The following is a 576,716-nucleotide window of genomic DNA, read 5'->3' as shown; positions in this document are numbered from 1 at the left end:
GGGTTTTCAAAATTTGTCATCAGGCCTATTAAACTTAATTGTTTGTATATCTTAAGAAAACAAGTGAGTGAAAAAATGTAATCCTTCTTTATCACTTAATACCTATTAAGTGATAAAGAAGGATCACAATTTTTCAAGTTGTCTAATAGGTATGTTCTCACTGCTCCGGTGAAAAAAATTGTGTACTACACGAGATCAAAGTTATTTACATCTCGTGCGCTTTTGAGTCCCTTACTACGCTCAAGATTCTAAATTAGATTCACGAGCGTAGCGAGTCTATTATAGAATCTTTCGCTTGCACGGGACTCAAAATAAGCACTCGAAGAAATATCAAACTTTGATCTCTTGTTGTACAAATAACTATTAATTCAATCCTTGCAAAAGGATAATTAAATATGCAAAAGCTTATCTTGGTTTATCTGATCATTAGTTAATATTCTATGCAATCCCGGGTTAATCAACACAAGGTCAAAAAGACGTGCTCCGAGCTAGTATTACCAAAAAAAACAAGCGTATCGCTTAACCTGAACAAATGTTGATGTGGTCTCCGACAACGTGTAATCGTTACGAACATCAAGGTCAAAATACACCAGGGCAGGGTCGCAGTAGAGACCAATACTTTGTAGATAAGTAAGCAGGCCGCTGGCTGGCTCCCGGACTATTAGCAATATTTAAATTGTTAATCTGATATCGAGGACCTGCTCGGGATCAGCTAGATTGCATATATTTCTTCCAGAACTTCGCAACTGCGAGGCATTTACTGAATAGCATGGATATATACTAATTTTAATTTGATATGCAAATGATTTCAGTCAATAAACCTTATTCTTAACCTGCCTTATAATGAATAATGCTTACTTATTACCTTTTTATAAAATGTCGGTAAATTAATTTCTCTTCCACTATGGACTTATGACTTTCTTGCTTTACATTTTTACAGACTGTTTCATTCGTCGTTGGATCACGCGACCGTTATCTCGCCAGAGTCGTGCGAAAGTGACTTCCATTTACCGACCCGAAAGTCACATCACATCTAGTGTTGCTAGAGTCTTGATCCGTCCCAGCAAAGACCTTACAATAGTACGCCGATCGTTGCCGCATTCACGGAAACTGGTTAGTTTTCATTTCACGATCAAAGCTAGTATAATAGCTATCACTTCTATCGCTTAGTTAGTTGCTATTTTTAACTCGATTTCCTTTTGCTATTATCACGACTCATTGTAAGAGCACCCAGTTAATGAAAACCGCATCAGATCACTGATTCAGACTATTGAACTTAATAGGTTTTAATTTAAACGTCATTTAAATATGTGTTTACAACTGTTAATAGTAAATATACTTTTTATATGTCTGCGTATTTTTCAGATTCCTGATTAAAAAATACTCTTTGAAACGAATCAACGTCATGCGGGCTTTATATTGGTAAGCGTTTTCTATTTTATTACTTAGTCATTCTTTATTTGTTCTAATTACGGCTTTGTAAAAGATTAAGTAAGAATAACACAATTAGGTACTTAAATATACTTCTAATTAAACCATGAATAATACTCTTACCTACGTAATCTAAGACTTTCTAGAGCAAAACAAAAGGGACGGCGCTCCAAGGAGAAATCCTTATAAGCTTATAGATAAGGGTTGGTAAGGCGCGTGTAACTAAAATAAAACTAAATACTAAAAATGAAGTTCCTGTCACGTTGTGTGTCGTTGTAATATGGTAAAAGATTTGCAAAAGATTTACATTTATACATTTCTAACTAGATTTTTTGCAGCTACTACTTTTTGTATACTAGGCGTCGCCTTTGACTGGATCTATAATAGGTACAAAAAGCAACACTGTTAACTGTACATCGGTGGACCTTATTACATAAGGCATAAGGTCCACCTGTGTACAGTTAACAGTGTGGGCGATGGTATGTTCCCTTAAATCCCGACGTTGTGCTCAGCTTTCTTCTATCACGCGGAGGTCACTCTACAAATATTAGCCCAAACCTACTTAGTTTACGGAGTGTTGGTGTCTTGTTGACACACTTCCCACGTCGGAAAATTAAACCTCGCCCAGTTAACTACCTACAGGTCTAAGTGTTTCCACATCTTGCTTTCGTGTACCTATCATTGTTGGATGATACATTTTTCGTATGTGAGGAAAACACAATAACTAATATGCAAATTAGCTAGGTGTAATTTATACAGTTACGGCTTGAAATAGATTCCCAGCTAGTAACAACGCTTAAGTTATTTAAGTAGTGTAATTTAGTGTACAATAGTTTATAAACCGGCCAAGTGCGAGGCAGACTCGCGCACGAAGGGTTCCGTACCATTACGCAAAAAACGGTAAAAAAATCACGTTTGTTGTATGGGAGCCCCACTTAAATATTTATTATATTCTGTTTTTAGTATTTGTTGTTAAAATAGCGGCAACAGAAATACATCATCTGTCAAAATTTCAACTGCCTATCACGGTTCATGAGATACAGCCTGGTGACAGACAGACGGACAGACGGACAGCGGAGTCTTAGTAATAGAGTCCCATTTTTACCCTTTGGGTACGGAACCCTAAAAACCTTAACTTGTGTTGAAACCGAGACCAGATTATGGGGTAAAACATTTAGTGATTCATTTCCGGTTCACTTTCCAACGGATGCAAAGAAGTCGGTTGACACAGAATGTTAAATTAGTTAGCTATCTATTTATCCTGGGCTGTACCATCGCCCACACTCTTAACTGTTCATCGGTGGACCTGATGCCTTAGATCTTATACCTTATAAAACAAAGTCCCCTGCCGCGGCTGTCTGTATGTGTCTATGTTCGCGATGAATCCAAAAACTAATACTGATTTTCATGCGGTGTTAGAGTGATTCGTTAGATTAAGGTGTATAATTAAAGTTTACTCGTGCGACGCGAAGCCGGGGCGGGTCGCTAGTACCTATACAGTATGTATCAGAACGAAAGGCAAAGAAAGAGACCCATTAATGTTTAGGTCATACTGAGCAACTTTTACTACGGGACCAACCCCGAAAACGCGGAAAAAAATACTCTCCCATAGGAAATTTCAACATCAGACCAGCAAAATGTATGAAACATCCAATTTTTTTTCCGCGTTTTCGGGGTTGGTCCCATAGTAAAAGTTGCTGAGTATGACCTAAACATTAATGGGTCTCTTTCTTTGCCTTTCGTTCTGATACATACTGTATATAATAGGGAATGCAAATCGGTTATTTTTTGTATGGAAATAACCGCGGTTTCGGTTAATAACCGATAATTTCCATACAAAAAATAACCGAAAATAACCGATTTGCATTCCCTAGTATATAACCTGTTGTTGTACCTTGGTATATACGTTTTCAAAAAATGTGTTGAAAAAAATACCCGTTGGGGTAAGGGTAAAATACATATTTAGGTAAGTAGTTAAATCTTTGTTTATTTTACCGTTTCACCATCGATGGAAGAGCAAATTCTATTATTTGGTCTTACCCCCAATTTTTCAACACAAACCTTGGTAATTTTGTATCAAGCAGAAACGTCTGCGAGCGATACTACAAATAAGTTCAGTGTGGCTCAGTTGGCAGGAGCGATTGGATCGGTGTTCCAATGGTCGCAAGTTCGAGTCCTACCGGAGGTGTAAAATTTTCCATTTGTCCTTAAAAAATTGTACAAACCTTTGTATTACGGTGGTTTTAATGCAACACTGCTCATTCATCCAAAAACCATTCATTTATTCAATTTCCATTTGAATTTAGCGTTAGGAGACAATAGCCCTAGGGCCAGTATTATTCCCGTAGCATCCACTGTGTCTGTGAAATACAGTTAACTAATCATATTATGATAGCTAACAATAGCAAGTTAACAAGATATATCATTCGGTTTTTGCTTGAACGCTCGAACAATATTAAACGCAAACAACTTATTACTGCCCCGGAGGCGTTCACCTGACTATGAACCTGGTACTATTAATTTATTTACCGAGCTAGGGCTAAGCAAATATAGCCTGCGTTTATTGTAGCCTTCAGGCAAAGATAAATAGTGCTACAGTTTGGCGGAGGTCTGGAGTGCTATTCCATTGTTTTTTTTACGTCTAGTATCGTATCGGTAAGTAATTATTTTACAAAGTTAAGCCAAATTATGTGATTTGCTCTTTGTTTTTTGTAGCTTCAGCCCGCATTTTGTTTGTTTAGAAGTTGTTGGACTGCATTCGACTATTATGATCAATTCCTTCAGCTTCCGTAGGAATAGGTAATATAGGTAGGTACTGATCATTTTTACGACCCACGATGCGATAGGCCAGTGTTAAGTTGTTAGATTACTTATTCTGATGTAATAATTACATACCTAGTTGTACAAACATGTATCTTAAACTTAGTCTATTCGCAATAAGTTTCTACCATAGTGTATATTTGACTCAAGTTTCAGTTTAGTTGGGTTTTGTTCTGCCAACTCTCAGAAATGCTGGCGAAATCCTACGTTCAAATCAGGTTTACTACTTGAAGATACTACATTGACTTATGGAATGATACCTTTCTAAATAGCTTACTTCTAATCAATACTAAAATTCATAACTCCGATATGCATTTAGTTAACCTAGTAGGTAAGTAAACAGTGCTTATGATTACTTGGTGTTTAAATTTTCATTTCATACGTACAATTTGCTCTCTGAAACTTCGCTGCCGCTGATGTGCATTTGCTCTCCCTCATCCTCGCTTTATCATTGCGTACGTGGCGGGTTAAACGGTAGGCAATCAGACATTGTCTGCCTCGCGTGGTGAAATTTATGATTAAAAGTGCATTTAATAAAAGCACTATTCCGTCATTTTCGAAAAAACGTTAAAAACGCCTTAAAACAACGTGTAGTTTTTACTTAGAGCATTTAGTAACTCTAAACGCCTTGGCTGTCATTTTCTGTACACAACAGTCTGCCAATTTTTGCGGGGGAGGGCCACGTCAAATGTATGGCTATTTCTACGTGATTTGTTCGTAACGTACAAATTAGTTTTTAAGTGCCAGACATATATCTTAATTCTTGAGAGTTTTATTCAGTTTGTTTATTTCATAATTAAAATAATACATAAACTAAACATAAAACTAATTAAAAACTAAACTTAAATATAAATATAAACAATAAGTATTAAAAAAAATTGTAAGGGCCAGTTGCAGTTAACAGACTGATCAATGTCACGCAGCAGAGATCTATGAAACTTCATATACAATAAAATTTAGCGAACGCTTTAACGACGACAGACGGTTTGGTGCAACCGACCCTTAATGATGACTATATCCAGCAATCAGCTTTCTAATTGAACTATACTATTTAATTTAAATAACTCTTTTATAACTAAGTACTTAGATGAAGTCTGCCCAACCCTTAGCATTCTATAGAAGGTTTTCTCTATAACAATTTAGCTAACGGCTTTCATTGACTTTCGATGTTGAATATTTTGATGCCTAATACAATCAGTTTCTAGAATATGAAGACAAAGGGCTATCCGAGGCATCAATGTGGTTATAATCAAATTGTTAAGGCTAACTGGATTTAATTGTATAAAGCGGAGTACTTAGCTAATTAAACATATCCAACAAGTTAAACCGCAACGATACTCGGGCGGCGAGCCGACGTCGAGGTCAGAGTGAAACTTGAAAAGTCAACCGAACGCCCCGAGGTGCATGTTTCAGAACCACTACACAGGATGGCTTTTGCAGGGATAACGACATACATCAGTCGCAATACGGTAGCGCTGCTGCACTCCAACTAGGCGCCATTCATCCTCTGGTTCCTAAAACATTCGCATGATTTAGGGGCCATCAATGCAGTAGGGATACGGTGACGCCATAGATGATCCACCGATTTCTTCTCGTAAATTCCATTAAAAGAACATAAATATACGAAATATGTATATGTTTATAAGCTGCCTATTCTTTAAGAGTAAACAGAAAATAATTTGTAGACGTTAAAAAGTGCCGAGCTGTCTTTTCTGCCTGAAAATCGTGTGCTAAATTTTATATAAGGGTTCGAATGAGGGTTGCTTGCCTGGATCCGGGTCGGAGGTTACTTCCATCTGATATATAAATAGCTCAATTAGCACCTTTCATATACATGCTTACACAACCACATACATGAAAATGTTACAGATTATTATGTGGTTATGATGGTATGATTATTTTCAAATTTTGTTGGTTTGCGACTTCTGATTCTCCTTTAATATTTGGAAGTCGGTTAAAAACAGCATCTAGCAAAATGCTGTACTCTAATAACCACAACAACTGTACCACACAGGTTTTTTACAAGTACGGAAAAAAACAAAGTACAAGTTAATATTTATATACGAACCAAAGCTCAAACGATTTGCTCTGATCACAGAACAGACACCAATCAAACACAACAACGTTACCGGCTGATAATTAATTACCCGTAATTAATGATGTTTCGTGCGGAGAGTGCGGCGAAAGGAGCAACACTGAGAGCTGTTTTCACACTATGACGTTGTTCTGGTTGTTCAGGCCGTGTAATCCCGTTGCTTTTGAACGGTCAGGCTAACCAAACTGGCGCCTCGAAATCTATAACAAGTATGTCTAATCCAAGAGCGAGAGCACCGAGCTCCCAACCGCGGACGGGTTATTGAATATCCACGGAAACTGCCGTCGCCCTGTTGACCAATTCGCCGAGAGACATCTACCGCAACTCAACCAACTTCAGCACTTCGATGGAATGACTCCCCATTGTGAACCCCACAAACTTTATTCCTTTTCGAATTAAATTTTACTAGAATAATTAATCATACATATTAATGAGCTAATAATGAATAATGGAAGGCGTATAAACACCCCGAGACTTTTCACAATAAAATATCGCACAATACTTTGCGAGGCGTTAACTTATAAATATTTAAACCGAACGACGCGCCAGCAAATAAAATTCTGTTGATAACAACAAAAATGCAACGCATTTTTATATTTTCCAGCTTCCGCTACAAAACTGAGGCAATGTTTCCGTCAGACAATGACAATTTTTCAAAGCTACGCTTTATAAACAACGCTGCAGCGCAATCGCAATGCGTAACAAATAAATTCAGTGGGCTATCGCACGCAAAAGTACGCGTATTGTGCATTTTTTGTGAATGTAATGTGCACATAACACGGTAAATTTTAGTTCTACGGCTATTGTTAGGGCTTAAGCATCGCAGAATTATCAAACAATACCCGTAAATGATTTAAGGATACATCCGTCGACTGATCAAACAAACGATTATCAGATCCTGAGTGGAATTCTCAAGTTTGTTTTTACCACGCGCTTTGCGTCTATCTAGTGCCACGAATCCGCGATTAATGCGGCAGCCAAGTTAATGAATTTGTTAAATGTTTTAGATCTGTTCGCGATTTCTTTGGTAAGCTCGAACGTGCACCTAAATAGTGGTAAACGCGGGATAGGTACTCTGAGAATTCTCTTAATTAATGATACAGAGAGAAATAGGAATGAACTTAATTAACATGGCTGCACGGATGCGACTGCAACCTGTTCATCGATTGCATAATTACAAGCGTCCGAGAACTTGGACTTCAGATAAGTTTTTAAATGAAGCTGGCTTAAGCTTGTGAAACATGATTGTATCAAACTAAAGCTATGAAGGTTCCACAAACTACTTGAAACAAGTGTTTGTGACCTGACTCTATTAAAGCGGAAAGACTTTTTGTAAATTTAAAGAGTTGGAGCCGACTATAAATTATTAATATACAAAATAAATTGTAACTTACATTTGTAACCAACTGTGAGTTGTTGTTAGGAATAAAAGAGGAAATATCGACCCTAGTCTAATGTATATAAACTAGCAAAAAGCAGAGCTTTGTAAGGGCTCGCGGAGTTTTTCTACCTAAACGTACCGGACCGCGACTTTGAGCCAATCCGAGGCTTGTTTCATGTTCGATCGAGTGGGTACGTAATAAGTCCGTTAAGAACGCAGCTATAAGTGAGAGCAAGAACGAAATATACTAACCGGACCCCGGTTGCTGCCCGGTACGCCTGACTGTTACAGCTTTTACTTTGTCCATTAAAAGAGTGTCCAGACGACAAAATCAAATTGCCAATATCATCCACACGTATACAATTTCATAAGCGCTTATTACATCCTACACGGTCGCCCAGTACTTTTTGTAACGAAGCCAACTGGCTTTCCTACATCCTACATAATGTTGGGTCAGCGAGCCAATGTCCTTGAATTTATTTTTGCGTCCACACCACACAATTGAGCGAAAAACTATCCCTTCAGGACACCTACTGGCGGTAATCACGCTGCTCCGCACATAAACACACACACACACAGTTCCACTAGGTACAGCCAGGGTTCAGCATCAGCTCTATCTTGGGTACTAATCTCCTAAGTGCTTACCAAGACGAGTCAGATGACCAAAACAGCATCTGCCTATGTTGCACCAAACCTGAGTTCCAATAGGTAGTGCCAGGGTTCAGCATCAGCTCTATCATGGGTACTGCTCTCCAAAGTGTTCATCATGACGAGTTGGATGTCCAAAACAGCGTGTGTCTATGTTTCATCAAACCTGAGTTCCACTAGGTACAGCCAAGGTTCAGCATCAGCTCTATCTTGGGTACTGCTCTTCCAAGTGCTCATCAAGACGTGTCGAGAGACTAAAACAGCGTGTGCTGACTAAAACAGCGTGTGCCTGTTTTGCACCAAACCTGAGTTCCACTAGGTGCAGCCAGGGTTCAGCATCAGCTCTATCTTGGGTACTACTTTCCTAAGTACTCATCAAGACGAGTTGCATGACCAAAATAGCGTGTGCCTATGTTGCAACAAACCTGAGTTCCACTAGGTACTGCCAGGGTTCAGCATCAGCTCTATCTTGGGTACTGCTCTCCCAAGTGCTCATCATGACGAGTCGGATATCCAAAACAGCGTGTGTCTATATATGTTGCAACAAACCCGAGCTCCACTAGGTACTGCCAGGGTTCGGCTACAGCTCTATCTTGGGTACTACTCTCCTAAGTGCTCATCAAGATGAGTCGGATGACCAAAATATAATGTGCCTTTGTTGCACCAAACCTGAGTTCCACTAGGTACTGCCAGGGTCATTTTGTTGAACTTCACGCCGACGTTGCAATTGGCGTGCAGTCGGCGTGCAGTTCCCATACAAGTTGCAGTCGGGTTGTAGTCCGTCAGTATCGGCCATAAGTCACTGAAGTTTGTATTAATATGCTTATCTTTATTTATAATTTTAGCAGTTCCAAGCAATAGTAACACTAAAACTGTTTCTCGAACTGAAAATACCCGATTTAAGTTTGCTAACACAACATGACTGATCAGTTCATCAGCGTCACAAAACATACCAGTAAATTGACCTCCGCAGTGAATATACAGCAAGATTGATTGTTCTAGTAGGTATTCACAGAAACTTAATTGCTAAATTGGGAATCAAACCAAGCGAAGCGAGGTGGGTCTGAATCCAAAATTTTAACCCACTTTTGTATTCATCGTTGTTAATGTCGATGGCGTAAGGTAGAAGTACTAGTGCTCGACGCTGCACTATTATTCGACATGGGCACTTTATATCAAAGTGACAAGGATTAAATTTGAATACAGAAAAATCTTCGCCGTTCAAATTTAACCTATATTACTTTGACATAAAGTGCCCATGTCGAATACTAGTGCAGCGTCGAGCACTAGTACTTCTACCTTAAGCGCCATCGACATTATTGAAATTGAAAACACCACATAGGTATCGTTGTCTGAGTACCCATAACACAAGCCTTCTTGAGCTTACTGTGGGGCTTAGTCAATTTGTGTAAGAATGTTCAAAATTTATTTATTTATTTGCTACTAACGCCATCTGTTTGAGAAATAAATAATTAACATTAGCACGAATGTTAATTCATCATTTTGCCAACAGATGGCGCTAGTAGTCATACAAAGTGTTATTACTTTATTTTATTTTTTTAGGTTTATAAAATGATATTTTTATGTTTGATAACACATCTAGACATGAATTTAAATTACTATGTTAAATTTCAAACCTAACAGTGCGATAGTTTTTCCGTAAAGTGTACCACAAGAATGCATAGTTCGTCGAATAGTGATAGGGCTCGCTTCGCTCGCCCTAATAACATATTCGTGCCTACACCTTCTTACGTTTCAAATATTGAAGTATAATTCCATAAATACTGATCAGTTTCCTAGTGACCAATGCCCTGTTTATCAAAAGCTTGTAACTTGTAATAGTTGTAATTAACAAGTGGAAGTCCCTTTTTGACAGCTTTTATTAGAAAGGGACTTCCACTCGTATTACAAGTTACAAGCTTTTGATAAACAGGGCACAGCTCTAAGTTTTTAACGGGTCGACATCCTTCAAATTGATATTACTACAATTAAAAAAACATTTTTTTTGTGAAGCATGAAAAATACATGTCAATATTAATTATACACACGATTAGATGATGGTCTTAAAAATAAATAAACAGTTTTTTTACCTATTACGGTCAGCATCAAAGGTAGCGTATTATAATATAATATGTGTCAAAAGTATCTAACATTCTCTGATATCAGATATATCTGATATAATATATGTTTTTTGGCACGTTGTTTCATACGCTAATGTTGACAAACTTTTAACAAATGTGTAATTGTGTATGTAATGTATATTTGACATACAGTATACTTAATTACAATTACGTAGAGTCGGACCAAGAAAAGTCTGCAGCGGATTTCATAGCCCACGCAGTGCAAGTGTCATTTATACGTCATAATTTCATAGAAGTTTGACGTTTAAAATAACACGTGCACTGCGTGGGCTATCAAATCCGCGCTGCAGACTTTTCATGGACTGACTCTATGTAGGTTTGTGGGTTGTGGGTATGTCAAATACAATTCATATATGTACATTTGTATTAGTAGGTTAATAACATACCTACTCGTTTATTGACACTGCTCCGCCGAAGAAAAGTAATATTTTTAAATTTCGCTTTGTAGGTCAAATAAATATAGTTAACTATAGTCAATTTAAGCGAATCAACGGAACGGGGACATAATATTGTACGGACACTCGTGAGTTATTTCAATTTTTAACCGTGCATCCGTCTTAGGCAAACCACTGTAAGCTTGAGCTTCATATTAGTATAATCTAAACAAAGGTTAATACCTTAGTTAGACTGGTTGGTCTAAGGCGATATTTAGAAGTGATGATGGTAATGTCAGAGCTTGTGTTGTGTGACGTGCCACACATTCCATTTTTATTGTCCGTTAGTTGAATGCACAAATTACCTTTGCGTGCAAACTTTGCAATGTGGACTTAACAGTTAAGCTAAAAATAACTTTTGTGGTAAATTACTCACTCAGTGAAGTTAAATAGGGAATGGAAGTTCGTATTTATAAGCGCACCATTTTCTCTTCCATCTACGCATAATTAAAATAATTAGGTATAACAATAAAATGGCAAGAACTAATTGCCAATTGAAATCACATTGATTACGCAAACACCAAGCAAGCAAGCAAGGCAAAGCAAGTATAGATACGAAGTAAATATTTATATTAGTTAGTGCAGGTATAAAAATGTAGGACAATACTATATAATTTAAAATATGTATACAATACAATATAATTTAAAAGACAAAGGCGTGAACGTCCATTCGCAGGCACAAAAACAGTTAAGTACCTACTTTTAATCAATTAATTTCGAATTAATCTTGGTTCTAGTACCCACCTATAGCGAATTATTAGAAAGTAAGTTCACGGGTCTCGATCTTGAGGTCGCCGCTATTATTTCAGCTTTTAAACATTATGTGCATCTTTCACCTCGGTCCACTCGATCACTTCGGAAGCGGCGAAGTGTCAAGTGGAATTGAAAAAAAAATTGTACGCACAAATACACAAGTCACGCTGCATTAATCCGCTTCTAATGTTGCCTAATTTGTGCCGTGATGGCACGATAACAGATACAATTTGTTCAAATGAGCATAGGTGGCACATTACTTTTTATTAAGCTTTCCGCTTTTTAGGTCACTGCTGACGAGGGCGTGTAGTTTGCTAGAGATACAAATCTGCAAAATGTCCAGTCATCTCTGCAAATTATCTAAGACGTTTCTGGAATTGACCGGTCTCGGCGCCATCTAACCGCAATGTCACTGCCGTCCCGCGCAAATGAGGACATCTGACTATCTCGGAGCGGCATTCCTTGCGTTTTGTAACTGGGCTTTTGTTATTATTGTACTTATATTGTTTTTAGTACGCTGTGCTTCCGATATATTGTACCTTCTTAAGTATTTAAACAGTAGATAAACATACATTATAAGATAAGGTAATTGTCATATTTACAATACTCGTAACTTGTTAGTACATGTTAATATCCTGTCACAAGATCAAAAGTATCAAAACTCCACGATATGCCAGCAGCAAATCCTGACATAAGTATGTTGGCCACATAGTGAAGAGATGAAGGCCTGAAAAAATAACAATTACTTGATCTAATTATATCAATGGAAACAAAAAAGTTACCCAGTGATGACTAATAAAATTTGTATTTGACTGAGGACACAGCTTTGCAAACTGCTTACTCTTCCTAATTCTGGATGTCAACAATAAGGGCGAAGGCAGCGGACACTTTACTATCGGCAATAAACGACTATGTGCTGCCGGTCCTAGTGTTTAACTTTCCACAGAGTTAGTGCGCAAGCACAGTAAACCAAAACCTGAGTGGCGACCGGAACGCGGACGCAAACAAAGCCCGCCGCTGTGGTCAAGTTCGGCAATTCAGCGCCAACGGGCCGAGGCGCCATATCTCCTCCGCCCACAGAATGCTTTGGCCTGGTCTAGCTGCAACCGCCCATTCAATGTGTTTACCCAAACACCTATTATGCATAATAAATCGGTCTCAACTTAACTAACGACTGCACTAATTATACCAACGTAACACCCCGCTAAATGTTCCAGCGGTTTTAACGTTGCAATTTACAGTAGTTTCCGAAAATTCGTGCTCATAAACGCGGTTACCTGACGACCGGCATTGCCTCTTGTGGCGGATAACTAATTTATAACATGTGACAATGCTGTAGCCGCTGTAGGTCGAGATTGTTAGGCACCACACGACGAGGAAATGCGAAAAGTTACAAACTTTGTCGTTATCTGAACGCGCCGCGGAGCATCTGCCTTGAGAACGTGCCAGCTGGTTAAAAAGTGAACTTTTTGTACTAGCTCCGTATAATAATCGTTGTTACATTGAGTTTATACAGCCGCCGTCGTTCCGGATATCGGGGAAAGACAATTGTGGGAATTTCCATTCCTACACTAAGTTTAAGGCCCTGAAATACGAGTCGATTATTCATGATGTTTTACTGAAGCTAAAGCTTTTTAGTGTTACTTATATATACACCTACTGATTCTGAAAATAAATGAAACTTTTTGTTTCAAATATTTCCACACTCCTACAAACCACCTAACGCCGTACTACCGTAGGACGGATTTTTCTTTCGTAACCGTTACAAATGTGAGAGCTTAAAAGCTTGTTTTTGTTAAAAAATTAGGCTGTCAAATAAGAAAAAGGAAAAATATTTAAGAGTGCCGCTTTTTCTTGAGTTGTAGCTATCCCTAAGTATCTTATTAAAAGTAATATCCTATCGAAAATAGGCTCAGGAAAACGACCCTTATTATTCAAAAGAGTGAGGGGTATTTTTATGTTTTCGTTTACCGGCGACTTTCAGTTGAAATTAATTTCGTATTGCGTTATGCCTCTCTGGACCGACGTTTTAAAGATACATAAATTCATATTTTTATTTTTCTTTATTACATTAAGTATTTTATACAGCTTATTGCTCAGATCTGGGACCCTTGAGCAACGGATGACAAGCAATATGAGGTACATTACAAAAAAAAAGTCATTGCCAGTCATGACGTGTAATTATGGCTATACCAAACCTACAAAGAAGTTTATGTAACATATACCAGTATACGTATTATATCACTGATTTAAACTTTCACGATTATTAAACATTATCAAACTACACAACGGGACTTAATCGCGTATTTAAGTTTTAAGATTTACCTCCGACGTTTCGAGGACGGTGTTGTCCCCGGGGTCTCGGAGAAGACTACCACTACTACGTGCTACTACGTGGTCTTCTCCGAGACCACGGGGACAACGCCGTCCTTGAAACGTCGGAGGTAAATCTTAAAACTTAAATACGCGATTAAGTCCCGTTGTGTAGTTTGATAACGTATTATGTCATAGTAAGGTAAGTAGTGTCACTCAATGTATGGGACGTGCAAATTTTGGTATCGGATGAATTCACTTGGCACAGATGTAGTATACGTAAAGCTAAGCCAATCCAGCCCGGTAGCCATCCGCCACCCCCTGGTGGGTAGGCAGGTCGGTACACGCCGCCGCGCTTTATTAGGTAAAAAATCATATCGGCTTCTATTTGCCTACCACCTCGAGTTTGGTATCATTTCCAGATAAATCGGGCATAAGGAATTAATTTTTGAGACATTTAATGTACAGTTTAAAAGAAAAAAATAAAAATATTGACGAACAAATCAAAATCGGTTCGCAATTTTTTTATTCAACTATTACTATTATCAGCCGAAACTACAAATGCTAGAAAGTTTAAATATGCACACCAGGTTACATTTATAATGTGTACAAGAGATAAGATGTGATTTTGAAAAATTCATCCCCTAAGGGGGTTAAAAAGGGGATGAAAGTTTGTATGGGGTTCATGTTTTATTTTAAGCTAGGAATTTCAAACTTCGTTAAAAGATATATTATTAAAATACAAGAAAACTAAAATCAGCGTTTTGAAAATGTATCCCCTAAGGTGGCGAAATAGGGGTTAAAAATTTGTATGGAGATCAAAATTTTTTTCGAGTGTGGGGCTTGAAACTTTTTATATGCGCATATTATTAGAATACAAGAAAAGTAATTTCAGCGTTTTTAAAAGTTCATCCTCTAAGGGGGTTAAAAAGAAGTTCAAAGCTCAAATCCATTACAAATTACTTTGACTCCCCCCTCCCCCTGCCTACCTGCCAGGGGGTGGCGGATGTCTACCGGGCTCAATTAGCTTAGCTTTACGTATATAACATCTGTGCTAAGTGGTTTCATCCGATACCAAAATTTGCACCTCATGACACTACTTCCCGTACTATAGGTATCGCGTCAAAATAATTGGAGAGCTGATGTCTAAATTACATAATGGGGTTAATAGAGTTATGTGTGTCACTTTTGTCGTTATTGTATCTTTGAGACAAAAAGTTTTTAGTATTACCTTCGAATAATGCTTTATTTATACCGAGCATGCAGTGCAATTTAAAATTGCTACCTATGTTAATATAGTTTTTTTATGAAGAAGGGGTTTTTGATTTCTTTTGGATACCTATTTTATTTTTATTTTATATAACAAAATTATAATAACTAAATATTTAAAAGAAGTTAGATCACCACCAGATTGGGAAAACTTACATTAATTTAATACCTTTAAACGAGCAATTCTTGTATAGGTATTAGGTATATATTTATTTATATATTTCGGGGATCTTGGAAACGGCTCTAACGATTTCGATTAAACGCGCATTTTTGAGTTTTTATGTTTTTCGAGCAAAGCTCGGTCTCCCAGGCAGATTTAATACCTTAACTGAAATCTTTCAGGTTTTGAACGGTATAAATAGAAAATCAATATTCATATTTTACGACATTCGTATGACAATACAATCGATAAGTAATTGTGGAGTGTAGACTGTAGCTTTTCGTGATGTGGGGGTTCGTTGGGAGAAGCGTAGAAATCCGCCGCTGGAACGCGCTGGCCGCTGTGCTGTCTCGAAGTCCGCTATACCTCCATTTACCGGTATATGTGTTGTGTGAAATGAAAACACATATATTTGATTTATTCACTTGGAGAGTGTTCAGGCTGGTATGAGTGAAGCTCTCTTGATGTCTCTGATATCTCTGAATAAGCCACGAAACGGCTCTGCCTTATATAGTAAAACACAAGGCCGTTTGGTACCTTCTTCAACTAGTGGGTGTATCATGCAGAGTCAGTAATGTATATTTTTGCCAATCTCGTTAATTATAAGCACGTATGAAAGGAGCACGAATCCTAGACTTATAAATAGGTACAATATTAAGCACGTATGAAAGGAGCATGAATTTCTAGACTTATAACTAGATATAAAACATTCCACGCAATTCATTTGACATAATATACGAGCACAAAGTAAAACATGATATACAAAAGTAAAAATAGTAACCTAAACGTAGAGACTAATTAAACACATACATGAACCCTAATAGCTATTTACGACAGTCTCCCCCACGTGTGTCAACACCGTCTTCATGCGCGGAGTAAATGGGGATAAGTCTAGAAACTGGGCGGCGGACGTCACCTGCGCGTGTGCGAACAATGGCCACTCTCACATGACCATCTGGGCCAGGAAATAGCTGGGCGATTACGCCTCTGGGCCACGTTCCTCGTGGCATGGAGCTATCCGCAATGATGACTACGTCACCTTCATGCAGTTTTCTCACGTTTTGGTGAGCACCAGGCCTGGGGAGGAGGCTGGGTCGGTATTCCCGCTGCCAGCGCCTCCAAAATTGGTCGGCTAGCGTTTGCGCTGTTTTCCACGAAGAGAGCGACATAATTGCGTCTGTGAAGACACCCAGTGGCGACATGGCACTTGATCGACCGATTAGAAAGTGATTCGGCGTCAGGGCTTCGATGTCTAAATCTGGATTCACTGGTGTCAACGGTCTGGAATTGACTATGTGCTCTGATTCTAGCAGTAAAGTATGTAGAACTTCTTCGTGGGGTGCTCTTTCTTTTAGTACTACTTTTAATGCGGTTTTAACGCTGCCCACGAGCCGTTCCCAGGCACCGCCAGCGGAGGGGTTGCCGGGTGGAATTTTCTTCCATTTTATGGCTCGCTCGGTCAAGAAGGGCTTGAGACTGTCGGGCAGCGTGTTTTTGGCCTCTGCCAGTTCTCTTTCCGCGCCGTGGAAGTTAGTGGCGTTGTCGGAATAGAGAACCGTAGGCGTGCCGCGTCGCGCTATCATTCGGCGTAGCGACAGTATCATGGAGGATGCCGAAAGTGAGGCGGCAAGCTCCAGATGTACAGCGCGAGTTGTGAGGCATGTGTATAATACACCCCACCTTTTCTCGCGGCGGCGGCCTATCGTTATGTGCATGGGGCCAAACAGGTCTACGGCTGCAGCGGTAAATGGCGGCTGATTCACTTTTAGCCTTTCTGGCGGCAAGTCACCTATGGGAACTTTGATTGGCGTTCCCCTATAGGTTCTGCACCATTGGCATTTATGCGTTATATAGCGAATGCTACCGCGCAGCCCGATAATGTAGTACCTTTGTTTCAACTCGTTGATGACGGTCGCGTGGTTGCCGTGATTGTAGAGTGCATGAAAATGCTGTACTAATAACTTGACGAAATCTTCTTTCGCATGTAAAACAGGCATATGCGTGTTTTTATCGATTCTAGCATTTAGTACGATGATTCCGTTTTTGTCAAGTTGTACAGCGATTTTGTATAGCGGAGATTTCTTCAGGAGTGGCCGCCCAGTTTCCAGAAGCTTCATTTCCTCCGGAAATGCAGCATGTTGACTCCGTCGGATTAGCAATATCTCTGCTAAATCTAAATGCCCCTTATTTATCTCTATATCTGTTTTCTTAGCGAACAATGCGGCTTTGAAAACCTCGGCGGCAACCAGAATACTAGCGGTGGCGCGAACTAATCGCACGAACTTTGAGAACCTACACACCTCCGGCAGGTACTCAAACCTATTCTCCGCGACGCCTAATGAGCATACGAGTTTATTAACGCGTTCCTCGCCCGTATCGGCGACGGGCGTAGGCACTTTTTCGGTCGGCCAATGCTCTTTGGATTTACGTATAAAATCGGGCCCTATGAACCATCGGTGGTTCACTCCGAATTGCGCAGGTACTCCACGAGTCGCGTCGTCAGCCACGTTAGCTGCACTAGGCACCCAGCGCCAGTTGGCGGGGGTGGTAGTGTTCTCGATTTCTGCTAACCTATGTGCTACGAACGTTTTATACCTACGTGGGTCCGAACGTATCCACGTGAGCGCCGTTTTAGAGTCAGACCAAAAATACTTGTCCTTTATTACGTAATCTGACTCCTTGACTATGGTTTCCGCTAATCTAGTAGCTAGTACGCAGCTCTGCAATTCCATCCTCGGAATGCTGACTACCCGGAGAGGTGAAACGCGGGCCTTAGCGGCCACTAACGCGGAGGTTCTAGTCCCCTCGGGGTTGATGCTAACTAAATACACGGCCGCGGCATATATTTTTTCGCTCGCGTCGCAAAAAACATGCATATATGCCTCCCTATTAAATGCGGGCACGTGTCGCGGAATCTCTAAGTCTCGTAATTGTTGTACGTTATCAATGAACGATCGCCAAACGGGTGCGAGTGAGACGGGTATAGGCGAGTCCCAATCGATTCCTGTCCTCCATATTTCCTGCATTAACGCCTTGCCTAAGACGGATATGGGGCTTACGTAACCGATCGGATCAAATATCGACATCGCGCTACTTGTTACCTGTCGTTTTGTAGGTAATTTCTGACCGTTAAGTACGTCTTCGGGCGTATTACGAAAGTTTACGTTGAAACCTAAGGTGTCACGTTTGTGATTCCATTTCAAACCTAAGGTACGTTCGCTCTCGTTCGCGCCTAACAGCGACGTTTCCTGATTGCTATTAACTACGTCAGCAATTACCGCAGGATGGTTCGATGCGAACCCGCGAAGCTCGAATGACGCGCGCATATTCAGCTCGTAAACTTCGTTTACTACGCGTCTCGCTTCCTCTTCAGACGTATCGAGGGCGATCAACATGTCGTCCATGTACGTATTCTTTATTGTTTTTTCCGCTGCGATCGGAAATTCTTTACTATGCGATTTTGCGTTTTCGTTTTTGACGTATAGCGCGGTTGTCGGCGACGCTGCCGAACCAAATATAAGCCGCTTCATCCTATATTCTTGCGGTTGGGAGGTACGGTCCTCTCCCCTCCAAACGAAACGTAACGCATCACGATCCTGCTCAATTATTTCGATCTGTAAAAACATCTCTTTGACGTCGGCTATTACCGCGATTTTACCCTCGCGGAAACGCACTAACACGCCGAAAAGTGATTCTAACAGGTCGGGGCCAGCTAACAGCGCGCTATTGAGCGAGCGTCCATAAGCTGTTGCGGCCGCGTCCCAAACTAATCGCATTTTCCCGCGTTGCGGGTGAAAAGTTGGGAAGTGGGCTAGGTACCACGTCCGGGGTGCCTCGGGGGGCGGTCGCGAGCTCATTTTCTCCGCGTAACCTTTGTCGAGCAAGTTGTTCATATGCTTTGCATATTCGGCTTTAAGTTTCGCATCGCGGTCTAGCTTTCGTTCTAGACTGTACAGCCGTTTCAGTGCTTGCGCTCGGTTATCGGGGAGTTTCTCGTCATCTGACCGCCAAAGTAAGCCCGAGCGATACCGTTGCTCCCCCGGTATCTTTTCGCAGGTGGCTTCTAACAAATCTAGCGCACGTTGGTCGGGGTCGGCCCGAGGTAATTTTTGTGAAACGCCTAATGACTCTATGTCAAAATGTCGTTTCATCAATTGTAAGGCCTCGTCATCCGCGGTATTAGGCCTTGCGTGCCCAACAAATTGTACCGCGGCGCGACGCGTACGGTCTGGTCCATGCAAAACCCATCCTAGCCTGGTTAAACTCGCGACTGGGAGGTTAGGCGGACCGTCTATAATTTGCCGACTAATGATGAGATGCCAGTTATCTTGGCCTATCACGATAGTAGGTACTGCGGGGGGGTAACTTAATTCGTCCGCGATTTTAGATAAATGATCGCATTTATCTACCAAGTCTCGCGGCACGCCCTGCGCTCCTAAACCTATATCGCAAACCGTGTAAGTCTCCATCATTTCCATATGTCGACTACAAAAACCCCGTATTGCGACTCGTAACGCATACGAATCTGGGTCCCGTACTACACCGCCTATGCCTTCTATCTCTAATGTTTCACCGCGCACACGAGGTGCGATTCTATCCGCAGTTTCATGTAACATCAACGTCATTGCCGCGCCTTCATCGAGTAGCGCGAGGGTTTGGACGGTACCTAACGGTCCCGACACCTCTACTGGCATGATTTTGAGGTACGTCTGCGGCAGTTTAACATTGAGTACTGCTTTGCGTGCTGCCGGCGCACTATTACCGTTCGCGGACCTGGCCGCGCTTAAACCGTGTAATAGTCTACTATGTCCGGCTTCGCACTGATTCATGCCACACGCGACATATTTACATCCAAAAAGTTTACGGTGATTCGCGCCTAGACATCTAAAGCACAATTTAGCTCCCTTTGCCAAGTCCCAGCGCTCAGGTATGGTCGCGGCTAGAAATTTCGAACACTCCTTAACTTCGTGTTCTTTGCCGTTGTTACATATGGCGCACGCTTCGTGCGAGACAGAGACAGACGCTATCTGTCGCTTGGGCTTAGCTCCGGTTGACGCTGGCTTTTTCTTTAAATTGCCATCGCGGTGCTTTACTTGAGCTACGGTCGATTTATTAGTACGCGATCTATTTCCCGTATCACGTGTGTATGACTCGCGGAAATCTGACTCCGAATCCGAACTATAGTCGCGAATGGACGCGGGGGCGCGGGGCCCAGCGAGAGCGCGGCTCGACCTGCTGGGCTCGCGCACAGAAGAAACCGCGTTTCGTTCATTTCGCGATCTATCATACGCATCACGGTAGAACGCGGGGTCGCGAGACCTAGAGAGAGCTTGGCTCGATCTTCTGGGTTCGCGCGCAGAGGAAACCGCGCTCACTGCATTCCGTGACCCGTTAGACGTATCACGCGTGTACGTTTCGTGGCAATCTGCCTCCGAATCAGAACTAACGTCGCGAGAGTACGCGGGGGCGCCGGACCCAGCGAGAGCGTTGCTCAATCGACTGGGTTCGCGCACAGCGTTTACCGCGTTTCGCGATCTATTAGACGTATCACGCGTGTACGCTTCGTGGTAATCTGACTCCGAATCCGAACTAACGTCGCGAGAGTACGCGGGGGCGCCGGACCCAGCGAGAGCGTTGCTCAACCGACTGGGTTCGCGCACAGCGTTTACCGCGTTTCGCGATCTATTAGACGTATCACGGTAGAACGCGGGGGGACGAGACCCAGAGAGAGCTTGGCTCGATCTTCTCGGTTCGTGCACAAAGGAAACCGCATTCACTGCATTCCGTGATCGGTTAGACGGCTTATGTCGGTTTACGCGCTTGGCCGCAGTGCTAATTTCGTTAAGAAACTCGGAAATTGCTACTAACCCGGGTGATTCTACGTTAGACTGCCTGTATTTGGCCCATTCATAGCGCACTATCAGATTCAATTTATCCACGATTTTATTCACGAGCTCAGGCGCGTGCAAGTATTTCTCTTGACGCAAGGATCTAATGGTGGCGACGGCATTCGCTACATGCGCGGCGAATGAGGCTATATTCGAATTGTCTTCGGATAAACGCGACATGCGTTTAACATTATGAATTTCCGTAAGAACAATCTCCTCAGGGTCGCCGAACTGCCGTTCCAGCGCTTCCATTATCTCGTACGGATCCTGAACCGTGTACATTATTGATTTTACGGCCGTCCGAGCTTCGCCCTTAAGTGCGCGCCTAATCCGACTGACGTTATTGACGGCACTAAACATGGGCGACGTATCTTCGAACTCTGCCCTAAATGATATCCACTCGGTGATATCTCCGCCGAATGCAGGTAATTCCGGCGGTTTATGGTACATTGGCGCGTAGGTACCGTGCGGTACCTCTAAAACGCGCGGGGGCGGTCTGCTAGCCCGGTCGGCGGCGGCACGCGGCGGCGGCTGCGCGGTCTTTTTCGGCGGCGGGAATTTAACGTTTTCTTTCGCGACCTCGTGCTGTAACCTAGCTTGTCGTTCTACCCAACTTCTAGTACGTTCTTCGACGGTCGCGTCACTGCTGCCGACAGACTGCGCCTTCAGTGGCGCAACCTGCGGCCGCAAATTTGCAGTGACGGACCCTTTCTTAGAAGCTTCGACGGTCGCGTCACTGCCGCCGCGAGACTGCGCCTTCAATTGCGCAATCTGCAGCCGTAAATTGGCAGTGTCGGACTCGGTCTTAGCAACGACTAGACGGGCTTTATGAACCTCGAGCTCGGCCATTAGCACGGACAATTCATTGTCGCGTTCCCTAACCGATTTGCGATTCTTTAATTCGCGATTAGACGGCGCCCGCGACGGCGGCGGCGGCGCATCGGTGTCTTTATTCACTAGCGTATTCGACCTACTACGATTTACTACGGTGGCGTCTAACATCTCCGAGTGTACCGACTCGGTTCCACCGGTAGCATTCGGGTTGCCACTGGTGCCATTGCTCCACGTATTAGTCTCGTTGGACGTAGTCTTACCAGACGAGGGGGTAGGGGTATCCATGTTCGGTGCGGGCGCAGGTGGGCCCTTGGTGCGTGGTCGTAGGCTCCTTGCTTCCTTTTCGGACATCTTTCTGGCTGGAACCACTTCACTTAACACACGCGGGGGTCCCTAACTTGACCTGCCTATGCCTATGACTGACCGTTGCCGTGCGCAACGTCAGTGCCCTAAGCGTGGATCCCTCGTGGCACTGAATCTCCCGCAATGGCAAAGTGCAATGCCTAGAACGTTCGAAAGCAGTGTGTGGGCATCAACCATGTGACACTTGCAACGAAAGTTGCCAGGACACGTGAGCGGAGATTATTCTACGACGCTGCACGGTCCGTCCGGCAAGCCGGTAAATGGGTTACGGAAAAGGTATAGGGTTTGGGTCTAAACCGAAGCGAACTTCTAGGCTCAGCGCGTCCTTTATTCTTTCTTGCCGTCTGAGTCAAGCAACGTTCGCTTAAAACTCAGCGCGTACTTGTTTCTTTCTTGCTGTCTGAGTTAAGCAATGTCGCTTGAAACTCAGCGCGTACGTTTTTCTATCTTGATGTCTGAGTTAAGCTATGTCGCTTGAAACTCAGCGCGTACGTTTTTCTATCTTCATCCGGCTTCAAAAGGACCAAACTGTGGAGTGTAGACTGTAGCTTTTCGTGATGTGGGGGTTCGTTGGGAGAAGCGTAGAAATCCGCCGCTGGAACGCGCTGGCCGCTGTGCTGTCTCGAAGTCCGCTATACCTCCATTTACCGGTATATGTGTTGTGTGAAATGAAAACACATATATTTGATTTATTCACTTGGAGAGTGTTCAGGCTGGTATGAGTGAAGCTCTCTTGATGTCTCTGATATCTCTGAATAAGCCACGAAACGGCTCTGCCTTATATAGTAAAACACAAGGCCGTTTGGTACCTTCTTCAACTAGTGGGTGTATCATGCAGAGTCAGTAATGTATATTTTTGCCAATCTCGTTAATTATAAGCACGTATGAAAGGAGCACGAATCCTAGACTTATAAATAGGTACAATATTAAGCACGTATGAAAGGAGCATGAATTTCTAGACTTATAACTAGATATAAAACATTCCACGCAATTCATTTGACATAATATACGAGCACAAAGTAAAACATGATATACAAAAGTAAAAATAGTAACCTAAACGTAGAGACTAATTAAACACATACATGAACCCTAATAGCTATTTACGACAGTAATATTTTACTACTTCTGTTCTGTTTATTGCCAGTTTAGTCGTAAGTTCTATTTATTGCCATCGTGGTATTCTATACAACCTATTGCTGTGTTAACGTGCGTGAATTGCGTGATCTGACTTTAGTTACAAAGGCCTATTCGGATTTCGAGATAATCACAAGATCTTGAGACGATTTAGAGATCAACTAGATCTACATTAGATATCGACTAGATGTGACTTGGATATCTAAGTCATAACTTGTCGAAATCGTTTAAGAGGACCTCCAGAATCGCGGAAACGTCAAATTTGACATATCTATCTTACAAATATCTTTAAATTATCCGTATCGTAACTTGTTGAAGTCTAGTAGAAATCTAATTCATTTTCCGAATCGAGCTGACAGTCATATGCCTGTTAAATTGCATAGGTTTATCTTCTGTCATGGAATAATAATGCGCGCTGCTATAATTTTAGTATTTTACATCTACTTACCTATTAATTATACATAAATAGGTAGGTAGATATCTACATAATTTATAAGGATACCTACTTGAACATGATTTATTTTCATTATTATTTCTTATAAGTAAACCTCATATGCCTTTATATATATTACCTACGCTTTAAAATAAAATCCAGTCTGAGTTCACAGGCAAAAAGAACTGATCTGCCCTCATACCCCAACTAACATTAGGCGCTAAATATAAGGGTTAAAAGAGATCTACATAAGCGTTTGTTTACTCCAGAGGTTCTATTGATGTTCTAAAAATAGGAGTTATAGCCGGCTATAACTCCCTAATACCTCCGGATTGGGCACAATTTTTATCACCTTAAGTTGTAAAACGGCGCTACAATAGAGTTATAGGATGAAATAAGAGGTAGAAGAGCGCTAAAGTAGTGCTGTAATAGCGTTGATTAACTACTTAGGATTTAAAAGGGTGCCAAATAAGCGACTACTAACTATTTGAGTAGTAGTGTAGGGACATATAGATTATACTTTCAGCTTTAGATGGTATATTAGCATTTAAAGTCAATATTTGTAACACTCAAGAAAGTAATTGCACATTTTTTCCTTAGCCCTATCTGCTTTGGTTGCAGATGTTTCCATTTTGTATTATTATTCGTAAGCTTGCCCTGTGACAGCTTGAAGTGAAATGTAATGGCGGATAATAGGGTATTTTCCTACTAGTCAATCCAGTTACTTTTTTAAAACTGTCCAAACGATTTGCTAAGTCTTTGCTAATATGGAATTTATATGAAACGTTACATCGTGACGTCACGGTCAACTCACCTACTTTTTATATTTCTATCCGATTTATTAAATAGAACTTGTGTTTAAAAATAACTCCTATCTATGTTTTTCTACTAATTATCTGGTGCTTTATTTCATGCATGGTGTAAAATAATTTATTTTAAATACAGTATAATACCCTATTAAAAGCAAATAATTATTTTAGTTCACTCATCGGGTGTTATCGGCGGATTTATGATGGCGAAATTAATTACACTGTCAATAACTATATGTATTAATAACAAAATTTTAAAGGGCCTCTGTTCCTTTGCATATTTATCTGAATATAAGATTTTTTTATTTGTAGTCCACCGTATTTAATTTTCGAAAAATGACTCAATATACGTGAAGTCCGGTTTTAAATATAACAAGACTAACATTAGGTCAATATTGAGTAAAAGTATCGATTTTTATTGAGTATTTACGTTTTAATTAATTGTTTTTGTTTTGCTTATTGATTCATCGGTCATCTGAACATGGCGCTATAGGCTTAGGTTGTAAGTAAGACTCTAATAACAGTATAAGATGTACATACACGCACGCACGCACACACGCACGCACGCACGCACACACGCACACACACACACACACACACACACACACACACACACATACACACACACACACATACACACACACACACACACACACACACACACACAAACACACACACACGCGCGCAAAGTTAGAATAAATTTTATTATTAGCATAAGTTTTCTTTCTGTATGTTAGTAGTTATATTTCTCAAATCTACAACTTGTTGCTATACGGAGGAGCGGGCCTTCCTGATACAGGTATAATATACTTAATAGGAAGTCCCAACCTGTTACCTTATTATGTAACATTTATGAATGTAATAAATATTTTTAATTTTTTTTTTCATTTTCATTAAATAACGCTCTTCTGCGACTACATGATCTATAATGGTGACTCATAACTTCTGTTTTCGACTGTAAGTGATACAAGAGAGTTAAGTAGCGATTGCGATACACGGAGTTATAAAAGACTTTTAATCGCCTGTTTATAACCTTAAGTGAAAATTGCAGCTGCTTATTACTCATATAGATGTTAAGGTGGTAGAATTCACTTCGAGCTATAACACTAGCGGCTTAAGATGCATTATAGCGGCCAAAACGGCTACTGTGGATCTTAAAGCTATACATGGACCTCTTAAAGACCTTGGTGTCACCAGAGCCTGTAAGCTTACAATATGTCTTTAGGTGATAAAATAAGTGCTAAGTGTCGCTTAATTGTTTGTTGGGACGTAGAGTACGAGTATAATTTATTGCCAAATCGTTAGTTTCAAATATTACTATATACTAACTCAATATCATAATTCAGCATCAATGCATCTAGTATTCTATAAAGCTTTATAAAAAGATGTATATATCTCTGAAATATAAGACATACTTTTGAACGCGTCCTATGAAGATATACATAATATATGTCTCTCTATTTGTAAAATTATTGGAAGGTGGCATATACTTTTGGTGCTTTGTTTCATGCACTACTATTGACGCCGACTGTACCACCTACCTAGTTGTCTTTATCATTCAAAAATAATGTTTGGATCCAAATCAAAATTACAATCAAAACCGTCAAGTTCAATCGCGTCGGTGGGGCGATGTAAATTCGGTACTCCCACGGTCTAAAAAGTTTATTGTCGTTGCGAGCTATTATGTCCAAAATTGGCGTGTTTACAGAATTTCGGCCGGCGGCGTCGTGCCGCGGTGGTTAGCCGGGTTTCCACAGCCGTGGGGGTCGCTGGCGCATTAAGCAACGATTGACCGTTACGAGTAGTACCTTAATTAAGTTGATCGTTGGCAGTCAACGTTTGATGACATTTGAAAAGCTGCAGTTAATCTCAAGTACTTTTTCCTGCTCTACGTTGAATCGTATTTATGCGCAAATTAAATAAACTTTGTGTTGATTTAGAGTTGTTATTTGTTTTTAAGGCGAGGTATGCCCGAGGAAAATTTTCAGATTCTGTCAAATTACCCCATTTCACACACAAGCACACTTCACGCACACTACCTCACTTTACTGGGACAGGTCAGTGACCCATCCTGTTTTTTTTTAATGCAAATGAGAGTATTTTGAGTTTCATGTTAACCACTAGCCTCCTTTGAGGAAGAGAAACTCTAAAAAAGTTCCATTGAAAGAAGGAAGAGAAACAATATATTTTATCTTACTCTCCTTGTCTGTTCATGTCACATGTGACGTATTTAAATGTAAATTAACTAAAATCGAATTCATTAGATACGCGTACTAAATAAACCGAATAAATACAGAAGTCGTCAGATGAAAAACGTTATTTAGGTACTACTCTATTCAATAGGGCTTTCGATAAGGCTCAATGACAATTTCATTGAAATCATATGTGTATTCCGATGATCTTATTATTATATAACTTACTTACCTTAGCGTAGCTTCAATCTGTATATATTTAGTTGTAGTACCTAGCTAATAAGAAAATTTTTCATGCTTATTCAAGTGAAATTTAGGGGAGAGCGGGGACAGACGTAACGGCGGGTGGAAAGGAAAGTAACTATTGCTCTGTAGGTTTATCTAATAGTCAAAATACCACTCCGCTGCTATTAGGTGATAGACAGTGGTGCCCCCTTCACTTGCATTCAGTCGAAACGGGCGCCACGTGGTTGTGTGAGAGGACGCAACGTGATTTTTCGAATCAAAAGTACGTTTTTCGACTTTTAGTTATTTGATGTTTACGTTGTATTAAAATACATACATTTTCTGGGTATTTGCATATTTCCTAGAGTGGCATTGTCCGGCTCCCGGTCTCTACGGTAAGTGGCGGGGAGCCGGGAGACGGACAGACATAACGAGCCGTTGAATGGCGGCGCCTCAGATTTAACGGTGGGTTGAGGTTGAGTAGTGAGCGGCCATTTTGGAAAAATATACGTGAAGTGGCGGGGCCTCCAGGGTGGTCGCGCGTTAGAAATATGACCATTTCTCAAAAAATATGTATGAATGATTTCCCGATTTCCCCCCGCTCTCCTACAGTGGGGTCTAGGACTCATCCAGGAAACCCTGACCGACATCATGGCAGCCTGCCTAGCCTGGGGGTACGTGCCCAGGAGATGGAGAGATGTAAATGTGGTATTCATACCTAAACCAGGTAAGAACGACTACACAGCTGCCAAATCCTTTAGGCCCATCAGTCTCACATCATTCCTGCTGAAGACCTTGGAAAAACTGTGCGACAGGGACCTGAGGGACCGAGCGCTAAAGAACATACCGATGCACAACAACCAGCACGCGTACAGCTCAGGTAAATCTACGGAGTCGGCTCTACACATGGTTGTAAGCCGCATTGAGAGGGCCATCCACGGCAAAGAAATGTGCCTCGGCACTTTCATTGACATAGAGGGCGCTTTTGACAAGACTCACTTTTCCAGTATAGGGAACGCCTTGGAAAGCCACGGCGCTGAACCCGGACTAGTAAAGTGGATCATGAACATGCTAAATCAAAGGACAATAAGGTATGTAGGTGAACCGCAGGCCGTAGCGGCGGTGCGAGGATGCCCTCAAGGGGGAGTTCTGTCACCTCTGTTGTGGAACCTAGTAGTCAACAACCTCATAACCAAACTGAACGAGGAACACTTCTACACAATAGGCTACGCTGATGATCTGGCAATATTAATATCGGGTAAATTTGCCAGTACAGTATGCGACCTCACCCAGGCAGCTCTTCGGATCGTAGAACGCTGGTGTAGAGATTTTGACCTATCAGTTAACCCCACCAAAACAGAAATGGTAATGTTCACCAATAAAAGGGCACTTGGCAACTTTACCAGACCAACACTTTTCCAGACTGAGCTACAGCTGACCGATGAAGTTAAGTACTTAGGGCTAACGCTCGACAGTAAACTCAACTGGAACAATCACATCAACAAACGCATAGACAAGGCGGGAGTAGTCTTCTGGCAGTGCAGAAGGATGATTGGTAGGAGGTGGGGACTCAACCCGAAAATTACCCTTTGGCTCTATAAGACTATAATCCGCCCCCTACTCTGTTACGGTGCTCTGGTTTGGTGGCCAAGAACAAACCTAGGCAACGTACGAGACAAGCTACAAAGACTCCAGAGGCTCGCATGCTCGGCCACCACTGGCTGCACGAGGTCCACTCCGACTGCAGCCATGGAGGTCATGCTAAACCTTTCACCGCTGCACCTACACATACAACAAGAGGCCAGTCTCTCAGCGGTAAGGTTACGAACCCTCAATATATGGTCTAACACCACAGGAGCTCTTCACACAGCATGCCTGGAAAAAGTATACAGCGAATTTCCAGTGCTCATGGCGGGCACGGATCGAATTCACAAACAAGCCATCTTTGACAAAAGGTACAAAATACAATTATTTGAGGACGACAACTACGAAGGACTCAATCCCCGGGAGCTGAGAATCTTCACTGATGGGTCCAAAACAGACAGCGGATCAGGCTCTGGAACCTTTTCAGAAGACCTGAACATGTCAATCACCACTCCGCTAGGAGCCCATAACTCGGTATTCCAGGCTGAGTGCATGGGCATCATTAACGCGGCGGCTGCCATCACTGCAAGGAAGGTAGTAGGATCCTCCATCCGCATACTCTCCGACAGTAGAGCAGTCTTAATGGCCCTAAAAAGCCATATAGTCACATCCAAACTTATACACGAATGCCACGAACGACTAATGGAGGTATGTCAGAACAATAAGATCACCTTACAATGGATCAAAGGACACAGTGGATCCCGAGGTAACGACGCCGCGGACGAGCTCGCCAGACAAGGATCGGGTGCGGGGGCGATTGGCCCGGAGCCGATCCTCCCGATACCGTTTAGTAAGGTACGCTCAATGCTGCTGGCACGTACAGGGAAACTACACACAGAACACTGGCTAAACCAAACTGGATGCAGACAGGCCAAGCAAGCCATGCCGAGCATGAACGGTAAGCTCACAAGGGCGCTCCTTCAACTAGGAAAGGTTCGACTGAGTATGGTAACCAGTGTCATAACAGGTCATGGACTTTTTAACAAACATCTTTTTATAACAGGTGTCACAGACAGTCCCCTATGCCGTGGATGCATGGAGGAAGAAGAAACAGCCTCTCACGTGGTGTTGGAATGCAGCGGATTGGCCCCATACAGGGCAAAACATCTCGGATCCCCGAGTGACCTCCCCGAGGTCCTACTCAACATCAAAGGTCTGATAGGATTCCTCGAGGAGCTGGGCTGGCAAGACTAGTCCACCCCCTATCACGCAAAATAGGCGCAAGACGTCGAGTTGCGGAAAATCGCCCGAACTACAATACAACAATGTATGAATGATATATATTAACTATGTATTATTGAATTCAGCATAAAATGGTTTATTTGATTGTATACCAATGAATTACATTCTATTTTATGTGAATTATGCTGGACTTGATCAAATCTCATATTATTACCAATTTTTTTCTACTTTCATGTATAAAAATACTTATAATTAGGAAATAAAACAATTGATTGTAGAAAAAGCAGTTTTTATGACAAAACAATACATTTAATATGATTCACACAGTTCTAACAAACTTTATTTTACGCGGGAATTCGACCGTTAAGGAATACCATCCTTGTTTATTGACGAATGCATCTTGCAAGAGTGAGCAAGCAAGGCATAGTTTTAACGGTTTTATTTTAGGCGCGAAATACGATGTCGCACAGAGGCCGGGAGACGGTCTCTGCCACTCACGGGCTTGTTATGACGGAACCGTCTCCCGGTTCGCCGCCAATTAGGGAAGTGTCCGGCTCCCGCCCTCTGCCACGCAGGGGCATATTTAAAAAAATGGCCGCGCCATTTCTCCTACCCTTCAACCGGAGGCCCTGCCACCAGAAGGGATATTGATTATTGATTAGTGTAGCCGCCGTGCAGGTCAGGATCTCGACGACTCAAATAAAAAGCTTCGATTTGAAGTAAACTATTATAATTTCAATAGGTACTGGTTTTACAAGGGTTCCTTGACTAAACGGTTAAATGTAAAAGTGGTGTGGTAATCGTATGGAGGCTGATGAAAGAGTGATTTGCATAATTTGAATGTCCGAAAATAGTGGTTAAGATTTGGGTGCCTCTAATTGGCCGCGATACATAATATGTGGAGCGCTCCTATTGGTGCTTTAGAAAAAGCTTCCAAATACTAGCCGAGCCCGACGGCTGCGTTTAGTTACTGTATTATACAAATAAAGGTTGCGTTCGCAACAATTAGCTTGATTGCAATTTATTTTCTCGAGCACGTTCCGTTTCAAAGATATCTTTCATGTTTTCAGAAAAATGCGGTCGGGTACAAAAGTAACAAAGCCGTACAGGTACAAAAGTAACATTTACATCCCATACAATATATACCTATTGAATCTAATATGGTGTCACATGCTTAATGCGTCAATGATGATTTAAACGATGTATGCCATATTTGTGAGTGAAAAAACTCTGACCCTGAATTATCTGAGTAGAAAACATGTTTATAACAGAATAATTGATCTCATCACTTGAAATAAAAACAATTTCTAACGAGGACTTAATATTGATTTATTTTCTTAAAATGCTAATGTTTATGTAGTTAAAATGCAAATATTAAAGTGTGTGATCAATAATAATTTACATATTTAATTAGTACTTTTGTGATTTGATATACCTATCATATTATATTAATTACAGCCCACTGTGTCTTGTTACTTTTGACCCACACGTGTTACTTTCTGCACGCCAACGGGGTCATGAGTAACAAAAGAAGATTTTTTAGTCACTCTGGTACTTACATACAAAATACACAATTATAAGGTTAATCAAGATGTTAATGTACAGAACATGCAATGAAGTTATATATGACTACATTAATTTCATCAATATAATAACGGTTAATAACGGTGTCTTTCCGTGACCACAGCTGGTGCAACTCAGCTGAAACGTCGGAATTAAAGGTAAAAACAATGAAATTATATCGCGGTAGACCCGTTTGTGTAATTAAATATAATAACGGTTAGCCAGAAACTAAGGTCAAAGTACAAAGTGTTGCGTTTCTCCCCGCTCTCCCCTACGCATCCAAAATTACTGTCCACCTACTATGTTCATCACTACATTTTTGCAAACATATCGTTATCTTCATCAATAAATAATGTCCTGGCAGGGTGGAAATTTAATTTTGGCGGATTGTTTTTCTCTGCATCTGACTGTACAGCTACGCCAAATTTTTGGTAAACTTACGGTTATATGTTCAGAATCTGAATCTGTGTAGCTATTTAGTACGAAAATACTGAACGAAGATATATGGACATTCCTCTGGTCCTTGAACTACGTCCAAAAGAGAGGTATGGGCACTGTGAATTACATCTCGCTTTGTGTGGTAGGACACAGCACAGCGGATGTCATTCCAGATCTAGAGCAGAGCTCAACCTTACAGAAATCTGCAGCCAAATAACACTAGATCCTACTCATAGTATTGTTCCTGCCGGTGAGTATGGTTGCCAGTTATCAACGAGGGTGCGGAGGGTTAGGCACGGCAACGCGCATGTACCTAACACCTCTGGAGTTGCAGGCGTCCATAGGCTACGGAGACTGCTTACCATCAGGCGGGCCGTATGCTTGTTTGTCATCGACGAGGTATAAAAAATAAAATTAAATATGCACAGAATATAATTTAACTAGAAACTTTGTTTTATTTTATAGTAAATTTGGATAACAATCGATACATAGACAATCACAGTAAACCAGTCCGCAACGGTATTGGCCTGTAAGCCTCGTAGGCAAGTATATCTCGGCCTCACGAGCCGCAAAAACTCACTAGGACTGGGGCTAGACCACAGTCGTTTATTTATTCTTGATTTCATGAAGGTTTGCAGAACAGCACGTAACCGCATTATATATCTGGGCGGACCTCACAGCAACAAAATAGGTGTACCGCTTCAAGATTTTCAAGTAGTACACGAAATATTTACATATCGTTCCGTATTATTTGAAGGTAATATTTGAAGATCAAAAGTTCTCTAACATAAATACAAGATCACAAAATTGTCATCACAATCAGTTCATTGACGTTGACGTACAGAAGTCACATGGGTACGTTTTTAAAATTACGCAATATTAGGTAATACCAGCATAATGAAAATTAACTCCAATCAGTAAGTATGAGTCTTCAAACTTTTTTCATTTTAAGCGGGGTTTCAAGGAGCAAATTACTTAAATGATTTTAGAACCGTATTGTTTTAAGATAGTTTACTGCGTTTTTCAATAATTATCCCCCGTAAACAACAACAAATCAAATTTAAGATGAGACTCGAGCTCTATGTGATGATAATTAATTTACCCTATTTTTTTAAATACAATTTGTCTACTGGTATACTTTTTCGTATACGTATATGATTTAATGTCAAAATAATTGCAAAATCCAACTGTCAGTTTAGTGCGCCCCGCGATAGGACCGCCTTCGTTCAAGCCCAGCGGGCATCTGATCAAAGAAGTTGCGTGCACGGGACCGCTGATATCATGTTTTTGAACTTATTTATTTAATGTTAAATTAAAAAAAAAAGTAATCGCGGAATTCGCTCAAGCATAAAATTGCGCGTTATTAGAAGCAGTTTTCATATTTTTATCTTTTGTGCACAAATTGTTACGAATGTTTAAAGTCCGTTTTAGACCTATGTTCGTGATCGTTTTCTATCGAGCAAAAGTCAAAAACTTAGGATTCGAATCGCGGAAGTCACTAGAAAAAGCCCTCAAGATTGCTAATTGAATGTATGGCAGCCGTATTGTGAAGCAAAAAAGAGCTACGGCTTTTTAAAAACTTCGTTTTCTGAACCCACTGCACCTTAATAACTGAATTTAATTGGACTTTGCTCCGTGGCAAGAAACACTCAAAAAAGTACAGAATATTTATACCAAACTTTTACTATTCTAGCACTTTTTTACGTGTCAGCTAAGAACCGATTCATTGATTTTGATAATTTTTGACATTATTGAAAATCTAACATAAGTACGTTTTCCGTATATTTTGTGCTCCGCCAACAGCTCCAAAAAATTAAAATTCTGCCACACTAGTCGCCTTAAAATTCAAGCATAAAATTGCCAGCAAAGCCACCTAAAAATGTCTGGTTAGTCGGCTATAACTAACGTCAGCGACAGAGCATATCGGAGCAGTAATTGAGTGCCACCGGGCGCGGTTATCGAACATTTCGAGTCGTGCGAAAAGCGCGCTGAATTTCCCCCTATCGGCTGACTTGACCCTTTTGGACAAACTTGATACCCCACTTTTTCAGCGGCAAAGAGCACTTTTTTAGAATAGGTATAGTCCAGTACATCCATCATCGATCCATCTTCTTACCTTTATTTACTATAAAATCCCGCCCGAAAAGTAAAGAATCATTTTGACTAAATACACCACTATAACAATAAAAGTTTATTACTATAAATCACTTTATTTTTCGTACGTAAGCACGTAATAAAAATTTGTACGAGGGCAATATCCAAGATTCGAGTTTATGTAGGGTGGAGTAAATGGAGTTATTTTTTGCTATGACAATTGTGGGAATTTCCATTCCTACACTAAGTTTAAGGCCCTGAAATACGAGTCGATTATTCATGATGTTTTACTGAAGCTAAAGCTTTTTAGTGTTACTTATATATACACCTACTGATTCTGAAAATAAATGAAACTTTTTGTTTCAAATATTTCCACACTCCTACAAACCACCTAACGCCGTACTACCGTAGGACGGATTTTTCTTTCGTAACCGTTACAAATGTGAGAGCTTAAAAGCTTGTTTTTGTTAAAAAATTAGGCTGTCAAATAAGAAAAAGGAAAAATATTTAAGAGTGCCGCTTTTTCTTGAGTTGTAGCTATCCCTAAGTATCTTATTAAAAGTAATATCCTATCGAAAATAGGCTCAGGAAAACGACCCTTATTATTCAAAAGAGTGAGGGGTATTTTTATGTTTTCGTTTACCGGCGACTTTCAGTTGAAATTAATTTCGTATTGCGTTATGCCTCTCTGGACCGACGTTTTAAAGATACATAAATTCATATTTTTATTTTTCTTTATTACATTAAGTATTTTATACAGCTTATTGCTCAGATCTGGGACCCTTGAGCAACGGATGACAAGCAATATGAGGTACATTACAAAAAAAAAGTCATTGCCAGTCATGACGTGTAATTATGGCTATACCAAACCTACAAAGAAGTTTATGTAACATATACCAGTATACGTATTATATCACTGATTTAAACTTTCACGATTATTAAACATTATCAAACTACACAACGGGACTTAATCGCGTATTTAAGTTTTAAGATTTACCTCCGACGTTTCGAGGACGGTGTTGTCCCCGGGGTCTCGGAGAAGACTACCACTACTACGTGCTACTACGTGGTCTTCTCCGAGACCACGGGGACAACGCCGTCCTTGAAACGTCGGAGGTAAATCTTAAAACTTAAATACGCGATTAAGTCCCGTTGTGTAGTTTGATAACGTATTATGTCATAGTAAGGTAAGTAGTGTCACTCAATGTATGGGACGTGCAAATTTTGGTATCGGATGAATTCACTTGGCACAGATGTAGTATACGTAAAGCTAAGCCAATCCAGCCCGGTAGCCATCCGCCACCCCCTGGTGGGTAGGCAGGTCGGTACACGCCGCCGCGCTTTATTAGGTAAAAAATCATATCGGCTTCTATTTGCCTACCACCTCGAGTTTGGTATCATTTCCAGATAAATCGGGCATAAGGAATTAATTTTTGAGACATTTAATGTACAGTTTAAAAGAAAAAAATAAAAATATTGACGAACAAATCAAAATCGGTTCGCAATTTTTTTATTCAACTATTACTATTATCAGCCGAAACTACAAATGCTAGAAAGTTTAAATATGCACACCAGGTTACATTTATAATGTGTACAAGAGATAAGATGTGATTTTGAAAAATTCATCCCCTAAGGGGGTTAAAAAGGGGATGAAAGTTTGTATGGGGTTCATGTTTTATTTTAAGCTAGGAATTTCAAACTTCGTTAAAAGATATATTATTAAAATACAAGAAAACTAAAATCAGCGTTTTGAAAATGTATCCCCTAAGGTGGCGAAATAGGGGTTAAAAATTTGTATGGAGATCAAAATTTTTTTCGAGTGTGGGGCTTGAAACTTTTTATATGCGCATATTATTAGAATACAAGAAAAGTAATTTCAGCGTTTTTAAAAGTTCATCCTCTAAGGGGGTTAAAAAGAAGTTCAAAGCTCAAATCCATTACAAATTACTTTGACTCCCCCCTCCCCCTGCCTACCTGCCAGGGGGTGGCGGATGTCTACCGGGCTCAATTAGCTTAGCTTTACGTATATAACATCTGTGCTAAGTGATTTCATCCGATACCAAAATTTGCACCTCATGACACTACTTCCCGTACTATAGGTATCGCGTCAAAATAATTGGAGAGCTGATGTCTAAATTACATAATGGGGTTAATAGAGTTATGTGTGTCACTTTTGTCGTTATTGTATCTTTGAGACAAAAAGTTTTTAGTATTACCTTCGAATAATGCTTTATTTATACCGGCCATGCAGTGCAATTTAAAATTGCTACCTATGTTAATATAGTTTTTTTATGAAGAAGGGGTTTTTGATTTCTTTTGGATACCTATTTTATTTTTATTTTATATAACAAAATTATAATAACTAAATATTTAAAAGAAGTTAGATCACCACCAGATTGGGAAAACTTACATTAATTTAATACCTTTAAACGAGCAATTCTTGTATAGGTATTAGGTATATATTTATTTATATATTTCGGGGATCTTGGAAACGGCTCTAACGATTTCGATTAAACGCGCATTTTTGAGTTTTTATGTTTTTCGAGCAAAGCTCGGTCTCCCAGGCAGATTTAATACCTTAACTGAAATCTTTCAGGTTTTGAACGGTATAAATAGAAAATCAATATTCATATTTTACGACATTCGTATGACAATACAATCGATAAGTAATATTTTACTACTTCTGTTCTGTTTATTGCCAGTTTAGTCGTAAGTTCTATTTATTGCCATCGTGGTATTCTATACAACCTATTGCTGTGTTAACGTGCGTGAATTGCGTGATCTGACTTTAGTTACAAAGGCCTATTCGGATTTCGAGATAATCACAAGATCTTGAGACGATTTAGAGATCAACTAGATCTACATTAGATATCGACTAGATGTGACTTGGATATCTAAGTCATAACTTGTCGAAATCGTTTAAGAGGACCTCCAGAATCGCGGAAACGTCAAATTTGACATATCTATCTTACAAATATCTTTAAATTATCCGTATCGTAACTTGTTGAAGTCTAGTAGAAATCTAATTCATTTTCCGAATCGAGCTGACAGTCATATGCCTGTTAAATTGCATAGGTTTATCTTCTGTCATGGAATAATAATGCGCGCTGCTATAATTTTAGTATTTTACATCTACTTACCTATTAATTATACATAAATAGGTAGGTAGATATCTACATAATTTATAAGGATACCTACTTGAACATGATTTATTTTCATTATTATTTCTTATAAGTAAACCTCATATGCCTTTATATATATTACCTACGCTTTAAAATAAAATCCAGTCTGAGTTCACAGGCAAAAAGAACTGATCTGCCCTCATACCCCAACTAACATTAGGCGCTAAATATAAGGGTTAAAAGAGATCTACATAAGCGTTTGTTTACTCCAGAGGTTCTATTGATGTTCTAAAAATAGGAGTTATAGCCGGCTATAACTCCCTAATACCTCCGGATTGGGCACAATTTTTATCACCTTAAGTTGTAAAACGGCGCTACAATAGAGTTATAGGATGAAATAAGAGGTAGAAGAGCGCTAAAGTAGTGCTGTAATAGCGTTGATTAACTACTTAGGATTTAAAAGGGTGCCAAATAAGCGACTACTAACTATTTGAGTAGTAGTGTAGGGACATATAGATTATACTTTCAGCTTTAGATGGTATATTAGCATTTAAAGTCAATATTTGTAACACTCAAGAAAGTAATTGCACATTTTTTCCTTAGCCCTATCTGCTTTGGTTGCAGATGTTTCCATTTTGTATTATTATTCGTAAGCTTGCCCTGTGACAGCTTGAAGTGAAATGTAATGGCGGATAATAGGGTATTTTCCTACTAGTCAATCCAGTTACTTTTTTAAAACTGTCCAAACGATTTGCTAAGTCTTTGCTAATATGGAATTTATATGAAACGTTACATCGTGACGTCACGGTCAACTCACCTACTTTTTATATTTCTATCCGATTTATTAAATAGAACTTGTGTTTAAAAATAACTCCTATCTATGTTTTTCTACTAATTATCTGGTGCTTTATTTCATGCATGGTGTAAAATAATTTATTTTAAATACAGTATAATACCCTATTAAAAGCAAATAATTATTTTAGTTCACTCATCGGGTGTTATCGGCGGATTTATGATGGCGAAATTAATTACACTGTCAATAACTATATGTATTAATAACAAAATTTTAAAGGGCCTCTGTTCCTTTGCATATTTATCTGAATATAAGATTTTTTTATTTGTAGTCCACCGTATTTAATTTTCGAAAAATGACTCAATATACGTGAAGTCCGGTTTTAAATATAACAAGACTAACATTAGGTCAATATTGAGTAAAAGTATCGATTTTTATTGAGTATTTACGTTTTAATTAATTGTTTTTGTTTTGCTTATTGATTCATCGGTCATCTGAACATGGCGCTATAGGCTTAGGTTGTAAGTAAGACTCTAATAACAGTATAAGATGTACATACACGCACGCACGCACACACGCACGCACGCACGCACACACGCACACACACACACACACACACACACACACACACACACATACACACACACACACATACACACACACACACACACACACACACACACACACACAAACACACACACACGCGCGCAAAGTTAGAATAAATTTTATTATTAGCATAAGTTTTCTTTCTGTATGTTAGTAGTTATATTTCTCAAATCTACAACTTGTTGCTATACGGAGGAGCGGGCCTTCCTGATACAGGTATAATATACTTAATAGGAAGTCCCAACCTGTTACCTTATTATGTAACATTTATGAATGTAATAAATATTTTTAATTTTTTTTTTCATTTTCATTAAATAACGCTCTTCTGCGACTACATGATCTATAATGGTGACTCATAACTTCTGTTTTCGACTGTAAGTGATACAAGAGAGTTAAGTAGCGATTGCGATACACGGAGTTATAAAAGACTTTTAATCGCCTGTTTATAACCTTAAGTGAAAATTGCAGCTGCTTATTACTCATATAGATGTTAAGGTGGTAGAATTCACTTCGAGCTATAACACTAGCGGCTTAAGATGCATTATAGCGGCCAAAACGGCTACTGTGGATCTTAAAGCTATACATGGACCTCTTAAAGACCTTGGTGTCACCAGAGCCTGTAAGCTTACAATATGTCTTTAGGTGATAAAATAAGTGCTAAGTGTCGCTTAATTGTTTGTTGGGACGTAGAGTACGAGTATAATTTATTGCCAAATCGTTAGTTTCAAATATTACTATATACTAACTCAATATCATAATTCAGCATCAATGCATCTAGTATTCTATAAAGCTTTATAAAAAGATGTATATATCTCTGAAATATAAGACATACTTTTGAACGCGTCCTATGAAGATATACATAATATATGTCTCTCTATTTGTAAAATTATTGGAAGGTGGCATATACTTTTGGTGCTTTGTTTCATGCACTACTATTGACGCCGACTGTACCACCTACCTAGTTGTCTTTATCATTCAAAAATAATGTTTGGATCCAAATCAAAATTACAATCAAAACCGTCAAGTTCAATCGCGTCGGTGGGGCGATGTAAATTCGGTACTCCCACGGTCTAAAAAGTTTATTGTCGTTGCGAGCTATTATGTCCAAAATTGGCGTGTTTACAGAATTTCGGCCGGCGGCGTCGTGCCGCGGTGGTTAGCCGGGTTTCCACAGCCGTGGGGGTCGCTGGCGCATTAAGCAACGATTGACCGTTACGAGTAGTACCTTAATTAAGTTGATCGTTGGCAGTCAACGTTTGATGACATTTGAAAAGCTGCAGTTAATCTCAAGTACTTTTTCCTGCTCTACGTTGAATCGTATTTATGCGCAAATTAAATAAACTTTGTGTTGATTTAGAGTTGTTATTTGTTTTTAAGGCGAGGTATGCCCGAGGAAAATTTTCAGATTCTGTCAAATTACCCCATTTCACACACAAGCACACTTCACGCACACTACCTCACTTTACTGGGACAGGTCAGTGACCCATCCTGTTTTTTTTTAATGCAAATGAGAGTATTTTGAGTTTCATGTTAACCACTAGCCTCCTTTGAGGAAGAGAAACTCTAAAAAAGTTCCATTGAAAGAAGGAAGAGAAACAATATATTTTATCTTACTCTCCTTGTCTGTTCATGTCACATGTGACGTATTTAAATGTAAATTAACTAAAATCGAATTCATTAGATACGCGTACTAAATAAACCGAATAAATACAGAAGTCGTCAGATGAAAAACGTTATTTAGGTACTACTCTATTCAATAGGGCTTTCGATAAGGCTCAATGACAATTTCATTGAAATCATATGTGTATTCCGATGATCTTATTATTATATAACTTACTTACCTTAGCGTAGCTTCAATCTGTATATATTTAGTTGTAGTACCTAGCTAATAAGAAAATTTTTCATGCTTATTCAAGTGAAATTTAGGGGAGAGCGGGGACAGACGTAACGGCGGGTGGAAAGGAAAGTAACTATTGCTCTGTAGGTTTATCTAATAGTCAAAATACCACTCCGCTGCTATTAGGTGATAGACAGTGGTGCCCCCTTCACTTGCATTCAGTCGAAACGGGCGCCACGTGGTTGTGTGAGAGGACGCAACGTGATTTTTCGAATCAAAAGTACGTTTTTCGACTTTTAGTTATTTGATGTTTACGTTGTATTAAAATACATACATTTTCTGGGTATTTGCATATTTCCTAGAGTGGCATTGTCCGGCTCCCGGTCTCTACGGTAAGTGGCGGGGAGCCGGGAGACGGACAGACATAACGAGCCGTTGAATGGCGGCGCCTCAGATTTAACGGTGGGTTGAGGTTGAGTAGTGAGCGGCCATTTTGGAAAAATATACGTGAAGTGGCGGGGCCTCCAGGGTGGTCGCGCGTTAGAAATATGACCATTTCTCAAAAAATATGTATGAATGATTTCCCGATTTCCCCCCGCTCTCCTACAGTGGGGTCTAGGACTCATCCAGGAAACCCTGACCGACATCATGGCAGCCTGCCTAGCCTGGGGGTACGTGCCCAGGAGATGGAGAGATGTAAATGTGGTATTCATACCTAAACCAGGTAAGAACGACTACACAGCTGCCAAATCCTTTAGGCCCATCAGTCTCACATCATTCCTGCTGAAGACCTTGGAAAAACTGTGCGACAGGGACCTGAGGGACCGAGCGCTAAAGAACATACCGATGCACAACAACCAGCACGCGTACAGCTCAGGTAAATCTACGGAGTCGGCTCTACACATGGTTGTAAGCCGCATTGAGAGGGCCATCCACGGCAAAGAAATGTGCCTCGGCACTTTCATTGACATAGAGGGCGCTTTTGACAAGACTCACTTTTCCAGTATAGGGAACGCCTTGGAAAGCCACGGCGCTGAACCCGGACTAGTAAAGTGGATCATGAACATGCTAAATCAAAGGACAATAAGGTATGTAGGTGAACCGCAGGCCGTAGCGGCGGTGCGAGGATGCCCTCAAGGGGGAGTTCTGTCACCTCTGTTGTGGAACCTAGTAGTCAACAACCTCATAACCAAACTGAACGAGGAACACTTCTACACAATAGGCTACGCTGATGATCTGGCAATATTAATATCGGGTAAATTTGCCAGTACAGTATGCGACCTCACCCAGGCAGCTCTTCGGATCGTAGAACGCTGGTGTAGAGATTTTGACCTATCAGTTAACCCCACCAAAACAGAAATGGTAATGTTCACCAATAAAAGGGCACTTGGCAACTTTACCAGACCAACACTTTTCCAGACTGAGCTACAGCTGACCGATGAAGTTAAGTACTTAGGGCTAACGCTCGACAGTAAACTCAACTGGAACAATCACATCAACAAACGCATAGACAAGGCGGGAGTAGTCTTCTGGCAGTGCAGAAGGATGATTGGTAGGAGGTGGGGACTCAACCCGAAAATTACCCTTTGGCTCTATAAGACTATAATCCGCCCCCTACTCTGTTACGGTGCTCTGGTTTGGTGGCCAAGAACAAACCTAGGCAACGTACGAGACAAGCTACAAAGACTCCAGAGGCTCGCATGCTCGGCCACCACTGGCTGCACGAGGTCCACTCCGACTGCAGCCATGGAGGTCATGCTAAACCTTTCACCGCTGCACCTACACATACAACAAGAGGCCAGTCTCTCAGCGGTAAGGTTACGAACCCTCAATATATGGTCTAACACCACAGGAGCTCTTCACACAGCATGCCTGGAAAAAGTATACAGCGAATTTCCAGTGCTCATGGCGGGCACGGATCGAATTCACAAACAAGCCATCTTTGACAAAAGGTACAAAATACAATTATTTGAGGACGACAACTACGAAGGACTCAATCCCCGGGAGCTGAGAATCTTCACTGATGGGTCCAAAACAGACAGCGGATCAGGCTCTGGAACCTTTTCAGAAGACCTGAACATGTCAATCACCACTCCGCTAGGAGCCCATAACTCGGTATTCCAGGCTGAGTGCATGGGCATCATTAACGCGGCGGCTGCCATCACTGCAAGGAAGGTAGTAGGATCCTCCATCCGCATACTCTCCGACAGTAGAGCAGTCTTAATGGCCCTAAAAAGCCATATAGTCACATCCAAACTTATACACGAATGCCACGAACGACTAATGGAGGTATGTCAGAACAATAAGATCACCTTACAATGGATCAAAGGACACAGTGGATCCCGAGGTAACGACGCCGCGGACGAGCTCGCCAGACAAGGATCGGGTGCGGGGGCGATTGGCCCGGAACCGATCCTCCCGATACCGTTTAGTAAGGTACGCTCAATGCTGCTGGCACGTACAGGGAAACTACACACAGAACACTGGCTAAACCAAACTGGATGCAGACAGGCCAAGCAAGCCATGCCGAGCATGAACGGTAAGCTCACAAGGGCGCTCCTTCAACTAGGAAAGGTTCGACTGAGTATGGTAACCAGTGTCATAACAGGTCATGGACTTTTTAACAAACATCTTTTTATAACAGGTGTCACAGACAGTCCCCTATGCCGTGGATGCATGGAGGAAGAAGAAACAGCCTCTCACGTGGTGTTGGAATGCAGCGGATTGGCCCCATACAGGGCAAAACATCTCGGATCCCCGAGTGACCTCCCCGAGGTCCTACTCAACATCAAAGGTCTGATAGGATTCCTCGAGGAGCTGGGCTGGCAAGACTAGTCCACCCCCTATCACGCAAAATAGGCGCAAGACGTCGAGTTGCGGAAAATCGCCCGAACTACAATACAACAATGTATGAATGATATATATTAACTATGTATTATTGAATTCAGCATAAAATGGTTTATTTGATTGTATACCAATGAATTACATTCTATTTTATGTGAATTATGCTGGACTTGATCAAATCTCATATTATTACCAATTTTTTTCTACTTTCATGTATAAAAATACTTATAATTAGGAAATAAAACAATTGATTGTAGAAAAAGCAGTTTTTATGACAAAACAATACATTTAATATGATTCACACAGTTCTAACAAACTTTATTTTACGCGGGAATTCGACCGTTAAGGAATACCATCCTTGTTTATTGACGAATGCATCTTGCAAGAGTGAGCAAGCAAGGCATAGTTTTAACGGTTTTATTTTAGGCGCGAAATACGATGTCGCACAGAGGCCGGGAGACGGTCTCTGCCACTCACGGGCTTGTTATGACGGAACCGTCTCCCGGTTCGCCGCCAATTAGGGAAGTGTCCGGCTCCCGCCCTCTGCCACGCAGGGGCATATTTAAAAAAATGGCCGCGCCATTTCTCCTACCCTTCAACCGGAGGCCCTGCCACCAGAAGGGATATTGATTATTGATTAGTGTAGCCGCCGTGCAGGTCAGGATCTCGACGACTCAAATAAAAAGCTTCGATTTGAAGTAAACTATTATAATTTCAATAGGTACTGGTTTTACAAGGGTTCCTTGACTAAACGGTTAAATGTAAAAGTGGTGTGGTAATCGTATGGAGGCTGATGAAAGAGTGATTTGCATAATTTGAATGTCCGAAAATAGTGGTTAAGATTTGGGTGCCTCTAATTGGCCGCGATACATAATATGTGGAGCGCTCCTATTGGTGCTTTAGAAAAAGCTTCCAAATACTAGCCGAGCCCGACGGCTGCGTTTAGTTACTGTATTATACAAATAAAGGTTGCGTTCGCAACAATTAGCTTGATTGCAATTTATTTTCTCGAGCACGTTCCGTTTCAAAGATATCTTTCATGTTTTCAGAAAAATGCGGTCGGGTACAAAAGTAACAAAGCCGTACAGGTACAAAAGTAACATTTACATCCCATACAATATATACCTATTGAATCTAATATGGTGTCACATGCTTAATGCGTCAATGATGATTTAAACGATGTATGCCATATTTGTGAGTGAAAAAACTCTGACCCTGAATTATCTGAGTAGAAAACATGTTTATAACAGAATAATTGATCTCATCACTTGAAATAAAAACAATTTCTAACGAGGACTTAATATTGATTTATTTTCTTAAAATGCTAATGTTTATGTAGTTAAAATGCAAATATTAAAGTGTGTGATCAATAATAATTTACATATTTAATTAGTACTTTTGTGATTTGATATACCTATCATATTATATTAATTACAGCCCACTGTGTCTTGTTACTTTTGACCCACACGTGTTACTTTCTGCACGCCAACGGGGTCATGAGTAACAAAAGAAGATTTTTTAGTCACTCTGGTACTTACATACAAAATACACAATTATAAGGTTAATCAAGATGTTAATGTACAGAACATGCAATGAAGTTATATATGACTACATTAATTTCATCAATATAATAACGGTTAATAACGGTGTCTTTCCGTGACCACAGCTGGTGCAACTCAGCTGAAACGTCGGAATTAAAGGTAAAAACAATGAAATTATATCGCGGTAGACCCGTTTGTGTAATTAAATATAATAACGGTTAGCCAGAAACTAAGGTCAAAGTACAAAGTGTTGCGTTTCTCCCCGCTCTCCCCTACGCATCCAAAATTACTGTCCACCTACTATGTTCATCACTACATTTTTGCAAACATATCGTTATCTTCATCAATAAATAATGTCCTGGCAGGGTGGAAATTTAATTTTGGCGGATTGTTTTTCTCTGCATCTGACTGTACAGCTACGCCAAATTTTTGGTAAACTTACGGTTATATGTTCAGAATCTGAATCTGTGTAGCTATTTAGTACGAAAATACTGAACGAAGATATATGGACATTCCTCTGGTCCTTGAACTACGTCCAAAAGAGAGGTATGGGCACTGTGAATTACATCTCGCTTTGTGTGGTAGGACACAGCACAGCGGATGTCATTCCAGATCTAGAGCAGAGCTCAACCTTACAGAAATCTGCAGCCAAATAACACTAGATCCTACTCATAGTATTGTTCCTGCCGGTGAGTATGGTTGCCAGTTATCAACGAGGGTGCGGAGGGTTAGGCACGGCAACGCGCATGTACCTAACACCTCTGGAGTTGCAGGCGTCCATAGGCTACGGAGACTGCTTACCATCAGGCGGGCCGTATGCTTGTTTGTCATCGACGAGGTATAAAAAATAAAATTAAATATGCACAGAATATAATTTAACTAGAAACTTTGTTTTATTTTATAGTAAATTTGGATAACAATCGATACATAGACAATCACAGTAAACCAGTCCGCAACGGTATTGGCCTGTAAGCCTCGTAGGCAAGTATATCTCGGCCTCACGAGCCGCAAAAACTCACTAGGACTGGGGCTAGACCACAGTCGTTTATTTATTCTTGATTTCATGAAGGTTTGCAGAACAGCACGTAACCGCATTATATATCTGGGCGGACCTCACAGCAACAAAATAGGTGTACCGCTTCAAGATTTTCAAGTAGTACACGAAATATTTACATATCGTTCCGTATTATTTGAAGGTAATATTTGAAGATCAAAAGTTCTCTAACATAAATACAAGATCACAAAATTGTCATCACAATCAGTTCATTGACGTTGACGTACAGAAGTCACATGGGTACGTTTTTAAAATTACGCAATATTAGGTAATACCAGCATAATGAAAATTAACTCCAATCAGTAAGTATGAGTCTTCAAACTTTTTTCATTTTAAGCGGGGTTTCAAGGAGCAAATTACTTAAATGATTTTAGAACCGTATTGTTTTAAGATAGTTTACTGCGTTTTTCAATAATTATCCCCCGTAAACAACAACAAATCAAATTTAAGATGAGACTCGAGCTCTATGTGATGATAATTAATTTACCCTATTTTTTTAAATACAATTTGTCTACTGGTATACTTTTTCGTATACGTATATGATTTAATGTCAAAATAATTGCAAAATCCAACTGTCAGTTTAGTGCGCCCCGCGATAGGACCGCCTTCGTTCAAGCCCAGCGGGCATCTGATCAAAGAAGTTGCGTGCACGGGACCGCTGATATCATGTTTTTGAACTTATTTATTTAATGTTAAATTAAAAAAAAAAGTAATCGCGGAATTCGCTCAAGCATAAAATTGCGCGTTATTAGAAGCAGTTTTCATATTTTTATCTTTTGTGCACAAATTGTTACGAATGTTTAAAGTCCGTTTTAGACCTATGTTCGTGATCGTTTTCTATCGAGCAAAAGTCAAAAACTTAGGATTCGAATCGCGGAAGTCACTAGAAAAAGCCCTCAAGATTGCTAATTGAATGTATGGCAGCCGTATTGTGAAGCAAAAAAGAGCTACGGCTTTTTAAAAACTTCGTTTTCTGAACCCACTGCACCTTAATAACTGAATTTAATTGGACTTTGCTCCGTGGCAAGAAACACTCAAAAAAGTACAGAATATTTATACCAAACTTTTACTATTCTAGCACTTTTTTACGTGTCAGCTAAGAACCGATTCATTGATTTTGATAATTTTTGACATTATTGAAAATCTAACATAAGTACGTTTTCCGTATATTTTGTGCTCCGCCAACAGCTCCAAAAAATTAAAATTCTGCCACACTAGTCGCCTTAAAATTCAAGCATAAAATTGCCAGCAAAGCCACCTAAAAATGTCTGGTTAGTCGGCTATAACTAACGTCAGCGACAGAGCATATCGGAGCAGTAATTGAGTGCCACCGGGCGCGGTTATCGAACATTTCGAGTCGTGCGAAAAGCGCGCTGAATTTCCCCCTATCGGCTGACTTGACCCTTTTGGACAAACTTGATACCCCACTTTTTCAGCGGCAAAGAGCACTTTTTTAGAATAGGTATAGTCCAGTACATCCATCATCGATCCATCTTCTTACCTTTATTTACTATAAAATCCCGCCCGAAAAGTAAAGAATCATTTTGACTAAATACACCACTATAACAATAAAAGTTTATTACTATAAATCACTTTATTTTTCGTACGTAAGCACGTAATAAAAATTTGTACGAGGGCAATATCCAAGATTCGAGTTTATGTAGGGTGGAGTAAATGGAGTTATTTTTTGCTATGCCACCCGCGGTTTCTCACTTCATCTGATTCGGCGTTTATAGCTGGGATAGTGCGAAAAGAGCCGTAAAATCGCCGATAAAAGCGCTTTATCGCATCCACATTTCAACGAACGTTCAATTTACTTTTTCTAATTTGGTACATAACCCGCACGACATGGACTGAGCAGCTCGGCGTTTAATGTATTTTTCAGGCACAGCGTCGGGACGAATATTGAATTCGTGAGACAGAAAATAAGCAATAAATATTTCAAAGCAATAAAATCCATTATACTGATAACTCAATATCGTTCATTTCGAGGATAACTCGCCCAGGAGCGCTCCCGAAGGCATCCCGAGTCACGACGCGACAGCAGACCCTCCCGAGTGGGTATCGTCCTTATTCAGATCAATTTATCATAATACAGATCGTGTACCTAGTGCGGTCTCTCTTCCACCAAGGAAACGGTACGAAATAATGTTGGTGTGGAGGATATGCGGTTTCTATCGAATTGGTCGTCAATTGTGGATGAGCTAACCTCGTTAGGCGGATAGGACGCCTGGCTAGAATCTGCAAGCAAGCGATGCCTCCGCAATTCATTCTGCAACCTGCGGCGCAAGTGATCGCTTGCAGTAATCACAGGGACTCTCAATAGGAGCCGATTTCCTGCCTATAGTTTATCTTCATTCCGCTGCACTTAGCGGACGCGTTATCACGAACTATGCCCGCAGTAAACGTCTTCCTACCGTACCTGACTATGTATTATTATATTATTAAACACGTTTGCAGCTCTTTAAATGTTCCTCTTTTTCTCTATTATTTAAATGTGGTCCTCTCTGATGGTTATTATTTTAAAATTTGTTCTAATTAAGTTACCTTTACTCAAAAAAGTATCCCGTTTTGGTTGATAAATATGAAATATGTAAACAGAATTCAACTTTCAACAGCCATAATTTCGTGCTAGCATAAAAACGCAATACAACCATTCGTTACAAAGTTTTCACATTCATTGCAACTTACCTCGCCATAAAGCGCTGTCAGGGGGATGAAAAGTGCAGTCCCGACGCGCAGCAGGGGGAGGTTACTGTCAATGCGACTGATTGCGACTGCATAACGTACCTACTGGATCTATTCGCGCATGCAATATGTCATTTGCACACAACACACGCCTGCACGAAATCGCCGTCCAACGACACTGAAAAATTGAACACCGTTTTATTGTTTTTATGCGATTTAATGTCTTTTTCAACGTTGCAATTAGGGCGTTAGCCTTGCATTTGAAATCATTCGCTAATATATTTATAGATACTTATTGTGTTGTGTTACGACTGCAAGTGTCTTCAAAATGCCATTGACGTCATGATGATACGTTTTGTGCACGTGATGATGCATGTGTGGTCAAGCAAGATTAGTATGTAAGTGAGGCAACATAAAGACTATCGTTAATTATAGGGACAACTTTACTAAGCCGTTTTTTTAGGTATTATATTTTTATTTCAAAACTACACGTGTTTCATTAGTGCTTTAATAAGGTACACATTTCGTCCTGGGAGCACGACGTAAAGCATATGGTTTGGACGAAATTTACCCAATCCTCTCGAGTAACAATAGCGAGTGCTGACAAATACTAGAAGAAAATTTGCGGTTTGCGAACAAGACAATATCACACAAAAAAATCGTACTATGTAAACAGCAATTACACGTGATTCGTATAGCGAAACATCTGGACATAGTCTAAGCATTTCTTTTCGTTAAAAAAAAAGTTTAAGATCTGTGCATGGTGGCCTTTTAGAGAATATGGCATGCTACTTACGACAACTATGATTTTGACATCTAATATAACTATCATGGAGCGTTTCTATCGACCCGCTTTAGCGATGGATCAACGCCATGAATGTCCGTTAGGCTTTGGTTTTAAGCTTATTCTTCTAGCTGTCTCTGTCATTACGCTTGCATCAGACATTGAAGGGATTCCAAAACATGGGGTGAAAAATCTTTTTATGTAAAAATAAAAATCACCACATTTATTCCGCAGCTGCTCAATTGAACAGTCATGAAGAGGACACTTAGATAACATGTTTTGGCAGCCTATTAACCTGTTGTTACTTTAAATTGTACCAAAGAGTCGGTGAAATAGTCTCAAATTCAGCTCGATAGGCTTGTCCGGACTGTATTTGCTATACGGTATTAAAAGCATCATAAAGTCCCTAAAATAAAAAAATGTCAAACCTTCTTAAATCAGATATAGCTTAAAAATACCTTCAGATCAAACTCTTAGAACATAGTAATACAAAATAATACACATGCCAACAGTTAGACCAGGTTTAATCTGTCCCTATACTTAACAATACGGTCTTAACATTCCAACACCTCCTAGTTAGACATCACTATCTCTATATAGAAAAGATATAAGGTAAAGTATAAAAGATATGAAGATATAAGACAAATGGCACATGACAGAACGAGTTACTTTATCTGTCGTTTGTCATATTGTGAATACGCTAGAGTTAGACCAAGAAAAGTCTGCAGCGATTTTGATAGCACACGCAGTACGAGTGTTATTTTAAACGTCAAACTTCTGTGAAATTATGACGTATAAATAACGCTTGCACTGCGTGTGCTATCATAACCGTTGCAGACTTCTCCTGGTCTAACTCTATGATATGACACACTTTTTGGAGTTACAAACGTTATGGTGGCTGCTTAAAGTTACTGGCGACCAGTAAGAATTTGTAAATGTAAAGTCAATTATCTTTGAGTTGTATAAACAGTATAAATTGAAATAAGACAAGATCTAAATAGATACAAAACAAAGTCTGGAGTTCCAATACGTATACTAACAGCCGTATACGAACAATGAGATACGTCAAATACTAGATATTGAAACGATATGGATCGGATATCTCAGTGTCAAACAAGTGTCAAAATTGACGTTTCTTCAAACAAAAACGTCACTTTTGACACTTGTTTGACACACATATGTATCCAATCCATATCGTTTCAATATCTAGTATTTGACGTATCTCATTGTTCGAATACAGCTGTAAGGTAAACAATATTTACGCGGGGGTAGATAAATAAGCAGACGATCAACTAGTTCCGATGGATCAGGCGTAGGTACTCGTATTAATCGAAGTAATCCCCTAGCACCGAGGCCCCTCGTTGATTGCCTCAATCTACGATTCTATCGATATACTGGTCAGCTGCGAAAACATCTACGCTAGTAACTCGCTCTTATTATCATATACTATATTAACGTGGACTCTATTATCAATGAAATAGAGTCGTTGAGAACATATTTTTGATGGTGTTAGTAGTATGGATATTTCTGCAGCTGATGGTACTGAGCGGGAGGCGGCAGAGAACAGTTAAATACTAGATGAAGCATGTATTAGTGTAGCATGTCAAACGACTTGAGCTGAACTCACTCCCGCACTTTATTTACCAATACCGCAACCACTTGTTTCAGTAAAGGTGGACGTTACAAATAAAAAGTACACTATTAAACTCGTAATCATCATAATCGGCGTATATCGGTATTTACAGGGTGGCTAAAAAATAACTGCATTCCCGTTGCCAAGGAGGTTTTGGGATTATTACTGAGCAACTTTTACTATGGGACCAACCCCGAAAACGCGAAAAATAATTTATTTTGGCTGTTTCATACATTTTGGCTGGTCCATTTTCTATGGGAGAATACATTTTTTTCGCGATCTCTGGGTTGGTCCCATAGTAAAAGTTGCTCAGTATGATCCCGAAACCTCCGTGGCAACAGGAATGCGATTATTTTTTAGCCACCGTGTCCCAAGGCCCAAAGCAGGTAGAGGAATAAAATTCCTAATATTAGGAAAATAATAATTTCGAAGGCCGCTGTACTATGTATGAGTGGTGTGAGATGCAATACAACGCAATACCGTGAGTCTTCGTACATATTACATTTCATAATACGGAGTCTATGAGAGAAAATCTACGTGGCGCGGTCATAACTCACATATTGGATGGTAATATAATAATAGCACAATCACACCGCTGCAGGCGTGATCGACTCATACTGACAATTATTTTCCTCCATTTGATTGCACGCCATGTTGTGCCGATTTGGGAAATCAACATTGTACAATTTACATTCACCTTTACCTTTACAGTTAGAAATTTTAACTATTTTTATATTGCTTCGTTAATATTTTTTTACGATTATCACCTATCACACTATTAATATTACAATTAAAACTCTCGCGTTTTGAACACAGTCATAGAAGCGATTGAAATTAGGAAATAAGTACCCCAGAAATGTTCATCGGGAACTTGGTTTTAGCTTATCACCAAATTGGGGACCATGATACAGAAGTCCAAGCCTAAATGTGCGCGGATGTAGCGAGTGTTGCTTGTCAGACTATTGACAATAATTTATGGTTTGAATTTGAACCCTCAACACTTTGCAGATTTTTCGTCGGATATTTACACAAATCCTTGTTTTGATATTTTGCTAGAACATCAGTTATCCGCGCTATTTGCCTGCGTTGAAACGTCGGAAATTAAAGTATAGTCTTTCGATTTGTAGCTGGCCCCCACCCGCCTAATCCTTTGTCTAAAAGCGCTTATAACAAAATAATTAGAGGGTTTTAGACACCACGGCCAAATCTTTATGTATTCTCAATTTGTATGTGGGATAATGGTCATTTGATGTTAAATCTTTATTATACAAGAAAGTCGTAAGATTTTTATGACTTCGACCATAAACGTAATAAATGCAATTGCACTTAGAGCAACCGTTGACGTCTTGGGGGCACCGATCGAAAACACACACTGGATTTTATTGTGTTACTAAAAGCCTTATTCACAATAAATGTCTCAACTGGAAGCTTAGGTATCTCTTGTATAACCACTAAATAAGTTTAACTATGGATAATCTACAAAAGAATCACTTATATGTACCTACGGGTACTCACTGGATAAATAGGTATAAATAAAAATCGAATATTGTATATTCATACATACAATAAACACGTCATGAATAAAATACAAAGTCCGTAAGTACCTATGTATATTTAAATTTACTTAATATAAATTAGTAGTCATGCTCCCATAAATACATGTGACTGGATTCTAAAGCGAACAAGCGTAGGTAAATTTGGTTATTTCCAAACGTCAAATGCACATTCGAGAATGGACCTCTATGATTGACAGAATTTGGCACGCGCTAGGCGTCGATAAGTAGGTGATAGGGGTAAGTTTGAGATTCGCTGGCTTCAGCCCCCTAACGCCCGTGCCAAATCTTGCCGCTGCCACTTTAGGTGCCATAATTTCACTCAGTTCTGTAGAGGAAAGCAAAGCTTTCAAGTTTATAGATAACGAACACACACATTTAGGGAAATAAAAGAATATTAGAAATTACACCGACCAACCGTTTCATAAACTCTAACGTATGTTTAACATAGTCTAACGACACATTACCTATATGTTACAAAGTTAAAATCGGGCAAGCTATTTGGACAATGAACAATAAATCTCTCCCCTAGAGTATTTACTTAAGAGCTTATTTAATTACGCTCGTGGGACGCAAACGTTATTATAGAACTGTCAGCTCCGTTTTTGCAAAACATACTCATAATGTATTTACACTAACTATAATAACGACTTCAAAACGTATTTAGCATTTAAAGCAAAGTAGAGGGTAAATAGAGCGTGTGTGGAGGCAATTATTTGTAGTTGGACGAGGCCCTCCCAACGAGGGTCGGTATTTGCTTGCGGCATTACGCGCGGGTTAATCCCGCCTTGACTCGTTCAGAGGCGAATTCGCATTTAAATTCGCTATTGAGACACTCAAACCCTATTCGCACTTCAAAAAAATTACTGTTATTGAAAAAAGGGACAGTCTAATTAATGCAAACATTCAAATTAACGTATTCTTCATTAAATTGATGAAAATGCATCCTTAATTAAAACGGCGGTTAATGGAAAATAAAGGTGCCACTCACTGATCACAACAACATGGCAAATTTATTACTTAGTCACAATTAACACTACGTCACATAAAGGAAGAACAGGCAGCTAGAAGAGCTGATGGGCACACTACTGCGCTGATTCGGTCACCTGGGGAGGATGGGAGAGGATCAAGCTGTGAGAAGAGCGTATGTGGGGCCGGGTGGAAACCGTCAGGCGTCCCAGATATCGCTGGAGTGACGAAGTCCTAAAAGACCTGTCCGCCCTCGGAGTACCCAACTGGCGCAGAATAGGGCAGAGTGGCGTTCTCTTGCGTCAAGATGCGGTCAAGATGCTTTTTGCGTCACTGAGCCAGTGAAGTAAGTAAGTAAGTAAGCTATAGGTGCCTACAAACATCACTAAATAGCACCATGTCTATTACCAACTGGGTAACAAAGAACCATTCTTATTATTTAATGTAAATATTATACGTAGTAGCATGCAATTTTTAATCAATCTATCTTGTTCAAATGAGTTGTTACTTAATTTTGATTGCTTTCAGTGTTAGGAAATTATACAAAGTATAATTATATTTGTCTTACAGCCGATAAGGTTAAACGTTATATTGCGCTGAATTGATTATTTTGCGTTTCAGGCTGTTGTAGATCAAACATGATAAATACGCGTAATGCTTTTTTTTGGTTATATCAGCCAATTATTTAAATACATTCATTTGATTCATTTAAGCCGTTTAATCGTTTATATACATGAATATAAGGCATATTGTATAATAGGTGTTTTAATGAATTGCTTTTTTATACAACACTGATACGATTTGTGAGTACCTAAGTCATTAAAATGTATATTTAGTTTATGAATAAAAGTGTCATTAAACATTTTTTCTTATTACATAAAAAACATGTATTCAGTAATTTTTATTTAAGTACTCTTCATTAACTAGTTGTAAATATAAATGTTAATTGCATGTTGCGTCTAATTAACATCAACTAGTTGCGTTAATCGACCGCAGACATTTTAAGAACGGCGCGAGTAATGTACCTATTATAGCAAAAGTTTCTAAAGGGCAGGGATTCCCAAACTGTGTGCCGCGGCGCCCTAGACAGTAAAAAGGGGCGCCGCCGTGAGTCCCGTGAGGCAATGCTCCTCACCATGTTACCTACCTATTTCGAATAGCCTAGCTAGGTTAGGGCGCCGCGATTACATTTTAAACTTGCAAGTGCGCCGCGGACTGTAATAGATTGGGAACCCCTGCTATAGAACATTATTTATTATTTTATTCGTAGGCTTCATTTGGAACTATCTTAAGGCCTATGCTCGGTTACGCCGCTTACGCGAGATTGTATCGGCTCGATTAGATCTTACTATTGTCGGTAGCCTACTGATACAATAACGACAATGTATTGCATTTAAATTTATTCTTTTTACTTTTGTTAGTCAATACCTTTTACGATTGTGTGTGATAACATCTTGCTACCGAAAATTGAAATGTATCTGTTAAGTTAAAACAAATAGTTAGGTTGCGTAAAAATTAACGTTTTAAACCTCAGTTTCAATTAAATAAAAATCCCTACTTTTCATTCGCAGTTAAAAAATTAAACGTCGTCTCTATTTTGGAAATAACAGTTTTCTTCTTACTCGCGGTTAGTTTTAACTGACCATGACGGTGAACAAGAATCAACAAACTATGAAACCGGATAGAAAAAAGGGAAAATACCTGTAATAAGATCATATTTATCTGATATTTTGACTGTTGCATTCGGTAATTATCAAGGTCGGTAATTATAACGATGTCGTGTTAAGTGACAAATACTTATCGATAGTCAATAAACACAGTAGTCAATCCCTCTTGACATTTGATTTCTGCTATGAGAAATTCCGCTCCTTGGTAATTATTATTACGATGTGATGTAAAGAAACAGTAGGCGTTTTTTGTATTACAATTTTTAATGTTTAGCAACTGCTGGATGCCCTCCGTTCCAAAGAACTTCAATCAAGCATAATGTCAGGTTATGCAAAGCGACGGAAATGTCAGGCGCGACGCATTGATCGCGGCGCCGGCGCATCGATTGCTCTTTCATACTTGCTATTCTATTTGCGCAATCGGAGAATGGTGTGAACCATTCTAATTCTTTTTAATAGATACGAATATCAACCGTTATTACGCATCAGACACGTACAGAACAGGCGAATAGGCAGTACCATATCATCTTTATGTCTCAATGATTACGAAAAAATTCTGAAACGAGTAATCATTTTATACAGCCAGTGTTTGACAACACTAAAAATATATTGAAACAACCTACTTATACTATTACTGATTCGTTTCGCGTTAGATTCTTCAGACTACAGAATGAAAAGGTAATAAAAATACATATGTAGAATTTGATATATCCCAAAGGTCCGGAACACCGTGATCGGCAAGACATACAACTAAATGAAGTAATAATGGGTATTTATATGATTAATTAATTATTTTATAACCTGAACCAACTAAATATCGAAATATACGAGTACAAGTATGCAAATGTTTTTTTTAATAGGTCAGATATAGGTTTCAGAACGCGATGTTCTCGTGAGTTTGGTTAAGAATTAGCGCCATCATACGAACGTTCTCCAGCGGCCCGGAACGATTATCGGCATCTTCAAAATAACTAAAATCAACAGTATCTCGTGTTCACCCAGCCCGTGCTAACATGTCTCCGTCACCTTTGTACACCATTATTACTTTTTAAACAAGAAAATAAATCGTCCCAGCCATGCAAATCCTCAACTATTGTTCATATTATTAGATCTGCACACGCTACGAGTATCAAGATTAAATCACCCTCGCCATAATATGTTGGCAAAGGTAACAAAATGCAAATTAAAGGAAATGAACAATTCCGTTCCCAGGTCCCGACTAAACCTCGAAACTGTGGGAAATCGTGGTGTTCTGTGTTAATTACTTATCACTAAAGCCAGTATAATGAAGTAGATTACGCTCCGTGTTACCCTTGCTGTGAATAACTGCTCTCGTGTTCCATACAAATTAGCAAATAATTTTGCTAATGAAAGTGGGATACTTAGTGCGGCGCGGTCACTAATTTACACCAAACGCTTCTATTTATACAGTAACTTATGAACTTATGGAGCTGACGCTGATGGAAAGCCGGAGACGACTGAAAAAGCTTACATACAGGTACCCTGAGTCCTGATATTGGTATCCCACAACTTGTACCTACGCCTAAATATGGCAATACAGATCAGACTTGTATAAGTACCTAATAGTTTGTTAACTATTAATTTTTTTTTTAAGATATTCGTTAAACGTTTAAAATGTAGCATAGTGCATAGCTAAAAGTTTGTTTGAAAAATCATAACTGATTATACTTCGTTAGCCGATTTAGACAAGCCTTTCCAGTGATCAATTGTAATCGCATTATGTAAATGCTGATGCAGTGGACTGGCGAGTGGACAGCACAGTGGACTCGCCCGGCCTGTGGAGTGATTAGCGCCTCGTGCCAACTGCTAATTTACTAATGCAGACTGTCATGCATGTCAACTTTATAACGCACGGCAATGAGATAATACGCCCTAGTTAACGCGCCCGGGTAAATACACCGCTGCAATATTTAGATAGTTCCGGTAGATAACAACTTCTTCATGACAAAATTAATATTTCTACGTAGGTTGTTACTTTCATTTCTGGTGGCTAACTTGCCTGAACTATGAAATGTTTGCCTATAGCTTCTGGTATGTTGTTAATAATTAATAAATTGATTAGATGATGCATAATTTATAGTTGCAATGCCATTTGCCAGGGCGACTAGAAAAATCTACTTGTTAGACATTTGAAGGTTTATTTATTGATAGGTATTTACTTTGTAGAGAATAGCGAGAAAATAGAATTACCAAATCTAAGTAATATTGTAATACCTTAACCACTAGTGGGACTCAATAAACAGATTATATAATAGGCATTGTGTGATGATATGAGCAAACCGGTGGGCACTTCAGGTCGTCGTTTCATTAAGCTCGCGCAACGCCGCGCCCGCAAATGAAATTGTCAGTGAAAGTTGTTGTTTTAACACGTATCGTGTTCGGCGATTGTAACTCATATCGCCTGAGGACAGTCACACTTACTCCGTTAAGTTTCACGTTGGGTCGAGCCGATTCAGTGAGCAATAACCTCATTACTTGTTTTTAAATAGTAGGTTTTGACAGGTTCTCTTAGATTTAAGTCTGAATATGTTTCGACAGGGTGTCGAAGAATGATTGGACGTGTGTAATTGCATTAACTATCCCACGATTATTATACTAAGTAAGTAGGATGCGTTATCTGTAGATGATGTCAATTAGATATAGCTCAAACCCTGCAGGTAGATGTGACGGCCATAGCCTTTAAATGGGAACGTGGACTCGAAAGTCTGCCTGTTACCACGAACGTAACGTCACGTTCGAAACGTCAGGCTAAATAATATACGTAAGTGTACGCGATTAACCCCCGTATTAGTTTTAAAATTATGAGTGAAAATCGTGTTAGTAGTAGGTAGTTTAGGGTTAACTACTTTATTTCCACGAATAATCCACGATTGTGACCCTTTGGATACGGAACCCTAAAAAGGATATTATGAAATATGACTAATATGTAAAAACAGGCGGTACCTATTACATTACTAGAAGTAGTAGAAGTCGATTGTCGTAAATTACCTAAGCTTACAATGATCTCACGTTTAGATTGGCATATGGTCGATACGTATCGATCAAGTTTTGTATGAACACAAGCACTTCCATTGTCTGAAAGTGGTTCATTGCCATTAGGACAACTATTGTCGTGCTGCCAATCAGAGTTGGGCAAAAATTAACTGGAATAAGAATAAGAATAAAAACAGAAATTTTATTCTTATTCAAATCGATTTGAATTAGAATAATTCTTGCACTAGTTATTTTAGAATAAAATTAAGGTGAATAATTCATGTGACTTTTATTTTAAATGCGGAATAAAAAACAGAATAATTATTCTAGAAGTGGGGCTATTCTAACTAAGGTTTTATTCAATTAAAATGTTATTTAGAATTAAGTTAATTTTTGTAGTACAATTGGTTATATTTTGTAAGTTGATTTTCACCCTTCTATTTAAAACTCGGATTGATTTGATATTTGTTACTTTAGTTTAGGTATAGTACACATTGAAGAGTTCCGCTATACACTAATCTAGTTCTATCATCCGATCAGGGTGCTTAGCCAACATGCCAAACGTTGACGCTCCGTAGAGTTGCGTTTAGTCTCTCTCTATCACTCTTACATATTAGTGCGATAGAGAGACAGATAGCGTTTCGTTGTCGTAGCACTCGTGCCGCAAACGATTGGGTGCCTAGCTAAGATGCCAATTTTTGTTTTTAATTTAATAACCAAATCATTAGGTACAATTTAGCTGTTTTTAGCGCTTTCTGTCTCTATCACTCTTACATATTAGTGCGATAGAGAGACAGAGATAGCGTTTCGTTGTCGTAACGCAAACGATTGGCATGTTGGCTACGCACCCATGGTGCCTAGCCAAGATGACAATTTTTGTTTTTAATTTAATAACCAAATCATTAAGTAAATTTAGCTGTTCTGGGGGCCTAGCCAAGATGCCAATCGCTTGTGCTCCGACAACGAAGCACTTTCTGTCTCTATCACTCTTACATATTAGTGCGATAGAGAGACAGAGATGCCGTTTCGTTGTCGTACCGCAAACGATTGGCATGTTGGCTATGCACCCAAGTTGCCTCTGTCTCTCTATCGCACTAATATGTAAGAGTGATAGAGACAGAGAGCGCTTCGTTGTTAGAGCGCAAGCGATTGGCATGTTGGCTAGCCCCCAGAACAGCTAAATTTACCTAATGATTTGGTTATTAAAATAAAAACAAAAATTGGCAACTTGGTTAGGCACATTGGGAGCGTAGCCAACATGGCAATCGTTTGCGCTACGACAACGAAACGCTATCTCTGTCTCTCTATCGCACTAATATGTAAGAGTGATAGAGACAAAGCGCTTCGTCGTCGGAGCGGAAACGATTGGCATCTTGGCTAGGCCCCTAGACCAGCTAAATTGAACCTAATGATTTGGTTAGTAAATTAAAAATTATACGGTTACTTAAACTATGCGTTATGCGACTGTGAATTTGTAAGATTTTATTCCATAAAATAGGTATAAATTAGACAAGAGACTAACTACTATTACTCTGCCTAACTATACGTAATTAGTACCTATACACCCGGACTACATTTTTATTCGTGGAATATTATTTCCATTAATAATCATGATTATATTTATTTGATTAAGAATAAGTTATTCTCATTCAATTTTTTCTCATACGAATTATTCCCGACCAAAATTATTTGAATATTTTTGACGGGAATAAAATCGAGATGATTTTATTCCTACGAATTCTTATTCAAATAATGATTTTATTCTTGAATGCCCAACACTGCTGCCAATGACTATGGCTTCGAATAATGCACGCCGACACAACTCGAGCAGTTCTTGACATTTAAACCTTTGGGTCAAAATAGTTTATTTTGCACCACGCAAAATATTGATTTATACCGACCTATGAAATTTGGAGGAAAATTACTAGAGATGCACCGGATATTCGGTTACTATCCGGTATCCGGCCTATCCGGTCAATATTTTAGCATCCGGCCCGATACCGGATAGTGGCCTACTATCCGGCCGGATACCGGATAGTAACATTGCTTGGTTTCGGAGTAAACAAAATTGGAATGGGAAACAGTCACGGTCATAATCGTACTCGTTTATAATTTTAAAACAATTTAAACATTCCACCATGCCCTCCCATCCCGAAGGCGTTATAATTATTCTCAAATCGATATCATAGATGGCGCTAAATGTCACAATCAGCCATTATGAAATTTTTATACTACATATTAAGATGGATTAAGAGATATTTAAAGTGTCATAAATTAAAATCATTATAAATGAAATACAAACATTAATAACAACACGAATTCAATGCAATAATTTACAAAATTTGAAACCACAATTATATTGCGACTGGCTACGTTATGAGCAACAGCGCAGGACAATTATGTCTAGCTGTCGAAGTAATATTGAATAATGTCACTAGATGGAGCCACCACGATTCTAGTAAGACCTACGATTCTAGTACCTAATCATTCCAAAACGAAACGAGTGTGGGTTTCTTTTCCTACGTTTTGATTTTCGTTTTAAGACATGATGTGAAGTTTGATTTAGATTAGAATAATTACATTTGAGTTATAAATTTCGGAATTTAAGTACTTAGTATAAAATGTAAAAAAAATGGATCGGTGAATAAACATACCTAATTTAAATGAGTACCTACTTATTTTAAAGTAGGCCTGCCTGACGTTAAAATACAAATTAATAAACTCACATCACAGGGCGATGTCTTTCAAAACACATGAATGCTTTGTTTTTAAACATAATGCAAGTTTTTATTTCGCTTGGTGTCCAAGTCAAACGCGCATTTTACTCCTTTATTGACCGAAGCGTTTGCTAAGGTCTGCGTTTTAACTCGGGGCAAATTTCGTATGTTCGGACGTTCTCCTCGGTTCAATTCTCAACTGATTCTTATCAAATTTTGTGACCAAAATCTAGAATAAAATAGTTCTTTTTCGATTCGATTATTGAATTTTTTTTCAAAATGGCGGAAACAAATAGTCGTATCAATATAATAAGAATTTTTTTTTTCTTTTTGAGAGATATTTACAGTGTTTGGCAAAAATGTAAAAATTAGTAACGCGTGTAGGTGGTATTTAGATAAGTAGGTATGTAGTACTCGAGAATAAGTAGCCAAATTTCGTAACTTTAGCTAAGTGCTATATTGGCGCAGTTGGCAAACAATTGCTTTGATGCATAGAGGTACCTAGTTCGATCCCCAGTAAAGTGTGTGAACTTCTTGTAATTTTTTACACTTAAATATTATATTATTTTATTTTTATTTATTTCTTAAATCTTTATTGCAGAAATAAAGTACAAATGGCGGACTTAATGCCTAAAGACATTCTCAACCGTAAATTTTGTATTGTTGATTGATCAAGCGAGTGCAAAGCATACAATATTTTATTTAACTTTTTGTTAATTTAGTTTTTCCAAATTATATGCTCGCGAGGTCTACAGAGGGCCTACCGGAAACCACGTTGCTCACAGCGCCACTAGTTTATTAATTTCTTTAAGTTGTAAACAACGATCGGCTTTAACCGCGAAAATCGAAGTTTGTAAGACTTCGAGAGTTAGACCAAGCTACATTGACAGGGATTTTGATAGCACAGACTGTGCAAGAGCTTTTTTTAATTCATAATTTAATAGAAGTTTGACGTTTAAATAACACTAATAAAATAGCTTGGTAGGACTGATGCCACTCTAATTACGATGAGTAAAATAGAAAGATCCCCATGCAATATTCGGTGTTCGCGGGTCGCGGGGCCTGCCTACCGCTGGGCCCGCTGGTATTCAGACGAACTTTTTTGACGGACGGACTCCGACAATTACTTACTGCACTCATGACTACGACGCGACGGGGAGTACGGGCCGATTTATTAATTTTGAGCACATTTATGGCGCATGATTTTGTTACTCGATAGTCTGTTGAAAATGATATATCTTAGATAGAACACCATTTAACAAATTGACCAAGTCAAATCCCAGAGTACAGCAATAAGACCTCAGTATTTAATATATAAATATGTTTTTATAAATACTAAAATACATATACGTACGTAACACCCAAAAATTAGGAACAAATATTTGTGCTCGTCACACAAATAGATGCCCTTACAGGATTTGAACCCGGACCATCGGCTTCATAGGCAGGGTTACCTACTATACCAGACCGGTTCTCAAAACGATGACATGCTATTTATGAAATAGATGAGCGAAATTAAGAATCTTAAGTGATACGAATATTACGACTGATCAATATCACTCGATTATATGATTATATTATTAGTCCTTTAGTGGTAATAGTATTGAACTGACAATACGGCGTATTATGTCTATAGGTTTGTATTTATATTTAATTTAATATGTACTTATTTTCGATTTCAAATTGTTCGTATCGCCGCCTGCGCAACCTTGCGCAGCCTCTCAAGGCCGCGTCTGCACAGCGACCAAAACTGCACACTCAGATTTATAAGGTGCGTCTGTGTGCGTAAGTAAACTACTATACAACTAGGTACATACATAGGCGAGAACGCCAGTCATGCGTGCCGTCAGGGGGGTGTCACTAATAAGCAGTTTAGGTACATTTGGCCGGCGCGCCGCGCGGGCCGGCGTATGGCAGTGGGCTGCCGCTCGGCTCGCACGATGTGGCGCTCGCGCAAAATTGAAAATACACAATGGCTTCGAAACCTATATCTCGATCTAATCCGTATAAAAGATATTGTTGTTATTGTACTGTTTACGGATGTCTGAAGAAGAAGGAAGTAGAAATAACATTTTATTAAATTCCGGACGATATTGAAAGGTGAATTTAAACTTTAAAACATAACATAAATACTAAGTACTTAATCAAATTCGATTCGATAACTAATTCGTTTTGTTTGCATAAAACTAAAGCGCTTTAGACCAATTTAAAATGATTATTGGTTGCCCAAAACAATATTAGGAACTGACCAACATATTTTCAAAGGAATACGGCTGTGGCATACCTACCTACCTACTTCCGTAAGAATCAGACATACTCTCTCCGGATAAAAAAAATATGTTTACAGAATCAACGTTTGTAATTCGTAGTATTCGTACATATTAATCTTAAAAATAATAAATCGGTAGGTATAGGTACAAAAACTTGTCAAGTTTCAACCCTGTGCCGACGCTCACAGCTCGGTCATAAAACTGCGACGCGCAAGGAAGATTCACGGTTCGTGCGCGGTTACGTAGGTATATAAGTTTCAATTTTGCTTGCAGGCGGCGAGTATAGGTATAATTTTATACATAAATGTGACTTTTGTGAACGAGTGAATTTTCTGTACGGTAGTACTATTAGTTATTCTGTGGTGCCGTCATGTGCCCTCCTATTCTAACCAGACTTCTTTCTAATAGGGGCGACAGGAACAGCATGCACGGCTTGAAATGAAACTGGAGTCGGTTAGTGGTGCACCGCGAAAGACCGATCCTTAGGCTTATGATACACTTGTAAGTTTTACTTACGTAAATAGGGACACAGCTATACTACAGAATGAGATATAAATATTGTTATCGCATTCTACCAAATACCTTTGTCCCTACTTACCTAAGTTAAACTTACAATTGTATCTTAGGTTTTTTTGATATCTGCGACTTACGTCAAATTTAAAACATTAACTAACTATTAAGTAGGTACATACGTTGTATATTCATTCGGAAAATTATTAAGCACGTTATATGCCTGTAAATATTTGGTTTTAGAGCAAATAGGAGTATAGTGTTTTTGAATTTTAAAATACTATGAAATAAATTGTGTTATTGCCTTTTGTACGAAAATGCAAATTTTTAACATGAAGTAAATTTTTAATAAATAAATATTATAGGGACATTCTTACACAAATTGACTAAGTCCCACGGTAAGCTCAAGAAGGCTTGTTTTGTGGGTACCTACTCAGACAACGATACATATAATATACAAATACTTAAATACATAGAAAACATATATGACTCAGGAACAAATATCTGTGCTTATTATACAAATAAATGCCCTTACCGGGATTCGAACCCAGGACCTTCGGCTTCATAGGCAGCGTCACTACTCACTACCCACTAGGCCAGACAGATCGTTAACCTTTATCTTTGCAGGGATCAAAATATCTTAAATATGTATTTTTTTTTAGTTTTGGTCACCTATTGAGCATACTAGACTATTCAAAAATAAAGAAAAAAATCATATGTATCATATTTGATACAATGCCAATCCCTCGACATAATATTTAGAAGAAAAATGTGGGTTTTAATAAAAATAAAACATGTAATGCATCAGAAATCATCATTCATTGCTAATTAAACCCAATCTAAAGCATCATATGACTATTACACCTGTAAATATAAATTATATCTACGAATACCTGAACACATTCATGGAAGAAAAAGTTGATCCCGTAAAGTTACAAAAAAGTCGCCAACAAAAAGTTGTGTAAAATAGGAAAAGTAAACAAATAATTAAAGAGTAAAAAAATATATACTTAGGAAGCATTTTTTGCCATAAACATATTTTTCCGCGCTACAGGCTACGGCGTAGTAAACCTATTTTGATGACAACTTGGCAATGTATTAAATGTAATACAATACTTTTGATATGACTTCAGAGTTCTTGGCAATGTATCAAATATACTACATAACAGTTTCATGTAAATATTCTGTGTATTAAATGTTTTTAGATTAGACCACAATGTAAATATTTATGCCCTAACAGATAGTAAATGCATCAAAATGTAGATTATGGAAAAATATATAAGTACGTATCTAAGAAATAAGTGCCAAACTTTCAGTGCGAAACGAAATCTGTTGTTTCCGCGGCGCCATGTTGATTATTACTAATTAATTTAAAATGACACTTGTGTCCATTATTTTTTTCTATCATAAAGGAGGGTAGCTCGACATATTAATGGAAAAATATTTTATTAGATAATAAAGTGAACCTGCTAGATTTTTTAAAGTTCCACGTATCACGGGTGTTACGATGCCAAAATAAGGGTTAAGAAATCGGTTAATAGTTTGAATGGATTGGCAAGAACCAGAACAATTAATGAACAAGAATATTTTTTCTTTATTTAATGGAGTAAAAGGGGCATTAAGATTATTCCGATACCTAGATTTTTCGGTGAGTTGAGCTGTAGGGCTACCGCCAATACCGAAAATCGTCAATTGCGGGCATTTTTCTCTGTCACTCTAATTACGCCGTCATTGGAGTAAAAGAGTAAGATCCCCGCAATTTGCGAATTTCGGTTTTCGCGGTAGCCCCTCTGAGCATAATGAAATGAACTCGAAAGTTAAAAGTTGTTTGTTTTCTAAAAAGAAATCCTAATTACACTTACAACTCTTTTTTAATTTTCAATATAAAAAAAATCGACCCCTCAAGAAGGTCAAGGTTACTTTTTTGAACGTCCTCTTACTAAACATATAATAAGTAGGTAGGTATACAAATTAAACTAACCTAATTTCTGATTCGGGAGGCCCTATCATCGACATCGAAATTTCTTTAAATTTCGCTCGTTATGGTAGTCCCTCTGATGTTTAAGAAGAATAGAACCCAAGTAGCACAGATTAGCTGTATAGCAGCCGCATAATGAGGTACGAATACGCTTGAAGCTGGAATATAAAAGCTGCATAAGAGCTGTATAAGCGTCTTTTCAGCTTTTATAACTCTTAAATGGGCACAAATTAGGCAGCCTTAAGTTCACATAGCTACTTAAGAGCGTTGTAGCAGTAATTTAACGGAATTATAAGGGGTAACAGGAGTTATAAGAGGTGTATATTGACTGGGTAAGAGACCACCAGTTACCCTTTATTCAGCTAATATGTCACATGTGCGCCCTAATACCGGGAAAGATTGACGTTGGGCTGAATAAAAGATAATTAATAACATACTTTTACACCTCTGCCTTAAAAATCAGCTATTAAATTTTGTATAGTGACGACGAACGCTGAGGTGAACATATTTTTATTGAAGCAAAAACGTTAAGCGCAACGACACCATAAGTCATTTTGTTAAAGTGTTTAGTTAAATGTTATGTTTTATATATTAATGCGAGAAAGATGTTTGGGAATGCAAGTTTATTGACATTATATATATATATTATCTAAGAAAATTTCAGTGCGCCACGAAAATAATCAGTATTTATTTAAATTAATGATATAAATAAGCCATGTGTAAAAACTATTTCAGTGGTTTGGACAGAATTATGAGATAAAAAGTTAATAATACGTTATAGGAAGTACTAAACTAATGATTCAGGTTAAGAACTCAGGCACAAAACCTTATTGTTACCCTTAAAAGTTGGAAAAGCAATTTCAATTTTATAGGTTATATACAATAAAATGGCGGTCAATGTTAAAAAGCAACGTGAACCGTTAAAATTCTTATGTGCAGCATACGACTGTTATATATCTGATAAAGATACTTAAGTGAACCACTATAAAGTCCAAGTCGTTATTTCGATACACTAGTGAACCTCTAAACAGTTATAAGGCATCTTGTGAACGTTTTAACAGCCGCTATGCAGACAGTCCCAATGGCAGTATAATAGGCTGCTTAGCGGTAAACATGTTCAGCGCTAAGCCGTATTATGCGCCACATGTGTTCGATTATACGTCTATTGGTTTCATAATAGTTCACTCGTTCTCCCTTATAATAAGTCAGCGAAATAAAAGCTGCTTTAGCGGTAAAGATGTTCAGCGATAAGCTGTATTATGCGCCCCATGTGTTCCATTATACGTCTATTGGCTTCATAATAGTTCATTCGTGCTTCCTCAAAAAGTCAGAATAATAAAAGCTGCTTAGCGGTAAACATGTTCAGCTATAAGCTGTATTATGCGCCCCATGTGTTCCATTTATACGTCTATTGGCTTCATATTAGTTCACTCGTGCTCCCTTAAAAGTCAGCGTAATAAAAGCTGCTTAGCGGTAAACATGTTCAGCGATAAGCTGTATTATGTGCCAAGTGTGTTCCATTATACGTCTATTGGCTTCATAATAGTTCATTCGTGCTTCCTTAAAAAGTCAGCGTAATAAAAGCTGCTTAGCGGTAAACACGTTCAGCGATAAGCTGTATTATGTGCCACATGTGTTCCATTATACGTCTATTGGCTTCATATTAGTTCACTCGTGCTCCCTTAAAAGTCAGTGTAATAAAAGCTGCTTAGCGGTAAACATGTTAAGCGACAAGCTGTATTATGTGCCACATGTGTTCCATTATACGTCTATTAGCTTCATAATAGTTCACTTGTGTTCCCTTAATAAGTCAACGTAATAAAAGTCCACAATTACCTCCTTATGCAGCACATGGCGTAATTTTATCCACTAAACAGACCTTATAACGGTTAAAGCATTTGATAACCCTTAAAGCTGTATAGGGTCGTAGCAAATATACCTTTATATCACTCTTTGCGTATTAATGGTAGTTTTCAGAGCCGTAATGCAGCTTTTAATCAGCCCTAAGCTATATAAATATCACTGAGATCTATTATACAGCTGTAGGACCACGAGTGTGCTCTTATAAGTGTCTTAATACGCACAGAGCGTTAGATAGAACTAAAAGTGAGTAGTTATAGAGCTATCTGTGCTACTTGGGAATAGAATAGTTTTTTATTCGTAAACACACAGACAACAGACATACATTGAAAAAACATAGTGAAAAATAAAGTGTCACGAAATGGTCCCATCTCAGCATGTTGCTGGCGACTTCCAGCGCTGATCTTCCGATTAGACCATCAAGTGAGAAATAATCACGGAAGGTAACAGACAAAAAAATAAGTAAAGAAACATAAAATAAACCGAACAATTGATTACACACATTTTACACAGCTAATACAAAAAAGAGATGAATTAAGTACACGGATTAACCGATCGAACTTGTACCATCCGGTCGGGTCACATCGTGGCGCGGCATTAGGCGCGCATAGCTAGCGCCAGCGGTAGCTACACGAAATTAAATTCGATGACAGATTTGACAAACAATAAAGTGAGTGAATCTAATATAATATTATGTAAAATCTCAATCAGTTTTAACTTTTTAGTCATGAAAACAATGTTACAAAGTTGGCTAAAATGCATAAACAAAAACAACACCAAAGTTAAACAAATAGAAACATAATGAAATTACACAGATAAAAAGGATGGCGTGTCGTGAGTGGTGTCGACTCCTATGCGGAAGGAACAAGAACATTGTGGTAAGTAACAAAATTTACAATATAATACAACAATAGCAAGAGTCTTGACTACAGGCAGCTGGTTTCCAATCTGCAGGTTTCCTGGTTAAGCTGGTGATTGAGCATATACTGTTTGAGCTTTGTTTTAAAACTATATATACTTTGCAGGTTTCTCACTGGGGGCGGAATGTTGTTCCAACAGCGGGACGCAGAATATTTAAAGCTTCCTCGGAAAGCGGCTGAGGCATGACGCGGCGTCAACAGATGAATCCCACAATCACGGCGTTCGCGGAGCTTGATGCAAGATAGCTTGTTGAAGAGATATGAAGGAGTTTTATAGTTCAGTACGCCAAAGAGCAAACAAGCCAAGTGTAGTTTACGGCGGTGTTGCATTTTGAGGATGCTATGGCTATTCAGATATGGGGTCACGTGAGCTCTCAACGGAATATCGAAACAGAAGCGAGCACAGGCATTTTGAACACGCTGTATGAGTCGTTTAGTTTTTGCAAGAAGTCTTGGCCCAAACACAACATCCACGTAGTTCAGCTTTGATAGGACGAGTGATTCAATTAATTGAATGCGCAGGTTTTCACTTAAATATGGCCGAATTTTATATAGTACCTTAAGTTTATAAAAGCAACTCCTAATGGCCTCAGCGGTATGTTTCTCATATCGTAGTCCGCAGTCCATTATGAGACCTAAGTTACGCGCCTCATACACCCTCTCAACTGGTTTGTTCATTAGCAGAACATCCACTGAAATGCTTGCACCGGCCAGTTGCTGCTTGCTGCCAAACACAAGGTATTTTGTTTTGCTAGGGTTAAGCAGTAGGCAGTTTTGTGTAGCCCATCCAGCAATTCTGGTGAGATCTTCATTTAGTTTCCCTATGGTACTGTTGATATCGGCGGGCTTACATGATATATATACTTGTATGTCATCTGCGTAGATGTGGTATTTGCAATGCGTGATGTGAGATGTAATATCTGCAGAATATAATATAAACAGGAGCGGGCCAATCACGGATCCTTGCGGAACTCCTCTAGTTAGCTCGGCTTTCTCAGAAAAAAGTGAAGAACCATCACTGAGATGCACTTTTACAATTTGCGATCGGTTAGACAGATAGCTTGCAAACCACATTACAGTTTTATGGTCAAAACCATAGTAGCTCAACTTCGATAATAGCAGGTTAATATTCAAACAATCGAATGCCCTCGAAAAGTCGAGGAGTACTAAAAGTGTGCACATTCCCTTGTCTTGAGCATCCAAAATGTTATCAGTGACATCCAATAGAGCAGTCATTGTACTACGTCCTTTGCGGAAACCTGATTGGACATCTGGTAAAATATTGTTTTTTTCTAGGTAGGTGGTTAACTGTGAGCAGACAACTTTTTCCAATATTTTAGATAGGCAGGGTAGTATGCTTATGGGCCTAAGATCTTTAGGCATGGTTGGGTTTGATACTTTAGGCAAGGGGTTTACTAATGCTAACTTCCAGATATCTGGAAAGGTGGATGTAACAATAGAGGTATTAATTAGGCTTGTAATGATGTCAATTGTGTATGGGAAAGTTAAGATAAGCATATTCAAATTTATCCCATCAAAACCCTCGGCGTTAGATTTTAGACATTTAATTATTTTGATAATCTGGCTAGAATTAATAGTGTCTAAGTGGAAAACAGAGTCACTGTGCTTATGGAACTCAAAATAAGTTAGCTGTGATATAGTGACACCTGTAGTTCCCGGCAGCTCTAGAAAATGTTTATTTAAGATATCGGGGTTATTGAAAAAAGTAGGTAATTCTTTATCCTTTTTAGGCAAGACTGCTGATTTTAAGTTTTTCCATAAAGTTTTAGGTTCTTTTATTTTATTATTTATATTTTGTTTGAAATATGCAACTTTTTCAAAATATAAAGCTTTATTTACAACAGATTTAAGATCTTTGTAGTATTTCTTTTTAACATCACTCTGGTTTTTGTGGAAGTCTGCCGCAGCACTGTCACGCAGCCTCATCATATGTTTGATGGTGTCAGTAATCCAGGGGTAGGATTGTGTTGTAACTAAGGACGTCTTTACAGGGGCATGTACATTAAATAGACTAAGTACTTGTTGATTAAAAACATTAATCATGTCATTTACATTTTCAAGATTTGATATTAAGTCCCATCTCACGCACTGCAAGTCCACATCTAAATCTTTGTCGCAGATATTTTTAAAAGGCCTGTAGGTAATGTGGTAAGGTTTTAGTTTCTCGCGCTTAATATTAAAATTACAGACAACAAGACAATGACCATACAGTGAACCCACATGATCCATGTGAGTGCTAGCAGCCCGCAAGTCAGAGCAGACAACGTCGATCAGCGTCTGGCTGGTGTCAGTGAAATGCGTAGGCTGTGACACCAATTGAGTTAATCCAGTACTTGTTATGAAGTTATTGAACTGAGTGGTTTTTGTGTCGGTGCCATTCAATAAGTTAACATTGAAGTCACCAAGTATAATTAGATTATCGTAGCCACGGATTGCACTAACTGAGTCAGTTAAGGCATCAAAAAATAATTGCAGATCCATCCAAGGTGGTCGGTATGCCGTTCCGATTACCAGCTTCTTTCCGTTGAGAGTAAATGTGATCCACATCTGCTCCACCAGCTTATGCAACGGGTCAACGGGATGAGGCCAGGTCCGAGCTTTGAGATTACGCTTAATATAAAAGCCTACGCCTCCACCGCGCGACCGGTCGCCCTGCGGTCTAGGAATATGCCGGAAACTATATCCAGAAAGTGTCGGCGCCCGCCCTTCTTCACCCGCCCTTAACCATGATTCGTTGATCGCCAACACATCAACATCCTGCCGAGTAGCAGCCGCTATGAAATTGTCATGATTTGTGCCAAGAGAACCTGCATTGTACAAACCTATTTTAAGTGTTTTATTTACTATTATAGTTATATAGATATACCTCAGACCAGACAGACCACCAGACAGATGACGTAACTTTAACAAAATGTATAACAGTAACAGAACCAGTGTCGCATAGATACCAGAGCCTGCAGATTATAAACAACTTTATAATTATATAAATGCTAAAAATTAGTGAAATAAACAAACAGACATTGCCGTCCCATAGTGCAATGACAAAACAATATATGCTACATACGCCCGCCCAGACCTCAGACGGTGCTGACTCCAAAAACACGATGCAGGTCTGCGTCAGAGCGAATGGAGAAAGCTGGCTTTCCCTCGCCTTGTCGGGCATAGATTCGGCCTCGCCTTGTCCACGAGAACCTCCACTGATGTTCCCTGCACAGCTCTCGAACTTTGTGGAACAAGAGGCGGTTCGTGCGTGTGAGGCGCTCGTTGACGAAAACGCGACGCGGGGGGCCTGGCAGGTTGTCAACAGAGAAGGTGAAATTTCGCCGAACGCGGGCGGCCTGCAGCAGTTCGTCCCGCAGCTGCCGCCGCGCCAGCCTAACGACGACGCGACGCGGCCGGCCTCCGGCCTCACTGTCGGCCCCTTCCCCGGTCCGGCCCACCGCCCCGACTCGCTCGGCGAACACCACGTCGCGCTGCTCCAAGGCGACACCCAACCTGGCCGCGAGGACGGTGACCGTGTGGACAACGTTTTCTCCCTTCGCTTCAGGAACGTGGCCAATGTCAAGGTCAGAGAGCAACGCGTCCTGGTCGCGGTCATTCAACTCTAGCTGAAGGCGTGCCACCGTCTGCTGCAGCTCTTCCGCTGCTCCTGGCTGCAATCTGCCATCCAGCTCGCCGCTGGCGGAGTCCACAGGCCGCTCCTCCAAGCGCCTGACCTTCTCCTCCAGGACATCTAGTCGGCCAGTGAGACCACCGAGGAGATCGTTGAAGCGCGCCACCTCTTGGCGCAGGCCCACAACTTCGTCGCGCACAGATCCGAAGTCCGCGCGTAGCAAGCGCAGCTGCTCAGCAACGTCATGCTGTTGCTCCGGCGCCGCATCATCCTCGCCGGCCCCACTCGGCTTCACCGGCGTATTGTCGGAGTTGTCACGCCGAGGGGTCGTCGCTTTGCACGCTGGGCACGCCCATGTACTCGCGACGCGCGCATTCTGACCCATGCCCACACAAGCCTTGTGGTAGGTCATCCCGCAGCCGCATTTAGCGACACCTGTCGCTCCAAGGGGTTTACCACAAGCCGCAGCGCAGACAACCATTTCTCTCACTGTTGTGATTGCGATCGCAAGACGTTTAAAAAATTCCCACGGGAGCCGCTAGATGGCGCTAATATTAAAACAAGTGTCTAATTTATATCAAAAATATAAGTAAATAGTCCGAACTAAGGTGGTGTTATTAAAAGTTACAAATGAATGGCACAGTACCAATTGTATATACGTAAGGAAATAAAATATAAAAGTTTAGCGATCAGCCGAATATATTGTCTTAATTGGCACCTACCCACCACACATAAAAAATCACATAGTAAACAATCGCTATTAATTCCACTATCACAGGCGCGCGCTGGCCGCGCACACTAACACAACTTAAGGGAGCAGAGATGCACACACCGATAACTGCGGAAGCAGATATATCTCACGAATACTATTTATAAGCTAAGGAAGTACCGCGAGTGTGACAGTGTGTGTTACCGTCCGTGACGTAGACCCGTGTTTGATATCATAACAAATTAAATAGGTACCTACCTTACCTAACTTTCCTAAATCATTGATACACTTTAACCGTATTGTTTCAATTTTCCGTATAAATTATAAGTCATTCAAGATTTACCTCCGACGTTTCGAGGACGGCGTTGCCCCGTCGCCGCCGTCAACGCCGTCCTCGTCGGACTTCGGAGGTAAGTAAATCTTAAAACTTAAATACCGTAAAACGGGGTCAACAGAAATCGCGGGGTGAAAAGAGAAATTTTGAACTTTTTCTTTCAAGTTGTTATATTTAAAAACATACATCTCTAAAATTAGATTTTTTGGAATGCGTATATAGTAGACTATTTATTCTCTACATTGATACCAAAAGAACTTAATCAAACTGCCTAAAAGTTAGATTTTTTTGACTCTAAAGTAAGGTCTCGCCGAGGTAAGAAATGAAGCCTGTCTGAACTTTGTTCTAGCGGTAAATGTTTTGACATTAACTAAGTAAAAGTTAGCTAACCTGGTAATATAGTATCTGTACCTAGTACCTAAATAATAAATAATATCACTAATTTTCTCTATAATAAAGCATTTTTTTGCAAAAAACCAATAACAAGCAAATTTACGTGATAAAGGGGTCAGTGGACACGCATATGGGGTGAACAGTTACGCCATAGGGGGTGATTAGATACAACAAAGGGGTGTAAAGACACGCCTTGGGGGTTAAAAGGCACGAGAAAATAATGTTCTGTCAAATAGCTGTTTAACAGATATATATACCATTTGCCAATAGAGTATCCACATAATAATGACCAAATTCGATGCCTATGACAACTAAAACTTAATATTTCTATTCACCCCTTTCTTGTGTCTATCGACCCCGTTTTAAGGATATGGAGAAAACAGGTAGTTTTCTTTGATTTTCTCTGAATTAGGTTGGTAAACATTTTTTTCACAAATGTTAAATTGAAGAACTAACCAAGACTCAAAAAATGATATCAAAATTATTACTTTTCTCATTTGGATTATTGGCGAAAATCGTCCTTGAAGTTGAAAATCGTGTCTTTTCACCCCGTTTTACGGTACATGAATAAATTGTGAAAGTTTAAATAAGTATAGTGTTGTTCAAAATATACTTATCTAAAGTGATAAATAACCATTTACCCGACTACCTGGCTTGTCGAAGGTCACTGTGAGATTTTCTATTGTTTGAGTCGTGTATCCTTTTCGAGTTTAATGATAAGGAATTCGTTGTTAACCCATTTCTATTAGAAAATATGTTTATTTATATTCCTCGGACCATTACGTTCGCATGTTGTGATTTTAAATTTATTTGCTTAGTGTTTATTTTAGAACCTTCACCCACGTTCATTAATATATTTATTATGGGTACTGTAATATAAAAATATTTCATTAATTTATTAAAATCAGAAACATTGTAGTAGGAAGTACCTAATATACAATATAACACGAATCCCGGAATGCCCACTGCATATCCGTATCAGCAGAATGATTGAGGTCATTAACCCCGTGTGGCACCGACTTGCCTGATAACTGATTATTTCACTTGAAATTGGGATTAGGTATTAAGCGCTCATGACACTATACCCACATACTGAAACCGCAAGAGTGTGTAAACTGTCTAAGGAGACACTGCCATAGGTATTTAGGTATTTGTTGTAAGTGTTGGCCTTTCCTTTTTGACACAAAATGGTCATGATCTTTTCTATTTGATAATAAATCTAAGACAATACCGCGTTATAATTATATATCTAGGTACCAATATATTTTTTTAATTTAATATGCGCATACTTTTTACTTACGATTTTATTTAACGAACGTTTCAAATAGTTTGTATCGGCGCAACCTTGGGCCTCTCAAGGCCATGTGCACGGCAACCAATGCAACGCTTAGCGCCCAGAATTATTTATTAAAACTGATCGTACCGCAATGCCTTGTTCTTTTTGCCCTAACGTGATGCGTAGGTACCTACTAGATAACTTCAATCCAGCATAAGAGTCGCTCTTTGAGCTTTGATTATGCATTATTGTGTATCTCAAAGTCACAGTTATGCTGGTTTACTCGAACGCTCGTCGTGCCGAAGCAAGGTAAGCGATAAGAACATGACCTGTGATTTGTAAGGAAACTTTGACCCCTTACTAAAGTACCTAATCAAACAAAAATACAATACAAAAAATGTAACCAAAAAAACAAAAATGTCAAATTGATTTCATAATCGTAAATTGACTTAAAGTATGTAAATAGATTTTAATTTTGTCGCCGATGTCTGAAACGCCATCTAGTAACAATGAACCTTAAAATGAATGTGATATGTAGGTTTAGTGCGTGAAAGCTACAACAGATGTCGCAAGAGAGGTGTTTCGACGCTATTTCAACTCATGTTTGTTGTAAGAGTTTTGTTAGCTCCATGCGCCATCTAGTTTGTCACTGTGAACTAAAAAATTAGCTACAAGTATAAGATACTTAGGACGGTGCGCTTTTTTAGTATGGGATTGGGTATCTGTACTAGTATTATATGATCTGTGATTCCACTCACTTGCACGCGCACTCATTTTGAACCTAGAAATGAGTCCGCGCGAACGTTCACTACGAAACAGGTCAAAACCTGCACAATGCGCACCTGAAAAACCGAAATGTAGGTATAGTTCCGCCTGCCGAATATTCGGCGGCCGGATACCGAATATTCGGCCGATGGTCTGGCCGAATATCCGGTATCCGGCCAAACAACTATCCGTTGAATCTCTAAAAATTACAAACGGTGAAAAATTGCAAATTGTATGGTCTGTCCCATTCTTGCAAATGGAGTGCGATCCGGAAAAGAAGAAGCTGTGCAAAGATCCTTGCAACCTCAGTCGTTGGTTTGTATCTACACTTTGTACAGCGAGTCATAATTAAAAATAATAACTGTGTTACTATAACGATTCTAATACTTTGCCAGCTGTCTTTTTAATAACAATTCATTTAAAAATTCACTACGTACAAAAAAGACCTGAGAAGTTTCCATTAGTCGTAATGAAGAATTTAAGTAGTTACTTTTAATGTTCTTGGTATTTCTTTCATTATCATTATTAATGCAAGTACTTATCTCAAGAACAGACAGACGAAAGTTATTTTACGAGTCGCAATGGGAGCGGCGGCAGATTTACAGCATTTGTTCATGTATCTCGTTAAGGTAATTGTTTCCCAGCGGTAAACTTAACACCGATTGTAATAGTACATTATTGTCGAGGCTCGGAAGTAGCTACTTGCAGGCTGAGGATTCGTTTTAAACGGACGACCTTGGGAGTCGTTTAATTGAATCCGAAGCCAGCAAGTAGCCTTCCAGCCGAGTCATATATAGTGCTTTTCTCAAAAATGGTGCAAAAAATATAAATATCATAGAAATATTTTACAAAAGCAACTTTCTTACGTATATATTTTCACAGAAAAAAGTAGAAACAATTGAAAAAATTAGCTTTGCCGCCCATTTATTTTTTTAATAAAAAAATAGAAGTGTATTTTTCTGCCGAAAATACGCCAACCTATTTGAGACAGCTAAATAGTCGCGGTACTAATTATCTGTTTAGCTGTTTAATGGGCCTGTGCCTTCATTTGATATGGCCATTTCAACTTTTAAAAAGTTTGGAACTCGACAAATAATGGAATTTGTATGCAACATTGCAGTCCCAAAATCGAGACTGCAATGTTTTTAACTTTTTAATTTTTGACTGACCATATACTACGCGCTTCGCAACCTATTTTTTAAACGGCAAAGTCGACTTTGCCGTCCATTTTTAAGAAAAATAATTTTGTATCAAAGTATCTAATCTCGGCACTGACACCGGCCCGGTCCACGTAACATTGCCAGATCTATGGAGAAATCTGTAGATCTACAATTTAGAGCCTTATAAGCCAGGATAATGAAACATACAGATCTAAATGTATGTACTGATTTTTGTGTTTTTTTTCTACATCAACTAACATGTAAAAGTTAAATACATATTTTTTATGATGCATTTTTTTGGTTGACTTGAACAAATATGTACTTTAACACTGGCTAGCTAGACTATAGTTTAACTATCTTCGTGAAAAAATAAATATCATACATCACTGAAAATTGTTAGAAATGTCTCATGATTATATTTTATGATAACTAAATGATTTAATAAATCTACATAGGTACAAATTCGTTGGAGGACGCTTCATCTAAAATAAAATTGTATACGAAAGTATACAACAAAGGTGCTTAAACTCTTTAAAACAACTATCAAAAATTAATATACCTTATGAGCTATAGATTTACATAAAACAGAACAAACCAACATTTAAGTATTATAATCAGTCTAAGCTTACTTGGCGCCGACTTGGAAAGCGACATTGTTTGAAAGTGCTACTTAAGTCAAATTCCTATGAAAATTATTATGACTTTTGTAGAGGCAGTTCCACGTTCACATAGACTGGTTCTATCAAAACACTGATTTTCAACAATTTGATCTAGCAACACCAAAGCAACACTTGGACACGGGACCGGGCTTCGGATCCAGTTTTTCTAGCGCTGGGGAATGCAGTCCAACGCACCTGCCTGCCGGCCGGTTGCACATAAATCCTAAATTGATAGATAATCAAAACAATACTCGTAAAATGCTATGTTCTCAGTTAGGTAGTGCAAGAGCAATTGTCGGGAGTTGTAATGGGAACACTTTCCAACAGTAACGTAATGCGGACCACGTTCGCCATTTGCACACACTTGTACACTTTATACACTAGGGACCAGTAAACAATATAGACTTGCTAAAGTTGCTAACTCCTTACTGAACCTGGTGCTCCGATTCAGTATTTAAATGCATAGTGTAGTAAATGAAGCAAGTTGTTGTATGGAGACCCATGCATTAATTTCTCAGTCGATGAAATTTAGCTTGGTTATTGTATAGTATGAGCCGAGACTAACATTATAAATATCCAAAAAAAAACACTGCTAAGTTAGGTAAAAAGACAAATCTGATTATATATTGAACCGAGTAATTCCTCAGTCCAAAATTATTTTACAAAATAAGTTATTTGTATCAGTATGTGATACTAGAAAAAAATCTAAAAGTTTTGTCAAACATGAGAATATTTTTTTATAATACTTCCTTTTTTTGACGCTCATTTTCATCGGAAAATTGCTCTGTCATTTTTTTCTTCTTATATGATCTTAGAATATAATTTGGCGCAGTGGGTAAAAAAATCCAAAAAAAAGCGTATCGAAATGTATGTATTATAGAACTATTAAAAACTGAGAGTGGAAAATTTTTAGATTTTCATTTTGTAGGTATAAAACGGCAATAAAATGGCATTCCAGTGAAAAAATTTGACTGAGCAATTTTCCGGTCCAAGACACGCCAAAAAATTTTATTTTATTAATACTGGTATTTCTGCTGGTATATTTTTTTGATATTTCATATATTGTTGGAATACGTTACATGAATATGTCTGGTGAAGAAAGTTTGTGTTGGAAGTGTAACGCTGGCCATCAATTATTTTAATTTGAAAATATGTCAAGGCGTGTGGCGTTCAGTTTTCTTCCTGTCACTCGACAATAATTTTCCTTGTGATATGTTATAGTGTAATTTTATAATAATATACCTATTAAATGTTTTCACTTCTCACTGCGTGTATCACTCTAGCTACATACAAAAATAGCAGGTTATGTTCTGAAGCCCGCGAAGTGTAAATATTTTGTGGAAAATATTATTATTTCACTATGGACGAGTATACTTGTAATCCGAAAGTTGCGTTGGAAAAGCTGAAAGGAACAATCAACTATCGAGATTGGGCGTTTCAGATGCAAAACATACTCGTATTCGAGGATTTGTGGCAATGTATTACTGAAAAATCCGAAACCTCAGGTGAGAACGCTAGCAAATTAGCTCGTAAAGAGGAGAGGGCTCGAGCGAGGCTATGTTTGAGTGTTGAAAAATCGTGCTATCCTCACATTGCGCAGGCGAAAACTGCGAAGGATGTATGGGATGCCTTGCAGAAGGCGTACGATGACACCGGGTTGAACAGGAGATTGTCTTGTCTGCGAACTTTATGCTCGATTAAGCTGGAAAAGTTCGATAGCATGGAGATTTATGTCAACGAGATCTTGTCACTTGCTGAACAATTGAGTAGCATGAAGAAAACTCTTGATGATGAATTTCTGGCTGCTATTATGCTCCAAGGGTTGCCCCAAGATTATGAGCCCATGATAATGGCTCTGGAGCATTCGAGTATAGCCATAACTACAGATATGGTAAAAACAAAACTTCTTCAAGATAAGAGATGGAAAGGGAGCGCCGCTGGTGGTAGCGACGATGGCTGCTTATTTACACGGAATCGTAATGAAAAGGCTAGCTCCCGAGGCCAGAAGAAAAATGCCTCAAGTACATCAAAACACGCTAGTACCTCGTCAAGTACGAACAAGTTGTGGTGTTGGAAATGTCGTTCTAAAGGACATGCCAAGAAGGATTGTCCTCAATTGGACCGCAATGGAGCGACGTCGACTTCTATGGTGTTGTCTGCACTTAACACTGACAGTTCGTGGATTATTGATTCTGGAGCGACAGATAATATGTCAGGACGCCAAGAATGGTTTCAAGCTCTCGATGAGTCGTCGACTAAGGAGGTGTGTGTTGCCAACTATTTTATCACTCTAGCTACATACAAAAATAGCAGTTTGAACGGAGCATTTTTCCGTAAAAAGATATTAACGATTTAAGACTTTAGGTATTTACTTTAATTCTGTTATTATTATTCTTTGGAAATTTATACAATACTTTTTATTTATTGATACTTTATCATACTGTAAAGTTTTTTCTGGCTGAGGAATTACTGCGGGGTCCACTACCTTTATTTACTACACTAGCAGTGCAACTAACGCATCTGTAATATACAGTCAGCAGCAGAAGTTGCTAAGCGGGCCAGGTGTTCAAAAAGATCTTGACGCGACTTCATTGTTAAGAGAATAAGAGCGTGTTAAGGTAATTTTGAACACCACGCCTGCTTAGCAACTTTTACTGCTGACTGTACTGTGAAACGTCCAAAATCTTCTAACTGTAGTCCAAAACTAACTCGAATATCTGCGTTTTGGTTAGTGTCCGACCGAAGGTTCGGTTTCGGTTTCGGTTTCGGCCAGTTTCGGCCAAAAAATCACGTTTCGGCTGTAGTTTCGGTTTCGGCCAAAAAACGGCCGAACCTTTCGGCCGGGCCGAAACTTACGAAATGGTCCGAAGACAAAGACCAAAAGTTCGGGAATAAGTAGGACAACAATATTAATACATATCTACATATACTGATTCATGTATAGGTATAGAAATTAATTGGTTTATTATAAAACACAATTCCACTAATGAGAGCGCCACTGGACGGTCGACGCAGTCTTAAGAGGCTGTCAATACCTATAACGCGCACTGTCTAATTGTATCGGAGTGAATGAGATAGCACTGTCGCACGTAGCCGTTGGCCGAGTATCAGCTCGGCCCGAGTCGAACGATGTCTTTTTCGCTATTATTCAGTATTTTTTCTATCTACCTCTAATGGCAAATTTTAAGCGAGGCTAAAGGCTACGCTCAACTAGGGCCGCAAAGTTGATTTTATCAATAGTTAATATTTTGCGAAGCTGAACAGCTGACTATTGATTAAAACGAAGAAAAAACCCTTAAAAGTGTCCCCAGTACAGTTTTTCATACGAATGCTCGACCTTAGCCTCACTTTTTACTTCAATTTACCATTGGTTTGTTTTCCACATGTCCTCTATATCAGCTTAGCCTTTGGCCTCGCTGCGCCATGCTCGGCCTGCGGTCTCGCTTTTTAATACAATGGAGATTGGTTGGAGGCTGTGCTTAACTACTTATCCTGACGCCTGAAGCACGGCTTTGACTTCGCATGAAAGTGCGCCTCACTGGGGCACTTCGGACCTTTAAGCCCAGGTGTAGATCGGTACTCGGCCTTGCGATATTGTAAACGAAAAATTTCGCGCTCGCTGCGCTCGCGTATTTGGTTGACCCTGTAGCTACATGTTAGCTTGACTGGTGAATGAATAGAGTTAGGCCAAGAAAATTCTGCAATGATTTTGATAGCATACGCAATGCTACTAGTGCAAATATTATTTATACGTCATAATTTCATAGAAGTTTTGACGTTTAAAGTAACACTTGCACTGCATGTGTTATCAAAATCATTGCAGAATTATCTTGGTCTAACTCTAGTAATTTTCTTAAAAAACTGCTTAAGTAACATCAATTTCAAGGACATTGGGTGTTGACAGCCCCATAATATGTGTGTAAAAGCGGTTTTATGACATTTTTTCAACGATTTTAACAAGTCTACAAAAGTTTCGGTTTCGGTTTCGGTTTCGGCCGAAACTAGAGCCAAAGCCGAACATTCGGTTTCGGTTTCGGTTTCGGCAAAAAAACATGTTTCGGTCGGACACTAGTTTTGGTGTGATTTAAATTATTTGCAGGACGCAATTCTGAGGCAAAATATTTTATAAATGGGAGAAAAAACGTAGATGCCTCGTAAGTAAAAAGATTATTAGTCTTTACTCATTATTACTTACTTATCTCTTGTGCTACACAAAGTAGACTAATGTGTTTAAGTTTGTACCGCAATACGTCTGCGTCCAATTTATTTTTTAGTTGAAAAAGTTACGCAGAAACGTGTCCATGTCGTTAGGACGTGAGCTCACTAAATGTATTTATACCTACACATCTTTACAAGTTTATAATCCCGACAAAAACAAAAGGGATCATAAGTAATGACGCTGTGCTATATGCCGGCATAAATGGCATAATGCTAACATAGTCTCATTGTGTATAATGTTGGCTTGCAAAAGGGAGAATTTTCTCTTTGAGAAATAAAAATCCGGTGAGGTTTAAAAAATAACATTTTCCTTTCCTTGTTGGCCGTGTTATTAATCTAACTTGATTGTGCGCAAGGTATAATATATTAGGTACGTTAATATAGGATTAGATTTCGGTGATTGTCGTTCGTGTTCAGTTTAGTAAATCGTTTAAAAATGTTTCAAGTAAAAATACTTTCCGTTTGTTATCCAAAGTATTAGGTGCATTACAGTCGCTTATAGTAATTTTTAAACTTTCCCCTTTCTCGGTTGCATCCTAAATGATCAAGCACAGGGTCCGTTTGGTACAACCGAGTACAACGTTTCGGTATACCGATTTATTCACGAAAGCGACTTCCATTTTTTTTTCAGATGGAAAACTAGAAATCGCTAGGATAAGTCCACTTTCCTCACCGCTTCTTTAACGAAAAGCTAATCAAAATCTATCCTTACCTATTTAAATTCCCTGAAGTTCGTTGGTATTTATGCATCAGGATATTGAAATATTAGCACCCTTGATTTGAAAGTCCCTCGCCTGAAGTTTATATCTTTCCTCCCTTAGCAAAGAACTAGGTATACCTTACAAAACATCGTCGCAATGAACAACCACAATGCGCCCCATCTTTATCTGTATCGTTAAACATTTACTTTGCGTGTAACATCGATATGTTATAAATAAAACTGTTAGAAAACTTTTGGAGAACACAAATTACCATGATATTGTCGCGCGCGCCCTGAATAGCGATCGTGTCACATATTCGTGACGGGAAACTTGTGTTTGTGTACTTTAATGTTTCCCTTTGTAATAATGGATTAGTTTTATCAAACATGTAGGTTAAGAAGTCAAAATTATTGTTTTTTACACACTTATTTAACTTCACTGCATATACCTACCTACTTATGTATCTTTGTATAGTGCTCCAAATCTTGTACTTAACTAAAATTTGAACCTCTTCCTGGTATCTGATTGTCGATTGAATTGAAATTTCGAGTAGCTCATTTGGCAGAGCGGTGAGCCGCCAGTATCCTACAGTTCGTGTTTTTGTACATTGTTAGCAGTTAGGTACTTATATCAAAAGAAGAATATATAATTTAAAGAATACATAGTAGAGATCTTCTTAAAAGTACGAATATAAAGAGCCATTTTAACATAGTTATATGAACTTAAAGGTTGCATTGCGAAATAGTTGTAGAGATAAACGCTCCATAGGCTACACTAATGGCCAATTTATGTATATTCTCCAGATGAGGCACAAATCACAACTTCCGATGTGACAAATTTCTAATAGAATGAACGGAAAAGGGACTAATACGATAGTGATTAATTACTAGCTATGCAAATGAAGTCATCAAAATGCTATAGATAAAAACACCGCCCACACGCCAGCAGCCCAGCAAGCATATCGTTTACTGCGCGTGGGAAGAAAGTGAGAATTTTCCAGTGATGATTATTATGACACAAAATGAACTAAAAAGGCGAATAAGCGATGAGAAGCGAAGCAAATTTTTCTGATTGAGTTCTGATATGCTGAGTTGACTGCCAATACAGTGGCAGTGACACACTTTTGGACAGAATCGTTATTCGCCTCTCGTTAAACTCCCGTCGAGGCAGTTTTAACGCCGCCTTTTTGCCACTGAGGTCACGGCCTAATGGAATTTTAAATAGCTTGCAGTTTACTCACGAGCCCATCGCATACATATTAGAATAGTCTACCTTTAATCTTAGAAATAATTATTTTTAAATCTTTTCTTTAATATCCTGCTCTCTAGAAGAATGTTAAAATCTAGACGGCTATATACAGGGTGGAAAGGCACGACGATCCTTCCCGGAAGTATTAGGTCGTTTAAGTGATACAGAGACTATTGGTAATGGTAAGAATCGTTAATTGAGTAAAAAATAAAAATTGCAAAAATACTACTTTTTAACTGTGGTGATAACCCTATAGCATGTGCACATGACGGCTAGATTAAGGATCTCCGTCGGGAAAGCTCGGGACTTTACACTTTTTTCCGATCGTTGACAGTATCGCAATGATGTATGAATGACGCATAAATGTCAAATAAATCAAATGCATGCAAAAATATTACAAACAATTTTATTACTTTCTTAGATAATTACTTTTTTCCAATATTTAATACTATCTTCTTTTCACATACGGTGTTCAAATGTACCTCCGTGTATTACAACGCCGCCGCAGCCCGTACCCGAGTATGTCGATGCACATGCGATATAGTGTATGCTCTTCGTCATTTATCCTCCGCAGAAAGCACCAATTAGCTTTTGTCTCATTTCGTCCGCAGTTTCACATTCCGTTTGGTTTGGTACACCATATCTTTTACACAGCCCCACAAATTTAAATAGCCACGAGCATCTAACATTTTTATTTGAAGAATATGACATTCAATAAGTATAGTTCAATGAAAATTTAATTTCAAACATCAGACGTCTTGTCTATTTCCTACCACGCAAGAAGGTTTGTTAGTTTGGTATTGAAGAAGTATTTACTCTTGATTTATTCTTAGTATTTCATTTTTGCAAGTTCATTTGGTGCAACTAACACAACCTACATGTAATTTTTTATTATTTTAAATAGTTTCTAATTATTCGAAAATAATTTTGTGAAACGTGTTAAGAAACTAAAACCTTTTTATCAGTCAAGGAAACCAGAGATATTTATAAGACGATTGCGTACTTTTGAGTGGTTGTCAATGTCACCATTTGAACTGTCGTTGTAAACAATGTTGTGGTTAGTATTATTAATATTAAGGAATAACATAACTATTTCATTCAAGTATTGAACAAGTGGAACCACTAAGAAAGCGAAAATCCTGCAATGATTCTTACCGTGCTGTAAGCAGACCTAAAAATGGTTAGATGGCAACAAATTAGCATAATTTCCTGTCGAATACTGATTGTTTACAAGTAAGTTCATTGACCCTGTCACCTGTTAGGGTTAGAACAAAGTAGTTTTTTGCGTGGATGTTTAAAAGGTCATAATTTAGAAACGGTTGCCCATATTAACATAGTTTCTATGGAGAAAATATAGAGCTTAGGCTAAACTATCTCCCATTTCCGGAAAGGATCGTCGTGCCTTTCCACCCTGTATATATTTTTTTTTATAATAATGTTATGTTCCTGGAAACTCGGCGCCATCGGTATACACGTTGTTTCCGGGTGTGTAATTGTTCTAGTCGGGATATGGTGTTTCTGTTTTGATTATGAGTACTTTTTCAAAGCGCCTTATTCACTTTTAAAGATATGTAATAGGTGACTCGTTATTGAAACTGAAGTTACAGCGTTAAACCAGTGTAATATAATTAAAATAATTTTACAATTCTGCTTAAATAAGTACTTAGCTTAAAATTTGAACCTTAAACTAGTTTACTTAATTTAACAATATTGAGAACTCAATCATTTGTTCCTCTTTCTTTGTAGGCCTAAGGGATTTTAGATCAATCATGACGTCCATAACCCATCTGATATGACCCGGCGGTAGTGTTAAAAAAATTTCAAAGATTTTATCGAACGAGTTGAACGAGCGAAGCGAACGAAGTTCTTACATTCGACTTGGGACACGCGGCTGGCTAGGGGCACGTCCCGGCATTTCGATGTTTTTAAGCTGACCTATTAGAGGATAGTTTGATACTCAAGAACTTAAGTAAATTTGTTCTAATTTAAATGAAATTGGGTAAACGTGTAGTTGAGGGCATTATAATTTAGTCATTAAATTATGAGCAGGCTCGATCATGGGGTTATTGAGCTAGAAGACCTTAGAAGGCTAAAAAGCTATTTGTGAGGGGTCTTGCTATTCTGGTCATCTTTTTGCAAGAAAGTATGGTCGAGTCTGGTATCAAATGAAAGTGCTCGGCTTGCACTTTTATAATATCGTTTTTAAATTTACCGTTTTGAAATAATTAGCAAGATAAAAATAAACATAATATAGGTATTTGACATTTAACAGGAAATATTTCGGCTTACCAGAGATACAGTATCAGTTAAGGGCTCTACAGACCTTGTAATATATCCACGCGATTTTTGATCCATTGCAGCCTATAGTGGGACATAAAATAGTAGAAATTAAATAAAATGGAAAATTTCCATACTATAGTCGGTCAAACAAGTTTGTCAGTAGAAAAAGGCGCGATATTCAAATTTTCTATGGGACGATAACCCTTCGCGCCTACATTTTTTAGCCGCTTTTTTCTGCTGACGGAAATGGCTTGACAGACTATAAATTGTTGCCATGTGTAAGCATTTTACGTCAAAAATGTGACAGCGACGTAGAAAGTGGCACCCTCATTTATTAACCGACTTCCAAATCTCAAAAGGAGGAGATTCGATTGTGATTTTTTTAATGTTTTTTCCTCCATATCTCCGTCATTACTGGACCGATTTTGAAAATTATTTTTTTGATTGTATGTATATGCATACAGATTGGTCCCGTTTTTGTCAAAACCCAGATCTGATGATGGGATCCATGAGGAATCGAGGGAAATCCTCAAATCTTAAAGGCATACATATAGTGATTAATGTGTTTTATCAACAAATCAAGCATATACGTTCAAAAAAGTGACATTTGATGAAGTGGAACTGCTGATGACGATCAGAACGGAACTCTTCATCGACGCATAGTTCACGTTTGGCGATTTGTCCTCTTCGCTATGTTTGTTAAGCAAGTTAAGTTTTTAAGCCACATTTTTGTCAAGCTCGAGGTCCGATGATGGTATCCATGAGGAATCGAGGGAACTCCTCAAATCTAAAGGCATGCGTACAGAGATTTGTGTATTTTCATCAGAAAATCAAGAATGTACATTAAAAACTGTCGCATTTGATGAAGTGGAACTGCTGATGATGATCAGAACAGAACTCTTCAATGACTACACGTTTGGCGATTTCGAATTTCGATTTTGACGGAGCTGGCCCTGGAGCCAGACCTGACCCGGATCCGGGCTCTTATCCGGACCTGAACCCGGACCTGGACCCGGACTTGGACCTGGGCTTGGACCTGGACCAAGACCTAGACCTGGAACTCGACCTGGACCTGGTCCTGGACCCGGAATTTGACCCGGACCCGGACTCGGACCCGGACTCGGACCTTGACCCGGAAAACCACTGATACCTAAGCTAAATAAACCACTATGATTACCTACCATAAAATGAAGGTATAAAGTATAATGATGCCAATCTTACTAGCCCCTCCCGCTCAAACCCCCGTACACCGCACCGCACGCGCCGTTAAGTGGATAGGTTAGGTTTGAACTGCGATCCTCACAGAACCGAAAAAAAAGTGGGTTAGGTTAGGTTAGAACTGTGAGCCTTACAGAAACGAATGCTACTAGAAAAGTGGTTTTGGTTAGGTTCGAACTGCAATCCTCACAGAACCGAACTGCTATCAGAGAAGTGGGTTCGTGAGGCTAAAATTGCGACCCTAATAGAAACGAAATGCTACCTACTAGAAAAGTGGGTGGTTTTACCTCCTTTTCTACATAGTGCACCATCTATGTACAATAATCTTTCACCGGCCCCCATAGAATTCGGTTTTTTTTTCTTGAAAATTATTTTCTACTATTTTATGTCGAAATATACGAGTAAGTAGGTGCAACAAAGTCAATCGCTCTATATAATTTTTGGCAAACCGCGAGTTCTCAGTTCGGGGCGAACTACTAGTGTAATTAAATCTATGTAAACATGATACCTACTTTTCCTAGTCCTTTGTTCCTGTACGTTAGCATCCCAAACCTCTGCGCGGAGTATCTACAACCTACAACAGTTTTGAAATCCTAACCAGTGTTCAGGTCATCAACTGGCTAGGACATAAGGATATAATCTAAGTAAGTTTTCTTGCAAAGCTTACCATCTGAGCTTTCTATTAAGCTAGGGCTGAATAGGCATCGTTCACGGCACGTTTGCAGTGATGATAACAGATGGGTACGCATTTAGATAATTCGCGTACGGCTCGCCGAGGTCTTACTTCGCCCTCATGAATTCGGCCGGGCGTGATCCACATCTCAATATCTGCGGGTGTTTGTAGGCAGGCGGTAACACTCATTTTAAACGCTTACACGAGGTTATTTGTTGCTGTTGCTGAGATCCCTTATTGGACAGTTTATTCAAATGATGAAACGTTTCAGAACAGTGTGTGTTTAGGATTTGGGAGTACGAGGTGCGGGCTTGCTCTTTTATGATGCGGAAAATTAAGCATCTACCTTAAAAATCAATGATACAGCCGAGCCGACATAAATCCTCGGTACACACTGCTGACAGATTATACCTACCGGCCCATAACGGTAACCTGATTCTCCTACTGCTCCAATTTTGAAATCGCTTCAGTGCTCTTATATTTTAATAACCAACTCGATTACCTAAGTTTTTGGATTATTTATCACACTGTTTATCACAATCACATTGATGTTACAAAATTTGCTCTGATACACTAAACGTATGCGTCAATTATAATAAAATATAGAATAGAATAAAGTTCCATGAGATTTTACGAAGTTAGAATTATAAAAAGTTGTTTTTATAAGTAGTTTAAAGCATATCGTCTGGTATCGATTCATGCTATTATAAACAGTCTATTCGGAGCATCAGGCGGCCCACACTTTCAATATTTTTTATTATAGAATTGCCAAATGTAAAGTAGGTTATAATTGTAATTTACTAATATTAATATATGAATACACCAGTAAACAGCCAATAGCACGGAATCATGCGGGAGACTTTTATTCAGAACGTAGACCTTCGCAGTAAAGATTTATATTCATAAATTAATAAAATTTAATCGAACGAGTTCTTACATTCAACTTGGAGGACAGGTTCACTTTATTTATTATTTATTTACTAAACTGTTACATCCCACATGTAGGAATACAACCAACCAAAAACATATTTTACAAAAAAATCTGTAGGTAGTTTGCACTAAAAGACAGGCCGATTCAAACCGGTCTACACAAACGAGAATCCATAAAGATGCTTTTATATTCAGAAAATAAATGATAATTGAAATCTTTGCAGTGTTTTAGAGGTAATGCTACACTTATCTCAAGTTACGAGTATGGCCGCGGTGGGATTAGGGTTACAACAGACATCAGGATATTTCCTTAAATTTCAAAAATATTCCGGGTTCAAGACACATACAGCGCTTGAATAAAAATGAAGCTTAAACACAAACATGACAAGATTAATAACAAATAAGTAAATAAAACTCCAATAACACGATATTTGTTAGACTAGCGAAAGAAATTGCTCAAGTATTACCATTGCAAGTAGCTAGACAATATCTACATGCATCATATGGGCACCTATATAGAGACAATAGTACAATTACAATGTCCTAAACTGCCCCAAAACGAACTCTAGCCTCTCCAAATGTCACAACTTTTTAATTCATGTTTATATAGTTTGGCAATAGTCGTTTCTCAGAGTAGCAAAGGTAGAGAAGAATATTGTTTTTATACACCCCAAAAGAGGCATAATTATAGTTTAATTGTACTCTTATATACAAAAATGTTATTATTTGCCATAGTATAGCAACCCTTGCAGGAGTATTGACCCTTTATCGCCAGGCTCGATGCACGCGATGTTAGCACCTGACCGGTTTGAGTTTACCATAACTTTCCTTTACTTAGCCGGCAGTTAAACCTGGTCGTTTCCTGCCAGGGTACTTCTTAGCATAAGGAAACAGGTGTTAAGACGTCTTAATTGACGGTGATAATCAGTTTTTTTTATCACCATAACGGTTTGTTATCTTAAAGTACCTAATCTACATACATACTCGTATATGTAAAATAAAAAATAACGCAAGATATGGTCCTTATCATCAGTGATCGTACATTTTCCAGCATTTTTGGTGCAGCAGAGTGGTATAGATAATTACAACTGAAATGGTAAAATAAGGTTAATATTAACGTAATTAACGCTAATTAATCATTAGGGTTGAAATTATTTATACCAATTCCGTTAACACCACTCCGCTGCACCAAATCAATTCGCGTGGTGTTAACGCAATTGGTATAGGTAATTTCAACTGAAATGGTAAATTAAGGTTAATATCAACGTAATAAACGCTAATTAATCATTGGTTGAAATTATTTATACCAATTCCGTTAACACCACTCCGCTGCACCAAATCAATTCGCGTGGTGTTAACGCAATTGGTATAGATAATTTCAACTGAAATGGTAAATTAAGGTTAATATCAACGTAATAAACGCTAATTAATCATTGGTTGAAATTATTTATACCAATTCCGTTAACAACACTTCGTGCACCAAAAATGCTTGGTTTATCCCTGCTTATCATACAACCTACATCAACATTTTTACTAAGTAGTCAAACATCATTTTCACATTCTACTCTCAACGTTTCCGTGCTAGTCAATGGATCCATTTTCTTGACCGCAACTATTTATCACTTTACATAGCTTAGGTATGTACGGTGACAGCTGTGATCTACGAGTACATACAATTTATAAGTATAAAACGCAAACCGCCCAAGTCACCGTACCCGAGCTATTATTATATGTGAAAAATACTATCATTGCCATTGCCATTCAAAAAGATGAATACTAATCGAATTTTGAACTGTTATTTATTCATATTAAAGAAGTTTTCGAAATTCAATATTGCAAAAATGACTTTGAAACTTAGCAGAATTATCATTAGTCTTGTTCCTTTCCTATAATTAGCGTTAACCATAATTATAAACATATACTAACATATAGTACATTTTTCAATGTTGTTTACGTCACAAACTGCCTATTACAATAAAAGTTTTAGAATTAAACAGTACCTACCTTATTTAACTCTTTTGAACACTGGATATAATTTATCACATTTATATGCAATGCTACCACAACAGTTGCGCTAATCGGCTCAGATAAGAAACATTTGGGTGGAAATTATTTGAGTGTTATTTTGTAGGATGAGGCTCAATCATTCGTTAAGATAGCTTTAAAACGGTTGCTTTGCGGCCGTGGAATAATCAAATGGTTATCAAACGACCCCACGTCTACAGGATATCGTTATACTTATATTTAAATAGTACATTTTATGTAAAGAAGTCTATTTATTAACGCAAGCGGCTCAATAACACTTAGGGGAGACCAGGGTAAAACGAAATCTGTGACAAAATGCATTATGCCTTTAAGGGAACAATTTTTACTCATGATCTTCCTCGCGTTGTCCCGGCATTTTGCCACGGTTCATGGGAGCCTGGGGTCCGCTTGGCCACTAATCCCAAGAATTGGCGTAGGCACTAGTTTTTACGAAAGCGACTGCCATCTGACCTTCCAACCCAGAGGGTAAACTAGGCCCTATTGGGATTAGTCCGGTTTTCAGACAGGTAAATATCAAATTTAATGATATTTCGTACATAAGTTCCGAAAAACTCATTGGTACGAGCCGGGTTTGAACCCGCGACCTCCGGATTGCAAGTCGCACGCGCTTATCGCTAGGCCACTAGCGCTTCCTTAACAGTTTTTACTCTGATAGCTATAAATAATAAGAGACTGTATTAACTTGTCTTAAGTTCTCAAAAAAAACTCGATAGTTTTTACTAGTAAGTAGTTTTGCCTTCAGCACAGTTTTTTGAGATGGATGTTGTGTGGCAAATAGAAAGCCAATCATTTTAACTATATTTAAATTATTTAAAGCTAGGTATGTACTGGATTGAATAAAAAGGAACTTGTAGAAAATCCCCGATATACTCCAGTCAGTATTGAGAGATATATATGCAACGCTGTTCGACCATCTCTGAAAATGAGGTGTTCAGTGAAATGAAATTTGCTCAAAGCGGTTCATCATTTCTGAAGCCACAGCGCCATCGCCACATAAAAACACGCGATAGAATGAATGACAATACTACTGAGACTATTAAGCTAATTTCTATCAATCGTAGCCGACCACTGACTAACAGGCCGCCGGACGATATCGGCCTGTCAGTAAGAACAAAAATTGGACAGTTCCGAACAACTGACCGGCCGATATCGTCCGGCGGACTGTTAGTCAGTGATCGGCTTAAAAATGAACAGTTATAATTTTATGATCTTTTCTTTCAGTAAAGTCAAACAGCTAGAACAAGAGAACTGTTATAGCAGAATGAAATAAGGGCCTGCCTAATAGTGGTTCGTACTTTTGCTGAAGGGCTTTGGGCTGAATAAATTTAGTGCGTTCCTAAAACGTTATCTAACAGAGAATAGGGTGCCTTTAACAGTAACTAATAGTGGGAGAATAGACGACTCAAGATAACTAGGATACAAGATAGGAGAGGTTAAGGGTAACTATAGTTATAGGCTCGTAAAAAAAAACTCTTTATGCTGGTATATTTAAATCGTATAGGTAATCTTTTAATTGGACTCACACAAATTAAGAGATGACATTGCTCACAACGGTAAAATTGTGATTAAGTAGGTATTAAAATACTAGTTTTGCAATAGCATCATTTTGGTTTAGGTTCAAACCTGCGTAACAAAACTTCCTTCGAATATAATTAAGGCCACGCAAATAGTCGTAATATAGTGAAACTCGCACATACAGCACGGCAAATATTTCAAAGACCGAGTTTTGCATAAAATTCGTATAAGACCGCCATGGGTCGTTAACGGTAGACTATTTTGCATGTCGTAGTTACCCCTTGGATTGAATCTACTATACGTTTCCGTTTTAATAGCATGGCATAAATAGTCTGGTATTAATATTGAGTGTGTGCCTATTCTAGTATGAATGATGCCATCAAAAATAAAAGCCAATAGCGTTAAAATATATGGCATAAAAGTCGAATAGAATTAATGATTTTATCTAACTACAGGTTTACTCCACCGAGTTTTATCTATTAGGTAAATTGAGACCTAAAGTAATTTGATTTCCAATGAGATTAATTCAACGAAATACCATTACCAGGTAAATTTACATACACATCATTAAATGCTTGCTAAAAAAACATTAGGTACGTAGTTACCATTTACCATAATTAACGAAGTGGGCAGTTGGGTTACTATAGGCATACTATAAAGGTAGATAAGTATTCAATTAAAATAATCGGTGTGTTTGATCTGTTGATGTTTCTACATTTATATTAAAATCTTTTATGATTACATTAAACGAGCTCATGAAAATTTGCTTTTTAAGTAGGTACACTCGCTTCGTAGTTAAAGACAATTAAGTTATTATTAAGTAGAACAATTTAAGTAATTTCAACTGTTTTTATTTTGTGTATGAGTTAGGTACTGAGTGTAAAACTATATCTAATGGTTAAAAAAAAGTTTTATATCGTATAGAACTATAGATCGATCTATGCATGACTTTATAAAAAAGGAGAACATATAATAGGTTAGCGTAGATAGAAAGATAGATAGAATACTCTTTATAATTACCCTAATCTATTTATTTTTGTGTATCGTATTGTGGTAAGGTTACTTAATATACCTACACTCATGGACAGGATGAACGCAAAAAAAGGTTTAATTACAAATTTTGATATTACTTTAGGTGCTAGCCGGTACCTAATTACACTTTTTTTTTACGTTCCTCTAAATTTGTACATAAATATATATACCTATGTATCTTAAAATGACAAATTTCATCTTAATCGGTTCAGCGCAGGGCTCGGAAACCGTTTTATTTTTCAAACCGGTTTCGTTCATTCACCCGGGAATGAAAATGATTTCGTTTCCGTTTGCGGTTACCGGTTAAAGAACTGTTCCATTGAGATACTGATTTATGACAAATTCGTTCGCCTTCCGTTTTTGTGGAACAAAAATAACCGGTTAAATTGAAAATATCGAAGCGAGATAGAACGAGTAAGTATTGCTATCTCATTCACGTATGACAACGAGTTTAACCGAAAGTCTCCAAAAGCCAAGAGAAACCGGTATTACATCGTTCCTTGCGAACCATAAAATTCAGTTCCCTCTTCTTACCGGTTAGGAGAGAGAACGTATTTTTTTAGTTCGCGTTCCATCAATTAACCGGTTTTTTAATGAACGAAATAATATAACGGTTTGGGAACGATATTAACAGGTATTTCAATACCGGTTCCGAGCCCTGGTTCAGCGGTTAAAACGTACTTTAAGAGGTAACAGATAGACACCAACGTTACTATCGGATTTATAATATTAGTAGGGATTGGCTAGAAATATGTACTAACGTTCCTTTTTCACAATTTGTAAGACTTTATTTAATCTTTTATCGTGGTTCTGTGGTTGCACAAAAAACTAAGCACTGGGTGATATGAGTTGGTAAATATTTGCGTAAAGATTATTACGTGAAAGTGTGTAGGTAAATTAATTTGAACAGGGATTTCAACGTGAGCGATGTATGTACTCAAGTATGCAGCAGAGATATGCAGAGCGCAGCAATCCGTTAGCAGTCCACGACGTAGCATGGCATTTTCAACGTTCGTACAATCTAAAGCTTCCGTTGACGAATTGCTCTGTACACAGTGTACACTACGTAATCATAATGCCATGTACACAGCTTTAACCGAGGACATAAATTATTCATAAAATAGACCCAAATGCATAATAAACACAAATGCTATAATTCAGCGCTGTCTCCCACGCGTTCCGTTTGTTAAAAGTTACGACACCGGTTTACAATGAAATCATAAAAACAGGACCAGAGTTCAATCAGTTTTCATTAGCTTCTTATTTGAAAAATACGCTATATGCATTTATATATGGTGAGATTTTATTAAATTTAGCTTTCAAATTCCGATTGGACATTAGTGTGGGGAGATGGCTCACGCACGGCATATCAAGAAATGAGAATTTAGCGCTTCAAATTTCGATCTCACATTGAATAAAAGTGTTTTTTTTTACCCTTTAGTGGGTAATGGCAAGATATTTGCCGTCAGACAACTCCAAATTTTTGTTTCTTAATATTAATTCGCGTTTTTTGTAAATAAAACATATAGCCATCTCCATAAAAGCCTGCAGTACGCGGTACGAGTGGCTATACAAATATACAATACATTGGTCAGTGCGATGCGAAGACCTAAATCACGTTAAAACATGAGCGAGTTCCTTCCGCCTTCCCTAGCCCACGTCCTGGATGCTACCGAAGAAAATTAAATGCAAACCAAGAAAATATAGTTCGTTGTTGAAACAATACAATATTCGCAAGTAGCTTCCCTAGTATTTCAATATAGCTCTTGGTTACAAATGGCAGCAGACTGTATGCGACTCCCGGGCGAGACTGTGCGACGGCGGCGGGCGGTGATTAATTGAAATATGTACCTACTTTAACTATGTATATGTAATTGTATAATAACGTGTAGATACAAGCAGTATTCAATAGGTATATCTATTAGCTAAATAAATATGACTAAAATATTGACAAAACTTATTCGTATTTATTTTGAATAACTGAAGCACAACATTGGTGTAAAGGTGGCCACTGACGAGCCTTCCAACAGTCCAAATAGCGTGGCTGCAATCCCAAATCGGTCCGTGAATGTCAAAAACGTACAATGTTTAATATTAGGATGCCGTCCATTTGGATGAATCCCTTGTAACGGCATCCATTTGGAAGGCTCGTCAGTGGCCTGCTTAACACGGACACGTTTGGCCTCCTACCGTCCATTGAGATGATGATGTATGTATATACAATCTTAAGAGGAAAGGGGACGGCCGTTTCTCCATACAAATGTATTCCCCATTTTCCTCTAGATATTGACTTTATGGAAAATATTTTTATATAATGTTATGTATATTTATCATAGCTATGCCTCTACTTGTTTCGATGTTTGAATTTTTTAGATTTTTATTATTGTAAAAATTAGGAGCGTAAAATAGATTTCATACAAATTTTTAATTGCTCCTTACTCGTAAATAATTAAAAATTCGAAAAGAATCAAACGTAGGGGCATAGCTGTGGTTGATATACAACAAATTGTGTCAAAACATTTTAATAATCCAGAGAGAGAAATGAGGACTACATTTGTATGAAAAGGCGATTTCGGGGCGGTCGTAATACTTCAAAGTTCCGAAACATTTTTGGCTTGCACCATTATCTTTCCTGCTAAAAAGGCCTTGACTTGATATTAAAAACCGAATAGCAGTCACCTTACACTTGCTAAGTTGTAGCGCCTTAAGTAATTCTGTCTGTATGTACTGTATGTAAATAGAGAGTGCGAGAAGCAACTGTGACAAGCGTCTTTTGAACCTTATCGACTTGCTTATTTTAAGATATGTAGTACATACATATTTTAGCAAGTGCCAAATCTCACCGACCTTGACAAAATGAGACACTTGATATTATCTATATCTACATTTGATTGACACCCACCGTTAATTATTTACACAGATACTACGTTGATAAAGTGCGCCCCCAGTGGAAAAGCCTATTGCTTCTGGACTTTGACTTATAATTTTATAATTGGTAAATTAAGAGGAAAGGCCACTTCTCCATACAAACGTAAAAATTCGAAAAAATCTAACTTAGGGGCATGGCTGTAGTTGATATGCAACATATTATATTAAAATATTTTCAATAACGTTAATATCCAGAGTGGAAAAACAGGACTACGTTTGTATGAAATGGCGATTTCGCATAGGTCCTCCACTTTCGTCTTAAAGGCGCACTTACCTCAACTCAACAAACCAAGTGGGCTGAAGCCCGCTGGGGATGAATCCCCAGATACTTTTATGTTTTTTATCCGATTACGCTAAACGAAAACTAACAAAGATGGGATGGTATAAGTCTATTTCTTAGGTGTGAAACTGAGAGGGTCCTATAAGTGTGAGATTTTGTCTTAGTTGTAGGTACCTACTTATAGAATATACTTACACAAGATGTATTAACTAAAATTCTAATGGAAATTGTATAATACTCGATCATAGTTAAAGTTTTGCGCTATTGTTCTCAGCTGATTGCAAATGGATAGAGTAAAACAGCTGCTGCCCATGCAGCTGAAAGTTAAACTTGACTGTTTTAGTAGATCGAAGGCTGACTCGAATTTGAAACCTGTTTTGCCTGCGCCTTTTACTCAAGTCTTGACCTTTTTATTGCAGTTCGTGTACCTACGTGTCATGTGTAACGTGTAACATGTAACGAGTAATTAAGTCACTAGGAAGCGGGGCTGCACTCGATGTAAAAGTAGTTTGGTTCGAATTTTAAACATTAAAAAAAGGTCGAGGTTCCCAAGTTGGGAGTCATCCATTAATTACATCACACGTATAGGGGGGGGTCAAGAAAATGTGACATGATGTGACAAGGGGGAGAGGGGAGTCACAAACTTTGTGAGATCACTTTAACTTCATCAGTAACCAAAATTTTATTTTAATCATTTTATTTACTGTACAGTTCAAAAACAAGTTTTTGGAACGATAATCGTTTTTATTAGTTTAATTTTTTTTCATAATCAGTTTTGGCTTATAAATTTACTAATATTTTGACAAAAAAATAATAATACTTAATTCGATTTGCCGATTTCGTTGAAAAAATGTGACGTCACACCCCTCCCGGTTTGCCAAATGTGACCAAGTGTGGCAAGGAGGGGGGAGGGGTCAAAAAACCTTGAAATTCGTGTGACGTAATTAATGGATGACCCCTTGGGAGTATTTTTCATTTTTAAATATTCTAGCCCTGGACATATTATGCATTACCAAATGCCAATTGTCTCCATTGGTGATACTTTTGTAGAATATAAAGTAAGTACCTACTTATTAGCAGTCCTAACTCGCCGTAGGTACCCATGTATGGCATATACCTACACAGATGTAGAAGAAGGCAATGTATCTGTAGGAAAAGTTGAAAACTATGATAGGTATTACGCCTCAATGGTTGGTTCCATTATTGTATTCCTCTCCATATTTGTCGAAAAACTAAAAAAGCATATTTCCACATACGCTCTCTAAAACCTTCCACAATGTTCCCTTGACCATGGCCACACAGAAAGCAACAGACAAATTCAAGTAATAAATTAAAAGCGTCATTAGTGCCGCTATATCAATTAACGGATTTAATTATCGTGACTGCATGTCTGGGCAGGGCGGCAGTAAATCAGGGTAGTTGTGCATAGGCCGTGCGCCATCAGTTCCGCGGGCGCGGGAGAGTTGACTTCTCGGTCAAACCATTCTATGATGACTTCGAGATCCTGGCTGTAGCGCCACCCTCGCGATTATGGAGCACTTTCGTTTTCGTGATAGATATGAACTGTACTTAGGTAAAGTACAGTTCATATTTGTCAAATAGCACGAAAAGTTACGCCGTGTGTTGACTTTTACGTATTATTATATCGCACGTAACCAAAAAACCCGGCCTCCTAGCATTTTGGGAAATAATTATTTTGACTGTAGTGTTGGCATCAAACCACATGCTTGTTCGCGGACGGAGAGGATAGTTCACGAACCTACTTCTGCTGGGATTGTTTAACTTAGATGTTAGGGGTTTCCTCAATAAAATTCGAATTTTTACCGAGAGGGACTGCGTTTACAGTCTAGTCCGATACCAGCGCCAAGAGCACGCACAGGTTGTAGGTGTCTTATGTCTGCCCAAAAGTTGGTAAAATAAACGCGCCCAATGTTAGTACAGTTCCCAAACTACATGAAGTCAGTCTTAGGCGATACAAGTAACAACCAGAAATTAGGATCTAGATATATCCTTAACGTTTAGAATAGTAGAGTAGCTAAGAGAAGAGTACTAGAGTAGAGCTGAAATTTGGCATACTTATACTTACTTAATACCGGTGACAATACATTTATCATGATATGATAGCTTAATCTGATGATGGAGACCGAAGTTGGCTATAAAGAATCTGTGATAAAAGTACGTAACCTCATTGAGTTTGGGCTTGTCCCATCACGACACGACACTATGACTGCTCAATAAAATACAATAAGCGAAACATTCTAGTATCAATCTTTTACTTGAGAAAATTAACTATTTTCTGGGTGTATTTCCCGCCCGCACTCGGTAAACGGCTGGAATTAACAACATGGGTCCGATTGTGCAATCGCTTGTGACCGATCGTGATCAGCCCATTTTTAATGGTCTGCATTGCCAATGCAGGGCACAATGAGTGCAGTGAAACTGTACTTTTTGCAATTTTTTTCATTGAAAACTGGATGCGTGGCTAGTTCTAAAGTTAAATATAAGTAAACACTTAAGCAGTGTAGAAGACTGGCGGCGCAAGTATTATACGCAATTATTTTGAACATTAAAACTTATAAATAACTGCCCACCATATTGAAAATTGCGTGGCATCAAAGCGCCTTCCGAAATACAGCCACTATTAAAAATATGTAGTTTGAATATTAAAATAAATGTAACATCTATAAAATTAATGAAATTAATGAATGAATTACCTATAATACTTTTCACGAAAAACATATAGCCACCAACGTGGACTTACACCCTTTCCGAGCAATTGGGATGAGAAATCTGGTTATTATTTAGTTAGGTAGGGTAAAAGCACCATTAGACAGCCTTATAACAAAATTTCTATGTTTAAGATCGTATAATTTGCAGTTATGGACCAATAGGTATTATTAATGTTTTTTCTGTTCAAGAATTTAATAAAGCTTAATTTTTGTAAAGAAGAATAAAACTTAATTGAATTTAACTTTTGGAAATATTTAATTAAATATAATACAAGAGCCTTTTTGCCAGTAATCGGGCCCCTGTATACCAATACACAGCCTTTAGGAACCCAGTGCCCAGCCATCCCATTCCAGTGGTCAGCCAGCCACAGGCTGACTACTGGGTATTTAATGTATTTCAATCAAATAAAGTCATAATAACGTAATTTTTTAAAGGGGCTTGATTTAACGACTTACACTTCATTTGAAAATAATAACAAATTTTAAATCCTATGGTCAGCCTCCCCCGGCTGACTTCTGGGTTTACGACCTTTTTAAAATTACTGCTGCAAACCCAGTAGTCAGCCAGGGGAGGCTGACTATTGGATTTTGTAAAAAAAAAGTAGTCTCCAATAGTCAGCCGCCATAAAAATATTACTTCCATATGGATTAATATTAATTTTTTACGTTTTTCAGATAGTTTAGGTATTCATTAGGTGAAGTAGTCCATATTCTTTTAAAAATAAATCACAATTCGGCTGCTATAGTGTAAATAACATTATTTGCGGTATTTGACACATTATGACTGACGTATATAGAGATGTAATATAGTATATAGAGTTGTCACAGCAAGCGATTACGATTGGATGGCACGTAGACTTAGGTATCGAATTGTGACGTATAATGAATTTTTATTTGAGATTTAAATAAAGCTAGAATTATATGGTTTTCCCGCAAGCTACCGGTCGGTCGGTGTATTTAATACACCGACCGAGTAGGTCGCACCCATTGTCAAAATTGAAACTAACTGGGGATCTATTTTAAAGTTTATTTATGTTATTTCTGTGTTAAATTTGTTGTCTGTTAAGTGACGATAAATATATCCATATTTACAGTTAATTATCCACCTTTTCCTTATTTTTATTAAAAGAAAAATGAAAAATTCATATCGATTTACTTAGACGACTACCGATTCATAACGGTGGTGTCCGGCCAACCCTAAAATTAAAAAAAAAAAGACGTAGAACGTAAACGTTCGCAGTGCAGTTGTTTTCCTTTGTGATTTCGATGTGCAAAACATTTTACGTAGTATTGCTGTTGTGAGTGACAGACGTCAAATACCGTAAATAATGTTATTTACACTATAACGTCTTATCAAAATTCCATATGACATTCCAAAAAAATGGCGCATATCTCTTAACCTTTCATGTCAGAAGACACCACTACTTTGAAATTTTTTTGTGGATCATCGTATAGAGTATTCGTTTAAAAATTAAGGTATTTTTCAATTAATAGTTTATCAATCTATAATATTACCTATTTTTGACATGAAAATTAGAAAAACTTTATTATTTACAGCCAAAAATAGGCAAGAAAGGCTGACTACTGGTACATGGCTGAGCACTGGTGCCTTTACCCTACTTATGAGAGACAAAATATTAAAACTTGTAAATGGTGACTTCCTAGAATATAGGTGGTAACCAAGTATTATTAAACTAACCAACCATAGCCATGCCATGTTACATAAAAGATAGAATACAATATTATATAGAATGTATTAATAAAATAGGACTCCACACGCCATCTACCGGCAAAATGCTTCTTTGGTAAGCTAAGTGAGTTCGACACAAAACGACAGAAGAGTGAATGGCAATGAATACTTGCAGCTAATACAGTAACACATAGATAGATGGCGGTTGAGTTAAAACTATAATTTAAATTTTCATACGAAAGGAAATGGACATGTAAAATTAATTTGTAATAGAAATATCTAAATGTAATTTTGTATAACGTGTGAAAACCATGTGAAATTTACTAAATCTCAAATCACTAGCTCTCGCGAGAGCGTATTTTTAAGGCTATCTATGAAACCATTGTTACGGCGTGGCAAACCAGCATACGGCTCGCTTTATGGGAATCGATTATCGCAATGTTCTTTAAAATCTGTAGGGTAAAATTGTCAAACATTGAGGAATAGGTACGTAGTTTTTAGAATACTGAACAAAACGCCGACACAATGGTACTGTCAGCAGTAGAGCAAGGTAGAGCGAGATGTTCAAAATTAACTAACTTAACACAACTTGACTGCTTAGTAACTTTTACTGCTAAATGTACTATTATGTGTCACCTCTTTTTCACTTTTTGTAGTCTACAAGCTACAAAATCGTTATTTGATAGCTCTTTTAATATTACCACGAGAAACTTAATAAGGTATGACGAGATAGTAACATGCCAATGGGAAACGTTGCCACAACGGGGTCACAGTGTCCATTCGAGTTTTGTGTCCAGTGAGGCGTGGGCCCTGCTACCTAATTCACACACTAAACTTATCTTTAATGCAAGATCTTCCCTAGTATAACATGATATACAGATCCTTAGGAAATGTGCGTGAATGGGGGTCACTTTTATACTAGTTTGACTGAGTTGATGTAATGAGAGTGATAGGAATTAAAGTCCAGGATGAAACCTAATACCTCTTACTTACGGAAGCCACCGCTAGTATAATCACCCCTACGTGCGGGCGACGACCGGATCTAAACTAGATTCATACCTAAAACATATTAGGTACCTTAACCTAACTACTAACCTAACAAAAGTCTATAAATAGTTTTTAAATTTTCGTATCCGCGAAGCGTGCATAGCCAATGGGATTCTATTACAAGTACAAAGCCTAGAATATTAGCAAAAGACAGTTTTTGCAATGTAAATTTGGGTTTATTTTGTATCATTGTGGCGAATTTCCTGTTAATTATTAAATTATCAGTGGTAGATGAAGGTAAAGCCATTGCTTTACCTATTGCTATTTATATGCATGTAAATATGTATGTTTTAACTTTAAGGTATTTGTAATATGGGCCTTAATATGGAATTTATGATATAGATAGGTATATTGCAGGTAACCTCTTCAGTGTTGAGAGAGGAATTGAATGGATATGGATAATTGCATATATTGGGTATACGCGTATTTATCACGCCGCGGACCTACCTAATGCGTTACGAATTGATTCGACAAACGTACGAGTTACTATCGGGTTTGACATTGACTCACCTTAATAAGTAGTTATCACATTGATCAATCTACAATGGTCTAGTCTAACCTACAATACCTAAAGCAAGCGTGTCCTGTGAGTATATAAGTGCATGATAGAATATAACTGAAAGTTTCGTATTTGTCAATTAGTGATAATCTTAGAGTCTTATATTGCACTTGCACTCAATCCATCATTGTATCATCAGTTGATTCCAGACGTCAATTAATAATTCGCTCATCCAGCTATAGTAAGGATAGGGACCGCATCAAATTCAAACGCCTGTAAGTCTTCTTTGACGACACACGCGCGCACCGTTATCGTTACAGAATTTTAGGACATTAATAACATTATTCATTAATTTACTCAATAACCGTTTTGTTCTTAATCAAAATGTAAATTTCGTAATGCCTAAAGATCAAAAGTGAAAGTGCAAAGTTTAGCTCAATAACAGACCATACGTTGTTGGATCTCTCGGTAGGTTGCCAATGATCAAAAGTGTACCTACTATATTTAATGCGTTAATACAGAGTATACTTTAGTTTTAGTTAGTAATAAAGAAAGGATGTGTTCCAAATATGGATCAACTGATGCTAACGAGACAATGGTGGAAAACGCGAAGGAGGCGGAAGTTGAAATTGATTTAAGGTGGGTAATTTACCGGGTCGTTCCATTCAGGACGTCATCTAATTTGTGATCTACCTATTCTCTGCAATTTGAACAATTTTGTGAACTATTCTGACCAATTTTGTGCATGCAAACGTTCAGATCCCTAATAAACGCTATATAACCACAGGTTATAAAATATTTGCTCTATGTAGACTATGTAGTCTATATGTTATAAAAACCTATAAGTTTAAACAATATTTTTAGTATCTCATTAATATTTTGTAAAACTTTATTGATTAATAAGCAAATATTGTATTACGTATGCTAATTGTGTTTAAATAACGTAACCGTGGTTATGTGACGTTGTAAAACTTGTAAACTATTAGTTTTTTATTCATAAAAATACCTAAGTACTATGTTATAGACTCTACCTTGTTTACCTCCCGCCGTAATTAATGCACTATATCTACAAAGTATGCAAATATCGAGCACGTTTGATTTATGAGTTAATAACCAAAGCATTTAGCAATTCGGTCATAAATCTCTGATTAGTTGACGTATTCGAAAAAAAATGCATATTGGATGCACGCGCCTCTTGCAATTGCATGTGTACAATCTATGTGCACAGACATTGTAATCAAATTGGTTTTTAAATATACTTTGTACCTCTCGGATGCTGCCTTCAGTACTGACTACGATAATATATGTTTCATGATTGTGTTTTTCAGCCGATCATCGAAAAGACGACAATGGTGGCGGGACCACCAGCACGTTCTCTTCGGCCTGGGGCACGTGCACAACGACCTTTGCGCTGCCATGTGGTTTTCCTACATGATGCTTTTCTTTCAAGCGGTGCTGGAAATGAGGTCCGCTGTCGCTGGATTCTTACTTATGACAGGTTAGATGCCCATTCCATTTTGACTATTTTTTACAACTAACTGGGTTTGAACTACTATAGGTGGTCAATTTTAGGGAGGGAGGAGGAAGATTAAAGAGGTTATGTACGTTTATCGTGATCGTACCTATTACGTATCGTTTTTTATAATTTCTTATAACGCACCTAGAAAGAATAATGACATATTTTAGGTATAATATTTTTATGGGTATTCATTAGATTTTATAGGCTTCCCTCGCAAACACTTGGCCCATAATGAAAGTATGTAATAAGTAGGCACCTAAAGAAAAGATAAATGTTAATGAATATTGTTTTTATTTCCAGGACAAATTGTTGATGCAATAGCTACTCCAGTGGTAGGCATCATGGCAGATAGGTATGGCACTAAGAAGTCCTGGCACTTAACAGGTATGTATATAATACCTATTGATAATAAATATGTAAAATAAACCAAATACTGTCTTAATGAAATGATGTAAATGTAAATTATTGCTTAAAATTCTAATGGCCTTATTTATAAACGCCTGTCAAGCCTAACAAGTTGATAATTATTATCTGTCCTTATTTTGACATTTGTGTTAGAAAGGGACAAAATTTAACAAAGGTTTGCAGTAGCATGAATAGGTAAGGGTGTAATAATGGCATCCATTAAGTTCGGTTTCCATCCTATCCATCCTATCTATCCTGATAATAACCGCTTCTGAGAATAAATACAATGGGCACCTTGTTTCATTTGTAACACACTCGTGACTATAATTTTAAAGGAATCCTGACTGCTACTGATTAGCAGATCTAAGGGTCTCGGGCAAAAATCGAAAAGCTAAATTTCGATTTACGATTTTTCCGGTAGTCCCTCTGAACTCTAACAAAATAACAAAATTTTACCGACGATTGTTGGAAAATGCCAAATAATTAAAAGGCACTGCATCAGATTGGCTTGAAATGTAAGTAGGTAAGCTGATTGAATCGACAGGTGATAAATGCAATACAAGATTACCTACTAAATATATTAATATTGACGAGATCTATGTGTTCGTTTTCAGGGAGCATCATGGTAACATGTACATTCCCCATGCTATTCATCCGCTGTTGGGGTTGTTGGATAGGCGCGGATGTCGACTACCTCGCATGGTGGATGCCCCTCTACTACACCGTGCTCATCACCTTCTTCCAGATCGGTTGGGCCATAGTACAGATATCGCATCTGGCAATGATACCGAACATTTCCGACAGCCTGCAAGTTCGTTCGGAACTTACTTCCATAAGGTAACTTATAAGTATTCCCTGTGCCATCCGCTGTTGGGGTTGTTGGATAGGCGCGAACGTCAACTACCTCGCATGGTGGATGCCACTCTACTACACCGTGCTCATCACCTTCTTCCCGGTCGGTTGGGCTATAGTACAGATATCGCATCTGGCAATGATACCGAGCATTTCCGACAGCCTGCAAGTTCGTTCGGAACTTACTTCCATAAGGTAACTTATACGTATTCCCTGTGCTATCCGCTGTTGGGGTTGTTGGATAGGCGCGAACGTCAACTACCTCGCATGGTGGATGCCCCTCTACTACACCGTGCTCATCACCTTCTTCCCGATCGGTTGGGCCATAGTACAGATATCGCATCTGGCAATGATACCGAGCATTTCCGACAGCCTGCAAGTTCGTTCGGAACTTACTTCCATAAGGTAACTTATACGTATTCCCTGTGCCATCCGCTGTTGGGGTTGTTGGATAGGCGCGAACGTCAACTACCTCGCATGGTGGATGCCCCTCTACTACACCGTGCTCATCACCTTCTTCCCGATCGGTTGGGCCATAGTACAGATATCGCATCTGGCAATGATACCGAGCATTTCCGACAGCCTGCAAGTTCGTTCGGAACTTACTTCCATAAGGTAACTTATACGTATTCCCTGTGCCATCCGCTGTTGGGGTTGTTGGATAGGCGCGAACGTCAACTACCTCGCATGGTGGATGCCCCTCTACTACACCGTGCTCATCACCTTCTTCCAGATCGGTTGGGCCATACTACAGATATCGCATCTGGCAATGATACCGAACATTTCCGACAGCCTGCAAGTTCGTTCGGAACTTACTTTCATAAGGCAACTTATACGTATTCCCTGTGCCATTCGCTGTTGGGGTTGCTGGATCGGCGCGGACGTCGACTACCTCGCATGGTGGATGCCCCTCTACTACACCGAGCTCATCATTTCTTCCAGACCGATTAGACCGTATTCCAGATCTTCAGATACCCCAACTAGTATTGGCAATAAAACTGAGCATCTTCGACAGCTTACACCAAGTAGGTACGACGGTAAGATGCATATTCCTCTCAGTCTCTCTTCCGATTTGTCCACTACAGAACCGGCTCTAACACCAACGAACTCGCACTCGGTACAAAATGCGAGCCAAAACGCGGTAGATACCTATACCTACCTGCTATACAGTGATAAATGATATGACCTCCTACAAATTTGTCTTTCACTAAATATCACCGAATAATATTTCGAATAAAATGTAATGTGTTCATTGTTTAAGATATATGGCTTCAGTGACGTCAAGCATAACAGTCTACCTCATTACTTGGGTAGTATTACGAGCAACCAACTACAGCACATTCATTGGACCAACAGACGATTACAAATTACGCGTAAGTTATACCATGTTATACCTAATTATTGTGAAAGTTACAAAATGTAGATAATGAAAAGTAGCTACCTACTTACATATTTTTTTGTAGCACAAAGCAAGTTAGAAGCTTAAAAAACGGGCAAGGCAACGGTCATAACAGATCAAGTGCCTGTGTCGCTGTGTCCCTTTAAATGTATAATAACTCAAAATTCTTTATCCGGAGAGTGTAATCTGACAGGATTAGGTAATTTATTAAAACTTACCAAAGTGTTACCCAGGCGAATCCAGCGCGGAACGCGTAGGTACATTCAATAAACTTAACTCGCAAATCGGCATCTAGAACATCAGAAAGTAAAACCAATTAGACAACTCTTATTTATTCCATTCATAAAACTTTTCAGGACGTCGCGTTGATAATAACGGGGATAGGCGTGACAGCATTCACGTTGTTTCACATCCTGTTCAAACTGAGACCGTCTAAGCCATCGAAGAGCAATGGCCATACCGTAACCAACGGTTCCTCGGCTTTGCTGACGAAGGAAGAACACGACACAGAGCAACAGAATGGTCAGACTGATGCCAAATCTAAAATTTATCATTTTCTACGGATGCCGCTCCTGTATCAGACAAGTTTATTGTGAGTTGACATTTATAAATTAAATTTTCTCTCCTCTTATTCTTCTTTATCACTCTAACCGTCGGTCACGTAGGGTGACTGCTATAGTTATTGGGTCCTCCATAGTAATTTGCCACTCTTAATAATGAGAAATATATTGCCTTGTTTCTTTCTGCCTTACTATGGAGGGGCCAATAACTATAGCAGTCACCCTATATGTTTTGTCTATTAGTATATGTCTGGACACAAAGGAGCCACCTAGCGGAAATTGGAACGCAAAGCAGCTCGCTCTGTAAAGACGTACCTTCCCGTTTAATACAGGAGAGGCACGTCTGCACAGACCGACCTGATTCGTGCGACAACATTATGTGGAAAAGAACGAGGCAGACAGTCACACGAGGCGAAATGGGGTGACATCAAAGGTTTTGAAAAAAATTTAAGAGTTAGCCAACAAAACCGAAGCTTTTTAGTGCTTAGTACGCACTACAAGCGTAGTCGATAAAACGTATTTTCCACTTTTGTAGCAAAAATGTCCTACTTACAGAGAACCCGCTTAGCGGGTCGCTGACAGTGAATCTGTTAATAATATAACTTTTATTTCAGATACGTTTTCTCGCGACTATACTGGGCACTTACATTGGTATATGTGCCCCTATTTCTAGAAGAGAGACTCTCAGTCAACCCTAGTGCAGGGTCCGAGCTGGTGGCTAGCGTGCCTTTGGTGCTGTATATATCGTCTTTTTTCTCATCTCTCCTCCTTAAAAGCAAGATTACCAGTTGCGGTAACCAGGTAAATCACGTGAACAATTTAATCGAAATAATTATCAAATACCTAAAATCTAAATATGAAATTTAGCTATTAAAGATCCAGTAGGCGCTATAACTCGCGGTCGCTATTCTGACAGTTTTCTCTTATAATCTGATAATATGTAACATACGTAAGTATCTAATATAATATGTTTATATGTTTACCAGGTGGCGTATTTAGTAGGAAGTTGTTTGAGTTTCATCAGCTGTCTGTGGATCGCACTCGGAGTAGATCCCCACGCCAACATAGTGCAAATTTATCTAGTAGCAGCTTTAATGGGTGCGTAATGGCTTCATATACGTACACAATACCTACATTGAGTCCCATTTTATTTAAGATTTACATAATTAAACTTATTTAAATTTTAACTGTTAGTTACAACGGTTGTTGAGATAGAATTCGTTGACAGACGGGCGGATCGGTTTGATATTGTCACCCTTCGGAATCTTCGGATACAGAACCCGATAATATAAAAAGTTAAAAACAGTCCATTTTTAAACCAAATAATTCTCCTGGCTTGCATAAAGAATTCGTGAGTTCTGAATTCCACTATTTTGAATTTAACCCTCCATTTTTTTCAGGCGCTGGTAGCTCAATAACACTAGTTTCCAGCCTATGCGTTACCGCGGACCTGATAGGTCCTCACTCGCACCAGGGTGCTGCTATATACTCCATCGTCACCTTTGCTGACAAGCTGGTGACCGGTATAGCTGTCGTTGCTATTGAAAATTAGTAAGTACCAAAGACAAGTTATAAACACTTCAAATGGCGCCAACTAGCGGGGTCTCGACCTGTTTATTGTTGTATGTCGTTTTGACCTTTGCACGTAACGCAGTGGTCTCGCAACTACAATTTGGCCCGCAAAAAATACCAAATTCTTTAAAATCCGGCCCGCGAAACGTAAGCGGAGGATCGGCTGCGGTCCACGGATCAAAAAGATCTGACGAGCTCACTGAATGAGTAAACAAATTCAGAATACGAAAGACATCTATTGAAACCACAGAATAATTAATAGTACTACCGTACAGAAAGGAAACTTCCTACAAAAACGAAGTTTGACAGCGGTTCAGGGTCGAATAATGCTGTCCCTTTCTAATATATGGCACTATCCCTTTCGGCTATTTAGGGTTGCCAAAAATCAAGTGATTATCTTATCTGTGGTCGTGCACGCAAAAGGAAGTCAAGTGGTGCCAACCCTAAGGCCCCATTCGCACGACAGCTTAAAAAGCGTTGCGTTAAAACCCGACGTTGGCGCTTTTTTACCGTTTCCAATATTTGTGTTCATATGAACGCTTAAAAATCACTTGTGAGTCGTACTGCCACGTACGCATCTCAGCAAAGCCATACTTTATTTGCTATTACGACGTATTATTTGAATATAGCTTGAATATTTCAGGAATTTGTAAGCATAAGTTGACATTTTTAGGGTGAAACTAATAATAATCTTGACGATTGACACCAAAAATTGACACTTGACAGCCAACTGACAGCAGCGCCGGCGCTTTTTCAACGCTTGTGAGAACAGATACACGGATTTCCGTATGGTCTATTCAATTTGACGCCAACGCTCAACGCCGAAAATCGAACAGTGCTCGATAAAAAAGCGCCGCGCTTAAAAACCGCCTTCGTGTGAATACATACATGGTTATCCATTTGTGTCATTCAAACGCTTTTTTAACGCGCGTTGAAAAAGCTGCCGTGCGAACGGGGCCTAATAATTGATGCTGAGCCGAGCGGAGCCGAGTTTGACCGAAGTCAGGAGTTTCGCACCCCTGTTGAAACCTTGATTGAAACATTAAAAAAATGTAGATGGCGTTACTGATTAAAAGCAAGCCTTTGTGTGGGTACTATGTTTAACATTGATAAAGCATTCAGTGCCTGCAAACAGAAAACCCACCTAGCAGGAGTAGCAGGTCACTGGCAGTGAATGCCTTATGCCTTATGCCTTAAGCGCTTAGCACACTGGATACTATTCGCACCGTTCCGATTTGCGAGCGGGATGTCGCTATTATATGTGCATAGTGTAATCTCCCTCAATCATTTAATTAGAGCGACGTGTGAATCGTATCCAGTTGCTAATCGCCTTACCATGGCCAACATTTCCGACATAGCTTTGCTTTTGACATAGGTAGTTATGTTTTTGTTAAATTGTAATATATAGTTGGTCCAGCAAATCTTGTCAGTAGAAAAAGGCAGCAAATTTAAAAAAATGTAGGCATGAAGGGTTATCGTCCCATAGAAAATTTGAATTTCGCGCCTTTTTCTACTGACAAGATTTGCTTGACCAACTATACATAAATACTGAATACTTCTGTTCTATCTACACTGTCATTTATTAAAATTTTTATATTCATTTGTTTTCCAGTAAATGCAGTAATGCAGCAGACTGCCCTGAATACTACAGGGGAGTCCTAACCTACGCCTGTGGAGGCAGCGCTGTCTTAGGTTCCTTCTCATTGATCTTCACCCGATTAACAACCAGGAGAAAACCTGCAACCTAAACCTATGTGTATTGAGTATTATATAGTATGCTTAATTATGTGACACAGTATTGTAGGAATAAAATAAAATAAGTTCTTAAGCCGCTTGATAAATATCAGATCATAGAACAATTTAATTTTTAAAAGTATGAAAGTGTTTTTAAACACTACCAGCAGTATGTCCAATATGTTGGTCTGACCAGATCGGCACCGCCCTTGAATCCACAGCTCACATGGCTCTCCACACCGCCAAAGACAGAAACAGATGGAGATAGATCGTAAGAGAGAAAGTGATACAAAAGGGAGGTCACAACCCTCAATATTGACGAATACGACGCAAGGATGAGAGAAGTATGTAGTAGGGATGTACCGACTAGTCGCCGACTAGTCGGGAAAGCCGACTATCCGGCCACATTTGTAGTCGGCGATTAGTCGGCGACTAGTCGGCAAAAATGGCCGATTAGTCGGCACTTTATTAGTGAAAGAAAAATAGAAAAAATAGAAATCAACAGTCAATATTTACCATACGTTTTATGTTTATTTTACTAAAATACCTATTCAGGGTTGCATACGAAAACTTTTGTTCATACAATTGACCGTTTGACCGTTATCGTATGTTGGGGGGCTGGTTTTTTCCTCTACAGGTTGATCTCAATTGATTCTCGTGTAATTTCATGTGCAAGTTCTATAGTATTATTTTTATTATCATTATTCAGTTTTTTTTTAAATGGTATAGAGACTTAGACAGGGCACGTTGCTCGTAAAGACGCTGACCACAGGGGTTAGGTTCTTACGTAGGATCACAAAATAAAAGAACTAAAGACAGAAATTGAACGAGGATTCTTGTGATAGGTCTATGAACCTGTAGAGAACACCTTTTAGCCAAGCTAATATGATGAATAGTGCAACCAAAGGAGCAAAACTATTGTTTTTCACCTGAACTTATACGAAACTAATGATCTGGCCGACTAGCCGACTAATCGGCCATTCGAGCGCCGATTAGTCGGCTAGTCGGCCAAATCAATAGTCGGTACATCACTAGTATGTAGTAATAGGTCCCCACCATATTTTATTATCTTTAAAGAAAACCTATCTGTACCTTTAAAGAGTGAATAAAATGGTGGACTTGATGGCATAAGAAATTCTCTACCAGTCAAGTCAACTGAATGTAGGAATTGGAATGTTAAATAATTAGCCAACTACATAGCATAACCACTGATGTGGTTGTTGAAATGTTCAATCCTCGATTATTATATCGCAGCATATGTTGGAAACCGTTTGAAAAACGAAATAGAACATTTAAAATAAATTAACAATCCTAATTACATAGGTGCTAAGTTATTCAATTTCGAGATCAGTGTCTGTGACAGATAATGCACAAAATATTGCCTCAATAATTACCTTGCAATACACAATTTCCGAAACATACTTCTCGTCAGTTAATATATATTTATTAAGCAATATTGCTTTGAACGCGATTCGAATTTTACATACCCAAACGACATATTACGATATACGATCCGAAAGCAAAACGTCACATGAACGTCACGGTCTCACGACTCTCACGGTCAATCAAATGTCTATTGTCTGATTTGTCTGTCAAACGAACGTCAAACCATCAAACGGTCGAAAATATGGTCGAAATCGAAACTCGCTCCAAGAGTGACATTAGTCTGAAGGGCTCCACAAACACATCAGTGATACACCATCATACACCAGTGCCCTCCACACTCATGCGCGAATCGCGGCGAGAAGCCGCGAACACGAATGTGGAATTTTGAACGCAGACCTGCGACTCGACTCCACACTCGCGTTCGCGGCTTCGCGCCGCGATTCGCTCACGAGTGTGGAGCGGGCTATACACCACAGAGAGAAAGGCGTATCCAGACTAGTAAATTTTTCTCCAATCTGATTAAATTGCCCGATCGAATCAGGACGTGCGGACGCAAACGCCAATTTGGCTCGCCGAATTCAACCGCCGATAATGACCGATATTACCGATAAAATGAGGTGTGGTCGCAAGAATACCAATTTGTGAGGCCAGTATTTTCGTTCTGGGGCATTTTTTCAATAGGGGATATTACTGCAATGTTCTGCCGCCAGGGTGCAGCACTACCGACTCTAGTAAATTCATAGACTAACCTAACTGTTTTTTGACAAGTTTTCACAGACAATAAAATATGACATTGATGCATCAAGGCGGTTTGTTAACAAGGGCCTACCGGTAAACGCGAAAATCGAAATTGAGTTATCTGCCTCTTTATCGCTCGAATATGCAAGATGATGTTTGTTTACTGTATGTGCTAGTTGTGCCACCTACGCAGAGCTTTGCCTAATATTCCCTATTTAGAGGGGACTGAACAAATCGACCGATTGGTTCAGTCCCGTCTGGATACCGCTAGAAGCACAACAAACTGTCTGCGATTTTTAATACTTTATTGACCAAGAAGTGCAACTAATCGATCAAATGCCTCTGGTCACAAACTACAGGTTAACCAAAGACGCAAGAAATTTTCATCCAGTTTCCGTACGGAATGACAGGGGGGAACGGGACGTTGCTCTACATGGGGTTGGCCCATGGTTGGCCGGTGGAAGTTTTTAGGAGGTGGCGCCATCATAGCTTGCCCTGTCAATCCCTAGAATTGTGTAATTTTTTGTCAATACCCTGGATGCCAGACCTTTAAGCCAAGTCTCATAGAAAAAGGGGCAAGCTATGATGGCGCCATCTATGCAAACCTTTGCCAGTTGCCAACCCTATTCCGAACGTTTGCGGCCAGGCTGCGACGTCCCGTTCCCACCTGTCACTCCGTACAGAAACCTAGAGCCCGCTACACACTCGCGTTCGCGGCTTCGCGCCTCGGTTCGCGCACGAGTGTGTAGCGGGCTTAATGAAAATTCCGAATGTCAGCGGCCAGGCCAACTAAATAGGAACAAAAAAAGGTTTTGTATGGACTTCAGTGACCTATATAGCCATAGCCAAAAAAACAAAATAAAACGTCAGTGATATAAGATGGTCAAGCAAATCTTGTCAGTAGAAAAAGGCGCGAAATTCAAATTTTCTATGAGACGATATCCCTTCGCGCCTACATTTTTCAAATTTGCCGCCTTTTTCTACTGACAAGATCTGCTTGACCAGCTATATTTATCTGTCAAGTCAAGTGTCAGCCACATTGCTTTGTTGCTTGTCATGGCGGTTCGTAGGTTTTACTTACGTGTTTCTTGCAATTTCTTTTTTAAAAGCCTTCGTCATTTTCCAAAACAGTCAAACGTGATAAGAACATACAGTGAGGCAATAGATTTTGTTTAAATGCCAACGAAAACTAAGTTGTTTCAGTGCGAAATATGTGGCAATTGATACGCTCGCGAAAATCGCAAAAAAGGAAGTTTATGGCGAAATTTCCATTAGATGAAGACCGGTAAGTATTGCTTTAGATACTTTTAGCCTTATTTTGGTGTAGCAGGCTATAAACACATCGAAAATTAGATATTTCATATCCACTTTCATTGTGAACAAGTGATGTACTACAAGTATCGATACGAAGTATCGATATCGACTGCAGCCTAATTTTTTATCAATGTAAATAAAATAAAATGAGTGAATTTCCTGGTATACAACATCAGGCTGACGCAACTAGGAACAAAAAAAGGTTTTGTATGGACTTCAGTGACCTAGCCATAGCCAAAAAAAAACAAAATAAAACGTCAGTGCTATTTATCTGTCAAGTTAACTGTCAGCCACATTGCTTTGTTGCTTGTCATGGCGGTTCGTAGGTTTTACTTACGTATTTCTTGCAATTTCTTTTTTAAAAGCCTTCGTTATTTTCCAAAACAGTCAAACACCGATAAAATGAGGTGTGGTCGCAAGAATACCAATTTGTGAGGCCAGTATTTTCGTTCTGGGGCATTTTTTCAATAGGGGATATTACTGCAATGTTCTGCCGCCAGAGTGCAGTACTACCGACTCCAGTAAATTCATAGACTAACTAATACATACTCTGCCTTAAACTGTTTTTTGACAAGTTTTCACAGACAATAAACTATTATGACATTGATGCATCAAGGTGGTTTGTTAACAAGGTCCTAAGTACTGGTCAACGCGAAAAATGGAAATTTAGTTATCTGCCTTTTTATCGCTCGAATATGCAAGAGTGATAGAGAGGATAACGAAATTTCGGTTTTCTTGTTTTGCGGTAGACCCCCAGATTGTGACAGATAGTGGTAGTGGCGCTACCTACGCAGAGTTTTGCGTGATATTCTCTATTATTTAAGATTTTAACCTAAAATATAAGGATAAGTATGTCTCTGTTTTAACTTATCAAATGTTTTCAGATGCAGGCAGTGGCGCAAATAAGTTGTAAAGGAAGACTTAATTTTATTATTCAAGAATATTATATATATTAAAAAAAACATTTAATCAGGTGAACACACATTTTCCTCTGTTACCTGTGGACAGTTGGAGCGTCGGGATGCATTTTAAATTAATTATAGTAAATTATAAAAAAAAAATCATTTTACATATTTTTATTTTAATAAATAAAAATCGTGTTCACATTTAAGTCCAACCATGTATTAGTCCACTAAAAGTCCACACTATATATAACATACGACTTAAATGTGGACTGATTTCTAGTACGAAATTTGTTGACAGGGGCCCATGTTTCATTCAACCCTCCCCAATTTATCGATATCGATAAAATAGGCAAGCGTGTGGCATATTTAACTCTGCTACTTGCATACTACACTATTTAAGTCTGTTATGTTGGTACTATTGTTCTTTGACAGTTCTTTGTCATACATGTTGGTAATGATTGGAACACCAAACATACACACAGACTAATCAAATCGCTATTATGGAAGTCCCGTCTCTTAAAACGCAGTGATTATATTCTCTGCGGGCTCAGCACGGTTCCATTTTTATCGACTATCACTATGCGCGTCCCTTTCGCACTTACGTACTTGTTAGAACGTGACAGGCATGGTGACAAGGGATAAAAACGCGACCGTGCTAAGCCGCCTGGTAAGTTTTAACACCGTGGGATAAAAAGTGACGGATACCGTTTTATCACGCTGTCACGTAGACAAGAATGACCATCATATCCGTACAGTGAAGGGAGGCACTTTTATAGCCGTAACAGACTACCGCAGCGCACCGCGAACTACATGCGGTTCGACGCACGTATCGATAGTGTGTTATATAGGTGGTCACCGTACGTGCGTTAAACACGCAGCTATAAGTTAGAGTGAGAAAGAGATATTTTGACCGCACCAATATTTCTTACACCGGTTAAACCCGGAAATCCTGTCAACACGATTTCACAGGAAATTCTTGATATTAAAACTGATAAAGAACTCGGTTTAATAATAAGTGTTCTTTTGCTTTATCAAAATAAGCTGTGCTACAATATTTATGTGCCAAAATATTCAACCATTTTAAGCAGCGGAAGTGGCGTATGTGACAAAGTATGGTCACACTGAATATTTTTTTTCACATTTTCCAGCTAGGCAGGCGGACAGATGGCAATATGGCTGTAGCTTTCAAGTTTCGCTGGTAGTGTGCGGTGCTCACATTGTTTCTAGTGTGGTCGAAGCAAATCCGACGACTCAAAGTTTCTCTTTTAATTTTTTTAGCTGTCGTTGCTCTTGTTTACATTGTTTTAACAAAATTTGAGTATATAAATTTCTGGTTTTTCAACTCCTTCGTCATCAGATTCATGCGACGACAAAATGGCGTCGCTTGACGAGATTTTACTGCAAATTTATTTTTCATATTTTATTGGTTTAACATAGAAAAATGTTTGAAAACATCATTTCAAGATATTATTTGTGCTTTTTCTCAATGAAATCTCTAATTGAAATTTATTTCATTTATCAATTTTCTTAGTAATAGTGAAATCAACTTATTTTCTTCAAAATGCACCTGGTAAGTGTTATTGAGGCTTATTTAATTAATATTTGGTGTATTTCATTGCTTTATTTAACAATTTATGTTTACAACATTCGTGGAAACTTCTAGAAGTCTTGGGTGTGGCTCTGATTGAGGGTGAATTTTTGAGACGTAATTTCAGTTTTAAGGGTTTTTGTGATTGTTTACAACAGTTTTCCCGGTTTTTATGTATGAAAATGTTATTATACAGGTCAACAATGACCTTTCTTTCGTTCTTTATTACGTAACCCCTCCATACAGAGAAATAAAAATGGAATTGGATGAGGGTCCCTTTTTGCAATTTGCTTTTGAAAATTGGTCTTGATATTGTGTGCCCATGTAAATAAAGATCAATTGAGGTTATGTTTCAATAGTTAGCCATAATCAAGTCTTTTTAATATACTTAAAATAGCCCAGTTTCTGTGGAGCAGTTGGAAACTGTATTAGTTAAAATGAGCCATCTAAATACTGAAATTTATTCACTTTTTGCCAAAAACATACACAATTTGAGGTTATACTTTCATTCATTATGATTATTTTTTGTTATCCTGCGTATTTTTTGTTTTTTGGGCTTGCTATCTATATTTTTGTGGATTTTCTGGGACAGAAGAGATCATACACTTCTTGGGACCATAATTCATTTTCAGAACAGCGGACACTGTTCGGTGACCAATGTAGTATTGCATCTACCTCGGCCTTCAGTGAATTAAATTGTATATCTTTGTAATTTTAATTGTATTAAAGAATAATCTGCAAAAACTTATTGCTAAACAAAAGTAGCTTATTCCTCTCTTAGGTTGTCAAATTTTTATCATGCACTGTCAAATTATGGATAATTAGTTTGCTATAAATTGTGTATGTTTTTAAAATTGTGTCGATGTAATATACAATAATATTTCCATTAATCTTAATAAGGGTATAATTATGAAAAATTTAGTTTGTATAATTATTTGTGTACTTTTAGAATGGCTCAATGAAAGAATCTGGGAGTGATTCCGCAAGTGAGAAAGGTGACAAATCTGGATCGAGTGGATCTGGTTCAGGAAGTGAAAGGTATGGTAATATTTAACAATTTGGTTCTTCATGTTAATTTTTTAAAATGGCATGTAATTATTTCAAAAATTTTCATCAGTGATAGTGGCTCCAGTTCATCGGGGTCTGGATCAGAAAGGAAGTCCGGGTCTGAACAATCATCAGCGCATAATCATCATAGTGATTACTCTAAATCTTCACCTAAAACTAGTAATGCAAATTCTACAAAGTCGGATCATCATACTGATAAAGACTCTTCTGATGATTTTCATTCAAAATCTAAATCAACAAATAATCATGGGAAAGTGAATTCTGAATTCTGGGAAGATAATCCTGATATTTATGGCATCAGAAGATCAGGTAGATCTCGGAAGAAGCCTGATCGACTTAAAGTAGCTGATAGTGATTCGAGCGATAAAGGGCGAAGTCAGAATAGAAAGAGCAGAAAAAGAAGGTACCTCTTCTATATATTATTAATGCTATTTTAATTTTTATGTTGTACTTGTATTTATATGGCTAATTAATATTTTATTTTGTAGTGACTCATGGAATTCAGATTCATCAGATAGTGATAGTGACATGAAAGGTTCCCCTCCCCCACCTTCTAAACGACCTGGCCAAAGAAGTGTACCTCTCAGAAAAAAGAAGCCAGCTAGAAGAAGAAGACTGTCTAGTGAAGATGAAGAAAGTACTGAAGGCTCTGATGAAGAATCACAAAGGTATTTTTTTTTAAGTGACCATTTTAAGAAACGTGTGTTTTAAATAGGTCCTGTTACAGCGATTATGACTTGTGACATGCGCTGTCTCATTGGAAGTTGGAAGAAGTTTTGATTATTTCTGACATTTCTCTTCTATTTGGGAACAGTCGTGCGGCAACTCGTCGAGCTGCAGCAGCCGTTAGTTATAAGGAAGCTAGTGATGAACAAACTGATTCATCAGATCTTTTGGATCCAGTAGAAGGTGAAGGTGAAGCTGAAGCAGAACCTGAAGTTGAAGACCACAGTGAAACTATTGAACGAGTCTTAGGTCACCGGAGAGGAAAAAAAGGAGGTAAGATGGGCTTCAATAAGAATGGTAACTTATCTTTAATTTATTTATGTGAGTTGTAGAATGCATTTAGGTGCAGATATCCATGTAAAATTTTAGCTAATGTCTTCTTATCATTGTGCAGTCACTGGGAATGTGACTACAATATACTACATAGAAGAAAATGGAGATCCCAATGAAGGGTGTGAACCTACTGATGAAGAGTCGACGGAACCACAGTACCTGATCAAATGGAAGGGCTGGTCTCATATACATAACACATGGGAATCAGAAAAATCATTAGCTGAACAAAAAGTAAAAGGCCTTAAGAAATTAGAAAACTATATGAAGAAAGAATCAGAATTGTCTTGGTGGAGAAAACAAGCTGGTCCTGAGGATATTGATTATTTTGAATGCCAAGCTGAATTACAACAAGAATTAGTAAAGACATACAACAATGTTGAACGAATTATAGGTAATTATTTATAATTGTTACACAAATTAATCTTATTGTTTATTTAATACTAGTATGTTAAACACTGGTTTTGTAGACACATTTCCATAAATATTTATAGCCTGAAACATCTTCATACATTTGACAATATTACAATATCTCTTATAATTTGGTTACATATCAGAATACCGAAAATCGATTTACCTAATGTTGAATCACCTATATGTCAATTTCACCTATTATTTAAAATACGTAATGATCAATTAACCTAAGCTCATAACACCTAATGAACGAATTACCTAACGCACGTTTCACCTACAGTTAGTTTACATAAGCTCAGAATACCTATGGTCGATTTACCTAAAGTTGAAACACCTAATGCTCGTAATACCTATAACCGATTTACCTAATACACGAAATACCTAATACACGAAACACCTAAAATATACCTAATACACGAAGCACCTAAAATATACCTAATACACGAAACACCTAATGTTGTTATACCTAAAGCTGTATACCTATTGTACGAAACGTCTAAGGCTGATATACCTAATGCATGAATAACCTAAATTCGGTATAGCTAATGATAATTACGAACGGACTAATTAATGGACGAAATACCTAAATTCGATACACCTAATGAACGAAATACCTGAAGTCGATGTACTTAATGAACGAAATACCTAAATTAAAAATATAATTATTGTTTAGTAGAATATTATTTAGATATGTCCCAATTGTATGCAATATTTGGTGTAAGTACATACAGGTTTTAGGCAAATCTTCCAATTGGCTTACCTACTATTTTTTATTATAATATAAGGTGTAGTCATTTGACAGAGTCGAAATAGGTGCGACGACGAGCAAAGCGAGGAGGAGCGTGTTAGGTTAACTGCGACCAAACAGTGCCAAAACCGACTTTCATTTCATCGTCATGATGTTAACTTATATTATAAAAATAAAGTTTTCTGTGTTTTGTATTAGACTTACGAAATCATTCTACTACCTAAAATGTGGCGTTTTAAAAGGTGTATTTTTAAGTTGCTATCCAGACAAACAGTTTCTACTGTAAAGTTGGGAAATCATACGATTTATTGGCTTGAGTTGCCACTTGGATCATTCGGAAAAATGATAGGAATTTTGTGCCAAGTGTACCGACTTTAGGTATTCCGTGCATTAGGTATATCGACATTAGGTGATTCGTTCAGCAGGTATATCAACTATAGGTATTTCGTTCGATAGGTTTAACGGTTTTAGGTATTTCGTTCATTAGGTACATCGTTCATTAGGTATATCAGCTTTAGGTGTATCGTCCATTAGGTATATCAGCCACAGGTGCTTCGTGCATTCGGTATAATAGTTTTAGGTGAAACGTGCATTCGGTATATCGGCTTTAGGTGAAGCGTGCATTAGGTATATCGTGCATTAGATGTTTCGTCCATTAGTATATTTGAGCGTAGGTATTATAAACTTAAGTCAGTAAATGTTTAGGTAAAATGATCGATAGGTAATTTTAAAATAGGTGAATCAAGCATAGGTGATTCTACATTAGGTAAATCAGTTTTCGGTATTCTGATATGGAACCTATAATTTATAATATGGTGTACATATTATTAATGAAAAAGAGAAAGTTACCTTATTTAATTCTTATTAAATTGAATATTTTGATTGTAGCTGAGCAAACTAGAGAAATAGAAGGTGGTGGAACTGCTCATGAATATCTTTGTAAATGGGAATCTCTCCCTTACGCTGACGCGACATGGGAGGATTCTGCCCTGATTGAGAGAAAGTGGCCGGTTAAAGTGGAACAATTTAAGTTTAGAGAAGGAGCTAACACTACTCCCACTAGACATTGCCCTGTTCTAAGAAGAAGGCCCAAGTTTCATCAAGTCAAATCACAACCAGACTATTTGGGCTCTGATCAGGTATATGATACATAATCTTCTCTTACAATTAATTTGATTAATTATCTACATCACTAATATGTATTGTATTTTACAGACATACGTTTTAAGAGATTATCAAATGGATGGATTAAACTGGTTAATACATTCCTGGTGTAAAGACAACTCTGTCATTTTAGCCGATGAGATGGGCTTAGGAAAAACTATTCAGGTACTAATAATTTAACGGTGCAATTTTCATTTGTAAGTACATATAATAATATTTATAACTTAAGTTGTATTTTTATCTTTCAGACGATATCATTTTTATATTACCTCTTTAAATCTCAACAATTGTATGGACCATTCCTGTGTGTTGTACCTCTAAGTACTATGACGGCGTGGCAGAGAGAGTTTCAACAGTGGGCACCTGACATCAATGTCGTTGTTTACATTGGTGACGTCATCAGCAGAGACCTTGTAAGAACCCATAAAATGTATCTCTTAAATTTACTGTTTATTTTATTATGAATTACATCAAAAATAGTAATTTAAATTTATTGAAGGTATTATTGTTTGTAGATCAGGCAGTTTGAATGGAGCTTTCATCCTTCGAAGAGATTAAAATTCAATGCCATCCTTACCACCTACGAAATATTGCTAAAAGATAGGCAATTCTTAAGACAATTTAGTTGGGCATGCTTGTTAGTAGATGAGGCTCACAGATTAAAAAATGATGATTCGTTGTTGTACAAAGCATTAAAAGAATTTGACACGAATCACAGGCTATTAGTCACGGGTACTCCATTACAAAATTCCCTTAAGGAGCTATGGGCCCTTTTACACTTCATAATGCCTTACAAGTAAGTAGACCTAAAAATATTTTTACTGAATTGGGAAACCAAAACATGTAAGGATAATTCTAAAATTGTTTCTTGTATATTTAGGTTTGAATCATGGGAAGACTTTGAAAAAGACCATGAAGATGCTGCCACAAAGGGCTATGAAAAACTACACAAGCAGTTGGAACCCTTTATTCTCAGAAGGCAAAAGAAAGACGTAGAGAAATCTTTGCCTGCAAAAGTGGAGCAAATATTGAGAGTTGAAATGACTTCAATACAAAAACAGTACTACAAATGGATTCTAACGAAGAATTACAGTGCTTTGCGCAAAGGCGTGAAGGGTTCTATAAACACGTTCATCAATATCGTGATAGAACTTAAAAAATGCTGCAACCATGCTCTTCTGACGAAACCTGAAGATTTCGAGTCAAGAGCATCTCTTGCTACAACAGATGCTGTAGAGGTAAAATATATTTCACCCATATTACCTAATAAATACAACGCGGGCACATTTTTAAAAATAAAAGTTATTACATATTAATTTCTCTTACAGAAATTATTGCGAGGATCAGGAAAACTTCTCCTATTGGACAAACTGCTATGTAGATTAAAAGAGACTGGACATCGGGTGTTAATATTCTCACAAATGGTGCGAATGTTGGACATCTTGGCGGAATATTTACAAAGAAGACATTTCCCCTTTCAACGTCTAGATGGCAGCATTAAAGGAGAAATTAGAAAGCAAGCTCTCGATCATTTTAATGCAGAGGGTTCAAACGATTTCTGTTTCCTCCTTTCTACAAGAGCTGGGGGGTTAGGTATTAATTTGGCTACGGCTGATACTGTGATAATTTTTGATTCTGATTGGAATCCACAGAATGACTTGCAAGCTCAAGCTCGCGCACATCGAATTGGCCAAAAGAATCAGGTAATTCTTGTAACATATGTAGGTATATGTTCAAGTTGTAAGGATTGAATTTTTTTTGTTAATGTCTCCTTTAATTATTGAATTATCTAAATTGTTTCGTTTTATTGAGGTGTGCACGATTTTTTTTCTATTCACCTCAACATCGGTTTTTTCTTATGCTTATGTATATTAATATTATGGCTATTTCTCTATAATATCCTAGGCGTAAACACATTCAGTGCCGAAATTCCGACTATCGGGTGTTTTATGATTTCGTTCCCAGGCCGGACGACCCGATAGTCGGGATCGTGGTACTACTGCTTTATATAACGCAATTGTTAAGGCCTGGCGCAGACGTCTTGTTTGGCTGGGTGGAAATTAATGTGTTAAGACGAAACAGGAGCTGAGTTTTAAATATTTTAGGTAAATATACCCGTCTCGCTAACGGAAGCGGCACCTAAAAGTAGTGCGATAAGGACAAGGCGAAAAATCCTGCGTAAAAATCTCAAAAATCGAGGTTTCGTACTCCTCTGTTTCCTCCTCCAAAACTTAACCAATCGTAACCAAATTTGGAAATCTAAATGATTATGAAATTATCTGTGTCGGACCGTTTTGCTTTTTTGGCTAATTGATATCAGTTTTGAATGCCACGCCTCTCATTGCGGCATAGTCAATTAGGCCATTTTGGCCATTTTTGAAGGGCTCTAGCGCCTTAAAAAACAAAAATATCAAAAAAAGCAAAACGGTCCGACACAGGTATTGACAATATTAATCTGTGTTGAAAAAATCATTGCTCTAGCTTCAAAAACCACGGAGGAAAACGAGGAGTACGTTTGTATGGAGAAATGACCACTCCCGTTGGCTCTTAATCTTATTTCCTTTCGACATATGTCATCAGCTAAAAGCCATTTTGCCACAGGTAAACATCTACCGGTTGGTTACCGCGCGATCCGTGGAAGAAGATATCGTAGAACGCGCGAAACGGAAAATGGTGCTAGATCACCTTGTCATCCAGAGGATGGACACGACTGGCAGAACTGTCCTGAATAAGCGCGATTCTTCCGCTACGACGGCCAATAATCCCTTCAATAAGGAGGATTTGAATGCCATTCTGAAGTTCGGCGCTGAGGAGCTGTTCAAGGATGATGATGAAAACGATGAGGAGCCTGTCGTAAGTTACATTTATATTTTAGGGCTAGTTAGCAGATGGGGATTTTTTCCCAATAGTTATTGCTATTGACGTCATGTAACAAATACATTCTTCTAAAGCTGGGTTTGCCTAGGATAGCGGTGCCGTCATATAGCGGCCGTCTACATACAAAATAATACGGCTAAATATGGATGTCGTAGTATTTTGTATGGAGACGGCCGCTATATGACGGCACCGCTATCCTAGGAAACCAGAGCATAACTAGGGTTAGCATTAGCGTTGTTACGTAACAGATACATTATTTTTTAATTTAAAATTTTGCAAAATAATATTTCATATGTGTTAGATAATTGTTAACGTCGCCTTATTTTTTGGTTTCAGTGTGATATTGATGAGATTTTACAACGCGCCGAAACTCGCGACGAGGGTCCGGCTATGGTTGGAGATGAACTCTTGTCGGCATTCAAAGTCGCTAGTTTCGCATTTGACGAAGAGAAAGCGGTCATGGAAGTCAAAAAAGAAACAACTGAGGAGGAAAGCAAAGATTGGGTATGAACGAAATTGAACACTGGAATGATAACTTAAAAAAGAAATCAATAAATAGAAATGTTGTTTGTATGTACGAGTTGAATGAAATGCACGATTATCTAATTACTGCCTTTATGTTTTAGGATGATATAATTCCCGAAAACGTGCGAAAGACAATTGCAGAGGAAGAAAAGAACAAGGAAATGGAAGATTTGTATCTACCACCCAGAAGAAAGAATTTACAAAACAACAATAGCGCAGAAAGCAGTACGTACATAATTTCATAATTCCATCTCTAATAAATAAAAACAAATAATTATGGGTGCCGTTAGTACATACCTATGCCTATTGTACAGTCAGCTGCAGATAAAAGGTTCCCCCTCTGCATAGAAGTTTATATGGCGCCATTAATTTATTACGTAAGACGATTTTTGCCTTTTTTTACCCTTTCCACCCATACTTCCCTAGGGGTACCTCTGTAAGAAAAAATATAAGAATGTTGGACCGCCCCTCCTACATTTTCTCACCTAATAAATGAATAGCGCCTATCCAAAGGGTATAAGCTAATAGTATTGTTCGTGTAAACGAGCTAACAGATTTAGATTTAACAAACTAACTTTGACCTGAAGAGCGATCTTTATTGGCGTCATAAAGTGACGTCACTGTTTCGAAGATTCGAGCTTGTGCAGCTTGATAATAAGTGACGTTATTTCTAGGACGTAACAGAAAACGTGGTGGCCAAGTCTCAGGTGCTGAAGGTGACGGGGAAGGGGAGGCCGACGAAAGCTACGCTTCCGAGGGCGATGCCAGCGCCGACGACGACCGGCCGCGAAAGCGTGGCCGGCCACCCGCCTCGCACAGGGAGAAGATCAAAGGATTTACGGATCAAGAGGTACCTACACCGTCTGTTTCTTGTTAATCCACACGTGGACCCGAATATGTTCTTAAAGTAAGTCCAAAAGAGAGGTATGGGCGCTGTGAATGTGATCTCGCTTTGTGTGGTAGGGCACAGCACAGCGGATGTCGTTCCAGATCTAGAGCAGAGCCCAACTGGGGAAGTACCTCAACCTTACAAAAAACCGCAGCCAAATAACACTAGACAAGTAGACACTACTCATAGTGTTGTGTTCCTGCCAGTGAGTAAGGTTGCTAGAGTTCAACGAGGGTGCAGGGTGTTAGGGTCAGCAACGCGCATATAACACCTCTGGAGTTGCAGGCGTCCATAGGTTACGGTGACTGCTTCATAAAAAAAACGTATCTGATGTGGGAAGAGGGAGCCTAGCCCAAAGTTTCCATCATTTGCCAAGCTCGGATGAATATTTGCTTGAGGCGAACCAGTTTAACCGTGTGGTCCGTAAGAATAGTATGATTTCTTCTACAGATAAGGAGATTCGTGAAGAGTTACAAGAAGTTTTCTGCGCCTCTAAAACATCTTGATAGTATAGCATGTGATGCTGAACTGCAAGAAAAACCATTGGCGGAATTAAAGAAACTAGGCGAGATACTTCAAGAGAGGTGCAAGGCTGTCTTAAATGATACTTCAGAACAGACAAGTAAGTTCAGTAATCAAAATTTTATTACAATTATATCTTTGATAAGTACATATAACATTAAACAAACTATAAAATATTTTTGTGTGGCCAAGTATTTTCAAGAGTACTAATGTTTTATGAACATTATATGTTTGCTTTTATCCTATTTACTGAGAAATCCAATAATCTTTTTATTCATTCATTTTGTCTTCATCATTTCAATATTTAGAATCTAACCAATCAATAAATCACTCATTGGTTGCTTACTTGGTTCACAATCCACTTCATACTAATTTAAATTACATGTCTTAGGGCCACTTGCACCATTCACTAACCCGGGGTTAACTGGTTAAACCTGGAGTGTCACCATGGTTACCAGTACAATTTGACACTAGCTTAACGGCTTAACCGGTTAACCCCGGTTTAGTGGGATGGTGCAAGTGGGCCTAACGCATTTTCATGTTTCGTTTCAGATGAACCAAGCGAGGGGCGTAAGAATGCTAGAAAAACGTTTAAACTCGGAGGTGTACCTGTAAATGCCAAAACGATGGCAGCCTGCCAAGACGAGCTTGCTCCTTTAGACGGATTCTTGCCAGAGACTAAAGAAGAAAGGTTAAAATGGCAATTGGATTTTAGGTAAGTTCTTATAGTATTTTTTCTACTCGCGTACTTTTATTTGTCATTTAAAGGGTCGTGCACACACCTTATAGTTGTCAAGACAAGTCTTTAGTCTATTCCCCAAAAAAGAATTTGTGCATACACGCAGTATCTTTTTGACGATTTTACGATACTTCGTGTAATGACCACTTAATAAATATTGAATGAAATACAGTGTTGCCAACCTTATTTTAAATGTCATCTCTGACAAATAAGTGAACCAGACATTTTTATTTTATTTTATTCATTCATTCATTCTTTTCCCGCCCGTACCCTCCATTTTTGCTACTTCTTGATTTAAAAGTATTTGTTAAATTTACAATTTATTTCAAAGTAAGTGCTTGGTCGTAGAAAAAGTATTTTATGCAACGTTGTTTAACTGAGTCAAAAAATACTCGCGGCGTCTGTATCACATGTACTCACGCCACTCGCCTTTTTTGAACTCTCTTAAACAACGGTTGCATAAAATACTATTAGGTATACAATCGTGATTTAATAGAGAGTTTTTCAGTCGAGTACCGTGTTTAGGCAACGAAGCTTGCTAAGGTACGAGATTAAAAAGCTTGATTATATCACTATTGTATACAATACTTTTTCTACGAATCAACAAAAATAATACTTTAAACTAGTAGAATCATACAAACAAACCAAACCAAAAGTATACAGCTAAGATACGCGAGCAGCCGCGATACCTTCTTACTGGTACGCACCTCGACCGCCGCGGGCTGGTCAACGACACCTTCTAGTAACTCACGAGGCCCTGATACTTGCTCCACACTAAATACAATTTTTAGACAGTTGTTTTCTCGATTTTGGCCACCGTAGCCTATGGAGACTAACAAGCAACACTAAGTGGTTTTCCTAGTTTATGGATGTTGCTATATCATGGGTGTCACATGCGCGTTTCTGACTTATGAACCAATTGTTTCTACTATACAACCTAAAATAATTAATTAAGAGCTATGTTTTTGTTTCGTCCTCTTGATCGCGGCGAGCTGTGATTGGTCAATTTCATTATAGTTGACTAAACTGTATCGAAATGAATATTATAGTTGAGTTTAATTGCAGTTTGGTATAAGAAATCTTAATTCAAGAATTACAGTCGACAAGTAGAAAAATATATTATTTGCAAAATGTGACTAATGAAATTACTTCTAACATTCGTTATTTATTTGACTTAAATAGGACAAGGCCAGCTAATTACGATGTTGAATGGACAGTAGCAGACGACTCAAAATTGCTTGCCGGTATTTATCAATACGGAATGGGTTCTTGGGAGGCTATCAAAATGGATTCTTCCTTTGAGATTGGCGAGAAAATTCTGACCAACGAAGACAAGAAACCTCAAGCAAAGCATTTACAGTCTAGAGCAGAATATTTGCTGAAGCTTATCAAAAAGCTTCTTGATCAGAAAAACGGAAAACAAAAGCAAAGAAAGCCACGAATGAAACGAGGCAATAAAGAACCCGTCACTAAGGATATTGTAGAAGATGATATTAGTTCTGCTGATGAGAAGAAAGGAAATAAAACTAAGAATGATAAGGCAGACAAGGTTAGTAATTGTAAATTACGTAGTGTAATTTTTTCGTTTAATATACCTAAGGCCCACTTGCACCATTCCTCTAACCCGGGGTTAACTGGTTAAACCTGGAGTTGTCATGGTTACCCATACAATTTGACACTAGGTTAACGGTTTAACCGCTTAACCCCGGGTTAGTGGGATGGAGCAAGTGGGCCTAAGGGTGGTATTCCACCTATCCAATTTTTTGTCCAATGTGTATTGCGTCTCACATTTTGCTATTAGACATAAGTGAGACGCACTGACATTGGACAAAGAAATTGGACAGGTGAAATACCACCCTGATACAGTGATACTAGACGATGATAATAGGTATTATAACGATAGTATAACGATCACAGGTCACCTACAGCATAGAGCATATACGCGCTGGAATCGTACTAATTTAGTACCTGAGCGCGATCGCTTATTTTAGTCGTGAGGCTGTACTCTTCTAAAATAAACTTATCTACTAAACTTGAGTTACAGTGATGGCGAACAATGGCTGTTGTTTCACAAAATTGTGTAGGATGCTCGTCAAGCATATTTAAGATATGTTTACATTAATTCTCTATTTCAGAATAAAACGAAAGAAGAAATATCACACGATGAAGGAAATGACAAGAAGGATAAAAACAAAAAACGCTCGAAGAAAGGCGGAAAAGATCGGCTAAAAGGCGAGAAAGTCAAGGGCCGTAAGAAGGCTGCGGGGGGACCCATGCATTTTACCGCTAACCACGAGCCACGTGCCTTAGAGGTGTTAGGAGATCTCGACCCTGCAGTCTTTGAAGAGGTATAGTGGTATACTATGTTTAAACAATTCGCTTTGCATTCATTGAATTACTTCGCTACTAATTTATTCTTTTTTTTTTCAGTGTAAAGAAAAAATGAGACCCGTAAAGAAAGCTCTAAGAGCATTAGATAATCCAGACCAGACATTGACAGAATCAGAACAAGTAACGAAAACCAGAACATGTTTGACTCAAATAGGGACTCAAATAGACATATGTTTAGAAGAATATCCAGATCCCGAGAAGAAAGTTGAATGGAGAAGTAATCTCTGGTATTTTGTGTCAAAATTCACTAATTTTGATGCGAAACAGTTGTATAAGTTGTATAAGTATGGTCTAAAGAAATCAGATACTCCCGCCAAACAAAAGAAAGATGTAAAACACAAAGAAAATGTTAAGGTAAGAAATGTTAAATCGCATGAATAAAAATGGGAATCAATTGGACATATGATGCACGGAGTTACCATCGTGACAGAGCGAGTGTCAGTTTTTAACACCGCGCGATTGAAAGAGACAGACATTGGTCATTAATTATGAATATTATGATGCAGTTACGTCGTTAAAACCGACCGACCGTCCTTAACGCGTGTTTTGTTAGAGGCATTGTCAAATTTCAATAAGCATTATGTATTTTCATTAGTATTTTTACATCAGTTGCATTGGCATTTTAAGTAGTTTCGTTAGTTTTAAAGAAAATAACGTATTTTTTTTCAGGTTAAAAATAATCACAATGCCAATAATCATGTAAAGAATAATAAAGAGGCTAAAAATGATGAAAATAATGTTAAGAAAGAGAAAAGGCCCAAAATAGAGAAAACTAAGTCTGAAAAGACAAATGATAAAATACCACATACGTCGGGTGTTAAAAGAAAACTTGAAGAAGGCGAATGTGATCCAGAACCCAACGAAAATAAACGGCATGAAAGGTAATTAACTGTGTGACCTCTTTGTATCTCTAATAACAGTATTTAATATTCATGCTCATTACAGTCATTAACTCATTACTAATATATCTGCCGCGTTTGCTCGCCACGCATCCATTACGTTTTCATCCACTTCATTTTAGTCTTAAAAATTAACCCCATAGTTTTACTACTCCTAGTACTTTCACCGCCATCTCGCTTTTTTACATCTCTGCAGACATAAACACAAGCACTCGAGCAAGGATAGGAGCCTGAAGCGCGATGATTTGACCTACAGAGAACGTAGTCGATCGGAGCGGGAGCGAGATCGCGAGCGGGATCGCGACCGGGACCGCGACAGGGAGCGCGACCGGGACCGCGACCGGTCGCGGACGCGGCGCGACAGCGGCGGCGTGACGCCGCGTGCGCGGCCCGCCTACCCGCCGCACGCGCACGCCGAGCACGCCGCGCACCCCGCACACCCCGCGCACCCCCCGCACCCCGCCTGGACGCCGCCCGCCTACCCCGGCCCCCGCCAGTACCGCGGCGGCGACCGGAACCCGAGGCCGCACGACAAGAGGAGGTAAGCGGGGATCGCTGCTTGTATTCTCTGTACTGTTGATAATGACATGAACGAATATTTTATACTGCCTAATAGTCCGCACAAATGCGATTTTTTTATAAAGCGCCACTGCGAGAATGACAAGCTCGTAAATTATGTTGACTGTAACTAACAGAAGTGCTCGCATTATTAGGTACTTGCTGCACAAAAACTACAAGTAAGCTTGAAATTTTATTTTTACAAAAAACGAGAATAAGTGCAATTTAAAAATGTCTTCTTTATCATGAAAGTGACTGTAACCATATTTTTTTTTAGTAGGTACGGCTACGGCGGCATGGCGGGCAGCTACGGCGGTTACTACGACGGCGCAGCCATGCCCGGTGGCATGGGCTTCCCCCCCGCGCGCTCCTACCCCGAGGACTGGCGCGGGTACTCGCAGCCCGAGTACTACGACGAACGCGACTACGAGCGCGAGGTGTACAGGAGGGACTATGATCGCCGCGCCCCTCCCACTTAAAACTTACATCACTGACGCTTAAAATTGTAAATATAGTGTACATTCTAGTTTTAGTTAGAGATTAGACGTAATCCTTTCCCGTGGACGGCTGAACTGTGAAACTCTAAAGTGTAAGTGACAAATAGTGCTGTGGTTTTTATCTATGTGATAAGCGGAGCGCATCGTGTCTACGGAGACTTTGAATATTTCATTGACTGTGGTTTGTAAGTGAGACTGTATAGTAAATTTATTTATTACTGAATCTGTCTATTGTTAATGTACAGATTGTAGATGAATACCATTGATTTTTTATATAACATCAATTTGTTGCCGATTTTATCGCTTTAAAATATTTTACTTTAATCTGATTATCTATTTATTTAATGCCTCATCACTATAAACTTATATTTTTAATTAGACAGAAACACAGGTGATATAGTTCATAGTGATTGTACAAAATTAGCGATTGTTAGTAAGCTTGCATATTATTCAAAATCATGTGCAATTTCAGAATGTATAGCTTGATGAAAGGGGCACATAAACTTTGTCATTGCATTTTAGCAGTGGGCAGGAAAGAGTGTTTTTTTTTTGTACATTCGTTTCTCGTTCTACATGCATTTTCGAGTCCCATTGGGGCTCATACAGTCCTATTTTTATACATTATGTAAAGTCTTATTCTCTGTTACATGCAATTTAATGTAATAAGAGCGTGAAAGCGTCTTAATGGTATAAACCATGATAATAAACATATTAAAGTTAATTGCGTTTTTTCTTAAAGAAAAATCACCATAGAATGTTAACGTTACAGAAAAGTAATATAGATAGGCAACCTAGCAACGTATTATCGCAAGTGTCAAATCATATACAGGTGGCCCATTTAGATCGGTCAGTATTTGAAAATCTGAAACTATAAGACATACTACGATCTCTTAGGAACCATGCCATCGATTTTAGTAACAAGAAAAACTGCATACATTAAAAAAAATGTGTACGCAGCTCGGGAATCGAACCCAGAAGAACCCAGACGTTTTGAAAAACGAAACTAACATTATTTCTATTTAGATATCGATTGAGTAGTCTTGAGCACTAAATGTTACTATGAAATATGATGTCTGAAATGAATAAAATGCATTGTTTTCATATCCTTTAATTTATTTTAAGTTTTCGAAATGACCACCATTTTTTACAATACAATATTCAACTATAAAGAAACAACCGAGATGAGTACACATTTAAAAAAATGTATGAATGCATTTTTTCTTGTTACTAAAATTGATGACATGGTTCCTAAGAAGAGATCGTCGTATGTCTTATAGTTTCAATTTTCCCATACTGACCGATCTAAATGGGCCATCCTGTAGTAGTGCATATCTGGCAAAATCAAAAGCACACTATTTGACTATACGCAAATCAGAAAAGGAGGATTGTTATTGAAAAAACCGGGCAAGTGCGAGTCGGACTCGCGCACGAAGGGTTCCGTACCATAATGCAAAAAAAAAAAACAAAAAAAAAGCAAAAAAAAAAACGGTTTTGCTTAACTTTGGTCAAAAATCACGTTTGTTGTATGGGAGCCCCATTTAAATCTTTATTTTATTCTGTTTTTAGTATTTGTTGTTATAGCGGCAACAGAAATACATCATCTGTGAAAATTTCAACTGTCTAGCTATCACGGTTCGTTGATAGACGGACGGACAGCGAAGTCTTAGTAATAGGGTCCCGTTTTACCCTTTGGGTACGGAACCCTAAAAAAATAAGCGCTGCCTTTTTATGATAGTGATAACAAAATTATGAAACTTAGCACGTAGCATTTCCTCAGGCGTTTCAATAAAGTGATTACGCATTACGCACACTTTGCGGACATAAACATCGACCGCGCGTGTTTGAGGGTCTGCCGTTTGCCATCTCGTGACGTAAATCGAGAGCTAAAACAATTCATGCTTCTAAGCAGGTGCTGCCTACACTTCACGCTAGCTCTATTTCGCATAAACCCTACTATCTAGTGGCTTAAATCTAAAAATGACATAATGCTGCGCGCCATTGAATAGGGGGCTTCTGTGCTGCCGTCTACAATTAAGTTCATGCACGCTCTCTATACGTTTCTAATCATTAATCATGAAGCACAGTTCCAATAACCGATGCCTTTACTCTAATGCAGGAGCAGGTAGCGTTTATATGCATCAGTTTTATGTATTATAAAGGATCATCTCCACTGCGCATGTCTACAGTTCATTCAGTCGTGGTCCCAGTCGCACCTCGTCTTTCAGCCAAAGATATTGTCACTGCGTTTTCAGCCGGTCTACGTTGTGAGCAGGTAATTGTTTACTTATTTCTTACAATATACTTTCTACGTCTCGAATAGATGCGCTATCCACGATACCTATTGCCTCCCTATTGGCTGAAGTGGTCATCATATATTATTTATAGGTTGTTCCGCCGTTAATTAAGTTGCTACTAACAAAAACAAACCGTTATCGATTGACAGCGTTAGTGCTATTTTAATATCGTAACTATTTTATAATGCAGTTCTGTGACCTAAATAATAATTAGGTACCTAATAAACTACATATACGTAGTTCTATCTACTTATACATTCTACGTGTAAGTAGGTATCTACTTTGGTATATGTAGAATTTATGGCAGCGATAATTGTTATCGACTCCTTAATTAAGTAGGTAGATATTAGTTAAATAGCTGAGGATTTATTGCTACAAAGCTGCTGACATACTTATTTTATTTTTTATAGGTAGGTATCAGAATTGTTAGGCATGGACAGTCGACGTCAATGATGTGTTAATTTTTTTCGCCTTATTACAAAGGAGTAAGGTGCAAAACTGCAAATATCTCTTTGACATCGACTGTACCCAATTTAAACATCTGTAAAAAAAAAACCGGGCAAGTGCGAGTCGGACTCGCGCACGAAGGGTTCCGTACCATAATGCGAAAAAAAAAAAACAAAAAAAAAGCAAAAAAAAACGGTCACCCATCCAAGTACTGACCACTCCCGACGTTGCTTAACTTTGGTCAAAAATCACGTTTGTTGTATGGGAGCCCCATTTAAATCTTTATTTTATTCTGTTTTTAGTATTTGTTGTTATAGCGGCAACAGAAATACATCATCTGTGAAAATTTCAACTGTCTAGCTATCACGGTTCGTGAGATACAGCCTGGTGACAGACGGACGGACGGACGGATGGACGGACGGACGGACGGACGGACGGACGGACAGCGAAGTCTTAGTAATAGGGTCCCGTTTTACCCTTTGGGTACGGAACCCTAAAAAACTAAGAATGGTAAGTTGGGATGGGACTGTTCCCAACTGATAAATTTATGTTATTTGTTTTCTAGCGCTAACACTTACTAACGATGCGAGAGGAGGATGCGTGATGGTGGCAGAGAGGTGCCAAGACGGTACGGTAGGATGGTGACCGTCCGGGCGACGCTATTGTCTCTGTTAGTGGTGGCCGCTAGCGGTTGCTATCTGTTTCCTAGTGGTGAGTACCGTCTTGTTATTATTGTAGTTTTATTACTAACGCTATCGTTGGAGGTGGTGGCAGTGGTGCGGAGACGGCCCGGTAAAAGGGTGACCGTCCGGGCGACGCTACTGTCCCTGCTAGTGGTGGCTGCTAGCGGTTGCTACGGTTGCTATTTAATTCCTAGTGGTGAGTAGGTACCTACTTGTTTGATGAAAAGATCAATGTGCCATGTGACCAACCTTACTCGAGCCAAGGAAAGCATTTAGACCTATGCGCACCGTGATAGTTGAGAATGTTGTTTTGATTGATGATTGATATACTTACCTAAGCATTGAGATTTTTATGGAGTTACCTACTTACTGTCTATTTATGTAGGTACCTACTTATGCCCAGACTTCGAACCGAGCTAGATAGATTTGCGGTTGCCTGATATCCGCTAATTGTTTCACTTCACATTCTTACGACATATAGGTATTTATCAATGGGCGGAAAAATGCTATCTTTTGGTAATCGTTTTATTTTTCTTACACGTTTTATTGTTATATAATGTCCATCGTAACCACTTTTGTCCAGACGTAACTAACCCCTGCATCGGGGTGACGTGCGGCCCAGGCGCCCAATGCCGGCCGTCGGCTGACGCCCAATCCTACACCTGCGAGTGTCCGACCTCGTGCCCGAGCTACGGCGACCACGAGGGCTCGCGGCCGCTCTGCGCCAGCGACGCCCACGACTATCCGGGCGAATGTGAGATGCGAAGGGCCGCCTGCGAGACCAACACTAACATTACATTCAAGTATTACGGCAAATGTGGTAAGTATTCTTTAGCGTTATCTACACCACCAGACCAATAAGTAGCATGCTGTTTTATCTTATTAGGGCGCCCGCGGGGGATTTTAGTTTCAGTCAGATGGGAAGGCGCCTGGCAAACTATGGAGGATATTAAGCCAAAGATAGTATTGGTCCATCTCCTATAAAGGACTAGACCCTCAGCAAGAGGGGTTCTCGTGTGACATTTATTACATTGACTTTTACCTAATTTAATTTTGGTCGTTGAAAAGGTGTCTATGCACCGAATAAGGTTTTAAGTTAAACTGACCAATACATTAACGCGGTCTTCCGCAGTAATGATATATCTGATGCCTTAGTGCCTTAGTAACGTACGTACATCTTCTTACACAGATCCGTGCGCTGGCGTGACCTGCCCAGATCCAGAACTGTGTCAACTCGACGAGAACCGAGCCCCGTCCTGCCGCTGCGCAGAGCCGTGCCCGCTCGAGTTCTCCCCCGTTTGTGCGTCTGACGGCAAGACCTACTCCAACGAGTGCCAAATGCACAGGGAATCTTGTCGCGCTAGAAAACAATTGAGGGTCATCTTCAAAGGGCAGTGTAGTACGGGTGAGATATTATGGCTATAGTCGGGTGTGAGTCGGGTTCACCTTCGTTTATGAGTATATCCTATCTAATCTAACCTACCTTCAAGGGACTCTAGTGTCGGGCAGGAAAAACCCTGGTGTGCAACGATACAGCATGCGATACCTTGTTGTTGTTTGTTCTTTGTATGTCCCTGAAAGGGATAAGTTCGCCTTTGTACTTCTTACAAATTTTATGTTATTTTTAATATGCTAATCGTTTATTTTGGTCTTTGGCTTGAAATTTCTTTTCTTCCTTCCTTTTTTTTTACTAATCTACACCATTCTTATGTCATTCTTTTGTTATTCTTTTGACTTTGGAATTTTTCTGACAGGAGTGAACCCATGCGCGGAAGTGGAATGTCGGCACGGTGCCGAGTGCCGCGTGGAGGGCGCCGGCGCCGCGGTCTGCGCATGTCCTCCGCCGTGCGAGCCCGTGCTGCGTCCTGTCTGTGGCTCCGATGGCACGCATGACAGCGAGTGCGAGCTGCACCGCGCGGCCTGTCTGCTCGGGAGAGAACTGCGTGTTCTCCATGCTGGGCCCTGTGGTAAGTTGTGTCTTTATACGAGCCCGTGCTGCGTCACATTTGTGGATCCGTTGGCACTCATGACAGCTAGTGTGAGCTGCGCCGCGCGGCCTGCCTGTTCGAAAGAGGGGGTGGGAGTCCTCCATGCTGGGCTCCGTGGTAAGTTGTTTACGCCTTGCGAGCTTGTGTTGCGTCCTGTGTGTGGCTCCGATGACACGCATGACAGCGAGTGCGAGTAGGTGCCTAAACTTGTCCGCCCGCCAATCATTCGAAGTGGCTCCGCCCAATCTAATGGTGTAAAAGAGAGCCTCTATTATTTGCCCTCGCTGAATGTCGGGCTTTTCCCAATAATTGCACTATAGATGAAGCGTGTTCGTTGCATTTTACCTGTCTTATGAATGATATATGCCCTATTGTCTTCAGGCTCGAACGGTATCTGCGCGGGCCGCGTTTGCCCCCACGGCGGCGAGTGCGTCGCGTCAGGCGGGCGCGGCGTGTGCCGCTGCCCGCGCTGCTCCAACGAGTTCGCGCCCGTCTGCGGCTCCGACGGCATCTCGTACGGCAACCGCTGCAAGCTGCAGCTCGAGGCGTGCCGGCACCGCAGGGATGTCACCGTACTCTACGACGGACCTTGCAGTAAGATAACCATTACTGTCGCTAAAAATACAACAAAATTAAAAAATGTACCTAGAACGGTTAGTGAATTTTTTTTATTGACAGACAAATGGCTGGCCAGATATTTTTAATCAAAATCCAGACATTTATCTATACTACTCGTAAAGTAGCAACCGACAAATCCTTTACTATATAGAAACCTACTCAGCATCAGTACTCACGATTGTCGTTAAATTTCCAGATGGATGTGAAAACAAGAAATGCGAGTTCTATGCTGTATGTGAAAGCGATGGAATTTCAGAGGCAAGTTGTGTCTGTCCGAAGCATTGCGAGGAAGGAACGGTTAGTATCCTGTCATTATCCAGGATTAAAAATACTTAGTATAAGTACCTTAAACTTGGTCTAAAGATTAGCTGCAAATAAAATTATTATTCTACACTTATTTCAGGAAACCGAAGAAGTGTGCGGGAACGATAATAAGACCTACAGCAGCGTATGCTCGCTGCGTGATGTAGCTTGCCGTGAGAAGCGGCGGCTACACGTTAAACATATGGGCTCTTGCGGTGAGTTACTTGTCACCGTGTATAAATTTTCTGCGTAACTCGTGATTCCTCTTGGTGCGTTGTATCAAAGACACGGTGACCAAATAGTAAATCACTTCAAACTTTTCGAACGTGAGCAGTATAGGTACTATCTAATTTGGGTATTACTTTTTTTTAAATCGTATGGAATGGAATAAGTATTAGAGTACGCTTAGAACGCACTACGATTAATTTCTTGCGGTTTGTAACATACGGCATGCTTCATAAGCGCACGCACTTGCAAGACTGAATCCGCAAGAAATTAATCGAGTGCGTTCTAAGCCTTAGGCATGCGAAGAAATTTAAAAGTCCACTCGTGTGTATCTAACCTACACTAGATAATAACTAGTTCGGTAGAGTCAACGTAGGGAACTTAAAACATTCGTTAATATGAGGTTTGAGGATATTGTTGACCAGGGATGTGGCTCGTTAAGGGCGATGTTACTATGGCAATAAATACCAGGCAGTCTAGCATGAGTTGCGTTCTTGCGCACGAGTCCATACTTTTGAAGTCGCGCTAGATGTATGGAGTCGCGCGCGAGAACGCAACTCATGTTAGCAGGGCAGGGCAGAAACGACCAGGTACTCGATGGCGAGTCGAGATGGATAACTACTGTCAAACTAGCTACCTACTATCAAATGGAATTGGAATAAGATGAGCAAGGCCTTTGCCCAAAAATGGGTTTCATAAAACAAAAACAATTAAATTAATGACTAATAAAATAACTTACTAAAACTAGAAACTTGAATTGTACCTTTTAGTAAAATTTTGATATTAAGTACCTGATATATTGCTATAACCTACAACACCATTCCAGAGTCATGCATCGGCGTGGAGTGTCCAAGCGGCACTTGGTGCGCGCGCGGGCAGTGCGCGTGCTCCAACCCGTGCGCGGACGTGCCGCGCGAGCCCGTGTGCTCCAACACGCGCAGCACGTTCGTGCACGAGTGCGCGCTGCAGCGCGCGGCGTGCGAGGCGCGCATGCGCGGCGAACCGCCGGTGCGCGTCGCTTACTATGGCGAGTGTGCGGAGGAGGAAAACAATACGGCGGGTACGTACTCAACACTGCTTTATAGCCTGCCAAGGCATCGTTCTACATCTACTTGTGTGGACAGTGGAGTAGAGTTCAATAGAAATGGCAAATTATGTAAACAAATACTTATGACAAATTTTGTTAGCATTTATTTTGACATATAACCTAACATTATAACGAAGAGTTTTTAATCATAATTGTTTCGTTTTCGTGCTTGTAGAAGTGAAAAAAAAACAGTTCTCAATGGGATTGCCAGCAGCGTCATATTTAACCAACTCGCCCTTATTAGGTACCTATCCCCTTTTTAGCGTTCTGAAGGAAATACATGCATGCTCAGATTGAGGCGCAACTCGGAGGCGCCTCTCTACTCTAAAAAGTCAAAAAGCAAAACAAACCCCGATATTCAGAGCACAAGAACGGGCTAAGCATATTTAAGTTTTTCTGCTTTGGCAATCAGAAGAGTACGTGACTACTTAAACACAGAAGAGTGCCTCTAGGTTTGAAAACCTTACGCCTCATTTATGAAGTCTCTGTCTATAAACATTTTCATTATTTACAGGTGTAAACAAAAGCGCAAAAATCACGGAGATAACAAACGAGATCTCAAACGAAAGAGAGAGAGGAGAGAACGAAAACTCCAGCGAGCCAACCGGCGGCACGGCGGTGTGCGCGCGCGTCCAATGCGCGTATGAAGCTACTTGCGCGGTTGACTCCAATGGACAACCAAGGTACCTATGTTTTTTAGGCCAGACAGGTCGTCGAAATGAATATAAGTAGAGTTGTAACCTATGCTTGCGGGGTATACAGCTCACAGAGCCACATATGGACAAGTTTTCGTCTCCCTATGTATTCTAAATATCGGCACCAAAATTTATGTCATGCACACAACATTCGCAAGTCGCAACATGTAAAGACATCAAGATTTTAAAGTATTTAACATAAATAAAATTAATTAACGTGGGTTAGAGGGATGGTGCAAGCGGGCCTTAGAGGTGCACTTCAACTCTTTTGTGGTGCGCGTGCCGCGACCGCTGCTGGGGACCATCGAGTGCGCCGACTTCTAGCCGAAGGGTGTCGTGTTTCGGAGGTTCCGGGGCAAACTGCCGAATCCGACACAAGAGCAGACGATTAAACGGAGCCATACCGTTCAGTCGCCAAAATAGTTAAGTTTTAAGTTTAAGCATTTTTCATGTAGGTAGGTATGTATATATGTGGGCAGATACAGAACACTGAACCACTTCATAGAAGTACAACGACAAAGAAGAAGACGTATCGTACCTATGTCGTGTCTGCCTGTGTGTGGAGAGGGCTATGCTCGGAGTTTCTCTACGTGATCGAATCAGAAATGAGGAGATCCGTAGACGAACTAAAGTCACCGACATAGCCCACCGGATTAGCAAGCTGAAGTGGCAATGGGCAGGCCACATTGCACGCAGAGAAGATGGCCGATGGGGTCGAAAAGTGCTCGAGTGGAGACCACGGACTAGCAAGCGCAGCGTAGGACGTCCACCCACAAGATGGACAGACGATCTTGTTAAGGTCGCCGGAAGACGCTGGATGCGGGTCGCTTCCAACCGGCACGTATGGAGGTCCAAGGGGGAGGCCTATGTTCAGCAGTGGACGTCTTATGGCTGAGATGATGATGATGATGAACTACCATTTTTGCGATTAGATTGTTAGTAATCATTCACCTTGACTCTTGCCGATATCTATAACATTTTGTGATGCATCTCTTGCTTTTTATAGTTTTCTCAAAAATGGACGGCAAAGTCGACTTTGCCGTTGAAAAAATTGGTCGCGAAGCGCGTAGTTTACGGTCAGTCAAAAATTAAAAAGTTAAGAACATTGCAGTCTTGATTTTGGGACTGCAATGTTGCATACAAATTCCATTATTTGTCGTGTTCCAAACTTTTTAAAAGTTGAAATGGCCATATCAAATGAAGGCACAGGCCCATTAAACAGCCAAACAGATAATTAGTACTTATAATTATAATGTTGGTACCGCGACTATGTAGCTGTCTCAAATAGGTTGGCGTATTTTCGGCAGAAAAATACACTTCTATTTTTTAATAGAAAAAATGAAAATGCGGCAAGCAAACTTTTTCAATTGTTTCTACTTTTATCTGTGAAAATATATACGTAAGAACGTTGCTTTTGTAAAATATTTCTATTATATTTATATTTCTTGCACCATTTTTGAGAAAAACACTATACAGGGTGATCAATCCAAATGGGTCAGTATGGAGAAGTCGGAAACTATGAGAGATAGCGAAATCTGTTCTTAGGAACCATGGCTTCGATTTTAGATTTAATAATAATGGCATTCAATTTTTTTTTTCATCAATCTATCATACATAACCGGGATTCGAACCTGGTCAATATTCTTGTTGTTTGTTTGTATGGCAACTTTTAAACGATGCGTGATAGGTGGGGGGTGCTCGACCAAATATCATAGAGGGCCCCGAGACAAAACAAACTACATTAAAAAATATTCAAAATGGCCGATTTTTTTTTAATTTTTTCAAGTTGGTCCGAGCGCGCTGAGATTTGGCATGTGGCGAGCCTGGGGGCCCAAGATTACCATGTCAAAAAAATTTTTTGGAAAAATCCAAAATGGCGGCGGCCCGGGCAAAGTCAAATTTCCAAGTAGGTTAAGCGAGCCCGAAGGGCGAACTTCAGGCCGGGAGGCCGAAGGCCGACCCCGGCGGAGGGCCGAAGGCCCGGAGCCTCCACCCCGACTCCCAAAACGCGAGGCCGAAGCCGAGTAAACGAAGGCCGAGCTCCGCGTAGGGCCGAAGGCCGAGCTCCGCGTAGGGCCGAAGGCCCGAAGCGTCACACGAAAGGGGGAAGTTGGAGCTTAAACACGACCCAACACTTTTCCTATTGGGAGTCGCGTTTTGGGAGTCGGGGTGGAGGCTCAGGGCCTTCGGCCCTCCGCCGGGGTCGGTCTTCGGCCTCCCGGCCTGAAACTCGCCCTTCGGGCTCGCTTAACCTACTTGGAAATTTGACTTTGCCCGTGTCCGCCGCCATTTTGGATATTTCCAAAAATTTTTTTTGACATGGTAATCTTGGGCCCCCAGGCTCTCCGCATGCCAAATCTCAGCGCGCTCGGACCAACTTGAAAAAATTAAAAAAAAATCGGCCATTTTGATTTTTTTTTAATGTAGTTTGTTTTGTCTCGGGGCCCTCTATGATATTTGGTCGAGCACCCCCCACCTATCACGCATCGTTTAAAAGTTGCCATACAAACAAACAACAAGAATATTGACCAGGTTCGAATCCCGGTTATGTATGATAGATTAAAAAAAAAATTGAATGCCATTATTATTAAATCTAAAATCGAAGCCATGGTTCCTAAGAACAGATTTCGCTATCTCTTATAGTTTCTGACTTCTCCATACTGACCCATTTGGATTGATCACCCTGTATATGACTCGGCTGGAAGGCTACTTGCTGGCTTCAGATTCAATTAAACGGACTCCCAAGGTCGTCCGTTGAAAACGAATCCTCAGCCTGCAAGTAGCTACTTCCGAGCCTCGACAATAATGTACTATTTTATATAGCATGCGAGTAGGGATTGCAAACCGGATTGATTTTCAATCCGGCCGGAGCCGGCCGGATTTTGGCCTCAATCCGGCCGGATCCGGCCGGACCGGATCCGGTTAGGTATAAGGATATTAAAGTTAATTAAATGGCATATTTTTCAAGTTTTATGCGTTATATGAGAAACAAAGGGTATTTTTACAAATGTATTCATAAAACTACACTTTGAAGTTAATAAGAAATAACTTTTTAACAATAAAATAAATCTAAGTATTAAAAAGTGTCACGTAGTCAATCTCATTTTAAAAATAAAATATGATTTATTATTTTTATTATATTTAATCACTCACATTCTGCTCAAATTTATACGTTTACAATAAAAATATAAATTTGATTAGATTCCAAAGCCTGTTAATGGGATAATTATGGGATGGGAAATGGAACTCCTTGAAAGGACAAGTTTTCGTAACTGTTCTTGGATGGAATTATTTGTAACGCTGACATCCATTCAAGTAACAAGATATTTTACTTTTAACCAAAATTGTATGAAATGCATTCTAATATTATCTTAATTGCTTTCATTTTATATCCGTGAAAATAGTTTTATAGCCTAAATAAATAAATAATACATGAATAAATGTTTGGGGACAATTTTATACAGATCGACCTACTCGTAGCCCCAAACCAAGCAAAGCTTGTAATATGGGTACTAGCTAGCTCTAGGTAGTACTACTTGGCGACGATATATATACGTATAGTATATTGATAAATACATGCTTATATACGTAGAAAACACTCATAACTCAGGAACAAATATCTGTGTTCATCACACAAATAAATGCCCTTACCGGTATTCAAACCCAGGACCATCGGCTTCATAGTTCATAGGCAGGGTCACTGAATGGTCACTACTCACTAGGCCAGACCGGTCGTTACAAATACCTTCCATGGCATCTCCATCCTTTAATGTTTACTTCTAATTATTTAAGTAATCGTCGTATCGTGCCGATTCGTGCCACTAACATGAAAGAAGAGGAAATCCTCTTCTGTTCTCAATCATCGTCATATTAAATATCTTCTTATTTTACCAAATTTGGATTTTTTCATTCGTTCTTTATTCTGTTTAACTTCTTTCTTCTATCCGTCGCCTTTATCTCACTTAAAACGCGCAGTGGGTGCTGTGTGCGGTCTTTTTTTCTATTTTCCCGGATCCGGTCCGGATCCGGTGATTTCAACCGGATCCGGTAGCTTCTAAAATGTGCCAGATCCGGCCGGATTACCGGATCCGCCGGACCGGATTGCAATCCCTACATGCGAGTATAAAGTTCGTGTAACGTTTGGCAGATGCGCGTGTCTATTCGATTGCGCGGCTGCGGCCGCCGCGGCGGCTACGTCGGCGCCCGTGTGCGCGTCCGACCTGCGCTTGTACCCCACGCTGTGCCACATGAAGTTAGAGTCGTGCCGCCGGCAGGAGGAGCTGCGTCTGCGGCCGCTGGCGCTGTGTCGCGGGCTAGAGGTACACTAGCGCCACATGCACTATTCCACTAACCCAGGGTTAACCGGTTACTCCTGGAGTTACCATGGTTTGGCAGTACAATTTAACATGGGCACAGGGCGGACACGCCATACTATAATACCATGTATAACTCAAATTGATTTCGTAATTAAGAATATTTTTTTACAAAACGATAGGCCTCTCGTAGAAGCGGCGTCGCTAGCCGAACTGAGAGTATGTCAGGAGCATGGTATAATAATATACTCCGCCTGGTACTCCATTCCCGTCTTTTCTAGGTCACCTAACTGACACAAGCCTACGTCATCATGCGACAGCGCTATATGATAATATGCGATAGCGCTATATATAGCGGCCATGTTATTGTGACGTAGGCCTGTGTCACTCTGGGAATAGAAGACCATGTTTTATTAGACTATGGTCAGGAGTCCGTCAGAACTCAGTCGCGGGGCGAGGTAATCCGAGTCGGGGCGGGCCGGTGCGTGTCCGTTCTGTATGATAATACTATTACTTATTCTGTGACATGGGTTAACGGCTTAACCGATTAATCGTGGGTTAGAGGGATGGTGCAAGCGGGCCTTAGAGGTGCACTTCAACTCTTTTGTGGTGCGCGTGCCGCGACCGCTGCTGGGGACCATCGAGTGCGCCGACTTCTAGCCGAAGGGTGTCGTGTTTCGGAGGTTCCGGGGCAAACTGCCGAATCCGACACAAGAGCAGACGATTAAACGGAGCCATACCGTTCAGTCGCCAAAATAGTTAAGTTTTAAGTTTAAGCATTTTTCATGTAGGTAGGTATGTATATATGTGGGCAGATACAGAACACTGAACCACTTCATAGAAGTACAACGACAAAGAAGAAGACGTATCGTACCTATGTCGTGTCTGCCTGTGTGTGTGTGTGTGCCTGATATTAATTCTTTCGTGCGTGCTGGATCGGGATCCAGATGTGACGGCGAAGCGGTGCATCGCGGTGTTTTCGCTAGATCCGGATGCACGGATGCATGAAATAGGTGAACGTCAATTGTGTTTAAAATGTGTTATTGTAATGTTACAGTTCCGACCATGTGGAGACGACGAGCCGGTCACTGACGCGGAAGGGCGGCCTGTGGACTGCGGCGGCGGCCCACATCGCAAGGACTGCCCAATCGGCAGTTACTGCCATCACACCACTAAAGCAGCCCGCTGCTGCAGAAAAGGTATCTGACCCTGATTACTTCTTTTCTTGAGAAAGCGCAGATGATTGACATTGCTATTCCCTTGAGCGGTTAGTTCAGTGCTTTGCTGGGTTTATTGCCTGTTTATCAGCAAATGTATAATAGGTAAATACATAATTTCTTTGAACTAAAGTGACGAAATCATATTCATATTTGGGCTTTTAGTCTTGCTACGACTACAATTCAAGACGTCAAGACTTTTTATCACATGATCCAGAAGGTTTCTTTGCTTTATGTAATAGGTACCTAACATAAGTAACGTTCCCGTCAGATGCGGCAAAACATGTTTTATTAATAATTACAATATTCATTAGCTGTGGTTTGATTGTAATAAATAAATGACTATGTATTCTTACAGACAAAACTCAACCCGAGAAAAAGACCTGCCAAGAATCATGGCACGGGTGCTGCGCCGACGGGGTTACGGCAGCGCGCGGGCCCGGCGGCAGCGGCTGCCCGTCGCAGTGCGGCTGCCACCGGCTCGGCGCCGTGTCGGAGGAGTGCGGCGACGCCGGCCAGTGCGACTGCCGGCCCGGCGTCGGCGGCCTCAAGTGCGACCGCTGCGAGCCCGGCTACTGGGGCCTGCCGCGGATCGGGACCGGACACATGGGCTGTATCCGTGAGTTGCTCTTGAACTCTTGTTCGCGCGCGAGCCCGGCGGCAGCGGCTGCCCGTCACAGTCCGGCTGCCCGTCACAGTGCGGCTGCCCGTCACAGTGCGGCTGCCCGTCACAGTGCGGCTGCCACCGGCTCGGCTCCGTGTCGGAGCAGTGCGGCGATGCCGGCCAGTGCGACTGACGGCCCGGCGTCGGCGGCCTCAAGTGCGCCCGCTGCGAGCCCGGCTACTGGGGCCTGCCGAGGATCGGGACCGAACACATGGGCTGTATCCGTGAGTTGCTCTTGAACGCTTGTTCGTGCCATCAATCTGAAACAAATTACGACTTTGTGTGTTCGGAGGGAATTAGATAAGATAAGATTTGGCTTGATGAATGCTGACTCTGAAAAAACACATGTGCCGTAGGAAATTAATGCAAAATTTCCTATGACGCATGTAAATCATGGTGCCTCAAGGTGCTTTATATGTACCTATAAACAAAAGAGTGATGTAAATGTGTCACACGACAAAATAAATTTTAACAAAGCTAGTAGTCCTACTAGAGTGTCCACACAAATATATTAAGCGTCAAATTAGATTAGATTAGATTAGATTAGATTAGATTAGATTAGATTAGATTAGATTAGATATATTTATTTCTTAAAGAAAAAGACACAGTATTTTACACAAAAGGATAAAACAAAGGCTTTCACTAAAAGATCGTCAACTTAACATTAACATTAAAAACAGAAAATTAAAAACATAAAAGAATATTAAATAAATAAATAAAACAATGTCACAAAAACCGGCCAAGTGCGAGTCGGACTCGCGTTCCAAGGGTTCCGTATATTACACAATTTTTAACAATCAGTGCCGGATTAAGATATTTTGATGCCCTAAGCATTTCTAGGTGCCCCCTCTCCCTAGGGTCATCAAGATTACATTGATTTTTTGGTAAATTGAGAGAAGTTCATTGCCGCATTACAGCTGAGAATGGAAATCAGTCACATCATTTTATCACGAAAATTGACAGTGCCGCAGCAGTAATGTTGCAACAGAGTACCTAATGCTGTTGCAGTCGCCACCCCAATGTCACCTTTATCATAGCTTAGAAAGTAATAGAAACGCGAGCGAAGCGAGCGCGGAAATTTTTCGATATAAAAACGCAATATGATAGACAGTTGTACATTTTTACTTTTAGTATGGAAATCAGTCACATCATTTTATCACGGAAGTTGACAGTATTGCAGAAGTAACGTTGCAACAGAGTAATGTTGCTGCAGTCGCCACCCGAATGTCACCTTTATCATACCTTATAAAGTTATTAAAAACGCGAGCGAAGCGAGCGCGAAAATTTTTCGATATAAAAACGCAATTTTAGTTTTAGTCCCAACCAGGCGCGAATCCAGGATTTCATACAGAGAAGGGATGGGACAGTTTTCTATCAGCCTAGCTTCGCATAGGGCTCGATATTTAAGGGTCTCAGCGAGGTTGTTTTCATGCATAAAATATGCAAGAAAGCAGAGCTTGGAATTGAATTGGCGAAGTGTGAGAAAGGCCCAGCTGCGAAAGAGGAAAGCTTGGATTTGGATCCACGCCCAAGTGTAATTAAGGCAGAAGATCAACTTTGCCGTAAGGCAGAAGGCCTCGCATAAGACCTAACGCCGAACCGCAAAAGAGTGGGTTGAAATCGAATCTATGCATGTAATCACGACTCTTCTACTGCGACCGATTGTTTCCCAAAGAATTACGCGCCATTATTTTTGCAAAGTAGCTTTTGGACAGCTAAAAAAATCGTGTGGTAAAAACGATGTGTCTGTCCCTAATTTTAAAATTTGTTCACCTTTTTCAACCTGGCATTTTGGTGCCCCCCCTGAACGTGGTGCCGTAAGCACGTGCTTGTTTTGCTTATTGGTTACAAAGTCTTTATTAATTCAACCATTAAAGTCGACGAGTACAAAAAACTTTGAGCTAGCTCTCAATTTAACATTTTTTTTAAACATTATTTTTAATTTGACCTTACAATTACTCGTAAAGTAGGTAAGACCGTTAAATATTTAAAATGATTATCTTATCAGAAAATTATCACCAATTACTCTAAGAAAACTACTACTCTAAGTAATCCGGCACTGTTAACAATGTATTTTTTATGTGAAACGTGAGTGAAATCTCTTTAAAAAATCCGTAGGGGTCGCATCAAAAACTGTAATTAAGTCCGACTCACGCTTGACTGTACATTTCTAATAGGTTTTCCTGTCATCTATAGGTATAGACCTATTTTATGTATTTTTTTTAAATTTAAGACTTAGTAGTTTCGGAGATAAGGGGGGGGGGGAATGGTCATTTTTTGCCTATTTTCTTGAATAACTTCTAAACTGTTTATTCGAAAATTATAAAAAAAATATATTTGAGATCCTTACAATAAGCTCTTTCATTTGATATGTAACATGATATAGTTTGAAAAATTAATTTTTTTCATTTTTTCATTTACCCCCCAAAAGTGGCCCCCATGTTTAAAATTCATTTATTTACGTTACATGTCCGTATTTGGGTCACAAACTTACATATGTGTACCAAATTTCAACTTGATTGGTCCAGTAGTTCCGGAGAAAATCGGCTGTGACAGACGGACAGACAGACAGACAGACAGACGCACGAGTGATCCTATAAGGGTTCCGTTTTTTCCTTTTGAGGTACGGAACCCTAAAAAGAAAAAAATGTCAATGTAAGTATACTTAGCTAGGGCCAACCTAGATATTGTCGAAATGTCAAAACAAGAAAACCAAAAAAAAACTATATTTACAAAAAATACTAAGTTATAAATAACTTAATCAGATTTTCAAATGAAAAATAAAATAAAAATAAATTAAATGTCAACGATCTTAATAGTCTTAATAGCTAAAAATATTAATGGCCATGTCAGAATTCATATCAAATTAAATGTCACAATAATAAAATAGGTATAAAAGCAATATAAAATTATTACATAATAAATTATTTTTCGCTATATTCTTTAACAGAATATAGCGACTTTTCTATTAAAAGTTCTTTCAGTCCGTGTGCAAATTTGTCATTCGAGGATTCGTTTTTGAGGTTTTAAATGTGCTATACTCGTACTTATTACTAAACATTTCATTTTCAGCTTGTGGATGTTCGGCGTTCGGGTCAGTGCGCGAAGACTGCGAGCAAATGACGGGGCGCTGTGTGTGCAAGCCCGGCATCCAGGGGCAGAAATGCACGGTGTGCTCCAACCACGAACACGCGCTTGGGCCTAATGGCTGCTTCGACCGTACGTACCATTTACAAACATCCCTGTTCGGCATTCAGGTTAGTCAGTGTGTGAAGACTGCGAGCAAATGACGGGGCGCTGCGTGTGCAAGCCCGGCATCCAGGGGCAGAAATGCACGGTGTGCTCCAACCACGAACACGCGCTTGGGCCTAATGGCTGCTTCGACCGTACGTACCATTTACAGACATCCCTGTTCGGCATTCAGGTTAGTCAGTGTGTGAAGACTGCGAGCAAATGACGGGGCGCTGCGTGTGCAAGCCCGGCATTCAGGGGCAGAAATGCACGGTGTGCTCCAACCACGAACACGCGCTTGGGCCTAATGGCTGCTTCGACCGTACGTACCATTTACAAACATCCCTGTTCGGCATTCAGGTTAGTCAGTGTGTGAAGACTGCGAGCAAATGACGGGGCGCTGCGTGTGCAAGCCCGGCATCCAGGGGCAGAAATACACGGTGTGCTCCAACCACGAACACGCGCTTGGGCCTAATAATGGCTGCTTCGACCGTACGTACCATTTACAAACATCCCTGTTCGGCATTCGGGTAAGTCAGTGTGTGAAGACTGCGACCAAATGACGGGGCGCTGCGTGTGCAAGCCCGGCATCCAGGGGCAGAAATGCACGGTGTGCTCCAACCACGAACACGCGCTTGGGCCTAATGGCTGCTTCGACCGTACGTACCATTTACAAACATCCCTGTTCGGCATTCAGGTTAGTCAGTATGTGAAGACTGCGAGCAAATGACGGGGCGCTGCGTGTGCAAGCCCGGCATCCAGGGGCAGAAATGCACGGTGTGCTCCAACCACGAACACGCGCTTGGGCCTAATGGCTGCTTCGACCGTACGTATCATTTACAAACATCACACACTTAGCAATCCTTATTAATATTCATTTAAATGGGAAAATAACTCTGTCTGTCTGTTATCTCTTCACGTTTAAACCGCTAAACCGATTTAGATAAAATTTGGTAAAGAGATGGTGTATCACAAGCCTTAAGGAAGTACTGTAGCGTTTGATGGATTTGTGCGCAATGACAAGTTTTCTTATGTACAGCGGAATCGACCCAACTGCCAGCGACGAGCTGCGAGCACATGGCATGCTACTTCGGCGCGTACTGCGTGGTGCGCAGCGGGCTCGCGCAGTGCGAGTGCGGCGGCGGCGACTGCGGCCCCGCCGGGGCGCCCTCAGTCTGCGGTAGCGACGGCCGCACCTACCTCTCCGCTTGCCACCTCCGCACGCACGCCTGTAGGACGCAATCCGACATCGTCGTGCAGGCCTTCGGCCCCTGCGCCGACGACGGCCCGCACGTTAGGCGAGGTAGTCGCTCCACCGGCAAGCTCACCCTCACGCGCCTCCGCCCCCGCACCCCATCCGCATCTGTATCGCTAGCGCCCGAGCGCTCCGACCCCGGCCACGCCTCCACGGACACCACCGACAGCGGCAAGCCGGACAGCCCCGAGCCCGAACTGATTTGCGTCGACATCCTCCCGCCGGTCGGATATCGTTAGGACGAGCTAGTTCACTACCATTACTCGCACAACACTCATTAAGTATCCGCTAGAAGCACCCGTGTACCTAAATATTAAGTCGTATCGATTGATTAAATTTCCAGAAATGAACAGTGATGCACCATTGCAAACGAATGAAGTCCAGTCCCAATGTGTTCCGAAGCCGACGGCGATGATAGTAGAAGAGGTCGAAGGGGAGTTGACGAATGAGTTTGGGGAGTATTCGATTTATGATGAATTCGAGGACGTAGAGGAAATATATAGAATGCCCCTGTTCGATGGCTTTGCGCGGATGATGGCCCGAACGAGGCTCCCCGCGAAACGTTTTGATATCTGGGCTGAAGTGTCCGCAGTTTGCGACGAAGGCACGCTCCTCAGCGCGGCAGGACCGAGCGATAACTTGTGGCTCGGGTTAGGCGAAAACAAAGCTGTGTTACGTTGGAACGCTGGCAGCGGACCGATGGAGCTGCGTGCCGGGAAAGTGAGATTTGACGGTCGCTCGAAGATTTCTGCTCGACGGTACAAGAAGGATGGGATGTTGCGGATGGGCAAGGCGACCGCGAGAGGCTCGACGCCGGGGCGAATGACTTCGCTTGACGTCGACCCGTTCATCTACATCGGTCGTCCGCCGGAGAATATCACAAAAAGGTAAACATATAAAATGTTGTATTCGCTATTGTGGCAGTGTCGTCCAAGATTATGTAAAATAATTGATATAATTACGAAAACACTAAATTACTCGTCTCTAAATTAGTAGTAGAACCGGGATCAGTTTCTATGAAGGATCAGGAGTTGTCCCCTTATTAAGACGCAGGATTTGTTGGACACTCATGCAAATTGGGTGGTTGGTTTAATGTTAACAGGCTGCCGGGAGCCCCAACGCTGTCAGGGTTCGTGGGCTGCGTGCACCGGCTGCGCGTGAGCGGCCGCGACGTCATCCCGCCGGCGCGCGGGCTCACGCTGCGCGGGCAGGGGCTGCGCGCCTGCACGCCGCGCAACATCGCGCAGGTCGTGTGCCCCTAGTACCTACTATAGTCACGCACACCAAACTAAAACATTTCTGCCGCGCTCACGTTATTCACCGTATGTGAAACTAGCTGAGTTTCACACACGGTTCTATTAGAAAATCGCCACGCAGCTTCTTTGCCAACCGCCTCAGATAAGTGGCAGAACTTAAGCGCGTCAGGACAGGATTACGCCCGCCTACGCCTAGGGTTGGCGAGCATGTGAACGGGCCATAGGAGACATACATAGTGAAAGTGTTAATGCCAGTTTTCTTCATAATCATAACAACATGTTAATATTAGTTTTAGTTAGTGGTTAATACGTTTATTGTGGAAATATCTGCGTGCATTTGTGCATTTTCTGCTACGGCACGGGATAAACCCTGCACATTATTAAGTATTTTTTGTAAAAACAAGCTTGGTTTAACCCTCGTACACACTTAAGTACAGTCAGCAGCAGAAGTTGCTAAGCGGGCGCGGTGTTCAAAATTACCTTGACTGACACGACGTACGACTTATTCTCATAATAAAGTCGCGACAAGATCATTTTGAACACCTCGCCCGCTTAGCAACTTCTGCTGCTGACTGTACCTTTGTACCTTCGATTAACGATGTCTTAGTATGAGAACATATATAAATGTTTGATTAAATTAAATATTTTAAAATAAAACAAATTAGGGACCGAAATGTTATTTATTGTGGTGCCAAAAGCGTTTTACAAATTGGGATTTGGCTAAACATGAGATGAATTGTAAAAGATTAAAAAAATTATCATCTTCTATTTAAATCCAAGTATAATAAATGACTGTCAAATGTAAGCAATAAATAAATGATAGTTATAAAATTAATATCGTAGGTACCTATATCGCTCTTTTAAAGTGACTTTTCTCTAGTTACCTAATTAAAATTATGTATTCTACGTCTACTTACATTTATAATGAAAAATGTGATAAAGTTTATGAATTCTTGTAAAATATATTAAAGTGTGTATCACTATTTTCTATATTCTATAACATATCTAATACTGTGCATTTTTAAATAAAGTGTCTTGTTATTTATAACTAATTTATGTGTAATTATTATTTACTACTTACCTATTCAATTTCCTACATATAGTGTGTCAAAGGACTGTCTAATTTCAAACATAGATAGAGAAAATCATACTCTCTTGTCTTACACTAGTACTAGCACCCAAAAGAAAAGGATGGGTATAGTTTTTTTGTTCCTATTTACTGACAAATTGGTTTGACTAGCTAACTAACTATTATAAGATAAACTAGCAAAACGTGCTATTTAGAAACATCGCCGCGTGCTCGCTGGCGTCCAGTCCAGTCCGCGGCCTAACCTATTGACCAATGACCTATAGCAATAGTTATTTGTACAACAAGAGATCAAAGTTTGATATTTCTTCGAGTGCTTATTTTGAGTCCCGTGCAAGCGAAAGATTCTATAATAGATTCACGAGCGTAGCGGGTATCGCGGCTGCTCGCGTATCTTAGCTGTATACTTTTGGTTTGGTTTGTCTGTATGATTCTACTAGTTTAAAGTATTATTTTTGTTGATTCGTAGAAAAAGTATTGTATGCAATAGTGATATAATCAAGTTTTTCAATCTCGTACCTTACTTAGGCAACTCAGCAAGCTTCGTTGCCTAAACACGGTACTCGACTGAAAAGCTTTCTATTATATCACGATTTTAATTTTTAACAAGCAGAAACGTCTGCGAACGATGCTATTAAGATTAGAATAAATTTAAAAGTGGAAAAATTACTGTCTTGGGTGAGACTTGAACTCACCCACGATTATATAAAATCACGATTATATCACGATTGTATAAAATACTATAGTATATCTTTTTTCTAAACTTAAAATTCCATTTCTAAAAAAAAAGGTTTCATCTTGAGTACTTAAAAAATCTTGTACTGCAGCGACTACCGCGTCGTCGTCTTCAAATTTCTTGCCTCTTAGGTATTCCTTCAATCTCGGAAATAGGTAGAAATCACTAGGGGCGAGGTCTGGTGAATACGGAGGATGCTTAAGGATATCGAACCCAGCATCACGTATTGCAACCATTGCAACGGCGGACTTGTGTGCCGGGGCATTGTCCTGATCGTTTTTCACGGATCTCATTGCGCAATGTTGCTATTTGTTTGGCATATAAAGTGCCCGTAATAGTGGCTCCATGCTCGAGATACTCAATCATTACGACCCCTTTTCCATCCCAAAAAACAGAGCCCATGACCTTACCGGCAGATGGGCCCACCTTGAATTTCTTCGGAGTTGGAGATGATGGCCTTTTCCATGTCATAGACTGCAGTTTCGTTTCAGGGTCGTAATGATGGAGCCATGTTTCGTCCATTGTAATAAATCGCGCCAAAAAAAGTTCCCGGTCTTGCTGTATCAGGTCCAAAGCTTCTTGACAAATCTCGACTCTAGTTTGTTTTTGCGTGTCAGTAAGCATTCTGGGTACCCAACGCGCTGATACCTTTTTCATACCCAAGCGTTCATGTAAAATATTATGCACGCTCCCCGTTGAAATCTTTACATTTTCAACAATAAAACGAACCGTAACACGACGATCCGCCAAAACTAAGTTTTCGACTTTTTTCACAATTTCTTCAGTTACTGCTGTATAGACGTGCGCGCCGCGCCGCGCCGCCATTCATACGCGCCGCCGCCGCCGACTCGTCCACTCGGCGCGCCGTTGCACGGGCCAGTGTTGCCAGGGCTCTGGAGTCATAAGTTACGTTTCGTTTCCCTAAAAGTCACATTTTTGCTGCTCAAGTCACATTTTTATATTATTGTATTGTATGGGTAGGTAAATCGATTTTGTTAGAAGAAATTCAGAAAAAATTATATATCTCAAAAAATCTACTAACCTTTTATGATTTTTCCTCAAAAGGAAAAAACGGAACCCTTATAGGATCACTCGTGCGTCTGTCTGTCCGTCTGTCACAGCCTATTTTCACGGAAACTACTGGGCCAATTAAGTTGAAATTTGGTACAAATTGGTGGAAATTAGTCAAATTAGTGATCCAAAGACGGACATGTACCTAAGTCATGTAACGTAAACAAATGAATTTTAAGCTACTTTTGGGGGGCCAATGAGAAAGTAAAAAAATTAAGATTTTCAATAACCCAAGCAAATTAGAAAAATCTGCGGAAATAATTCGTGTAGTTTTGAAAATTGGTACAGGTATACCTTGTGGTGTCCAGATAAACATGCTAAAAGTCCTCGAGGGTAGGGTGTGTGTGAGGGTGTGCTGAGGGTGCAGGGAGGGTTAAAGGTACCTTTTTTCTTATTTTTGCTCATATCTCGAATATATGTACAAATAACATTATAATTACTTCGGATAAAAGTTTTATCATACAATTTCCTACAAATATATTTACTGATGACACCAAAGTTATGGGTAATCCATTAGTAAGTCACAATATTATCCAAAGCGATTTAGATCGCATAATTCAGTGGACTAAAGACTGGCTCATATCACTAAATGCTGACAAGTGCAGAGTTCTACACATAGGGAAAACAAATCCTAAACTAAATTACTACATTGACTCTGTTCCCCTGCAAGCAGTAGCTGGTCAAAGAGACCTGGGCATCACTGTTTCACATAACTTGAAATGGGACACACATATCACCAAAATCACCAAGAGAGCAAATTGTATGCTGTATATGATCCGGAAAGCATTCCATGTTATTACTAAAGACCTATTTATTAGAATATACAAGTCATATCTTCGTCCTTTACTTGAGTATGCTTTTCAGATATGGTCCCCCTACTTTAAAAAGGACATTACAATGCTGGAAAGAGTTCAGCGAAGAGCAACTAAAATGGTTGCTTCATTGAAAGATAAACCATATGAAGAACGGCTTCAAGAATTAGGTCTTACAACATCAGAGGACAGAAGGAAGCGAGGCGATCTTATTGAGACTTACAAAATCTTGTCCGGACACTACAATGTTCCAAATATTGAGCCAGAATGTAAGGTTGAGAGGGCACTCTAAAAAACTTGTCAAACCTCCGTGTGCTAGTAACCCTAGAAAACACTTCCTGCCGAATCGTGTGGTAAATGTGTGGAATTCTCTACCAGAAACTGTTGTTAGTGCACCATCGGTCAACACTTTCAAAAATAGACTAGATACACATTTTAGAACTTTAAAAAGTGCAAAATAAAATACAAGTGCTTCGATATACACGCATCAGCTCTAAGAGCTGCTAGTGTATCAAATAAAATAATAAATAATAATAAATTTAGTTATGTTTATTTTTACTCTACGTTCAATACTTTAGGAGCTTCAGGCTGTTAAAGCTAAATTAGAGATAAAAAATAGACGAATTAAGAAAACGTCGTTTTTTTCGTAATTGTTCATCATAAACAAAAATTTTAGTTTGGAGTAAGCAAGCTAAGTGACCTGCTGATAAAATATAAAAAAAAACCGGCTTAGAGCATGTCGGGCCATGCTCAGTGTAGGGTTCCGTAGTTACCCGTCTGTCAAAATAGACTATTCCGCAAAAACTCAAAAACAGCTATACCGATTAGGTTCGCTATATTTTTCCTTGAAAGTCTTTACTACGCTATGTTTTTATGATTTTTTTCATATTTTTTGGACCCATGGTTCAAAAGTTAGGGAAATAAAGGGGAAAACACAACTTTTTTTCTTTCAGATCGATTATTTCCGAAAATATTAAGTTGATCAAAAAATAATTCTTGAAGACCCGTATTCGTTTTAAAAAACCTATCTAACGACATCCCACACTATAGGGTGGAAGCGAAAAAAAATTCATCCCAACTTTAATGTAGGGCAGCCACCATAAAAAATATTTTTTTCTAGTTTCTATTATTAAATTTGGCATGAATATATAAATTTGTTACACTGACAGAGTCGTAAAATCAAACTAGAAAAAATATTTTTTTAGGGTGACTCCCCTACATTAAGTGGGGATGAATTTTTTTTTCGCTTTAACCCTATAGTGTGGGGTGTCTTGGATAGGTCTTTTAAAATGAATAAGGGTCTTTAAGGACCATTTTTGATCAACTTAATATTTTCGGAAATAATCGATCTGATAGAAAAAAAGTTGTGTTTTCCACTTTAGTTCCCCTAGCATTTTAACCATGGGTCCAAAAAATATTTAAAAAATCGTGAAAGTAAAACTTAGTAAAGACTTTCAAGGAAAAATATAGCGAACCTAATCGGTTTAGCAGTTTTTGAGTTTTTGCAAATAGTCTATTTTGACGGACGGGTAACTACGGGACCCTACACTGAGCATTGCCCGACATGCTCTTGGCCGGTTTTTTTTTAATATTATATCAGCAGGTCGCTTAGCTTGCTTATCCTAAACTATTTTTTTTTTATTTATAATGAACAATTACGAAAAAACGACGTTTTCTTAAACCGTCTATTTTTTTATCTCTTATTTAACTTTAACAGCCTGTAGCTCCTAAAGTATTGATCGCAGAGTAAAAATGAACATAACCAAATTTTTAGAAAATTTTGTGATAAAACTTTTGTCTGAAGTAATTACAATGCTATTCGTACAGATATTCAAGATATGAGGCTAAAAGAAATTAATCATACACTAAAAAAAATAACTACTACTATCAAACTAAATGACACCGTCATGTCAAGGCAACAAGTCTCATCTTGCCACGACTATTATAATAAACATGATGGTGGATGTAACGTCAAGGTCTCAGTGCAAGTGTCAACTTGGGTGCGTTCACTGCGTTCCTAAATAATACAATTAGCAGAACTAAACTTGTCTAAAATTCGACTAGCTTAAAAAGTCACAAAAATTGCCTCAAAATCGTAAGTCACGCACATGTCACACGAGAAGGCGAAAAGTCACGAAAAATGTGACTTTTGTGACCATCTGGCAACACTGGCACGGGCAACTGCCCGATTCGGGTGGATAATAGTACATTATTGTCGAGGCTCGGAAGTAGCTACTTGCAGGCTGAGGATTCGTTTAATTGAATCCGAAGCCAGCAAGTAGCCTTCCAGCCGAGTCATATATAGTGCTTTTCTCAAAAATGGTGCAAGAAATATAAATATCATAGAAATATTTTACAAAAGCAACTTTCTTAAGTATATATTTTCACAGAAAAAAGTAGAAACAATTGAAAAAATTAGCTTTGCCGCCTTTTTATTTTTTTAATAAAAAAATAGAAGTGTATTTTTCTGCCGAAAATACGCCAACCTATTTGAGACAGCTAAATAGTCGCGGTACTAATCATCTGTTTGGCTGTTTAATGGGCCTGTGCCTTCTTTTGATATGGCCATTTCAACTTTTAAAAAGTTTGGAACTCGACAAATAATGGAATTTGTATGCAACATTGCAGTCCCAAAATCGAGACTGCAATGTTTTTAACTTTTTAATTTTTGACTGACCATAAACTACGCGCTTCGCAACCTATTTTTTAAACGGCAAAGCCGACTTTGCCGTCCATTTTTGAGAAATAGTACATTATTGTCGAGGCTCGGAAGTAGCTACTTGCAGGCTGAGGATTCGTTTTAAACGGACGACCTTGGGAGTCCGTTTAATTGAATCCGAAGCCAGCAAGTAGCCTTCCAGCCGAGTCATATATAGTGCTTTTCTCAAAAATGGTGCAAGAAATATAAATATAATAGGAATATTTTACAAAAGCAACGTTCTTACGTATATATTTTCACAGAAAAAAGTAGAAACAATTGAAAAAATTAGCTTTGCCGCCTTTTTATTTTTTTTAATAAAAAAATAGAAGTGTATTTTTCTGCCGAAAATACGTCAACCTATTTGAGACAGCTAAATAGTCGCGGTACTAATCATCTGTTTGGCTGTTTAATGGGCCTGTGCCTTCATTTGATATGGCCATTTCAACTTTTAAAAAGTTTGGAACTCGACAAATAATGGAATTTGTATGCAACATTGCAGTCCCAAAATCGAGACTGCAATGTTTTTAACTTTTTAATTTTTGACTGACCATAAACTACGCGCTTCGCGACCTATTTTTTAAACGGCAAAGTCGACTTTGCCGTCCATTTTTGAGAAAAAATATTTTTATTCACAACAATTATGCAACATATAAAGAAAATTGCATGTTATTCATAAACAATCTGTTTATTTTGTTGTTTTTCTCTCCTTATTTAGTACCACACCAAGATGGCAATTAAAGTAAACTATTGAACAACACAATTACGCAATAAGTCTAAACTATGTATGTACAAGAACAGCGTGTGCGTGAGTATAATGCTAGTGAAAAACTATAAATAGTTATTTTTGCAGTTTTTAGTAGGTAATACCTAAATGAAAAAATATAGCTACACGCCGGCGCCGCCGCGCCGCGCCGACCTAAAATGCCGGCGCGCCGCCGCCGGCAAATTTTAGGTCGGCGCGCACGTCTATGCTGTAGTAGGGCGTCCGGAGCGGGGGTCATCCATGGTCGATGTTATCCCACGTCTAAATTCGGCGCACCAACGTGCGACTGTCGAATACGGAGGAGCATTATAGACCTTAAAGTGTCCCGTAAATCTAAATTGACTTTGAAAAAAAATTCAAACATGTATTTGATAACGGCGCGCAGTTCAATTTTCTCCATTTTCGCTAACGTACTCAATAGCATCGCAAAGAAATCGCCGTATTTTTTTTAAACAAAAAACAGTTAGTTTTTTTTCATGGCAATCAGCTACGTAGATTAGCTTTACCGGCCAGTATTTACTTTTAAGTTAATAGGCCTGTTGCAAGTAACAAAGAATCATAGAAATAATGGTTTCAACGAAACATATATGTTAATATGATTCTAAAAAATGGCCCAATCTCAGTATAAACTGAAGGATTATTAATATATTCAATAAAATAAAAGTGCAAAATTCTCCAATCGGCCATTTTTACTGAAACGCCAATCAGAAACGTTCCAAACAGTGACGTCATCAATCCATAACATATTTCTTAGAGCAACATAGACAACCTCATTGACCGAAATCTATACGTGGGCACCAAAGAGTTCGAAAGGTGCAAAAAAAAAATTATTTCGCCACTAAACATTTATTACGTCCAAAAATTATTATTACACGATATAAAGTAGATATCTATTTGTTATTATTTAAATAAAATGCTAAATCATACGATATTTCAACAACAAACTTTTTTAATTATTTGGCTGAATGGAACTATCATTGCCATGTTGGCTGTCGTAACTAGAAAAAATGAAAAATTAAAAAGTAAAACCGGCGTTCGGTGATTTTCACTCAAAATTTACATGTATCTAAATAATTCATCTTAAACTGCAACCGTGTGAGAGTTTTTGTGTAAAATGAGTTATTGTGATAAATTTTTGTAATGTATTTATCATCCCTAATAGTAATATATGGTGCTGAATTAACAATATCATTCGGATTCAAGGGAAATTCGTAACTGTAAGTATGTAAACAATATCTACCACCCTACCACCAACTAAATGATGACGTCACAAATGGCATGCGAGGCGTTTTCGCGCGAAGTTTAAACTAGCTATAATAAAATGCAATTATCTATGTCAAATCTTATGAGTAAGTATAACTGAAATATAGTGTTTTTCGGAACTAATACAAGTGTACCGACGATATTAAAAGGGTTTTCAAAATTTGTCATCAGGCCTATTATGCAGTCAGTACGCATTTAACAAATTTAACACATATCAGTGAAAAAATTAGGATCAAAGTCAAATGGCGTTCTCAAAGCTTTAATCATTTGTGTCGAGAGATGGCAGTAAATGTACTGACTACATAATTTACTTTGACAACCACAGGGCCTACTAGTACGGGAAGTAGTGTCATAAAGTGCAAATTTTGGTATCGGATGAATTCACTTAGCACAGATGTAATATACGTAAAGCTAAGCTAATTGAGCCCGGTAGACATCCGCCACCCCCTGGCAGGTAGGCAGGGGGGGCAGTCAAAGTTATTTGTAATGGATTCAAGCTTTCAACTCCTTTCCCATTCATGGCCACGTACCGCTGAGCGTACACAATACGCCGGGCCAGCATACAAACCGTTTTTAGCTAAAACGTATGACTCAGCTTATGGGTCTCGAGCCTGGCGCGCACGGTAAATAAATCGCCGCTTATGAAGCCGGCCAGTTGAACAGCATTATGCAACATTTTTACTAACCACCGTTTTTCTGTGCCTATAAAAAAAAACTAATTACTTATTGCAGTTTGGTTAGGCGGGTTCAAATTCCGGTAATCCATAGCCATGGTCACAAAATACGAAATCACTAAACAGCACAGGAGGAGTATAAAGTCGCCCACGAATAAATCGTGACTAAATAATATTTCCCATGTTACTCCAAAATACATCTCTAATCTATACAATAAAATACATAACTTCTTGAACTCTTGTGACAAATACCACATGAAAGATAATACCGCCGCCTCCGCTCCGATGCATTCCTTGTTTATTGTCCAAGTGTGTCCGATAAGCTTACACCTGGTCGGTCATTTATCTTTGTTTTGGTAAACGCCATTATATTAGTAACAATAGAGAACTTAAAATGTATTATAGTACTTACTTTCTAATCTGCCGTAGAAACCACGATGTTTTAAAGAACTTGTAAATATTTGTCACAAACTATTTGTAATATAAGTTATTAATATTAGTTAGTGATGACTGTTTCAACCGCCTTGTTTTATATTGAAACGAAAAAAAATGAACCTTAACATAATTGTTAGTAGGTAATTGCCTAAGATACAATACAACGATCATTAAATATTATGACATAAAAGTACAGTGGGAGAAAATCCTAGTTGTCTTACCCCTCATACAAAACAAAATATTATAATACTACGGTTTGGTTCCTACAAAATGTGGCTTACCATCATCCAAACAGTAATCGGTTGTAAAATGGTACAATATCAAACAGCGTCAACATGAAATAAGCTTTAAAACCAGCCAATAAAGTTTATATTAGCCTGCTACGGAAACATTAGTAGTTTTTACAAGTAGCGCCAGGCCACGGTGACCCATACCTTGAGCCATGTCAATAACTTCTGAAATATATATATTTTTTGTATTTTTTAAATATGGATTTTTCTGTTTGCTTGCATCGCATATGTATCTAGAATTTCAATATATTTAATACTATATTGCACTGATAGTAAACCAAACTTGAATATTCTAGACCCTGTTTTCATTAAAAAATACGTGTTTATAATTTTTTAATCTAATATACCTTATAGAAATGGTTGTTAGCTTATATGATACTTACGTTATTACATCAAATTACGTTTCGTTTAAGTTTAAATCAGAATTTATTCAAGACTCAGATGTGAGTCACTGGCCCTGCGGAACTGTTTGAGCATGACCCATACGCTGAGTCGCTGGCCCTGAATGGGTTAACCCCGTTAGAGGACGAATTTTTAAAAACGCTGAAATTACTTTTCTTGTATTCTAATAATATGCGCATATAAAAAGTTTCAAGCCGCACACTCGAAAAAAATTTTGGTCTCCATACAAATTTTCAACCCCTATTTCGCCACCTTAGGGGATGAATTTTCAAAAACGCTGAAATAAGTTTAGGTAGTAGTTAAACATGAACCCCATACAAACTTTCATCCCCTTTTTAACCCCTTTAGGGGTTGAATTTTTCAAAATCGCTTCTTATTTCTTGTACACATTATAAATGTAACCTGGTGTGCAAATTTCAACTTTCTAGCATTTGTAGTTTCGGCTGATAATAGTAATAGTTGAATAAAAAAAATAGCAAACCGATTTTGATTTGTGCGTCAATATTTTTATTTTTTTCTATTAAACTGTACATTAAATGTTTAAAATATGAATTCCTCATGCCCGATTTATCTGGAAATGATACCAAACTCGAGGTGGTAGGTAAATAGAAGCCGATAGAAGGCGTGTAACTTTGGATGCCCCCCTGCTTACCCACCAGGGGGTGGCGGATGGCTACCGGGCTGGATTGGCTTAGCTTTACGTATACTTCATCTGTGCCAAGTGAATTCATCCGATACCAAAATTTGCACGTCCCATACATTGGGTGACACTACTTCCGTCACAATACCGCGAAACACGAAAATCGAAAGTTTCTGCCTCTCTATGATTATCACTCTTGCCTATTCGATCGATAGAGAGGCAGACAGCGAAATTTCGATTTTCGCGTTTCGCGGTAGGCCACCTGTAAACAAAACCGCCTTGATGCATAAATGTCACGTAAGGTTTTTTCAACTATCATTACACACTATCCAACTCGCAGCTGTAAGGTTTTTTTAACACCTCGCCCGCTTAGCAACTATTGCTGCTGACTGTACAATAACATTAGTTGCTACCATGGGAATAATAATGTGTTGCGTAGGTATAGGTAGGTATTTGGTCACTTTGGCTGCGACTATGTTTTCGATGTTGATTGTAGGTAGGCACCGTAAAATGGGGTGAGTAGGGATTGCGTGGTAACCACATAGACAACGTTTGTAAAAAACTAAACAAATATTCATATGCCTTACATAATTTGCGAAAAGTAGTAAACCAGTCGACTGTTTTAATCTCTTATCACGCTCACGTTACATCAACTTTGAGATACGGGGTTATATTCTGGGGTAACTGTACTGATAGAGAATTAGTGTTCAAAGCTCAAAAAAAGTGCTTACGATCAGTATGCGGTTTACATTTCATAGAATCATGTAAACCCTACTTTATAAAGCTAAATATTCTCACGCTTCCCTGTCTTCGAAATCGCATTATATGTTAAGTATAACCCTCACCAATTCTCCTATTTCAATAGTTATCGCCATCAACATAAAATACAATCTAGATCTTGTAAAACAGCGTTACTAGCAAAAAGCTTTTTTGGAATGGCACCAAAAATTTATAATAAGCTACCAAAACAAATTTTAAAAATTAATGATTTAACTAAATTAAAAAAAATCGTGTATGATTTCCTAATTACTAAAGCATACTATTCTATTCAAGATTATTTGTCAGACTCAGGAAACTTTATAACCTTTTAATTTGTATTTGTTGTGTATGTTTTAAGACTTAGTTTATAATTGCACGCTACATGTGCTCGCTCTGTAGCTATTTGTGTGCCATGTGGCGAAACATAGTGTTACTATATTATACATGTAAGATCTACTGTTGTACATACCTATGTTTAACAAATAAATAATTTGGAATTTGGAATTTGGAGTTGGGATGCCAAGGGGGTGAGATGGTTTTTAACACTTTCGCAACCAGGCAAAATTTCAAACAATACCCCAGAAACCGACAGTACTCGCTAGTCGGGCAACGACGTGCAACTCAATGCCGCACGCCGCGAACCTGCTAGTCGGGCAAGCGGCGGACGCTCAGGGCTGTGCCAAGTAACTTTCGTATAAGTACGTGGATAAAATTAAATCTGCTGTCTCATCTGTTTAGGCTCCCCGTTTTGTTCTTCTCCTAATTCTAACTCCTATTGATACATACCCGTGTATGCAATTTCACGTAACCAACTAATAAGAATTTTTATTTTGTAATCGCATTAGGTAAAGTAAATAAAAATACAAAGTGAAGTAATAAAATATAATAATCAACTGTACCAACTTTTCGACCACATAATAATCAGAAGACTTACAATTTTTTCTGTTAGTGGCAGTGGCAGCCCTGAGGTAGTGAAGATGCAATGCTTGCCCGCCTGTCGGGCACTTCGGCGTCGCGTGTAGGTTTATAGCTCTTGCCCGACTAGCGGGTATCCCGGCATCTGAGTAAAGTTTACGAGTGCCCGAGAGTCGGGTACGCGGTGTCGAATGTGTTAAATGCTACTGTTACCTAAATAATAATAATATGTACCTATTCGTATTACAAATGGAGCTATAGTGATATTCATAAGAAAAAAAATCGATCCAACAATGTTCCAAAATCACCTTTGTATGAAATCCCATCTCACCCCAACTACGAGGTACTGCGGGGTGAGGAGGGATTTTGTGTTTATCGGTAAAGTTATGAAATGGAACTACCCAATATCATAAAAAAACTAAGATTTTGTATCTGTCCGGAACATTTATTATATACACCATTCAGTTTACATATGTAAAAATAAAATGCTGTATATATATTGTATGTAAATAAATATTTAATTACATGTGGGTTGAATAAAAAAAAAAAAAAACTGCTATCGAGGTTTGAATGTCAGTTTGCTCCGTCCTAACCCCATTTTACGGTACCTAATTTTCGGAAGTATCATAAGTAGGTAAGTGTGTTGTTTGAAACTACACGAAATGTGTAAGTAGGTAGGTAGGTAGGTAATATGAACCTCCATCTATTCCTAAGTAGATATTTTATTTTCACGAGCTTTTACCTTCTAGAGCAAGCCTACCTACAGTTTTACGATTTCAGGCGGTCATTGAAACATTTATTACATTTAAAAAGTCACCTTATAATTTACGCAGTGTTGATACGTTATAATAGAAGTAGATAAATTTCTAGTCGTTTCGCTCGGTTTTCATCGCCGTCGGAGCCCCATTATTTTCTTATCTACATTTCGGCCCCTTTCCTTTATAATCCCTCTTATCGCCGTCTACTTCATAAAAGCCAAGGACTTCAAATTTAAAGCCATTATTCCGTTAGACGAACAACTGAAAGCAAGTCGTAAAAAGTTTATTTTTTCAAAGTTTTTCCTTATCAATAATGAAATGATAATAACAAGTTCGCTCCGTCGTTATGAGCAGGCATATTAATTTAAATGTTGGCAATTGTAGCTTCGGTAGCAGTAGCCTTGTAACTCGTAACACATATTAAAAGTCTTCTCCATTTCAAAAGTAATCAAAATTTTCTAAAAATTTATGAAAAAGTAGGCATACAGGTTCCTAAATAAAAAGTACTTAGGTATCTAAGTATTTCTTCTGATACTTATGTCTAGCTCTAGTGTAGGATTGCCATACCTAACTATGGGGACGTAGACCGGGACATTTGAAGAAAAATCGGGAAAGTGCGAGTCGGACTCGCGCCCCAAGGGTTCCGTAATGGCCCATTTTATATTTTTTTCTTAAAATTGACTGAGTAGATTTACGCTTGACCTTTTTTATAGAATTTCCTGTAACTAGTGGCAATATTGCGAACTAAGAAAATTATGAGTTTGATAACTAATAAATCTTTGTGCCCGTGTTGTGCCCTCTCGAAATACAAACCGGAGTTTCCAACGGTATTTGCACCGAAAAAAATAATTTTCTACAATACTACCAGAACGTATAGTAATTCAAAATATAGTTATACCTACTGAAATCCGGTATAGTAATAACAAAAAATGTTGTATCGTGTAAAACTTGTTTTTTAAACATCACTGTTTAATTCTAGTTAAATGCAATTTAGTACTGCTTACAATTTCGTTGTATATGTAAAGATGCAAGTGTTGTAAATATTAAACGTTTGTCTCGTTTAATATATGCATCGTAACACTAACTATTGATATGTAAAAATAAAGATACGAGTGTACACGTTACAAGTTATTATGTTGTGGTTACTATAATGCATTGTAGTCTGAACGAATCAAACAGTTGTGCCAACACCACGGTGTATGCGCGGGTGGCGGGGGGCGGAGAAAGGAATTGCGCAATTCACAGAACGGCAGCCATTACGCCAGCGTCTTACGTTCCGGCCGGTCGATGTTTTATTTACGTAGATCCTGTCCATAATTTTATTGTAAACTAGTACAAGTGTATAGTATAAGTGCGTGTTGTTTGCGTGTTGCTGACACAGTGAAATGTGCGGGCTCCGATTAAGGAAAAGTCCTCCCGCACCGATGTGGATAAGGAGGGATTCAAACTGGTGGAAAGGAAACGCAAGGCGCGCAGGGCGCCTCGTAAAACTCTGTGTGGCACTGCGGAGCCGGTTAATTCTGGCCTACGAGTTGCGACACCGAGTAAGGCGCTCTACGTGTCTCGCCTGCATTACTCCGCCGGGGCCGACGAGGTGGTGGAGTACGTCCGCCGGAAGACTGGCTACACGCTGAGGGTGCACCAGCTACAGTCGCGTCACTATGTGCACTTCAGTTCATTTGTAGTGCGCGTGCCGCGGCCTCTGCAGGACACCATCGCAAGCGCGGACTTCTGGCCGAAGGGTGTGGTGTTTCGGCGGTTCCGGGGCAACCTGCCGAATCCTACGCCGAGTCAGACGACGCTACGGAGCCACGCTGTTACGTCGTCGCCCAAATCCAATGTTTAATTTGTATGTCATTTTTGTGTCTATTGTTTTCTTTGTGGAGACAAAATGTTTTTTTCTTTTGTAGTGTCACAGTGCCTTGGTTTTACTGTAATGCTGTGTTACTTATTTGATCAATAAAATAAAAAAAAATAAGTGTGTAAAACTTGTCTGTATTTACTTGACTGTATTTACTACACAAATCGTTCAGTTACATATACTGAATACCTTGTTATAACAACAGGACAGGAACGTATATGTTACTGTATTATTTAGTAACCATTAACAGACCGACTAGTTGGGTTTACTAAAAGTCTTATACCCACTACTATACACTTCATAGAATTAACAAATTTAATTTAACAAGAATGGTCTGGTTATGTTTACAAAGTGTCCTGTCGTCACATATACAACAAGACAATATAGTACAGCTAACCAGATTCTGGTTACCAGTACCAGGTTTTTTTTTCAGTGTGTCCCGAAATAATAGGACTTCTAATGGTAATCTAATCAGTTGAGACTGTGCCTATATCAAAGTCGACAAGAAACTGCCGTTTGTCAGCTACTAGAAGAACAGATGGCGGCTCACCCTGCAGCCACATGAGCATGAGCACTCACTTAGGCGTGAGACATTAATTTCGTCATAACAGTCGTTTGCCTAATCGCCTGCCACGCAGTAATATCGCTAAAAGCCACCATTCACGTTCCCTTGCGTCGTTTTGAACGTTCTCGTCGTTACCGAAGACTTTTTCTAAACGAAATGAGATGAAAATTAGGGTGCGAGATTTTGAATTTCAAATCGGGCGAAAATTGGCGGTAGCACAAGTGGCCTAATAAAGAGCTTGGTGTTAACTTGGTAGTTTGAGAACTTGATCGTGTTTTCTTTGGTGCTTTTTAGGGTTGCGCACCGTACCTACCCGAAAGTTGCCAAATGGAACCTATTACTAAACCTTCGCTCTATGTCATCGATGCTGTATCTCATGATCCGTTATAGGTTCATATTATAAATAAAAAAATATCCCAGAATGCGTCTCCTTTTTTAGACAAAATAACAATAACAATTGTACCTTTTGCTGTTACAGAAAAAAAGAGTCCAGTCGGTGCTTTATTAAGGTAAGCTGCAACCACAGAAGTTTATGTTCAATATAGTTATTTACTGGTGCATTTCAGTTTCCATCTTAGCTAAGTAGGTATTTACCTCATTTGGAGACTTTTACCAGCCGTCATTTAAACTCAAATCGAATTTCGTGTGCTGCCCTCGTCCAAGTTCCCTCTTGTTGGGGACCTTGTGGCTGCGTCCTTCGGTTCGCAGTAGGTATTCACTCAATAATTTTTTAAAGTGTGTGTGTGTGTGTAGATATACGATCGTAATTAGGTCGCGTATACATAGGTTACCTTTTGTTGGTACTTTTGTCCCATCCCTATTCCACTATAAAAGGAAACTACAACATCAACTCTCGAATGTTTACGCTCAGACTGAAACGGAAATTGTAATATCAATTTTAAACAGCCTAGTCCTCGCTTTATCAGTCTTAATTTTCTGCGTTGCAATCTCGTCGCTTCCAGATGCACATAAACAGTAAATAATAGGCGGATTTGTTCGCTGAGCCGAACCAATGCTCCTGAAATGGACTAGCTTTACGATCCCGTCTGCGAGCTCCGAATTTCAATGACGAAATAATGCTGAATGAGTGAAATATGAGGGTACATGCGAGGTTACGGATCAATATCATCTTATGTGGGACGTTAGGTATGTTCAGTGTTAGATTTCCTGTGTTAGGAATTCGATTTCGAGTTGAATCGGTGCTGGAGCACGCCTATTGTGTTGACGGTGAACTTATATCCTGTATGGGCGCAAGTTCTAGGCAACTATGTCAGTATTATTTGCAATTGTAATACTCAGTACATCGAAATCATCGCACTACCGAAAGGACTTAGTAGTAGTAGTAGTAGTACCTACCTAGTAATAATTCACTTTGTTGTAGGTACACAACACAGCGGCCGTAGCACGGTCGCATTTTTATCACCTGTCACCATGCCTGTCACGCTCTAACAGGTATGTAAGTGCGAAAGTGACAGGCATAGTGACAGGCGATAAAAATGGAACCATGCAGACACCGCAGGTTTAAAAAATAAATTACAGTTATTGAGAATAATAATTACAGTATTAGATACAGTGGAATGTTAATGTTGGTTTGGTTTTCGAACCTCCTAGAAACTAACAAGTGTGCCGAAACTACATATAGCCTTTTCACTGCAGGTATGTAGATACATTTATTAGAAAATCTAATTATATTTTGCAAATAAGACTAATTGCATCCGTTGTATCGACAATACTCGACGAAATTATTAACATTATTACTCAGCAAAGAACAAGCTTCATTTATGTTACTAATGGCCTGCTGCAACTGGCCCTTAATATCACATGTCGTTATGTAGCTTACAAGTCTTACAACATTGTCGTCTGAAGAGTTATAGTTTCGAGTGGTATTAGACATGACAGTGTAATAGTTGATATTAGATACGCACACTTGGTCTCATCCCTATAGTTTACTTCGTCAATTGGCACTTTGAATTCGCTTATACCTTCTTACACGTGTTAACTTTGTCCATCGGGTTATCTAGATTAACAACAAAGTAGTTATTTGTACGTGCTTGTAAACTAGTTATCAAACGAGCTGGGAAACAATAAGTAGGCGTATCTCGGGCGTGTAAAAGGTAAAGGGTCGGTGTCATGGGTCGAATTACAGAAACGGTCGGGTGTAACAAAGGAAAGTTTATAAGAGGTGTTACTGCTAGGCGCAGTGTCGCGATTATGGGCTTATCTGCACATAGCTTTACCTTAGTTGTTGGCATTGTTGGAAAACCTCTATTACTCCCATCACATTAAGTGTGAACAAACACACTGTCTCTGGCGTTGTGGGACATTCTGGAAAAACACTATAATAATCATTATCGGAGCTACCCAAAAAAGGCGCAGTACTTAGGCTACCCGTAAGATGTTTTTTTTTACTCTGTTATGTCTATAATTATTATTTTTCCTCGGCCTGCAGTAGTTACCTAGACTCATTAAAATTGTATCCTAATTATCAGCTTATCTGTATATTGCAGATATTTACTTAGCCAGCCCTAGTAGCACGGTCGCATTTTTATCATTTGTCACCATGCCTGTCACGTTCTAACAAGTATGTAAGTGCGAAAGTGACGGACATAGTGATAGTCGATAAAAATGGAACCATGCTGAGCCAGCAGGTCATAATAAGTTGTGTCACAAAGATTTTTACTGATAAAAGAGTTATAGGTAAGTATAAGGGATGTAGAAGGTAGGTATAAGGGATCTGCCCTTATTATTCATATATATGGGTTGAAAGCTTATTTAATACTGAATTACTTAGAATATAATTTTACGTAATTTGTTGTCTCAGTTTTGCAAGATTCTATGTAATATTCGGAATAAAAAAACATGCAAAAAATACGCCACCTTTCAAGGTGATTTGATCCCTATTTATTTATTAGGTATCCTTTTTACATGGTTGAATTAATCCTACATAAAACAAAAGCTGGATCTTTTGTCTTTCTTAAAATATATAATTTGTGTCCTGTTAGAGATTATAGGACTCTTACCCACCGTATGACGAGAAACATGTGTAGGTATCACTTTCACATAAAAAGAATCTAATATACTTACCTTAGAAATTTACATATATTTTTTCACCGCGACAAATTTCAGCCCTTTGAAACTATAAAATATAATATAATATGTAGTTCAGTTCAGTGAATTTCCAAAGGAATACACTCTAAACACAATCCTACCGTTGATTTCCTTTGATACCTATATAACAAGGAATCATTTTACTCGTTAAAAGGATTGCTCATTCTTTAACCCGAGTGCATAACGACGATTGTGGCAGATCATCGTAAACATAACAAAACTAGGTATATTATGAGAATTGTGTAAGCACCAGTACTAGAATCCACGACATAATTTAATATACCTATACCGGTAGATTGTGTAGGTAAAGTCAACTTAGGGCGCACGTAATGTGCGGTCTGGTTGAAACAACCGGTGCCAGGACAGGGTACTGGTTCAGAGCGGCGGCGGAAGAACGTCTAGTACGTCAACGGCGGCGCTCACAAGCCTAGTTAGCAGGCTTACTGTCCACTCACCAACACGCACTGGACGAGCGTGGTGGGTTAACCGTCCAATCCCCTCAAATAATGAAACGTAAACCCAAAACTCGGCCCCAAGTGCCTGGCAGCTCCAGCTGCGGTGCTGCCGATGACGGTGGGCGGCATCGCGCTGGAGTACGGGGTGCTAAGAATCCCCAGGCGGCGATACCTCCCAACCGTCAAATGAATAAAGCAAACGTTAAAAGGAATACTGATAAAAAGCTAAACATTCTAACATACAATGTCCGCACTTTAAGAACGGAGGAAAGACTTTTAGAATTAGAAAATGCTCTTAAGAACATCTCATGGGATATTGTCGGACTGTCTGAGGTGAGAAGAGAAGGGGAGGACATTATTGAACGCGAAGAAAACATATTTTTCTACAACGGAAAAGCTGGTGGTCTTAACGGAATTGGCTTTATGGTTGCTAAACGATGGAAAGCCAACATTCAAGAGTTCATTGCCTATTCCGAGCGGATCGCTGTGCTGAAGTTTCGTGCCACAGCTAAGGAAACCATTACCATCATTCAAGTATATGCCCCCACTTCATCGCACCCGGACGAAGAAATAGAAGAGTTTTATGATTTACTCAACAGAGCCTGCGATGAGCACCGTGGTACTTGGAATATAGTACTCGGTGATTTCAACGCAAAACTTGGGACAAGAGAAGAACTGGATAATGATCGAATTCTAGGACCTTATGGTTTGGGAAACCGAAACGAACGTGGTACCCGCCTTATCCAGTTCGCTTTTGGACAAAATCTAAGTATCTGCAACTCTTTCTTTTACAAAAAGCCCCACCGCAGATGGACTTGGATTTCACCTAACGGTGAAACCAAAAATGAAATAGATTTTATTCTTACATCCACCCCAAGTAAACAAATTGTACAGAATGTGGAAGTTATTAACAATATACAGTATAATTCAGATCACAGGCCCATCCGAATCCGACTAAAGTTTAATTCAAAAGTTTACCGACATATTAAAATAGTAACCAAAATTAAGAAACTAGATAAAGAAGTTCTCATATTGAACAAAGACCGTTTTAACCTAGAATTACATAATGCCTTTGACTTATTAAAAAAAATACCCGGATACCGACGACGTAGACCAAGAATATGTCAAAATAGAGAAGAGTATTAGATTCGCAAGCAACACCATTAAAAAGCAGAAACATAAACTTAAGAAACTATCCACTGAAACCTTAAATCTACTTAAACAAAGGGAAACACACCGACTTAATATTACTGGCACACAATACAAATTAATTGACAGACAAGTAAAGCGGAGCATTAGAAGCGATATTAGAAAATACAACAACACATTAATACAGACAGCATTGGAGAAGAATCGTTCCTTAAAAATTGCTAAACAGGGCATGTCGAAAGGCAAAACTTGGATAACCTGCTTGCAAGATGATAGAGGCGTAAAACAAGGAAGTCGGGAGAAAGTAACACACATTTGTACTAGCTTTTACAAACAGTTGTATTCCGACCAAAATTTTGTTGAACCTACTCTCAATTACTCCTGTCCTGATTCCATCCCACCCATTACTGGCTACGAGGTTCATCTTGCTCTCGCAAAGATGAAATACGGGAAAAGCCCTGGTGAGGACGGCATTACGACTGAGGTACTGAGAATAGGAGAACCTACACTCTTACCGCATATCACTAATCTATTCAACTCCATTTTAAAATCAGGCAATATTCCCGAAAAGTTCTGTCATTCAAACATCATTTTACTACACAAGAAAGGAAATAAATCGGATATCAATAATTATAGACCCATTAGCCTTGTTTCGCACCTCTATAAAACCTTTATTAAAGTAATTGAACATCGTATCGCCGGCAAATTAGATAGTAATCAACCTCCCGAACAGGCCGGGTTCCGACCAGGTCTTTCTACCACAGACCACTTGCAAACCTTGAACCAGATCATTGAAAAGTACCATGAATTTCGCATCCCTCTTTATTTGGCCTTTGTAGACTATAGTAAAGCTTTTGACAGTATAACCCACACATCCATAATTTCCGCACTCCAGAACCAAGGCATAGATTCCACATATGTACACCTTATCAGCAACATCTATACCTCCAGCACCGCCTGTATCAAATTACAGTCTCCTGGACCGTCTTTCAACATAAACAAAGGCGTCAAGCAAGGCGATCCCCTGTCACCCAAGTTATTCAACAGCACCCTTGAACAGGTGTTCAGGAAGCTGGCGGCAGGATGGGAACACAAAGGAATTGACGTCGGCGGAAAGCAGTTAACCAATCTGCGTTTCGCCGATGACATTGTCCTGTTCTCATCTACAGCTACGGAGCTCCGCGTCATGCTGCAGGACCTAAGCAGGGCAAGCCTTGAGGTTGGATTATCAATGAACATGTCAAAGACCAAGCTCATGACCAATAGTGCACCAATATCAGTAGAAGTGGACGGGAGAGAAGTAGGATATGTCCATGAGTATATATACCTGGGCCAAATAGTCTCCTTCCAGGCACGGCAAGACAAAGAAGTCGCAAGACGGACCGAGAATGCCTGGAGGAGCTTTTGGTCCATGAAGGAGCACATGAAGGGAAACCTACCTATATCACTTAAAAGAAAACTCATGGACGTGTGCATTCTCCCCATCCTTACCTATGGAGCACAGACTTGGTCTTTGACAAAGGCTCAGAAATCCAAACTCAAGGTTTGTCAGCGAGCCATGGAACGTAGTATTCTGAGCGTGAAATTAACCGATCGCATTAAAAATACAATACTACGTTTCAAAACTGGAATAACTGATGTGGCTGAAACTGCCGCCAAGCTCAAATGGGATTGGGCAGGACACGTCAGCCGTATGCCAGAAGACCTGTGGGCCAAAACAGCCACCCGTTGGGTACCACAAATTGTAAGGCGTCACGGTAGACCTCGTCGGAGATGGCGGGACGAGCTTGACGCTTTTGACAGAGACTGGTGGGAGACTTCTGCGGATAGGGATACGTGGAAGAATAAGAGGGAGGCCTTTGCCCAACAGTGGGACAATATGGGCTCATAATAATAATACCGGTATTTTCCAGCAGGATTCCCTCACCGATTACACGTTTAACATAATCGCATAAAATCAAATTAGCATTACAACCATACTGTGTACCAATTACAAGTAAATGGAATTTAGCGTTTAAACATGAAAGCGTTTGAAATACCTCGGTGCGTGCATAATAATATATCGCGGTGTTTATTGCGGCATATTTTCATAGGAAGCGCCTAGTCGGCGACATTGTTAGAATTTTCAAACGGGTTAATATCAAGAGGGCGGAATGTTTAATTACCGCCGTGACACTCGGCGGAGACAGTCGGCTCACGGCATTGATTCTCACAACGTGGAGCATTTTCCCTTGGATGAGCCAGTCAGTATATGTGAGCCCAGTGTGTCTAACATACCTACCTGACTCCTCATCAGCGCTTTCCTTGTTTCATCCTTTTTTTACAATTCCTTCAACAATCTGAAATGGCCACCCATTGCGTAACTAGTTTTTTTGTATAATTATGACCCAAGAGACAATAACAATATGTATTACCTACGGCTTATTAGAAAAAAAAAAAACAATTCAGAGTATGATCTCACAAACCTTTGTTTTTTCTGGTTCGGTTTTATGTCTGGTCATTTCTGGTTCAGACACTCACCGCCGCAGATTAAGGATTTCGAAGTCTAATGGTGACATTCCATTTGTAACTGCAGCTGCAATACTGTCAATTTTACTATGGAAATTGACAATGACAGCGACGCGTTCAGTACCGGTAGTGCAGCTGCGGTTAGAAATGGAATGTTACCATAAGATAAAATGCTGGCTGTACGTAGGTATATTCTCGGCAAGTGATAGGAATATCGGTGCAGTTCCCATCTTGCAGGTGCGGTTGTTGTGTGCCGGTTATGTAGTTTGCTTATGTCAGAGTTTATGCTTGCCTCAGTCAGTTTTCATCTGTAATTAATGGGAATTAGTAAGCAGTTTTTATAAGAAATTAGATGTTACCTGGTAGGTATTCATTTCTTAATGTTATATGTAATAACTAAATAATGCATATATTGCATAATATTTGTTCTTTCTTTCTGTTTATATGGCACTATATTGCTAAATAATAATATGGCGCTATTTTACTACACTCACTAGTCTGACCCTAATAAATGGCCCCGGAAAATTGCTATTGAAATCGTTGACTGTTTTCCGGGACTAGTTCTTCGTCTATCTAGTAGCCAACGAAACCTGAAATTAATCGTGATGAAAATACTGACACTAGAGAAAGTACGACAAAAGAAACTGTTACTATTGGAGCCAATAATTAACTGAGTTGCAAACATGTATTTGTTAATATCTTTAAGAAACAATAAAATCATTTGATGATTACTTAGAATTCATTCCGAGTGGGAAGCTGTAAGAGCAAAATTATGTACCTACCTAGCAAATAAACGTCTACAATTTCCATAATAAAGCGCGTAAGTGATCTCATAGATTCACTCTTAGTAAGGAATTAACGCTAAAGCCACGACAATTATTTACGGCTCTTCCCGCTCGGAATTACAGCTCGCCGCGCCTTTTATGTATTCACGGGTTATAATTCGCAAGCACAGGATTATTTGAAAACGTAAACGTAGGTGCGGTCATATTTCACAGCGCGGTCGGGTGGCAGTTGCGAAACTAATCGCTGCAAACATGTCGGAAATTATCCTGCTGTAGGCTGTTCGTATTGTAGACGCACAGCTACGATCTGCGAGCTCGTTTGGGATGCACTGACGGAATGCATTATGGATTCCGGATTTATTTCAGCCCAATTGTCCCGGCATACTGACAAATTTTAGCTGAGCTGCGCTCTCTATGTGTGCGCCAATAGACTGTGCCATTCGATATTTATGGACCCGTTTTTGTTATTTATTTTCAACAACGCTAACCACCAAGATTTTATCGAATGGCAGGTAAATCTGCCGCTGAATATGGAGCGTCAGCAATAATAAACTGAGGTTGTTACGACGCATCGTTGGAATGAGTCGTACTTACCGCGCGGCGAATGATCAAGTGTCAAATAGCGACCATTAAATTTGGATAACGCGGCTTACGTTTATATTTCGCACGTAATCCCCTCGCCTGTAAAATATGGCCGTCAGTAAATATTAAACTCAGCTATAATTTCGCCTGTGTCAGTGTCATAAATATTGTCCAGAGATTTTCATATTAATTGCAACTCCACTAGGACGCCTTTGTACCCATGAATTTTAATTATTTGACGCTTACGTTGACGTCGTACGTACACTCTGGTTTATGTGTCAGCGCCGAAATCAAAATAAATTCATATTTTTGGAAATGAAATTCATAGCTCAATATGATACCTGACCGACGAGGGCTATGTTACGTTAGCGATCATTAACATTATAGTAAATCCTTGTAAAATTGCACAAGATCAGTGCCGGATCCCAGTCTCAGGTGTCGTTCCGGCTGGGCGCGGTAACAGATAGTCTTAATTTATAGCCTGCCCTCGGTCCAAGAATGTGTGCATAGAATATCTATGAAAAATGTGGTCTCCTATCGTTCTACATAATCCTAATTCTGATTTAGTAAAATGACTTATAAGCATAAGCACATCTCACGGTTCAAGAAGCCTATTTAGGTTAAGCAAATCTTCTGTAATTGATTGTTGTAAATTGTATTTCCTCGGAAATATTTGTGTAATCGCAAAAACGGTGTAAACATTAGAAGTACCACAATCCAATTAATTAAATCCTGATGTCGTTTGCGATATCATAATTATTATAATTAATGAAATTATTTTCTTTTCCTGGTAACAAATTGGAATTTAGGAAGGATCATAATTAGGTAGTTAATTTGTTACCTACTTGTTACTCATTCTCAATTACCTACGCAGCGGACAAAGTTATGGGTAGTGGTTATGGCTAGTAATACTTCTTCGTAATCCATAATAATAGCCACTGTTTCAGCCCCCTTTTAATGATATATGTAGTTATAACGTTCTTAATCGGATTTGGGTAATTTTTGGAAGTATGGTATCATTTTGAAAATTTTACTTGGGCGAATTGTAGTAGTAGTAGTAGTAGTAGTAAAATACTTTATTGTACAAAAAGAAACATAAAACATGAAAGAACACACATCATTAGTACAAAGGCGAACTTATCCCTTTCAGGGATCTCTTCCAGTTAACCCTTGAGCAATTGAGGGAGAATTGGAGAACGGTAGACATAAAAGCTGTACTAAACGGCATAAAGATAAAATATTTAATATTCTACAAGATAGGTAAACCTATATCCTACTATAATTATGTATATACAAAGTATGGGATATGAAATATAACAAACATGCAAACAGCTATATATATTTAAAATATATAATACATATAATACATATATACTAAAACTACCTAACCGCATACATCTTTTAGATTGAAGTTCCGTCAGAAAGCCATAACTTTTTTAAATTCGCCTTTAGCGATGCGACCGATTGACACTTTCGAAGAGAAGACGGTAAGGAATTCCATAATTTGACAGAGTACACAGTAAAAGACTTGTCATAGGATCGGTGTTTGTGTGGCGGGATAGCCAGAGAGAGATCTGCACTGGAACGGAGCCGGTGCTCGCTGCCGTCTGCTAAAAATTTAAATCTCTCCGAGAGATAAGGGGGAGAAGAGGGAGAGAAAAGGACGTTAAAGAGAAGGGAAAGTACATGAATGTCTCTACGACGCCGAATGGGCAGCCATTTGAGTTGGGAGCGGAAAGATGAAATATGATCAAATTTGCGTAAGCCAAAAATGTATCTGATGCAAACATTTTGCAAACGCTCAAGCTTGTCAAGTAGTTCCTCCGTGAGATCCAGAATTGTCACTTCTAAACGGGCCATATTTTCAGGGAAATGTGTGGCTAACCACTAACGGCCCGATTCGGAAAATGAATTAGATTTCTACTAGACTTCAACAAGTTACGATACGGATAATTTAAAAATATTTGTACTTAAGATGTCAAATTTGACGTTACCGCGATTCTGCAAGTCCTCTTGAACGATTTCGACAAGTTATGACTTAGATATCTTAGTCACATCTAGTCGATATCTAATGTAGATCTACTTGATCTCTAAATCGTCTCAAGATCTTGTGATTATCTCGAAATCCGAATAGGCCTGTAAGAGCAAGATGTCAATAGGTACTGATCACAATATGGTAGGTACCTAGTAAAAATTGTGTCCTTCTAGAAGCCCTAGTTTACTATGTCAATCTTTAATTGCTTTATATGTGTTACCCATTTCCTTTGCACACACCACATTACAAGGTACACAGTACACACCCATAATCAAGCACATTCAATCATCTTTACGTTCGCCGGGGGTACACGCACATTACGCACGAGCACCGTGGGCGGAATCTGCAATCATGATTATGATTTAAACCCTGAGTGAAATGTGACGATCAACGTGAAAATTTGATTTTGCGCTAAGTCGTCCTACCTTTGAATAGGTGTAAGTTTCTATTAAAATAATTCTGAGCTCATTTGACGTTGGACTGGGGTGAAACTTTTTCCCAAACTTGAAGAAAAGTAAAGAGAAGAACGTTTACATAAAGCTTGTTATTTTATTCATATCTACGGCGAAAAGAAAACTATTTTTATACCCACTATAAATAATGAACAGAATCAGGCGTTACTTTGCGGAAATCCATATTAATTAAATACAAAAATATTACTTTGCTAATCCGCGAAAAGTAAACAAAAAAACAGAAAAGCAAAGCTTTTCGCGGATTAGGAAAGTAATACTTTTCTATTAACCTAATAGAAAGGTGTTTATTTATACTATACTGTAAAATTGAATTTGTATTTAATTATTAACAAGCTCTCCAACATCTTTAACATCACATTGATCACAGCTGCATTACTGTTGCGACATTACCATACCCCCGTTTAGCGGGTGCCATTAATATATTAGTCACGGATTGAATGTCATAATCGCGGCAATAATGCAGTGGCAAACATCACCCATTTTATCAAGGAAATTGACAGATACGGCGACAACATGAACGCAGCTGCAGTAAGTTCGCAACAGTAATGCAGCTGCATTTGCCACCTGAACGTCAATTAACAAATGCTTAGTAGTTAACTTACCTAATTACGAATCCCTGGGCGTATATGCTGCGCTGGGGTTTTTATTTTATTTTTATAAGCTTTTCACTTTAGAAGGTGCCTAGCCTGTAAGTTGTTTCATATCAACGGCGAAGAGAAAACTCGTTACGAGCTACGCGGAGTCTATCGCATGTATAGTCTAGTTTATTTATTGATATCGTTTGTACTATATTACGTTTATAGAGACATTTGGGTAACAAATGGACGTTCTATAGACGTGGAAAGGAAGCGTTAGTCGGTTCCGCGACAAATCAAGATGGTGTCGGTGATAAACGTCGCATCCAATTGCCGGGTGTCCTATTACAAGGTGCGTGGTGTTATTTACGCGAGACCAATCAGTATGGAAATATGTGGGGTAAGTGAACGATCTGGAGTGAGTGGGTGCAAGACGCGAGCGCGGCGCAGCCTTCGGCGCGAGTTGCGCTCGAGCGCACGCTACCACTCAACCCTTGATCTTTTTTGATAACGAAAAATGTTATGACCTACTGAACCTTCCGTACTTGTTTATTTACCCGAGATGCGGGCCGTCGCAGTGTTTGTATTGTTGACGCTCATATTTGTGAACGTCAACATGGACGCGCAATTATCGGTCGCAAGAGTGCTTCACAGACAACAACGATCCGTTCCGTTCAGCTGTAATAACATTGTTTACAATAGAGTATTTATGAAACGGATTACTATGTCGTCGAAATATATATTTACCGGGAGAGTGTACGATGTGAAAATTGGTTATAACGATACGCGGACTTATAAAGTGACGATTCGGAGAGTGTTAAAAGGTGATATGAACGACGTTGGTGTGATGGTTAGGTTTGGCGCGGCGAGCGCGCTGCGTTTCAGCGGGGCTACTGTTTTAGTTGAGAGTTCCCGCCAATTCGACTGTCCGCCGCTGCGCATTCGGACCTACGCCATATTTCTACTGGAAAAGATGCGCGGCAATGGAAAACCTTGGCTGGATTTAGTCGTCGAGCCTGTGCCGCTGACGCTAAGGAATCTGGAGATAATCGAATCAGCTGTGAAAGGCAAGTGTATTTATTTTTAGGCAACATTTAGACCCGTAGATACAATTTTATAACATTTAGAGAAATGTAAAATTAACTAAAACAGATTTTATTTAAAATTAGAAAATATTTTAGTCGTTTTACCTACACTGTGTTTAAATTAAAATACTTACCGTTTTTTTTCTAATTCCCTTATATTATATGTGCCCTATAGTTCGTTTTTTTTAGCATTAGAAAGAACTTCAAAGAAGGTAAGCGATCTTGACATGTCTTTTAATTGAAAAACGCTTTTTAAAAATCAGTAATTATTACTTATGAAAGCAGAAGAATATAAATGATAATACTAGATTCATAATTGTTACATATTTGCTGTAACTTATTTTTAAAATGTGTATTTCAATTAAAAGACACATCAAGATTGTTTACCTTATTTATAATGCTAAAAAAAACGAACTATAAACTTTGTAAATAACATAATCCTAAAACTTCTAATACGTTGATAGATTTGACTGTTTCTTTTATAAATATACTAGCTGACCCGGTGAACTTCGTATCACCTATCTATATTATGTCTCCTTTTGGCACGTCACGGATTAGCCTGGCCGCACACGCTCAGAATTTTATGTAGGTACTGATTGACATGATGTGTAAGCGAGACAGCACCATGCATTTGTAGAGCGACGTCCCGATCCCACCTGTCATTCCGTACGGAAACATAATGAACATTCCGAACGCCTGCAGCCAGTCCTGAAAAAAATTGTTATCGATGAGTCCCTATACTATTTAGGGTGACTTTAAATTGGTAATACAAAATGAATGTTTTACATATATCTTCCCTTCATTAAGCCCCTCAATTAAGTCTCATGCTTTTAAAATAATTAAAAGTATTTTTTCACACCACCTATTCGGAAAAGAGCTTTTTCTTCCCTGCTAGGAGGGATCAACGTGGCACTTTTCTTCCCTGCTAGGAGGGATCAAAGTAACACTTTTCTGTTCTAGCACACTATTTTTACATTTTTTTGCACATTATTTTTTTAGCTTAAATAACCTGTTTAAGCATCAGATTGTGTCAATACTAAGATTTTTTTATTTTCCTCATAGTTGATGTGAAAAGCAGTATGCGTCACACGGTATCAAAATTATTTCGTCTTAGGCGTTAACACTTGAATCCCTCATTACTCTCAGGATTCTACTTTAGAATCCATCGCTTCATTCAGGATTCAATGTACGCCCTTGACGGAAATATATCATTTTGATCCCTTGTAACACAAACTACTATTTTTTTAATCATCCAATTTTTTTAGGCTTCACATTATCCTAACATAATAATTAACAAAGAATAAATAATTTCAAATGAACACTTTCCTTTTTGGTTATCAAAGTATTTATGAAGTAAATGTGTTTTGATTAGTAATTGTCACTTGTCAATTGAAAATTAGATTTTCCGCAAATTTTGATTTTACAATAAATTTTTAAATAAAACAAACTTACCTGAGAAACGTGTTTGCTACAAAAGGTGCAGGAGCAAAATTTGGAGAACCTCCATTTCCAGCAAGATTGTGCGCCAGCACAGTTAACTCTAATTAGTGTGCGATATCATTTAGACCAAGAGTTCCCTGCCAGATGGATTGGACGCAACGGCCCAGTCGCATAGCCGCCTCGAAGTCCCGATCTTCGCACGGGAATTAAATACCCTCGATGAACTTCGCCAAAAGATAATTGAGGTGTTCAATTCTGTGAAACCAATGAATTTATTCTTGGCAGACTAAATAATCTCAAGAGTATTCATAAGAATCAGATTTATGTGTCCAGAAAAGGGGTGGTCATTTTCAATACATCTTAAAATACGTTTAGTTAAAGTAGGTGCAACACTTATCTACTTATTGAAAGTGTTGAAACGTAGGTCTTGTTGTGTGTTACATTCGGTAGCTAGATTACGTATATTAATAAATGAATAAATTTAAATGAATTCGCTTATTATTAACCATAGATTGGATCAGGGTACTTAAAACTAAACCGCTTAACTTAATGCCAGTCCAGACGGGAACAGTCTTGCTCCAATCTGATTAAATTGTTTGATCAAATCAGGTGGTGTGGTGTGGTTGCAAACTCCATTTTGCTTGCCGGTTCCCTTTTATTCGATTGTAAAGGCCCCAGTACACAATGGGCCATCGCCGGCCACTCCAAGGGACGCAGCCATGCGGTAGAATGAGATAGCAATATCACTTGCTCCCTCTAACGCATAAATGCGTCCCTTGGAGTGGCCGGCGATGGCCCATTGTGTACTGGGGCCTTAAGATTATGACCGATAAAATAGAGGTGCTAACTTCAAAATCTGTTCTTATTTCTTGTACACATTACAAAATGTAACCTGTAATGGTGTGCAGATGTCAACTTTCTGACATTAATTGTAGTTTCCGTTCTGCGTGATGATGATGAGTCAGTCAGTCAGTCATCCAGGACACGTAAATTTAACGCTGTTTTTTAGGGTTCCGTACCCGAAGGGTAAAAACGGGACCCTATTACTAAGACTTCGCTGTCCGTCTGTCTGTCTGTCACCTGGCTGTATCTCATGAACCGTGATAGCTAGACACATAGACAGCTGAAATTTTCACAGATGATGTATTTCTGTTGCCGCTATGACAATAAACAGAACAACATAAATATGTAAGTAAGGTCCTATACAACAAATGTGATTTTTTGATGATTTTTGCGTAATGGAACGGAACCCTTCGTGCGCGAGTCCGACTCGCACTTGGCCGGTTTTTTTAATCCTGTTGGCACCTCAGACGGTGGCGAGACACTCCTGACTTCGGGCAGGGGTGCGAAACTCCTGACTTCGGCCAAACTCGGCTCCGCGCGGCTCAGCATTGCTCCGAGCAATTATTAGGGTTGGCACCACTTGACTTCCTTTGGCGTGCACGAACACAGATAAGATAATCACTTGAATTTTGACAACCCTAAATAGCCGAAAGGGATAGTACCATACATTAAAAAGGGATAGCAAGATTCATCCCTGAATCGCTGTCAAACTTCGGTTTTGTAGGAAGTGTCCATTATGTACTTACGGTAGTACCAAAGACTAAAGGCCCCAGTACACAATGGGCCATCGCCGGCCACTCCAAGGGACGCATTTATGCGTTAGAGGGAGCAAGTGATATTGCTATCTCATTCTACCGCATGGCTGCGTCCCTTGGAGTGGCCGGCGATGGCCCATTGTGTACTGGGGCCTTAAGGTAGTACTATTATTTATTTGATATGTATGTATTTGTTGGTTGTCATTTTGTTTATGGGTGCGTTCGAAACTGTTTAACAGGGAGTTTATAATCGCTCCATTTGACAAACGATAAGCCTCATCACTATAATGCATGCATAAATAAAAATATGTCAATCCTTTGTCATTACTGTCACTATTTTACAATTTCAAAATCTCAAATACGGGGTAATCCTAATATTGTGGATATATCTTGTCGATTCGAAACCCTATTTAAAATACGTTCTTTAATTTGAGGTGAGAGTTTACCTTATCGACGGGATGAAGATCAAATGTTTGACAGGTAAGACCTAGGAACATTTTGTATGGGAATGATCATTCTTTCATTATTTTGTTTTCGTAAATTTTTTCAATGTTTTTAATGGTTATTCTGCTATTCTAGGCCAAGACTAATCCAACAAATCAAAAACCATGAAAATCGGTCCAGCCGTTCTCGAGTTATGGATGCTGGAACAAACACGACTTTGTTTTATATATATAGATAGATTTTTAAATGTCCGTATCGGTGTGTAAATACCAAGCGGGTCCTACTCTGGAACTATGAAATTATTCATGAAACTTAAAAGCGCCTTTTTACGGTTAATCCCGGGCACATATTTTAATGTAAGTGCGTAAATAAATAAACAAGTGGGCGGCAATAAGTCGCGGGGCGGGGCGACCGTCCGCAGACGGTGACGGAAATTACCACGGCTGATCAAGACCACAGGCTTTGGAAAAATATTTTTTTTTCGTTGCAGAACAAGGGCAACGAAAACAAACGACAGGAACAGACTTTTGACTGAGCGGAAATTGAGGATTAACTAACATTTAAAACATTCACGTTTCGAACACAAATGTATTAAAGCATATTTAAACCGGGTCTATCGGGAATTTAATTTGGTAACTTTAGTTTTGATAAATCCCGCCAAGGAGTGAGTGAGTATTGCGTGTCGGACTATTGACAAATTTTTCATAGACTTTTCGTCGGGTAGCTACAAAAACCTCTGTTTTGGATATTTTGCTGAGACGTCAGTTATCCGCAACCATGACCAGTGAAACCTGCGTCATATTGGCAAGAAGCTTACCCCCTTATTCATAAACACGCTACAAACTTTAATTAACTAATAATCGTTTGTCCTTATCTGTCATTTTGACTTATGTACCTATTTGTAAGAAAGGGATAAAACATAATCTAACTAAATCAGGCCCGTAAAGTTTTATCAATAAGGGGGTTAATCATTAAAACTGAGTAAAACATCGTTTTTAGGGTTCCATACCCAAAGGGCAAAAACGGGACCCTATTACTCGTACTAAGATTCCGTTGCCCGTCTGTCTGTCTGTCTGTACCTCATGAACCCTGATAGCGAGGCAGTTAAAATTGTCACAGATGATTTGTTTTTGTTGCCGCTATAAAAACAAAAACAATAACGGAATATAAGAAATATTTAAATCATGGTACGGAACCCTTCGTGCGCGAGTCCGACTCGCACTTGGCCGGTTTTTAAAGGCAAATTCAGCTAGCCTACCGCCAACATCCAAAAATGTTATTTCATGTCTATTATCACTCTTGCGCGCGCAGCAAGTCGTATGCATGAAAGCCTGTTAAACAGAAGATCCATTAATAAAATTCAACACATTTCCGGTAAATAACCAAATAGAATTTTCGGTCTAAAAACGGAGAGTCAGAAACAAAGGAAGGTTTACCCGTATGCATGCTATGCATAGTGTTGGCAGGTCGATGCATACTGCATAATATATTTACCAAGTCGTGTCCGACTGGCTTCGTGTATGTAACTACTAACTACAAGCCACGGTGGAATATTAAATTTTCTAGTTTCATGTCTCTAGGAAGTTGCTTCTCGTTTTGAAGTTTCGTTTACCTTGCCGCAGCTCCATGAGATATTAATTTTATAAAATCCCGCGTCCCGCGTATGAACACCAACTTTGGTTTATGAATCTACTCTATTTGATTCGTTAAAGTTTGCATCAAAAGATATACTTACTGGAATCCAGTTTGGTAGAATCCACTGGTAACGAGCTCTTAATGTGATTATTTCTTAAGTAGCTGCTCTAACAAACTTAACCTACACATATCTTTATCCGTAACTTGTAGAGTTTATCTTTGTTATGATTATGAATATTTGAAAAATATTCTTAGGGGTATAAGTAGGGTACAGTGTTTAATAGTAAATAAAAACTGTTTACCCCACTGTCAAGAAATACATCATTATAATGGTAGGTATAAATCATTAATTTCTAAGTAGGGGTCTGGACCAGCGGAGGTATCGACAACAATAAAACATTCGATTTCAATCAAAGCGGGAAAGTTGCGTAGAGCTCGCTTGTTTTTACGGCTCGATCATGGAAAATAGACTCCCGAGTTCTGACAATGACACATTTGCCACGTTATACGCGATACAATTTTATGTTTATTTTTATCCTTTTTCACACTTCTTCTTTATGGCGATATCTACGAAGGTGCGGCTAAATGAGAGTGCAAACGTTTCAGAAAGTTAGAACATTGCATTGGAAAGATTGTTTCAGTAAACTTTCAGAAACCTAACACGTAAAGTAAATACGCTACGCTGAGTAACATCGATGAACATCGCAACTGCGGTTAAAAGTTATACAAAGTAAAATAAACTTCGCGTTATAGACTATAGTAGCTTTATTACTTGTTACATGAGCCGATAAATTCATCGCCAATAAATTCGTACTTTAAAGTTATGGCTCTGATTTAGTAATCTAAAATCCAACCAAGCCTAAATTCCTAACACTGCTGGTAGGTATGTAATCAAAATATTGATAACTAAGTAAAAGTAGAGTTTAATGTCTAAACTTTGCAGGTCGTTAAAGTTGATGATCGAGTTCGCTTCAGCCAGCTTAGGCTAACTTCGGATCCTTTGGGGAAACAACACCGGCTTCAAACTCCGCTGTGTCGCCAACATGCTTACGGGGTCGGGCGATCATTTCACTTAGGTAATTATTAAATAAATTGAATCACATTACCCGAGGGCGATTCGGAATCGAATCGTAAAACATTGAGACTTGATTGTAATTAAGTTGTCCTTCATTTAAAAAAGCTGACGGCTGGGTGTCCGATTCGTCGAATTTATTGAATATAAATTCGTCTCTGTATAAATCGTTTATGTGGTATTAATTGTCCGGTTCGGGACGGCGTGCCGACGGCCGGCGGCTCGGCGCGGACGGTGAACCGCGCCTCTCGTATATCACGGCACTGACGCGCGATTCAATTAAAGCAGCAACTGACAGAGGCCAGTCAAAGGCATAAAATTTCATAAAACACTACACACAACGAGCTGTCATATCACACGAGTGCATGCATCGCTTTTTCACTTCGCCGAGGTATTCCAGAGAGGTTTTCAGTCACACTTTTAATACGTTAGCTAGTTAAAACTAGTTTTACTTTTCAATTTAAAGTGTCGACGAGCGCATGATATATTAATTGCGTGTTACGCGATTGTCACGGTGTTAAGCATCGATGAGGGTTGAGGGACCGAAGATAAACTAACGTTGTTAAATCTGGTAGAGATAATAAAGTGGGCCCTACGTATTTACGAGACGACGTCGCAAGTTATGGGTCGATTCGATTAGCGCAGTACAAAGTTTACTGAACGTGCTTACGGCAGCTGAGCAACGGCGTACCTATTAGCTATTTCACGCTTCTGCAAACAATTCATGTCAACTACTAATGACATCATGCCGGATTAACCCGCTAACTTTCTTTACGGCAGTACCTATTTGGATGTTGCTATATTTAGGTAGTGGTTTAATACGTACCTCCAGATTTTTTTTCTGATTTATGTACACGTTTGCTTTTTTTGTTTTTAGGGTTCCGTACCTTAAAAGGAAAAAAAAACGGATCACTTTGTTGTCCGTCCGTCCGCCCGTCCGTCTGTCTATCAAGACCCTTTATCTTGGGAACGCGTAGAGATATCGAGTTGACATTAAAACATATACATACTCAAGTCTACAGCCCCTTGAAGCTGTGGAAAAAAATCAAACTTCTAAGTTAACGTGAAAAAGATACGGCCGTTTATGCCGCAAAAAACGTTTATTTTGATACTCTCAAGGGAATCAGAATTTATAGGGTACTTCCCGTTGACCTAGAACTATGAAGTTTGGCATGTAATATCGTCTTACACTACAAGTACCGACGACCGGTCCGGCCTAGTGGGTAGTGACCCTGCCTATGAAGCCGATGGTCCCGGGTTTGAATCCTGGTAAGGGCATTTATTTGTATGATGATACAGGTATTTGTTCCTGAGTCATGGTTGTTTTCTATGTATTTAAGTATTTATATATTATATATATCGTTGTCTGAGTAAGTACCTACAACACAAGCCTTCTTGAGCTACCGTGGGGCTTAGTCAATTTGTGTAAAAATGTCCTATAATATTTATTTAATATTATTTATTTTATTTAAGTACAGGGGAAAATATTATAAAACCGGTACAATAGTTTCATGTACAGTGAGCTGCGAAATTGCATGAACAAATTATGTACTTACTTATGAATAAATTCATTAATCAATTCGCCATGCACTTTTACGGCTGACCGACATACAAACGCAAATGTTAGGTAGGTACATCATTTCCGTCGGTTTCACATCTAGGCCTTTGTATTTTAAGGGAAGCGAGAAGGTAACAAGAGTTGGTCATTTTCAATTAATAATATTATGTTGTTGGAGTTCAGTGCTCCTGTTGACTTAGTCCTAAAACAACACCATGAATATTATGTACCTCTACACCAGCATGCTCCTACCTCACGTGGCGTGGCTGCTATTCCATTATTCTGTTTACTTCACAAGATCATGCTTCATTATTTAAAACTGAAAAATGCTCTTATCATGCATGCTTTAACGGCCTCCTAGCCTAGTAATAACATACAAATTGATTTCATTTCAAACCTATATTTTAGAAGTATTATGGAATAGGTAAAGTGTGTCAGTCGCCTTTTTAACTCCGCCCCATCAATCTCATCTTGAATGTGTAATAAGGCACTGCAAAGACGAGTATCACAGCAGTCATGCCTACGAAGCAGGAGGTCCCGGGTTCGAATTCTGGTAAGGGCATTTATTTGTGTGGTCATCACAAATATTTGTTCCTGAGTTATGGATGTTTTCTGTGTATATTAGTATTTGTATATATATATGTGTATATTATATATATCGTCGTCTAGTACCCACAACACAAGCCTTATTGAGTTTACTGTGGGACTAGGTCGATCTGTGTCAAATTTAAGCCTTATAATATTTATTTATTTATTTATGCTTTCTGATCTCTTATTATGGCTTTCTCCCATTCTCACTCATATAAATATTCGCAGTGAATGAACGTAGTCTTTATAAATTCAAATTTTATTTCGTTGGTGGTTCGTTTAGTTGCTGTTTGTAGATATATTGTAGTAAATATGTACATATTGCACGTATTTTACCTGCCTTAAAATATTAATTCTATTTCTAGCCCGAAAGTTCTGTCAGGACACATTGAAAACGTATAAAAGCCTAAGCTTAATACAATTAATAATTAAATGTTTAATTTCGGAACAGCTGGAACCAGAAGGCATAATTGTCAATGATTGATGAATTATTAATCTCTTTAAATTATTTTGTCCAGCCTGCCCAAATCACAGAGTAATTATATTGTGGTTTAGGTAATTAGCGAGGGTGTAACGAAGAGCAGGGAAATGGAATGCGTTAGAGAAAAACGCGACATGAGACTTTATTTGAATAACTATCATAAAATATTATATTCTTGAAGCGAGGTGTTTCCGAGATATTTGAAGCGTAATTTTATTTTACCTTGGTGTAAGGTCCCTTATGAGTCTTATGACGTTTGCTATAAACCGACTACGTACCTACATGTGATGCGTCCCGTGCTCCCGTGTAATAAACAATTTTGGGTCCGGACTTTATCCGATTTTAAGAACGATTAAAAGCATCACGTATCACAAATTACTTGTTTACACCTCGTAGGTGAGATAATGGTGTAACTTTTAATGAGAAAGGGTAATTTTCGGTAATAGTGCATATTTATTAATTCATACATCATTGTAAATTAATTAATACTTATGTGGTAGAATAAAAAGTTATTAGAACTGCATTTTTATAAAACCCCTTATACGCTCAGTTTTATTTTAATTTACATTTGTTATTTTGACAATTATTCTTAATCAAACTACTCCCGCCGAGTCCAATGACTCGGCGGGAGTAGTTTAATCATTATTTTGTGCAAGAAGTCACTTCATAGGTCTGAAAGGGTTACAATTTTAATGTAGGTACCTATGGAATGCTAAAAAGAGATTATAAGTACATTTTAGCATGCAAATAAACAAAACACAGCATTAAACACATTAAAATAACTATAATTCAGCACGCGTCGCCGGCATCGCCGAAACGAGACCCGCTACCAATCGTAAAGGTTTAATGGGCGCGGGTACCACAGCAGCGGATTTACAATCAGTATGATTAGTTCCTGTTATTTACTTCATGTATCGGAATGGCATCTTTATAGAAGGATGTAATCTGAAAAGCAAATGACTAGGAGTCATATCGCTAATTGTGCGTAAAAGTAATAATAATTTCGTCTTGTAGTGAACATTGCCGTTATTTTTTAGGCCCACGCCACGTAAAACGCAGAGATGAAAATGAGGACTACGTTTGTATAGAAAAGTGGTCGTCCACTCCTCTTCTTCAAGACCTCGCGGTATCCCAGCATTTTGCCGCGGTTCTTCCGTTCCGTCGTCCGGTTGACAACTAATCCCAAGAATTGACGAAGGCACAGTTTTTACGAAAGTGACTACCATCTTCCAATAAAATTCGAACCGAGAGGCGAAACTAGGCTTTATTGGGATTAGTCCGGTTACTTCATGATGTTTTCCTTCGCCGAATAGCAACTAGTAAAATATCAAATGATATGTCGTACATAAGTTCCGAAAAACTCATTGGTACAAGCCGGGGTTTGAACCCGCGACCTCCGGATTGAAAGTCGCATGCTCTTACCGCTAGGCCACCAGCGCTTGTTGTCGTCCACTATCCTCTTAATACGTAATTTTACTTGTGTATTTTTAAGAAGAGGATAGACATAAATTAACTAATTAAGGCTTGTAAAGTTGCATAAATAAGGGGGTAAAAAGTTTCATAGGTGTATTTATCACTTACAACTCTTGAAGCACTACTGCTCCGTAAAATTTGGTATTACCTACTGAGTTTTAATTTGTACTTTGTAATATAAATGTATCGAAGCAACTAAAAACAGTTTCATTGATAGATAATATTTACTGGGTACTGTGAGAAAACGCCATAACACTGGCTGTTTTCAATTTATGCGCCGAAACACACTCCCAACTAACTCCAAAAGTGTAAAACCAATGAGCGCGGTGAAAAGCTCAACATATTTAATAAACAGTCCCAGCGTGTGTGTCTAATTTAACTTTAGGAAATCAATATTAACCTGTACCGAATATCACATTCGGACCAATTGATATTTCCTCCAGTGTGTATACACAATGTAAAATACAGAATTTTCAATGAAATGTTTTTTTTTAAACCATGTTACAATTGATTTTTGGAATGGTAGGAAAACTCAAACGTTTTAACAAATTTGAGAGCCGTTTTTAAAATAAAAGAAATATCTATGAAATTATGGGTTTTAAGGAAAAATTTACTCCACTATTTAATTTTTATTTCTGTTTATAATATATTATAGCGGATATATGTAGGTTTACGGCACTGCGTGTATAATAATAATGAAATGAAGGTGCCCACATAAGTAGTGATTCGGTTTTCCTGCATCGTCGTTGACATCGGGCAATCAATCAAGTGCAAGCTTTTTAAAAACAATTATATTTACAAAATTTTTTTTTTTTTTTTTTTTCAGCCTACTTTGGTGTCCCACTGCTGGGCAAAGGCCTCCCCTCGTTTTCTCCACTCGACCCTGTCATCGGCATTTTCCCACCATTTGGGGTAGAATGCGTCCAAGTCGTCCCGCCATCTCCTTTTCGGTCTGCCTAAACCCCGACCTGCACCGTCTATTGTGTTCCGTGGGTCCCACTCAGTAACCAATTTACAAAAATAAATTAATAAAAGTTATTATTGTTGACTATATTTTTCTAGAGACACAGACAGTCTAATATGTACTATACTAGATCAAGGCGACTAAAATGAGTCCAAACTCAGTAAGGTTTATTAGGGGGTTCCTATGGTATTGATGGTGGAAAAACATTTCAATGTCATTAGGGGTTTTTGACATTGCACATTGGGCTTTTGTCTTTCAAACAAGTTTGATGTTATGTTTTATCAAAAACTTCTAAATATTGATAATTTGATTTCCTAAATAGATAATTAAACTGAAGTTTGTTTTAATTTCGCTGATTTATCAAAAATTTTCCTGTAAGGTGTTTTTACTACTTTGCCCTAGTGTGAATTTACGTTGGTTAAAATAACAGCCACGGCTGGTCAAAAGCTAATAATAATTAAAATATGTAGCTGGCCATGCATGGCATCTAGGTTTAACAGCACGGACGTGACAGCATTAACATAATTTTCGAGAAATACATTTAGGTACTACACTTTTTCGAGATATTACATTATGTAATGTGCTATATTACTTATACGTTAATGTGCCTTTTACAAGACCCCTCTCAATAGTCTCAATCTCAAGCGACGTCGTTAAGATAGCCATAGCGATACGAAGTGGCTGTAATTAAATTATAGAGAGGACATGACAAGACTTAACCACGAAATATGACCTCGGTCTCTTTAAAACTAGAGTGAATAGGCTATTACTGAACCGGTGAGCTCCATCTTAGGCTCTGTCTTCACTTTCCATCAGGTGTGACGTGTGACTAGAGCCAATCGCCGATCAGTTTAATATAAAAAAATATATAAATATATAAAAAAATATATTGACAGTTTATTTCTAAAGTTCACTTAACTCCTTAACCCTATAATAGTTATTTACGATACACGTGCGGAAAGTAGTAAAAACGCAACGAGTGATGATAAATTAAAAAAGTGGTTTAAATCGACACTGGCTGCGAATTACCTGTTCGCACGTGTATTGTACAACGTTTTACAGTCCACATGGCCCTTTACATTTTCAACATAGGCACGGAAACTGCTTATTTCCGCTTTAGTGCGGAAAAGTGGCACCATATTTATGTACTGTAAATATATCGATCTACATTGCTACGAGTATGTAGGTAATATACTCGTACCTACAGCACCGTAGCTCGATTATAGCATTTCGATTACTTACTGGTGGTTTTGGTTTCTTAATATGTACGTCATGTATCAATACTAGGTATATGCAAGGTTAGGGTGAACCATAAAATAATTCAAATAAAAAGGCGTCCTTACTTGGACATTTTGAGCACAAACCATCAAGGTCACAACGATAGGTAAATAATATCAGCAAAATTATTATTATTTTGACCTAAAACTTCGTAGAAAAGGTAGGATAGCAAGTCATTAGCAACTATTAAAATATTAACAATGCGAGAAAATTGACTATTATTTGCCGTTTCTGGTTTCTTGTGCGTGTAACATATTTATTATTGAGGGTTGAATTGTTTGCCTAACGAGAGCTTCGCGTGCCTCGTCCACGGTAAATACCGTAGGTTTGTACACTATAGTCATACGTTTTAGATCAGATTGAGTCTCATAGGTTTTCTGAAACAACTACTATTTATAACCATGTTGCATATTTAGTAGATTAGTTAGGGTTGCCAGATCGAAAGGCGCTATTATCGGGAAAAAATATAAAATTTTCGGGATTTTGGGACTTAAGTCGGGAAAAAATAAACATTCAAATTAAAGTAATTGTATTAAAAACGACGATATTTTACATTATTGGCACTACGTCAGCTGCTCTGCCCATAGACGTTTTTATATAAAAATAGAAAAAATTCTTTGGGATCTTGAACAAACAAAAAAAAAATCGCGGCGGCGAGCGGCTCAACGCGGGTCGCTCGCTCGCTCGACGACAGTTCGGAACTTGAAAGTATTGTTTTATAACGTGAAGCTGTTTTTCGGGACAATTTTCACTTTGTCGGGAATCGGGAACACATGCTAAAAATCGGGAGAATCCCGCCAAATCCCGACCATCTGGCAACCCTAAGATTAGTAGAAGCCTGTAAGTACTTACAGGCTTAAAGGTGTGTTAATTAGGTGTTCTTGCCACCGAAACTTATATCTGATACTAGCGAAGTAGCGACCCACCCGGTTTCGCACCGGTTAGACAAAACCTTAAAAAAATATACACCTGAAATCCTTCCTCAAGAATCATTCTATTGAAAGGTGAAAACCGCATGGAAATCCGTTCAGGAGTTTTCAAGTTTATCGTGAATATACATACATACACACAAACAGACAGACGCGGCGGGGGACTTTGTTTTATAAGGTGTTATGTAGTGAAATGTACTTACATACCTCATATAAGTTTGATCCAGTGGCATTTGCAAACTATCAGATTTCAAAGATATTTTATTGTAAATAATAAATAATAAACAGCCTCGTCTTACCGAGACCCTTTCGTGTAAATTTTCTCTGTAAATAAAATTGAGCTTCTGTACTAGGTATTTCCGTGATAGTGCGACCATTACATCTATTAGAAAAACATCGCTATAAAATAAATAAGATTTAAAAAATAAAAACATCGCTATGCCTAAACAAAAACAAAATAAGTAATCAAAAGTAAATACTTAATTGAAAAAAAAAACTCACAACAGGTGGTTCATGAAGTCTTGGGCTAGTAGAAACCTTCTGAACTATTTTTCATTTCAAAATGTAGATAAGTTTAAATAAAACTTGGAGACTTCAGACTGAACCGTTTGACTTCGTGACCTCATAAAATCCACTTGCATCACCTCATAAAATGCACATGCGTTACGCTGCTTTAGTCTCAAATAGTGCGGTGAATTTCTAGTGCCAATATGGATTTTTAACCGATTTTGCGACGAAAATGAGGGTAATTTGTTTATCGATCGGATGTATTACGTTCGTAGTTTTGTGGCCGATTTTTTGATAATTATCCGAGTCTCACTACTTAAAGTCATGTCTTTAGTGACACTCGATAGGTATAGTAAGTTCAATACATTTGACAATGAAACGCCATATTGTGGAAAAGAAAGAATAACTCGTTTCAAATCCCTCTCAACATACTTAGATGTTGAGAGGGATTTGAAAATCATTTGGGGGTTTCTTAGATCATATTTAATTTAAAATGACGACCTACCTTTTAAATGATATCGATTTAGAGGCGCTAGCCCAACTTTCATATAGCCGGTATTTATTTAGTTTAAAACATCTCTTACGTTTGCTTACTTACCAAAATATCTAAAACCGTGCAATCGATTTCGTTATCGTGACATTTACTCATGTAAGCATAGGTCATGCAGTTTGGCTACGACCACACCGGGCGCACTTCCCCGATGCTCTTTTAATGGGGTAAAGTTTAAACAACTACGGCGGCACACTAATCTTCGTTTAACTACCGTTTGACCGAGCAAACTTCATTTTAAACCTAATTTTCTTACAGGTGTCCCATATGGGCTTACCGAGAAAATTTCGTTTCTGGAATGTAATATGAGCTAAGCTGCCTCGTCCACATTTTCACAGAGATATATAGATACGGCAATTAGGATGATGCCGTTATTTGAAGTTGTTTAGAAATATGTGACATCGTTTTAAGAGTAGTTTGAAAGAATCGATGTTAGTGTAGGTTGTGAATAAAAAATGAGCTGCTAAGGGCCCTCCTATCTACTTCAAAAAGGAGATGTTGTGTTTTGTTATTATAATGCCTATATTGCCTTGAAGTATTTATTATAAATCTTTGAAAATCTGTACCGATCTGTTACTATCCAGTTTGATTTCTCTCTACTGGCAGATTTGTAATATGTAAGAATAATCCTTCTTATTCGTATCACTTACTCATTGTGGTGGTAATAATATTGTTCAAATTTCAAATACCAAAAGCTAATCTATGTTCGTAACAAGCTAGCCATACTTATAGCAATCAATGGCAAACCCATTCTAAACAAATTATCCTGTTGCTCCCTTGGGCATCGCTATTCGCTGCTTATTTTGATAACCATATTTTAAGTGCTTTCAAGTTTATTAACTTGAAAGCAATTTCTAAATCAAATTATTGTTTATTAGTCGACATATCGAATATAATTATAATCGAATTAAATTATTATTAGAAAATATTTTCATTTGTTTTTATTTCAAGTAGTGTTTCTATATAAATTATAAACTGAAATAAATGTCATATATGTACTAAGAAAAAGTGACCAAGGCTTCCAGTGCCCCAGGCTGGAATCGAACCAGCATCCTCTGCTATCGCGGCAGGTGCCTGTGCCATTCGGCCACCCGGCGGCATAGGTCGAATTTTTCCAAGTATGCACTTCTTACTGAAGTTCATTTAGTTAGTTTAAACTATACTCCCGTAATGGGCCAGGCAAGATATTAGAGTCCGCAGCAAGCTCGGTTCTCCATACAAACGTAGTTACGCTCTCATTTTAAAACGACTAGATAGATTGCTCTGAAACTTTGTACTTATAATAGAATAAGGAATATCTATGCCTGTAATTAGTTTATGTAGCTTCAGATACCAATACCATACCTAGCTAAAAAAATACAGCGAATTAAAGTTTTTCATACATAAGTTGTTTTTGCTCTATTATTTTGTTTTATCAGCTGGAGCTATATAAACTAATTACAGGGATAGATATAACTCAAGTCATTATATGTGCTAAGTTTCATTACAATCCAACACGTAGTTTTAAAATGATAACGAAACTCCGTTTCTATGGCAAGGTGCATTCGGCCGAGCTTGCTACGGACTCCTAATCACGCAAACCTTGTTGTTTAGATGTTACTTACAACATGAATGTATCTATAAGATTAACTAAGAGCTCCGGCATATTGATAGAATAAACAAATATGTTTTATATCGTGTCGATTAATTAACAAAACACTTATTGTGCTTATGATAAAACCGTCCATGTTTTCCCTAGAGGGTCAATGTCGTTACCCGTCAAACAAAGCCGTAAAGTGTTAATTAATAATATTCAAACCACGTAGTTATTCACATTCTAGAACTATATCTGAACAGGTAAGCAAATTTACCCTCCACGGCAAAAATTGACGATTTCACGGTAAATACATATCGTCATTCTGTAAATAATCGGAGGGAAACGCTTTCAATATCCCCCTTTCGGTTGCCCCGTACTACAAAATCCTCGTAAATCTATTTCAGCGGGGTCCCGTCCGATTCACAATCTGGCTGCAGTACATTTGTACAGAGCAATAACGCTTTCTCATCGATCCTTAGCAGACGACGCATGTGAGAAAGGGATGAAATATAAAATCTCCTCGGTCATGGTCGAATGGTTATGAGATTAGGTAAAGCCGTCGTTCCCGTGCATTGACTGAGACGTATGCAAAGGGATCAATGAGACAAATTGCCAGCCTCCGCCACTTATTTCACGGCGACGGCAGAGGAAAGGGGAGCCTAATGGTGCGCGTGGGCATTACGAACCACTCGACTTAATTACACTTTAAGACAATGGCTTAATGGTTCGTGTGAAGCAAACGTCATTTGCGACTGAGTTGAATTCTCTTTAAATCGTTAATTAAACGCTACTGTAATTATACCACTATTTCAGAATAAAATAACCTTTTATTAAAATTAATATTATTTTAATCAGATACTAAAATTTACTGCTATAAATAAGTATATGACTAGTTGGTAAATAAAACTGGGTTTTTTTGATGATATACTATTATTACTGATAACATATCAGAAGTAATTTAGTCCGGTTCATTGTTGCCTAAAAGCTCTGGAGGGGGACAACAACACGTCTACTGTTTTGATGTGACACTCAGAACTTTTTAAAAGAAGGCATAAATGGACAATGTGAATTTTGAGACAAGGATAAATAATAATACCTAGCGCGTTCTCTGCTACTCACTAAGACCATCTCTTTCAGTCATCTCCACCCTCCCCCTTGTCACATCTATAGTATTGTTCATCTGAAGGAAATAATAGTCAGTATTATCTGCCGGTAAGTACAAAAATGCAGGCGGAAAGGCAAATTTATTGCTGTAAGTACGTGAAAATTTCTGGGCAACCACTTGAGCAATTCAGTTGACACCTTTCCAATTTGCCGTAATATATTCAGAGCTTGCGTTCGCAGATTTTCAATATATTAATAGTATTAAGCCGTCCTTTGTTCAGGATGGAGGGAGAAATTATTTATTTTCCCGATATTTTATCTCGCAACTGCGGCTGACACAGCGCTGCTGAAATATCGGTTAAAAGGTTTAAAATAGCTGTTAAGTCCCCGCGACAAAGTTGATGTGTAAAATAGCTTGGCTATTTAGAATATTAAATTCTTCGCTTTAACTTCGGTCTTTTGAATTTGTTATAACATTATTATTATGTGGTTTAAAAATAAATGGTTGCTCTATTAGGAACTAGGTGTTCAATATTGTATTTGAGGCATTAAAAGTAAGTAAGGTTTACTCGGGTAATTCCGAAATTCGGATAATTCCGAAATTCAGATGAAAATCACCCAAAATTCCATCATAATAAAAGTCTCTTTTCGGAATTATCCGACAGTTTTCGACATTCGGAATTACCCGAATACACCTGTAAGAACAATACATTTATATGCACGCTGGTGAAGTTGGAATGTTAATTATTTGTATTAAATATATTAAGAACGGGTCACTCACGTATTGTAAGTCGAAAAACGCTCGACATGTTTCACTCCGTACCGAGTAGTGTCATCAGGAGCTTGCGTTAATTAGTTCTACCTATAATTTGGATTATACTTCACTTGTTTTTTACTTATGTTCCAACTTCTGTAAAAATTGATGTTCTATAAATTTACATCGGTGGTGATTAGGTCCCAAGTTTCAACCCCATGGTTTGGTTGTTTTACCCCTTCCCATGTCTACTTGTACCCCGGATTCGAACCAAAAGTTCTAGATGTATTCAATAGAAACAAATAATTTAATGTAAAGATAACACTTTCAATACGTAATATTATCACAGAAACATCAAACGAATAGGAGCGTGAGCACTTAAACGGTGTTCCCGCAAATTACGCCGTTATGAGACTACAAATAACCTCAAATTTATGTAGATAGCTATCAAGTGCTCGCCGTTACGTAAAACGCGTTTAAGATGGTGGCGAAGGCGATAACACGACACTAGTGTTAACATCTGGGGCCTCCCAAGCTTAGGGTCACCAGCTACAAAATTGGAAAGTCCTGACAAAATTCATGTTTTTTCTTCCAAAGTTTTGACGTTTTTGCTGACATACTGTGTACCTGGTACTCTGCAAGGTCATCTTAAAGAAAAATCTAAAAATAAAATAGACATTTATGATGGAGAAACTCATCCCAATCTCATCATCATCCCTGACACTTATTTCATTTAAGATTTGTCTAAGAACCAGGTAATACTAATTGATTATTTCATTAGATGCAGCTAAAGAGAAGTAAACCCCTGTTTTCTAACCGCATACCTGTCAAAAGATCTTTTCTGACATCCGATAACCCTGCAAGCTGCGGCATAAACATCGGATCTCGACGTCATGTCTTAATTTGCATGTTTCCTGGCGACATCAGCACCCGGCCCGACAATGTCGATAAGCTGGTATCATCCGATATGTATTCAAAGTATAACCGAGATGTAGTTTGCTATTCGGAAACATTTTTTTTCTAGTTACTTGAGAAATTCATCTTAATATGTAAATGAATTAGTGAGAAGACAATGATAATAAATATACAGAGTTAATATAAGTATATTTTTAATCACATATCTACTAATTCCATAATTATCTATTAATTTAATCCAATTCCAACGACATAATCTTCACTTAAAATATATAATTTCACCCGTAAAAATATTTAAAAGATTACAATTTGTAAAAGATTACAAAAACCCTAACCCTGTTTTTAAATATAAGTATAGTCGTTAAAAAAATGTTTTCAACCTTATTTTGTAATACCGGAGATTCCTATTACGGAAACACTGAAATCTAAACATAAAATTCTATGTTGTTACGGTAAACCCATAGTGTAGTCATATTCGCGGCCATTTTTCCATGTTATGGAGCCTCTGGCTGCAAATTGTGGATGGTAACAGGCTAACAGCACAATGCGGCCTTTAAATCGATACCCATCCAGTCTTAAACGGCACAATGCCCGCTCGTTTGACCAACTCCATAAAACTGAAATATAACAATAACCCCAACGAGGGCCTTTACAAATCCCGAGCGATTAAAGTCCTCGCCCAATGGACAATCCTGAATCTATTAGACGGCACATAAAAAGATGTTCCATTTGGCAATAAATAACAATTACTCGAGTTAGTATTCGTAATGGAACGCTGTTGAAGTTGAGCTAACTTTTACGACTTCGAATGCGCTTTTTATTTGCATTTTTTACTGCAACGTCAAATGGTGTTTACGATGTGCGCTTTTTAAAGCTTAACCTATAATTATGGCAAGTTAAATTATTAACTAGGGATAATAATTTGAATAACACATGAGTTTTGTTAAAATCCTATTTCGAATTCGAACTAGGTATGTACATATAAAATAATAAATCTAGGAAGGGAAATCAAAAATAAAATGATTTGAATTTATACTAATTAAGTAAATAAATATGTACCTACCTACCTTTAACTTAAAAAGTGAGACCAGTTACATTGTTTTTAATTATTTTTAAACGATTAGGTAGGTACTTTTATTCCGATTTTTTTTTCAAGAAACCATAATAACAATGGCAGTACCCTGTGTCTGCACGTCTGACTGTCAATGTCACGCACCCAGATGAAATCGTTTTGTAAGTATGTTTTGCAGATTGGATTCCGCTCACTATTTCTCGTTGTGGAACAGGGTTGAAACAGGGGAGGGACCGTTACCCTGGCGCCTGAGAATAAGTCAGACAGGGACCGATTTCTAGCTTCAAAATTGGCTCACGCAACATTGTAGGGTTTCTATTGGATTTTTAGACGTTTTATATTTCAGTAGTAGCTTAGTATAATTTTAGTATTAAATAGTGATATAGCCGAGAAATATGACGAGCAAAATTTTAAACACATGGTTTATATTTACCTAGTAAATATTATTTAGTAATTGAGATAAAAGGTAAATATCAGCGCTGCGGATATATCATCCGTCGCATCTCTCGCGCGATTTCCTGGCTTTCTTTACGCTCCCTCTGAAAAGTGGTGTCTTGATAGAGAGGCAGGGTACTCGAGAAACAGGATCAGAGAGATCCCTTAGGTATACATTTTAAAGTCTGAGTACAATAACATACGGGTTTTACAAAAATAAATTGTAGAATTATAGGTACTTCGTTCTACATATAATCATTAATAACTCGATTGAAAATGAAATAATGGGAACACTTCGTATACGTTGGAATTTCCAATAATCCGTTAGCAACGTAAAACACTATTCGTGCAAGCTCATTCAACCTCGTGAAGCTATGGTACCGTAAAATTTCCGCTGAAAATAATGCACCATAAAAGCCGTGTTGCAACGTAGGTATTGGAATTTTTAATACATACATTAGTTTATGGGTTGGTAGCAAAATGAAAGTCTTTGTTAACTTCTGAAATATTTAGTAAATTTTAAAGGCTTTTGTACCAGCATCAAAGTAAGCTTTGTGTAAAATAACGTCAAGTGTGAGTCACTTTCACGATATCCATGATTTTTGAAATTGTTCAAGATGTTGAGTAAACTAAATTATAGGTACATTGTTGACGAGATAATTCCTGAGCGTAAATTGTACACAATAAAATCCTAAACATGTAAATCAATAATGAAGTATAAGTACCTACAATTCATTCATGTAACGTAAGTTACCAGAACATTATAATGTGCTGGTCCAAGTCATTTTCATTTTAATGAGATTCTAATGTTGAAACTAGTGATCAATAGTAGATTGTACAACAAGGGCATAAAGTGACCCATTTTTACCCGAGGCAATTTTTACCAAAATAGTAGACGAGGGTAAAAATTGACATTTATGCCCTTGGTGTACACTCTGCTTTTCACTTCGATTGCGAGGAAAATAATTATACAAAAAATCAAATATTTTAGGTTATTTTAACGTATTTATTCAAGACTAAAGAAAATTGTTCTTGGGCCGGTCGCAGGCGCGGGGCACGCCGATCGGGAGAGCGCCGGTCGGGGGCGCGCCGGCAGGGCTGGCAGTTTGTATGGCAGAATTTGGACTTCTTTGCTAAGTCAATAAGGGTCGTAATAGATGATTTTACTTTATGCTCTAGAGCATAAAATGCGATTTTATGTCGTCTACGCATGACATAAAGGTGCACTTTTTGAGCATGAGAAGTGAAAAAAATATTTAAGTATTAATTACAACAACTTGCCGCTCTAAATGTAACGTGAGTAACCGTGGATTTGCCCTTCTGAAATTTTTTCAACTTGCTACCTACTTATGTATAAGGGTTGTTGAGATAAAGCTCACTGACAGACAGTCAGAAAGCCCGACAGAGGATTCCGATTGTCACCTTTCGGGCACGGAACCCTAAACAGGCACCTTTTCAATATTAATAAATCTCATGTAGAATAGTTATTATTGCACCTTATAAATTATGTACCTTGATAACAATCATCGTTCCTCTTTCTAGGCCCAATAAAATTTCCGTCCGCCTACCTAAAGCTCCCCAATATTTCCAGATATTATTAAGAATACATATCTAAATCTATGTATAAAATTGATTGTGTCTAGAAAATAAAATGTATATTTAATTACGCTCCAAATTGCACGTTATTTGCAGTCAAGGTCCAACGGGCTCAGACCACACGGCGACGCTGCGCATGGCGACAGCAATGCAATTCTCGTACATCAATTCAATTACCATAATTGAGAACCTGACACGTCTGCTAAACATTGGAAAGTAAAATATTATTTTGGTCAACACATACATACCTATGTATAGCTTGCCGTTAAAAGTCACATTAGTGCATGGTGGTCAACAGTATTTTCGCTGCACAAATTAGTTTAGTGATTTAGGTCACAGCAGCACTTGTCTTTGATAGGTATTTACTCTCAAAAGTAATGAAAATATCGGTTTCTTAGTTGCACTAAAGTGTATTTTAATATAAACGATTACATGTTTGTAATACTTACATATATTGTTTAACTTTACTTCAGCGGAACCGATATCCGTGTAGGTATATAACGGTAAATATAATTATAATTATGAAAAAATTCCCTAATTTACTGCGTTCGTTAACATTTATTGCGTTCCCGACACAATCCCAAAAGAGATATCATGCATGATATATACAATGTTACATTAAATGTAACATTTTTTTATGAACGTAACGTTTACGAGGACATGTTTTCCTTATTACCAGGTGGGTGCCATTTCTGGTCAAAATGGTTTACCTATCTGTCTAAATGGGCGTGCTGGCGATATTCTGATGGTTGCGGTCGTACTGGTGCAGAGTGGATTTAAGTTGGCTGTTAATTAATGGAATGTCTGTATTCGGGCAGGACGAAGCCGACCGCATACGCTTCACGCGTCTCTAATAGTCGACTCGGAACGGGTGGTTTGATCGAAGCCTCAACTGGCTGGACGCAGTTATCGCCTGGGGGTCTATTATACGCTCGATATTCCGTCTCAGGGGACTGGCGGTGATTTCTGAGCGTACGCTGACTCTGGTAAATGGCTCGTTAGGTTACATACTGTGGGGTAAAATATTTGGTGCGGCAAGTAATAGAGGTCCATCGTTCATTCGCTTACTGACTTTATCTATAGACGGCTCACTAAATCCATCAATTAATTGAAACTATCAGTTTAGTCTGTGGCTAAATGATCCTACGATCCATCTGCCGTGAAACTTATCTGCAATCAATGCAGTTTCTATGATCTTACAGGAGATTGATTGAAGCACATCTTACAAAGTTAACTTGTACAACTGAGTAATATAAAGTGATAACAAATTAACTATCCCTGTGCCCGTGACTGCGTCATGGGTAAAATTTGTTCCTATTCATAATTGGTGGTTTTATAGCGCTAGATGGTGATTGGTGGTCCTATTCGTTTTTTTGTAAATAACGGAACGGATAGGTCTCCCATTCGAATTTGAGTACCTAGGTACCTAAACGTCTTTTGTACGCGTTAAAGTCAGTGTCCAGTGTTCTTTTGCCTGTCCGTGTTCAGGCGCACCATTTTGAATTCTATTTATAAAGGACACGAACTTTCTTATATTGAGCTAACAAACAGACATTCATATTTAAAACATTTATTTTTATATAGGTAATCGCTACCTATTACATTTTCTCCGTTGGTAGCAAGAAACCTAATGTTTGAGACATCTAAGCCTACGCCAGCCGTAAATCAGCGTTAGTTCACTTTCCACTCATTAGGTGCCGCCTACATTATCTGGATAATCGATACTACAGGAATGCTATTCGCTGTAGGCGATATGATGCTATCGTTCAACGCATTTCTGCAACGCAACGGGCTTCTGATCTCAACTGTTCTCGAAGGTATTATGTTCTATAAAATACGGTTGTCTGTAAAGTCGGTTTACGGACGATAATTTTGCGTGATAACGTCATAAGAAAACATTACCATTACATTACGTAACTTTACCATGGAGATCTGTCCACAACGTTACCATGGATATTTGTCCACAACGTGACACTTTTACGTGCATGCTCATCGGTTTATAAGAAGTTATTACGTCAAAAAAGAGATTCAATAAGCACTAAAATTTTGATCTAACTTGTTTGGAATAACCATAATCATTATACCTACATTGATTACGATAATAACTTCTGCTTACACACCCATACATACACAGTATATTTACATATAAACGTAAAGTATAGGTATGTGGCATATTAGCGGCGATGTGGGAAGAGATGTGGTCACGGGCACAGTAATGTGTCAAACACATTTCGTCTTAATGAGATTATAATTAAACCCAATGCTGCGATCGGCATCAATAAGCTCATTTCACGTTTTGGCTTACTAAAGGTTTAGACGTATAATAGGTATAAACGTATAGTAAATGAGTACAATATTTTTTCCAAATTATTGAAATAAACTACACACTAGACTTAGCGAATTAATTTGGTTCCGTAGCTTAAATTGGTTCTACGTGTTGTTATATAATTTAATAGGTTTATTGTATATTGTCATATATGGCATTATATACGGTAAAGGGTTAACCCTTTCAGTTAATTATTTATTTAAATATTTGGCAAAAATGGTTTCCTTGTACCTGATTCTTCGGGTGAACTATTCAAATATAATAATTTTAAAAGTAGGCAGAAAGGGATATAAACTAGAAAACTTAAAAAATACAGATAAATATGTGGACACTCAGAACAAAAAACTGACTGTGTGGTTTTATGAAACCACGATGCTAGTGAAACTTTTTTTCGGATTCAGGCATATAACTGAAGAATTTCGAAAAATTATTCGATTTAGGGTATTAAAATCGCGTTTTGAATCTTAACTTAATAAATATCCTCTTTTAATTATCTTACAAAAGCTCGCTCAACTCCAATGTAATTCACTTCAAGTCAACACGGAATGGCGCTGTAATTAATTACTAATATCGCTTACTTATCATAACTACCAAGTCAAGGACTAAACAAACCGGTATAAGTAAGCTCTCCAATTACGCATAGGTTGTTAAGGATCTCACGGTCACTTTACACTGGGGTTTTCGAGATATCTGCAGGCATGCGAGTAGCCAACCGTTGGGAATTGTTAGACGGAATCGTGACGTCCGTGACGTTCGAAAACAAAAACTCGTCTGTGACTGTAAACTTCCTATTATGATATGACTATTTGCCATTCACCGTAGAATTTGAGAGAAATTGACGTAGTAAACCTTACCGTATTTAAGGTTAATAAGGTCTAACGTCCGTCCTTAAAATTTTGTATGAAATCACAAGCAAATATCAGTATTCGTGAATTAAGTATTGTAACCTTAGTCCGATAAGAATAGTAGATTGTTAACCAAGGGTTGAAAGGCACCCATTTCTGTCGAGGTAGTTTGGCGCTCGAACGCAGTGAGAGCGCCAATAGTCCGAGACAGATATGGTGCCTTTCACCCGAGTTAAACACTCTACTTTTCATATCGAATGCGAGGAAACCAAACAAGACAAGGCAATTTCCCAAAATCAGTAATTGAAGTACCTAATAGACCTACAGCCATGATTTTTTTACTTAGGACTTACTTGCAACCGGAGACTTTATGTACATGTGTGAAGATTAATAACCCCTAGCGAAAATCATTTAGATTGCAATATTTACGAAAACACACATTTTTTAACAAACTGCAGTAATTATAAAATTATTTGTTCATTATAATATGAAAATCAGCGGGTTTGCCTCTTACTTTTTAATTTTACACTTTTTCGTTCTAAAAGCCGCAACAGACTACCGGACCTCACCGCGACCTTGGTGCGGCGCACCACGTAATAACAATAACATAATAAAAGTAATTAAAATATAAAATAACAATTTAATTTAAAATATAAGAAATTATTATATTGTATTTTATTTTATTTTATTTTCATGAATATAGTGATAAATAACTTTAAAAACCAATTTAATATCGTACAAACGTTTAACTGTGGCTGTATAAGATTCTGCCTTTGCTCATTTACGCAAGGGTAAGGTTTAAAAAATATTTTTGGTGGTATATAAAAGTATTCCTTTTGGTTCCCGCCTTATGAAATCGAGTAAGTAGAATTCAACGAAAGAAATCAAGAATAGTTTATTTTTAACAATTTACTTACATCATTTTTTATAAAAAAAAGGATCAACGTGGAATTAGTAAAATTAAACAATTACCAATTGTTCCAGGCGAGGAAATAAAGACACTATTTTTCCATTCTGTTTCCACCCAGTTGTTCGTGGGACGGGGACGCAGAGGAGTACACCACTTTTCTGCGCTAGAGCATAAACGTATCACTTTCTGCGCACCTTTTAGAACAACAACGACCCACTTTCAGAGCACGAGATATGAAAAGCTTATTTTAAAGCTAAAGACGGGCCAAATAATTTGAGGCGATAGAATAGAAGTTTCACTATAACTAGTAGTTCGCCCCGAACTGGGAACTCGCGGTTCGCCAAAAAGATCAATTGAATACAGCGCTACTTAGTCTTAGAGATGGGCATTTCGTAATTGATTCCTAATTCCTCGATTACTTGAAATTACTTTGCAATCTGATTACGGATTCCCAGATTAAGTACTTTGTAACCTAACAATACCGAATTACATACTAAGTACAATTCCATTTGAGGAATCAGGAATAAATTTTTCAAATATTACAATTACTAGTAATTGGAATCAATGTCGATTCCTCATTACAGGAATGCATTACTTGATTCCTTGATTTTATGTCATACAGCATGGCCGCCATTTTGGATTCCAAAATGGTCATCATTTTCGAAATCTGCGCCCCCTAAAACCTATAAAACGACATCAATGACGAATTTTATAACATTATGCGTGGCCGCCATCTTGGATTCCAAAATGGTCATCCTTTTCGAAATCTGCGCCCCCTAAAACCTGTAAAACGACATCCATTACGACTTTTATGACATACTGTATGGCCGCCATTTTGGATTCCAAAAAGGTCGTCATTTTCGAAATCTGCGCCCCCTAAAAGCTATAAAACGACATCCATGACGACTTTTATGACATACTTAGTGCATGGCCGCCATCATGGATTCCAAAATTTTCATCATTTAAAAAAAAATCTTCATATAAAAAATAGTATTTCATACAATCGCGATACAATAGAGAGCTGTTCAGTCGAGCACCGTGTTTAGGAAACGAAGCTTGCTGAGTTGCCCAAGTAGGCACGAGACTGAAAAGCTTGACTACATCACTATTGTATACAATACTTTTTCTACAAGTCAACAAAAATAATACTTTAAAGTCTTTTTTCTACTCCCGTACTTTTATTTGTCATTTAAAGGGTCGTGCACACACCTTTAAAACCCCACCTTATAGTTGTCAAGACAAGTCTTTAGTCTATTCCCCAAAAAAGAATTTGTGCATACCATACACGCAGTATCTTTTTGGCGATTTTACGATACTTCGTGTAATGACCACTTAAAAAATATTGAATGAAATTCAGTGTTGCCAACCGTATTGAAATGTCATCTCTGACAATTCATTCTTTTCCCGCCCGTACCCTCCATTTTTGCTACTTCTTGAATTATAAATATTTGTTAAATTTACAATTTTATTTCAAAGTAAGTGCTTGGTCGTAGAAAAAGTATTGTATGCAACGTTGTTTAACTGAGTCAAAAAATGCTCGTGGCGTCTTTATTAACAATTTTCGGCTTCGCCTCAAATTGTTACTCACGCCACTCGCCATTTTAGGGTTCCGTACCTCAAAAGGAAAAAACGGAACCCTTATAGGATCACTCGTGCTTCTGTCTGTCCGTCTGTCACAGCCTATTTGCTCCAAAACTACTGGACCAATTAAGTTGAAATTTGGTACACATATGCAAGTCTGTGACCCAAAGACGGACACGTAATGAAAACAAAAGAATTTTGAACATAGGGGGCACTTTTTGGGGGAAAATGAGAAAATTAAAAAACAAAGTTTTGCAAACCATATCGTGTTATATAATAAACGAAAGGGCTTATTTTGACGATCTCAGATATTTATTTTTTATAATTTTATATTAAATAGTTTAGAAGTTATTTAAGAAAATAGCCAAAAAATGACCATGGCCGAAGGCCCGAAGCGCAGAGGCTTTTAAAAACGCGCGGCCGAAGGCCGAGTTGCGGGAGGTTAGTGCTCAAACACAGAACAAAATTAGTACCTACTTCAAGCGTCTGAAACTCATCATCATTAACTTAAGAGATATTCTCTTGTCTGTGGAGTATGTTCCAGCTTTCCCTATCACTTGCGCCAGCTTTTTGACTTTTTGATACGACACGACCCCTACTTTTTCCTTCACTTGTTCTAAAAAGCTGCGTCTAGGTTTTCCTCTACCCCGCTTGCATCCTATCCGCCCCTCCAGGATTAGTTTTAAAGAAGTGGTCGTGTCGTATTAAGTGTCCAATCATCTGAAACTACAGGCCAAAATTTTGGAAAAAATACGAAATATACGGCGCGATTCGGGAAATGAATTAGAGATTAACTAGATACGATAGGTATAGTAAAGATATGTGACGTCCCACGGGTGAAGGTACCTTATGGCGGTTGGCGCTTACGCTATTATTAACGCCGCTCCAATATTATTGCGGCGCTATACGACGTTCTCGAATCGCGGCGCCAGCCGCCATAAGGTACCTTTTGCCGTAGAACGTCACATATCTTTACCATTTCATATCTAATGAATCTCTAATTCATTTCCTGAATCGAGCCGATAGTTCTTTACCTGTTGATTACTGGAAAATCTATAAAAAGTCTGCAGTCAAGCGTGAGTCGGACTTAAGATTAAAAATAGTGGTTAGGCTGTATCAGGGCCACGACCGCAATTGTTTACGTGAAACGTGGTGTGGATAGCTAGTGCGAAGGTCGAAGGCCAAGCTCTACGTGGGGCCAAAAGGCCTGAAGCATCCGAGAGAGGTGCGCCTCCACGCAAGGTCGAAGGATGAGCTGTAGGAGGTTAGTGCTCAAACATAGAACAAATAATTGGTTTAAGTAGCTAAATGAGAAGACCGAACTGCCGTGTCAGACGTATATCTGTTATCTTGAATTAACAGAGATACGCTTAACCAACGCAAAAAGAATGTAGGCACTATGCTTAACATAATACTTGAACAAAATTTTGGTTAAAATTGAACAAATTTACTAAAGTTATTGCGTAGCTAACTATCCTCTGACAGCTCAGTTAAAAAACATGGAAATGCCTGGCCGTGCCCCTAGCCAGCCGTGTGTTGTAAGTAAGAACTTGGCTTTGCTCGCTCGTTCGAAAATGAGTGCAGTACGGAACCCTTGGGACGCGAGTTCGACTCGCACTTGACCGGTTTTTTTGTATAATTATTTTCCTCGCAATCGAAGTGAAAAGCAGAGTGTACAACAAGGGCATAAATGTCAATTTTTACCCTCGTCTACTATTTTGGTCTTCGCTTCGCTCAGACCAAAAAATTGCCTCGGGTAAAAATGGGTCACTTTATGCCCTTGTTGTACAATCTACTATTTTAGCATTTTCAGCTCTTCTAGCTCAATAACTTCTTGTTCGAGCCAGCTCAAAATTTAATGACAAAATATAATGTCCTCAACTATACGTTCACCCAATTTCATTTAAATTAGACCATTTTTACTTAAGTTATCGAGTATCAAACTATCCTCTGATAGTTCAGCTTAAAACATCGAAATGCCGGGACGTGCCCCTAGACAGCCGTGTGTTCAAAGTCGAATGTAAGAACTTCACTTCGCTTCGCTCGCTGTTCGAAAAAACACAGAAAATAAGATAGGTAAATAAAGAATCATGTACATATTAAAATATCAATAACAATATAAATAGTTAAAAAATGCATGCTTTCTTTTCTACTAACAATAGTATATAAGTCACGATTGTAAACATTTACCTTAATATTAAGTAAGAGTTGAGGGCGGCGCGCCAACAAACTGGTTACTACAGTTTGGCGCATTTATTGTATATATGTATCATTGTAATTGTTTATATGAATAAATGAATTAATAATAATAATAGGTAACATATTCAAATCTTCGCAAGCCGTATAAGTAAGAAAACGCAACATAATATTCGTATCTCGCGTATTGTTCCGTCGCGACGTGCGAAGATATGTGACCGATTACGCGTAACGCATTATGGAAGAATTAGGGCGTTTTCGGGCGGCCATGAATATCAGTTTAAATAACGGTACCTATTGTATTTCTTCTGGGCCAGTCGGTAATAGGCATAAATATGGGTATCAGAAATCTATTGCCGGCAGGCGCATTGTCTGAACACCTGCCCGTCGTATCGGCGTGAGCAATATCCGCGGGCACCCCGCACAAATATCCATGATGTTTCAATTTATATTCATGATATTAGTAAGTCAGACGAAATAGGTACGTCACGTTTGATTCGCTTTGTGTTTTGAATTTAAGCGTCATGTCTTGTTTCATCGAATTAAAGCTATCCTAACCGTAAAATGTTTAAAGCACTGATGCTATCCTTCTCGGTCACTTAGCCATTTTTCGACTATACCTATACGATGATATGATGTGAATCTGGCAAAATGAAATATAATCTAAAATCTGACAAACTGTTTGGACAAGTAGACTCTGGGCTCCGAAGCAGTTACTGGGATGCAATTAGGATAAAACAATGATACATGCATACTATAACATATACTTACATACTAACATAACATATACTTAACATATACTTATATACTATAATATATACTTGGGAAAATGTTACCCTCTCTTCTTCGTTATTGGCTACACAAATATAACTTTCATTACATGTAATTTTAAACATTTCAATCTCATTGATGAAAATATATGTCATTTACATGTATGTACATTTGGAATGAGTCTGTAATCTGATTGCGCAGAAAATCGGCTTTCGACTGACAGTTCTGAGATATTCCCAATTTATTCGAAAAAACGTTAATGTTTGTTTTGCTCGGACTCGGTTCTTCATTGCGATGTTTTCCTTTTATACATTACTGTACGGTTTGCGAATTATAAACATCTAATGACGTAATGACCCTGGTATAACTTATTGTTATGTTGCGCCAACACATATACCTAATTTCATGTTATGAATTGAGTTTAAAATTTAATCCAAATCTATTGAACCATTTTTTGTGCTTTTTTTTTGTGATTCAGCATTAACAAGCATCAAAACATCTAAATGTAAAAACATTCATAATTTTAACTTTAGTAGGATGCAGAAATCAATGTAATATCAAAATTTAATAGGTTTAACTTACCTAGGTACTGCTTAATTTGTACAACGTATGAATTAAAATTAAATTTGTCCTTTCAAAGTTTTGCTAATTTATAAATGAAGTGATATTTACAACATCATTGAGGTTTAACGGATAGGTTTCCTGTCCGGCGCGATGATGTATGCCTCAATTTCCTTTCCGAATACAGGGAGATGAGGATAATCTATACAGAAAATAGAGTAAATTCCTCGTAACCCTTTAGTAAAGAGAGCCCGTTACAGTAGGTTCCCATATCATGCATATTTCCACGCTTGTACCAATATCTACAGGGCTGTGCAGTATTTGATTTGGTTTTTGAAAGTTAGTGACATAACGCGACCTTTTTAACGACACGTTATTTACCTGATAATCAATTCCGAGTAGCAAAATGTAATTGTTAGCTTCGAAGATATGTTTCATTTACCCCATTTCTACATTGTGTTTATTAAAGACAAGTTTTGGCGGCTGGGCTAGACACTAAAATCAAGAGTAGTAAAATTAAAGCTGTTTCTCTGTCAGCCGTCGGCCTTTCGAAAGCTCGCCATTATTTTAGTTCCACAAGTCACAGGGGATAAAAGTACCTACCAACTGCGTCGGCTGCAGGAAATTGGGGCCATCATTAGTGTCTTACACATTTCAAACACGAAGCGTTCAAAGCACAAAGGTGTCAACTCAACTCGCCGAACGGAACTACACCCTACGCTACTTGAGTGCGGCGAAGCGTCAACATCTTGCCCGGGGAGTCCTGTTAGAACTTAAAAAATACCTATCTTCTTTATATGTTCTTGACAAGTTATTGACATCTAATATCAGTTCTCGCTCGCTGTAAATATATCAATATCAGATTGTTTAGATTAAAATTAGAATTGGTCTTCTGGGAAAGTAGCGCTTGGTGTTACTTTGAACATCAGTGAAGGCTATTAATTGTGTTATGTATTACCTAGGTGTTTTATTTCCTTTTTTGTAGTTCGTATAACGTTTTATTTGAAAATATTAAGGTGAAAATTTTGTAAAAAAAACACCTACATGTAAGGCTTTCAACCTCTTCCATCGCGTTTTTCTGTGCTCCCCTTTACATAAGGTTTTATTAGAAATATTGAGAATATATCGCTATGACCCCCTAGAAGGGCGCGTCCCACTGATTGGAAACTCTCGTAAAAGATGGCAGAGAACATTATTTTACTTAAAATTAAAGGAAGGCATTAAAGTTGAACGGGGGAACTATTGGGACACTGTACTACACTGGCATATTTACATCACTTAAACAGGTACTACTCGTACCTACCTACATGTAACAATCATAGCAAACTGTAATTAAGGACCTATTAAATGCCTCTGAAACATTATCGTTATGAACATGAATATGTATTTTTGATCCTTACGTACCACCAAACACAGAATATCTTAGCGGATTTAATCAAAATCACTTGAATAGCGTAAGCATGAAAGCTCGTAATTAAAATTCATTTCCAATTCTATTAAATGAAACAGTACATAAAATTAAAACTAGCTTTATATTTGAGGTAATGTACCTACCTATCAATAATATAACACATTTGTGAAAAAACTTATTTAACTGAATTAAATTCTGAAATATTTAACTTGATAATATAACTTGTTAATATTTATTATTTACTGAGGTGTGTCAATAAAGAGTATTCTATCTATCTATCTTGTTTTTATCGCTTCTCAGTATTTTATGTGCCAGTATCTGTCCAACTGAATCTATATTATAATTAACACGTTTACTACGGGATTGGGTCAAAAGACCCCATGTAAAGTATTATTATTATATGCTTAATTACGAGTTACACTTGCCACAGCGAAGGCGTTAAGGGACATAATGTTATTATTTGATTTATTTTTTTGATCTAAATTGGTATCATAAGTACCAAAAAGTGTAATTCCGATTCACTACTCTTAAAGATAGGTTTTATCTGAATCTAAAACTCTAAAAGTTCGCAAAGTAAACCTGATGTTGATGATGACTTCTCGCATTGATGGTGGACAAGTAGCACTGAATGAAATTTACTTATTAATCAATAAAAAATGCTACTTATCTAAAATAATAACTAAAAGTGCCCATTGTCAAGACGAGTTACGAGAGAAGTTGAGTCATTATAACTTAATAAAGCAATTGTAGAATAGCCTCACTCTCTGTTAATGACAGTTCTAACGCCACACACTGACTTAAACCTCGCAGTCACTTCAACTGGAAGTTTACGAGTGTTCTGGTGCCCTGGTACCTGCACTCGATTCAGCGAGGCTTTGCAGGAGCTGCGCATAAATCGAAAGAGGCTTACGCGGGTGACTGTTTCAGCTCTTATTCCGACGGGATGCTCCCTATGTTTCTATTCAATCTACTGAGGGCAACATAAAATACTTATCTAGAGTAAACCCTCCAGTGAATGAACAAAATCACGTTTTTTGAGTAAAATAAGCAATATATGTAGACATTTCTAACACTTGTCGCGTTTAATTCTTTATTTTTTAAAGGTCCATTACTGGCTTATCAAATGTTCTAAAACCAGTAAATGAACGGGGTGTTCATTTACTGGTGTCGTCTAGATTTACTTTTTTTTCTAAATTTAAATGTAAACGTAATGGTATTAAGCTCGTTTTTTGTGATTCTGCATAGAAAACGATTGTGATTCATTCAGCCAGTATTGGGACAAAACAAATTTCTATAGTCCATTTACTAGATTTTTCATGCCTATGTATGAACAATACAGTAGACTATAAAAATTTGGCTTGTTAATTTATTAGATTTCTACTAATCCTATGTATGAACAATGTAACGACAAAAAATGCAATGGTTTCTTCTTTTAAAAGTTGATTTTCTTGTTCTCATTAATATGTAACATGTTTCTGTGTTATTAGTGAATAGCTATCATTTTATTACATTACAATCTGTTTTTAAACCAATATAGATGGGAAAAAGAGATTTGAACGCGTTCGTTATATCTACTAAAATAGAACTGCAAACGCTTTTGTGTTAAAATTGTTTTATTATTGCTGATTAAAAATATCTAAATAATGTTCATTCACTGGGATTTGCGGTATTCATTCACTAGTTTGTATGTTCATTTACTAGGGGGTTTGGGTATTTTTTGATAAATTCTTCTATTACTCAAAAACTATGTAAGTAATAAAAAATCACAGAAATTATATTCTTGTTTATTAAATGAGGATTAATTAAATGGCGAATAATTATTCTAATTATTAACGAATTCTGAATTCAGAAATGATTTTTTGAAATTTGAAAATTGCTTAGGTGTTCATTCACTGGAGGTCTTACCCTATCTGTGTTTATAATTATGCAATTCGGTAACATACTTAGGAATATGGAAACAGGGCTTCATAGAGCAAATTTCGATTATCATTCGCGCGTGCATTACGCTCGTTCTTGTTTGTAGAGTATTGGCGTATTTGTAGTGTAATGGCTCCTCTACACGTTGGGCCAACGTCGGCCAATCCAAGGGACGCATTTATGCGTTAGAGGGAGCAAGTGATCTTGCTGTCTCATTCTACCGCATAGCTGCGTCCCTGGGATTGGCCGACGTTGGCGCATCGTGTAGAGGAGCCATAATGTGGCGTATTTATCTTCGGATTAGCTCCCTAGTACCATGCCCTACAAAATATTAAAAGTCGGTGTTGGTCACATGGCCTGGAATATGTTTTATCTTATTAGCATACATTAATATAATATAATTCAGCCTATATCCGTCCCACTGCTGGGCATAGGCTTGCTCTCACATGAAAGGAATAAAAAAAAACAAGCTACTTTCGGTAGCTCTATCTCAATTCTTAAGACCTAACGTCTATGTAGATAAAATTGGACTCATTTCGTGGCAAACTATATCTTAGTGACTTTTGCCGTAACATAAATGTAAGTAATGAATAGGAAACAATTCTCAAAATCCAAAAAGAACCAATAAAATAAGGATTCTCCGTATTTCACAGTAGGTAACCCGGAGTTCATTGTCACTGTTATCATATGAAAGCCGGCTAAGTGCGAATCAGACTCGCCCACCGAGGGTTCCGTACAAATTCAACTTTTATATTTTATTTTTACATATATTCAAAGTTTTTAGATTTTTGTCTATACTTGTAGTGTAAGACGATATTACTTGCCAAATTTTATAGATCTAGGTCAACGGAAAGTACCCTATAAATTTTGATTCCCTTGAAAATGTCGAAATAATAATATACGATTTTTGCGGCATAAACGGCGTATCTATTTTTTCAACTTAGAAGTTTGATTTTTTCACAGCTTCAAGAGACTGTAGACCTGAGTTATATGGTTTTAATTTCAACTCGATACCTCCACGCGTTCCCGAAATAAAGGGCCTTGATAGACAGACGGACGGACGGACTGACGAACGGACAACAAAGTGATCCTATAACGGTTCCGTTTTTTTCCTTTTGAGGTACGGAACTGAGTACGGAAACCTAAAAAATTAGTAGAGCCTTATTCAATTCAATCTAATGTAGCATTGCAATGAATTTAATAAATAACTTAATACTTAATGTGAGTACATAGAGTAACGTAGTAAGTTAGTAACGTCGAAGTGGAATCGCGCCTATACAATTAAAGATTTATTAATCGGTCTAAGCCATAGAAATGTAAGAGAAAATTAACTTTTATATACTGTGAAAAAAAAAGACTGGTAGGTAATACCCGTCGTTAACTTGTTGGGTTGCCTACTCAATGTTTCATCTTTTAATTTGTTCAATATTGTTTAAGACGACCACCCATTAAGCCGAGCCACAAATTACTTTATGAAGAGGAAGCTGGAAGGAAATTGACAACATCATTTTACGATAATTACCGTTGAAAACGCCCATTAACTGACGATACGCCTCTGGTTACTGTGCCCGCTCTATAAAGTATACTTTACAAGAAAGTAATCTTAATAAGCCTACTGTTGGTATAGATTTGCATTTTCAATTTAGCCAACTTTGCGGCATTAAAACCTTTAACATTATTATCACGAAGGAGTAGATTCGTGTGTGTGTTTTTAGCTACACTTAAGACTTTGCGCATGGTTGTATCGGTACATTAATTGAGTTAGTCTAGTATAATAGGGGTGTATCGGTATTTACTAGGGGCGGGCTTAATGAGCGGCTTGTTGTAGTTTGACAGAGTGATTTAATATCGCGGCGTGATCGTTTCGTAAATCGGGATTAGTGAGGGAGACCGAACCGTGAATTATTGCGGGAAAGTGCTGTGTACTCGTTTCGGGAATTATTAATCTATGTCAATATTAATGCTGGCTGGAATTGGATATAAATTACAATGTTGACTGGTACTGCTTCTGACGCGCATCTTATGCGAATGTTACTTTCAATTTTAAGTCTGAAGTCCTTATTTACATATTTTAATGTTAATGCCACATACAGTTATTTCAGCTGAATTAATAGAATAGACTTGTAGTCAACGCATTTTACGAGTAATTACGACCTAAAGAGTTCTTAGAGTTACCTTGGGAATAAACTCTTTAAGAAAAATATGCTGAACAAAATAAACAATTTAAAAATTAGATTTGTAATGATTACCAACGCAGAAAGCTAATGCACATAATTGTCCTGTATTTAAGCGCAGGTAATCACAGTCTGTCCTTACTTTCTTATTCTACAGACAAATGTAAATGCTCATAAGACTCATAACTTAAGTGGTCCATATTAAATATGAGAATGTTAAAGCAGGTACACGAAACAAAACCATGCAAGCAAGCCTCGCGAACGTAACAAATGCGTATTCCATCTAGCTCTTTATACGTTTTAAAGAATACTACAAGAGGTATCTTATTTGAATAGTCTCTAGGTTGATTTTACGAAATCACATGCAAAAGAGATATGATGTTGTTTGCTTAATAGTAGATAATGCAGTTATAATACGTGCAGTCGCGTGGGACGGCGCTTACGAGCATATCCATTTATATGTGCTCTTTGTATCTGTATGATACATTTGGGAACAAAAGTTGCTTTATGCAATTTTGATAATGGCTGTATATCATCTTTGTTCAACTCTTAGAAAATTGTTATGAGCTCTTGGAGCTACAATACATATTTGCTTATGAGAGTAGATTTGATGGAGCTAAGTATCTTTCTGCCGCACATAGCAGCCTGCCACCATATGGAGACAAAATGTTTATCTGCTACAATTACTAAGATTTTCGGGCCGCTACATTATACATACTTGTATTTATATGTTTGTACGTATTTGTAATAATTTGTATGTTATTTTTATGTTATTTTCATGTTCTGTATGTTTTCATATGTATATGTTAATGAAAAATTCCATTAGATACAATCTCATGACCCACTGGTCACCGAAGCACTCCTCGTACACATTTATTTTAGCGTTTTGACCGTACCGGTTCCAAACGAAGTTAACTATTCCAGTCCCACTAAATTTCATTCCAGAATTAACAGCTAAAGTCTCTCCTAACTTAGCTAACCGCGTAGCTAACATTATGGCAACATTGATTCTCGCGTTCTCTACCAAATGTCTCCAAGTTACAAGTAGGTGTGACGGCCCCATAAACTATCTCTCGTAGACTCCGCACTGTATTAAACTGCAACAGTCAACGCACAGGCGCTCTTATACAGGTAAATAAATGAATATGCCCGAACCGCACCACTAAATTCCTTCACGCATCATAGCCCATTTTTATCACTCCATTTTTATTTTTATTTTTATATTTTACATGCGCCACTAACGATTGTACTTATTCATGGGCGGTCTAAGCAGTCTTATTCTCACTTTTTATTAATTTTTAAATGTAAATAAATGAATATGTAGGTATACATATGTGTACAGTATGCTCAACAAGGCAAGGGTTGTGAGATGACGATATATATTATACTTAACATACATGTCTACATTCAACAACAAAGAGTAACAATGCGCTATTGAGCGTAAGCAGGCAACATTAGTTATGTATTTGTTTTACAAGAGGGCAAACTTGTTTTTTAACCCCTTGTGCTAATATTGATACCCGAGCAAGCGAAGCTTTCAAATAAATTCAACAATATTTGCTTGTTTTGACTTGAAGTAATCTAGTGTTGCTAGATCAACACAACATTAGTTTTTTTTATTTTCTCTTTGCGGTCTGAATGTTACATAATTACATATCTTCCGTCTAGTAGGTAAGTGATCTGTGGATGGCAACAACGGTCGTTCTAATCGTATTAATCCAGTTTTCGGTCCCTTACTGTTAAATACCTGTCTTATGAATATTTAGATCGGTATTTACTTAATTCATAATTCATTATCATGTCGCTCCAGGTACATGGATTCGCCATTTATGTTTTAGTTAGTAATTATCTAAAGAAGACTGTCCATGTAATGATGATACGAGTTATGAGCTTATAAATTAGGTAAGTAACATGTACTTATCTGGAGTGTGAAATCATGTAATTATGGGGGGGGGGGGGGTTCAGTTATGTATTCTCATTATATTTGCTGCAAGGACAGGCAGAATTACTGATGTGCCTAAGGAAACTTTCCAAAATTGCGAAATGTTTCGGAATTTTAACGTAGGTCAAATTCGGAAAATTTCTTACATTTTTATATGAGAATTGAAACTTTCCAATTTTAAATTTAAATTTCCCATATTTCCTAGTGAAAGTTTCATGAAATTTCCGAGAATTTATAGAATTTTATGGAAACTTTCCGCACCTTGCACATCTGTAGGCACAAGCATTTTTGTACTCAATGCGCTTGTGTCGCACAGTGCACACTGGTGGAATCCCGTCTTTAGGTTTACAGCTACTGTGTTCTTGCCCGCTAGTGGAACATACCTTAACCGAACTGATAAAATTCCCGTTCCGCACCGCAATTACACCTTTAAAGATTTGTAGGCTGCGGTGCGGCGGCAGCCATAGGCGATAACCCTCGCTCTAACATTTTGCTGCTAAGCTTAATAAATATGCTTATAAGATTGCGCCGTATCAAAACTCCATTTTATAATTTATTATCAATAAGTACATATAGTTTCCGGCCTAATTTCCCGACCTGTGTCCAACGTCGTTGGAGCTAAAATATATAATTTATCATTATAATTTTATAATTTACAGATAATGAAATGAAGATTCGAAATGTAAGTTAGCAATTTAGCTTAGGCGACATAATTATTAGTATCATCTACGTTTTGTGCAAAATAGCAAAATCTCAGTTACGAAAAGGCTTCTCAGAAACTTATGATTACATAATTTACATACATAAGGTCAAAAACGCGTAAACGAATGAGTGGTGAAAATTCATAACACTGTCCAGTTTAGGTGTAAGTACTACAACAATGATATATCTGGCAAGCCAAGGAAAGATTAGAAGTCTATGATCACATGATCAATTAGCTAATAACTGTGTATACCTACGACTACCGCTACGCGATCGCTAATAGTATTGCCACTCAACCTTTCTGAAAAACTTGACCCATGTATAATAAACACTGTGGACATACTTATAAACGAATCTTTATAATACCCTCAATTACCACGGTTTACCGCATGAATGCACAATACTTATGACGTAATTGCGTATCTGATGACAGAACCATAAGCGTTGACGTGTGTATAAACATGCTATAAGCTTTAACCTTGCACCGCGGTGCAGCGGCGCAAGCGGCCGGTCCGCCCACGCGCCGCACTCATCGCGAGCTTTCACCACAGACTAGATAACACTAACGTGCAGAAGGTTTACAACTCTACATAACCGATCTTTGACAGCTTAGGGTACCGCGGAATGTACACCCACGGCGACTACAAAACGCGACGACTACCTATACAAGTTCATCGGGTCCTCCTGCTCATCTATTGGCAGCCCAAAAGCCTCGTGAAGCTCGGCATCTTATAGTTCGTTTTTTTAGCATTAGAATTAAGGTAAACAATCTTGGTGTGTTTTTTAATTGAAAAACACATTTTATAAATAAGTTACGGCAAATATGTAACAATTATGAATCTAATACGATCATTTATATTCTTCTGCATTCATAAGTAATAGTTACTGATTTTTAAAAAGCGTTTTTCAATTAAAAGACTTTCTTTCTTTCTTTCAAGTTCTTTCTAATGCTAAAAAAAACGAACTATACTTTGTACGCGCATTCAATGTATGTTTTGTCACCAATCCCTACTTGCATGCCGGCATAGCTATTAATTTATGTAAAATATTTTCCATAATGTCAATATCCAGAGAGGAAAATGGGGACTAAGTTTATATGGAGAAGCGGCCATCCCCTTCCCTCTTAAATACATATAGTTTCCGACGTCGTTAGAGCTTAAATATATCATTTATCATTATATTAGACTTCGGTGTCAATACAATGTTATTATATCGTACTGGCCTTATTCTAGAGACCAAACGTGGCCATAGGATATTTGCAATAACTCAACGTAATCTCTCCGAATTTCAATCCTTATTATCATATATTATTAATTAGATGACGACTCTCTGAATAAAAGTACAGTTGGCTAAAAAAAAATATGTATAATATTTTATGAGCAAAATAAATTTATTTTAATTGAAAAATTTGTTAAACCTTTCTACTATTCTTTTTATTCCAGGTTATTATTTTTTAATCCTGTTTATATAAATTCCCATTCTCACCAGTCGTAAATTCCCGTTATGCTTATGATCATAGATAGATAGATGGAGGCGATTGGTGTGTGACTATATGAACTAAAAGGATCTTATCTCGCTTGAACACGGTTGAGGGATAGATCGATTTGTCATACCGCGAGTGACTCAAATATAACTGTAATTTATACGATAAACATTTATTTGTACAATCCATTAGTGTGGTACCACGCGTCGAACAAATTATAATTGAAAGTACCATTTAAATCCATGAACATAAAGTTGTTCGGAGTTGTAAAAGCAATCAACAAAACTAATATAAAAGTGAAGTTAAGTGTTTGGGTACAATACTTGTGGGCCGATGAGCTTATTCTCGGGAGGCTGCGCCTGATAGGCGGTACGGCTTTAGTCGGCGCCGGGGAACTGCGCGAGCGCACGCGTCCGCGTCGCATCGATCGCGCCCTACGATTGTTTACTAACACGATAACGATCTGCTACGACCACTATGCCTTCCAGTCTTGCATGAGACTCACTTGCATTTTAAACGCATTACATCTGGAAATTAAATACTGATTTGACGACTTTCTGTTAGTGAGATGTCAACGCCTCGCTCTTTTAATAGATCGCCGCCGCTACTTTACGCCCTTCGGCACACATAAATAACAGATATAATGTGACAAATACATTTGTAGTCCCCGCTTTTAAGAGTGTTTAACCAGCGATTGTCGACATGAAGCTTTCGATGGTTATTGTTTATGTTATCTTGGCGGCGATCGTCCGGGCGGAGATCAGGATCCGCGGCAAAGTGAGAAAAAGGTCCAGCGCGCACCGGCGGCACCGCGCGATTCTGCCACCTTGTCCTTTTAATGAGACGATTATCGAGAACGAGTGGTCGTTGATGGAAGCGATAGGGAAATCGAAGTACATATTCACTGGGAAGGTTTTAAATGTGAAGAAGAGATCTGTGCAGGATAATGCAAAGCGATCGAACTTGTATCGAGTGCATCTGCGGCGAGTGCTTAAAGGAGACTTGAGTGCCTTAAGGACGTTTGTGAAATTGGAAGGATCAGTCGAGACGTTGAGTGGATCGACGTTGATGCTGGAGCGGCCTCGGGCCCGAGAGTCTTGTGCTCCAGGGCCGAGGCCTCGGCTGTCCGCAATTTTCTTCAGCGATGTGAGTGACAGTCCCGCCATCAGGGGCCCCACGCCGCGCCTGCAGCTAATCACTGACCCAGTGCCTTTGACTCTTTATCATCTTGACCGAATCAATGCAGCTGTTACAGGTAAAGCTTTTATTTTTCAACTACAACAAACCCATATTATGCCCAAAGTATACAATATGTATTTATTATATCAAGTATATACGGAGGAGGGTGATACGTCATACCGGCAGTGACAGGAATTAATGACGATAAAACGGACTGACATTTCCAACCGGATAAGCTTTTAGATGTTAACACGAGAAAGTATATCGATTTGAAATCCTTTGTGTTACAATGATGCGCCATAAACAATTCCAGAGCATCATCTCGTGCGTAAATCTCTTACGCGCTTTGCCGCTGTGGCCCGAATGATTCATGGACTAACAGCAAAAGCGCTTAACGCTCAGGATATTAAATTGACAAGTAGTTAAGCTAACTACTTCGTTCGACCGACGACAAACTAGTAATGAACGAGGTTGGTGCAATTTTCATTTCATATTTATATTGTACGTAATAATCATAAGTCTTAATGAAAGGTACCTGGTAAATAATGATTAATTTCGCCTTTAAAAAAATCTGACAGGATAATGAACAACGTCAGCAATGAGAAAATAGAGCAAAACGACACGACATACAATCATTGGTTCAAGATCATACTTTGTAATGAAGTGTGGGTGTTGTACCCGTAAAGCACGTACGCTGGGCAAAACAGTCAAGATTCCTGCGTCTTATGTGGAGGACATAAAAGTGTAAGAGATGCATGCACGCGCCGCCCAGGGTACGCTATGGAGGCATTAAGATGTGATTTTGATCGACATCTCGACAACTGTTCGTTAACTTAATGGAGCGAATGCTTTTGCTCCGTTTGTGTTTGCCGACAATGGTGAACATAAACATTATGCTAATGCTTTAAGTTATAGGTTGTATTTATCCTGAGATTTGAGCAAATAACTTAGGCGTTCGTAAAAAAACGTTCAAAAGAATATTTTATTGATCGATGACTTTTTATTCATGAATCATTTAGGTAAGTACCATACTAAGTATAAACTCGATTACCGATTCTATTAGAATCAGATTAACGCGTTTTAAATGATTTGAATCATAAATATTTCATGAAATTATTTAGTCTATTCTTTTTATTCTTGTCGTGTCTCGTGTTCTCTTAATCAGGACGTGCTCGGTTGCGAGTGAAACCTATTTATGTTCCCACTGTTCTGTGTGCATCTTGACTATGCAGAGCCTTGATGTCTAATGAAGCAGATTAAATCGCGTACGTCTGGATCTGGTGGTTTATCTGCGGGGATTCTCACGGCGAGTGCGAGTGATACGTATCGCGGCGCCCGGCCCGCGAACAGATTAGTACCGCGACAAGAAATACAACAAATCACGCGGACGGTTGAGTGGATGAGGCTCATATTTTATTAATATTATACAGGCTGAAAATTTAACCACCGTTCATACTCTATGTAGTGACTTTATGGGTCATACCGAACAACTTTTATTATGGGATCAATGCCATAATCACGAAAAAAAATTTGGCTGTTTCATACATTCTGGCTGACGTGATATCACTGATTTCTATGGGACAGCCAATTTCTTTTTCGCGATTTCAGCATTGGCCCCATTATAAAAGTTGTTCAGTATGACCTATAAAGTCACTGCCGAGAGTATGAACGGTGGTTAAAATTTCACCCTGTATGTACGTTGTAGTATCTTCGTATATTTTATAATTTTTTTGTGCTTTTTATCCTACTATACCTACATTATATCCTCAGCATTATCTCTCGTAGTATTTCTTGTGCTAGCTGTGGTCCACTTTGGAGTCAATAATGCGTAGAATTTTCGTAATTTTCGTTTTGCGTCACAGTGTTTAGAACCTCTTCAGCGCCCTTTTTTAATGCACAATGGCTAATACCTACCTATAGGTACAAACGTATCTCGTGTTTATTTACTTACTCTATAAACTCAAAATTTAAAAAAACGACTACATATTATCGCCTGAAGGCAGATCATTATTTTTTACAATTATTAATTTTAGTATTTCGTATCTCTCAAAGTCCTATTTGGTACTTATTATAATAGCCGTTTAACGTTTTTATATGTGTGTAGAGTAGCTATAGTATGTTTATACGATTGAGTCGCACCGCATGGCATATTTTTCAAACTCGAAGAGACGAAGAAGGAGACACCTGTCATCTCAATATAATTTATAACCTAACAACGCCAAATCTCTCCAAATTGTATTGTAATGACAGGTGTTATCCTACCCTTCGAGTTGGAAAAACATTATAAATGACTGTTTTACATTCTTCTAAGAAATAATTTTAAACTAAACCAATTTACTTAGCAGCTTCTTTATTCCACTTTCTTAATAACAGGGTACATAAGAAATCGAAATGTCCTCACATCAAAGGGTGTAATTCATCGAGTAATTAGTTCTAATGGGCAGTTTTAATACCTACCGCATCGATTTATTGAAAGTTTACCAGTAAAATGTGTGCCTTGTATGGTATCGTGGGCTAACATCTAAGGAGGCGTGGATTGAAAGGAAAGTAATGGTTTAGTTCTGCCATCGCGATTATACTTTACCCCACACGAAGATAAACAATTAATTCGCAGCTTTTTTTGATATACAACTGTGAAACTCGATATACGATTTAAAAGCTGACGTGGTCTTTTACATTATATTTAGTTAGGTAATTAATATTTTTTTTTGTGAATGGGCGCTGGTAGCTTAGCGGTAAGAGCGTGCAATTTTCAAATCAGAGGTAGCGGGTTCAAACCCCGGTTGTTTGCATCATGTGTTGCCTGTTAAACTCAGTGGCGCCCTCAATAAAATTCTACAACTGGGTTGGCAACTGTCAAAGATTTGCATAGATAGCTTGCCCCTTTTACTGAGATTTGGCTTAAAGGGCTGGCATCCTAGGCATAAAATTCCATTAAAAAAACAATAATTTGACACAATTCTAGGGATTTACGGGGCAAGTTATGCTGGCGCCATCTGCTAAATACCTATTTCGACCGGCCAATCCAATTTCTAGCCTGTCTGAACCTAAATGACACCCGACTCCCGACTCGGCAGAAATGAACATGACAAGTGTCGTTTCACAGCAGACAGCCATAACCTTATCAGATACTTATCAGTGTAAAAATGATTTGCATAATATGACATTATTTTAATACTCATTTAACTCAACCTATTTAATTTCTTAAAAGTCATAAGATTAAAACAATAACAGTTTTAACCGTTTTTTATGGGACATGCACTATGTTTAACATAATATTCTGATTAGATTGAATATTGATTAGATGACCTTCAGTCGTTCGTGGTATTAAGAAAGACAGTAAAATTAAGGCAAATGAGAAATGTTAACGACGCATGTTGGTGAGCTCTAGGTGGAAGATTCGTCAAGCGAGCGGCGAGCGGCGCGACTCGCCCGCCCACGCGACCACCGCTTTCCAAATTCCTCGTATAAGCACTTGCAATCACTTACTCACGAGGAGATAGCAAAAACTAAACAGGAACAATTTTAAACTACAATTTGTATTTTATTTGTCAATGGTTCGATCAGTTGATTTTATGGTCAAAAAGTAATAGTTAACGAAGAAAGAATTTCGTAGGAAAAAGCATCTCCTTACCTTTACTTCCAGTTAGTTCCGAAATAGAGAGAAAACTCCAAAGTTTTAACAAATCGCCTTGCTTGTTTGCTCATTATTACTTTTTAATTATTATAAAATTTTAATTCGCCGCTGAATAAGTTCAAGCGTAATTAGCACAATCAACGGAAACTTTGGAATAGTATGCAAAAATTAAGAATATGTAAAGAGCATTAAACATCGGGAAAGTTTTTATCCACCCTTCCTACAGCTGCACTGAGCGCTCCCGCCCACATGAATATTCAGTCGCGTAGTCAGCTGGCACGTTTAGCAATAACTGTTAACTTGCACCCATTTACTTCACACTGGCAAGTCTCTTACAATATTAAGGCTAACTTCCCAAATCAGAAATGGCAGCCATCTCGTAAATTAGTTTACAAAGCTTTTGCCATCTCTGGTATTCTATAGTGCTTGCGTGGTCCGATTGCGTAATAAACTCCTTAATTAGGAATGCCACAATGCTTACGGTAAGTCCACGTTTGTTTACGTTGTCGAAGGTTGCAGCGAATTGCGAGGTCTCCAGTCTACGCGTGAGGCTGCGCTAGCGCACGCGTCTCGCCGGCGCCATCGACTCTTGCGCAATCTTGTATTCGCCGCGTGTTTACAAGCCATCTCTATCAAAAGCTTCCAAGTAGGAACACTAAAATGGGTTTTATTTACACTCATATGTACCAACCCACAAAAAAGCTCACACAATAAAAATGAAGCTACACTTTTTAGTGATGTTACTTTACATCATCACGATAATTCATGCCCAGTTCCATATAAGGGGAGTTGTAAAGAAGCGGGATGCGATACACCGCAAGAAAAATATTAATGCTCCCAAATGTGTTTTAAACGAGACGATTACTAATGACTACGAGATTTTGTCGTCTGCCGTGTCTGAGTCTAAGTACATTTTCACAGCTAGGGTCTTAAGCGTGAGGAAGATAAAGCATGGAACGAAACCTAATGCGAAAGTGTTTATGTTTTATAAACTATACGTTCGTTTACTTATGAAAGGAGACGTGGAGGAGTTGAAAAGTCGCATCTTTTCAGGGAACGCGCGTACTTTGAATGGGGCAATTGTGTTTGTGGACTGGCTCCGGACGAATAAGTGCGCTTACAAGTTGTACAGACATTCCTCTGGAATATTTTTGAGCGACGGATTCCAAAAAGGCTTCAACAGTGGGAGCGCGCCCCGACTGCGCCTGTTAAACGAGCCCCTTCCACTGTCACTTTACGATTTGGACAGAGTAAACGCCGCCTTGAAAGGTAAATATTTGTCGTTAAGTACGAATAAGTCGGACTGTCGGCGTGTTCAAGCGTGTGGAGGCTATAAAACAGTCTTCGCTTATTTGCTAGTTCTCATTATGTTATTTGTACCTGTTTCAACATTCTTTTGAGTAAGTATTGAAAGATGATGCATACCTATGCTTTTACCAAGATAGTTCCATGTAAAAGTTATTAATAAATATCATACTGCTTAAAAAAACAAAATTATAACAAAACCATTGTTAGTACTATAAAGATAATTATTTTTGAAATGTTACCATGAGGATTAAGACGAAGGTATCCTATAGTTACGTAAATGGATAAGATTAGGTTAACACATTTATTTGACTTTTCTTATCCATCTTTTACTCAATATTTATGAAAGGTTTATTTCTTATTAGTTTGCACTTGTCATGTTATTTCTTGCTACCTAGTTATATTTTTATAAAAAGTTGGTAAAACATGTAGTTACTTAGGCACTGAAGATAAACTTATTGAACGCAGAACTCGCACCTTCATCAATCAGGATCAAGATTAACGTCACCTCAGGTAAAATAATAGTAAGATATTTAACAAATTTAACTTATTGGAATTCTTTAACAGCGACTTGCTAATATATTTAATGTACGTTTGTTTAACTATAATGCATACTTTTGTGCGGGACTTTGACCTTTTGCAAATGTCATTCCGTCTGAAAAATTGGCTCCTAACTTTTTAGATTATTCTTTGAAGGTTTGTTCGGTAAATATCAATTTATGAATCTACTCGTTTCGTATTAACACACTTTAAAGACAAAAGGTAATTCGTTTATTCTAGAGATTGACTTGGAGTAATTTGGTCACGTTTTTTATTGTTAAAATGTATACGGAAAGTTAGCTTTCGACATTGAAATGACCGAACAATAGGTCGGGCTTCGTAATGGCAGTGTGTAGCGCTATTAGCGCCATGGTTGTGGACGCGTGGGCGCCAGCCGCGATGCCGCGGATACCTACTGCTATCCCATGCAATTTACTCGAAAAGAACATAAAAAAGCCAATGTCTTACGGCCTATATGTATATTAGGTATCCACTTTGAATAATTTTTTACTTTTCCAAGAACAGTGAAGCAACTAAATTATCCAAACTAGCTGTTTATTATCTGACAAGGGTACCTATTGTATTAAACCGCAAACGAAATGCAAATTGTTGTACATGGAATATGATTAAAATACGCCGCAGGAGGGCTTTTTATCTGGAACCGTTTTTAGCACTAAGGCTCTGTAATAGCCATAACAAACCGTAATGGAGAACACGTATACATTGTCGCAACAGTAATGCAATTGCAGTTGACACCCAAAGGTCACTTTAATTTATGATCTAGTTTGTTTTTATTATTTGTTGCAACCCTAACTCCCATTAACATTAACTTGTATATAAAGACATGTCTTACGGGCACTAAAAATGGTGCTAGTTCAGCGATATCACGCACACGAATTCGAGCCAATCGTGCATGCCACACTACAACGCGATTGGTTGAAACTGCACCATTTTTAGTGCCCGTAAGGCCCGTCTTTACGATGTAATATGTATATATGTCAATGCCCATTAATTATTATACCTAGTAAGGTTTTAATATACAGGCTACTGAAAGACATGTACAGAGATGGACTGATAAATAAATTGAAAGGATAAAATAAAATTGCTTTACTGTCTTTGCCCCTTTGCTGTTACGTTTAGTAGCAGCACAGTGTAGACTGTGCTAGTAGTAGGTACCTGAGGTAAGTAAATAATTTTATCAATAGTAACATTGAACGACATTTGCCTGTATATTGATCAGTTTGCTATGGGGTTGGAAGGTCAAAGTATTTAGCAGATGGCGCCTGCATAGCTTGCCCTGTCAATCCCTAGAGATGTGTAAAAAATTTTTTTTATAATATATGTGGCCGGGATGCCAGCCTTTTAAGCCAAATCTCATAGAAAAAGGGGCAAGCTATGATAGCGCCATCTATGCAAATCTTTGACAGTTGCGAACCCCATTCAAAGCCGTGGTTTTTAAAAAATTAGGTACATGTGTTCACTACGCGCGTGTTTCGCAATTGATAAAAATGATAAACGGTAGCGAGTTTGTCAGCTGTTAGACCGATATCGATAAAAACACGGACAGTGTGTTTAAAAAATCAGTTTAATGGCAATAAACTTAGTTTTATCGCCCAGCAGGTATCTCCGCGGGGCACGTATAAAATAGAAAAAGGGTAGTAACAATATATTACGATATAATATTTCGTGGCTGCGCGATATAATATAATCCGGGCTTGAATGTTCGTCATAATATGTACAGTGAAACCTCAGTAACCCGAATGTAACAGAAACCACAAGAATTTAATGTGTTAACGAGTTTTCGACATTACAGAGATACGAAGAGAATGTATGCAAACACGTAAAAGTAGGTACCTCCTTCTGTATCTCGAAGAAACCATTAGTCTTACACATACTATTTATACATTATACACACATATTATTTACACGAGTTATTGAGGTATTTGAGTTATATACCTACCTATTGTTTGTATGTTTTTAATGTAGGTAAGTAGGTATAAGTCTAATTTTACTATTGGAGATAAAGTAAACATTATACAGCCGGCGTATTATGGATAGCTTTATCCATCTTTATCCACGTGATAAAATAACTGTCACTTTTTAACACCGTGGGATAGAAAGCGACGTTTTATCACGCTGTCACGTAGACAAGAACGACCATCATATCCGTACTGGAATACTGTATGGATGAGAATAGCTTGGTTACTTTGGTTAAATGTTTACTTGACTTGGTACAATTTTTCCTAGTTGGTACGTTACGGAGGAGTCGTTGCCTATACTTATGGATTACATGCTGTTTTCTAATGGGGTTATACATAAACGCATTACTGACCTGAATTAGCTATGAATCGTTTTTCTTTATCTGTCATTTTGACTCATGTATTTGTAAGAAGGAATAAAACTTAATTTAACTAAATCAGGACCGTAAAGTTTTATGAATGAATCTGTAATTAGTTAACTAATAATTTTTTTTTCAAGTAATGTTTTTTGTGAGATTGTATTGTGTTCAAGGACAAAACAAATAAGTCGAACTTTCGAAAATTATAGATTCACCTTACCTCGGTTCGAGTTATCGAGGTTCCACTGTGATTTCGTCATGCATACGTAACTCGGGTCGCGGAGAAGCAATAATTAAATGAGATGGGTCAGCTTTGTCCGACAGGGTGGGCTTGTTGTTGCCCACAAATTAAGCGAAAGAGCTTTAGGTAGGAACACAGCAATAATAATTATTAATTAAAGACTGATCTTACTCATCATCACTCTTACTCACTCATACTCAAAAGCAAAGGTCTCTTAGCCGTGGTGGTAGGTAATAACTACTTATAAGCAGAGGTATAACTTGTATTCATCTTGTATCGTATCAGTGCTTTGTTTTACGAGCTTTTATTTCAGATTTTAATGCATTAAGGTGCCGTAGGTTCAGAAAGCGGAGTTTTTGAAAAACAGTAGGGACCTCCAGTGAATGAACACTTAAGGAATTATCCAAGTTTGAAAAATCATTTCTCAGCATTCATTAATAATTTCAATAATTATCTGCTATTTAATGAATCCTCATTTAATAAATCAGAAAGTAATTTCTGCGATTTTTTATTACTTTCATAGTTTTTGAGTTATAGCAGAATTTATCAAAAACTACCCAAAAACCTAATGAATGAACATACAAACTAGTGAATGAACACCGCAAAACCCAGTGAATGAACATCATTTAGATCATTTTAATCAGCATTAAAAAAACATTTTTAACACAAAAAACGTTTCCAGCTCTATTTTAGTAGGTATAGCGAAAGCGTTAATATATTTTTATCCCCTCCATATTGATTTCAAATAGATTAGAATGTAATAAAATGATGGTTATTCACCAGAACCTATTACATATTAATAAGAAAAAGAGAATCTTTAAAACAAGAAACAACGAGCATATTCTGATGAAAAAAGTTTAGGATCAGCAAATAATGCTTAAAATAATAAACTTGTCATTGCATTGTTCGTGGTTACATTGTTCATACATAGAATTAGTAGAAATCTAATAAATGAACACCCCAAGTGTTGTATTGTTCATACATAGGCATGAAAAATCCAGTAAATGGACTATAGTAATTTTGTTTGTTCCAATACTGGCTGAAAGAATCAGAATCGTTTTCTATGCAGGATCACAAAAAACAAGCTCAATACCAATTCGTTTACACATAAATTAAAAAAAAAAATTAAATCTAGACGACACCAGTAAATGAAGACACCGTTCATTTACTGGTTTCAGAACATTAGATAAGCCAGTATTGAAACTACGAAAAATAAAGACTTAATCACATAATACGCCGACAAAGTGTACATTTATAGAAAGTTTAACTCTTAATCTTACCAAATAACGAAACTTTGTACAGGTAAACATTAAGTAAGCACTTCATATGTTGCTCCAAACGTACACTGTTCTTATCTGGGATATAATTTTTGCATACAAAACTTGAAAACCAGAAATACGTAAAATTCAAACGCCAGTCACGTTCAAACTGGTCGAAAATAAATTTAGTAGGGGTTGAAATTGCATAGGAAATAGAGTTGTTAATAAGAAAAAAAATACGACAAGTGGTAGAAATTGCTATATTTCTTATTTTAGACAAAAAACGTGATTTTGTTCATTCACTGGGGGTGTTCATTCACGGAGGGTTTACCCTACCGCATTTTTAGATCACAATGCGGTTGCCAATAATTTAAGTAGGAGTCTTGAGGATTTTCTGTAAGGACTTCATCGATTCGAATCCTGATTTTGTCTTTCGTTTCATAGAAAAAAAAACACGAACATAGGCCTACTCGCAAAACACACTTTAAAAAATCTATAACAATTTATGCCCAAAAGCCAAAAAATATGAAAATTGCTTCTGAACATGCGGAATTTCATTTTTCAGGAAATTCATCGATTAGTTTTTTTGTTAAAACTTACCTACAACATATTAAAATACAAAAACATCATATCCGCGGTCCCGAGCACGCACATCTATCTCGCTCACGCTTATGCTCAGTGAGAGTTAGAGGAGAACACGAATCTACCTTAAGTACTTTTACCTGTCCCTATGTCTGATTATTTGTAAAGAAATAATGCCAGAACTTGTTCAAGGTTCCGATTTAGCCTCAAATTAGCGTACCTAGGCGCGTAGCCAATGTGCCAATCGTTAACGCTCCGTAGCGTATCGTAGTCATCTTTCTATCACTTTTCCACACTAGTGCGACGGTGACAGTTGCATTTCGTTCGCTACGGAGCGTAAACGATTGCACGTTGGCTACGCACCCAGGCCGTAATCAACCCAGGCCGTAATCAACATGACAATCGAACGCCAATCGAAAAATAATAATGTGTCGTGATGAATAAATGCGAGCGAAAAGTCTCGTGATCATTTTCCATACATTATTTATTATGGTTCCCCTAATAGGTACTTATACCTACCTACCTCAGTAATAATTAATGCAATGTTCGATTAACCTGGTCAGGTAAGGTCCTATTTTATTCTTGTTTTCGGGAAAACAGCACATTTCGTTGCTGATTTTAATGCATTTTCAAATTATTTTATATAAATATATTGAAAACTTTATTCAAGAGTTAAAAAAAAAGTTTTGAGAGAAACAGCGGCTTTTTCCTGAATAGGCGAAGCAAAAAAATATTCTCTCGACTATATTAAACGATTGAGAATAACTTTTACAATTATTTTTTAATTAGAAAAAACCTTATATTTAGATATAAATAAGATAAAAACCAAAATCTACCGTCTCATTTTGGCTGGTGGAATGGACTTTTAAGTGATCATTTTGAATGATAAAAATATAATATCGTTTATTTGGATTTGATTTGTAATGTTTTACAGTTAGTATTTTCCTCGCGTTGGTGTGGTGAAACATTTTGTGTTTGACTCGCTGGCAACTTGTAAAACAAATAACTATATTCAACTTCGCCCAAATAAATGTACGTTATCATGCCGTGCGTGGCCGAAGGGTGTCGTGTTTCGGAGGTTCCGGGTAGGGTTACCAGATGACAGGAATTTTCCTGACATGTCAGGAATTTTGGCCTTTTGTCAGGAATGGGGACGGAACACGAAAATGTCAGGAATGTTTTGAATTGATAGACTTTTTTATAAAGTACCTTTTTATTTACTTAAATTAATACAAATAATACATTTAATAAAACTTAAATTAATAAAACGCGGCTATCGGCTCAATCGGGTGGCTATCGCTAACGGCTAGACACCCCCCCGTCGTCAAAAATATGAATGTCAGGAAAAATATTCAGGATTTCATATAATCAGGAATTTTGTCAGGAAATTCTACATTTGTATCTGGTAACCCTAGTTCCGGGGCAAACTGCCGAATCCGACACAAGACCAGACGATTCAACGGAGCCACGCCGTTTTGTCGCCTAAATAGTGTTTAGTTTTTTAAGTTTATATAAAATGCATATATATGTTAGTCTGTAAGGCCTTGTTGCCTGATTTAAGAAAAAAGAAACTCTATTTATTTGAAATTATATCTTGCTCTTGGCTTTCAACATTTCACGCAATATTCGTCGAAGTATTTTACCGCTCCCAGTCTTTGGTATCTCGCTGACGAATCTCACACCCCCACGCAACAGTTTCCACGGTGATACCTACAAAAACGAATTTTTCACGTTTAATATCACAGCAAAAACAGCATATCCGCAAAAAAGTTGCTCTCGCCAAATTTTTTTTAGAAAGTTGTAACTCGCCTGCTTTTCTGTTTCAATTTATAATAAGCCCACAATTTACGTGAGTCTATTCCATTTAGCCTCATTTTCAGTATGATTAGTTGATTCGGCCAAATGGTGTTTTTTGAAAAACAAATTATAGCCAGCTTGAAATGAATGTAGTATAACTGGAGTAGGGGGAAGGGAGGGGACGCTAGTGTGCGTAAAGGACCATACCCAAAGGTATCATACTACATTCATTTTATGCTAGCTTTAATTAGTCTGTCTCTTTTGCACACGCACATTAGACATGCATTAGAACATAACTTAACCGAATCAAGTGAATAAGTACAGCTTATCTATGTTATATTTTGTAGGACTGGTACAGATTGAGTAGGTAGTTGACGAGCTCTTGTATATGTTGTCTGTTTCTGCGAGTACTATTAGCATTAGGGTTCGCACACACTAACACGTTACCTCAACCCCTATTGCGGTATTTGATGTGTAGCCGCGAAGTGCTTGCGTCGCCTTGTCGGTCGCAACGGCACCTGCTACCGGCGACCTGCTACTCACAGGGCCGAGATCCTTTTAAGATTGCCTTAGCGCGACAAATGGCTGAACCTAACCAGTGGCCGGACTCAATCTGACCGACCCGGTTTGAAGTGGTTATAGCGAACCTATTTCTTAATTCGCAGTCCAGCACATTTATTTTTGTGAAACACGGTCTAACCCTAATACACTTTGTGTCTACAGACTAGTGTCTGCACATATCTTGTTAAACAAATATTATAAATAAAACATTTTTTGAATTTTTTTAGACAAAGTTAGTGAGAGTACTTGTAGTGTATTTAATTACAAACCCAAACTCAAACCCATAAATGATTTTTGTAAGGAAAATAAATTTTATGACTTTAATATTTAGAAGAACCAAAAATGTAAAAATCTACTTTCGTTCGTAGGTACTTACGTGTAATTTGGGTTGTACTCAAAATTTTAACTTATACTACCCAATTACAGCAGGCAGTGTTTGGAGAGCGCGCTGAGACATATTAAATACGGTACTAGGTATGTATGAAAACCAAACTTTAAGGCTTGATGATTATGGTTCTCAAGCGAAAAACTAAAGTGAAAAATGTAAATTATCATTTTTTACCTCTAAGGACACAAATTCAATAATGTCATTTTCCGTGACTTCTGCCCCCTGTTGTTTGACCACAAAAGCAGTCGGTAGCTCTCCGGAGAGCGGGTCAGGGGCGCCTATCACGCCGGCGTCTTTCACTGCTGGGTGCTTTAGCAGTACTCCTTCTATTTCTGCAGGAGATACCTGTAATAAAAAGAAATAGTTGAGAAACACTTGTAGGGTGATAGGGTGACACAAAGAAGTCTTTTTTGTAATTACTTGTAGCGTCGTAGGTACAGTCAAGTGTAAAAATATGGGTGCACGCAAGTAATCATGTGGAAATACTTATTCATTTACATAATCCACAGATTAAACTTGGATATCGTTTAGAGACCAAGTGAAATTATGCTACATCGGTTAATATCATATTTTTGGGTATTAATTAGTACCTAAATACATATATTCTTGCGTACAGGCATAAAAAAGATTATTTAATTAAGGATTTATAAAATGATATACAGGAAATAATTACCTATCATCTTCAAAATGGAGTAAATTAGAATATATGTCTATGAAAAATTAAATTAATTTATGCTTAGGGAATATACCCTTAAAACAAACGGAGTTAACAAAACACGGTGTATTAAATATTATACCCACCTGCCATGCTTTATATTTGATAAGTTCCTTTAGCCTGTCAATTATGAAAAAATTCACAGATTTCGTGCCTCACACGACTATCGAGCACATTGGAAATGAATCTACGGAATTCGAAAAAATATTGTAGCTGAGCGACGAGAAAGTCTGGATAAGGAAAAAGTTACAAAATAAAACTACAACGTTGAATGATAATTATTTTATTCTTAGACTAACACAAGTATCCTGGACATAACGCATGTGAACAAACAAATTGCAAAATTTCCACACGCGTATCCAAGTTTGAATAATTGTCGCCGTGGCGCATAAGTATAGGTACATATTTCATTTTTCGATTAATAAGCAGGATATATTAATGTTCAAAGTACAAGAAAATTATTACACGGCAAATCCGTAGTCAACTCGAGAAGTGGTGATCGGCAGCGGCCCATTTGCTGCAAGATATGAAATTCTTGACAGCAGTTTGACGCGACGAGAGATGACCATAACAGCGTTTGTCTATGTTGCACCAAACCTGAGTTCCGCTAGGTACAACCAGGGTTCAGCATCAGCTCTATCTTGGGTACTACTCTCCTAAGTGCTCATCGAGACGAGTCCGATGACCAAAACAGCGTGTGTTTATGTGTATTAAACCCGAGCTCCACTAGGTACTGCCAGGGTTCAGCATCAGCTATCTGCTAGCAGCCGCCAGCAACATGCTGAGGTGAGACCATTTCGTGGCACTTTTTCTTTTTTATGTTTCTCTGTGTAAGTTTTTATTTTGTGTTTCTCTCCCTCTCCCTCTCCCTCTCCCTCTCCCTCTCCCTCTCCCTCTCCCTCTCCCTCTCCCTCTCCCTCTCCCTCCCTCTCCCTCTCCCTCTCCCTCTCCCTCTCCCCTCCCTCTCCCTCTCCCTCTCCCTCTCCCTCTACCCTCTCCCTCTCCCTCTCCCTCTCCCTCTCCCCTCTCCCTCTCCCTCTCCCTCTCCCTCTCCCTCTCCCTCTCCCTCTCCCTCTCCCTCTCCCTCTCCCTCTCCCTCTCCCTCTCCCTCTCCTCTCCCTCTCCCTCTCCCTCTCCCTCTCCCTCTCCCTCTCCCTCTCCCTCTCCCTCTCCCTCTCCCTCTCCCTCTCCCTCTCCCTCTCCCTCTCCCCTCCCTCTCCCTCTCCCTCTCCCTCTCCCTCTCCCTCTCCCTCTCCCTCTCCCCTCTCCCTCTCCCTCTCCCTCTCCCTCTCCCTCTCCCTCTCCCTCTCCCTCTCCTCTCCCTCTCCCTCTCCCTCTCCCTCTCCCTCTCCCTCTCCCTCTCCCTCTCCCTCTCCCTCTACCTCTCCCTCTCCCTCTACCTCTCCCTCTCCCTCTCCCTCTCCCTCTCCCTCTCCCTCTCCCTCTCCCTCTCCCTCTCCCTCTCTCCCTCTCCCTCTCCCTCTCCCTCTCCCTCTCCCTCTCCCTCTCCCTCTCCCTCTCCCTCTCCCTCTCCCTCTCCCTCTCCCTCTCCCTCTCCCTCTCCCTCTCCCTCTCCCTCTCCCCTCTCCCTCTCCCTCTCCCTCTCCCTCCCTCTCCCTCTCCTCCCTCTCCCTCTCCCTCTCCCTCTCCCCTCTCCCTCTCCCTCTCCCTCTCCCTCTCCCTCTCCCTCTCCCTCTCCCTCTCCCTCTCCCCTCCCTCTCCCTCTCCCTCTCCCTCTCCCTCTCCTCTCCCTCTCCCTCTCCCTCTCCCTCTCCCTCTCCCTCTCCCTCTCCCTCTCCTCCCTCTCCCTCTCCCTCTCCCTCTCCCCTCTCCCTCTCCTCTCCCTCTCCCTCTCCCTCTCCCTCTCCCTCTCCCTCTACCTCTGCCTCTGCCTCTATCTCTATTTCTATTTCCACCATTACAATAATGCATAGATTGTCGAATAGTGCGTTATCTACGCCCGTCTCAAACAGGATAGATAGAGTTAGACCAAGAAAAATCTGCAGCGATTTTGAAAGCCCACGCAGTGCAAGTGTTATTCTGCCGTCATAATCCCGATAATTCACAACAAACACCGATAACGAACTCTGCGAAACATGAAGTCATAAATGTCCTGTGAAAAATGTCGTTCTGACTTTTTGACTATTTTAAGGTTAGGCTACAGGGCAAACCCTTAACCCGATCGTCTTTGTTTTAGGCTCAAATTGTAGCTGACTAAATTGTCCAGAGCCGTTTTTCTCAAATTTTTGATATCATTCTTCGTTTCCAAATTATCGAGCACCAAAATCAAAAATTCGGAAAAAATTGAATTTTATTTTCACTATTTCGACTAGGGTTGCCAGATCGAAAGGCGCTATTATCGGGAAACAATATCAATTTTTCGGGATTTTGGGACTTAAGTCGGGAAAAAAAAAATTAGAGATGCCACGATTGCCACGATGCCATGATTCGGCAACTATTCGGTATTCGGCCTATTCGGACACTTTGCCCAATATTCGGTATTCAGCCGAATGTTGCCTACTATTCGGCCGAATACCGAATATCTGTTGCATCTACCTAAAAAGAAAAATTACAAAAAAAAATACCAAAAACTAGGTATATTTAATATTTAAAATGTATTCTTGGAAAGTAGTTAAATACGAAGGAACGTTTTTGAGCATTTATCGATTACAAAATATTTTGATTTATTTTTATTTTTCATCTCAAGTTAGGTTATTTATAATATGAATATAAAAGTAAAATATAAAAACACTTACAAAACGATAAAAAAATACATATAAACACATTATAAAAAACCTAACCTAGGGTGCCGCCAGCAGCGGGGCAAGGCCCAAGCTACCGGTGGTCAGGGCCGCAGAGAGAGGAACCGGCGGACTATCCGCGCCGTGTCCAAGATCACCGCCTTCTGCATCTGACCCTTGATCCAACCACCTAGCGAGAGTCTCTCAAGATGTTGGTCGAGACTCTTCGCTATTAGACCGTTCACTGAAACGACTATCGGGACAATGATCGTCAAATCAACATCCCACATGGCGGTTATCTCGTGAGCCAAGTCTAGGTACTTACTGGACTTGTCCTTCTCGGCCTTCACGAGATTCTCATCATGGGGGATGGTGATGTCAACGAGCACAGCCCGACGTTGCGATCGATCTATTATCACTATGTCAGGCTTATTGGCTACAATAGTCCTGTCAGTGATGATAGATCGATCCCAATAGAGCGTGGCACGACCATTCTCGAGAACAGGCGCAGGTAAGTACTTGTAGTACGGTACTTCGCGGTCCACAAGGCCATATAGAAGAGCAAGTTGCTGGTGAATAATCCTGGCTACGAGATTATGTCTGTGCAAGTACTCGCCGTTAGCAAGATGAGAACACCCGGAAATGATATGCCTGAGTGACTCTCCGGGACGGCGGCATGCCCGACAAATGTCGACCGTACCGTCCTTCAGGATATATTTCCGATAGTTGTTCGTCATCATCACTTCGTCCGCAATTGCACAGGCAAAACCCTCGGTTTCTCCGAAGAGGTCCCCGAATCGTAACCAGTTCACCGACGCGAGCAGGTCCACATCGGGTCCCGTGAGGGCCTTGTAGAACCGCCCGTGTAGCACCTTACTCTCCCATGCCGCCTTGCGATCCGCAGTACTTAGTACCACAGGTTTGCGCCAGTTCTCGTTTGCCAAGGAGAGCGGCGTGAGGTTCCTGTCTACTGCCACTACATCACGATGCATCCCACACTCGTTGTTAAGGAAATAATTCCTAAGATTGTACACCTCGCGGTTATGGAGATCCTTGGCGTTTAGGAAGCCTCGGCCTCCACATTTCCGTGGGATGTACAATCTCATAACTGACGAGCGTGGGTGTAGCATGCGCTGCGCGGTGAGCAGTGACCGGACCCTCCGATCCAGGGCGTCGAGCTCGGTCTGAGTCCACCTTAGTATGCCAAAGGAGTATGTGAGTAGGGGCATTACCCAGGCGTTGAAGGCGCGCACTTTATTGCCTCCTGACAAAAGACTGTTAAGGACTTTTGTGAGCCGACTGAAAAAGCGCTCCTTCACCGACCGTCTAATACCCTCGTCCTCAATACCCAACGACTGTGACATACCAAGGTATTTATAGGTTTCTGATTCAGAGATAGATCTGAAAGACATTGTCTCAGAGAGTTGTAAATTTGTTGAATTTACAACCCTCCCCCGCTGTACATACATAACCGCACATTTATCGACACCAAACTCCATGTTGATGGCACTACTGAAAACTTCGGTGATTTTCAGTAGTTCCAACAAGTCTTGGCTATTTGGTGCAAATAATTTGAGGTCATCCATGTACAGAAGGTGAGAGATGACTTCACCCTCTCTCCGAAGCCGGCAACCTAGTCCCAAATCCTTCAGCAGGGTGCTGAGGGGATTCAAAGCTAGGCAGAACCACAGGGGACTCAGACTGTCGCCCTGAAAGATTCCTCGCTCAATCCTTATAAAATCCTGCGGGCCAGGGCGGTCATCCCCGCCTCCTGGTTGACGAAGGACTGTGGTCCACTGCCTCATACACGCGCTTAGGAAGACTCTCAAAGCTGCATCAACTTTATACAACTCTAAGACCCTCCCCAACCATGAATGGGGCACCGAATCATAGGCCTTCTTGTAGTCAATCCAAGCGGCTGAGAGGGCACCCTTGTTCCGCCGGATTTGTTGGCAGATGGTCATGTCTATAAGGAGGAGCTCTTTAGTACCACGGGACCCAACCCTACATCCATTTTGAGCGGAAGCCAGAATATTGTTTGCGACAATGTGCGCGTTGATTTTTGCTCTCAAAATGGATGTAAGGAGCTTGTAGAGTGTAGGCAAGCATGTGATGGGTCTGTAGTTCTTAGCTTCCGTGGTACTACCGGACTTATAGAGCAGGAAGGTGACACCAGTTGTTAAGGAAGGTGGGAGAGAACCAAGCTCGAGGGCTTGTTGAAATTGTGCTGCCAAGCAGGAGTGCGAGCATCGGAACATAAAATATTTTATTTTTATCATGGGTCTGATTTGATTGACTCTAATATACATTCATTAATTCTGTTCAACATAAAAATAAATCTTAGCAAACGTAGTGCTTTATTTGATGGCGAACAGTTTGCATAATAATTGTGACTCAAAATGTTCGCATGTCATGCCGAATATTCGGTATTCGGCCGAGAGAGGGGCCGAATATTCGGTATTCGGTATTCGGCCAAATCACTATTCGGGGCATCTCTAAAAAAAATACATTCAAATTAAAGTAATTGTATTAAAAACAACGATATTTTACATTATTGGCACTACGTCAGCTCGCTCGCTCGACGACAGTTCGGAACTTGAAATTATTGTTTTATAACGTGAAGCTGTTTTTCGGGACAGTTTACACTTTGTCGGGAATCGGGAACACCTGCTAAAAATCGGGAGAATCCCGCCAAATCCCGACCATCTGGCAACCCTAATTTCGACCATAACTTTTTTTGTTTTTGACTTTCTCGAATAATTATTTTTGCACCTTACAGCTCTCGTGATTATGCGTATTTTGAGCCTATTTTTTAATATCATATCTTCACAACTTTCCGAGATATAAGGGGATCGCACTTTTTCGTGAAATCGGACCGTATACTGGAGCGAACGAAAAGACATTTCCAATGTCAAAATATCCATCTTGGTCGTAGTAAGCAATATCGCCAGTTCTATAAAAGCCATCATCATCGAAAACATCTGATTTAGGCTTGCCAATGTAGCCATCGAAGAGTACCACGCCGTTGACGCACACTTCACCCGGCTCACCTGGGCCCAGTATTTTTCTGGATTCAATGTCCACCACCTGAAGTTAAAAATAAGAATTGTTTATTGCAGACTAGATCAGCAAAGGGTAAGTAATGGTAGAAGATGTCTAAGAAAAAATCCTGCTTGGAATTTTACAGCTTGGAGTAGGTACCTCTAGATATCGCTTTACGGTGATTTTGATTTGTAGTTTTTTTATTTAACGCCCACCTCTGTTTTTGTTATTTATTGTTATTTTTAAAGAACAGCGGACACATGTATTGACTGAATCGACTACGTTGCTGAGCTTCGGCAAGTCTCACCCTACTTGGCAATAATGTAATATTTTCGTACATTACAAAGTGAAAGAAAACCCACATATTATAATATATAAAGATTAAAACTAGAGTAGGACAAGTAACTAAATTAATAACAACCTAATTACCTTAATAACGATTCCTTGAACAACTTTTCCGATACTGCCTTGTCTATGGTCAGCCACTGTTTCCTCTGTAATGGGTCCAGTTGTTTCAGTCGATCCGTAACCTTGTAATACACGTAGATTAGGTAATCTAGAAAAAAAATGTAGCTCAGCCTATAGCCAGTCTATAGGTTCTCCATCGGGGAAGTTTTGGTACTAGATCTTTCATGCTGAAAATACTCAATAGCCTACATTGTAAACAAAAAAGTAAAATAAATTCAAGATGGATAACACGCTATGCCTATTTCAAGCCGATTTTACTATTTCCACATAAATTAATAAATTAATATTGGACAATCTTACACAAATTGAACTTGTGTTGTGGGTACTAGACGATGATATATATTAATAAATAAATAAAATAAAATAAAAAATAAAAATAAGTTTATTGCGCACAAAACAGGCAGTACAGTACATAAATTGTTGTGACATCGGGTGGGTGCATAGCATGGTTAAATATAGTACCGAATTTCCAGGGGTCCCCGCACTAGGCTAGGCCTGTACCGCGGGAGACCAAGTATGCATTTGTATGTGATGAGTGACAGTTGGAATAATAGAGAAAATAAATAAATTATAAACTAAAAGTACATTGTTTGATTTGTTTGTTAGTGAAATAAATAACATTACATTACAGTTTTACAGAAACTACCTTCCCAGAGAACACAAAATTAGATAGACTACAGAGTTATTATATATAGAGTTGTATAGATGTATATAGATGTATGGATAATAATAGATGTATGGATTACTGGTCAGGCTTTACTCCACATTGTTAGGTACATCATAGCTAAAGCAAAAAAAATCCCACCTTATATTTTTGAATAGTTTCGAGAAACAGCTCCTGTTTAAATCTCGAAAGGTGTATGACCATTTTGCCATTTACTAATGCTTTCAACGTGGTTGTTAAGCCGAAAGTGTTGCACAACGGTGCAAGTGTAAGTGCTGACTTGTCTGGACAAAAACTAAAAATACGACCACCAAGAACATTAGATACCGTAAAATGGAGTGAGTAGGGTCAAAACTGAAATTCAAACCTCGATAACATTTTATTTTTACATATGAAAGCTGAATGGTGTATATAATAAGTGTTCCGGACGTTTGTATTTTAGTTTTTATTTTATTTTGGGCAGTTCCATTTCATAACTTTGACGAAAAAGAGGAAAATCCACCTCACCCCGTAGTGCCTCGTATTTGGGGTGAGAGGGGTTTTCATACAAAGGTGATTTTGGAAGATTGTTAGATCGATTTTTTTTTATTATGCGTATTACTATAGCTCCATTTTAAATTGGAATACATTATTTTTGTAGCAGTAGCCTTAAAATCCCTTCTCACCCCCTTCTCTCCCCATTCATAACCCACCTCTCCCCGCGAAACCTACTCACCCCGTTTTGCGGTACAATAATACTTTTTTTCATCATTAGCCATTAATGTTTCATCTCAAAGTTGTTGCAAATTGCTACAATCAACTTACGAGTAGAATGAACAGGCCACCAATTTGAATAATTTAATCTAAGAAATATAAAATTTTCTGGTATGTAGCATTAATATTGTTAGCACTCCAGAACATGATAAAAAAGCCCCAAAACATGCTTTCCGGTTTGTCACGTAGTATAGGACTTACTTATGTATGTATGTGCTCTGTGCGTGACGTACAGAATCACATGTATCTTATAAAAATTTAAATAATCTGGGAGACCGAGCTTGGCTCGAAAAACATGTAAAAACTAGAAAGTGCGTTTTCCCAGAGATAAGACCTAGCTAGATCGATTATTCGCCCCCAATCCCCGAAATATATATATAAATAAATATACAATAATTACTCGTTTAAAGGTATAAAATTGGTAGGTACATTTTTTATCAGATTTAGATAAGTCTTAGTCTAATGAAAAACATTTCTGTAGTTTTAGAAAACCATTTTTAGTATACTCATAAACACGACTTATAACTTTGTAATAAAAAATATTTTATGCAGATGTAATACAGCCAGAGTCACAGTTTACATGAAATAGTATGAAACAAATCTTGAAGAAAACAATGACAACAATGCTTCTTTGTACTTCCTCTCTTACGCACACCATATACGTAAAGACATATGTACGTGCTGCTGTACCTTCAAAACTTTAGTAGGTAACTACTATGTCTTAGTCATAGTAAACTTTAAATTGAAACTTCAATAGCATTCGCCACGGTGCAATTCTCATTTTAAAATGACAAGGTTCTTCAGTTATTTCTAAGAACACTGGACCCTTAAGTTGAGAATTTGTATAAAGCTAAACAATGAGTGTTTTTCATTAATATTGATCTCTTTATGCCAATTTTGCGAGATAAATGTCTTATTGTTGTACAGATAATTGAGAGGGCATCGGCCGGTAGCCCGTAGTTCTCTGTGTTTTGTGTCGAGTATTAGTTTTTGCCTTAGGAATTTTGTGAGAGAAGACATTTTGCTATAACTTTCTACATATCGCGAACTAAAGATATAAAGAAATCAGTTGTATTTTAAGAGCTAACCACGGTTTGTAATTTACTAAACAACCTACTAGTTTAGGCACCTGGTATAAATGGTAAAATCACTTAAAAGTGTGCAATTTATAGAGCTCTGGGCACGGTGTGACATTCGAGGTTATTTATCTTTAGTTATTTTGCTAATCGTTATTCTGTGCACTTACCTAATTAGTTCGAATAATATTGAATCTATTGTGAAGTTATGCATGTTTAACTTACTCGTGCTGTTGGGCAGCGGCGATTAAGTTCGCATGGGTTACCTTAGCGCCCTTGGGTAGCCCGGTTGTGCCCGACGAGTATAGTACAAGGGCCACTTCCACACGACCTGCCAATTAAACTACATTCTATACAATGGGGTTGGCAACTGCCAAAGCTTTGCATAGATGGCGTCATCAATGTCATCATAGCTTGCCCTTTTTTCTATGAGATTTGGCATATCCAGGGCATACAATTCCATTAAAAAAAAACAAAAAATTGACACAATTCTAGAGATTAAAAGGCCAAGCTATGCTGGCGCCATCTGCTAAATACTTCGACCGGCCAACCCTATTGTAAATGTGTGTTACCATGGATAAGTATCATCATATCGTACCTATATCTACCTCGTGTTAAATGTATTGTTTTTTTTTATTTGACGTACTGGTGTTGAGTCATTATTGAAATACAGTGATGTAAAAACCATAACTAAGTGCATCCACGCCTTTTCCAGGTCCTAGGTGATAACCTTAATGCCTCCGCGTTTTAGAAAAGTAAGTACAATTTAAAAAGTCTAATACCTATAACAAAATGTAAATGTACAATTGTGATGATAGTTGCAGAGTTTTTTTCGTAATATACTAAATACCGGGTGTGGCCTGTAATACGAGCAAATAATTAAAACACAGATTGTACTCTTCAAACGGTGACACTTTTGTTCAACAACTTTTAAAAATTATAAAGTATTTAGAGTCCCCATTTTTCATACAAAATAAATATTATCTTCAATGGACGCCATCGCCACGCCATATCATTGTGATTGACGTTGCTTGTCACGCCTTAAACATAACAAAATTCGCAATACATTGCGTCTTAGAATAAACTTTAAAGTGTATTAAAAATCAAACCACAAGTTATTTTTAAAAGTCGCTGAACAAATGTTGGTCAGTATGAGAAGTACAGCCTACAGTTGAATTTTTTGCTCATGTTACAGGCCACACCCTATATATGATATGACTTAAATAAAAATGTAATGATTACCGTAATAGTCAACGAAATTTGTAAAATCAGCTTCCTTATTAGCGAGATCGTTGTAACTTATAATTTCTTTCGATGAAGAATCACCGAATAATAAAATATTGCTAACGAAGGTTAGCTTTTTCAGCGTTTCATGGTGCTTTTTATACCCAGTTGGTGATAAAAACATAAATTTCGGTTTAGTTATACTAGCAGTGTGTATAAATTCACCTGAAAATAAATAATCATTTAATTCATTTTTAAATTTGGTCAATTTTTTAATACAGTACTTATAGTTACCAACTAAAATATAATGATTAAATCCTAGACATCATCCTTATTCTTAAAAGATAACCTAAATATTAAATGTATGTACCTGCAGTATAAGCACTGTTGATCAAAGTGACCGACGCGCCTGCGCACATGGCTGCAAGGATCGCAGTCAGAACTTCACTTCTGTTCTCACTAACCACTGCGACTAGGTCGCCTTTTCTCACACCGAGCTCCACGAGAGACGCAGCGACGTTTAGGACTTCGCGGACAATGTGCCCAAACGTGATTTCCTCGCCTGTTGTCCCATTGACCTTAATTTTTTTTTATATATTTTAAATACTTAAATAAAAGTTAATAACATCTCTATAGATTGCTTATGCACATTTTGTAAAGTACATAGTGTGATATTGGCTTCGTTGAGATAAGGATACTGATTCCGCGACACAGATAATGCTAAAAGTGCAAGTTCTGATATTAATTCGTATGAAGGAACTCACGCCCGGAAACTTGTTCATGTCAGTACATAGTTATGGCGTTATTCATAAGCGCGTTACTGGCCTGAATTAGCTATGAATCGTTTGTATTTATCTGTCATTTTGACTTATATATTTGTAAGAAAGGGATAAAATTTTTGAATCTTTCGCTAGTTCCGAAATCGATATTAGCATGAGAGGTTAAACAACGACTTTGCCCCCTTGTATATGTCTATTAATCGCTTTCATCAGTCAGCAAGTCACAGCACCGCGCGCTATCTTTCTTTTTGTACGCGTGTTGGAAAGAGGTTCTTTTTACGCCTCACAAAGTTAAATAAAATTGGCATATAATATAACAGATTGCTTAATATTTCATTTTATTTTTATAACTGCAATGCAAACCTAGCAAAAGAAAAATAAATGTGATAACTATGTAAATAATAAAACCGATGGCATACTCGTAATTTTGCCTTTCAGATAGGTAGTGCTTTTGCAATGTAACTTATATTTACATTCTTTAAAAAATATATAAAATATTTTTAAAAGCAAACTTACCAGCGCTCTTTTATCTTTAAAATTTAATATCCTCTCAATAAAGTAAATTCCGTAATTCATGTGAGTTGGAAAACTGAAATTGTGCTTTCCGTAAAAAATGCCTTGTGCGCCTTTAGCTGCATCAGGTAACATTTTCCTGTTTTGGAATATGTACAAAACGGTATTAACAGGCCGCCGCTTCGCCGCACACTGGAAATCATACTCACATTGTGTGACAAAGGTTAGTGTTTGTTTATAATTGACATGACGTAAGAAGTATTTTATCAGTCGGTATCTTGGTTGGTGTTTACGTATTGAGTAGTCGGTAGCGTGTGCATAGTACGAGTATAGTATCAGAGATTTTGCGGAAATTAATTTATTTCAAGTGTTTCGACTGCTTTTAATTTGTTTTAATATACCAATTAAAATTCAAATTGAAATAGCCGAAATTAATAATTTATATTTGTGTTCCCTACTAAGCTTGCTCTAGTAGGTGCTTATGAAGTAAGCGTCATGTATATTAGGTACAATTGAATCAGTGGCAGCTTGTTCATATAAGTCGATCCATGTGGAATAAAGTGGCAAATAATTTAAAAGTTGTGTGTGTGTACGGTTGCAATACCACTAAGGTGTATGTAGAGTTTGCTATAACACATTAAAGACCATTATATTGTTATTATACTAAAAGCAAAGTGTCATAAACGGTGCTTGCATTTTATAATCCCGTCTAAGATGTAGGTATTAAAATATTGATCCCATAAAAGATATCAGGCTCTTAAATTTAATTGCAATATAGTCTCAAGTGTCCGAGGCTTTGGAAAATAATATTTAATAGCAGATTTAAGCTTTATTAAGAGACCGATTAATATCTTACTATACTTATCTGTAAAGGGGCCCACTGATTAACAGTCTGCCGGACGGTATCGGCCTGTCAGTTAGAACAAAATTTTGACAGTTCCGAACAACTGACAGGCCGATACCGTCCGGCGGACTGTTAATCAGTGGGCCCCTTAACATTTTATACGCGATGGCGATTTTATGTATGGGTAGTATCTATTTAATTCGAATATTTTAATGTGCGTTGTCTATACAATTATATCGCGTGTAATTAAGCAGATTATTGAATTGAAAATGAATATTTTTATTTATTTGTATAATATTAATCATAACTAGGCACATTTTGTGGAATTCAACAAAGTATTTGCAAACTTATTATTCGATATTAGAAACTTGTGTGCTTTGTATTTACAACAGTAATTCACATTCTCACCTTTCTCTCGACAACAGGCTAACACTTTGATATACTCGTTGCTGGTGTTGGTGTGCCCATTAGACACTTGTAAGAATATTTAATACATGTAAAAAATAGTTATGAGTAGACTAATTTACGAGTACATATTTTTTTTTAATATGTTTTGTTTTTAATAGCCTATCTATTCTCCCACTGCTGGGCATAGGCCTCCCCCCTATTAGACTTCCAAGCAGCCGAGGACTTAGGCCGACCATGCCGAATGAGTAAACCTCTATTATATGAACTTAAAATCCTACTGCAATCGTAACTGAATGATGCTTTAAAATGATATAAACCCCTCAAGTGGCATGTAAATTAGTGACCATAAGTATAGGTATTTTAATAATAGGATTTAAATTTGATTGATTAATTGACATAATATAATAAAAGTTATTTTGGAATTAAGTCATTGGATACAAATAAAAGGTACTTATACATGTAATGGTACCTGTTGAGGGAACACAAAGTATCTGTTATACTTACATTGTTTAATTACTTTACCGGTACATACCGGGTGTGGCCTGTAACACGAGCAAATAATTAAAACATAGATTGTACTCCTCAAACAGTGACACTTTTGTTCAACAACTTTTAAAAATTATGAAGTTATACTCCCTATTTTTCATACAAAATAAATATTATCTTCAATGGACGCCATCGCCACGCCATATCATTGTGATTGACGTTGCTTGTCACGTCTTAAACATAACAAAATTTGCAATACATTGCGTCTTAGAATAAACTTTAAAGTGTATTAAAAATCAAACCACAAGTTATTTTTAAAAGTCGCTGAACAAATGTTGGTCAGTATGAGGAGTACAGCCTACAGTTTAATTTTTTGCTCATGTTACAGGCCACACCCGGTATATACTTACTTAACATTTAATAGGTAAACAACAGGAAATATAAGTAATATTTTCCCTATTTATGAGGATCAGAGAGGACGAAATTAGACGGAAATTGTAAATTATTACACAACCAGTAATTAGAACATGAAACCGTCATTAGAATAAACACACATACTGCCTACTTATGTCAGTACTGGAATAAGGGCTTAATAATTAAAATTATATAGTTTCATCTTGGAATTAAATAAATTGCTTGTATTGACAGTCGTATAAAACAGGCACATTCATTTATAAATTACAAGCCGCCTGCGTCTTTATCTGCGCAGAAGTAATTTAAATTCAATTTGAACTTTCAAACGCATTTTGACCACCTTAGTTATACAATTTTCAAAAATCCTTTCATCGTCATCATCACTTCCCTGTCGCGCATTCTAATGTAGGAAACATAACTCGAATAAATAACTAATTAGCAGTGTGGATCGCAATTCCATACTTTAGTTTATCTAATATTTTTTCCTGTAACGTAACTAATAAATATTATTTAATATAAATGTCTACTTACATTGAACGCCTTCGTTCTGTGAAACGGTTAAACCGTGTTTACTATAAGCTAAGTTTACTCGCGGGCTCGGCGTGGAGGTAAACGTAATTTGTAAGTGCGCCCGCGCAGGTCCGCCCACGCGCGCGGCGCTTCTCACGACGTGACTCACTAGAATTATGTCTTATATATGTATATGCTTTTAAAAATGCATCGATTGTCTTGAAGGCGAATGAATAGATTAAATATTGAAATCATTGTTACTTTGTTGCTTATGTATGTACCTAATTAAAATCGCGCTTGAATATTGATATTGATCTTTAATAAGAGGAAAATAAAGTTCATATGTTGTTCTACAGGTATCCTGTCAAATTTATTTTTTGCACATATTATTGAGTAATACATACACAATAAACTTACATTCCCCCACCCTCACACATCACGCCGTCTTCACTCTATCGCATACCCCTTTACATCGCATGTCGCATAGTTTAAAAGCTCATTAAGGTCAATTTGGCAAAGACTGTCTATAAGGGAAGACCGTCTACAAGCTCTTTCGTCGCTTTCAACTCTTGCGTTTGTATTCATACTTCACTTACAGAAGTTCGATAGAGCAAAAGGAGTGAAGGTATTTCTTTTCGACTGTCTCTCAGCGACGTACGAATACGAGAGTTCTTGCCTTCTCAGCAATACAGTTTATATGCCGGTCTTCTCCACATTGACTTTTTTTTTCACTTGTGGTCTTTTTAAAACGTACTAGTAATGTTTCACACCGAGTCCAGTTAACTTACTTGATCATTTTTGTTCAGATCAGAAACAGATGCAACATTAAAATCTGCACAAATACAATCAAATTAAATTATCATCGTTTTTGTTGGGGAATAAAATATAAATTGAATCGTTTGCTTATGCAATGTTAAAAGAAAATAAACTTACAATCAAATACGAGTAGGTATACACACTTTGTCATGACGTATATTTTTAATACACGTGTACTTAAGTAGTATATAATCATAATCTTAGTAGTTGGGGAAACCTTTAATACCAGTCAATTCATTGGACCAATAATAATGACTCGTATAAAATGTTCCCCTCCAATAAACAGACCTCCTGTAGCGTTTGTAAAAATGCCAAACAGGTAAGGAGCTATCAACTTGTAAACTGTGCAATTTCGCATACTTGTTTGCTCGTATTATGAATCGCTGAGCGGACGAAGAGTTCAAAATGGTCTGAACACAACTTTATTGTATGGAATACGAGCATGTGTTGGTCATTTTTAACACCTCGTTTTCTTAGCTAACTACTTTTAGTTTTAGTCATTAATCAGAATTTTAATTACGAACTATGTGCGTTACTGAAAATATCATATAAGTACCTACTTAAGTTATAGGTTGTTAAATGTTTCGTAACTTTTTCGTTAATTTATCGCTTGCATCTGACTGCAGCTTCGTTCATGTACGAGTAATAATGAGTTGAAAAATATTTTCTATCCTTTTCTTTTTCATTTTAAATTAGGCGATAAATAAAAAAATAATACAAACTCACTCTTATAGTACGCTTAGTAAAATTTGTACTACATATATCGGGTGGAACAGAACGAAGGACTTTTACGGAAACGGGGTATTGTTTAGGCTACGTAGTTTATTTTTCACTTATTAATCACGTTAATATTTCTAACCGTTTTAGAGATACAGTTTGTTGAACATTAGTGCAAAAATCTGTATGTTTCAACCCTAGCAAGTAGATCCTATTGTATGACATGACATGTATCAATTTAAAATGTAAATAACTTTGTAGGATTGTCACTGATATAAAAATATTTCATTTTAGTGATTTTGTTTTACTTTTTACTTCAGCTTTACGATTATAATAACTCGATTGTAGATCACTTAGATAACACTATCCTTTCAGCTCAGTCTCTAGAAATGTTCCACCCTGTATAAAAAAACGGTGACTATAAAAAGGTTAACTGGAAGAAATCCCTTAAAGGGATAAGTTCGCCTTTGTACTGCCTATCCTGTGCCATAAGTTTGTGTTTTGTGTTTTGTACAATATATACCTAAAAAGTTTATACATATAAACGGTCACACAGAACGAGGTATGTTAGGATTTAAGGTCACGGATTAAGCTTTCCACGGATTCCATATGTCGGACCCTGACACCAGAAAGACGTATTGCAGCGTTATAGTTCATGATTTTAGACGCCTGTATAAAATCGATTAGCAATGTTGAGCTACGTATTATTTGGTTGTAACAAAATAAATAAAGTTGTGTAGAGAGTAACTCCGTCTATTGGCGCATTGTTGAAATAAAGTTCCGTAGAGAGTAACGCCATCTATTGGCGTGTTGTTGAACTGAGATGACAGGTAGAAGGCTTTGGAACGTCGAGAGGTTTCTCTCGAGTGAGCGTAGGCACGAGTTGGCGTTTTTGTCGGTATGTTGGTAGACTGGTCGAGCAGGTTTGCCAACTTGACTGAGGCGGGAGCGGAGAGGCTCCGCCGCTGGTAGTTCTTCTGGATCGGACCGCGCTAGAGATCGGACGTACTCGTTAGCCAACCTCGTGCCTAACTCGCTACGTTCCTGAAGGCTTATACCTGAAGGATTATTCTGATAGCTTATAGAATCCCGCGTTCTTTAACCACTTAGCTAAGTGTTTTATTTCAAGTGTTATTTTGATTTCTTATGTTTCATTAGAAGCTTACTTTTGTGAAATAAAGAAATGATGTGTTATGTGTTGTTTTAACTTGTTTTGAAAAGATTTATCCCTCTGAGTTTGTTGCCGGTCCCACATAGGGCTAAATCTTCTCATGTTAGAGGCGTAGGGTTGGAGCCGGCCTAGTTTGACTTGAATAAAGATTTAAACGGTTTCTTTTTACTTTCATATCGCTCCCTTGAGTTAAACATAGCAATTAGTTCTTTTAAACATTTAGTACTGAAGTATAGTAGGCACTAGTATGGTTAACGAGTCCTAAGGTTTATTTCATGCACTGGTAGCATGGTAGCATACTGGTTTAGCTGTGAAGTAATACATTATCGTACTACCCCACGCGCCCACCGCCTTTGAGACCATCCGTATTCGACATCAGCAAGTGGGATTGCCAAGGTATCATGTATTGCTTTCACAGCCACCTGGGAGCGTGGTGTATTTCTGGTGACCTACATTCCATAATCTGGACACGTGGTAATGGTAAGCTCACGTGTCTAACCTTGATTGAAAGGTGAGTGTAATTCATTGTTATTTGGTGAGAATTATTGTGAAAATGTGAATAAAATTGTGATTGAGGCAGTCGAGCATAGCGGTCGTTACGTGACGTCATCTCTGGGATCGTTACGTTTCTTTGTAATCCATTTAAATCGAAGCGATCTTGAGTTATTTTTTTTTGAAATCCATACTGTTAATTAAAACCGAGTATTAGCTATTACAACGTGATATTATTTCATCGCTTACTTGTGAATTTACCCTCAATAATTGATTTTTCATTAAAATACAATTCATTTTTATAATCCATTTAAATCTAAGTGATCTTGAATTATTTTGATGTGAAATCCATCTTGTTAATTACAATCAAATATCGGCTATCACGACGTGATATTATTTTATCGCTCACTTGTGAATCTACCCTCAATAATTGATTTTTTATGAAGATACAATTAATTTTTATAATCCATTTAAATCTAAGTGATCTTGAATTATTTTGAAGTGAAATCCATGTTGTTAATTACAACCAAATATCGGCTATCACGACGTGATATTATTTCATCGCTCACTTGTGCATCTACCCTCAAAAAATATTTTTTTTCATGAAAATACAATGCACCGTTAGAAATTGATCCTGCTGATTTGCCAATGCTATGCGTTTAGTAATTAGTAAAATTGCTACAAATTATTGCCCGTAATGCCGTGATAGATCACAAATCGTGCATACTATGAAAGCATGAGCTACGCATATGAAAATTAATGTTACAGTGTGCTGCAACCTGAGCAGGGACAACTTACAGACGCCATCACACCTGTAACACAGAAGCAGCTGTGCAGTATCGTCTGTTCTGGAGATTTGGAAATAAAAGGACAGGTTTCGTTCCAATTGTTTATTAGTGAATTTTATTTTCAGTGTAATGGCGAAGCATAACAGTCTAACGTAACTAATTAGCTGTCACTTTTCGTATTGGCCCATTTTACCGTGTTACCTATTTTTGGAACACATGTTTGTTTGTTCATAGAATGAAATAAAACGCACTCGTTGAAGTTTAAATTTTATTCTGAGATTTTTGAAGTCCCGTATACATTGGAAACATGTTTTTTTTGTCTGCTACATTGCATTTAATAAACCTTTGAGTTTAGCCTGCATACATGATAAATGATAAATCTGATACCGTGCAAATGATGATTTCAGTAACAGCCAGCTATGATGAACCACCGCTCTGTCAAGAGTGTCCCGATCAAGATGATGAACCACATCGTGCATCTCGCCATCTGCCGCAGCAACGGCAACTGCAAGTCTGAAAGCATCAGCCTTCGTGCTTGGGTCGGACTTCACCACCACCACCTTTGACTTGGTCGCGTGCATCATGCTTTATTAATCTGGTGAGCAGTTCCCATTTCGTTGGCATTATTTTGAGATGTTTTACTTCTGTATAGAAGTGTTGAGCGAGTTTCTGTTGTTAAAAGCTAAAGTAGAAAGCGACCTTTAGTGATTTTGATCAGTAATGTTCAGTTTCAGTCGGTCAGTTGACGCTGATAGTACCAATGGTTCTGAGTAACATGATTTAAAGACCTGTTTTTATTTTCTTTTTGGAATTCACTCTTAACATTGTTTTTGCTTTCGATGGACTGAAAGCTTGTACTTTCGAAGGACTGAAAGTACGCCCGATGGACTGGGCAATACTGTCATGCTTTGAAGGCAAGCCCGATGGACTGGGCACTACTGTTTTGCTTTCGATGGACTGAAGGCAAGCCCGATGGACTGGGCAATACTGTTTTGCTTTCGATGGACTGAAGGCACGCCCGATGGACTGGGCACTACTGTTTTGCTTTCGATGGACTGAAGGCACGCCCGATGGACTGGGCACTAATGTTTTGCTTTAGATGGACTGGGTATTGTTTAGTGACCGCATCAGAAGTGCCGGAGCATGTAAGAGGTGCACGTGGTCTGCTTTTTATGTGCAGAATGCTCTTTGCAAGGAGTAGCACTTACGCGGCTGAGATGGTTACTTCTGACGAGGGTCTGGTATCTGCCGAAGGACTGGCAATGCACCGACGGACTGGTGTTGTTTTGTTAAAAATGAATTTCCGTTGATGTACTGTGTTCATATGAGTAAAATTGAAATTATTAAGTCAGAGTGCTATTTATTTTAAGATGTCCTACAATGATTATTATCACATTTGACCAAAATATTTTTTTTAATGCCAGATAATTTCCCCGTAAATTGATATTGATGACAATGGTAGTGATACTGTCGAGCAATGAATTAGAGCTGTTGTGATTTGTGTTTTGATGTTTGAGATTGTTCTGTTTTCACATAAATTTGAGAGTATCCGCCAGATGGAGGCGATGATTATTGGAGTGTATCCGCTAGATAGCGGCGATGATTACTGATTATTTTTATTAAGTCGTTGCTCGATGGACTATTTTTGACTAGAGAAATGAGGATTGATTAATGACTTTGAACTATTTTTTTGGTTTGATTGATAATAAAGTTTGATTTTAATAGTAATTTGAGAGAGACCCAAATTGTGGGTCAGGAATGACCGAGCGATGAGATACTGTGCTGAGTATTTTGTTACAGAATCAAATGCATACACCCACACACGAGGACGTGTGTAGCGCAGGACGGCCGTGTCGGACCCTGACACCAGAAAGACGTATTGCAGCGTTATAGTTCATGATTTTAGACGCCTGTATAAAATCGATTAGCAATGTTGAGCTACGTATTATTTGGTTGTAACAAAATAAATAAAGTTGTGTAGAGAGTAACTCCGTCTATTGGCGCATTGTTGAAATAAAGTTCCGTAGAGAGTAACGCCATCTATTGGCGTGTTGTTGAACTGAGATGACAGGTAGAAGGCTTTGGAACGTCGAGAGGTTTCTCTCGAGTGAGCGTAGGCACGAGTTGGCGTTTTTGTCGGTATGTTGGTAGACTGGTCGAGCAGGTTTGCCAACTTGACTGAGGCGGGAGCGGAGAGGCTCCGCCGCTGGTAGTTCTTCTGGATCGGACCGCGCTAGAGATCGGACGTACTCGTTAGCCAACCTCGTGCCTAACTCGCTACGTTCCTGAAGGCTTATACCTGAAGGATTATTCTGATAGCTTATAGAATCCCGCGTTCTTTAACCACTTAGCTAAGTGTTTTATTTCAAGTGTTATTTTGATTTCTTATGTTTCATTAGAAGCTTACTTTTGTGAAATAAAGAAATGATGTGTTATGTGTTGTTTTAACTTGTTTTGAAAAGATTTATCCCTCTGAGTTTGTTGCCGGTCCCATATAGGGCTAAATCTTCTCATGTTAGAGGCGTAGGGTTGGAGCCGGCCTAGTTTGACTTGAATAAAGATTTAAACGGTTTCTTTTTACTTTCATATCGCTCCCTTGAGTTAAACATAGCAATTAGTTCTTTTAAACATTTAGTACTGAAGTATAGTAGGCACTAGTATGGTTAACGAGTCCTAAGGTTTATTTCATGCACTGGTAGCATGGTAGCATACTGGTTTAGCTGTGAAGTAATACATTATCGTACTACCCCACGCGCCCACCGCCTTTGAGACCATCCGTATTCGACACATATATATTTTGTGTTAACACTCTTGAAGTAAGCTGAGGCATATTAGTGATTGGGTCAGTTAATTCCACTATAATAGCGGAGTACGTTGATGATCCAAATCAAATCAACGCTATTGTCCCTATGTATCACATAACAATGAGCTTAGCGTATTATGTATGTTCCACGTACCTATAATCTACATTGAACCGTTGATTGGCAGTTTAAATAACAATGATCTCTTAATCAAATGTAGGCTTGTATACATCAGAATCCCCCACCGAACCCGGATATTGTTATCGATAAAATTGATTAATCGCATCCTTCATATTTCCTAAAACTCATTCTTTTGAAAATATTGTTAGACAAACAATCGTTCTGGTTCGGTCGTTCATTTTCATTGTATACCTACTTAAGCGAGACGCCAAGAATCTAACAAATGTTTTCTTAAAGGGAAAAAAGCATTAGCGATAAGAATTTCCTTTCAGTCACTTCTCAAAAAGGCCTTCAAGCCTTTTATTGGTTTTTCTACTTGTTTTTCGTATTTAATACGTATTCAGAAGTTTTGAATTATGAGGCCCCATTTAACATGCTGTCTAGTTGTTGGGAGATGCTATTAGCAGTTCTTACCGATGGGACAGAATTTATTACGGCGCTTTAGCGTGCTTTAAGTGGCCGGCCGCTTATGGCGTCTTCGCGCCTTACTTGGCCGGTATTCTGTTAACAAATGTAGTGGCGCCCAAACATAATTACCTATAACGTTTTGGTCGGCACGTTTACAAAGTCGACCGTGAGCGTTAGCATTACGTGTCTATAACGTGGCTGCTGCCTCCGCTGAGTGTGAACTCCAACATACTCGGCCTGTTACCTGTTGTCGGGCCCACTTGCATTATATTACTTTATCGTACTTTAGCTGGTTATGTAAATTTCATTTTGGATATTCTCGGTAACAGATGTGCATAATTAATTGAGTTTTATCAAATTAACTCTGTGGATAGAATTTGCGTTGCCGAGCCATGAAACAGTACAACTTTATCTGATTAGTGCTTGAATTTCATTGATTTACGAAGGGATATAAAAATGCTTAGATAGTACATTGGCATAATTTTAGCATTATACTGTCTTCTATAGTTAAATATTAATCAATTTTGACAATAATTGAATCCAAATCATAGTTGTGATTTTATTAAATTACACAACGGGACTTAATCACGTATTTAAGTTTTAAGATTTAGGTACCTCCGACGTTTCGAGGACGGTGTTGTCGTGGTGGTGGTGGGGACAACGCCGTCCTCGAAACGTAGGAGTTAAATCTTAAAATGGGGAGATTTACGTTTTCCTAATGAAACGTTCTTTCATAGGAACCAACAAATAAGTGATTATTTCAATTTTCTATCACGTCGGGACTTGGTACTGAAAAGCTCGTGGCTGTTTGATCTCACCCTAAGCCTCGTTAGCGGGCCCAAGCGGTGGGCGGTGCGACCGTGAGAAACAAATAACCAGTGTCGCACTCACGGACTCGACTCTCTAGAAAGAAACGTCTAATGGAGAGCGCAGTTATAATTGCTTTTGAGTAATCAGTTTTTATGGCGTGTCACGCGAGGACAGCGTTTGATCTTTGCCCTCACACTTATGTTTGGTGATGCGACTGAGTAATGTTCAATAAATTAAAGTATTAGTATTAACCTACTTACTAATTTGTTTTAAGTGAGTTGCTAAGGGCCACTTGCACGATTCACTAACCCGGGGGGTTAACAGGTTAAACCTGGAGTTTCCATCGTTACCAGTACAATTTGACACTGGATTAACGGTTTAACCGGCTAACTCCGGGTTAGATGGGGCAAGTGGCCCTAAGGCTTGTTACTCTGTACCATACGTACTTACACTTATTAATTAGTCAAATCAGTTTTATTTTTCGATTTGTCAAAATGATTAACCACTCCCTGTATGAATCACAGGACAAGTGACATCATGGTCATGGTCAATGTTACCTACACTTTATAGTTCTTTGCAATTTATCTATTTATAAATGGTATATTAAAGTAACCAGAAGCGTCTAAGGGTAACATTCCATTTCTGACCGCAGCTGCACTACTAAATAGTACGAAACGCGTCGGTGTTATTATCAATTTCCACAGTAAAATGAATGGTAGTGGTGCTGTCGTTGGAAATGAACTGTCACCTTAAGAGAGCTCATCGACGCACGAAATAATACTAACGTTAACTTTAGCTACTTCTTGCTGTCCACCGTCAGCAACAAACAATTACTCAGTTATTCCTTTATAATAACCGCGTTTCTTTTGAGAGGTAATATGGTCGACAAAAGTGTAATTTTTTTTTAATACATACAAGATTTTTTTTTATCCGTTATCTTCGGCGTATGACTTAGAACAGCGGTCGGCAACCTTTTAGCAGTCAAGGGCCACATAGTAGTTAACGAAGTTGACGCGGGCCGCACTTTGTTAATATTGATGACTTTATTAGACATTTGTCGGTTGTCAATATTACATACAAAATAGCCAGGGAGGCTCGCGGGCCGCTTGTTGCCGACCGCTGACTTAGAACATATTAAGGAAACTAAATGGTAGTTAGTTTGCGTAAATTTGGATTCGAATCCTGGTAAGAGCATTTATTTGTGTGTGTTATAACAGATACTTGGTCCTGAGTTATGGATGTTTTTTTATGTATTTATATACTTACCTATACCTATCTATTATGTACATCGTCGTCTAGTACCCACAACTGAAGCCGTATTGAATTTACCGTGGGACTAGGTCGACTTGTGTAAGATTGACTCGCAATATTTATTTATTCTTATTTATTTAACTGCCGCTATTGTAAAACGGGCATTATAATAAACGCAGATAATTAGAATATGTACCAGTGTCTTTGAGAAAGTAACATATTTTAAGGCCAACCCTTGATGTTAACGAAAAAAAAACACGGTATATAATTAAAGTATTTATTTCGATTCTCATAGCGTTTTTTCCGCCGATTGTGTATCTCCATATTATAAGTTACCTACTGCATGTTTCTAATCATTATTATAGTCTCATTCTAAAAACTTCTGTAGGTACTGGACATATATCAGTGTTTCCCATTTTACACAATAGAGTCTTGGCTACTCCCTACAGCTTAAATTAAAAAAAAAAAACAACGGGTTGCACTCCGGGAGTGCCGGAAGAAGTGAAAACCCAATGACAGTCTTACGTCTTACGGTCACGTGACACCTGTTACCAGTTTAACATTTTTTCCCCATCACAAAAAGTGCACAGCGCCGCTAAAGAACTCTTCACTTCAAAAAAACATGTAGACGACGCAGAGCCGACAACGGTGACGCGCGCTGTAAATATGACGCCCCGCGTAAATACCCATGACTAGTGTGACTAAATTGCTTTCACCCCAAGATAACTGGGCAAGATTAATGACGCTAACGTGCAAAACGTTTAAACCCGTTTCCAACCGAAATCCGACGAGTCAGTTCCATATATTAGTGCTAACGAAAACGTTTCTGGCACAAATTTCCTTCATTAACATTTTACAAATAAGTTAACTTTATATATCCTGAAAGCCAACCGTGTTGTGCGTGTTTTGATAAGTGGGAAATTTTCATATGAAATGATAACGAGCTATATTACAATATAAGGGCAGGTTACGTTTTTTTAAGCCAACTGACAAAGAAAGGAGTTTTTTCATGTTTTTATTTCCAAATGTTTGTTAGACTCTATGTTTGTTAACCTTTGACTGTTGTCGATGAAATTATCATGAAAGGCACATGAGGTTATAGGGCTAAGGATGACTCATGCTAGACCGGGCCGTGCCCGGGCCGAGGTGTCCGACATGTCATTTAATATGAGTCTATGACGGCAGGTCGGTGATCACGTGGTGCTTTCCATAGAGCGCCAGAAGCTCCGGCCCGGCACCGGCCCGGTCTAGCGTGAGTCGTCCTTTATTAGGTTACAAGAGCAAAATGACTGGTTGTCTCTTGCTAAACGTAATGTGCGAATACAATATTATTTATTACACGTTGCTGATGTATCCCGAGATTTCTATTAGAATCGAATTAACGAGTAATGTAATCAGCCATTTTTTTATTATACTAACGTATTTTAGTATAAATAGATAGATATTTTGCATTAAATCAAATACTAAATTATTATTTAATAGTACCTATTAATGTTACCACTGCAACCAGCCTAGCGTTGCCTATTTAAGTAGTCGCAAAATCCTATCTATTAAGTTCGATCGTTATTCGTACCTACTCTTGTAAGCGTTTATACCAAATAAAGTAAAATCCAACTATATCATGGAATCAAGCTTCTAATTTAATTATAAAATTAACCTGATATCCTTTGTTAAGTAAATAAAATGAACACGCATTTCTAACTCACTAATTCTTACTTTCCACAAATTTTCTAAACAAGAATGCTCGGCATTTTGATGTCAAGACTTGTGTGTGAACATTTGTGTACATAGAGCGAAAACAGCATTCGTTGCGTCACTAATTACACCCAATGATTATTATTGACTTTGGTCTGCGGTGAGCAGCCACTATGTACGTTTAAGTATATTATATAGGAATTAATAGACGCTGCGGTTGCTTTTGATCTTAGTTAGTACTACTAAAGGCGAAGTGTAAGTCTTTGTGGAGCAGGCGAGTTGTAATGTATGGCTTTTAACATTTAAGTTGTGTTTAGGATGTATTAGGTTAGTTTAGGTACGTAGTAAATGAATAATTATGTAATCGTATTAACTGTTTTTAGTTTTCTGACCGCATTATTAACCATTTTCTTAGAAGGTTCTCATATTTGAGCAACTGTATTACTAAAAATAATTTTCGTTTATAGTTGAGAAAAACAGGCCCGTTATTAGAAGCCTTTTTCTGGCTTGGCTCAAGGCGTGGCTCAATCCGCGATTTCGTCGCTTTGTTACAGGTAGCTCAAAGTACATCCGTTCCACACCAATTTTGGTGGTTAGCCATAAGCCGCGCGTGGCGCTGTCGCCACCTAGCGGCCATATCTGTCCTAATCGTAACAGACGCGTTTTGTTAGAGAGTGAGTCTTCTGTACCTAGTACTATTATTTATTCTGTGCTACTATTTAGATTTAAAACTCAAAAGACCATACATTACTATCATAAACGAATTACAGAGAGCAATTATTAATCTTTAGAGCACCATCTTCTATAAGTACATATATAAATGTCCTATCTAGTGAGTTAGGTTTATTACTTAATTACTAGATAAGAAACTTACTGGACTCCGTTTTTACTGGCGGATATCCAGTGACCATAAAAATATCAAAATGTCCTTAACCCCCAGTGCAGTTTTTATGACAAGAGTTAAGTGGGGGCTTCTAATTTCCTGGCTTTACTTCCTCTTAAGTTTCAGAAAAATTTTGTGTTTTAATTCTAAGTTCGTGAGCTGACATTGAATACAACATATTTAAATTGATCACTATTATGTTTGTGGGTCAGTTCACTTCTCCTAAATAGCAGAATTTGCCACTTCTCCTATAATATCGCCACTGACTACAAAAGGAATGGTAATAATTGTAACAAAATAAACATTGCCCGTGCGTAGCGTATTTTTTTAAACCATTAAATGCCAGCCGAAATTAAACCTTTTGCTAATGACACAAAGCCTAACTCCAGCAAACTTTTCTCATTTTGTGTGTATCGCATGTTATCTACTCACTGCAATCTCAGATCAGATAAAAGCAAAGTCAATTTATTTATTCCTACTTTTACGAGTGTTTCAATCATGTTGCCACTTATACGCCGTTCCCCGTCATCTTCCTCGGAGCGTCGAGCCACTTTGTTACAATAATAAAAGCATACCGTTGGTGGTCCCGCAGCCGCACTGTGTGGCAGATATGTTAACATATTTATATTAAACTGTATTATGTACCTATATACGTTTTTACTGTTCCGACAAATCTTAAAAGACGTTTAAATCAAGTTTATTACCTAGCGTATTGAATTCGTTGTTTTATGTTTTGTGTAGATGCTTTCATGGTACCTACTAAACAAGAAAATTATGTATGCAATTTTAGGTTTGTACTTTTACTGGGCTTTTAAATCAGATCGCCCTGCGGAGTGGGTGTTGGTACTTTGTTTAGACTGGTTCAAAAGGTTTCCTCCGCATATGTGATCAGATTATCTAATTAATTCTAAAAATATGATCACCCGGCTGATTCTTCATCAAATCATGTCTATGGTATTGCTTATAATAATATTGCTTTTGCATTCATGAAACTCCTAAATTCAACTAAATCGAACCGACCGACGGAAACACAGATATCAAGATACCGCTCACGACCGCTCTGGCCTAGTGGGTAGTGACCCTGCCTATGAAGCCGATGGTCCCGGGTTCGAATCCTGGTAAGGGCATTTATTTGTATGATGATACAGATATTTGTTCCTGAGTCATGGTTGTTTTCTATGTATTTAAGTGTTTATATATTATATATATCGTTGTCTGAGTACCCACAACACAAGCTTTCTTGAGCTTTCCGTGGGACTTAGTCAATTTGTGTAAGAATGTCCCTATAAAAAAAAAAAAAGATACGAGTAACCTACTACAGATATACTTCAAATACGTACTTGAAACTAACAGGCCTATTCGGATTTCGAGATAATCACAAGATCTTGAGACGATTTAGAGACCAACTAGATCTACATTAGATATCGACTAGATGTGACTTGGATATCTAAGTCATAACTTGTCGAAATCGTTCAAGAGGACCTCCAGAATCGCGTAAACGTCAAATTTGACATATCTATCTTACAAATATCTTTAAATTATCCGTATCGTCACTTGTTGAAGTCTAGTAGAAATCTAATTCATTTTCCGAATCGAGCCGTAAGTCAAATTAATTACACATATTTACCTAACGCTTGTAAAAGCATATTGTTCGTACATCGTACACATAGTTATGCAAAAGCTTTATAAATCTTGTGGTTTACTTTATTTTAGTTTAAATTGTTAATCTCGTATATAATAATGAAATACATAAATTTATTTTTTATAAAACAAAGTTATCTTGAACTGGCTTTACTTTAATGGATCTTTTTGTATATAAAAAATAAACACGCACCCAAATAAGTTTGTTCTTATGAATGGAAGTTATATTGGTTCCTCAGACGTAGTAAAATTAACTCAATTGCGTATCCAGATGGTAGAGCGACACTTGTAGTGTACAGTGTGCATGTCTCGCCTTTATTTATTGAGGAATCAAGCAAGATTTCACCAGAAATTTATAAGCCTATATGTCATACGTGCGACAAGGACACGTTATATACGTGTAGACAAGTACACGTATATCAGACGTGTATCGTGCAGAGTGCAATGTCTTTCAGACAACTACCTTACTAAACATAGGTACCTAGTTGAGATCAATTGATAGGTGAACATGAATCCTTAGTAATATACGCACTAGAAGGTTGTAAAACGTGGAAGAAACCAGAATGAGGCTGAAGAATTTACCTATAATTAACACTTGATATAATATAATTTATATTACCCCTATTGCTGACGGATTGGACGAAAAAATAGTAATATAACACATAATAAAATAAAATAAATGATTGAATATTAGTCTGCCATTTATACATTGTTGTATACAAGGTGTTCACGAGGAATGCGAAAGATTTTAACCACGCATTTCAGAAATGCGAAATCGTCAAAAGAAGGAAAAAATGTAATATGAGTTTAGGACAATTTCACAAAAAAAAAATGGTTTGTTTTTTTTTAAATTTTTTGAATGTATTTGTACATAAAAAGTAAATGTTATTGGTAAACTTCTCACTTAAAATAGATTTTTACTTTTGTTTCGTAAAACTTAGTTTTTGCACAGTGTTACTTGTCACTTTTTAACATCTATCAATAAGGATATTTCAGACTACGTCCCATAGTAGCAAAATCGCCATCAAGTACAACAGCTAGCGAATTATGTTATACCTACTAACGTATTCATAAAATACATATTTATGTGTTAATAAAATAAAGAGAACCACTACCACTACAAGGGAATTTACCTTATGAGGGGCTAATGCAAAATTTACTAATGTGACGAACATTTTACTCTTTATCACAAACAAACACATCTACTTATTATAACTTTAATTTACCGAGAACAGGTTTGAATGACATTTCTCTATACGAGTCGGTATCTAAGATCCTTCACCTAACATACATGTTGGAAGAAACCTTGCGAATGAGTTAGGTGCGGCTCGTGTTCATTACTTATTACCCGTCTAAATACCCTAAGGCAGCTAAAAGCCTTATAATAATTTAATTGCACAAAGCAATGCTAATTTTATTTTCCTACCTTGCGCCCTTACAACTGCGAGCCGGGTTCAACGTTTCTCGACGAAGGTTAAGTAGTCCGCTGTCTGTTTCACTTAAATCGTTGCCCGCAGCACTGAGTAAATAGTAGCCGCTACTTAAATTGAAAATTATAATATCGTATCTATTTAATGAAGACTACACAAAACTAAATTACTCTTTTTAAGTACCTATTTAATCTATCTTCCTTTAATAGTTAAGACATTTTAAAATTCTTAATCCGGCGCTGCAACTCCAAGCTTGACTCATTTTTTTTGAATAAAGATGTATATTTCATTGTTAAAAAAATAACAAAAGCGCTTTTCTTAATTTGTGGCGTAAAAAAGCATCTGAGTCTCGAGAACTAATTAAGAGATTTTGTTTTAAGAGCTAGATGGCTTGTTTTTTGTGGTGGATGAAATTTTTAGCTTGTATTTGATAGTTCTGGTCGAAGGTTCTGCTCTAAGTACCAAATAAATTAGTATAACGCAAGCTATATTTTAAAATAATGTTGTCTTTAAGTAGTCTCCGTGATAATTATTACTCATGAATAAAGATAAAGAAAAAGATTCCATGTATAAGTAGTTCGGGTATTTGAAAGAAATATCAATATTATTAAAATGCGTCTAAGCTTAGTTAGCTGCACCAACATGAACGGAACAAAGGGAGAGAGTGTCATTAATATGACGTCATATTTTCGTTGAAATTTGACATTGCCACATTTTGTCACTACAAATACTATGCACAGTTAGCTTAATCCGATTCTATACTTTAACACTACACATACAAATATGTACCTATTACGTACCTATTTAATTTTATCTAAAATGCTTTAAATAAACTCCTAGTCAAATGTAGACGACACTTGTAACCACAGAATTCGCATCAAGTAGTCCAATATTTGTCGCTACTTTTGAGAAATATTTGTTGGGTGAGTAGTCCGCAAGGTGAGGACCCTCGGCGCCCGCCGGTCACTCGACGCCCGGCGCACTTGTCCTCAATCGCTTTCATTGCCCACAAGATTGCTTTGGGTAGTTGCTTCTGATTGAATTCATGCTTTCGTCTGACCCAAAATTAACCCAAGCAGACACATATAACGTTTTTCCTTATTCGATAACGGTTTTGTGACCACAGCCTAATATTATACATATTACATGTAGAATATTGTTTGAAATAACTACTATACGAGTATCGTAAAATATTTCGATATTATAACATTCCGATATCTGCATTCTCCTTGTTTCGCCGAAAATATTGTTTCTGTTAGGAATTTTTCACGATGAACATATAAAACTTATATTGGACAGTCCGTAAATAGCCTTCCACTATGATATTTGCAAACAATGTTAGGTATGGTTGGGTTGGCAGTAATATGTTTAGTAACCCTTTACCAACACTTCTTAAGCTCAGTGCCAGTTGTAAAAACGGAGCGTAAGGAAATATGGTGCTCCATAAAAAGTAACATTGTAAGGGGCAGTCGTTGCGCAGTGAGCTATTAATCTATAGAAGAGGGCCATTGGATAATTACTAGTGTGAAATCTGAATGGTTTTAGTGCGGCATTAATGTACCAATTAACGCCTTCCTCCATAGTGGGTATTGTTCTAGCGTATTGCTATTTTGTCGCTAATATTACAAGAGTGTTTGACCCATATTTTTTTGTTAAGTTTCAGTGTGAATACACTACATGACATGAATATGTGATTCAAATAGGTCTAAAGGTACTATACTAGTAAATTAATCACTATGAAAATAATTTAAAATTTTAAAATTTTGTGTAGGTATATATTTTAGTATCTGTAAACTGATTTTTAGTTCATGTTACGTGCATTTGTAAATAATCCCGTTAATGTCTTTAACACTTTAAGGCATACTAAAAAGGAGACTGCTAATTAACTTTCGCCGAGTCAGCATTTGTGAGGCAGTTGCGTTCCAGTATACGTCCCTATCTATAAGCCACCCCCAAGCCCTCAAAGTTGCAGTCTCGTTAGCGCCGCCAACCGTTTGTCACCTCCATGAGGGCTTTTACCTCATGCATTTTTCCCCTTTTTACTCTTGCATTTGCTTACACGCACATGCATAAAATGAATGCGGCTTACAACAGATCGATGTTTGTGGTCCGCTTACCGCATGCATACCAATGAAATAAACTTATTTTTCAGACTTCGCCGGTGGCACCAGCATGAATTCACTATCAGACGTATCAGAGGAAATTTTCATAATTTTTATTTGTACTTACTTGTTCGATTTTTCTCAAGTCTATCAGGCCAATTCGAGTATTAGTCATGCGATCTGTTTCTTATATGACACTAAGGGTAACATTCCATTTCTAGCCGCAGCTGCATTACTGTCAATTTTACTATGAGAATTGATAATGACAGCGACGCGTTTAGTACCGGTAGTGCAGCTGCGGTTAGAAATGGAATGATGCCATAACAGATCAGTATCATATTGGAAACAGATCGAATAACTAAAACTCGAATTGGCCAGTAAGAATAAAACCTATCGTCCTTACATTTTAATGTAAGTATTTATCCCTTTTAACATCCGTGTTTGTATTCTTCATTCAGTAAATTGGTTCACAACACGTCTTAGATGTGGGCCTAGCTATACAGGGTGATTCAGGAGACGTGAGCAGGACTAACACTGCGCATATCGTTCATTATAAGCAACTGTTTCGTATCAGTATTAGTAAGGTTAACGTTAATTTTCTAGTCGTGTTGAACAAAAAAAGTTATTAATTTTTTTACGACATGCATGGTCACCCTAAAATTAGAATGCTAAACTACCGATATTCTGTGTCAAATTGAATGTCATTACTGCCATCACGGTCTGGTTACTTTTGAAAACTCGTATCTCACTCAAGTTTGACAGTTCATTTTCTTCGTAATCAAAATGCCATTACGGTTAAAGAGGTTTTATGTTTATTAATTAGGTCCTGTAGGGTGACCATGATTGTTGAGCATTAAATTTGCCCTCACCAAAAAGTTAAAAAATAGGAAAAAGTGTTGTTGTTTCTCCTAAATACGACGGTGATCGATCAATTATCAGTTACTGAGTGTGCAGGATCAATCCTGCTCACGTCTCATGAATCATCCTGTATACACTACTGAGCTGTGCTAGCGCGGGCCTAGCGAGGCAAAGTGTGAAGGCCTCTATAAAGGGGCTTTGTTGCGTGAACTAAAACTAACACTTGACTGAGCAACATTGCCTATCAACGTGAAAATTATATCGAGGTTTATGCATGATATTGGAGCCCTGAGAAGGTGCAAGTGTTGGTGCGCCAAGAAACAAGTTTGAGCTCTTAGTTTCATTAACACTCACGTCCTGTACGTGATACCTCTTGTTTATTATTTTCAACAAAATTAATGTTTGCAATATTTCGCTACCGAAATTCGGTGTGGACTTATTATGGCTGTCGAGAACACGTAGATCTATTTTTGCCGGGATCAGAAGCACGACCGGGTCCCGATGAACTCATCACATCAGTTCATGCAAATTTTTGTTGAAACTGCTTGCCACAATTACGAAATTGCCGAGTTCTTTAGTTTCCATTTGTTAGTGGCAATTGTATAGTTGAACGAATAAGCAATTGGACACCTAACCATAGCTTGAGGATATTGCTCATTTGGGACTCGGGATCAAACGTAAGGTCCCTATGGCAAAGTATCGGGCGCGCTGTAACTTCCACAAGTTGATAAGGCCTGCGGTCCGATAATGCGCTTAACTGGGAAAGGAGATGTTGCACATAAATCATTGCTAAGTGAGATCGGACCCGATGTGTGAACCCGTAAATCTCCCTGTAAATGAGGCCGCTCGAAACCGACGTTGATGGTGGCCTGTCTTTAAAGCACATTATAATAATTAAACGGCTTAGAAGCCGGTTAATCCCGGCGCTTGATAACTTTGTCGTCCTTTTTCTTTATCGGACAGGAGCGGATACCCCGATGTCTAGTGACCACCCATACATAGGTATGTGAACATTCTAAATTGGCTAAGATACGAATATATTAATGGATTAGTAGCCACAACGCTGCCGACTGTATTTTCAAAAAATTGCCCTCATTTTGTTAGGTATCTATTTCAAGTGGTTAGCAGATGAGCGCAATTACACTTACACGATAATAGGGACTAGAAAATAATAAGCTAGCTCGCCGTTGCATATTGTAATATTTTATAGGTTTTCCATTGGATTTTGAATTTTATTCAGATTCAGAGCGTTTAATACGGTAAAACATACATGTCAAAAACATAAAAATAAAATCACATACACACCTAAAACGAATAAAAATAAAAATATTCGATAAAATATAATTTTTATCTGGTAAGCTTAATAGTGAAGGTTGGTCTTATTTGGGATCCTCTTATTACACATTTTCTAGACCTATATCTATCTGGACCTGGACCTGGAGCTTAGGTAGGTACTTTAAAACCACAATATTTCGTTAACTTACTGGTATATAATTACGCCTTGGCTTGGGTGATATATTACACTGCTTAGTTCTAGGAAGGAGTAAAAGTCTTAAACCGCTACGCAATACCAAGGTACCGGTAGTTCAGAGCGGTAGCCTGGGGAGTAATTAAAATTGCATATTGAACGCGTACGAGTTGAGGTGTCGGGCGAGTCTGTATAAATGCGCTCTATGATCACGCATAGTTGTTATAAATCTATAGGTAAATATACAGTGGACCGCTTTAGAACTCGGCCTGAACGCGCTCGCACAAGCAATGAGAATACAGACACGTCCTGCATGGTACCTAATTGTTTCGTGGTAATCATAGGAAACGTTGCGTTCCTGAGGCTCATTTATATTAACAAATTGCAAGCTTATAGCCGTTGATTGGTTATTACGTTAATATGCGTGTAATTATCTATCCTTATGCCCTTTTTGATATATGTATTGTAGATACCTGGGAGTCTTAAAAGTAATCAATAATCGTATAACTAAAACGAATGTATAATACAAAGTAATTCTACTTATTTTTTAGTTTTAGGTACCTATTAATAGGTACCTATGATCAATAGACTATTTCATCATAATACATACACAACTTAAAAAAAGTGTTATGTCATCATGTCATGTCTATTTCATTACTTGATTTACGAATTTTACCAAGTCTAACTCCTCGTTTTATATTTTTAATCATTCTAGAAATAGCTCAATTCATCTATATTTTATTTTATTATTTTGATTTTCAGCTAGTTAACTTAAATTAACTGTCATTAATTGAAATCGTAAATTAAAAAGTATTATTAGTAAGTATGACAAATAAAAATAGAAGCTAATTGGGGTACACGAGTGGACCATGCCTCGAGTTCTCACTGCTTTCCGAGCCTAGGAGAGACGAACGCAGAGATTGCAGAGGCAAACTAGTGTAATTGATTTATATTTATTTTAATGAGCTCCCGATATTAATAAACTGATTGATAAACAAAAGTACCTACAAGGAATGTATAAAAAACATTAATTAACTGGATAGTTTACCCAATCTTCCGTACCAAGCGCAAAGCGTTACCCAACAACCATTTGACATGAAAATCTTAATATTCCCATTAGGCCACAAGCCTGGGCAGGCAATTTGAAGTCATCTTATGTGGAGTCAGAGATCCTACCGCGAACCCAGTCACACTTATGTACGAATTTACAAGTGCGACAGAGAGGCAACACGTCGAACGTGGTTGCGGTAGGCCCTCAGGTCCGTGTTTCCTGAGCGTTTGGAACTCCACCGCGGGCTCGGGCCGCAAGGCGCACTGAATCACCCGAACTACAATAAGCCGATCATTAAGCTAATGACGCCGCCGTAAATACCGATACGACGTTATTAAACCTAACTAACTCAATTAATACCGGACTCGTGATATAGGATGCTTTTCCTGAGGATATACAAAGAATTAAATTCTTAATATTAACTAAAATAAAAAGGTCCGGATAAGTAGCTATTCTAATCATTTTTTTACGAATACTAAAAGAAGATGGAGGTTGTACCTATAACCGGGACCATATTAAAACCTAAAACTAAATTAAGATATGAATCAATAAAAGGTCATCTAGGATTTTTATTTTGTATAAATTAAATCACTTAAAGGCAGCAAACTTTGAAATGAACAAAAACAAAAGCTTCCAACTCGATTACACTTATTTTATTTCCAAATAATTAATGATAGTTTCCATGTATTAATAATTAATGAAATATTAATTTCATACGTGAACGGTCCTTGTATAAAGTTAATCGACCGAATTCGCACAGTCAGTCGATTGCGTGAATGATCCCAGAAGCATTAAGTGATACCAACTGCCTGACCTATAAATAAACGACACTACCTACGTTGCTACGTTTGCCGAATCCAACCGTTGTAAGTTTCTTTTCAAGTGATATTTATTTGCATGTTATACTTTTATAATAACTAACACGGGACTTAATCGCGTAAAAGATAATGGCCTGACGGGTTTTGCGATCCGCGGGTTTTGCGATCCGCGGGTTTTGCGAACTACCCGCGCAGTAAGAAGATGTTGATACCATGGTATAATAATATACTCCGCCTGGTACTCTATTCCGAGATTCGCGTATGACCTAACTGACACGGGCCTACGTCATCATGCTGTTTACAGGTTCTCAAACTTTGAAATGTGGGAGAATTTTAACCAACGGTGAAAATTATTTTAACGGCATTAATTTTAAGTTATTCATGTAGAAACATAGTAAAATAAAACAAATCTAATGTATTAAATTAAACTTTATTTATCTATACATGACAAACGTTTGAAAAACGAATTCACAGTTACACATTAATTACCAAGCTTACGACGTGAAAAGTTTGGAAAACACTGCGACTGCTGACACTGAGCGAGAAGGAAATAACAATTAACACACGTTCGACAAGGATGACGGTTAGGGCATGAAGTTATCTAGATCCGAATTGTCAAATGTGACAGCGCTATCCTGTGTTGCCAGTAATGTAAACAGAATTACCCGAACGTCTGAAATTTATTTCGTGAATCGGAAGATATTGCTAACGAATAATTAAAAATGACGTGTTATTGTAAAATTTAAGATAAAATACATATAAATGAAAATTATAAACTTATAAAGAAATATTTTAACTCAATAACCATAGGTATAATGTACCCATGTAACATGTTATGTTGAAATAAAGTGGCAATGTTATTGTGACGTAGGCCCGTGTCACTCTGGGAATAGAAGACCATGTTTTATTAGACCATGCAATTCCTCACCAGTCTGCCTGTGACCACGAACGTATCGTCACGTTCGAAACGTCAGGCTATAAATAAACGTAAGTTTTACGCGATTAAGTCCCGTATTAGTTATAAAAGTATGAGTGGAAATCGTGTTAGTTTAAATAAATATTTGCATGTTACTTTTAACTTAAATAGTGATTTTGTAAAGTAGTTCCTAGTTCAATGTTTATTGTAAGTAAATAAAGCACGCACAAGTGAATGAAGAAAATACAATACTAATTAGGTACAACATACAATTAGTTATGCTCGTTATTTTCTCTCTAGTTTCTTCTAAAATAATAAAATAAAACATTACTTTCCGTTCCTTTGTTTGTGGATCCAGCAACTCCTGGACTATAAATGTAACATCTGCAGAGTAAACAAAATACAATAAGCTTTTAGCTTGGTTCCCGCGGACATAATTGAATTTACCATTAATATTTTCAGTGGCAATAGAATATTCCATTACACCGGAAAGTGAGGGTACCATTTATGATTAGTTCGCGTGATGTAGGACACAAACTAGCGAAACTTTATTGCCGTCATTACGCGTAATTACCCAGTAATTATTTACGGTAATCACCAGTAGGATGTCATAAATGTAGTAAGGCTCTATAATATAGAAGGCGTCCAAGAAAACTTGTCTATGGATTCGTTATTAGCGACAACCAGCGACGCATTTTTAATTGAAATACGGTAATATTTTTACTACTCTCTCTATTAGAGATGCAACGGATAGTTGTTTGGCCGGATACCGGATACCGGATATTCGGCCTGACCATCGGCCGAATATTCGGTATCCGGCCGCCGAATATTCGACCGGCGGAACTATACCTACATTTCGGTATTTCAGGTGCGTATTGTGCAGGTTTTGACCTGTTTCGTAGTTAACGTTCGTGCGGACTTATTTCTGGGTTCAAAATGAGTGCGCGTGCAAGTGAGTGGATTAGTGGAATGTTTAAATTGTTTTTAGGTAAATAATAAAAGGGTACGATTATGACCGTGACTTTTTCTTAGATCCAATTTGTTTACTCCGAAATCAAGCAATGTTACTATCCGGTATCCGGCCGGATAGTAGGTTACTATCCGGTATCCGGCCGGATATTAACCGAATATCCGGTGCATCTCTACTCTCTATACCACATAGGTACATAATTTACTGTTGTTCATTTTACAGCTATTCAAATATTGTGGTTTAATTCTGTCCCGTCCCGCAATTTATTAAATCATTTAAAGCTTATTGAGTTTTAATACAGAATGTATGTAGAATTTATTTTATATGTATATTGTCGTGTTATAAGAACTACGTTTAAGTTGGTACCTACTATTTTAACCTATTTATTTTGTCTCGCATAAAAATATTTTTACCAATAATACTTAACTCACAGTCGACTAAAGTGGCGACTGGGATTGTAAATAAAACTTTACGTTTGTGTAAACATCAAATGCAAAACTGAGAAAAACAAAATACAACCCCGGCCTTCAGTTTACCACCAGATTCTTAATTATTAGAGTAAATCCAGTTATACAAATAACTACAACTTTAAAAGTTATAAATTTGCTATGTTATCTTTCCCCAGATTGAACCCCCTTATTCATAAAAGTTATTAGCAAACCGTTGTTAAATTTGGTATCTTTGTAACAAGCACAAATGTCATGTGATTATCAATGGCATATGTTAGATATGATAGACGTTAACAGTCGCTATTACCTACACCTACAGCCTACCTATAAGTACAGACAAAAAGAATAGATAGTATAGAGGGGTCCTGTCATTGTAAATTTTGTAGTCACTGTAAATTTACTGCCATCTATCGACACACGACTAAAACTCAAAATGAAAACGTATAAAGTTATCAAAAAATGTATATATATGGATAAATGATTTTATTATTTTTATATCATTTTGATCCATGTTCATTCACTGATATCTATGTGTTAAAATTGTTAAATATGAAACGGTGTCGTCACGCCATCTAGCCGAGGATAGGCTAAAGGTGTGTGTGGCATCTATTCGAGAATGACTTTCACTTGAATTCCGAGGCACGTTTTTTCCTTAGACTTTATTCGTCTTATACGAAGTTACATATGTCTTTGGTACAGATAATCGTAAAAGTAACATTAACTTGCACTGTATATCGTGAAATTATCGATTCTATAAATTGTATATTTTATTGATTGTGAAATTTGCTACTTAGTGGTATCCATACGATATCCATACTAATATTATAAAGGCGAACGTGTGTCTGTATGTCTGTCTGTTTGTCTGTTACCTCTTCACGCTTAAGCTGCTGAACCGATTTAGTTGAAATTTGGTATAGAGATAGTTTGAGTCCCGGGGAAGGACATAGGATAGTTTTTATGTCGGAAATCATCCCTGAAAAGAGTGCAAAGGGGGGGTGGAATTGAAAGAGTTAATGAATTGCCTAATAATTGAAGTAAGCAATGCGCGAATTGAATGATTGCTATTAGCATTATCCAGGCGCTATACCTACTTTAGCTGCTGTCACTAATTCCACGCAGACGAAGTCGCGGGCAAATAAAAGCTAGTAAGACTATAACAACATCATTAGTAATCAGAATCAGAATCAGATCTTCATTAGGACATAGAAAGTATCTGCTATCGAGTTGGTATCGGTTCTGCTTGACTAACAGTCCGTGATATTGATTGGAGTTAGATCAAAACTCTTAGTCTGATTAAATCCTCTTTACGTAATGTGCGCCCTCACATTTAGATTATTAATTGAACTTCGAGCACACACATACATACTCATTGACTGACTTGTGTTAACATACAAATGTGGGTACATATTCACCAGTAGGTATTGTTTACAATAATATCTATCTTACTTACCCTTCTAGTACTTTACGTATTTGATATTATAGTAAAACGATAACATTTTTTTTCTCAGTAAAACATTATAAGTAGGTATCTAAAAACAAGCATGTACTGATCAAATCTATATAAATTACAGCAAATAAACTACTGAGCACGAATCCGACCGACTTGGACTTGACCGGATGACCGGTTTATATTATTACACGATTTATGTATAGTGTAGCTAAGTATACCTTTAGACGTCAATCCACCACAGACAATGTATATCTTCTATCACACTATTATTGCAAATGGACCTCTGAACGCAACACTTTCTTAACACTATATGTAATGCCTATAATGGCTATAATTAATAATATTACAGCTGTCAGTTGGAGAAACGGTTAGGATTCGTTAAAAGGTGATATTTAACTGACAGGATGATAGGCACCTGGTGGGACTGAGCTCACCCGAAGCGTTTTACTAGCTTCATAGGTTGCCTTATTCTCATGTACAGGCAGGAAAACTGTTAGCTTAGCACCCCTGAATACATTTTTGTATGCAGGGGTGCTAAGCTAAAAGTTGAGCAAATTAGCAGCATTCGAAATTCTCATTTATGACCATTTTAAATTTATATACCGGGTGTGGCCTGTAAAATGAGCAAAAAATCAAACTGTAGGCTGTACTCCTCATACTGTCCAACATTTGTTCAGCGACTTTTAAAAATAACTTGTGGTATGATTTATCTAGGCTTTGTCTCCGTTCGTTAAAGGGCTAGGAAATAGGTATGAACCTTCCATCAAGCTTTCATAAGCAATAGCTATAAATCCTTGGTCCAGCCTGTCATCTACACGATTAGTTTCGCTTTCACACTGACCGCACCCTTAGATCACAGCGGGCCGGTATCTCCGTCCATTAATTAGACGTATCATTTAGTTCTGAATTGACCGGTTACTGAACCATAGTCGTATCTCAACCAATTGCACGAAGCAAAAGTATCTTTATCCCGGAAACATTTAAGTTCTAAATCCATAAAATCACAAGTGACAAATCGGAGGGTGAGAAAATAAGGTGGTGGCGTATCCCTTTGTCTGGCTAACGAGTGTTTTAGCGGGCAGTCCGTCATACGGCTCTAATCAAGGATGTAGGTATGTAGCAATTAATTGTGGCCTGGTTTGTCGACTTGGTTGTTAAGTTGAGGGAACCTTTAATTACAGAGCAATGATACCTAGTTATTTCTAAGTTTATAACTGGTACTAACCGCACCTATAATCAAAACTTTACTGTAATCATAGAATTATTTACAAAATCGCTAGGTTTAGTAACTACACTATTGTAGAGGCCGGGAAATGGGGAATCTAGCATGACATTCGATTTTAACGGACGATGCGAAGTTGAGTCTAACCAAGAAAACGAGTGCTTTTTTTATTGGTGCTTACTATTTAAGCACCGAGGCAAGAGGTGAGAGCAAGGTGTCATCTATTGGGCGTCAGTATGTCGAGCACTAGTACGTTTACCTTACAAGCTATATTTGCAATCGTGCGCGCTGTTTTTATACACCTGACATGCTTAAAAAATCATAAAAGTATTATAGTCTTTGGTTTCATTAAGCAGTATTCGCACGATCACACAGCGGTCTTGTAATAACTCTATCTTATAGCTTTAAGTGATAGCTGTACCGAGTCGTGTAGAGGAAGCTTAAATAATTGGCTGTTTGCATTTATTTTTCCTAGTCATTAAATGTTTTTAAGGTAAAACAATAGGTAAAATACGAGTACCTACCTTATGGATTTTCGTACATCTTCCTGTCCGTCGTTTAAACATTACGATTTTTATTTTATTTTATTTGAGGTTGTCAGTAATAAGGAACTTTTCGTTATCCCCGCACTGTTTTTGCTACAATAAGGTGAATATTTCCGAGCATATTGGAGAAAAATAAATCTCCTCTCAATCCTAAATATTGTCAGATGATGGTGTTTTGCCTTGTGTAGGTAATCTGCATTAGCATATCATGGTAAGTATTATATATAAAAGAGTGTACGGACATGTATAGTTTATACACAATACATACATATGTACCTAATACGTTACTCGGTTCAAGAAATAATGCTTTTATAGCCGACGAGAGAGGCTTGTTAATTGCATTTTATTATAGATACGGTAGGTACCCTAAAAACGAATTTCAGCCCAAAAGCATATTTGGGCGAAGGAAGTTAAAGCTCGACGAAACGAGGCCGAGCGTCCGGGTCGGACGCTGAGCTAAAACGTTTACGATTCGATTTGCAACACTTATGTAATAAATACATCACATATTATTTCCAACACACATTTACATTCTGTTTCATATCCCGAATTTAAACCGTAATCAATCAACTTGCTCGAGACAGGGACTCCAATCTATAATATAGGTACCAAACCTAGCTGTATTTGAAAGATCCTACCTGGAATTAGAAAATGCCGCCAAAGATGATACTGAAAACAGTCAAGCCCAAATATACGTAAACATTAAACAATCAATCACATGTGCACCCATTCCTAATAAATCATTGTAGATATAAATTCATAAAATGACTAAAATGGTGTCAAATTACGATGCTTGTCACCCATGTAGGTATCCATTTAATGAAAATATGTACACATGTAGGTAACTAAATAAATAAAATGTATACTTGTTATGAATATAAACAGAAAGCATCTTCCTGCTTTAGTAAGAGTTTTACCAGAAATAATATCTCCCTTTACATAAATCCAACAAAAGTTTCATTCCAATGATTTGCAAATGATATTCAAATTAGGAAAGTCAATTAAGATTAAATCTGACTTGTACCGCTCTGGGGTTAATTCAGGATAAATCCTTATTAAAAGGCAACAATCGCCTTTGTGAATGCAGCTCATAATAATGAATTGAAGACGTCTCAATGGCTGGGAACGAGCAGTTGCCGCTACCTGTGGTACTATGAATATTCATCTCGTCTTCTCGGTACTGCAATATCAATTATCGTTTCCAACGCTCTATCCCACGCGTGGGTATTGGCTCAAGATTAAATTTAATTAACTAGGCCACTTATACATATCAGCTATGCAACATTATATATTCATTGATACATATTTAATTTCACGGAATTCTGTTATTAATTCTATTATTTATGCCAACAAGTTAGCCTGCATTTAACAGAAACTATTAAAAATTTTGCAAGAAAAATTGAAGTAACTACTCATTCATTGCGGGACCATTCGGGTGGGGTGTGGACACAGACAAAACATCCTCCAGACTTAGCATAGTCGCGCTAGCGCGCTACCCCCTCTGCCACGCATACGGTAATTTTACTCCATGTTCGAGCCGAAAGTGTCTTTGTGTGACGTCCGTGTCTTTGAACGGACCAATCACGGCACGGGATTTCGCTCACCTCGTCCCGCGCACCCCCGCAATTTTGGCATCATCGGTTGCATGAACAAATTGCACTAATGGGTGTGGACAACCCAGCTATAATGAAACCTAAAACTTTCCGAAAGTTCGCTATACGTTTAAGTTCAGTGGCACATTCTATTTCCAAATCTCTACTATACATCATGTTTCCCTTGAGGTATGAAGTAGGTTAATTTTAAAGGCATTCAAAAAACTTCTGCACGTAGGTATAATTGTATTTCAAGCAGTTAAATGAAATACTTGGTAATATTTACCTATAATTATGAAAATCTGGAAACCACTCAATAAATAGCTGTCTCAGGCAGATGTAAATATTACCAATTATTAACCTCATTGGCACGGAATTTGACAGTATTCAATATTATTGGGAATCAGTTATTAACTCTTATACATTTTTATGTGGTTTTATATAATGTATCTGAATACTTACCTATATTGTTTTAGCGCTAGTGAAATTAATTAGTACCTAGCAGTAAACTTCAGCAAACTTGTGCATTCTTAGCGGAAGACGGGACACACAGACACTACGAAATAGCTAGCAATAACACTGCCTTCGGGATATTACGTAGGCAGCTAGAGTACACAATTTTGCTTAAGTTTTTTTACGCGGAGTCCCTAACGAAGCGCCTTTATCCTTCTCTCCTTAGGATGCGCCAACTTTTGCTGCCTTCAGAAATTCAAAATATCTGCGTCTTTATTAAAGACCAACTTATATTCTAATGTCCGAGAAAGTACACGGCAATATTGTAGTTCTATCTGCAGAAATTCCGGCTCGACTACTACGAGAGTGTTTAGTATTAACATAAATTTCCTATTCTAGTGGGCCGTTGTAGTTCTTATATCTTGTACTACAACGTACTAAAATGCAAAGCGAGCGTAATTTTGGATGGAATTGAAAGGTTTATGGTTCTTATGCTACTTTTTATTTCCCTTTGCGACAAGGAAGCCTATGTATGTGGGCAGTTAATCATAGGCAATGGCGTAGGTTCCATCCCGTATACTATCCATTTAGTGAACCAATTTAGGTACTAGCTCAGAAATCCAACAGGAAATTCCGATATGTACGAGCAAAATTCCCACTGAAGCGCTATGGAATGGGATGATAAAAAGTTTTATGTGCAACTTTCGGAAATGTCACATTACGATAGTTTTATCACTACCTATCTATCTAATTTATTATTACTTGAATTATGTTTAATAATGAAATATTTTTAAAATTGGGCATTGAACATACTTTTTATCTAGTAAGAGACAAAATATGAGAATTAATTGAAAGCATTTTGTATTGTAATTTATTAAGTGTTTGCCATACAAAAGTTGAAATGCTAAACTCGTGTACCAAAAGGAATGTTTTCTTGTCTTAAACATCAAAGGCGGTTCATTCCAAATTACCAAAATTAAGATAAATAATGTTTCTACGCGTAACACAGCAGAATGTTAATTTGAATTTGGCATAAACCGGTTGCATAATCTACTCATTTTCATGCTTGGCAGATATTTATACAAGATATTCAAAATTTTTTACATTTGATTATTGAAACATATTTATTCACAAAATATTCGCTTTGTACGCCTTATTTACAAAAGGTTTGTACGGAAATGTTCAAGTCTTTAATGTTTATTTATATGAGTTTCTCTCAACATCCATGCGCCAGTTCAGGTGAGGAAAGGCATTTCTAATTAGCAAACTCCATTTTATAGGGAGCGAGTGTTTTATTATGTTTATGTTTCGTATTGTTTGTGCATAATTTATAACTACATACTTCATCATTTTGATAACAAGTCTTTGAAACGTGTATACCTACATTGAATTATATAGGAATATTGACTAATATTTATTTTCAGATTTGCACATAATGAAATTAAAGCTACCTACTTAAATTTTCGTATTAAGAACTTTATTTAACTGCATAAAAAACAAGGTTCTAACCTACAGATTAAAACACCTACATATCTAAAAATCTAAATAAATATATGAAAAATAATCGTATATAAAGTTTTTGAATCTAAATGGAATATCATAGTCAAGTTAACGTAGAGGAGATCAGGGCAAAACCGGGTACCAAAAATTTTACGCAGTGATAAAATAGCTTCTACTCATAGAGCCACATTTGGGACAGTATCCCATTGCCCGTGCCTCAACATTGTGCGGGCAATTTGTGCCTCATCGGACTCTGGTATATTTACGTTCAATTTCAAACCTAAATCAGTAAAAGTTTCTAACAGTTCCTAAAATAAAAGATTGATCTTTGGCTGAAAATATTGTAAAACATTGCGTAAATATATACCCACATCTTAATCTATAACTATAACACGATGATATTTTTTAGAGTTATAGGTACCTAAAATAGTTTCTTGGTCTTATGAGTGCCAAAATAAACGGCGGCATATTTCTATCATTTGACAGGTGTAGGTTGACTATACATAATTATACTTAACGCAATACCAACTGGCGACTGAGATCATAATGCTATATCTCCTTTACCCTTGTTCAGATTAACTAAGAGTGAAAGAGATGGAATTATGACCTGACTCGCCACTTAGTTTTGCGGCAAGTACCTATAGTGAAATGACGTCTTGCCCCAAACCTGGTTCTGCTCCGGGTTACCTTAAGTCACAAAATATAAATCAAGTTTATGTGGCGTATTCTGGCTCTGTCGGATTTATGTGAGAGCAGGAGGTCTAATATATTCCTTTGAGACAAAAATGTTGCTTCCTACTGAAATATTCTCCTAAGGCGATACAACTTTAGGAATATTTTATTTTTCAACGAATCCTAAAAAGCCGCTTAAATGTTAAAATACTCTACAATATCTACATATAATATTAGGTACGTTACAGTACTCCACTTTATTTATATGAGTTTAGATGTTTAATCGTGTAAGCGTAAATATTGCTATAGTCTATATGTAGCAATTGCTGCATGAACTTGCTTCCTAGTAAAATAATAATAATAGTAAATAATTGTTACTCTGTGAATCAAAAATGTACCCGCAACTTTTAATCTAATTAATTCTGAAATTACAAAAGCCTGACATCTTATCTTCATATTTATAAGCGAACTTGTTAATTAATTGTACTAGATTAACACAAGTTTAAAAATTAATGTATTAATTGTAACTATGTACATATATTTTTTTAATGTACTACTACATATTTAATCGCTCTATACTAATTAAAATAATGCGCAAACGTGGATTCACGGGACAGGCTTAGCCTAGTGTGATCCACTAGGTAAATAAATTGATATTTATGTAACTGCATGATTTCAAGAATAAAATTTTACTTTACTTTACTCCTCATTATCATTCTGACTCCGCATAAAAATAACATCGAGCCGGGATTTGAACCCGCAACCTCCTGATTGAAAGTTGCACGCGCTTACCGCTAAGCTACCGCGCTCTTGTATCCTTTATACATATACTCAAGTATAATGAGCCCTGTTATACTTGTAGTTACTAGATTAATATTTAATAATTGCTCACAAACAAATAAATAAGCTGTTAACAAACGCTTACCTTTGTTGACTTTTCATTAAATGCATCACCAAATAATAAATCTCACAGGGGCCGCATCAATTTTCGATTTTGTTTACTTATATGATATGAATAAAGTAAATATGGATAGCCCAAATTTACTTAATTATGCATTATTCATATATTATAATATAATAAGTACAAATAAGTTGCTCTCACCGGAGCGAACGTGACTTGATTTAAATGGTTTAATAAAAAAAGAACTGGTAAGAGCGGGTTCCGTAATACAGGCAGAACACAATGATACTTGAGGTACTTCATAAATATATGTTAGACTAATCTAAGCTGAAAAAATATGTACAGGATTTGTACGATAAAGATTATAATAATATCCATTTAGTATGGAGTCAAACATGTCGAGCGTTTTTCGACTTAAAATACCTACGTGAGTGACCCGTTCTTAATAATATTTAATATGTCTGTATCTCACGGAAGTTTTGTTATTAAAATATCAATTTAGCTTATTTAGTGAGATGTAAAAATAACAATATACATTACCTAGGTACTGTTATGATGTAATAACATTATTTTTCTACATTTTTTTCAGGTAAGTCTTCACACAACGTTCTACCTTATCCAACTCACTCCAATCATCAAGTGAGTAAATAGTACAATAAGCCTATTAATGTAGAAAAGATCTATAGAGTAGTACCGTACCCTAAAGAAATCCTGTTCGGAAACACAAAGGACAATAATTAGGTCCTATTATCAGCACATAGCGCGCTATGTAAATGATTATGATAATCAGAAGTACCAGAAATGAAGTGGATTCTGTGGAGTCACGCCGGTGCATTAAAGTTTGAAAAACACGATCTTGGTCCAATATTTATATCAGTGGACCTTGCTCGCACCAATATAAAACGCGACGGAGATGGATTTCGAATATTATCAGGTTAAGAGCATATTTTTAAAAGTCGAATACTTCTACGATCCCGGCAAGAGTTCAGAGGGACAAGCGTGACGTGATACAGCAATATATTTGTCGTTTGGTGTAGGTATGTGATCATGTAAATATTCAACTCATGATTATTGATAAATACCTAATTTAGATGTATTACTTAGGTAAAACGTAAAAAAAAATCTATGATAGTGATAAAGGCGGTACTCTAACACTCGGGCACAGAAAGGAACCCTGAGAATAGGACATTTGACTTTTCGAACTGCTAATATGAACAACATAACAAGTGACGTCACGATCAAGTTACCTACTCTTTAGTTCTTTCCAATCAATCAAATAGAAAATGTCAAAAATAAAGTTTTTCAATCGTTTTATTGTGCTTTTTTTCGTAAATGGTGTGAGATAATTTATGTTAAATACAATCAACAACCCTCGTCTTTGAAATTCGGGGTACAAATACATACATACCTGGTAGTAAATAGTAATACTCTGTAGGACCTCTGTAGTATATGTAGGTATACCAGTTGACGATAACACCACACTCATTTTATAAGAACCGAGATAAGCGCAGAATAAAAAGTTGGAAAGTTCGTCTGTAAATTGATCGTCATGTCATGGGCTGTCACTAAAAGAAGTTTAACCTGCTTCCAGTTAAGCTATCACTGCTGCATCGCCCTCCGGCGTTTTATTATTGGTATTTGATAGTTAGAAAATATGATATCGACAACCTTGTATGAATGTAATGAAGATCATATACAAAAGAGAATACCTACCTACTCGAATACTAATAAATAAATATAAATATTATAGGACATTTTTTTTTACACAAATTGACTAAGCCCCACGGTAAGCTCAAGAGAGCTTGTGTTATGGGTACTCAGACAACGATAGATATAATATATAAATACTTATTAAACTCACTTTATTTAAAATCATACATAGATACATGGAGCTAAAAAAAACGTAATATTTTCGTGATAGATTGCGAATTATGAACGTCGCTTTTGTGTGTTGCTCTAGCTAGAACATACACCCAGCTGCAGTTTTCATGGCAACATTCATAATATTTTTTCCACTTTTCCTTTAATTATGAAACATGTTGCAATGTAATTTATTTTTTCATTGCACCCAGTAGGTACTCTAAAATGAGTCTTATTATGGTTTGTGTCGGTACTATACCGGCAAAGGCAGAGTGAATAGGATACTCTCGGCGTTTTAACGCCGTCATTCTAAACTTCAGTCTCATCCTGTTTTAATAAACGTGGGTCTTGCCGACGCCTTTAATATTTCCGTCCTTTGTAATTCAACAGCCTCTTGTTATTTCTACTGTAAATTAATAATTATCTTGAATCATGTTTGGGTAAAATGCAACCAGCTTATTAGAGTTGCTTAAAAATATTTTTAAACCATAAGCGAGTTAAAAAAATAACTTAATCATAAGTATCATAACTCAAAAGTTAAATTAATTTAAATTGAAAAACTATAATAAATGAATTAAAAGTTTTCTTGATCGATACTTACATAAAACATAATAAATTACAATTTAGTTTTCAGTTTATTCGACTTCAATGTCGTTTCAAATATTTTGACTGCGTTAAATACCTATTTGTTTCATACAGAATTTAAAAGTGTCAAAAATCGAGAATTCCTTTTAATTGGTAAGTTTGTCATAAGTCATAACATAATATCTACTCATAATACATCTAGGTATATTGACTCAATCTCATGCGTGAGAAAGTGAATATTACATCATAAGTAACGAAATAATCTGTCCTTCTTTTATAACTGTCAGCTCCGCTTCCATATTACAATATTGTTTATGTTTATTAGATTCTTATGTTGGGAAATGATACCTATGTATACAGCGTAATAGATATTAGCGGCAGTTGCGCCTTAAAGTTGTTATTAAATTGTAATTAATTAACTATATTCGATTATTATTGATTTGAAAATTACCAATTTAAAAATAATTACTAGTTAATTGATGTTATCAGACACTAATGACACTATAAAACAGTGGGTTGGCAATAAATGACAGTCTATAGGTTTTCTATATGTAAATTTTTTACAATATACTTTTTATTCGAAATTAAACTTTCGTGAGACATATTTGTGATTTTGTGTGCCGTCGCGAGTACTCGAGCTTGAGGACGGACCCCCGACGGGCCCGAACAATATCGCTAATAGCGACTAAAAATACAAGTGAGTGTAACCGTCGTGTTCTAAATATACTTTTCATCACACTTGCTCGGAAAAGATGTATTTACACGTAGGGCTTGCGGGCGGGAAATTGAATTTTTCGCCCTAGGGCGGAAAAAATCTTTTCCGAGCAAGTGTGATGAAAAACACTTATTTACACGTAGGGCTTGCGGGCGGGAAATTGAAATTTTCGCCCTAGGGCGGAAAAGTGTTTTATACAGAAGTTTGTTTTTATTAATTCTCCTTTTTTTCCTTACAAGTGTGATGAAAAACATTGTGTGTGCCACGGGCGGTAAAGAAATTCCGAACTCGTGAACATTTTAAGCCCTCGCTTCGCGTCGGGCTTAAAATTGACACTCGTTCGTAATTTCTTATTTCCCGCCCTTAATACACAATGTACTATTTTATTCTTGACGATTTATAACTAAACATTGGATACAGTCGACCACGTCCGTACCTATTATCCACAGCAAAAGAACTGCAGCACAGCTCTCGCCAATGTTTTTATTGAAAACTCCATACGCTGTCGTTTTTATTCGTTTTTCGCAGCTATTTATTCCTCGTGTCGTATTTTGTGAGCTGCCGGTGGTTTGATCGAAATTTGAAATGGCTGTTACTTGCGTTAAAAATATCGTACGTAACGCCGGGCAAATACAAATGGTATTGTGCCTAACGTTTTTAGTGAAGGACTATTTCAGTTGATAGAATATTTATTTGGAATATAAAAAATGTTTTGCAGGAGTGAATGTACGAACTACGAATCACTTGCAATGATTGTAAAATATAATCAATCATGCTTAACACCTTCACTCTGCCCCTGCTCTGCTGACTCTTCTTCATCTGCGGTAAGAGGTCGAAAGACCCCATGTAATTAAGAGTTACACTAACTGCCGTAGCGAAAGCGAAACAAACAATTAAAATAAAATAAAACTATTATTAACATAATATAAGCTCAACGAGGGTGCGGACTTGCGGAGTGTTAGGGTAGGGAATGCGCATGTAAGTAACTCCTCTGGAGTTGCATGCGTACATAGGCTACGGAGATTGTTTACCATCAAGCGGGCCGTATACTTGTTTGTCACCGACGGAGTATAAAAAAATATATATGTAAGGAATAAATGTACGAATGTTAGGAATCTTCTAAATAGTCGAAGTTTGAGACGAATTTAGGTATAGTTCTAGTTTTTAATTAGTTTAGTAAATTATAGCATAACCGCCTCGTCGTCGAACGGCGTAAGCCTGGGTTACAACGGAAGAACAGCGCTGGCTTTGCCAGCAACATGCTGAGTTGTGACCCTTTTATGGCATTTTTCACTAAATGTTATACATTGTATATTTGTCAACATGTTTTTGTCATCTGTGTTTGTTTGTCATAAAAAAAAAAAAAAAAAAAAAAAAAAAAAAAAAAAAAAAAAAAAAAAAAGACTAATAGTCTCAAGAAAGGGTAGACTAACAACAGTTTAGTTGAAAATATGCATTTAAGAGCGCATTAAGCTTAAAGTTGTGTAACACATTTACCTACCATACGATAAAATTCAAAGGTAGGTGTGAATGTGAAGTCCCCTGCCCGCCTGTTACTATCACGGATTTTTTTTCCGCCGACCACAGTGACTAATATTTTGAGTTATGGCCGGTTGTTTTGCTTTTAACTTCAATAGAGTGGATATCCGTGTGCCACCCACTCGTGCAGCTTCTTTATTTTTATGTGCGCCGTTCACGGTTGGCCTGTCCGATGTTTATTGTCTTTATACCAGTCCCTGCTATGTGTCCGAAGAAGTTAGCTTTGTTGAATTGTTTTGTAGAGAGATGGGTACCGTAAACCGGGGTTACTTTGATTTGCGGGTCGACTTTGATAGCAACTTCTCTCTGCTACTAAAGTCCTTGTTTTAACGAGTTGAAATATAATTTCGCAGTTATTTTTCTTTATTGGCAACACTGATAGTTGTTTCACCGCGCAGTAAGCGGATGCGAGTGTAATATTATTATTTCGTCTAGAAAAAAAATATTAATGGCGAGTACGCTTTTCTTCCTAGTTTTATTGGTTCAAAAACTTTGACTGTATTTGTGTCAAGAATGAATACATGTAAATTTTATAGTGTTTTAGGTTAATCAGTGTTTATTCGCGAGTTTATAAAAAAAAACCTGAATTCGACAACCTCCACCTGCGCACGTAACCGGGGAATCCATGGGTCGGGGTGTCTTTGATCACTTATACGTGGTGAAATTGATCAAAAGATTAAAGTAACACCATGAATTATTTTGGCAGCTTACGATTTTTTTATGTATATTTTTTCAGTAGTTATATAATAATAGGTATCGTTTGAGGCAGTGGAAGAGGTAGAGGTTGTAAAATTATATGTTTGTAATTGTACGAGTATGTAGGAGTTGATCTCCGGAACTGCTCATCTGATTTTAATCATTCTTTTACTCGTTTCTATTGTCTGGAATTTGGTTTCTGGGTGGAAATTGGCTATATTTTATCCTGCGGCTTTGCTTTATTATACGTGCGTATTAATTCTACAATAAATAAATATGCATTGTTTTTTGTATACGAGTACAAATAATGCCAGAGATAACAAAACAATATCGGGTAACGAGACTACAAAAAATACCAAGAAGAACAACTTAATGATGCACTCGCAAACATGGGCACAAAATCTATTCATGCCGCATCGAAAGCATACAATATTTTTATAGAACTTTATACAATAAGTACCTATAAAGGCAACATATCAAAAACCCGGGTGCACAGACCAAATTTACTGAAACGGAAAAGCTTGCAATTCAAAAATCTGTTGCTAAGTGCAATGATAAGTTAAATTCCTACGTTATTTATAGTAAATAATCTAATAAGCGCTTAAAATTTTTAATTTGTATCTGTTGGTATGGTATCAAAGTAACCCCACACGTTAAAAATATAAATAACTTAAAAAGTACGTAACCGATTTTAATTTTTTTATTTTTTACAAGCTTTTTAGCGGGTCTACTTTAAATTGTCAGCAAAAAAATTAGTGGTTTCAAAGTAACCCCATTCTCAATATAACTTTGATCGCGTTGTTTTTATTTATTTCTGAAAAAAATATAAGTCCAAATTTTTTTTTATTTGGCAGGCTGAAAGAAGAGAAAAAACCGATTATTATATTTTTATTTCATATTTTTAGGTATATTAAGATCGTCAAAAGATGGTGCCAAACTCTAAAATTGATCAAAGTAACCCCGGTTTACGGTAACATTCTTTATGAAGAAACCGTTACAGTATTGACGGTTTTCTTCAATTTATAGATATTTTTTGAAACAGCTCTCAAAAGATACACTCTCACGTGGTTTAAAATTTACCTCTTTGTCATTTAAACCTAAAATAATATAATATTACATAGCATACGCTACGTAGGTATTGAACGACGTATTAAATTATTACTCTGTTAATTGAATCAACCTTAATCTGATCTTGTGAACTATACCCTGTTATCCCTGTTATCAAACTAACAATTGCATTATATCTACAATATAGACGATCTCAGGATTAGTATCAGTACCGGTGGGTGTATGTACCGATCCAAGCAGCCTCCACAACTTGTGCCTGTTCCTCATTGCGTGGCTGCATTATTATAGCGTACAAATATTGACAGGATCGACAGTACCTCTTTATGTTGACTGACTGATTATTTATTTGTATGTCTTTTACCACAACTCGGGATCATGGGGTCCCGGACCTTTAGGAGGCCGAAGCCCACAGCTCAGAGGCCCTTTAAGACAAGTTTGATGTCATGTACCTAGATTATTTCATCATCATATCAGCCGAAAGAAGTCCACTGCTGGATATAGGACATAGGCCTGTAGATTATTTATTTATTAGTATGTGGCAAGTATGATAGGTCATTTTTTTTTTCCTAGCCTATTTGAGTGTCCCACTGCTGGGCAAAGGCCTCTCCCCTTAATTTCTACGACTCCCGATTTGGTGCTTTCTCCGGCCAGTTGTTCAGGAAGCTGTCCAGGTCATCTCGCCATCTCCGTTTGGGCCTGCCGCGGCCACGTCCCTCTACCGGCATCCACTTGGAGGCTAAGCTAGCCCACCTCTCCGGATGCATGCGGTAGACGTGACCGGCCCAGTCCCATTTGAGCCTAGCGGTTTTCTCGCCTACGTCAGCAATGCGGATTTTAGAGTGCAGTATATAACTCTTAAAAATAAATATACAGGTGGGTATGGTACGAGTAGGTACTCATAACTGCAAGTAAATACAAATTATTCAAACACCCCAACATCTGTAACTAATGGTTCTATTAGGTTACGGGCAATATGTGTACGAGCACAGTACTTAGTGAAAGCACTAAGAACATAAATTTAAATTATTTTATAGGTATTATATATTAGTTGATAAGCATATCTTTCAGTGCTCAAGATCAAAAGAGTACTTATTTGAAGAATTTGTCTGAATGTTTTGATCTAAAACGCGCGAAGGAGAGTGTTAAAACCATCTTCTAGGAAGTGACGCTTTCATCAGATTCATTCGATTCAATGAATAGCTTCGCAATATTTCATTGAAGTGAAAATGATAAATAAAATTAAATATATAATTATATAAAAAGAATGATAATTTCAATCAAACTGAATTTTGTGGTTATTTACATAAAAAAAGAAATAGTATAAAACATAGGTAGGTAAGTACACGTTGCTCGTATGCTACAAAGGACTTCACGGCATATGCACGTTACGTTTTTAAGTTCTTTTGTAACATGGAGACAGGAATGCTTTGTCAATTTGAACGGAAGATCCTTATTAACAGGTATAAAAATAATGAATCATAAACGGCTTATTTCACGCTGGGCGTATTGAAACTCAAAAGAGAAAGGCATAAAATAAAGTAATATGTAGCTCACACGCTGGTATTTCCTTTAGCCCCGCATTCAGATCTATTTAATTTGGATTAAATCAGCCGATCGTCTGACCGTCGCGAGGACGACTTTGATTTTATAATATATAAAAAAAAATTTAAGACAAATCAATGAAGTGTCCCTAACTACAAAATGCAAATTACTCCGCACATGAAAACGATATCTTTATTTAAAATATATTTAATAGCGACATTAGTAATTATACCGGATGTGGCCTGTAACACGAGCAAATAATTAAAACATAGATTGTACTCCTCAAGCGGTGACACTTCTGTTCAACAACTTTTAAAAATTATGAAGTATTTAGACTTCCTATTTTTCATACATAATAAATATTATCTTCAATGGACGCCATTGCCGTGCCATATCATTTTTGATTGACGTTTCTTGTCATGCCTTAAACATAACAATATTCGCAATACATTGCGTCTTAGAATAAACTTTAAAGTGTATTAAAAATCAAACCACAAGTTATTTTTAAAAGTTGCTGAACAAATGTTGGTCAGTATGAGGAGTACAGCCTACAGTTAAATTTTTTGCTCGTATTACAGGCCACACCCGGTATAATGAAATAATAAATGCTAATAAGTTTTGTGATTGATATCCAATAATTTCGGTGCTCTTTTAGTATTTCCTGGCAGGATCGCCATGCGAGGTGGGACGTAAAGACAAACACTATCTCAGGAGTATAGGTTTATTCTGATATACGATACTTATGCTAGGGTATATATAGGGTACATGTGAGAGAGTGTGCGTGTCATATATGGTGCACACTACAATTTTTATGTTTAGTATGAGGAAGCAAAAATAGCTGAAAGTTGTCAATTTTAAATCGTTTGTCACAAATTTTATTTATTTTCATTCATGATCGAAGAATGTAACGAAACTAAAAGCCATAAACTTGGTAAAAATCTATTAATGTGAGTTTTATGTAGCTCGCGCACGGCAATAATTTAATTAAAATCGCAGTTCTTTAACACGGCTTTAAATCATGTCAGTGGGGCTTGAGGTGCGGTCGTATTGTTTAAAAGATTAACCTCGCTTTTGTTCCCCAGAGAGCTCGAGTCATAGAGTAATGGAATTAATTCTATGTAGGACCTTTAAGAATGCTTTGTGGGATTCGTCACGGTTCTTAATAGCTATTATGGGTCACGGGTAATTTCCATGCATCACGGTTATGGCCCCAAAGTGTTAGCTGAGAGGCGGGATTGTTACTGCCTTACAATATCGTGGTAAAGTATTGTGGGACGCATTTTAACAATTTTGACAATGGTCTTTTAAGGACCTAGAAATTAACGTTTATTAAATAATTTCAGAACAGTTTTATCAGAGAGGACTCAGAAGTGGTATTATGATATTATTAAATATCTAGGAGAAAGTGAACCGTCCCAATTTTCCTTTCCGGATAACCATAGATATGCCCCTTTGTTTGATTTTTTACGTCAATACATAGACGTGCCAACAAGTAACAGCGAAATGTACGCGCAAATGATGACAAAATAACATAAATTAGATATCAAAATGTATAGGTACGTTCGCATTTGGCCTCACCGCTCGCCCTGTTTGATGCGCACGTAATGTATTGTACGAGTAAGTCGTGTTTTCAATCAGGCATCTGCACCTGCACTCATACCAAGTTATAGTACTGTAAAACGGGGTGAAAAGACACGATTTTCAACTTCAAGGACGATTTTCGCCAATAATCCAAATGATAAAAGTAATAATTTTGATATCATTTTTTGAGTCTTGGTTAGTTCTTCAATTTTGCATTTGTGAATTAAATTTTTACCTACCCAATTCAGAAAAAATCAAAGAAAACTACCTGTTTTCTCCATATCCTTAAAACGGGGTCGATAGTCACAAGAAAGGGGTAATAGAAATATTAAGTTTTAGTTGTCATAGGCATCGAATTTGGTCATTATTATGTGGATACTCTATTGGCAAATGGTATATATGTCGTAGTCAGATCGTATAATCCGCCGTATTACATTACGGCTAGCCGTTTTCAAAAACAGGGGCGTTTTGAAATGCGGCGGATCGACGATTAGCCGGATTGTCATTGCGATACGTTCTTCAATAAGGCGGCCTACGTTTAGCCGCATCGTACTACTATTTTAGATTGTAGAGTGACCAGTTCTTTCGGTCGCCTACGTAACCGGAGTTTGACAATGTTTGCAATTTAATTTATTTTTACCATGGTCCCACCGCACTACATGTGTTTCTTTTCCAAACCATTTCCTTCATAACTTAAATAGACGGAGCCCCGCAAGCGGGGCTCCTATTTCTGGGCGGTTTGCCCTTCGGGCATCTGAAGCTACCTAACGAACCTAACCTACTTACCTACCTACGCTTTTTTCCCCAAAATGTAATGTTTTCATGGACGTCTCACTAAATCAATAGGCAGGTAGGTTAGGTTCGTTAGGTAGCTTCAGATGCCCGAAGGGCAAACTGCTCAGAAATAGGGGCCCCGCGAAGCGGGGCTCCGTCTAGTTAAGTTGCGAAAGAAATGTTTTTTGAAAAGAAACAGTCCGACGAACTCCAGATTTGATGGACACCCCAGCGTTTGTCAGGCAGCGCCACGGGTGTTAAAAATGGGAACTAAAAACTGTCAAAGCGGCGGCTAATGACTCGCTGTATTACATTACGGCTAGCTGTGTTGAAGAACGTATGGCGCCGAATACATTCCGGCGGATTCTCATTCAGCCGCATTCAATCCGGCTAATCGTTAAACCGCCGCATTTCAAAACGGCCCTGTTTTTGAAAACGGCTAGCTGTAATGTAATACGGCGGATTATACGATCCGACTGCGACATATATATCTGTTAAACAGCTATTTGACACAAAATTATTTTTTCGTGTCTTTCAACCCCAAGGCGTGTCTTTACACCCCTTTGTTGTATCTAATCACCCCCTATGGCGTAACTGTTCACCCCATATGCGTGTCCACTGACCCCTTTATCACGTAAATTTTCTTGTTATTGGTTTTTTGCAAAAAAATGCTTTATTATAGATAAAATTAGAGATATTTTTTATTATTTAGCCAGGTTAGCTAACTTTTACTTAGTTAATGTCAAAACATTTACCGCTAGAACAAAGTTCAGACAGGCTTCAGTTCTTACCTCGGCGAGACCATACTTTAGAGTCAAAAAAATCTAACTTTTAGGCAGTTTGATTAAGTTCTTTTGGTATCAATGTAGAGAATAAACAGTCTACTATATACGCAAAAATCTAATTTTAGAGATGTACGTTTTTAAATATAACAACTTGAAAGAAAAAGTTCAAAATTTCTCTATTCACCCCGCGATTTCTGTTGACCCCGTTTTACGGTATCGTAACAATATGAATACTTTAACAAATTTTTAAATCCTTACAGCGCCCCAGGTTATTTCAAATAAAACCCACGTAAACAAATATTTGTTTCTGAGTTATGGATATATGTACATATTTGTGTCTACAACACAAGCCTTTATTGAGCTTAACTATTGGGACTAGATCGATTTGTGTAAGGTTGACCCGTAAAATGTATGTAGAAAAATGAATCGTTGTATATCACAAGGTGGCCCATGCAGTTTGGCATTTAAATACGTAATAGCTAATGTATGACTGATGATGCTGATCTGTTCTATTAAGTAGGTACTAGTACCAGTATTGTACCTAGGTAGTACCTAAACAAGAAAAAATTACGCGTTTTTCTAAGATAAAGCAAACAATAAAAGTCGTGCCTACATTTTGAACACTTCATCCGCCTAGCGAATTCTGTTGCTGACTGTATTAACACTTTGTATTGGTAGTCATTGCTCAGATGCCAATTAATCTTGTATTCCCTTAGCCGGCATAAAGGATGACTCATGTTAGACCGAGCCGTGTCCGGGCCGGAGCTTCCGGAGCATCGTTTTCTATCGAAAGCATCACGTGATCGCCTGTCATGTCATAAAAAAGTAAACGCCGGAAGCTCCGGCCCGGACACGGCCCGGTCTAACGTGAGTCATCCTTGAATGTCAAAATTACATTACATAAAAGTGTTATATATTATTCATGTAAACCTTTTCAAAATGATATTCACAGTTTTAGGAGTAATATTTAAAAGTCAAGCCGGACAGATAAAATTTACGGCGGACAAGATAACTGAGGAACGTTAAACTGCAAAATGTGCTCGTAACCCCACAGTCCCCGTACCGAAACGAAAACTGCACGTGTATGCAGTTGGCCTTACAAAAATAACGGAATGATTAGTATAAAAGGTAAGCGTATGTATAAGTGAGCGCTTCCTTTCCTTCCAATATTTATGAGAGATGTGTAAATATTTTTCCAAGCGGCGTTTACTGATGTTGCGACGAGATGGCAATAACGCCGACAGACGTAATGAGGAAGACTGGTTGTAAACGGTGCAACGTTAGTGTTGCTTGTCAGAAAAAGGCTGTCTGAACTTACGGTGTATAATTTTAGGGTTGATATTTGTTTGTGATTTGAGGGACTCAAGTACAGGTTGAGCATTGTCGCGCCCCAGGGCTCCCTGTAACAAGCCCTTGCGTAGAAGGGGCGCCGGCGATCGCGACAAACTGACGTGGGGTGCGTGTTTTTAAAGAATTAGGTCTTGAATATTTAACGTCTTGAAAGGATTTCTTTAGATTTTCATCTAAAAAATCATATTTGGGAAGTTTATGAAAGTACTTCTAAAATCTTTTTATTTGCTCTTTCTGTAGATATTTTTCTGCATCTCTTCAAGTTTTTCTCCAAGCGTTTTTCTATCATAAACGTCAAAACATAGCTCTTTCATTTTATCACCGTTACAGTGAGTAAATTATTAAATATTCCCAAGTGTAAATATTTTTTTGTCTTCGACGATTATGAAAAATAAGTCTCCCATTTTTAAACATGTAAAACTAACGTGGAATTATATAGAGGTAGTAAGTAATATCCCATTAAGTTACATAAATAGTAACTGGTCTAAACTTTCATGCTTGTTAAACTTTCACAGTCAGCACCCACCCTAATCTGTAGAAGTTCCACAGAACGTATGAATTAGAAAACATGTTAGCGAGCGAGTGAATATAAGTTTATATAGGGATGTGTACCTAAGTTCCACTATTGAGGTACCGATCCACTAGTTCGTTATTTATGATGTTTCAAGTGTCTATCTGGAATAGTTGATGGTAACGAGAGTTCCGCTCGCAACTTATAATCAAACTGACGATGTCTTCCCCACTAACAATTAATTAGACCATAACTGAGCAGTGCAATAACTGCAATATCCAGCGAAGTGAAGGATGAGCCAAGCGCTTAGTGCCTGGATCGCAATATGCATTTATTCGGTAAACTACAGCGCCCTGTTCGGACAGCTTTTGAATGCCAAGTGGCTGCTTTTGGGGTTTAACAAATTTGCGTCGTTCTATCGAAGACTTAGACGTAACTAACTTGCAATTGAATAACTGGAAACTTGTTACCTCTCCCTGTTTCCTGAAGTCTTTATGGTCGAAAAATAAATCAGGGTAGCTAGGTGTTTGCAAGTTAATATCAACTTTATTTTGTACAAAAATGTATGTAGTGTTATGTTATTTTAATAAGGCAGTGTTCAAAGATTTACAATCAAAATATATCACGTGCCATGGAAATTATATTTCGCTGTTAGTAGGAAATACAGTACCTACAATTAAAAATGGGTCCACGTCGCGTTTCCGGTCGGAAAAACAAAGAAATCCGGCAGCGTCCCTCAATTCGTTAATAATAAATCTCTGGAGAAGAAAATGCAATTATCTTTTATTCGAATATAACGAATTTTAATATTAGGTAGGTACGTGAGAGACGCAATAATTAAAAATATATACCATTTTAATAACAACAGAACTTGGAAAAGGTATTGTGGATTCCGAGAAAGCTTTTGGACATTGAGGTCACTTATACTTATTGTAATAGGCCTAAATTTCAGTATTATGCATGTTGGCATTGTCTATTTATAGAACATTTTATTGGGGCCTTTAAAGTACTTTACGTACTGACGATAATAATAAGATTCAACTCAGAGGTAGGTACACGGACGGAGACGAAAAAAGTGACACATTTGGACGTTATCGGTTCGAGGTACGGGCGGGGTTGCCATTACTTCATTCTAATGCACGGAACCCAATGATTATGGCTTCTTCTGCCTTTCTTTCCCACGCTCATGCAAAACTGAAACGTTTCTGTATATCCGCGACAAACTGGTTTCGACAATGGTGTAATATTTCATCCTTTATTACCATACGACGGTAAGATTTTTAGACCCGACTTTGTTTTTGTTTGTAACAAGGAAAAACACGCGGGGCTGACAAAAAATAATGAAATTGCAAAAAGTGCGTTGCCCTCAAATATTTCGTACCTCAAATGTCAGATTACTCGGCTTTGCGTGCGTTGTTGATTGTGCGAATAATAATCCGAGGGAGCGGCGCTCGTAGTTCACGAGAGCATCAAAGCCGCGCGCCAAGGAACAAAGCCTCCAATTACCCGAGCGGGCACGCCGTGGGCTTTTAGTGAATAATGAGCCGCTTATCCCCGCAGATGACGGCTTCACTAGAAATGTAGAACTGTTGTTGAGCGGGCCACGCCACGACCACCGGCCGGGCCATTGCGCGTGGCGGCCACGCCGTCACGCCTGTCGCCGGGCCACGTCGCCCCGCGCTTTGCTGCGGTCACTGCGTCAACACAATTTTGCCTCGTCTCTTGATTTCACCCTCGCTTTGACATTTTACACAAAACGGACGCGGTCGCCGCACAAGTGCCTTTTAATACCTACGTTAGCTTTCGCCTAAAAATATGACAGCTTCGTATTTAGTATACTTTGGAATGTAGAAAATAACCATTTATGTCGAGTATAACCATCAAACAGCTCACCAGTCTAATTTATCTTTTATAATTACTTATATCTTTCATCTAAGTAAGAAACTAATGGTAAGCTAAATGAACAGTAGGCTTATCGCGAGTTTGACAATGAGTTGACACTGACATATTCGCATGCGTGTGTGTAACTTAATACTTTCTATGCATTTCGCTCGTACTGGCTATTAGTGTGAGCGAGATGTATAAAAAGTAAATTACGCATACGTTAGTGAAAATGTCAGTGTCAAACTCGTGGTAAGGCTACTGACGTCACTAGTGTATCTATTTCAAGTTGCATTAAATAAGAATCCTAGTACAAATTAAATAAGAATTAAGCGATGGAGGATTTAAATGGAATTGCCCGCAGAGGAATTAAGTTGCTTATCTACTGTTCACTATTTCAGAATAAATGTATAAAGATTAGCGAGCGTTTGCAAAAAGACTGAACCTTTATTTCTATCTCACAAAACGTTTATTACTAAAGTTGTTGAAACACTACAAACGACCACACATTAAGCCAAACGGCGCTGTTTTTATAATGCAAAAAGGAAAGAACCTAGATAGATTTACATTCATTTAATTAAGAACCTATCTACTTTATCTAGATCTAGTAAACTAAATTATTTAGGTACGTTAGGTTTCGTATTAACACCCAGCCGCCAAAAAGAACTAAACGTTACATGCAAGGGGTGGAAAATCAGCATTATTTTACCGACTTAGGTATACAAAAATTCGCCGTAAGCATACTATTAAATTTGTTCAAAAGATAAATCGCGTAACGGTCCTGGTGGAAGGAGATCGGTTTCATGACGCTTGAAGAATTTCACGGCTACAGTGCTAATACTTATTACAAATGTGAAAGTTTGTAAATTTTAATGTTAGGTTTCTCAATCAACGAAAATCGGCTAAACAAATTTGAATACTTAGCTTATAACCTGGATTAGGATATATTATGTTGTATGTGAGTGAACATAGGGATAAAGGAAGTCAAACGATTCCTACGCAGTCGCTGTCGCGGGCAGAAACTAGTGACGAAAAAAGTATCGAAATCGCAACCGAAATTTCTTTTCCGGTCCTAAATACATGACTTTGCAAAATAGTCTCGTCTCAGACTTAATTACCGAAAATCGTCCAAAAACTGGACGTCTTCATCTTAATGGCAGACGAGTATAATGTACTTATGTACCTATATACTTTTAAATAGAGCAGATTCTATGTAGTTCTTAACCGACTGCGGCAAAGACAAAATATATGGATGGTGTAAGTAAAATAAACAATTTACGGAGCACCCTAACCCGTCAAGTTAATGTGCCGATACTGTAGCTAATATTGGATGCAGATGGCAGCTGTTCATTGGTGGACCTCAGAGTGGAAGATCTTGTTCGTTTATTGAAGCGTCCAAATTTTTGATTCGTTTTAGTGAAAATGGAGTTCAATACAATAAAAAACCGTTATCAGATTGAAGTTTTGTATCATTTTTATAATGACTGCGATGTGAAGATACGTCAATTTACACCGAATATAAATTAGCGCAGTCGCTTAATTGGTGAATTCGTTTTAATTGGCCCATTCAACCATTTTATAAATAAGTACCAGTAATTAATTTGATGCTGAAACAATCAATGCTTTTTAACGAGGGCATAAAATTTCTTGTTACCAAATTGCATACTATCGAGTAAAGTCATGTCATATTGTAGGTCTATACCTACATCCCACTCCCATGACCCACCTCACGTTGGACCGGGCCGTGTCCGGGCCGGAGCTTCCGGCGCTTACTTCTCTATGAAATGACAGGCGGTCACGTGATGCTTTCCATAGAAAACGATGCGCCGGAAGCTCCGGCCCGGACACGGCCCGGTCTAACGTGAGTCATCCTTTATACATACTTAGTATAGTAGTATTTGTAACTTTTCTGTATTAGCAGTTACTATTTTACACTTTATATTTTGCATATCAAACTTCTTAACCCAAATCAATCACCATAAAAATAGGTTAAGGTATTATTAAGGAGTTCCTCTCTATTTTTTCTTTAAAACGTTTAGTTGCTTTATTTTTCAAGACATCGTATTCCTAGAAGCCTATTAAGTATCGTAGAACCGAGATCGTGAGTGTCAGTATGGCGAGTGGACTCAAAGAGTATAGTAAGTATTATATTAGTGGACTTCAGTCATTTCAAGGATATCTATATATATAAAACAAAGTCGTGTTTGTTCCAGCACCCATAACCCGAGAACGGCTGGACCGATTTTCATGGTTTTTGAATTGTTGGATTAGTCTCGGCCCAGAATAGCAGAATAACTGTTAAAACCATTGAAAAAAATGACGAAAACAAAATAATGAAAGAAAAATCATTCCCATACAAAATGTTCCTAGGCATCTTACCTGTCAAACATTTGATGTTCATCCCGTCGATACGGTAAACTCTTACCTCAAATTAAAGAACGTATTTAAAAAAGGGTTTCGAACCGACAAGATATATCCACAATATTAGGATTACGCCGTATTTGAGATTTTAAAATTGTAAAATAGTGACAGTAATGACAACGGATTGACATATTTATATTTATGCATGCACTATATATAGGTAGTGATGAGGCTAATCATAAGGTTACATCACGTTTGTCAAATATAGCGATTATAAACGAATTACTCGAATCGATTTTAATGCCGATTTTTGCAACTTTGTTTTATTTGTTTGTATTATTAAATAACCTTTTTTTCACATCGAATTTCATTTTATTGTCATTTGGTTTGTGTTTTAATTGTAACGTTTTTTTTAGTCGATTTTCATCAACTTACGGAAATGTCATATGAATCGAAACGACAGACTTGACCACAGATGAGTATTAGGGTGGCTCAAAAATTTTTTTATTTTATTTTCCGACGGGGCACCACCTTATTTTGTTACACTTATAATGCTGATAAAATACACCAAGTTTCGTAATTATATCTCACTACAAGGGGGTGCTCAACCACTTTGAAATTTTTGTCTGTTTTATGAAACCCAAAAAAAAGAAGTACATATTTATTATTCAGACTTTTATTTAAGTATCTGTTTTGTACATGTGATTTATAAGTTTTGAAGTAGAAAAACATTTTTAATTCTATTTTTTATAATTTTTCAAAAGTAAGATTTTTTGAATATTACCTAAAAAAATCATAAAAAATAGAAATAAAAATGTTTTTTTTTTTTACATAATAACTTGAAATAATGTGAAAACTACTACTTACATAAAAATCTACAAAATAATAATTTGATTTTTTTGAATTTCATACAAATTTGAAAAATTTCAAAGTGGTTGAGCAAATGAGCACCCCCTTGTAGTTGAGATAAAATTACGAAATTTGGTGTATTTTATCAGCATAATAAGTGTAACAAAATGAGAACGTGCTGCTTCTTCTAGCTAGAGTTTGAATTTTTCCCATACAAACGTGAACCACCCTAATGAGTATTAATCGAATAACTTTTTATTCCACTAATTAATCGAATAAAAAAGTTAATCGTCAAATTTAATCGTCGGTTAAATTATTCGCGATTATATTAGTCGACCTAACATACGATTGAAATTGAATGAATCTGAATATTAATCGATTAAATCTCGATTAAAAGTTGACAGGGGGTCATTTTTGTACGTAAAAAAAAAAGATGGCAGCCAAACACTTTGTCATAAAAGTCATCATGGGTGTCGTTTTATAGGTTTTAGGGATTGCCGGTTTCGAAAATGATAACTGTTTTAGAATCCAAGATGTCGACCGTGCACTTTGTCATAAAAGTCGTCATGGATGTCGTTTTATAGGTTTCAGGGAGTGCCGGTTTTGTAAATAATGACTATTTTGGAATCCGAGATGTGTACCGTGCACTTGATCATAAAAGTCGTCATGGATGTCGTTTTATAGGTTTTAGGGAGTGCAGAATTCGAAAATGATGACTGTTTTGGAATCCAAATATGTCTGACGTGCAGTTTGATATAAAAGTCATCATGGCTGTCGTTTTATAGGTTTTAGGGAGTGCCGGTTTCGAAAATGATGACTGTTTTGGAATCCAAGATGTCTGCCGTGGACTTTGTCATAAAAGTCATCATGGTTGTCGTTTTATAGGTTTTAGAGAGTGCCGGTTTCGAAAACAATGACTATTTTGTAATCCGAGATGTCTGCCGTGCACTTTGTCATAAAAGTCGTCATGGGTGTAGTTTTATAGGTTTTAGGGAGTGCCGGTTTCGAAAATAATGACTCTTTTGGAATCCAAGATGTCTGCCGTGCACTTTGACATAAAAGTCGTCATGAATGTCGTTTTATAGGTTTTAGGGAGTGCAGAATTCGAAAATCATGACTGTTTTGGAATCCAAGATGTCTGTCGTGCACTTTGACATAAAAGTCATCATGGATGTCGTTTTATAGGTTTTAGGGACTCCAGAATTCGATAATGATGACTGTTTTGGAATCCAAGATGTCTGCCGTGCACTTTGTCATAAAAGTCATCACGGGTGTCGTTTTGTAGGTTTTAGGGAGTGCCGGTTTCGAAATGGTTTTGTAAATAATGACTATTTTGGAATCCGAGATGTGTACCGTGCACTTGATCATAAAAGTCGTCATGGATGTCGTTTTATAGGTTTTAGGGAGTGCAGAATTCGAAAATGATGACTGTTTTGGAATCCAAATATGTCTGACGTGCAGTTTGATATAAAAGTCATCATGGCTGTCGTTTTATAGGTTTTAGAGAGTGCCGGTTTCGAAAACAATGACTATTTTGTAATCCGAGATGTCTGCCGTGCACTTTGTCATAAAAGTCGTCATGGGTGTAGTTTTATAGGTTTTAGGGAGTGCCGGTTTCGAAAATAATGACTCTTTTGGAATCCAAGATGTCTGCCGTGCACTTTGACATAAAAGTCGTCATGAATGTCGTTTTATAGGTTTTAGGGAGTGCAGAATTCGAAAATCATGACTGTTTTGGAATCCAAGATGTCTGTCGTGCACTTTGACATAAAAGTCATCATGGATGTCGTTTTATAGGTTTTAGGGACTCCAGAATTCGATAATGATGACTGTTTTGGAATCCAAGATGTCTGCCGTGCACTTTGTCATAAAAGTCATCACGGGTGTCGTTTTGTAGGTTTTAGGGAGTGCCGGTTTCGAAAATAATGACTATTTTGGAATCCAAGATGTCTGCCGCGCACTTTGTCATGAAAGTCGTCATGGGTGTCGTTTTATAGGTTTTAGGGAGTACCACCGGTTTCGAAAAAATGACTATTTTGGAATCCAAGATGTCTGCCGTGCACTTTGTCATGAAAGTCGTCATGGGTGTCGTTTTATAGGTTTCAGGGAGTGCAGAATTCGAAATTGATGATTATTTCGGAATCAAAGATGTGTGTAATGATAATTTGAAAACTTCGCGTTATATTCCACAAGCTTATTTGAATGCAAGACATTGACATATTTTAGTATAAATGTTGCCTGTTTCGTACAAGTCATATAATAGTGAACCGATACAACAGATACTAACCGAAAAAAAATTAGGTACGTATTTGTTGATATAATGCCTGTAATACAATGATTGTATAATCCGTATTTAACGTGCAAAAAAAAATACAAATGCATACATGTACCTAGGTGAAACGAATTTAAGTTCACCGGGTCAGCTAGTATTTATATAAACAATATTTACCTTCTTTGTAGGTACCTATTTTAAACGATTTATGTAGGTACCTATAAAAAAATCCTGTTAATGTGCCTATGCCTATGCCTATGTGAACCTATTAAACATTGCTATGTACCACTAAAAACTTGTATGGTTATACCTGGTTATACCTTCTATACCCACTTAGCTAGCTCCATTCTCAATTTTCGTATAAATCCTTCACCGCATCCTGCATGACAACGCGAAGGTTTTTAGGGGCCGTTTCGCATTTTACACGCGCCCTGAGAATTTCATTCCGTGAATAAAAACGTGTTGGCCATTGTACTGGCCATTCCCACCTCTGCGCCGCGCTAAACATGTCATAAAAATTTGTGACAGCATTAAACTCATACGGCTGTTACGCACTCGGGGGCCCTTGAGAAGTTCAGCAAGTATTAAATGAGTTCATGTTACGTTTTTACAAGTTCTCGGTGTAATAGGTAAACTGTAGACAGATAGGGATTGGAAAAATAGTAGCAATAGGGGGTAATTGGAAAAAACTGGGCAAGTGCGAGTCGGACTCGCACACGAAGGGTTCCGTACCATAATGCAAAAAATAGCAAAAAAAACGGTCACCCATCCAAGTACTGACCACGCCCGACGTTGCTTAACTTTGGTCAAAAATCACGTTTGTTGTATGGGAGCCCCATTAAAATCTTTATTTTATTCTGTTTTTAGTATTTGTTGTTATAGCGGCAACAGAAATACATCATCTGTGAAAATTTCAACTGTCTACCTATCACGGTTCGTGAGATACAGCCTGGTGACAGACAGACGGACGGACGGACGGACAGCGAAGTCTTAGTAATAGGGTCCCGTTTTACCTTTTGGGTACGGAACCCTAAAAATTGTATATTTTCCTGACAAATTAGACAATGATGGTCAATCAAAGATTTTCAATAATATGTGATCACTAGTATGTATAATCTATTCTAAATTATTTTTATGAACAGAATAAATGACATGCCTATAAAATTGAGTAATATTATAATTACCACGTAAAAGGTATTTATTATAATTGTAAGTACAAGTATTAAAATTGACGTAACTGGTGACCGAAGAGCTGGCGGCTACCTCGCACAACGTATCAGCATTGCGATACAGCGAGGAAATGCCGCCAGCATCCTTGGTACAATGCCTCAAGGGCCTATTTTAGATTTAAGCTAGTTATTAATTTAGTTTAGTAGTACCACTGTATATATATTGTCGGAAATTAAATTCTTTGACTTGAACAAAAAAAAAAAGTATAAAAATTTAATTTCACGTTAGGCATAGTAAACACCTTTAAAATAACAATCACCAATAATATATAGTTAATAATTACATTGTCTCCGACACAAGGTTCCTATTATTTTCTCATGATGTTGCAACGAAAATTTTATGACAGGGTTTTTTACTAACTGGCAGTATTTAGAGATGCAAGTTATTTAAAATATTGGAATACCTATTTTATTTTTTTCATAAATACATAGGATAGCTCTATTTCGCTTTTATTCTTACCGAGCGATATAATGATAACTTAACAAGGACGGCTAAGCTTGTCAAGTTATCAAATGCCCTATAAAAAAAAAAACAACGGGTTGCACTCCGGGAGTGCCGGCAGAAGTGAAAACTCAATGACATTGTAACTCAAAATATTAATAACAGCGCCATCGTGCAAAATGTCTGCAGCACTATGTATAATTAAGGTTAACGCCATCTAGCGTTATTTCGTCGCATTACTTGAAACCCCTAAGCACATCACTGTGAGTACTAGAGTTATATTAGTACCAGTTTGAGGGAAACTTACTAGATGGCATTTAAATCAAAAAAGAAAAACTCAATGACATTGTAACAGTGTCCGTCACATGTGACGTCACGTCTTACGAATCTTACCTGTCGCGGGTTTAACATTTTTTCCCCATCACAAAAAGTGCTCAGCGCCGCTAAAGAAGAAGTTTTCACTTCAAAAAAATCGTTGTTACTATTGACCAACTGTAGTTTCATTTGCCGGAATAACGGCCCAATTCGAATAATGCTGATAAGATGTCTCACCGATACGATACCAATCTCTCAGAGTCAAAAGTGACGTTTATGGTTGAGGGAATGTCCCTTTAGACGCTGACAGATGAATATCGCATCGTGTGACATCTTTTCAGAATTTTATGAATTGGGCCGTAAGACAGAAATGTTGGCGCCAGGCCTATAGGTACCTACTTAGACCTATAATAAAGATAGCCAACGACCAAACGATCTCTTTTACAACTGGAAGCGTTCCAGGCGCAATTAGCTTTAATTTTACATTACTAGACTGGCCGAGGCTCCAAAGGTGAACCGAGTTGTTAACAACACAGTTTACGATGACAATCTCGTCTAACTTGTCGAACTCTGCTATGACTGAAACATACTTTGTAAAACGTCAAGTAAACCAAATAAGAGTACCTACCTATGTTGTTTTTTTGTTATTATAAGAACTGTTTCGTTATTATACACACTATTTAGTATAAGCATTTTTAGCCTGGGTGTAAATTTTGTTAATAAATTACCAGAATCGATACAAACTTTACCGATTAACAGATACCGCAATACGATAAAAACCTTATTGAAAACTAAGAGCTACGAATATTTAAATGACAGCGAACTTTTTTGATGCATGTAGGTATATGTAATTTATTTTCTATACATATAATATAGGCCTTAATTTGACATCAATTAGAACTAGTGGCTCTGTGAGCTGTAGACCTCGCGAGCAGAGCTTAAAACTGAATAAATGTATGGTTCCGTTGTTTAGAAGAATTTAGAGAATCTAATTTGACCATAAAAACTTATCTATCAATTGCTTACAAAATTCGGGAATTGGTTTAGATATGCGACCTGTAGAGTAGAACATATGGACATACGAAACAATTTTTGGCTAACAGGCCAATTCAAACTTACACTGATATCAGAAAGACATCTAACTGATGTCATTTAGTTATCGTGCATTTCACTCGTTCTTGTCCGTACATGTATTGGCGCAAGCGAGACGCACGATGACTACTAAATAACATGATAAAAATATCATCCCGATTTCAGTGTACGGTCGATGCCCCTTAAGTATCCACGTCGCCATACCAATTGTATAGAAAAGTGGATAGAGTTAGACCAAGAAAAGTCTGCAGAGATTTTGACAGCACACGCAGTGCCAATGTTATTTGTGCCAGTGTCAAAATCTCTGCAGACTTTTCTTGGTCTAACTCTACTTATGTTAGGAAACCAACATTACCTTTGAATTAGCCTGTAAACTGCAACTAAGAAGCTTCGTGCGCGAGTGTGGCCCATAATTTCCGAAATCATTTTTTCTTCAAGGCAATTACTCCGTTCTCATATTTTGCGTTGCCCATAATTTCCCGAAATCATTCATTCTCGGTAGCAATTACTCCGTTCCCATATTTTCCCAATGGTTTTTTTCCGCAATCGCCTATTTTTAATATTTTTAAATTAATCTTTTCCTTATAATTTTCGTTCTTTTAAATATCTAGGATAATATTTTCTTGTTACTGTATGTTAATAGTGTAGTAATTATATTTGTTACTTGTAGGTATTTCACATACAACAAATATTAAAAACACTAAAAATAAAACATAATCTAAAAAAATACAAGTAAAAAACCAAACGCTGTCAGCCAATAACTCTAACCTACCTATCTCTGGGAGCAGATTCGTTTTTAGGGTCATCAAAAAAAAATAACCCTAACCTACCTATCTCTGGGAGCAGTTTCGTTTTTAGGGTCATCAAAAAAAATAACCCTAACCTACCTATCTCTGGGAGCAGTTTCGTTTTTAGGGTCATCAAAAAAAATAACCCTAACCTACCTATCTCTGGGAGCAGTTTCGTTTTTAGGGTCATCAAAAAAAACCCTAACCTACCTATTTGAAAAAAACCTGGTTATTTTTACCACTAGCATTAAAAAAAAGAGAAAATATGGAGATAGAGAATATTTAGTTAGTGAAAAAAAAACCTACTGGTTATTTTAACTACTGGGATTAAAAATAAAAGGGAATAAATTGAGAAAGTGAAATTTTGTTTATGAAAAAATGTCCACGAAATATAAAATAAAGCGAAGAAATTCCACTGGGAAAAAATGAGAACGGAGTAATAGCCTCGAAGAAAAAATGATTTGCGGAAATTATGGGCCATTTTAGCGAGGCGATCCAAATTAAAAGGCTCTAGGATAATGATAGTTAGACTTTGAGCCCGGGAAAGCGCAACGTACGAGCAACCTACAGCTAGTTCCCTGAGCCTAAGGTCGACCACTACCCTAGGCAATGTTAACCCCTGCGATTTATGGATGGTGACCGTCCATGCTAGAACGTAAGTGGAAATTGACTCCTGGAACAGCCATGCCCTTGAACTTAAACCGCAAAAAAAATGTTCAAACAAAAACTCAAACTAATACGCTTACCTCGCGCTTCGCGCTCGCTTGTGCAATCAGCAATACGATGTTTAAGTGCAAAAAATAAATAAAAAAAGTTGCATTTACTGGGGATCGAACCGGGTACCTATCCCATATCCTTGCTTATAAGCGTCTTTCCAACTGCGCTATGATAGCATTTAGATGAGCTGACGAAATTTGGCTACTTATTCTCGAGTAAGAATTTAAATATCTAATCTAAAGAGAATAGAGTGTATAGGGCACGTGCGTGAACTATAGGGGGCAGCATAGGAGCCGTCAGATTTTTGGCGTGAGGCGTAAATGTGACGTTTATGCTTCCGATGTAGCCCACAAGATGACAGAACCAGGCGTGTCTCACTCCGCGATTTCGTCGCTTTGCTACAGGTAGCTAAAAGTACATCCGTTCGGCCCCAATTTTGGGGTTTGCCATAAGCCGCGCGTGGCGCTGTCGCCACCTAGCGGCCATATCTGTGCTGATCGTAACAGACGCGTTTTGTTAGAGAGTGAGTCTTCTGTACTTAGTACTATTATTTATTCTGTGACAGAATATGCATAAGGAAACGTACCTACAAGAACGGTAGATGGTAGAACTTGTTTTGGCAATGTACATGTTTCCGATTCAGGCCACAAGATGGCAGACCCTCCAACGCGGACGGTCCCTATATGTAGTAGAGGGTTATTTTAAGTGACATTGTATATTGTGAGATAAATAAATCATATCATATCATATCATATTGTCATACTAAATTTTGTAGTCACAGTAAATTTACTGCCATCTTTCGATACAGGAATAAAATGAAAATGAAAAAAAAATCAATAAATGTATATATGTATGGCTAAAAGGTTTTTTTTATTTTTAGAACGCCATATGATTTTGTCCCATGTTCTTTTACTGATATGAGTAAAAATTGTTAAATATAAAATGGTGTCGCCATCTAGACGAGCATAGGCCAAAGGTATGGCGCCGTATATTCAAGAATCAAATTTTCTTTAAAGCGCAAAAAGCCATCATCTCTTGAAAAAAATAAACGAATACGCTTAGCCCGCGCTTGATAAATAAAAAATACGATTTTTTTTTCATTTTTTCAAAATAAAAAACAACAATTCATACGAAATTTAAGTATAAAAAAATACAAAAAGTTATGAAGCAGCATACAATTACTGGGGATGGAACCAGGGACCTCCCTATGCAAACAAAAAAGCGAACGTTTGCTAAATGCGCCATGATAGTTCTTACTTAAGCTGACGAAATTTAGCTACTCATTCTCAAGTAAAAACTAAATATCTAAATACCGCCGAAACCAGCGATACAAATTTCCTGAATTTTTGGCCATTTAATCTATAAACATATATCAAAAAGAAAAAACTCTTATGATATCGATACGACTATTTGTTTAGGCAACAGGTATCACGACCCCGCCATTTTTAAAAATTTCCAAAAACCGGATTGACAAAAAAAAAATATTTAGTCATAGAATCTGGTCACAAAATTTCATGAGAATCGGTTAAGAATTGCGACCTGTAGAGGAGAACATCCGGAAATACAAAACTAAATATCTAAATACCGCCTAAACCAGCGATAATTTTTTTCTGCATTTTTTGCTATTAACTCTGTAAACATGTCTCAAAAAGAAAAAAACTCTTATGATATCGATACGACTATTTGTTTAGGCGCCAGGTATCACGACTCCGCCATTTTTAAAAATTTCCAAAAACCGGATTGACAAAAAAATTTTATTTAGTCATAAAATTCGGTCACTAAATTTCACGAGAATCGGTTAAGAATTGCGACCTGTAGAGGAGAACATCCGGACATACGAAAGCAAAATGCCCGAGTCAAAACGTAGACCTTCGCTTCGCTTCGGTCAATAACTATTAATTTGATGAGCACGTGTATGTAAATAGTTGACATATATTATATTTATTACAATGATGACAAATGATTTGAATCTCATGAACTACACCGCCACTCACGTTTTAAATATTTGTATGCCTCATATGGCCAAAAGTAGAGCACTTAATTATATGTACATATGTAACACCTGTTTGTAACACTACTTGCTTTTCGACAGATAAATGAATTGATTGATTGTGTTTTTCGTCTTGTCAATTTGGTTTTGTAATGACGACTGCGGTACAAATCGTCATTATTATTTGGTAATTCATGATATTTATATCTGGCCATTCGCCGGCAACATACCCCTTTACATTAAAAAATATTAAATTGGTCTATTAAGGTCCCTGAACAGATAAAACATTATCAGCAGTAGGTATGTAAATATGTATACTTATGCTGTTTAATCGTCATTGCCAGCGGATTTTGGCACTCCTTTTGCCGTAACGTAAACATAGGCGTTAATGTTAATATTCCCCTTTGGGCCTAGTAGTCGAGGCAGAACATATATACCTCAGGTCTCTAATTCCATTCGCTTACAGAACGCGGAACTCGAAGACTCGTGTTTCATGATGAATTCAAGATAATTACTAGTGTCAGTCACGGATTCGTGGTTCTATACTAAAGGTGTCGTGACCGCTGATTTCATTTACGTTCACGTTTCCGACCTTAGCGTACACAAAAATGGAGCTTTTCACAAAAGTGCGCCTGGCTGACTGAGTGGTACGATTCACGACGTAGCACTTTACAAGCAACATCGCCTGAGTAAAGGTACAGCGTTTTTCGGTGTTTTATATCATTATCCTGTAAACACTGTTTCACAAGACCTTGAGATGCAGAGTTTACATTTCGATCAAAACTTGTTACAGTTGTCATTCTATGGTGATATAAGCGAAAGCACTATAATATTCATCCTCTAATACGTGGTGACAGGTGACTTTGCGATGTTCGTAAAAGCTTCATATAGCTGTTTGGTTGGGTAGCTAAGGCGAACCAGTATGAGAACGCTCTCTGATTACGCATATTTGACCTACGATTAATGTTGGGTCCACTCGGCTAGCATATATGTATTTATTTATGTAAGCACTTTATTGTACATTACACAGGTTAAGATACAATTAAACAGAAAGTATACAATGTACAAAAGCGAACATATCCCTATAAGGGATCTCTTGCAGTCAACCTTGCAATTGAGAGTAATCAAATAAAAATGACAGACAAACGAACACTATGTACAGAAAAGTTAATTATGGTTTAATTATTACACAAGTAAATAATTAAAACCTGTATACCTAATCATACATTTGCGTGCAACGGGAATACACGGCCGGGAACTAGATGCCCACGCCCAAAGGCGAGATTAAACGGTGTCCCCGGCCGCCTGCCTCCGACATTCGCAAAAATATTGGACTGCATTCAAACACTATTAAAATAAACTTTGGGATGCGGAAAATTATTCCAGAAGCTTTCGTTGATAAGAAATGCAACATAGAGCAGGTAGATTATAGATCTGTTTTATGTATTAAAGTTAAAATAATATACACCAAAAGAATATACAATACATATAAGTTTAGAATGCTAATACTAGAATAAAAACTGAATTGAAAAAGCAACACAACAAAAGTTTTTTTTTCTAGTATCATCTATTTAGTTCATTGGGATTTCAATTGCATAATTCAAATTTAAAATATAATTAGTCATTTCAAATCACAATTAAACCTATGATGTTTTATCATTCATGTAGTCTTTTGTGTGGTATAATAAGCTTTAGAAATACATAAGTTTGCGTTACATTACAGGATTTATTGAAGCCAAGTGAAGTGCATAGGTACTTAACTACCTCTATGTAAACGCTAAATAAGGTCTAAACGGGTTCACCCCTACCCTTGACTTATTACTTAAAAAATCAAATAGGCAACTTATTCCACATTACTTAATACCAAAAAGAATAGATAGTTACATGTCTTTGTTAATACTGAATACATTTATATTCGTTGATGTAATTACTCAACCGTTGCGATATACATGCAAGCATTAAAAAAACGAGACTCTCGAATAATAAGAACAAAGGCACTAATTCCGTACAGTATTATCGATAGTTCCACGTCAGCTCGATCGTAGCTTTGTTACGGCGACACACAAGAGAAATGTCCGACAAATTACATCCCGCGACTGCAACGCTCCAACACAATGCTCGGTTGCATCGATGGTTATTTTATGCAAAACCGGCTCCTCCAGTAGCCTTTTGCTTCTAGAAATATTCTTAACAATGTTGAGTGAAGTTTTTAAATGAACAAACTGCAGTAAAACTTAGTGCTCGTTAGGGAGACGCTACCGGGGAAATTATCTCGTGTTTGCTGGGTCGGAAGATGTTTTATGAAAATTTACCATTGATCTTTTGCTGCGTAATTTTTTAGCTATACTTTGAGTTCACTTTGTGAATGAATGCGGTGTATCCACGTAGTGCTTTCGCTGCAATCCGCAAAAGTGTCGCCAGGCATACGAGAGAAATGGTACAAATTGCGTTCGCCTGACTACGCGGCGCTCGCTCCGGAACGCTCGGGGCACCCGATTTATTACATAAACACTCCCAAACGTACACATGCTACGTTACCTGCAGTCTCTTATTAGTAAGATGAACATAAGTTAAATTTAAAAACGCACGTTCTGTGTTCTACATGTGTTCAATTTTACATCACTAAACTAATAACTACTTACAGGCCTATTCGGATTTCGAGATAATCACAAGATCTTGAGACGATTTAGAGATCAACTAGATCTACATTAGATATTGACTAGATGTCTTGGATATCTAAGTCATAACTTGTCAAAATCGTCCAAGAGGACCTCCAGAATCGCGGAAACGTCAAATTTGACATATCTATCTTACAAATAACTTTAAATTATCCGTATCGTAACTTGTTGATGTCTAGTAGAAATCTAATTAATTTTCCGAATCAAGCCGTTAATCAATTACCTAATAGGGTTTTCACAGCAGTTTTCATTACGCTACCTCCCTCAGCATGAAAATGAAATTGCATTTTCCGCTGTAATACAGGTAATTATATTTTCCTAAGGCTTGACGAAAAAAACACCGACTTCTTGAAAAACACAGGATGGCAAAATTTAATGATCACTTTGAACAGTTTGAACCCTATATTTATGGATGTTGGCGCTTGGTATTAAATAAAATATCCAAACTTGCGATGCAATAAAACGAGAATCCTCTTTTAATTTGTATTTCGTGTTAAGGATTCACAATAAAACCCGACTTATAGCCGAATTCGGTATTGGTCCTGAATCGTTTAAGTATCTTAAATGTGTTTGTAGCAATGGGATATAAAACTCGGCGCGACTTTAACCCATTAAAATGTTAGCAAGAAGCGCAGCTTACATAAACACAATCGCAACCACCAGACATCCAACAGAATCATGCCTTTGTATCGACAAATATTAATATAGTAGGTAATGTTCTTATTTTCTAATTTATTTTTACTACCGCAGATACATAATTGTGTCTCTGGCCTATTTATGTATAATCCTTCAATGCCTGATGATAATATGATTTGATTTGTTTTTACAATTTAATTTGATGCAAGAAAAATGATAAGCAATTTAGCTCTAAACAGGTTCAAAGACTGGAATGAAATTATGGCTTAAATATTTACTTAACATATGTAAGTGGTGTAGTTTCTCAGAATACCTATGTTAAATGTTGTGACGGTGAAAACTAAGAAGAAAGTTGATCCCGTTGTCACTTGGTACCACTCTGGTTCGGTACCTTAAAAAGAACGAAGCGAGATAGTCTGATTGCAAAGATGCGGTCACAGTCTGCACAAGACGTGCGCGAGTCAAGCTGCCGTTAAATTGACTGTAAAACCACAATAAAGGAATACATGTAGTTGATGTTGGTGTTTATTTTCTTCATGTGGGTAATACTTCAAACCCTATAAGAACGTACGTTCCTACAATAGACGGCAACTATTGTATGTACTTAAAGGAATAGCTCCAAGTCCATTACCAATATTGCTGAGAGAAAATTGAAACAGAACAATGGTACCGATATTTGCTATACGTGAAAGCATGAAAGCATTTCGCAGCTCAGTCGAACCAGAGTGTTTATAAGAATGAATTTGTGCAAGAAAACCGAAGTTTGTTTGCGTTTCGTTCGATCGCGCGTGTTAGCGGCCAAGTGGAGCGCGGCTCGACCACAAAATGCAATTATCGATCGCTGTCTGCCGCAGCTATGCTCGAATTGCATTCCAATGCTGCAGCCAAGTATGAGACTCGGCCGGCGGCCCTGCCATTCTTACTCTTACCCTAATGTACGGAACTTGCCAAGGATTTTCGTGCTCTTCATTTCCGATTATTTGCAGCTTCCCCGGAACAGCATTTGTGGAATGACAAAGGGGCGATTGCGGTCAGCTTTATGCGCGTAGTAGGTTAAATGCGTCATAAGTCATAAACATTTTATAATCATAGTATTCACGTTTTGTTTTTTCTAATTGAAGTTTGTCTGTACTAAGTCTGGTATTTTCCTACAGTGAAAAGCAAAACTAAACGTTCAAGTTCTACGTGTAGTTAATAAATCGCGAGCGGCATACATTATCGACAGTGTACCTTACATTATGAACTAAACTTAACTGTTAGTTGAAGTTAGACTGCAACAATCGTACCGTAAATATTTATGACTTATTGCTAAGTAAGTGGCGCCAATTTTTTCCAGACGAAGTGAAGGCGTTGTTATACAGTTTAAGTGACATTTAGTACATCTTTGTTAGTTAAGTGGCCTTCTTGAACAACCGGCATGATGGACTCTTTGCAAATGCTCGTAGAACCCGAAATGAGAAAATTTTATCGTCTGTCACTCACATGCATTGGCGCATCTCGATTGTTATTGATAAATTTATTTCTTAACATTATTAGTTAATTTTATTTTAGTCATATTTGACTTAGGTTCTGATTAAAGTTTTTCCAAAAACAAAAAAAAACTACTTACCTATGTACCTACTTAACGTCTGAAAAAGTCACTAGGCCGATAGATCTCTCAATCAGAAATGTCGTTGGTTTATATGTGCTGCTTCAAAATTCTTCTTCCTGAAAATTTTCCCCATGAGCAAATTACCGGGAAGATCAGGTGCATGTCGACTGCATTAGTACAATACGATACAAGTGCGAAAAGTAGGAAATTCGCAACGAGTGGCGATAAATTGAAACACGATCGAAGGGAATTCTTTAAATCGATACGAGTTGCGAATTACCTTTTCACACGTGTATTGTACGTTTTACAGTACATGACCCTTAAAATTTTTGACATTATGCACGTATCATATCAAATACTTAGAAAATGTACAAACAAGCAAAAAAGCAAGGGAATATTGCTTTTATAATTTTTACAGTCAACAGTATGCAACTATGCACCTGATGAATTGGGAAAATTCTCGGCAATACCCCTAGCTGTGCTGTGTGTTTTTTACCTTTCTAAACAATTACAACATTCAATTTGATTTTCTATCGATGTATGGATGTTATATAACATCAAGTCAAGTTATCGTAAAACCGATCCGATACAGTAGATTACAGAGTAAATGGAATTAACTGATAAAACAGCAAAATGCTTTATACAATATGAAACTTTCACAGTGATCGTAAAATAAATATCCATTTTAATATTGACACAAGTTATGCTCAGCGAGTCTAATGTATACGGAAAACGGCTAGTTTAAGAAAACATTTAAATGTTGGTAGCGGGTTGGTAGCAGCATTGGCGCAGTGGGTAGTCTGCAACTGCTTGCTATACAAGGTTCTTGAAATATGATGAACCAGTCCAATTACTTTGTGTCTCTTTACTTTTTATTTATAACTAGATAACATGAATGCTAGTTATTTCTTAGACACACGGTTTAGTACAATAACACTAAACAACACAACCTACTGTAAGTAACCACAGTTTAAGTTTTAATTAACGCAGTGTCTTTGCTTATGTTAGTTATTTGAGCACCTTGAACGTACATACAGCTAGAATGGAATTAATTCATAATGTGGGTACGGATAGGTGCTTCTGGCGTAGTGCAGAAGCATCTGTCATTTATGACCCTAAATGTCAATCAAATTGAAATCGGTTTTAAAATTACGATTTAATCATCATAAATTTGAAGCTTCCACAACTTCAAGTTATTAAAATGAAACTTTAACACTTATCTGGAATAACATTTTATAGTTAGTCTGTGTATGTGTGTAAGAACATTAAATCGTTGTAACAGCTAATCTGGAAATTAATTGCATCTATTTCACTTCGTCTACACTCTTGTTCAAAGTGATGTACATAAAATTATTAAAAAAATATTTGACATCCTCTCATGAAGCCCTTAATTTCATTTGATTATTTATTTTGTCACGCATATAATTATAATTTACCCCCCAAAGCTGGCTGCCAAGTATAAAATAAAAGTAATAAAATAAAAATTTGGCCGAATTTATTTATTTATATTAATATCTCCATAAATTATAAATAACCCGTATTCGTCATTCACGTCATATACACGACGTTTGTCTAAAGCGATTTTAATCAATGTAATATAATTGATCATTTATAAATATAATACAGATATAAAAAATATTAATATTGTAGCTTTCTCTGTCGCTGGTGTGAAAGTAAAAAAAGAGTTTTCTTTTGCAGTTTTTTTCTATTTATTGGGTCTTAATATATCCATCTCATGTAATCGTCATTCATAGGTAAATGCACAATATTATGTCACGCATGCGGACATCTTTTGGTAGGAAAATATATGGAAGAAAGATCATTTATTTATTTTTTTATTACAAAACTTTTAAGATAAATTTTGTTATCATTTATTAAGTCTGCAATAGACTGAAAGGCCTAAACTTATTTCTGAAGAAATAGGATAACTTTAACTCTTTCCCCAAAATTTTTCAAATTGTAGATGCTACTGTATATTATTATGTACTAATTAGTTAGTAGGTATCCTTGTATTGTATATTTTTTATAATGGTCAAATAATGAAATGAAAATCATCATTAAATGTCGTAAACTGGTCTGTCGTTTTATTGATTTACTTTTCATATATTTTATTTGATTGTATTTAATTTGCAATTAAAAATTTTTAGATATGCGAAAAGTTTTGCAAGCGTTTAAGACGTAATTTCTACCTCCTAACTGTCAATAAATTTTATCAGTTTTATGATTACGGCTTAATAGTCATAAATGAAGTCTTGACACTTAAGAGCGCTATTACATTTCGGCGTTGAGCGAGTTTAGGTATTTTACGCGCTGCGGCAGGCCGTGCGAGCTCAGTATGCCGATCCCTTCTACCACACTCGCACTACAATGATGGATTAAACATTCTTGATCCTTCGCGAAGCATATTGAAATCAACCATAACAACACTAACTGTGCTTAACTTTTAAAGTCCTAAAACTGTTATTTGGTAAGTACGAAAATACTAAATGCAGTGCAAATGTAAGTGTGTGCAGTGTTCATAAATTAATTTTTCATCTATTTTTGACGATTTTTGACCCCCCCACCCCTCAAATCATCCAAAAATCATGCTTCGGATGACTCTGTTTCCTCCTACGTCATACTACCATCATCCGATGTCCAGACCCCCCCCCCCCTCCCTCCATTTGAAACGACGTAATTTATGAATAGCCCCATACTCGTACTTATGAAGGTATAAGTATTACTCGAAATAAATTATAGGTACTCGCTTATTTACATGTTTCGTCATAGCATTTGGTACCTATAGGTTGTAAAGTTTGTATCAACGAGGGTTTAAAAACGAACTAGTATTGAGGATCTGATGATAATGATGATGATTAAGGTGGTCACGGATACCAATCAACCATGTAGTAACATGATTAGGCTCGTTTGATTCGTCTCAACAAGATCTTTGACACTGAAGATACACAGGGTCTGATGATGGAGCTGGAAGGTGGCCACGGGTACCAGTCTATCATGTAACTAAACCACTTCGTGTTTGGGCTCGTTTGATTCGTCTCAACAAGATCTTTGACACTGAAGATACACAGGGTCTGATGATGGAGCTGGAAGGTGGCCACGGGTACCAGTCTATCGTGTAACTAAACAACTTCGTGTTTGGGCTCGTTTGATTCGTCTCAACAAGATCTTTGACACAAGACAGTACTCAGGGTCTGATGATGGAGCTGGAAGGTGGTCACCATTACCAATCAACCATGCAACTAAACCACATCGTGTTTAGGCTCGTTTGATTCGTCTCAACAAGATCTTTGACACTAGGTGATACACCAAACACGAAGCCCAAACACGATGCCCAAACACGAAGCCCAAACACGTAGCCCAAACACGAAGTGGTTCAGTTACGTGATAGACTGGTACCCGTCGCCACCTTCGAGCTCCATCATCAGACCCTGAGTAGTATCTTGTGTCAAAGATCTTGTTGCGACGAATCAAACGAGCCCAAACACGAAGTGGTTCAGTTACATGGTAGACTGGTACCCGTGGCCACAGTCCAGCTGCATCATCAGACTCTGAGTACTAACTTTTGTCAAAGATCTTGTTGCGACGAATCGAACGAGCCCAAGCACGAAGTGGTTTAGTTGCATGGTTGATTGGTACCGGTGACCACTTTCCGGCTCCATCATCAGACCCTGAGTACTATCTTGTGTCAAAGATCTTGTTGAGACGAATCAAACGAGCCCAAACACGAAGTGGTTTAGTTGCATGGTTGATTGGTACCGGTGACCACATTCCGGCTCCATCATTAGACCTTGAGTACTATCTTGTGTCAAAGATCTTGTTGAGACGAATCAAACGAGCCCAAACACGAAGTGGTTTAGTTGCATGGTTGATTGGTACCGGTGACCACCTTCCGGCTCCATCATCAGACCCTGAGTACTATCTTGTGTCAAAGATCTTGTTGAGATGAATAAAACGAGCCTAAACACGAAGTAGTTTAGTTGCATGGTTGATTGGTACCGGTGACCACCTTCCGGCTCCATCATCAGACCCTGAGTACTATCTTGTGTCAAAGATCTTATTGAGACGAATCAAACGAGCCCAAACACGAAGTGGTTTAGTTGCATGGTTGATTGGTACCGGTGACCACCTTCCGGCTCCATCATCAGACCATGAGTACTATCTTGTGTCAAAGATCTTGTTGAGATGAATAAAACGAGCCTAAACACGAAGTGGTTTAGTTGCATGGTTGATTGGTACCGGTGACCACCTTCCGGCTCCATCATCAGACCCTGAGTACTATCTTGAGTCAAAATTAATACATATAGAATGTCAGGTCGTTTCAAATATTTTTAATCCTGTCCGGTAGTTTATTAAACTGTACCATTATAAATTATAATACTATAAAAACAGTGCTAGGATCAAAGTCTCTCGTTGCGGTTTACACGCACACAGTATAGCGTTTTACACGGCGCCCGCCGCACACAATGATAAAAAATCTCGTTGTCGCCGTTGAAAATGTGCGGAGCCGACCGACACACGTCCTGCCTCTACAAGCTCTGCCGCGGCACTGAGCTGGCGCAGCGCACGTCATCGGTAATATAGAGTAGTTTTCAAAAAATTGCCAAAAAATTATAGTAGAATTTCATAAACACTAATGTATACCAACAGTATAAGCAAACGTTGCAGATTGCTTGAGTATGAAAATGACTTCGATATTAAGTAGATTTTCGTAGGAATTGACACTTGTTTCGGAGAGAAAATTGAGTTCGTTTTACTTTGATTTTCTCTTTCTCAAAGGTGTGTAGGAAAAATATCGTTTGATATGCCTAAAGTACAGGGTATTAGTAATACAAAATAGCCAGGTTTAGCAGAGTAAACTTCTCAACATTTCCAAATAAGAGCTTGCCATTCAGTGCTTCACGGGGTTTTTCGGAAACGACCATCAGAAAAAAAATCATTACTAATTTAATAAGTCCTTTTTCTAATATTTACAACGATATTTAAAAAGATAAGAAGACGCTTTTACTGGAACAAGTACTCATTGTTTCTAATAATGAGCACAAAGTCCTGAATTTCGTCGACTAGTATCATCAATTTTGCGTTATTTCGACTTTTCTTGTAAGAGCGCTCTTAAGCTGCTCATATACTCCAAGAATGTCTGGATTAATTGAATAACGTGTATGTACCTACTATCTTTTATTTTGCAATTATATTACCTACTTATAGATATAACTATATGTAGATAGGTTATAAATAAGGGGCACAAATAATACTTCCATATCTATCTATTAAATTACTGAGTAGCAAATTAATCTGTATTTGTTGATGAATTTTCGCATACCATTTATCTATGTTACACCCGTTGTTGAATATAAGCTTGCCTCTTTCTCTCGCTTGCCTAGGCGCGACTAAAGACAACTTGTACAATTAGTATTAGTGAAGGTAAGCGCTTCACTTTTGGAACGCCTATAACCTATCTAGAGTTATATTATATAGTTGTATTATCATTGTTTGCAGGTTGGTTTTAACCTGGGGACCTATTCGACTCGTCAGAGTGAAAGCTAAGTGACGCCAAGCACTGTTAATTTCACGAAAAAGGTCTTCCCGGCCCCTTCCCCCTAAAATATATCTGCACCTATCTCACGTCATTTCTTATATTCTACATACTACTTATGCATTCCCAGAGTCTCGTAATCGCATAGTTTATCTTTTGTTCGATTGTAATTATTTACGTCGCGACACCGTCCGTTGCTCCGGGCTTGCACCACGGCCGAGTACTCCAATTTGTAGCATAAGCACGGACGACTCGAGTTCACGAGCGAACCATCTAACATCATCCTCAAAATGTGCAAGAAGTATGCTTAATCACACTGCTCACTTATATTGGTTCGTCCGCGCTTTCGATTCGCCTGTGCTTGGTAAACGATTGGAATTACACTCACGGAGATCGGACTACTTGTTCACCCACGCAGTTCCACGTGCAATCCACGTAAAGCGACGAACACATTTTTGTATTTGTAAAGTTTTTGAATAACAAAATAAATGTCAACGCGAATCGAAGCGGTGCAAAGTTATGTTTGTAAACATAAAGCAAATCTCAGCGGCTGTCAGGAGATTGCTCAAAACCGAGACGGATGGAGGTATAGGGTGGAGGCCTTTGCCCAGCAGTGGGACACCATATAGGCTAGTAAATAAGTAAATAAAAATAAATGCCCAGAATTATTTATACATGCAAAAATACCAAATATACCAATAGGTCAAAACTATAAATATTTATATTATTTATAATTATCGAGACTCTCGACTTTTGTAATGTAAATAAATATTTTTAAAGCTGTCTGAATTACGCTTTATTTATATACTACACCGTGAGCGCTAGTACCGTGTAACCGAGAATAATACACCGTAAGCGCTCTGACTGGTGCCTAATGTATTCATGGCCTACACACGGTAAACTGGATGGTTTGTCCACCAATCCGTGATTTCACGATACGAGCGTTTGATGGCATTATTACCTTGTTTTCCAACTGTTACTGCAATTCGTGGCCGAGGCTGGACGAGGGAATAGGCTGTTTGTGAGCAAAAACTACGGGAACGTTAAAGTTAGGCTTTTGTTAAGGGTTACCGACTAATATAACACGCTAGTCACGGCTAACGCTTTATTGGGCTTCCAATTGTTACAAACTTTTGGGTTTAAGATAAACCTTTACACTTCCGTGAATTTTCACGAATAATATATTAGGTGTGTTATACCCATTTTCTCATCTAGCGGATACTTTTAAATTGACAATATTAAATAGGATATATCAAATAAAAATCCGGCCCAGTGCGAGTCACTCGCGCACGAAGGGTTCCGTACCATTACGCAAAACCACGGCATAAAATCACGTTTGTTGTATGGGAGCCCCACTTAAATATTAATTTTGTTCTGTTTTTAATATTTGTTGTTATAGCGACAATAGACATACATCATCTGTGAAAATTTCAACTTTCTAGCTATCACGGTTCATGAGATACAGCCTGGTGATAGACAAACAGACTGACAGTCACTAGAGTCTTAGTACTAAAGTCCCGTTTTTACCCTGTGGGTACGGAACCCTAAAAAGGGTACCTATATTAAAAGTTGCTCTCATTTTTTAAGTCGATTGTACCTAGCTTGTAGCGTCGAAACCTGGCGATGAAAAGAAAACTTGTAAAATTTGTTTGTATAATAAGTACATAATACTTATTACTTATATTATTTACATTTTTTTATACCCGTTTGCAACGTAGTTATCTGTTTTGACAAAGTAGATTTTATATTCTAGTCTTGAGACCCAATAAGCTGTTGTATGGATAACCTGTACAGTCAGCATCTAAAAGACAGTGACTGCCAACGTGGGCAAAACATTTTTTTATTTGCATTTCCAATAAAAATTAATTTGGTCACTTTGACTACAATGCGCAAGAAAAAATTTAGTAAGTACCTACATCCTTTGCGTAACTCTAAGTGGGTACTGCCTACAGTTAGTTGCTCATTTGCAATCTAATACTCGTAGTTTGTGAGTTTCATTGGACAGTAACTGCGGTGTGCGGTACTATAGTTTGGTAAATGTTAGTGTTTGACTGTTATTTGAAGTAAATTCAGTGTAATATTATAATAAATTTTTATTGAGAGTGTAATATTACACTTTATTTACTAGTTCTTGCGCTTTTACGTCTGATACAATAACAATGAGCTGTTTAATATTTAATAGTAGTATTGCATATACCGCAAACTAATATATTTAAACAGGCAAATATCATTAATTGTGTAAACATAAATTAATTTAGCACGTTTAAATACGAAAACGGCAATATATTTAATATGTATAAATGGCAATGACATTCAGTGTTAATAGTGATGGGATAAGTAGTGGCAACAGGCTGCAAGCTGCATCGATACAGCCTCCAGTCGATGTTCGTACGGCGGCAGGCGCGCGCGCACCTACAGCCTTACGGCGCGGCGGATAGTGCGATTTCAAAGTTAAAAATGTGGCTTATAATATTGAAAACAATTTGAACGTTTCGTATGATGCTCTAAAGTGTTATATAGTTTATTTACACAATGTTGTGGATCTCGAAAATAACGTTATCAAAATGACTGCGCAAAGTTTTTACGCCGTTGCAATTGCTGTAACGATAGCTGTAGTGCTTTCAGTCGATGCGGAAACTGTGATAAAGGGAAAAGTTAACAAACGGAATACCGTAATAAACGTTCACAACGACCCGCCACCATGTTTTTATAATAACTCGATCTTTAAAAACCGAAATGCGTTAAAACAGATTGTTACTGAGTCGAGATACATCGTGACCGGGAAAATTTCAAGTGTTTTCAAAAGAAAAGTGAAGAAAGTAAAGTTGTATGTGTTCAAAGTGTTGATAAGGCGAGTTTTGAAAGGTGACCTTGGCGTGTTGAGTGAAATATTAAACTTCGAGACTAGGACAAGTAATTCGTCGAATCGTGCGTACGTTTTGGCCGAGGGTGGAGCTTGGAGACGGGGGTGCGCTAGCGCTCGAGGTTGGTCGGCACTACTCTTCACGAGCGATGAGTCGTCGTCTGCTCTCAAATTATTAGTGGACCCAGTGCCCTTAAATCTTGAACATGCTCGTCAAGTAAAAATTATGATAAAAGGTAAGAAGTTTGCAAAAAAATATTTTAAATTTGTCACCAGCGACTGATGCGTGAGGATGGAAGACTGTGCATTGTGCAATATTTGTAAACTGTGGTTGTGGTACCACTAACCTACATTGTTTGTTTGTATACTTACTTAGTGTTGTCCTTTTGTGATTTTACCTACTTTACTAACAAACGTGTTATAAACTACATAATCTGTTTATCCTACGAATAGTAATAAAATTGTACGTCGTTAATAAAGGCACAAACTAAGTTGAGAAAGTGAAAAACACAGGTACTTACATGATTTTAGAGTTTCTTTCTGCACAGATAAATTTATTTTCTATACAATATCTCAAGTTCATTGTTTTTATTATTTATTTATTATATCTATATATGTACAATTTTCACAGCATTACAAATTTAGATATGCAAATATAGTATGTCAAATTTTGTGTAACTTTAAATAATTACTTTTTTTTATCATTTATTTACATACAATATATATACAGTGGTACTACTAAACGAAATTAATAACTAGCTTAAATCTAAAATAGGCCCTTGAGGCATTGTACCAATAATTACTTAGTTCTACATATTTCAATAAATAGCTAAATATTATATTCGTGCTAGGTACGTACGTATGCGCGGTCTGTTTGCATTTCTGTGTAATTTCCCTGTGATGTACCGGCGGCGCTTATCTCCAAGATGATTATCGGGTGTGAATTGTTGGGCCCATAGCTGGACAGCAATCGTAAAACCGTTAAGCCCGAAATGGATTTTTGGACATGACTTGATCATTTCCATAGATGATAGGTAGTTGCTGTTTGTAGTAAACATTTGTATACCATGTTTAGTAAAATTTGTGTACTTTTTTTGACTTAACAGTAAAGACGTGATAGATTTTGAATATTATATCTTTACTATACAAACACTGATTAGTTTATGTCGCTGTCAGCGAACGCAAAATTTTACAACGGCGAAAAAAAATTAAATTACTATGAAGTTTACTTTTTCACACTAAGTAAAGTTCAAATGATTCAAAGTAGAGTCCTAAAAATAAAATTGTCCTTAGTCGTTTGCCGTCTAACGTAAGCGGTTGGTAATAAGTCATCTTGGTTGCGTGTGACTTATTTGTAATTTATGATATGTAAATAAAAAACATATATGCACTATTTTAGTCCCAGAATTCAGCCAACCACCACCTAGACCTGCAAATAGGTCCCTACTGTATTCCCCTCTTAATTTTGATTCAGCTTAAAAATAAAGATATTGTTATAAAACAACTTTATGAACTAATAATGAAGTTAACAAATTTGGTAGGAATTTGCATTTATCAAAAACAGGAATTTGCTTGACTTTAAACTATAAATTATATACTAATCAACATGCGCCATTAATTGTATGTTACACATGACGAAAGGAGGAAAAAGCCAAATAAGTTGAGTATTTAACACTTTGTTACCTAACTTACAGAGTACCTACTTAAGAGGATGAGTCCTTACCCTAACCTTTCCTTGGCTTTAAATTTTATCATACCACATCCAGAGTTAGGAACGCTTCGTAAATTAACATAAACTCCTTAAGTCCGAAATGTATTCTTAGAAGCGAGCCGTGGGCGCGGTTATATCGTGAGAAAACAAATCCCAAATTGTGTGATTGGTCTTCTAAACAAACATGAAAAATACATTATTCTATTTGATGAAATTTATACTCACTTTCTATCAAAGCAAAGGAAGCCTGTGTTCATAATGTCACAGTAAAATTCAAATCAATGCGGAGTAAGACAAGATAAGCGAAAGATTTGTTTTGAGAGATAAACCCTTTGAAAGATATATTATTATAATGAAGACAAGGCCGGCAGCAGATAAAAACAAACTGTCGTCCTTCAGAGCAAGGGTCCGATCCTGCGGGATTTGTCGCGCGTCCGGGGACGATTTAGTTTATCGGGACCACCGACGTCGGTGACCGCCGCTAACTAATTTATTGACACTCTTTCAATTAAACTCACCTATTATTACCACGAACAAGCGCAGCGGTCACAACAGAATATAACACGATAAGTCGCCGCGTGATTCTGTTATACGTCCCGCTTGATATCACCCACCGCCCGCTCCGAAAGCCGTAAAAGGAGATTTATTAAAACTATTTGGAAACTGATTCGATCGAATCCGAACGATTTGACATTTAGATAAAGAGTAAAATTTATTTTTCCCTCGGTTACGTCGCTTCGCCGGAGTGACAATGGAATAAAAAGGTTATAAAATGCGGCGGCTGCGGCCGGTCGCCCACGTCCCGCGGGTGTTGTTGGGTGTTCATAAGCGACGTTGCATATCGGGCCGGGGCCAGTCGCAGCTGCCACGCTAGCAGATAAAATGCGACGACTGCGTTATTACGGTTCTGGCACTCGCGAGCACGTGTAAATTTCTATGTGAGAACACGGCAGATAAGGCGCCGCGTGGGCGCCGTGCCGGAGAAAATCCGGCCAAGCGCCGAGAGCCGCGGGCGCCGCCGCCGCCGCACGAGCGTCGCCAACTTGCATTTTATATAAAAAATAAACATACAGTTTACAATATTATAAATTCTATGCGGTTATTCTTTTGACACACAGTCCGTTTTCGGAATCGATTAATACATAACAAGCAATAAGCGATGACCATTTATTATACATCTATAATAATTTATAGTACACCCACACTAAAAAGAATACAAGTTTTATTTCCATTGTTATTTTATAAGTTGATATAATCATTACATTTTATTAAGAAGTCGTATTAGGTATTTCGGCAGTAAATATCCTTTAATATTTCCGTGTGATGTGATGCGTTGTCATGCTTTTGTTTTCATACGACTGAGCCAGGTAAGGGTGATAAATATAATCTCCTTAGAGGATGAAGGGGACGTGACTTAAGAATAAGGCAATTTCGCTGACGCATTGTTTGGAGACTCGGTTAAAACTACGCCGTCATTTAACAGTATGTATAGCTCAGAACATTGTAAAAATCCTATTTCTAATCCAATCTTTACGTCGTGTGGTTGCTCCGTCGAGAATAGAGTTACATTTAAATGGAACCGGAATGCGGTCACGATTCACAATTTCCAAAATGTGCTTTTCTTTAAGAATACGTACCTAACGTCTTACACGACAAAATGGAATGGTTTAACTTGGTAAGAAGCAAGTTCAATACGGTGCGCTTGAGGGCGCCACGGTATTCCCTGCCTGCATTTAGCTGAATAGAACGCTGTGATGGTAACATAACATGAATTCCAATTTAACGATGGACCACGGACTCTTTATTCCAGATCTCTGTATGCCGTACGTGCTACATTCTTATTCCGCCCGAATGTTATGGACAATTCCATTTACGAGATGCCTTTCTAACTGGCCAATTTCAAAGGCTTCTTACCGAGTACAGTAACTTAAGACGTCCGCTTAATTTACATATTTCTATTGTATCCAGTGGAGTTTCCATAAAATTTAACAACACCCGACTCCACGTGTCCTGTGAGAGCCCAAGATGCTACTTTACGAGCCTCCTCAAGACCGAGTTAAGGTTATGGCTATAATTCAGTTTTATGAAACCCCTTTCAGGTAACAAAGTGTATAATATTCCGAAAGTTCTCACATAACTCATAATATAACTAGTCAATAGAATATGTCGGTCTAAAAACTAAAGCTTCGAACTGAGTGTTCTACCTGACGCTTTTAGTTAATAACGCGTAGTTCGAGGAGGTTGTTATGATGTTGAAATTAGTTCAGATCGATATCGATAACACTTGAGTCGATATTTAATTAATCACTATATGCATTTTTGTCTCCTTGAAACCGAGGTATGCGAATTATCCAGATTGTTTTGAACCCTTATCCGTATAAAGGAGTTCTTTTTCATTAGGGCGCTGTGAGTTCTCAGGGCTATTACCGCAAAAATCGAAGTTCGCAAATTGTGGGTATCTTTCTTTGTTACTCTAATTAAGCCTTCATTGGAGTAAAAGAGAAAGATCCCCGCAATTTGCGAATTTCGGTTTTCGCGGTAGCCCCTCTGGACCTTCTCCGAACGCAGCTCGCTGAGCACTGAGCGGACGGCTGTGCGTGCCCGGATCGCGTATATGATTGCTGATAACTTTTCTAGCTCATTAAATAACTGAACGAATCCTTGATAACATTTATATTTTGCTTTTATGAGTAAATAGGTAGTACCTATTTAAATATGTACATATCTGTACGAAAGATGTATTCAAGTTCCAAATTGCACCACTCGACGATAGAAGTATTAAGTGTACAAATTGAATTATGTTTAGTAAAGTAGCATTAAATTTTCAGCGGATTTTGAGTAAGAGGCTTATCTTGCTTTTAAAGGAGCTGCAAGTATAATATGGAAGAATTTTATTTTACTCGTCAGCGCATTACGAGATGTTATGGCAATGAGAAATTCTTAACACAGCTTTACGACTTCAATAACGAACTTTACGGCGTTATGGCAGTACGTAGATATTGTATTGAAAACACTCCTAGCATATCAGTCGGTTGTATTTACTAAAAGTGAGGCTGAGGATCTTTACAGAGTAAATTATTACCGTGGAGACTTTGTACGTATTTGCTCGCAGGATATATTCAGGACACAAACCATATGTTTTTTTTAAATATGTCGCTAGGGTCCCCTAGACCCATATGGTTGAAAAATTTGCTGGATATGGATGAGGTCTTCGTGGCTTAGATGGCAGGGCGCTGGAGTATCGATCCAGTGGCCGTGAGTTCATGTCTCACCCAAGACTGTAGTTTTTCCACTTTTAAATTAGCATCGTTCGCAGACGTTTCTGCTTGTTAAAAATTAAAAAAGAATACGCATGTAGGTACTCGTATAACACAGGATATTCGCAAACAACCCTAAAGATTTTACTCCCGTTTTTCTGATGCGAGTAAAACATATTATACCTAAAACTAAAAGTTAAATTGTTTTTTATTCATTGAGTAACAGGCCTATTCGGATTTCGAGATAATCACAAGATCTTGAGACGATTTAGAGATCAACTAGATCTACATTAGATATCGACTAGATGTGACTTGGATATCTAAGTCATAACTTGTCGAAATCGTTCAAGAGGACCTCCAGAATCGCGGAAACGTCAAATTTGACATATCTATCTTACAAATATCTTTAAATTATCCGTATCGTAACTTGTTGAAGTCTAGTAGAAATCTAATTCATCTTCCGAATCGAGCCGTAACTTTATGGAAAAAATAATTCAAATTCAATTTTAATTTTTCAACTCTGTAGAGTAATTAATTTCCATTCAACTGACAGTGAACAGTTTATATTATACGACAATCGATTGATAAGCATCTGTTTAACTACAAATTATTTTGACTAGTTAGTCTTCGAATATAAGGAATATCTCGTTGAATGAATGATTTATGAATTAATGAATGAATGAATGACTTAACTTACTAAAATGTTGTTCATCTTACAGTTCACGTAAAATAGTAAAATTTAATTCTTTATCTATCATAAATACAATTACCAAAGATTTTTTTTTACCTAAATTACAACTTGTTTGTTTAATTGAAATAATAGCAGTTGCCTATCGTACAATCGGAAAGTCACAACAACAACTATATCTAAATAAATGAACGTTTGGTGAGGCCTACATAAAAGAAAAAGACAAAACGTGGATCAGGCTAGAACTGCGACCCTCCACTAGAATACGCTGTACAGTCAGCAGCAGTAGTTGCTAAGCGGGCGAGGTGTTCAAAATGATCTTGACGCGACTTTATTGATAAGAGAATAAGAGCGTGTCAAGGTAATTTTGAACACCTCGCCCGCTTAGCAACTTCTGCTGCTGACTGTACGGGTATTATATTTCAATGAACCAGGTCGGAGCCATTTTGGTTACGACTCCTATTGCTAATACATTACTTACATAAATTAATTGATAGTTTTATTCGGCAGTGTACACCATTTACCTACTGTTGCAATAAATTCCCAAGTAGCATGGAAGTGTCGGCAACATCAATATAGCAGCCAATTAAGAACTTAGAGTGATTTAAGGGACGTATAAGAGTGTCAGAAAAGATTTAAGCTGTATAAAAGGTACTTTACAGACATTATACAGCTCAAGCTGTATAAAATCATTATAAAGGATTCTGCGGAAGCATGGGGTGCTTTATCAGAATATAAAAAATCTACTATAAAACTAAAAGTGTTGTGAGAGACTACAAGCTAATTCTATCGTAAAAGCTGTATACAGGCTGTATTGTACTTGCACTTGGCACTTTTAGCTGTACAAAAGTATCTGTCAACTCCGTTTTAAAACATTAAGTGTTATGAAACACTACAAGCTAATTTTATCGTAAAAGCTGTATACAGGCTGTATTGTAGTATCACTTGGCACTTGTAGCTGTACAAATGTATCTGTCAACCCCGTTTTAAAGCTATTTCTTATGGCGTAATCTTACTCTCCTATAAGAATAGTAGTTGTATAACTTCTGTCTGTAAGGGTATTATAAAACCAAATGAATAAATGGCAGCTTTTTTCTGTATTACCGATAGAGTCGCTTATAACAATCTTTTGGCGTAATTTTACACTCGTATAAGTATAGTAGTGTAATGATTTCTGAAAATAAGTGTATTATAAAACTAAAGGAATATATGACAGTTACAGTCTTCTTCTTCCTCGCGTTATCCCGGCATTTCGCCACGGCTCATGAGAGCCTGGGGTCCGCTTGACAACTAATCCCATGATTTGACGTAGGCACTAGTTTTAGTTTTTTAGTTTTTACGAATGTTTTTAATGAATGACAGTTACAGTACAGGTTTTTTATTTGTTATACGGATCTCTAAAGAGAATTATAACTTATGTACGGAGAACCGAAATACAGCCAAACGAATACAAATATTCTATTATAAAGCTGTTTTAATTACAAAAGCTGTAAAAGACACTCTATTTATTACACAGCACAGCTACTAAGATTATAATGCTCTCCAACTATCCTGTAGGCTGTTTAAAAATTGTCGCCATTTTACAAGAAATAAAAAAACGTATTTGTAAATATAATTAAAGAAATACTTGCAAATATTTAGCAGACTAACGCCGTGTTATGATTACCAGCTAAAATAAATTGTTTAGCCTTAGAATTAATATTTATAAATATTTTTGATACTCTAACCTTAAAAACAAACAGTAACTTTACCGATTTTTGATATTTTCCTTATGGTTTCTCTTTGTTATTTTGCAGGCGCGTAAATATTTTGCCAGAAAAGATACACAGGTTCACAATAAATAATAATCCGCACTTACCAATAATGTAAAATTCCATTCAAGGCCTGTATAATATTTACTTTTACTTTTACCATCCACTAATATAACACTTTATTGTCGCCATTACTATATTACGAATGAACAAGATTAAGACATTTTAGTTTCTTAAATGATTATTATTCTCTTGTAATTCTTTCTTATAACTAATTTAAAACTTATATTCTTATATCGTACTTATAAGAGATTATCTGTAGTGTTAAGGTTTCCTGTTACACCGAAATATAGCTGTAATGCAGCTATTATGCAGCTTATGTATTGCTTATACAGCTACTCTACAGCTCTAATAACGCCAAAGGCTGTATAATTTGGGCCCTTTTTTTACTTATAAGGGCTGTATAAGCGCTTATACAGCCTTTGTACAGCCTAACTGTACAGCTTATAGTATACAAATAAACTTTAATACAGCTTATATACAGCTTGCAATGCTACTTGGGTTACGCATTCCTTTTGAGAGTTTTGGCAAACTGAGAGACTAATTTTATCGGTATCAAAAGTTATTCAAACAAACTTATACATATACTTCCCATGTATTCGAGGCTAGAGACGCAAACAAGATTCTGCTCAAACCCCAAACTTCGTAACTAAGGCGACATGACTTCATAACGTTATAAAGAAATACCTTTAACCGTTTTAGTTTGAAACTATATGCCAGAAAGGGGATGTGGTGGTCGTAAACCCGTGTTACGGCGGCGCAGGGTGCCGCTGTCATAAAGCGAACGGGCCTTCCCTAGCTGCCTGGTGGCTTCAAGAAAACTTCAATTCAATTGAAACGCTGCGCTCACTGTTTTCAGTGGCTAAGTGAATTGCATCCGAATTTACTTCACTGTACACGCCGCCGCAAAGTTTACGATGAAATCTATAAAGAGATTAAATAACTTTTAGGAATCTGTTAGCTTTCTTCGAAGTTCTAATTTGCCTACCAGTTGTGCTCTCATTTTGTTCAAAAGAGAATTGTTAAGAATAGGGTTACAGGGTGAAAGTTTTTTATATATTTTTTTGATTCAGATTTTCTTATTGTTATAATTGATAATCGACTTTGTGGTCCCATAGCTTACCTTGCTTAGGTACTTTACAGTGAGCTATAAAATTGCGAGTACACATAATGAATGGATTCATTCAGAAAATGGGTATGAAATTTTGCGGCTTGATGTACCTACCTATCTGCCTGTCTTCATCACTATAAAGCTTTTATTTACTAATTAAAGTTGGTAACTGGTACCTAGAGAAACTCATCGTCGACAAGTTAATCTTGCAAATGACATTTAAATTTATATTTAGATGCGCCTAGAGTGTCCCACTGCTGGGCAAAGGCCTTCCTTCACCCTTTTCACGTATCCCGGTCTTGCTAATGATATGTGAATAATAAATCAATTGCGTCATAAGCTTGAGCTCTGCTCTTAAAACTCAAATCCGTTTATTTTTGACAAATAATATCAATCACTTGTCCCGATGTTTCTAGACAAATGTTTTGTTTTAATTTTAAAACACTCTTTATCTTTCATCTCGATCTTGGTAACTTCTTGTTATGAATTTGTTACAAAAGATCGAACTCTATCTCTGTTTAATAAAGTCCTAACTTACGGTATAGATGTGTGGAGTTGTGACGGGACCACAGGCAGGTATGAATCGACCGACATTCCATCGCTTTGTTGTATAGGGCTACCCACGTATTTCCGGATGCAACTGAACCGTTTAGAGAAATCCGTTGATTTGAATCCGATTGGGTGTTAATATTTAATGTCATTGCGATTTGCATAACAAAAGGTATTTATGATGATGCCTTCTATTCCAAATTCATGGGAGGAAAATGTTAGGTTGAACAGAATATACTTAGTCGTATTACTCACACTATGTTCTCAATTTCAAAATCGATTAAATTGTATTTATTTGTCTAATCAAATATATTAATTTAATAAGTTCTTTGTGAAAGTTTTCTCGTGTTACCTACTTGTGTCTACCTATAGCTAGTAGCGTGTTTATGGCCATTTTGGGAATTCTGGGGAAATTGTTGGGTTTTTAAACACACATGAGGCCAAAACACGCAATCATTTTATAAAATTATACAAGATTCACATATGCTTGAAGTTGGTAAAACTACCGAACTAGGAGCAAAAATTTAATATGGTGACTACTTAGACTATATCATTAGGGGTCATCTAATGACTCCAGGTCTTAAAGTTTGATATGGAGAATTGACAATCAATAATAGGTTCAAGTACTCATAAATTTTGTGTATTCATATATTTTACTGAAATAAGGTTTTTGTTATATTTACAGTAACTTGGTTTGATTTTTATGCCAAAGTAAAAAACAAAAATATTGTTAATTTTGTTTATGGTAATAAATGATAAATTTAAAGGAGCGGCAATGATGCCATAAACAATTAGAAGAATATAATGATGTCAAGATCTGGAGGTTCCTTGTACCACGCCCACCAAGTGGTGGGTAGGACATGATTTATTTGTAACAATGCTGCGGGGGCTCCATTATTGTAACGCTTTAAAATGATGAAGTAATAGAGGTGTTTACTAATTATTATTCTTTATTGTTACAGGTACGGTAATGCCGTCAGCTTAATATGCACGTCAGTATTTTTTTCAACGCAGACCAAGGTTGGCTTACTAAGCTATGATTTAAATATACAAAACGACTTTATAGTTAAAAAATAAGAATGTTGGCTTTACTTTTTAGTCTTGGAGATTGTACTGTGTGTTTGCAAAACAATTCTGTTAGAACCTTAGCATTACTCGTTGGCACCACACTCGGGATCCGTACAGAATATTTCGCCACGTATTTTAATTTTATATTAAGCACTGCTATGACGCCGGCAATAATCATACCAAAGCTATAGTAAACTGTAGTACTACTAAACTAAATGTCATAATTAATGTCTCTTAAAATCTACTATGTATTTAATGTATTACCAAACATAACTATGCATGAAACTGTGGTTGTTAGAAAGGAAAAAAATAAAATAAAACAGGAATGCTAAGTTATGAAACTTATAAATATATAGAAGTTTCAGAATAGGCTGCCAGCTGTAAATTGAAGCCATGAATTATTCTTACTTTGCAACTTTTCAAAAACCTAAATAACACTGTGGAAAATTCATACAGTACAATAATAATGTATCCGAGAAACCCGATATATACCATGGAATATCCCAATACATCACATTTATAGACCATTCCAATTAATAATTCTGTTTGGTTCTATATTCCATTTGAAGTTAGAACAGATCTTGGCGAACATTAATCCGATTGAAGGCATCCCACGCAGTCCTGTGCTTTGTAGACCGCGCGTTTCAAGCAGCCCGCTAATGAAAAGCCCTATGGATCGGAACATTACAATGTATTCAACGTTTGGGGGCATGCACCCGTGAATGCGACCGTCGCTGGCAGGAGTTCGCTTGTTTAGTCTAAAGCAAAGTCTTCGCTTAGTAAATAATAAGTTAGAGAGCTGGGGTTGGCTTTCCCGGAGTTGTGTTTACGCGGCCCCGCGCGTGTTGACAGTGCGCCGTTGCCACTGACGCCGGGCTGCTTCTGCGCGGACCGACAACTTTTACCCTTTACTTGTTTATCAATCGCTAACAGTGGCAAATGGCCCGAAAGCTGTTTAAAATCGAGCAATGTTCACATTGAATTGTTTTTAAACATAGCCTTATACTTAAAAGTACACTTATAAGATTCCAACAGTTTTGAAGCAATCTACCAAAAGCAAAAAAAACCTGCATACATGGTCAAATTGGTGGAAATATCAAATAAGTTTTACTGGAGCAAATTTTTCTATTTCACCAATGTTCCTAAGTTAGGTAAGTACTATTGTAAAGAAAAAGTAATCAAAATCTTAGCCGTGTACCTAAATGTAGCTGGATATCGGATTACATCGCACATTTACAACCGGAAGGCAATGTGATCCACAAATACACTGGTAAAATGAATATGACATATGGGCAATTGGGCACATTTTAGATAAATCCGAATTGAAATAGCAATCTTATTGACATGTTTGTAAAAGCCATTCCAGTGCAAGGCCTCCTCAAATACCGACAACAATATTCGAACGTGAAGCGCTGGATTGGATTAGCATATTTCAGAGTGGAAAATAGCAATACCTATCTCTGACTGTTAGCGTTATAAATGTATATAACTTATACAATGGAAAATGAATGTTTAAACTAAAATATATTATAAGGCAACACATAAAATAACGATATACCTACAGAATAGTTTTACACTAAAATTTAAAAACGTAGGTACATATTCTTGTTCAAAGAAAATCTTTTACATGGGTATTTTTTGTAAGTACATCGTACATTATACCCTCTAAATGCTATACAATGTTCAAGCTCCATTTAATGTTCAACACTCGTTACATTCCTAAAACATGCAACACTGACATTTTATCTCCCTTTGCTATTTTTATGCAATACAAACTATGGTTAGCTTTCAATGCTTGCAACATATGAAAACATAATAAATGACGTAGAAAATCTTTGTAAATTTTTTCCGGAATATTTTTTATGAAAATATTTCGACTCGTGTCTGTAACAATGCCCAGTGGCATTTGTAAAAAAAAAACTAACAATCACTTGCATGCTAACAATGTATTTTTTTGACGACCGGTCTGGCCTAGTGGGTAGTGACCCTGCCTATGAAGCCGATGGTCCCGGGTTCGAATCCTGATAAGGGCATTTATTTGTATGATGATACAGATATTTGTTCCTGAGTCATGGTTGTTTTCTATGTATTTAAGTATTTATATATTATATATATCGTTGTCTGAATACCCACAACACAAGCCTTCTTGAGCTTACCGTAGGGCTTAGTCAATTTGTGTAAAAAATGTCCTATAATATTTATTTATTTATTGTACGTATTTTAGGCTTTTTGGAACTGGCTTACTGGCTTACGCCCCGATTAGAACAATGCTTATAAGATGTCACAGCGATACGTTACTGATCTGTCAGTGTCCAAAGTGTAATTTCTCACTACCGCAGCATGTCAGCATGATGTCACAGCGATGCGATACTAATCATTTTTTCGACCAAAAACGTCACTTTCATAGTAATATTTTACTCGTATTCCAATAGGGAATATAAGGCAAAGCTCTGCGTAGATGGCACCTTTGTGGCACATACAGTAAACAAACCACATTGACACATCACACGTCACGTCAATCACATGGCCTACCGCGAAATAAGAAAATCGAATTTTCTTTATCTAATCTCTCTATCACTCTTGCATATTCGAGCGATAAAGAGGCAGATAACTAAATTTCGATTTTCGCGTTTACCGGTAGGCCCTTGTTAACAAACCGCCTTGATGCATCAATGTCATATTTTATTGTCTGTGAAAACTTGTCAAAAAACAGTTTAAGCAGTTTAAGGCACAGTATGTACATATAAGTTAGTCTATGAATTTACTGAGTCGGTAGTGCTGCACTCTGGCGGCAGAACATTGCAGTAATATCCCCTATTACGATAAGTGTTTATATGGTTTCGGCTTATCGGTTTATTGATTGATTGATTTGTGATAACAAAACACAAACTAGTGAAAGTAGTTTTAGGTTAATTGCCTAACCAAAATGTTAGTTTGTACCTAATCTTTACTTGAACTACAGACTACAAACGGTAGAGGTGAGACGTGAGCAATCACTCTCGGACACAGCATCGGCATTAGTTGACACATTCCGCAGCGGTAAACAATGGCAGTGAGCCCACTTGCACCTCAAAGCGTTCCGTCACAGAGCCAATAACCATGAAAACGTGAACAACAGTAAAGAGCTACTGGTTCAGCGTCCTCATAGCTAATTTTCGGTGCCGTCGATTCCCACATCCGTAATGAGATGAGTAGGTATATGGAAGCCCACAGTAAAGGCGAAAACACGCTTATTCCACGTACGCAACGTATGCAATGCATTCTGACAATCTGAACCCTGAAAGTTGTATGCTTAGAACCATACTTGTCATTCGTTGCGTTGCGTATGACAAGTATGTTTCTAAGCATACAAATTTCAGGGTTCAGATGTCATAATGCATTGCATACCTACGTTGCGTACGTGGGATAAGTGTGTTTTCGCCTTAAAGCTAGGTACTAAGTTATATAAACTTATTACCTAGCTTTACTGTGACCAAGTTAGCTTGAAATCTAACTTGGTTATTTACCATTTATATTTGTTTTTAAGTTCAAGCTAACTTGGTTATTTACCATTTATATTTGTTTTTAAGTTTCCGATTATTAGGCACAATATGCCCACTACTAATGCCCCATTCCTAAAAGAGAATACATCGAATGATCGAAGTTGTTACTTCGAGAAGTTGGTATGTGCAACTGTGTCGAAATATCGGCAACTCTTAAAAATAAATATACAAGTGTTATGTACGTATGTAAGTGTACATGTTATAAGTGTTAGTTTTTCATATTATAGATAGCCAAGCAATACATGCAATAGTCTGAATAGGTATTATCACTACTACCCGTACCTATAGTGTCTAAGAAAATTTTAGTTGTCTTTTGATCAAATTTAATAGTTGTTTAGTTACGCCATAGGTATTCATAATTTAAATTGGTAGTAATTTGTTCAAAATTATGAACACAAATTACACGGCCAAATGTAGGTAATAATATATCTATATAATTGGTAAGTATAAATCAAGTTTTGACACAGCAAGTTAAATACACTCTGTTCTCCTGCTATATTTTTTTATTATTTGAGTAAATAATAAAATATACAAGATAATACTTATGCTATAACAGAATTATTCTATACCATATCCTTGTTACTTCTAGCTAGGTCCATACGCTAGGTAATTACAAAACTGTAACGGGCTTAAGTCGATAGATAAAATAAACTAAAGTAAAGAACTTTAGAATTTTATTTTCCCTAGTCTATCGCTGCGGGAAGCCATACGGGTGCCCCGTCCAAGTGCTACCATTGCATTTTAAACATTTTTACACACACTAAAACATTAGGTAAGACAAAAGTGGAGGGGCACCCCCGAAACCGCTTTTCCATAGAAAAGTAGGTCCCATTTTCCTCTCTGAATACTGAAAATATTTTGACACGATTAGATGTACATATATCATCCACTTCCGTCCCCATACATATATCCCCTTCGTTTGATTTTTATCGAATTTTAATTGTTTATAAGAGTTAGAAGCATGGAAAAAATTGTATGGTATTTGTTTTTCTCTCATAACTCTTATTTATAATAATAATAAAATATAAAAAAGTCAAACGAAGTGGCCAGGATTCAACTTTGTCTCATGTCTGAACCATTTGTCTACATTCTCGTATAAAAATGTATACACTACGTTCACTCTTATATATTGTATGTCTTAGTCGGGTAAAATTCGTTGTTAATAATGCTAATGGAAATGCCGGTATTAAAGTTTGAACATTTTAAATACCTATGCAAAGGTTCTTGGGTATAAGTAAATTGTTAAATAGAGACAATGAAGTGACCTAATTTAAAACTCAATTGCATGAGTAGCTATGTTGTATCTACTGTATTTTAGTTGACACTGGGCGTCAATCACACAGAGCAGCTGAATAGCTATTGTGTGGTCCTGCAACTAACGCTAGCCGACCACACGACTCACGTTCTTGTCTAATGAGTCTTAGCTACGAGCTTCTAATTATTCTGAGGTTCCGGTTACGACGCGAGAGCGCCTCCCTAAGGCACACAACAAAGAAGGAAGCGATGAAAAGATTCACACGGCTCGATCAAGTTTCAGCAGTTCAGTTAGAATAGAAATATCGGACGGGTGTTCTAAAAAGTCGCAAGTTCAATTTATCACCAAAGCAAAAACCGTCTGCTTTTTCTTCGACCGGTGCTCGATACCTAAACAAAAACAACGGTGGGAATCGAGTTTGACTGAAGCCTCGCTACCTCGGTACTGTACGAACATTTACAATGCTCTATTTCTATATTCTATACTAAAATTACATTTCGAATCGTGAGATGTAGTAGATCTGCCCAATCCAGGCTGTATGGGTAAAATCAGATAGAATAGGTAGTACCTAAGATTAGTCACTGCAATATTGGAAAACGCAAATTCTTACAGTTAAGTATGTATTTTTTTTACAATCCGTCACCGTTAAAATATTTATAATAATTAAGTATAGGTAATGCGAAAGGTAATTGCAGATTTTCGTTTTTCGACCAGGGGGCGATTTTCGAATTTCGTTCGCTCGATTTCGTCACCGAAAATCGGTGGAAAACGGCGAAATGTTAATTTTTGAAATACGAGCGATAGAAATTTGGACTCGAGTGGTATTGACCACTCGGTTTCAATTCTATTAGTAGAATTTAAATGCATAGTAGTGGAGATATTATTCAACGAAATACACGAAATCGAGCGGTCGAATTTCAAAAACGGCCCCCAGTCTCCTTTCGACTACAACTGACTGAGCCTTAAGTTTCGCAAAGTACTTATCCGGTAATAAGTACCAAATGGGTCATGTGAGTCATGTCTCATACACTTAGTGCGATACAGTAGCCCTGTAACTCCATCGTATCAGCCGCCGCAATCTGCACATGTCTCACCGCGTTACGTGTTTACGGTGTGGAGCACTTCACAACATCGACTTACTACTACTTACTTACGACGTACTAGCTGTCAGAACAACGGTATTACAACACTTTAGATACCTTATTATCGTGGCAGAATTTATTAGTTTATAACTTGTGGTATCAGCGATAAATTTAGATTGAAACGACAATAACGTTCAATTCTTGCATACATAATTACTTGTCTATGCAGTTCGGATTGAATCACTTTTGAATTTTCTTTCGGTAATAATCAAACCAGTAATAGCGGTCAGATATCAGATCGACAATTTTCTGTGTAAATCTGAAGCTGCCGAACTCGTTTGCGATCCTCTATCCTGATTTATTTACCATCCTTGGAACCATTTTTCACTTCTTGAGAACGCTCTGAAGGTAATATATCTTAAAGATTACTTTGCCTAGTCTGCAGCATTTCGTAAAAGCAAAGAAAGCTCAATAGAACTGATGTTAATATTTAAAAAAAATATATCATTAAGTAATAATATGAGTCTTGTCAAAGAATAAACAATGAACATCCACAAAAAATAACATCGAGTTCCGAATTAAATGCGGATAGTGCGGTCACGAAAAATAACATTATTTTTAAGCAACATGTTAAAATTAAATTGTAATAGAATAACTTAACACTCACACATGAAAGCAACTATAAATCACGCAACACGAAAATATATTGTAATACTAACGCCCACGCCTGGCAATTAGGTTGGGAAAATATAACTCTTCGCATTGTTGGGTTCAAACATAGGTACCTATATAATATATTAGGGTTACCAGACTTCAAGAAATTTACCAACATGTCAGGAATTTTGTGTTTGGTTACATTTGATTTCAATTCTGGTCAAGCATGGTAGTCTGTACCTCCAATACTAAGGGCTTAGCATTGCATATTTTAAGTAAGTAATATTTAATTTTAATCGCTGCATGTTTATAAAAAGACTACGAGTATTTTGTCAAACCGATCGACAATTGGTGTTAGATTTGTTGATAATACCATCTGGTAGGCCACATGTGTTTACCTAACCTAATCTAACGTAGCTTTCTATTTTAAATTACTGGTTTTGTAATTGGTTTTACTTTATACAATATATACGAGGGTTTAGTGGCGCCAAGCCTCTTGAGAATCTGGGTTGTGGAAATGAGAGTGGAGTATACACCTACCTAGTACCTACTTAGAAGGGGAATGGACTAGTCCATATTTAATGATAGCAAGTACAACACCCAACATAACCTAAAATTTACTAATTTGTATGTAAAACCCATTCCCTAGGAATAACTATGTAGATGTAAATAATACATCATTACATTAAGTTGATAACTTAAAAACTTGAAAATTATTTGGTATTATAATTTTAAATCATGTGCAAATTGTGCGATGTTATAAATATGCCTAATTTAGGAAATTTGCGAGCACTTGCGCGCGGTAAATTAAATTTGTTTGGGTGATCAATACTTACCTACAAGTTTTTGCATTATATATATTTAATTTATTGCCATAACATATTACTAAATAGTTGACGCCAGTGATGATTATTTATGAAATGGTTTTCAATTGCGTTTAACCATTCGACAGGTCCGCACGCAATGCATAGGCAGTTAATCACCGACTTGGGCGATTGGTTCGCAGGCGGCCAGTCCGCCCACGCGTCTAGAGTGGCGCCAAATGCCAGATACCAGTCAAAGATACTGTATCATTAAATGCCGTCCATGCGCTCCACGTGGAATTCTATAGGTACAGAGTTCAGATGGGATACGGGCGAGCCAATGATTACACTCAGGTACTAAATATTTAAAAGTAAATATGTACCTACTTAATTAACCGTGAGTATCTAAACAAATCAGCAAAGCGTGAATTTGAATTGTAGGTAGTTCTAATGATTTTATTGATGATTCACATAGATGATGATTAAATGAATTTCCGTCACTGACCTACCTACCTAGATTGTCCAACCTGTACCTACATGGAACTGCAACTGCGTGAATTTTATTCATTTTACTAAAAAAGTTAAACGCCCAAGGTTCAGGTCGCATAACATCATGACACAATCAAATGTTTCGTATCGTCTAAAATGTATTGTGTTTGTGTACTTTTATGTGCCTATTCAGCTCAGTTAAATAAAGAAATGTACCGTTCTCAATGATTATGCTCGTATTCATGCAATCTAGATGAGAGACGCTTTAAATTGCAAAAAGGCGAGCCTCGCTTTTGAGAAAGCGATTTCTCGAAACGCTTTACAATACGCTCCCGAGCATTGTGTCGAGAACTGGGCGTTTCCCTTGAAACCTTCACAGCCTTTATTCTTGATAAATATTTTTATCTTTAGTAGTAGGTACATAACAAGGAGATGTGTACATAGCTATGTGGGTCCTAGAGCGTAGAAACCCTAATTTTGGATAGAAGGCTTCACAGAAGCTCCATAATTATACGTTTTATGAGTTTTACCACTATAATACTAATAGAAGGAAACACTTTTATGTGATGTCGAATCCTGTTTATTGTAAAGTCCAATTTTGGGTCATTTTCCTATGTACCTACTCCTTTATGTACCATAACACCAGGTCAGAAGTGTAACTAAATGACGATTTTCAAATAGCGCGGTAGGAAATATTAAATTCTTATTTTCAGAATTCATCATAATATCAAATGTATGGCGGAAAACCTACAAGCCGCATGTTTCCTTAGTCAATGCAACGCCGTAATGATTGATGATGAAAATCATAATTTCAAATCATACTTAAAGTCCATTGTGTTAAAAAACGGAATACATTATGAAATGGTATGGCAGAATGGCTTATCTCAGATGTGCTCAGGCTGGGTTGATTGCGGCAGGGGAGTGATGACTTAATACAATGCTTTCACGGAAATTGTGCACCATTACGGGGCCACGACATGTCCTACCCCATCATTAAGGCGTCATCAACTTAAATTTTAATCTAGAATCGTGTTGTTTGTTCACCTTTCATTTTTTAGTTACCTACGTTTATTTACGCTGAAATAAAAAGAGGATCTAAATCTCCGGTAAGAGAAAATAATCTCATAGTAGATAAGATAGCCAGTACAATATAGGTTTTTATAAAAAAAATTAAAGTGTGTAAAAGTCAGTAGCGCCTAGTAATCCGTACTTTTTACGTTGAGGGGTTGTAGAGGGCCGCCCAGCATGAATATTAAATACATGTATCTACGCCACACCCCTCTAATGTACACTGCGGAACCTATTAAAATGTGTAATTTATGTGTCGTACTGGTATTAATGCATGTTCTTACGTACAGTATGCTCGCGCCTTAAAATTAGATTGCGCTCACATGACATGGGTAGGTACGTGTTTTAATAACAGGGGATGGTTTTATTTTAATTTCAAATAAACATATCTTCCGTGGATTTCTTACAAAAATTATCAACCTGTTTTTAAGTGCTTATATTGCTCAAATTAATAACATTCGGTCGGCGAACTTCAAATCCATAATATACCTATAAGTATCAATCATGAAATAACTAATGACTGCAATAAATAATTTGAATTCTGAGGGTTTATGTTATGAATCGAGTAATGGTCATATATCTATTTAAGTAGGTACTTACGGGTTTGATTAGAAATTGCTCTTATTCATATTTCAAAATGTAGCGAATATTTACTTAGAATTGCTTTCGCTAAAATATACATCTGATTAGGTTTTAGAAGAAACGTTTTATTAAAACTTCGGACAAGAAAGTAGGTCTGTATTACAAGCGTCAAGTTATATTAACTGACCTATTAATGCATATGCTAGCATATTTACACACCTAAAAGAGTTTCGTAAGTACTGCGACTCATAAAAAGCTTATAAAATAAACTTGAACCATTTCGACGGTCTAGTGCCCTTAACTCGGCCAGCCATGTAATTTTATGTCAAAATATCATCATAAGGCAAGTGGAAGATGGAAGTGGAATAAATATGTTGCGCGTGTGCAAATTGAGGGTTTCATTTGATGAAATCGTTCAGAATCGTGTGTGGAGTATGTGGTATAGGTACTAAAATTACATTATTGACTTAAAAACAGTAGGTAGGTACCTAAGTATCTACCTAAATGTACGACACGGATACCATCTATTAATAAATATGTCAATGTGGCGTTTCAGAATATATTTATGAAGTTTTGATAATGCACAAGAAGTTTAAACGTCCCATAGCCGGTTCCTCGCGTTAGGTACCTTATCCAACTATTGCAGCGTCAAAATGTTCCAAGTTTAGAGAAGTTATCTGCAAAGTTCCGCCATCTACCTCGTAGGTCGGGCCAATCTCTCTGCAAATGGCTCTCTAAGTAGCCCAAAGCAGTCTCAGTCCCACTACAACTCGCCGAACGTTGTTATGAAAATCCCTTCAGTATAATGAGAAATAACGAGCTGTACGCTTCGGCTTGACCACTTCACCGCATTCTGTCGAGAGGACTAGGCACAATTGAATGAGTAACTTTGTTTTTATTCGGTTAGGATCTCATTTCGAACAGTGTTATACGAGGGAGATAAAATGCAGAGAATTTTAACACAAACTTTAAATGCAATTTACTCCGGGTAAGATTAATAGCCCAAACGTTTTAACGCTCCGCGGTGACAGTGCCAAAAGTCTACTTATTCTGCCGTGTGTCTGCTAACAAAAACGTCTCTGCGGAGAATTCCCTTCATTAACGCGGTGGAAATTAGTGGACGTTAGTTAGAGGCGCACTCGCAAGGGGTGGCCACATGCAAGTCATTATGCGGACGATCATTGAATTAATTTACGCTAACGTTACGGGAGCGGAAGCGGAGCCGACCGCCACCGCCCGCCTCTCAGCTTCGTCGGACGCTCTGTTTTGCGTCAAAATAACACAGTAAGATTATGGCGCAAAGCTGCATTCACAACGTAACTACATTAAATAAAGCCTGCCTAAAATCTATATTGGAATATCACAAGTGAATTTCAATTTGTGAGGCGAGCAACGTGATCAATATAATCTTTCGCAACGTGCTCTAAGTTAGGTACCTATTGGTGGAGGCTCACACGTTCAAGCTCAAGGTTTGCCGACGGACCATTGCCTCTGTTTGCTCCATTAAGCTTGTGAAACTAGTTCGATGAAGGAGGATTATGATATCCATTAAGTTTCCACAAAAGCGAATAGGACCAAAAGTAACAAATTTTACACAGGTACCGTTAAATGGGGCTATTTTGGTCAATTTTTAGACTAAAATAAAAAAAAAACCATAATAATATCATATATATTAAACGTTTTCTATTTTTATAAAGAGGTGTTCACAATAACCTCGTGGTTGAGGATTTATGGGAATCCAAAGGTTTCCAACTGGTTTTGACTGAATTTTCAAGTTTGTGTTATTTATAGTGTCCGACCGAAACATGTTTTTTTGCCGAAACCGAAACCGAAACCGAATGTTCGGCTTTGGCTCTAGTTTCGGCCGAAACCGAAACCGAAACCGAACCTTTTGTAGACTTGTTAAAATCGTTGAAAAAATGTCATACACACATATTATGGGGCTGTCAACACCCAATGTCCTTGAAATTGATGTTACTTAAGCAGTTTTTTAAGAAAATTACTAGAGTTAGACCAAGATAATTCTGCAACGCTTTTGATAACACACGCAGTGCAAGTGTTATTTTAAACGTCAAAACTTCTATGAAATTATGACGTATAAATAACATTTCGTCGGGTGACAAGCAAAAGTCACTAAGTACTATCAAAAAATTAAAGTAACAATGGAGTTTATTACACTTGTAACACGGTTTATTGTCCAATAATTTCAATGGTGTTAGTTAGTGACTTTTGCTTGTCACCCGACGATTTGCACTAGAGTCAGACCGTGAAAAGTCTCCAGCAATTTTGATAGCCCACGCAGTGCAAGTGTCATTTTAAACGTCAAACTTCTATGAAATTATGACGTATAAATAACACTTACACTGCGTGGGCTATCAAATCCGCTGCAGACTTTTCTTGGTGCGACTCTATCAATATAATTGCAGAATTTTCTTGGTCTAACTCTATTCATTCACCAGTCAAGCCAACATGTTGATACTAGGCTAGGGTCAACCAAAAACGCGAGCGCAGCGAGCGCGAAACTTTCATGCGAAGTCAAAGCCGTGCTTCAGGATAAGTAGTTGAGCACAGACTCCAACCAATGTCCATTGTATTAAAAAGCGAGATATTTCCTTGAGCGCTGGTGGCCTAGCGATAAGACCGTGACGTGAAAGTAAAAAAATCGTAATTTGTTAATTTCTTCGTAACCGCTACTCCGATTGTTATGATACTTTGTATACTGGTTCTAAATACCCTAATGCATATGTACATTTCCGCTTTGTCCAATGGCTAGGGACACCCTGTATACGAAATATCATTTAATATTTACTATTTGCTTTTTGGTGAAGGAAAACCATCGTGAGGAAGCCGGACTAGTCCCGATAAGGCCTAGTTTACTCTCTGGGTTCGAAGGTCAGTCTAATGGCAGTCGCTTTCGTAAAAACTAGTGCCTACGCCAATTCTTGGGATTAGTTGTCAATTGGACCCCAGGCTCCCATGAGCCGTGGCAAAAATTCCGGGATTACGCGAGGAAGATGAAGAGTTTTCTTATTATTCCTTTGCCCAGGTCCATTAAGACAGTAAGTAACATGCGACAGTGCTATCTCATTTACTCCGATACAATTAGACAGTATGCGCGATATAGGTATTAATAGCCTCTTGAGACTGCGTCGACCGTCTAGTGGCGCCCTCATTAGTGGAATTGTGTTTTATAATAAACCAATTAATTTATGTACCTATACATGTATCAGTATATGTAGGTACATATTAATATTGTTGTCCTACTTATTCCCCAACTTTTGGTCTTTGTCACATAGTTTAGTTTCATAGTACGAAGTATCATTTCGTAAGTTTCGGCCCGGCCGAAAGGTTCGGCCGTTTTTTGGCCGAAACCGAAACTACAGCCGAAACATGATTTTTTGGCCGAAACTGGCCGAAACCGAAACCGAACCTTCGGTCGGACACTAGTTATTTAAGACATGACTTACTACCATTTAAGAGGAAAAGGGACTGTCGCTTCTCCATAAAAACGTAGTCCCCATTTTCCTCTCTGGATATACAATATTTTTACATAATTTGATGTATATGTACTAACCATAGATAGGTACCCTACGTTTGAAATTTTTCGTTTTTTTTACGAATAAGTATATCATAAAACATCAGTAAAATAATAATTTAAAAGACTGCTCAAAAAGGTACGTGTTGAATCACGCACATTTGAAAATTCCGCCTTCAATAATAGGAAAAGAAGTAAAAAGATACGTTTCTTGTATAAGGGCTCATTCAATTTTCTGGGTGAAAAAATTTAGGCTACGTATTCGATTCCTACAAGTTGATAGTGTGCTCACCATGCAACCACCGAGCATAACAACCCTAAATGTCATGTAAAAAAACAACAATATAGCATGGGTACCATGGGGTTATTATTAAAACTCCGAAAAATATGTTTCTTGTACCCCCTTTCTGGAACCCCTGAAATTTTGAACTCCTTCGTCATTATACAGAATTAGAAGTTGCTGACTGGTCATCTGTAAAAAATATATTTGTAATATTTGTATAAATACCTATAATTAAAAATTACTACCTGCTCTCAGACAGACAGATTAACACACTAAAGGACAGCGTAGACGAATTAGGATTCTACTCGTATTAGTTATTAGGGCATGGAATCCTAAAAAGGGGAAAATATTTCTATTGGGTAATACCTACGGCGCGATTCCGGAAATGAATTAGAGGTTCACTAGATATGGAATAGTAAAGATATATGACGATCCACGGCAAAAGGTACCTTATGGCGGCTGGCGCTTACGCTATTATTAACGCCGCTCCAATATTCAGCCGGGGCAATGGTACCTTTTGCCGTGGATCGTCACATATCTTTACTATTTCATATCTAGTGAATCTCTAATTCATTTCCCGAATCGCTCCGCTAGTTTAGCGAATCATTTTGTTTTCAATAGGATTCCATTGTTAAATTGGTTAGTTCCCGATTCGCCGGATTCTTGTTTCGCCGGATTCCTGCCGGCCTAGCCAAGGTTACAATCGCTATCGCTTCGACAACGAAAAGCATTATGTCTCTCTATCACTCTTCCATATTAGTGCGACAGTGACAGTTGCGTTTCGATCGCTACGGAGCGTCAGCGATCGGCATCTTGGCTACGCGGCCAGTTTCGCCGGATTTACTTTAGGACGTCACAATCCGGGTGTACGAGAATCCTGCGAATCGGGAATTAACCGTCAGTTCACGATTAATCGGTTAGTTCCCGATTTTGAACGTCAGTATTTCAGTCTCGTAGTAACACTACGATAATTATAATAATTACCTATTATAGATTATTATAATTATTACCTAACTCTTAATTCATACTGTGATATCAAACTATAACAGGCACGCATTAGGGATTAAGTACCTACACTTACTGCCCGATTCGAACTTTAAGATACGTTCATTAATATATCTAGAAACGATATGGATTAGATGTGTCAGTGTCAAAAGTTACGTTTTTGTTTGAGGAATCGTCACTATTATAATAAAATTAAATTTGTTATTCATATACAGGGTGGAAAGGCACGACGATCCTTTCCGGAAATGGGAGATAGTTTAGCCTAAGCTCTATATTTTGTCCATAGAAACTATGTTAATATGGGCAACCGTTTCTAAATTATGACCTTTTAAACATCCACGCAAAAAACTACTTTGTTCTAACCCTAACAGGTGACAGGGTCAATGAACTTACTTGTAAACAATCAGTATTCGACAGGAAATTATGCTAATTTGTTGCCATCTAACCATTTTTAGGTCTGCTTACAGCACGGTAAGAATCATTGCAGGATTTTCGCTTTCTTAGTGGTTCCACTTGTTCAATACTTGAATGAAATAGTTATGTTATTCCTTAATATTAATAATACTAACCACAACATTGTTTACAACGACAGTTCAAATGGTGACATTGACAACCACTCAAAAGTACGCAATCGTCTTATAAATATCTCTGGTTTCCTTGACTGATAAAAAGGTTTTAGTTTCTTAACACGTTTCACAAAATTATTTTCGAATAATTGGAAACTATCTAAAATAATTAAAAATAACAAGTAGGTTGTGTTAGTTGCACCAAATGAACTTGCAAAAATGAAATACTAAGAATAAATCAAGATTAAATACTTCTTCAATACCAAACTAACAAACCTTCTTGCGTGGTAGGAAATAGACAAGACGTCTGATGTTTGAAATTAAATTTTCATTGAACTATACTTATTGAATGTCATATTCTTCAAATAAAAATGTTAGATGCTCGTATTGCTCGTGGCTATTTAAATTTGTGGGGCTGTGTAAAAGATATGGTGTACCAAACCAAACGGAATGTGAAACTGCGGACGAAATGAGACAAAGGCTAATTGGTGCTTTCTGCGAGGATAAATGACGAAGAGCATACACTATATCGCATGTGTATCGACATACTCGGGTACGGGCTGCGGCGGCGTTGTAATACACGGAGGTACATTTGAACACCGTATGTGAAAAGAAGATAGTATTAAATATTGGAAAAAAGTAATTATCTAAGAAAGTAATAAAATTGTTTGTAATATTTTTGCATGCATTTGATTTATTTGACATTTATGCGTCATTCATACATCATTGCGATACTGTCAACGATCGGAAAAAAGTGTAAAGTCCCGAGCTTTCCCGACGGAGATCCTTAATCTAGCCGTCATGTGCACATGCTATAGGGTTATCACCACAGTTAAAAAGTAGTATTTTTGCAATTTTTATTTTTTACTCAATTAACGATTCTTACCATTACCAATAGTCTCTGTATCACTTAAACGACCTAATACTTCCGGGAAGGATCGTCGTGCCTTTCCACCCTGTATATATTCGTACAGTGAAATTTCGAATTGATTGTCGTGATCCACAACCGAGTTTGCATGTTTAAGTGTAGATAAGGGGGTTGTAACGTTTCCCGTTGGTACACGGTCGGGCGGGCCGTGTCGGGGACTTGGCAAGATCACGCGGGCAGTCGCAGCGTCGGCGGATCGAATTAGGTCGGGCGCACGATGGTATCGCGCTGCACCACCCGCCGATAAAAGTAAGGGAAGTGCCGACACAATCAGTGGGCCTATTTAATTGTTAAATTAGATGGGCAAGGGTTGTCAGTTTTGTTTATATTATTTAGATAATTATTTAACTTGATATCGTTAATTTTGTTAAAATGTACCCAATGTTCCTTTAGCTTGCTAACTTCTAAAATTTCATACTTTTATAAGTTTAGTGTTGGGCTCCAGTTCCAGTTCCATATTCTCGATATTCGCTAGTACCATAGACAAACCTGCAAACTCATTATTAATAATATCAGCTACACACAGCTGTAAAAGTGCATATAATATACTACTTTATGAATGGAATTCATTCATAAAAGTAGATATGCACTTTTGCAGTTCCCTGTAGCTTACTAAACTAAATTAGGCCACCAGCGATAAAACAATTTTGTATTTGATACTTATCTTGTTATATATACACACCTATAATTAGTTTTCAGTTACATCTTTCAGATGTAAAATCTAACATTAAATTTTAAAGAATGCGCATTTTTATAAATTATAGCACTGCTTACGACACCTAATAAGAATTATAAGTTATATATACTTAATTAAAAGAATACAGATAAAACTGAAACACGCGCATCTATGAACTTTAAAGTGAATAAAGTAAAGAAATAGTTAAATGGCTGGATGTCGGGCGCATCTCTGAACCTCCCCACAGAGTAGATAGTACGCGGTCATTTACTTATTGCTCCGTATCTGATGACTTTTTTAATAGTCTGAGGAAATGTTTTCCGTCTTCGTGGCTTATCTCCGCTTCCTTTTCGAGTAAACTAGACGCTTTAGTGTTTTATATCTCGTCGCGTTCTTTTATGTTCTATCTAACTAAATAAAAGTTTTAAAAACATCCGACTATGAAAAACAAAATATAGCTTATAATTTATTTCATTCTTATCTATTGACAAGAACAATAAATCCTATTGGATTCGAACGTACCTAAACACGATAAAGCGGTATTGTTGACATGTAGAATTCCCATGGTTACATTTGAATTTAGGTAGATCAGGATCACCAATCACCTCTACATTATATTTATACAAACAATGATTTAAATATAAGCTTATAATATTTATAATACAAGAACTTCGCACAAATATGTAACTTAGTTTTATTCAATACTGGAATTACCCAATGGATTGACATCGAGTATTTTAGGCTCCTGTTCACGCCTTTACAATTTCTTCGCATTCATTCTGAAAAGCAATACAGCAGCAGGTAAACGCTCGATACTTTGTCGCCCGCGGAGTTCCGGGCCTATACGCCTTTTCGCTGTTCTACAAGCGCAATGCGTCAGCCGTAAATTCGCGTAGGTATTTTACAATTGACATGTTTGTATTGTTTGCCTTGCGTCACGTGCCTGGCTCGTCGTTCTCAGTATAGTCGTATCATCGAGAGCGTGGAATTGCATATGTAGTAGTATTGTTCGTTTACAGGCATTCTATATTTGAATTTTCTATTTTCTTGTACTATCAGCATACAACCACTACAAATGCAATTCCATCTTCTCGATAATTCAACTATACCTAGATGATGGCTGGTGAGCCTTCGCGGCGCCCGGATAAATGACATTTTATTGGAATGTTGCTTTGAACCTCTTTCGCCGATAGAAAATTATTGTTTCACAGATCTATTTCGCGCTATACTGAACAAATAGGTTGGCCTTAAATATGTTCTGAAGATCGTGTAAAGCTTTGTGTTGGAAGTATATGAGAATACAGTAACGTTTTATTGGGTGGTATAGAAAATTCAAGAGATATTGAAGTTTACTTTTAAGTCTTTAGTTTTATGTATGTTTATTTGTTTAGGACGATATTGCTTTATATTTTATTAACTGTTATACAAAAGTTGTACGGATTTATTTCTATAAAGCTATCAAAATCAAAGATAAAGAGATTATCCGCTTAGCTATTAGGTTATGGTCAAATCTTATAACAGCAATAACCAAATTTGCAAACCGAGGATTGGAAAACTGACACTCCTTGCGAGTTACCAAAACTTTGATACTAATTCCTGTTTATTGCATTTATAAACTTATATAAATCATTTATAAAACTTCTCAAAATCCAGGAAACAATACAGCAAGTTTAGTTGGGGTCGCTGCCGGTTTGATCCGGCTGGAGTACGTCTTTGTTACCAGTTTTACTCGCTTCTCGCGCACCCGGCGCGGAAGGAATCGTCGTTTATTCGACTATTTACCAAACTCAACCCCTTTCCGCTTACGCCATTTTTATAAACTAAATTATTATACCTCACGTACAAATGGATCAAATGCAGGACGTGACTAAAAATATTTGAACATTTTACTAATTATAACCTATTTTAATTTAATAATAGTAAGTATATTATACACGTTTCAACAACATAATTTTTTTTAGACTTACATAGTAACTATTCAATACTAAGAAATTTAATATTTAGCTTCAAAATGCACTGGATTTAAATACTTTAAATTTTCCAGCAGTAGAATACAATAAGTGCCTAAAAGGTATTTTCTAAAAATGTTCAGCTATTTTTGAGGCGAGCTTACATAGTCGTAACATGAGTGCCATTCGAGATGAGATCCAATAATCATAGTAAGGACTCCGAGAAGTGCTCTCCGACGAACTAGACCAAACTAAAGCCTCTTGATCCGATGTTGGGGACCGCCGGAAAATGTACTTTACGTGCTTTATAAAATATGTTATTGATTTTTTGAACGTACACTATTGTACCCTGCCTCGCCCGAATTGTTGCAATCTGTGGCAAAGAATCTTATTGGGGTTAAACTATTAAATATTTTTTTGATTTTTTAAACTAAGAGTAAATAAAATATATGCTTACACATGGTGGGATGATATAAGGAATATTGCAAAGGAAAAACGTTCATCAATAGTATATGACGATTAGGTCCACCATGAAGTCAAACATAATTATACTGATAAAATATGTACCTATTTAATAAATCGTCATAATGTATAGAAAAGTTCAATTCAGTTCAGTTCATAGTTAATTTTTTGAGTATCTTATTTACAGTCAGCATGAAATAGATAGTGACTTCCAAAGCGACTAAATATATAGGTACGGTATCTATAGTGCTACGGTAACAAAAGTTCGTCACGATATACATAATATATCTGGCCACTTTGAGTTCACACTATCAGTTTGATGCTGAGTGTACTACCGACTATTGATGGTGATTATACGAAACGTGTATCTATAAATGTGAATATTTAAATATGTACATAAGTTACATCAGCCGTAAAAATGCATGGCGAATTTATCAATGAATTCATTCATAATTTCTCCATGCAATTTCGCGGCTCACATAGTACTATGTACATGTTGAATCACCAGACAATTTAATTTTTAATAACGTTATGAGTCGTAAATGCCTGATTACACTAAAATATAATGGAGTGTCGTAGATGATAATTTCGTCAGAAATATTTTAGTATCAGCTAATTAAATTTCACTAACCGCCACCAATTTAAATTTCATAGCAGTACTGCAAACCGCACTTCATCTGCTATTCCTGTCATTTGGCTGACAAGTCAAGGGTTAAATTTAAGTTAACTGCGGGCCGATGGCTGTTTAGGTCGGTGGAAATTAAATATGATGTCAAATAGGTGACAGCGGATACGCGTATAAAAACGAATAGTCTATCTATCCGTATAGGATTGCGTTCCAAAATTATTATAACTCTACAGTTTTACCTCTGATATAAATTATATGTATTAGGGTGACTGCTATATAGTTACTGGCCACTTCATAGTAATTGGCCATTCGTAAAAATAGGACTAATTTGTTATGTGGTACCAATAGATACACTACCTGTTTAAGGGTTAAAAACTAAGCAAGATCAATATTCTTTAATAAAATCACGAGCCTAGATATTTTAATAACATATAAATCTTAACATTGGTTTCGTGTGACACATATAAATTACCAATATTACAAAGTTTGTATTAGATTCTGAACATGAAAAGACAAGCGTCTCCTACAGCACGCAGTGAAGAAAATGCAGTTTTTATCATTTTGGTTTTAATATTCATTCTTATTCCAGAGAATGTGCATGTTTGATGAGGTGAAAAATATACATAGCCGAGTCATAGAGGGCAACATCCGTTATTAATGAGTTGTATGACGCTTGTTAGTCTTTATTCTTCACTCATCTTTGGTAATGACAAATAGGTCATATTTAGGCTGACCCTTATATCCCGTTAGTGAGCATGCCGCTATCATTTTCCGCTGTAGGATTATCTACTACGACTTGTGACATGTCGTGTAGGAGTAAGCATACATTATGCAAGTATAATAAATGAATGGCTATTTTAGATTTGGATTGAAGCATCGAAATATAGGCACTTTTATTAGGTTTACTTTTCGTGCACTCTCACTGTAGCATGCTCTTTTGAAACTTAACATCGACTAAAAATCATGCTTTAATCGTTATCTTATCAGGCACCGTTAACATTGAAGCGCTATTTTGTTCTGTTTTGTACAAGCAAACAATTTTGCAGTAGATTATTTTAACTACATTGTAACAAAAATAACATAAATGAAGAATTTCGAACAATTAGTCACTTAACAGCGAAATGACTAACGGTGCCTGCTGAAGTAGAGTTTTCATAACTGGAGGGCACTTTAGCGACTCTATGAATTAGAAGCGACCTCATTAACCCACATAAGCCCGGCTCCACTTAGATCACTATGGCATTAACAATTAAACGAATCACCCTCCGGGCGCTCCGCCAACGCCAGGGAGAACACTTTTAGCTCGTTCGAAGGGTTTATGGCAATACCTGTTTTATTGGGAGCCACGCGTTACCTGTGTTGAACGAGAGAAACGACTAATTACTTGCTTTATTCTAGCCTGTAATTAATCCAGTACAATATTTTATGTAGGTTTCTACATGGATCCTACTAAGGTTAACGAAATAACGCTACAGTGAAATTATTCTAACATCACATATTTGACAGTTACAAATTGACCCATATATATATGACTTTAGGGCTATCAGTTAAACGGTAGATCTTAGCATCATTGTTAGCGACGCTACGACAAGACGCGGATAATTATAAGTTAGATTAAGATCAAATTCGATTAAGACTGTATTCTCAATAAAGATTTATTTGATAGGTAGGGAAAACCGCGATTAGATTGTCAGTAGTCATAAGTATTCAAAATATCCGTTATTTAACTCGTAGGTTCGTAATAAGTTTTAGGTCACCCAGTAAGTTAGGAAAAAACATGGTTAAACCTATTTCCCAATTCCCAAGTAATCACTATAAACTTAGTAAAATAATGTAGGCTCTGTCATTGGTTAACCAAAGAAAGGCGGATCAAGACAAGGAAGTCTCAATATGAAAGGGACAGAATGACCGCTTCTCATTGGTCGGCCAAATTCGAGCTCAGCGCTCCGATACAGCGTAATTTTCACTTAGAAACATACACGTTTCATTAATTAATTCGTAACCTGTTAAAGTTACATCATAACAATATTTGTAGATATTATAGGTCGTTAGCCTAGTCACCTAGTTAGATAAGAATCATAAGGCAGTCACAGGTAGACAAAGGCCTGCGAGTCGGCAAAAGGGCCATAAACCATCCATTGTATTCATTTCGGCCGCTTTCCTATCTATTGTAAGCCAAGTCGTAAGGACTAGTGAACTTGTTATCGTTTGTTTTTATAACTAATGAACGTAGTTAACTATTTGTAATAGTTTTAAGTCAGTAATTAATCGGATGTATGTAATATGAGTCGCAGAACGATAGCGGGATAATGAAAATTCACCCGAAAATGACCGTATGACGTAAGCGACCAATCACAGGCCGATTAATTCCGCGAATTAAGACATGATTTTATCTCCCTATCGTAGGTGACTCTCTTTCTTGATTTTTCGTATAAAAGTAAGACGGAACCGCTTCGGATCGTACAGTACACCAGGAGCAGCCGAAAAGGAAAAACCAAAAGGAAGAAAACCAAAGGAAGAAAACCAAGGAAGACCTGAGGGATCCGAAGCTGTACCGCCTAATCGTTGTAGGAGTATTTTTATATTTGTACCGCGTAATAAAAGTCAGTTTTTTTTAAATCGTGTAGTTTATTCTTTATCGCGAGGCGGTTGAAGATATTCGTCGAGGGCTTCGCACATGGGCATCTAGTAGGCTGGGGCGACTGCGGTTTCGAGCGAGGCGCCAGTAGACCAGTTACCTTCTCCAACTGCTATCGTCGGCTATATTGGGCGTTGAGAGTTCAATATTTTCTGGTCCTTCGAGCCGGATCTACTGTCAGCGCACCGGGACGTCGTGCTCAAGTCTACACTTGCTGCGAAGAAACGTCACAAATGACCGATAAAATGGTCGGTACGCGTTCGCGAAAGGCTGCGTCGATGCAGAGCGACGAAGATAGGCGGCGTTACCTAGCGGAGGGCGCGGCAGCGGCTCAGAGGGCTGCCCGCGCGGACGCCGAGAGGTCAGAGGGCGCCGAGGCGGCGCGCCCCCTCCTCACCCCTGTAACGTCGTCCGACGCGCTCAGCGAGCGTCCGCGCGCGGCTAGCGCCGAGCCGTTTGGCGTAGCGGCCGCACCACAGCACTCCCTCAGGGCGGACGACTTCACGAGGCCACCGGGGTCTCCCTCGCAAGTAAATACACTGCTGTGGAGCAGAGAGCTCCGCAAGCGGTTACGACGACTTGCGAGGCCCACACCGTTACCACTGCGACGGGCGAGAACGAAACTTAAGGACGTCGCAGCTACGCAGCAGGGAGGCACTATGGAGTCGAGCACTCCGTATGCACCTGCCCCTACTCAGTCCGTGCACTCATGCGCTAGTACGGTCATCGAGGCAAGGCTATCTCAAGTGGAGCTTGAGGCGAGCGAACGTCTAGCAGAAATTCAGCGAAAAGAGTTGCGGATCGAAGCCGACTTAATAAAGAAGAGGCTAGAGGCGCAGAAATCACAGATTATAGCGGAAGGAAGCACGGGCGCAGTCTCAGATGCGGGTGACATCGAGCCACAACAGAAACGAATCCTGAAGTGGATGGACGACTCTCAGGATGACAAGACTATAACCGAGCCAGTTAAGAAGGGGTTAGCCAACGAGCCACCACCGGACTACGAGACTCCTAGACGGCCTCTGCGGGACGAGCGACATATGCGACGCCGCTCACCGAGCCGCGTGGAACGTCAACGGCGATCGGAATCGCCACCGGAGGAGCCCCGTACGCCGCACACGGCGCGTACGCAACACACGCAAGAAGGCACAGTTGCGGAGTCTATGCTGCATTTGTTCGAGAAGATGCAGATGGCGGCTCGTCCGGCACCTAAAGATATCTTCGAGCTACCTCACTTCTATGGAGATGTGAGCGAATGGCGAAGCTTTTACAATACCTACATCGAGACATCGAAGCGCTACAAGTTCACCGACTACGAGAACGTTGCAAGACTGCGTATGGCGTTACGCGGGGACGCTAAGATGTGCGTGTCACATGTCCTGTCTACAGCTACTCGTCCAGACATGGTTATACGTATTTTGAAGAAGCAGTTTGGCCGAAGCGAGGTGCTTTTGGATAAAGCAATCGAGGACCTACGAAGACTGCCACCGTTGGGGCCGAGCGCGAACGACCTCAATACGTTTGCGATCAAGATTATGAACGTCGTATCTACTATCATGGACATAGATAGAAGACACTACGCCGACAACCCGATGCTGATACGGGAAGTAACCGATCGATTATCGCCTCATCTACGAAGCAGATGGTGCGACTACGCCAACAGACATCGCGATACTGACGACCCCGAGATCCTGCAGTTGGCTGATTTTCTGATGGAAGAGAGCGAGCTAGAGATGTCATTCTGTCACGCGCGCGCACCAGCGAAGCGCGCGCAGGGACCGATGACAGCACCGTACGCGCGCGCGCCTGGCGCTAGACTGAACGCGCCCGCGCCGCGCTATCCCATCCCCACTCCAGCTCCGGCCGCAAATCGATGCAGCGGAGGGCAGAAGGCGACGTATGCGGCTCGACAAATCACAGCGAAGAGCACGTGTTTGTACTGCGGTGGCAATCACATTACTACAGATTGTCGCAAGCTGGCCGCACAGAGTATAGGCGCTAGATGGGAATGGGCAAGACTCAATCGTATATGCTTCAGATGTATGGACGCGAAACATTTGAAGTCGCAATGCAACGCGAAAGGGTGCGGCGTGACAGGCTGCCCGCACACGCATCACCGTTTGCTGCACACCGAGCCTACACAGGCGAACAACAGCAGTGGGGCTACAATAGCGGTAGCTCAGTCGACGCATCGAGCGGTCGCCTCACCGAGAGTGACGTCATCGTTTGCGGCAGCGGCCGAAACGGAGTCGCGGCCTACAGAACGAGAGGACAACGATCCGCGCGTCTACGTGTCGTCAACCCCAAACTTCAACGTGCTACTGAAGGTGCTGCCTGTAACAGTCACGGGGCCGAAGGGTACGGCTCAAATATTCGCTTTCCTCGACGACGGGTCAACGCTTTCCATGATAGATCAAGACGTCGCAGATGAAATCGGAGCAGTAGGCGAAGACGAACCTCTCTGTCTACGTGGGATAAGAAACCTGAAGCACACATCTATCACGCAAACTGTAAAGGCGCAAGTGGGACCGCTGCGAGGAGGCACCGTGCACGAGATCGTCATGAAGACCGTAGAAGGACTTGGCATACGATCGCAATCACTCAACAAGGCCGAATTGATGAAGCACAAACACTTAGAAGATTTGGGCGACGAATGCTACGTGGGTACAGGAGTACCGCAGATGCTGATTGGAGGCGATTTCTGCCACCTGAAGACTCCCATCGAGATCAGGCAGGGCGGAGAGGACGAGCCTTGCGCAATGAAGACACCCTTGGGTTGGGTATTTTTTGGGCGAATGCCGCGCATCATTCGCACGATCGAGCAAACCGTACTTCATTGCCGCACAGAGGACGACGAATTAATCGATCAAGTTAAGAAGCATTGGTCGATCGAAGCGTTAGGAGTAACGAATAAAGAAAACGTCAGTCCGAGCGATCAGCGAGCCATCGACATTTTCAACGCTACGGTACGCAAGACTGCAGGGGGCCGGTACGAGGTCGGTCAACTGTGGGCGTCGGACAACGTGAAGCTACCACCGAGCTACGTAATGGCGCGGTCGAGGCTACACAACTTGGAGATGAAAATGCGGCGCAACAAGGACTTCGCTGAAGACTACGAAGCCCAAATTCAGAAGTTACTACAGAAAGGATACGCGGAACGTATCATGGAGCCGCCGCAGACCGACCGAACCTGGTTTTTGCCGCACTTTAATGTATTTAATTTAAATAAAGGCAAAGGAAGAGCCGTTTTTGACTGCGCGGCAAAAAGTCAAGGAAATAGTCTGAATGACTATATTTTATCGGGGCCAGACCTACTACGAAGCCTATTAGGAATTTTGCTACGATTCCGCGAATGGAATTTCGCGGTGGTCGCGGACATACAAGAAATGTTCCTGCAAATTCAAATGCGAGAAGAAGATCAACAGAGCCAACTCTTCCTGTGGCGCGGCACTAGAAGAGATATGGAGCCCCAGGTGTACAAACTAAACAGAGTTTGTTTTGGCAACGTGTCATCGCCTTTCCTCGCGCATTCGGTGCGTAATAGGAACGCGCTCGACAACCAGGACAAATATCCGGACGCGGTCTACGACATCCACAATAATCATTATATGGACGATTACGTGGCATCGTACGAGACCGAGGATGAGCTGCTACGAGTATCACAACAAGTGCGAGACTCGCACGCGGAGGGCAGTTTTCATCTACGAGGCTACGCGAGCAACAGTACGCGAATGCTGGCAAGCGTCGAGCACGAACTACACGCAGCGCAAGGACCGACGCATCTGGGCGAAGGTCAACCCACAGTTCTAGGCATGACGTGGGACCCTAGGACGGACACTCTGGGCTACAACACGAAAATGCTGCGAGTTCCCGAGGCTGTGAAGACGCAAGAACGGCCGCCGACAAAAAGGGAACTTCTCAGCGCGATAATGTCCATATACGACCCCATGGGACTTATCGCTCACTACGTCATCAGCGCTAAAATGATATTTCAGCGAGTTTGGACAAAAGGCACTACGTGGGACGCACCGCTACCAGATAAAGAAGCTGAAGACTTTTTTCAGTGGCAGAACGCACTGAAACACGTAGCGGCGCTACGCATACCTAGAAGGTATGAGTCACCGGGCGGAGCTACGAGATACACGTTACACGTTTTTACCGACGCGTCAACTGAAGCCTATTGCGCCGTGGCGTATTGGCGTATCGAGAACAAAGAAGATGTACGAGTCAGCCTAGCAGCGGGCAAAAGCAGAGTTTGCCCCCTGAAAGTATTGTCAGTACCACGACTAGAGCTTACAGCCGCAGTAATCGGAGTTCGATTGGCCGAGACGATTAAAAAGGAGCAACGATACAACGTCAAGAAAATTATCTACTGGACGGACTCTCGAGTATTGCTAGGATGGATCAAAGACGACGCAAGAAACTACAAGCCGTTCGTGTCACACCGTTTGGCTGAAATAGCTGAAAAATCGGACCGGCGGGCGTGGATGTACGTGCCAACCGACGTGAACCCCGCAGACCACGCTACGAGAGGGAAGCCGGCGAGGAAAATCACCGCTCACGACGAATGGTACAAAGGACCGTCATTTCTTCACCGACCAGAAGTGGAGTGGCCGAGTCAAGAAATAGGCAGACCGACTGAAGACCTTCCTGAAAGGAAAAGCGGAGTCACAGTAGAGACTACGTTATCTACTACTACGTCAAAGTCAGATCCGTCGAGCGTGCTACCTGACATACGACGCTTCAGTAATTACGATAGGCTAATGAATTCGACGGCCTACGTTCTACTTTTCATAGATAAGATGAAAAATAAGAACAAGACGCTGCAGCTGCAAGTGAACCACATAAAGCGAGCCGAGCATATGTGGCTACAGAATAGCCAACGAAGAAGTTTCCCGGACGAGCTGCGCACTCTAAGCGCAGGACGCGATTTGGACAAGAAATCGCGAATATACAATCTAGCACCCGAGCTGTGCGACGACGGCGTGCTGCGAATGAAGACGAGGTTAGGAAACGCTCCAGTGTTGTACACATCGGTACGACCCGTAATATTGGACGGCAAGGACTCATTTACCAGACTAATGGTCCAACGCGCACACAGGCGAATGGCGCACATTCATAACGAGGCAGTGGTAAATCAGCTACGACAACATTACTGGATATTACAACTGCGACCTACTGTGAAAGCTGTAGCGCGAGACTGCGCGCTGTGTAAGCTACGTCGAGCTTCACCGCGAGCGCAGCCCCTTGGCGATCTACCACCCGAGCGGCTACAGGCTTACCAGAGGCCATTCACCTACACCGCGCAAGACTACCTCGGGCCTATGTACGTGACCATAGGACGACGACGAGAGAAACGCTGGGTGTGTCTGTACACATGCCTAGTAACTCGGGCTATTCACCTCGAAACTGTACATAGCCTGTCTACGGATAGCGCTCTACTGGCGCTAAGGCGCTTCGCCGCACGAAGAGGATGGCCGAGCGTTATGTATAGCGATAACGCAACCTGCTTCAAGGCGGCATCGAACGAGCTGCGCGAGGCCTACAGGCAATGGCTTCCGCAATTGCAACACTACGGCGTGCAGCGACGAATGGATTGGAAATTCATTCCCCCCGGCAACCCATCTGCAGGCGGAGCTTGGGAGCGAATGGTACGCACCGTGAAGACAGCGATGCTCTATACCTTCAACACTAGAGCACCGAAAACCGAAGTGTTCGAGACTCTACTGGCAGAGATCGAGAATATCGTTAACAGAAGGCCGTTAACACACGTGAACGTCGACCCAGAGAGCGAAGAAAGTCTCACACCTGCGCACTTTCTTCTACTTCATAACGCTAACTTACCTATGATTGGCGCTTACGAGGAAAACGACAAGCGACAATGGAGGGCTGCCCAGGCGCTAGCAGACCACTTCTGGCGGCGCTGGACCAAGGAGTACTTTCCACTGCTGGCACCACGCAAATCATCCGACGACGGAGGGCGACAGATCCAGCCGGGAGATGTTGTCATCATTTCTGAACCCAACGGACCACGCAGCGTGTGGCCTAAAGGAGTCGTCGAGACCGTCTATCATGGACCCGACGGGAGGGTTCGCTCCGCAGACGTCAGAACGAGGCACGGGACGCTACGCAGGCCGAGCTGCAAGCTGGCGGTCATCGCGTCGCAACCCATGCACCAGGAGTCTTCGACTGCGGGGACAAAATGTTAGCGACGCTACGACAAGACGCGGATAATTATAAGTTAGATTAAGATCAAATTCGATTAAGACTGTATTCTCAATAAAGATTTATTTGATAGGTAGGGAAAACCGCGATTAGATTGTCAGTAGTCATAAGTATTCAAAATATCCGTTATTTAACTCGTAGGTTCGTAATAAGTTTTAGGTCACCCAGTAAGTTAGGAAAAAACATGGTTAAACCTATTTCCCAATTCCCAAGTAATCACTATAAACTTAGTAAAATAATGTAGGCTCTGTCATTGGTTAACCAAAGAAAGGCGGATCAAGACAAGGAAGTCTCAATATGAAAGGGACAGAATGACCGCTTCTCATTGGTCGGCCAAATTCGAGCTCAGCGCTCCGATACAGCGTAATTTTCACTTAGAAACATACACGTTTCATTAATTAATTCGTAACCTGTTAAAGTTACATCATAACAATATTTGTAGATATTATAGGTCGTTAGCCTAGTCACCTAGTTAGATAAGAATCATAAGGCAGTCACAGGTAGACAAAGGCCTGCGAGTCGGCAAAAGGGCCATAAACCATCCATTGTATTCATTTCGGCCGCTTTCCTATCTATTGTAAGCCAAGTCGTAAGGACTAGTGAACTTGTTATCGTTTGTTTTTATAACTAATGAACGTAGTTAACTATTTGTAATAGTTTTAAGTCAGTAATTAATCGGATGTATGTAATATGAGTCGCAGAACGATAGCGGGATAATGAAAATTCACCCGAAAATGACCGTATGACGTAAGCGACCAATCACAGGCCGATTAATTCCGCGAATTAAGACATGATTTTATCTCCCTATCGTAGGTGACTCTCTTTCTTGATTTTTCGTATAAAAGTAAGACGGAACCGCTTCGGATCGTACAGTACACCAGGAGCAGCCGAAAAGGAAAAACCAAAAGGAAGAAAACCAAAGGAAGAAAACCAAGGAAGACCTGAGGGATCCGAAGCTGTACCGCCTAATCGTTGTAGGAGTATTTTTATATTTGTACCGCGTAATAAAAGTCAGTTTTTTTTAAATCGTGTAGTTTATTCTTTATCGCGAGGCGGTTGAAGATATTCGTCGAGGGCTTCGCACATGGGCATCTAGTAGGCTGGGGCGACTGCGGTTTCGAGCGAGGCGCCAGTAGACCAGTTACCTTCTCCAACTGCTATCGTCGGCTATATTGGGCGTTGAGAGTTCAATAATCATATCTACAAGGGTGAATTCATAACTGTCAAATATGTGATGTTAGAATAATTTCATTGTAAATGGAGACTGATTCCCCTGAGCAACCAATTTGTTCTAAAAATAAAATGTTGTCCCCTGTTGTTGACCACAGTTGTCCCCTGGACATCGGGTCAGAACAACAATACAAAAAAGTTGATCCACCCAAATACCCCTCGACATACCTATAGCTGAGAAAGTTTCCAGACATGCAGTAGTGGTGGGCGATGCACACTGCACGTGGAGAACCTTTAACTGCAAAATCGTTCATAGTTAGAACACTGATCTAGCCAAGTCACAGAATAAATAATAGTACTAGGTACAGAAGACTCACTCTCTAACAAAACGCGTCTGTTACGATCAGCACAGATATGGCCGCTAGGTGGCGACAGCGCCACGCGCGGCTTATGGCTTTCTCCAATTCGTCAGATGCCGTTGGAGTAGGACGAGGGCAACGCAAACCAGTCTCTTTGGAGTTATTTGGTGATGGCCTTGGTCTAGCGACAATTATAGTCAACTCCAGTACTGCTGCAATGTTATGCAAAAAAAATGCGGAATGAAAGCCGACTACCGAAAAATATATTTGAAGATCTGACTAATAATTAAATGTAACAAAACAACTGACTAGAAAAGTATTTACAAATAAAAGCTTTTGAACATTCCCTTACTCGCCGCCCAGTTTAGCAGATTTGCAGAAATTTTAGGCCAAATATATGGGTGGCCTAAGGAATAAATTTGTCTTGTGCCTTCCGCTGTGGAATGCCGAGTCAACAACAGAAGCTATGGCTTAGGCCAGAGGTCGTAGCAATAAAAATGAGGACGGCAATTCTTGCATAGGTCCGGTTCACTTTGCGTATCGTGTACCTACAGGACAGTCATTTGGATTTTTTTCCACTGTTGAGCATTAAATTATATCAGGATAAAAATTTCAAACTTTATTACTTATGATTAGTTTAGTTTAAACTAAGACAGAGGAACGAATTGTACAAATTTGTGTTTATGAATTATGACAGCTGAACGTAATGTCATGCGTTTTGTTGTATAAATATCACGAATATAAATAAACTTGAACTTGAAGTAGAACGGTAGTGCAACTGTAATATTACGCCTACAATCCAGGAATAAAGTAATTGATCTTGCGCTGCGTAGGTACTTCAGATAAGAGGAAGCCTGTTCCCAAAAGTGGTATGCTAACCTTAGCTGATTGGAGGGTTGTAAGGGTGAACTTCCATATCATTAAGCCTAAGTCGAAAATCTACAAAGTGTGTTTGTGTATGCTCATGTGAGTTTAATGAAACTACGGTATAATTTAACGGAAATAACATTAGAAGATTGAACATTAAATGTGTCAACTGGTCTTCACTTGAGCCTAGTTTTTAATTGACTTGCTATTTTAAGAGAGTTGACGTTGCATTTATCGAAATTGATTTAGCTTAATTAAAATTAAAAACGTCGTTTCTCATTAATTTATTTAATAATAGGCTCACTGTTACCTACTAATATATTTTAAGTTGCACTGATATCACTTATATTCAATAGCAAGAGAAGTGCTCATTAAATTTGCTCAATGAAAACACTTTCTATACCCACAATTCTCGGACACTGGCAAAATAATATTAATGATAATGAATGAACACATGTCCTCGTAGTAGGAATCTTCTGTGTAGTTTATGTAGGTTCTTCGTTTGGGCGGCTTCGTATAGTCGTGGGCGTGGAGGCTATCTAGGAATGTGGCGTGACTGTCGCGAGCCTGTTTTGCCAGGCCGTAAAGTGCACGTGTTTCTAGCAGTTACGGCCTGTCTACGGGTTTAAGCCCTCCGCAGGTGAGAATGGGTGTCGAACCCACGCGAAAAGCGCAGGTGGTAACATGCTAACACGTTCATCTTCGGCTATCCTATAAACTATAATATTCTCGTTAGCTATATATTCTTTTCTGTCAGAAATAAAATACATCAACGTAATAAACATGCAGATCAGGTTTCATCTATATTGTGTACAAGAAATAAGAAGATTTTCAGAAATTCCACCCCTAAGGGGGTTAAAGGGGATGAAAGTTTGCACCCCATACACACAGAGTGAGAGGAGATTGATAGTTTGTATCTAGATCAATTTTTTTTTCAATTAAGGGAGTTGAAGCTTTGGTAGAAGGCATCGTGACATTCACGTGTTTGCAACTGCTTTTTTAGGTGCTGAAAGTTTATGTTACAATTACAACAACCAGTATGAAAATCCACGCGAACGAAGTCGTGGGAAACATCTAGTAGGTACCTACATATTATAAATGCGGAAGTAACTCTGTCTGTCTGTCTGTCTGTCTGTCTGAACTCTTCATCCTAAAACGCTGAACCAATCAATCATCATCACCATTCCTCGCGGGCAGAAGCTATACGCTCATAAATGTCATAATTAAGTTTAGTTTTTTTATGAATTGGGTTACACACTTAGGTAAGTACTAGTTTCTCACGGATACTGGTTCAAAGTGTACTTTGCATTAAGAGCCAGATAATTTAATCGTCGTTCGTATTCTATGCACATTATGGGCATTAGATATAGTGAAGTTGCGACGCGTTTACCGTAAATTGTCCACGATTTTCATAATTTGCGCCGACAGAACCAATTATGTGGCATCATTTCATTTTAGCTACGAGTACACTGGACCGGTTGTTAAATGTGCCGTATTTAAGCCCTAACTTGTATATTAAGACGCGGTTAAATTAATTATTTTACGCGTAAATAACCGTGGAAGCTAGAATAAGTACGGTCTTGAATTAAAGGTCTATAAAATCAATTAGTACAATTAAAGTTATATTCATTCTACTCTACAAGGTTCAATTCATTAAAACAGCTCTTTGATAATTTTGCGCAATTTGGTTGGCTTATTCTCACTATAGGGATTTTGATATTTTGATTGGACTAAAATGTAAAGTAACCAAAATATTACGACTTTATTTTTCTTCTAAGTTTCTCTTTTACACCAAAACAGCAAATTGTAAAGTAACCGGCTTTTAGACAACCAATTAATTTTCATAAACTAACAAACAAAAAGATTTATCGACAGAAAACGACAAGTTTTTCACTGGTTTCCGTGCCGCGGTATAATCTTGAAGCCACTAATTACTCGTACCGTAGGGCAGGGAGGTTGGAACGAACCAAAATATAACGACCTTCCCTACCGCCCATTATATCCTCATGTTAGGCATTCGAAGGGCAATTTCAACCAGGAATAGAGGTCGCGGTACATGGCTACGTCACAGTTGTAAAATAGGGGGGCTGTGCGTGTTGAGTAAACCATGTGGAGAGTGGAGACCAATAAAATATGTGCAGGTTATAATGTGAATGAGAGAATGCCATGTGAGCTTCAGGACCAACTTGAGAAGGTTTATGGGCATAGCACGCTTTTATATACTTCTTATAAGTAAAATCATGTAAGTAGCCTAGTCAGTACAGTAGTGACCCATTACACATATTATGTACCTATATCCGGAAAAATTCACATCAAATATCAAAAAAAATTATGAAGTGTTCGTAAACTTTACCGCAGATTGCAATAAAAACGAATAAACATCAGAGCCTGTTTGAAAAACAGAATCAATTGCCAACCCAGATTCAGAAATGTATCGCTAGAGAAATCCCCGGCTACCTCGAATCGTCAATAAATAAAAACCGTTTTTAATAAAAGAGCTGCGTCCAACTAGCGGCGCGATCCGGCGGCATATTGCATCCGTGCAGTATAAATTCGCTAATATGCCTGAACTCGCACGATAAAGCCTAAAATCGTTTAGTTATTTTACTACTGGAATAATTCTTGGGATTTTTGACAGCGCAATCGAAGTTTGCCGCTAGGCGCGCCGCCGCCAGCGTTTAATTAAGAGCGGTGCAAAACTCCAATTGCTACGTATTGAACCTAAGCGGAGAAATGCTGCAACTTTATACCTACTATGAGGTGTAAGCTAGAACTTTATTGCGCGTATCTACGGGTAGCACACGTGTAGGTACTTATTACATTTTTACTAATAGTTTTATGTATCCACATAATGTCATCACACAGACTAGTGGCGGGGCGGACATAGTGGTAGAGTTTTACAGATTTTTGCCTATTTTAAGATAATACGAGTAGGTAAGTCAAACGGGTCCCGGTTGCCTTCAGATTTCTGTAATTCTCAGCCAGCCTACAAACATTTTAATTAAAGACAAAGTACCTACTGCAACTTTGCTTTTATTCAAGTCGAAGTTGCTGATCTGGGTTACATAAATGAACCACAAAGTCCCAAGGTAGCTTTTAGTTTTCCAGCCACATTTTAAAGATCTGCAAGAAAGTTTAGAAATATCGATTAAAGCTATGCCAACGATTCGCAATCCTTCCAAGAAGAGCTTGCACAATCAGCTAAAAAGGAATGAAGTTTTTATCGGCTGTCCGAGTCCCGTGTCCGGGCTGATTCTAACGAGCTCATTGGAAATTCAAATCGGCCTGGACCGCCGCACCCTGTAATCAATAAAATTACATGTACGTGCGTCCTGAAGCCTCGCTTCAAGAACGGACGGAGTGCCGCAATCAACGCCCGTAACTAAGGAGCCGTTATGGAGCCGTGTAGAGGTTCTTCCTTGCCGTTGCCACATATAAACGCAGTTTTTACTTCAATTTTGCATACTTAATCACGTATTTAACTCAAAAATGTTCATGGATGAAAAAAGGTATAAAAAAAATTGAGATCACTAAAAGTTATGATATTAAAAAATGTTTCCAGACCAGCGAACACTTATTTACATTCCTTCTTTTCATGTAAGTACTTAACTAAACGACGTATTAAGTAAATTATATACCTGAAAATATCCATGCATACACAACATCAAGGACTGACAGTTAAACTTAATATCCAGGTCAGAACCCAAAAGTAATTACAAAGTATCATTCATCCCTTCCATAACACCCGACGATAGCGTTCGTGTACGGGATGCGAAGAAAATTGCAGTAACTAATGATCATATCGTTGGTTGAATACAAATCTAGGTCTTTCAACGAGGGAGGGCAGCGGGCAGCGGCTGGCCTATTACTGCTGTGTTAGACTCCGTAAATTGAAATGGCGTTATGATTTATAGCAAGACTTCACGAACTAGTATTACGGTCAGCTTCCTGCCCGGACGTGAGGAGAAACTAAATACCCCGCCACTAGTTGAAATTTTTACAAAAGATAACTTGGTTATTTATTGACGAAGCCTATAGGAACCAAGTTTGAGACGCCGTCTAGTCAATTAATGCAAAGTGGCATTACGTTAACTTGAGCGGCAGCAGTGTTTAGTTCAAATATTAATTCACCGACTTCATTTGTTAAAGTAACGGTGTGTGGAACAATCGACCTACGCAGAATATTATATTGAGGATAGGAACGTATAAAGGCGAGCGTTATAATTTAATTACGATAGTAAAAGTTTTATGTGATTTAAGTGGTTGTGGTTTTTATAAACAAAGATCGAATTTCATTTTGTTTTAGACACTATAATGATTTTTATAAATAACTACTTCGCTTTAAACACGACACAATTAAGATTGGACCACGACGGTGGCGAACAAGCGTACGGGCCACCTGATGTTAAGCAGCCACCGTAGCCTATAAGCGCTTGCGACTCTAGTGAACCCTACAAGCTTACAAGGATTGTATTGATCGCGCTGCAAGAATGTAGTAAAAAAATAGAGTAGCCAAAGTGATTTAAGTTTAGGTACTACATCTGTTTAGTTTTTTTATTTTGATTCAATATATATGCACTATTTTATTCGCAAGTGATTCCTATAAGTTCGAATAGACCGCCGATAAGACTCCGCCTCCCACTTACCTAATGGATATCTAAAAAGCCTTTTCGCGTACATTTTTGTAACCGCCAAAATATTCACACCAGTCGTACGTGGAATGAGAAATATTATTAAAACGGCATTAATATTTCAACGAGTCGAAGCAAACTTCTGAATTATGTAGGTACATTAAAGTCGTTTGATATGTAACTATGTAAATAGGGTGTATTCAAAAATGTTGTTGGCAAACTGCTATTCTAGATTCTCATCTAGAATAGCAGCTTGTTCTTAATTAATCATTAAGCGTATTAAGAGTCCGCAGCAAGCTCGGCCGAATTTCACCTTCCCATACAAACGGAGTTTCGTTTTCATTTTAAAACTACGTGTTGGATTGTAATAAAACTTTACACATACAATGACATGACGTATATCTATGTCTGTAATTATTTTATGTAGCTCCAGCTTATAAAACAAACGAAATAGTTTATGAAAAACTTATATTCGCTGTAAAAAAATAATAAAAAATATAAAAAACATAAATAGGTACGCAGCTTACAAAATAAACTTAATTGCAAAAATTAGTTAAATATTAACATGCCGCTAATGGATTGAATAATTAACAGTCTAGACATTGTTGATCAGGACACGATTTATTCCACAAGACTGGTAAATTCACGCAAATTATGTACAGTACAAAAAGTGATGTTAAAATATTCGGGAAATATTTCTACCCAATATACCGCTTCTACATATTGTATGTTTTAATACGCAGAGTATTCTAAATAGTTTATATTTTAATGGTGTAATTGTAGGTATCAACAATGTTGTACCTATCCGTTACCTCTTTTAAGCACAACCTAAAAAAGTATTTACTCGCAACCCAACACAGTTTTTAACTAAGCGGACATATTCCAAAAGATATATGTACTTATAACTGGGTCAAGCAGATCTTGTCAGTAGAAAAAGGCGGCAAATTTGAAAAATGTAGGCGCGAAAGGATATCGCCCCATAGAAAATTTGAATTTCGCGCCTTTTTCTACAGACAAGATTTGCTTGACCATCTATACATATTCATGAACACTAAGAAATATTTGTGATCTCTCTCTCTCTCTTTCTTTCTGTTATACACGTGTTCTGTTTCTGTTTATTAGTTTTAAGTTTTAGTTTTTAATTTTGGGTGCCCTGAAAACCAGCGCAGTGTCTTACAGACACTGCTTATGCTGAGCGGCATCCTATTTGGTGTATGTTTACTGTATTGTTAACTTTATGTTGTACTTACCTAATGTATGTTTTTTTTACGCCAAATAAATATTTTCTATTTCTATTTCTATAGGCAAGACACGATGAAGATATCACGATTACATAATTACTGCGTCCCGGTCGTTAGTTACTGAATTCAGGAAAACGTAGAAAGCTCTAAGGGTTATGTTATGATAAAAGTTAGATACTTATTATCTGATTGTCCTAGGACGTTCCTGTCATAAACATTCAATTAAATATCTTATTGACACACGACAAAGAGTGGTACTTATTTAATGAAATCCTACAGTTTGTTACATGTAGATCTTCATTCTGTAAATTACTGAAGCCCATTTTGATGGTTTTTTTCCTCAAGTGACAAAGGCTACTAAATTTTTTTCTCTTATGTCAAGTGCCACACTCGGTATTCGCCTAATTCAGATGTTATACAAAACAAAAACGGACCTGTCTAGATTATACTGAACTTAAAACTCATTGTTGGTTCGTCATACAATTATCTAACCAAGTCGTTTACTTTTCTAAAATACAGACATAGTGACTTTTCTATCTTTCCTTTGATCTTAATAGTTTATATATACAGCGGGTTCTCGGCCCGATCCGAACTTTAAGATATGTCAATTAATCGATCTAGAAACGATATGGATTAGATATGTCAGTGTCACTGTCAAGTGTGACGTATCTTCAAACAATAACGTCACTTTTGACACTGACACATCTAATCCATATCGTTTCTAGATCTATTAATTGACGTATCTTAAAGTTCGAATCGGGCAGTCTATGCGTTGGCGCAATTTCAGCGCGGAGAATTTGAATTAACGCCTCTCGGATGTCGGCTTATCTCTGTTCTTGGATAGCATCATAAAAGTCGAGTTTAAGTGTGACTAAAACGAACGAATATTCGTATCAAGCAGAAACAATCGAACGTTGTCTCGTAAACGCGATCGGCGGATCACGCGATACTCTCTTGTTTTATTTTGTTCGTTCAATTTTAAACTTATTCCCAAGGGACTGCTTGCCAGCTTGATTAAATGGTTTCACCAAGGATACTGCTATTTGGCTAACTGTGTAAAATAGTTTCGCAGCTGGCAATGTAGTAAAAGGTTTAATCAAAAGTCAAATTTGACGGAGACGGTATAGGTAATATTACTTCTACCTCTGCTTGTATATCTATGGATCTCTGCTATACCTTATGGTTATTTAAGCTTAAGATACGTAAATGTTATTAGATAATGTTCTAGATGCAATGTGGCCATTATACTGGACTGACGAAGAAGGAAGTTTTATATTTTCACACATATGTTTTAGTGACAAGCTTTCCTAATGCCTTGGCTGTGGACTAATTTTGTAAACCAGTTTTCATACGCTTCTCAGTGACACGTATGTAGAATTAAGTTACTATTTGAGATATCACGTCACCCTTGACCTTAATGATAACTAGAATTAAAGTGTTCTACATGACATTAAAGCTCTCCAAAGGGCCTCTACGTGTTGGATCTATATCCCCACGCAAACCTATCAAAAGACCGGGATTTATAGGCCCGTGAAATCCAAAACTAAAATTAAGTGACGGTTCTAAAATTGACTACATCATAGTACTTAAATAAAACAAGCATAAAAACAGAAAATATTTAACGCTATAAAGTACCTATACGAATTTTTTATAACTTTTTTTTGGCATCCAATACGGAATGGATGGGCTTTTGCTCGATCAGCGCCTTTGCTAAGGCTGTTATCAGGACACTTATCTAAACATTGACAGAAGGGCTTAGGACGAGATCCATTTCGGACTTCGAACCCTAATAAATTTATTTAAGAATAACTTCGGCGTTGAAGTGATATTGAGAAGATCGGAGTATTATAACATTTATATCCTACACATTTGTAACAACGAAAATGAGACAGATGAAAATGGAAATCTGGCAGAAAGTGACCGGTTTTTTCATTTTGTAACATTTGAAAACGAGTAGGTAATTTTGTCCTTCCTAGCGAACGACGTTCGTTCACTACTGTAGTTTGCCTTCCGCTACAGATCTCTAATTGTCCACTACCTTAATGTGCACTGCCCATATCTCACAATTTTTTTGTGACTGACCAGATAACGGGAAACTGGAATTGTGACATAAAATTTGTTTAATTACCTTTACCAATGTATTTGCCTGTGTACAGATGTGTGACCTACATTTAGGTAGGAGCATGAAGTGACATATCTTATACCTTTAAACTAGTAATTCTTCTTTTTTTTACATATATATATATTTTTTGGGGATCTCGGAAACGGCTCTAACGATTTCTATGAAATTTGCTATATGATGGGGGGTTTCGGCGACGATAAATCGAGCTGGCTAGGTCTTATCTCTGGGAAAACCCGCATTTTTTGAGTGTTTATATTTTATCCGAGCAAAGCTCGGTCTCCCAGATATTATTGTTTCACATCGTACTGACAGGTTGATCCGCAAAGCATAAGTAATTTCTCGGTATCTATCTAAATTTGACTGGACTTCGCTTGCTTAAAATTGTACAACAATAATAATTAAAAGGTTAACGGGAAGAGATACCTTATAAAGATTAGTTCGCCTTTGTACACAGTCTTTGATTTACTTTTATGTGCGATAAAATGTTTTACTACTACTAGTACAAACTTGTTGTTGCTTAAATGCTTCATTTGAAATGATTCGTATGGGAAGGAAGTACTTTACTGTTAATAAATATATAAATAATACCTAACTGTTGTGATAATGGCAATTCTTAAGGATAACTTTCAATACTCCGACAATATTTCAAACTCTTAACGTTCACCTTGTGCGCAAATGGAATAAAGTTCCGTCACGGCAAATTTTTCAAGCACAGATTTGCCCCATTTTTCCTGTGACATTGTGCTTTGGCCAAACATTGGATAAGTTCCATATTGTTGTTTACGGGAAACTTGGAACTAACTAGGAGCAATTCACCTCATAAATTTCCTTGTAATAACAGCTCACAGTTTCCCTAGACACTTGTAAGAGGACCGCAATAAGCTACGACGGTGTAAAGGTGCTGCCACACTAACTAGATTGAGTTGCTTGTAGCTTGAATATCTATTACCATTAATAGTTATTTACGATACAAGTGCGGAAAAGAGGAAATTCGATAAGAGTGGCGATAAATTAAAACACGACCGAAGGGAGCGTTTTAAATCGACACGAGTTGCGAATTACCTATTCGCACGTGTATCGTACAACGTTTTACAGTACATATAGCCCTTTAAACTTTTAACATCGCACGAAAAGTGCTATTTTACGCACTAGTGCGGGAAAATAGGACCATATGTACTGTAAAATACCTTTTAACGCTTTTAACCCTTTAATGCATAGTGTTGCCAAATGTCTACAAAGCATTAGACAGCTCACAGATTTAGAAAAAAAAGGCTTACGTTCTTGAACGCACCTTTATACCAAACATCAAGTAGTAGGGTGCTGATTTAAAGGTTAAATTTACGCAATATTTTTAATTTACAAAAATTACATTCGTTTTAAGACGAAAAGTCGGAAAGCTTGAAAAAATCCAGAAGTTGATATTTTTTAGTATGCGATTTTGAACGGTGTTTTTGGAGTTTGTAATTATTTTATATTTAAAAACTTTATCATAGGTATATCACAAATAGTGTACCTTTTTAATGGTAGTAAAAATTGTCATATATTTATTATTGTAAATAACATAGGTATTTACATAAGTATGATTTAGCCAATTCAACTTCTAACACTGATTTCGCAGTGAAAATCGAAGTTATATAACAATTATGTGATACATATATTAATTTCGGGTAAAAAGAAAAAATCATGCATTTAAGGGTTAACTTTACTTTTAATCCCAACGTTTATTTTACACAGTGGGCTATTTTGAGCACGCTTAAAACATCACGACAGATTAACGACCATAATTCGTTGATATTTTGCACTATTATTTTCAGCTGGCTAATGGCGTTGAAAAGTTACAATGCGAGTTTTAGTGGGAATTCTTGAAAACCGCCAGTAATTAATTGACAGTTTAAAAACCATTCTATGTAGCGATCTATTATTGTCAGCTAAGAATTTTATACTAAATAATCTGAAATCTGTAGGTTTTTATGTTTTATTATGTTTGTTTCTTTCTTTCTTTGTTTTTATCAATAAAATATAAATATAACTCACCTGAAATTGTGGTCAAATCATTATTATATTACATCACAAGCAAATAAAAGCCGCGAACCTTTAGCAACTTATCATAATTGACATACCAAAGTTACACGCCAATAAAAGACTTAGTTAAAAAAAAAATTGCGTGACAACGATAGGTAATATGAAAACTGCTGCAGATGTTTTTTTTTAAACTTAAATGAATGATATAAATGATTAAACTCGCGTTTCTTTAGGCGTTATAATACTTAAATATTACAATATTGTATTACTCGCCGGAGTCTAAAAATTGGAAAATGTAATTGTAAAACAGTGTCACAAACAAAACTGACGTCGAATTAAACTGGCGCATTTTGATAAACTTGCTATTTCAAAAATAATCATGGTGACGTCAGTATAATACGAAATTAATAATTTCGAGCAGCAGTCAGTTAAATGATACCTACTAAAGTAACTATATGAAAACTGAGTCGATACGTTTTAAAACATTAATGGATTGCAATAATTTTTAAGGACAAAGTCACTCACAACTCAGCTAAATGTTGACTGTACGTCGTACTGTGAGTCGAGTTCATAAAAATGTATACATTTTTCACCTTATTACATTGGATTAAGGTGAAGAAGTGTATACAAATTTATGTACTGGATTGTACCTAAATTTATTATATAAAAAAACCTACCCGGCTTCGTTTTATCTTTGATTTTGGATTGGCGTAAACTGCAAAAGTCAACAAAAGGCTTTTTATGGCATACGTAGTGTCTATTGGGCAATGTGGCTCCAGCCTTCGCTGGTAAAGTATCGGCGTGCATTGTTCGCGTGTTTCCTGAGCCCTAAACGTAAACCTTTACGGCGGCGATTAACGCCACGTGACGAGGGCGACGGGATCATTCCGATCCTAATAACAGAAACGGTTTATCGAAACTTGACATTTGGGAATATTGGCAATATGATAAATATTTCATTGTTAACTGGTTCAGGTTTTTGTTTTATTTGTGATTCTGCGTTATTGTGATTTTTTATGAAATAAACCTATATTATTTACTTAGGAAAGATCTCATCCATTTTTAGGGTTCCGTACCCAAAGGGTAAAACGGGACCCTATTACTAAGACTTCGCTGTCCGTCCGTCCGTCCGTCCGTCCGTCCGTCCGTCCGTCCGTCCGTCCGTCCGTCTGTCACCAGGCTGTATCTCACGAACCGTGATAGCTAGACAGTTGAAATTTTCACAGATGATGTATTTCTGTTGCCGCTATAACAACAAATACTAAAAACAGAATAAAATAAAGATTTAAATGGGGCTCCCATACAACAAACGTGATTTTTGACCAAAGTTAAGCAACGTCGGGAGTGGTCAGTATTTGGATGGGTGACCGTTTTTTTTTTGTTTTTTTATTTTGCATTATGGTACGGAACCCTTCGTGCGCGAGTCCGACTCGCACTTGCCCGGTTTTTTTAAATAAGAAAATGGACAAAAACTTTGAAATATTATACATAGTACAGTCTCGTTGAGGTAGATTTCGCTAGCCGTCTACTCCTAACTGCCCGATTCGAACTTTATGATACGTCAATTAATAGATCTAGAAACGATATGGATTGGATGTGTCAGTGTCAAAAGTAACGTTTTGTTTGAAGAAACGTCACTTTTGACACTGACATATCTACCTGTACCTGTCATTTATTTTCGGCTCGAACGACACATACATATACCTACATATTACATACATACAATAATAGTAATCGGAAAAGTTAAAAACCATTTTAACGACACATTGTTTTGTAATAACAATAAAGAGTAGGTAACTGTGGAAATATTCGGCGCAGACGTACCCGTCTGTTCGGTAGTTTCGGTACCTAGCTCACTTGATGGTAGAGCGGCGGGTTGGTAGTCTTATCAGAGTCGCGAATTTGAGTCTCATCCTAGGTGAACTTGACTTTAAAACCAAATTTCTTTAAAATGGAGTAGCAGTCGTCCACTATATGCTCTTAAGAATAATATTTATAATTATATTAACTAAATCAGTTATAAAAGAATGCAAAGTATTTCCGATATTTCCATGTTTGCATAAATCGCATACACTCTTTCAAATAGTAAATAATAGGCGAGTGCGAGGCATATTAGAAGTGGAGCACAGCGTTGAAATTAATAAAGTATACGACCTTTCACGAACAAGCGGCTCTAACAGATGATGGAGTTCTGCTTCAAGCCATTTCACATGTGCAGTTTATTAAATTAATATGATCGATAGACAGCCAACTGCCGGCTAGCATAGCTGGTCTAGCCCCTAGATCTGCTGATATGGAACGGCGCCTGTGGTTCGAAAACGCCCTTCTGTCCGTTATTAATTGCCCCGCGAACAAAAGCAAATGACTCAGTAGAGGTGATCCTGCGAGGGTGGGCCGACGTTATCCATTCAGGCACAGACGTCCGCGCGAAAGAGAAATGTTCATTCACGATAGGAGAATTTATGACTTTGATTTACGGGAGACTTTTCACGTAGCGCCCTCAACGGTGGAGTTCGTCCATAAATAGAGAAGGGTCACGGCTTGACGTTTTCGACGGTCCGTTATTATTGCATGTTACAGCTTCGCTGCTATGTCACTATTCAACTTCCATCGACCGTACTGAATTGTTATTGGAAGCGGAAACATTCTTATTTACATATCGACTTTCCGCTTGCCCCAGGATCATTGTTGTGGTCTGAAATTCGGCCACGCTGTTTCGTTCAACCGTTAGTGAACCGCCAGATATTTAGCGTTTTTAGCGAATTCTGTAGTATTTTATGACCTTAGTCATATTTAGTTATTGTCTCCGATTCAGAAATAATCATACAAATTAAATACGAGTAGGTACATATTAACATAATTAGTGATAATTCCAGCTATATTACGGCAAATGTTTGTTGTAAATAGATACCCAGTACAGATTAAAACTCTACGTGATGATGGCTTCCCCAATGTGGGATAATTATTTTGTATCCTGATATTAATATTGCGTACCTGCAATATGTAACAAATTACACATTGTAAATTTGGAAATAATGAGCTTAAATACGCAAAGATCAACGCAGATTGCACCGCAAATGTTTGGGATTTAACTGAAAATGTAGACCAACTTTAATTTGAAATTCAAGAAAAGAAAATCCCCCAAAAATTACTTGTTTATATTTTTGTTTTACATTTTTTGCAAATAAGTACGTAAGTTATTTTATGAATTGAACTTATAATACATTTATAAATTCCAACTAACCCTACCTATTTCAACCAAAATATTTTTATGACACGCTCTGTAGACTAAAAGTTATGTTACTATAGCCAATACGAAGCGACTTTAATGCAGTCAGTCAATCACTCCAAAATAGGACAAATTCCTATATAGTAAAGTTCCAGAACAATGTGCACCAGGAATACTTTGCTGAAAATGATAAGGATACAATTTTGTAACATTGCCAAGAACATATTATTTCGCAAGTCAACCACCTCCAAGTTGCCAACGAAAACATTATGTAAATTCAGATTAAAAATAAAGCGTTGTTGTCGCCACATTGTTCGGCGGGCGCCGGCGCTGCAGTTAGGTAGTTTTATCTCACACAATTTCAATTTTTCATCTGCAGCTGTCAGCGCGCGGCGGCAGATAAGTAACGTTCGCGTTCGCGTCGCGTCCCCGGCATAAAAGTTTGTTCGCTCCACTTCCTTTTTATAAACTTTTGACATTGGAAATGTCTTTTCGTTCGCTCCAGTATACGGTCCGATTTCACGAAAAAGTGCGATCCCCTTATATCTCGGAAAGTTGTGAAGATATGATATTAAAAAATAGGCTCAAAAGACGCATAATCACGAGAGCTGTAAGGTGCAAAAATAATTATTCGAGAAAGTCAAAAACAAAATAAGTTATGGTCGAAATAGTGAAAATAAAATTCAATTTTTTCCGAATTTTTGATTTTGGTGCTCGATAATTTGGAAACGAAGAATGATATCAAAAATTTGAGAAAAACGGCTCTGGACAATTTAGTCAGCTACAATGTGAGCCTAAAACAAAGACGATCGGGTTAAGGGTTTGCCCTGTAGCCTAACCTTAAAATAGTCAAAAAGTCAGAACGACATTTTTCACAGGACATTTATGACTTCATGTTTCGCAGAGTTCGTTATCGGTGTTTGTTGTGAATTATCGGGATTAGGGATTATTATCGGAGAGGGAGAGGGAGAGGGAGAGGGAGAGGGAGAGGGAGAGGGAGAGGGAGAGGGAGAGGGAGAGGGAGAGGGAGAGGGAGAGGGAGAGGGAGAGGGAGAGGGAGAGGGAGAGGGAGAGGGAGAGGGAGAGGGAGAGGGAGAGGGAGAGGGAGAGGGAGAGGGAGAGGGAGAGGGAGAGGGAGAGGGAGAGGGAGAGGGAGAGGGAGAGGGAGAGGGAGAGGGAGAGGGAGAGGGAGAGGGAGAGGGAGAGGGAGAGGGAGAGGGAGAGGGAGAGGGAGAGGGAGAGGGAGAGGGAGAGGGAGAGGGAGAGGGAGAGGGAGAGGGAGAGGGAGAGGGAGAGGGAGAGGGAGAGGGAGAGGGAGAGGGAGAGGGAGAGGGAGAGGGAGAGGGAGAGGGAGAGGGAGAGGGAGAGGGAGAGGGAGAGGGAGAGGGAGAGGGAGAGGGAGAGGGAGAGGGAGAGGGAGAGGGAGAGGGAGAGGGAGAGGGAGAGGGAGAGGGAGAGGGAGAGGGAGAGGGAGAGGGAGAGGGAGAGGGAGAGGGAGAGGGAGAGGGAGAGGGAGAGGGAGAGGGAGAGGGAGAGGGAGAGGGAGAGGGAGAGGGAGAGGGAGAGGGAGAGGGAGAGGGAGAGGGAGAGGGAGAGGGAGAGGGAGAGGGAGAGGGAGAGGGAGAGGGAGAGGGAGAGGGAGAGGGAGAGGGAGAGGGAGAGGGAGAGGGAGAGGGAGAGGGAGAGGGAGAGGGAGAGGGAGAGGGAGAGGGAGAGGGAGAGGGAGAGGGAGAGGGAGAGGGAGAGGGAGAGGGAGAGGGAGAGGGAGAGGGAGAGGGAGAGGGAGAGGGAGAGGGAGAGGGAGAGGGAGAGGGAGAGGGAGAGGGAGAGGGAGAGGGAGAGGGAGAGGGAGAGGGAGAGGGAGAGGGAGAGGGAGAGGGAGAGGGAGAGGGAGAGGGAGAGGGAGAGGGAGAGGGAGAGGGAGAGGGAGAGGGAGAGGGAGAGGGAGAGGGAGAGGGAGAGGGAGAGGGAGAGGGAGAGGGAGAGGGAGAGGGAGAGGGAGAGGGAGAGGGAGAGGGAGAGGGAGAGGGAGAGGGAGAGGGAGAGGGAGAGGGAGAGGGAGAGGGAGAGGGAGAGGGAGAGGGACTGTACTTTGAACATTAATATATCCTGCTTATTCATCGAAAAATGAAATATGTACCTATACTTATGCGCCACGGCGACAATTATTCAAACTTGGATACGCGTGTGGAAATTTTGCAATTTGTTTGTTCACATGCGTTATGTCCAGGATACTTGTGTTAGTCTAAGAATAAAATAATTATCATTCAACGTTGTAGTTTTATTTTGTAACTTTTTCCTTATCCAGACTTTCTCGTCGCTCAGCGACAATATTTTTTCGAATTCCGTAGATTCATTTCCAATGTGCTCGATAGTCGTGTGAGGCACGAAATCTGTGAATTTTTGTACGAACCAGCCGCGATATCAATAATTCTTACAATTTGTGACCTTTCGAGCGATAGGATAAGTAGTGCCAGGCCGAAAAGGTCAGATTAAATTCAACAAGTTAGTTTATTAATGTATGCTGTTGTGTAAAGCCGCATTTAAACTAATGCAATAGGTATGTATTTATGGTTTTCATTATTTAAAGAAACCTAAGGGTCGAAGACAAAACTATACTGTCTATTGTTGCTTATATGAGCTTTATAAAGTTAAACGTGACTTTTATAATATATTATCAAAGGTTATATTAAAACACAATAAACTGAATAAAAACATTTTAAATGCATACGTTTCCATAACGATTAACTATACCTACTGTGTTGTTATGTGTATTAATAGAAAGAAGCTACATGTGCTACGAAAGTGCTACGCTGATTTTTTAAGGTACCTATTCAGTAATAGAAACGATCACTTAGGTACTACAACGTAAATACCTACATGCTAGTGCATTGAATGTACAAAACAGCAGTAAACATTTAATGTCATATGGAATTTATTCAAATTCTTTTAGTCATTAAAGCTAATTATTTGTGTATTTAACGCGCAGTTAATTAAAACTGTACCTAGTCTCCGAGTTTGACTTGGCCGAAGTTTTACGCCGATAACAACATTAATGAAAAGTCGTCTGATTTGGGTAAGAGTGGCGGTGACACAGGCAGCGGCGCGAGGGCGGGCGGGGCCCGCGCGAGCCGTGCCAGTCGGCTTCGCGCTTCCCCGGTTGCCCCACGTCCTTGCGCCCTTCAACCATATCCAACCAATCGCGATCGCGTACAACGGACTATTTACATTTTGAACTGACCTATTCTAAATATGAATTGGTTGGGACTGTGCAGGCCTTATCATGTGTTCAGTGCTCCGTGGATGTGTTTTGATGTACCGTGCTGAAGGCGTTAGTTCCGTTTATATGGGTGCACTGGCTTGTCGCCTGACGTGGTCTGTCACCTACTTTCGATGATTAGAACGTACCAGTTTGTGTTGACAGTGAAGTATGTCCACCTAACTATAATGATAACTTATAACGAAGCAGAAAGTATATGATGCTCTTTCGCTCAAGTTAGGTTATCGAAACGTCAACAGAAATAAAAACGTCAGATATTAATAAAAGTTTTTACTAACTGACTACGCTTCTAAAGTTGCAGTGTTGCCCCGCCTGGTGCATTTATTGCTTCAGACAATAACACTTCGTACTTTCTAGCGAAGTTTAGTTTCATGATAAAGTTTGGAATTAAATTATGTCAGCTGTCGTTTCCAAACTCCACTTGTTCAATGCGTATATAAAACGTTTCGTAGATAGCGAAAAACCCATTTAAAGCTAATTTCTAATGATTGGGCTACTAATCATGACTGCGTAAACTAACGAAATATTATGCCAAGAAAATAGGTATAATGTTAATATAATTAAATCATGAAAATAAAAGGAGGAATCGCGAGTAAAACGTGCAATAAACATGTGGCAAAACATTTAGTTTACGTGAAACGATTGTTACTTTGATATTTCCACATTTAGTCCATATTTCACGTAGATACACCTACATAATCAGTATTTAAAAAATACTGTTGATAATCATTCGTGGGCGGCTGATGATGGGCACAAGTTAAGTCTTCCCACATAAATGGTAGGGGAGCCCAAGAGGGGATTTTTGTGTTTACTCGAGCGCGTCAGATTAAGATATGAATGATATCTTGCTACCCCGTGTAGTCTACCTTTACCCCTTTTAGCCATCTATGTTGACCCTTGGTTGGTGGGGGGTTGGTGGGGGGTTCAACAAATTGTTAAGCAGATTGTGGATTTGATCATATTACTCCAAATTAACGCTATAATTGTGCTATTACTAAATCTGATAATTATCTGCACGCATTTCCTTAATCTGACGGTTTCAATGTAAAAATTAGGCGTCAAACTTGTGTTCGTCAGATTAAGAAAATGCCTACAAATAAGTGTTATATTAAGTTATAGAAAAAATATAGCATTAACGAGGACAAAAACTACCAAACCCACAAACTGCTTAACGATTTTTTAACCCTCCACCAACTTCCCGAAATTTTAAAAATATTGTAGACGCTTTCCGGCTCGCTGGAAAAAAAAACTTGATATAACTTTTTTTTCTTCTTATCATCTAATATTTCGATTCCAATAGGTCTGTATGACGCTCGAGAAATCCCGATTTAGCATCGTGGGCTCCCCTACTAAAACGTCAGAGGTGCATACATTATTTATATGAGTTAATAAATGCCTAACGGCCCGATTCCAACTTTAAGATACGTCAAATATTATGTCTAAATACCATAGGTATGGATTAGATATGTCAGTGTCAAAAGTGACGTTCTTTCTTCCATACCTATCGTATAGCTAGACGTAATATTTGACGTAGGTATTTTAAAGTTTGAATCGGGCAGTAAGCCTGAACACCCTTAGCGACGAGGCCGTCAAGTTGTTAATCATTCTAATCGATAGATCCTTGTTGGAGTTACATATCGCATACGATTAAATAACAATACCGAACATTGTCCATCCGTGGTTCCATCACCAAATTGTATCTGAAAATATAAGCAAAACTCAAAATTTCATTAATAAGTAAAAATACCCATTTTTTGAAGCCTCATATCTCAAGAACTGTTTAACATACGGCTCTGCGGGCAGGTATAAATTGTTCCAAGTTAAGACAAAAAGCCCATAGTTTTTTAATACAACAAAAAAAACTAAAAATAGTCCGAAATTTCACGCAAATTACGCAGGGAGCACTACTTTATTTGCTTGCAAAACATTTTTTCGTTGCTCCTAGTTAGGACTCCAAATAACATATTAAAAATACAGCTTTACATTACGCTTGTTTTTTTGTAAGATTTGACCGCTCTATTAGAAGATTTAGTAATTAGAAATCTATTCCTAATGCTTAACATATACCAAAAATTTATCATTTTAATACTGACTGCCTCATGGCCTCTTTTATACGTTTATCTAATGAGTTTAGAAAACTACAGCTTTTAAATAAACGCTTTCATTAAATCTCAGGAGAATTAAGTAGAACACTAAGCTCCTAGTAAGAAGCCTTTTATACGCCAGGCAGAAGACTCGCCTTTTGTTGGGTTATGTACCTATGCATAATTTCAGCATCTGCACCTAATGATAGTACAGTGAAACCTGGTTAATTGGCACCTGGATAAATGGAAAACCTCAATAATTGCAACCCAAAGTCCGGTCCCGGTCCCTTGAGACCAAAAGGCCTCTATAATTGAAATTTTGGAACCTCTATAATTGCAATTTAGATTTTAGGGCTTTTCGTAATTTTGCCTCTGTAATTGACCACATCGCAACTAAGACCTCTATAATTGACACTGTGCTAAAAAAATCCGTTATTTTTACTCTTCTTTTTACCTCTATTATTGAAACGAGTTATACTTATTACCTCTGTAATTGAAATAATGTAGTTGTAGACAGCAGAAGCAATATTTTAATAGCAATGATCATTTTATTTATATCTTCATCCAGAATTCAATTTATTTATTGGGTATCTATCACAGCTTGTAGTAGGTGAAATAATTTTGATTAAATCAAAAACAAAGTATGCTTTTTACATTCTAATAAAACTTTCTTCTACAATTCAAGGGTTTTTTTTAAACCCAAATGATTAATAAGAAAATAAAGTAGTAATTAATGTAGTGTATAAGTGCAAGTATAGACAGAAGCTATATAATAGACCAGAAACCCAGAACGTAAGCGTGTAAATCTACTTTCAATGGTTATTTGCACCTCCATAAAAGAAATTTGTCAGAACGCAACCTCTATTAATGGAAACCTCTATAATTGACACAACGATTTTTTGAACCTCGTTAATTGACACGACCTGCTTAAATGAAAAACCTGGTTAATTGACAAAAAATGGCCGGTCCCTTGAGATTGCAATTATCCAGGTTCCACTGTATATCCTATTAGGTAGTGACTGTAAAGTATAGTAAGTAGGTACCTATTAAATAAATACATTAGACTTATTTTAATTTTGCGCGCAGTTCAATCCTAGACATTGTGGTAATAGGTTCGCAGTGGCCTAGAATTAAAATGGATATAGTTATAGTTACTATGCTGCTCTATAACACATTTTCCACTAATCAATATGAAGTCGGTGCTAATTATTAAACAAGTGGCTCTGTGAAACTTCCAGTGAATAGGTACAACCTAAACGGTGAAGAAGAACAAAAAATACATATAAACATTTCGACATTTTATTATTTTATCTTAAGACTAAAATGATTGGCTTTTTCGAATCTAAAGTAGATCATTCCTCTGTGATACTGTGGACGAATGAGCAAGGTTTCTACAGTTTAAGGCGACGTGAGTTCAGAGGGCCTACCGCGAACCACGTTCGACGTGTTGCCTCCCTGTCACACTTACGTACGAATTTACAAGTGCGACAGAGAGGCAACACGTCGAACGTGATTCGCGGTAGATACTTCTCTCACTCTCTAGTCTTAACAAAAATAAGATTTTTAGAAGCATTTTCATATTTTTTGCTTTTGTGAAAAATATTTAAATAAAATTTTGTATTAGACGTTGATTTTTCTCTATCGAACGAGAGTTGTTTAATCAGGTTTCGAATAAATAAAGTTACCAGAAAAAGACTGCTATTCAAATTTTTTGGCAACTGTACGAGTATTATGATCTAAAAAAGCGCTACGATTTTTCAAAAACTCTTCTGGGTGAACCTACGGCACCTTAAGTTACGTTTACCCTAGCGGTCTGTTGGCCTTGATTCATTCCCTCGAAGTGAAACTAATCTTGATTGAAGTTTCCAAGTGATTCCGTCTGTGATATGCTACCGAAACTTCTATTTTTAAGGTGAAGGTAAAAAGTATTCGTTTCCATCATAATCTTTTAGCAGATGTAAACGTATTTTTGTTTTAAATCCGTGCCGAGTATACACTGCTTTATAAATATAATACACCTGTCTAACGTAATGGGGAAGCGGGAGCCTCCGCGAGAAATGTAAAGGTACTTGATTTGTTCATTCTTTTGTGAATCTTATAGTGGGCAGACGGTAACTCTCTTTATAGTAGTTAGATGGTTGGCTACATTAGAATCCAAGTTTGAGCTTCACGTACCTATTATCGTGGCCGATACCTATTTCAGTACATCGTACAGATAATGTACGAGTAGAAAAAATAACTCAATGTATATATAACATTAGTACTGTTGACATAATAAAGCATTTAGTAGGTAGTCAGAAAAAAAGGACCTATACACGACATAAATAACTTCAAAAACGGGTACATAATACGCCAACAATTCATTTCAGTGGCGTGGAATACGTCGCCACCCCTAACTAGAATGCTGACACTGAACACTCTAGATAAAAGGAAACGATATTTTTTGAGAGCTTCGCTTATGTTGCTTTTTGCCATTTGTAATATAATTATAAATGACCATAAAGAGGAAACCTAAGCCTACCTCAACAGATTGGATAAACGAACATACCTAATACTGGGGCTGATAAACTCCCCCTGCCAGGAAATTACGTGCTTTATCGGAATTGTAGCGTTCCTTCGAAAACGGAAGCATCCAGCGTATTTTTAATTCCTCAAATTGGACCGAAATTACTGTTAGTTCAATTAACAGTTGCAAATTTAATCATGTACTAATGAGGCCAGTTAAATTACCTACATATGAAACGATTATAGATTTCAGGCAATAAATGTTTAATGACGAGTAGAAAATGTTTTTTTTTAACAGACGGCCTGATTCGAACTTTAAGATAGGTACGTCAGAAATTTGCGTATTTTGGATTTTTAAATATATGTATATTTATTACTATTAGATATCTTTTAGACATCACTAAGATACGATAACGATATTTTTAAGATCTAACCTGTCAAATTTGACATTTGCGTGATTCTGGAGATACACTTGAACGATTTCCACAGGATATGCCTTTGAGATCCAATTCACATCTAATAGATATCTTACTCTATCTAACGTAAAAGTGACATTGGTTGCCCGAATTGCGCTGCAAAAGAGAACTAGTTGATATCTAAACTATTCATACCCATAGGGCCCGATTCGGATTTTGAAATAGACATCTACTAGATATCTTTTAGACGTCACCAAGATACGATAACGATATGTTTAAGATCTAACCTGTCAAATTTGACATTTATGCGATTCTGGAGATACTCTTGAACGATTTCCACAAGATATGACTTAGAGATATTGTTGTGAATTTAAGCTTCGAGGCGTAAACTACAAGACTCGAGTCGCGACTTCTGAGTCTAGAAGCCTCGAACCTTAAAGCCTCGACAATATAAGCCTCAACTTAATAAGTTCGCGTTGCTGCTTACGAGCACAGAAACCTCGAGTCTTTAGGCCTCAAGCTTTAAAGCCTCCTAAGCTTTGAAGGTTTAAGTCTATAAGGTTTGTAGCATTTAAGTCTTAAAAGCTTTTAACAAATCAGATTAATCTATGCCATATTTGATAGTTATACAGGGTGCCCGTGTCGTGAGGAACCCGAGAGATTTTAACAGCATAATCCTGAGGTCGTTAGAAGTAAAAAAACCGGCCAAGTGCGAGTCGGACTCGCCCACTAAGGGGTGAAAATTTCAGCTATTAAAATATTAAATTTAAATTTAAATCGGTTCATGAGATACAGCCTGGTGGCGTGACGGACGGACGGACGGACAGCGGAGTCTTAGTAATAAAGTCCCGTTTTTACCCTTTGGGTACGAAATCCTAAAAACTAGGTAGACCGCCACACCAGACACGTCAAATTAAGGGTTAAAAATAAATACACAATAATATTTTCTGCCGATAACGCTCGTTGTTTGAGCTCTTAACGCTTGACTCAGACCTTCTAGGTTCGGGGGCTGGAGCTTTCAATAGGCCCGAGTTTTTAAAGCTTGAGCTCTCTATGAAGCCCGAGTCTTAAAGACTTACTCTTAAGAGTTCATAAAAAGCTTGAGTCGTTAAGGTTCTGAACCGTTTCTGAGCTCAAACCTTTAACGCTTGAGTCTTCAAAGCTTGAACCTTCAAGGTTTGCAAGTCTTTAAGGTTTAAAAGTCTTCAAGACTAGTCTTTTAACAACACTACTTAGAGATCCAATTCACATCTAATAGATATCTAATACTATCTGACGTAAAAGTGACACTGGTTGCCCGAATTGAGCTGCAAAAGAATACTAGTTGAAATCTAAACTATAACGTATCTAGAATGGATCTAGTACGTGTCATCTCTTGTGAATATCTTGAAGTTCGAATACGGCAGTCGGGCCGATTGTAATCGCGCATGATGTGAGACATCGCGTTGAAGTTGAAACGCTACAAAGTGTTTTGCTACAGCATAAAATGCTACGCGCTACGGCGCAAGGCTACGAAATGAGTCAAATCAGAGAATGAAACCAATTTATTGATTGAAGATGTTGATAACCTGCCTTGATCTTAAACGGTTCCTATTACTAAATGTTAGGGGCCACTTTGCACCACTCCAAAGGGAAAGGGAACATTTGGTAACTTGAGAGGACCTCATTTATTACTAAAGTGTTTCGTCCATAGCTGTTCGTTGCTGCCAAAATGATACGAGAAACGGGAAAAATACTTTTCATCGCCATCAGGACTGCAGTTAAAATATTGATATATATTATAATGAATTTGTGTCAAAGTAACATTATGAAATTTATGAACTATACAATATTTTATCTAAACTCGGGTATCGGTGTTAAACTTGGACTAATCACTCTTGTTTAAAAGCCAGTAAACTTTGATCAATTAAACTCCTTGAAGATTTCCCGTAAATAATATTTTAATACTGAGATAAGTTCCGTTGAGAGTGTTGAGACGTTTTTGATGAAGAGCCTTGCGAATTATTGGGTGTATTCATTAATATTATATGAAAAAGTTTATGATTTTCGATAATACGTGAAATGATGTTTCTTCTAGAGAAAACGGTATTTATTCCACCTAAAAAAAGATACAAAGTAGTTTGTTTCGTTCTTAAATCAGGCTAATATTGAAATAAAAATAATAAACGTAAAATAATCTGACAAGAATATTCGTATTCATGAAAAAATTAAACAACGGCAAAAGCGGCTTACGCCCATTTGCCAAATTCCGGTATTTCGAAAAGCCTGATATTTGGCAAGTCGTTAATAAAACGGCTTATTCATAAAGCCCATCGGATCAACTGTCAACATGGCTGGCGCGATGCGGCCGGCTTAGGCATTTTATAAAACTCCGAAATCAATCAGGACGATAAAAGAACGAAGTTTGTCGAACGAAAAGCTGGCTTAGGCTTGAAGTCCCCCCGACTCTAATTAATTGTTCTGCACACTTAGCGAGGCATTAAGATAAAGTTACCCTTTCATACTTTAATAGTTTCCAGTTTTCGACGAGTGTATAATAAGACCAATAGACGAAGAGTAAATAAATATTATTATACCTATTGTTATTCACTGACAATAAGTTTAAGTATTAGAAAAATTCAAAATTGATTTATACAAATCATACTAAACATACTAACTTATTTTATTGTAGGCCTTGAGGTCTATTAATTAATATATTTTTTAATATTCGTTTGTTGTTAAACATTTAAGTTTAAGTTAAACATTGAGAATTGTTTGTTCTCAATGTTTAACTTAATGTTGCTTATAATCCTAATCCTGTCATTAGAGACCGATATATACCTGTTTTATATTTATAAATAAAAACACGATAAGGAGTCTTATAGGAATACTTATAATCAACATTGGTTGTTACTGAACATCCCGTAACGTTGTTTGAAGGCAAGCATTCACCTCGAGTTGGCTCCCGTCACGAGCTAAAATTGTTGTCCCTTAACTCCTATTAATGGCTTTTGTTTGTTTTTAATTTAATTAATTGGAACGGATTATCTCGTTTATTTGTGGGCTTCACTGGTTTACTGGAAAGGTCAACGATCTTTTGGTATTACGCATCAGACGAATCAAGCGTAGTAATTGTCGAATATATATGAAAATTAATCAATTTACGAGAACATTATCAAATAGGTACTATTATCGAATTATAGAATACATTTTTATTTAAGGAATTATAAATACAGGTTTACAGGTTGCTGGACAGAAATCGCGTAGGATTTTATCGGTGTTTTCCGGATGATATTTAGATGATTCCCTAGTTTCAGGAAAACGGGCTAACTATTTATAAATTGTAAACTATTTATACCAGTGAAAATTACTTTTATGCATCCACATCGATATTTTAGTTAATTACATACCACAGTCTAATTATTGCAAAAATACTGTAGTTGGAATAGTAATATGAATGAATTATTTGATGTTATTCAAATAACTCTGAGCATCTGTCGATGACGTGCCTAAACGAATGCTTGTATAACATGCTATTAGTTTATTGATTAACTTATTAACTTAAAACAATGTGTTTTTTATATTCACAATAATGTAAAGTTACAAATTAAATTACTAACTCTTGTAATTTATTAGAGATGTGTACGTAGGTACTAATTATTTTCTAAATACTTATTAAATTAGGAAGGAACGAGAAATATCTCATTATGCGAAATGTAACTAGAGTCGTGAGTCTCAAACGTTAATTAAGTAGGAGAGTTACTCGCAGGCTATGGAGAAAATTAAGACAATTATTGGATCCAAAACTTTCCCTGATACGTAATTCTTAGCCTTCGCCGTGTTAGGGTTCTATAATGAAGTTATATAACTCTCACGTGTCAAAATCAGGAAAATAAGAACGGTTAATTTAAGTTAGGCGAGTTTATTTACCCACACCGCTACTTCTTTGTCTCCGTTGTGCGCACGGGCGGCGGCGCGCGCTTGTTGTAACACAAAAGATAAATACCATCGTCGAACAAGAGAGGTAATTGAGATAAACAGATGTGTATTCTACTGTATAACTTTCCGTTGGCGAATGTAACACGTAACAAAATCAAGCAAGTTTATCTGCAAACTTACAATCTCTTCCGACGCGTTACAGTCCGCGCATGATGTATTGGGTACACGTACGTTAGTTTGAACAACAGAAACTTTTTAAATAACTCAACTTGAGCGTAAATAGCATCATTATGTAACAAGAAATTGTTTCTCTCACAGTGATAATCATGGAGGATGTCATAAAACATAAGTTCAAATGAGGCGGTTAAACGTTAAACATGAACAGGCCGGGCTACGATTATACCGTGCCTTCATCCACTGCCTACTATCCGACTGTCAACCGACCTCCTCAGTACGATCGGGGCTATGGACAGCTTGCAGTTGGCCCTCTCTACAGCCCCTCTTCGCATCCGCTATCCAATTACGCTGATGTATACGAAGGCAATAACGACACCACACTCCGAGCTGAAGAGAGGCATTGGTATATAGAAAATCACAAAAACTTACAACCGAGTTACGAAATCAATCATGATACAACCCCTCAAGATGCCAAAATTAAGAAAGAGGAGGAGAAGAAAGCTGATGTTCCTATCAGAAGAGCCGATGGATCACAGGCACGACAGAGACGAAAAGAAGACCGCTGTTCCTGTGAATGTTGGCCAAGCACTGACAATAATGACGTGGCGGATAATGCTAGGGCAGAAACAACGAGATCGTTGTCGGGTGTCGATATGGTAGCTTCATATGGAGTGTATGGCAACCCGCAGGACGATGACAGCTCCGGATTCGCGCGGTTGTCCGAGAAAAATGCGGCGTACGGACAGGGTAGTGAAGCCCCGACACAGGGTGTGATAGTGAACCAGCAGGGAAACAGTGCCGTGGTGCGGGCGACGGCCGGACACGAAAATACTTGTGGCAAGTGCTGTGTGTGGACTTCTAATCCGCCTGCTGCTAACTCCGAGGACTATTGCTGGATACATTATTGTAGACCGGCTTTAATTGTCCTTTTACTGCTGTTTTTTCTAGTCTTGTTGGGCGTGTCAACAGGGTTCTTATTAACTAATAACTGTAAGTATCTCTTCTCATAATTTAATTTAGTTTCTTATTCACTTATATGATTTGGTTATAACTTATAACGATCGATAAGTATATAAGAGACGGAGCATATTTGTTGTGAGGTATTGTTCGGTGCCCTGAAATATTTATGTACCTACCTACCTAACTTTGCTACCTAACTACTTGCTACTTTAAATAAATAAATTACTTTTTTATAGCTACCTATCTAGCTGCTTATAGCTAGTATGGCTTCGGGGGTGCCTACTGCTGGGACTCTTACAATACTAATCGATCAATACTTTCCTATAGACATTCGGTACCAAGTTTTGTGAATCCATTTGTTAGTAAGGAAATCATCCACTGACTTTTTTAAATTATCACAGGTTTATTTTAGTTTAATCGAATTTAATTTGTGATTAAAATTAAGCGTAGCGTTGTAATTGAAAATAGTGTGAATACGTTTTCGATCAGGAAAAATGTAACGATAAATCATTTGTAGAAATACTAGAATCCGTCCAGTATCCTAGGCTGTAGACTGTAGGTAATAAAACATCAGTTATATTATATTGTTTGTTGATATTGGCGTAGCTCGTGTATTACCCATTTAGTGCAATATAGCACGATTCCTTTCAGTGTGTCTGGGCTACAATTATTGTTTTACTTATATTAATAGTTTTAATACAATTGAATAATAAGATAAATATACTAAATTCATTAAACGAAGTTATGATTATTCGGATTATTTAGAAAAAACTGGCCACGTGCGAGTCGGACTCGCGCACGAAGCGTTCCGTACCATTACACAAAAAACGACAAAACAATCACGTTTGTTGTATGGGAGCCCCACTTAAATATTTATTTTATTTAGTTTTTAGTATATATTTGTTGTTATAGCGGCAACAGAAATACATTATCTGTGAAATTTTCCACGGTTCTCGAGTTACAGCCAGGTGACAGACAGAGAGACGGACGGACGGACAGACGGACAGAGGAGTCTTATTAATAGGGTCCCGTTTTTACCCTTTGGCTACGGAACCGTAATAAAAGAAAATTAATGGATTATTAAGGATGTGACAAGGATAAGACACCTAATCCAATAATGGTAGGTACTTGCATTGCGCAAGTGCGGTTCGTAGTGCGATTAATTCAATTAACGCCACTACTGGCGCAATCCTACGTGCGCAATGGATTAACATGGAACGAGAGCATTAGTGGTAGTATGATGGCTGTGTTTATCGGCATATATATTATATACACGAATATGTGTTACTGAAACGAAGCGCATACTCTGAAAATAACCGCTCGGGATAACACTCTAAATGTTACAATTTACGCTGTTATACACGATGAAATGTTTAAATTCAATATTATGATATAAATGTATATAGTGAAACTCATAACACGACACATTAAATATCAGTATCGCGCGTTGTCGTGGATGGCGGAGTGGTATCGATTTCTAACGCTGTAATTTTCTTTAAATTGAAGGTTTATTTACTTACTCCATATTATTCATTGTATTACTCGCCCCTGCCCGTAACTTTGCTTATTCTTCATTTTGGCAACCGTATTATATCTAAAAAGCGCCACGATTTTTCAAAACCTCTGCTGGCTTAACTCACTGCACCCATTGACGTATATGTAAGGACTGGTCTTACGGGCAATAAGAATGGGGCATGAATGGGGCCAGTACAGCGGTGTGACACCGTTACAACGCGATTGGTTGATGAGTTCGCATCACGCGCGCGATTGATCGCTACTACTTGCGTAAGACTGCTGATTCGTTCGAATTCGTGAGTGACACCGCTGATCTATTACCATTTTAAGTGCCCGTAAAGCCCGTATTTAGATATTTTACCTACGTCAATGACTGCATCTTAATAGGTACCTAGTTAAATAATACACGTCGTGATGTTCCGCAAAATTATCACCTAGGTATAATTATATGTTACGTTAATTGACATCTTATGTTAACAGCGCAGGAAATTTGGAGACAGGCGGAGAGAGTACGTTTAAGAGTAAACCATAGTGTAAAAGAGATCCTCATAAATGCTTTTTTCTTTTATTAACTAAACGAATTCTTGTGAACAAATCCGTTTCCCGCCCGTATCCTATTATCAAACAGGCATATAAAGTTGCATCTACTATGGGTCATATTAGACTCCACGATAGTATTCTCTAAATTCAGCAAAACATATTTCTCCCAAACAAGTGAAATTAGTGTTTTTTCGAGACGCTGACTCGTGAAGTTGCAATAACTCGCTTTACCACACCCAGCAGATCTCAGAGAATGCTCGACGATAAAAGCGAAAAAAAAAATGATTGCATTAAAATGAAAATCCTTTAGCTAGAGGGTCTCAGAATGGTAAGGCGGCAATTGATTTTAATTTAATTCCTCTTCACTAAATGACATAATTGCGAAGTGGCGGGAAAAAGTGATCTCACTTAGAATGGTTTTAGAACTGCATTTATTGTTTCAAATCGGGATTTTATTTAGACGAGTCGAGTTTTGTCTCGGTATGTTTATGGCGAGGTTGGCTGCGCTCGTTTTTCTCTCTGGCAGAACATTAATTTTAGTGGCACTCTGCCCGCCACCCAGAGCTGGATTTTCAAATTGCGGTGAAACTACTGGAATTAGGGAACCGCTTTAAATATTCATGCGGCAGATTCGGGAATGGAAAAAATAAGAACTTGTAAAGGTAAACTTGATTAAAGCTACACTGTTTTTTGTCCGAACGCTTTGTAGTTTCCAAATACGAATAGAATTGTACTTTAATTAGTACCATATTAGTACAAAATAATTCATTCTGATACAAAAGGACGTCAAGGCAATTGGCCAATTAGGCGAGAGTCGGTTATATTGTATCAGTCTTTACTTAAATGACAAAATGTTGTTCGTGAAGGTTACAAATGTGCTGCATTAAGTTTAAAGAAGAGCATTCCAAGATTGGGTTGTCTATTGTTTGTCCGAAAATTATATAAAATAATACTCATATGCCCGAATTTTATTTGCCCGAATTTCATTTGCCCGAATTGTTTGTTTACCATAAAAATGATGTGACATACTCTTTGTTTACCCGATTATTAGATTCCAGAACGTACGAGTGCCATACGTGTTGTTGTCCATATTATTAATTGTAATAATATTATTTAATAGAATATTTAACCTCACCTAACCCACTTTTCCAGTAGTATTTCTTTTCTGTAAGGGTCGCAGTTCAAACCTAACCTAACCCATTTTTCTAGTAGCATTTGGTTTCTGTAAGGGTCGCAATTCAAACCTAACCTAACCCACTTTTCTGGTAGCATTTCTTTTCTTTAAGGCTCGCAGTTCAAACCTAACCTAACCCATTTTTCTAGTAGCATTTGGTTTCTGTAAGGGTCGCGATTCAAACCTAACCTAACCCACTTTTCTGATAGCATTTCTTTTCTGTAAGGGTCGCAGTTCAAACCTAACCTAACCTACTTTTCTAGTAGCATTTCTTTTCTGTAAGGGTCGCAGTTCAAACCTAACCTAACCCACTTTTCCAGTAGCATTACTTTTCTGTAAAGGTCGCAGCTCAAACCTAACCTAACCCATTTTTCTAGTAGCATTTGGTTTCTGTAAAAAAAATATATTATGGCTAGTGATAATTATGGCTTACAATGATGATGACAAATGATATTATTGAAATTGATTTTATGGGAAACAAAGTTTCTGGCACGTGACTAATAATGTAAACAATAAGTATTGCATATGTAATTATGGGAAACAATATAATGGCTTTTGACTATTATGGCAAATGAAATTATGGCAATTGAAATTCTGGCAAGTGGATGTATACCCCAAGATTGACCTCATCAAAATTTATTTTTCGAAGGGATTCATCGGTACGATTTAGCCCACGAGTTAATTAAATCAATAGCAACAGTCTTAACTGTCCATCGGTGGACTTTATTCCTTTTGTAACAGGGTCCACCGATGGACAGCTAACACTGTGGGCGATGGTACCTATGTATGCCAGTAAACTATGGTTCGATTTAAACAACTAGGTACAATTTAGAAATTGTTTTTAATGCCACGTCCTTCTGCATCATGCAGGCAGGTGCTTCTATTGTACGGTAAGCGGTCACAGTAGCCTAAAACCCAGGAAATCAACCCGTTTGTATTTGTATTTAAATGCTTTTATATGCATATTTATAACTTACCTAGATCACAATCACTTAAGTATGTTGTTACAAACACACATTAAAAAATATATCTAGTCCGAAGCATATTATTATTTTTTCTCTTTCCCTCGTTTTTAGGCCCATTCGAGCGTACAGTTTGATGTCATTTAGTTACCATTCGCGCGTACATTTTGCTCTTACTTGTTCGTTCATGTATTGATGCGAGCAAGACGCACGGGCGGATTATAACAACAGGACATCTTTTTGTTATAAAAATGTAGGTTTGAATTGGCCTTCATCTCCTTCTTCTTCCTCGCGTTATCCCGGCATTTTGCCAAGGCTCATGGGAGCCTGGGATCCGCTTGACAATTAATCCCAAGAATTGACGTAGGCACTAGTTTTTACGAAAGCGACTGCCATCTGACCTTCCAACCGAGAGGGGAAAATAGGCCTTATTAGGAAGTAGCCCGGTTTCCTCACGATGTTTTCCTTCACCGAATAGCGACTGGTAAATATCAAATGATATTTCGTGCATAACTTCCGAAAAACTCATTGGTACGAGCCGGGGTTTGAACCCGCGACCTCTGGATTGAAAGTCGCACGCTCTTACCGCTAGGCCACCAGCGCTCGTGTTCGCGTGAATTGGCCTCCATGTCTGATCAGATTATTGAGGGTTAACTTTGGTGCATTGCTTGATGCTGATGTGTAAATAAACTAGATTGTTAAATCAGAAATCTAGACTTGGTACGATTTAACAATATATTAGCCCGGTCCCCCTTCCATTACTGTTATGTAGATTCTTGAATTCAAGTGTGACGCTTAGCAACCAACGTCGATCGCCCTAAGCCCGTAAAGGCCTCACTTTCCTTATATAAATACGGTACGGAACACCATTAATTTATTAGTTAATAAACATTTTTAGTTATGTAAATAAAGTTACATCTTTAATTTCTACAAGCAAATATTAAGTTAAAATTTTAATTCCTTTAAATAAAATTACCGTTCTGCGTTTTAATTACATAAGTATGTTTAGGTAGGTACTACTTGAGATAAAATCTCCCTTAATATTGAAAGCTTCATTAAATACTGAAAGTCACTTTTAATTTGAGAACGGGTAAAGCTATTTCAAACAAAAAATAATCCCTTTAATTTCGGGCGCCTAATGTATTCAGTTTCATGGTAAAACCGTCAGATTTTAGATTATTTAAATATTTCCAAGTAAGAATATTATGCCCACTGAGGTATCATTAGAAATTTACCTTTTCATGAATATTAAAGGGACGGGTTCATTAAAAGTTATTTTAATCCCGTTCTAATTTACTGCATGGTAATTATTTTTACTTGCATTCTGTGGTTCGTTCCACGTTTCATTTCGGCGGGTGTCGTAAAAGCCGAACAGGAGAACAAAAGGCGCAAGATTTCTGTCTACGCGGATTAACTTTGCTTTAGGTGGGAGTAACATAACATTTCGGAATGTGACACAGCGGGGTCGCGGCTAATGGGGCCGCAGTCCGTTTATATATAAAATACAAGAAGAGGCTGGCAGGACGCGCCGCAAGCTGGGGTGTACTGGGGCGGTGCGCCATATTGTTTTATTGCAAATTGGTTGGACGTAGACCGCGCCTGTCCTTTACATATACGAGGCTATTAAACGACGCCCGGTGTCCAGTCACGTGTTAAACGAATCCGATCGCTGCATACAATGTTAGATCGAGAACGGCTCTCGTGACACGTAACTAAGGTTTGGAAAAATCGTAGTCGCTATGCAAATGGCAGGCGATTTTCCACGTCCGAACTGCTGAACGAGTTAGATTTGTTCCGTTTTTTGCCAATTATTTGCTCAATTTAAACGTTTATATACCGGACTCGGTCCGGACCGGACTTATACAACGAGTTTTAATAGGTACTTCCCAATCCGTTCTCGTTACCTTGTATAACTACAGAGTGGATATCCAATTCGATCGAATATGTAACATTTTTGTTAGTATTGGACCTAGAGTAAATTGATTTATTTTTGGTTGAAACGTACCTACTCGTTACGTGCAAAATATTTAAGTAAGTACCTCAAAAATAATTTGGGCCGGCATATACTGTAACGGCAAAAACGTATATTATGTTGACAACTTGGGCATTGCATGTTCGCCTTCCATTCCTTGCCTACCTACCACACGGTAACAACAAGCGTAACACAAAAAAGTCAAATATCCTAAATTAAAATAGATACCTATATGCTTCGATCGTATTTAATTTACACACTAGATATTTAATTCTCTTGATTCAAAATTTCCAAAATTCCCCTTCGGCGGTAATATTTAAATTGTTCCTGAACATAACCTCTATCTTGTTGTAGGTAAAAAATATCATCGTGTTTCGTTAAAACAGTGCTATCAAGCATAAGGCATCAAAGCGTAATTATTAAATTTTATTCCATAAACGTACCTATTAAGAGACTAATATATAAGTTATCGGAGCCAATCGATTTGGGTAGGTAATGATTATCAGCCGTCAACGGCGGGTTTGGTAAAGTTTATGAATCACGCACCCACGTTGTCCTGCTGCTATACAATAATTGAGTATGAAGCTATAATTCCTACGACGATAATGAATATGACTAACGGCTTCCTGACACGCAGCTTTTTACCTTAATAAGTAGCACCCAGTCACAAAAATGCGAACAAAGGGTATTGAATTATGTACCGACGGAAACCGACGGCGCGACCGTTGAATGGTAAATGAAATTTAATAAAGTTACTGTAACTTGCCTTTTTTATTCAAAGTAACGCTTGTTCTCCGTAAATTTTTGTTTATGTACGTATATCGTCGGTGCGAATAAAAAAATCTCTATGTGTTTTTTTACGATATTTTCATTTTGGCATATTTTAATTCATTTTTCAATTTCCCGTCGACCCACATAAATATTTTTTTATATCTTTCTTAGTTATGAAAATAACTAATTCCGCTATGTGAATACAGAACAACATTTGTACAAAAAAATAGCTATGTGATTTTTTTAGCACATAACGAAATTAAATGCCTTGTTTTCGTTGCGTTAAATGCGTTGTCGATGGTGATGGCGATAATGTTGCACATGGCGATTTATTGTAGAGTGGATTACCCAACATTGACCCTAAAATCCGCTATGTATCATCTCTCGTGCTACGTTATTTTGGCAACAAACGCTATGTGTAAACTTTACACATGACGATTTTAAGTGAACCAAATTTAAGTCGCTATTTAGCAAAATTCAGTTTATAATAATTAATATTGTAAACATTTATGAAAAATACGGTTTATTTTCTCCATGAGCATCATGTAAAAACCATTGATATATTAGAAAAAAAATACAGGTGCAACAAATATATTACAAACAGGAAAATATTTTTTTTTGTCTCCTGGAAAGTAGCTTAAAAATACATGGCGATTTTTTTTTCGCACCGACGTTAATTAAGGTTTTTGATTTACAGAACAGTTCAGTTTTGGAGTAGGTTTGGAGGATTGGACAATGAATGCGGGTTGTTTCTTAAGGCTCCTCTTCACGTTGGGCCAACGCCAACGCCAACGAGGGACGCATTTATGCGTTAGAGGGAGCAAGTGATATTGCTATCTCATTCTACCGCATGGCTGCGTCCCTCGTTGGCGTTGGCGTTGGCCCAACGTGAAGAGGAGCCTTTATCTTTGTTACAGTACCTAGAACTACTCATGATACCTATCACATGATTGATGAAATGCAATGAATCCTACTCATATAATCTTTCTATTATGCATCTCACGACAATTACATAATTAACGACATCGCTCTTCGGTATCTGCATAACTTACCTACAGGCTAATCGAGTTTATGTTATTTGATATGTTTTCAATATGATACAGTCGATAACATCTTTACATAGGTAAATAATTTGTAAATTGTATTACTCATAAATAATGCTGTTGTTTCGTTAGAGACAGATAAAGAAAATCATTTTGTTACTAGCTATATAAACTGTTTTAAGTCTATGTTGAGTAAGCGATAAGCGTGTAACTAAGTTAGCTCCAATGGAACCCTGAAATCGTTTATTGTGTCCTGAAAAATTACCCCTCACACGCCGGTAGCATTTTCTTTGTGCCCACACTGAACTTGCGTTTCTAAAAATCCATTATTAAAGCAGGGCACACATAAAATGTCACAAATAGCCTTGTTCTCTTTATTTAATGTTCTATTTTACCTAGATAAGTCTACAATATTGATGTAAAACTTCGACCGAATTATGTCTAAATGTGTGATGTGTGAAATGACCTCTATATAGTCAGTGTCGATTGCTTAGCTAAAACACTTCAATAAATACGCACTTGGCGTTGTTTACTGTTTTTTTCCTGTAAACAATTTAACTTGTTTACTAACTGATAAAGACAGTAAACAAGCTTTATTGTGCTATTACAATCTCTGATGGCATTTTATTTGGCAGCATGATCACGATTTGTCTTATATTCGCATTTTAAACTAATTATTTTATTTCTGTATAATTACATAACTTTTACAAAAACAAGATAAACAAACACGAGTAAATTAATTAATTTCTACCAATTCGTCATAAACTTGTTAATAAGCTAACGGAAAAGCCGGTATCATAAATCTCTTCATTAATGCCGAGAAAACTTGGCGTCCATTGTTTTGATTGGACGTATAGCTGTAACGTCGAGTCACATCATTCGCGGAACTTCGCCCTTCGTGAAACTTCTAACAGATAATGATCACAACAGATTACTTGCGAAGGAGACAGGGCTACGGCTAACAAAGCTGTAGACGTGGCCACTGGTGGCCAGGTGGCCGGGAGCCGCTTATGGGCAAGTGCGTGATTGCGCTTGACACTCGTAATATCCGGTCGCTGTGCTGCCCGATGGTATCAATTTCAATTTGTTGCGGCTCTGCAACGGTTGCTACTCGTTCATTGTATGAATCGATTTCGCTCAGTTTCCTGCTGTGTATTGGACTAAATCTCAGAATTGCTGCTTGGAAGCTACAATTTTGAATACTTAAGTAAATTTTAAATAAAGCATTAGAGCCCGGCGGCATTGCTAGCATGAAACTGGAGAAAAAAGTAAAATTCCTTTTTGGAACATTTATATGGTTTTAAAGAGGGCCCACCATTATTTTTATTTTTTATTTAGTTATTATTTTTCTTATGTTTAGTATAAACTTGCAGTTTGCAGTACCTACTAGCGAACATGGGCGCAAATTTTGAAACTAGTTATTCACACTTTTACATATATATTTTTTTTAAAGTAACCAAGCTAATTTAAAAAACTTATTTAGCCGAACCAAAGTTATAAAATGAGAGACTTGCTTGATGAGAGTATTTCGTTAATTTTCTTATTTGTCGATAGGACATGCAAGACGTGGGAATAAGTCGTCTAATTGGATGAGAAAGGTCGCATCCTAATTGGCAACCATTGATTTGGAATCTTCTTAAGACTTGGTAAAGCCACCACTCGAATTGGTTCGTCATTGTTATTTTAGTTTAGTTACAAAAGTGGCATTCGATTGTATTTCCATTCGCTTGAAGTATTTCAAAAGTTAGATATGATGACATGAAATTAGGTAGATATAGAGAAAAGGTCGGTAATATTCCTAACTAGGAATTTCTGCTTCGTAAAACCCAGAAATCAAATCGAGCCAAGTTTCAAATATCGGAACCCAAATTTCGACCCTGCATTCCGGATAAGGATTTTCTGTTCAAACGGCGTGAAAATTAATCGATTAGCTATTCTCGTTCCGCTTCAAAAGGTAAAGTTGATCGTGACTCGCGGAGCCAGTCGCCTGCCGCTAAGCCCGGGGTGAAATTAATTACACTAGTAAAAAACTCACCAGACTGTACGTGGTACCTACATACAGCACGGGCAAATTTACTGGCTAGACCGATGAGTTTGTAATTTGGGATCTAAATTCGAATTCAGCTAACCTATTTGTAGCGTGAAAACCAATTTTGCAGATATTTGAAATGTTATTTCGATAACTTTTGGTATTAACGAACAGAAATTCCGTCGATCAATTGAATAATTCTTTTTCATAAAAGCTTTTGTTACTTTCTGAGCTAAATCAAGTAAGTAGTTATACCGATTTATTATACTAACTTAAATAATGGGTAAAATTACGAGTAATTATTTAAAATACCGGGTAGACGTTTTCCTAAAATAATATTGTTTATTTCTAAGACACAGATAGTTTCAAGTGGTATACTCAAATACATAATTTCTAAGGGTGTACGACTGTAATTTAATGACTACCTACTTATATTCTTAAAACACATATTTGTTAGCTGTGTAGTGTTTCAGAAAATTAACTCGCTAAGTTCAGCAAACAAGCTTTAATTAACGTAAATAAAGAGTGACAGCCACAAAGTAGACACCCAGTCTGCACGGAATAGTAGTTACCTAATGATAAAACAACAATATTTCGCTTAAAATATGTCTGGTGATATGTAGACCTACCAACTGTCGATTTGACATACATTTTAGGCCTTCATTTGATTTGTTAACCACGGACGTTTTGGAATGAAATTGGAGTTAGCATTTTAGAATTACTTACAAGTATTCAACCATATTTTTCTTGTTTCTGTTTGTAAGCAATAATCATTTAGGTATTCATTCACTGCGTTAAGGCTTGGAGTATGGTTTTTGCGTAGTCAAAAGAACGTATAATAAAATACGAACTTTTCAACTCCAGTATGTATTATTTCCAATTAAAATAATAAAATTGATGTATGATAAATTCAATTTCTATTGCATGACAAATATTTATTCGTTAAAATTTCACATCAAATAATAATAGCGTTTTCTGACACAATTATATTCAATAACTAATTTGAAAAATGTTCGAACTTGTTACTATTGAAATGTAGGTGTAGTGTAGGTAATTGAAAAACCAAATAAAAATATATTATTATCCATAGCTAAGGGAATATAAAAGAAAATAGACTATACATATGCAATTTAGACATATACCAACATTACCTACCAACCAACCAGACATGGTCTGTTTAGTTTGCAATATGAATAATTTTGATACCAATAAATAGACGGGCAACGGGCGAACGCCAACATGCCCAGCAATACGTGATCTCATTTATTCCTAGAAACGTCGAATTGATGCTCGAAACATTCAAGTTCTATCTTTGGAATTCAGACTTCATAATATGATGCATTTTGAGATGATACATTTTATTTTATCATTAGCTACATCCTGCAGACAGCGCGCTCTTACAATATATGCAAGTAGCTACGTGGTAAGGGTAGTAAACTCTTTATAATTATTTATTATGTATATACCTGAACCATTTATTGCGGGATGTTCACACAAAACTAGTAAACCCCACCAAAAAGCATCATGATCAGTCAAAATATTGAGCCGAAATTTTGTAGTGTTCTTTATTGAAATAAATGCGCATGGTTCGCTAAATTCGCTATTTCCTTGTTAAGCAGGACAAAGTTATAATTGTGGTGCAGTTAATCATCAGTTTCTAGCTCCAACTTAAGTACGTAACAAACTTTACAAAAGTTAGTAACTACTATTACGATTATTAAATATGTAGGTATGGCAATTGGTTCACATCGATCAGATGCCAACCAAACTTTGTGCTGTCTTAAAACAAACTTTCTACCTATCTGTATCTACATATAATCTGATATTTATGTTTATGATTTTCGGTGATTCCACATTTCCAATATTATTGATAATTAGACATAGGTATAAATAATATATATTTATTGATATTTAGAAAACCAAACAAAACAAAAGTAGTGGTTACGTAGTTAGGTACTGACATAACTATATATTACGTAGGTATGGGTTCATCCATTTATTTTGAGAAATACTCCCATTTTAAACTACTTTGTTAAATTAAATCTGTTCTGAAGCGCAATGGTCAGCCTCGCGGCCTGAGTTTGGTTTTATAATTAGCTACATTAATTACTTTTGTGGACTGTTCAAATAACACAAATGAATGGATTCAACACTACTGTACGGGAAAACGATAATTCAACAACGGGTTAAATGGCTTGATTGTATTTGCTTAAGTCATTATAATTATATTATGATATGATTTCCGATATGTAACTAATCAAATTATTTTTGTTACAGATTTACATTATCAGCCACGACCACCTGCTCCTGAGGGTAAGGACATACTATACTACATAAATAGTTAATTATTTTGTCTATTATTGATACCCAAGCAACCTAAAGATTCCAAAAATTCATCAGCGTTGCGAGTGGTTCGAAAAGTGGAATCTTGAACGTTGCGAAGGTTTTATGGCACGAGGGTTAAATCCCTCAAGCTCCCGAATAAAATACAAAATTTTGGAGGCGACGAAAATATTAACTGTAACACGCGAGGAAAAAAACTAATTGTTAAACATACAATAATATATACAGTGGTACTACTAAACGAAATTAATAACTAGCTTAAATCTAATTGTTGTTTGTTAAACATTACAAATCAAATTCAACTACTAGTCTAGTCGGTAGTGATCTTGCTTACGACGAGCGCCTGGGTTCGAGTCCCGGTAAGTGAATTTATTTTTGTGTCTATCACAACTATTTGTTCCTTAGTTATGGATGAATGTGCCTAAGTATGTATTTATCTACAAGAGTGTATCGTTGCAATCGTTGCCTATTAAGGGGCCCACAGATTAACAGTTCGAAGGACGATATCAGCCTGTCAGTTGTTCGGAGCTGTAAAATTTTGCGTTTAAACTGACAGGCTGATATCGTCTGGCGAGCTGGTAATCTGTGGGCCCCTTTAGGTACCCACCCATAAGCGTTGATTTGGCACTAGGTTAATCTGTAATCGTGTGTCCCCATAGATTTATTTATTCCATTGAATCAAACAACCAGTATACACTCAGATCAGATTTAAAATATGTTTACAGTACATATGGTGTTACTTTACCGCCCTAGTGCGGTAATTAGCACAATACGTGCCTATGTAGAAAATTTAAAGGGCTTATATGTACTGTAAAACGTTGTTCAATACACGTGCGAAAAGGTTACTCGCAACTCGCGTCGATGTAAAACACTCCCTTCGGTCGTGTTTCAATTTATCGCCACTCGTTGCGAATTTCGCACTTGTATCGTAATGTACTAATAACACACCTCTTTAAAATCTGAAACATCTCCATTTTCTTGTTTTATATTATATCCTTATATGTAGGAGTAGTAAAACACGGACCTTATCAGCGGTTCGCATGTGTGCGGTGCGGGTGACATGCCAACTCCGCCGGCGTCTTGAGCCAACAAAATTGCTTTGTCCTGAGTCTCGCAAGGACGCTCCTCGCATTACGTGGGCAAACTCCACGCCAAGAGTATTGTACACTTGTTGTATTATTTCTGGCTTATTACTTAGAACATTCGTCATCGCATGACTTTCGTTCACTATTAATCAAATGTTCCCAGTGTCAGTGCACTGTTGTCACGTAGGAGGCCATAAATCTAGGATATCAGGATGCAAATGTGTGTTATATAATTATTTTTCGATTAATATAGGTAGTTTTGTTTTTTCTATTGTTGTGTATATTTTTTCACACTGTTCTATTTTTGTTTACTTGCCGTGACCTCCGGTCAACTCAGTGATGAACAAATTCCTGTACCATGATGCAGCCATTTAAATGTGGTCGATGATGTCCTAGCTGCACAAGACGCTGGTGAGGCAACAATACTGGTGTTACTTGACTTCTCTCGCGCATTTGACACGATTGACACGACTTTACTTTTATCTAAATTAGCCTTCTATGGTTTTGACACACTGGCTCTGAAATGGTTTCATAGTTACCTTACTAATCGTACGCAGTATGTCAAAATTTGTCATGAGGATGGCACTGAGTTACTCTCAAGCACATTACCGGTCACTAGAGGTGTTCCACAGGGTTCGATTCTAGGACCTATCCTATTTAGTCTGTATAGTGCAGATGTAATTAGTAACATACAAAATTGTAAGTATCACATATACGCGGATGACACTCAATTATATATATCTTTCAAAGCAAGTGACACAAGCATAGCTGTAAATAAACTTAACGATGATTTATCCAGCATAGTCAACTGGTGTCACCAGAATAATTTACAGTTAAACTCCTCTAAATCTAAATTTATGCTGTTGGGTACAAAAAAACAGATTGAAATAGTTACAAGACATAACCCACAAATTACAATCAATGGATCTCATTTAGAGAGAGTTGTAGAGGCTCGTAATTTAGGTCTGTTAATGGATGAGTCTCTGAGATTTGAGAAACATATCTCGGAAACAATGCGCAACTGTTTTTATCGTCTCAAGGTTCTGTACAAAGTCCGTGAGTGTCTCTCCGTTGACATGCGCATTAAGTTATGTGAGGCGCTCATACTGTCAAAACTTAATTACGCAGATGTAGTCATCTGTGAACGCTTACTATATCGCACTAAGAAAATGCTGCAACGAATTCAAAATGCTTGTGCCCGTTTCTGCTTTCCCATCCCTCGACGTGCTCACGTCACTCCTTTTTTAAATCAATACAACCTAATGAATATGGCCTCCCGTAGATCTCTCCATTTTGCGACCTTACTTTTTGGAATTATAAAAAATAGAGAACCATCATACCTTTATGACAAAATAAACTTTTCCCAACGTGCTATGAGACACGCAACACGACTTACACACCGCACAACACACTGCACGGCTGCCTTCCGTGGCAGCTTCCGTTTTGCTGCCACAAAGTGCTGGAACGACTTGCCACCACCAGTACGAAATTGTTTATCAGTCGCCTCTTTTAAAGTAAAACTCCAGAACTTTCTGCTAGATAAACAAAAATTGTAGCACTTAGGCAACCGTGCCAACAAATAAACATCACACATACTCATACACACACACACACATACATACACATACGCGCCCGACAAAAGAAGATACATAGATATGTATAAAATCAATAGCCTTATAATTATTATTTATTCATTGTTGAATTCCTTTGTTTTGGTTCTGCCACCATATACCTAGTTTTAGTTTTAGCTTTAGTCTTTTACCAGGCCTCACTGAAAATCAGCGTCACGTTGTGTGTCCTAGGATACACAACGTGACAAAAAGCTGAGTGGGGACCTTTTGGCACAAATATTTATGTAATTGAATCTTAGTTTTGTGTTATTTCATCTTGTGTTATTAATTATTATTTGTGCTAATAAACATTTCTTATTCTTATTCTTATTCTTATTCTTATAAATATGGGTTCGTGGGCTCGAGTAACCCGACAGATTTTAACCCTTCTTTGCATGGTGATGGAAATTTCCATCATAACATTGTCCTATGAAATAAAGGTACTTTCGGAGGTGATTGATATTTATTTTTAAGACTGTCAACTTTCAACACTAATCCATTGACTGATTTTTTACATAAATTTACGCAGTATTTTAATTTATAAAAATTACAATTGTTTTAAGACGAAATGTCGGGAAAGTTGGGCCTTTCGGGGTTTGTAATTGTTTCATATTTAAAAACTTTATCATAGGTACATATATCACAAATAGTGTACTTTTCTGATGGTAAGATTTTTATTAAGTATCTCTTAATGAAAATTATATATTTACATAAATATAAATTAGCCTATTCAATTTCTAACACTGACTTCGCAGTCAAAATTGATGTTATATATTTTTTTTTTATTTTTCCCAGAATCAATAAACAATTACGTGACACATATATTCATTTCGGGCAAAAATAAGAAATCATGCAAAGAAGGGTTAAAGGTGCATTACTTGAACGCATTTAGGTACTAAAATGTAATACAAAGTTTTCTGAAATCGCTCTTATTTTAGAGATAATTATAATTCTTGTCAAAATTTATTTCTGTAATAAATCAGTGAAATACGCTTTTTATTTAAAAAATTATCTTAAAATTAAAAAATCTTAACTTATTCATTGTAATTTTTTTTCCGCCAAGATGAAAAAAGAAATAACGTGTTGTGTGCTGAAAATACACAAACACGCAATAACAAATTATTTTTTTTGCCAAATTTAACCGACAGTCATATATTTTTTGCTCCTTTTGACCTCAGGAATGCGTGGTTAAAATCTGTCAGCCACAGTACATTTAATATTATTTTGTGTTGAAAATTGATAATTATAAAACAGGTCCTAGACTTGTAAATTTATTTTTTAGTTACTTATTACATTACACGCACAATAGGTATTTACAATAAACAACCCAACTAGCAAATCTATGTGCTATAAAAGTTGAGAGCACGTTTTTATTTTCGCTTTTTGGTGCTATAAAAGGTGTAAAAACAGTCGAATAAAAGTCCTGTAAGCGTTTACTCAACGCGAAAAGGCGCACTTATACAGACTAAAAGTGTTATAAAAATCGAGTAAGCGCTGTATAAGAAGCAAATCAATGCTGCAAGAGTTGAGTAAAAGTGGATAAAAGCGCTTCTGGTGTTTTAATAGCAACGATAGTGCTTTTATTCGACTATTTGTTCTATAAACATTAGCAATTTACTATTACTCAGTGAAAGTGTTCTATAAAAGCAGCCGCACTGCTTTTTCTCAGCAAAAATGTTTCGTAAAAGTAGCCGAATTGCTTTTACTCGGCATTTTAAATGTGTAAGAGTGCAGTAAATGCTTTTATTCAACTAATATGTGCTAAAAACGATCTCAGGTAAGCGATTATATTACAATTATTTTATTATGTTTGAGGCCTAATCGTCTTCACGTGTCTAATAAAACAAAAAGGTACTTAAGTATTTTTTTACTGCTGTCATCCATGACATTTATTTTTACCGTGATTGTGTACATAAGTTTTTACTGTCTGTAAGTACACGTAATACAGTAAAACCTAGCGCGAAAAATACTTTATTGATAAAACCAAAGGCACTGGTTCATATATATTCATGGGCCGTCTATTTTCTTAAATTTCAATAAAAAAATATTAATTAAAATAAGTAAAAATTTGCTTACACGATCTAGTTTCTCTTATATCTCATTAATTCGACTATAAGTCGAGTAACTGCGTTTACTGCTACACTTATAGCACATGATGTCGCCATGTTTATGGATTTATAGTCCGGTGGCCGACTGCATGAAACCCTACCTGATAAAAAAATAGAAAAATCCTACTCTGTAGGGGTAGCTGACTTTTAGCAGCTTCAACTGCTCTTGGACGGCCGTGGCTTAACTTGGCAAATTTTGCGCAAGTGGCAAAAAAGTGGTACAAATATTCATCAAAAAACAAAAGTGGTCAGCTACATCCTGTGTTGGCTGGTTCCTGTGTCCGACCGAATTTGTGGTACCAAGTGAGCTACAATTTACCTCATCGAAAAATAGAATGTCACTTGTATGGTAGGATAGCTGCCATTGACATTTTTTTTAATGCGGACGGACTGCAAAAGCTGCCAGGCTAAGGTGAGACCGACCAAGACATACGTCAACAAATTTAATGTAGGTATTACAATCAGTTTTTTTCATTCTATTTTTCGATGAGGTAAATTGTAGCTGTCACGTTGTACCACAAATTCGGTAGGACACAGGAACCTGCCAACACAGGATGTAGCTGACCACTTTTGTTTTGCTGTCCTCAATTCTATTATACGATGGGGTTTTTTTTTTGATGAATTTTTGTGCCACTATTTTGCCATTTGCGCAAAATTTGCCAAATTAAGCCGCGGCCGACCAAGAGCAGTTGATGCTACTAAAAGTCAGCTACCCCTACAGAGTAGGATTTTTCTATTTTTTTATCAGGTAGGGTTTCATGCAGTTGGCCACCGGACTATATTGAAACGACAACATGGCTGACTTGTGCTGTTAATGTAGTTCAAAACTCTTTAAAAGTACTCTAAGCTGAATACATTTTGAATAAAACCTGTAAATACACTTCAGCTCCTATAACAGCGGTTTGAACCCCATTACCCGAATTACGATATAAGCGCGCTGTTACAGCAGCATTGTTGCCAAATGGTTATTGGATTGCTTTTAATAAGCTTTTATAGCAACAGAGAAGAGAATTGAGTAACAGTTGTATTAAAGCGCCTTATTCAGACAATTAGCTATTCTATAGCTGTTATATGATTTTAATAGAACAATTATGCGGAATAAAAGTGATTTAGTAGCGCTAACTCAGCATTTATTAAAAGGTGGAATAAAAGTGCTAAAAGATAGTGCTATAAACGTTTATACGACATGATTATAGCACTAATTAGCGAAAATTGCTAAATAGTCGAGTAAACCGCTATTATACGATATATTGGTGTTTCAACAACAGTAACTCGGCTGTTATACGATTACAGGCTGAGTAAATCAATTCTTATACGACTATTTTGCTAGTTGGGAATAATCATAATAATATTAGTAAAAATATTAATTGTTACATTAAGACAAGATAATTTATATTGTGTATTTATGTAAATATGTATATTACTTTAATTTTAGAACGTACACTGGAATATAAATGAAAGAGCCTTGGCCTGGGATCTTTATTGAATCTAATAAGCGCTCATATGGAGCCAGCTCTTATCTTTCGGAATGTTCGGCCCGTATTAAGTAGGAAGTTATATTTAGATAATTTAAACAGCCCGCTCGGTCCTGGAAAAGCGCGGCGGTGAATTTCCTAATTTTCTTCCCTTCGCGGAGCATCCGCCATCATTTTTATCTCCCCTCCTGTCTCCATTTATCTCAGTCTTCTCTTCGCGATGCGCTCTAACATTTTATTTGTCTCCTACAAAATTGTTATTTCCTACTGCTTTCTTTTCTTGAAGCGGATTCGTCTTCGGCCTTTAAATAAAAATCAAGGAAATGAGTTCGCGGCTGAATCCTGACGCTTGACCTCTTTTTCAGCGAAGACAAATGTAATAATAAACACAATTTGTCGCCTTCTTTGCCGTTGCGGGTGGTTAATGTTTCGCATCAAGGAATTTGTAAGGAAATATCAGAAACACGATGGTTTTGGCTTTTGATCAAAATTGCGTTATTTATTTCACAAGCCTAGATAGCCTAGATACCAGATATTTTAGGTGTTTCCTCTCATGTACCTACACTAAGATACCAAACATAAGTACAGTTAATACAATCAATGTTCACTTGATACAATCAAAGAAAACCTGTCATTTTATATGAGCCTTCATATACGTACAAAGTTTTCAAGCGTTTTCATTTCATTTTAATTGCTCTCTGTTCAATTTATTTTATATCGTATTTTGCAATTAGATGAGTGATATGTTCACACAGCAGCCGCCGTTCAAATATTGTCATTTCAAGTGTTCCAAAGGCATTCAATATCGAATTTGTGTTCAGCCCTATAAGTAATTTCGTTTCTTCGGGCGGAAAGTTTTATTTAGAGTGTTTCTGATTGCCTGTATTGAATAACTCAAAACGACTGGAACTTTTATGTATTATACGAACCCTTCTTTACTTATCCCGTATGATCCGATTGGATTTGATGGAGGTGAGCTTGTTGCTATAACACGTAGGCCCTTTTCTTTTTATAGATTGTTATTGACTCTGATGCCGCTATCTGGTCTCAATCCTGTTTTTTAATAGTTAAAGTCAAGTGTAACACTTTTGTATGTCTATCTAGTTTATTATTCTCTAACATCATCTTTAGCGTCCGAAATATATGGAGTTTAAAGTAATTACAAACTATTACTCTAATTATTGGGTCGAGTAATATTGTCGATTGTTATTTGTTTGGCAATGTCCATTCCGGAGCTAATTGCCTGACACAAATGGCTCCGGATCGAACATACATTACGACCGCGGCCTTATTGTGTAACTCCGATCGAAATGTGATTGTATTTTCATTATTCACTAGATTTTGTACTATTTCAAATTTCTAGATTAAAATAACTTAAAAAACTCACAAACTATAAATAAATCAAGTAAATTCACCTGGAAAAACCTACATTATAAATCGAGTCAGTTACGTAAAAAGGCTTCGTTTGCGTCTTCGGATACCACTTGTAACTTTGAATTGAGAAGAAAATTGTGAATTAACTTTTGCCAAACCGCTGTGTGACTTCACGCCCGACAATCTGCCTGGAATTTTAACTAGACGATCGGGATCGGTACTCCCCGAAGCCCAAGTTAACACAATGCCGAAGCCAAAGCGGATTTTCGAATCATATTTTAGACCTTCTTAATAATTTAGTCACGGTCCGCAGTCCCCAGGTAGAAAATTGGAAATTGTGTCACTCTTTAGATCTCGCAAAATTAGGCACGAGCACGTCTATCAAACATTTTGTATAGAATTTGTACCTAAGTTTATGTTGACGTTTTTGTTATTTTATTATACTTCATTGCGGGGACATTGAATTGATTTATTTGAAAACAGTGGGAATATATGCGAACGTACAGAAAAAAATTCATTATATCGCGGTAGACCCGTTTGTGTAATTAAATATGTGTAAAAAGTAACTATTGAAAAAAATTATTTCATTATATCGCGGTAGACCCGTTTGTGTAATCAAATATGTGTACAAAACGAGTGTTATAGTTACTTTTTACCATTATTAATTATATGACTGTGCATGTTTACGGATATAATTAGTATTGTTATCAAAAATGGGAAGTCATAGTGTTTTCCTATAATATTTGATTGATTCCCATTAAAACGTAATAAATCGAGCAAAAAGTGTAACATATAAACTTGACGGTGTTTTTTTTATTTCGTGAAAATGTCGATGTCACCCGCATCGATTTATGTTTATTTATTGGCACCTGTACGAATATTTTTTATCAATTGATAATAAATATGGTGGAATACACGACACAAACATATCAACATACATTGTGTATGCATAGACTGCTAATATCTTAACCCATCCCGCAGTCGAGAAATAAGAAACGCTGCACGTGCATCTTTAACAAGTGAAATTTGCAAAGTGTTACATTGATAGATTTCGATTCATGTAAATTATAATAATGATGAAAAATGATAATGGCTCTATTTTTATTACCTGGGATTTTGATTATATAGGGCTAATACATGTTAGGAGTTCTTATTAAATAGACGGAATTATAAATTACGACTTATCACACACAAACAGTTCGTAATCTAGCTACCTACATATTATTATGTCCACCTTAGTGTTAATTTGTGGGAAAGACTAATGATAGCCACGGCACAGCTGTCTGACCTTAATTAAGTTGCTTGGAATGCTAAAAGGTAATCATACTAATCGATACTTGATTTTCCAGAAGCGTGCGAGAAAACTTTTTGTCGCTGGGGTGCGGAATGCGTGTCGCTCGGCGACGGGCGGGCCCACTGCGCGTGCCCGGTCAGCTGTCCGTCCGCGCCCGCCGCCGTGTGTTCCACTGCTGGCCGCACGTACCGCAACCATTGCTACTTGCGCAAGGAGGCATGCGAGCGCAGACTGAACTTGCGCGTCAAGCATGACGGCGAATGTGGTATGTTTAGTCAAAAAAATATTAGAAAATATCTATATCTCTATATGTCTATCGTGTTCTTTTTTTTTGATGCATGGCTTTTACTGTTTGGCGTCACCAGGGGCCAGTTACAGTTTATTTTATGAATGGAGTCAGTTCAGGCCGCGGCGCTGCCAAGAAGAAAATAGAGGGAAAGAGATAGATAGAAGTAAAAGATTTGAGAATAGGGAAGAGAAGTTTACAATTTTTTAAATAGTGATGCTATATAAACTTAATGAATAGTGTTGTGGTGAGCTTCTATTTGACAATTTAAGGAACCATATCGTGTTCAGGGATGCTTCAGGCATATGGAGGTCACTTCACACAGACTCCCCCAAGAACACACTACTCGCAAGTTTGATGACAATACAGTGCTAGTAGTATGTTAATTACCAGTATTGTACAGGTACTAAGGAGTTCATAAGTTTTAGAAAGTATTGCGTAGACATAGGTAGTACGGTCAGGTAAATATTAATAAATGAAATTCGCTAAAGCGTATTGGTAGTTAGAATCCAATATTTATTTTATATTTTTGGCTTTAGACTGAGATAGACTGGGATAAAAAAATATAACGTTACATTGTTATACATTTAGTTCAGTAAATTTTGTACCTACTTAAAAAATGAGATAAACCTGGCCATAGAACACAACGCTTAGTAATTTATTTCTTAATTTAGTATACAGCATTACAGCTATACTTACGTCAATGTGCTGTACAATCAAACAGTAATTAAATATTTGCTATTAAGTTTAGTATTTTTATTAATTAAAATACTTAGCTAAGTAGACGTGACAATAACGCTAACATTACGCAGTGTAGATTTTTGGGTTTATCCACAAATAAGTCGCAGGGGTACACTACATAATTCCGAAATATTTTATGCCGAATTTTAAAATATCGAATTTTATTATTCCGATTTATAAATGCTCGACCCATCAAAATTCCGATTGTCGTAATTACCGAACGATGAAAATCACGAAGTTTTATATTTCCGAATAGTAAAACCGACGATTTTTTAAATTCCGAACCACATAATTCCGAATATAACAATTCCGATAGGGAGAAACACCAAATTTAACATTTACGATTTTTGATATCACGAATTCCGAATTGTCATAATTCCGAAATTTTGAATTCCGATTTGACGTGATTCCTATTTTTTAAATTCCGAATAACGATATTCCGAATTTGTTGTTAATGAATAAAGGTACCTACGTTTCTACGGGGGGCAGCAGTTCTAACGTAACCTAAACCTACTTTTTTAAAAACAGTTATTTACTGTAGGGGTCGCAGTTCTAACCTAACCTATACCTACTTTTCTGTAAGCAGTAGGTTTCTAGGGGAGGGAGGGTCGCAGTTCTAACCTAACCTACCCCTACTTTTCTAGTAGCAGTTGGTTTCTGTAAAGGTCGCAGTTCTAACCTAACCTAACCCATTTTTCTAGTAGCCGTTGGCTTCTGTGAAGGTCGCAGTTCTAACCTAACCTAAACCACTTTTCTAGTAGCAGCTGGTTTCTGTAAAGGTCGCAGTTCTAACCCAACCTAACCCACTTTTCTAGTAGCAGTTGGTTTCTGTGAAGGTCGCAGCTCTAACCTCACCTAACCCACTTTTCGAGTAGAAGTTAGTTTCTGTAAAGATCGCAGTTCTAACCTAACCCACTTTTCTAGTAGCAGTTGGTTTCTGTGAAGGTCGCAGTTCTAACCTAACCTAACCCACTTCGCTAGTAGCAATTGGTTTCTGTAAAGGTCGGAGTTCTAACCTAACCTACTTTTCTAGTAGCAGTTGGCTTCTGTGAAGGTCGCAGTTCTAACCTAACCTAACCCACTTTTCTAGTAGCAGTTGGTTTCTGTAAAGGTCGCAGTTCTAACCCAACCTAACCCACTTTTCTAGTAGCAGTTGGTTTCTGTGAAGGTCGCAGCTCTAACCTCACCTAACCCACTTTTCGAGTAGAAGTTGGTTTCTGTAAAGATCGCAGTTCTAACCTAACACACTTTTCTAATAGCAGTTGGTTTCTGTGAAGGTCGCAGTTCTAACCTAACCTAACCCACTTCGCTAGTAGCAGTTGGTTTCTGTAAAGGTCGCAGTTCTAACCTAACCTACTTTTCTAGTAGCAGTAGGCTTCTGTGAAGGTCGCAGTTCTAACCTAACCTAACCCACTTTTCTAGTAGCAGTTGGTTTCTGTAAAGGACGCAGTTCTAACCTAACCCACTTTTCTGGTAGCAGTTGGTTTCTGTGAAGGTCGCAGTTCTAACCTAACCTAACCCATTTTTCTAGTAGGAGTTGGTTTCTGTGAAGGTCGCAGTTCTAACCTAACTTAACCCACTTTTCTAGTAGCAGTTGGTTTCCGTAAAGGTCGTAGTTCTAACCTAAGCCACTTTTCTAGTAGCAGTTGGCTTCTGTGAAGGTTGCAGTTCTATCCTAACCCACTTTTCTAGTAGCAGTTGGTTTCTGTAAAGGTAGCAGTTCTAGCATGTCTGCATGATTTAAATGCATTTTTTTTGCAGATCAATTTTAAAAACGGATGACCATTTAATTACGTCCATTTTGAAAATCCCGAATTTCATTATTCCGAGTTTACAAAAGATCGAATTTCTGAATTCCGAATTATTTTATTTCCGATCGGTCAATGATTTTTCGGAATTGACCAATTCGGAAAAAAATAATTCGGATTTTTTAAAAATCGGAACTTTAAGCTTTCGTTCATATGACAATCGGATTTTAAGTATTCGGAAATAGCGCAGTCGTGATTTTCTTCTTTCGTGGTTTTCAAAGTCGTGATTTCGATATTTTGGACGTATAAAAAAATCGTGATTTGAAAATCGAGGTTATGAAAGTCGGAAAACATATTTCGGAATATTTGGGTGTTCCCAAGTCGCAGACTGGATAATAATACGGAATTATTAAATTATGTAATTTGGTATGGTATTTACTTCTACTATACCTTTATTACATCCATCCTCCGGTCTTATCCCGTGTTTATTTGGGGTCGGCTCTTCTTATCGCTTTTCGCTAGCTTGATCTGATTTGGGTCGTGATAAGGTCTAATTTTAGAGTTTAAAGGTCGTTATATTAATAACCATTAATTAAATGCCAGAAGCCTTCTCGGATTAGTCTCTTTTCTATATGAATTGAATGGGCGTTTAAAAAGGTTAAAATTTCAAATTTTGTTAGGAATACAGACAAAAACGTGGTTTTCAAATTAAAGATTACCTTTCTAACTTTCTAAGAAAAAAAAAGAGTAACAGGCCTATTCGGATTTCGAGATAATCATAAGATCTTGAGACGATTTAGAGATCAACTAGATCTACATTATATATCGACTAGATGTGACTTGGATATCTAAGTCATAACTTGTCGAAATCGTTCAAGAGGACCTCCAGAATCGCGGAAACGTCAAATTTGACATATCTATCTTACAAATATCTTTAAATTATCCGTATCGTAACTTGTTGAAGTCTAGTAGAAATCTAAATCATTTTCCGAATCGAGCCGTAAGCGTCCGTAGACCGCAAGTTGATGGAGTGCTGCGAATTTATTTTCAATGCTACGGCGTAGCGACGTGTTTCTAGCTCACTCGGCTGGCGCGCTCTCCGTGTAGCTCAGTTATTAATAACACATTATTTTTAACAGAGGCCGGAGACCCCTGCGTGGGCGTCACCTGCCCTACGGGCTCTAGATGTGCAGTCAACTTTGGGCAAGCCGAGTGCCGATGTCCCCGCAGTTGCCAGAGAAGGAAGACTGTTTGTGGCACTGATGGCAAGGAATACCCCTCCACTTGCCACTTGGACAAGCAAGCGTGCGACAATCAACTCAACATCACTATTAAATACCATGGGAAATGCGGTAAGACTCATTATCTTATTTCCCTAATTAGTAAATCTTAAGTGAGATTGATTCAATTCAATTCAATTCATTTAATCATTGCTTTGTGTGTACAAGAAGATCTTATGATTATTGTATAATTATTTTAATCATTGCTTTGTGTGTACAAAAAGATCTTATGATTATTGTATAACTATGTTTCAACACAACCCTATAAGGGCACTGCAATAAAATTACAAACTAATCAACTACTTAACCTAAGTTACCGGTAAGTATCAGGATCAAAATACACTTATGGCAAACATTGATGAAACCTTGATTCGCTGTGATCAATGCGAAGCACCTTCAAATATTAAACTCGAGACACAATAAAATAAAAACTCTTTGTTTCTACTTGTACCAATATAATAAGTAGCGAGATGCACTGATTTTCGCTCTTATAAATGCTCCAGATTTTGGTGTCCATTACCGCCATGTTTTTATATTATACTTATAAATGAGTTCAAAGAGTTTATTAATTTGTTGTACAAATGAAATATGGTAAAGGTAGGTTGTAGGCAATTGCCTATATTGCCCATTGCAAACGGCATTCGGAGTTATGATTGGATTGGATGCCCTCTGTAATGCATATTGGTTTTAGCTATAGAAACGAATCTATTGGAAAAAGGGTATTTTTGGTTTTAAATTCAATTTATTTGGGATGCCAAGGAACACTTGCTATTGCTTGCTCATATTAATATTTTTATTAAAATGTGTCCGGTACCGTAAAAGCAGGTAACTTTAGTCCGCAACTTACAACTATGATCCAAATTCAAGTTTCAGTAAAATATGTATAATTTATTTTTCAAAATATGTTGAGTATATATATGTAATATATAAAGAGCATTACTGTACCTTAGCTCCAAAATCAATATTAACGTTAAAAACTGGACCATAGTTGTATTAAGAACTATATTAGTTACCTGATTTATGGTACTAGAGCTTCATTAGGTGCTAGAGAATCATTTCAAGCTAAAAATATTATGGAAGCTATTTTAATTGTCCAATTTATGCCTACTATTATGAGGCTTTGAGCATACGATATTCGCAGTAAATTTAAAGCTTGATTCACGGTAAGTAATTTACGGTTCAATTTTTGCGGTAAACCGAATCAGGGCGGGAGGTAAATTGTTTGAATTTTCATTCACCTCGTAATAAATCAAATTACGGCAATGTTACGACGAACTTCTGGATTCTTGTTCTTGAGCAATATATTTAACAAGCATGTAAATATACATTGTCCGCTATTCGTAGTAAACTTAATTGTCTCGGCATCTCGAAGTGAATATTATTATTATGATAATTTTGAACGCCGAGTGGTTCAGTTATCGATTCTATACTTACATTAATTCATTCATTCAAAAGGAAGTGATCATAAGCAATGTCACGTCTCCATTAATTTTGGACAGTCAGAATAGCCTCTATAAACATTCTACAGATGAACAAATATATTACTGGTCAGGCTTTACGTAGTTTGGATCTGAATTAAGTTTTAGGTATATCACATCTATTTTAGTATGATTTGTAATTTGTAACACAAGCAGTTTAATTTATACTTTCTTATCAATCACACATACCAAAATATTCCATGAGTGAGAGTTTAACTCCAAAGTATACATTATGAATAAAATAATCATTAAAATAGAACAAAAGATCCAACGATTCGTATCATTATCATTCTTCTGCTACAAATTAAGTTTCAAGAAACAATGTTCTAAACAAACAGTAACACAAACCTGGCTCATTTTAATGAGCAAAATTAATTATTACGAATGAGGAAAATTACGTTAATGGGTGCCGCGGCTTGAAAAGAATTCGTGAACGGTCAGCTTTATTAAAATAGGGGTAACAATGTGCGGTCAATACTTCATGCCTCGTGGGAGATGACGCGGCATGTGGGAATGAAATCAGGACGGGTAAGAATGGAGTTCATGGCTTACCAACTAGAAATAGTATGTGCTTGCGATTTAAAAATATCAACAAAAATAACTTTCAATGAACAACATGTGCTAGTATTATATTGAAGATGAAACTGAGTTCATCCGGCCACAGATTAGTTTACAAAGTATTGACCGTAAGTTTTTGTGTTGGCTGCGTTATGCGGAGGTAGTCATAAAGGAGGGAGACACGACACGACACGCCTTGTTGCTCGTCCTTTATTGAAGGAAGATTCTTGCGTGATGTCTATAACGTAAATTTTCGGGTTTCGTCGTCATGTTAACTTTTTGTTCTTTACAAACAATGGATAATTAATTTACTTAAAGGATAAATTAACATTAAAAAATAGGTAAATATTTTCCCTAAAATGCTCGTAAATATCCGCATTTAATCTGTATCGAACGCGGGGTGGGCCCATTTTTTTTTTAGTTTATAAAGTTTAAAACACATTCATTGCTACTAAGTGCTACGGGTTACGCTCGAAGCGCGTCGCCACGTTTTCGCCGTATGGAACGCGTAGTCGCTACGAACAGTGTACTCGACTGTCGGGTTCTTGGCCCTGAATGAGTTAAACACTAAAGTATACATTTGGCATAAGTACGCACAAATCGCCACCACCACCAACCAATACACGTAACCACATGTTATTTTTTAGTGTATTCCGTCGTGATTGTACTACAATATAGACACGACAAAACTGCAAAACGAATAAAAAAGTGTGTGTGTGAAATGCAGTGGTGCAGTTTTTTTTTCTCCTTAATAATTTTAAATTACAAAACACTACGTAGTTTTTGCATAATTAATTTCGAAGAAACAATTACACTGAGTTAGCGTTTTTCTTTCAGCGTGAATAGACCAATTAACATTCTTACTAATGAATTTCACTTTAATCAAGAAATTGAAAAATGTTTGAATTTTTCTTTCGCCTTAATACAGCTAAGTGTAAGACGGAAATTAAAAAAGACATCGAATACAAATTCATATTTCTTAGAGCAACAGCAAGATGCTTTCAAATTTCCTTGGTGTTCTTTATTATATTAGTACCTAATTTAATATCTTATTTTCTCAACAACCTACAATCGCCAACCCTTTTCAGAGACCTTGTCCCAGAGCATTCGATCTGAACTAAATTTGTTCAAGACCGAATGCCCGCACATTCCGACGTCCTTTGTGAGGTTCTGTTTACTTTACTAGCTCGCTTTTGTGCTTTTATTCAATTACGTCTTGTTTCGGCTCGAACTCTGCCTCCCTTCTGGATATAGACCCCTTTCCCTTTTTGACCCGTGTTGTCATACGGATTTTTTACGTTTCATGGTTAGTGCGTCAGAGCTTCTACTAAAGGTATTTGAAGATATATTGACCAGTCTTGGTCAAAACGCATATTTTTTATATCGTTTCGTTGTAACAAGATTAAAGCAAAGCTACCCCTTCTTAGTTTCCAGCTAAGTGAAATAATTTTGCTTAGTAGAAGAGTAACTTGAAGTTTATTATAGTGAACTTGAAAATTTATTTAGGCGCAGCATTGAAATAAACTTGCTGTAATATATTACTATAATGATGCATATCTGTTATTACATAGAAATTCCATTGCGGTTTTTCAATGTCGTTCAAAATATGAAAATACTCATTTCAGCTTAATGTGACATCGCGTTAGTAGTGCGTGAACTAAGAGGATTGTAGTAAGTTATTATGCATAGGTACGATTGCATAGGTACCTACTATAACACATTTAGTGCTAGGGCGAGCTACGTTCTACGAGTGTAGCCGACAACACGAGAAAAACCGTACGTAGCGAAAAGCTCCTACAAACAGAGAACCCGCCTTGCGTTTGAGTTTAATATTATCTATTAAATATGTTGTCCAGTTATACAAGTATTTTTAATGTAATATTTTGTTGCAGATCCGTGCGCTGAGCACGAGTGCGCGGACGGCGGTATTTGCCAACTGAACGAGGCCCGCGCGCCTGTCTGCCGATGCGGCCCGCCCTGCGACCTGATTGCCAGATCAGGGTCGGCAGTGTGCGGGTCCGACTACAAAGACTACCCTAGTGAATGCGCGCTCAGGCGGGAGTCGTGTCGCATACGGCAGCAACTTACGATTGCCTACAGAGGAAAATGTGCTTCCGGTATGTCGAATTTCTCTTATACAAGAACTACGCAAGGGATACTTCTTGATCGATTGATAGCGGATCGGTAATTTCCCGTTATTTCTTTCGTTGTAACATCGTCCCCTTGTGTATCGTTTTTCGATAGGTTGTTGTTTTTGTGCGTATCGATGACACTTGAGAAGAGTAGAGAGGTATCGATACATAAATGCAATCGATAGTAACGTACCTAGTAGAAAAAATGATGTGTACCTACGAATTTTTTGCGAGAACATATTCAGTAAATAGTCATTCTAAATAAAACCTGATGTGTTGAGGATTATCCTAAATTTGAAACAAGCTTAAACAAAAAATATTTTAAATGTTAGGTACTTGAGCTTTTTAATGTTCCGTCTCTGTCCGCTCGGTGCGCATAGCTTTTACACAAAAAAAATGCTTTCACTCTAACGTAGATACTACATATGTACCTACAAGAACTATAAAACTTACGTTTATGTCGTTTTGGCTACGGAACCCAAAAACGCCATTAATTCTGTCTATATATTGTGATCGTATCGTATGAAATCGACACTACACTGAACATGGCCCGACATCCCCTTGGCCGCTTTTTTGTAAAGTGGGTGGCAAGATCATGAAGCGATAGCATTTCAAACTGTTTTATATAGTAGGTGAAAGTACGTGAATAATATAGCCATCTTATTGAGCGCTCGAAGTCAACTTAGTTTATTTGCCCCAAATAATTATTAATTTTAATTACTTTCAATTATTTCACAAGAATCTTAAACAAAATTGTAAGTGAAACCGTAACAACTTTTAATTTAAAAATAAGAAAGATCTAAATCTCAAAGTCATTAATTAATTTATTAAGAAGAACTTTCTTCACCAACAAAGTAAATTCATGACTTTCCAAGCCTTTGAATTCTAGTCTACGTTAAACGACCAAGAAAGTAATAGAGATCCTGAATAATAAAAGCTGGTTTATAACAGCTGTCAGTTCAAATATAAGAGTTGACTGTCACAAAAAAGAGTCTTACAATAAAGACTTTTAAAACTTTTATTCGTTGCGTCCTACTCAAATAAGAATCACTAACTGATGTTTTGTTCGTAAATTAATTATTTTAATCCCACAGCGACCTCAACTCACCGAAAAAGCGGTCAATAAAATCACTAACAAGCAAGCTACACGCTAGCAAGTCCAATCAACTCAGTAGCCTAATGTCATACTCATTCACGCTATTTAGTGGTTAGGTAAATACCCTGATATTATATTTTTTCGTTAATAATAGTTTTTTTTAGCTCAACACCCATGCGACTCGGTAAAATGCGGTGTCCGCGAACATTGCTCCCTGGACTCGCGGGGCGTCGCCGTTTGCGGCTGTGGTCCGGAATGCGAAGCCATCGTGCGACCGGTGTGCGGGACTGACGGCCGGACGTACGACAGCCCCTGCCTGCTGGACCGGACGGCTTGTCGTGACAACAGAGATGTCAGGACTGCTTATATGGGAGCATGTGGTAAGTGTCATGATAGTAATTTATGTACAAATGAACAGGCATCGCAAATTTTGTAGCGCATAAAGGAATTTTTAAAATGCATTCCTAGAGAGATGATCAATTAAAATTCATATTACTGTTAAGTTTTAACTGTAACAAATCAAATAAATTTCGCTGAATCTGGATATAAATATATACCCACAGATCCCATTAACGCAGCAATGCTACACTGCGAATGCTACAATTTTTTTGCGATTTCTGATGATTGTTAATAACATCCTTCTACTTTTCATTTAGTAACATATTAGTGGAAAATTAGCATATACAAATAAGCATATACAAGTAAGCTGTTACCGTACCTACCCTAAATACGCATGCAACACTAAAATTATACTATAAACCGCTGAGCATAAGTCGACAGAACCATGATTTCAGCACGCCCTGCACTTCTTTATGAACATAATTTGTATATAAGATAATTGTGTATGTACAAAATATGTAGATAAATGTACGACAATGTATAGTAGTGAAACTTAACAATAGCGCCCCTCATAGGTGAGGCGAACCCATGCGCCCGTACAACATGTCCATGGGGCGGCGCGTGCGTCTCCCGCGGAGGCGCAGCGCAGTGCGCATGTCCTGTCTGCGACGCGACGCTTGCGCCGATCTGCGCGTCCGACCACAACACTCACGGTAGCGAGTGCAAGATGAGAATGCACGCCTGCCAAGAGGGCATCCAGGAGGGGAAACTAAGAGTTCTCTATAATGGAACTTGCCGTATGTATCATTCATATTTTTATTCAATATTTATACGCGTTTATTCATTGACGTAACGTGAGTGTCTTGAACAGTCATTGACAAATACGTTTAGTTTATGCAGCCAGGTGTTAGTCATTATAACACAGTCGAAGTTTACCTCGACGCTGGAGTTTATTTTGCAGGAGTTTAGCCAACCAGTCTAATATTCAACTGACGTATCTTGCTCATCATCAGCCTACTCTTGTCCACTGCTGGACATAGGCCTCTCCTATTGCATGCCATTGAGCACGATTTGCGGCAACTCTGATCCAGCTCTTGCCAGCCGCCTTGCGAAGGTCATCGCTCCATCTAGTCTGAGGGCGTCCTACGCTACGTTTGCCGATGCGCGGTCTCCACTCGAGAACTCGTCTACCCCAAGTATCTTGCTCAGTTCCGTTTATTTACCTCTACATAAATTTGAAGACAGTTTTGACGTTTAGGTAGGTATAATACGGTCGGTTAATTCCTTATTTGTTATGTGTGTTTAATGTTGGAATCTAGGTTTCTATTTGCTATCAAGATTATGGAGAGAAACGCTTTATAAATATAGTTTGTATTAATCCGTCAACCTTTATTCGAGTCACGTAGCCGCACCAGTAATCCGGAGGTAAATCTTAATACATGGAGATATTAAAAATTCCCTCCGAAGAGAAATTGTCCAACTTCTAATTTCCTGCGATGAAAATCTTTCCCTCTTAGAAAATCGTCAATCAAAAGGCGCTCGAGATTCCTTTGTCGTAAGCTACTTTAACAAAGAAATGTTGTTTCAATATTTCGTATTCCTTCTTTAAGATACCAGTAGGTAGGTATAAGTAAGTTACTGTAATTGAAAGGATGTTTTACCGTAAAGGAAGTCAAGAACTGATTTATATCTTTTTCAACTTATATAATTTAAAGAAAAATATTTTTTCACCTCAGCAGCTCGAACAAGGGTACTTTGCTTCTTAAAAACAGTGAGCAAAATGCGATTTTGCTCACTGAGTCATTTTGTCTCACTCAGTGAGCAAAATCGCATTTTGCTCACTGAGTGGGACAAAGTGACATTCAAGTGACCTTTATAGTCAAATGTCATTTCAACATGCGGGGTCTAATACAAGTTCGATATACTTGGGTTCTATTATCTCTGTCCCTCTAGGTATGTTCTCACTGCTTAGGGTGAAAAATTTTGTGTACTACACGGTCTACACGAGATCAAAGTTATTTACATCTCGTGCGCTTTTGAATCCCTTACTACGCTCAAGATTCTAAATTAGATTCACGAGCGTAGCGAGTATTAGTAGAGTATTATAGAATCTTTCGCTTGCACGGGACTCAAAATAAGCACTCGAAGAAATATCAAACTTTGATCTCTTGTTGTACAAATAACTATTGTTCCACTTATTCCTAAGTTTGTTTGCACATTTATAGTTGGTTTTTTAGCATTAGAAAAAAGGTAAACAATCTTGATGTATCGTTTAATTGAAAAGCACGTTTTAAAAATAAGTCACGGCAAATATGTAACAATTATGAATCTGGTACAATCATTTATATTCTTCTGCTTTCATAAGTAATACATAGTTACTGATTTAAAAAAAAGCATTTTTCAATTAAAAGACATGTCAAGATCGCTTACCTTCTTTCTAATGCTAAAAAAACGAACTATAGCGTTTGCTCTGACGCATGAAAACATCGGTCATTTATTCTGTTTACCGAGGGGCTGTAATTAATTGCACGGAATCTATCGTTTACATAACGAGCTGAAATGTCAATTAAACGGATTAAAACAGCTCCAATGATAAATTGAACCAGACATGGATTGATGAACGCCGAATAAGGATTAATTTTATTATTCAGAAGCACCAGATTATTAAATATTGAAACGTTATTTGAAATGAAGATTTTTTTCGCAGAAACGGTATTCATAAAATCGTCCTGAAATGTTTGATTTGCCAAATTAAAGGAACATCTGTAATAAATGAAATCTTGTCCTATTTTTACGACTTATATACTAAATACAACGTTATAAACCCGTTTATTTATTATTTTTTCTTTTCGTCGTTACAAGTACAATCTATTAAGATTTTTTATTTAAAAATAATTTTCGTCTGGCTCTCGTTACAATCAATAAAACTTTTTTTTTGCATTTCAGTGATATTGATGAAGATTCTTTAGAGCTAGATCGCAACCATGGTGATTTAATAAGTACCTAATCACTTAACGATGTTATTGCAGCTATGGAATGAAAATACGCCGTTTAAATCAACCCGGTTGAAAGTTATCAAATTCTCGTTTGCAAAACAAACGGCGCGATTCGGGAAATGAATTAGAGATTAACAAGATACGATATAGTAAAGATACCTTTGGTGGAACGTCACATGTTCCACGGAAAAAGGTACCTTATGGTGGTTGGCGCTTACGCTATTATTAACGCCGCTCCAATATTATTTCGGCGCTATGCGAAGTAAGCGCCAGCCGCCAAAAGGTACCTTTTTCCGTGGAACATGTGACGTTCCACCAAAGGTATCTACCAAAGGTAAAGGACGTTACATATCTTTACTATATCGTATCTAGTTAATCTCTAATTCATTTCCCGAATCGAGCCGAAAGTCATTGAGTGCTTCGATTCCTATTTATACAGTGTATAAATTCAATACAGGCGAATATTGAAACGGTGGTTACCATTTAGGATTTTAGCATTTTACCCTAGAAGTATATTGGGAATTGAAATTTTGCTACCTACAATGAAAATTTGAACCATACAAAATAATTCGGCGCGCAATGTAATGCAACACACAAGTTACGAGATACGAGCTTTTTGAAGTAACTGTCAAAGCTCGTATCTCGTAATATCATGTCTCGTAATGTTTGCAGTAAGTAATTTGGTGCTCGGTAAATTTTCAAAAATCAATTACAGGGGCATAATTAAGTGTATGTCTTTTGTACGCTATATCTGGTTTAATTTATTGTCCGTATTGGATTTACACACTATAGTTCAGTCAAATGCAGTCAGTAAGCGTCAAAAAAAATAGGTGTTTCTTTTTTGTGTTATTATTACTGTAGCAGAGACTCGAATTCGAGAAATATAAATTTATTTGTGATGTTACTACTTAGAGTGTGTCAGATACTTTTTGCGAATTGTTTTATTCCCTACTTATGCAGCCAATTGGAACTCTTGTTTAACTTTGTCCAGAAACTTGCGCCGATATGGTGTGTCAGGGCGGTGGCGACTGTGTCCTGAACGAAAACACCGGCCGTCCCGAATGCCGATGCAACCACAATTGCACCGAGACGCAGGTAATTAATAATACTTACCAATGGATAAATTGTCATGGGAATCCGCGGGACACATGCCCGAACTGGCAACAGGTTGTGTAAATCAATTAAATGTTCCATTCTGAAATAAATGTTTACATTGTTTTAACTGAATAGATAATTTTACGGGCGGATTTTATGTAAAAACTAAACTGTTACATTGTATTTTTTTTTACTTGGACGGCGTAGGTACTTAGTGTAATCTAAAACTGTCGAAGATCGGCAAAACTGTCTTAAATATTTTTTTCTCAAAAATTTGCTGGTATAGTGAAGTTTAAAACATAATAAAAAGGTTTTTTTTACTTGTTATCGCTTCGACTCAATGGCATGATGTACTCGTATCGTACCTACGAAAAAAAGAGGAGCAGTAAAGTTTCCCTGTATTATATTATATATATGTATATGCGAACAATTGTCGCTCGTCGCTCATTATCTTTCAAAAGACAACCCGTAGTACATATACTTATAACATGTTCGAAGCAATACAATTTATTGTTCTGCTTGTAAATGTGACTATAGAATGAACGATTGGCTCAGTCATAAACTGTTGGTAGGACACAAGCCTGGTATGCGGAACCGATGGCCAGACGTACCTATCGCAATGCGAATTGGACTCAACGGCGTGCCGTGAACAAACCAATCTGCGGGTTGCTTACAAAGGCGATTGTGGTAAGTCCTGCTATTTTATTTTCTAACATGACTAAAATACAATAGACCTATAAAATATATTGTATACTTACCAAGATTTTATTTGTGGCTTTGCTTGTGTTAAGCTAGGATTCCACCAGTGTGCGGCACTGTGCGGCACAAACATTTTTGTACTGAATATGCTTGTTCCACATACTGGTGGAATCTCATTTTAAAACTGGCAAGGAAGGTGTCCGGCCTCCGGCTTATCGCCGACCACCAAAAACCTACTATTACCCACCTTATACCCGCAATTAAAATTTAAATATGTCTCTGTATCAATGATTTATGCGTCCGAAATGTTGAATAAAAAATGGTTATAGTTTTAAGCAACCCTAAATTCAATTTGACTCGAAGACTTACTCAATTTCAAACAAAACGACCGGTTGATCCCTTTAAAACCATTATCGTCTGACAACCTATCCGTTGATATTTACGTGAATCGCTTTCGGTGCGTGAAACAAACGATTTGCTCGCATTGCTTGTGACAGTTTATAGACGTTATCATTTTGTTGGCTGTACAATAAGTCTGGCTACATTACTGTATTTATTTATCCAGAACCGCCTAAAGCTAAACGGGCTGATAAGGCTGTGTGACATTTTAAACCTCATATTGATGAAACATTCCGAAACCATGCTATTGACAATGGTAAATAGGCATTTCATTATTATGACGACTGCAATAATTATATTTATTGTGTTGATGTACGAAGAGCGTCTAATTAGGTACATTGCTACATTTATTTTTGATTGGCATAACACTAAGCGTGCGATAAAAGCATTGGACCATTACAATTCTCGTTAATATCGAATCAAGATGTGCTCGTATAATATACCTATCATATTATTAATTACCTGTATTGTAGTCAGTAGATTTAAGTAAGTAATTATCGCATTTGTGAGTTTATCCAGAGGGGCTAAGCTAAAGGAACTGTTCAAGGGCTTTTCGACATCATAACCCTCATTGGAGAAAGTTTTGTTTGATTGATTTATGCGCTTGACTAAGAAAATTTCAATATTTTGAGTACTTACATATATAGAGATTTTTTACATCCTGGTTCCCCATTTCTCTATCTTCAGAAAGACTTCTTTCTTTATTCCTAATATTATTTTATGCTATTTTTTTATTTAATTTTAGAATAGTTTCGGTAGATCGGAAAGTAACTAAATAAATTGTGCCCTGTTTTGAAATTGTGAGAGTTATTTCTTAACTAGCTCAAATACTTTGCATCAATAAAGTAGCAGGAATTAGAGTCAAATACTTTACTAAATTAAAATAAATTGTTCAAGTCTTGATTTGGTTGAAAATAATTGGATTCAATGTACGTAAGCTAAATACCTACTAGGTACACTCCTGTTCTAATGCTCCCTGGATTCTAATTTTCGGTGTCCCGAGACGTTACTAAATTTAATTTTAGGTTGCTATAGAAATACGACCTCCATTTTTTTAATTGCTTCTGGTAAGCTCATAATGACTTTCATAAATAAAAGCTTGCCTGTAAAAAAGGGTTTGAGTAGCTAATTTTGGCCTTTTTAACGAGCTTCCTTTTCGTGTAATGCCTGTCGAACACAAGATTTTCCCAATCTCAATGGGCACTTTTAAAAAATCCCTCCGTTCCCGTTAATCACATAAGCGGGAAAAACCTATTTGAGTTTTTTCTGTTAGGAGTAAACAAAAATAAAAACAATGTTAAACCAAACCGCCGTTATTTTGGAACGACAACATTGTTGGCTTTAGTTTTTTACGTTGATTCTATTATTTTCCTGAAGGTTATAATCATACCCCGGATTTTTGGGTGCGGGAATAATTTCGTGTATTTATAACTTTACATATTATAGTTTACATATTGTAAAATAGTTACCAAACTATGAGTTAAAAATAGGTATTAAGCTCCAACTGTGCTTATTAATATAGAAATGTTAAAATAGTTTTTGTTTGACACAGTTTTTACCTATGTTTTGGGAAGCGTAAAATAATCCCGCAACCAGAAAGCCGGGGTATGGTTATAATTACAATTAGGCCGTACGATTAACTGATTTGACTGATCAATCTTAAATCTATGATAGAAACTAGCGACCCGCCCCGGCTTCACACGCGTTAACGAATCATACACCTACACCTTCCTCAAGAACCACTCTATTGATAGGAGAAAACCGCATGAAAATCCGTTCAGTCGTTTTTGAGTTTATCGCGAACAAACATACAAACACACAAACAGGCAGACGCGGCGGGGGGCTTTGTTTTATAAGGTGTAGTGGTATACAAATTTAATTAGTATGGTTATACTAAACTGAAACTGACAATATAATTAAACAAATTAAATGTTTGTAAACCACTCTAAATAATCACGATTGGCTCAATCTAATTACGGACTATGACCACAAACATACTCCCCAATTATGGATACTGCACCATTAACGTCTAAATGCTTATAGGTACGAGTACAACACAAAATCACACGGACAAATTACTGTTGCAACACTTGTAACTCGGTAAACAATTGGTGTATATCTTCATCAAATTATATTATTTTAAACTCTTTTTACGCTTCCGTAGGAACAAGAATCTTATTGCTAACCATCCGATGTCCGTCTGTCAGTCTGTCTGTCCGTTTACGTCTGTCAATAGTTTGCGAGTTTTATATCGGCCTAATGAGGAAGGCAACTGTAAAACATTGTCAACGATGAACCTTAAAAAACCGGGCAAGTGCGAGTCGGACTCGCGCACGAAGGGTTCCGTACCATAATGCAAAAAACGGCAAAAAAAACGGTCACCCATCCAAGTACTAACCCCGCCCGACGTTGCTTAACTTCGGTCAAAAATCACGTTTTTTGTATGGGAGCCCCACTTAAATCTTAATTTTATTCTGTTTTTAGTATTTGTTGTTAAAGCGGCAACAGAAATACATCAACTGTGAAAATTTCAACTGTCTAGCTATCACGGTTCGTGAGATACAGCCTGGTGACAGACGGACGGACGGACGGACAGCGGAGTCTTAGTAATAGGGTCCCGTTTTACCCTTTGAGTACGGAACCCTAAAAAAATGATAAATTTTTGATGTGGGAAGTGGAAAGTAGTTTATAAATCTTATATAAGGAAAAGTCTTCTGGTTGTATATTATAGTTTCTGTACTAAGTTGCTCTTAAAGACCATCTATCTGTCTTTCTCTTTTTTATATATCTACAATTTAGCTTTCATCGGCCTTTTAGGTTCCCACTGTACCCAGTAAGTTAAAGTCACTTTCACGCAAAAAGTAAAAAGGACACCTGAAGAGCAATAGTTATTTGTACAACAAGAGATCAAAGTTTGATATTTCTGCGAGTGCTTATTTTGAGTCACGTGCAAGCGAAAGATTCTATAATAGATTCACGAGCGTAGCGAGTGAATCTAATTTAGAATCTTGAGCGTAGTAAGGGACTCAAAAGCGCACGAGATGTAAATAACTTTGATCTCGTGTAGTACACAAAATTTTTCACACCTTAGCAGTGAGAACATACCTATTAAACAACTTGAAAAATGTAATCCTTCTTCGTTTCTTAATACCTATGCACTCATGTTTTCTTAAGATATACAAACAATTAAGTTTAATTACCGCAATCTAACACAAAAACAAAACGTAATAATAAATTTCAGTAAAATAATATGGAAATAAAGAAACATCAACTGACACTTCAACCAACAATTTTTTTGTAATAAAAGAACTTTGTAAGATACGGTCCGAATTGCGGATACGTACTATTTGTCAACTATAGTAGAAATTCTTAAAAGTAAAATAATTAATTTTGCGTGATAATCTGTGTATTTTTTGAGTTCATTATTTTAATTGTACAATAAAATACCTAAAATATAGTATTTTTATCAAATCTTAAACTTTATTTTAATTAAATAATTATTTAGAATTCATACTCGTACGGAGCTCATACGTGGTTTGGAACGATGCGTTCTGAAGTTTTTCGGGGGTCTATTATAAACAGTCAATATACCGTTGAATGTCGTTTGAACTTTTTTTCGTCTGTTTCTTTTTGCTAACAGTGTGAAAGGGACAGAGATAATAGAACCCAAGTATTTCGAACTTGTATTAGACCCCGCATGTTGAAATGACATTTGACTATAAAGGTCACTTGAATGTCATTTTGTCTCACTCAGTGAGCAAAATCGCATTTTGCTCACTATTTTTAAGAAGCAAAGTACCCTTGTTCGAGCTGCTGAGGTGAAAAAAGACTAAATCAGATACATCTTCAAGGAGAATTTGAATGAAACCTTTTTTAGCTAGGTATTTTATAGAGCTCACTCGGTTTTACTTTACTAGGGGGATTAAAGATCGATACCGGATTAAAGTTCTCCATCGCTTCGTATGTCCGAAACGAAGCCAACTTAACGACATCACCTTTGTGGCATGTATCCTTTAAATTATTTGAAAACAACGCTTACGTATAACATTAGTAAATAATGTACATAGAATCAACGGACATAAATATTTTGAACGCACTCGCACAATCCGTGGGTATATTTTTCTCCAAGCAAACAGAAGCGTACTTTAAATATCTGGTAAAATATCGCTTTCATTTTCTCCTCGAGTATTAATCGGCTGCTTTCTCAAGACTTTCATTTTGCGGGAAGTGGTAAACAATCGTTATTAAATTTGCACGGATGTCTTCCCTTGCTGCTATGCTCTAGAAAGAGAAGAGTTGTTTGTTCTTCGAGATAGAATGAGTAGAATAATATGCTAAAAATTGCCAGACTAAATAGATTGCCTCCAGTCGTACCGTCCGCAAACTTTTAGACGACAAGGAATTTAAGTCGTAATATCCCGGCAACGCAAGCGTTGTAAAATCTTTTATTATTATGACGGTGTACTTAACGTCGGACAAAACCTTTGATATCTTGTTTGTATGATAAATGTTTCGTCTTAAGTTTTGTTAAGTCGGTTAAAAGGGATTATCATTGGTACCAAGGTATCATCCATGGTTTTGTAAGTAGGTACCCAAACCGTATTAATAAACAGTTAATGTAGAGACTCATAGTCAAAACTCTCCTTTTTTACAATAACCAGCAGTGAGTAGCGGCCCGGTTCGAACTTTAAGATACGTCAGTTAATAGATCTAGAAACGATATGTATTAGATATGTCAGTGGCAAATGTGACGTTTCTTCAAACAAAAACGTCACTTTTGACACTGACACAACTAATCCATATCGTTTCTAGATCTATTAATTGACGTATCTTAAAGTTCGAATCGGGTAGTAGTTTGTATTATGATTTTAAGGGTTCAGAGTGTAACCTCCGAGTATTACGGAGCCCTAATAATCTACTGAAATTTGATCCGATGGGCAGTCCATTTTTATGTAGGTATTTATATTTTAGCCACTACATTTTTATTGTTTTTTTTAATAGCTTTATGCGAGAACGTTCAATGCTCGTTTGGAGCCCGTTGTGCCGCGGGCGAGTGCGTCTGCCCCAGCGACTGCACCGGCGCGGCGCGCGAGCCGGTCTGCGGGAGCAACATGCAGACCTACTACAACGAGTGTGAACTCCAAAAAGCCGCATGCCAGCTGTCACCCGCCAACACTCTTCACGTTATTTTCTATGGAGACTGCAAAGATAGGCTTGCGGTTGTACCGCCCATTGCAATGAGTACGTATTTACCACACATTCATAATTTTTCTGCCGCATCTTCATGAACTTTCTGTGAGGAATGGGAATATATTTTAACTAAAATTAGTATGATCCAATTTTCTAAAAGCTGACGGGTTGGCACAGTCAAAATATTTACCATAGACCGTCATCAACTCGGTTGTTAGCAGTAATTCCAATAAAGCGACCCATCCTCGATCAATTAACTAACTTTCCGCTTTATCGCTCGACTAACACGCAAATATTTGGGTGGGTAGCTACGACCGCGGTGACCACGACCGAGGCGGACGAAGGGTCGACGGATTCCTCGGGTGCGACCGATCAGTTCGGCACAGCGGATCCGTCGGCTTGCCGCGATATCCGCTGCGACTTCGGCGCCAGCTGCGAGATCGGCGCTGACCAGTACCCCCGCTGCTCCTGCCTCTTTGAATGCCCGCCAGACGACGAATACTTCCCGGTCTGCGCTTCCGACTTCAGACTTTATCCCAGTATGTGTGCAATGCGAAAAGAGGGCTGCCAAAAACAACTCGAGCTAAGGCTGCGACCACTTGATTTATGCAAAGGTTTGTATCTGCATGTTTAACAACAAACTTGAAACTCGTATAGAAACTAATTTCGTTTCGGTTAAATCTATTCTAAGTAAATTAACAGCCTGTTTAACTAAAGCTTGCTTTACAGGCATGGAGGTCCGGCCTTGCGGTAACAGTAAGGCGATGGTCGAGCCGACCACGGGACTTGAGATAGATTGCGGTAACGGTCCGCACCGACAAGATTGTCCGGTCGGCAGCTACTGCCATATTACCCTAACTGCAGCAAGGTGTTGCCCGAAAAGTAAGCATAAGTTTGTTTAAAACTGTGACACAGAACATTTAAACAACAAAATGGATTCGAAAGAATGTTCGGATATTGTCTCTTACAGTACAGTAAAAACCACTTTAGTTCAAGCATCTTATGTATCATACTTATTAAAAATAATAAGCACTTTCATTGCATAGGTTCGAATAACCAAACACAATCAGTATACATTATACTATATGTTAGCTATTTTGCAACAAATGTTCATTTTAGACACTATTTTCACATAGAAACTTGTATTTATTGCTTTTCTGCATTTATATCTAGTGATTTGTCAGGGAATAAATACTTACGGCACCGGCGATGCGAGTAAATAGGGTACAATCACGCTAGCTGTTACCGCTTTGTACCTTTGCCCCGACTTATACATTTATGTGTTTTATTTGTTGACACCGCAAACACATGCGAGCTATTTGAGTTATTTTCATGACTTTATACAGACGACACGAAGCAGTATGAAGATAAGAAGGGGGGTTGCTCGGAAAGCGGGTTCGGGTGTTGCTCGGATGGCGTGACGGCGGCGGCGGGTCCTAACGAGGAGGGGTGTCCGATAACTGGCTCTAGTTGCGGCTGCAACCGGCTCGGATCGGTGTCAGATCGGTGCGACGAGAGCGGGCAGTGTGCGTGCCGGCCGGGAGTGGGCGGGCTGAAATGCGACCGCTGCGAGCCCGGCTACTGGGGGCTGCCGAGGATCGGCTCAGGACACACGGGATGTATACGTACGTATGCTCCATCAAATTAAATGAAACGGTTTAGACTCGAATCCCTCTCTTGTGGTTTTTCGTTTGCCCTATAGGTACCGGACATTGTTTTGGGCTGCCACAAAATACTGTTTAATACTCGATAAGTACTGTTTTTGTTTATATCCTACTTAATATTATAAATCCACACATATCAGCTCTGTCTATTCGTCTGTCTATCTGTTACCTTCTTACCCTTAAACCGCTGAACCTATTTACATGAAACTAGGTATGGAGATAGTATGAGGTCCGGGGAAGGACATAGGATAGTTTTTATCAATCATCATCATTATTTCACGCAGACAAAGAAGCAGGCAGAAGCTAAGGGGATAAATGCATAAAATAGGTAATAAGAAACTTTTAGTTGAAATTTTGTTTATAATGTATCGTAATATCTCCATCAAAAGTGAAATCTGCTTGGTATTAGTCCCGGCGCAACTTTTGAGAAATAAATCATCAACGACTTGAGTAACTGTCGAACTAAGTAAGTTACAAAATATAAAGAAACTGAATACATAGCAATTTAGTCTGTTTTGACGTGATAACGTTTTATAAATTGATGATCGCTGGTAGCATGCACGAAAAAGTGTCACGTTGTGGACAAATCTCCATGGTAACGTTGTAGACTGATAACGTTACGTAATGTAATGGTAATGTTTTCTTATGACGTTATCACGCAAAATTATCGTCCGTAAACCGACTTCACAGACTACCATATTTTTTTTGTGCATATTTTAAATAAACAGTATTAAAATTAAAATTAAAATAACGCTGCGTTCATGATTATTACTTTCTTTAGTGCACTAGTACTTAACTAGCATGTAGGCATTTTTTCTTAATACCTTCATACAACTAGACCTACCTTTTCTTAAGGTACCTAAATAAAAGTCCCTAACGAAGTAACTGAAGTCAGCCTTGTATTAAATTCTTAAAAGTGATCCGGGCCCCTATTAGAACTTAATACTGAAGTTAATAATTTACTATTCTATAATTAATTAAAACAACTGAAGTAGTACGACTCCTTTACTCAAAAATAGGTCCCCACTGGCAGAAAGCCTTTCTTGGCATGCGTGTAGCACGTGTTTAGTATAGAGTAAATAAAAGGAATAGAAGTGATGAAGTGTTTTTTTTTTAAGTTTCCTCAGTAACGGCGGCGAAAGCATGAAGTTACTAACTGATAATTTGCAGTTACGTTTATATAGTGATCAGTTACATGAGTAGACGAAATTCCTATGAATACTATGGCAGTATACCATTATAATTATTGCTTTAGCATGTGGCTGCTCTGCTTTTGGGTCCGTGCGTGAGGACTGCGAGCAGATGACAGGACGCTGCGTGTGCCGCGCCGGCGTGCAGGGCCAGAAGTGCACCGTCTGCGCCGACCATCGCCGGCGTTTGGGACCCAACGGCTGTGCTGACCGTGAGTTTAGATACTTTATTCAGTTTTTAATAATAAACATTGTATTGTTTATTTAAGATTTCGATTTAATTAGACTCAAGTATGATTTCAATTAGCTAATACTTTGTATTCTCGCGCAGCGGAAAGCGGCGGCGTAGCGCAGTCTTGCGCGGAACTGTCGTGCTATTTCGGCGCGGTGTGCACCGAGCGCACGGGCGGCGCGCTCTGCGAGTGCACTGCGGCGCCTTGTCCTGACAGCGATAATAATATGCTCGTAAGTGCTGTGAACACAAAACACTACTCTTTGCCTATAACCTAGTTAGTTAATCTTCTCTCGTAAGATGAATAGTGTTTTCTTTAGGTATATCTTCCTAGTCTTCCTACTTTACCTTCGACAGGAAAGTAACTTTAGGTTTTCTCACGTTGTTAGTTGATGTTGGCGATAATTGAGTCTATTTATGTCCCGACCTCCTTTGTGGGTTAAGTTGCTTAGTAATTATTTATATGGTCCAACTGCTAAGTTATAAATTACTATACTGAACGTCATAGTTCAGACATTAAGACTGACTCAAAAAAAATATCGTAATCCTGATTGGATTAGGTACCTACACTAAGCTGAAACTCATGAACATTTCGTGTGAAAATTGGATTCATTAAAACTTGTTACCTTCCTTACAATGAACATTTTGACATAAATGTTACGATAGAAACGTATTTGGCTGCTCTCCAGAAAACTCGCACATACGTAGTTCGTGTTGCTGGACTGGGGGCAGTCGATTTAAGAGAGCATTATGGAAAAATTGATATGTATGTACTTCAATTTGTAAAAAAAATCCTCCTAAATCCACAGGTAGTTTGCGAGTAAACAATTTGCGAAAACTTTTAAAAATCTGAAATGTAGGTAACTTGTTCATTTGCCACTTATTATCGGGGTAGGTATGTGAAGTGGTTATTTACGAACTTCTAAAGCGCTCGTTAAACAGCTCACGTAAACGCTGTTAAAACTTTATAACGTAGCGAATTATTTGAAGCAAATTTAATACCGAGTCAACCAACAGGTATGCGGCAGCGACGGCAAAACTTATGAATCAGAGTGTCACCTGAAGTTGCAAGCGTGTCGCACGCAAGAAGACATTGTAGTACAAGCGTTCGGGCCGTGCAAGCTGTCTGAGGTGGCTGGCACGGCGGGCCCGCTGAGGCCGTCCTCGCCGATACAGTTCACGCAACAAGACGACGGCGCCGCCTCCAAGTCCACCAGGCACCTGCTTAACCCTGACAAGTACAACAAGTACGATTGGCCGAAAAAAGAAACACCCAGCGACTTCGACGGGAGCCCCATGGGACAAAAGTTTAAGGGTGAGTTTTTTATTTGGTATTGGAACCCATATGAATGATGTATTTATTGGTACCTATGTCTCCATTTGACATCGCACGCTGCAAATAGCAGCGTCGTATTGTTACAAGAAAACAGTAACCACAACGAGGCGTACGATGTCAACAGGAGACCCAGGCCTTGTTGTTGCTATTTTATGTATGTAATGATACTTTTTGTGTGTATCGCTATTTCACGTTATGATTGCTCTGAGCCTCCATTCCGCTGCCTTTACAATTTTAATTACGCGTGAGTTGAAGCGACATTCAATTTATATAAGAATAAGTAAAATAACTGAGGTTATAAATATAACCTCAGTTCAGTTCAGTAAAATTTCCGGGTGATTATTATTTTATCTTTAAATAGTCGTGGTAAATGTTGTTAGAGAAAAAAAAATACCAACGCGCCTAGCTAAATAATTACTGTGTAGGCAAAGAGAATAGATAGTATAGAGGGGTCCTGTCATAGTAAATTTTGTAGTCACAGTAAATTTACTGCCATCTATCGACACACGACTAAAACTCAAAATGAAAACGTATAAAACTATCAAAAAAATTAATATATATAGATAAATGATTTTATTATTTTTATATCATTTTGACCCATGTTCATTCACTAATACCTATGTGTTTAAACTGTTAAATATGAAACGGTGTCGTCACGCTATCTAGCCGACCATAGGCCAAAGGTGTTGCGCCATCTGTCCGAGAATGACTTTTTCTTGACTTCCGAGGCACGTTTTTTCCTTAGACTTTATTCATCTTATACGGAGTTACATATGTCTTTGGTGTAGGTAATATTTAATTATCACCTCGAACATTCAGCTTAATCGTTATTAGGTATTAAATTGTGATAGGCTTCCATTCTTTCGAAGTTATTTTCATTTTGTTCATATCATAATTGTTATTTTCATATTTTCGAGCATGCCACAGTTATCGAAAGTACCTTAATGGATGTAATTTTGTCGCCGTTCTGATTAATATTAGTAGTTTAATATACCTAATTGCTAAATGCCAACACACAAAGGAAACAATTATACGAGTACGTGATGTCCTATTTAAGCACTGAAACATGTGATGTATTATTTAAAGTTAAAGTAATTTTCTCATTAAAAGATTAATTTGTGGAATACTTGCCAGAAGTAATTAACGTTTATTAGATTTTATGTGTGTAGGTATATCAATCAATCAGGAAATAAATTTCGTAGCATGTATTTTGACAAATTATTAAAATTATTATAAAAATAGTATTTTTTCAATTAGCATGGGTACTGTGACAGCTGCATCTCAATATATATTTTGTGTTTTAAGATGATAAATTGTATAGAGATGACAGCTTTCACCATACCCAAGCTATGTGAAAAATACTATAGCCCTTTTAATTTATTCTGCAGCGATTCAAACGCACGAATGTATCGCGACACCGACAGTAGGTATTTATGTTAAGAATATTATCGCTACTGCATTAAGACTGAAACGTAACTTATGCTGCAAAAACGCGCAGTGAGTAAAGCCACTTAGCATGTGTGGCATTCTTAATTTATAAAACTGAATCGGGATATAATCGCGTACACTTACGTTTATTATTTGGCCTGACGTTTCGAACTTGACATTACGTCCGCGGTCACAGGCAAACTGCCTTTTGAGTGAAAATCGTGTGGTCTTCTTGTTAAGTAGTACCACGTACGTACGCCCAGCCGCATAATTTCATGGCCACTTATGAATGAATTCATTAATAATGTGTCCATGCAATTTTGCAGCTTGCTGTACATAATAGATCCGTAGGAAAGCCAACGAGATTCTACAAAGCCAGTCAGCTTTTCGGCCATAATATTTAATCTGGCTGAATTGATACCTAATACCCGTATAAATGAATTTAAACTCCTTAGTTTACAATATTAAAACTTTTAACTGGGAATTGGAATGGTCTAGTGCTGCCAAGTTACAACGCGTGATAACGAAGACCTCGTTAGGGCACAAGCTTTACTCAACTTCGGACTAAAACTCGACCTGCTACTATTGATGTTGAAGGTTTTCCAAATCCCACGTCTCATTTACGAAAGGTTGCTTTATTGTCCGTTAATGTATGACTGAAATGTTACTTATTAGAAGGAGAAGATATTTGAGTAATATTATTTGCAATGCAATAGGGTGGAAATTCAATAAGATTTCGAGAAGACAATTATGTTTCAAAACTATAATCAATCATATATCAGTGTCAATGTTCAAAGGTACAACCTACAAATTGTTAAATCAAAATAAATACACATACAAGAGTTTAACTTCTTACAACATGAGATCACGTCTAATACGGAGCGGTACGAGTAGTAATAACAATATATTTATTTACTTGACCAGGTATAATAAAATGTTAAATGTTCGTGGAAACAAGCTTCATATTCTATTAACCCACTCATCATTGGATATCAGAACCAAAAGGCAACATTAAATTGAATGTTAGGTGCACAAACAGCGACCACGGCTACGGTGGGCGCGGTGGGCGCGCTGCTGGGCGACCTGTGCTCCGAGGACGGCGACTGCGCCGCGCTGCCCGGCGCTCGCTGCGCCCGGAGCGCGTGCGTGTGCCGCGCCGGCTACCAGCCTGCGCAACATCGAAAGGGGTGTGTCGGTGAGTCATGTTCAATGTTATATAAAAAGCGACAACGGCCACGATCGGCGCGCTGCTTGGTGACCTGTGAATTGCCACATCATACTGGTCATTCCGTCGGGTCAAGCAAGCCCCTTACCTACCTTTATTATAATAAGTCGCCAATCACCCTAGTACCTAAATAGGTATTTCAGAAAAAGTATTTACATCAATACACTGATTATTTCCAGTTCTTCCCTAGCTATTGTCGCACTATTAACACTAACGTTCACTATACAGGTTCAAGAATCTTTATTCTCATAAGAAAGTATACAAACTTCACTTAAATGAGAGATTCACATTAAGTATACTATTAGGGTTTTGACTGCATGCACACACACATTGTACCTATTAGGTAGTATAGGTTTCTTACTTTACTTCTCCCTATTCTTTTTTAACACTTAAGGGAAAACCTATGTCTGGTCATAATGAATAAAGATCTGGATATTGTGACCAGTAAGTACATTATCGAATTTCTTCGAGAAATAACTTTGTTAATAATTAGTCTGCCAAATTACAGACGTCGAGTCAAAATACTTTTAACTACTCAACTTAATATGAACAACACAGGTCAATAATTTATAATTATATTTTGTTTAATATTACCGGGATAAATTCCATTCAAATATAATGTTGCATTTTAACTTAAAGTACCAAATAGCTGAATGTAAACAATTGCGCATATTTAATGCAGTTTTTGCAGTATTACCTAAAATAAACCTTTCTCATAAAATGCATAGGAACTCTTTAAAATACACACTTCATTAAAAAATACCTTCCTACAAAGGAAGGCAACTACGAAAAACAATGGGAAAATAAAAATATATAGAAGTAACGAGTTTTATTACTTGTTGTTGCTCTGCTGGAAACTATATTATTGTGTTGCTTTTTAAGCGAAACATTTTGTACTTTAAGCGTGCTAGGAATTTTATTGTTTTGAATAAAAATTCCCGTATACGAAGCCAATTACGTGCGAACTATAATACATAGCTCTCTGACGCGTTCGTTCCATTTTCACATCCGCTCAAGCCTCGCTTGGTCCCGAAATGAACTCGCTCTTAGTAACCGCATGCTCGCTTTAGATCAGCTATGACAAAGTTAAATGAAATGCCGCGACGTGATACAGGGAATTTAACTTTTCATGAATACTTATGCCTGTAAAGTTGTGGTACTGGTGCTCGACGCGGTCCCAGGACATGTCATCTTGAAACTTAAGTCATTGTTAATAGAGGTGACAGCAGGGTGTCATCTATTGGGCATTAGCATGTCGAACACTAGTACCACCACCTTACTTACCTACCTTTATTTTCGAAGCTATTTTCAGAGGAGGACTTTTATCTTTTGTAGAATTATAAGATCAATTTACTTAAAAACTATTGTAAAATTAATGTATAATATAAATATGTACCTACTAGATACATTCAAGTAAGTTATTTAACACGATAGTTTGGACTTGAACTATAGAAATAATTGTATCGCACAACATTCGTGACGTAAATGCTAATAATATGAACGGTAGCCCGGTGATATCTAATCTAAGTTATCGAGGTCGGTAAGATCAATGTTTTATTCCAGAGCAAATGACTCAAGAGACGACCGAGGAATACAGCGCGTGCCTATCAGATCCGTGCTATAACTTAGGTAGCTGCGTCGACCTGCCAGGATCGACTTACGCTTGCGTCTGCACCGGACTTTATACTGGAATGAACTGCGAATATCTTATAAAAGATAGCCTGACACCTTACATAGAGACACCATTCTTTGATGGCTCTTCTTTCATCCGCCTTAAACCTTTGAAGGCGTACCACAAGCTGAATATCGATATCGAATTTAAGGCTTTCACTGAAAATGGCGTCATATTGTACAATCAGCAGAAATACGATGGATCGGGCGATTTTGTTTCTCTCGCCTTGGTAAATGGATATATAGAGTTCAGGTAAGTTTAGTAAAACGTGATTGATGTTTTATTTGTTTTGTAACTAATATTTTACAGATGCAGGAAGTAACTCTGTGTTATTTTATCATCAGGTACAATCTTGGTAACGGAGCATTAGTCCTGACTTCTTTGGAAAAGATTACATTGAACGAGTATCACAAAGTATCTGCAAAAAGATATCATCGAGATGGCATATTATCTGTTGACGATATGGAAGACGTTGTAGGACAATCTAGCGGACATCTAAAGGCTCTGGACTTAGCCGATGACGCTTACGTGGGCAACGTACCTTCTAACTACTCCAAGTATGTTTATTGTCTCAATTTATTAGGTACTTAGGCTTTGTTCAGCCAAAGGAATTCCTTTTATTATCCTTCGATATCTTTTATAAAAACCAATAACGCGGTATTAACATATAACAAATATCTTTGCAGGATTTTCGATAATATCGGCACACGGAGTGGTTTTATCGGGTGCGTGAAATACTTAAGAATAATACGTCATCAAGTGACAAAGAAATTGGGAAGGCCGGACCCATTAGTCGTGTCTATGGAGAATGTTCGAGAGTGCCAATCTAATCCGTGTATGAGTATGCCGTGCAAGAACGGGGCCACGTGTAGATCTATAGAGGGATCGGCAACGGAATATACTTGTATCTGCCCTATCGAATTTCAAGGAGCCAATTGTGACGAGAGATTAGATCCATGTGAATCGAATCCCTGCGGATATGATGAGGGGCTATTGTGCGACATCGGACCCGTCGGCGGCCATGTGTGTCGCTGTTTGTTTGGAGGAGAAATTGGCTCCAACGGAAATACTTGCAATAACGGTATTTTTACAATAATTCTATTCATTCCGATACCTAAGTATGTACATGAAAATACACTTTTCACATTTAGCCGTTTTGACATTATATAACGCTTAAGAATTGTTTATTTCAAGATAAACTTTTTAAGATTAGGGTCGAAATCCTTAAGGGTTTCTTTCAGCCACTACCCCTCTGTTGTGTTAGACGTATATTGTAGGCATTTTTGTAACTTTTTAATATCATTGTGATATGGGTAGGAGTTAAATAAAACAATCGATGATTTGACCTATTAATCAAAGCAATGAGATTTCATATAGTTACTTAGTGATTACAGTTGTCAGTTTTCGAGAAAATGCAAACTGTACGATATGATGGTCGTTCATGTCTACATGACAGCTTGATAAACGTTGTCCGTCACTTTCTATCCCGCGGTGTTAAAAAGTGACAGTTATTTTATCACGTGGGTAAAACCGTCCATAATACGCCGGCTGGTCTATCTTAACGAATGTTTACGATTTATTCGAAATGACGAATGTTAAGTTAGATCTAGAATAGACTCGTATCTTACGAGTTTATTCTAGATTAGCCATGCGGTGAGACATAAATTGATTTCCTTGTGGTGAAGTTACACTGGATTGTTCGCCGACTGAATAAAAAGTCGGTTGCCTTCAACTTCAGACTTTGATTCGGCGACCGTAGAAGGTGAACGACCCAATGTGATTGCATTTTAATCTTGTAAATAACTTATATGTACGTGTTTACTTCAGCAAATGTTGTATGGTATTATAAGTTATTGACGTACGTTGACCTGACATAATCATGCATTAACAATTAATATTATTTATATACACACAGTAAAATAAGGCTGTACCACCAAACCTAATTATTTACAGATGTAAACATTATACAAGAGTCGTGGATTCCCCAGTTCAATGGGACGAGCTACATCGAATTATTGCCACTCGAAGGGCTGGGGAAAGCGTTCCGCATTGAAATCTGGTTTTTAACGAACAGACTCTCAGGGATGCTCCTTTACACCGGCCAGTCTAATAAAGCCAAGGGGGATTTCATAACGATTAACTTGGTTAATGGATACCTCCAATTTAGGTACAATCTGGGGAGTGGTGTTGCCAATATCACGTAAGTAAACTTTCAATTTGGAAACAAAGACTCAGTAATAAATTGGCTCTCATGAAAATTAATTAAGAGAACAAAACTTACCGAATGTAACTTATTTAATTAACTCGATGTGTTCTTTGACTTTCGTTTTGATTACAATACTTACTTACTTGCAGAGTTTTAAATTGAATTTGTTCGATTTAGGTCTCCAGTACCGATAGAGAAGGGTCGTTGGCACCGCGCTCGCGTGACCCGCGCCGGCCGCCACGGTAGCCTGCAGTTGGACCACCACCCCACACAACGGGGTTCATCTTTGCCGCCACTTACTCATTTGGAATTAACACTACCACTCTTTATTGGGTCTTTACCGTAAGTACACATACACCATTTATACTCCTCTACAGTTAAATTCACGAAAGCTGCCGCGAATAAGTTAAGTGCGTGATGTGTATGAGAATTCTTGAGTTTTACACTTTCATTCACTCATTTAATCTATTCAGACTTGGCAGAATCGCCCCGTAACTTCTATTTACTTCTTTTTTGCACTTTCAGTGCTTACATCCGTCCACATAAAATGTCAGGCGTGATCAGCAGTTTTATTGGCGCGGTGCAAAAAGTATTTGTCAATGGCAACCAGCTCTCTTTGTACAATGGGGACACGGCAAAATGCGCTATAGTACAGGAGGAAGATAAGCTACCTTGCGCTACTAGCGGGGTTACTAAGTACGTTGGATCGCCCTGTGGAATTGGTAAGTTTGATATTTAAGACGTTTGATATACCTTGACAAAATTATGACGAGTAGGTACCTATGTATGTAATTTATAATTCAGTGCAATTACCTAAATTGGTATTGGGAAGCAATTACTATATTACCTAATAGGTTCTATGTATATTTGATTCTGTTTGAGCACAATATCAAAACAAAGGTAGGTTTGTCGAGTTTACGATAGTGTTAGCATTTAATTTTTGTGTTAATCATTACTTTTTATGTTTAACAATTAGTCAATTAAATGAATGTAATTTCAACAGAAAACCGACTTATTATTATTAATGATACTGATAAAGGTGCGTTGCCGAAAATAAAATAGTTAGATGGCGCAGTCGGTTTATGAATATAGGTAATATACAATGATATATCACCAGGTATAACTCCGTGCAAAAATAATGGATCTTGTATACCACTTCTGAACGAATATAAGTGCATTTGCCCCGACGGCTTCCAAGGCAGAAACTGTGAAATTCAACTCAACGTCGAAATGTTGAAGGACGGAGCGCCGGTCCAGTTCGACGGGAATAATTACTACTCGTACAGAAGTCGAGGAAGCCGCAGGTAATTAAAAAGCTCTGTACCGTCTTTGACTTAACTTTTTATTTAACACTTGAAACTCACGTGGCTTGGCCACGTTTTTAACATCAAAGTGACTAATGCATAATACAATAAATTAGACATAAACTTTACGTGGCAACCGGTGACCATGTCATTGTGTTTACTTTCACGGGTCAAATTTGGGGATGCCATATTCTATTTATTGCACTATGCCGTAATATAGATAAGTGCAGATATCACTTATATATGGCTAATACTCCTCGAAGGCGGCTATGAGAACGATTTTAGTTATAATACAACTCTTAAAAACTGAAAGTTAAGTAGTCGTACTTGTCGTGTTAATCTCCACTTTAGCCATATGGCCATATTTTTCTAGTCTGTGTGCGACGACGGTTGAAACGTCGTTGCCGAGAACAAAATTATAAATTGTTGCGCTAAAACCCGATTGATGTGGATTAAATATCTATTTTTAACTGACTTAAAAAAAGAGAACTTTATAAATTTTTCATAATTTTATTGTTCGTCTATTACGCTATTTCTCCGCCAATCATGAATTGATTTTGATGATTCTGTTTTTGGCTTATCTTTCATAAAAAGGCTGAGAAATGTTTGTACACAATTAATTAAACAGGAAAATACAGCGAGGAAATGCCGCCAGCATCCTTGGTACAATGCCTCAAGGACCTATTTTAGATTTAAGCTAATTATTAATTTCGTTTAGTAGTACCACTGTATATATATTGTATTTTTAATAAACGGGTAACAGGAAAATATATGATATCAAAAATCTTTCCTCGTAGGTGTACCTACTGTCGTTTAACTTTCAGTCTTTACTAATAAAACTAACATGTTCCCATTATTTATTTTATAGCTTTCGTACTAACAGTGACGGTGAAGGATCGTATGATGTAAGATAACATTCAATGGACATCAAAACCATTAATATTATTTATTAGTCATATTTACGCCACTGCAGTGATTTATGAATAGGTAACATTCTTTAAATTTTTCCATATATAGATAAGTTTTAAAAGCTTTGCTTTTTGTGTATTTTAATATGTAAATCCTGTTGCTGTGAGTTTTTCATTTAATTTGTAAATGTCAAGCGTACTATATCATTCATTTTCTTCATTTTTATTATGCTAGTTTGTGATTGTTAAAATTTGTTCGACGTATAAAGGTATTTTTGTATTTATTTCGTGAACTCATTTTACAAGTTAGGAACTACAAAGCTTCTATCTGAAACTTATTTTTATATTATTTGCATAAAGGCGTCGCAACTTACAGTCACTCACAGTACAGTAAATAATACTTGCAGCTCTAAGTAAATATTACAAACAAATATGCGCTCTATTTAATGGTGCTTGTGTAGGTTGTCCTTTATAGAGTTAAGATGACACGTCTTATGGCCATTTAAATGTTCTAGGAGACGCGGCGATCGCGGTTTTAGATACGAAATAAAATTTCGTACATACAACGACTCCGGCCTTTTAATGTGGAGGAGAAAAATTGGTATACGAGCGCGAGATTTCATTGGCTTGGGCATAAACAACGGCAAATTACAATTAATATACACGGACACTGACGTCAAGGAGATGAATTCTGTCACACACGAGGAATGGTTTCAGTACATAGAATCCAAGAATCGAGTAGACGATGATATGTGGCACACAGCAACGGTACGCAGAAGAAAAAGGCTAGCTATGCTACAACTGGACGACACGGCTCCCATTAGAGGGTACTCGCAATCCTTGCTTGTGCCCTCGAAATCAAACCCCAAACTATGGATTGGTTAGTACTAATTCAGTTCATCGTTTTCTTTTAACAACACCTTTCATTCCCACTGTTACGAAAATAAACCTTTTTACGACCGCATCAAAGTAACTTTACGCCTCCTCACGAATTTATTTGAGTTCCAAATGGGCTGTAAGCCACATGAACGGAGTTTTCGTGTAGAGCCTCGACCTGTGACTTCGTTTTAAAATTCCCTTAAGGCAAAGAGTGTATTTCATTTTATTTCAACAGGGGGATCCCCGTCACTGCCCTTGGGATTGCCGGCTGCTCTGTACACCGGGTTTCGTGGTTGTGTAGCTAGTGTGAAGGCAAATGGTCGACGAATCGACATCGCTACGCCAATACGGCCGACGACGACGATACGACATTGCGATTAACATAATACACGATACGATGTCGAATCATGAGTTGCCAAACTCTATTTTGCTAAAATTACGAAGCGTAATGGAAAACACTGTGAGATAACAAGTATTATTTTTTAGATTTTGTGTCAACTAGCGGTTTATTGTACCTGTCATAAATAATGTAGTTTCTGATACAGATCTCTGCGGCTGCGTATCAATATCTTTTTTCGCAGTTGTTTTTGTAGAGTGCCTGTTGAAGAGTCTCAAGAGATAAGTGTAATCATATCTCTGAATAGAGATAAAAGAGTATTCATATCTGTAACCAAAATAATATGTTGCCATAATACGTTACATTTAGCATTATATTTACCTAAAATAAGATTTAAATCAAATTTTACTTCGTCAAATCGGTGCTCGAAAAACACATCAGAGGTATATTGGGAAAAATATATAGGTATATAGAATGTGAGAAAGTACTTAATATTTTGTTGTTATTAGGTACTTAGACAAATACCTACTAAAATAGTTTTTAGATTAGTTAGTAATAATAGGTTTCTTTATTGAATATAGGCTGAAAATATGTAACACGATAATTATTAGATTTGACATTTGTAAATGTTTATCCAGAGTAGGTAAATTATACGGGCTTTACAATAACATTCCATTCAATTACTATTGATAATAATTGTTTCATGTACGAATTTAGTATTTTTACCCAGTTTGAAAAAATTATGATGAGTTAGTTGCGTTAAATACTGATTCATCTTAGTCTATATATTAGGGTGGTCCTTATTTGTCGAAGTTATATTTTTCTACCCGGCACATTTTATTTATTTTAAAACTCATTTTAGGGGCCGCTACCGCACTTTGAAAATTTGGCCCCTCCATACAAGATGTTTTTTAAATTTTGATTTTTCATTGTGGAACGACGATTCAAAGTGTATGTTACGATTCCAATTTAACTTATAATAACATTGCTAATTTTTTACTATTTTTATTTCTATTTATAGGAACAGAAAGTATGAAAGCACCTCTAAATAAATCAATAGGTACTTAGAAGTCTTAGAACCCTTAAAATATATTATACAAAATAATTTAAAAATATCAGCGGCGGTATTTTATATTAAGTTGCACATCCTGAATCATCGCTCCACAACGAAAAATAGAAAAAAAATGGATCTACATTTTGTATGGAAAGTCCAAATTTTTTAAGTGCAGTAACGACCTCTAATATAAAAAAATAACTAATAATATAACTAATAATAAGAGCCTCGGTAGAGAGTACCATTTTGTACCATTTGGTGTTGAAACTCTAGGTCCATGGGGTCCCAGCGCGCATAAGTTGTTCGCAGAAATCGCGAAGCGTCTGGTTGACGTAACTGGTGACCGAAGAGCTGGCGGCTACCTCGCACAACGTATCAGCATTGCGATACAGCGAGGAAATGCCGCCAGCATCCTTGGTACAATGCCTCAAGGGCCTATTTTAGATTTAAGCTAGTTATTAATTTCGTTTAGTAGTACCACTGTATATATATTGTATGTAAATAAATGTTATAATATAACTTCGACGGAATAAGGATAATGATTATTAAATGTAATCAATGTTTTGTTTTTTCTTCGCAGAAGATTGATATAAATGCTGTTGTGTCTTGAAGTCCATGCAATAATGTACTTGACAAATTAACTAGTAATGCTTATTTATTAGCAACGTGTAAATGAAAGCAAATAGGTATATGGACAAATGTAACTTTCTATGCAATTCCAATTCCAGGTGTTTGTTGAGTGAATCCCTACTAAGATTATGGTCACATATAAGTACTTTTACTAATATTTGACTAAACCACAAAGTTTTACTTTTACACAAAAATATTCAATACGCTAAAATTTTACTTTTTTTATCGGTCCTTGTAGAATTAATCCTATTTCCTCTGCGATATACAAATGTTGCCTGTATTAGATAAATAACATTCCATTAACCTGATTAAGTTAAAGTGAGTTAATTATGAACAGTGCCATAGTTTGTACAGTGTAGCAATTTCCCATTACAATAGTGATACGTAATCCTACGAATAGATTAGTTTGATTTTATTTTACTTGGTATGTCTACTACTATGGTGGTCTAAAATGGAGGCTCTCGAGAAGTACTGCAATTTAAATATGGTATGTTTTGGCGTAATCTTCATATATTCAAAATCATGTTGAACTTACATTTCAAGTAGGTATCCTAATGTCGAATTGTATTAAAACAAAGGGGTTTTTATTCAGCATTTATTTGTATTGGTTAAATATGGATGCCCTTCTTGCTGCCAGAAGTTAAAATTTGCTGCTATTTAAATTAAAATAGTTTTTTTTATACAAAAATATAGCGCAATATAATTTTACGTACTTATGAGGGATATTTTGTAATATAGATGTATATACGTAGATTAGATTTTTTTACAAGCCGCTTATAATATTTTTAATGTAATGTTACTATCGTATTGAATATTCATTGACGATATCAGATGTTTCATATTTAACCCGGTGGTACTCGCCAGGTATTCTCAAACCCACCACAGCACAGTTGCTACGGGGTAAAAAAATACCTGGGGTTGTTCTATGGAAATATTTTAAAACAGGACATTCAATAATATTGAACCTATTTTTTTCGGAGGAGATAGCGACTAAAATGTCCATAAATTTTCATGTCAATGAGTGTAGTGTTAAATGATTGATGATTTTTAAAGATGATTTGTCATTTTCAAACGAAAATAAGTTTACCTTACGAGTAATACTGTCAAAATTATTTTGTATTGTACCTAATAATTATGTAGTTGGAATACTTATATAGTATTATAAATACTAAAATTAACTAAAATAAAAGGATGACAATATTATAAATATTTATCAACATGAATTGTAGGATTACTTTTATCATGTTAGACATACTTCGTGATCGACGAAACATATCCCATTTTAGGTGATTACCATTTAAGAGAACCCTTCCCCCGGTCAAAATAAAATCTTTTTTTAAACGATTGGGAAATATTGTCTTGCTAACTATCAAAGCCCATCGCTGTTTGATGGACGACCGTACCGAAACTCATGTCAGAATGGTCAGCATAGAATATTAGATATGTTATTTACGTAATAGTATGTTTTACTGTCGTCGAATTTCGTGAGCCTAAAATCTTAGCTGAAGTTAAACTTATCAACTTACTACCATAATTGCGCTCAAAATGAGGAAATTGAAGTAGGAAACTGTCCAAGGATTGACGTTTCTGTACAACTGAAAGTAGGCATTTTTAATCTATTATTTATGGTTAAGAAATAACACAATTTACACAATTGGTGGCAAATAACATCAATCGCCTTTATATAACTTTACGCAAAACACCATTACTACCACATGCACGATGGTGAATAAAAAACCTGACTTCGTAAAATGCGGAAAAGTGAATGGACTTCGTTAATACTATTTATAAAAAAATAAACAACGGATTCAGACCGTCGAGTAGCTTTTATCTGATAAAGTTTCTAACAAAATGTTTATTCATTGCTTTAATCACCATAGTTACAACTATCTGAGCGTTTTCCAAAAAAATCTGATTCATTCAAATTTAGACTTCCTTGGGCTCATTATAATCAGAATCGTCAGCATTATCCACCATTGAACATAGATGTCCTAAAATGTACGTTCTCTTACTCTGAGTTCCCTTACGTCACGTCAGTGTGAATTTTTTCACTTGTATGTGCCTGACGTACTGGAAACCAAAACTTCCATATTACTAATTTTTGGGACTTTTTTTAGTAGTTGGAAGAACCCGAAGAAGAACAGTATGTGTGAGGATCAGTTTCAATATATTTTTTGGAATATGCTATCTAAATGTTTCCAATTATTTAGCCAAATACAGTAAAATTACGATTTAAAAAAAATACCGGGAAAACAAAACAGTTGTCAGTTTTTTCTCTGAAGTTCATTAATTAACCTTTATAATAGAAGAGGATTTGTTACTGGAATTGCCTTTAGATGGTTTAATATTATTTCAAATGATTGTCGTTGGTTCTGGCATCCTGTAATTAAGAGCAACTGTTTCGAACGGCATTGCATGACCCTCTTGTTAAATGAATTTGAATGGGGCGAAGGGTTACAGCAATAAACCTACCTGTATAATATTCTGCCACTGATTCATTAAGTACATATCTTCCAGTCCAAATTGTTACGCAATGTGTGTTTGATGTAACTATCTTAGTTAAATTAATAAATCATGAATGAAAAAATAAATGAGACTGCAATCCGTACTTTGTTTTATTTTATGTATTGTAACAAACCTGAAAAGATTTGTAGTAGAAATAAAATTGTTGTGTGATTTAAAAAACTTTATTCGAATTATTATATATTAATAGTCATAAATTCGTAATCCATCCATCAGGTACCTATCTGCGACACCACACACAGACGACAGACAGATGTACACGTTCAGTAAATGACTTATCATTGAATGTGCTTCTAACCGAAGTTAAATCGGTAATTTGACTAAAAATCCTCATGATCAAAATTATCTTTGCCTACCTACTAAAAAGATCTGACGCTGAATTCACAACTTAAATAACCTTTACCTATTAAAACTTTAAACCGTTAAGTCTACAAAGCAATAAGGAAATCGTTTAATGGAGTGAGGTGCCGCAAATATCAGTAACACCGTTCCGACACGAAAACGTTTAATTTGGACAGACGGCTGATGAGTTGAAAGTTTTAACAATACGCTCAGGAACGAGATTGCTGTTGTGCGATTAGATTGATGAGCCTAACTTTTTGGGTGGTAAGTATATTTTATGATGCCGCAACGTTTAATTTTAATGATTAAACTGTTGCGAAACAAACAACAATTATGTTTAAGTGAGGAAATTAACACAAAAAGCAAATGACACTCAGATGTAAACAGTAATTTAAAATGAGCACAAGGACACAACAACAAATGTCAGTAAATTATAGAAACACAGACTGTGAAGTCATAAAACAAAAGACAAATCACAGCATCATAAAACGAGCAAAAAATATCGGGAAATGAGTAAATGCGGATAAAAAAGGCCTACGAAACAGATTGAAATATCATCCTATACGCGGCCCGCCTCTAATCTCAACTAGCCTGAATTATGGTGTAGAAAATATCCTCCCATTCTTTGCATAAGCCATAAATCACGAATACTACCGGAATCCCCAGAGGCATTATGAAGGGGAAAAATAAGCAATGGATATTAACCAAAGAGTGAAAAGTGAAAGCCGTTTGGAGTGAATCGTTTTTTTTAAGCGAAATTTTAGCCTTTTGCTCCTGTAGTACGTAAAGATCCTTTTCTTCTTAAGAATTTATACAAGATGAAATGTAAAATAATGAATTAAAATATACCTATATATTTTTACTCTATGTTAAGTTAAATGTTTCATTCACTCCTGTGCCAGGTAAGCAGTTGCATTTATTATTAACAATATAATGTTTTAATTAGTTTGAACTAATTTTCCTAAATTGGCCATAGATATACTAACCTATATAACCAGACTAAGATAAGTCTGCAACGATTTTGATAGCACACGCAGTGCGAGTTTTTTTTAAACATCAAACTTCTATGAAATTATGACGTAAGTACCTATAAATATGCACTGGGTGTGTAATCAAAATCGTTGCAGATTTATTTTGGACTAACATTAGTAATGTTTGAAATCTGAGTCTGATATATACCTATTATCCGTGTACTGCTTGGAAGAACATACTATATTTATTTAGTTTTAACACGTTGGTGGTGTGTCTGTTTTTTTAATAGGTATAGGTATACGAGTATACCGATAAAAAATTAAACAATGGATAAGCTAAATGTACGTTTCCACGAACGCGTAAGACCTACTTACATGTAAGTACGTTTCTTTTTTAATAAGATATGGTATTTTTATGCGAGTATGGACAATACTGTAATAGAACCACCATACCACCATAGATGAAGTCATCATTTAAATATACCTAGATACACATATTTAATTACACAAACGGGTCTACCGCGATATAATTTCATTGTTTTCACCTTTAATTCCGACGTTTCAGCTGAGTTGCACCAGCTGTGGTCACGGAAAGACTGGAGCTGGTGCAACTCAGCTGAAACGTCGGAATTAAGGGTAAAAACAATGAAATTATATCGCTGTAGACCCGTTTGTGTAATTAAATATATGTGTACAAAACGCGAGAGTTTAAAGTGTTATACCTAGATACGGTATGTATAAGACCGATTCAGGAGGCCGCATTACCGAACTAAATTAATGAGTGATGCGCAAAATTTTAGTAGTTTCAATAGATACTAGGTACATATTTTTTAATCTACGCTAATTTTACGACTCCAAAGTTTAGACAATATGGATGGGAAGTTGAAACTATTCACATTTTACTCAAATACATATGACTGTCCTTAATTAACTTTTGGAATACGTAGGTACTAAAATAAATTGAAAAGGGTTTTGAAGTATGTACTTAGTAATTTCTTAAAGATTTTTTAAAGTCCGCCCATATAAAGCGCCAATAGACTGACAGGCCAATTCGAACGTACACCTGACATGAAACCGATATTTGAATCATATTAGAATCATATCAGTTAGTTGTTATTCGGTTTTTTTTTTCGTAGTAGTAGTAATACCTACCTACAATTTAGTGAGTAATATTATTAATTTTTCATTTATTTTTCAAAGGCACATATACATAGGTAATCAATTTTAAGGTTTGCTCCAACAGCGCTCATTCTTCTCAATTTGGTACATTTTTTTTATATGATAGGCTACTTTTTATCCCGAGAAATGAACGGTTCCCGGAGGATATTTTGCATATCCTCCGGGAACCTCCGGTGCTCTAAGTATATGAAAACCGCGGAGAAAAAATTAGGTAAGTTTTTGTGTTAAGACATGCACCACGGAATTCAGCACAAAAATATATTACATTCTTGTCCGTTTTATTTCCATATAAGCTGCAAAATTAATTCCGGTAACAACTGAATGAAGGTTGTCTGACCTACAAAATATACATATACCGATAATAACAACAAGCAAACATAAAAGACAGACGGATAAACGGATGAACAGGCAGATAAAGCGTTAGTTTAGTCACACGGTCTCGATTGTCACCCTTCGGGCAGGTACGGTTGTCTAAACATCAACATGTGTATAAGGTTAGTTGGATAAAATAATCCCATTTTCAAATTCAAACACGATTTCGACGTGAAGACATATTCGTGGAATGTTTGTATCGCATAGGATCATGCACATAAATATTTTTCCTTGAGACGCATATAAATAAGGCTAAGGTGAGCATGAAGGTATATGCTGCGAACAGATTCTCTCGGCGTCTCCCGGGATTTGTGTTTCGTCTCCCGCAGCGATGCGCGTGTCGGGAATACCGAGTCAGCTGATATCCGCCACCGACAAACTCGCGTTTGAGCAACTGAAAGAAGCTTGTGCAGCTTTGGACAACATTGGTTTATATTGCAAGTCGCATGGCCTTTTGAAAACATGGATTGTGCTGTAACAGCGAGGGAACTAATCAGAAGAATATGGAATTTATAAAGCATTCAGTTAAGATGTGTTCTTAAATATTAGAAATAAACATTTACTTCACTTCCAGTTTCACAATTCGTTGATTGGATGAGGTAAACAAACGGCCATCATAATTATTGATCACGTACAACAAATACTTAACACTATTGTCCACACGAAAGTTATTGATTCTAGGGCAGAAATAATCATGTTGCTTACGGAAGGGGTGAAGTTATGAAGGTTGGAAAAGAAAATAAATTTAGCCTGATATATTGTCCCTGCGGAGACCCACATGAAATGAGGCACGTTGAAATATGACTGCCGAAAAGCTTGTAGCTCTGAATCAGCAATATAATAATTTGAACGAGACAATGCTTACATATTGCCGACATAGCGAAATGTTGTTTTTATTGCGCCAGTAAATAAATAGAAAATAAAGTATGTTAGCAAATATTTATTTCTAGCACTTTATTTTATATTTTTCTTAAAATACACGTAGTTATTTATTATATTATACGAGCGAGGGTATAATCAGTTGAAAGAACTCGAGGGATTCTATATTTCTACTAATCTTTTTTACATGAAGAGTTATACTGTTGCAATCATAAGAAAATATATTGTAGAAAATATACTGTATAATAAATCATTATTATATGGTGATAATTTAGAAAATATAAGAATTTTATTACAATCCTGGAGTTTTATAATATCTGCTGATCACTAACTTACGTGTACGAAGAAGTTCGGAAAGTTCATCACCGAAAACGATAAATATCGTAGGCTAGACGTACTTCCATTATATCCCATAGTGGTATAAAGGTGCGCAAATACGATATTGCACACTTAGAATAAACCCATGTTACAACAATATTGCCACCCGTGACAGGGTTTCGTAGAAATCGGAGTCCGTGACTACGATAAATCGTTTAATTCCACCCGGGTGACTCGGCCGATTGCGAGAGGCCAAAACGCCTTCACAATTTAGTGCGATCTGGGGCCCGTGGAAATACCTGATGCCACAATTGTGTTCTATTTGAATGCTCACAATGGACAGGATCGATGATAAACATGTAGGTTCGCAGTTAATTTGACCCGGCGTTCGAAGGAAATTAAATCCATTACGGTCTAGCTTCATTAAAGCTTAATTTAAGAATTGGAGTGGATATTGAATTACGAAAACGTTGATTGTAATTAAAACACGTGTGCGAAGAGGTATAATTAAAATAATTCGGTATGTTCTGATTTCGATGAATGAGAGGCATTGAGAATACAGATGTTGCTGCCTATAGAATTTTATGAAATAAACCGAAAAAACCATCATATCATGGTATTAGGTTTGTTTTAGGTTACTGTTTTACTAACATAAATGAAGCAATAGCTTACAAATTTACGGACCATAATTTTAATTATCTTTAAAAAAATAATTAATTTAATAAAATGCGTATAACAACAAGGCAAAGTAAGCACTGCAATAAATTTTAGGCAAAGTATACAATGCATTAACGTATATATCTATGGACTGGCCGTAAGGGCACTAAAAATGGTACTAGTTTAGTGGTGTGACTTACGAATTCCAGCCAATCGTTCAGTCTAACGCAACTAGTTGCGACCAATAGCGCGCGTGATGCGAACTCATCAACCAATCGCGCGCGTGATGCGAACTCATCAGCTAATCGCGTTGTACCGGTGTCACACCGCTGTACTGTCCCCTGTCATGCCTCATTATTATTGTCCGTAAAGCCAGTCCCTAGATATCTATGTCAATGATACAATGCCTTTGATGAAATAAAATTGATCTCTATTCTTCGTATTCGTTCCATTTCATCAATGTATAATACAATGGCTAGGCGATTCGATACATTGTCTAAGGAAATTCAATATTTTACTCTTTGCCTAATAGCCCGACATTCCAAACAATGCTTGCATTATACACTACCGGTAGCATATATATGTATAGGTACAAAAACAAACAAACCCATTGTTTTATAGACAATAAAATAAATACCGTTTAAACTTAAACAGGATTTAAGCTTCGTGCCGTACGGAGAGACTTGTATTTCGATGGCTCATTAATTTAAGCTGGGAAAGAGAACGTGTTACGTTTTAATTTGGATACAATCTCTTTTGTGGGTTTATTTATATCGTTCATTACTATTTTAATTACTTGGTTTAGTAAATTAAGATTATTGCGGTTTTGAAAATAGGAAATTAATCGAATCCAAATTTAATAAACAACCATTTGAGAAAAAACAATACTCGTAGCTAACTGAATTTTGCATTTTAATTATTGCTATTTTAAAAAAGATAAAATAATATGTATCTGCAGATTTTATAACTAAAACAACATAGCAAAGAGTGAGTGAAACATTGATAAGCATTGGAGTGAGGGACGTGACGCTCACACGTGTTATCTCGGTGTCCGATATTGCCTACAGAGATGCCTCAAGGCTACACCACCTTTATACTATCTCATATGCTCGACTGCCTCAGAGGAATATGACGTATAGAATCCAGTCATTTTTAGCTATATGTATGAACTTTTTGATTGACCGAGCGTGTTATACGAGAAGCATTTTAGGGTTCCGTAGTCAACAAAGAGCCATTACAATTTCATCTTACATTGCCGTCCGTCTTGTGCCTGACCGTTCTGTCAGTGACAGTGAAAAAAACAGTGTGGTTTATACGTAAAATGGGAAATAATATTTAATTTTTTTTAACAATTTACCGATAGTGTGGAGTGTCACTAAAGTTAAGTACTTGTATTTATGAAAGTAAAAGTACCTATGTAAATGATCATAACGTAATTATACCATTACCAGTTCGTTTAATGTAAATTGTAAAACTTCATCATTCTTGTAACGATTTACGATTTTGTATTGAGAGCGAGTTAACGAATTTATAGCTTATATGTCAAGATAAACAAGTATAATATTAATGAAGAGGCCAAAATCCTATACAAATGCTGAGTAAGCTTGGTAAATTGATTTCAGGATTCGGTCGCTAGAAAATTACGCGCAGAAAATACGACTGAGATAATATTATTGATGACGATAAAGCGGCAAAACATGAATAAATAGCAGAAAAATATAATGAATTCAAATGTAATAGGATCCCACCAAAAGAAGCATTTAGATGTGACATGGAAAAGATATTTATTATTTTTGGATATGTATTGATATACTTAGTTTGACATGAGGATCATTTTTGCATAACGGTATCGACTACATAAGACAAAAGAACAATAAACATATCATAAAAAGCATCGAGAGCACGTATTGCAGTCACATAAAAAGACATCTGTAGTTTACCACGAGGTTGTCATTGACATGACATATTCGTTCGCGTAACTTACTTTTTATGAATTTCGCTCGTACTGGCGTATTAGTGCAAGCGAGATGTATAGAAAGTAAGTTACGCAGACGTTAGCGAATATGTCAGGGTCAGGTCACTGATAAGCTCGTGGTAGCCGTACTGAACGTTTTGTTCTTCTGTTAATCTAAATTGAGGTTTAGCGTAACCTTAAGCATAAGTACTTACGCATCTTAACTTCACAATACCTTAAATCCGAATACTCGTAACTGAGCCGCTTTAGTTAAAGCAAGCAGCCTCTCGTAGCAGTTTGCAGCCAAAACTAGCGACTTAGTCTCCTTGGGTGTGTACCCGAACTCTCTCTAAGTCGTATTTAACTTGTGTGAACACAGCTTGTGTTGCGACCGCATACCAACAAATTTTGACACCGTACGCTTAGTTATATTTTGATAACTGGAAAAGCGGCGGGTAAATTTTAATATACTTGTTGATTCAGATCAAGGTTATACTGATATTCAATGTTATAAGAAATAATTTGTAATTTGCGGGCATGTATATATTAAACATTAGGTCCACTTGCACCATTCCACTAACCCGGGGTTAACCGGTTAAACCGTTACACCAGTGTCAAATTGTACTGGTAACCATGGTAGCTTCAGGTTTAACCGGTTAACCCCGGGTTAGTGAATGGTGCAAGTGGCCCATACTGTGTTAAGGTATAGATCTGATACTTTTATGAGTTAAAGTTATTGTTATTTTCAGAAAAAAAAAGATAACCATGAGTAATCTCTAAAATTATTCATGGTTATCCTGAAATAATTTCAGAAAAATATGTCTGAATCGCAGAAAAATAAAACTGCTGGCAACTTGCTCTTTAGTATTCTGAATAACATTAAGTTTGATCTTGGATAATTCGCAGATCAAACCGTTTTGTCAGTTCGTCATTTTGTTACCGAGGACTTTAACTGATTGGTTCCTGTTTTGCAACTTGCTCCTCGTTCTGTGCTAGATATATTGGTGATAGAAGTATCTAGAACAACAAATTCAGATATACCGTCAACCGGAGTGAATAGGGTTAGGTGGGGTGAAAAGGAACTAAATTTAAAATGTGATTTACATGACAATTTCTTAATAACTGCCCACACAAATTTACTGCTATTTACAATCGATGCTACAATTTTTGTAAGTATTTTGTAAGAAATTGTAAGGTAAATCACATTTAAAGGTTTGTCCCTATTTGTATTTATATTTTTTTTATTTATATTTATTTATTTTCCCACATAGGTATACAAGATACACTTGTGTCCGTCGTGTACAATACATTGTTGTTACATATCAGTTTGTATTATTAGTAGTAATACTCGTAATGAAACACTTATACAGACTTAGTATCTACTCTTTACGTTACAATATCACAATCATCCCAAACATTTTTATAAGGTAAATCTGATATTTTATTCACCCTAGCCTTCCGTATTCACCCCGGTTGACGGTATTAATTTATTACCTATTCTGCTGAGACGCTCATTATTTTGCGTCTAGTCTACCTACATAATCATAGCTGAGCACACCAAAAAAATATTAAGCCAAGCCACTATATAGATATATGTACTAATTAACTGGCCGAGCTCGTTGTAGCAACGTGAAACGATCGCCATTACATGGCATCCGAATCGGTCGTGATTTCCCCCCCATTACCTGCGAAAATTAAGTCGAACTTACGACTACCGACCACGACAATACTTTTAGCACCGCTGAACATGCAACTATTCAATTACAAGGCCTGTTTTTGTTTCTAATGGTATATTTAAGTAAACGCAAACATCGTTTTTTGAATAAGCTTTTGTAGGTACTTTTTATGTACCTTTCGGGATACCCGAGCTTTGCTGTTTAACAGTTATAAAAAAAAAGGATTTAAACTTCACAGAAATCAATAATAAATAATCAGGACAATCTCTAAAAACTCCTAGTAGGAGCCCACCTATGTTATATGTTTAATCTTAATTATAATTTGTGGTACTTATGTGGTTTTATTGCTGAGTGATTAATCGACACGTAATTTATTCGTGATATATGTAATATTGATAGTTTGAGAGCATATAAGTATTCCTCATTCTCTTTATAACTTTTAACATACATGGAAAACCGGTTTTGGGTAATTTTTATGACATAATAAACCAACTATCACCGTATAACTGTATGAGAAACGATTTCCTGATGCATGGACTCATTGACCAGAGCATAAATTTCAGTCATTTGCATTTTAAGTAAACTGTACGAAAACATTCCGCACCTGCAATAATAGCATGCAAAGTAAACACTGGTAATTTTTATTTGCCTTTCAGACTGCGACTGTGATTTTGAGATCAATATGTAAATGCACTCGTGAGTGCAGCGGGCCCGGCGGAGTGCATTTTGTCGTAGCGGGAGTCGGCCAGGCGTGGCGCAGCGACCTACTGTTTCTGACTTTGCCGCCTCGCGTGTGCTAGTGGGGATTTGCTTCGATAAATTTTATACGTTTTAAATTCATGTGCTTTTGAACTGTTACCTTTACCCGCAAGTGCTGTTACTTTGTAGGTAGGACTCTTTTACTAGTAATGTCGGCGTTGAGAAGACTATATAAGGAACTATATTTTATTTTTATATTTATACTTATTTAAATACAAAAAGTTAAAAGGCTCTATACTTGGACACCTTTTCTATAAAATGTTTTACATTGCAATGGAAGTTGCGTTGAAAGTGATACTTTAAATTGTGTGATACTTTGAATATAATAAAGCAATCGACAGCAGGTTAGGTACCTGGGTCAAAAAGATCACTGTGTTATGTCTTTCCTGTAGACATACACAAGAGTTAAGGGCTATAAAGGTTAATTTTCTTATTTAACCCTTATCCACGTGAAAAGGTCCTCCTTTTATTTAGAGAACTATGATAAAATCATTGCTTACATGCCCACAAGCTGCTAACTATTGCCCACAGGAGAGAAAACTAGTGTGTTCGCGCGAACAGTACATTTTTCTCTATAACTTTATAGCCCTTAACTCTTGTGTATGTCAACAGGAAAGACATAACACAGTGATCTTTTTGACCCACCTGCATGGGAAAATTTAAAGCAGAAACAAAATACCTACATGAACAGTGTACTCTTCGACTCATTGTGACAATAATCGATAACCACTAAAATGGAAAAACAGAGAAAGGGCTAAATGGAATGGAAAGGTAAATACCAAACTTACTTTCAATCGATCTGGTGGCCAATTTAGGCGATTAGAATAGCCTGGCGGGTAAGATCTAAACATAGCCGGGTTCACGTCAGCTGTTAATCTGTTTTAATAGTAGGTTATCCTATTCTTTACGAGATAAAAAAGCGGGTAATATTAATAAATCGATATACATTCTATTCATATTAAATTGTATTTATATTTAGATTCTAAGTAGACATGTAAGTATGGGTTCTTCAATTCAATTTACACATCAGCAATGTAATATGTATACTTAACTACAAAATACTTTACGTAACGTTAGCCATAACATAACTTTGAACATAAATTAAATTAAATTACAGAAAAGATATCAAGCATAATATTTCAGTCAATCTAACTTCTTAAATTGTTACTGACGCCTGCCTTGGGGGCCTTGTCGGCCGCTGGAGCGTCTTTCTTCTACCTAGTATTAATAAAATATACAACAATACAGAACAATACGTGACATAAATTACATATACATATTATTATAAAGGAGAAAGTAACTGACTGTCTGTAAAGAGGTAACACTTTACGTTCAAATCGCCGAATGAATGTAGTTGTTAGGTATTTATTATTGGAGACAGAGTCGGACCAAGCAAAATTTTCATGGCATTTCTAATGACAAAGTGTGGTAATGTCATCATTAATGTCAAATTTCTATTAAAATATGACGTTATAATGACACCTCCTCACTTTGTCCGTGCAAAATTAGCTTGGATGAACTCTAGTTTGAGTTCTAGACTCAAACTAGAGTCATGAGGATATTTTTCATTTTACTTTATAATGCTTATTTAGACCACACTTGAAGACAAGTAGGTACATTCGATTTAATTACCGTAAAATGGGGTGAGTAGGGATTACGAGGGCAGTTGGGTTATGAATGGGGTGAGGAGGGATGACAGAGGGGTGAGTTGGTTTTTACAGGCTACTGCTACGTAAATTATATATTCTAATAACAAATCAGGCTAGTATAATGTTCATAATCCCAAAGTGTCGATCCAACAATTTTCAAAACTCACCTTAGTAGGAAATCCCTCCTCACCCCTACTACGGGGTGAGCTGGTATTTCCTACTATTTCGTATTTATCTTTAAAGTTATGAAATGGTAGTTCCATCATACAACACAAAATCATAAAAAAACTAATATTTAAACGACCGGAACATTTATTATGTACCTATAAAAACCAGTTTGCCACATGTAAAAAGAAAGTTTTATCGTGGTTTGAATGTCAGTTTTGTCCCTACTCACCCCATTTTACGGTATGTATTTAAACATAGTTTACCATTCAATAGCACACACACAAGTAAAAAGTTAAACCTTTACCTGTTATCTATCTTTTGCAAGTCTATTTTCGTTACCTAGGTAAGTAGATACCTGAAGTTCCATTTGCAGTGGAAATAAAATGAATAAAATATACAATCCTTCCATTGTCTTATCACCCCTGTTGCGAGTTAAAAAGGTTTTTCAAGATAGGGAAACAAGTCCAAATCCAGCAATTTAGATGCATCTCAGTTGGTTGATACGTCACGCTGCGCTGTGGATTTATCACCCGCGCCGTCTGTGATAGGCGCGAGAAAAATGTACCTCACGTGCAAATAATAGCGTTCATTACGTATGAAACATATCTTTTCTTTGTTAACACGTACAACTTATGGTATTGTTATTGAACTCTCAACGCCCAATATAGCCGACGATAGCAGTTGGAGAAGGTAACTGGTCTACTGGCGCCTCGCTCGAAACCGCAGTCGCCCCAGCCTACTAGATGCCCATGTGCGAAGCCCTCGACGAATATCTTCAACCGCCTCGCGATAAAGAATAAACTACACGATTTAAAAAACTGACTTTTATTACGCGGTACAAATATAAAAATACTCCTACAACGATTAGGCGGTACAGCTTCGGATCCCTCAGGTCTTCCTTGGTTTTCTTCCTTTGGTTTTCTTCCTTTTGGTTTTTCCTTTTCGGCTGCTCCTGGTGTACTGTACGATCCGAAGCGGTTCCGTCTTACTTTTATACGAAAAATCAAGAAAGAGAGTCACCTACGATAGGGAGATAAAATCATGTCTTAATTCGCGGAATTAATCGGCCTGTGATTGGTCGCTTACGTCATACGGTCATTTTCGGGTGAATTTTCATTATCCCGCTATCGTTCTGCGACTCATATTACATACATCCGATTAATTACTGACTTAAAACTATTACAAATAGTTAACTACGTTCATTAGTTATAAAAACAAACGATAACAAGTTCACTAGTCCTTACGACTTGGCTTACAATAGATAGGAAAGCGGCCGAAATGAATACAATGGATGGTTTATGGCCCTTTTGCCGACTCGCAGGCCTTTGTCTACCTGTGACTGCCTTATGATTCTTATCTAACTAGGTGACTAGGCTAACGACCTATAATATCTACAAATATTGTTATGATGTAACTTTAACAGGTTACGAATTAATTAATGAAACGTGTATGTTTCTAAGTGAAAATTACGCTGTATCGGAGCGCTGAGCTCGAATTTGGCCGACCAATGAGAAGCGGTCATTCTGTCCCTTTCATATTGAGACTTCCTTGTCTTGATCCGCCTTTCTTTGGTTAACCAATGACAGAGCCTACATTATTTTACTAAGTTTATAGTGATTACTTGGGAATTGGGAAATAGGTTTAACCATGTTTTTTCCTAACTTACTGGGTGACCTAAAACTTATTACGAACCTACGAGTTAAATAACGGATATTTTGAATACTTATGACTACTGACAATCTAATCGCGGTTTTCCCTACCTATCAAATAAATCTTTATTGAGAATACAGTCTTAATCGAATTTGATCTTAATCTAACTTATAATTATCCGCGTCTTGTCGTAGCGTCGCTAACATTTTGTCCCCGCAGTCGAAGACTCCTGGTGCATGGGTTGCGACGCGATGACCGCCAGCTTGCAGCTCGGCCTGCGTAGCGTCCCGTGCCTCGTTCTGACGTCTGCGGAGCGAACCCTCCCGTCGGGTCCATGATAGACGGTCTCGACGACTCCTTTAGGCCACACGCTGCGTGGTCCGTTGGGTTCAGAAATGATGACAACATCTCCCGGCTGGATCTGTCGCCCTCCGTCGTCGGATGATTTGCGTGGTGCCAGCAGTGGAAAGTACTCCTTGGTCCAGCGCCGCCAGAAGTGGTCTGCTAGCGCCTGGGCAGCCCTCCATTGTCGCTTGTCGTTTTCCTCGTAAGCGCCAATCATAGGTAAGTTAGCGTTATGAAGTAGAAGAAAGTGCGCAGGTGTGAGACTTTCTTCGCTCTCTGGGTCGACGTTCACGTGTGTTAACGGCCTTCTGTTAACGATATTCTCGATCTCTGCCAGTAGAGTCTCGAACACTTCGGTTTTCGGTGCTCTAGTGTTGAAGGTATAGAGCATCGCTGTCTTCACGGTGCGTACCATTCGCTCCCAAGCTCCGCCTGCAGATGGGTTGCCGGGGGGAATGAATTTCCAATCCATTCGTCGCTGCACGCCGTAGTGTTGCAATTGCGGAAGCCATTGCCTGTAGGCCTCGCGCAGCTCGTTCGATGCCGCCTTGAAGCAGGTTGCGTTATCGCTATACATAACGCTCGGCCATCCTCTTCGTGCGGCGAAGCGCCTTAGCGCCAGTAGAGCGCTATCCGTAGACAGGCTATGTACAGTTTCGAGGTGAATAGCCCGAGTTACTAGGCATGTGTACAGACACACCCAGCGTTTCTCTCGTCGTCGTCCTATGGTCACGTACATAGGCCCGAGGTAGTCTTGCGCGGTGTAGGTGAATGGCCTCTGGTAAGCCTGTAGCCGCTCGGGTGGTAGATCGCCAAGGGGCTGCGCTCGCGGTGAAGCTCGACGTAGCTTACACAGCGCGCAGTCTCGCGCTACAGCTTTCACAGTAGGTCGCAGTTGTAATATCCAGTAATGTTGTCGTAGCTGATTTACCACTGCCTCGTTATGAATGTGCGCCATTCGCCTGTGTGCGCGTTGGACCATTAGTCTGGTAAATGAGTCCTTGCCGTCTAATATTACGGGTCGTACCGATGTGTACAACACTGGAGCGTTTCCTAACCTCGTCTTCATTCGCAGCACGCCGTCGTCGCACAGCTCGGGTGCTAGATTGTATATTCGCGATTTCTTATCCAAATCGCGTCCTGCGCTTAGAGTGCGCAGCTCGTCCGGGAAACTTCTTCGTTGGCTATTCTGTAGCCACATATGCTCGGCTCGCTTTATGTGGTTCACTTGCAGCTGCAGCGTCTTGTTCTTATTTTTCATCTTATCTATGAAAAGTAGAACGTAGGCCGTCGAATTCATTAGCCTATCGTAATTACTGAAGCGTCGTATGTCAGGTAGCACGCTCGACGGATCTGACTTTGACGTAGTAGTAGATAACGTAGTCTCTACTGTGACTCCGCTTTTCCTTTCAGGAAGGTCTTCAGTCGGTCTGCCTATTTCTTGACTCGGCCACTCCACTTCTGGTCGGTGAAGAAATGACGGTCCTTTGTACCATTCGTCGTGAGCGGTGATTTTCCTCGCCGGCTTCCCTCTCGTAGCGTGGTCTGCGGGGTTCACGTCGGTTGGCACGTACATCCACGCCCGCCGGTCCGATTTTTCAGCTATTTCAGCCAAACGGTGCGACACGAACGGCTTGTAGTTTCTTGCGTCGTCTTTGATCCATCCTAGCAATACTCGAGAGTCCGTCCAGTAGATAATTTTCTTGACGTTGTATCGTTGCTCCTTTTTAATCGTCTCGGCCAATCGAACTCCGATTACTGCGGCTGTAAGCTCTAGTCGTGGTACTGACAATACTTTCAGGGGGCAAACTCTGCTTTTGCCCGCTGCTAGGCTGACTCGTACATCTTCTTTGTTCTCGATACGCCAATACGCCACGGCGCAATAGGCTTCAGTTGACGCGTCGGTAAAAACGTGTAACGTGTATCTCGTAGCTCCGCCCGGTGACTCATACCTTCTAGGTATGCGTAGCGCCGCTACGTGTTTCAGTGCGTTCTGCCACTGAAAAAAGTCTTCAGCTTCTTTATCTGGTAGCGGTGCGTCCCACGTAGTGCCTTTTGTCCAAACTCGCTGAAATATCATTTTAGCGCTGATGACGTAGTGAGCGATAAGTCCCATGGGGTCGTATATGGACATTATCGCGCTGAGAAGTTCCCTTTTTGTCGGCGGCCGTTCTTGCGTCTTCACAGCCTCGGGAACTCGCAGCATTTTCGTGTTGTAGCCCAGAGTGTCCGTCCTAGGGTCCCACGTCATGCCTAGAACTGTGGGTTGACCTTCGCCCAGATGCGTCGGTCCTTGCGCTGCGTGTAGTTCGTGCTCGACGCTTGCCAGCATTCGCGTACTGTTGCTCGCGTAGCCTCGTAGATGAAAACTGCCCTCCGCGTGCGAGTCTCGCACTTGTTGTGATACTCGTAGCAGCTCATCCTCGGTCTCGTACGATGCCACGTAATCGTCCATATAATGATTATTGTGGATGTCGTAGACCGCGTCCGGATATTTGTCCTGGTTGTCGAGCGCGTTCCTATTACGCACCGAATGCGCGAGGAAAGGCGATGACACGTTGCCAAAACAAACTCTGTTTAGTTTGTACACCTGGGGCTCCATATCTCTTCTAGTGCCGCGCCACAGGAAGAGTTGGCTCTGTTGATCTTCTTCTCGCATTTGAATTTGCAGGAACATTTCTTGTATGTCCGCGACCACCGCGAAATTCCATTCGCGGAATCGTAGCAAAATTCCTAATAGGCTTCGTAGTAGGTCTGGCCCCGATAAAATATAGTCATTCAGACTATTTCCTTGACTTTTTGCCGCGCAGTCAAAAACGGCTCTTCCTTTGCCTTTATTTAAATTAAATACATTAAAGTGCGGCAAAAACCAGGTTCGGTCGGTCTGCGGCGGCTCCATGATACGTTCCGCGTATCCTTTCTGTAGTAACTTCTGAATTTGGGCTTCGTAGTCTTCAGCGAAGTCCTTGTTGCGCCGCATTTTCATCTCCAAGTTGTGTAGCCTCGACCGCGCCATTACGTAACTCGGTGGTAGCTTCACGTTGTCCGACGCCCACAGTTGACCGACCTCGTACCGGCCCCCTGCAGTCTTGCGTACCGTAGCGTTGAAAATGTCGATGGCTCGCTGATCGCTCGGACTGACGTTTTCTTTATTCGTTACTCCTAACGCTTCGATCGACCAATGCTTCTTAACTTGATCGATTAATTCGTCGTCCTCTGTGCGGCAATGAAGTACGGTTTGCTCGATCGTGCGAATGATGCGCGGCATTCGCCCAAAAAATACCCAACCCAAGGGTGTCTTCATTGCGCAAGGCTCGTCCTCTCCGCCCTGCCTGATCTCGATGGGAGTCTTCAGGTGGCAGAAATCGCCTCCAATCAGCATCTGCGGTACTCCTGTACCCACGTAGCATTCGTCGCCCAAATCTTCTAAGTGTTTGTGCTTCATCAATTCGGCCTTGTTGAGTGATTGCGATCGTATGCCAAGTCCTTCTACGGTCTTCATGACGATCTCGTGCACGGTGCCTCCTCGCAGCGGTCCCACTTGCGCCTTTACAGTTTGCGTGATAGATGTGTGCTTCAGGTTTCTTATCCCACGTAGACAGAGAGGTTCGTCTTCGCCTACTGCTCCGATTTCATCTGCGACGTCTTGATCTATCATGGAAAGCGTTGACCCGTCGTCGAGGAAAGCGAATATTTGAGCCGTACCCTTCGGCCCCGTGACTGTTACAGGCAGCACCTTCAGTAGCACGTTGAAGTTTGGGGTTGACGACACGTAGACGCGCGGATCGTTGTCCTCTCGTTCTGTAGGCCGCGACTCCGTTTCGGCCGCTGCCGCAAACGATGACGTCACTCTCGGTGAGGCGACCGCTCGATGCGTCGACTGAGCTACCGCTATTGTAGCCCCACTGCTGTTGTTCGCCTGTGTAGGCTCGGTGTGCAGCAAACGGTGATGCGTGTGCGGGCAGCCTGTCACGCCGCACCCTTTCGCGTTGCATTGCGACTTCAAATGTTTCGCGTCCATACATCTGAAGCATATACGATTGAGTCTTGCCCATTCCCATCTAGCGCCTATACTCTGTGCGGCCAGCTTGCGACAATCTGTAGTAATGTGATTGCCACCGCAGTACAAACACGTGCTCTTCGCTGTGATTTGTCGAGCCGCATACGTCGCCTTCTGCCCTCCGCTGCATCGATTTGCGGCCGGAGCTGGAGTGGGGATGGGATAGCGCGGCGCGGGCGCGTTCGCCGCATCGTGAGAGTCATCGCTTCATTCCTGGCAGACCGACGCTTCCACGTTCAAGTGGAAGGCGCACTGTCACAGGAACGCCCGATACAGGCAGGCGTCCCTCAGGGGAGCTGCCTATCGCCCGCATGCTACGTGCGCTACACCGACGACATTCCAGTCGTAGGACAAGCGCAACTAGCCTTATTCGCAGATGACGCCGCTTACTTTGCTTCCTCATTCCAGATGCCGCACGCAGTCTCCAAGATCCAGCCGACGCTTGACGCCCTCCCTGACTGGCTCTCCAAATGGAGACTATCAGTCAATGTGGGCAAGACGCAAGCGCTTATCACAGGGGCAGCCAGGATCCTGCCCCCACCTCCCTCTCTTCTAGGACAGCCGCTGTCATGGTCACCCACAGTGAAATACCTGGGGGTGACCATAGACAGGAGGCTCAACATGAAGAAGCACGCCGCGGAGACGGTCATACGAGCGAAAACCGCTCGTATGAACCTCCGCCCGGTCTTCCGCAGTAAGCTCCCTGTACGGACCAAACTCGGTCTGTACAAAGCTTACGTCCGATCGCGACTAACTTACGCTTCACCAGCCTGGTATTCTTTCTGTTGCAGGACCACCAGGACCAACTTGAGGCGTCAGGAGACCCTCTCGCTACGGACCATCGTCGGGGCAACGCAGTACGTCAGCAACGCAGCCATCGCCGAGCACCTGAAGTGGAGCAGCAGCCTGGAAGACTTCATCATCGAGCGCCTCGCGCGGGGCATGTTCGACCGCGCGGACAACACCGACCACGATCACCTGCGCGGGATTGCGCCTCACTACACGCGCCCGCCGGACCAACACGGGGCTCGGCATCTCCCCCGAGCCCTCCTACACACCACACAAGAAGACGACGAAGAAGAAGACACGCACACACCACACCGGATGTCGCCTACATAGGCACGATGCACACGCCAGCCTAAGCTGCCGGTCGCCTTCTCTGCGTCCCCGATGCCTGGCCCCGCTCAAACGGTATCACCAGGCTAGGGGTCGCGGGGTTGGATAAACGGCCGGTGGCGAGAAAGCTGGCCCTCACGGATACACAGCCGTCCCCAAAATGACGAGCGACCGACCGCCCCACAAGGTGGGGCGCGACCCGAGACAGCCTCCGCAGCCGGAAGGCGGAAGAGGCCACTCGCACCCCTTCAAAAGGGTGCCGAAGGATTTCACAGCGGGCGCGTTCAGTCTAGCGCCAGGCGCGCGCGCGTACGGTGCTGTCATCGGTCCCTGCGCGCGCTTCGCTGGTGCGCGCGCGTGACAGAATGACATCTCTAGCTCGCTCTCTTCCATCAGAAAATCAGCCAACTGCAGGATCTCGGGGTCGTCAGTATCGCGATGTCTGTTGGCGTAGTCGCACCATCTGCTTCGTAGATGAGGCGATAATCGATCGGTTACTTCCCGTATCAGCATCGGGTTGTCGGCGTAGTGTCTTCTATCTATGTCCATGATAGTAGATACGACGTTCATAATCTTGATCGCAAACGTATTGAGGTCGTTCGCGCTCGGCCCCAACGGTGGCAGTCTTCGTAGGTCCTCGATTGCTTTATCCAAAAGCACCTCGCTTCGGCCAAACTGCTTCTTCAAAATACGTATAACCATGTCTGGACGAGTAGCTGTAGACAGGACATGTGACACGCACATCTTAGCGTCCCCGCGTAACGCCATACGCAGTCTTGCAACGTTCTCGTAGTCGGTGAACTTGTAGCGCTTCGATGTCTCGATGTAGGTATTGTAAAAGCTTCGCCATTCGCTCACATCTCCATAGAAGTGAGGTAGCTCGAAGATATCTTTAGGTGCCGGACGAGCCGCCATCTGCATCTTCTCGAACAAATGCAGCATAGACTCCGCAACTGTGCCTTCTTGCGTGTGTTGCGTACGCGCCGTGTGCGGCGTACGGGGCTCCTCCGGTGGCGATTCCGATCGCCGTTGACGTTCCACGCGGCTCGGTGAGCGGCGTCGCATATGTCGCTCGTCCCGCAGAGGCCGTCTAGGAGTCTCGTAGTCCGGTGGTGGCTCGTTGGCTAACCCCTTCTTAACTGGCTCGGTTATAGTCTTGTCATCCTGAGAGTCGTCCATCCACTTCAGGATTCGTTTCTGTTGTGGCTCGATGTCACCCGCATCTGAGACTGCGCCCGTGCTTCCTTCCGCTATAATCTGTGATTTCTGCGCCTCTAGCCTCTTCTTTATTAAGTCGGCTTCGATCCGCAACTCTTTTCGCTGAATTTCTGCTAGACGTTCGCTCGCCTCAAGCTCCACTTGAGATAGCCTTGCCTCGATGACCGTACTAGCGCATGAGTGCACGGACTGAGTAGGGGCAGGTGCATACGGAGTGCTCGACTCCATAGTGCCTCCCTGCTGCGTAGCTGCGACGTCCTTAAGTTTCGTTCTCGCCCGTCGCAGTGGTAACGGTGTGGGCCTCGCAAGTCGTCGTAACCGCTTGCGGAGCTCTCTGCTCCACAGCAGTGTATTTACTTGCGAGGGAGACCCCGGTGGCCTCGTGAAGTCGTCCGCCCTGAGGGAGTGCTGTGGTGCGGCCGCTACGCCAAACGGCTCGGCGCTAGCCGCGCGCGGACGCTCGCTGAGCGCGTCGGACGACGTTACAGGGGTGAGGAGGGGGCGCGCCGCCTCGGCGCCCTCTGACCTCTCGGCGTCCGCGCGGGCAGCCCTCTGAGCCGCTGCCGCGCCCTCCGCTAGGTAACGCCGCCTATCTTCGTCGCTCTGCATCGACGCAGCCTTTCGCGAACGCGTACCGACCATTTTATCGGTCATTTGTGACGTTTCTTCGCAGCAAGTGTAGACTTGAGCACGACGTCCCGGTGCGCTGACAGTAGATCCGGTTCGAAGGACCAGAAAATATTGAACTCTCAACGCCCAATATAGCCGACGATAGCAGTTGGAGAAGGTAACTGGTCTACTGGCGCCTCGCTCGAAACCGCAGTCGCCCCAGCCTACTAGATGCCCATGTGCGAAGCCCTCGACGAATATCTTCAACCGCCTCGCGATAAAGAATAAACTACACGATTTAAAAAACTGACTTTTATTACGCGGTACAAATATAAAAATACTCCTACAACGATTAGGCGGTACAGCTTCGGATCCCTCAGGTCTTCCTTGGTTTTCTTCCTTTGGTTTTCTTCCTTTTGGTTTTTCCTTTTCGGCTGCTCCTGGTGTACTGTACGATCCGAAGCGGTTCCGTCTTACTTTTATACGAAAAATCAAGAAAGAGAGTCACCTACGATAGGGAGATAAAATCATGTCTTAATTCGCGGAATTAATCGGCCTGTGATTGGTCGCTTACGTCATACGGTCATTTTCGGGTGAATTTTCATTATCCCGCTATCGTTCTGCGACTCATATTACATACATCCGATTAATTACTGACTTAAAACTATTACAAATAGTTAACTACGTTCATTAGTTATAAAAACAAACGATAACAAGTTCACTAGTCCTTACGACTTGGCTTACAATAGATAGGAAAGCGGCCGAAATGAATACAATGGATGGTTTATGGCCCTTTTGCCGACTCGCAGGCCTTTGTCTACCTGTGACTGCCTTATGATTCTTATCTAACTAGGTGACTAGGCTAACGACCTATAATATCTACAAATATTGTTATGATGTAACTTTAACAGGTTACGAATTAATTAATGAAACGTGTATGTTTCTAAGTGAAAATTACGCTGTATCGGAGCGCTGAGCTCGAATTTGGCCGACCAATGAGAAGCGGTCATTCTGTCCCTTTCATATTGAGACTTCCTTGTCTTGATCCGCCTTTCTTTGGTTAACCAATGACAGAGCCTACATTATTTTACTAAGTTTATAGTGATTACTTGGGAATTGGGAAATAGGTTTAACCATGTTTTTTCCTAACTTACTGGGTGACCTAAAACTTATTACGAACCTACGAGTTAAATAACCGATATTTTGAATACTTATGACTACTGACAATCTAATCGCGGTTTTCCCTACCTATCAAATAAATCTTTATTGAGAATACAGTCTTAATCGAATTTGATCTTAATCTAACTTATAATTATCCGCGTCTTGTCGTAGCGTCGCTAACAATTGTGTTAGATCGCTTAATGTAAGCTTGGCACGTGGATAATAAATAGAGGTAAAACATAACACCCCTATTCGCTATGTGCACGACTGGTGCTGCCCTCATTTTGTCGGACTTTCTACGTTAAATCTTATGGAGTAAAATTAGTTCAAGCGGCTGCCGCTAGTACTAATGTCGGACATTCCATAAGATTACCTGTGTTTGTGACAATCAGCGCCACTTCCCCCTCCACCGACTTCGCACCTTCCCAATATCTTAACAATAAACAATCTGGGTATCCCTCATATATCTATTAATATTTAAATTAGTAAATACATATTAGAAAATGTAATGCCTAGTTAATGGTTATTTACAAAAAGAACACATTCAAAAAGATATACAATTAATTCTCGCAAATAACAAAAAAATATTAAAACTATATTTTTTAAACATAATGAAAAACCCAACAGCAGCGTATGCAGTTTAATTAGGTAAGAGACATAAAATATCATTAAAATCACCCAATAGTAGGTAATCCTACTTAACTATGAGTATCTTTAAATGCACAAGTGTAACTCGTCACGTCATTAAACTCAATAAATCTGACTATTGACACGCATCGGCACCACTTTGCGGTAAAGACCCATGCACGCGGCCCTATAATTGCTATCGCTGATAGTAATTGGCCTACTTCAACAAAGGCAGCATTAAAAGCCGAAGCATTTATTGACATAGAGCATGACGCACATTGCATGGCGATCCATTAGTGGCTGGATCACCCACCCCCCCTGAGGATTCACCACAGATGACTCGCCTACTAGACGGATCATGTACGTAATCCAAGCATGTATGTGATGGAGCTCTCCACAACATAAAGCGCTCCATATTAAAAAAAATAATGTAATTGTGGAACTCAGACACTTATTTTACTTACGTAACTACTTCACTTGCGCACTTGAGCGCCTTTCAATGTCGTGGAACGCTACTGCACGACTCCTGGAATAGTATTTGAAAATTGTCAGAGCGTATGTGTGTCGTATGACTGCTTCATAATGCGTCTATAAGAGGCAGCCTGTCGGACTAGGTACTGAGGGCCTACCGCGAACCACGTTCGATGTATTGCCTGCCTGTCACACTTACGTACAAATTTACAAGTGCGACAGAGAGACAACACGTCGAACGTGGTTCGCGGTAGGCCTTCAGATCGCGCAGCGGTGGGTGGCACAATTATTGACCAACCGTTAAACAGGTTGCAATTGAGTCGAATTAAGTGGTATATTCGTCAGCCTATCATTCAAACACATATTGACGTGCAGTTAGTTATACAACTGTGCCGCATGCGTTTGTTGCAAAATTTGTAACGTTCGGCTGAATTTATTGGGAAATGTACAGAATGAAATCGTGTGGTTGTCAAATGAGGATGATATGTACGAGTGTGATTTACGGTCAGTTACAGTTGTATTACACATACGACATGGGTAACTGTGCTATGCATTCACACTATGTGATGCGGTCGAATAGGCCAGTTTTCTGATTGATGTTCAATTCAATTTGACGTGTCTCTATACTTCCTAAAGCTTTTTGTGTTTCATTGTTTAGTCATTAAAATCATTTGTAAAGAATTTGAGTGAAAAATGAGAATGAGATTTGGCTTTCATATTTTTTGTCACTGTGAAAAGGTACAAATGGTACATAATACAAATTTTATACACATAGATATTATAGAAAAAATATCTATGTGTATAAGAGATATAAATATGTGTGTATAAATATCTATGAGAAAATGTAACAGATATTTCAACACATTTAGCATCCGCCAGTAGATAAATTAGACAATGTAACCGTTACTGCAGCATAGACATAAAATGGAAACCGTTTAAAATCTATTGGTACCAGCTTGAAACAACAACAATAATGCTTGCGATATTTCGACAACCAGCCGACGTATTATGGATAGCTTTATCCATCTTTATCCGCGTGATAAAATAACTGTCACTTTTTAACACCACGGGAAGAAAGTGTCGGACGCCGTTTTATCATGCCGTCACGTAGACAAGAACGACCATCATATCCGTACAGTACATGCCTGCCTAAAATCATCGGCCGCTCGGCCGAGACCATGCCGAGTCTTATTGATCCCCGAAAAACCTCTGTAAAAAGTTATTCTTCAGCCAAAGCGATTTTCTTTTACAATTACTTTGATTATAAAATTTGTTTAACATAACAAACCAGATTGACCTTCTAGTATGTTATGTTATAACGTATATTCGTACGTAATATCTGAATGATGTCATTTGTCATCAACTTATCATGTCCGTACCTACTGTACATGTGTCGGTGTGAGACGCACGAGCGGATGACATCGTCGAAATTTGAATTGATCCAAAAATGTGGTATAGGGATGGTATAGGGTAACATAATATTATGGTTAATATTTTATCTTTAAAAATAGGTATGTTTAAAAATGCCTGTTGTGTACAAGCATATCTGATAATAAGGTTTTTCCCGTTTGTAGCGAAAACTGCCTACGAACAGAGAACAGCCTAGCGGGTCGCTGGCAGTGAATATGTTTAATATTTAATCGACTTCCCCTATATACATAGACTAGGTTGACTGGTAGAGAATACCTCATGGCATCAAGTTCGCCTTTTGAACATTAAGTTATTCTTTTGTGCAATACAGTTTAAATAAATAAATACATACATACATAATATATATATAGCGTAAAAGTGCTACGTTTTTATGTACTCTTCGCCACTGGTATCTTTACGAACTAACCAGTTTGTAAATGTACCACTACATTGTCATTTTATTTATATCAAATTGATTTAAACGACATAAAGAACATTAGTCGGCACGTCACGTTCCCCAATACATAAACTTTATGCCAACGTTGTTTTATAGACAAAACGATACAGTAGCTTTTCCCGAGTTACCTACGTAACCGCGAGGATATAGAAATAAAACGAATGATGTGTTACGACTACGACTCATAAACCAAAAACAATTTATAAAGGTCCAGTTGAGACATGACATAAAGGGCAATTTTATCTAACCTTTCTCTCTCTAAATATGTCGTTGGTTAGCGTTTTATCGTTGGTAAGTAAGCGAAGAAGTCGCGAAGAAGTCGTAAAAAAACATCGCATTTTTAGAATAAAAAAAAATCTTAGATGAGATCTACTAAAGAATAACTATGTGCTTTATATAAACTTCAACCTTCAACTTAGGTTGTGTGTTGTCTGCCAGTATCTAAGTAACGGAACTGTTTATGTATATAGACGATGGAAATGAATAAATAGGTAAGAATACTAGAATCAGTAAACAAGTCTAGCATGAACTTTGCACCATCAGCCGTAAAAGTGCATGGAGACTTCATCAATGAATTCATTCATACTATCTCCATGCAATTTCGCAGTTCACTGTACCTATGCATGGACACACAATCTCTTGGTATGATCAAAAGAGGTTACATATCAGAATACCGAAAACTGATTTACCTAATGTTGAATCACCGATGCTTGATTCACCTATTTTTAAATTACCTACCGTAAACCGGGGTTACTTTGATCAATTTTAGAGTTTGGCACCATCTTTTGACGATCTTAATATACCTAAAAATATGAAATAAAAATATAATAATCGGTTTTTTCTCTTCTTTCAGCCTGCCAAATAAAAAAAAATTTGGACTTATATTTTTTTCAGAAATAAATAAAAACAACGCGATCAAAGTTATATTGAGAATGGGGTTACTTTGAAACCACTAATTTTTTTGCTGACAATTTAAAGTAGACCCGCTAAAAAGCTTGTAAAAAATAAAAAAATTAAAATCGGTTACGTACTTTTTAAGTTATTTATATTTTTAACGTGTGGGGTTACTTTGATACCATACCAACAGATACAAATTAAAAATTTTAAGCGCTTATTAGATTATTTACTATAAATAACGTAGGAATTTAACTTATCATTGCACTTAGCAACAGATTTTTGAATTGCAAGCTTTTCCGTTTCAGTAAATTTGGTCTGTGCACCCGGGTTTTTGATATGTTGCCTTTATAGGTACTTATTGTATAAAGTTCTATAAAAATATTGTATGCTTTCGATGCGGCATGAATAGATTTTGTGCCCATGTTTGCGAGTGCATCATTAAGTTGTTCTTCTTGGTATTTTTTGTAGTCTCGTTACCCGATATTGTTTTGTTATCTCTGGCATTATTTGTACTCGTATACAAAAAACAATGCATATTTATTTATTGTAGAATTAATACGCACGTATAATAAAGCAAAGCCGCAGGATAAAATATAGCCAATTTCCACCCAGAAACCAAATTCCAGACAATAGAAACGAGTAAAAGAATGATTAAAATCAGATGAGCAGTTCCGGAGATCAACTCCTACATACTCGTACAATTACAAACATATAATTTTACAACCTCTACCTCTTCCACTGCCTCAAACGATACCTATTATTATATAACTACTGAAAAAATATACATAAAAAAATCGTAAGCTGCCAAAATAATTCATGGTGTTACTTTAATCTTTTGATCAATTTCACCACGTATAAGTGATCAAAGACACCCCGACCCATGGATTCCCCGGTTACGTGCGCAGGTGGAGGTTGTCGAATTCAGGTTTTTTTTTATAAACTCGCGAATAAACACTGATTAACCTAAAACACTATAAAATTTACATGTATTCATTCTTGACACAAATACAGTCAAAGTTTTTGAACCAATAAAACTAGGAAGAAAAGCGTACTCGCCATTAATATTTTTTTTCTAGACGAAATAATAATATTACACTCGCATCCGCTTACTGCGCGGTGAAACAACTATCAGTGTTGCCAATAAAGAAAAATAACTGCGAAATTATATTTCAACTCGTTAAAACAAGGACTTTAGTAGCAGAGAGAAGTTGCTATCAAAGTCGACCCGCAAATCAAAGTAACCCCGGTTTACGGTATCGATCATTTTACCTAAATATTGACTGACCTAAGTTTATAATACCTAAGCTCAAATAACCTAATGGACGAAACATCTAATGCACGATATACCTAATGCACGTTTTACCTACTGCATGTTTCACCTAAAGCTATTATACCTAATGCACGAATCACCTATAGCTGATATACCTAATGGACGATACACCTAAAGCTGATATACCTAATGAACGATGTACCTAAACTTGATTGACCTAATGTACGAAATACCTAAAACTGTTAAACCTATCACACGAAATACCTAAAGTTGATATACTTCCTGAACGAATTACCTAATGTCGATATGCCTAATGCACGGCATACCTAAAGTCTATATACCTAGTACAAAATTCATATCATTTTGCCGAATGATCAAGTGGCAACTCCACCCAATAAATCGTATGATTTCCCAACCTTACAGTAGAAACTGTTTGTTTGGATAACAACTTAAAAATACACTTTTTGAAACGTTACTTTTTAGGTAGTAGAATGATTTTGTAAGTCTAATACAAAATTAGTTATCTTATCAAAAAATTAATTTTTGTAATTTAACATCATGACGATGAAATAAAAGTCGGTTTTGGCACTGTTTGGTCGCAGTTAACCTAACACGCTCCTCCTCGCTTTGCTCGTCGTAGCACCTATCTCGACTCTGGCAAATGACTAGACCTTATATTATAATAAAAAATAGTAAGTCAATTGAATGATTTGGCTAAAAAATGTATACCAAATGTATGTCCTGATAATATTCTACTAAACAATAATGATATTTTTGATTTTAGGTACATATTTCGTTCATTAAGTACAACGACTTTAGGTATTTCGTGCATTAGGTGTATCGAATTTAGGTATTTCGTTCATTAGGTATGTTAACTTTAGGTAATTCGATCATTAGGTATACCGACTTTAGGTAATTCGTGCAGTAGGTGTGTTAACTTTAGGCAATTCGATCATTAGGTATACCGAGTTTAGGTATTTCGTGCATTAGGTATATCAACATTAGGTGTTTCGTGTATTAGGTATATTAGCTTTAGGTATTTCGAGTATTAGGTGTTTCAACTTTAGGTAAATCGAGCATAGGTATTCTGAGCTTAGGTAAACCAATTGTAGGTGAAACGTGCAATAGGTAATTCGTTCATTAGGTGTTATGAGCTTAGGTTAATTGATCATTAGGTATTTAAAAAAATAGGTGAAACGAGCATAGGTGATTCAACATTAGGTAAATCGATTTTCGGTATTCTGATATGTAACCATCAAAAGACGAAAAGCGTGGGTCCGGAGCCTGAGGAAGAGAGTGTGCGCTGTGGTTGTGGGGCGCAAGCGGGGTGACATATTATTATACCTTCTACGTATATGTAGTGTGCTCCCGCTAGTGGTTTAATAAACAAAATCAGTCCGGTTTCGGGATTTTCCAATTCTCACCTTACAAATTCAGTACCGATAGCATTCCCCACTTCTATATTTTCTTGGCCATTGGGCCGTATACATACAGTGGAAGCATGTTTCGCTGGAACTCTCTGTTGAGTGTTTAAATATTTGGAAACATTAACTGAATATACCGTCAGGTGACAAGCAAAAGTAACTAATTACTAAAAAAAAATAAACAAAAATCGACCTTCTTTTAGTACTAATATGGTTCACTATGGCTATGAACTTGTGGTGGTACTTACGGCTCGATTCGGAAAATAAATTAGATTTCTACTAGACTTCACCAAGTTACGATACGGATAATTTAAAGATATTTGTAAGAGAGATATGTCAAATTTGACGTTTCCGCGATTCTGGAGGTCCTCTTGAACGATTTCGACAAGTTATGACTTAGATATCCAAGTCACATCTAGTCGATATCTAATGTAGATCTAGTTGATCTCTAAATCGTCTCAAGATCTTGTGATTATCTCGAAATCCGAATAGGCCTGTTAGTGACTTTTGCTTGTCACCCGACGATACAATGTTCTGCTACGCCGTAGCCCGTAGACCACGACCAGCGAAATCTTTCGTAGCTAGATGACGATATCGTGTCGCAGTGGGCATACAATTATAATTCTATGAATAGGTAAATAAAATTCACTGTCAAAATATATTATTATTATATAGGTATCTAATTATCTCTGTGGTATCTATGGTATATATAGATACCACAGAGAAGTTAATGTCTCTGCAAGAAAAATCTCTAAAGCGATTATTTTTGGCAAACCAATTTCGTCACATTGATCAACATTTTGCTCCTAATACATTTTTCTACGTAAGTACCTAAATAGTTAGCCAAACTATAGTGATTATGTGCTTAAAGCACGCTGTATGTGACGCTGAAAGCATTTAGCGGAGCGATATATTATGTAGTGACTTAAATACACTAAGTGTGTTACCTGCTGCAGTCAAATAGGAAGCACTCCGGGGCGTGTTAATATACATGAGCCGGCGTCGCGGTAAATTCTGATGGATATATGTATGTATTATTATCAAGATAGTCTGATTCCCTTAGGAAACTGTTTATATTTGATCAACTTTTCCATACTTAACCAAACTTGTGTCCAATCGGCATGGTTGCGACTATAGTTGGTTAATAACAAACAGCGAAACGCATAGCAATACGTACCTAATACTATTTTAGTATAGTTTTTTAGTATTTAATTAGTAATTTATATAGAAAGCCACAATGTTGATCTGCCATAACATAAATAAGTACATCGAAAAGTAACATTAACTGTTGCTTTACGATTTAGATCGAGTCTACAAAAGTTCAAAAGTAAATACCTAAGTATGAGTAGCACACAAAATAGTTGAAAATAAATCGGAAGCGCTCGATCCCGCTTAGGGAACTCGCAAGTCCTTTATATAAATTACAAACGGCGAATCCTGTCTCTTCGGAATGGGGCGCAATAATCAAACGTTTCCAATAACGTTTGAAATATTGGGTCACAAAAGCAAAACGCTTTCACTTCTGAAAACAAACCGACAAGGCTTCTAAAGGCGCCGAAAGTTAATTTCACGGGCAGTGGATGCCTCTTCAGAACTCATCTCGCTTGAGCAATCCGCGAGTCGGCTACCATTAATCACCAGTACTCTGCGAATATCATTAGTTCGCTTCTTACTCGCGAACCGCAAAGGGTTGCTTTGGTTGTTCTGGGTCGGAATCTATTCTCGCTTTACGTGGTTCCGATATGAATTAATTGCAAGGTGCGTCAGTGTTTGACACACCTTGAACATAAGGTGGACTAAGAAGATTCTAATCAGTGAGGGAATTGGATCATAATAAATATATGGAACGAGTATGCTTAAGATTTCGGCTAGCCATGCTGCCTCTTGCGTTGTTGGCTATAACTGACATTAGCTTTAAGGTTACATTTCAATAGCAACTGCACCGCGGACGATGTCTCTAAGAGAGAATCTAACATAAAAATTCCTACAAAACCAACCTAAATATTAATTGTGTTAACGGTGCTTATTTTCTGATTATTTAGCCTTTAAAATATATACAACAGTTGTAAGGTACCTGCGACAAAGAAGGCCTGGGGGCCGAATTTTTAAATTCGACCGCTCGATTTCGTGTATTTCGTTCAATAATATCTCCACTACTATGCATTTAAATTCTACTAATAGAATTGAAAACGAGTGGTCAATACTACTAGATTCCCAATTTCTATCGCTCGTATTTAAAAAAAATGCATTTCGCCGTTTTCTACCGATTTTCGAGTGACGAAATCGAACGATCGAAATTCAAAAATCTACCCCCTGGTTCTTAAAGTTTGCCTACTTTCGAAATTCCATACTTTTATAAGTGGAAATAGGATAAAATTTTGCGTCCATGTTCGCTTGTACCATAGACAAAACAGAAAGTTCATAAACATAAGAAAATTATAAATTACACTGGGCCGTCTTTGGTGTACTATATTTTATGAATATTCATAAGATGACTGCTATATAATGTGTATTTCGCTCGTACTTGTCCGTACATCTATTATTGGCGCGAGCGAGATGCACGATAACTATTTTTTTTCATTCAGATGTATTTTCTGATGTCAGTGTAGGTACGTTCGATTTTTCCTGTGAAATGACATGGCACAGAAATTTATTTATAACATTGTTTTCTTTAAGTGTTTTAACTTTGTAGTTAACAAGCTATTTCAACGGCACATTTGTTTTAAGTAAGATTATTATTTTTTCTCTCATACAAACTTGGTTATTCACCATCATCCGTCTAATGTAAAAAGTTTAAAGTTCCTTTGAAAATTTCGCTAAGACCCGGTGGATGACATGCGGAACTTTCTAGAGTTTGCCTATAAATCATGCAAACCCACCATAATGTGAAATATTATAGAGAATCTTAATCCACTTTTCTTGTTAAAACTCCAACTTTTAATGCTGAAAGGCATGATAAAGTAGTTTGATATACATTCCATACATTTATACTTACTGCCACTACCAGGAGTGGCGCGAGCATGCATTTGTGTCGTTATTATAAAACGGTGGTTAAAATGTTATGATTAAAAATTCAGCTTTAAATATTTCAATTATTTGTCGCAGGGAATGCGTCAATTAGATTATAATTTTTTTGCTATAGTTATGTAAGTCATATTTTCATTTTATTAATACCTAGGAATGATTATTTTACACTAAATAAAGTAAGTATTTAAGTGAGCAATAAGTGAGTATATTCCCTTAATAAAAATATTTCAGTCAAGTGTAAAAATAAGGGTGGAGACAACTTACTCAAAAATATGTCCCATAGTTCCTAATTCGCTGACATAAGAGCTAAGGGACATATTTATGAGACGATTTGTGCACCCATGTTTTTACACATGACTGTACATTGCACGTTAAAAATGTAATGAAAAACTCATACACTAAGAAAGCAAAACGAAATCAAAACATCGCTGCTCCTCTGAAAACAATTGTTTAGAATGATATTATCTTTATAATACCGTGTTGCTTGTAGGTTGTAGGTACACAGACGTCGAGATATGCTGGGTATAATCTTTAAAGTTAACGCCATAATGTAAGAGGCAATTCAATTTTAGCCAAGTGCCGAGAAGTGCGCTCCTATGTCACACATTCAAGACTGTCCCAGCAGCTAGTGTATGAATTATTCAGTTTTATGATTCTGCAGAGAAAAGTAATTAAGTTTTCCGTCGTGGAGGAGCTCCGCTTGCGGCCAGCTCGCTGTTAATTAATCATCCTAGCTGTCCTTTTTCTCCACTTTCAGAAATAGGTTAATAATGGTTGTCTTTTTCGCATCCCTTCTGCCGGTTTCATTATTGAATTAGTCAATAAATTAGTGCTCATTTTGATTGTATAGTCGCTTTTTGTTTATTGGATTGTTGATATTTTAGCAAATGTCTCTGAATTAAAGTAATTTTGTAGCGTTTTCATCTTTACAAAACTCGAAGTAAACTAGAGTAGATACTTTCCTAAAGTATTTTCCAGTCCAGATAAAAAAAATGTAGGTATTGTAGGTACACAGGTAGAACATGAGAAAAAATATCTACCGTGAATTTAGTTAAGTAATTAAAAAATAATGTAATGTTTTCTTAGTCCAACAACCTTTTAATAATATATTTTCTTCGAAAAAAGATTAAATATTAGCCGAGAAATGACTGCAAATTAAAATTTCGTGAATAGTAGGTATTACTTTAAATAACGAAATAAGTGGGGTTAGGAGAAAATCCTTCGAAGTCCTCTATAATTTCACGTAAAATAGCTTCAGTTGGCCGTAAATATCAATTTATTCTAATGCCTTTTCGAAGCAAAAAGAGTATTTTCCCTGAGAACAATTTAGCCGTAGCGTTCATTAGTGAGACAAATCCTTTCGCTAGTTTCTCCGTCTAATTGCAGCATTAGGGGAGCGGAATGAGCTATTATAGAGCGCTGTCTGTCGGATCTGTTTTATTTTAAATGCTTTCACAACAATAGGTATTAGGATTCTGTGGTTCTTAGTGTATCATACTATGTATATGTTTTTATTTACACAGTAACTTTAAAAACGTGTGTACCTTAAATAGGGATTGGGGAAGGATTTTACTGACCAAGTGATTATAATAACGATATTGGATGGACGCGGCCGGTGTATAATAGGTAGGTATACATATTCGCTCTTTGACTCAATAATGACAAATTCTAATGTGGCTACCATATTTAACACATCCAGTGCCGCGCTACGAGCGTAGCCGATAACACGAGAAAACCCTTATGTAGCGAAAAGTGCCTACGATCAGAGAGCCTGCCTAGCGAGTCGCTGGCAGTGAATGTGTTGATGAAATGAGGTATTGTATAAAAGTACACATCTTATAGCCATGGAACTGGACATACCGAATAGAGCCTCAGATTATAGTTATAGTCTGGGTAAGCTAGAAAATAACTGATGAATTATGAAGGTTTCACCTTAAGGATGACTCTTGCTAGACCGGGCCGGGGCCGGGCCGGAGCTTCCGGCGCTTCCTTTTCTATGGAAAGCACCACGTGATCACCGATCAGCCGTCATAGAAAATGAGATGTCGGATGAATCGCCACGGGCACTGCCAGGTCTAGCGTGAGTAATTCTTTAGTCTTAACAGTATAAATAAATTATTTCCACTTAAATATTCTCTGTTCTAATTAGCATAACTCCAGTTAATTGATGTCGTTATGTTCTACCGAAGTTCTAAAAGCATCCGGCTAATTTCTATTTATGTTCGGTTGGAGTGTTCTGCAATATGTTCCGGAACGGGACCGCGACGGATGTCTGCGCGCGCCCGTTTAGACAGGATCGGTTTAACTTGGCGCAAGCGGATCTTACGCTCCATCGCGTGTAACTCGATGGATCCACGCCGACTGAAGCTCCTACTAATTTGGGATAAGTGCTCACGTAGCAAGTTCAACGGTTCGGCCTGCCGGGAAATACCTTTGAACCGCGCGTTGCGACAGAATTTCCGCGCCTAAATTGGCGTTTACACGCAGTCAACAAATTGTATGAATTAAAAAATGTATACAATTATTTACAAAATATACATTTTAATACTGTAGATAACCAAATTATTCGCATGTACATATAATGCTAAAAAAGTGTATAAGTAGTAGTTTGATTGGTACGAAAATATTACATAATTTATTTATTTCTCAATCCAAACTTATAGTAAAAGCACCTGGGGACAAGTCAGATTATTTTATTAAATATTTTTTGATTTGTATTTTTAAGTAGTCACACTACTTACTACTATTTTTATAAACAATTTTGATTACTATTAAAATTAACAAAGGCTTGGTTACGTGTTTTATTACTCTATACCGGGTTAGGTATATTAACATTAACGGCAACTTTTGCCTCTAAGTTCTAGAAGTAAGTCTAATTCTTTATCTATCAATGAAATTAAGGCATCCGAATTAACACAACCAAAAAGCCTGTCAAGATTTCCATGGCCAATATTAGCGCATTTAAATTCGAAGCTGAGTGCGCGAAGACGTGAGTGCATTTTGTCGTCGCAGAAATCGTTGGAGCATGCCGTCAGCATAAACACTGGCTGGAACCGAACAGCTGAGCTGCTGCCGCGGGCGAACCGATTTTTCTACTGGCTTTGAATATAGATGTGACGTAAACAGAAACGGAATCAACACATTTTTGTGTATTTATTGCGTTGGAGGCTAAGTGTGCAGTGGACTGTGAAAAATTCGCCATCTGATGAAAATTAACGAAGCTTTTAATTTAAAAAAGGGTTTTATCACCTCCGTTGAGCATAGCACGTGGTGGATAAAGTCTGCAAAGCACCTTGCCTAATAAAACAAGCGACTCAATAGAAAACGATGTTTCATAAATGACAACAATCGAGAGTTCAGATAAATGATTATATTATATCATAACCCAGAAAGCTAAAAAACATGTTGTTAATATCAAAGATCTTATAGAGTAAGTGAGGAAAGAGAAAAGTCGTGGAATATGATGGAACCAATACATTCTATGACTCTTCTCTTGTCGCACAGGCTATACATTTTTTTCCGGTATCGTTGGTAGTTTGAATATATATGTGTTGCAGTTATATTAAATCATAATAATTATGTATACTCAATAGTCCTTACACCCTGGCGGGTGCTGCCTCTGCGTGCGTCCCATGACACGGGCAAGGGCAGCCTCCGCTCGGTGTACCCCTTACATTTCATTAAAGTGTCAAAAGGGCCTCTACGTGTTGGCTTCGGCTCCGCGCACGCCTCCCAAAGGTCCGGAACACCATTGTTCCGTGATGGGAAAGACATACAAATGTATACTCACAAAAGATGAATAAGCTTAAATTACAGGTGTGTCATCTAACAATAATAAATTCGGTATTCATTTTATGCAACCGCAAATCCTTTAATATTGGATGAGTTATGTTTCGGCCACTTTTCATGCAGGTCGATTGACCTGATTTAACAATGTGGTGGAATTTGTTCAAAAAATCGGATGGATAAAACATTTCTATTGAGATTTAATCCACCTCGGATTTTTATTTCAAATAAACGTATGGATAATAAATAATAATAAATAAATAGTATGGATCTGTATATTCTTGACTCAATTAAGCAATATGTACGATTATATACACAAATAGAAACAAAACAAACGCCGATCAATTTTAATTGATAACTTTAAAAATAATGAATACCTGGGGGTTTTCAGAAAAAATTGTACTTACCATTTACTTTATTTCGAAAAACCATTAAATTTTGGGTTATTTAGACTCAGAATCACGAGTATTTTATTGAGACAAAGAAAAAAAGTGTCACCAGTTTTTCATACAAATTTTGGATGTCAGTTTTGTAACGGCCCGTAAAAATTGTATGTGAAAATGCGTTACAAAACTGACACTTTTTTTGGGACACATTTTTTTTAAATCGATAAGTAGTCCTCGTGATTCTCAGTAGAAATATAGACGGTCAAGCAAATCTTGTCAGTAGAAAAAGGCGCGAAATTCAAATTCGTTCGTTCGCGTCTACATTTTTCAAATTTGCCGCCTTTTTCTACTCACAAGATCTGCTTGACCAAGCATAACCCAAAAGTTCATGTATTTATGAAAAAAAGGAAATAAATGCTCACCTAATACCTAATTGATTTCTCAATAAATGTTTTTTTAATGTTCGGTTGGCTCAGTTTTACTTAAGACTAAACTTTGTAAGCACTAATCAAATGCACACGTTTTCATAAACGACCGGAAATAAGTAGTTTATCCTCAACGCGTGGTCACTTGGTCAACGCCATTGGCGACCGAGTTAATAATCGCCTTTAATTTAGATTCTGTCTGCGTTCTACCTTGCAAAATTACGTTGGCTACATTGAAAAAACCGGGCAAGTGCGAGTCGGACTCGCGCACGAAGGGTTCCGTACCATAATGCAAAAAAAAGAACAAAAAAAAAAGCAAAAAAAAAAACGGTCACCCATCCAAATACTGACCACTCCCGACGTTGCTTAACTTTGGTCAAAAATCACGTTTGTTGTATGGGAGCCCCATTTAAATCTTTATTTTATTCTGTTTTTAGTATTTGTTGTTATAGCGGCAACAGAAATACATCATCTGTGAAAATTTCAACTGTCTAGCTATCACAGTTCGTGAGATACAGCCTGGTGACAGACGGACGGACGGACGGACGGACGGACGGACGGACGGACGGACAGCGAAGTCTTAGTAATAGGTTCCCGTTTTACCCTTTGGGTACGGAACCCTAAAAATGGAGTCTCTTATTCCATCCAATATCAATTAGTAGAATGCCCAAACAATATTTATTCAACCTTAATACTTACACAGAAAGATTTGCTAAAAACCGTTTCATATTTTAAACAAGACCTTTAACGACCCCGAGTACCTACTATTTAAGACTTTCTCACACTCGTATTACCAACAGAGCCTGCAGAATAGGATAGCTGTCTCAAATAATTAAAAAATAAATTTAAGTATACTATTTCTTCTAAACTTATTCGACTACTACAGCATGGAGTTCTTCAAAAAAGGATTGTACATGTTTTAATTTAAAGGGTAGGTAGACAATGCGCAAGTAAAGAGCTGTGCAGGTGTCCATAGTCTACGGTAATGGCTTAACATCAACCGGGCTGTATTCTTGTTTGGTATAAAAAAAATCCACATTTCTCCTATTCATTGAACGATTTCTAAGCGAGCTATGCGATTTTCATAAAAGATATTACATCTGATAGCTAAATTTTTCTGGTGACCCATTTGACAATACTTTTGGCGAAATTTTTCCCAAAGAAAAATGCTTTGTACCGGAACAAGAAGTTCCCCGGGCTCTGTCTAAAAGAAGGTCGGCCCGGAGGCGATTTTCGTAACAGCGCGAAGCTTTCAGACCACTTTTAAACGTCTTCAATACGATAGCCGAAAATTTGAAACGTCTGCCTGTCTTATTAAAAGTTTTAAGTTGTGTAACAATAACGCTGGCATACAGATATAATAATAGCTTGGTTTAGTGTTTTATTAATTTTCGCCTTCAGTATTTAATCCTACAGATAAGCGGCTCGATTCGGAAAAGGAATTAGATTTCTACTAGACTTCAACAAGTTACGATACGGATAATTTAAAGATATTTGTAAGATAGATATGTCAAATTTGACGTTTCCGCGAATCTGGAGGTCCTTTTGAACCATTTCGACAAGTTATGACTTAGATATCCAAGTCACATCTAGTCGATATCTAATGTAGATCTAGTTGATCTCTAAATCGTCTCAAGATCTTGTGATTATCTCGAAATCCGAATAGGCCTGTATGTCATGTAATGAAATAGTTGAAGAGTGAATGAGTGAACTGAACAATAGTTTTTAATAACAGTTACGTCTGCCATTCGTTTTTAGAATTATCTGCTGGAAATTATCAACTTTTCAATTTGAGAGAATAAATTAAATTGCTGACAGTTTTTATTTGATGAATGTCTTAGAAAAATGTATCCAATTGTTAATTTAGGTAATGTCCGCAGAAAAGACGCGATTCTCTTACGGTTTCAGAATTTACTTTGTAGGTAATTGCTACGTAATTGTACATTGAACATGATCCGCGACATGATCCGATGTACTGTCAGCAAACCTATTGGTTTAGAACCCCCCTGCATATAAAAATGTATGCAGACGTGCTAAGCTAACAGTTTTGCTGACTGTACCTACTTATAGACAGGTTTATCATTAGGTACTTCATTCACGCTTGCATGCTGACTTGGTTTACGTAAACTACCCTCAAATTAAATTAAATAATTACTCTTTATCCCACTATGAATGTTGTCGTATCTTGCAGGAATTCATGAAAACTGCAATAAATTAAAAAACAAGGTGGAGGGTGGCGCAACGAGATTCATAAACCCGAGTGTTATGCTTCATCATACGATACCTAGGTACCTTGTATGAATCTGGATAATTATATCGCAATTCCCAAAATGCCGTGTTATATTGTTTATTAAACATACATGAATCTAATTAACATAGCTCACACAAATGATACAAATTATTCAGTGTGCACTTACCTACAATATTTTTTCGCTGGCTTCGCGAAAAGCTGGGGTTACTATCCTCCATTAGGTCAAGGGGCATAAAGGCAGGCAGATCATATTGCCTCGGGTGCTCATACTACCCTAGATTCCCCGCTGTATTTCCCTAGTGATTGCGGAAAATACTTTGTCAGCATAAAGCATACGGATACCTAGCTGACACGTTTTAGATGAATCCCTTTGATTTATCCTTGAATAGCCGACAACTCGATGACGGCCCGTCGGCGCGGACAAAACTGCCATCAGAATTTACAAATCACGTAGGTATCCACAAGCTCAGCGTGCTCTTGCCGAATGCATTTGCCGATCATGTGGGTGAAGCATGTGGTAAGCTCGTAATTAAGTACCTACGGGTGCCACACCTGCATTCTGGCGAGAGCCTGGCAAATTTATTTTCATCGAACTTGCTCACAGGTTCTGTGATATCTGATTTCACTCCCAAGTAAGTAACGGATGGAGCCATGTTAATCATATTTTTATATATTTCAAGCTGTTACTAACTAATCAAATAAACATTTACCATAAAAGAAGTAACACATTTACTTTAAAATATGTATAAGTGTAATTACTTATAAAAACGATAATTTCAACTACTTTATGGCAACTACGGAACATATCCAATTATGTACTTATTTGTGTCTTTGAAATAGTAACAGTTCGAACTATATGTATGAATTACTACAAGAGAACTGAAATAGATGCCATTAACATTTTAACTGTAATTAATATTTAATTGCGACTTAAATACACGTGTTGGTGTGGGAAAGGTAAAACATATTAAGTTTAAAACGGCAATATTAAATTTTAAGCTAAAGTCATTAAAAAAAAAACATTTAAGTAACCCTCGTTAACAGTGTCGTTACATCGGTCTTTAGTACGTATATCTGATATTATAGTTACAATTGTGTTTACTTATTTGTTGACAATTTTAATATTCACATTGCTTATTAGTTAATGTCAAAACACTAGTTGACGTAAGCTTAAATTTCTATGTAAACACGTCTAATCTTAATTCGAATTCCTTAATAAATAAACATCATAAGTATCCAAGCGTAAACATTTACGTTTAAAATTATACAATCTCGGCGTGTAATTCAATTTGCTCCGCAAATACGGCATTACGGCATGCGACTCGATAATCTAGTCTTTACCTATCGCTTTATTTACTCCAATCGGCGAATCAATGAACCATAACTTAGCAACATTTATTATAAACTCGAACACGTGCAAAATAACAGAAAAACAAGTGCTTACGTATCTTCAATATACATTTTATTGAGGGTAGGATAATTTGTAAATATGGCAGCTTAGTGTGTTTTAGAGCTTTAGATATGTAAGTAGGTATGATTCACAGTTGTTTATGTTGACATTGTTGACTAGTTTACTACAATTTTACTACAATTGTAGGTTTAATCAAGTGTTATTCTTAAGACATAATTTCAAACACATGTGATTTCTTTATAGTAGGTTTACCTCCGTCTTTTTAAAGTGTTCATTTCTCTAGTTAATGAGTACCTACCTATCCTTAAAAGTTTAATTTAGTTTGTAAGCAGTAAACTACTTATTGTAAAAAATGACATACAATTTGTAAGATAATAAAGATTCCATTACAATATACTTACAAACAATACATTAAAAAGTTACATTTAAAGTTTAATTATATTTATTAACATTCTACATAGATACTAAGTACCAGTATAACCCACGAAGTACCTACACTAAGGCATCTTGGTCTAGCTACTACGATAATACAGCCATGCATAGTTGATGTTACAGGGAAATTAGTACGGACGTCATCATCCCACTGTATCGCGCAAGTGGACTTAGTTGGCACAGTCCATAATTACGCCGGAGGATTGAGTCCATCATTACCCTGCTACGTAATCAAGGATCGTATCTGCACAACTGTCGGCTTGTTGGGCACAAACATGGCCGATTCGCTGCAATAGCTGACACTACGTAGCGGGCTGCCTAATCAATAATTCGTTGCTGGCGTTTGTAGGTATTAGCTAAGGGAGGCCGGCTCTATTTTACGTGTCTATTATTCTAAAACATATATCACAGCAACACAAGCCACAAGAAACCTTAAAAAGCAACAATATAGAAGAATAAAGGCGCATCCTTTTTAAAATACACGCGACATATAATCGACACTGAAAATAGAGTTTGATTTAAATTTTTACGATTTTACACCTGAAACAGAACTCAATCTCTCTCTCTCTCTCTCTCTCTCTCTCTCTCTCTCTCTCTCTCTCTCTCTCTCTCTCTCACACACACACACACACACACACACACACACACACACTAAAAGCATACACCTTATCACACATCATTTTAACTAGGTTTAGTTACTGTTACCTACTCTTTTGTAAGCCCCAAGATACAGGCTCAGCCTAGTTTGGGCCTTACCGGACACGTTTGTGCATGTGTATTTTATTATAAATAAAAATTATTCTATTGTATTATATTCTATTCTAAATATAATTGTACCTTTTTGATAACTGATTAGGTACTTACGCTGTTCGAGACATAACATACCTCCTACGACCCAGTTTCGAAGAGGGTACTTCCGAGGAAGACCCAACGTCCTAATATTAGAACTAATTAATAAAGTACTGAACGCCCAGTCCAAAAATTGATCGTATCTATTTAACCGCAACATATACAGCTGTCATATTTTAGGGGTGTTATAATATTGATTTAGGCTTGACAGACAAAAAGAAAAAACACCAATATCTTTTGTTCTTTATTCAGCACATTGGGCTGTCACATATAATCTACACCGAATCGAACAGTCTTCAAAATCTTATAAAAAGGTTGTGTTTAAACACTTAATACTAGTAGAGATCAACAAAAATAGCTCTCAGCTTTATCTAAGTTACGGTAATAAGGTTTGTTTGTTTTAGAAAGCTCAAATATTACACATAAAATTAAAATTTTGGCATCAAAATCAACAAAACAATAATATTTGTATCATAAAGTCTCATAATTGGCCTTTTTCTAAATAAAAACTCAAAAATCTTTCTGAGAATGGGAATTTCAACAAAAAAAAAATACGATAACAATACTAGTAATTACCATTATTGTACGATAGGAATTGAATAATCACGTAGGATATGTCACGTCGCGAGACTGGTGTTGGGTTCGCAGGCTCCGATTCTGAACTAGTACTGCTTAGGGTGGGTCATTTTTCCTTTTTTTAAATTTAATAGGGGGCACAATTAAAAAAAGGTGCCATTTGGTAATTAATTATTGCACGTATTTTTATTTTATTTTTAGCTTTAATTTTACTGCCTCCGGATTGTAGTCAAAGTTTTTGTTAAATGTATGGACATTATGAAAAAAAATGTTTCTTTTTGAGTATTTTTTTATTTATTTATTGGCTCTGAACCTTTACCATGCTATTTCGAGCTAATAATGGTATAACTTTTTAGCTAAAGTTTGAATAAAGAGACGATACATAAATATACTCCGCAGACCATACAAAATATAATAATATTTATACGAAAACTTTGAAATGGATCCGGAGGCAGAAAATGAATTCCGATTACAGAATAATTTGAAATACTGTATATTGGCATTATTACGCAACTTTTTGTAACTGTGCCCGAAGGATAACTAATACTTTTTTTTTCTCCATACACGAGTGACCCACCCTAGTACTGCTGTCGCTGTCAATTTCGCCAGCTCTGGTTCAGGGTGGAAGATACTCATCTTCTATATCACCTTCTCCGAAGGGATCGTCGTCGTCGTCCTCGAAATCGGACTGTTGAAGAAGGTCAAGAACTTGACTATCTTTCAACGCTGTAAAAAAAAGAGAACGTATGAGCCGACCGGCCTAAAACTATGACAAATTATATTGTTCAAAAATAAATATCCCATTCTTTACAAATATAAATTATCGTCAAAAATACATATCGAAAATGACGACATTACGATGAAATAACAGTATTTACACAAACGTTATTAGTTTTTCTCAAAAACAATACAAAATACAGTAAGTTAACAATAAAGATTTCAAAGATATTAATAAGTTGAACTAACCTCTTCTCGTTGCACATCCCAACTAGCAAAATAGTCGTATAAGAATTGATTTACTCAGCCTGTAATCGTATAACAGCCGAGTTACGGTTGTTGAAACACCAATATATCGTATAATAGCGGTTAACTCGACTATTTAGCAATTTTCGCTAATTAGTGCTATAATCATGTCGTATAAACGTTTATAGCACTATCTTTTAGCACTTTTATTCCACCTTTTTATAAATGCTGAGTTAGCGCTACTAAATCACTTTTATTCAGCATAATTGTTCTATTAAAATCATATAACAGCTATAGAATAGCTAATTGTCTGAATAAGGCGCTTTAATACAACTGTTACTCAATTCTCTTCTCTGTTGCTATAAAAGCTTATTAAAAGCAATCCAATAACCATTTGGCAACAATGCTGCTGTAACAGCGCGCTTATATCATAATTCGGGTAATGGGGTTCAAACCGCTGTTATAGGAGCTGAAGTGTATTTACAGGTTTTATTCAAAATGTATTCAGCTTAGAGTACTTTTAAAGAGTTTTGAACTACATTAACAGCACAAGTCCGCCATGTTGTCGTTTCAATATAGTCCGGTGGCCAACTGCATGAAACCCTACCTGATAAAAAAATAGAAAAATCCTACTCTGTAGGGTAGCTGACTTTTAGTAGCATCAACTGCTCTTGGTCGGCCGCGGCTTAATTTGGCAAATTTTGCGCAAATGGCAAAATAGTGGCACAAAAATTCATCAAAAAAAAAACCCCATCGTATAATAGAATTGAGGACAGCAAAACAAAAGTGGTCAGCTACATCCTGTGTTGGCAGGTTCCTGTGTCCTACCGAATTTGTGGTACAACGTGACAGCTACAATTTACCTCTTCGAAAAATAGAATGAAAAAAACTGATTGTAATACCTACATTAAATTTGTTGACGTATGTCTTGGTCGGTCTCACCTTAGCCTGGCAGCTTTTGCAGTCCGTCCGCATTAAAAAAAATGTCAATGGCAGCTATCCTACCATACAAGTGACATTCTATTTTTCGATGAGGTAAATTGTAGCTCACTTGGTACCACAAATTCGGTCGGACACAGGAACCAGCCAACACAGGATGTAGCTGACCACTTTTGTTTTTTGATGAATATTTGTACCACTTTTTTGCCACTTGCGCAAAATTTGCCAAGTTAAGCCACGGCCGTCCAAGAGCAGTTGAAGCTGCTAAAAGTCAGCTACCCCTACAGAGTAGGATTTTTCTATTTTTTTATCAGGTAGGGTTTCATGCAGTCGGCCACCGGACTATAAATCCATAAACATGGCGACATCATGTGCTATAAGTGTAGCAGTAAACGCAGTTACTCGACTTATAGTCGAATTAATGAGATATAAGAGAAACTAGATCGTGTAAGCAAATTTTTACTTATTTTAATTAATATTTTTTTATTGAAATTTAAGAAAATAGACGGCCCATGAATATATATGAACCAGTGCCTTTGGTTTTATCAATAAAGTATTTTTCGCGCTAGGTTTTACTGTATTACGTGTACTTACAGACAGTAAAAACTTATGTACACAATCACGGTAAAAATAAATGTCATGGATGACAGCAGTAAAAAAATACTTAAGTACCTTTTTGTTTTATTAGACACGTGAAGTTAGACGATTAGGCCTCAAACATAATAAAATAATTGTAATATAATCGCTTACCTGAGATCGTTTTTAGCACATATTAGTTGAATAAAAGCATTTACTGCACTCTTACACATTTAAAATGCCGAGTAAAAGCAATTCGGCTACATTTACGAAACATTTTTGCTGAGAAAAAGCAGTGCGGCTGCTTTTATAGAACACTTTCACTGAGTAATAGTAAATTGCTAATGTTTATAGAACAAATAGTCGAATAAAAGCACTATCGTTGCTATTAAAACACTAGAAGCGCTTTTATCCACTTTTACTCAACTCTTGCAGCATCGATTTGCTTCTTATACAGCGCTTACTCGATTTTTATAACACGTTTAGTCTGTATAAGTGCGCCTTTTCGCGTTGAGTAAACGCTTACAGGACTTTTATTCGACTGTTTTTACACCTTTTATAGCACCAAAAAGCGAAAATAAAAACGTGCTCTCAACTTTTATAGCACATAGATTTGCTAGTTGGGATGTCATTGCTGTGACGTCTCGTGACAGAAAACCGAAGATAGCCCTCCCCGCTCACTTTAAGCAGTGCTGCCACAATGCCAAATATATAGGTTTAAACATGGTCTAATAAAACATGGTCTTCCATTCCCAGAGTGACACGCGATTACGTCACAATAACATTGCCACTTTATTTCAACATAACATGTTACATGGGTACATTATACCTATGGTTAATAAGTTAAAATATTTCTTTATAATTTTATAATTTTCATTTATATGTATTTTAGCTTAAATTTTACAATAACACGTCATTTTTAATTACTCGTTAGCAATATCTTCCGATTCACGAAAGAAATTTCAGACTTTCGGGTAATTCTGTTTATACTACTGGTACCACAGGATAGCGCTGTGGACATTTGACAATTCGGATCTAGATAACTTCATGCCCTGACCGTCATCCTTGTCGAACGCGTGTTAATTGTTATTTCCTTCTCGCTCAGTGTCAGCAGTCGCAGTGTTTTCCAAACTTTTCACGTCGTAAGCTTGCTAATTAATGTGTAACTGTGAATTAGTTTTTTAAACGTTTGTCTTGTATAGATAAATAAAGTTTAATTTAATACATTAGATTTGTTTTATTTTACTATGTTTCTACATGAATAACTTAAAATTAATGCCGTTAAAATAATTTTCACCGTTGGTTAAAATTCTCCCACATTTCAAAGTTTGAGAACCTGTAAACAGCATGATGACGTAGGCGCGTGTCAGTTAGGTCATACGCGAATCTCGGAATGGAGTACCAGGCGGAGTATATTATTATACCATGGGTTTAAAGAACTTTATTTCTCATAAAGAATTACAAGATTCACTTACATGAGAAAATTTACATGTTAAAACTAAGACTAAGCATACAGTGTACACAAAAAGAAAACATGTTATTCATAGTGGGTAGAAATACATTACAAGATACTTATTACTAAACGCACGGAACATATTTTTACGTTGCTAACTGCACCACAACCAGCGATGTATGAGGCAGATAAGACGATGCGCTAGGATGGATGCGGCATACTCGAGTGTGCACATAAGCATAAGTTAAATGTGGACATTTTTTGTTTTGTTTTCCCTATTGTAATAAATATATAAAGATACCTAGTTTGAATGTTTTTTTTTTATTATTATTATTCCACATACTAACCGACAACGTAGAGATGACATGGCGCGTAATATAAAAATATCAGGTGCCAGTAAATATTTTGTTCTAGTACTATCACAGTGGGTCATTGCTCCAAGTCTCTGTTTAAATATTGATTTTGTCCTAGTATTATCACTTTGAACCCCAGGAGGACACAGTGCTTGGTCCAATTCACTAACAAAAGAAAGATGTTATATAAGGTGAGGTCAATATAATTGATTTTTCGCGGGACAAGAGGAAGAGTATGACGATATTATAGAAAGTTTTATTTTACCCCAATGTTTTATCCTACCTAATCCAACAATCTTTATAAATGAGGCAACTAAGAAACACCCCATTTAATAGGGATCTATAAGAAAAGCAGATTGTTAAGGTATATACATTGCAGCGTAAAACGTCCCGATTACAAAGAGATCGATATCTTTGGCAACAAAGAGGATATCTACAGCACTTATCTGTTTATTGTTAGACGTTTTCTTGTTCACAAATTAACTAAGGATTGGGGCCTTTACCAAAATAAGTGTAATCGAAAATCCCGAAGATTCAATCACAATTGATATTTTAAAATCATATTCATATAATGAACAGATGTATTCGATTGTAAGATTAGTTAAAAAGACGCAAAAATATATCGAGCTACCGAAATTACAAACCGGTAAATTTGTAAAAAAGAAAAAAAAAACACTTTGAATCCTAATAGCTAGTTTTAACTAATAGGAATTCTATTAGTTAAACAAGATTTTAGCCATTCATATTAAACAACTACTTACCTGAGCCGGACTTTGTTTCACCGAAGCCAATGGTCTAACTAAACCAATTCAAACTAGATTTGAAGACCAATCTAGGTACCGTAAAGTCGGGTTACTTTAGCCCTGGAGGGTAACTTTGGCCTTGAGGTTTACTTGGTTCAGGTTATATTATTGCACTATATTTATAGAAATATGCCATGAGGTTGGTTTTAGCTAACCATTGACGTTTTTATGTTTTATATTAGATCCTTTTAAATGAGGTTTTCATGGGGGTCAAAGTTAGTCTCAATTGGGTCAAAGTAACCTGAGTTTACGGTACTAACATTTAACTATGTATGTCACACAAACAAAACGAGTCACAAGTGTAACTAGGTATCGATAAAAACCTTTAATCACTGTAATGTAAAAATCAAGAGACAGATAAATTAATGAAACTTTAAGGATATTACAAATGCTTCTGCGGGAAAATTTAATTAGTCTCACTCTTAATAATTATTTTGTAGAAAGAGGGCTACAAAATAGAGTGAATAATTCCCGGTGGAGTTCTCTCTGGAGACCAGTCCTTGTTAATTAATCGCTCTACTAGCGGGTCTCGGCTCTGGTTACTAGAAGCCGTATCGCTTGTTAGGAAAAAATCAAGTGAAAATTAAATTTTTGCAATCTAATGATGAAACAAGTGTACTCATATTAATTTTTTATGTATGAAAAAATTTTTAATTCATTTTTGTTAGCTCGTTATTATCGTAGGCAACACTTTTACAACAAAGAGTCAGCAAGATCTTTCTAATGAGAGGTAACTAGGGTTACCATTTTGGAAAATTCACAAAAGAAAAACGAAAATTCTTTTTTATTTCGTTTTCATATTCACATCCTTTCCGTGGAAGCCTTTTTCTGTCTCGCGTTGTATTGATGCTGATCACGTACTTACAATGCGGATCTAATTTTAAAGTCTGCGAAGGACACCCACTCTTCAACTTTTGTACGAAGGTTTTTATGTTTACATTATTTAACAAAACGAAAATGTGATCCGTCTTCTGTTATTTTGTCATTTGACGGTTGTTTTCCATCTGTAATATGACTTCAATTTCATATATGTTCTGTATGATTTTTCCTGTTAAGTTTTTTTAAATAAGAAAACAAATGAATAGTTTTTTTATCCTTCCACTACAACAACTTCTACCAGGGGCTATATACTCGTATAGCTGAAATCTGAAACGTACTAGTAAGCAGAAACCCGCTTTATTTCATCTTATCGATAGCAAAACATGTCACGCGCGTGATCAGCGTAGCGTCTCAAAAACTTGCTCTCTTATAAATGTTCTTAATTTTTTTTCTATGTTACTCTTTTATAAAGGAGAAGAAAGAATCTTCAAAAATCTTATGTCACCTACAAAAACACTTTGTTCTTTTAATTTCAGTAACATTTGCACAAGTTTATACGTTTTAGATACGATATAACTTAATATAGGTGATATGGTTTGTGTCCTCAATTCCATTGAAATATCGACGCTATAAAGTTTGCAATTTTAAAAGAGTAATGGCGGATTCCAGGTGCTACACAATCACTATTGGAAATTTGGAATAAAATGAAGCAAGATAAGCAAATGTGCTCCATCGGTTTGGAGCGTCCATTTTTGAATTCGGAGATAATACGGAAAATTACGGCTTTTGTTTTATCCAATTTGTGTATCGATGTGACAAACTTGTGTAATTTAAGTGGAAACAATTGCACCTCAGGTCCAATAGATCTGATGTGGAGTTTATTTATGATTATTATTTATTATAATTATGATGAAATATTTATTGTATTATATGTTTAAAGTATAACGGCGTTATTCATAAACGTCTGTCTATCCGTCATATTGACGTTTGTGTTTGTTAGAAAGAAATATTAACCTAGTTTTATGAATAAGGGGCGAGAAAAATTGCTTCCAATTTGATAGCTACTGTAGATAACGTTGTACAGCTCCGTACAACGCCATAGTAGTTCTAAAACTTAAGTAGGAATTTGACAATTCAGTTACAACAAAAAATAATGCCATAATACAGTGCCATCTTTTTCAGTTGTCAAACTCGGGGTACGATTATTTATTAGATTTCACACGTCTCACACAACCAATGAATCTTTGGTTATGAAGAATCTTTCGACAACGAGTTATTAAATTGCTAAGTTAAATATAAGGTCGATTTTTTCTGTATTAATCGTTTCAGTCTAAGTGATTGTTATTCTGCCGTTCACGAAAACAACATTTATCTCAGAATTGGGTTGAAGCCGAAAGCTCCAATGAGTTATGCCGGGCACATACAGCGCAAGCGATCACCGCCGCCCCGGTGCATACGAGATGTGTGCAAATTGATGGAATACAAATGCCTTAGAAATACCTTCAGCTAGGTATAATCAACTCAGTTTTTTAAATTGCATAAATGTAGGTTTCGTAAAACAAAACATGTAAACAAAGTGTGATATTATTACTCGAAGTTATACAGAAATTATACAGCCCGATTATGCAGGCTGCGTTTTAAAGTAGTAGGTATCTATTCGAAGCCCGTAGGTATATTCACTTTTTACTATTGCGACTCATGGCACTGCTATTGCATTTTTCAATTGAAATAATTTGATTTAAAACAATATGATTTTTTTGGTCTGACTATTAAAAGTTGTAACTATTATAAGAACATGACATGACATTCTGCCGTATTCGAACTTCAAGATATTCACAAGAGACGACACGTACTAGATCCATTCTAGATACGTTATAGTTTAGATATCAACTAGTTGTCTTTTGCAGCGCAATTCGGGCAACCAATGTCACTTACACGTTAGATAGAGTAATCAGTAAGATATCTATTAGATATGAATTGGATCTCTAAGTCATATCCTGTGGAAATCGTTCAAGAGTATCCAGAATCGCGCAAATGTCAAATTTGACAGGTTAGATCTTAAACATATCGTTATCGTATCTTGGTGATGTCTAAAAGATATCTAATAGATGTCTATTTCAAAATCCGAATCGGGCCCATAGAGAGCCATAGTCCATAACGTTCTTTCTTCAGTTTTTCCTATACGTTAAAGTATAGATATACCTGTCATTTAGCCTCTATTTCCCGAATAACAAAAATATTCAGAAAAGGAACATCTGACTTTGTCCTTTGATGTATTCAAAATGATGTGTACGTTTTGAATCAGCACATCAAAACACTTAACGTACGAAACGAACACAAAAATGCCAATAATAATCGAACCTTGCTTAATGTGCTGTACAACTTATGCCCCTGATGCCTTTCCCGTCGAGTTCAGTTTCAATTTCCTTACTTTTAAATAGCTTTGCACTATTTAAATTGTCTCGGGATTTGACTCCGGCATTTCTTTCCTTTGAATACATATCTAGAGTTAGACCAAGAAAAGTCTGCAACGATTTTGATAGCACACGCGGTGCAAGTGTTATTTATAAGTCATAACTTCATAGAAGTTTGACGTTTAAAATAAAAGACTTTTATTGGTCTAACTCTAGTATTTACTGTAGTGAAGTCAAGATGTAGATACTTACGGCGCGATTCGGGAAATGAATTAGAGATTAACTAGATACGATATAGTAAAGATATGTGACGTCCCACGATAAAGGTACCTTATGGCGGTTGGCGCTTACGCTATTATTAACGCCGCTCCAATATTATTGGGGCGCTATGCGACGTACGCGCCAGCCGCTATAAGGTACCTTTTGCCGTGGAACGTCTTATATCTTTACTATTTCATATCTAGTGAATCTCTAATTCATTTCCAGAATCGAGCCGTTATTCTTGTTTAAGGATTGTTTTTTGAAGTTTGATTGGAAAGATTGCAAGATAATCTTGATCAACATGAAACCAATATTGGGTCGACCTTTGCGCAGGTATTTTCTAAGGGAGTAAACAAAATTGTCTCACCTTCATTTTGCGTGTGACAATATCGAACACGTTATTATGGAATCTATTTACTAAGTCATATATATGCTAATATTACTTCGTCTACGAATGGTTTCGTTTTGTGCTATTTGTTTCGAAACAAGTTATTGGCTGTTCCTTTTTGTGCGAATATTTGCTTCAATAAATATTATATATAATAGGTATGTACTTTAGGTAACCTATCTTTATATTTATTCTTGAAGTTAATATCCTCTATATAACCTTCTTAGTTGCTTACCATACTAGATATATTCTAAGTCCATGATTTTACTTATCTATCAATCACAGCTGCTTAACTGCGCTTAATTACGTACAATTTTTTTGCAATTAACTCCAATGAGTTAGTTACTTAAGTTAAGAAGCTGTGATTAGTCTTAACTTAATTGTTACGAAAATTAACTATGTAAATTGTATTGTATTGTATTGTATTTGTTGTACTTAATTCGTACGCATATAAGTCTATAGCATACGCTAACACACTTGGATCTTACTTAAATAGAAATGGCTTAACTGTGGTAACACAATGGAATCAATTAACTTTAGACTAAATTACAGGTGCTTCACTATGTACATTTTTTTTGCAATTCACTCATTTAGGCAACGATACCTACATTAACACATAATATAAAAAATGCTTTCATACGTAGAAAAATACCTACCTAATGATAATGAATCAATAGGTATTTATTTAATATTATTTATGCAGTCCCCAGGTTGGTTATAAATTATTACGATATAAACTGAATAATCCTACAATTTAGAAAACATTTATAAAAATATCAATGTCCAATATTATATTTTACTTCATAAAAATATGGTGACAGGTACCTACTGAGAGGTCTACTGTCAAAACTGACGTTGACAAAGGACACGCCGACTTGCAAAATAATATCTTTGAAGTAGCAGTTTTGTATCAACTTAGTTGGCACTAGATAGCATTAAATACATCTTCATAGCCAGTTTTTATGAGTTTGTTAGTAGTAGGCGAGCGTACAAGATTCGGGAAGTTAACTAGGCAACTGTTATTTAAAATAATTTTATTTTACTCATATTTATAGGTTACTAACGGTTGGTTACAACAACAAACACGTTTGTCATCGTTAAAACGTGCGGTAAATTGTACTGTTTAGGTAAATGCTGATGGTCGTTGGTCAGTTCTTCAATGAAATTGTAGTAAAATAAACTGAAAATAAGCGTTTATTGGTTACAAGATTGTGTATGGCAAAGTAGTACGTGCAATTCTTTGTTAGGTCTCAATTATATTGGTCCGTTGCCTGTCTCAACCATCTAATGTCATCAAGACAAACACTCGACTTGAACTAAGGCACTCAAGTCGATCTGACCATACAAGTTGATACACTCATCTAAATTCAGTCAGTTCGTGACTAGAACCCCGATCGACAGACTTAAGCTCGTAGTTAATTTGTGTATGCTGAAAGTGCCTCAGGACCGTCACGAACCACAGTAATTGACGCAAAAGTTACGCAAAATAAACAATATTGTAACATTAAACAAATATTGGTTCCACTGACCCAATTTACTAGGATTTTTTTGGAATGTGCCATGGAATGTAGTTATCTGATATAATATCATAACATTATACAATTATTTGGTTGAATATAAATTGTTAGATATATTTGTAATATTAATAGTTTTGTGAACCATTAAAGATGAAGTAAGATCTTAATTAGGTATCTATAAAAAGAAACAGTCAAACGTAATATGCTCCTCATTATTTTATGGCTCTATTATTTTTTGTTATATTATAGCGCCTAAAAACATGAGTAGATAATATTGTGAAAACGCATTTTATCACGGGATTAATATTAATAGGGTCTCAAAATTCCAATATTTCTACATTTACATAGGTACATTTTAAAGCGGATAGGATTATCGTGTTTTGCGTGAGTATCAGGATGCGAGTCGGCAAGTCAATGAGCTAATTGATAATTTGTAGCTCTGGAAAAAAGCATTTATTTTCATCTGTCGCTTTCACACAGGACGTAAAGCCGATCAATTGCATCGTTTCACAGGGCTTTACTAGTAAAGGGGATCAGCCTTATATCTGCTACCGTTTGGTCTGATCCAACTTAATCGGGTATCGAGCGACATCTAGCACAAAAGGAATAAGTCAAGACAATGGTGGTATAGGTACAGTATGTGCTCTTTTATTTTCATAAACAGGTCTATAATTAATTATTTTTCAAACAAATACCCTTTTACTTACGTGTAGAAAAGCTAAGGAATTGAAATTCCTTAGGAGCTTGCATATACATAAATCCCGAACAATAAGATATAGAAAATAAGTAATGTTTTGAACGTCATATTTGTAATAACAAAATAACAGAAAATAATATATTTTATACTCAAACAAATCAGTAATCACTAACCTCAATCTATAATATGAGATATCAACCGCTAAAACCCGTACTAAAATAGTTCTCATATTAAAATTGTAACCTCAAACACGGATTAACCTAACGTTAGTTTTTACCGGGTCTGTTAGCCGGCAGCCTTAAATAATAAAAGTTATATCCAATGTTGACCCTTCAACATTTAAATTTTATGACGGCAATGGACTATTATTGACATTTGGCGCACTCGCAGGAATTCTAGAGACACGTGATTCGAATGCCGATCACGGGATTAAGTCTCCGCGTGCGGCCAAACTTAGCTTCGACCTCCGACTCCTAATTACTACGTAGTGTTTAATAGCTAATGGAAACACATAGAATAGAAATAAAGAAATATTTTTATTCGTAAACACAAACGAGACAATTTACATATTATATTATAAACGTAAAAATAATAAAACGCCTCGAAATGGCTTCATCTGCCATGTTGCTGGCGACATCCAGCGCTGATCTTCATTACTGATGTAGTGTCACTTATCGTCATCTCGTCACTTGACGAGCACGCTATGTCGTCCTTTTAATAAATGAGCGTTTATCGTTTTTAATCATCCATTCGTTATTCAACTAATCACCAGCTGATATAATATACGTGCATACACATCCCTCTGGCGAGCACAGGTCTCTACAAGTGAGTTCAGGTTACAGTCTCCACAATAGCTACATGAGCATCGGAGATTCAACGTGTAGATATCAATTAATGTCATTATGTACGTACAGGTTCTGTGAAGTTCTTATCATGAGCGGGCTTTGAAAAAACAACTTCCGCTTTGGAACTTGCACCCATTACGGCTATTTCTTAGCTTTATCTGCCATCATTACACTGCCATTCCATTTTAATATTAATTAGCGTTAAATATACCTACGTTATACCTATACCCAATTTATTGTAATTATAGTTATTGTTATTCAAATAATGGCTACTGAGTTAATAATACGTTATACCAGCAACCACCTAAATTATAATGTTAATTAAGTTCAAAAACACAAATAGCCATTATGCGGCCGTACATAAATCAATTCCGTTAACTGCAAGGCTGAAAGTACACGATGAGATTAATTAGTGTTACTCGTCAGAGTAAACCTTGTTTGTTCAGTACAATTATTATTGTATGTCTTTACTTTACCCAACACGGATCAATCGTGCTCCGGACATTTGGGAGGCGCGCGTTGAGCTGAAGTCAGCACGTACCTAAATGCCCTTTCGACACTTTAATGAAATTTAAGGGGTTGGATGCTGCTCTTGCCCGTGTCATGGGAGGCACGTAGAGGCAGCACCCGCCAGGGTGTAAAGACTATTGAAAGTTGATGGAATCTAAATTGTACTCGGCTATTGGGTGAAAGCAAGGGGCTAAATACTGGGCTATGGAATAAATACCTAACCGAACGTCTGCCTAATAAAATGTTTTTTTTTTTGTCAGAGATGGAGGTAATCCTCATTGGATACTGCCAGCCCGGTTTTGGCAGCATGTCCGACTCAGCTGGGATTGCTCCAGCTGCCTACGGACTAAAACCCTCCACCCTGTCCAGTGTTATGTTTCCGAAAACGCGGCGCTATCGGTATACACGTTGTTTTCGGGTGTATGCAATTTTATTCCGGCAGACGGTGACACGCCCCCACAAGATGGCCCCCAGAAAAAGCCACATCTAAGATAGCCCAAGGGCAAGGGGTACGAAAGGCTGAGGGCTGAGGACGGACGGACGAACGGATAAGAAAGTGATCCCATAAGGGTTCAATTTTTTCCTATTGTGGTACGGAACCCAAAAAAAAACGAAACAAGGTTCACCTTATAGGATCACTTTGTTGTCCATCCGTCCGTCTGTCTATCAAGACCCTTTATCTCGGGAATGCGTAGAGGTATCGAGTTGAAATTAAAACCATATACTCAGATCTACAGCCCCATAAAGATGAAAAAATGAATCTTCTAAATTAACGTAAAAAAAAGATACGGCTGATTGTGCCGCAAAAAACGTATATTTCGACATTTCGACACACTTTCATTTAGCACAAAAATAAGGAGGGCAAACTTGTACAAGAAACAGACGTTAGAACAACCTTACGAGAATGACATGTGAGAGGAAATATAAGACAGTTTAAATTGTATTTTCATACTGTTCTTAATGTGATAAATGTGTCTGAGTGTGCGGGCTGTCTGTCTTACGTTATTGCTTCTTATAGTTCCAACTAAAATAAATATTTTTTAGTCTTAATTACAGTTATATTTTTCTTTCTAGCTTCGTTAGCCGAGGTCGGTGAAGGAGAAACAAAACGGTTTATTTTTTCAATTTGTCAATTGGTTATAATAAACTAAAGAAATCACGCGACGCGGGCACGTGATTATTTATTTCTCCAACGTTAGTTTCACTTAAAGTCTTCAAAGTAAGTAGACTCATTTTGTGAAGCCAAAACTTCTTAAATTGTAAAACTTTTAAATGTCACAAACAGGAGTAAAGCTCAATACTATGAGCAATAAAGTTAAAAGAAAAATAAATCAATCCATAAACATTAAACAATACCTAAGAGATTAGGTTTAAATTCTTACCGAGCGTACTAAATTAACCTTTTATGTAGTGGGTGTGGATAACCAACATTTTTATTACCAGATAAAAGTTATCGAATCAACTTTAAGTGGACATGTGACAGCGTATACGTATGTGTGTCTATTAATGGCTGCGAGAGGGATGTTAAACGCTATATTTTCCCATCGTGATGTATGGGGATCTTGCCTGGAGCTGTAATGAGAAATTCCGCTGTCACTGCTTTTTGTATGATGGCCCGAGAGCGGCACTTTTCAACGGCCTGATACAATTTGTGGATGCGTCACGGCCTGATATTACGAACGGCAAAACAGTGGCGTAAAACTGCCACTCACATGTCCACTTGTATATTAAAATTAGTTGTTTAACTAAAATACATTCCTTTTAAAATATTTTTTCCCGATTTCGTGCAATTTCAACACCGGAACGTGCAAGGTGGATTTGGGAAAATAATTTGTATTTCTTCATAAGAGATGTATGTACCAATCTGTACCACTGTACCTACTTAGCTGAACATATAGCTACATGTAACTAGGGACTAATCTTATTTTAATTTTAGGGTAATACCTCCTCTAAACTGGAGCTGTCAAAAATAATTTGAGTTAGGTAGGTAGGTACTTCATCAAATATTTATGAATTCCATATACCTATTCTTTTTAATTTTATATAAATACTTATATATGTGAATCGTGTTCACAATTATTTTTTCATTGACTACAATATGTAGATTTGTCATGTTCAATTCTTGATAGTATCGGGCACTGCAACATAATAATATCATAAGTACCTAATAAATATGGTCGCATTCCACCTAAAATACTGTCCGGCCAGACCACCGACCCAATTCAATGGACTTAATTCCGCTTCATAAACTTTAAAGCAAAATCACGCAAGCCATTTGTATGCAGAACTTGCATGCGGTGTACAAGTTACTCAACACATTTAAGCTTAATCCTGATTCGCGACATAAACTTGATAGTTCTATGTATACAACAGAATATAAAACGAAACCACCATTTAGAATCAGAAACATTACACGACTCGACTATTTTCACGACACGCAACTGGGCGTTGAACGAAGGCGTTTGGTTTGCGTGACGCTAATCAAACCAAGCCAAGTAATTTTTAATTTTAACAATTATTCATTCATTAACATGCCAAAGCAAAATGTATGTGGTTAACTTAAAATACTTGCCTATGTGGTAATTGCTATAAATAATTAAATTTCTTGCTAATTTTATGGCCCTCGGGTTACACATTGTTATTAACAAAGGTGTGCAAATATTTAAAAAAAAAATAAAAAGACCGGGCTATTTTAAGATGCAATCGAAAAAGCGCTATTTAAGACCCAGTAGGTTCGTACCTACTCTCACTGGGCGTAAGCGTGAGCGAGACGGTGGTCGGGACCGCAGATATCATGTTTTTGAATTTTAATTTTTGTAAGTTTTAACAAAAAGAAAGTTAACGATGAGCTCCCTCAAAAATAAAATCGCGCATTTTTAGAAGCAATTTTCATAAAGTTCGTGATTTTTTCTATAGAGTGAAAGTCAAAAATTAGGATTCGAATCGATGAAGTCACTACAGATTTTCCGCAGAGACTATAACACTTAAATGAGAGTTTGATATATTGGGTCCTTACCTATGAAATTGGCGTTTTTGTTCATAGATATAAGTCTGATCCTAGTTTTTTTTTTTTTACAAAAGTACATACACAATTACAATAAAACTACAGTGCACTCAATAAACAACGATTTTACATACAATTAATTGTTATTTTTTATTGTTAAGTGTTCAGAATTAAGCCTTGAAAATAGGTCTTTTCATGTGCTGTCGGTTCGAGTATTAAAATTACTTATATTTTTCTAATGGTACCAATTTTCAAGAAATGGAGATATTGAAAACATACCTTAAAGGTGTCAAAAATTACTGGAAAAATTTTGTTTGGTTTGAATTAGCCATCAAAAAAATATCCGCAAAATTAATTGTATGGAAATTCGTGTTTCGTTGAAATTCTCCGAACAAAACGCCAATTTCATAGGTAATGACCTAATACCTACCTATTTTTTATATATAAAAACTTTAGGAGCTCAATTACCCAGTGGGGAGCAAAGTAAGCACATTTGACGGGAGTTAAATTATTCCTGAATTTCCTGATGCACTCTTGCACTCATCTTATGTTACTTCAAACTCTAAAACCACCAAAAATTTAGGCAAAATATCTACGTTCCTTTTTTAAACATGACATTCTGAATAGGGATCACAATTTTGTCGCTATTTTTTCAAGAAAGCTTGAAAGCTTATTTTCCAGTTCACAAGAATAGGGAAGTACATACAGTTTTTAGCGGCACCGAATCGAACACACGCGTCATTTGGCTGGATCAATCATGCAGCCCGATTTGCTCATACAAAATTTTACGGTTTAATGTAGCGAGGTAAATCACTCGCATCGTGTTTACATCAAAAAAATATCGCTGCTGTATACTGAAGCACATTTCACATTTCTCTTATCAATAACAAGTATCGGCTCACAAAATACACTTATATTCTAAATTTATACGTTTCGAGGAAAATGGCCGTGCCAGACAGATGGACGGACCGACAGAATGACATCACGAAACTGTAAGGGTTCCGTTTTTGCTATTTAGCTGTTATTACGCTATAACAAAAAATCGTTTCATTTAAAGTAATAAAGGTAATAAATGTAAATGTGGTAACTTGATGACCGTTGAAGCTTAAACGCTGATTTTCCTTACAATAACGTTCAAAGACCGCATTACACTTTTCTTTTACAGGCACAAAGGTACGGGAATCACCCTCTCTTTGTAATGCTAATTTTAAAACCAAGGAATTCATTTTTTATTCATAAGTTTTTCTGCTTTAGAGCTTGCAGTCAGAGCATCCGAGGCCGCAGATCGGTGCGGCAACAGCGCGAGAATGTTTAACTTTATTGTCACTTAACCAGCGAAAAGGATTGATGTTATCAACAATAAATATTTTGTATTTTAACATAAGACCGCGATGTGTTTTCAAATTAATAATTAACTTCACTTGTAACAGTGTAAGACACGTAAAATCTTTCAGTTGATTTCAACCTACGTACTTCTAAAAGCCGAATCCTTTTTAAAGTTTGCTAGTATGTATACCTATACAATATACATAATACAAATGATAATAAAAAAGTGTGTTTTTTTTATATTCTAACCTAATACGGTTTCAATTTATACCTACCTACCTACCTACCTACAGGTATCTACATACATTAAATCCCAGTATCTTTGTCAGTGAAATTATACAGGGTGGAAAGGCACGACGATCCTTCCCGGAAGTATTAGGTCGTTTAAGTGATACAGAGACTATTGGTAATGGTAAGAATCGTTAATTGAGTAAAAAAAAATATTAAAAATAAAAATTGCAAAAATACTACTTTTTAACTGTGGTGATAACCCTATAGCATGTGCACATGACGGCTAGATTAAGGATCTCCGTCGGGAAAGCTCGGGACTTTACACTTTTTTCCGATCGTTGACAATGCAATGATGTATGAATGACGCATAAATGTCAAATAAATCAAATGCATGCAAAAATATTACAAACAATTTTATTACTTTCTTAGATAATTACTTTTTTCCAATATTTAATACTATCTTCTTTTCACATACGGTGTTCAAATGTACCTCCGTGTATTACAACGCCGCCGCAGCCCGTACCCGAGTATGTCGATGCACATGCGATATAGTGTATGCTCTTCGTCATTTATCCTCCGCAGAAAGCACCAATTAGCCTTTGTCTCATTTCGTCCGCAGTTTCACATTCCGTTTGGTTTGGTACACCATATCTTTTACACAGCCCCACAAATTTTAATAGCCACGAGCATCTAACATTTTTATTTGAAGATTATGACATTCAATAAGTATAGTTCAATGAAAATTTAATTTCAAACATCAGACGTCTTGTCTATTTCCTACCACGCAAGAAGGTTTGTTAGTTTGGTATTGAAGAAGTATTTATTCTTGATTTATTCTTAGTATTTCATTTTTGCAAGTTCATTTGGTGCAACTAACACAACCTACATGTAATTTTTTATTATTTTAAATAGTTTCCAATTATTCGAAAATAATTTTGTGAAACGTGTTAAGAAACTAAAACCTTATTATCAGTCAAGGAAACCAGAGATATTTATAAGACGATTGCGTACTTTTGAGTGGTTGTCAATGTCACCATTTGAACTGTCGTTGTAAACAATGTTGTGGTTAGTATTATTAATATTAAGGAATAACATAACTATTTCATTCAAGTATTGAACAAGTGGAACCACTAAGAAAGCGAAAATCCTGCAATGATTCTTACCGTGCTGTAAGCAGACCTAAAAATGGTTAGATGGCAACAAATTAGCATAATTTCCTGTCGAATACTGATTGTTTACAAGTAAGTTCATTGACCCTGTCACCTGTTAGGGTTAGAACAAAGTAGTTTTTTGCGTGGATGTTTAAAAGGTCATAATTTAGAAACGGTTGCCCATATTAACATAGTTTCTATGGAGAAAATATAGAGCTTAGGCTAAACTATCTCCCATTTCCGGAAAGGATCGTCGTGCCTTTCCACCCTGTATACCTATTGTCATTTATGACTACTTTTTTCTGGTAACAGATAGATAGGTACTTAGATATATGTCACCAACTGGGTGATTCCGGGGGGGATCTGAAATAACCAAAAGTGAAAATTTTCAGATGAGTCTAATAAAATAATTATTAAAAATAACCCTGCTTCCATTACGTTTTGGCTATAAATAACAAACTATGGACGTTTTCTAGGAAATAGCCGAATATTTAAAACCACATACTGTGTAGAATACACAATCCTTAGGACATATTTTTACGCACATTAATTAACTACGTTATTGTGTATATTTATTTCCAAATTAATATAAAAAATCCTGCCATAACATCCTAGTGAGTCATAAATTGGTTATAAATACTGGAGGCGACTACATATACGGATTTTGTATCATGGTACGTGATATCGCTTGTCAGGGGGCCGATTTTTGAATTTCGACCGCTCGATTTCGTGTATTTCGTTCAATAATATCTCCAGTACCTACCCGGCATTAAAATTCTACTAATAGAATTGAAAACGAGTGGTCAATACCACTCGATTCCCAATTTCTAGGTATCGCTCGTATTTCAAAAATTATCATTTCGCTGTTTTCCACCGATTTTCGAGTGACGAAATCGTACGCTCGAAATTCAAAAATCGGCCCCCTGGTCATAATACCATTAATACCCATAATCAATAATATAATATATGTCAATTTTACGTTTCACTCAAAATTGTCAAACGAGCTCCTTACAATATGGCATTGTAATATTTTTAAAACAACATGCTTAAGTTAGTATATTTTTTTACAAATTGTTTTGGTTTACAGCCATTAACTTACTGGCTCCTTTCGCTCTGTACAGGGTATTTAGTGAATCAACATTTTTGTGGCGCGATCTCGGGTCTGTTCCACCTTTTACCGTTGCCTTGAGGACCTGGTGATTGATGGCAGTTTATAATGGGATTTGTTATGATTCCTATTTAATTTCCTGTTCGGATATTTAGCTGTCGTTTTATAATATAAAGGCTTTTATTTTTTGGAGGTTGCTAATAAGTTATACTATTATTTTAAGTATTAATTTGGGCGTGTATATTTTAATTAACCTTAAAATAGATTGAATAAATTATCATGATTTCAAAAATTCCCGATTTGATAATTTTTAAGTACCTAAACAAAAATAAAACAGGTTGTGACAAGTGAAGGATAATTACGCATGATTTAGAATTGTAATAAATACCTGTTAAGATAGTTATTTCTTGTTATGAAATGGTACGGTTTCTAGTTGAAGATATATAAAATTGAAAAACCAGAACGGGATAAAAAACGAGGGAAGAAGCGAGATGGCGCCTTACAAATTTCTAAAAAAGTTTTTGACACGTTTCTCGAATACGACGCACGTATGATAAGAAAAACCTGTTCAAATCAATTATCTACATATGGGAATAGAACTAGACCATAAAAACTATCGCTTCCGATGCGTATTTAATTTACAATAAGGAAAAGAAATTTTCATAACAATCTTCATCGGCCATTTCTCGGCAACTCTCGGTTGATTTCGTTTGGCGGTGCTACAGATTAGACCAAATAATCCGTAAGTAAAAGTAAACTAAATTATGTTTGTCATGTTGGTAAACAGGTATTTCGGAGTTTTTTTACACGAAGTAAAATAAAAAGTGCTGCCAACCTCAACCTTAGTCTATAGAGCCCATATGAGTGATTTATGTCATATATGACTTATCATTCTTATCAATCAAAGTAATTACTATATTATTATTATCAATTTGTATTTTGTTGTTTTAAATTTATTTTTGAGTTATATTATTCAGATTGACTTTCACGGCTTCGGCAAACATTGCCATTCGTCCGGGGAACGGGCTAAGAATGCTGAGATGGGCCAAAAATACAAAGTTGATAGTAAGTTATGTAGGTAGATTAAAGTGCATGTTCAGATGTTATTGAGCGACCTGATAAAAATAAGCAAATGTACAGTCAGCAGTCGGCCAAATATCGTAATATAATTTTGTTGCCATAGAAATAAGGATGTGGTCCGATATAGTGGCGAAATATTGAGAGACAAAAGCGGCTAAATTCAGTGGTGGCTCGGACACTTAGAGAGAATGGGAGAGGATCGTGCCGTGAAGAGAGCGCAGGTACTTGGGACAACAAAATGGGAGACGCCGTCCTAGGTACCGCTGAAACGACGTAGTTGCTCAAGACCTGCTCAACCTCGGCCATGGCGACTGGCGAGAGCTATCGCAAGACCGAGAGGACTAGACTACCTATGTTTGTATGAAAAGGCGATTTAAGGGCGGTGGTCGTCCATATTCGTCTTAAGGTGAAAATTAATCTAATGAACGTTTTTGCAACTAGGCTTATAAGAACAAATAATAATTGTATCTTGAAACAAGTTTTAAATAAATACGTGTAGATGAAAAAATACAATCTTGCCTTTTATCAAATCACATCATTTTTTGACAAATTTGCGAATTGAGTTATCCAAATAACGGCTACAAATAAGAAATCCCTATCACAGTTTTAAAGCATGGCAGGGTTGAATACATAATAATGTCGGTATTTAACTAAAAATAAGACGAACTCTTTATTTCATTTACGCGAGAGGAGCTGCGGGCCCGTCTAGTATATCATGATATCCATAACCGTTTCAGAAATCATTGCATTTATTGATGATGATTGATGAACTTACAGTATTGCATACAATAGTATTAAGCGACAATAGAAATTTAAATAAATACAAGATTATGAAGTTCGAATCACCGTCGTTCTCATTATCCTGCGGAATAGTAGACACAGTAGTAATAAGTAGACAGATAGTTGAAAATTTTATAGGGTGTGTAAAAAAATATTAAGTAAGTATAGGTTTAATAACAGCAAAACAATAAAATTAAAACTAACTGAACTTGATCAAAATTAAAAATGTATTTTACATGACTTGTGGTGATATGAATCGCTTTTATACATTAAACGTCAATATTTAGCAAAGAAAGGGCTCGATTTTAATTAACAGATATTGAATTCGAGCCTTTTGTGTTTTTCACCGGCTTGATTAGATTTTCGTGAAACAATGTGTAAAGGGACAGATAACAAATTGAACCGTGAGTTCATTTGTTCGTGCTTACGGTTACATAATTTTTTGTTTCCCTTTTGAATACAATGAAAATATTAGGAATGTTTTCAAGCAAACAATAGATATTACAGCTTATAACGCTGCCGGCTTATACAAATTGTTTGAAAATTAGAATCCAATCGGTCGATCATAAAAATGATTTATAGTTGTTTCCAAATATACAAAGTGCTGAGCGAGCGTCTAAGCATTAAGGTGTATTCGGGTATAACAGAAAATTGTTTATGTCGGGTAATTCGGAAAATAGACTCGAATGTGGTGGTTGCCAGAATTATCCTCTATCCGGAATAGACACGGAAGTACAGTCAGCTTCAGAGTTATGTGACCCCCCCAAGAATAAGGCATTTCTACGGTTCCTGGTTCAAATCTCATAAAGATCATACTTTTTTTTTATTAACTGAATTGCATAATTTAAACAAACATTTAAAAATTTTGTATGACAACTATACAAAAAAAAGATGACGATAAAGGTAAGTATTAGAAAGAAATTTAAAAAATCCTTCCTGCCAGTCATACCTAGAACAATAATTTCGTCAGAAAAGCAAACGGCCGTGTGGTTTAACGGTTAGCAGCATTGACTATGAATCGTAAGGTTAGTAGTTCGAACCTTGGCCTGGGGATTTTAATGTTTATTTTTTATTTGATGTTTTATTTTTTTTTATGCATAATTATGTTATATTATAACATAATTATGTTATATTATAACATAATAAATATATGTCTTATTATATGTAAATAAAAAATCTATAGATGATGATCATTTTTTATTAATTTATAAAAATATTGTTTACAAAATCAATAGTGCGGGTATCACGCGGGTATAGATCGCTACATCCACGAAGACGCGCAGATTTGTCAAATTTAACCGTTAATAACATGATTATAGGAACCAAGGTGCATGTCTTCGTCAATGGCATGATCTACAATAGTAAATTGGTTTCCTGTGAATTAGAATTTTGAGATAGTTTTATTTTATTAATATGATCTGGCCAGCCAGCAGATGATTACATCACAAAAAACAAGCTTGAAATAACAGTGTAAAAGTGTTATTGTTATACTGTATATCTTATACAATACATATGTAGATAAGCCAACATCTGAAGGGGTTTTAAAGCAATTTGAATTATGTAAAATTAAGAAGTAAATACCTTCAGCTTTTTAATCTTCAAAGTAACAATGTCTCAGCATTTTTTTTGGTGTGTTAAATAAGTAACGTGGTGGTTTACCAAAGTAATTTTGTTTATAATGTATTGATTGTCAGTTGGCACGTTGGTCGTTTACTTTCTAAAGGTGCGACCACACACATTTTTGATCGCATGCAAAAGTATGGAAAAGACATGACGCGAACGGCACGCGTATATTGATTTTCATACATCTGAATTTCCGGACCGTCACCGTTTTTAGGGTTCCGTATTTAAGCAATGTGTGGTTGCACCTTAAATACCAATGTCATGTTTTCTTACACCTATGTAAATATGTGTTGAGTCTTGCAAAAAACGCATAATAATTATTATATATAAACAAATCCGAGAACTTCAGTACAGTATAAAAAAATACTTTCAGTTACAATCTTGTTGACAAAAGGAAAACTTGTAGACGTAAATTAGAATCAATTTTAGATTGGACCATATTATATGACAATATACCACAACGTTACTTTTCTTTCTGATTGAAATAATCTAAACGAACTTTGACGTTACAGCGAGAAACCACATGTTATCAAAGATAACAATATTCATCTCCTGTAACCGTCGGCACTTTAAAACAATTATAATACAAGGGCTTTCTCCACTAAATGGGCCGGATTCGATACAGTTCCCTGTTTAGTTAATTTTAAATTGCCGATAAATTAAAATATGTATTTTATAAAAAAAATACTGTTTGCAACCGTAGTTGCTAAATTATATTACTGTCTAAAATGTGACGATACGATTGTGCTTATGTTATTTTAAATTACAGGGAACTGTTTTTGAAACCGTGGGTCTCTTTTTTTTGTTTAGAAGACTATTATCGAGGCCTGTTAGTTAGGGAAAAAATAATGAGTTAATATTTGAACAATCTGACTCATCCATAAAGTTAACTGTAGGTATTTAAAAAAAAATGTGATTACTTTCTAATAAGTTTAGTTATTTTAATTTATTTGAATACTTACATAGAGTTACCACGTCATTAAAGTCGAAATATGTCGACCTATTTTCGACCTTATATAATTTCAACATGTCTTATTAATTTGCTTTAACTTATTTACACAATTATTTCGCCAATAGTGGAGAAAGACCCAGAACACAAATGGAAACACAGTAGGTATATTTTTTTCATTAATCAATAGCGAAGAGGGTATCCATCACTTTCTTCGACTTGTTTGAGTCGGCTTTTCATGCTCGCCACCATGTTTGAACAAGTGTTCGAGTTCCTCAACAATTCCCAGGTCCTGTGAACTTCGTCGTCTAGGTTTTTTTTGGATCTGACTTGGGTAGGGTCCCAGTTAAGCACCATTTGACCCCACAAGTTCTCAATTGGGTTCAGGTCAGGACTTTTAGAAGGCCAATCGAAGACTGTAATGTCCGCCTGAGAAGACAACCAGTCTTGAACTATACGCGAACGATGCACGGCACTATTGTCTTGCACTAAATAAATTTGGCCCTCAGGGTAGGCGACGCGAACTGATGGCATCATTACGTCACGCAATACCTCAAGGTATCGCTCACCGTTCATTCGTCCTCCTACTTCTACAAGCTCACCAGGGCCCATGGAAGACATCCATCCGTAATACGCTGAAAATAATTTTTGTGATAAATATCATTTACTTATACCTATAAATATCTATTCTCATACCCATAACATAAAAAAGTATATATTTTACCTAACGTTATCCTTCCGCTTGTTCTAAGGTCTAGCACATTTTTGGGGTTAAATCTCTCCCCGCTTCTCCGCCACAATATTTTTCGGCCATCTTTGTCGGACTTATACATTTTTCGTCCGTAAAAATTACGATTTCATTCTCCCAATCGAAATTTTCGTATTTTTGTGCGAACCCTACACGTTCGTTTCGATGAGCTTCTGTTAACTTTATCTTTTTGGCTGGTTTAAAATGGTGTATGTTAGCAGCATGAAGGTGTCTTCTAACCGTGCTAAGTGACACTTCAAAAGTTTCCGCAGTGGAGCGAGTGCTGGTAAACGGAGCATCAGTATGAATTTGCACTATATTACGATGCCGCTCAGATTGTTCAGTGTAAGCCGAAGGACGAGGGCCTGGTTTCTCACATTCCACGTCTCCCTGTTTTTGGTAACGTCTTACCCACCTACGAACCGTGTCTCTCTGCAAATAAAAATACGTATAAAACAATCTATAGTATGTTTCTAATGCTGTGTAAGAGGAGAACGTTTCATTATAAAAAAAATATGAGAGAAATATTTAGTGTATATATTTTATACCGTTTTGATTGAAATTTGTTGAGTCTATCTTGCATATATTGTAACTATACAATTTTACAAGTTTGTTGTTTACATGTTTAAAATAACTGCATGTAAAACCGTCCTAAATATGCAATAAAACATCACATGGACCCCTTTTAAATTTTATAGGTATTAATATTATCTTATGTAACAGAAAAATACACTGCGATGATTTTAACTATAATGTTGCGGTTCATAAGATACAGAAGATGGGACAATTCTTTAAAATAAAGTTAAAACACAATTAAATAGTAAACCGAATTTTTAGCTACGACTAACTTACTTTCACAAAAAATACTCCCGATGTGTTTTATTTGTTTGGGATTTCTCTAAACAGCCCCAATTCAAAAAACTCTTTTTATTATATACCCACACACAATATATCTGTTGGTTTATCTTATTAGGTAATACAATATGCTACATTCAAACAGAAAAAAAATCATTAGTCACAATAGTTACTTACCGTAATATTCAACTTTCGTGCTATTTCCTTGATACTTTTGTTATCTTCCCAGAGATTTACGATTTTGGCTTTAAGAAAAACTGTTAATCGCACCATATTGTTGTTCGAAATTAGAATCGGGCGTGGGCTATTAAATTAATTGATTAAGAATTCAAAGACAAAGGTCACTAAATGTAATTGCTTTGACACACGGTAGGAATCACTTAGATCGTAAATTATTACTTGCCCTCAAATTGTATTTTTCTACACGAAATCACAAAACTGAATTACTCCAGATCTTCAACCTTAAATATAATTACTTAAAGTCGTTGTTAGTCGCCTTCGAAAATAATATGAGGGCAGGAAAATATTGATAAACCAAGACAATACTATATTGTAACACAAGCTTGCTAAACAGGGACGCATATATAATAATAGTTGGAATCATTTGCGTCTACGGCGCCGCCTGCTACTGGTTAAAATTTTCACATCCTTAAGCAAGCGCTCCCGTAGCCCAGTGGAATGAGGGCCGGTCTAAAGTATGGCATAGTAAGGCCAGACATATCGCTGAGGTCCAAGGATCGATTCCCACTAGCGGACGTTGAATAACATCGGAGAAATACAATTTTTGTAAGAATTGATTGGAATACTGAGTCTCGGCCTGCCGAGCGGCGAGTTAAAGTTTTCGATTCAGGGGGGTCACATATCTCTGCAGCTGACTGTACATCTTACATAATATTATATAATAAAAGTCTTATATTTTGTGTGAATTTAAGTTACTTTTATCTTCATGCTTTTACTCCTTCTCATTAAAGTACATTTAAAAAAAGTTTTCACAAACTACAGTAAAGTAAGTTGAGTTGGTTTTACGATAAAACTCACGTGTTTTTAGTCACTCGCGCGATTAAGTTAATGTTAGTACCTATGTCTCACTATAGTTTAAATTCGAGTTACTTAGTTGGGTGACTCGGTTGTCACCGAATAATGGTGTAACATTAGTGTGTATTAATTAACCCTCAATGCGATGGACGGACGAAGTAAAAGCTCTCACCGGATCACCTTTAAATCTGTGCGTGCGGAATGCAATAAATAGAGAAGCAAGACGGGAAACAATGAAAAAGGTCGTACAACGACCTCGATGACCACGACTACCTGACAAGGGTCTACGACTGAGAAGAAGAGAGCTTGATTAAACCATAAAGAATAATCGAGAGTGTTTTGGGGACTTTTAAGTAGGTACTATACTACATAAATTTAAAATCTCTTAATCATGTAAATGCAACAAATGGTACTTCACTATGTATGTATCTGTATCTTCTTCCATATGCAACAATTACCTTGAGTTGGGAGATCGCGACTCGGAGCTTCGATTTTTAAAATCCATAATGGAATGATGGATTTCATTTTTAATGGGTAGGTATATCCATATGTTGAAGAGACATTTATAAGGTTTCGGGTCAAGTCGTAACATATTGACAGCCCCTGAAAACAGACAGACACTCAACCATCGTTGCCAATGTAACTAGGGGTCACAAAACCGTGCGTATTTTATAAAACCGGTTTTTCGGTTTTAGTGAAACAGCAAAACTGGGTTTCCGGTTTTTTCGGTGATTCGATTTTACTATAATTTGTAAAATAAGCAAGTATTTTTAGGATCAATACTTTAATATTATTAACTTTATCTTTACCAAGACCATCAAATTCCATTAATAAAGTTTTTAAAGCAATTCTAAAATGGAATGCCTAAGCAAGATATTACATGACAACGATGTTGACATACTCCAACACACACCGCTGATGATGCCCAACTCGCTAATCGAGGTAAAATACCGGTCTTCTCTTACTGCCCTGGTCAACGTGATTTCAAATAACATCGAAGGCAACAACGTCGCCACCATGATTATTCAAATCGGTGAAACGAGGATATGCAACATATATAAGCCTCCACGTAATTGCAGGCCTACTCCACCTCTTCCTTACTTGGAACACCCATCCCTATATATGTTACATTTGACAATTGAATAGCTACCATACCATACCATACCAGCTGCGGATATAGGAAATCTGATGTCAGCGGGGAGGCGATCATTGACTGGGCAGGTAGAAGCATCACTTTTTTAGCCGTTTCTAACAAAAGCAAAGGAACGTTCAAATCAGCTCGATGGAGAAGTGACCACAACTCGGACCTACTCTTCACAACAAAAGCAATAGACGGTACCCCAGTGGCCGCCCAGTATTCATAGGTAGTACCGATGGTTGAGTCGTATCCTGATTAACACCACCTCGCGGAAGAAAACTGTACATGGTAAATATCGCGAGATTGACTTTTGATATAATTACTCCAATAAACATTTTTTAAGTAGAGATCAAGTAGCGTTACTACTACAATGTTAAACTACCACCACGTACCTACTACTACGGGTTATTAAGAGATATTTAGTGATAAATTAGTGCGTATAATGTATTTTATTGTTCTAAATAAAATAGTAAAATCTGAAGTGCTTGTTGCTCATCAAAATAATTAAACTATGTATATAAAACTGTAAAATCGAAAACTCGAAAACGCCGGTTTTATCAAAGTTAAAACCCGGTTTTTGCAATTGGCTGTAAACTCGGTTTTTTCGATTTCGGTGAAACCAGGTTTGTAACGCCTAAATGTAACCAAAATGGCTGCCAAACCTTACCTGACATTATTATTAATACTACGTCGGTGGCAAACAAGCATACGGTCCGCCTGATGGTAAACAGTCACCGTAGCATAAGAACGCCTGCAACTTCAAAGGTGTTACATATGCGTTTCCAACCCTTTAAAAACCTGTACACTTCTTTTTTGAAGATCCCCATACTGTAGACCCTCGGGAAAATCTCGGCAGGGAGCTCATTTCACAGCCGGAGCGTCCGCGGAAGGAAATTCTTCTTAAACCCCACAGTGGCCGACCATTTAGGCTCTACGGTGTGAGGATGAACATCCTGCCGACGGCGAGCGGTGCGGTGATAGAAAGTGGCCGTTGGCATCATGTCAAACAATTCTTTAGAGCACAGCCCACTGTACAAGCGGTAGAACACACACAAGGCGGCAAAGTCTCTCCTTAGACTTAAATGTTCAATGCCGCTACGTATTAATTAATACGCATTTCAAAAATATTTCTAACTTTCTTCCTTACACTTAGAAAGTTATTACCGTCGAAAAAACTTACCCCGGTAACTTCTAGGTCCCCTCTTCTCTACCTGACAAACATTTCCTTATTAAAACAATCAAACTGGCATAGGGTAAACTTGCGCATGTTTTACGAGCAAAAATATTACCGAGGAAGTTTTTAATTTTTTATCAATACTCGTTCAAAATCCATGGACAGCTTCTATTTATTACACTGCACTGGTAGAAAAGTAAAAAACCGGGCAAGTGCGAGTCGGACTCGCGCACGAAGGGTTCCGTACCATAATGCAAAAAACGGCAAAAACAAACGGTCCCATCCTAACCAAATACTGACCCCGTCCGACGTTTCTTAACTTCGGTCAAAAATCACGTTTGTTGTATGGGAGCCCCACTTAAATCTTTATTTTATTCTGTTTTTAGTATTTGTTGTTATAGCGGCAACAGAAATACATCATCTGTGAAAATTTCAACTGTTTAGCTATCACGGTTCGTGAGACACAGCCTGGTGACAGACAGACGGACGGACGGACGGACAGCGTTGTCTTAGTAATAGGGTCCCGTTTTACCCTTTGGGTACGGAACCCTAAAAAACTGACGAAGCAAAATTTATTTTTAAGTACCTAGTAAGTAACATGAGTAATGTCACAACAAAGCTTCATGTTCGTTTCGATTCGCCATAATTCCTGGGAATGAATACTGCATCTACAATTTCACGAATAATAACATGTTGAATAAAAACACGAAGTTTTCGTTTAACGAATTCATGAAACGCAGAAACAAAACAGAGGCTCGCAAAAACTCCACATTCTAAAAAAGTTGTAATAAAACCATCTGAAGCTCTGAGAGTAATACGGTGAAAAATGAAAGAATTTAAAACGGTTAACATTTATGGAATATTCAATTTAGCTTTTTTTTGTTTGGGACAGAGAATTAAACAATACCGTTGAAAGCGAAATGTTTTATCTAAACCACAGTATCAATATTAAACATTTGGGAATTTTGTTACACAGTATTATTTTTAATTTGTGTAGTTTAATCTCACTTCATGCCTAAAGTTGAACAGGGGAGTGGTGGCGCGTTGAACATCAACAGACCATGGTATAATAATATACTCCGCCTGGTACTCCATTCCCGTCTTTTCTAGGTCACCTAACTGACACGGGCCTACGTCATCATGTGACAGCGCTATATGAAAATATGCGATAGCGCTATATATAGCGGCCATGTTGTTGTGACGTAGGCCCGTGTCACTCTGGGAATGGAAGACCATGTTTTATTAGACTATGCAACAGACATGCTTCATATTTATTATGAGGATAAATGGCTTTCTTTTTCTGTGCGACTACTAGAATAAATTGTTCTTTTGTCTAAAGACAAAAGTGGACGACCGCGCCAAACTGCCTTCCCATACAAACGTATTGCCCATTTTCCTCTCTGGAAGTCGCACTGAAAATTAAAGTTATTTATTCTCATATCATCGCGCCACCACTTTTTGGTTCCATATGTATGTTTTTACCTATTATAAGAAAAAGGCTCTATTAAAAAATATATTGAAACAGTTTTTCTGTCCTAACTCGTAATAATAAATAAATCTAAAGAAGTCAAATGAGGGACATATAAACATTATATACAATACGAATATCTGTCAACATCCACGATGACCGTTGAGAAAGGTTATAAAATGATCAATGGTTCAGATATTAAACACAGACCCACAGGTGCACTGTGGTCATAAATGTTACTGTTAAGAGTCCGCAGCAAACCTGGTTGAATTTCACCTTCCCATAAAAACCGACTTCTCATTTTAAAACTACGTGTTGGGTACTAAAACTTTGTACATAAAATGACATTAACACAAAATGTATTCTATTATAATTGAATATACAATAATAAATCTTAAAAATAATAGTGTTTAACGTTAAAGCAATAGTGTATCCTTCACAGCAACAGGCAAGTTACAACGAAAACATGGTATTGCAAACGCTAACCGCAAACCCGAAGGGATTCAGACAACTCGCTCGGAATAGCTTTGTGTCGTATTCCTTTGTCTTTAACTGAGCATTCCACCATCTTCCCAGACTTGCTTATGTATTCTCAACTTAACCCGACAGCTACTGATACACCGTATGTAGGTACTTAAATTGTTACACTGATTGTTTTGGCGACTTGTACAAGTTAAAGTGGTACTGCAGATTCTAGTCTAGATACATCTTTGATTGAAATGAATAATAAGTGAATTAATTATGTTAAAATTGCTGTACATATTAAAAAGGAAGTACTAGTAAACATTGGCGCCAAGCATACGATTGTGAGTAACTATGCATATGAACAAAGTCATTTCGAGGAATATCCATAAAAAAAATCTATCATAGCTGGTTACTTGAAATAATAGCAGGGGCCCGTTTCTCAAAAGGTCGTAATTTGTAATACAAGCGGATGTCACTTTTTGACAGCTTTTGTTAGAAAGGGACTTCCACTTGCATTACAAGTTACAAGCTTTTGAGAAACGGGCCCCTGAAGTTATTTTTTTATTCATTTTAATCCGCTTGTCGTACGTATTATAATAATATGGTTGGTTGTATTACATAGGTACCTAAAATTTAATTGCATCCAGTATAAAGTCGCTGCAATGACATCGAGTTAAAATTATAATAAAATAATCAAATAAAAAATACAAACATATCGAATAAAAAATTGTATTTCATAGTCCGTTCATAAACGTTAAATGAAATTCATTGAATAGGTACTGTGTCCACATTTATAATTCCAGATTTCTAAAAGTTTGAAGGAAACGCAAACAATTCGTTAGGCACGGAAGATTTGCTTGAATAATTCCACGTAAATACAATCTTTCGCTCCATTTGCAATTCACATAATTTGACGACCGCGGATTGGTAATTCATTTAGAGAGATGTATATTGATGAATATTGCAATTTCAAGGGGATAGATCTTCGAATTGTTATTCCTGTGAAAATTTTAAACATTTATTACAAATTTTCTTTGATATCTTTTGCATTAATAGTTAAGTTTTTCACTAAAAGTAGGGCAAGTATTTTTGTCCTTTTTAGCCCTTTTCATTTAAAATTAATTTGGTATTCTAATGCAAAATAAGATATAGGGCTTACGAGGCGAAATTCGATTAAACTAAAACTGTTCCAGTAGAAAAGGAGAAGAGCGTATTTTCGCGACACACAAATACCTACGTTAAACAGTATTTCGGTTCGGTTTAACATAATTAATTATAATATCTTTAAAATCTCTCACTAGTATGTATTAAGTATGTCTTCATGTTCATTATGTATGTGTGTTTGGGTATATAATGTTTTTTTTACAATTTTACTATAGAATAAAGCTAAGGACCGTAATACAAAACACTAACTATAGTATTTGTATACCAAACCCTTATAGTTACAGAGTAATATGACTGTGACATGGCCCTGTTTTGGCGATTATGGCTGCGGGAGCTAAAAACGTACCTACCTACTTATATAATAACATTAACATTTTGTGTAGATATTCGCATTTATTAGCGAATTGATGTTAGTTCATCCTGCATCACATTAAGATCCGAAATTTGTTACATTAGAGTACCTACGTGTGTTATTACAAAATGAGTTTACCGCTTACGTCAGGGCTCTGTTAATTAGACTCCGGAGCTATTTCGGCCGGCTCTTTTGCAACCTCATAACTGATAGCTCATGTAAACTTTGCGACATTAATAATAAGGCTCATTTTACCCATAACAATATTTCGATTTACGAGTTTGAGTAAAATAATAGTCGATTTGTGCTGTGGTGAATTTCATAGGTCTAGAGGCGTTCACAAAATGAAATTAATACCGCAATTTGATTAGCAGTATCGTGTTATTCTAGTACTCATTAATTTTGTGTCCTCTTTAATCAGTGAAACGTTACAAACAGGTTCTTTGATTGGAAATGTGGTTTGCCAGTAACCACTTATTTTAAACTTAATTGCCCCTTTATTATTTTTAGAAGCCTAAAATTCTGTTCTATCAAAGTTACAACGGATATTATAATCCTTGGGATATCTTAGGTAATTAACACAGCTTAAAAAGTATTACAGGTTACATTAAATTATAATAAAAGTAAATTTAGGGGTATTATCCAGCTCCGGTTATTAAATAATTTTGTTGCTTTATAATAATCACAAACAACGAATTAGACCCTTATAATCCAACCCTTCAGACTTCAGTTTCATCCTTGGTTGAACCCTTGCGTGATTGACGTTTCAGCGGTGCCGGTTATCTCTGGGAGCACTCGGGACGGTTCGTTCCAGGCCCAGATTATGACCGCGACCCATAGATATTATACCTACATTAGAACTCGATGACTTAAGTTTGATAGCTGGTGGTAACAAATAGTTTTTGGGATCTTTAATGATGAAACAATATCATTTGATAATTGCTGGTTGCTCTTTTAACTGAAATAAAGCATCTTAAACTAATCAGGGTTAAATCATCTGCTGGTAGTTGTCAGTACTAGTGTCAATTTTAGAGTTAGATCGCCAAAAGCGGACCTCTATCTTCTTTAAGATACTTACCTCCAGGAATAGCGCTATACTTAGGAGAAAATATCGTTTGTGTAATCAACATTTTAACATTTATTTAAGAGGATCCTGAAGCCAGGAAATAAGAAGGGAACAAGAACAACTTGTGTCGGAAGATATGGCCATCGCACGGGTTTTTACCCTTTACTTATCTCAATTATTCGGAAAATATACTTCTGTTTATAATTTTGCTCGTCAGATCCTTCGGCTATATTACTAGCTATTTACACTTAAATTATACTGCTATGGTATAGTGTAACGACACAAAAAAATGTTTTATTGCAGTATATATAGTTATATGGATATTAGGGCAAATAATTTTACTGTTTCGTAGGCTCCTACGCCCAATTACGAAGAGAACTATTGATAGTGTGCCGAGATCCCTAGAGAAGGCCTTTGTCCAGCAGTTTGTTAGTCTTTCGGTTGGCATTGGCATATAGGTAATGATAAAAATTACTATTATAGCCAATTCAGTCACTCTTTATGAAACATCAAAACGATTTGTTACTATGGATATGGAGCTAGTAAGACAGACGTATAATGTGACGCCGACGTCACTACATAATATTATAATCATGATTTCCATGTATTTTCGTAAAATTTATTTTATGACTGCAGTAAAATAATGAAATTAACCTATGATTTTGGCACACAGAAATGCATTTAGCTTTCATGTGTATAATATATGTCTACTCACTAGAACGGATTATTCACATCGAAGAAACGCCACTGGCTCAACTAGTGAGTAAATAATCATGTCTGTTATTTAATGATGCATATGCCCTGGTATAGGGATCATCGGTGGTTACAGACAAAGGGCGTACTCTGAATCCTAAAATTAGGAACATTATGGGTGGGTGTGGGACGTCACGTCTTTCGAGCTAACTAAGTAGGTTTGAAATGTATTACGGTCGTTAAAATGTGTGGCGGGCAAACCCGTGACTTCAGTGATAAAACTGGTCTTGATATTAAATTGGTTGGTATCATAATTTTACTTATTGGATTTTTTTGGTTAAATGCGTAAGTAAATTCTATTTATCAATACTTATATACCTTCAGAACTAGTGGCAGGATTCAAGCCAGTTTGCAAATGGCACTGTATTAACTTCAAAATAACAGTATAAACTTGCTGGGAAAAATTAGGCTAAAATACCAAATTGATTAAGCAATTATGATATGTTGATGTAACACGGCAATTTCTGTAAATTTATTATTATCAAGGTGAAGTACATAACTCACGCTAGACCGGGCCATGCCCGGGCCGAGACGTCCAACATGTCATTTTCTATGACTGCTGATCGGCGATCACGTGGTGCTTTCCATAGAAAACTAAGCTCCGGAAACTCCGGCCCTGCCCCGGCCCGATCTAGCGTGAGTCATCCTTAAATCATTAAGGTAGGTATTTACTTCAACGAAAGAATGTTTTGAATTATAAAAAAAAAGATTTCGCCGCTCGCAATCGGCTAAGGGGCCAGACGCACCGCGATGAACACATACTTACCACATATATCCGTAATCCGCATTGTGAAGGAGCAAAATATTCATAAGACTACTACATGTTCTTATTACGTGTGGATGAGCGCGTTAGGTCGTGGCGGTGCCGCATAATGTGTTACAATGTGTTCTACGGTAACAACCTTGGCTTATGGCGCTACGGTAACCGCTGATAAGGCACGCCTGAGGCTTTGTAAAGGCACACTCGTAGATTGTAATAAGGCCACGGTAACACAGCAAGCCTATTTACTACCCTTTTCAATGTTTACAAGAGCACTAGGTAAACAGTGTTTAGGCTAAACGGCAAATCACTGTTGCTGTAATTCACGTTGTCGGTTCATACTGTAGGTTTCTTTGTAATATAAACTAGGAATATACAAATTTATAAACACCAAGTTATGCTCGGCCCAATACTCGATAGGTGAAATAAAAAATATTGTTTCTTTTTTGGTTACTATCAGTGTACACGGAAACATACTTTTACCAATAATGAAAGCTAGCTATGTAGATTATTTTTTTAACTTCCTAAGCGTCGAATAGCGCCGATATTGAATAAAATATGTTATATACAAAAATAAAAACTGGCTTCGAGAATTGAGCTAAAAAATTAATTGAAACTATAATTTCTGCGAAATAAAATAATACAGAGTGGTTTTTAATATTAAAATTTCTACTAAATATTCGCGCTCCGTCGCACTTTAAAAGTAGATACATAATATGTTACCGTAAAAACCGTTATAAGTTAAAAAAACTAGTTTTTCGAAACGCGTTGGTGAAAAACATAACTGGGATTTCAGTCAAAACTACTTTTCGCAAAGTGAGTGAGTTTAACTAGTGAACGCGTTTTCACTGAGGCGATACGGAAAACTAGTTTTAACTAGGAAAAACGCGTTTTCACTAAAACAGGTTTTTACGGTAATAGATACATTTAAAATAGGAAATAATATACCTACCAGTAATTTCTAGTTTTAGTATTCGAGATGCGCGATTCATTATACTCGCAGAGTTGCAAGAGTGGAGAGCGGTGGAGTAAGAGGCAAGTTTTAATAATGTAGGGCGGTTGGCAAGGCTGCTGCCGTTTCCTTCCATTCTTCTCTCCCCTTTCCGGTTGGCGCAATTAAAACGGCGGGTTGTTCCGGCACTTAAAAAAACTTCTAAAGTATAGGCACAGACAATTTAAACCGTGTTTGTGTCCCAGCCAGTATGCAGATTTATTTGTAGCAGCGATTACTTGGTGCTTGGCTTGGTTTAATAGGTTTTTCTGTGTTTTCAAAGGTTTTATTTGTTCATATAACGAACGCAAGCAAGAACAAAAGCAAGTTGTTATTTTATTATAGTACTTCCACAAGTTTAAAGGTCTATTAAAGCCCTCTTTGTAGAGTTCCATACCCAAAGGGTAAAAACAGGACCCTATTACTAAGACTCCGCTGTCCGTCTCTCCGTCTGTCTATCCGTCCATCTGTCTGTCTGTTACCAGGCTGTGGCTCATGAATCACGGTTCATGAGATACAGCCTGGTGACAGACAGATAGGCAGTTGAAATTTTCACAGATGATGTATTTCTGTTGCTGCTATAACAACAAATACTAAAAACAGAATATAATAAATATTTAAGTGGGGCTCCCATACAACAAACGTGATTTCTTTGCCGTTTTTTGTGTAATGGTACGGAACCCTTCGATCACGAGTCCGATAAGCACTTGGCCGGTTTTTAATAACACCTTCGTGGTAAATTATTATATGGATATAATAAAAATAGATTAGGTATAATATTTATTGTAATTTAGTAGTTTTTCGGCTGCTTTATAATTTATATAATTAGACAGTAAATGCTTGGTTTACGAGTACTTACACAAAATATGTAATTTCTTATGATGATTGAAGAAAGACTGTTCTACATATTACACAGTCTTCGTCAATTTCCAACGTCTAAATACATATGTCGAATACCGATGGTCTCAAAGGCGGTGGGCGCGTGGGGTAGTACGATAATGTATTACTTCACAGCTAAACCAGTATGCTACCATTGCTACCAGTGCAGGAAATAAACATTAGGACTCGTTAACCATACTAGTGCCTACTATACTTCAGTACTAAATGTTTAAAAGAACTAATTGCTATTTTCAACTCAAGGGAGCGATATGAAAGTAAAAAGAAACCGTTTAAATCTTTATTCAAGTCAAACTAGGCCGGCTCCAACCCTACATATCTGACATGAGAAGATTTAGCCCTATATGGGACCGGCAACAAACTCAGAGGGACAAACAAATCTTTTCAAAACAACACATAACACATCCTTTCTTTATTTCACAAAAGTAAGCTTCTAATGAAACATAAGAAATCAAAATAACACTTGAAATAAAACACTTAGCTAAATGGTTAAAGAACGCGGGATTATATAAGCTATCAGAATAATCCTTCAGGTATAAGCCTTCAGGAACGTAGCGAGTTAGGCACGAGGTTGGCTAACGAGTACGTCCGATCTCTAGCGCGGTCCGATCAAGAAGAACTACCAGTGGCGGAGCCTCTCCGCTCCCGCCTCAGTCAAGTTGGCAAACCTGCTCGACCAGACTCATATCAACATACCGACAAAAACGCCAACTCGTGCCTACGCTCACTCGAGAGAAACCTCTCGACGTTCCAAAGCCTTCTACCTGTAATTTTAGTTCAACAACACGCCAATAGGTGGCGTTACTCTCTACGCAACTTTATTACAACAATGCGCCAATAGACGGCGTTACTCTCTACGCAACTTTATTTATTTCGTTACAACCAAATAATACGTAGCTCAACATTGCTAATCGATTTTATACAGGCGTCTAAAATAATGAACTATAACGCTGCAATACGTCTTTCTGTACGGTTACCATCAGTTTGTCACTGACATAAACGCCGTCGAGAACGTAATTTACTTTCTATACATCTCGCTCGCACTCGTATATTAGTGCAAACGGGATGTATAGAAAGTAAATTACGTTCTCGACGGCGTTTATGTCAGTGACAAACTGATGGTAACCGTACTGGTGTCAGGGTCCGACACATATATTTATGTATATATGTATTACGGTTTATGAGATAAAACCCGTTGAACGGCAGATTTTAAAAGACACGAAAGGTTCACGTTATAAAGATGTAAACGAAGATATTCTTTTTCATATCTCATGCTCTGAAAGTGGGTCGTTGTTGTTCTAAAAAGTGCGCAGAAAGTGATACATTTCTGCTCTAGCGCAGAAAAGTGGTGTACTCCTCTGCGTCCCCGTCCCACGACCAACTGGGTGGAAACAAAATAGAAAAATACCTAGTGTCTTTATTTCCCCGCTTGGAACAATTGGTAATTGTTCAATTTTACTAATCCCGTATTGAATTTTTTTCATCGAAAATGATGTAAGTAAATTATTAAAATAAATTATTCTAGATTTCTTATGTTGAATTGTATTTACTCGATTACGTAAGACGGGAACCAAAAGAAATAGACCAAAAATACTTTTTTAAACCTTACACTTGCGAAAATGAGCAAAGGCAGTTTCTTATACAGCCACAGTTAAACGTTTGTACGTTATTAAATTGGTTTTTAAAGTTATTTAGCACTATATTCATGAAAATAAAATTAAAATACAAGATAAAAATTGCTTATTTCCTTCATCAATTGTTATTTAAAAAATATTTAAATCATTAAAATATTTTTAGTGCGGTAGTCTGTTACGACGTTTAGAAAGAAAAAGTAAAAAATTAAAAAGTAAGCGGCAATCCCGCTGATTTTCATACTAGTTATTTATAATGAACAAATCAATTTAAAATACTGCAGTTTGTTAAAATATGTGTTTGTTCTTAAATATTGCAATCTAAATGTTTTTCGCTAGGGGTTATTTATCTTCACACATGTAAAGTCTCCGATTGCAAGTAAGTCCTAAGGAAAAAAATCATGTCTGTAAGTCTATTAGGTAAGTACTTAGTTGAATTACTGATTTTGCAAAATTGTCTTGTTTGGTTTCGTCGCATTCGATATGAAAAGGAGAGTGTTTAACTCGGGTGAAAGGCACCATTTCCATCTCGGATTATTGGCGCTCTCACCGCGTTCGAGCGCCAAACTACCTCGACAGAAATGGGTGCCTTTCAACCCTTGGTTAACAATCTACTATATAATTTTCCCAAGCGTAATAAACTGCTTAAAATACATAGCTTATTACTTATTACGTAAAGAAGTTTACCCTGCTAAGTTTGCGAGAGCTTTTTATTCGTATGTTTGTCTTGACGTTGTTCATAACATTATGTAGATGTTTTCTTCTTCTTTGACTTTTGTGAGTCAATATCTCTTTTATCTTTCCCACATTAACAATCTTTAGAAAGGCCCGTTTTATAACTCTAGCGGCCCACCATACAAGGAAAATTGGTAATCGAATTTGAATCAATGTTATTAGAAAATACAGCATTATTAAGCAACTATATTCCATTTTATTATGATTTAAATTTCATTGAAGGTAATTTTTACTACTAATTAGGACATGGAACCCCAAGAGGTTAAATATATAACTATACATATTAACCATATTTATTCTCGTAAGTTGCCGTGTACCTACGTGTACAAGTACAATTAAATTCGAGTTGCGAACTCATATAGAAATAAAAGGAAGTTCCAAATTCAAAAGTGCCAAAATTGCCCTGGGTCTTAAAATGTTATATATAGTACATTACTACAGAGGCCGGGACGAAAGGGGTTGCCGGCCGAAGGACATATAGACGAGAGTTTGTAGTTACATCCATTTAAAATATGCCACAAAACTGTTTCTAATAAACTGTAAGCCATTTTTCTTAGTTTCTCAAATAATAAAATTGCCATAAGCAACCATATACATACTTCGTCTTTGACTTGGCGGCAGAGGCAGCAAGATATTAAAATCAATTCTGCTTATGCTGCCAATTCCAACACCTACTATTACAATTAATATTAATTTCATTATTTCGTCGGAACTCATATTAAAGTCAAAAAGTCAACAACGCACCATAAATCCAATAAAACAGAATGAATATTTTTCAACTTTACCTCCATAACAATTTAAAAAATATAACTACGCGGGTTTGAGTAGACCTTTTTACCGCTAACGTTTAGATGAAATATTTTAAATGTTTTTATTTGTGTAGTTAAATTTATAATTTAAAATTATAGAATGTATTATTTATTAAGTTCATGTTGATTTTATACAAATAAAACTGCAAATTATAGCAAACATTGTTTTTTGTTTTTTTTTTTTTTATATAGGGTTAGTGGCAGAGTGTCATTACGAACCATAAAGCAAATACTGCCTCTAATTTTTTTAAATGGATGAATGCCACGATGCTGTGTCAAAGAGTAAAAAAGTAAAAAAGAGGACTTTGCCGGCCTAGGCCTGCAAGATGTGTATGAAATTCCATTAACGACCTTTTGTCCTAGCCGCATCTGAAACGTCATACTTCGCAGCCTATTATTAGGAACATAACATCAATATTTCATTGCATGTTTGAGAAAAGTAAGTTACTTCAAGTAATCTTGTTTGCTAGGTACTAAAATATGTCGGTCCCAATACCACCGCTGCCTTGGTACGTCGTCCAATAATTGAGTAAAATCATAGCGGAAATGTGATCACTCCATCAGCTAGTTACATCCTGCTCGGGGCAGTGGTAATATTTCTGGGGTAAATATTAGTATTCTATGCATATCATAAGTAATTAATTAAGTGTTAGCCATAGATGTAAGTAAATTGAGGTAGATATGGTACCAGGCGCACGATCGTGAGCCATTAAATATAGATTCCGGAACCTATATTTAGTTAGTCGTATGGGTGACGCCAACCTGTCAAGTTGTCAAAATCGTTGGATCAAATTTTAGTTTTGTCAACTATGAACGTCACACGTCTACATAAATAAAAGGTCATTGGTGTTAGCATACCTATTTTACTATAGGTAAGCGTACACACAATAATGTGCGTATAATGTTTAAGCGGCAAGATAAACTTAATTGTGGTAGGTAATGAGATTGGCGCTAATATTTATTTTTATAAATATTAAAATTTTATGCTGTGGGTGATGTTTTAATCATTACACTATCTTGATATTTTCTCACTGGAACATTCACAAATCAATATTGAAATACCTTCCTTTGACCCATAATCTTAAGACGGCTATATAATATCGATGATATTGTTGGAAATGTTGGAATCCACTAACAAGGTGCTGTGGTTGCGGTATTTCCGTAGTCGGTTGTCTCGTTTGCAATATTTAACTATAACTATGTATATTCAATATTATAAACAAACTGAACAAGTTTTCGTAAGCCACTGTGGCGGGGTAGCATTGCGCACGTGTGTGTAGATATTGTTATTTTAAAATATAGGATTTATAAGCAGATATGAAAGAGAACAATCTCACACCTAAGGATGCCGAAGACCCGGCAAAGTGGAGAAGATTAAGTACGAAAGCGGACCCTGGCACTAGGCCGGGAAAACGCTAGATTGAAAAAGAAGGTTATAGTATGAGTGCAATGCAATATAAAGATCATTAACAAACCTTTACTCATGATAGTCATGATTAACAACCGAAGGACATGCGTTTAGTTTTAGGGCTTTCAGAATCCATGAAATCGATTCACGAAAATATCATCCTGTATAAGTCACTCTTGCGTCCCGATCTCAAGACATTAATGCTTCAGCGCGTATTTACGCGAGCTAGGCATAAGCCGTCTAAATCCACTGAGATGATTGCGCACGTGTATACTCATAAATAATAACTAGGATAATAGGCACTAGTGCTGCTATTACGCAAGCGAAGTTTAATCAAGCTTGGACTATGAGATAAGTATTTGGTTTAAAAAAAAATCATTTAATTTAATTGGTTGTGTAAAAAAACCTCGGAAATAACCAACACCTTGTAGTTTATAAAAGTAAATATATTTCAAAGCTGTTATTTAAATTACAAAGCAACCACTTAACGGATAAGATAACTTCACTTATTTTATGATCAGACGTCCGTTCGGTTTCGTCGCCCGGCCAAGAATGCCCCTGCGCGCCAAGTCACCTCACTCCCGTTTTACGCCATCGGACATGACGTCACCAGAATAGTCAATGTAGCTACTAATTAATGTTTAATTCTTACTAAATGTAATAAAACCTTACACTCGACCATCCTGATGACGTGCATGTCCCCAGGCACGTATCTGGTGAAACCAAAACCTTACACTCGGCGAGCAAGGACATTGCAGACCCAGAAATAGTTTTATATTTAAAATATTATTCTAGAAAACTATATAAACTATCACACAATCTATGTAAACATAAGTTCATCATTCTATCATTCGTATCTAAATACAAATATAGAACTAGTATTTTATTTTTATTATATCAATTTGCATTTAATTATTAACATTTTATTCAAGTGATTATCTATTCAAATACTAATTATATTATTAACAATTTATCATTTATCCAAGTAGCGATATATTTATTTAGCTCTTTATCATTGAACCAAGTAATCCAGTAACCTTATAACTAAAAAGCCTTGTAACGAATTATCCTTGTAGCCTTATAACCAATTATCCTTGTAGCCTTATAACCAAATATCCTTATAACCTTGTAACCTTGTAACCAGATATCCTTGTAACCTTGTAACCAAATATCCTTGTAACCAAATATCCTTGTAACCAAATATCCATGTAACCAAATATCCTTGTAACCTTGTAACCAAATATGCAATCGAGCATATATCCAAATTCATTCATCTCGTTCCAGGCCAAGCTAAGCACGCCAACCATTTCCGCGTCTTCTAGCACTCGACCTGAAACGAGACAAAACAAAACACATTTGCAATATCTAGTTTTCTGAATCGTCTACCTCCTCTATGTAAGAAATATCGTTATCGCTTTCATTATCGCTATCGATTTCTAGTGAGGCTATATGGATCCACGGACGCATTCTGTCCGCAGCCACTGTAGTTTTTCGTTTATTCTTCATCCCTTCATATCCAGAAATGGGAGCTACCTTATAACGATCGTTACCTAGTACCTTAACGACTTTAAAGGGGCCCTCGTATGAAGGCATAAGTTTGGTACTCTTGCCATTGTTTTGGAATGCAATTTTAGTAATTTTTACTAATTCACCATTCTTATAAGAACGCGCAGGGCGCCTACCTTGATCATAACGTAATTTTTGAGCGTCTTGAGCCTTGTCAATCCTATCCTTAACCTCGCCACGAATAGACGTTAGGGACGATTTATCTTGTGTCTTATCTGCAACTTGATTTAATACAGGATTATATTCGCTTGTCATTTCAACCCCGAACATAACTTCAACTGGTGCCCTACCGATCGTCTTCTGCACTGTATTGTTTAGTCCCCACTGAATTTTGCCTAATTCCCTGTCCCATTCTCTCTCATCCGTCCCAAGACCCTGAGCTGTCAGCGAATCGAGGATCGTTCTATTGTATCGCTTGACCTGGCCATTTGCTCTCGGGCTGGCCACTGCGTTCAGAACATGTTTGATGCCTCTGTCTAAACAATACCTTCTGAACGCATGGGAAGTGAAACATGACTCACGATCACTAATGATTCGATCAGGCACCCGGAAGGTGTCAAATATATCCTGTAATGCCCTTATTACGTTCTGAGTTTTCGTGTTTTTGACCGGTTTTATAAATAGGAACTTCGTAAATGCATCTACTACGGCTAATATGTGAGTGTTTCCTGTCTTTGATCTAACGAAGGGCCCAAGATGGTCTATATGCAGCGTATGAAACGGTTTTTCAATCTTTTCTATGGGATGTAAAAGGCCTTCCTTTGCGTTTGTACCCTTTTTGGCATACGCGCACTCAATGCAGGCTCCTACATATTTCTTTATGAACTTTTTCATCTTTGCAAACCACTAGATAGAGTTAAAAGAAAGTAATTTCTTTTAACTCTATCTAGTGTTTTTTCAAAACCTACGTGACCTATATCATCATGATTACGCTTGCATATTTGCCATCTTGCGCCCTTCGGCACTACCCACCTCAAACATTCCTTATCACCGCCTATACATCTAAATAATTTATTGTCCCGTAAAACGTAATTAGATTTAATGTATTCTACGCCTTTGGGGTCTAGATTGCTACTAATAGTATCGCGGATGCGGCACAGTTCCGAATCACCCATTTGTAGCGTAAGAAGCCAGTCATCATCGCAAATCGTCATGACAGAAGGGTATTGTTCGGGACATTCGGTATCTACATCAGTAATGGGATTTCTAGATAGCGCATCGACGTGTGCCATTTTAGTTCCTGCCCTATATTCTACCGTGCATTGAAATTCTTGCAGTGCTAACCACCACCTGGCGATCCTAGGTATAAGATCGCGTTTTTCGAAGGTGGAGCGGAGGGCACTACAATCGGTGACTACCTTAAATGGTTTACCTAATAAGTACACTCTCAGTTTTTTAAGCGAGCATATCACGGCTAATGTCTCCAATTCATAGGAGTGGAAGTTCCTCTCCTCCGGGGTAGTTTGGCGACTGTAATACGCCACCGGATGAAAAGAACCCCCACTCCCCGCGGGTCGTTGTAGGAGAATTCCGCCTACGCCTAACCTACTCGCATCCGTGTGCAGTTCGGTCTCCGCAGTAGGATTATAGATCGCTAATACAGGCCTATCAACTAACTTTTCTTTTAACCTTTTAAACGCCTCTTCTTGATCGTTTCCCCACTCCCAAGTGGCATTCTTTTTAAGTAGTTTTGTTATAGGTTGGGCTAACTGAGCAAAACCTTGTATAAATTTTCTAAAATAACTCACGAGCCCAAGAAATTGTCTAGCATTATGCACATTTTCTGGTCGTGGGAAATCGATCACACTTTGAATTTTTGTCTTTCCCGGCCGCATTCCTGCCGAACTGATTTCGAACCCTAAGTAATTGATTTCGTTTTGTAGAAAACTGCATTTAGATAAGTTAAGCTTCAGATTAGCCTTTTTAAGCGACAAAAGGACTTCTTCTAACCTACTTAAACATTCCGCGGAGGTATTGCCAAAAATTAACAGGTCGTCAATATATACGGTAGCTTTATCGAATCTGGCCGGTCCCAGCACACGGTTCATCATACGTTGGAACACCGCTGGCGCGTTCGCCAGGCCGAACGGCATACGGTTATATTCGTACTGGCCATCCGGCGTGACGAACGCTGTCAAATGCTTACTACCTTCTGAGATTGGTACTTGATAGTACCCGGACATCAAATCCAACGTGATGAACCATGACTGGCCGGCCAGACGAGCGATCTCGTCTTCTATCACCGGTATTGGGTAGCGTTCTTTGACGGTTATCGAATTAAGTAATCTGTAATCGACGCAAAGTCTGACTCCGCCATCCTTCTTTCGGACGAGTATAATAGGACTAGCGTAATTAGATACGGATTCTCTGATTATACCGGCTTGTAACATATCATCTATCATCGCACGGACCTTCTCACGTTCATGATGTGACAATCTGTAGGGTCTATATACGACCGGCCGCTCACTGTTTAACTCTATATTCATTTCGGTCGTATTAGTGCAACCTAGGCTGGACAAGTCAGAGGCAAAGCAATCTCCGTAACGATTGAGAAGTTTAACGAGCTTGTTTTTATCATCTTCGGTAACATTTCTACCTATGTGGAGTTGTTTCTCATCAAACGGTGATGACGCGGCGTCTTCTACAGTTATTTCATTTTTGTACTGACATACTGTTGTACCTATATCCGACAGCCTATACACCGCCTCTACACGTTCCGCTCGCGCAAACACAAAGTTTTCTTGTAGGTGACAAGACGATGCACAGGGCATAACCATTACAAAAAGGTTACCTTGCTTCACCTCATAAACCCCGCCACAAACTACATACTGATCTTGAGGTTTCCCTACCACTTTAGTATTTAACACAACGTTGCCACTAAACTCTGTCCCAGTGGCGGCTCTTACGCTAGCTACCCCATATATCTTGTTACGTGCTACAATCCTTACTCTCTCTAACTTCTCATCAACACGCTCTTGTAAGTTAGGAAGCTCTGTACCTATGTGTAAAAATTGTAACTTACTTGCATCTTTGTAAACCACGATATGTGGTTGCTCAGAATAAGTCTGACCTATGAGCATCGACTTCTCAAGAAGACTATCATTAACTACCCTACACATAACGGTGGCTGACACGCCATCAATTGTTATTGTCAACTCTGCCGATCCTAAAGATTGCACAAGCTTATCACCGAACCCTATCATCGTACTAGGAATGCAATCATGAGAAAGCCCAAGACGAGAGAAACTGGATTCTCGTATAAGAGTGACCTCACTTCCTAGGTCGACAAAGGCTCCCATTGTCTCACCATTAACTTGTACTGATTTTCGAAATTTGTCGGATGGGTTAGATCCGTATATGCGCATAACTCTGGGTGCAGTGTCAGCCTTTGTCGAACTAGAGTCTGACTTTAGCTTACACATCTCTGGTTTGTGGCCCACCTTTTGACACGTACTACATTTAACTAAAGGCTTAGGACAGCGAGAATAAATATGCCCTTTCTCCTTGCAATTATAACAAAATATGTTAGGATTTACTTTCGCGCCGGCTTTACTAGACGTCTTATCATCAGTCCCAGCTACGCTCCTATCCTTAGGCAATGAAAAATTTACGGATGATTCTTTATTATTACTTAATAGAAATTTGAGAAGCTGATCAGGTTCCTCACATCGTAAAGCCAAAGCACTGGATCGCATGGTCCTGTCACCTATGCCATGAATAAGGCAGTCGACTGCCCGCCTACCCGTAATTTCGCATTGGTTTAGCAACGCTAATTTTTCGTAAAAGTAAATTTCAATGGATTCTTGGTACTTACTCCTACGTTTCAACATGTCTTCTAGTAACTGACCGTAATTTTGTTCTGATGGAAATGCGTTAGCCAATTTAGTTTGCCATTCATCCCATGAAAACAAAATTGTATTAAGGCTCTCAAACCAAGTCTTAGCTAACCCTGTCAGTTTCTGCATAGCAAAATGTATAACCGTCTTCTCGTCCCAGCCGTAAACTTTAGCACACTCGTTGACTTTCTTTAACCACACATCAATCCTTTGATTTTTTTCGGATGGGTTAAATTCTGGAATAATGTTTTTATGGTCAATATTTCGGTTAATCGGAATTTGACTTTGTGTTGTCGGCTGAGACGGTAAGACATCTTTAATCGATTTGATTATTTTGACAATATCATTAGAAGAGAAAGAAGGACTACATGACCTTTTGTGCCGTCGATCGACGCTCGTGGAATCCCTTCCTGCCCGGTCACGCGTTGCTCTGGGACCCCGCTCTCGGCTGCGGCTGCGCGGCTCGCGGCTGGTCCCGGCTCTCGGTAGTCGGCTGCGGCTGCGGCGCTCCCGGCTCGATCTTGCCGACGATTGGCGTTCGCTCCTCCGTGAGCGGCGCTCGGCGTCCTTTTCTTTCTGCAGATCCTCTTCCATCTGTCGAATGCGCTCTCGCTCTCTCTTTAGAGCCAGCTCTCGCTCCCTCAAGCGGCGGCTGTGGCTGCGGCTGCGACTCCTGTGTCGCACGTTCGTCTCACTGCGCCTCGATCGGGAGCGATCACGCCCTGGAGTCACTAAGCTCCGGCGTTTCCCATCTTCTTGATTCATTATCTGAAACTCGTTGTATATACATAGTAGCATTAGTACTTCAACTAGGGATACAGGGAGTAACTTTAGGAGACTAGAACTTTAAGATTTCTTGTTTCCTTTCATATCTCGAAAACGGTGCGTCCTAGCCCAAAACTAATGAAAATTTAGCCCCCCCTTCAAATCCCCGCGGACCCTAGGCCCCACGATTGACAAATAAAAAAAAATTGAAAAATCTTAAGTTTTTCAAAAATTACCAAGTGTTTCCAACTTTCATGTAGTATAGTACCTTGAGGCACACCTGCACAGTAGTAGTATAGTACCTTGAGGCACACCTGGACAGTAATTAAAAAAAACCCAAAGTCAACGGTGTCACCCGCATGTTAAACCACCACGTGGCAGGCGTAATTCAGAATGTTGTTTTGTAAAACACGTTGTTATCAAGTTAAAACATGTGGTTGAACACGTGGTTGCACCACGTGATCGTGTCACTAACGGAAAATACCGGAACAGGTGATGTCACAACTTAGCCCGAAGTTTATTGAAATAAAAATATTTTATTCTAGAAATAATATATACTCAATTTCATCTAAATATTTTACACCATACTAGCTAACTTGATTATACACTCGTATCCAAATTACTTATTGTCATATTATAACAAATATACATGTGAGCGAGTACTTACGGAATTTCGTTATCCCACTGGCTGACTTGTAAAAAAACCTCGGAAATAACCAACACCTTGTAGTTTATAAAAGTAAATATATTTCAAAGCTGTTATTTAAATTACAAAGCAACCACTTAACGGATAAGATAACTTCACTTATTTTATGATCAGACGTCCGTTCGGTTTCGTCGCCCGGCCAAGAATGCCCCTGCGCGCCAAGTCACCTCACTCCCGTTTTACGCCATCGGACATGACGTCACCAGAATAGTCAATGTAGCTACTAATTAATGTTTAATTCTTACTAAATGTAATAAAACCTTACAGTTGTTAGGATTTTTGAAACAAATGTGCTCAAAAACTGCTTGTTTGCATAGATCCAAATAGACCTATAACATGTATCTTTGTAGCTAACTTATAGCATACGTGAAAAAAAAGGAAATATGTATGTTGTTTGCATGCGCAGCGTGACGCTCTGTTAGCTGGGGGCTTACCGCGAACCACGTTCGACGTGTTACCTCCCTGTCACACTTTCGTACGTATTTACGAGTGCGACAGAGATACTCACTCGCTGGGTGCTGCTGTACGAACATGAGGGTTATCGTTGAGAAATTACCATATTTTTTTGAGATTTAACTACAGTGTACATCGAATAAAAATATTAATTTGTTACCTACCCCCAAACACAATTTTAGTTTATATTCATTTTTAAGTAAAACGGGGAAAATAGGAATCGCGGGGTAAATTGGAATAAAAGTCTGCTTTTCTAAACTGGTCTGTTAGTTCCATTACAACCAGACAGGAGGTCAACTTATTAATTTCTGAACGAACATGGTATTTTTTGCTACTGGCTACACTGAGCATTTAAATCAGCCAATGGCGTTTCAGTAAGAAAAACACATTTAAAGTCAGGGTAGTCGTCAACACGTGTGCATGGTGCGTTTTAACTTCAAGTTTTAGGTAAGTAATATTGTGAAAAGTGTTGAAATTTGTGTAATATCGATCATAATAGTGTATTGTGGTTTATATAAATCAAAAAGTAAGTAAATAATTGTAATATTTCATTACAAATCTTAGTTTTTCGATAACCACTCCTTTTTAGGTTATTTTTTGAGATAATAGGAACGGTGAAGGGGGAAATTGGCACGTCAACAGGTCTAATTGGAACAACGTGGGGGTTATTTGGTTTGTTAATGGGGAAAATTGGCATTGCCTAATAGGGTTGTCAAAAATTAAAATCTTAGTAAATTTAAGGAAATTTTATTTAGGTACCTACCTACTAGGTAGGTACCTACCATAAGTAATACTTCTTAATAAATATTTTATTCAATAAAAATATGATCTCACAAAGCATTTTTAATTTAGTGCCTATTGTAAAGATTTTCCGAGACTAGTTTTGAAGGTATCTGATGATGATGATGATGATGATGGTAGGTACCTATCTAGCTTTGAATAGATTGAGTGACAACCCTAGTGAAAATTCCAATTAACCTCACTTTCGAACCTATTTACCCCGTCAGGGGTAAATTGGAATCCGATAGGGTTTTTGTAAAATATATCAAAATATGGCAATAAGTCGGGAATTTAAGGCTACTCAGCATCTAAAAGAGCTTACCATACATGTTTATGTAGTACTATAAAATAGTCTATGACTTACGGAAGATGGTTAAAATTCCAGTTGAATGTGAATATTGGACCTATTTACCCCGTTTTACGGTAATAATGATTGAAATTTTCAGAATACTGCACTGCTGTATTTTGTTTCATAAATTAAATTTGCTGCTGAATAACACAGAATAAAAATTATCAGATAAGAGGAGAATAAAAACGAAACAAGCTACAAATGCGTTATGAAAAAAATAGGTTATCCACTGAATTTTAAACTTATACAAGTGATTATGTTTTATATATCTGACGGTGATCGATTGAGTGTTTCAGTATTTTTTGGACTTATTCATTGCAACTGTGTTGTTTCATGGCATTCTTTCACATTGTTACCTACTTAGGATACGGATCCTAGGAGCGCTCCTGCCACGTTATCCTAAGGACTCTGCGAGGCGGATTTGATACTACATCGGGTATTCTTGGTGATTGGTGAGGTGTGGGAGCACCAAACGGGAAAGCCAAACTGATATCACACTGAATCCGCAACGCTATGCCTGCAACGGAACGGGCAAATGTTACAGATTTCCATACTACCCATTCCATAATACATGCGTGGATGCACCGAGTCCGCGACAAACGTCCCGCCCTTCGATTGCACCAAAACGTCTGAATCATTCGCGTGCGGCTGACGCTATTCACCACGCTGAAGTTCCGCTACGCGTGATTAATGTTCGCGCGTTCCCTCGACATTGTGTTTTTGTGATGCAAATAACTCGAGCCGTCGGAACAAGGAAAATTGAGTGGGAGGACCGAGCTCAGCCGCAGTTTCAATTGCTTCACCGCTGAATACTGATGAACCGGTTCGGTTAAAGGCATTACGTTTGTTGCACTGTTTAAACCTTTCGGCGAGTGATACGATTTTTTTGATCAGTCTGAAACGCAAATCGCGGGCGTCCGTGGTGCAGCGGAGTTTATTGATTGACCGAGATATTGAACTGATTTTGTCTTAAGCGCAAACTCCTTGACATGTGCATCCTACCCATCCTAACCTACGGTGCACAAACTTGGTCATTAACTGAGGCTCTAAAATCGAAACTCAAGGTTTGCCAGCGTGCGATGGAGCGTAGTATATTAGGTGTTCGCAGAACTGATCGGATCAGAAACACGGAACTACGCTCCAGAACTAGAGTTGTAGATGTAGGCGTCAAGACCGCTAAGCTTAAGTGGGACTGGGCTGGACATGTCTGCCGCATGCACCCAGAAAGGTGGGCCAAAATGGTTACTGAGTGGGACCCACGGAACACAATAGACGGTGCAGGCCGGAGTTTAGGCAGACCGAAAAGGAGATGGCGGGACGACTTGGACGCATTCTACCCCAAATGGTGGGAAAATGCCGATGACAGGGTCGAGTGGAAAAAACGAGGGGAGGCCTTTGCCCAGCAGTGGGACACCAAAGTAGGCTAGGGAAAAAAAAAAAAAAATTGAACTGATTTTAAACTTAAATTGTCTCTATGCTTTGACTTCACAAGAACTTCTCTCGTAACTTTGGCTGTTTCAGTAATACGAGTATGCCAGTGCATAACTCTAGTACCTACTTAGAAAACAAAACCATGCAAGGTCAAATCGTAGACGTTATGTGTTATATGATGTATCTAGTAGCAATCAAAGTAGAAAGATTTGAACTATGCCGTGGGTTTCTTATAAATACAATAGGTACAGTTGACGTGTTGTTATAGGTATGTAACATACTTATTCTAAGTGTACAAAAATATTATAACATAAAATATTAAAACATTATTTTTACAAACCTAGCAGACTTTGTAGTAAAAACCTGCCTGCAATCTGAGATATATTCTACATAAAACCAACAACCTTATCAGGACTGTGTTAAACTATGCTTGGGCCCTTGGGCACATAAGAATTTGGGGCCCTTTTGGAAAGTAAAGAAAGCGAATAAACTAACATTTTTCTACGATGACCTTCTATTTATTATGAGTAATCAAAAATACTGTTACTGTCTGTCCTTCGGGGCCCCCTGGATGGGGGTCCTGGGCACAGGCACCGTGTGCTCTTATGGTAAAAACGGTACTGCCTGCCAGACTATGCGTATTTACCATTCTCTAAAAGCATAAAAATAACAGCCATTTTTCTATATATAGAACGGTTAGACTGTGGCAGACACTTTTAAATGCAAACTGTAGAGATATGTAGGCACGGTGTTTCATCCGCTACTTTTGAATCTGACTTTACCCTAAGCGCCTTACAATATGCATATGATTTTTGTTAACAGATATTTTATTTTATTTTTTATCTAAATACTTTAATTACTTATTTAAAGCGCTGGTGGCCTAGTGGTAAGAGCGTGTGACTTTCAATCCGGAGGTCGCGGGTTCAAACCCCGGCTCGCACCAATGAGTTTTCGGAACTTATGTATAAAATATAATTTGATATTTACCAGTTGCTTTTCGGTGAAGGAAAACATCGTGAGGAAACCGGACTAATCCCAATAAGGCCTAGTTTCCCCTCTGGGTTGGAAGGTTAGACGGCAGTTGCTTTCGTAAAAACTAGTGCCTACGTCAAATCATGGGATTAGTTGTGAAGTGGACCCCATGCGCCGTGGCAAAATGCCGGGATAACGCAAGGAAGTTAATTACTTATTTACTTATATACTCCATTAAGTATTCATGATTCCATTTATTATAGTAGAATAATATTTATAAACAAGTGCATTAAACGGGGAGGTGCGGTTTGTGAAACGCGGCCGGCATTCTAATTTACCGCTCGACCATTTTAATCTTATGTAGGTACGGGGACGGGACGTGCGGTATCTCCCCCACATTTAAGCGGTGTTTATTGTATCATTTACGATGAACGTTTTAAAATATAAGCTTTTTCTCATTAAATATTAATCCTTGGTGAGACTTTTTAAGCTTCTCTGAAATGTACAGATGTATTAACATGATATTTAGATTTGTTGAAGTATATGAGATAAAACATAAGATAATTAATTGTTTTGAACATTTAAACATGCCTAAGTATGCAAAAAACATTAAGATAAAGTAAGGAAATTTGCATATAAAGTCCGTTTTTTAGACTCCCATAGAAAATACGCATACAAATGTTTATTTCTTAGAATATGGTAGGTAGGTACAATGATGGTCATATCCATAATATATCATACTAATAAAGCTTTTGATCCATTCTTACACGATTGAATGTAAAGGAGGCAGTACGGAAAGGCTTTTTTATTAATTAGTTCTCTCGACCGGTCATTACCCAATTTCTTACATTATGAAAACTTTTCTTAGAACTGAACGGTATGCGACTTCGGCGTTTGTAAATTTTTCCATTGCAAACGCGAAAACAACTCGTTTCTTAAAAACCGTTCTTCTTTGGTAACCCCTCGCAAGTAATTAAGAAGTTTAAGAAACGCCAGCTCATTGGCATACTTTAGGCTTGTAATACGCAGTTAATCTCGGCACAAAAACTTGTCGCCTTCTGATGTCGTAATTCACGAGGGCCTCCGCCCTGTGCGAGCGACAAGGGTGAATTTCTTATGAGCTTGACGTATTCGTCACTAAAATCTACATATTTCAGACATATGTCTACGTACCTACAAACACACCTCACTTCCTTTCTTCCAAGAGTATTACATAAATCTTTATGTAGTTTTTGTTGACTGAAACATTCTTCGCATTCCAATTAGACTGAAGGCGCAATCTCATATTAAACAAAGATTGCGATTCTTGTGACCATTCCCGTCTACGCCTTCAGCCCATGAAGTCATTTCATTACGATTACTGCCGACTTAATGACATCAGGCAAACTCCACTTATTCCAACGGTGCGAGGTATGCTACGAATTTAAATAAATTCGGGCATACACTGGTAAGTTATTCCTCTACCAGACGAACTCAGAACGAGCGGTGTCGTACTCGTACAAAGAAACGGCGGTAATTCACCAGCTTAGCGCGATCCACTCTTATCTCTTTCGGTTCTGCGAACGACGACGCTCTTAAATCTTCTCGAGACTCGAATGCTAGGCGCTCACTCACGAGCACTTACAAGCCTTTAATTTGAGACAAATTATTGCATTATTTAGCGGAGGGTATTCAGATTCGGATTAGAAGCCTGCTGCGCACAATACCGACGGATTTATCGGCTTTCCTGTTTTATCCTGAATCAATTGACGCTGAGCCAGGAAAATGTGTAGGTACTTCAATCAGACACGGATCGGAGCGATTTGTTTAAGAGTTTCATCTATTAACGGACTAGTATTTAAAGCTGTTTGAATTTGCATCAATGTTGTCTAATTTACTTTTTTCGTATCTCAAGTTTCGTATCTTCAGTCAAGCCTTCAAATTAAACGAATAATTGGTTTGCTCTCGAGCGTCAGTGTTGACTATTAGGGTGGGCCGTAAGGGTTGGCTTTGCTACTAACCTTAGTTATAAAAAGGGTCTGACCCGGCTAATATCCTTGTCATGTTGAGATGAAATTAGTTCAACCCTTGCAGCTGCGTCGCTCGAATCCTTGTTGTTTGTCCAAAATGTGATATGACAATATGTATTTGCCTCTGTATATGCTAATATTAGTACTTGAATACGCAACGTGGAACATTTAATTAAATAAAGCAGTAAAATATTGAGATACTGGCTCTGAAAGAGTGATACACGATTCATGTTTCCAATACAGTTGAATTCACTTCAGTTAAATGTTCATTTGTAACTGAGACTTCTTTTTCCTTCATAATATTGTGAACCATTCATACCGCTGACTACCAATTCGAAATGATCCATCTTTTCATTCCATAAATTGGAACGCAAAACACCAGTAGATACACACTGTATGTATATGTACCTATATACTTACTTAATATCTTACAATAGGTTTAGGCTGTACGTATATACGTACATAAACAATTATAATGTACCTTTTCCTACTAAATCTACTACATTTCCTACCTCTATACCTTTCCGAAAATACAATATATTATATCTCAAAAAACGTTTCGGCAGAATATTGTTACAACTTAATTCAAAGACACATTTGCGCGTGGAATACCAAATTGTAAAACAATCATAACGATAACAACTTTGTTGCTATTCAGAAAAAAGTGACCTGTCCAGTGAATTATAGCTGGAACAGATGTTACGGGCGAACAACAAAGATTAACGAGAGAGAACTTCCATAAAAAATGTTACAATAAACGCGGATGGCAATAAACTTCTATTCGTAACTTCCTCCATTAATATAACTACGATAAGTATCGTTTCATGAAAAAAATCAAAAGGCGATCCGTGAAAATGTTACTGTAAGATTTAATTACCATTTAAAACATTTTCGTTTTATTTCTTCGCATGTAAGAAGTAAAAACAACTACTTTTAAAAATGCGATTTAAGGCTAAATGTATTAAATATTTTTTGCGTTCGGATGTATTGAAAACAAAATAAAATCAGCTTTTATTAACTACACCTTTATCAGACAGTTAAAAATAATCCTATTCCATAGAGGTATAAGCGGCAGTCACACACGAACTCGCCTGGTTTTTAACTTTTCAAACATGGCGCTGTATCTAAAGTTTTAGAACAAACAGCGTCAGTAAATCAGTAGGATTGCTAAAATATTTTTAGACGTGACTGTACTGCGGTTTCGAAGTAATCCTGGGTTTAAGTCATTTTACGCACCATTTTCTATTAATGCTACCCTGGTCTCTTTGGTCATATATTACAATGGAAAGATTGTGTCATAACATAACTAGATAGTGATAGCCTAATATATCAGAACACATTCGTATTTCATTCATTCACAAAGGTGTGTTTACGATATTTTTGGCAAATTTGGCCGTCACTATCTATTTGATGCTGTTTGTACGTAAAATGCAAGGTATCATTCAAGTTCATACTACACTCATTACTTTTGCAGTTTGCAACGTGAAATTGCTGTGAACTGCAATGCTGCCGCACATGTAAAAAAATTATGCTGCCGACTGTATTACTGCAGGATATGATCCAAAATATATTTTTGTAATTTCCTGCAGTGTTGCAGCGCGTCTTTACTGTCGACTGCATTGCTGCCACAAATGTCACAATCAATATCGCCGCCCGGAATTTCAAATGTAAGATTCCTCTTTAATTGGTAGACCCAAAACATGTTTTCATTCAGTCGTTTAACATTATCACATATTTACTTATATTGTACCTAGTTACTTATTAGCTCACTGATTAACATTGTCATTAAGTGCGTTGAAACAGAAAATATCTGTTGTGGTGAATCGATGCACGATTAAATTAATTTAACAAAGGAGACAATTACTCTGCCGTTGCAATGTACGTACAGGTAAATTTAAATTTATTAGGTAGGTACTTAACTTTTTACCTTATTAATGAAACAATACTATTTTAAATATTGCATAGACGAAGTCACGTGACTGGTTCCACACTCACCCTTTGTTGGATTATTTTTGATTTTTTAGTTATTACAAAAGTTAGGAGCTTTTAAAAAAATTGTATGGAACGTTTTTTCACTCGTAACTTTTATAATAAATAATCGGTATCGTCTTGGGTCGTCCCATTCGTTTTTCGTCAAGTTCTTAAATTAGTCCTATTCTGCTTTCGTCACTCATTGTACATTGAAAGCCACCGACGATTGTGACGAATGTAGAATGAGTGACGAAAGCAGAATAGGACTAATTTAAGCACTTGACGAAAAACGAATGGGACGACCCAAGACGATACCAAATAATCAATCAATATTGTTATTTAAGTTATGTTATGATAAAAGTATTTTTTTAAATTTAATTTAACGGTCGTCCACTATCTTCGTATTTCGTGATTTCATGAATATTTAATTTCAATTCGTTTTTTTATGGTGTCTATAACTTTAACTTTTATTGTTCTCGAGTTAAATCGAGCTCTTTATTAACCTGCAAACAATACCTAGCCATTGTAACACAGATGGGTGAATTGAATCGCAAAATCGGATACTGAACCGCAAAATAAAATCACTAACGAAGCACTATGCCTGGATGAATGTCCTCTTCTCATGATTAATGAAAGTCGGCTCAACGTTCGGCCGTGTTGTGATGCAAATCACCGAAGTCGATGACTGCCCTGCACACTATAAGCCGATTTACTGATTTAGGTGTTAGGTTGAATAAGGTTTAAAAGGTCGGTTACAAAAATTTCGTGCTAGATTTACAAAAAAAAGCTTTAATATCAAAATCAAATCATAGCACTCAAATAATGTTAGGTATTTAGATATCTTAAAAATATGTTTTAGGTCATAATTAAGACTAATGTAGTCTTAACTGGAATGACCTTCTGGTGGGGTTCATTCGGTGTTTTTTTTGGCTCATAGTGCTGGACGTATGTGCCCAATCTGTTTTCGAAAAAAAAAATACGGATTAGGCGTTTCGCTGGCCGCTGTCGGACGCTCATTCTTAAAGTACTCAAGCCCAAGTTAATACCTAAAAATTGTAAATGAGTAGTTTCGTATCAGACTTTTTTTTACAAAAAAAAAAAATATTATATATTAATATGTACAAAATAAATGTATACTAGTTACATAATTCGAGTGCGTTCAATCGCTTATAGTCTCAGAGCTCGGAATGAGGTCGGTACTTCGCGTGCAAAATCTACAAAATCTAATAAAAATAAAATAAAATCTCGGTAGACATTTGAATTATATCATAATATATACACACTAGACGGGCCCGCAGCTCCGCTCGCGTAAATGAAATAAAGAGTTTGTCTTATGTTTAGTTAAATACCGACATTATTATGTATTCAACCCTGCCAGGGTTTATAACTGTGATAGGGGTGTGTGTGGGGGGGGGGGGGGGGGGGTGGATTAAAATTGAACGTTTAATACAAACAATTTGCATAATTACATTTAACTACTTTTAAAACTTATAATAAACATAATGTATAGAAACAAAATCCATAATATTATTCGTTATAATAATTAAATTACAGAATGTTCTATAATCATAAAAACGTTGTTTATAACGATCACTAGGAATAATTTTACTTGACATAACATTCAGTTATTATTATGATTAAAATGTAGAACTATATTTTAACGAATGATCGGGTGACATAATATAATAATATGATGTAAATTATAAAACAGCTTACATATTCTACCTTAAGGCAGGTCGCCGTTAGGTACGACGACGAGCGAAGCGAGGAGGAGTGTTAGGTAGAACTGCGACCCTACAGCGCGCGAGCCAAGCGAGCGAAGCGAGCGTGCCTCGGCAGCGGCCGGCGAAGCGCCAGAACCGACTTATTTTATATAGTACACATTTTATTACCCTCTCGATCATGAGAGGAGGCCTGTGCCCAGCAGTGGGGCGCGTATAGGCTGAATTATTATTATTATTTTGTCTGTCTCTTACAAATTCTCGGGTCCATGGGGTCACGGACATTTGGAAGGCGTGCGTGGTTTTTATGGAAAAAGAACGTTATGAGCATTAAATAGTATACAAAGTGATCATTATACTGATTGCCTGTTATGCAAATACATTACTATGCAACTGAATTATTATTATTTCTGAAATTATGCAATTTGTTCTTATTCATTTTGTTTTTATACTAAATAATCATTTCTGCGTTTCAAAATTATGCAATTCGAATTATGCAAAATTAAAATTCGAAAATAGTTGTTATTAAAAACATTACACACCCGTGATAAGGATCTCTTATTTGTAGCCGTTATTTGGATAACTTAATTCGCAAATTTCTCAAAAAATGATGTGATTTGATAAAAGGCAAAATTGTATTTTTTCATCTACGTAGGTATTTATTTAAAACTTGTTTCAACATAAAGTTATTATTTATTTTTATAAGCCTAGTTGCAAAAACGTTCAGTAGATTAATTTCCGCCTTAACACGAATATGGACGACCACCGCCCATAAATCGCCTTTTCATACAAACGTAGGTAGTCCCTGGCCTCCGACACCAGATCACGCCATGTTTGTCGGTCTTGCGATAGCTCTCGCCAGTCGCCATGGCCGAGGTTGAGCAGGTCTAGAGGAACTACGTCGTTTCAGCGGTACCTAGGACGTCCACTCGGGCGTCTCCCATTTTGTTGTCCCAAGTACGCTCTCTTCACGGTACGATCCTCTCCCATTCTCTCTAAGTGTCCGAGCCACTGAAGCTTAGCCGCTTTGGTCTTTCACTATATGGCCACTATATCGGAACACATCCTTATTTCTATGGCAACAAAGTTATATTACGATATTTGGCTGACTGCTGACTTTACATTTGCTTATTTTCATCAGGTCATACTCAAAAAGAAATTTAAAACAACAAAATACAAATTATTAATAATATGATAATATTAATTTGATTGATAACTTGATACGTCATATATGGCATAAGTCACTCGTATGGGCTATAGGCTAAGGTTGAGGTTGACAGCACTTTTTATTTTACTTCGTGTGAAAAAAACCCGAAATAACTGTATACGAACATGACAAACATAATTTAGGTTACTTTAACTTACGAATAATTTGGTCTAGTCTGTAGAACCACCGAAACGAAACTAACCGAGAGTTGCCGAGAAATGGCCGATCGTCGTAAAATAAAGATTGTTATGAAAAATTATTTTGCTTATTGTAAATTAAATACGCATCGAAAGCGATAGTTTTTATGCTCTAGTTCTATTCCCATATTTAGATAATAGATTGGAACGGTTTTTTCTTATCATACGTGCGTCGTATTTGAGAAACGTGTCAAAAACTTTATAAGTAGGTAATTTGTAAGGCGCCATCTCGCTTCTTCCCTCGTTTTATATCCCGTTCTGGGTTTTCAATTTTATATATAATTATGATAGTCAGTTTTTAACCGACTTCCAAATCTCAAAAGGAGGAGGTTATCAATTCGGTTGTATGTTTTCTATACTATAAATAAAGCATTACTCCAGCAAGAAACAAATGAGCGTTCCATACTACTTCCTATGATTAGTTTAAAAAAGCGGCCAAGTGCGAGTCGGACTCGCCCATGAAGGGTTCCGTAGCAGCAAGTAACATAATAAAATTGCGGTTTACGATTTATGACGTATTAAAAAAAACTACTTACTAGATCTCGTTCAAACCAATTTTCGGTGGAAGTTTGCATGGTAATGTACATCATATATTTTTTTTAGTTTTATCATTGGGTGTGATGAAAAAATTGTTTTTGAGTTTCAGTTCTAAGTATGGGGAAAATTTAAACCCCAAAGTGTATTGTTTTTCTTCTATTTTTGTGTGAAAATCTTAATGCGGTTCACAGAATACATCTACTTACCAAGTTTCAACAGTATAGTTCTTATAGTTTCGGAAAAAAGTGGCTGTGACATACGGACGGACAGACAGACAGACAGACATGACGAATCCATAAGGGTTCCGTTTTTTGCCATTTGGCTACGGTACCCTAAAAAACAGACTAGGTACTTATAGGTGACTTTCGAAGAGACGGTGTGTGACACAGCCTCTGTTCTAACAGGTCGGAATGACTGGGCGTTGTGCCGGGCGCGGTCGGTCGCTGATGAAGCGTTTCAGCGCGGGGTTAACCTCTGTTTACCTGCCACGGCCTGCTCTGTCATCTAACGACGCCTATACAACGACGTTCTAAAGATGTGTTTATTGTCAAACTAATTACAGCGTCGTTTGTTTTGGATCGGATACGATCAGTGTATAATATAATATTTATAATAGTTACATAACGGAACTTCCTCCCGACGAAAGGTGCTTATAAGGTCCATAAGCATAAAATCGATGGCAGCTATCAATTGTGATGCTTGCAATCGTGTCGGCAGCAAATTATTAATTGCTCTCATTTCACCATTGTGAGCTCAGCGTACGATAATAACGCACTATCACCGAATTACCAAGTACCTATCACCGGTAAGCCAAGATTTGGCCTACTTTTTGAGCACTATCTAATTTCAAAATTATGGTCCCATCCGACCAAAAACATGAAACTTGCATTGCATGATGAATGTAGCTTTTTAAAAATTACGTAGGTAATTATAAATATTTTAATGATTCATTATTGTCCGCTGCATTAAACTTTTGCTCGCATGTAGTACAGCGTTTTAGAGAAAAGTTTATATTTGTTTACTGTTAGAGCCAGGTTTGGTGCTCAATATACTGTCTATATTTTAAACTTTGTATTAAGTGTGTATGCACCTCTAATTCGGTCAAAAAGGGCACACTTTACTATGAAATTAAATAACTAGTCACAAATAAAGCCAACACCTACATATGTACAATCCCAATAAAAATTTCATTAGCGCGATATAGAAATCGCCGCTCCCGGTACAGCGCCATCTCGCGTGATATTTGGTTAACATATGTATGTGTATTACTCTATTTATGGAAGTACTCAAGCGAACAAAGTGTTAATTAAACCCTGTTTATTATCCAACATGTTTTGACGTTTCACAAGTTTAACGGTCCCATAGATAACCATTGTGTAAATTGCGGTGGTGTAACAAAAGCGATGGACATGGAATAAAACTGCAAACAGGGACGGTTTGCGGCCGCGAGCGCGAGCTGCGGTAATTAGAGTTACGGATTAGTAGCGGTCGGACATGTCGATTAGAATAATGCCTATATCTATTTAATATTGACATCGAATTATGCTTCTATAGATACTGAAGATCCATTATCATTAGGTAAACTAAATGTTAAGATTACGATCGTTATGATTCGATCTTGGCATACCTACAACTCACACATCTTACGCGCACCAATAATATAATAATAGAACGAGGCCTTTATCCAGCAGTGGACGTCTTTCGGCTGAGATGTTGATGATGATGAGTCCAACATGTTGTGAAGGAACCCTCGCGGCTTGCGTATTTTAGTGGTAGGGAGTAGGTACTTTGTTTTACTGAAGAGAATAGTTTTTGATGTAAAAGTTAGAACAACGTTAGAGTCAGACCAAGAAAAGTCTGCAGCGGATTTGGTAGCCCACGCGGTGCACGTGTTATTTTAAGGACCGTATCGTTAATTATGGGTACAGATAAAACCTGGTCTAACTGTTGACGTGTGTATTATTTTGTATTACTATGTTCTTAAGGTATAATCTGAGGGTATTTTTAAGCCATATCTGATATAAGAAGGTTTTACATTTATTTTATTTTAGGGACTTTATGATGATATTAATATCGTCTAGCAAATATAATTTGGACAAGCCTATCGAGCTTAATTTGAGACTATTTCACCGATTCCTTGGTACGATTTAAAGAAACAAAAGGTTAATATGCTGCCAAAATATGCCATCTAAGTGTCCTTTTCATGATTGCTCAATTGAACATCCACAGAATAAATGTGGTGAATTTTTATCGTTACATGAAAACGACTTTTTATGCAACATTTTGGATCCCGTCAATTTCTGACGCAAGCGAAATGAGGGAAACAGCTAAAATAATCTACCGAAATCCAAAGCCTAACGGACATTCATGGCGTTGAACCATCATGGCTAGAACAGGTCGATAGAAACGCTCCATGATGGTTATATTGTATACCAAAGTCGGGGTTGTCGTAAGTAACATGCCATGTTCTCTAAAAGGCCACCATGCACAGATCCAAAACTTTTTTCCAACTAAAAGAAATGATTAGACTATGCCCAGATGTTTCGCTTTACGAATCATATGTAATTGCTGTTTACAAAGTACGTTTTTTTGTGTAATATCTCGTCTTGTTCGCAAACCGCAAATTTTCTTGTAGTATTTGTCCAAAATCGTTGTAGTTACTCGGGAGGATTAGGTAAATATTGTCCAAACCATATGCTTTACGTGATCTCCCAGGACGAAATGTTACTTATTATTAAAGCACTAATTAAACTATATGTGTAGTTTTTTAATAAAAATATAATACCAGAAAAAACGGCAAAGTAAAGTTGTACCCATAATAAACGATACAGTCCTTAAACGTCAAATTTCTATGAAATATTGACGTATAAATAACACTTACACTGCGTGGGCTATCAAATCCGCTACAGACTTTTCTTGGTCTGACTCTAGAAAAAGTCTTTGATTGATGTCTCATGTCAAAAGTCATCGAACGAGGAAGTAATAAAGAAGAGTGCACATAAACAAAACTTCCGTTTGTGATATCGTTCTCTTTTTACCTGTTCTAAACCAAGATAAAAAGGCATAAGGAAATGTCATTCACCAGCCGCCATTGAAGAATCATTCACCATTATTATTTTTGAAGTGAAAACTTCTTTAGCGGCGCTGAGCACTTTTTGTGATGGGGAATAAATGTTAAACTCGCGACAGGTAAGATTCGTAAGACGTGACATCACGTGTCCGACACAATGTCATTGAGTTTTTCTTTATTAATTTAAATGCCATCTAGTGAGTTTCCCTTTAACTCGAGTACTAACAGTGATGTGCTTAGGGGTTTCAAGTAATGCGACGAAATAACGCTAGATGGCGTTAACCTCAATTATACATAGTGCTGCATAGGCTTGTGCCTGCTCGGTCACTACAGAGAGCGCTCCGCTCTCGGCCAATCGGTCAAACGAACTAGTTCGGTCTTTTAGTTCCTTTAGTTCACTTCGGTCTTTGAGAGCTGGGAATGTATAAATCGATAAATCGATCTAAATTTTTGGCTACTGAATTACGATTCAAGTTGTACGATACTATATGACGGTTAAACATCAAAAAGCTAGACACAATTAAATAAAATAAAAAATTTAGAAAAAATATTTGATTTTTTTTCATAGTTTTCAGATTTAGGTCTGTTTGTCACTCTTTTATCTCGTTCGCACTCGTGCCAACGTCATTGTGAACCATTTCGTTCAGTCTATTTTCTGTTTCACTTATGTCAAGCGCTCATCAATCCCACTGAACTAAAGGACCTAAAGACCGATTAAGAGCGTGCAAAAAGATTTAGTTCCTTTCGGTCCTTGACGGGATTTTATTTTTAACAGTTCTTAGTTCATGACCGACACAAGCCTAGTGCTGCAGACATTTTGCACTATATGGCGCTGTTATTAATATTTTGAGTTTTCACTTCTGCCGGCACTCTGACGTGTGACGACAAACATAATTATCAGATGTAGAGTTTCAGTAGTGAACAACATTTGCATATCGTTTTTTCTGTTAACTATCCAAGAATGTGTAGGAGTACTTTCAGAGTCATCCGTACATATAATGGTAACATTCCATTTCTGACCGCAGCTGCACTACTGGTACTGAACGCGTCGGTGTTATTGTCAACTTCCATAGTAAAATGAACAATAGTGCAGCTGTCGTTGGAAATGGACTGTCACCTTAAGGCTAATCACACGCGGAAAATATAATTTCTGTTTAATTACCTTATCTCTTGTTATCTGTGGTTATTATTAGATAGAGTATATTTTAATTTATAGTTTAATACATGCGTTTGTGACAAATAAATAATAGAACAGTCATTAATAAATAGAATACCTGCAGACATAATAATTGCGTTCAGGATTTAGCAGGTTTAAAATTATCATGGGAAAATATCATATATTCATACAGTATTCCTGTAAATACTTGTTACAATATTTTCCTAAACTCGACTCACTGGTCAAATGAAATATTTACATTACTTTGCAACACTGATGTAAATAACGATAAAATCAATAGGTATCCATTTGACGAAAAAGAAAAGCCCAACAGTTTTCAATATAAATATTTAAATGCTCTTTTGAATATTGTAAATAATGGCTTCCGAGTGTAACAATAGGGTTCCGTCCACCGACAGCCAGCATTGTGAGCGGCTGAAAGGCGGCCCTTCGCTGGAAAATGCCCTCTCAAATTCAACCTTTAACGAATGACAGCTTCTTCCTTTGAATATGAAGTAATTGAAATCTCATCTGTGACTTTTTGCCGCTTAATGTTATTGTCTGTGAGTCTGGTCTATAGAAGCTTAGGTATAATTAAGTAGTAAAAGTAATTAAGGATAGGTGAATTTGTACAAACAAGGTACGGGCTTATCTTAGAGATCCCAATGTGGATGTTGTACGACAGTGGAAAAGGTTAAGTACCCACAAGAGAAATGCAGAAAAAATTAGAATTCCCGTCGAGTCAACCAATCAAATCAATCTATCATCATATCTCATTCCTAAATGAATAGGATAATTTAGGGAAACGCAAAACGAAGGCCTGATTGACCAACATAATTTCAATGTAATGAATTAAATAGGTAATGACATAAAAAAAGAATTCACCTGCCTATTCTGAAAAGTTAGTTAAAAAACCGGCCAAGTGCGAGTCGGACTCGCGTTCCAAGGGTTCCGTATATTACACAATTTTTAACAATCACTGCCGGATTAAGATATTTTGATGCCCTAAGAATTTCTAGGTGCCCCCTCTCCCTAGGGTCATCAAGATTACATTGATTTTTTGGTAAATTGAGAGAAGTTCATTGCCGCATTACAGCTGAGAACGGAAATCAGTCACATCATTTTATCACGAAAATTGACAGTGCCGCAGCAGTAATGTTGCAACAGAGTACCTAATGCTGTTGCAGTCGCCACCCGAATGTCACCTTTATCATAGCTTAGAAAGTAATAGAAACGCGAGCGAAGCGAGCGCGGAAATTTTTCGATATAAAAACTTAATATGATAGACAGTTGTACATTTTTACTTTTAGTATGGAAATCAGTCACATCATTTTATCACGGAAGTTGACAGTACTGCAGCAGTAACGTTGCAACAGAGTAATGTTGCTGCAGTCGCCACCCGAATGTCACCTTTATCATACCTTATAAAGTTATTGAAAACGCGAGCGAAGCGAGCGCGAAAATTTTTCGATATAAAAACGCAATTTTAGTTTTAGTCCCAACCAGGCGCGAATCCAGGATTTCATACAGAGAAGGGATGGGACAGTTTTCTATCAGCCTAGCTTCGCATAGGGCTCGATATTTAAGGGTCTCAGCGAGGTTGTTTTCATGCATAAAATATACAAGAAAGCAGAGCTTGGAATTGAATTGGCGAAGTGTGAAGCAGGCGAAGTGTGAGAAAGAGGAAAGCTTGGATTTGGATCCACGCCCAAGTGTAATTAAGGCAGAAGATCAACTTTGCCGTAAGGCAGAAGGCCTCGCATAAGACCTAACGCCGAACCGCAAAAGAGTGGGTTGAAATCGAATCTATGCATGTAATCACGACTCTTCTACTGCGACCGATTGTTTCCCAAAGAATTACGCGCCATTATTTTTGCAAATTAGCTGAAACGATGTGTCTGTCCCTAATTTTAAAATTTGTTCACCTTTTTTCAACCTGGCATTTTTGTGCCCCCCCTGAACGTGGTGCCGTAAGCACGTGCTTGTTTTGCTTATTGGTTACAAAGTCTTTATTAATTCAACCATTAAAGTCGACGAGTACAAAAAACTTTGAGCTAGCTCTCAATTTAACATTTTTTTTAAAACATTATTTTTAATTTGACCTTACAATTACTCGTAAGTAGGTAAGACCGTTAAATATTTAAAATGATTATCTTATCAGAAAATGATCACCAATTACTCTAAGAAAACTACTACTCTAAGTAATCCGGCACTGTTAACAATGTATTTTTTATGTGAAACGTGAGTGAAATCTCTTTAAAAAATCCGTAGGGGTCGGATCAAAAACTGTAATTAAGTCCGACTCACGCTTGACTGTACATTTCTAATAGGTTTTCCTGTCATCTATAGGTATCGACCTATTTTATGTATTTTTTTTAAATTTAAGACTTAGTAGTTTCGGAGATAAGGGGGGGGAATGGTCATTTTTTGCCTATTTTCTTGAATAACTTCTAAACTGTTTATTCGAAAATTATAAAAAAAATATATTTGAGATCCTTACAATAAGCTCTTTCATTTGATATGTAACATGATATAGTTTGAAAAATTAAATTTTTTCATTTTTTCATTTACCCCCCAAAAGTGGCCCCCATGTTTAAAATTCATTTGTTTACGTTACATGTCCGTATTTGGGTCACAAACTTACATATGTGTACCAAATTTCAACTTGATTGGTCCAGTAGTTCCGGAGAAAATCGGCTGTGACAGACGGACAGACAGACAGACAGACAGACAGACAGACAGACGCACGAGTGATCCTATAAGGGTTCCGTTTTTTCCTTTTGAGGTACGGAACCCTAAAAAGGACGATACATAGTACAAATAGTACAAAATCTTTTACACATATATTCACAAAAGATTTATAGCTATTCTCTTTATTGTTAGCAAAATACTTATTCAAAATGCAAAGAGGCAGTTAATAGAATATGGGACACGTTTAAGCGTTATCTCGAAATGTTTTGCATTCTCAAAGCGTTGCAGGCGGACAACAATACAGTCGCATAGCAACTGTATTTGAGCCAGATAAAACTTTTAATGATTCGGGCTCTAAAGGATACGACGGTGCTACTTCATCACTAGCGCTAGCATTCTGCTATTCTGCTACAATTCTAACTTTCTCATTGAAGCTACTCAATCTACCTGTAAAGCGGGATTTACATTACGAAATTGGTGGCGTGAAATTGATTACGTGATATTAGTTTTATCAATAGTTCCACGTGTAATTTAATATTTTCGCAATGCATGCATTAATTGCATGAAAGCAAATCAATTTCGTGCCCAGCGCGATTTTTTGGTGAAATTAATGTCATGCAATTAATTTCGAATGTAAATGCGACGTGAAAACTTAGTGTCGCGAAAGTGTCTGCGCTGTGCGGACGTGTAGCTTCGATGCTGATGAGGTCATGGTCACTGCGATACTGTGAATTTCACGGACTAATTATTTCACGAAATTACTTTCACATAGGACCGAGGTGAGTTGTGATAGAGGAGAGTTGTGACATCGTAATTTTTTTGGAATCTATTAACTAGAAACTAGGTCGCAATAGCGCGCGTTTGTTAGTTCAAGCAGAGATATATATAACTCCGTATAAGATAAATAAAGTCTAAGAAAAAAACGTGCCTCGGATATCAAGAATAAGTCATTCTCGAATAGATGGCGCCATTATAATTTATACCTTTGGCCTATTCTCGGCTAGATGGCGTTGAGGACACCGTTTGATATTTGTCAATTTTAACACATATCAGTGAAAGAACATGGGTCAGTATGGAACAAGAAAAATTAAAAATCATTTATCCGTAAACATATTTTGATTAATTTATACATTTTCAATTTTATTTTAAGTTTTAATCGTGTGTCGATAGATGGCAGTAAATGTACCGTGACTACAAAATTGACAATGACAGGACCCCTCTATACTATCTATTCTTTTTGGTTCAAGTTACGAGCTAACAAACGCACACTGTTGCGACCTAGTTTCTAGTTAATAGATTCCAAAAAATCGACGATGTCACAACTCTCCTCTGTCACAATTCGCCTCGGTCTCCTATATCGAAACTAGGTACTTTCGTGAATCTGATTTCAGCATGCATGACACTAATTTCCATATCTACTTTAAATCCCGCTTAAAGTAGGTATGTTGGATGGGCCCTATTAAAGGAGCAAATCTTGAGAAGGATTGCTCTGTAACTCTAGGCTTTATCTTGTAAGCTACTACTTAATTATACCCCGCAATTACTGACAGTTGAAATCTTAATTAAATGTGCTTTCGGTGTAAACTTAATTAGGCATATTCTATGATTTTCCTCACCTACCTAAAAGTTGTTAAACGTAGAACTAGGGAACAAATTAAATTATTTTATTATATAACTAGCGACCCTCCCCGGTTTCGGACAAATTAAACATGGAAATCCGTTCAGTAGTTTTTGATTTTATCGCGAACATAATACATATGTCGCAGGCATTTTGTAAGAATCCGCCGTTTACAAACGGCATCACGTTTGTAAAATTACGACGCCGTTTGTAAAATGCCGAAGGCAAATTGTAAACGGTCCGCTTTATGTAAAATACCTTATGACATTAACAGCGCCGTTTGTAATTTGCCGCGGCATTTTGGTCGAATTAGTTCTTTAATTCACCACGCATGGCGCTGCACATCAAAACTATGAAAAACGCTGGGGTGTCCATTAAATCTGGAGTGCTTGGATGGTCCCACCGACCGGTTTTTTTACAAAACATTTCCTTCACAACTTAACTAGACGGTGAAGCCGTTTGTAAATTGATGACGCCGTTTGTAAACGTCGGATTCTTACAATTTGCCTGCGACACATACAATACAAACAGACAGACGCGGCGGGGAACTTTGTTGTTTTAAATAGTCCCAGTAAATACTATATACAAAGCGCATAATTTTAAACATTGCATATAATTATTATACTGAGAAGTTGTGACGGATGCTACATTGACCGGGTATCCTAGAGATAAAGGCGTTAGCTGCGAAAACCGAAGACGCCTCTAATGAAACGCTGAGTACGAATACGACTTTGGCAGTGGCCAGGGCTTGATATCTAGCTTTGGTATGTTAAACGCATTGAAGTCGGTGGTTAAGCTATCACTTTCTATACAAAACAGCAATATTTTTAAAGCTCATAAAACGAATATATAAATGTATATATTTTGATTGAAAAACCGTGTAAATGTTTATTTTTTGCCATAATAAACCAGGTACAAATTCAATTCCTGCAAGCAGTACAGGGCCCATTCTGTAGTTTCATCATCATCATCATCTCAGCCATAAGACGTCCACTGCTGATGACTGCATAGGCCTCCCCCTTGGACCTCCATACGTGCCGGTTGGAAGCGACCCGCATCCAGCGTCTTCCGGCGACCTTAACAAGATCGTCTGTCCATCTTGTGGGTGGACGTCCTACGCTGCGCTTGCTAGTCCGTGGTCTCCACTCGAGCACTTTTCGACCCCATCGGCCATCTTCTCTGCGTGCAATGTGGCCTGCCCATTGCCACTTCAGCTTGCTAATCCGGTGGGCTATGTCGGTGACTTTAGTTCGTCTACGGATCTCCTCATTTCTGATTCGATCACGTAGAGAAACTCCGAGCATAGCCCTCTCCATAGCTCGTTGAGCGACTTTGAGTTTTGAGATGAGGCCGATAGTGAAAGACCACATTTCGGAGCCGTAAGTCATCACTGGTAACACACATTGATTAAAGACTTTCGTCTTGAGGCACTGAGGTATGTCGGACGAAAAGACATTACGTAGTTTCCCGAACGCTGCCCAACCGAGTTGGATTCAGCGGTTGACCTCTTTCTCGAAGTTGGACCTACCTAATTGGACTACTTGTCCTAGGTAGATGTACGAGTCAACAACTTCGAGTACCGAGTTCCCAACAGAGACTGGGATGGGCACAACATTGGAATTTGACATAAGTTTCGTCTTGTCCATGTTCATTTTCAAGCCCACCCGTTGTGAAACTCGGTTGCTGTCATCGAGCATCATGCTGAGTTCCTCCATCGACTTTGCCATGACTACGATATCGTCGGCAAACCGAAGGTGAGTGATGTATTCGCCGTTGATGTTGATGCCAAGTCCTTCCCATTCCAGGAGCTTGAAGGCGTCTTCCATTACGGCAGTAAACAGTTTCGGAGAGATAACGTCTGCCTGCCTTACGCCTCTTCGCAATGGAATCGCCCTCGTGCTCTGCTCCTGTACTCGGACCGACATGGTGGCGTTACTATACAAACACTTCAACACTTCGATGTACCGATAGTCAATATGGCATCGCTGAAGAGACTCAAGCACCGCCCATGTTTCCACCGAATCGAAGGCTTTCTCATAGTCCACAAACGCTAAGCATAATGGCTAGTTATACTCTTCGGTCTTCTGTATAACTTGCCGCAGCGTATGGATGTGGTCTATGGTACTATAGCCTTTTCGGAAACCGGCTTGTTCGGGAGGCTGGAAGTCATCAAGTCTGTGTTCGAGACGGTTCGTGATGACCCTTGAAAACAGCTTATAGACATGGCTCAGAAGCGTGATGGGTCTGTAGTTCTTCAATAGGTTGTTATCACCTTTTTTGAAGAACAGCACCACCTCGCCTCTATTCCATGTTTCAGGCGTTATGCCCTCGGACAAGACGGAATTAAAGAGCTTCTGGAGGACTTTAAGTACCGGTGTTCCACCCGCTCTCAGAAGCTCTGAAGTGATTCCGTCTTTGCCCGGCGCCATGTTGTTCTTAAGCTGCTTCAGGGCCATCCTAATCTCGTACAGACTGATGTCCGGGATATCTTCGGTATAATGTCGGGACAGCTTGGCTCTTGGATCTCCTACCAAGCTGTCAACGGGCTTTGCGATCGAAGTGTATAACTGTCCATAGAACCTCTCGACCTCTCGGTTAGTATTAAAGAGACGTAGATCATGTCGCAAGGACTTAGATATACGTCTATTGAGCTGCCTATATGACTCCGCGTCATCGGGAGACTGCAACTGTAGCGAGCGCCGTTCAGCCATGAGGTTTAAGGTTTGCTCGGTCAATTTCTGAGGTCTATCTTTACGGCGGGGTCTAAAAAAAAAAACTTAGACCCTACTGTGTGGACAGTTTCCACTAGCCCGTCGTTGATTTCGTCCACTGAAGCCAAGTTCTCTAGGCAAGCAAAGCGGTTAGAGAGCTCGAGTTGAAAGCTTTCGGGGTTTTGAACATGGGCTCGAGTAGGTCGGAGCGTAGACTTCATCAGGCTGGACCTTTCAAGTTTAATATTGGTATTCAGTGTGCCTCTTACGATTCGGTGATCACTACCGGTCTTTACCCTGTTGATCACAGAGACATCACTGAATATCCGTTTCTTGTCGGTCATGATGAAGTCTATCTCGTTTCTCGTGGAACCGTCAGGACTCATCCATGTCCATTTCCTGTGAGGCGGCTTCTGGAAGAAAGAGTTCATCATGAAGAGTTCCTCTCTCTCCAGAAAGTCGGCCAGCCTCTGACCCCTAGGGTTCCGTTGCCCATACCCAAATTGCCCCACTCTCAACTCATCCCCGCTTCTCTTGCCCAACTTTGCGTTGCGTTTCTGTAGTTTGTTAACTATAAACTCGTAACTTACGTAGAAAAACTTTAGGGCGAGTGATTCAATTGAATCTACTCCGGGAAAAAAGATTTTCCAAGTTAACGGAAAACAAACAATATCGGCTACCCCACCAAAAGGAAGTTTAAGGGAGTTTATATCAGTTCTATGTTCAAATAAAAAGAATGAACGATTTATCCTTACCTGTTAAATTGAAAAAGTTGCCGGGGCCACTGTGAGGGCAGATTTACGTGCAACGGGTGCTGAGTAATATCAAAAAAGTTTATCGCAAACGTAACGTGCGGTGGCGGCGACAGACGAGACGGTTTAACGGGAATTTTAATATTTTTAACCCGTTGAAGATAAGTCTGGCAGATAGATAATTAAGTAGTGAAGTTTTCAACATGATTGTTAAATAAAATGATAAGATGGGCGTAGGCGTCCGTCTGCCTACGCTTGTTTGTCTGCTGCCAGGGGAATTCATCTGTTTTTGCATGTGATGATCCGTAACATGGGGGCGATTTTTGGATTTCTAGCGCTCGATTTCGTGTGGCTCTCTTCATTATAGTTATCAATGTTTAAAGTGTTTTTATTTGTGAGTATATGTCAAACTGATTACAGTCGCGGTAAATAAATATATCTCCACTACTACGCATTTAAATTCTATAAATAGAAAACGAATGATCAATACCACTAGATTCCTACTTTATATCGCTCGTATTTATAAAATAGCATTTCACCGTTTTCTACAAATTTTTGAGTGACGAAATCGAGCGATCGACATCCAAAAATCGGCCCCCTGTACCTGTACAAAAATACATGAACATTCATCAGTATAGTTGTCTTTTCTTCTGTGGTATACCAATAAAGAGTATTCTATCTATTCTCATTAAATTAAAACACTTTCATTTAAAGTTTAGTAAAATAAACGCAATTGAGAGTCCAGTAACGACCCTAGGATTTAACTAATACCTACGCTTTTAATTTAGCAAAACAAAGGTTATGCTAGTGTTTGCTCTAAGTCTAAACATTAATTAGAAAAATATTAATCCGCTCAAAGCTTCCAGAGACACGGCCGGGCCGTAGCCCGCAGCACGGACATCCTGCGCAAATCAAAAAGGACGTAAATACTATCAGATTTCCCTCGCTCATACGTTTATCTTAATTCTCGTTCTAGATGGTAAGTGGGGTATTACGCGCCCACTTCACTTTGCCGAATATGGGCTCAAGCTAAAATGTATATTTGAATGTTGTTCTTAGTTAACCAACATTCAACCTTAGTTGCTGGTAGACGTCGGGTAAACAGTTAAAATACTGTTTATGTTGGCATTCTCTTAGTGTTCCAGAATTCCACGTAATTTGCTGTGTAACGAAAGTACCAAACTATTTTGTTGTAAAAGCAAAATTGAATGTCTTCTTTATTTCTAAAATATTTGCAAAGAACGATATCCCTAGAAAAAAAATCACTCAAGAGAAATGTCAATGAGTCATTTTGCATTTAGTTAAAGAAATGTAAAAAAAATGAAAATGAAAATATTTATTTCAGACACCAGGTATCCATATTTTTGTGTTAAGCATAGGACATAATATAATATCATATTTGCATAACGCAAGTAATCAACCCTTATGCTGGTAATTCATATCGTCTGATTTAAATACCATACCATAGCATTTCATTTGTTTTTGTATACTAATGAAAGGTATACCGTAGGAGAATGTACGAGCAAATTTTAGGCGAAGTGAATTGCACATGAGTGTGCTACACATATGTTTGCACAAGACTGCCGTTGCGGCTACGCCGCTACTGCTACGAGTCTACGAAGCCCGTAGCAGCTCTACGCGACGTGTTCGAACCATTGGGCCAGAAATATCTACTCAATTAGATGGAAGGCATACGCTTTAGCGGTGACAAGAGCTGCTTGGCCAGTGGGTGCCTGATTTGTGTAATGGGACGTTCAAAGTGATTATGTAATAAGCAACTTACGCATACAACAAGGAAGGGATATCGTGACAGCGAGGTTTATAAATATTAGTATAATGAAACATATTTGTTAATTTACTAGTATCTGTAACAAGAAATTAGTTGTATTGAATTCCTCATAAAAACAAACGCCTTTGTTTTTACAGAAAATAACAAATGAGTACGTAAAGATCTGGGACTTGCAGGCGTATTTCTAAAAACTAATCCTCGAGTGTAAATTTTAATGTAAATAAAAAATAAAGACCGCCTTTCGACAAGATGCCCTAGTAAAAAAAATATTGACTTACCGATTACAATGCATCCATTTTAATTATGTTTTTTTTCCGACTAATTTGTACCTTACAGGAATGAAAATGAACCTCATAATCACCAAATTGAAATTAAAACTTAGATCTAGCATTTCAAATATAGTCTGTCAAGCAAAGTATGTCAGTATCAATGTACAGCAAAGTGAAGTAGGGCAACATTCAAAGAGCAGTATTGCGCTAAGAAAAGCAGCAATGTACATCGAACCAAAACATGTCACTATGATAACCTCAAATTTTACAAATATTTACCTACGATCAACGAGCATGATTGTACATTGTAGGCACCTGGACTTTGTTTAAGTTCATGCACAATCTTAATTAATATAGTGGTATTTAATGGTGACAGCAGAAATTTCTCTTGAAATAGGAACGATTCAGAATGTAAACAAACAAGATGGCTGTCATTCACGATCCACATTCCAGATGACACGCGATTTTGGAATTATTCGAAAACAGTGTTGCTAGCCCGCGATTTTTCAAATTTGCCGCCTTTTGCTACTGACAAGATTTACTTGACCAAGTATAGGTAAAATATATGTGGTAAGGCCAGAATTAAACTAGATTTCGTGCAATTCGGCAGAGTTATGTTAGCTCTTATCTCGCCTCCGAACCAAATAGAGACGCGTCGCATCGAACACTTATCAATGTCGTTTTACGGTCGCCTAAGTTGGACGTAGGGTTGTCAACACATTTCAACTATGATTTATTTTTCTAATGTCGCATAAATGTTAATTCATAAGCGTGCGATATTTAATCCTAAACCATTGGCGTGTTTTTGTGGTAAATATCTAGGAACCTTAACGAAACAAAATATCAGTGTTTAAGAGTTAACATTTACTAAACATAACTACCGCCACCGTCACCAGTCTTACACCAATTAATTCTTAAACAATTCTTGATATGATATAATGAGGTCCAAGTCAAACATTGAAGAATGAAATAATATAAATAAGTTAAGTATAATATAGTTCAATATAAGAAGAAAATATGACTAACGCAAGAGGAAAATCATTGAAGTACGATAAAACAAATAAATGGAGGAGAGGAATTCCCCGTTTTCAGTTGTGTTCTATTATACCATTTCTTTATCTCAATTGTAACTTCTTCGATACGTACCATATTAAATAATCTAGTTAATTTGCAAGTGTCAGCCCTAGGTTAACGTAGCAGTTGGGCGCCAGGCCCTCGCGCGCATTTGTTCTGCGCCCAAACTTAAGTGGAAGAATTTGCGGCACCACCCGAACAATGGACACTGTTGGACTAGAATGTACGGTTTCAATTATGCCACATAACCTGAAAACTGACTTATGTATAGCGACAACTCTTTTGGCATACGCAATGTTTTTCATTTCCATTGGTACTTCAGAATATTAATGTGCACATTCACAGGAACAACGCTCTGCTTTTAAAATAGTTATTCGAAATACGGAGATTATTGTTAATATTAAAATGATTTATAAAACAATGCTAGTTTATCGGCTCAACACAAACTGCCACGATCCCACCCAAGATTGCTCCTACTTATGTTCAATAAAAGAGTAAAATCTTCCTTCCTTTTTTAGGATCGTCTAGAAATAAAATGTTACTAAGCCGCATTACTAACGAGGTTAGAACGTTGAATCCGTCGTTCATTTTATCAAGGAAATTGACAGTGACAGCTCAGTAATGTACTAGTTTGCTCAGTTTTCCTTTGGGTAATTTAGTTGTATTTCGCAATTATTAAGCCTCCTACAACGTTGAATTGCTTTTCATTTTATCGGCAATACTCCCTGATTATATTGCGTAGCTGCCTTCGACTGACTCTGACTTTTGTAGAAAGGCAAACTGATCTTCTTTTTCGTGTAGCATGTAGCATTATCGTCACTTGCTTCTTCTCGTAAAAAATATAAAAGTAAATTAGTATTTTTATTTATACGTCTGGCACTGACATTATTCATAACTTGACATTAGCAAGCAACTAACGAACGCTGCTGCGACTCAAGGCGCAACAACAGCAGTCACCGTCGCTGTTGCCGCTGCAGTAATGTCGCACCAGTAACATCGCAAAGGTAGTGCAGCTGTCGTTGGAAATGAACTGTCACCTTAATGCAATTAAAGTTTCCATCCGAACATCACAACTAACCTAGTAATAAGAATATATAGAAGAAAGTATTGTGAAATTTAAAAAAGTTTAAATATTATCACACACAGTTACATCAATAAAGATATTCTTACATAAACATTAAACGCAAAGGTACAAAAAGCTGTTACCGCAATTGAAGCCAGATGCCTCGGCATTTAATAAAAAATAAACGAGCGCCGGCAGGCCGGCAATCTATCACCCTCTCAGTCATAAGCTGACTTTAATGCTGGGTCACTTCAGGCCTTTTTGTTGACGTTAATATTACTTAACGTTTTAAAAAAAATACAAAGTCATCTGACGCCTTTTTAATGAAATGTCAGCGAAGGGACAAACGTCCGATTATTTAGAATGTTATATTTAACAATAATACGAATTTAATTTTGAATACGCAATACAACCTTAGCAATCTTGAAAAGTTTTAAAATCATTCCAAAGGTTTTTATTGTCATCTACCATCGCTTGATTAAAAATTTCATTTTTTGATCCCTGAATACACAAGTAAGATATTATATCATTATTAAATAAAACAAAATTAACTTCAGTTTTACTGTGCTTTATGAAGTCTGCAATGTATCGAAAACTGAGCCGACAATGAAAATCTACGTGGAAAACGAGACGTCATTTGCCGTCATACATACAATATCAAAATCATTTCCATTTATATATATGTTTCGATAGAAATCTCAAACCTTTAAAGGTATAAATAAACAAATAAAACCGCGAATGTGATATCTACGGTCAATGTACAGTGTAGCACCGGGAGCATGCCGCCGCGGGCAATTTCACCTTTTGTTTTAAATGACGAGGAGTCGTCATCTCTTCTCAAGAACACTAAGTGGGGAAGATGCCACTGTTCTTTCTCCCCTACACACTCAAACAGTCGAGCATTCTTCCCGACTCATGATGCAAGCAGAGTGCAGATTTCAACAGTCTTTTGTAGTTACGCAACGAGAAAACTTTGTAAGATGCTTTCTACAGAGAAATAAAATGATAATTCACTTGTTTTGTCTGAGCTTTGTGCTGAGAAAATCTGTTATCTTCCTTGGTTACCTACGCTTCGTGTTTTTTACTTTGTTTTTTGTAAACATTGTGTAAAATATTTAGTTTCCTTTTTAAATTCAAGTGTATACATGATAATCATCGCGTTATTGATTCTAAATTCAATAAACAGTATGGTTTTAAATAAGTTTAAGTATACTTTTGCTATTGAAAACTTTTACATAAGTAGCTAGTTATAGTTTGGGTTGTATTCGAATTTGAGTTAAGGCGCGGTGTGTAGTAAAATGCGCTTTTTTGTCACCATATTTACAGACTTTTACAAGGATTTCATGGATTATTTTCTAGTATGTATAACTTCAGTCCTTGAACTACGTTATTACTTGTCAGAAACACGACGGCTCATTGTTTTGTCGATAGAATCTTAAATTGAAAACATGCCTAACACTGTTTTTATTTCCTTATGTTAGAAGTACTACGACGAAAATGTATATGAAACTTACTTCAGTCGATAGCTTTTAAGTAAATCTTCATTATTGCTTGTGCTTTTATCGATACGTTAATATTTTCATTCATCATTTTATGAATTCAACATTTTGCCTACTAAAATGCACCCTACGCGGCTATACCTTGCGATCATTCCTCACGCCAGTACGCCCGTGACCACTGTCAGCGTCGGACCTATGCTGGTTTAGCGGACGTTTCCTAAAATGGGTAATCACAGTATAAATATGCAAATATGCTATACACACAATGTTTTTTAACATACTTACGAAGAAAAGCAAAATAATTCTTAAATACGGTGACATTTCAGACATTCGTCCGTCATATTGTCATTTTATAACAAGTTGGGCAGCAAAGGCACACACCCATCTAACCAATCCGGAATTCAGTCACGATTGATAAATTGTGTAAACATATTTTAAAAGGCTATTAAATTAATCAATTAATGGAATAATTTTTAAACAAAGATATACAGGATTCAAATATGTGGGAGTGTTTAGTGTATGGTGGTAACCATTTCAACACTTTTAGTTTCCGAGATCTGCGTCCTACGTGCGTTTTAGTGGAAGTGGTCGAAAGATGGCTATAATGGTTTTGTGTTTAATTGGATTAGGTATTTACATCCTAAGGACAATGAGTATAAATAGAGTGTCATGGGACAATCGGTTGAAACGAAGTTAAGAAAGAGTCGTGACGGAAACTCGTGACGGAAAACTCTTATACTTTTTTTCGCCTAGCCTCCATCCGCCAAGTCCGTACCGTGCGATATAGAACTTTGTTCCAAAAAATGTTTTATAGCCATTTTTTATACAGTTGTTTTTATACCACATTGGTGGCAAGCAATCATATGACCCGCATTTACCCTAGCCTATGGACGCCTGCAACTACAGGGATGAGGCACATCATGCCAAATGTTGATTGATTTTGTGATATAGTCCTAATATATGAAATAAGGCTAGTAAAGGAATACAAGACAAGTAACATTTCTGTTTTGTTGAAAATATAATTTACATGTATCTCAAGAAAATTTTAAAGTTTAGCGGAAATAATTCGTGTAGTTTTGAAAATTGGTATAATTATACCTTGTGATGTCCAGATAGACATACTAAAAGTCCTCGAGGGTAGGGGATCTTGGAGGGTGTAGCGGGGGTTGAAGATACCTTTTTTTTTAATTTTTGCTCATATCTCGAATATCTGTACGAATAGCATTATAATTACTTCGGACAAAAGTAAAATATAAACTTTTCTACAAATGTAGTTATTTTTATTTTTACGTTACATCAATACTTTAGGAGCTACAGGTTGTTACAGTTAACAAAGAGATAAAAAAAGACGAATTAAGAAAACGTCGTTTTTTCGTAATTGTTCATCATAAATCATTTTTTGTGTTTAGAATAAGCAAGCTTAGCGACCTGCTGATGAAACATAAAAAAACGGTCAAGAGCATGTCGGGCCATAATCAGTATGGGTTCCGAAGTTACCCGTACGTCAAAATAGTCTGATTGAGTGATTGCAAAAACTCAAAAACGGCTGGAGCGTTCAAGTTTGCTACATTTTTCCTTGAAAGTATACTAAGCACTTTCACGATTTTTTCATATTTTTTGGATACATGGTTCAAAAGTTGGGGGAACTAGAGGGGAAAACACCACTTTTTTTCTTTCATATCGATTATTTCACTAGTGTGCGTAAAGCACCATACCCAAAGGTATCATACTACATTCATTGAATGCTGGCTATAATCTGTTTAAAAAAAACACAATTTGACCGAATCATTAGCTTTGCTAGTATTCTTCCTTATTTTCACTACCTACTTGCCCGAAATTGACTGCTAGAGTTAGACCAAGTCTGCAACGATTTTGATAGCATAGGCAGTGCATGTGTTATTCATAATTTCATAGAAGTTTGACGTTTAAAATAACACTTGCACTGCGTGTGCAATCAAAATCGTTGCAGACTTTTCTTGGTCTAACTCTATTACATTTTTAAGTTCTATTAGTAAGTACTAGTTTATGTCTCATAATAATTTGGCATCATTTGATTAGATTCTCAGTTTGTCGCGGTATACACTCATATTGTTTATAATTAATAATTATTTACACTCACCGTCTTACCTACCATTTATAATTTCATTAAGTACTCATCAAAATACGAATTTGGTAAGAAATCTTATTCAATATTAAATGCCGGAAAAAATCCCGGAACTGACAATTCAGAATACCGATGTCGTCAGGATAAGGACGTAGAAGTGCTGCGCGGGAATGGTGCGGTGCGCCGCGCGGGGCGCCCGCCTGCCCGTTCTACCACTCGTCTGCTTCACCCCCTTGAAAACGTAAAACTCGAGTATAAGAGCGCCTTAAGTACCTATGTGGGTGATTCTTAAATTGTGTCCAAAAATTTTTTTTTTCATAAACGTTTTTATTTTTCACATATTATTACATATATCAAAAGTACATACAAAAAGCAATTTTTTGATTCATATGGTCAAGCTTAATACCCTCAGGAAAGGTAAATAAAATGAGTACATAAACACGGTTGTGACAAAGTGTCCCTCAGTCGTGACATTTCGGATTTTGGTGGCCAACTCGGCTATTTTGATTTATATAGTTATTTTAAGATAGCCTAAGTCACTCCTATGACTACGACAAACCTAATGACAGCTCAGACGTTGAAATCCGTCAAACTATAAAGGCTGTAGAGTGTGACAATGAATTTGATAGCCATCATACATACATACAAGCCTTATTGTTGCTTTGGCAGTCGGGCAATAATAGCAAATGATCTGTAGCTAATAAAAATGCATTTCTGAAGAGTGCATGTGCCTCTATATTAATCAAACGAATTAAGAATGACACGACCACGTGTCTATATCTCACGAACGTGGACTCAAGAGTCCGTGGCGGTGACAGATTTTTGAGGCCACGGTCGTGAGAATTTGGAACATGTTCGATATTACATAAACATTTCCTTTGATTTTGCAAATGTTAAATAATTAGCTTAATCTGCAATTTATGAGGTATATCTTATGTTACAAACAATAACGTGAAAATGCAACTTACTTTTAAAACTCTAACACGGCGGTGACGCGTTAATGTTGACCGTTTTTTTCAAATGAACACAAATAAATAATTTCTGTCAAAATTTCTCCCTTCAGCCATTTGCAAACCTGACAACAACACAGTGTTGCTGTTCTAAAAAAACTTTAATAAGGCTGCCAGTAGTAAAGATAATTTTCTACCGAATACCGCATGTCTATATTACCACACGCGGCGGTGACACGAAAACTAATCACAAAATGTATGTTGTTTAAAATTATATAAAGTCATTATATATCCATACAATTTTTAAACAGTGTTGTAGAACAGGGATTAGTGTTTTATATTTGATATAAATTATTGCAAAATCACTTCATCATTTTTCAAAAAATATCACAAAATCCGGGGAAGTCACACTACACGGTCCGTGACATTTCGCACTCGTAATTTTAAATATGTTTTAATACTCTTAGAACAATACGTTTAGGTTGACCTAAAAGTAGAGGTAAATTGCTAAGTATATTGATATAGAGTTTACTTATTTTCTTAAAAATATATGCCATTCTTACATGTAACACAAAAAAAGCATAAGAATAAGAATTACCATGTATATATTTTTTAGCTATGTAAACAATTTGTTTGAAGCTTAATTTATCTTGGGGCACGGCAGTGCCTCTGCAAGACGAGCCAAGTGAAGCGCAAGGGCACTACCTACTTTTTTCGAAGCGTTCGTCGTTTTTTTGAACCGTCATTACTGGAGTTTGATGGATTATACTAGATAAACTAAATTATTGAAATTATATAATGTCAATACCTAACGGAGTTATTAAACATAACAAGTTTCAATTGCATAGCTCTTATATTTTATTGATATCTAAAAAACCCCGATTTCATCACTGACTCACTCACTGATGATGATTAAAATTGATTATAAATAAATGAAATGAAATATTTTTTTAGGGTACTTCCTGAAGTCCTAGAAAGCTAAAATTTGGTATGTAAGCTAGTATTCTTACACAAACAACAAAAAAACGCAATGAAACTGCACTTGGAATTGAATTTGAAATGCAATCGGACAAGATAAACATGATTTTGATTGTTTTTTACTAACTATTACGTTTTTAGAATATTTCCATTTTTATAATTTCCTTGTGACACAATTGACCTAACTGCGCAAATCACATTGATTATAAGACTGGTTTTTAGAGTCAGCGGAAATAGAACAGTCGTGGAATGTATGGGGCCCAATACATTCCACGACTCTTCTCTTTCCGAACAAACTCTATGTAATGTAATTTTCTAACACGAAAAGTAACATTAGAATCTGAATATAGAAGTAGTGTAATTTGTGTGCCTTCTTTACACGGCATACTTATCTAAGGGGTACATAGATTTCGCACTCGATCCGGCTTCAAACGCAAATGAGGATCGTTCTCGGGAGGCGCCGTGCAAATGAGTTTCTCAAATGAATCGTTACCAAAGTGTCGGCAAACGAGAAATCATTCTGTGGACGCTCGTTCGACTTCTGATTTTATGCAGTCACTTTTTATATGCGTGTTGGTTTTATCTTCCTATTCTGACGCTTTTAAACTGGAAACTGACATTTGTTTGTATTTATGCGAGTTGGTAAACACTACAACTTACTATTTTGATGTTTTATTAACTGGAAACTGCCGTGAGTTCAGTTTAAGAATGATGTTTGAAGCAATATAATAACTACATATACTGTTTACCAACGAATGTAGTCTGGTAATATTTGTAGACACCATTAAACAATTCCAACATTAAACACTTGTTTTACAAATTATTCTACCAAACATTATATTACAACAAACAGTTCTGCATTGCAAAAGTCTATTGGAATTCAAACACCGTGCAATGTCGGTACATAGCACGCAACAAACAAGAAATATACTGTGAAAGCCCTAAAGATAGTGAAAAATGTATTTTCTTTCACAAAGCGCATAACGTGGAGAACATGAAATATGGTACGGATTTCGTTCGGCTCAACATGCATCGGGGAGTCTACCTATCGGTTTTCGCGACTTGAAAAGCATCGAACTTACTCGATGCTTTGTTTTCTGTGCTCATTGCAATAGCATTTTATACGTAGCTAAGAGGACGGATATTTCATTTCATCGTGCTTTTAATGTTTTTTTATTTCGATGTTTACAAGAAGCTTTAATACAAGCAAAGATACATAGAATATCGATATAGTACAAACCACTTTAAGATGTATGTTATTTATCTTTAATGAGCCTATTATGAACTACAGTTTTTATAAATGTGCATAGATTTCCCTCGACATTTACAAAGGTTAAAAACCTGCCTCCCTAAGGCGCATAGGTATGAGATATGGTGAAAATTTTCGATCTCAACCGGTAAGCCAGTCGGTAGCTAAGTTGCCAGAGCGATGGGCTGGTATCCCAGAATCGCGAGTTCGAGTCTGGCCCGAGACATTTTTCCTTTGTATCTTAACATATTGGTATCGTTTGCAGACGTTCCTGTTTAATACAAAAATAATTTAAGAAATAATTTCACTTATGTAATTTTTGTGCAATGAAGTTGGAAATTTCGGGTCTCCTCTGTACTTATTTTATTCCCCCTTAAGCTTAAGCGTTACTCATATCAATCTGACGCGGAAAGGTGTCGCGCTCAATTTGTTATCAGCACTACCTAAACGCACGCCGCCGATTACGGTAACGAGATACACGCCTCAGACCACGCTGGAGAAATTTCATCCGCCGTTGACAAGCCTCGAATTAATTAAAGTCAAACAACGCAACCATTCTGCAAAATTATCTCCTTCGCAAACGGAATTAGTAATTTCATTCAGCGTATGTTTGCGCGAGAGATTGAAATTAGTGTTACCTATGTATGTATGAGGCATTGGGAATTTAACATAATCGATTGTGAAGTAATCAAGGGTTGTGATCAGGGACCGAATACCGGTATATTTTTCATACAAATTAACCGGTATTCAATTTCGGTATCTTGGTTGTTTATGTACTTATATTTTTGCACTTAATAGCTAATCAATCAATCATTATACTTACCTAAATACTATTCTATGATATCAAAGAAATAATGTGAAAGCTATGACATATTTTGGTTTTTAGTTATACCGGTAACGGTCCCTGGTTGTGATTAAATAGGTATGCTAATTATTTACAAATTCGAGACCAAAAATATTTGACATTATCTACCCACCTACATATATTATGCATATTACATCTACTTATCTAAAAAGCGAATACCTACTTACATTGTGTAAATTGAAAGTAAGCAAACGTTTGTGTAAAATATCGCCCAGTTTACTGATACCTACTTATATTAAGCAAATTCCAAGATAACTTAAGGATAAGTATTATATATATAAATAGCCGGTTGGCGGTTTTCATACGCAAATAACTAAAAATGTAGAATGTTTTATTTTCAGTTTATATTTACTGCAAGTGTGAAACTATTTGTTGCTATATTGCAAAACATATACTGTTTGATTAAATATATTTAATAATTATATTGTCACTCAGCCAATAATGTTTTACAAATCTCTTGGAAATATCTGGATTGCAAAATTGTTTTGAAAAGTCGCACAAAGTGATAAATAACGTAAAAAGCGGCTTTCTTTCGCTGCAACTTGTTTTGTAGTTCAAATGGCAAAGTTTTGGTTTCAGACAAGCCTGCCTAAGTGCACTTTGTCACTTAAATTGGAAAATATTGTTCTCTAAGAAGAAACTGAGAATAATGTACCGACTACGTACTAAAAGGATTCTATTATTGTTTACCCGACAGCGCTGTCTATTAAAATAACATTGTGGTGGGCCATTTTGACGTGATAACGTCTTATAAATCGATGAACACCGGTAGCATGCACGAAAAAGTGTCACGTTGTGGACAGATCTCCATGGTAACGTTACAGCCAAAGTATGTAATTTTTCATCAGTGTTTTCTTATGACGTTATCACGCAAAATTATTGTCCGTAAACCGACTTTACAGACAACCATTTTTTTTTGTTGAAAATTCCGACGATGGAATACAGTTCGTCAGGATCGTCGGCAGAATTTGCTAAAAACTAGTTTTCACCTTCAGCAAAGCTTGTTTGGAAGAAATTCAAAGTAATAGTGTATACTGAACTAAAACCTCGGCTAAAATACTGCTACTACCCCGTATTAGTAAAGAGTTTTGTACTTGTCCAATGTACTTACTGCGCCACCAGATTTAGGAAAGCGGGATGCACGTGCAAACAGATCAGTTAAGAAATTATATAGTTTATTGAGTTGTCATAGAATAATGGCCCAATTGATTTTTATACAACCAAATTAAGTATACTTCGCTCTACAAAAATAAAAATTGAGACGAATGTTTAAAATCAAACGCGACGAATGTCTAAAATCAAAAGTTGCTTTAATATCCATCCATTATATCATATGTAGATGTGGACTATATATATCTTTAATATTGATGGAAAAATTATCAAGAAGTTTTAGGAGTGCCAGGCTATCACTAGATTCCGGTCCATTTGACATGACCTAGGAAATTCTTAACGGGTAAAATGTTATAGAGTGTTCAAAAAGCCTTTACATGTGGCGGCTTCGAACAGTTCGTTAGACATGTTAGATATCAGATCGTCACATTTACAGGTATTACTTTTATTTAAGTATATGTATATTTAAAAGTTATTAATAGCAACACACATATTTACCTACTATTTTTTTAATATTTTCAATAGCTCAGTAACTTTATTTTATGCAGAAATTCGCAAATATAGTAGTTATCCTTTATTTTCACATATTTCTCCGTTAATTAATAGTTATTAGTTCATCCTGGAGATCGCCCAGACTAGGTATTGATTCTGTTTATAATAGTTTGTACTTATAATAGGTAGTTTGCAAGACCTAACAACTAATGTTTAAGCCATGCCACAGCTAACTAATACAAACATACTGGAACAAACTAGTAAGGTCGACTAACTTAAGCGTGTAAGTACTTACATAACATAAAGAGGTATTTAAAGTTATAATATTTGATTTATTGATAATTGTATCACGTAGCTATTTTGATATAGGGTAGTTTGATTCGAAAAAGAGACAACGGTGACATGATCCGTGTGTATATGGTTCGTCAATACCTTCACTGTTTTAGCAATTCGAAATAATTGTAATATCACCTTACTGTCTGCTTCAAAAATCACACTCGACTGTGCTATCTTAACATATCATGAAAGTAACGATATAGTAACTATAATGCTTTTGTGCCCACGAAACCTTCTGTGACTTTTTTTAGTCATGTTGGTCCTGAAGTAGCTCTCGTATTTGAAGACATTTAATTAAGTTGATCATTAGATAAAAAGTAACATACTTATTGTCCGGGCCTAATGAAAATGATGAGTGTATTCTCTCACATGTATCTAAAACGTATTAGGTCCTACATACTTGCTCGATAAAGCGTTACATTTTTGATACGTAAATTATTTAACAATCCGCCAACATATGTTATCTGTTAAAAAATAAGTGAATTCACATGCATGTGTTTAAAATATTTTATAATTTTGTGAATTTAGTAACGACGATTTAAATCAAATGAGCTAACTGGCGTTGAAATGAAGATTTTTTTAGTAAAATATTTGCATATGCTGCTAGAAAAACTTATTTCTTTACGTCATTAAGATTTAACCGAAGAAAGTAGAAGCAATGGATATTACAGCAATAACAGTAAAGGACAAGACAGAAGCACCAACGAAAATAGTCTCAGCAATATTATCCAGAAACAAATTCTCTTAAGCTGTCTGGAGACACAATAAAAGATTCGCTTTACGTTTAAACGTTTCATTCAGAGAGTTGATCAAGCCGAACCCATTTTGATTCGGTTACTCCCAGCAAGAAATGAGAGAGGCATTTAAAAAAAGGTCCGAGCCATTGTCCCGTAGTCGCTATGCTTAACCCGACAGTCTGGCTGTACAAAGCCACTACTGGAGGTAAATGGGCTTTCTACTCCTGAAACCACGCGCACATTATACTTTTGCCGACGCCCTGAGTATTGTTGGTGTGCCTTGTTACTGTATACATGCATAATAACATAACATGCATAACTGACACCGCGAGCGCTGCCCGCGGTTTATTAAAACCCAACCGGGTTTATACCTCTTTGTTTGAAAGCGTAATTGAGGGGCTTATTTTATTTTTACCTTATGAACAATACTCTCGCAAAAATAAGTCCATTCCTGTTTTTTTAATGTACTTACTTCAATTAAAAATTATAAAAGGAAAATTTCACTCAGGAGCTCACTTCACAATTGTCACCAAAATAAGTCCTGTTTTTTTGTTCTTAAAAATTGTAAACGCACGTTTACGGAAAACATATCCATGCACAGTTGGAACAACTTTTTCTTTACGTTTCTTACCATGAGACATCCCAGGGTCTACGTGGCTTTGTGATAATGATCTACAAACAACAATTCGGGAAGTTTACTGCGTACTTACCCTTTGTTCGACATGACGTAAACCATGTTTGGTCAACATTGCGCGGGCTTGGTCGCGGAGAGAAATAAGAACACGATACGTCTTCGTGGCGCCACGTGTTTATGATATTGACGGATTATCTTCTCTTTGTTTAATCATGCGGAGTTATTTCTGCCAAAAATAAATATGAATTTTAATAACCGAATACATTTACAATATTAACGTTCTTTTATTATTACCATGATGTCCATGAAGCGCTCAATCCAGATTTTAAATGTAAGATAAAATATTTACTACCTATATTGGCTTTAACAACTTTCAAAGATATACGTTTTATTTTTGCGTCTTCGCC

At 37.8% G+C, this 576,716-nt stretch overlaps 5 protein-coding genes across 12 annotated transcripts; 4 read left to right on the top strand and 1 right to left on the bottom strand.

The window, feature by feature from the left end:
- Positions 1-103,043: 103,043 nt before the first annotated feature.
- On the top strand, positions 103,044-110,701 carry LOC134789955 (major facilitator superfamily domain-containing protein 12-like). Its single transcript, XM_063760686.1, has 10 exons — positions 103,044-103,187; positions 103,877-104,046; positions 104,368-104,451; positions 105,087-105,309; positions 106,586-106,697; positions 107,080-107,315; positions 107,898-108,084; positions 108,270-108,381; positions 108,684-108,834; positions 110,468-110,701. The coding sequence occupies exons 1-10, from the start codon at positions 103,105-103,107 to the stop codon at positions 110,601-110,603; spliced, it is 1,494 nt and encodes a 497-aa protein (XP_063616756.1). The 5' UTR covers positions 103,044-103,104; the 3' UTR covers positions 110,604-110,701.
- A 5,395-nt stretch (positions 110,702-116,096) lies between these two features.
- Positions 116,097-131,588, top strand: LOC134789913 (chromodomain-helicase-DNA-binding protein 1). Of its 2 annotated transcripts, none has more exons than XM_063760605.1 (24): positions 116,097-116,502; positions 117,470-117,558; positions 117,638-117,991; positions 118,077-118,256; positions 118,403-118,587; positions 118,709-119,038; positions 120,695-120,945; positions 121,022-121,135; positions 121,219-121,383; positions 121,486-121,766; positions 121,851-122,208; positions 122,299-122,673; positions 123,572-123,823; positions 124,184-124,351; positions 124,474-124,597; positions 125,047-125,222; positions 125,712-125,883; positions 126,336-126,498; positions 127,705-128,071; positions 128,658-128,870; positions 128,953-129,267; positions 129,583-129,794; positions 130,069-130,353; positions 130,648-131,588. In XM_063760605.1, exons 1-24 carry the CDS (start codon positions 116,494-116,496, stop codon positions 130,847-130,849), a joined length of 5,340 nt encoding a protein of 1,779 aa, XP_063616675.1. In that variant the 5' UTR covers positions 116,097-116,493; the 3' UTR covers positions 130,850-131,588. The 2 variants fall into 2 exon arrangements, with proteins under 2 accessions (XP_063616675.1, XP_063616674.1); XM_063760604.1 differs by having other exon boundaries at positions 130,009-130,353.
- Positions 131,589-133,043: 1,455 nt separating this feature from the next.
- LOC134789951 (agrin-like) lies at positions 133,044-151,455 on the top strand. The gene is made up of 17 exons (XM_063760681.1): positions 133,044-133,139; positions 134,174-134,319; positions 134,875-135,111; positions 135,481-135,696; positions 136,046-136,258; positions 136,661-136,873; positions 137,094-137,194; positions 137,301-137,415; positions 138,252-138,485; positions 139,027-139,195; positions 143,355-143,526; positions 144,578-144,719; positions 145,096-145,356; positions 148,474-148,620; positions 149,672-149,935; positions 150,231-150,774; positions 150,990-151,455. Exons 2-17 carry the CDS (start codon positions 134,205-134,207, stop codon positions 151,147-151,149), a joined length of 3,303 nt encoding a protein of 1,100 aa, XP_063616751.1. The 5' UTR covers positions 133,044-133,139; positions 134,174-134,204; the 3' UTR covers positions 151,150-151,455.
- A 68,952-nt stretch (positions 151,456-220,407) lies between these two features.
- On the top strand, positions 220,408-445,248 carry LOC134789912 (agrin-like). 7 transcript variants are annotated; one of them, XR_010144131.1, is made up of 27 exons: positions 378,496-378,809; positions 387,903-388,751; positions 401,005-401,040; positions 410,072-410,281; positions 413,931-414,143; positions 418,000-418,224; positions 419,500-419,715; positions 420,250-420,471; positions 423,662-423,765; positions 424,338-424,452; positions 429,865-430,104; positions 430,362-430,667; positions 430,783-430,935; positions 431,400-431,678; positions 432,973-433,119; positions 433,239-433,372; positions 434,157-434,454; positions 436,931-437,098; positions 438,692-439,052; positions 439,145-439,357; positions 439,487-439,881; positions 440,754-441,000; positions 441,184-441,348; positions 441,532-441,728; positions 442,124-442,310; positions 443,179-443,297; positions 443,734-443,866. XR_010144131.1 is itself a non-coding variant. In XM_063760599.1 (27 exons), the coding sequence occupies exons 2-27, from the start codon at positions 387,962-387,964 to the stop codon at positions 444,476-444,478; spliced, it is 6,120 nt and encodes a 2,039-aa protein (XP_063616669.1). In that variant the 5' UTR covers positions 378,508-378,809; positions 387,903-387,961; the 3' UTR covers positions 444,479-445,248. The 7 variants fall into 7 exon arrangements, 6 of the variants coding, with proteins under 6 accessions (XP_063616671.1, XP_063616670.1, XP_063616672.1 ...); XM_063760599.1 differs by lacking the exon at positions 443,179-443,297 and adding an exon at positions 444,333-445,248 and having other exon boundaries at positions 378,508-378,809; positions 436,943-437,098; positions 443,734-444,098; XM_063760598.1 differs by lacking the exon at positions 443,179-443,297 and adding an exon at positions 444,333-445,248 and having other exon boundaries at positions 378,508-378,809; positions 443,734-444,098.
- On the bottom strand, positions 233,056-246,400 carry LOC134789586 (luciferin 4-monooxygenase-like). Its single transcript, XM_063760155.1, has 10 exons — positions 246,224-246,400; positions 245,299-245,506; positions 244,947-245,153; positions 243,930-244,035; positions 242,017-242,170; positions 241,173-241,322; positions 240,620-240,788; positions 235,047-235,099; positions 234,420-234,590; positions 233,056-233,209 (listed from the first exon to the last, which is right to left on the bottom strand). The coding sequence occupies exons 1-10, from the start codon at positions 246,353-246,355 to the stop codon at positions 233,087-233,089; spliced, it is 1,473 nt and encodes a 490-aa protein (XP_063616225.1). The 5' UTR covers positions 246,356-246,400; the 3' UTR covers positions 233,056-233,086.
- Positions 445,249-576,716: the final 131,468 nt, after the last annotated feature.

This window comes from Cydia splendana, chromosome 4 (assembly GCF_910591565.1).
Source record: "Cydia splendana chromosome 4, ilCydSple1.2, whole genome shotgun sequence".
In the NCBI taxonomy this organism is placed as follows: Eukaryota; Metazoa; Arthropoda; class Insecta; order Lepidoptera; family Tortricidae; genus Cydia; species Cydia splendana.
The sequence above is the reverse complement of the archived record's forward strand: the minus strand, read 5'-3'. Positions and strand labels throughout refer to the sequence as shown.

Excerpts from the sequence above, each read along its gene's own strand:
- LOC134789955 (XM_063760686.1), top strand. The coding sequence starts at position 103,105 with ATGTGTTCCAAATATGGATCAACTGATGCTAACGAGACAATGGTGGAA. Across the intron at positions 103,188-103,876 it reads GAAGTTGAAATTGATTTAAG|CCGATCATCGAAAAGACGAC; the intron begins GTGGGTAATTTA and ends TGTGTTTTTCAG. Across the intron at positions 104,047-104,367 it reads TGGATTCTTACTTATGACAG|GACAAATTGTTGATGCAATA; the intron begins GTTAGATGCCCA and ends TTTTATTTCCAG.
- LOC134789913 (XM_063760604.1), top strand. Across the intron at positions 124,352-124,473 it reads AGGAGGAAAGCAAAGATTGG|GATGATATAATTCCCGAAAA; the intron begins GTATGAACGAAA and ends TTTATGTTTTAG. Across the intron at positions 129,795-130,008 it reads GAAAATAAACGGCATGAAAG|ACATAAACACAAGCACTCGA; the intron begins GTAATTAACTGT and ends ACATCTCTGCAG.
- LOC134789951 (XM_063760681.1), top strand. The coding sequence starts at position 134,205 with ATGCGTGATGGTGGCAGAGAGGTGCCAAGACGGTACGGTAGGATGGTG. Across the intron at positions 135,112-135,480 it reads CAAGTATTACGGCAAATGTG|ATCCGTGCGCTGGCGTGACC; the intron begins GTAAGTATTCTT and ends CTTCTTACACAG. Across the intron at positions 149,936-150,230 it reads CGGCCCGCACGTTAGGCGAG|AAATGAACAGTGATGCACCA; the intron begins GTAGTCGCTCCA and ends TTAAATTTCCAG.
- LOC134789586 (XM_063760155.1), bottom strand. The coding sequence starts at position 246,355 with ATGTTACCTGATGCAGCTAAAGGCGCACAAGGCATTTTTTACGGAAAG. Across the intron at positions 245,507-246,223 it reads TTAAAGATAAAAGAGCGCTG|GTCAATGGGACAACAGGCGA; the intron begins GTAAGTTTGCTT and ends AAAAAAATTAAG. Across the intron at positions 240,789-241,172 it reads TTCAAGGAATCGTTATTAAG|GTGGTGGACATTGAATCCAG; the intron begins GTAATTAGGTTG and ends TTTTAACTTCAG.
- LOC134789912 (XM_063760598.1), top strand. The coding sequence starts at position 387,962 with ATGAACAGGCCGGGCTACGATTATACCGTGCCTTCATCCACTGCCTAC. Across the intron at positions 430,668-430,782 it reads ACCACTTGATTTATGCAAAG|GCATGGAGGTCCGGCCTTGC; the intron begins GTTTGTATCTGC and ends CTTGCTTTACAG. Across the intron at positions 441,001-441,183 it reads AGTGGTGTTGCCAATATCAC|GTCTCCAGTACCGATAGAGA; the intron begins GTAAGTAAACTT and ends TGTTCGATTTAG.